General features: G+C 33.1%; 34 protein-coding genes, 2 long non-coding RNA genes and 1 other non-coding gene across 65 annotated transcripts; 19 read left to right on the top strand and 18 right to left on the bottom strand.

Moving 5' to 3' along the window:
* Positions 1-21,340: 21,340 nt before the first annotated feature.
* LOC140047898 (DNA ligase 1-like) lies at positions 21,341-33,146 on the bottom strand. Its single transcript, XM_072092930.1, has 21 exons — positions 33,058-33,146; positions 31,965-32,015; positions 31,553-31,817; positions 31,189-31,339; positions 30,629-31,105; positions 30,396-30,510; positions 29,975-30,061; positions 29,472-29,701; positions 29,299-29,363; positions 29,043-29,144; positions 28,806-28,882; positions 28,620-28,711; positions 28,355-28,442; positions 28,064-28,265; positions 27,613-27,891; positions 27,086-27,230; positions 26,647-26,729; positions 26,113-26,265; positions 24,892-25,089; positions 23,523-23,615; positions 21,341-22,126 (listed from the first exon to the last, which is right to left on the bottom strand). Exons 1-21 carry the CDS (start codon positions 33,075-33,077, stop codon positions 22,043-22,045), a joined length of 3,057 nt encoding a protein of 1,018 aa, XP_071949031.1. The 5' UTR covers positions 33,078-33,146; the 3' UTR covers positions 21,341-22,042.
* A 1,727-nt stretch (positions 33,147-34,873) lies between these two features.
* On the top strand, positions 34,874-69,682 carry LOC140061891 (BAI1-associated protein 3-like). 7 transcript variants are annotated; one of them, XR_011847447.1, is made up of 32 exons: positions 34,874-35,149; positions 37,242-37,335; positions 37,812-37,910; positions 41,361-41,468; positions 43,022-43,084; positions 43,248-43,314; positions 44,704-44,971; positions 45,419-45,463; positions 45,543-45,705; positions 46,171-46,275; positions 46,660-46,874; positions 47,237-47,375; positions 48,180-48,301; positions 48,832-48,922; positions 50,358-50,564; positions 51,445-51,593; positions 51,972-52,095; positions 52,335-52,403; positions 52,607-52,681; positions 52,818-52,919; positions 53,486-53,770; positions 54,332-54,411; positions 60,805-60,871; positions 62,240-62,356; positions 63,074-63,127; positions 65,304-65,345; positions 65,630-65,785; positions 66,025-66,145; positions 66,246-66,366; positions 66,590-66,777; positions 67,222-67,509; positions 67,910-69,682. XR_011847447.1 is itself a non-coding variant. In XM_072107926.1 (31 exons), exons 1-31 carry the CDS (start codon positions 34,902-34,904, stop codon positions 67,329-67,331), a joined length of 3,894 nt encoding a protein of 1,297 aa, XP_071964027.1. In that variant the 5' UTR covers positions 34,874-34,901; the 3' UTR covers positions 67,332-69,682. The 7 variants fall into 7 exon arrangements, 4 of the variants coding, with proteins under 4 accessions (XP_071964027.1, XP_071964028.1, XP_071964031.1 ...); XR_011847446.1 differs by having other exon boundaries at positions 67,636-69,682; XR_011847445.1 differs by having other exon boundaries at positions 67,222-68,264; positions 68,319-69,682.
* A 37-nt stretch (positions 69,683-69,719) lies between these two features.
* On the bottom strand, positions 69,720-96,850 carry LOC140061865 (uncharacterized). 2 transcript variants are annotated; one of them, XM_072107924.1, is made up of 21 exons: positions 96,580-96,850; positions 95,621-95,653; positions 94,755-95,204; positions 94,106-94,348; positions 93,069-93,231; positions 92,604-92,725; positions 92,236-92,490; positions 91,890-91,931; positions 91,560-91,676; positions 91,180-91,275; positions 90,918-90,978; positions 90,253-90,376; positions 90,021-90,097; positions 89,726-89,840; positions 89,384-89,481; positions 89,031-89,142; positions 88,725-88,948; positions 88,458-88,524; positions 88,035-88,138; positions 87,762-87,924; positions 69,720-87,548 (listed from the first exon to the last, which is right to left on the bottom strand). In XM_072107924.1, exons 1-21 carry the CDS (start codon positions 96,647-96,649, stop codon positions 71,214-71,216), a joined length of 19,071 nt encoding a protein of 6,356 aa, XP_071964025.1. In that variant the 5' UTR covers positions 96,650-96,850; the 3' UTR covers positions 69,720-71,213. The 2 variants fall into 2 exon arrangements, with proteins under 2 accessions (XP_071964025.1, XP_071964026.1); XM_072107925.1 differs by lacking the exon at positions 94,755-95,204 and having other exon boundaries at positions 96,580-96,849.
* Positions 96,851-98,459: 1,609 nt separating this feature from the next.
* LOC140061849 (uncharacterized) lies at positions 98,460-102,364 on the top strand. The gene is made up of 6 exons (XM_072107923.1): positions 98,460-98,598; positions 99,795-100,065; positions 100,272-100,424; positions 100,573-100,722; positions 100,932-101,057; positions 101,171-102,364. The coding sequence occupies exons 2-6, from the start codon at positions 99,849-99,851 to the stop codon at positions 101,401-101,403; spliced, it is 879 nt and encodes a 292-aa protein (XP_071964024.1). The 5' UTR covers positions 98,460-98,598; positions 99,795-99,848; the 3' UTR covers positions 101,404-102,364.
* Positions 102,365-104,430: 2,066 nt separating this feature from the next.
* LOC140047888 (uncharacterized) lies at positions 104,431-106,637 on the top strand. Its single transcript, XM_072092918.1, has 4 exons — positions 104,431-104,827; positions 105,063-105,215; positions 105,373-105,540; positions 105,775-106,637. Exons 1-4 carry the CDS (start codon positions 104,617-104,619, stop codon positions 105,975-105,977), a joined length of 735 nt encoding a protein of 244 aa, XP_071949019.1. The 5' UTR covers positions 104,431-104,616; the 3' UTR covers positions 105,978-106,637.
* Positions 106,638-108,816: 2,179 nt separating this feature from the next.
* On the top strand, positions 108,817-113,467 carry LOC140047862 (uncharacterized). Of its 5 annotated transcripts, XR_011844989.1 has the most exons (6): positions 108,872-108,933; positions 109,554-109,595; positions 110,560-110,676; positions 111,143-111,423; positions 111,568-111,678; positions 112,038-113,467. XR_011844989.1 is itself a non-coding variant. In XM_072092901.1 (5 exons), the coding sequence occupies exons 2-5, from the start codon at positions 109,589-109,591 to the stop codon at positions 112,121-112,123; spliced, it is 321 nt and encodes a 106-aa protein (XP_071949002.1). In that variant the 5' UTR covers positions 108,891-108,933; positions 109,554-109,588; the 3' UTR covers positions 112,124-113,467. The 5 variants fall into 5 exon arrangements, 1 of the variants encoding a protein (XP_071949002.1); XR_011844987.1 differs by lacking the exon at positions 109,554-109,595 and having other exon boundaries at positions 108,821-108,933; XM_072092901.1 differs by lacking the exon at positions 110,560-110,676 and having other exon boundaries at positions 108,891-108,933; positions 111,143-111,259.
* A 537-nt stretch (positions 113,468-114,004) lies between these two features.
* On the top strand, positions 114,005-116,594 carry LOC140061813 (putative inhibitor of apoptosis). Of its 3 annotated transcripts, none has more exons than XM_072107919.1 (2): positions 114,005-114,115; positions 114,764-116,594. In XM_072107919.1, exons 1-2 carry the CDS (start codon positions 114,013-114,015, stop codon positions 116,305-116,307), a joined length of 1,647 nt encoding a protein of 548 aa, XP_071964020.1. In that variant the 5' UTR covers positions 114,005-114,012; the 3' UTR covers positions 116,308-116,594. The 3 variants fall into 3 exon arrangements, with proteins under 3 accessions (XP_071964020.1, XP_071964021.1, XP_071964023.1); XM_072107920.1 differs by having other exon boundaries at positions 114,054-114,115; positions 114,767-116,594; XM_072107922.1 differs by lacking the exon at positions 114,005-114,115 and adding an exon at positions 114,231-114,395.
* Positions 116,595-122,118: 5,524 nt separating this feature from the next.
* LOC140061797 (unconventional myosin-XV-like) lies at positions 122,119-165,776 on the top strand. Its single transcript, XM_072107918.1, has 55 exons — positions 122,119-122,138; positions 125,651-125,764; positions 129,250-129,357; positions 132,917-133,005; positions 134,305-134,368; positions 137,152-137,261; positions 137,652-137,823; positions 138,136-138,239; positions 138,459-138,522; positions 138,706-138,819; positions 141,755-141,916; positions 142,139-142,255; positions 142,427-142,485; positions 142,974-143,097; positions 143,435-143,530; positions 143,708-143,839; positions 144,044-144,247; positions 144,669-144,820; positions 144,982-145,152; positions 145,264-145,384; positions 145,955-146,215; positions 146,354-146,495; positions 146,590-146,723; positions 147,418-147,588; positions 147,833-147,993; positions 148,179-148,427; positions 148,846-149,052; positions 149,262-149,737; positions 150,235-150,369; positions 150,758-150,799; positions 150,922-151,040; positions 151,267-152,223; positions 153,017-153,115; positions 153,437-153,529; positions 154,064-154,195; positions 154,282-154,417; positions 154,535-154,665; positions 154,960-155,075; positions 155,540-155,633; positions 155,798-155,963; positions 156,087-156,143; positions 156,878-156,972; positions 158,476-158,517; positions 158,974-159,059; positions 159,384-159,460; positions 159,734-159,865; positions 160,030-160,124; positions 160,398-160,480; positions 160,814-161,045; positions 161,632-161,806; positions 162,400-162,560; positions 162,681-162,814; positions 163,203-163,386; positions 164,007-164,090; positions 164,207-165,776. Exons 2-55 carry the CDS (start codon positions 125,756-125,758, stop codon positions 164,810-164,812), a joined length of 8,436 nt encoding a protein of 2,811 aa, XP_071964019.1. The 5' UTR covers positions 122,119-122,138; positions 125,651-125,755; the 3' UTR covers positions 164,813-165,776.
* A 1,668-nt stretch (positions 165,777-167,444) lies between these two features.
* Positions 167,445-174,810, bottom strand: LOC140061765 (adhesion G-protein coupled receptor G4-like). Its single transcript, XM_072107916.1, has 13 exons — positions 174,379-174,810; positions 173,461-173,628; positions 173,062-173,278; positions 172,748-172,864; positions 172,520-172,644; positions 172,096-172,251; positions 171,482-171,842; positions 171,168-171,355; positions 170,857-171,015; positions 170,488-170,600; positions 169,829-170,091; positions 169,376-169,445; positions 167,445-169,230 (listed from the first exon to the last, which is right to left on the bottom strand). Exons 1-13 carry the CDS (start codon positions 174,454-174,456, stop codon positions 168,642-168,644), a joined length of 2,604 nt encoding a protein of 867 aa, XP_071964017.1. The 5' UTR covers positions 174,457-174,810; the 3' UTR covers positions 167,445-168,641.
* A 115-nt stretch (positions 174,811-174,925) lies between these two features.
* Positions 174,926-178,803, bottom strand: LOC140061781 (uncharacterized). Its single transcript, XM_072107917.1, has 4 exons — positions 178,687-178,803; positions 176,830-176,956; positions 176,342-176,732; positions 174,926-176,128 (listed from the first exon to the last, which is right to left on the bottom strand). The coding sequence occupies exons 2-4, from the start codon at positions 176,936-176,938 to the stop codon at positions 175,705-175,707; spliced, it is 924 nt and encodes a 307-aa protein (XP_071964018.1). The 5' UTR covers positions 176,939-176,956; positions 178,687-178,803; the 3' UTR covers positions 174,926-175,704.
* Positions 178,804-179,247: 444 nt separating this feature from the next.
* On the top strand, positions 179,248-182,530 carry LOC140061733 (5-demethoxyubiquinone hydroxylase, mitochondrial-like). Its single transcript, XM_072107914.1, has 6 exons — positions 179,248-179,394; positions 179,664-179,899; positions 180,391-180,505; positions 180,821-180,905; positions 181,423-181,546; positions 182,119-182,530. Exons 2-6 carry the CDS (start codon positions 179,684-179,686, stop codon positions 182,194-182,196), a joined length of 618 nt encoding a protein of 205 aa, XP_071964015.1. The 5' UTR covers positions 179,248-179,394; positions 179,664-179,683; the 3' UTR covers positions 182,197-182,530.
* Positions 182,531-183,018: 488 nt separating this feature from the next.
* On the bottom strand, positions 183,019-230,846 carry LOC140061687 (cytohesin-1-like). 4 transcript variants are annotated; one of them, XM_072107910.1, is made up of 13 exons: positions 230,596-230,846; positions 200,846-200,919; positions 197,841-197,905; positions 194,788-194,857; positions 193,770-193,888; positions 192,216-192,296; positions 190,851-190,963; positions 190,108-190,256; positions 189,361-189,473; positions 186,666-186,816; positions 186,385-186,466; positions 185,929-185,998; positions 183,019-184,782 (listed from the first exon to the last, which is right to left on the bottom strand). In XM_072107910.1, exons 1-13 carry the CDS (start codon positions 230,708-230,710, stop codon positions 184,713-184,715), a joined length of 1,272 nt encoding a protein of 423 aa, XP_071964011.1. In that variant the 5' UTR covers positions 230,711-230,846; the 3' UTR covers positions 183,019-184,712. The 4 variants fall into 4 exon arrangements, with proteins under 4 accessions (XP_071964011.1, XP_071964010.1, XP_071964012.1 ...); XM_072107909.1 differs by lacking the exon at positions 230,596-230,846 and adding an exon at positions 208,387-210,500 and having other exon boundaries at positions 186,666-186,814; positions 189,362-189,473; XM_072107911.1 differs by lacking the exon at positions 230,596-230,846 and adding an exon at positions 204,221-204,873.
* Positions 228,923-246,467, top strand: LOC140061670 (WD repeat-containing protein 13-like). The gene is made up of 15 exons (XM_072107908.1): positions 228,923-229,091; positions 231,103-231,240; positions 231,563-231,618; positions 231,866-231,957; positions 232,592-232,637; positions 233,616-233,758; positions 233,994-234,076; positions 234,315-234,455; positions 234,707-234,873; positions 236,788-236,931; positions 237,072-237,130; positions 243,426-243,545; positions 243,819-243,937; positions 245,362-245,510; positions 245,828-246,467. The coding sequence occupies exons 1-15, from the start codon at positions 229,058-229,060 to the stop codon at positions 245,861-245,863; spliced, it is 1,527 nt and encodes a 508-aa protein (XP_071964009.1). The 5' UTR covers positions 228,923-229,057; the 3' UTR covers positions 245,864-246,467.
* A 19-nt stretch (positions 246,468-246,486) lies between these two features.
* LOC140061654 (uncharacterized) lies at positions 246,487-262,339 on the bottom strand. Its single transcript, XM_072107907.1, has 12 exons — positions 262,235-262,339; positions 259,447-259,648; positions 258,608-258,907; positions 258,389-258,516; positions 256,969-257,056; positions 256,417-256,550; positions 256,235-256,319; positions 255,641-255,765; positions 255,242-255,391; positions 253,317-254,283; positions 249,630-250,188; positions 246,487-249,470 (listed from the first exon to the last, which is right to left on the bottom strand). The coding sequence occupies exons 2-12, from the start codon at positions 259,549-259,551 to the stop codon at positions 249,451-249,453; spliced, it is 2,661 nt and encodes an 886-aa protein (XP_071964008.1). The 5' UTR covers positions 259,552-259,648; positions 262,235-262,339; the 3' UTR covers positions 246,487-249,450.
* On the top strand, positions 255,901-255,972 carry Trnad-auc (transfer RNA aspartic acid (anticodon AUC)). The gene has a single exon. It is a non-coding gene; the product is annotated as a tRNA-Asp (tRNA).
* Positions 262,340-262,989: 650 nt separating the features above from the next.
* On the top strand, positions 262,990-274,043 carry LOC140061638 (ras-related C3 botulinum toxin substrate 1). The gene is made up of 6 exons (XM_072107906.1): positions 262,990-263,213; positions 267,842-267,913; positions 268,150-268,267; positions 268,472-268,534; positions 269,446-269,580; positions 270,098-274,043. Exons 1-6 carry the CDS (start codon positions 263,176-263,178, stop codon positions 270,254-270,256), a joined length of 585 nt encoding a protein of 194 aa, XP_071964007.1. The 5' UTR covers positions 262,990-263,175; the 3' UTR covers positions 270,257-274,043.
* Positions 274,044-274,891: 848 nt separating this feature from the next.
* Positions 274,892-287,568, bottom strand: LOC140061749 (ras-related protein Rac1-like). The gene is made up of 5 exons (XM_072107915.1): positions 287,369-287,568; positions 286,721-286,792; positions 281,463-281,580; positions 281,095-281,292; positions 274,892-277,456 (listed from the first exon to the last, which is right to left on the bottom strand). Exons 1-5 carry the CDS (start codon positions 287,401-287,403, stop codon positions 277,301-277,303), a joined length of 579 nt encoding a protein of 192 aa, XP_071964016.1. The 5' UTR covers positions 287,404-287,568; the 3' UTR covers positions 274,892-277,300.
* A 643-nt stretch (positions 287,569-288,211) lies between these two features.
* On the bottom strand, positions 288,212-290,557 carry LOC140047840 (RNA pseudouridylate synthase domain-containing protein 1-like). 3 transcript variants are annotated; one of them, XM_072092874.1, is made up of 5 exons: positions 290,478-290,557; positions 289,770-290,144; positions 289,455-289,578; positions 289,151-289,371; positions 288,212-288,764 (listed from the first exon to the last, which is right to left on the bottom strand). In XM_072092874.1, the coding sequence occupies exons 2-5, from the start codon at positions 290,036-290,038 to the stop codon at positions 288,545-288,547; spliced, it is 834 nt and encodes a 277-aa protein (XP_071948975.1). In that variant the 5' UTR covers positions 290,039-290,144; positions 290,478-290,557; the 3' UTR covers positions 288,212-288,544. The 3 variants fall into 3 exon arrangements, with proteins under 3 accessions (XP_071948975.1, XP_071948991.1, XP_071948983.1); XM_072092890.1 differs by having other exon boundaries at positions 290,449-290,507; XM_072092882.1 differs by lacking the exon at positions 290,478-290,557 and having other exon boundaries at positions 289,770-290,411.
* Positions 290,558-292,839: 2,282 nt separating this feature from the next.
* Positions 292,840-300,384, top strand: LOC140061622 (protein disulfide-isomerase 2-like). Its single transcript, XM_072107905.1, has 10 exons — positions 292,840-293,056; positions 295,978-296,175; positions 296,266-296,540; positions 296,773-296,877; positions 297,156-297,281; positions 297,497-297,697; positions 298,084-298,204; positions 298,467-298,645; positions 298,930-299,019; positions 299,564-300,384. Exons 1-10 carry the CDS (start codon positions 292,912-292,914, stop codon positions 299,639-299,641), a joined length of 1,518 nt encoding a protein of 505 aa, XP_071964006.1. The 5' UTR covers positions 292,840-292,911; the 3' UTR covers positions 299,642-300,384.
* A 491-nt stretch (positions 300,385-300,875) lies between these two features.
* Positions 300,876-312,903, bottom strand: LOC140061595 (WD repeat domain phosphoinositide-interacting protein 3-like). Its single transcript, XM_072107904.1, has 10 exons — positions 312,762-312,903; positions 308,752-308,826; positions 308,003-308,104; positions 307,664-307,751; positions 307,436-307,530; positions 307,120-307,310; positions 305,983-306,068; positions 304,237-304,338; positions 303,541-303,662; positions 300,876-303,245 (listed from the first exon to the last, which is right to left on the bottom strand). Exons 1-10 carry the CDS (start codon positions 312,826-312,828, stop codon positions 303,139-303,141), a joined length of 1,035 nt encoding a protein of 344 aa, XP_071964005.1. The 5' UTR covers positions 312,829-312,903; the 3' UTR covers positions 300,876-303,138.
* On the top strand, positions 309,822-310,796 carry LOC140061611 (uncharacterized). The gene is made up of 3 exons (XR_011847444.1): positions 309,822-309,908; positions 310,387-310,418; positions 310,586-310,796. It is a non-coding gene; the product is annotated as an uncharacterized lncRNA (long non-coding RNA).
* On the top strand, positions 311,178-312,323 carry LOC140047832 (uncharacterized). The gene is made up of 3 exons (XR_011844972.1): positions 311,178-311,435; positions 311,914-311,945; positions 312,113-312,323. It is a non-coding gene; the product is annotated as an uncharacterized lncRNA (long non-coding RNA).
* Positions 312,904-313,179: 276 nt separating the features above from the next.
* LOC140047822 (enoyl-CoA hydratase, mitochondrial-like) lies at positions 313,180-315,933 on the top strand. Its single transcript, XM_072092858.1, has 7 exons — positions 313,180-313,337; positions 313,685-313,879; positions 313,968-314,095; positions 314,842-314,941; positions 315,097-315,201; positions 315,296-315,483; positions 315,733-315,933. Exons 1-7 carry the CDS (start codon positions 313,226-313,228, stop codon positions 315,796-315,798), a joined length of 894 nt encoding a protein of 297 aa, XP_071948959.1. The 5' UTR covers positions 313,180-313,225; the 3' UTR covers positions 315,799-315,933.
* A 15,254-nt stretch (positions 315,934-331,187) lies between these two features.
* On the bottom strand, positions 331,188-359,606 carry LOC140061579 (acyl carrier protein-like). The gene is made up of 5 exons (XM_072107903.1): positions 359,397-359,606; positions 358,304-358,426; positions 352,131-352,218; positions 334,319-334,427; positions 331,188-332,575 (listed from the first exon to the last, which is right to left on the bottom strand). Exons 1-4 carry the CDS (start codon positions 359,562-359,564, stop codon positions 334,336-334,338), a joined length of 471 nt encoding a protein of 156 aa, XP_071964004.1. The 5' UTR covers positions 359,565-359,606; the 3' UTR covers positions 331,188-332,575; positions 334,319-334,335.
* Positions 359,607-359,818: 212 nt separating this feature from the next.
* LOC140047812 (glucose-induced degradation protein 4 homolog) lies at positions 359,819-363,825 on the bottom strand. Its single transcript, XM_072092848.1, has 5 exons — positions 363,637-363,825; positions 363,024-363,191; positions 362,248-362,349; positions 361,841-361,971; positions 359,819-360,782 (listed from the first exon to the last, which is right to left on the bottom strand). Exons 1-5 carry the CDS (start codon positions 363,790-363,792, stop codon positions 360,719-360,721), a joined length of 621 nt encoding a protein of 206 aa, XP_071948949.1. The 5' UTR covers positions 363,793-363,825; the 3' UTR covers positions 359,819-360,718.
* Positions 363,826-365,802: 1,977 nt separating this feature from the next.
* On the top strand, positions 365,803-369,334 carry LOC140061563 (ATP synthase mitochondrial F1 complex assembly factor 2-like). Its single transcript, XM_072107901.1, has 6 exons — positions 365,803-365,966; positions 366,180-366,370; positions 366,484-366,581; positions 367,045-367,238; positions 367,578-367,693; positions 368,886-369,334. The coding sequence occupies exons 1-6, from the start codon at positions 365,873-365,875 to the stop codon at positions 369,018-369,020; spliced, it is 828 nt and encodes a 275-aa protein (XP_071964002.1). The 5' UTR covers positions 365,803-365,872; the 3' UTR covers positions 369,021-369,334.
* Positions 369,335-369,501: 167 nt separating this feature from the next.
* On the bottom strand, positions 369,502-374,468 carry LOC140061521 (dynein regulatory complex subunit 3-like). 2 transcript variants are annotated; one of them, XM_072107898.1, is made up of 12 exons: positions 374,421-374,468; positions 373,813-374,010; positions 373,523-373,639; positions 372,956-373,122; positions 372,579-372,725; positions 372,152-372,271; positions 371,852-371,963; positions 371,196-371,371; positions 370,812-370,943; positions 370,630-370,700; positions 370,247-370,370; positions 369,502-369,975 (listed from the first exon to the last, which is right to left on the bottom strand). In XM_072107898.1, the coding sequence occupies exons 2-12, from the start codon at positions 373,970-373,972 to the stop codon at positions 369,730-369,732; spliced, it is 1,572 nt and encodes a 523-aa protein (XP_071963999.1). In that variant the 5' UTR covers positions 373,973-374,010; positions 374,421-374,468; the 3' UTR covers positions 369,502-369,729. The 2 variants fall into 2 exon arrangements, with proteins under 2 accessions (XP_071963999.1, XP_071964000.1); XM_072107899.1 differs by having other exon boundaries at positions 374,381-374,456.
* Positions 374,469-374,650: 182 nt separating this feature from the next.
* On the top strand, positions 374,651-377,301 carry LOC140061547 (diphthine methyltransferase-like). The gene is made up of 8 exons (XM_072107900.1): positions 374,651-375,099; positions 375,197-375,315; positions 375,676-375,760; positions 375,858-375,940; positions 376,114-376,274; positions 376,387-376,525; positions 376,670-376,839; positions 376,943-377,301. The coding sequence occupies exons 1-8, from the start codon at positions 374,938-374,940 to the stop codon at positions 377,260-377,262; spliced, it is 1,239 nt and encodes a 412-aa protein (XP_071964001.1). The 5' UTR covers positions 374,651-374,937; the 3' UTR covers positions 377,263-377,301.
* A 190-nt stretch (positions 377,302-377,491) lies between these two features.
* Positions 377,492-398,074, bottom strand: LOC140061505 (protein flightless-1 homolog). Its single transcript, XM_072107897.1, has 30 exons — positions 397,995-398,074; positions 396,428-396,538; positions 396,184-396,336; positions 395,911-395,996; positions 395,171-395,247; positions 394,728-394,812; positions 394,166-394,386; positions 393,242-393,458; positions 392,582-392,666; positions 391,862-392,021; positions 390,950-391,035; positions 389,556-389,626; positions 387,229-387,362; positions 386,853-386,899; positions 386,414-386,479; positions 385,875-386,111; positions 385,532-385,647; positions 385,118-385,247; positions 384,846-384,927; positions 384,440-384,527; positions 384,196-384,309; positions 382,014-382,116; positions 381,810-381,884; positions 381,615-381,711; positions 381,024-381,292; positions 380,256-380,449; positions 379,869-379,992; positions 379,169-379,351; positions 378,878-378,991; positions 377,492-378,687 (listed from the first exon to the last, which is right to left on the bottom strand). The coding sequence occupies exons 1-30, from the start codon at positions 398,055-398,057 to the stop codon at positions 378,544-378,546; spliced, it is 3,732 nt and encodes a 1,243-aa protein (XP_071963998.1). The 5' UTR covers positions 398,058-398,074; the 3' UTR covers positions 377,492-378,543.
* A 317-nt stretch (positions 398,075-398,391) lies between these two features.
* Positions 398,392-403,372, bottom strand: LOC140061489 (E3 ubiquitin-protein ligase ZNF598-like). Its single transcript, XM_072107896.1, has 6 exons — positions 403,098-403,372; positions 402,480-402,722; positions 401,749-401,963; positions 401,422-401,636; positions 401,139-401,220; positions 398,392-400,992 (listed from the first exon to the last, which is right to left on the bottom strand). Exons 1-6 carry the CDS (start codon positions 403,266-403,268, stop codon positions 398,910-398,912), a joined length of 3,009 nt encoding a protein of 1,002 aa, XP_071963997.1. The 5' UTR covers positions 403,269-403,372; the 3' UTR covers positions 398,392-398,909.
* A 1,153-nt stretch (positions 403,373-404,525) lies between these two features.
* LOC140061473 (synaptogyrin-2-like) lies at positions 404,526-408,135 on the top strand. Its single transcript, XM_072107895.1, has 4 exons — positions 404,526-404,670; positions 405,005-405,245; positions 405,466-405,602; positions 405,832-408,135. The coding sequence occupies exons 1-4, from the start codon at positions 404,560-404,562 to the stop codon at positions 406,045-406,047; spliced, it is 705 nt and encodes a 234-aa protein (XP_071963996.1). The 5' UTR covers positions 404,526-404,559; the 3' UTR covers positions 406,048-408,135.
* Positions 408,136-408,321: 186 nt separating this feature from the next.
* Positions 408,322-426,154, bottom strand: LOC140061457 (guanine nucleotide-binding protein G(o) subunit alpha-like). The gene is made up of 9 exons (XM_072107893.1): positions 426,083-426,154; positions 424,024-424,397; positions 421,852-421,943; positions 417,428-417,520; positions 414,593-414,753; positions 411,476-411,604; positions 411,132-411,261; positions 410,666-410,825; positions 408,322-410,539 (listed from the first exon to the last, which is right to left on the bottom strand). Exons 2-9 carry the CDS (start codon positions 424,145-424,147, stop codon positions 410,349-410,351), a joined length of 1,080 nt encoding a protein of 359 aa, XP_071963994.1. The 5' UTR covers positions 424,148-424,397; positions 426,083-426,154; the 3' UTR covers positions 408,322-410,348.
* A 135-nt stretch (positions 426,155-426,289) lies between these two features.
* Positions 426,290-431,783, top strand: LOC140061431 (intraflagellar transport protein 56-like). 2 transcript variants are annotated; one of them, XM_072107891.1, is made up of 16 exons: positions 426,290-426,444; positions 427,180-427,320; positions 427,553-427,760; positions 427,988-428,037; positions 428,161-428,306; positions 428,506-428,677; positions 428,769-428,843; positions 429,049-429,151; positions 429,354-429,463; positions 429,568-429,631; positions 429,721-429,809; positions 429,931-430,014; positions 430,341-430,410; positions 430,498-430,604; positions 430,800-430,933; positions 431,096-431,783. In XM_072107891.1, exons 1-16 carry the CDS (start codon positions 426,442-426,444, stop codon positions 431,208-431,210), a joined length of 1,671 nt encoding a protein of 556 aa, XP_071963992.1. In that variant the 5' UTR covers positions 426,290-426,441; the 3' UTR covers positions 431,211-431,783. The 2 variants fall into 2 exon arrangements, with proteins under 2 accessions (XP_071963992.1, XP_071963993.1); XM_072107892.1 differs by lacking the exon at positions 428,769-428,843.
* A 66-nt stretch (positions 431,784-431,849) lies between these two features.
* LOC140061361 (uncharacterized) lies at positions 431,850-451,286 on the bottom strand. 7 transcript variants are annotated; one of them, XM_072107888.1, is made up of 16 exons: positions 451,090-451,286; positions 445,741-445,763; positions 444,904-444,934; positions 444,425-444,453; positions 443,867-444,059; positions 442,824-442,885; positions 438,690-442,406; positions 438,488-438,552; positions 438,258-438,398; positions 437,561-437,902; positions 437,251-437,355; positions 436,196-437,008; positions 435,925-436,086; positions 435,742-435,813; positions 435,511-435,624; positions 431,850-435,329 (listed from the first exon to the last, which is right to left on the bottom strand). In XM_072107888.1, the coding sequence occupies exons 3-16, from the start codon at positions 444,909-444,911 to the stop codon at positions 434,529-434,531; spliced, it is 6,624 nt and encodes a 2,207-aa protein (XP_071963989.1). In that variant the 5' UTR covers positions 444,912-444,934; positions 445,741-445,763; positions 451,090-451,286; the 3' UTR covers positions 431,850-434,528. The 7 variants fall into 7 exon arrangements, with proteins under 7 accessions (XP_071963989.1, XP_071963987.1, XP_071963990.1 ...); XM_072107886.1 differs by lacking the exon at positions 445,741-445,763; XM_072107889.1 differs by lacking the exons at positions 445,741-445,763; positions 451,090-451,286 and adding an exon at positions 449,926-450,029.
* A 6,448-nt stretch (positions 451,287-457,734) lies between these two features.
* Positions 457,735-466,730, bottom strand: LOC140047796 (transmembrane protein 220-like). 2 transcript variants are annotated; one of them, XM_072092839.1, is made up of 8 exons: positions 466,464-466,567; positions 465,647-465,790; positions 462,821-462,850; positions 462,509-462,569; positions 462,100-462,232; positions 461,869-461,937; positions 461,258-461,374; positions 457,735-459,164 (listed from the first exon to the last, which is right to left on the bottom strand). In XM_072092839.1, exons 2-8 carry the CDS (start codon positions 465,788-465,790, stop codon positions 459,155-459,157), a joined length of 564 nt encoding a protein of 187 aa, XP_071948940.1. In that variant the 5' UTR covers positions 466,464-466,567; the 3' UTR covers positions 457,735-459,154. The 2 variants fall into 2 exon arrangements, with proteins under 2 accessions (XP_071948940.1, XP_071948933.1); XM_072092832.1 differs by lacking the exon at positions 466,464-466,567 and adding an exon at positions 466,644-466,730 and having other exon boundaries at positions 458,776-459,164.
* A 91-nt stretch (positions 466,731-466,821) lies between these two features.
* LOC140061346 (hydroxyacylglutathione hydrolase, mitochondrial-like) lies at positions 466,822-473,670 on the top strand. 2 transcript variants are annotated; one of them, XM_072107858.1, is made up of 9 exons: positions 466,822-466,911; positions 467,392-467,576; positions 467,740-467,804; positions 471,139-471,256; positions 471,461-471,566; positions 472,046-472,149; positions 472,802-472,903; positions 473,180-473,259; positions 473,366-473,670. In XM_072107858.1, exons 1-9 carry the CDS (start codon positions 466,860-466,862, stop codon positions 473,466-473,468), a joined length of 915 nt encoding a protein of 304 aa, XP_071963959.1. In that variant the 5' UTR covers positions 466,822-466,859; the 3' UTR covers positions 473,469-473,670. The 2 variants fall into 2 exon arrangements, with proteins under 2 accessions (XP_071963959.1, XP_071963967.1); XM_072107866.1 differs by having other exon boundaries at positions 466,828-466,916.
* Positions 473,671-473,734: 64 nt separating this feature from the next.
* LOC140042845 (uncharacterized) lies at positions 473,735-477,361 on the bottom strand. Its single transcript, XM_072087725.1, has 6 exons — positions 477,239-477,361; positions 475,821-475,891; positions 475,455-475,524; positions 475,001-475,205; positions 474,735-474,904; positions 473,735-474,294 (listed from the first exon to the last, which is right to left on the bottom strand). The coding sequence occupies exons 1-6, from the start codon at positions 477,359-477,361 to the stop codon at positions 473,875-473,877; spliced, it is 1,059 nt and encodes a 352-aa protein (XP_071943826.1). The 3' UTR covers positions 473,735-473,874.
* Between the last annotated feature and the right edge of the window lie 250 nt (positions 477,362-477,611).

Genomic DNA, 477,611 nt, shown 5'->3' with positions numbered 1-477,611 from the left:
AATTGCCGTCTTGAATTTATTAAGGAAAGGTTTAAACAATTGAAATTGCCGTGAATATTTATATTCAAACCCTGATGAAGAATAGCGTTTACCATAATTACTCGAGCGTTATGTTTTGATTTAGCTTTTTCTTCTTTATGTATGTTAGTTTTTTTGAGTAACTTTCCTTTGGATTTATATTAGATTATTTTATTAAATCAGGTCGCTCAGGGTGAACATCTTCATGCATGCGTCATTAGTAAGCTGTAAAAGTGATTTTACAGATGACAGTTATATTATTGTTATAATATATCATTCAAATACTGTTTTGATTGCTAATACTTTGACGATAACCTAGATCCAAAAGTTATTTACAATAAGACTGCGAATTATTTCTCCTTTTTTGTAATGAAGCAATGAAATAGAAATGATCAAAACTCAATAGTACATAACTAACATTGAGCTTCCTGAATCCAATGTGTGGCTTTGTGAGAAAAATATTGAATATGATTATTAATAAGCATGTTATATACTGTAGTAATTCTGTAGCTTGGTTATTATGTCATTGCCAATCCCTGCTGCAGTGTTATAAGATTTGAATCTTGTCGTTGTTGCAGTGCCATTGCTTAATTAGAGAGTGCCTCAAAACAGGTATTATTTTGTTTTATTTAGGCCTAAAACATAACTAAATTCAGAAAAAAATGACATTTTAGGATAAGGTTGTGATTGTGGAAAATGTTACTGGTAATTTCCTAGTAATTTTTGTCTCTTTTTGTTTTGTACGTTGATGTACTATCCGAAAAAAAGAAATGGATGAATATGTGACATCCATATAATATAAAATCTAAAATATCACTATAAAAAGCACTTTTAAGTGCTTTTTACTGTAAAACAGTTAAAACTGTTTTACAGTAATAATGACGAAAAGGAGTGGACAGAATTTTAATAGAACCCCTCCTTTGAGAAACCCCTATCTAGGTAAACCTTTTTTTGTAAATCAATAAGGGGAAATATATTTGTTAATGCCACAACAAAGGTTTGTATGTCAAATTTAAATGCAATTTGAATTTGAACAGTTAATTTATTCAATGATTTGAAAGTGAGTTTTTGAAATATCAAAACCTGAACTCATTGTACTTTTATTGTTCTCTTTCGATTTCTTTTTCATTTTCACAAATAAAAGCAAGCACATGTGACTCGTCAGTTACAGAAATGAACCTCTGCCTTTATTATTAGGATATTTAGTATTTCTATTTTCATATGGAAGTTCTAATTTTAATTATTGAATGCCTCATGTGACAGATTACAACAAAAATACTCGTTTTGTTTGTTTATATATTATTGATATCTTAGCTAGTTTGCTTTCAGTGATTTGTAATGACCTTTCAGTATCATCAGCTGACTTTGTCACGATGGTCTAAATCAATTTACAGTTCGGTTTTACTTACAGGTATCATCTTTACGTTTGTAATCAACCATGGAGGAAAATCCTCTATGTATCAACCAACTAGTTTTTGGTCAGTTTATAGGGCCAATTTTCTAATAAGAGGTTTTAGCAGTCAACATGTCACTATTCAGTCATTATTGTCTATTGGGTATGTGTTTAGCGTTGCGTGAATATGATTTTACTGTGAGGGAAAAAGCTCAACACGTGAGCTCCACACATGGAAAATTAAACACATTTAAACCTAAACGTTTCTTTATATTGCTCCACATGTTTAACAATCAACACGTCACTGATGTGTTGAGTTAGATACAGACTACATGTTTAGAATAATATTTAGAACATAAACATGTTCATATCTAAACATGTTTAAGGGTAAATGTGTGGAAAAAGTGAGTACAAAATACATGTTTAAGATCTAAACACTAATTTTATAGTGAATGGAGAAGGCAGAGTAGTATGAATCGCCGACCATTTTACTGATAATATAATCGCAAGAACTAAATGGATGTCAGTTTAAGTGAATGTCATTATAACCAATCTGACGTTTATAAAGAGCAAAAGATCAGAAATAGAAACAAATAAAATGTCACACTATGTAAATTAAGTAGAACTGAACTAACTGTTATAGTAATACTTGAAAATAGATAAATAGATATTTACTATGGGGCTAACTTTGTGACTGATATGTCACTCAGTCATATTGGACAGAGGCCAAATCAGCTGCTAGGATCGTATCATGAATGAGTCAGAGCACGGGAAATGCTTTCTGGCGCCTTCGTTGCTTCTGACTCAATTTTAATATCAAACCAGGGAAGCTATTAGCCACATCCAGGGACTGTGTTTCGTAATACAATATAAGCATATTTGCTGTTTTTAATGCAAAACAAGAAAACCTATAAAAAAAATCGCAAGGTCAGGGGGTCAATGTATAATACTGGATTGGATATCGCTTGTATTGGATATTTCTTTAATGGTTATGAATTAGGCCTATATACTAGAATAAAATATTGCAGGCCTATTTTATTGATCTTATTTTATTGTTACGACTCGATCAAGTTACATAGCTAATTTTAAAGTTTTTCCCAGAAACGGTTATTTGACCAATCACAAGCGATGAATTATTCGAACTGTCGCTTGTCATTGGTCAACACGATTGCGTTGCGTCCAAGTAGGAACCAAGCTTTATAATTCCAATTGAAGGGTCTAGTTACCCTTTACCGTTATACTCTCGTCAACCTCTTATCTTAATGCAGTTATTAATCTATTATGTTAAATCAATATTTCATTTATAAGGAAATAGCATATATCTGCAATCTTGCAGCTCGATATCACTTATATCATTAGGTGTTTAGGCCCAAGCTTACCGTCTTGAATAATGATAACCGCGCTGCCTCAACCACACCCTACTGCTAATAATTTGATTAGGTTTGCCAAGCGACAGTTGGGATAACCCATAGCTTCAGATTGGTCAAATTTCTTGCATTGCGCGTACGTCCTTCATGTTTATACTAGCTACCTATAACCATTTAACAATTCATAAATAATTGGATTAAATTTCATAAAAAAATGTTTGTGTAAATTATATTACATCATGACAAATCATAGGTAAATGTTATTTTATTGATGACCATTCAATTTCCTTTGAAAAAAAAAGAACATCCTCGAGGCAGTAGTGTAATTGTCAGACGATAAGCCCCACGTTTCCGCAAAATACGACTACGATAACCGGTTTAGCTGGGGCCAGCCCTATATATAAGTAATCTCGACTAAACAAGGCTAAAATTACCGGGCCAGAAGCCTAGCCTGTGGTCGAACATTAATAGTACTGTAGTAATAAAAGATAAGCGAGTCGAATCATAGCCTGTCGAAATTAAGCATGCAAGAAGGCAGAAAATGATATAAGAAATAAAAGTTTGTTTGGTAAAAAATATTTTAAATCAGATTTGTTCTTAAAAACGATTCCTAAACATGTAGGTTGTATTACTCTGATTAAACGATAAACATGTTGGTATTGACCTATACGGTCAGATTAATACGCCTACCAAATTATGTAATAAACATACATTATATTCTCTACTTGTGAGTATAAACCTGGGTACCTGATCTTGTTTGAGATTGGTCGTAAGTTATAACATTGAAATGCGCATGCGCCTGTCTCGTTTATGTTCGTTAAGCCCAGATTAGTCTGCTTGACTAAGCCTTTGCACCCGATGAATAGTAGGCCTTTACGTTGTTACCACGTCTGTCCTTTTGTAATTTAGTTTAGCTAAGTCTGAATGTTTTAGGCTTGCAATCTTTAGCAGCAGATGAATAGTTTACGATGAAAAACATGCGGCTGAGGAGTTCATTGCCTCCGATCGTGCCAAACATACTGAGAGGTTCCAACATTATGTATAGCATTCATTCACTCTAGCCGCGTTCCAAAGGTTAAATTTGGCATTACGCGATGAAGTGCGTCATAACTAACACCGATGACGTAGTTGACTTTTTTTAACAGTCTAATTACTGAATATGTTTTTGAATACCGTATGATTTAATAGTTGAGTAGATCTAAAATTAACTATGGAGGCAGCATAATTAGAAGATCAAACATCATAAATGAAAAAAATATATTGATAATTTAATGTTATGATCTTTCTCGGTTATCTTAACGAGAATAGCACTTCGGAATGTTATGTATTATAATTTTTAGCAATGAACGTAATAGTATACTGAAGGAGAAAATAAATTGCTTCATCTATTATTGTAGATAGTTTGGTACGTTAAATTATCAATTACAACAATTTAATAAGCCACGTGATTTCTATCATCAAGTTGAAGATTACTATTCGATCCAATACAATTATATTTTATTTGTTCTTTGATTGATCTAATCCCCATCTATCGATCGTCATCAATCAATCAATCAACACCCACATCAAATATATTATACTTTAAAGCACACATTTTATAAATCTATGCATTCCAATACAATGATTGAAAATCGTTACATAATCTGATATAAACAGAACAGCGATACTTCATCCCTGCTGAACAATAAATGTTAGTTTGATGACGTCAGTGATGTACCGAACAACAGGACTGTGTGTAAACAAGCGATAGTTCGCAGTTAAATCGACCTCCTTACAAAGGATTTAAAACGCGCAGCGCTCTCATTTTACATCAACCATCGACAGTTGTATTTTGGCCTGCGCGTCTAAAAGCTGATAATAATGATACGACTTTTGCGCGCGCGTCAAATGCGTGTTTATAAAAAACTGTGTTATAAAATGTGTTTTACGATAGTACGGTTTAAATAAAATATATTGTATATAGGCATAGTGTTTCTTGAAAACCTAAATTTAGTCTTGAAGTGGATGGATGGCTGTAACAATGACGTTCATACATTACTGTTTCTAAGTATTTGTAACATAAGCGATCAATTTGAATTTCTTGATATTGTTATTGTGTTTGACGGATTGTGCTCAATATTGTAGGGGTCAATTTGCTGTACATTTGTGGATGATCTAACCGTATTGTATGTCAATCGCAAACAACAATGGTCAACTTATCACAATGAAATACATTTTTTTAAATATAAGTATTCCTCATAATGATCTAGGATAAATAATCGGGATCTGGCATTATATTTTTATTAATCCCAATTCAGTCATCTGAATATTGAATTATTATTGTTGTTAATCCTAGATCCAGATAAGTGATATGAATTTGGGATTATTATTCTTATTAATGCCAGATAATTCACGTGAATGTGTTTATATATCAATAATCCCAGATATCAATAGATATAATTCCAGATAAATGATATGCCATTAAAGAAGATTAAAGAAATAATCCCAGATTAAGTGGAATTATTATATCATCATGATTTTCTAAATCGTACATAAAAAAGACATGAGTTTGAATGTGGTACTACGCCCATATCTGTAAAAAGGAACACTTTTTGGTGAAACGTAAGTTAAATTTATACTGGTTTATTATCAATGAACTACATATCAAGACTGTTTTGGTTTATCTTCATAATCATGATAAGATGTGAGATACTCTTTTGCAGTGGACGGCTATAATACTTGAAAACCGGTTGTGGCTAAATGGTTCGTAAAACTAGCTCATTGCCCTCGCGCGCGCATGTAATAATAGTAATAAAGATAAAATATTAGTAAGTGTTTTGACACGCGCGCATGTTGTGGTATTAATTGCTGTTAACATAATCACAAAACAGGACGATAGGATATTGATGAGTAGGCTCGTGCTGTAGCCAAATGAGTCCTATACACGACGCGCGTGTATCTCCTGTTATCAAGTACTGGTTTATAGAAGATTTACTATTGTTTGAATTGCTTTGAATTGAATATCAAGTGCAATCGACTGCTGGATTGGTGTAGTTAATGAATAGTATTACAAGCATGAACTAGTTTTTTAAAGTGTTGATAAGCAATATAGGCAGAGGCCTTATATATTCTCGCTGGCTTCTTATTATGTTTAACAATACACATTATTCACAATTCACAATTACATTTACAATATTTAATAGAATACCAAAATAATAAGCGAGTGCTTGTCAGTTTGGTAACCATTTAAATGTAGTTAAATGTCCGTACATACGTGCCAGACAACTTTCAACAAAAATTATGTACAAAAAAAGAAAACAACATTTATGATTTGTATTAGTTATTATATACCGTATCGTTTTAATTTTGGTTTGTGTATTTACGGTTGATTTGTTTATTTCAGCTTATGCGAATGCGCAGATTGTTTGTTATGCTGGTTTCCACTAGGAGGCAACGCAATGCGTAAGCGCACCGCAAGTAATTTGATCAATCACGACGCGTTGGATCATCATACTGCCGCTTGTGATTATTGGTCAACTCACTTACGTAGATGCGTTGCGTGTGAACCAAGCTTTAGAAACCTATGAGAATGCGCAGAATGTTTGGAAAACTCAAAAGTGCCTATTCCGTTTTGACTGCGCAAAATATTTAGGCCTACTGAGACTTGTCACATCAATTTACTGTAAAATCTTCTATTATTATCCTCATGTCTGGTAGTACTTAGAGACAATAACTAAACAAGATGAACAAATGTCTAATCCATATGGATGGCACATCAAACGCTACTGAGAACCACCTGTGGCAGCTTAACAATGTAATATAATAACTAATACCGTTAAATTGACCTGAATAACATGCGTCTTCTGACAGATTAAATGTTCAACATGTGCTGCTGGTAAAAGTGAAAGTCACAGATTATGAGACATTTTGATAAAAGAAGAAGTGCATATTGCTTTAGAAAACATGTCCGAGTCAGACCACTATGATTCCCAGAGATAACATAAATTTAACGCGCGCGTATACCAAATTATGTCAGTATCATCACCTTTTGAACACGCGCGTCAAATTTCTCTTTACTCACATAATGTGCGGATATGTGTTTTTAAAAATATGTGGCGTCACTGCCGATAGATAAAAAAGGTTAACGCGCGTACAAACATTGATAACAAAATCACTATTCTCCGCACACGTAAATGTTACGTCATTATTGTGATTTTATTGGCCATTTCTGCTTTAAAAAAAAGTTAGTTTACATTTTTATTTCTGTTGTTTTATAAGTACAGATTATAATCTTAAGAACCTGCAACAATTAAATGTTATAACGACAAGAAAATAAATTATTGACGCAACTGTATTTATTTTCATTTACAATGACGTAAACATCGTAATTATTCTTTATCCCTTTAATGTATACTGTATCAAAAAATGAATAAGACTGTTCGTTCGTTACGTAGAGTGGAATGGCGTATGAAGACATGCACCTCTTAGAAGTTTCCGTTCCATATTTGCGCACGGCAGGCCTAGGTAGTTATAGGTGCTACATTAAAGACATTTCGAAGTAGGCCTATACATTTGTTTTTGTTAACACATCGTTTACAAACCTGACAGTGCGTGTGTGTGCATCAGTAGGCCTCTTGTTATCTGTGTATCGAGTATATCGGTATAAAACTTTAAAAATGGCACTCTTTCAGTTGTAAAATATACAGATAGCATAGGCCTAACCGTAAACACAGGCCCGGATGTAGTTATTCATTATAGCTCGGCGTTTGCTACTTTCTACATGAACACTATCTTCAATGTGTTTACTTATTGTTTGGACATTGCACTTGTACATTAAGAACAACACGCCGGGAAATAATTAATTCGATGACGTCAGTGCATTAATGAAATCTCGTCTAATTCTTAAAGATGCATTTCCTAAGTATTAATAGACTTCAATAGCCTATTTTTAATGTAATGTAAATTCGTGTGCAGAGAGGCTTAGACGTAACTGTTTATTATAGAGTTGGAATCTATCATTTCCCCCCTAAAAGTATGATAGACTAAAGATATTTTGCAGTACATACGCAAATACATCGGCATTCATTAAACCAAACCGTTTGTAAGAACAAAATTAAAGGTACAGTTGAGGCTAAGATTTTGTTAAACTTTCTATTATACTTTGTATTATAACGGATACATTTTTAACGGATGTTTTCTCCTCTAGTAACGACACCCATATGTAATAATAATAATAATAATAAGATTTTTATAGCGCACATACCACTCCAGAGTGCTCAAGGCGCATTTAAAAATAAAAAAGAAATAAATCATACAAATTCCTGGCAAATAAAATGCAATTTCTTTGGAGGGTCCCCATCCGTTGTCATTCTGTCGCGGTCCCGGACCCCTACCTAGGTGACCAAACAAAGGAGCAGGATACACATTTGCCTTGCCACAGACGACCGGGTGCTCAGAGTAATGTAGGAGTAATTAATTTTTTCAGGATTTTTTTTTTTGCTGCTTCGTTTTATAAAGTTTTTCATTTTGTTGTTGGCATAGGCCTACTTATGTGACGCTTCTAAACGTTTAACATAAGCATTACTAAAATACTCGGCAAGATCAAAGACTACTGTCATACGACCGAGATTTCATTTGCAATACAATATGTAACAAATTATCGGGTTTACATACAAATACATTTTAAATGAGTAATTACATAGTTGAGTGCCATAAAAAAAGCATAGGGAGGAGGTACTGTGGAGAGAAGAAACACATGCTAGACAACACATTATTGCTCTTTTAACGTAAAATCAGTTACTAGGCCTAGCATTAATAATGCTATTACAAAACAATCAATATTTTCTATGTGCCTTGCACGTATACACATTTCCATACATTGTATGTATTGTTGAATTTACAACAACATTGATTTCAAAACATTTGAGATTTCCTACAAATGGGCTTAATACATCATTCAATGACGTCATAGAGATCGTCGAGTTGAGGTTTTAAGTCATTAATGTTCGTTTAAAAATATCACCACCTAAGTAATAGTGAAAGTCAAGCGGAATCCTATGTGTTAAAGGTAATCTTATTATGGTAAACAAACAGTTAATTAATGCATGTTGTAAAGATTCTTGACGTCATCAAATTGAAACCTCTCTTAAGAGTCCCGCTAATGAGGAATGCCGATACTGACTGATGGAAAATACTACGGTTTGAAATATCATACTATAACAATGCGCTTGAATACAATATGTTTTCTATAAATAATTGTCACTATAGTGATCACTAAATGTCACCTTTTCAATAGGATTAATAATCATCATTCATCAGTTTCGACAAAGACAAGGCGACTCATTTTTCTGGTCACAATTCCGCGTAATGTATGCGTACTAATACGCGCAAATCTAATAGTGATGTTTGTAGTTTAACTTCGCCCGTGAGCAGTTGCGTGCCGACTACGCGTTAAGAATTTTAGAAAGTGTCGCTTTTCGTGCACTGAAGTAGACTGAAGGCGTTTTCACTCGCGATTTGATTCAAAATAAAGCGATACATAATTGTGTAGATATCATGGTACTCTACAGTATAACGCATCAACTATTCTGTCTGACTTGAATCCAAATAAAAAAAAAACCCTTCACGCTTGCCAAACAGAACATCGAAGAGATAGTAATCAAATTAGGATTTCGACTCAAATGGTGTAATGTTATCTGGACACTAGACACGTACATCCAATCAAGACGTGACGTAAACATCAAGTAGATTATAATACGTTCGTTTTATAGCAACATTGATGTCTTCGTTTCGTCGGCAGAATGTTGCTATGAACAATTTATTCTTTATGTTGGTTTTATGAATTGACTTAGTGAGAGACTGATGGTTGACGGGCTAACCGACCGACTGATTGACTGACTGATTTTACTAACTCACTGACCTAACTGTGACAATCTGACCGACATTAACGGACACATTGACTGGTTACAAAGAAGGTGGTGGCGCTTTAAATAGTTTGGCCAATTGTGGATAAAACAAAAACGATTCCCAAAATATAATGTTTCCATTTTATATTGGAATACAATTTTATATTAAAATATGTATGTCATAATATTTATCTGATTTCCTGTGGTTTGATAAAGGATGCTTTAGACTACGTCTGCTAAATTTACAAGCCAATCAAAATGGTATAAATTTGGTGGGAAACTTTGGAGGGAACATGTTATCCTCCTCAGAAGCCCCTAATTTGCATGTCAAGTATAAGTAGTAAATGTTATAGATAAGGGAGAAGAGAAAATAATATGATAGTAGAAAGACTTATACAGTATAGAGAAGAAAGGTCTAGACTGATAGAAAGTTGTATTGTATTAATACTGTACTGAGTTACCAGAAATAAAAGTTGGCGCTAGTTCCGTTTCGCACCTGTTTTTATTTCGACTTCCTTTTGACTCCAAATTGTTAAGCAACTTATTGTGAATACCACACCTTAAAATTGGGCCTCATAAGTACTTTTATGAAGAAGAATCACATAAAAAGTAACAAATAAATCCTTAAATTGATGATTTTACAGACATGTTTCTCGCATACCGTTCGCGAATTTAGCATACTCGAAGTTCAATATTTTCGTTTCTATGGAGCGCCAGAAGAGCAACAACAATAGATGGTTAAAAACTCTGGAATGCGTCTTCTTTTAATGCATTTATTATTGAAATACACGTTTAATTTTAATATATTTTGTCAATAAAAATGCTGTAACATTTTACTGCTAATAATTTGCTGTTTTCAAATAGCAACCAACCCTAGGCCTAAGAGTAAGACTAAGAAAGAGGAATATTATTTAGATCAGGTATACCCCTACAGTACATGTAATCAATGATGATGAATTTGTCGATTTTCATTCCTAAAAGTTCCTGCAAAAACCATGTACAGTATCAACAGTAATATTTTTGTTGCATTAACATTGACGAAATATGATAAAATTGAACGTAATTTTCACCAATAGATGCATTAAATATACGCAATTTACTGAGTTTTTAGCCCTCTATTATGATTGCTCTTTTGGCACTCCATATAAACAACAACATTGAACATGGAGTATGCGAAATTCACGAACCGAATGTGCGAGAAACACGTCTGTAAATTCATCAATTTAAAGGATTTATTTTTTACTTTTGTGTGATCTCCTTCGTAAAAGTATTTTTGAGGCCTAATTCTAAGGTGTGGTACTCACGATAAAGTTAGTTAACCAATTTTGAGTCGAAATAAACGACAGGTGCGAAACGGAACTAGCGCCTAAAAGTTTTAGTTGAATACAGTATACTTTTTGTATGTGGAATCATTTGGCAGTCAGTGTACGTCGCGTTGATTAAATACGCTAGAGAACGCATTACGCTCGGAACCAACTCTATAAATTTACTACAATGTAGTACAGTATAAACAGTATAACCTATACGATTACAAAAGTTATTTGCTTTGAATAAAATAAAAATATACCTTGTAAAGGTAAGATAGTATTAGGTATGTTTAATTGCCATCTGTAGCAGCAACAATCGTGGAAGTGCAGATTCCTTCCCTCGGTTAACTAGTTAGGAAACTGGTATTCAGTGTTCATTCAAAAGAATGTACGGTTTTCTTATGTTGTTTTTCTTGTTATTATTGCTGTATGTCGTTGAATCTTATTAGAACATTCTTTATTAAGTTGTTAAATGTTACACTTTGTTTGATGAAAGAGGAAAATTGTATTCCATATCCGCACGTTCATTGTTATTAATATTATCTGTATTAGAAATATACAATGATAATCGGTTAATTTAAAGTCAGAAAAAAATGCATAATTATTGTGCCGCCTATTATAAACCTTCCACGACTATAAATACAGTATAATGAAAGTTTCGCAGACAATGTGCAGTGTTGAACAAATGTAATTTTGATAAAATACACAAACGATTATTGTTCGAATGGATTTAATCTTTATTCACTGGTGAGTACTTCTTCAATGAGTGAAAATGCACTGAGAGTACATTGTGTTTTTAGTCGCGACTCTACAGCTCACTATGTCGGTCGGTCGGTCGGTAGACACTAACTCAAATTTGGGCACGTGACTGCTGCTACCATGTATATGGTCTTCTTGTTCAATGTAGTATATTGAGAACTCCATAGTTATACGAAATACAATGATTAATGAGTTGTTCCATCAACTAAAACGAGGTCTTGTTTAGATACAGCTCTTGTGATTGGTCGAAATTGAGCAGACAATACACTGTTCTTCATAATGGAATATGTGGAGAACGATCGTGATAGGATACACTGTACAATGTTCCCTGCATAATGTTACCCTAATAGATATGGTAAAGATCTTGTGATTGGTCGATATTGAGCAGACAATACACTGTTCTTCATAACGATCGTGATAGAATACAATGTTAAATGTTCCCTGCATAATTTTTAAGTACAGCTTATCTGAATGGTAAATAGTTAGAACAGACACATGTTTTATGAAAAGCTATGATTTTAAAAGCTAGGGTTTAATTCATTTTGTGACATCCAGTGAGTGTCACCAATAAACATAATTTCCGCCAACAAAGCAGACAGTTAGAATCATCTATTCTGTCAAAAACAAAAATAGAATTAAAACAGACGATAATGGTAATGAAAAGCAGTAACTCATTAGAGAGAAGGAAGAGCCAGTCAGATGGATTGTGTCATGTCTCCGAACATCCACCGTTTGGATCATTAAGCTCTGTCTACACTATCAAACTACTTTGAAAAAAAAAATGTGATGTTCCCAAATATGGTAGTGATATGCCCCAATATGGTAGTGATATTCCCAGATATGGTAGTGACATGACATCATCATGTCCATATATGGCCACATCACATTTGTTGTCACATAAAGTTTGATAGTGTAGACAGAACTTTAGAAGTATTGATAATCTAAACAATCTAGCAAGTTGGTAATTGAATTAGAAAATCCGTTGCTGTTATCAAAAAGTGTGTAATTTGGAGTAATTTCAATAATGTGTACGTTTTAAATAAATTCAGTATACTGTACTTTAATTAAACTTTCTTTATCTTTCAATAGCTTTGTCAACATTATGGTTTAGTTATTCTTTTTGTTTTGTCTCTGTCTTTATTTGGAATTGTGTACTTGTCTATCTGTCAGTATTGCTTATTTTGCCTGCATGAAAATTGACGTTGCGCATTACCATTGACTTCAACTACAGATTGATCATTCATTGTAATAAAACTGCTACTGTTTTTTCAAATTGTCTAATTGTTGTGTTTGGGATTGCTTGCTACAAGTACCACTTACTGTAAATAGCCTGCTTGTATTACTTTGGCGTTCCTTTCGTTCTTTTATGCTCAAAAGTAAAGAACCTAAGATTTATTTTTGTTAATTAAATTGATAGACTTTTTTTCTCTTTTGTGGCGTTCACCACATACTTCTATTCATTAACTTCAAAAGATCAATATATCTAATATTATTTTCATTGTTATTCTGATTTATTTTCTCCTATCGAATAATAAATATAGTATATTGGTTCACTTATATTGACAGAAATTTAAAATTTGAAATTGACAGACTTATCTGCTGTTATTTTGCCATGTTTGCTTTGTTTTGTTTTACTTTGTTGTATTGGGAGAGTTAACCTAGAACACTATTGTTTGTCTATTAGTAGGCCTAGGCCTAACTTGTAATAGGAATAGGGTCGTCCTGTCTCCAACTCCTCCGCAGTGTTAGGATTTCCTCAACTGTCAAAAAGAGCTGACTCAATCTCGTAACGATAACTTAGAAAGCATTAAACATTGATGTATTTTATTCATTTTTAACTAGGGTGTTGATCCGGCTGAAGCTAATCACATCCTGTGCTCTTCGTATTATTAGCTCGGTTGAATGTTTGTTGAAATAAAAGTTTACTGCATTAATCTCCCTTCTTCTTATTCCTTCACTCACCAATAACAAACAAATAATAGCTAAAGATTACGAGAAGGAGAAATTACATTTGACGTTGACCGCAAAATATTAATATTCCGATAAGGATTATAATGTTAGTAACAATAATATGTTGTTGACCGATAGTTAACCTTCTGCTGTAAGAGACAATCACACTGGGATGCCTCTGACTCAATATCAAAGCGAATTATTCAATTAAATACAATGCATATTACTTTTTCATATCTTTTTAGTAACCCCTACTGATTGATGTGTATAACAGAAAAGTGTCTGCTCAACAATTGTTTGGAAACATATGACATTAGTCTGAGCGGTTACGACACAGGCACTTCGAACCACAGCAATCGACACAGATTCCTCGACCATCGTTCTGGTGGTAGAACAAGATAGGGAGTTTAAAAGGAATTCTGGCCGGATCATGTACTGTATATTTAAAAAGAAGTCGGTTCATCTTTTAGAAAGAAGCTCGTTGCCATTCATTCTGGACTTATCTACAAGCTGTTTTTTTTTTTCGGTGGTACTTCTTTCTATAACGTGTTTTTGCATTTACTTCAAAGTCAACCCTTATTTTTGATCGTTTAATAACAAAGTTATGTTAGACTTTAAAATCCAGTCGGTGTTCTGTATCCCGAATTGTAACCGCTCAAATGTAGGCTACACCAAATAACAACACTGCAGTTAATTTGACTGCCTGAAAAACGGTGGCTTTGTATTGAACTATAGAAGAGCAATCAACTAGTATAAGACTATAATTTGTCTGTCAACAATAATGTCGACCTCAGCTAACAATGTGAGTCAGAATCTGTATTAATCAAATCAGATGGAAGCTTCAAAATTGAAAGTTATGAACACATCAAAAATTAAAAATAGGCAATGAGTAATAGTGAACTACCATAACAGTAATATTATTAAAGAATCGTTTTTGTAAATGAAGACTGGCATAACCTAACTATAGATTTGACAGTAGTAACAAATTGAAAGTTCAAAAAGTTGAGTGATTCCTAAATATTAATATATACTTCTGTTTCAGAAAAAGAAATACACTTGTTGATTTGATATTCATTCACTCATTTTCTTTTATTTTGGATAGGACATCCATATAATAATATCCATATATAATAAGCCAATGTTATATATCTATATGTAATACAGTAATTATTAATTAAGAAGTATAAAAAAATATGATACTAATCTTTCGCCGTCCAGAAGAAGAAAAAAATTCCCTGGCAAAAAACACATACAATATATACTGAGTCAGCTCATTTATTAGTGTGTATAATATGTACAGTTTGGAAGCAGGACTAAAATCTCACTATTCTCAGTTCCTCACTCTGTCACGCAGCAGAACTGCTCTTTCCCGTTGATAACAAAGTATATTTATTTAAAAACAATATTGTAACAAAACAAATTAAAAACATAGGTGAAACAGGGAAGAGTGTAATTTTGTCTTCCTTCATATACACTGTATCGATAATTATTGAAATGCCAATCAATCAATCAATCAATATAATTGCTTTAATAAGCTTTATAAACTGGTCAAGATTTATCTTTAAAGTTACTGTAATTCATGGTCATCCTACATAAATTCTAAATGAAATGTTTCTATATTGAATGTACAGTAGTGCCAAGTTTAGACACTTTACGCGTGATTTTCCTTTTTTTAAATTTTTGGCAAGAGAATCATTTAAAGAGTTGAATATCCTATAATACTATAACGCTTATTGCCCCTCAGCTGACCCAACGAGAAGAATCATATGTGCATAATACTTCCATTGAATTTTCCGATGTTTGATGTTTTGGAAAAACTGCCTTCTTACTAACAAATTACTGGTTATATGTTTTCTGAAGCGGTTTAAAAGTAATTCAAATTCACTAGGGAGAGGAGGGGGAGAAATCCCTTTAATCTAACTGTTTGAAGAATGTAGTCATTTGGTAAACAGTGATCTATCTTCTCTGTCGAAATGTTTAATATGCAATGGTTTCGGTAATGTAAATTCTTGCTTAATAGGCTTTTCTAAAATAACATATATTACTGAATTTGATCGCCTGTCTAGATAGTACTTATTTCACCGTTTTATTTATTTTTTTCATGACTGACATTTAATAATAATATACCACATTTATATAGCGCCCTTTTCATGAAAAAATATGCTCAAATGCGCTTTACATAAATACATCAATACAGACAAAATGTTACATAGATACATAGATATATAAATTATAGATAGGCCTACTGTTTAAAAATAAATCTATTTTAAAAATGTAGTTAAATTTATATTCAGTTTCATTATTAAAAATTTGGCTTATTGTTATACCGTTATTATAAAATCATTAAAAATTGTTTATTCACTTATATATTAAAACATAAAAAATAGAACATTAAATTTAGATAGTATGATACAGTATATTTAATGGGAGAAATTATGTTCAAACTAAGTTCATTACTACTGTGAGGATTATTTTTGATTGATTATCCAACAAATAAATATATAGGCCTATTTTCTCCAAAAAACATGAAAAATGAAGATTAATTAAATCAGACTTTGGATAGGTTATTTGGTATAGTTTTAATAAAGTTAATCACTTCCATAGAAGAAAAAAGTTTTTACTTATAAAATGACAAAATAAATGGTTAAATTCAACTAAAACTGTTGGCTGGCAGCCAATTTGACTATTTTTTGCTTTAAATTACTAACTTTTTCAGGTAAATACATTTTTGTTGGTGCAATTGTTGGTCAAAGAGGATAACCATTATGTGACATTCATTCAACAATTATTTTTTCAAGGCGACAATACATCTTTAACTGTTCTGTATATACACACAATTTAAGTTTATTCTGAAGTTCATTGCCTTTTCGTTTTAACTTTCCCAATTTTGTTGGCACTGATGCAAATGATTGGTCTAAATTATCTCACTCTGTTTTCAATAAGCTTTTAAGTAATAATCCTAATACATTTTGATTCATAGTTAAACGTTTATACGCAAATTATAGTATCAAATCTGACAGAGTGCAGGACCTTAGGCGTGATGATTAACATTTAGTGTAAACACCTAATTTCTGTGTCAGGTTAGTTTAACTAATTAAAGGAAATAAATTTATAGTCCACAAGTCCCGATATTAAAACTTCTACTAAATGACCCTAGGTCTCCATCACCAGAAAGAACTCATTACGGAACCCTTTCTCATGACACATGTTTTAATGGCCCGTTAACCACTATTCCGGGAACACGGCCCTTATTCGCATTTTGGAGGTCCCAAAGATTTTTCCTCAATAGTTATAATGTATTTACTAATCAGCAAAATCATTAATCATACGGGTGACTGCCACAACATCAGCTGATCATAAAGGATAGATTTCCACGAACTTTTGAAATTACTTGACCTGTTGTTAATTTCAACAGTGGTTATTATTGATACACCCTTAGGACGTTTTCATTTTAGTTGACTATTTATTTAAGGAAATTGCATATATTTGTATTTTACCATGTGCGTAAATTTGATACGAGTATGAAATCAAAGCGCAAATTACCTGTTTACACTGAAGCTTCCATATATCGAGTTGTTAACGAAATAGGAAAATTTCAATTTTGTGTCAAATCTGGTATGGTTTCAATAGTTTGTCAGTCAGTCTGTCAATTATATACTGTGTACATATTTCTTTGCAACATATATCTATTTTATTTATTTTACCATTTATCATTACTTATAATGTTCAGCAATCAATCGGTGCCAATTAACGATAGCCTAGTGACTTATCAATCTAAACACGAAGGCATCCTAAAGACATATATTTTTTTTTTCATTTTGTATTATTCACTGGGCGTTCTTACTTCATCTGTTTACTAATCCTTGATCATTGATAGTACAGTTCATATGACGTCAAATCATATCACTAACTTGTACCAAAACATTGAGATAGCCATATCCTCCAGTTTACTTTCCAATTATTTGTTATATCTGACCATCTAATAACGGATGTAGTTTATTTTTTGCTTTGGTATTTTTATGAATCAACCGACTCGTGTATATATGCTAGGCCTACCTCCTATTAAAACAATGACCTGAAACTCTTCTAAATTATATATCCTCCTCCCTAACTGGTACTATGATAAACAGAGGATGAACGTACGTCCACACCAGGCCTATGAATCGTTTGATTAAAATCGTTCAGGAAATTACCTATAAAAATCATCTCAAAACAATAATGATTCATTAGAAAATTAAAATAGTTCCACCAATATTTTGGTACTTATAGTAAGTCATCATTGTTGACATACTTATTTAATTTAAGATTATCCAGCAACTGTATCATGATTAAAGTGTTGACAGTGTGGTTGACATTGTTCAAGTAGGCCTGTAAGACATTTTCTTCAACTTCAACTTGTAGCCAATTATACTTGTCACATTCAAAGACATGCCACACACAACCACTAGTCACAAGGCCTACATCCGGAGTGCGACTAAAGGGGCTACAAGGTAGGCCTAAAGTTTCCCGGAAGGATGACTCACCTGCCAGATTTCCTCACATGAAGTTTGTAATATCGAAAAGGGCCAGAAATGTAGCCATAATAAAGCCATGGCATTCTGCCACTGTTCGTCTTTTGTTCATTGTGATCTTGGAAGAATTAAGACTGTTGCATTTTCAGCTATTTTTAGAAAACTTTGTGGGACCAATCTCCTGGTTCCTGCCATAAACGACCTCTGGTCCCACAGGGCTAACTTGACTTCCTGTAACAAATATAGGGTGTAATAGGCTACTTATTTTCTGTATTGTGTTGTCAATTACGGTTATGAAATACTACCATAACAAGGGAATTAAGTTAAACTATTGCTTTGTTCCTTTTTTGAAAGTCAGTGAAAATTGTAAAATTGCAACTCACAATGGTTATTATTTATGTTACTTAATACACCACTCATGTTTTTTTAATCCAGTGCCTTCAAACACGCCAAGATCTAATTATGTTTTAAGTTACAGTTTAATTAAGATGAGACAAAGGCCGCATAGTATACACAATAGAAAACTTGACCGAACTTTTGTTTGCAAACTCTGAGTTTGTGTTTTTACCACCAAGTCACTGGAGGCTGTCACTCTGTCCATCTATAGGTTCACATGACTGCAAATACTGTTATTGGTTTCGCTGAGTTGAAAAACTAGTTTGTCAAGAAGGTTCACGGCCTAACCTTTGCAAATAGTTTTCTTTAGTATGCCAAAACATTAGCAAACTTGGCAAAACTCTTGCAAAACTCCGAGTTTGCTCAAGTTTTCTAATACTCGGTATTTAACACATCTTGATCATAATAAGTGGCCTTGTTTTATATTTTATTTATTCTTCTGTTTAATTCTTCACCTTTCTTATTAAATAGATATAATTGATCTTGGGTAATATACCGTAGTGTCTTTGGAAAAAATAAGGAAAGAAATAGAAGTAATGGCCACATAATAAGAAAAGAATTATTTTAACTGAAAATTTGACAGAAAGAAGGCAGAGGAATAGTAAAAATTTAATTCATGCAAATGTTTACTAAGACTATTTGTACTATAGATTTGTACTCAAGATGACAATAAGTCAACGTAAGTACAAGAAGATGAAGAAGATAAAGTACCGTAAATAGTTTCAAGTGAACTGGTAACTATTGGCAGAAAATCCACCGTCAACCAACTGGCAGTCTTAGGTTGATCAAGCTAGCTAGCTGGAGTTTTCTTTCGGTGCTTCAGTTGGTTTTGGTATCTTGGGTTCTCAGTGGAACGTAGCTTAAAGTTTTTAAATTAGTAAAAATAAAAAAAGAAACATATAAGGTCAAAAAATTAAAATACAAGGTTTTTAAATTTGGTTCTTATATTAAATTGGAAATCAGCTGTTTTTTAGCAATCCACGTATCAATTTGTTTTCCGATAGAATTGTTCATCTTCAAAATCTTTGACAGATTGTTGTTAAAGCACCTTTCACAAATTAGTTGAAGTTTTTTTTTTATTCATTTAATGTCTAATTGTGAAATCATCTTATGGTTTGATAGATATCAATTCGCAGGAAATGAGTTCTTAGCGCGTATTCACCTGCAGAATACAGACGATTAAACGTAGACAATCCCCGCGCTTTGAGTCAAGAAAACAAAGTAGGTGGGTACCGAACGTAATGTTGCAATCAGCCAATACACAGAATACATTACGTGTAGCCTACTATACAGCGGTTTATTTGTATAAAGCACATGTGCAAACATGGTAATGTTTTTGCAATCACTTTAGGTCTACATTTCATGTTGCTTTTATATCATCTCTATTTATTTATACTTTTAGACACAAGTTTAATTAAGTTCAATGGTGACGTCATTAGCCTAGTTCAAATATGCTCAAATTACCCAAATCAAATTTACTACTTTGACTCTTTAGAAAAACTAATTTACATTATTGTCAGGTGTACAAATAAAACCAGAGAAAACAAAATATATTTAGATATTACTGTTACAAAGAATATAGGTTGAAGTGGATATTAGGATTTGGGGATTATGAAAATGGTACCGTATTTAAACTGTCAATTTCTAATACTAAATATTATTGTCGCCATACCTATAACCACTATTATCACTAGCCAAGAGACACGTGACTAGTTAATGAACGCGAGTCTCGCGTACGTACAAAGTACGTGCCGATATAGAGAATTTTTAAATTCAAATTTTTGTTAATTTACCATTGATTGAAGATACTGCTCATTAATTATACTGCGACTAATAACAACAAAATCAGAAACGATGTTTAAAAATGTCAAGCTATTTAAATAAGTCTACTTGTAAAGCTAAAGCCGTGGAAACATTTACAAATTGACGTCAGACCCACTCATATTAAATTTAGTGCAGATATTCTAAAAATAGCACTTGCAGACGACAATCGAAGGATATTATTTATAAAGCACGTGATCTAATACCTGTGTGGTAAATATTATGACTACGGTCGAGATTGAAGTAATACATTTAGGGATCTTAACTTCGCTGATTGATTTACGGAGTTAATTTGACTGAGTTCAGTTTCTGTCTCATCGTTCACGTTTGTATCTAGTGTGTAGATATCCACCCCCCCCCCCCCCACCCACTTCTTACTATAGTTGGTCGTCATTTAAAGCCTTTTTCCCCCAAGATTGAAATTTATTCATTGACTTGTCCTTGCATTGTAAAAAGTCTCATCATCTAGTGTGTAGATCCCCAACTCCCACCTCTTACTATAGTTGGTCGTCAGTTAAAGCCTTTTTTTTCCTAAGATTGAAAATTTAGTCATTGACTTGTCCTTGCTTTCAAAATTCTTTAGAAAATTGCGTTTATCGACAAAATTCTGATTTACAAAATTGTATGGATATTGCCTACATAATTATTGGGTGTGACCAGTCAATCGAACCACACCCCAAAAAAAGGTCAACAGATGGGATACAGCCCTTCGTCACAGGGAGTAAACTTTCCTTGACTCCATCTCCCCTATGACATTTTACCGGATATTTCCATCCGTTACAGATAGTCAGAGATGGGCTAATTTGAAAGACTATAGATGACCACACCCAGAGGTGACTTTGCAGCCAAATCATATGCTTACGTCATCATCAATGCAGCGGTTAGATTTCGCAACCTTTTGCAACCCATCTGTCATCAAACAGTGGCAGGTGGGTTGAACCAGGGAAATTGTAACACTTGTTTGTAAAACAAAAATTTGTTTTAATCTAAATAAACTTAACTTCTTTTAATAAGAATTTTAGTAAATCATTCGTTACTACATGAAGATCAGACAACTGCAAGTGACTTTCGAAGGTCAATTTAAATCTGTCCTGGCCACACCCTTTGGAGCTCATTTCCCGCCAATGTGTTGACATACGAAAAGGAAATTAGGCCGATAGTGCTTTAAGGCCGATAGTGCTATAAGGCCTATGTCACAACCTCTATGGTTATGCTAGCTATATTGTACTCTACATATAATAAACTACGTTTGTCAACATATACCTCCACAGTTTTAGTTTACAAACTTCTGTTGTTTTTATTAATAATTTCATAATTATTATGTATAAATCGTAGTCGCCAGATGCAAAATGTATCATTATATTCACTTAATGCATCATTATTACCTTTGCATTAGAATTCCTTGAAATTTAAACAATGAATTAGGCAAACATATGCTATTCAAATTCATTTATAGTGTCTAAAACATATGTATATATACACCAGTTTGACAAGAGCTATATTTACCTAGAAAGTTAATTTTGTATACAGTTTTGTAAAATTTAAACAAGACAGTTTTAATATCAATGCCCTGAGATGTTGTTTAACTACTATATTGTCTCAATGCAATTTTTTACTGCAGAACTCTCTGAAGATCTCAGTAAAAATCGTCGGAATTTGTCTTTTGAGTACTGGCCTTCTGGTTCTTCACTTGGTCCTGGTTATTATACAATTCTGCAACCTTTCAAAGATAATAAAGATTAAAATGTAATTTTATAACTTTCTTCTTCACTTAGAAAATGTTATTTCATTGTTTTATTGTAATGTCTCTATTGGTAATCCTTGTTGTAAACCCCTTCTTTTTTTCTGTGTTAATGTTTGTAAAAATTGTGTTTTCTGTAGACTTTCGTCGTCGTATAATTCATGTCTTTTATTAAATAATTTTTTTGGTATTTTCAATTGTAGTCTTTCACAATTTAAATGTATTTTGAACGATACTATTAATATAAATGTTAACTTTGTGTTTTTTTAAATATATATATATTTTATTATCAACCTGTAATTGCATTGCACTGTTGGTTGTAAGAATAGACTAACAAAAATGAACGGTAGGATACAACTTTATAATGATAGACAAAAAAAAGAATGAATGCTAGATCAAGAATTATCAGACATCTCATATTGTATTAACGCAAGGCTTTAAGTTTGGTAAAAACAATCTTCCCTAATTTATAATTCATAGTCACTATTTTAAAATCTATTTCAAACTTGAACCCATATTATCAATAGGGGTACAGGATATGGGGCCATTTCGAACAATAATAGGTGACCTTGTTACCCTGTTACATGTTCTATATTGAATTAGTTTTTATTTATTTTTTTTTAATTTTATGAATTAACTATTTAGCATGTTGTCTAACGATTCCTAATTATATAAGCGCTATATTTTAAAATCTATTTCAAACATGAACCCATTTCATCAATAGGATACGGAGCCCATTTTAAACAACAATAGGTGACCTTCCATGTTCTATACTTAATTAGTGTAACAGTTGTTCCATTGTATAAATTAAAAAACATTTTACACAATGACTTAAAAAAGAAATTGTGGAACGGAAATGTATCTTGTTGTTTATTATTTATCAGGCCTCACAAATTGGGTTTAATTATTTTTCTGGTTCACTTTAACCTTCTTTTCTTGTTTAAACCAAATGGTTCCTTCTGGGTTGTCACAGTAGGGGGTCACAAGGAGGTTCTTCCTCAGAAGGGCCAAACAAATGTTGGTTACTATAAGCCAATAAGATTTCCCAGGATGCAGGAATTGACCTGGGCTGGGAGTTGTGGTTTGGTCTCCTGGGGATTCATTGTTAACCTTTAAATATAATTTGAATCCAGAAAAAATCTTTATTCTCTGGAGAAGTAGTAATTTTGTTCATGATGTGTTTACTTTTTTGGGTCCCTGGATTATGTTAGATTTTTAAGACACTGGATATTCTAAAATATGGATTGTGATATTTTTTTATTCTAAGCACTAAATTGTTACACTTTATGTATATGTTAATATTATTTTCAACAACTATTAACTGTTCACATGATAGATAAAATAAATAGATACAATTTTAAAATCTAAAATTTACCTGTGTTGAATTTGTGGCTTGTTCAGCATTTTTATCTTCTCGAATTCTTAAAAAGCGTGGAAAACGAAGTGAAATTCCCTTGCTATCATCAACCTTACAACAAAATTGTAAAAAATGGAATTTAATTAGTAGAACAGGTTTTATCGCATACCAAGGATAAAAAGTATGTATATTTTTAGATTTTTTTAAGTCACATTTTGCATGCCATATGATACGTTATTATAACGCTACTCTTTTGTTAATTTAGCTAGTTTCTTAATCCAGGAGCTCGATTTGAAATGTTTTCTGTTTTGAATTGCTCATTCAGGGGCCTCAGATTAAGCTCTTTAAAAAAAAATATGTCGTGCCTATATATGGACATTATGATGTCATATCACTACCATATCTGGGCATATTACTGCCATATTTGGACACATCACACATTTTGTCAAACTAGTTTGATAGTGTAAACAGAGCCTTATATACTCTACATGAATCAAGTGAATGTATTTCCTATGCCCCACTACTTGTCATCCTTTCCCATCAGGAAACTCTTTATGAATCAGATTGGTTTAAAATTGCAAATATGATTATATTCCTGACAGATGAGGGATAGGTTATACACTACTAATATCTCTTTTGACCTTTCTTTGTCACACCAAAAAAATTAATATAAAAAAAAACCATATTTCTGATTCAGTGCCAGGATACACACTGTAGACCTATTTCCACTCTATAACTTGTTGTTACAATATAACTATTGTTTTGGCCTTAATTTTAGTGCTAACCTTGTACTGTAGTAGTTTATTCTACTGCAGTAAATTGATTGTTCTACTGCAGTAAATTGATTGTTCTACTGCAGTACATTGATTATTCTACTCCAGTAAATTGATTATTCTACTGCAGTATATAGATTATTATACTGCAGTACATTTATTGTTCTACTGAAATAAATACAACTATAATTATAGTACAGTATTAGTAACAGTGTTCAATGATGAACATGATTTTTCAATTTTTCATAATCCACTTACCCATCAGATTTGAAGGAAGGGGATATAAGAGGGAGGATATTCCAATTATGATAGATAGGGTAATGCAAACGAAAACTACCCTATGTTTTTGAAATATAGTCTACTGCTATACTCATTTAAGTTGTGTGTACTAACAATAATTTTGAACCAAATCGTATTATTCAGGCTAATATGACATTTAAGTTAATGTATTATCAAGAATTGTATTGATAAATCTATACAATATCATAGAATTAGCAACTGAGGAACTCTTATTATTATATATGACCTGATTATATATATATAAAATGACCTTCAATACTGCAGTAGAATGATTTGACTATCCACAGGTACAGTATAATGAACAATAAACTTACAATGCCCATTGCAGCTCGATGGGTTGGGGAAATAGAAAGATCGGCCGCTTTTACTTCCCAGACTTGGACCGCATCGAACCAATGATCTGGCTCGTGACTTGAGTCATAACGATAGTACGCCTTGGGCTTCTCTATAACATGGTCTGTGAGGAACTTAGTGTGTTGCTCAAGATCGTCATCTTTAAAACCGGTGCCAATCTTTAAAAGAAAGTGAAAATTGTTAATCTTAAAAAATTTTTACACTTGCTGGGTGATCTCTATACACCATTTTAAAAACTCTTTCTCAGTCATTTTGTTTCTGTTGGGGTCAATTTGGGTCAATTGTGATGCTGGCAGAAAAGGCACCTGTTTATAAATCCTGTACCCTTTCCAGGATGCTTCTCAACTCCAGCCTGGAAAACTCATTTAGTCTCCTAAGAGTTCTTAAAACACAGACCAATTCTTTGAATAGCCCAAGTTTTCCAGCTAGTTTATCTAGATAAATTTAACCATTTCTCCGATACATAGGTCCAGGATCGCTGACCCCATAGAAGGGCCTCATCCTCTTACACATCTTTATACAGTGTCTGTCTGCCATAAATGCATAGGTTAATTTTAAACACAGATAAAGAATATTAAATTGATTTCAAGGTTAGGTTCTTAAGTCATATCCAGTTTACCATGTACTTTTTCCTCCAGTAGTGGTGAATAATTTTAAGGCCCTAGATTATATGTTTTGAGGAAGGGATAAAGTTTATTCTGTGTAATGACACACACTACTAACTTTTATATATTGTGGAAAGAGAGTGACAGAACTACTTGATACTACTAGTTATACATAGTTATATTTTGATTTAGACTTTGTTAAAAAAACTATAGATAGCAGATTTGTCTTACAAGAAGGAGTCTCAATTTGATATCTGTTGTGCATGCTTAAGATCTATTGCTGTTCCACCATGTTAAAGATTAGCTTTCCAAACCATCCCAAGGAAGACTTGGTGGTATAATGGTTGGATGTCTGCATATCAAGCAAAAGATTCCGGGTTCAAATCTTGGTTGGGATGCCAGTCTTACAGATTTCTTCATCTTCACCATTTATAAATTGTTACATATTCAGTATATCACTGGACGATTTCTCAATGAAAGTTCATTATATATAAATACTTATACAGTTGTAAATTTATCATCACCCACCCCTTCTTATTCTGAACAGCCCAGCCACATCACGGACCACGCAATTACCTTGCAAATTGACTGAAATTCCTCATTTTCATCATCGTAACAAGCCAGTAAGAATCCTCCGTAAGTCCCAGTTCGTTTCCCTTTTCCGTGATAACCTCCAATCACAACTAGATCCAAAGTATCGCCAACACCTTCCAAATAATCTTTCTTAAGCTACAAAATATGAAAATAAAAAAAAATATTGGCTTTATTCCCTGTTATTTCTTATTTGTAAATATTTCTGTATATATTTAATATCTTATTAACATCTACCAAAACAACTTGTTGACTATTCTTCTTATTGGCTTCACTCCCTGTAATTTATTATTTGTAACTCTTTCTGTATATATTTAATATCGTATTAACAATTCTACCAAACAACTTGTTATTGGCTATTCCTCTTATTGGCTTCACTCCCAAATATTTTCTTAAATCTAACACTTCGTCTAATAACCACTCTTAATTTCTAATTAATTAATTAATGTTAAACTTCCAGTGTACAAGGTAACAACTTGATTTCCCATTTTTATAGGTCAGGTCAAGATAATTAACTACCTTGAGCCAATTATGCGAGCGTTTTGCAATCTCATACGTTGCTTCCTCGTCTAACGTCTTCACCATAAGACCTTCGCAATTGCCTAAAAGAAAAACATTTGGTTCATTTTAGTGGGTCAAAACAATAAGTCAATTAGTGTAATTATCTTTCTATAAATAGTTGGAATACATTTTGGACACCCCTATTAAGGAAGACACTTTCCCATAAAACAGACAAGGGTAAATAATATATTTTATTAGGTTAAACTACGGTCCACACTTAATATTACTAAAGGAACACTTTATTGGTCCTGAATTTGTCCCTTATCTTTGACTGTACAGTGTTTTGTATAGTTAATTTTGCATTTCTCTGTGGTACAGTGACACAAAACAGTAATGATAAAACTTTCAGTGTAGTTATATAGTAAGTACTGTACTCAGAAGACAAACTTATATTCACCTTTTATTGACTCATCTAGAAATTCTTGTATATCCTCTGTCTGTGTGGAAACCATAGAGTTTGCAAAGACAAACTGCCCTTCAACTTCCTTGCAGGATGACTGGAGAAGCTCTCGTCTCTTGCGGAAAGGTTCCCTCACAAGAGACTAGAAAATATTAATTGAATTAACGTCAACAAATTAATAATTTTCTCCCTTTCATCAGCGGTAATTCCCAGATTATTCAATCATAATAAACAGTTCTTCTAATTAGGAAGCCAAAACACAATACTGTATTATATCATAAATACAATAATTATCACCAATATCATTGTTTTGCATATCTATCATGGTTCAGGATGCAATCATTTGGTATGGAGAGTCCTGTTATACCGACACATTACATTGCTTCATTTTTAATCTGAAAAGATTTTATGTTGCTGGAGTGCCATACCCACCTTGAAATAGAAGACCAAAAGATGAACCTTTCTTGAAATTATTTATTTTATTTTGTCTTTATTTTTGAGGAAACATAAATACACATTCTCACCTTTCCATTCAAATATAAGATATCAAATGCGTAAACGCAAACTTGAACTTTGATCTCTGACATGTCTGCATCTTTTCTTTTTCTGGTACTAAGCACTTGGAATGGTAGTATGTCTTTCTTCACTTTGTCCCATGCCACTGCTTCAGAGTCGATCACACATGATGTAACACCTTCTTTTAATACAGATGGCATACGTTCGATGATGTCTGGATATTTGGTAGTGTTGTTCTCTTGATTTCGACTGTAGATGTGTACCTCTCCGTTTTCTAGAAGATGTATCTGGTGAAGAAAGAGACAGCAAATGCATATAATGGTAAATAGAAACCTTTAGGACAATGCTATATAAATTTGACAACATTAACATTACAGGTAAATCAAATAAAAATTCTATTCCTGAAAGTGTTCTTAAAATAGAGGGCGACATACATGTATCAACACTACCTATACTAACCTGTGCTCTTTCACCATCATACTTATATTCACATGTAAACGCCATGTTTTCAAACCGATTTAACACTTCTGATATTCCTTTGGTTGGGTGGGCCAACATTGGTTTCAGTGGTGTTCCTGGTGTCAGCTTGCAATGTTTTGGTAACTCTTCTAGACCGTATTTTAGCAACGTTGGTATTATTTTATCATAGTTTGGTAATTCACTGGAATTGAAACAGTAATTATAGCATTATTATACTTACTGAAGTAATTATGAAGTTACTGCGGTAAAATCAGGCAACATTAGTCTTACCAGTATGTAGTTTTTATGATTAGTGCGCCCTCTTCCATCTTTTTCCTAAGGCTTTCCGAGATTGTGGTTGTTTGTTTTTCATCAATGTCTAAATCAAGTAATACCAGTTCATTAGTGTATTGTTTAAAATAATTTAATAGTCGTACAATTTGAGTAAAAGGCTACTACTAATACAAAAAGGAGAAATGAATTATATATAGGGTACTATACTGAGTAACAAATACTTTAAATAGAATACTCAAGGTACAATTAGAACCTCTACTACCTTGTCCAGGTGGTGTTAGGACTATAGCATTTCCTAAAGCTACCAGAACAGATTGCTCAGCTAGGCCAATCCTCAGTTTACCAGTTAATGATCTGCAATTCAGAAAATCTTGTAAATATATTATTATTCCAAATGTATGTATTTGTTTCAAATCGTTATAATTGTTTGTCTTGCAAGATTTCTAACCTTATTAAATATCGTGCTTCGGAGTGACGACAGGCTACAAACATCCCTTTGACTTTTTCAGTTTTTCTACTTTGAGACTAAATCAAAAAATGTAATGATTTTAATATGCTGTGCTTATTTCAATACTTCACAATGAGAATATTTTCAGTAAAAGGGCCTAGATTGTCAAATCAAAAGTTCCTTAATGATTTTTAATGTAACTTTTCAGTTTATAGCTATTTTCTATAGATTTCTTACAGCGTTGCCCGTCATTGCAGCAATTTCTTTGAGTTTGTTGAAAACTGCCTGAATAGTCAACTTTGGGGGAGCAAACATCATCTTCTGAGTTGTACGGCTTGCCTACAACAAACAAAAACACTTTAGGTAACAAATTGCTAAGTATTGTTTGGAGAATGTCTTATTTAATTATTTAAAAAAATGTTTGTACAAAGTGGATAGATTATGGGATGAGATTCAGATTTCAGAAATGTGTCCCTTTTTCAAAGATGCTTACCTCAGCAACTATACCAAGGTCGCCCTTTTCTGCTACCTCTGCCTTCATTTTATCAACACTTCGGCCTAAAACATACATAACAAGATAATTAACCATTGTTATAATTAACAGCCAAAATACCACTTTTAGTTGAGTTCAATTCAAATTGTTTAAGCAACTGGACAATTACATACCTGTTGCCTGACCAATGGCTCTCATCAGAATGGTTTCCCCCATGCCGAGTTCCAAACCCTCATATGCAGGGGCAAGCTTATTTAGACACAAGTAAACACATCTCACTAGATCATCTGGTGTAAGGACGATGACTGAACGTAAGAAGTTACAGAGGATTTCAATGGTTTTCAAACGTTTTGTAGTTGCTTCTATCTGCTCAAATGTACGGGCTAGGGCTAGATATGGTACCCTATAGACAACAATAAATTAGAATAATAAGAATTACAATAAATTACAATGATGACTGTCTGCTCAATTTTATATTTTTTAAAGATTATCATTTTTATGTTATATAATGTTTCACCACTATGTTATCCCAAGGCAATCTAACAACAAGACAAGCCCGCCTTGCCAAGATAGGAACTCATAACAGTTCTTTGGTCTTATGTCTGGCTGCGCCAAATAGCAACAGTACTGTACTATATCCATATTTTATGCGGCGCACGGTTTCTTTTTATCTTACTTATCCTCTTTCTTCCAACATGCATCTAACACAGGGTTGTAGTTGCTCTTTCCAGGGTTGTAATTAATATCTGTAACTTTTTCATCACTGTAATGAAGATAACAAATTATAATAATAGTTAGTCCTATAGCGTGCCCAATAATTGTAAGCACATTGCACAAAAAAAAAAGGAATATTAATTTTAGGAACGAAGGGGAGGAATCATTTTCACTTAAACATTCTACCAAGAGGAATATTTTAATCTACAGAAATTGGATTTAATGTTAGAGCACAAACTTATTTTGTTAAAAACTATTGCTTTAAATAATGTTTATAACATATCATTAGGGAAAAAATTGAAAATTAATAAGCACATTTAAAATTAAGATTTAATTTAAATCACATTTAGATCCAGGATAAATGTCATCACTGTGTAACTAACCTTGATTTTTCTTTCACTGCAGGTGAGACAGAACTGACTTCTTTCTTTACAGGTGTATCATCTTTACTAGTTTTTGGTTTCTTTTCTTCTGCTTCTTGTTTTGGAGTTTTTGCAGCTGTGAAAATAATATTGAACATAAGAAGAATTATTAAAGATAAATAGCAAAACTTAAGAAATTGTTTATTGATGATTTTACTGCAGTACAGATGACTTATTTTGATAAATACACTTACAGAAAAAGGGATGACTTTTTACTCCTTCCTCTTTCTTTACTTCTTGAGACTGTTTTTTTTTTTCATCATCACTATCTTCTTCATCATCACTTTCTATAATTTGTTTTGTTTTTCGTTTCTTTGCTTTATTCTCTTGTGGACTTTTGTTACTTCCTTTACTCAATACTTTTTTATCTTTCATGTCATCACTCTCCGTCTTTACATTATCAGGTACTTTAACCATTCTTTCTTTTGTTGATGAATCTTTTTTCTTTGATTTTGTTTGACCTTTGCCTTTTGACTTCTCCTTGTTTTCATCATTTTCATCACTTTTTTTATCTGTCTTATTCTCTTCATCTTTAATCTCAGTTTTAACCTCAGTAGATTTTTCATTAGATATATCTGTCTCTTCCTTTTCTGGTGATGCAGCCTTTTCCTCATTTGACGAATCACTTGTCTGCGAAAGATTTAATGTTCGCTTTCGCATGTGTTTTCGGGCTGAAAAACAAAGCATGAAAATGAACATCTACTAATCAAATAAAACATTAAACTATAATACAAATATTCAAAGCAGAACTTACCTGTTCTTCTGAATGGAATTCCCCCAGGGGAAATTGTTGGTGTATTGTCTGGTGACAATTTGGGTGTTCCATTTACAGATGGGGGAGATGCCATTGTATTTTTGTGTGATGGTGTTTTAGGTTCTGTTTTAAGTGTGATTATACTATCCAGCTGGAAGAATGAGACAGATAAAAAAAATATTTATTTTTATTATAGCCTCCAGAAATGAATGAAAAATAAATAAAAAGATGGAAAATGTTACTACAAAATAAATTGTCCCTTTTTAAAGTAACTTTTTCCACTTTTAGTTAAGTTTTTGAATGCATTATTCAGATATTTTTATTATTATTATTTTTATTTTTTTTCAAATAATCAAATCTTTACCTCAGCATTTATTTCCATCTTTTCTTCATTACTTTCTTCTTCCTTCTTTCCTTCATTACTTTCTTCTTCCTTCTTTTCATCACCTACTTCTTCACATTTATCCTCGTTCTTCTTTTCCTCTTCTGTTGTTTGTTTGCATTTGTTTTCTTCTTCATCTTCCTCGTCACTGTCTAGAATGCGACGGAACTTTTTCTTTGGTTGTTCTGTGATTGGCGATTTATTTGAATTTGGCGACTTGTTCTTCACTTTTAGAGGTGAACGATCTCTGTACAGGAACAAAATTCACATAACTTACTAAAATATACATTCATACTTATCATAACATTTATAATATATATTGCATAATAACATTTGAAATATTGAGGCATTTCTGTTCTTAGCTGATTCAATATGTGAAAGAAGATGGTGTTACCTCTTTTTCTCACTGGAAGCTTTCTTTGTCCCACCTCCACCAAAAAATGACCTGTAAAAATGAGTTAATAAAACACAGTTATAACACCAATACATACATACATACACGTCATACAAACACTGACTATCTACCTAGTAGTAGTATTACTAATATTTAAAGACCCCTTCCCTGCAATTTTGGACGTTTTTTGGAAAATAATACATATATATCACTTTAAAAACATTAAACCATGTCATTCCTTGTCTTAAATGTACGTTTTATGGTAAATTATGATAAAAAGTGAGAAACAATGCACTACCTAAGTAGCTCGCGGCGATCGACCTCTCGTGGACGGTCTTAGGCCTAGCCTAGCTAGGCTTAGTTTTGTAGGCCTAGCTGGTAAACATCGATAACGTACGAACATCGTACGCTAGCTATATACCTAGCCTGACGTTGTATAGTTGCTGCATTAATTGTCTTTCTATTTTTGCCAGACTCCGTTGATACAAATTGGGGAAAACCCGGTATTTTCGCTGAAAAGTTAGGAGTCTTCCATTTGTTTTGGCTTCACGATCGATCGAAAAGTGGGCGAATTACAGGTGAAAAACAAAAATATCAATACGCGCGCAATGCATTTTGGGATTTATAGCGGGCCGCTATAATTATTAGAATCGATTTATTTTTCACATTTTTAACCGTTTAAAGACGAAAAAAGTTATCGCAATAGGACCATGTAGTATTATTTTTACATTAAATATAGTTTGTGATCTTAAATTAGATCTCAAAAACGTAGGGAATGGGGCTTTAAATAGAGACACAAAAAACATCCATCAATGACTCAATCTCAAGAACAAATAAAGACAGCAAAAACAAAGTGGGTTATTAAAAAAATACGATACAGTACTTCCTCACGAGACAAAATAATTTAGGCTAGGCCTAATCATCTTGTTAACCTTTCTCAACTCCCTCACTCAGCAGATACACAGTGACACCGGTCAGTTTGAGAACCAGTAAGTAGGTAGCCTAGGATTCCAATGCTCTTATTTCATCTTTCGTAAACAATTGCTAACCTAATCAAGTCATCATGTATAATATTTATGGCATTATTACTTACATGATAGATCTTTGAGCCATGGTAATTGAATCTAGGCTAAATTAGCAACAGTAATAAAACCTATGTTCTTGTTGAAGTCGATCAACAACATCCAATCTAACTTTTCCCGCGGATAAAACAAGTGACGCGAGGAGGGCGACAGACTTTTTGAAAATAGCCCCCTCTCTAATATTTTGTTGAACAAAACTTTTTTTCTAATGGCGGTAGCAAAGATCTTAGAAGCCGAAGTCCCGAATGAGGTCGTAAAATCTAAATTGAAAACATTTTTTGTTATGAAGAGTTGTACGCGTGAAGAATGTTTTATGAAAATATGTCAATAGTGTTTACATACTTCTAAATTACAGTAAAATGTTTAGTAAGGCCTAACAGTTTTCAGTTAATTTAGATATAAGGAAGAAAAGTAAAGATATTATGGAGCGGCTTTCCTGAATATAAAATACTAAGTAGGCCTACTAGTACTGTATAGTTTGAAATTATACATGTTAGGTGATCTTGTCAAAGGTCAAGCGCCCATAGCCAGCCTGCCACGTTTCGATATTCAATATTGACCTTTACCTTACGGCTTAAATTCTAAATGGTACTGACTTTTCACTGGTATTTTAATAACAACAGTGAATATACAGACAGCTTTCAATTTAAGTAACTTTTTCAATTTTTCGTATAGTATAATCTAAAACAACATTTTAATCATAGATAGAGCTAAAGGGATTTAAATTAATAAGTGAAATTGAGTGATTATAGCCACAGCAATGATATTGAGATCCGAAATTTCCGCAAACACTAATTAAAATGGTCAAACTTTGTCTACAACAAACATCAAACTAGTTTGACAAAAAAAAGTTTTTTGTCACATAAAGTTTGATAGTGTAGATAGAGCTTTACAAAGACATGTTATCTTTAGACATTCTCTCACTCATATACATTGTTATCAACACATTGGGAGATTAAGACCCAAATCAATTTTATTTACATTTTATGTTTCAAACATAATACGCACTTTTAATCCGGCATCAATGTTTTTTTAGTATTTTAAAGATTTTTATAAGTATAGCCGTATATTGATAGGTTTCGTAAAAGCGTTCAAAATGATAATCTCTTATCTTGCCAAGGAAATTTGCATTTTTCCTCCGAAAATGTCTTTACATTGACGAATTATCATATGTAAGTATATCTATGTCTTAAATGTGTTTGCCTAATGGTCCATGCACTAGATAACACTTATCACACATTATATATCATTATCAAACACGTTGATCTAATGTGTAGTCGATCACCGTCTTCTCGATCATATGAGAGAGGTGATGACTAATTTAACTTAATCTTCTGAGTTGGGGATTTTAGTTTTATATCAACCTGTGTCCCAAAAAAGAAAAGAAGTACAATATCACTATTTTTTTTAACATTATCACATTATCAATTAAATAGAGTATAATTGAGTCCCGACTGTCTTTACACGTCCTGATTTTTTTCTCTAGGTACGCATGGTTGATTTAAATTCTTTAAGTATGAACTTGACATGAGCCAGGAAATTATATGACTCACCAAATAATAATAAATTATATTCACATTTTGAGAGAAATATTGAAACGTATACAGTCAGTAGATGATACAGCATCGCCTCATTGCACTGACTACGAACGATGCAAAAGTATACAATTCTAGTATTGTTTTGCTATACTTGGAATTACAAAAGTGAAACTGTTTTAATTTTCTTCTGATGAATCGAGAGTAAAAGTAATTTGGTTTTAGTTCTGGGTTTTACTGAACGCAGCTACCAAAATAGAACGAAACTTTTTATTGTTTATAAAGTTTTTTAAGGAAGTTGTACGTGATTGGTGGTAAAGATGAATTACACAACAATAACAATAGATTTCAATACGGCCTACGCGCTCCGAAAAGCAGCCAGGCGGTCGGTATGCAATGTGCGAGGAAGACTTTACAAAACACGGAATCAGATCAGGTCTCGAATAAACCACCATAAAAAAATGTTACGAAGTGGGGCTAGGAAGAGATCGACAATGATTTTGTCAATAGTAGATCCAAGGCCCGAGAAAGATATTACAGTTTTGTCATCAAATTATAGTAATGATAGGTAAGATTTATGTTCTTGTTATGTCGCAAAATCTTCTGAAGATTTAGGCCTGTCAATGTGTCATGGATCGGCCGGCTGCAGAAGCTTCTCCCCATCCGGTTTGCGGGAAGATGCATCCGGTATAGATACTAGGGCTAGGCCGTCTGTACAATGCCCTGTATTGGACTTTGCCCTGCTGTGTCATGTTGTTATTGTAAACACAAACAATGAAAGTGGTACCTAGTCCTAGCTAGGGCCTATAACCTAGCTAGGCCTGACATAAATAATATATTTAATACAATTGTATTCAAAATTAATCGAAATAAACATCCTTTTTTTTTTCATGAATACAATTTTTCTGCCCTTTTTTTTACCAGGCTTTGCTGTATACTTACAGTACTTAATGCCATTCTTTTTACAGTTTTATATGATGACCCTCCAAGAAGCTATTTGATTGTCTACAAAGGAGTCCCTTTAATGTTCCCCACCCATGTGATTGGCCACCAATTATAAATTGCATGTGGTTTTTACAAATGACAGGCCTGATAATAATTAATTAACAGTATATTTGTAGGCAGCGCTTTCTACCACAGGAATAGCCTTGACCAAAAATTGGAATCAATTCAACAAATGATAATTCATTTTCAATTCCAAGGAGATATTGCAACAGGCAACAGGCCCGTAGCCAGGATTTTTACATGGGGTTCTGTTTTTCAACAAAATAAGGGCTTTTTTTCCATATCATCACCTCTGCTACTGTCTCTAGTTTGAAAAGGGAACCTTTTTGTTCAAACCTCCAAAACTATTTATAATATATTTATACAAAAGAAACAAGCTCACTCTACATCTATAGATATATACAACAGATATATTAAAGACCACTTCAAAAAAACCTTAACCTAACCACAGTAGGCCTACCTGTATTTCTTTTTGAGTCAGTTCAATTAAACTACTTGTGTCAAAAACTAAGAATATTTTTGTTCCATTGTTTTAAAATAGTGTTGCAAGGCTGACTTTCATATTTTTCACCACCTAAACTGTCTGGTTGTGATTCTTTCAAAATTGTATAGACACACCTAGACTTGCCCCAAGTCTGTATTATCTTCTTTTTTTTTATTTATTTGTTTTTATTTCGACCGCGATTTTTGTCTGAAAATACAGACTTGTGAAACACGTATAGAAATCGATTTGCAGACCGCAAACGTCCGATAAGAATGACGTAGTTTATCATACCGTATTTGGCTATATGGGGCGGGCGGTATGTAAATATGGATTTCGAATCAACCAATGATCATTTTGTTTCAAAATGAAAAAGATCGAGTACGTACAGTGCTGAATGTACGATCGAGACTGTTGAAATATAAAATCGTAATGCCAAGTTGTTTTGTTTATTAATTGTTTAGTCCTTGGCCTAGGCCTCTTTCGTAGGTCCTACTCAATTCGCACGTATGACCTGCCAAATAAAACGCCAATAAAGTAGGCCTACATACCACCACCGGCGGCACACAACAACAGGGCTACACCACCACCACACAGAACAGGAGGTAATTCGAACAGGACAGGGTCTGGGTGGGAATTAAATCAAAATTATCTCCGCGTAATGAATGATCCATTCAATGTTTGATATGCGGAGAAGCTAGCTTATCATATCAAGACGAGTTTTCATGTCCTTGGGAAAAATCCCATCAAATGTTTACCAGACTACTAGGCATATAAAATAATTTCTAGCCTTCAGAAACTTTCATAAATGTACTCAAGTACACATTGTCTAAATGTAACATAGCGCATGCGCATCATCTTTGTTGTTGAGTCTTTGAAATTCTGAAATATGAATATTAAAACAGTGTACGAGTGAGTAGCCAATCGCATGCAGCTGAAACTAGTCAACCGGATAATCGTATGCACCAAGAATTCTTGGTGTCAAACCACGTGACTTGTGCGTGTTTCTCCAGACGGAGTATCCAAAATCAAGTAGTATACGTATGAAACGCCATATGTGCCAAAATATTTATCTTTTTACTAATATTAAGACAAAACTCCGTCTGGAACCCAGACTAAGACACACCCTGTTAGTTATTTTAAAAGTCAAATTTGTTTTTGTCCTACTGTACAGGATCAATGCTGCGGACGGAAACTTCTTTGAGACATACTCAGCATTACAGGATAAACAGGAAAATAGGAACCGACTAGATTCACATGACACACAGGTACATAACAATTACTATCCTTTAAATAAACTAAATTAATTGTTTTGTCTAGTAGCATCTGCCTACATCAGGATATGATTTCAATATATTACAGACATTATTCATCGTTAAAACTTAGTACTATGTACAGTAATACAACATATAAAGTTATTATTATTTACTGCTGTCTCACATTTATGTGGTAAGTGTGGTTTCATATTAAAATATTAAGTTGCTCATTGGTGTTTAAATAGGTGTATAAAAAAGATTGCTACTGTGCTATTGTTAGTTTACTGTAAATACTGCAGTAAATATTGAATTTTAATATGGTATTCACAGATTATTAAAAAATACTGTATATATAGCTTAAAGTAGGATAACTACTGTAATTGAAATGTAAATTCAGTAAAAGATTGTAATTACTGCAGTAATGCTTTTAATTAATGCAAAAGCACTTACACAGTACTGTACCATGTTTTCTGGTTTTTTTTGTATAGGAAGATGATCATTATGAAGATGTGCATGTGTTGTCACATGATCAGGATGGAGATGATGCTGATGGGAATAATAAGCTCCTTAGGTGGACCAAAAAAGAGGTAAGATTTTTAGGGTTAAATTTAAAATATTATTATCTTCCCTAGAGTATATTCCCAGATGGATTACTACATTTAAACTTGGATAATCCCAGATGGAATATGAATTTTTCTGGGAAGCTGGTTGATATCAGATATCATAAAATGTTAAGTCATGTGGTTAATCAGTTTAATACATTAAGCTCTGTCTATACTATCAAACTTTATGTTACAAAAAATGTAATGTGCCCGTATATGCTTTGTGATGTCATATCACTATGTTTGAGCATATCACTACCATACAGTATTTGAGCACATCATACCTTTATTTTGTCTAATAGTTTGATAGTGTAGACAGAGCTTTAGACCATCGACAACTTTCGAAGTTATTTTTAGCCAAAAGTCCCTGCAAATTCCCTGGGATATTCCCATCCTCTATAGCCTTTTCCCTATGAATGATTACTGTAAATTAATATGTGTAATCCTGGTTAACTAACATGCAATTTAAACGAATTGTACTGTACAGTATCATACAGTATGAATAAATTACGATGTGAAGTAAGTCAATCACAATAAATGTATGTTCCCACTACTGCTATCCAGAACAGATTTTTCCTTCAGATTAATAATAGCATGGATTTTGAAAAATAATATTCGGATAACATTTCCTGTTTTTTTTTTATATAGGAAATACTTTAATCTTGCTATTAGTATTACAGGTTATAGGTAGATGTGTAGAGCTAATTAACATTTTATTGCAGCTACCACAGTAAAACTATGCAATTTAAAAAAACTGAATACATGTTTGTAAATAATTAGCTTGTCTATTTTTTGGTCTTCCTCCTTTTTGTCTTTTTGTGTGTGTGTAAGTATACTACTAGTAGAAAACCAATTTGAATTATTTTTAAAGTAATCTTGGGTATATTTCGTACAAACTTCCTTCGTTTCCTGAGACCCAATTTCATTTAAGGTTTTTTTAAACACTACATACAGTATCATTTTGTTTTCATTATGATGTGATGAATAAACGTATTTGTTGTATTTGTATTATATTATAATTATATACATTAGACTTACAGGACCAGTAACAATATTTATACTATACAGTATTTACTGTGTTAAAGATGTATTGTCTTCCTGAAAAAATAATTCTTAAAACATTTTTTTTTAAATATTCCATTTTATTGTAATATAATAGTTATCCACTTTGACCAAAAATTGGATGATTAAAAAAATGTATTTACCCGAATAAAATGTAATTTAAAGCAAAAAATGGTCAAATTGGCTGCCAATGGATTTTTGGATGAATTTAACAATTTATTTTGTCATTTTATAAGTGAAAACATTATTGTTTTCCTTTTTTTTCAATGGAAGTGATTAACTTTCAAAGTCTGATTTAATTAATCTTCATTTTTCATGTTTTTGGGGGACAATATATCTTTAAAGAGGGCCCTGAATATCAGTTAACCCATTGGGCTAAACTGGAAGCATTGACCTCTTTAAAGGTGGTTGAAATAAAATAATTAATTTTTACATAAGTTAGGCTGTAATTTTCAAATACTGTAGATGGATAAGATCTATCCAGGAAGTAAGAATGGCTGGGGTACAGTACTAATGTATATAGAGTAAAATTAATTATAAAACCCACTGTATGTTCAAATAATTAGTTTTGACGACTGAAAAATGGTTCCCCACACTTTTTGTTTCAATCGACAAATTAAATTAAAACACTATTTTTGTAAAATGCTATTTTAAAAGTTGAACATTTTAGATAATTTGTGTTGGTAATACTTTGCTGATCTTATTTTAAAACTAATTTTCTTATATTGTTATCATCTATAAGAAAGAAGAGTTTTGATTCAATTTATTTCTTACATAATGTTTTGTACAGTATTGTAACCTTCACCGCAAATGCTAAAGGCTACAAATAATTGAATAATTCTTTCTTAATTTAAAAATTAAGGCCTACAGTAATTTGCGTAATAAGTACAATGTCGAATTTACTTTCACAATGAAACCGGCTGAGCAGCAGGAGGAATATCCCCATAGGTAAATAAAGATTCATTTTCCTTGAAAAGAAGCAGTGAAAGTTTTTGGGTATTTCCCTAACTAGGTAAACTTTACAGTTTTCCTGAACTCTGTTCTTCTATCTAAAGATCTAAATGTTGTTGGGGTTTTTTTTAAAGTTTTTGGTATATGTAACTTTCTTAAAGTAGATGTAATAATAATGAATTGGAACTATCAAAAGGGTACAGTACTATACAGTACTTTGTTATTAAGGAGTAATACTATAAAGACACAATGATGCCTGAAGAAGTGTATGAAAGCCAAATGGTACAGTATAATTATATCAATGTCATCATTAATATTGTATAAATTATAGACCTAGCCTTTTATTATTTTTCTTTTTAAAATGTAATTAATTTTGTATTGTATATATAATATTATGCTGTGATATGCAATATACTAAAGCCTGTTTTCTAGTCGACGTTGAGTAACCAATGCATTCTGGAATCTAGTGTCTAGAAAGCAGAACATTAGGGCCAAGTTTGTTTGTTTGTTTTATCTTTATACTGGGTGACCTCTTCAGTCAAAGACTGATCTCCCAGAGGGCCCAGTTGGTGATCAGTGGCTGTGATGTACTAGTACACCGGGGTAACCCCCTACTCGTCTCGAAAGATGTACTAGGTTCTTTAAAGTGCACACAAGCAAGTTGTGTACACTGGACTAGTCTGGGCTCCAGACGGAGTTTTTTCTTAATATTAGTAAAAATATAAATATTTTTGCACATATGGCGTTTCATAGTTGTATTACTTGAGTTTGGATACTCAGACAAAAATCAAAACGTGTGGTGGAATGACATAAAAAAGACAATAAATACAGACTTGGAGCAAGTCTAACACTGGACCTACGGTTTATAGTCCTTATCCGAGAAGACTCGTTCTACCACCAGAACCATGGAGTGAGTGAGCCTCGAACCCCTGCCGATGTCTGTTATGGCTACGTGATTACGGTTCCACTGTCTTAACCGCTCTGCCACTCACTCACTCTCCCAAGGCTGTCATTTTAGGGAATTGATGTAAATAACCTGACTTGTTGTAGTCTACTGGGCTGAATTGCCTGGTGGACAACAATTTTCATCTCCCAAAGTGTTCCTTAATGTCCGTAGAAACTGGGCTAAGATGATACTGAACATTGCAGTTAATCCCCTAATCTTTAATACAAAGATGAAGTGGGTCGTTCTTTAAAGTGCACACTAGCCAAATATATAGATTGGACATCAAGTTTGAGTTCCTTACAGTATCTGAGATTGAGAAATGTCTACCACTAGAACTATATGGTCATAGAGAAAACTTAAAAAGCTGTGACAAATTTATGGCTATAAATAAGTTGTAAGCCCTGGCCACATGATTCAATAACAAGTTTCTCCACTTTATGTCTATAATAATAATAGTTTGATTATTTTATTTTCAGAATGAAATCTTGTACAAAGTTTCACTATCAACAATTGAGAATCGTCTTGGAATGACCATTGAAGATGAAGTTGTAGCGTCAAACACCCTTTTTGATTTTGTCAAAGATGTAAGTAACTCAAAAGCATTGCCAAGATTAAGTGAACTCGTGCCAGGTTTTAAAAACACTGCTTATCATATATTGGTCCAGGTACCGTCCTCCCAAAAGTAGGGAACAAAATTGTTAGATCTTTAATTATATTTCTGAATAGAACATTTCAACACATTATAAATTAACCATTTGGTCCAAGAAGTTTAATATGATGCAAGCTAGTGTGTAATTCAATATTTCAAACTTTATTTATTCATGTTTTATTTCTTATCAACCATGCAGAAATAAATTAAAATGTTAACATGTGATTGGTTAATCCTCACATGTTTTCATAACAGGAAACGCTTTCCTAAGCTGTGCCAATATGCTAAGCAAATCATGAGGTTTTAATTGCTTCCACTGTTTTGATCTAGAATACGAGGTTATAATGGCAATAGGCTCCTTTCAGTATCAGATTATAACAACTTTCATATTTGTACAAATTCAAATAAATGTATAGATGTTTCTTTATTAAATGAATTAAATACAAAACATTATGCAAAATATATACCTCTCACCGTGTAACTCACTGTGTAACTCGCCGTTGCGTCACCTCAATTTAATGAAGTGACATATATACCTCAAGAGAATGTTAAAGGCCAGGTGTGGGAAAAAAATGTCTATTGATCATACATTCCAATAATTATCAATCTATAGTTTCCCCTATGTTTCATAATTTTTGGGATTTTATTTGTGTTACACAAGCTTGTTGAAAATAAGCACTTTCTTATCAGTGGGGGGGATAGTTCAAATTACACAGTAAAATCTCTATTCTTTTGTACACAAATTTTGTAAATAGAGAGGCATTTTAAAAAGCTATAATAACTGTAAAAAAGTAAAAAATGTTATCAGATGACTAAATATAGGTAATAAAACCTGAATTTTACATTTCTGGTATTTTTATTCAACTTCATAATTTTATTTTCATGCTATAGCAGAAATTATCCACTGTATATCCACCATCTTTTTTCACCTTCTAGGGAGTCACCAAACATGTTGTTACATTAGGTTAACTACCTAACTACTGAAAAAAGGTCTTCCTGGTTTTTATGGCAGAATATTGCCAAATTTGTATTTTGACCATATTAAGGAAAATTCATGTTTTTTTGTCTTGATTTCTGTTACAAATATTTGATTTATGTACAAATAACGAGATATTATATTTAAAATTCATGCTTGTACCTGAGCTTTAAAGCGTATGTTGTCCCTTGTTTATTTCACAGGAAAGTGTTCCCTATAACCTGAATAGGGGTGTCCCAAATGACAGGTTCTACTATATTTGTATAATTTGTGGTACTTTTGTAGATCTTAAAAAAATACAATTATTAATACTGAGTTGAGATAAATAAAATCTTTGACATATTAGCTAACTTTTCTTTCTCAAATTTAAAAACAGATGCCACTTCTTGATTATCATCAAACACCTTTTTATTTTAAGCTCTTTGGGACACTCTCCTAATTTTTAAAAGGGCTATGTAAATTCAACAACATTAACATTAAGTAATCGGTAAATGATTTTATTTTTTCTCTAGGTTTTTTCTGTTGCTGATGAAGACCATGATATGTTACTTTTAGAGAGTAGCAGTGAACAAGACGTAATGAAACTTAATTTTTTTTAAATAATTTCTACTTGATCGTTTTATTTTCGTTATTTTCCGAATACAATTTAAAGATTTTCTACAGGAGAACCTGTATTGTAATAATTTGATCACATCCTTTGCAGACCTATTTAATGCACTAAATCTGTTTTTGTTATAGATATTAATTCCAATTTTAAATGTGACAGTCATTGCTGCAAGTGGCTTAGGTGCAAAGGACCCTAATGGTAAGCCAACACCTCTTGTGTACATCTACTTTAGATTCTATATATTCTATTTCCTTCCTTTGAAAATAATAGAACATTTGACCTTTTATATCTTACTAAAAGTTGTTATCATAACAGTGGAAAATTTGGCATGATGTTTTGTTATTTTTTTGTTTTACTTTTTACAGGTTAAATTGTTGAATTCATTGTCATAATATATAAATTTGAAAATAAATTAACCTTTAATTTACTCCTGTTTGAAACAGGGGTGCGTTTATAATAGACTTCAACCTTGGCCCCAGAGGTATACAACTTTAAACACATCAGCATTTTTACCATTTTAGGCTATGTTCAGACCCATGGCGTTAGACCGTTTTAGCGTTTTTTTTAAATGAATGCGTGAATGGCTGCTCCAGCTAGGCCTAAAAGGGGATGGGATCGTAGTCCCTATGTTTAAATATAAGATGCATTTATTTATTTCATTTGTTAGAAAAAATAATGGTATCAGTTGATACATGTAGTTTGTAGCCTAGTTTTTTTTCAATAGTTGTATTTGTAGTTTAGTTAGGCCTTATTTATTCTGGTCTTTTTTGTTGTTGAAATCCATCTCACATGTCTCACGATACAGCCTAGGTCAAACCTTGTTTTCATTATAACAGGAAACATTCTGATTGGATACAACGTTGAATTGCAGTAGCGTTGTACGCTGAAACGGTACTATCAACCATTTTGGAAATTCGCGGTCTGACTCGATCATCGTTATTTATTTTCAACTTGAATTATTTGAAAATTTAAAGCAACTAGTTGTAACATTTCGTCGACGGGAAAATAGGGTTTAGGCTATTGGCACAAAAAAAACACAGTTCCGTAGGTCTATATTAAATATGGTCTATAAAACCCACTATATTCAGATAGTTTATGACAAGAATCGACTGGCCAAGACGCCTCAGATGCCATCTCCGGGCGTCTAGAAACAAATTTTCGGGACCCTGCTAGACGATTATTTTCCCATATCAGTCCCCTCTTTATCAAAATCCTAGATCCGCCCCTAAATAATCTAATATAACAACATTTAATACAATGTACAATATAGGCCCTATAGGTCTAACTAAAACAAACAAATTTAAATAAAGATAGGCCCTATAGGTCTAACTAAAACAAACAAATTTAAATAAAGATATGCCCTATAGGTCTAACTAAAACAAACAAATTTACATAATATTTACTTACCCTGTTATACACGTATTTATCATTGAAGTGCAATGCAATGCGCTAAGTGGACTTCACATTGTATTTATGAGGGCAGCTCATGGATTGTGAAATGTGATAATTTGAGTGTCTATAAAATGTTAAATAGTTTTTAATCATTGTTATATAGTTTATCTAATCCAATTAAATGTATTCATAAAGGTTTCAGTGATCCATACTGCTTGTTAGGAATAATGCCCCCGAAGGAACAAGAAGTTGAAACTGGCATAGACTCTCTAAATGATTCCATTGAAACCGAAGTAGATGGAAAGAAGGACAAGAAGAAAAAGAAATGGTACAAAATGAAAAAGAAGAATAAAAAAAAGAAAAAGAAATTAAAACTTCGAGATAAAGTTCCTGAACAAGCGATAAAGCAGACAAGAGTTATCAATCAGAATTTGAACCCTAAATGGGGGGAATCATTCACAATGTAAGTTTAGCAAGAGAGTGTGGTGTTAGGAGTGAGAATAAAGAGAGTTTGTAAGTTACATGGAAGGGGTCTTTAAATCAATGTCATAACGGCTATGAACGCTCACTGGCTAAACCCAGGGGCCCCTGAGCTTATGGGTCCACTAATTAGTGCCCAGAAGAAAAAAAAACAGGCATTAACTGTCAAACCCGAGGCCTCCAACATTGGGGGGCCACTTAGGGTTCCTAAACCAGAGGCCTCCGGTCTCTACGTTATGCCACTGCTTTAGATAAAGAACATCACTTTAAAAAGTACATTTTCCAAAAATTCTTGCAAAAAACCCTTTTTTTATTATAGAAATGTAGTCATTAAATTTCATAATATTTGCTTTTTTTTAACTCAACCAATTTAATATAATACTATTTTTTTACCTGCTGTAATTGTATTTTTTTACAAATTGGTTTACAGAGACTTGCAAGATCTTCAAGATGATATATTTCATTTGGAAATTTGGTAAGGAAACTTATAATTGTATCTAAAATGTAGTTTATAAAGACTATTCCTGGTAAAATACTGTTGTACTATTTTACAGGGATCATGATGAGGACACAACTGTGTTTGGTGCCATGAGGAACATCAACGAGGTATCTGGTGTTAAAGGAATGCAGAGGTACTTTAAGCAGATTGTCCACAATGCCAAGAATACTGATGGCAATGTGGATGACTTTCTTGGTAGTATTGACATACCAATTAAGGTACGTGTTATGTAGTTGCATGTAATGGGAACAGTTTGGTGGAAAGTTAGGGGGAATATTGTGGGTGGAGGGATTTGGGGGAGGAAAGGTTGTGGGAAGAGAGCTTGGGGGAGAGGAAAGGTTGGGGAGAAGAAAGGCTGGGGAGGAGGAGGAGGAGAGGAAAGATTGTGGGAAAAGGGTGCGGGGAGAAAAGGTTGTGGAAAGAGGGGGAGAGGAAAGGTTGTGGGAAGAAGGAGAGAGGAAAGGTTGTGGGGAGAGGGTGGAGGAGGAAAGGTTGTGGGAAGAGGGTGGAGGAGGAACGGTTGTGGGAAGAGGGTGGGGGAGGAAAGGTTGTGGGAAGAGGTGGAGAGGAAAGGTTGTGGTAAGAGGGAGGAGAGGAAAGGTCGTGGGAAGAGGAGGAGAGGAAAGGTCGTGGGAAGAGGGGGAGAAGAACGTTACATTCTTGACTTTATTCTTTTCTTAAAGGATATTCCAAGCCATGGCAAAACAGACTGGTTTAAGTTAGAAGGAAAATCAGAGAAATCAAAAGCTAAAGGAAAAATAAAATTACAGTTACATTTAGGATACAGAGTAAGTACACATGCTTAGAGATGTTCTTTACATATTAATTAAGAGCTTATATTATTTTATTATTCCTTATACTGGGTGACCTCTTCAGTCAAAGATTTTTCTGCCTGAGAGCCCCAGTGTACTGGACTATGATGGTTGGTTTTGTGTGACAGTGACTGTGTTTGAACTAGTACACTGTGGTAACCCCCTACTCATCTCGTAGTGCATATGAGCCTGATATGTACACTGAACCTATGGTTTTTATTCATTATCCAACAGAACCATAAAGCGCTTGAGCCCTGAAACCTTGTATATGTAGTTCCCTCACCAGAACAGTGGCAATTCTACACCTATGACTATAATTAATAAGCCAGCAATTTCCCTCTGAATTATTTTTGTTTACAGAAAGACGAAGATGAGGAAGAAAATGAGCAGATAGAAGAGGATCGTATGAACCCAGTTGAGAGTTATCGTTGTATATTAACACAGTTGGTTGAACATGAACTGAAGCAGATGGAGAACTCTAGTAGATGGGATGGAACACTGAATCATGAGGCAGTCTACCTACTTCATCAGATAGCCATACAAAACCAGCTCACACAATTAAACTTAGCTTATTGGTAAAATAACAATAATTGCTTATTTTAAAATAAATACGACTGAACACTTTAGGTGCCCTTGTTGAACCCAGTGGGTATGTAATAAGTACCCGGATGTTCAATGAAAATACCCTGGATGAATGCTCTAGGTACCCTGGATAAATTCTCTAGGTACCCTGGATAAATTCTCTACTATCCTATCCAAACATTTCTCTATGCCTGGATGAACTGTAGATGTATCCTGTGTGAAAATTGTAGGTACCCTGGTTGAATATTGTAGATGCCCCTGGATTAAATTATGTAGTACCCTGGATGAATGATGTAAACATCTTGGATTTGGACTGTCAGTAAACATTTCTTTTTTGTGCTTCTAATATTTGTAGTCGGTGGCTGGCTTACAGCAAAGCTCATACATTGTATGCAATGGATTATAGATTCTTACATTCCTTATTGAAGATGGTGGAAGAACAATGGAAAATAACTCAACAAACATCATCGAAAGAGTGCTTCACAACTAAAGAGGTAAAGCCAATTAAAATCTACTTTTCTTAAGCTCTGTCTACACTGTCAACTTTATGCCCATATATCACTACCATATTTGGGCACATCACTACCATATTTTGGTAGTGTAGACAGAGCCTTGCCCAATATTGATGACTAGATATTTTGAATTTACTTTTATGCAATTTCTAGTATAGTATTCCATGTTTCTATGTAAATGGTGTGCCATGGGCCAGTCTGTACCACTACCATTCTGTGAAATGTCAACACCTAACAAGTTATCTAAAGTTCAGTGCTTGATCCCAGCTGTCCTAACATATCACCTATCAGCTGAATTTCTTCAGTTATTTACTTGTCTATGATTCAGTCACTTGTAACTATACTAATGGATAGGCCTACAATGACTAATAAGTTATTTTGGGCTCAATCTGTTATCCTAAATTGAGTAGAATTCCCTGATTGATGGAACGTCTTCGGTCCAAACAAAGTGTCCCTTGAATTGTGTTAATTCATTTATTCCCCCTCTTTCTACACTATCATGTGTACTTTATGTGACAAAAAATGTGATGTGCCCATATATGGACATATTACTACCATATTGTGAGCACATCACATCATTTTGTTGTCAAAGTTTGGTAGTGTAGACAGAGCTTAATATTCAACTAAGGCAATAAAATTAGGTTAGGGGTAAAGAATGAGGTGAAACTTCATTGATAGGTAAACTAGTACAGGATATATACTGTAGTACAGTATTGCCTACTTTTCACAGAATGCTTATCCACTGTATTTTCTTTAGATTTATTTTGGTATCTTGTCATTTTTCAGGAAGTTACGTTAGCAGCATCCTTTGACGCATTTGTCAAATACTGCATTGGTCTTTTACGCAAGCAACGCGACGTCTTCCCTCCACAGAAGAAAAATGTTGTTAGACTTGAATGGCTCCTTAAGTAAGTACAATGGAATAAGAAACATATCAGCTGACCATTTCTATTTTTGAAAATTGTTTATATCAGAATTTCAAATGACCATGTGATATGATGTACATATGACTCAATCAACAGAAGTACAGCCTTAACTCGCGTAATCATCATTAATGTCAGGGTGTACTACAACATACGTGATTATTATTATTATATTTTCTAATGACAGTTTGTTCTGACAGCTGACGTTTTAAATTCACTAAAACATTGACTAAACTAACAGGTGTCTTTCTGTGTTTTAAGTAAGATATAAAGGGACTGTTAGATAAACACAGTGACTGTCAAAAAATTGCATATTTTAGTTGATTCATTTTTTATGTATTCAATTTCATACATAGAATCTAAACCTAAATTAACATAAGAAGTTGAGGTTATCTGATTTTCAGAGTAGTATGTATATATACAGTAGTATATTGACCGGTCCATATACATAATTATAATGTCATTGCAACACTATTAATTTTCATTGTTACTTCCACCTTTTGTATGTATTACAGATGTCTGCAGCATCTCCAAGCTTTAGATATTTATGAGAAACTATGTCCATCACAAACAGATATACATTCCCAAATTATCAATGGTATTCATGTGAGTATTAAAGTATTGAAACATTGAGATTAATTTAAGACACACAATTTACGGAATGAGACAGTATTATGACGCATGAATGCGTAATGATGATTTCCAATGTGCGCATAAAATAAACCTGACTACGCATCAGTAAGCTCCATTACGCAGTTGTTATCCACATACCGTCCTGTTTTGTGAATTCATTATTGGGTACATATGGTATTAACCTGAGCATTTCTTTAGTATGTTTACATATTGGTGTAGGTGTGTGTATGGTTAATATGATATTTGTTTATTTAGATAATATCTATATTATGATAGCCTTAACCCAAAAACTTTGTACTCTATCCCCTTTTGAAACCTCTACATACCCTGTTTGAACTGGGGCAACTTTTAACCCCTTTAGACATTTAGCTATGTCAATATTGTCAATAACAAATGTGGTTTTAGACCAATTCTTTTGCAATGACCGAATACTGTATAAATTGTTAATTCTGAGCATGTATTTTCTACTACAAATGTGTGTATGTGATTGTACTAAGTACTAGTATGGTAACTCTCAATAGGATGGGTAACAGCTAGTTATAAATACTTCACTAATACACTGTCTACACTATCAAACTTTATGTGTGTGTGTGTGATGTGCCCATATATGGTCATGATGATGTCATATCACTACCATATTTGGGTATATCACTACCATATTTGGGCACATAACATCATTTTGTCAAACTAGTAGACAGAGCTTATTTGTTTATCTGTTATTGTAGTCTTGAATAAATTGCCTTATCATCCCAAATAATAAATAATAAATGAAATAATTTAAAATGTCAATAACGTTTATTGTTGGAATTTAACAAATACCCTGCATTGTCTGTTTGCTCCTTCCTGTGACTAATGTTGGCAGAGAGTTTGTAGATTCATAATGTTAAAGTATATAGTAACCTTTATAGTACAGAACTATTAAGATAATAAAGGTCCTTCAAAAAAGAGATAATGATCAAAATAGGCAGCACTTTTGACAATTTGTATTACCGGTAGTTGCATTAGAGGGAGGAAAATTGAGCAATTAAAAAAATGTCTGTATTTTTATGCCCTTGATTATGTGTTTTTTGTTTAATGTCAAAATATATTGAAGCATGTTTGTTTCAATGTGTTTGTCATTGAAAAATTAATTGATGGGAAGTGTTATATTATTGATATCCCTAAAGGAATGGGTACAGTTAGATATTGTTGTGATTAGTAAATGTTTACTTAGTAGATAAGAGGCTGCTGACTCTTGAACTTATGGTAATCTTGTTTACTTCAAAAGTTGCTGACTGATTCTATCTTTATTTGTCGAGTTGAGTGGCCGAATAGTTACGGCAGGGTGCCACAAATCATAATTTCTATACTAAAAATGAAATTATCAATTTAATAAAAATAGAATTCAATTTGATTTTATCTCTTTTAGGAAGGTACAATAGAATGGTTTTACAGGATTCGTGCCTTCACAGAGCCAGGCACCTCAACCGATGGTGAAATGGTGTCGGCAATTGCGGCGATGACAAACACATTGAACCTTGACCTTGTCCGTAGTTACAAGTACACAGGGAAGCTGTATCAAGCCATGTTGCAGATTGACTATTTCAGTATTGCATACAAGAACTTTGATAAATTGGTATGGAATAGTTACTAAAATTCAAGGTTACATTTTGTATTCAATCAAACAGAGCCAACACCAAAAATGTTAGAAACATGTACAGACACACCCATTCCCATCCCCTCCCTAAAATGTAAGAAATATGTACAGACACACCCATTCCCATCCCCTCCCTAAAATGTTAGAAACATGTACAGACACACCCATTCCCATCCCCTCCCTAAAATGTAAGAAACATGTACAGACACACCCATTCCCATCCCCTCCCTAAAATGTAAGAAACATGTACAGACACACCCATTCCCATCCCCTCCCTAAAATGTTAGAAACATGTACAGACACACCCATTCCCATCCCCTCCCTAAAATGTAAGAAATAGTACAGTAGAACCCCTATTAAATGGACAGCCAGTGGTGTAACAGCTATGAGCGCTCACTGGCTAAACCCAGGGGCCCCAGAGCTTAAATGGCCCAGTGATGAGCAGCCTCAATGTGTCTGTTACCCTTATATAGAGGTTGGTTGTTATAAAACATATATAACTCCTCGGTAAAGTGTCCATTTATAGGTGTGTGTCCCCTTAATAGGGGTGTCTTAATAGAGGTCCTACCATATACAAATTCACTGTCACATAGAATAGAACATGAGTTCAATGTTTTTCGTTGAGTTGTATGAAGAAAGTTTTGAATGTCAGTACAAATATTACATTAATCCAATATTAATATTGTGAAGGAAAGCCTAAATCTTATTATGTATCTGCTATTAATTTCCTGTGCATGTAGAATATATCTTAAATAGTATGTTTGACATTGACTGACGGAAATTTTTATTGAGTAAGAAATTGGTCATACAAACCCAGGACACTTTCTACATAAAAAAATTTATTTTATATTGGTTTTAGCTCGGTGAAGAAGTAATAGAACTTATGACAGGGGTCAACAAAAGTTTAAAGTCCCAGACAATCGACACAACAGAAATTAGCACATCTTTGTTTGAACTGTACCTCGCCTTAAAGGACTTACTTGGTTTCAAGCAATACTTAAATAAAAGGTGGGTTATTTTTTTGCCAACATTGAACAGCATCTGATTTTAAAAGGCTTTTTTAAAATGTAGATAGTAAATGAATATATTGGAATACTCAATCGATATATTTCTTTCAACTTTGATGACTTTAATTCACTCACTCAGGTGTCATCTGATGGACTCCATGATGGTTGTCTATAGGTTTCTATTTTGCATTAAATGGTCTCAATGTCTCTGGTTGTATTTGCCTGTGTCTTCTTTGAGCTGATCAGCATTTGTCACCATAGGTCTTCCCACCTCCTCTTCCTTGAGTTGGTCTCCGGGTAACTAGGTCGGACACAACCCTTTTGCAATGTCCTGCAAATTCATATGTGTAATGTTTAATGATTACTATTTGTTCTTTAGTGATGCTGAAGCCTTAGTATTAGCAGACTATCACAAATACTTCAAGAAGGCTGTTCAGAACTGGCTCGCTCTGGCATACAACAAAGCTATCCAGAGGATAGAGAAAGCAGTTGAACTTGATAAGGTATTTACGGGTTTACCAGTGTACTAATTCACACAGCTGTGTGGACAGATGAGAGAGCACCATGACTGAGTCCACAACACCTTGAGCAATGATCCATTCGTTGGAATTCGGCACTATACAAGAACTTGTATATCTATCATTATTATTATGTGTGATATGTTATATATATATTTTGTATTTGTTGTGTCTGAAAAAGATCAGTTAATCAAAAGATATGTTTTACATTTGTTTGTATATAGGTAGAGCAAGTGGATGCTATGGTGAAGCATAGTACATCTGCTGTGGATGTTGCTTGCTGTTTTGGTCAGGTATGTGGTGGTGATTTAAACCCTTTGTATACTGTGCCATTACTACCCAGTCCTGAAAACGTAACCCCTATTCAGGGAACGCTTCTATTAAAAGGACATATTCTTGGGTTCTGAAAGTGTCCCATTAACAAAAAAATTTCTATGTAAATTGTAAGATTATGTATAAAAAGTAAGCTGTGGTTTTCTTCTTTATTATTTTTTAGATTGGTGAGTTTTACTCCAAACTTGATTGGCCAGACATTGAAGGTTCTTATGTATTCGTTATGAAGATTACAGATGTAAGTCCTATTTTTATATATTAAAAAAAACAGTTTGAATACAAACATTATAAAATACTGTATAGTGGTACTTACAGAGGCTCAAACCAGTATGGAAATATATTCCAACATGTCCATCAATGTATTTGTGTTTCAGGATATTTGCAGAGCAGCTCTATTTTATGCCAATATTATTCATAAGGATCTGATATCCAAAGGGTACTATGATGATGAAGGCCAGTTTGATGTCACAGATCAGGTAAGTGAAAAACTACCAAATGTCACACAAAAATAACTTATATTGTTTTATTTCTGTAATGATTTGATGAGATGACCTTTCTTATAAACATTTAAAAGACGTATTGTTCTAAATGCCATGACAAATAAAGGTGGTTAAAATCAAACTGTGAATAGGCCATTTCTTAGTTCTAATCAAGTTTTTTTTAAATTTAAAGTTAAAACAATAATGATTTAGCTTGTAAAACAGCCAAAATAAACAGATCAATTAAAAAAAAAAACCCATTGACTTCCAAACTGTAAGGTAACTTTTTATTTAGATCTAATTTTTGGTCAAAGTGAAATTAGAATGGCCTATAACAAAAGAATTGCTAAAAAATATGTTTGATAATTATTAAGTGCATGATTTTATAACTGTTTCTTATTGCTCTGTCAACACTATCAAACTAGTTTGACAAAAAAAAGGGTGATGTGCCTAAATATGGTATTGATATGCCCAAATATAGTAGTGATATGACATCATCATGTCCATAAATGGACATTTTAAATCACATTTTACACAAACAATTTATCATGCTGTCATTTCAGCTCTGCATTGCAATCAACAATATTGAGCAAGTTCGGAGGTCGTTGGCAGTTTTACCGAAATCTCTCAACTGGGACAAGCTATTCACATTGGTGGCGATGAAGCAAGGAGAGCAATCGAGTGAACAGTGCAAGGCTTCGTTGAAAGAGATGCTGGCGAGCGCCGACGATGACATGGTTAATATTATACTGAAAGTTGCAGGCAGGGTTGGTGACAAAATGCGACCAGATGTTAAGAAATTCATCTTTCAGTTAGCATACGCACCAGTAAAGCAGTCTTTGGATGATGTAAGTTTATAAGGTTGTATTCATACTGTAAACTCAAATAAAATGTGTAACTTAAATTACTCTTGCCAGTGTCGTAATGGCCATGAGCGCTTACTGGCAAATCCCAGGGCCCCGGTTCTTATGGGGGCCCCTAAGCAGTGTCCAGAGGAAAAAACAGACATTAAATTATGTTGAAAAAGGGTAAAATCACCCGAGGCCTCCAGCATTGGAGGGCCACTTGGGGTTCCTAAGCCAGCAGGCCTCTGCGTTAAGCCACTGCTCTTTATTGAGATTTATTAATAATACTGTATTTATTTAAACTCAATTACCTTTTTACCAACCTAAGGACAACTTGCTCCTTATCTTGTGGTTAATCAGCTTGTGGTTTAAGGTGTAATTGAAAAATCTAGCAACTGAGGTAGGTTTTAGAAACAGCTGTTTTATCTCAAACACGCCACTATTACATGTGTTCATTCTAAGTGCGAACATGCCCTAATTCTTTGATTGGTATATGTATGTCCTTGCTAATATTCATAATGTTTTTTTTACCATGTAATATTTATTTTTATTCTTTTAACCTAGGCAATAACACCTTTGATGCAGTATTTGGACAAAAACCTTATCACTTTGAGTGAAGGTTTACTACAAATTAACTTTCAAAGGTTAGTAATGTATGAACAGTTACTGCAGTACTTGTAAATATTACTGCAGTACTTCTAAAGTTCACTGCAGTAATCTATGAAATAAAAAACCTTATCCCTTTGAAAGTTTACTAAAAGATTAACTTTAAATGGTTTAACGCAGTTATCTATAAATAGTAAAGGTAGATTATAAAAGATTGCATGTAAACTCTGATAGGCAAAGCATACTCCATATTTGGAATACAGTATATTATTATGTCCTTTTTTTCCATCAATAAGACCACAGGTCAGAGTTCAATTCAATTCAATTCAACATAAACATTTATTTTCTTTCTTTCAATCAATAATAAAACAAATGAATAAGGTATTAAAAAAAAGTAAGTACGAGTTACAAATAATACATTTCATTAATATAATATATAAACACGACAGGCAAAGAACATTAGTTCTAAACCGCCCGGTGATATACTGAAATTTTAATTAATTAATTTGAAACGATAAAGATGAGGAAATATAATATAAATATATAGCCTATATAGACTATTTTTAGTTACACACATATATAAATATACATATTTATATATATAAACAAATCAGGCAAAGAACATTAACATTAATTTAATTATTTTTATTAATTTATATATATATGTATATATGTACACACACACATATATATATATATGTATATATATATATATATATATACATACACACACACACATATACATATATACATACATACATACACACAAACTCATCAGACAATAAACATTAATTCTAAACAGCCCGGCGATATACTGAAATGTTAATTAATTAATTTGAAACGATAAAGATGAGGAAATATAATATAAATATATAGCCTATATAGACTATTTTCAGTTACATATATATATAAATATACAATATTTATATATAAACAAATCAGGCAAAGAACATATAAATATATATATACAAATATATATAAATCCAAAGGCAAATTACTGAAAAAAATGACAATGCTATGGGTATCAGTGGCTGGATCTCAAAGGAGATACAAAAAAAAGCGAAAAACTAAATCAAAACGATAAAGTAAACAGCCAGAAAAGTAAGCAGAGCTATATACATACACACACACACATACATATATACAAATCAATTGTGTTGCATAGCACTGTGTAAATTATATATAAATAAATAATTTAATTTTTTTTTTAATATATTGATAACATCAAATAATACCTTATATAAAAAGAACAGCAACATGTGGAAAAAAAGATGGCAATCCACGAAAGGCAAGCCTGTGATGTGGAAGCCTACACAATGAAGTAATATATAAGTTAGACGGAACAACAAACACACAGGTACAGAACAAACTTACAGGACACGAATCACAACACAAACAGACATCAACAAACAGAACATGCACAGACACACCCGAACACACATCACCAGGGGAAAACATTATATTTAGAAATGAGGAAAGATTTGAATGTTTTATTAAATAAAAATTTAGTAGCCGAATGTTTAATTTGAAAAGGAATTTTATTCCAATTCATGGGACCAGTATATCTGATTGAATGTTTAAAGGCAGTGAGTCTTGGTTTTGGCAAATGTAGGTCTTGTGCAATACGAGTATTATAATTATGAACTTAGTGATTAAATTTGAAAAGATGAGATGAAGGAGAATCAGCTGTCAAAGAGTCATAAATAAATGACATTTGTTGAAAAAGATTGATATCAGCTAATTTAAGAAAATTATGTACGGAAAAAATAGGCGAAGTATGAGAAAGACGATTCGAATGGGTAATAAGCCTAATGGCCTTTTTTTGTAAAATAATAAGTCTATCAATAGATGTCTTGTAATTATTAGCCCAAACAATATTGCAATAATTTAGGTAGGGCAAAATAAGAGAGCAATATAATAAACGCAAAATTGTTAAAGGGATATAGTGAGAAAGCCTATAGATAATTCCTATATTTTTTTAAACCTTCGAAGCAACCGAATCAATATGACATTTCCATGTTAATTTAGAGTCAAGAAAAACTCCAAGAAACTGGACGGTATCAGTGAGCGGAATATTAATATTATTTAACAAAATTAAGTTATTTCCAAGAATGAAGGATTTGTTAGGACTGTGAAAAATAATAGCACTGCATTTTTTAAAGTTTACCGAAAGTTTATTAGCTGAAAAATATTTTAAAACAGACTTAAGTTCGTTGTTAACAACATCAAATAGTGTATTAATGTCACTATGCGAATATAAAATAGTGGTGTCATCAGCATATAAGAAAGACGAGAGAATGGAGGAATTATAAAAATCATTAATATAAATTATGAATAATAGAGGGCCAAGCAATGACCCTTGTGGAACGCCACACGAGATGGATCGGAAATCCGATGTATTATTATTGAATTTTGTGCACTGAGTGCGGTCAAGAAGATAGCTCTTGAATAAATCAAGTGCAATCCCTCTAACGCCATAGTGAGAAAGCTTAGATAACAAGAGGTTGTGGTCAATGGTGTCAAAAGCTTTCGATAAATCAATCAAAATTCCCATGGATAATTTATTTTCTTCAAAAGCATCTAAAATATAATTAGTCAGCTCAATAAGTGCCATTGAGGTGGAGTAGCCTTTTCTAAATCCAAACTGATGCTGAAAGAGGACATTATTCTTTTGAAGAAAGGAATAAGTTCGATCATATATAATGCGTTCAAATAATTTCGAAAAAATAGAGAGAATAGAAATAGGGCGGTAGTTGCTGATTTCAGAGGTGTTACCGGATTTAAAGACGGGAGTTACAATAGCGCGCTTTAATTTGTCTGGAAAAATACCGCGTAAAATCGAAGAATTAAAGATATGACAAAGGGGTTTGGAAATAAAATATGCAGATTGTTTAATAACAAAAGTATTAAATCCATCTAAACCAGGAGCTTTGTTGTTGCCAAATGAGGAAATAATTTTGAGAATTTCATTTTCATCAACTGGGTTTATAAATAGAGACTGCGCAACGGAATTGGGTAAATAGTCAGTAATACTAATATTGCGATCATGTGGAATTTTACTGGCAAGTGTGGGTCCAATGTCAACAAAAAAGTCATTGAAGCTAGCAATAATCTTTGGATCACTAGTTAAGGTACCATTACAATTAATACGTTTTACATTGTTGCTTTTGCTGGGAGTAGTATGAAGTACATTTCTAATTGTAGACCAAGTTTTTTTAATATTGTGTTGATGTTTGGTGAAGATCTTAAGAAAGTAATCAGATTTTGAAGAGCGAATTATAGTAATGAGCAAATTACGATATCGTTTAAACATCGTTTCATTCTTAGACGTTGGGTTTTTTAAAAATCTGGAATAAAGTTTTTGCTTGTGCTTAATCGATTTAAGAATGCTACTTGTAACCCAGGGCTGGATATTTACATTCTTTTTTAATTTGGACTTAAAAGGAAAACAGGTATTATAAATGTCATTTAAAGATGTTTCAAATAAGTTGTAAGCTGAATTTGGATCATTATTGGAAATAACATGATCCCATGACGTTAAATAAAGTTTTAATTTAAATTTGTTAATATTTTCGGGACTGAAATTTCTAGAGGGTGGAAGTTCATGATAATTATATTGTTTATCAATTGGAGTGTAAACAATATTAAACACAGGAAGATGATCGGTAGCATCGCAGAAGAAAGCTCCACTTAGATTTTCATATCGAAATTCGTTTGTATGAATATGATCTAAGAGGGTTGCCGTTGTATCGGTCATTCTAGTAGGTCTGTGAATAAGAGGTAGAAATGAGTTGCTAAAAAGAGAATTCATAAACATATTAACACGATTATCATACTGGTATTGGATTAAATCGATATTAAAGTCTCCGAGTAAGTAAACAGATTTCTTTTCACCATTTAATTTAATTAATATATCATCAAACAAATCAGAAAAATAATTAAAATCAAGACTACCAGCTCTATAAATACAACCGATAATAATATTAGATTGTGAGGATTGTTCAATTTCGATAAAGATAGAATCACAAACAGATTCAGGCATGCTGACGTCATGTCGAACTTTAAATGAAAGATGTTCGTGGACATATATACCAACACCACCGCCGCGCTTAAGTTCTCTGTTTTTAGAAACAAAAGCGTAATTTGGAATTTGAACAACTGGATTATCAGTGTCAAGCCATGTTTCACTACCTGCAATGATATCAAAAGTAAAATTAATGGATTTCAGAAACGTACATATAGAATCAATGTTACGTTGTAAGCTTCTAGAGTTAAAGTGTATCATTGATAGACAATTGTTTCTATCAATATTTTTAGTGGCATTTATAAAATCATCAGAGTGGTAGTATTTAGAAATAATTTTATTGGTGTAAAATTGATTATCAGGATCTCTTTCAGAATTTAAATTTTCAGCGTTCGAGAAGGGGTTAAATACAATATCATCATGCGTGCCCCTGGAGGGATGCGTAGGACGAGACGACATAGAACAATTAGACGGAACATTAAACATTGATAAAATAAAAAACTAGCAAATGAAAGAGCAGCCGAGATCGATTCAGGACATGTTTAGAGACGAGGCAAAAATTAAAAATGCAAAATTAGACAGCAGTAAATATAAAGCAAATAGGTGTACAATTGATTAAGTGAAATCAATATATGCGGACAGAAAAATCGGTACAAATTATGCAAGTACAGAATTCAATTGACATACACAGATGCATATACAGTTTAAATATTCAAGGAAGAAAACAAGATATGCAAATATCAAAAGGTGGTACAGATATGCAAATACGGAATTCAAAAGAACAAAGACATACACTAATATGCTAATACAGTTAAAATATTCAAGGAAGAAATCAAGATATGCAAATATTAAAAGGTGGTACAGATATTCAAATACGGAATTTAATTGAACACATACACTAATATGCTAATACAGTTTGAATGTTCAAGGACGTAAACAACAAGAACCGACTAATTTATTCAAGATGCAATGAAATAATAAAATGGCGGTTACAGCAGGCATTAACTGTTCACAAGGAAAAAACAAAAAAAAACAACAAAAGAAAACAGTTCTTTTTGTAGTCAGTCTGAGTAATCTTGAGAAATTAACCAAGTTGATCAAGCGATTTTATTAGCGCGGTGACTGTTGTCCCACGGTTGGTAAAAGTTGCATAAATTCGTCCTCCCGATGACCAGGATCTAGAAACGTTTTGGTGTGTATAAACTCGATGCAAAAAGTCACTACGGGTCTTGGTCAGATCTTCATGTATTGATACACCAGAACCTTTGAGTTTTTTCCTAGACGTGATTATCTTGTTCCTTAGGTTATACGAAACGAGTTTAACTAAGATGGCTCTAGGTCGATCTGAGTTCTTCCTCCCAACGCGATGAGATCGGTCAATATCGCCAATACAACACTTAATACCAAGCTTGACATTACAAATATCACTCACAACGTTATCCGTGTTTTCGGCGTCAGACTCCTTCACACCGTATATCCTTAATGAGTTCCGACGGGAGTATTGCTCTAAATCATCGATCAAGGAATCTTGACGTCTAATTTTAAGTTCAAGTTCAGAAATAACAGTGTTGTGAGTCGGAACAGATTTTGTAATGTCCTCTAGTTCACTAATTCTAGTTTCACCCTGGTCTAACCTATCAAACAAGGGTTTCAATTTAGCTTCCATTTTTTCATTGAAAACTTCATCCAATATCGCTTTCATGGTTGCTCGAAAGGCGGGACCGGTCAGCGCTGTTGAGATACTGTCTGATATTAGTTTACTCAACTCGGCCGAAGCTAGAACATCAAGTACGGCTTTAGAAGGCATCCTCTTAATTCGTCAGTAGACAGTTCAAATAAATCAAATATAAATAAAACTCAAAACTCACGTATCCAATACACATACAAGGTAATGAGGCACTGTTGAATAGTATACAAATAATGAATGTTTATGAGTGCAATGGTACAAATAATGGCACGAGGTGAATGATGAAAGGTTATATCAACGAGGCAAAGCCGAGTTGATATAACCTTTCATCATTCACCAAGTGCCATTATTTGTACCATTACACGAATACAAAACATTCATTATTTGTTTTATATAACATCTAGACGTTTTTTTTTCGTACACAAAAATGTTTCAAAAAGTACTATTTAACGATCGTTGAATAGTGCGTACTATTGCACGGCATGTGACCCACATTCGTCCAATCAAGTGACAGGAATTTATATAGGTGTTATATAATATACAGTAATTGCCACGAGTCAAACATGCAAGTTGGCTTACAGCATTGTATGCGGAGCCAAATAACAGACGATGTTCACTCGTCAACGGCTTGACGATGAGTTCACAACACATTTTATTGACTTGTATACAGAAGGTAAATTATCGCCTTGATGAGGTCTAAAATTTTTGTTTCTCTTTCAGAATTCTCGAAACTTTGTGGCAAGTTGTTTTAGATGAAATGAGAGAGCAGGTCATAGGTGAACATGAGGTAAGTCAAGCGTACTATTTAAATAAAATTTGTCCTTTGTTATTTTATTGTGTTATTAAATGATTATATTGTAGTCCAATTACAACACACAATTTGTAGGTACTATCAGGTACAGTGTAGCTGACAAAAACGTGTGAGATGAAAACATATTGTTTGTATTCCTATCTATCTATGCACAAATTGTGAAACTACACCTTCTATAGTATCGTTTAACCATACTTAATATATGAATTATTGTAAATTATTATCATTATTATCATAATCTACACTTTTAATCAATAAAGCTGCCAAATGGTATAATATCACCATGATTTAAGGGTAGGTATATTTTAGTTTAAGTATCAATATCATTTCATAATAGTAGCTGGTGTTGGTATAAATAATATTTTATTGAATGTTGTTCCATTATATACAGTATTATACAAAATGCAACTGGTAAACTAAGCTATCTGTGCTACTACTACTACTACTAAGTGACAGTATCCACTTATTAACTCCAGTATAGGCCTATGTTTAGAATTTTTTATATTTGATATCTCCTGTGTTTGATAAAAAAAAAAAATAGTATGATTCATTCATTTTTCGTCAGTGGGCTGTTCTTCTTTGCTTTTTTGTTCCCTAATTGCTGAAAAAAAATGCGTGGTTTTGAGCTAATTCATTTGTTTGTGGTTTTTATATGCTGCCAAATGTGTTTCATTTCAACATACAGTAATCACCAAAATGGTCATAGCCTTGGTCCTCACACAATATAGGTACTAATCAACCACAAGTGATTACACCAAAATGTTGCCATATGTTTCTTTAATGTTTCTCTGTGTTTTATCTAACAGTAACATAATCATCACCACCATAATGGTCGTAGCCTTGGTCCCCATACAATATAGGTACTAATCAACCACAAGTGATTACACCAAAGTGTTGCCATATGTTTCTGTAATGTTTCTTTGTGTTTCATTTCTAACAGCAACATAATCAAAATCACCATAATGGTCATAGCCTTGGTACCCATACAATATAGGAACTAATCAACCACAAGTGATTACACCAAAGTGTTGCCATATGTTTCTGTAATGTTTCTTTGTGTTTCATTTCTAACAGGAACATAATCAAAATCACCATAATGGTCATAGCCTTGGTACCCATACAATATAGGTACTAATCAACCACAAGTGATTACACCAAAGTGTTGCCATGTGTTTCTGTAATGTTTCTTTGTGTTTCATTTCTAACAGCAACATAATCAAAATCAACATAATGGTCATAGCCTTGGTACCCACACACTGTAGGTACTAATCAACCATGAGTGATTACACCAAAGTGTTGCCATATATGTTTCTGTAATGTTTCCTTGTGTTTCATTTCTAACAGCAACATAATCAAAATCAACATAATGGTCATAGCCTTGGTACCCATACAATTCAGGTACTAAAATCCACCATCACCGATTACACCAAAAAGAAAATAGGTGCTCTCCCAACCATGAAGGTAGACTTTTTCTTGCATCATATCTGCATGAGATTATAATGTTTAAAACAATGCTTTTAATATATACATGAAAGTGTAATTCATTTCTGTGGGCGGATTGAATATGTTTAAATTTATAGAGAAATATTTTTAATTATTTTTATTTTAAATCATATTTTGAATTTAAAACCAGCATGCATGATTTTTTAGCTATTTGAATATCTTTGTTTTTTAATTCTAAATTTGATTAGGACAGGGTTTAAAACCAGCATGCATGTTTTTTTTTGTGTGAATATCTTTGCATGCTATTTATTAACAGCATAATTTAAAACTTTTTAAAGAAAAATCATTTTTTTGGGGGAGGAAGAGAGGTGTCTAGTTATTTCTTTCTTTTCATGCCCATACAAGATGATGATGATGGTAATCAAGGATTCTTGATTTTTTTAATTGTTCACATTTTACACTCCTTAAGCTCTGTCAACACTATCAAACTTTATGTGGCAAAAATGTGATGTGGCCATATATGGACATGATGAAATCATATCACTACCATATTTGGGCACATCACACCATTGTTATCAAACTAGTTTTGATAGTGTAGACAGCACTTTAAAAACTGTACAGGCTATTTACCTACCAATTAGCTGACATTAACTAACCATGCTGTATTGTGATTCTCCCTTTCACCTCTATTCCAAACACCTTTTTAATATCTTTGTGTCTATGTGGACTTTGTAGATTAAATCTAAGTCTTTGAAGTTAAGGAAATCATCAACATCAAAAGAGGAACAGGTAGACAAAAACGGGCACTACATAATTATATACTTATTATATTATAGTAATAATATTATAGTAATAATATTATAGTATTATTTATGTTGATTTTATCATATAATATATGATACAATATTATTGTTACAATACTTTTATCTACTTATCAGTTTACATATATAGGTAGAATACTATATACTTATGTATTTATTTTATCCTTTTATACTTTATTTTTACAATATCAAAGATAAAATATATACTTTATATATTTATGTTAATTTTTGTAATAATTAGCATGTTGTTATATTTATACACCTTTATATATATTGGATTCAAATATTGGTACTTGTGTAGGGCACATATTTTCAGAAAAACAAAAATTAATACATTTTATGTATTAATTTTATGGTTATGATTGTTATGAGTAAACAGAAACAGTATGACATCTCATAAGTGGCATTATAATATGTAATTATATTACTATGAACCCATGAAAATTGCCTTCTGAAATAATGAGCATATACTGTATTTATAATTTCTCTTTATTCATCTCATAAGCAAACAAAACACAAAACAAACAAGGAGTAAAACATATTTTTAAAGATGAAAAGGACCTCCAGGAAACCCCAAGGGGCTTGTGATTGGAGGCCCTACTAAAGACTATAGTTACATTTGTTAAGATACCATAAAAAGAATAAATAAACGAATTGACAGGATTAAAAGTACCATTGCCGGGAAAACCACCAGGTGAGGTTCAAAACAGAAGCGGAAGGTTAAATAAAACACACATACATACTGTACATATATATTTTGCAGACCAGCTTAGTGCATATACACATTCAATATAAAAGTTAGCTCAAGGCAGAATATTTGATTGTGACAAACAAAACGCTGGTGTAAACTCCAGAATTTTGCTAGGTATTGTGAAATGGGTATTAGCTTAGAGATCACAATTTTCTTTCCTATCATTTAGTTGGTGAGTCATATGCTTGCTGTGGATGTGTTGTAATATAAAAATAAAATAATTTAATTTAATTTGATAATGTAGGGAGAAATAGGCGAATGTTTAGTGTTAAGTAAATATGGACGACGGTTTATTTTTGAGAAGATGACGCAAATTTATAGTGGAAATAAACAGGTAGACATTGTTACAGACTTGACTTGTTGTTACTCTGTTTCCCTAGTTCTTTTTCTTGATTGGCAAATCTTGTCAAATTAGAGTGTTTATATTAGATTAACTTTTAAATTTTTAATTTCATTCTTGTTGCTTTTTTAAAATGTTAGCACTTTTTCTGGATCCTGATTCTTCTGTGCTAAGGATAAACTTGGATTGTCTAGAATCCATTATGTTTTTGTTTTTATAATTATATATTTATAGATTCTAATTAAAAACAAATTAATAAATGTTATACAATATAAGGATATAATAATATTTTTTGCATGTATTGTTCAATCTAACATGTTAATACTAATTTCACATTTGAAGTACTTTCATTTTTTGGCATGTTCAGCATGTACTACACCAACATAACAATACTTTTAGTCACACTAAAATAATAATAATATTTTAACAAATTGGTAAGTTTTTTGTATCTTTATATACAAATTAAATAGAAACAAAATAAAAAAAAGTTGTTAAAAATTACCTTGCAGCTTAACTGAGCTCAATTGCGCGCAGGAATAAACAACACATACAAGAACTTTCTTCTCCCCTAAAGTTCACTTTGTGTCAAGTGCTGACACCAAACGGCACCCGTTCATCTGTCCACAACTGTATCATTGCTGTTCATCATTTTTTTTAAATTGAATAATTTTTATTTAAAATGAATGGCAGGAAACAGCATCACTATCTGAACCTTATAAGACACAAGTTTCCTAAAGCTCTACACTATCAAACTAGTTTGACAAAAAAAGTGTGATATGTCCAAATATGGTAGTAGTGATATTAACATCATGTCCAAATATGGGCACATCACTTTTTTTTGTCACATAAATTCTGATAGTGTAGACAGAGTCTTTCACAAATTTGTCTGCAATGATGTGTATTACCATAGAGATAGTCTCTAGATATCTCTATGGTAATACAATAGTTTCATATTATGATAAATCAACAGTTGCAGCCACAACAAATAACTTTTTTTACAGTTAAAGATGGGATATGTATTGTAATCATGTTTGTTTTCGTTTATTTTTTTAGAAAGGTCTTGAGTTCTTTGTTCGGCTTCATTCTGCTCTTGAGGTACGTTTTGAAACAAAATTAAAAAATTGATTACAGTGATTTCTCTATGGGATTATGATCAATTGATACATCTACCATAATTAAATAATCCAATTGAAGTTAGGCTATGTAGTTTCAGGAATAATGTGTTTGATTTGATTGACTCAATCTTTTTTTGACACACGCAATCTTTTTTTTTTTCGAATTTCGAATTTTCCTCTCACTCGACTGACCAATCTTGAGTCAACCATTTGGATCTTTAAAGACTGCTGAGTACTAATATCGGATTTATTCTACTGTTCCAGATTCTCTTGGAGTTTTTCAACGCTGATGGAAAAGGTCTTTCAATGGAAGACCTTATGATAGAAGATTATAAGATTTTACTCTCGTGTCTTGTAACCAACAAGTCAACAACGGAGGAAATTATCACCTCATACTACAGTCGACGTGCTCAGGAACAAGTAAGTGTCTAGTGTCATCACTCCTAACTCTAGCCTAGGCCCACTGACAGTACAACAAACACAACCAGAGACATGAGTATAAGTCATCACCCTATATCTTGTTTCTAATTATTTATTGTACTACAATGCTCCGTTCTAAAATGTATGCCCAAAAGTCTTTCAAACAATGCCATATATTGAAATGACCACACCATACATGATTGGTTATATATATTTAAGTTCTGTTATTCTTTGTTTAGATGAGTAGGTCAGACAATTCATATGGTGAACTAGATGTCGTCTGCTACTACAACCCAATGGACAGTAAGCTGATTGTTGAAGTCAACAAAGCGAAAAATCTCAGGGCACTTGATTGTAATGGTAAGAAAATATTAATTAAATTAATTATTATTATTAGAGGTAATTTTCCAAAATTAAATATTTCATAAATTCATTTTTTAAATATTTTTTTTTATTTCAGGTGTTAGTGACCCTTTTGTGATGATTGAACTTTGCCCCCGTCACATGTTCAATTTAGATCCACAGAGAACAAAGGTTATAAAGAAAACATTAAATCCAGTTTTTAATCAAAGTTTTGAATTGTAAGTTTTATTGATTATTACACATGACATGACTATGTGTTGTATATTATCATTGTATTTTTCGAAACAATAATAGCAATAATATGAAATATTTATTATTCAGGGACGTTAGAGTTCAATTTAATTTTCTTAACTAAGTCCTGTTGCCTACTCTTCTCAAAGTTGGCTGCTGGGGCAATAAAGTGCAAGAACTCATTTGTTTCTTTTATATATTTTATTGCAGTAATATCCGAGAAGAACAGTGTAAAAAAAGAGGAGCTAGTGTAGTGTTCAGCGTGATGGATCATGATATGATGTTTTCAAATGATTTAGAAGGAGAGGCGATGATATCGTTGGAAACAATTCCTGGAATAAACCTACAAGGGGCATCTCAGCAGCATTCGCTTAAGCTTGTGAAACCAGTTCTAACAGGTTAGACCATTTCAAAGCAACTTAACTGATTGAATTTGTTTACTTATTCAGCTATAACATTGTTAAATACAATACTACATAATATAAACTAAAGCCCTGTCTACACTATCAAAAAAAGTGTGATGTGCCCAAATATGGTAGTGATATGCTTAAATATGGTAGTGATATGACATCACATTTTGTTGTCACATAAAGTTTGATAATGAAGACAAAGCTTTACAATAGTCTTATAATGTATATGCATAGGTTCAGCACTACTTTGATATAATTTTATATTTGACTTCTAAGAATACATTTTTTTTGTTATGTCTCTATCACTTATCTGAAATAAAGAATGAATTCATGAATAATGGAATTGTAGACTCTGTATTATAATACATTAACTGTATTTTTTTCAGTGAGCTACTAATTCTATTATGTAATATTTATATTATCTATTTCTAGCGGAAGACCAGACAATGTTTACCATTTTGAGTAATCGTCATGGAGATAAGAAAGCTTCAGATTTCGTGAAAAAGCGGTACCATGCAATTGACCAAGCAAAAGAAGTATGATTGCGTATGTATGTGTAGGTACAGTGTTGAAATTTATATTCAACTACAGTAATTTTGTAGTCATTCATTTTGTTGCACTAAATATTTGAAAATGATTTAAAAGAACAAAATCATGGTGATAATAATAGTAATCCATAATATGTGATTGTACAGTAGAACACTGTTGGGACCAAACAAAGTGTCCCTTTAATAGAGGTTGGCCATAGTGTTACCCTTGTTAGGTTCTTGGCAAAGTGTCCCTTTAATAGGGTTGGCCATAGTATTACTCTTGTTAGGTTCTTGGCAAAGTGTCCCTAGAATAGAGGTTGGCCATAGTGTTACCCTTGTTAGGTTCTTGGCAAAGTGTCCCTTTAATAGGGTTGGCCATAGTGTTACCCTTGTTAGGTTCTTGGCAAAGTGTCCCTTTAATAGAGGTTGGCCATAGTGTTACCCTTGTTAGGTTCTTGGCAAAGTGTCCGTTTAATAGAGGTTGGCCATAGTGTTGCCCTTGTTAGGTTCTTGGCAAAGTGTCCCTTTAATAGAGGTTGGCCATAGTGTTGCCCTTGTTAGGTTCTTGGCAAAGTGTCCGTTTAATAGAGGTTGGCCATAGTGTTACCCTTGTTAGGTTCTTGGCAAAGTGTCCCTTTAATAGAGGTTGGCCATAGTGTTGCCCTTGTTAGGTTCTTGACAAAGTGTCCCTAGAATAGAGGTTGGCCATAGTGTTACCCTTGTTAGGTTCTTGGCAAAGTGTCCCTTTAATAGAGGTTGGCCATAGTGTTACCCTTGTGAGGTTCTTGGCAAAGTGTCCCTTTAATAGAGGTTGGCCATAGTGTTGCCCTTGTTAGGTTCTTGGCAAAGTGTCCCTTTAATAGGGTTGGCCATAGTGTTACCCTTGTTAGGTTCTTGGCAAAGTGTCCCTTTAATAGAGGTTGGCCATAGTGTTACCCTTGTTAGGTTCTTGGCAAAGTGTCCCTTTAATAGGGTTGGCCATAGTGTTACCCTTGTGAGGTTCTTGGCAAAGTGTCCCTTTAATAGAGGTTGGCCATAGTGTTACCCTTGTTAGGTTCTTGGCAAAGTGTCCCTTTAATAGGGTTGGCCATAGTGTTACCCTTGTTAGGTTCTTGGCAAAGTGTCCCTTTAATAGAGGTGTCCTGCTGAATGAGAGGGTTTTACTGTATACTATACTACAGTAGTATCTTACATTGTGCTAATTCCATATATCTGAGATATCGTATATAAATGAAATTTTTAGTATTCTTTTATAGTATGAAATCATAATATAATAGTTTTAATATATGCAATTTTATTAATCAATTTTTCTGTAAGTATTTTTTTGGTATTTGCTATTTGTTTTCATACACTTGATTTCTTTTATTTAAATGAATGTATGTTTTTTTTTTAAATGTTTTTAATTTATTTTGTAATTATAAATTGTATGTATAAGATCAGTGATTCACTTAAAAGTTGTTTTAATTCATTTTATTTCCTTATTTAAATGAATTTATGTAAATGTTCTTCTGTTGTATTAGTTGTTGTTGTGTTGTTGTTTCTAACAATTAGTGTTTTCTGTAAATGTTATTAATGACAAATTTATTAATAAAAACAAATGCACCATATTTGTGAGTGTCATAATAGAAAATAAATATGTATAACTATAACTCATTACACTATATAGGAATTCAGAGAGAGAGAGGAAATTTGCTGAGAGATAGTGTGCAGTTGAAAGAGAAGAGGGCGGGTCAGTTGTCAGGTCAGGGTAATTGTAGAGCACATTTAGGTTTGGGATATTCCAGGTTGATACAATGGTATAAGGTTCAGTTTTTGGATGGAGTGATGTTTGGGGACATATTTAAATAACAATTTCAGTTATTTTATAGTAGATTTCAGAGTTTCTTCAACCAAATATTAATAATGTATTCAGGGTGTTAAAAGAGTTCTTTAATTGTAACTTTAAATGATGCAGCAAAGATGAATTGAATGTGTCACTTTAGAAACATACAAAAATGCAATCAGCAATGTATTGATCTGGAATCTAAGTTTAATGAACTATTCAAACACAATGTTCATCAGCGGCTGAGCACTAGATAACATAGATGGATTCAATGTTTATATGACGACAGACAGTTAATTTTGTACTTTTTTATTGGTGAATTCAATGATTAACTATTGATGTTAATATTTTGGAAATTGACCAAAGTGGTAATGCTTGACTAGCACTCCAAACGTGTATAGTCTGTCTATTAATTACCAGCACATTGGTTTAAAGTAAATTATTTATATTTTCTATGATACAGTTCTTCCTTATTTGAATATATTCCATAAGTTTCTGATTTTTTATTATACGGACAATAAAAGTAATGAAATACAATAAACTTTTTTTTTTTCAAAGAATGATTTTATTGATGTAAATACCAACAGTAATATGTTTACTTTAAATACAAATGTTTGTACCATAATTATTTATTAACCGTGTACAAATTAGGAACATGATTTTATTCCATTTACATTGTGGTTATTTTTCAGAATATTTCATTAAAAGAAATAGATATCAAATCACAATATAACTAAATTACAACCAAATAATTGCTATTATTACAATGCAACAATCAAATACCAATTGACATAACCATTGTGAATCAAATGGAAGAAATAGTAAGAAAAGTGTGATGTATGTTATATTAATGTTAATAGCAACCTTTTGTTTCTATGATTCACCACTAGATTATGCATCTATTAAGTCAAAAAGTCATTAACATCACATGAGCAGAATGGCTTTTGGACTCAATAGCTGCGTAGGCGATTTTCATGTGAAATCAAAGCGTCAATAATTTCACAAAAACTAATATTGACCCGATTACAAACATGAAAAATACTAATTGTCAAGCTCATCTTATCCACAATAAGCTTCTAAGTTTGGCACACATTTCATTTATGAGATATAAATTTTAATTACTTAATAAGCACAAATTTCATTTACTTAAGCACAGTTTTTATTTACTTGAGCACAAATTTAATTTACTTAACCACAGATTTTATTTACGAAAGCACAGATTTTATTTACTTAAGCATGAATTTCATTTAGATTAACACAAACTTTATTTACTTAAGCATTAATTACTTAAGTACGAATTTCAATTATTCACCATACATTCGTACTTCAAAATTTGAGTAACAATAAGAAGCGTGTCTAGAAACATGAAAGCTGATAGTAATGATATTGATAACCAAGGCAATGTTAACAATCCAACCATTTTAAACATATAGTGTAAAATTATACCTGTTGATGTTAACCTTGTCAAATACTGATTTACAGCATAGGAATGTGTTTAATCACATTCAAACATATCAGTAATAATATTATATAAATGTATTAATCTTAATATCCCTACCCTACTAATTAAATATTTTGATATTAATTATACCCTTGATGTAAAAATAACCCAACTATACAAATATCATTTGTATTTTTTAAACAATGAACTTAAGGAATTTTGATTACGTAATAATAAATTTAAAAATAATATAAGTAAATCAATACAAACAAATAAATGTATAATAGTAATATAATCAACAGGCACAGAATAAATTCTATACTAAAAATTAAATTATTTGAAACAATGAAGATGATGAAATCTGTAAGAATGAGGAAAAAGTCCCCCAACTGAGATTCTAACCCAGTGGATAGCAACTCTTTGACATTCTCGGCGTGGGACTGCAGCACTTAAGTCCCCAATTGTACACAGCAGATATCAAATTAATATACCCTATAATATATATTTTTAACAGAAAGATAAAAATGTTAACCCACTCCGCGATAATAATGAAATACACATTTTAATAATTAATTTAACAGCATTATATCCTGTGACAGTATAAACAAACCCTGAAAAAGGGTCAAACTGTTTATCTGGGGTCATAGTTACTGCTGACTGAATAGCTGGTGAATTCATGGGCTATACTACCACTCTGAATATCTTGGATACCAGATGTGCCTTCTTGGTCTCTGTAACTTACTGATTGAATATGTTCACCACCGCCAGTTGGGTATTCATATTGTGTTGAAGCTTGATCGGTCGACCAGCCTGTATTGGACCCGTCATAGTCCATGGGTGTACTTTGCATCTGTGTCGTTTCTTCAGCTGTGATCTTAACTGATTCCACGTCTACATCATATCTAGATTTCGCACTGGCTCTTGGTCTTAAGACAACACCTGATAATTGAGTTCTGAAACGACTTCTACCACGCTCAGAAGTGGATCCTCCTGAAACTCCTCGGAACGTCTGTCCATCAGTTTCCATTACTTCGGTCTGGATGTCTGTGTAAGCCTGTGTTTCTCCAGACACAGCACTGTTGCCGTCAGTAACTCCCCCACTATTGCCGTATGTTGTCGAACCATAGTTACTGCTGGCTGAATAGCTGGTGAAATCATGGGCTATACTACTACTCTGAATATCTTGGACGCCAGATGTGCCTTCTTGGTCCCTGTAACCTACTGATTTATATGTTAAAAATGGACTACTTTTCTGGCCTACCTCGTTAATGACAATATTTTCACCACCGCCAGTTGGGTATTCATATTGTGTTGAAGCTTGATCGGTCGACCATCCTGCATTGTACCTGTCTCTAGTGACTTCTTGTTGCCCAGTATTCTGTTGATATGTTGTACTACTGGTTTGGTTATCAAATTCATTAGTTTGTGTAATATATAAACCTTCAGTCACCTCACCTTCAGCCCCTTCAATTGTCTCTATAGTATTGATAACATAAGACAGTTCACTGTCAACTTCTCCTTCTTCCTCCTTTACTATAGGCTTGCTACAATGTTCGCAATGATGATCTTTTTGTTCTTCGTCTGTTGTAGTTGTAATTGTTTCATACCCGTACTGGTGAGAAACATCTGTAATTCTTCCATCAGATGTATTAGTAGTAATATATTCTGGATATCCAACACGTTTTTCATCAGTCCACGTTCTAGTATCACCGATCGTGAGGTCACCAATTGTACCACTATTCATTGTTGTAGTTGTCTCTACGTATCCATGTCTTCTTGCCACATCATCGTCTCTATTTTCTACAACATAGCTTATTATCTCATCAGATTTTTGAACAATTGGCTCTTTTGTTATTTTGTCTGTAGATGTAGTTGTTTCTATGATTGCTCGTCTTTGTCTTCGAGGTGATTCTTCACGTCTGTCTGCTATATAACTTATTGTCTCTTTATCATATGGTTCTCGTGTTCTTTCATCAGTAGTAGTAGTAGTTGTAGTCGTTTCTATGATTTCTTGTCTTGGCCTTTGAGGTGACTCTTCTCTTCTTCCAATTACATATTTTCTAGTCTCATAATCATACATTTGTGCAGCAGGTTCGCGTGTTATTTCATTAGTAGTAGTTGTTGTAGTAGTTGTTTCTATGATTTCTTGTTGTCTTGGTCTTTGAGGTGACTCTTCATGTCTTTCAACAACAGATTTCCTATCACCGTACCTTTTTACAGCAGGTTCTCGTGTTCTTTCATCAGTAGTAGTTGTTGTAGTAGTTGTTTCTATGATATCTTGTCTTGGTCTTTGCGATGACTCTTCATGTCTTTCAACAACAGATTTCCTATCACCATACCTTTGTACAACAGGTTCTCGTGTTCTTTCATCAGTAGTAGTGGTTGTAGTACTTTCTATGATTTCTTGTTGTCTTGGTCTTTGAGGGGATTCTTCACGTTTTTCAACTACATATTTCCTATCATACCTCTGTACAGAAGGTTCTCGTGTTCTTTCATCAGTAGTAGTGGTTGTAGTAGTTGTTTCTATGATATCTTGTTGTCTTGGTCTTTGAGGTGACTCTTCACGTCTTTCAACAACAGATTTCCTATCACCATACCTTTGTACAACAGGTTCTCGTGTTCTTTCATCAGTAGTAGTGGTTGTAGTTGTTTCTATGATTTCTTGTTGTCTTGGTCTTTGCGGTGACTCTTCACGTCTTTCAACAACATATTTCCTATCACCATACCTTTGTACAGCAGGTTCTCGTGTACTTTCATCAGTAGTAGTTGTAGTAGTTGTTTCTATGATTTCTTGTTGTCTTGGTCTTTGAGGTGACTCTTCACGTCTTTCAACAACATATTTACTATCACCATACCTTTGTACAACAGGTTGTCGTGTTCTTTCATCAGTAGTAGTGGTTGTAGTTGTTTCTATGATTTCTTGTTGTCTTGGTCTTTGCGGTGACTCTTCACGTCTTTCGACAACATATTTCCTATCACCATACCTTTGTACAACAGGTTCTCGTGTTATGTCATCAGTAGTAGTGGTAGTAGTTGTTTCTATGATATCTTGTTGTCTTGGTCTTTGAGGGGATTCTTCACGCCTCTCTACTACATAGGTTCTTATCTTTTCACTACCTGGTCTTTTTACAGCAGGTTGTTGTGTTATTTCATCAGTAGTAGTGGTAGTAGTTGTTTCTATGATATCTTGTCTTGGTCTTTGCGGTGACTCTTCACGTCTTTCGACAACATATTTCCTATCACCATACCTTTGTACAACAGGTTCTCGTGTTATGTCATCAGTAGTAGTGGTAGTAGTTGTTTCTATGATATCTTGTTGTCTTGGTCTTTGAGGGGATTCTTCACGCCTCTCTACTACATAGGTTCTTATCTTTTCACTACCTGGTCTTTTTACAGCAGGTTCTTGTGTTCTTTCGTCAGTAGTAGTGGTTGTAGTAGTTGTTTCTATGATATCTTGTCTTGGTCTTTGAGGTGACTCTTCATGTCTTTCAACAACATATTTCCTATCACCATACCTTTGTACAGCAGGTTCTCGTGTTATTTCATCAGTAGTGGTTGTAGTAGTTGTTTCTATGATTTCTTGTTGTCTTGGTCTTTGCGGTGACTTTTCACGTCTTTCAACAACATATTTCCTATCACCATACCTTTGTACAGCAGGTTGTTGTGTTATTTCATCAGTAGTAGTGGTTGTAGTTGTTTCTATGATTTCCTTTCCTGGTCTTTGCGGTGACTCTTCACGTCGTTCAACAACATATTTCCTATCACCATACCTTTGTATAACAGGTTCTCGTGTTATTTCATCAGTAGTCGTTGTAGTAGTTGTTTCTATGATTTCTTGTTGTCTTGGTCTTTGCGGTGACTTTTCACGTCTTTCAACAACATATTTCCTATCACCATACCTTTGTACAGCAGGTTGTTGTGTTATTTCATCAGTAGTAGTGGTTGTAGTTGTTTCTATGATTTCTTGTTGTCTTGGTCTTTGAGGTGACTCTTCACGTCGTTCAACAACATATTTCCTATCACCATACCTTTGTATAACAGGTTCTCGTGTTATTTCATCAGTAGTCGTTGTAGTAGTTGTTTCTATGATTTCTTGTTGTCTTGGTCTTTGCGGTGACTTTTCACGTCTTTCAACAACATATTTCCTATCACCATACCTTTGTACAGCAGGTTGTTGTGTTATTTCATCAGTAGTAGTGGTTGTAGTTGTTTCTATGATTTCTTGTTGTCTTGGTCTTTGAGGTGACTCTTCACGTCTTTCAACAATATATTTCCTATCACCATACCTTTGTATAACAGGTTCTCGTGTTATTTCATCAGTAGTGGTTGTAGTAGTTGTTTCTATGATTTCTTGTTGTCTTGGTCTTTGAGGTGACTCTTCACGTCTTTCAACAACATATTTCCTATCACCATACCTTTGTACAGCAGGTTGTTGTGTTATTTCATCAGTAGTAGTGGTTGTAGTTGTTTCTATGATTTCTTGTTGTCTTGGTCTTTGAGGTGACTCTTCACGTCTTTCAACAACATATTTCCTATCACCATACCTTTGCACAACAGGTTCTTGTGTTCTTTCATCAGTAGTAGTGGTTGTAGTTGTTCCTATGATATCTTGTTGTGTTGGTCTTTGAGGGGATTCTTCACGCCTCTCTACTACATAGGTTCTTATCTTTTTACTACTTGGTCTTTTTACAGCAGGTTCTTGTGTTCTTTGATCAGTAGTAGTCGTAGTAGTTGTTTCTATGATTTCTTGTTGTCTTGGTCTTTGTGGTGACTTTTCACGTCTTTCAACAACATATTTCCTATCACCATACCTTTGTAGAGCAGGTTCTCGTGTTCTTTCATCAGTAGTAGTGGTAGTAGTTGTTTCTATATTATCTTGTCTTGGTCTTTGTGGTGACTCTTCACGTCTTTCAACTACATATTTCCTATCACCATACCTTTGTACAACAGGTTCTTGTGTTCTTTGATCAGTAGTAGTGGTAGTAGTTGTTTCTATGATTTCTTGTTGTCTTGGTCTTTGCGGTGACTCTTCACGTCTCTCAACAACATGTTTCCTATTACCATACCTTTGTACAGCAGGTTCTCGTGTTCTTTCATCAGTAGTGGTGGTTGTAGTTGTTTCAATAATATCTTGTCTTGGTCTTTTTTGAGGTGACTTTTCACGTCTTTCAACTACAGATTTCTTATCACCATACCTTTGTACAACAGGTTCTCGTGTTCTTTGATCAGTAGTAGTGGTAATAGTTGTTTCCATGATTTCTTGTTGGCTTGGTCTTTGAGGTGATTCTTCACGCCTCTCTACTACATATGTTCTTATTTTTTCACTACTTGGTCTCTTTACAACAGGTTCTCGTGTTCTTTGATCAGTAGTAGTGGTTGTAGTAGTTGTTTCTATAATGTCTTGTCTTGGTCTTTGAGGTGACTCTTCACGTCGTTCAACTACAGATTTCCTATCACCATACCTTTGTACAGCAGGTTCTCGTGTTCTTTCATCAGTAGTAGTGGTTGTAGTTGTTTCTATGATATCTTGTTGTCTTGGTCTTTGAGGGGATTCTTCACGCCTCTCTACTACATAGGTTCTTATCTTTTCACTACTTGGTCTTTTTACAGCAGGTTCTTGTGTTCTTTGATCAGTAGTAGTGGTAGTAGTTGTTTCTATGATTTCTGGTTGTCTTGGTCTTTGCGGTGACTCTTCACGTCTCTCAACGACATATTTCCTATCACCATACCTTTGTACAACAGGTTCTCGTGTTCTTTCATCAGTAGTGGTGGTAGTAGTTGTTTCTATGATATCTTGTCTTGGTCTTTGCGGTGACTCTTCACGTCTTTCGACAACATATTTCCTATCACCATACCTTTGTACAACAGGTTCTCGTGTTATGTCATCAGTAGTAGTGGTAGTAGTTGTTTCTATGATATCTTGTTGTCTTGGTCTTTGCGGTGACTCTTCACGTCTCTCAACAACATGTTTCCTATTACCATACCTTTGTACAGCAGGTTCTCGTGTTCTTTCATCAGTAGTGGTGGTTGTAGTTGTTTCAATAATATCTTGTCTTGGTCTTTTTTGAGGTGACTCTTCACGTCTTTCAACTACAGATTTCCTATCACCATACCTTTGTACAACAGGTTCTCGTGTTCTTTGATCAGTAGTAGTGGTAATAGTTGTTTCCATGATTTCTTGTTGGCTTGGTCTTTGAGGTGATTCTTCACGCCTCTCTACTACATATGTTCTTATTTTTTCACTACTTGGTCTCTTTACAACAGGTTCTCGTGTTCTTTGATCAGTAGTAGTGGTTGTAGTAGTTGTTTCTATAATGTCTTGTCTTGGTCTTTGAGGTGACTCTTCACGTCGTTCAACTACAGATTTCCTATCACCATACCTTTGTACAGCAGGTTCTCGTGTTCTTTCATCAGTAGTAGTGGTTGTAGTTGTTTCTATGATATCTTGTTGTCTTGGTCTTTGAGGGGATTCTTCACGCCTCTCTACTACATAGGTTCTTATCTTTTCACTACTTGGTCTTTTTACAGCAGGTTCTCGTGTTCTTTCATCAGTAGTATTGGTTGTAGTAGTTGTTTCTATGATATCTTGTCTTGGTCTTTGAGGTGACTCTTCACGTCTTTCAACTACAGATTTCCTATCACCATACCTCTGTACAGAAGGTTCTCGTGTTCTTTCATCAGTAGTAGTGGTTGTAGTTGTTTCTATGATATCTTGTTGTCTTGGTCTTTGAGGGGATTCTTCACGCCTCTCTACTACATAGGTTCTTATCTTTTCACTACTTGGTCTTTTTACAGCAGGTTCTGGTGTTCTTTGATCAGTAGTAGTGGTAGTAGTTGTTTCTATGATTTCTTGTTGTCTTGGTCTTTGTGGTGACTCTTCACGTCTCTCAACAACATATTTCCTATCACCATACCTTTTTACATCAGGTTCTCGTGTTCTTTCATCAGTAGTGGTGGTTGTAGTTGTTTCTATAATATCTTGTCTTGGTCTTCTTTGAGGTGACTCTTCACGTCTTTGAACTACAGATTTCCTATCACCATACCTTTGTACAACAGGTTCTCGTGTTCTTTGATCAGTAGTAGTGGTTGTAGTTGTTTCTGTGATATCTTGTTGTCTTGGTCTTTGAGGGGATTCTTCACGCCTCTCTACTACATAGGTTCTTATCTTTTCACTACTTGGTCTTTTTACAGCAGGTTCTCGTGTTCTTTCATCAGTAGTGGTGGTTGTAGTTTCTATAATATCTTGTCTTGGTCTTCTTTGAGGTGACTCTTCACGTCTTTCAACTACAGATTTCCTATCACCATACCTTTGTACAACAGGTTCTCGTGTTCTTTGATCAGTAGTAGTGGTTGTAGTTGTTTCTATGATATCTTGTTGTCTTGGTCTTTGAGGGGATTCGTCACGCCTCTCTACTACATAGGTTCTTATCTTTTCACTACTTGGTCTTTTAACAGCAGGTTTTTGTGGGATTTCATCAGTAGTAGTTGTTGTAGTAGTTGTTTCTATGATTTCTTGTTGTCTTGGTCTTTGAGGTGACTCTTCACGTCTTTCAACTACATATTTCCTATCACCATACCTTTGTACAACAGGTTCTCGTGTTCTTTCATCAGCAGTAGTGGTAGTAGTTGTTTCCATGATATCTTGTCTTGGTCTTTGCGGTGACTCTTCACGTCTTTCAACAACATATTTCCTATCACCATACCTTTGTACAACAGGTTCTCGTATTCTTTCATCAGTAGTAGTGGTAGTAGTTGTTTCTATAATATCTTGTCGTCGTCTTTGAGTTGACTCATCATCAACTATTTGTTCGTCTTTCAACTCTCGTTCAGATTCTTCGATTTTCTCAATAGTTTTAATTACGTATGAAATATCAGTGTCTGTGCTGCTATCATTATCTATCGGTGATTCAAGTTGTTGGCTTGAAGGTATTTCAATTGTTTGAGAAGGCATTTTGGTATTACTTTCGCTGGCTATTATTGCACTCTCAAGTTCATTTTGATCGGAAGTTGACATCACTATTGAATAAGTATTCTTACTTTCGTATTTCAGTAAGTGGACTGTTTCTGGAGTCCCATCCCGTCTTACCACAATAGCCTCTATAAAATCTTCATTTATGGGATAGGGATCAATATACCATGGTTCTTCTTGATATCGTTTCATGTATTTGATATCATACCTATCATCTCCTGGATGCGGAATGATTAGTTTTATTTGATCAATATCGTACATATATTTTGCAGCAGGGTCATCATTTTCTACAATTTTAATAGGACACTTTCTTATTTTATCTTTTCCTACTTGAACTAAAAACTCATCTAATTGTTCTTTACGATATGTGTATCCAGTCTCTTTCATTTTCTCTCCTTCTTCATAATACTTTACTGGTTGTTTTATTGACAGTCTACGATATGTTGCTGTATCTCTGTCATAACTGAATACAAATGGCTGACTGACTACAAGGCTGCCATCAACATTCACTATATAAGCCTCAAATGGTCTGTCAAGTGGAATAGCTTTCAAACCACTTGCTTCGTCAAAATGTCTTTCAAGCGTTGTTAATTTATCACCAACATCTAAAATCATGAACTTAAGTTTTTTGCTGTCAAACTTACTAGGATTTTTTTGTTGTGAGCTTCGCTCATTTAGTTTTATTTCTCTTAGTTTATCTACAATGTCTGTTCCTTGTATGGCAATAATACCTGTCTTTGTCGTCGTCCCCCGTTCAGAAATAATTTCTAAAACTTCCTTGTCAAGTTCTTGTAAAACATTCCTTTGTGTTAACTCATTCTCTTGAAGAATATTTTCTGGTTCTAAAAGTATCTTGTCGAGTGTTCTTTGTAGTGGAACGACATCTTTCTTCACAAATTGTGGTTCCAGTTGCAGCCCTTCTATTTCAGAAATGCTATCAATGTCACTGGTAAATGGTTGAGTTGTATCTGAGAACCTTTTAGTGTATCCCAATCTAGTAAGACTGTCTCTGCGATCATTTCTTTTAGGAAAATATTGGGATTTAAATGGATGGTCAATACTGCCAAACTCGGTTTTGGAATCGCGCTTCGTTCCGCCATCAGAATATTGTTCATTTATTGTGTTTTTGTTTTTTCCAGTAAAGTTGCTGTCTACTGGTTTTGTTGAACGTCGTTGCTTTTCTGGTGACCTTGTTCGTCTTATGTCTTTGGGTTCTCTTCTATCATCTTCAGTAATGACATAATCAGTTGTTGTAACAGTTGTTTCGTAACTGTCCCTAGTTGTTTCTTGCTCTTCTGGTCTAAATGGACGTCTTTGTATTGGTTGAATTGGACGCCTTTGCTTTTCAGGTGACTTTTTTCGTCTTCTGTCTTCAGGTTCTCGTCTGTCATCTTCAGTAATGACAAAATCAGTTGTTGTAACAGTTTCATAAACATCTCTGGTTATGTCTTGCTCATCTGGTCTACCAGGACGTCTTTCTGTTGGTTGATGTGGACGCCTTTGCTTTTCAGGTGACCTTGTTCGTCTTATGTATTCAGGTTCTCTTTTGTCATCTTCAGTTATGACATAATCAGTTGTTGTAACAGTTGTTTCATAAACATCTTTGGTTATGTCTTGTTCATCTGGTCTACCTGGACGTCTATCTGTTGGTTGAAGCGGACCCCACTGCTTTTCAGGTGACCTTGTTCGTCTTATGTCTTTAGGTTCTTTTCTGCCATCTTCAGTTATGACGTAATCAGTTGTTGTTACAGTTGTTTCGTAAACATCTCTAATTGTGTCTTGTTCATCTGGTATACCTGGACGTCTTTCTGTTGGTTGAATTGGACGTCTTTGTTTTTCAGGTGACCTTGGTTGTCTTATTGCTTCGGGTTCTTTTCTGTCTCCTTTAGTAATGATATAATCCTCTTCTGTTCTTGTAACAATTGTTTCGTAAACATCTCTAATTATGTCTTGTTCATCTGGTACAGCAGGACGCCTTTCTGTTGGACGTATTTGCCTTTCAGGTGACCTTGTTCGTCTTATGTCTTCAGGTTCTCTCCTGCCATCTTCAGTAATGATATAATCAGTTGTTGTAACAGTTGTTTCGTAAACATCCCTAATTGTGTCTTGTTCATCTTGTCTACCTTGACGTCTATCTGTTGGTTGAATAGGACGTCTTTTCCTTTTAGGTGACCTTGTTCGCCTTGTGTCTTCGGGTTCTCGTCTGTCATCTTCAGTTATGACATAATCATTTGTTACAGTTTTTTCGTCAACATCTCTAATTATGTCTTGTTCATCTGTTCTACCTGGACGTCTTTCTGTTTGTTGAGATGGACGTCTTTGCTTTTCAGGTGACCTTGTTCGTCTTGTGTCTTCGGGTTCTCGTCTGTCATCTTCAGTTATGACATAATCAGTTGTTACAGTTTTTTCGTAAACATCTCTAATTATGTCTTGTTCATCTGGTCTACCTGGACGTCTTTCTGTTTGTTGAGTTGGGCGTCTTTGCTTTTCAGGTGACCTTGTTCGTCTTGTGTCTTCGGGTTCTCGTCTGTCATCGTCAGTAATGAAATAATCAGTTGTTGTTGCTGTAACAGTTGTTTCAAAAACATCTCTAATTGTTTCTTGTTCATCTGGTCTACCAAGACGTCTTTCTGTTGGTTGAATTGGACGCCTTTGCTTTTCAGGTGACCTTTTTCGTCTTGTGTCTTCGGGTTCTTGTCTGTCATCTTCAGTAATGACATAATCAGTTGTTTCGTAAGCATCTCTAATTGTGTCTTGTTCATCTGGTCTACCACGACGTCTTTCTGTTTGTTGAGTTGGACGTATTTGCTTTTCGTGTGACCTTGTTCGTCTTGTGTCTTCAGGTTCTCGTCTGTCATCTTCAGTTATGACATAGTCAGTTGTAACAGTTGCTTCGTAACTTTCTCTAATTGTGTCTTGTTCATCTGGTCTACCTGGACGTCTTTCTGTTGGTTGAGTTGGACGCCTTTTCGTTTCAGGTGACCATGTTCGTCTTATGTATTCAGGTTCTCTTCTGTCATCTTCAGTTATGACATAATCAGTTGTAACAGTTGTTTCGTAAACATCTCTAATTGTGTCTTGTTCATCTGGTCTACCCGGGCGTCTTTCTGTTTGTTGAATTGGACGTCTCTGCTTTTGAGGTAACCTTGTTCGTCTTATGTCTTCAGGTTTTCTTCTGTCATCTTCAGTTATGACATAGTCAGTTGTTGTAACAGTTGTTTCGTAAACATCTCTAATTGTGTCTTGTTCATCTGGTCTACCTGAACGTCTTTCTGTGGGTTGAATTGGATGTCTTTGCTTTTCAGGTGACCTTGTTCGTCTTATGGCTTCAGGTTCTCTTCTGTCATCTTCAGTTATGACATAGTCAGTTGTTGTAATAGTTGTTTCGTAAACATCTCTAATTGTGTCTTGTTCATCTGGTCTACCTGGACGTCTTTCTGTTGGTTGAATTGGACGTCTTTGCTTTTCAGGTGACCTTGTTCGTCTTATGGCTTCGGGTTCTTTTCTGTCACCTTTAGTAATGATATAATCCTCTTCTGTTTTTGATTTAACAGTTTTTTCATAAACATCTCTAATTGTGTCTTGTTCATCTGGTCTACCTGGACGTCTTTCTGTTGGTTGAATTGGACGTCTTTGCTTTTCAGGTGACCTTGTTCGTCTGATGTATTTAGGTTCTCTTCTGTCATCTTCAGTTATGACATAGTCAGTTGTTGTAACAGTTGTTTCGTAAACATCTCTAATTGTGTCTTGTTCATCTGGTCTAACTGAACGTCTGTCTGTTGGTTGAATTGGACGTCTTTGCTTTTCAGGTGACCTTGTTCGTCTTATGTCTCCAGGTTCTTTTCTGTCACCTTTAGTAGTAATATAATCCTCTTCTGTTTTTGTTGTTACAGTTTTTTCGTAAACATCTCGAATTATGTCTTGTTCATCTGGTCTACCTGGACGTCTTTCTGTTTGTTGAATTCGACGTCTTTGCTTTTCAGGTGACCTTGTTCGTCTTGTGTCTTTGGGTTCTCGTCTGTCATCTTCAGTAATTACATAATCAGTTGTTGTTGCTGTAACAGTTGTTTCATAAACATCTCTTATTGTTTCTTGTTCATCTGGTCTACCAGGGCGTCTTTCTGTTGGTTGAATTGGACGTCTTTGCTTTTGAGGTAACCTTGTTCGTCTTATGTCTCCAGGTTCTCTTCTGTCATCTTCAGTTATGACATAGTCAGTTGTTGTAAAAGTTGATCCATAAACATCTCTAGTTGTGTCTTGTTCATCTGGTCTACCTGAACGTCTTTCTGTTGGTTGAATTGGGCGTCTTTGCTTTTCAGGTGACATTGTTCGTCTTATGGCTTCGGGCTCTTTTCTGTCACCTTTAGTAATGATATAATCCTCTTCTGTTTTTGTTGTAACAGTTGTTTCGTAAACATCCCTAATTGTGTCTTGTTCATCTGGTCTACCTGGACGTCTTTCTGTTGGTTGAATTGGACGTGTTTGCTTTTCAGGTGACCTTGTTCGTCTTATGTCTTTAGGTTCTCTTCTGTCATCTTCAGTTATAATATAATCCTCTTCTGTTATTGTTGTAACAGTTGTTTCGTAAACATTTCTATTTGTGTCTTGTTCATCTGGTCTACCTGGACGTCTTTCTGTTGGTTGAATTGGACTACTTTGCTTATCAGGTGACCTTGTTCGTCTGATGTATTCAGGTTCTCTTCTGTCATCTTCAGTTATGACATAGTCAGTTGTTGTAATAGTTGTTTCGTAAACATCTCTAATTGTGTCTTGTTCATCTGGTCTAACTGAACGTCTGTCTGTTGGTTGAATTGGACGTCTTTGCTTTTCAGGTGACCTTGTTCGTCTTATGTCTCCAGGTTCTTTTCTGTCACCTTTAGTAGTAATATAATCCTCTTCTGTTTTTGTTGTTACAGTTTTTTCGTAAACATCTCGAATTATGTCTTGTTCATCTGGTCTACCTGGACGTCTTTCTGTTTGTTGAATTCGACGTCTTTGCTTTTCAGGTGACCTTGTTCGTCTTGTGTCTTTGGGTTCTCGTCTGTCATCTTCAGTAATTACATAATCAGTTGTTGTTGCTGTAACAGTTGTTTCATAAACATCTCTTATTGTTTCTTGTTCATCTGGTCTACCAGGGCGTCTTTCTGTTGGTTGAATTGGACGTCTTTGCTTTTGAGGTAACCTTGTTCGTCTTATGTCTCCAGGTTCTCTTCTGTCATCTTCAGTTATGACATAGTCAGTTGTTGTAAAAGTTGATCCATAAACATCTCTAGTTGTGTCTTGTTCATCTGGTCTACCTGAACGTCTTTCTGTTGGTTGAATTGGGCGTCTTTGCTTTTCAGGTGACATTGTTCGTCTTATGGCTTCGGGCTCTTTTCTGTCACCTTTAGTAATGATATAATCCTCTTCTGTTTTTGTTGTAACAGTTGTTTCGTAAACATCCCTAATTGTGTCTTGTTCATCTGGTCTACCTGGACGTCTTTCTGTTGGTTGAATTGGACGTGTTTGCTTTTCAGGTGACCTTGTTCGTCTTATGTCTTTAGGTTCTCTTCTGTCATCTTCAGTTATAATATAATCCTCTTCTGTTATTGTTGTAACAGTTGTTTCGTAAACATTTCTATTTGTGTCTTGTTCATCTGGTCTACCTGGACGTCTTTCTGTTGGTTGAATTGGACTACTTTGCTTATCAGGTGACCTTGTTCGTCTGATGTATTCAGGTTCTCTTCTGTCATCTTCAGTTATGACATAGTCAGTTGTTGTAACAGTTGTTTCGTAAACATCTCTAATTGTGTCTTGTTCATCTGGTCTAACTGAACGTCTGTCTGTTGGTTGAATTGAACGTCTTTGCTTTTCAGGTGACCTTGTTCGTCTTATGTCTTCATGTTCTTTTCTGTCACCTTTAGTAGTAATATAATCCTCTTCTGTTTTAGTTGTAACAGTTGTTTCGTAAACATCTCTAATTGTGTCTTGTTCATCTGGTCTACCTGGACGTTTTTCTGTTGGTTGAATTGGACGTCTTTGCTTTTCAGGTGACCTTGTTCGTCTTATGGCTTCGGGTTCTTTTCCGTCACCTTTAGTAATGATATAATCATCTTCTGTTCTTGTTGTAACAGTTGTTTCGTAAACATCTTTAGTTGTGTCTTGTATATCTGGTCTACCTGGACGCCTTTCTGTTGGACGTCTTTGCCTTTCAGGTGACCCTGTCCGTCTTATGTCTCCATGTTCTCTTCTGTCATCTTCAGTTATGACATAGTCAGTTGTAACAGTTGTTTCGTAAACATCTTCAGTTGTGTATTGTTCATCTGGTTTACCTGGACGTCTTTCTGCTGGTTGAATTTGACGTCTTTGCTTTTCAGGGGACCTTGTTCGTCTTACGTCTTCAGGTTCTCTTCTGTCATCTTCAGTTATGAAATAGTCAGTTGTTGTAACAGTTGTTTCGTAAACATCTCTAATTGTGTCTTGTTCATCTGGTCTACCTGAACGTCTTTCTGTGGGTTGAATTGGATGTCTTTGCTTTTCAGGTGACCTTGTTCGTCTTATGGCTTCAGGTTCTCTTCTGTCATCTTCAGTTATGACATAGTCAGTTGTTGCAATAGTTGTTTCGTAAACATCTCTAATGGTGTCTTGTTCATCTGGTCTACCTGGACGTCTTTCTGTTGGTTGAATTGGACGTCTTTGCTTTTCAGGTGACCTTGCTCGTCTTATGGCTTCGGGTTCTTTTCTGTCACCTTTAGTAATGATATAATCCTCTTCTGTTTTTGATTTAACAGTTGTTTCATAAACATCTCTAATTGTGTCTTGTTCATCTGGTTTACCTGGACGTCTTTCTGCTGGTTGAGTTTGACGTCTTTGCTTTTCAGGGGACCTTGTTCGTCTTATGTCTTCAGGTTCTCTTCTGTCATCTTCAGTTATGACATAGTCAGTTGTTGTAACAGTTGTTTCGTAAACATCTCTAATTGTGTCTTGTTCATCTGGTCTACCTGAACGTCTTTCTGTGGGTTGAATTGGATGTCTTTGCTTTTTAGGTGACCTTGTTCGTCTTATGGCTTCAGGTTCTCTTCTGTCATCTTCAGTTATGACATAGTCAGTTGTTGTAATAGTTGTTTCGTAAACATCTCTAATTGTGTCTTGTTCATCTGGTCTACCTGGACGTCTTTCTGTTGGTTGAATTGGACGTCTTTCCTTTTCAGGTGACCTTGTTCGTCTTATGGCTTCGGGTTCTTTTCTGTCACCTTTAGTAATGATATAATCCTCTTCTGTTTTTGATTTAACAGTTGTTTCATAAACATCTCTAATTGTGTCTTGTTCATCTGGTTTACCTGGACGTCTTTCTGCTGGTTGAGTTTGACGTCTTTGCTTTTCAGGGGACCTTGTTCGTCTTATGTCTTCAGGTTCTCTTCTGTCATCTTCAGTTATGACATAGTCAGTTGTTGTAACAGTTGTTTCGTAAACATCTCTAGTTGTGCCTTGTTCATCTGGTCTACCTGGACGTCTTTCTGGTGGTTGAATTGAACGTCTTTGTTTTTCAGGTGACCTTGTTTGTCTTATTGCTTCGGGTTCTTTTCTGTCGCCTTTAGTAATGATATAATCATCTTCTGTTCTTGTAACAGTTGTTTCGTAAACATCTCTAATTATGTCTTGTTCATCTGGTTCAGCAGGACGCCTTTCTGTTGGACGTCTTTGCCTTTCAGGTGACCTTGTTCGTCTTATGTCTTCAGGTTCTCTCCTGCCATCTTCAGTAATGATATAATCAGTTGTTGTAACAGTTGTTTCGTAAACATCCCTAATTGTGTCTTGTTCATCTGGTCTACCTGGACGTCTTTCTGTTGGTTGAATTGGACGTCTTTGATTCTCAGGTGACCTTGTTCGTCTTATGTCTTCAGGTTCTCTTCTGTCATCTTCAGTTATGACATAGTCAGTTGTTGTAACAGTTGTTTCGTAAACATCTTTTGTTTTGTCTTGTTCATCTGGTCTACCTGTACGCCTTTCTGTTGGACGTCTTTGCCTTTCAGGTGACCTTGTTGGTCTACGTTCTACTCTGTCATCTTCATTAATGATATAATCCTCTTCTGTTCTTGTTACAGATGTTTTATAAACGTCTCTATTATGTTGATCTTTTGATCTAATCGGATGCCTTTCTATTGGTTGTGTCGGACGTCTTTGTTGCTCAGGTGACCTCGTTCGTCTTGTTTCTGGTTCTTTTCGGTTATTGTCACTAGTATCCTGTAAGTGACGTCTTACACCAGGAGATCTTGTTTGCTGTATTTCTTGTTTTTCTTGGATAATTGTAGTTTCATGTTTATCTGGCATGGTTTGCCTCCTTTCTGTTTCTACAAGTTGTTGTGGATAATCAACCATTTCAATAATGGAATCGTCTTCAATTCTCGTGGTAATAGTTGTCTCCTGAATATCCTTTGTTAATTCTTTATTTTTTCCATGAAATTTCTGCTTCTGATAATCTGTTATTTTCTTTCCTAAACCGGTACTGCTATGGATCAGTGCCTTGCTTTTATCCTTTAGGGAACCTGTCAATCTCTTTAATGATCTACGTTTTGAAGATGGTTCAACTTCCATTGGTACATCAGAGATTCTATCCTTATGGTATATACCTGTAATATATTCTTCTTCAATATCAATTACTTCATCGTTTGGCTTGCCTTCTTCCAAAATCTGAAGTGTTATATCTTCACGAAAGACCTTCTCACGTGCTTTACCATCCCGCTTACCAACGTCACTAGTTCTTTGTTGATAGTGTTCTTGTTGCGCAGAACCTTCAGTAAAGAATACTTTAGTATCAGAAGTTTCTTTTCTATATTTTTTCCTGCTTGGTTTTTCCATCGGCTTTTGTATGGGACTTTCTGTCACAATGTATCCTTCATTATAATGGCTTTGTTTGTAATCTGAACTGTGAGGCATCAAAATATCTTCATCATAATAAGCACCTGGTAAAGACTGTCCATGAATAGATGGCTCCACTCGGGCTTGTACCTGTTTTGTCTACAAATATAATATTCACTCTTATTGAATTTAAAAAGAATTTGTAAAAACTTGATTCGTATGACTAGCGATCTGGACTATCGGACACTTTGGCTTACTATGTCCAGATGCCCATGATTGTAATGACATCGTACCCATAACCCAACTCATTTGTGAGTTTGCGTAGACGCGCAGCTAGTAGGAAACAATCTTAACAAGACGTTAAATACTCACCCTCTTTGACAATCTGTTTATGCATAATAAGAGCACAAAGCCAATTGTTCCATTCAGAATGACAAACACATATTGTAGATCTATGTTCTTGATTCCAAACACCCCAATAGACCACGTAGCACTTATGTATATTAGTAGAAAGGTGAACAGCCCAATTTTTAACCTAAACAAAAATTATAAAACATTTAATAGTTTTATTCAGATAGCACCGATAATAAATATCCTATTAGTTAATTATTTCTGAAATATGGATATTACAGCTATGGAAAATACCTTGTTCGTTTTTGTCGCCTGTACCGTTCTTGCTGTTTGATCAAATGCATAGAGCTGGCACTGCAACTTTGAACAATTAAAACCAACAACATCAACAATGATATCTAAAATACAATACATGTTTATATTTAAATATGTATGGAATGGTTACTGAGAACTCGAATGCACCTAATTACACAACTACATATCTATTAAAAATCACAAACTACTGTTGTTACTGATGAATACGATACTATACAGTTTTTAACGCGACTCTACAGCTCACTATGTCGGTCGGTTGGTCGGTAAACACTAACTTGAACACGCGAACGCAGCCATATATATGGCTTCGTTGCAACATAGTCTTGTAATTCCTTAATGATTTACAACGTTTAAACCGAGTTAGGACATTATCGTGTTCTAATGAAAGCTTTGAATATTTACCGCAATAAAGAAAATGATTGGTCCAACCATGCTCCATATAGCTTCAGTGTCTGGGTCTGGCCATGATCTGTGTGATAATGGTAGAAATTGATTCCTGAAGTCATGTCATATGTCATAGTTATACTTTTGAATGATGTTTGTTTAGATTATATTCACGATAATGCAAGCTTAGTTTGAAAAACAGAATTCTTTATGTAACCCTTGAAACAAGAGCCTAGGATTGGTAGGTAAGCATGATAACTACAAAGTTCCACTTTTCTCGCATACCTGTATTCTGGTGCAGCATATTCGTCCCACAGCAGCCCGGCACTCAGTCCAGAAATCAATATTGGCATTCCCCAACCAAACGACTGGTAGAAACAATTGAAGTTCTGTGCTCGGCAGGATGCGAATTTCTCTTTGATGAAGAGGTCGAAAATCATTAAGAACAACCAGACGAAAACGGATGTTAGTGAGAAGTGAATCGATAACGCCATCGTGTTTGTAAGCTCCTGTAATAAAAGAGTACAAGATTTACCAATCTATTTCGTATTACCTCTTCAGTCATACGAACTGTAACGAAAGATCACTTACAAAATATGTGTTTAAATCAGCACCCGTATCTGCCAATAGTGCAACATTCGCCAGTAGCAAAGCAATTGACAGATTTCGAATGAGGCTCTTTTCTGGAAGATGTTTCATTCTCCTGTAAATTGTAAGACAATTATAGTATTACATAAATAAAACTAAACAATGAACTAGTTATGTAAATAGGTCTTTATAGGGGAATTATTTGATTATGGCACACCTATATATTTAGCCTGAAGTCAAATTTTACTAATATTAAACACTAAGATTAAGTTCCAATTGCTATGGTTTTACTACTTTCTCCTGTCCAATCAACTATAAAAATGAAGATCATGATATTCTTTTGTAAGCATAATTACTTCATTATTGCAGTTCCGAAGATGATCAGCAGTAGACTTAAAATTGACAAGACTGTGGCTAAGCAAGTAACTATCAACAGTGCTTCTGGATAGTAAATCTGTAATAGAGAAGATTTTAAGAAGATGAGCATTATTTCAAATCAGTTTCAGTAACGTCTGGTAATACATGCTGTAGTCCATGCATCTTTTTTGGATTATGCTTAGAGAGTGTGTAATTTAATGTAGTACAGTACGTCTTTATAAAAACTTGTGAGGAGGCCAACCCATTTATATTACAATATTTGCATAGTGAGCACAGTCAGACTGAACTGCAGCAGTATTTGCAATTTTCATTGTACGTACCAGTGACGAAATATCCATTAGGAGTGCGAATGAAGTCCCTTCGTGGCAAGAGCACGATACGCCATTTTTCCTGGCATCACTTGCGAAGGTCTTGCATCCATCCGGAGAAAAGGAACTGTTGACCAAATCAATTATTGTATCTTTATAAATAAAGTACGTCAAGCTTTTTTTTAATATTTTGCATCAGCAACAAGTTGCTGAGTACGAACAAGTATGCATTACGTTTTTTTAAAAAGTAGCTTTAAAAAGTGTTCACTTTATTGAAGAAAGAAAATTGATATAGTTTAATTCTTACAGTGAAGTTCTATCAATGTATGTGCACACAGGCTTGCTTGTTCCTCTGGTACGGTAACCATTTCTCTTCCAGCGTATCTAAAAATAAAGGTTTATTAAGATAAAGAACATCAATTACAATGTTCATTCAATACATGGCGAGGAGACAAATCTCCCACTGCCTATCAATCTTCTTCTGTGTAGGCCTAATGTTTAAGGTTATGTTTTGAACAAACTTTGTAGAAAGACATTACCTCATCCGAAGGAAAATGTATAAAGGTGTTTCCATTAGCGACTGCATCTTCATTTACATTATAGGTTACAATGGATACAAGTCTGCTTGCAAGAAAGTAGACCATTTCTTCTTCTTTGTTAACTCTAAGAAGAAAACAAATGATAGAACCATACTAGTTAATTTATAAGATAGTTTGTATCAGGGTAGAAAAAAGATACGGGGCCTTCATTAGGTAGCCTATATTGAATTTATTATGAGAATGGTATGGTCCTTTCATTGCACAAGAAGTCTCTAAAGTTGTAACTCAACTCAAGCTACACACATTTTTATCCATGATGAACATCATACAGTTTCAATGTGTTTCGGCCCACCGAAATAAACCAAAATGGAAAACAGGTAAGCCTATTTATTATGTTTAACATATGCTATCGACTATACCTTATGTTAGGTTACGAATATAATCTAACCGATTTCCACATTGTGACAGTTCTATATAATATATATTGATTTCTTTTTATAAAGATTGTGACATGCCTGCAACTGTTTTAGGATTTTTTTTAGGGGGAATTGCACAAACAAACCATTCGTTCAAGTTACTTATTCAATGAAGTTTGGGGTGAGTTATTTTTTGTTATCTTTTTTTTAAAACATAATCCATGTTTGATCTTTAACAACAGTACAAACCTTTGTATTAAAGTATTGTCATACGAGTTGTTCCATAATAGCGATACACTACATGTCTCTCCTTGAAAAAAAGAACAAGAATAACGTGTTATTACACACAGGTTTTGAACATTTTAGATAGGTCTATAATTTACTATTGGTAATCTTTGACATGAAAAATAGACAGCTACATTTGGTTTTTTCTTGAGATATTTGGCACGCCAATAAGTTTTATCGTATTGAGCGTTCCATTACAAATGTTGAAATGATATTGTACAATTACCTTGAGATGAGTAGGGTGATATGGAATACAAAATCGATGAGCTTGAATGAATATTTACGTCAGTATGTGAACCACGTGATTTTGACAGTGTACCAACTAAAGCAAAAACCAATACAAGAACAAAAATTAATTTTCAAAATAATAACCACAGTACTGTAATGTTTGTGTCCCGATTTCACAACGTGGATTAATTGCCAATTGTTTGGTTACTTCTCAATGATTGATACCTAAAGTAGTAAAGTCTGAAACTTTTTGAGACAAAAATATGTTGATGTGCCGGCCATGTATGGACATGATGATGTCATATCACTACCATATTTGTCACATCATACCTCTTTTGGCAAACTAGTTTGATAGTGTAGACAGAGCTTAATACTCACCAGCTTCATCATTGTACACGAGTGGCTCTCGTTCATCAAGACCTAACGCCTTGCACTGTGGTGCAAATTCTGCTGTTGCTTTTTCATTAGTTGCCATAAAACGTTGCAACAGAGAATCTGTTTGTTGTAAAACAAATTGTAAAAGTTAATGATGGTAATATCCAAGTTTACTAACCACTTGACAATAGAAACTGTGTTAATGTAATGATTGGATGTATACTTTTACATGTAAACCCTCTTCCTATCGGTACTAGAAATTGTATTTACATTTCATTTAAACAACGATATATCGTCTAAATAATTAATTTAAATTAAATACGATAACGTTACCTGTCTTTGTTGGCATTGCTAGAAATGCTCCCATCAATGAAACTGCAAAAAATTAAAAGAAAACAAATTAAAACCCAATTGTTGATTGATTGATTGATTGATTGGCAGTTAACGTCTGATCCAGGCATCCCAGTTGAATCCAGATCGTTTATTATATAAATAATGTCTCTGGAAGTCTAGTATTGCTCATGGTGTTGATTTAACTTTCTCAGACAACTTTCTTTTTTCTTTCTTGATTTCTTTATTACTGTAATTTGATTTTTCCAGCTTAAGTGTACCATATATGCCAACATTTTTACCAATATTAGAACCTAGACTAGTCTTGTTATATTGTTTGTATACTTACCGATCTTTATTTTGCGTGGATCATTGAAAACAGCTTCTCCAATATCTTGTATTTGAAGATTGTTTCGATTTATCCGAATAAGACGGTCACTGTCACCTGTGATTACGAACAGGTACTCTCCAATGGCGGCAACATCTTGAGTGTTGTTCAGACCAGGATAGTAGGAAGAGTCCAAAACCATCGTCTTGCTATCGCCTGATAGGTCACTTTCCATCACATGGTTAGATGTTCCGTCAGTCCAGTAGATACCTTTACCTTAAACAACAATATATAGACCGTGGTTGTTGAATGTGGTTGTTCAGGAACTGATCGGGGAGGAGTACTTGGGACCCTAAGAAAAATAGTAGACCTATGATAATGATACATACCGTCTGATGAGATGGCCAGGCCTTTTGGGGAAATTTCCTCAGCTAGAGTTTTCCTTTGCTTTCCACTCGTCTTGACAGCGCGCTCTATCTTTCTTGCCTCCATAGAACTAAAATAGACAAAGCTACGAGACAAGAAAACAAAACAGTTCTTTTTGAGAAACTTATTTAAATAGGCCTATAAGTCAATTTTATATTTAAATTATGTTTAAAGGCTCATGTGTGACTTAGCTCCAGCTTTTCGGAGGTTACTAAATACTTATTGAGGGCATAAATAATTGTTTTCATTAATATATGAACTTATAATTCCACTATACTAAAGAATTTACAGTTGTAAATTATGTATTTAGAATATGTTAAACTGTAGGACAGTAAAGAAAAAAGATTGGACAACAATTAGAAGACAGCAATTATTTAACAAATCATTTCGTTACGTTCTTTACCTAAATAAAAAAAAAACACATTTACCGTTTATTAATTTCAACATCGTCAATTTCAAAATTTTGATTTTTAACCACGGTAACTCGTCCAGTTCCATCCAGATTGGATCGTTCTATTTCTGTATTTTTGTTATTGTTAACATCAAAAAACAACCTCCTGTTGACCAAGTCAAGTGCAAGTGAAGAGGCATCTGGAATTTGAATTGTTGATAGTAGAGGCCATTAAAAGGGGGACATTTCTAGTTGATATAATATTAACTACGGTGAATACTGTAGATATACAGAAACACTCCTGTGACCATGCGTCCTCTTCATAGGTATCAGAGTATTTAGTTGTGTATATTCACTCGTTTTGCCACTGGAAATTTAGCTCATAACGTATGAATAGGGATGTTATTATTGTAAAGCAGATATCGATATAAATGATAACATAAAGACATGTTTAATGTTATAAGCATTTGAAATAACAGTAGTAGCAGTTTAGTAGAGAATAATATGTCTTTTGGACTATACTATGTTTAAGGTATAACACCACATCAATCGTATGTTGTTTAGTCATTTCAATTCCACTCTGTCCTGTTACTAATAATAGTAATACAGTTTAAAAAGTCTACACGATATTTCATTTATGCTCAACAACTTTGTATTTCTGTAGGACCAAACAAGTTCATATATATAGTTTCTATTTGTAAATAATATAAATCATGTCTAGTGACAGTAAACACATTTCATTTCTGATAAACGATGACGCAATATTCAAACCTGTGCCATACACTATAATACCAGCAGAATTTCATAGAATAAACAAAAACGTAAATGATGATACTATTGAAGTTTTTTTTCGATTTAATAATTAATTTGAGAAGTCACTCATAAAGTTTCGTAAGATACATTACGAGATAAATGGAAACACAAAGTTGACGAGCTTGAAAAACAGCATTTGTTACACCAACATCAACAATATTTTTTTTATAAATAAAGATAAATCATATTTGAGAATGAGAAGAGGGAAGAGGGAAATGAAAAAATCAATGTATAAAATGAGAAGAAAAAAAAGAGACTTACCAACATTTCTCACTATCACGTGACGGTGTGTACCATCCAGATACGCCCTTTCGATTACCTTTTTACTCCGATCAGACCAGTAAACAACGCTATCTACGGGATCAAATGCGATTCCTGATACACCGAATGTAGGCCTAATGCCTATTGGTAGCACAGAAAAAGACACATTGGTATCGTGCTCATCTTCCAAGTACGCATGCTCAATAACCCCATTCTGATAGTCACTTATGAGAACTATGTAACCTAAATAAAAGCAAAAGCTTGAAAATTAGCAAGATGAATTCATCTAATTACTTGTACCTGAAAACCCGACATTTAAAATAATGTACTTAAAATGTATAGAACAGTAACTTAATTGAAATATTTGCAAAAATGTTTACGAAAATGCAAATAATTTTTTCTAACTACAATAATATACAGCGTGAAGATTTATTTTAAATGATCAGTTTAAATGGATTAATTTATGACAAACGCTCTCCTGAAAAGTGTACTAAATAATATAATTATAATTCTTATTTTTGAGAGAAGACCATGAAGTACTAATGCTATGACCGAAATTTGTATAACAATGTATCCCTTTCTTGTTTGCCATCCGTTCTTTGAGATGTCGTCTGCAATTTGATTGCAGTCCACAATAGTCGTCTTTTACCTGGTCCAGTGTCAACAGTTGGTTCTGTAGGTATTGCTAAAATTGGCATCTCCGACTCCACTCTTTCGGAATTGTTTCTCAGTGTATCTACTCCACTTTCTTCATGGATGTTAAAGCTGTGTTCCGTTGTTCCTGGTGTCACAGTTTCTACCGAATAATGAGTATAGTTGTTTGTTGTCTCCTCTTTCCACCAACCTCCTGACGTACTCTCTTCAGTATGAGTGTTAGATGTGTGTCTTGTGTCTTCGTTTGAAACTACAGTTCCAATGTTGTGTAAATTTATTCTAACATATGATGTCGTGTCCTTTACTACTGAACCGGAAGGTCCACTTCCCGCCACAACTGGTGCAGCCGTCATCATCACGTGTACATCTTTGTCTTGCTTGTGTTCATCCTCGGTGTGAAAATAAACATTCTCTCCAGATCCTGAAGTTCCAAATACTGCCACCGCTGTTTTTAGAATTTATAAATGTGAAAATATTATGTATGTGTTTAGGCCTTATCTTCGTTAAAATGTTCATGAAATCCGAAATAAAAATGAATTGAAACAACATTAAAAAACTAATTAATGAACTAAATGTTAGTTCATATTGACATTTTGTGGAATATTAAGTAATTTGTGATTTTGTAATAATTCTGTAAACACACTTAATCGGTAAACCAGATGTTGTTACTCGCAACTTTTAGTTACTATAGCCTGTCTACTTCCGGCAGAATGCATGAGACGTCTGATTATTTACATTAAATATTTAATTAAGTTCATCAAAATTATTATTATTAATTATAAATAACTAAAATTACTAAGTAATGAAGGCTACCATTGATTTTGTGTTTGGTTATAATTAATTGAGACATTATAGGCCTACCTTTTCCTGAATGTTCGTCTGTTTCTAGTAAAGCTGAAAGAAATAAATAATGATAAATAATTCCATTTGTATACAATATAATCCTTCTAGTAGAACAGCTCTACGCAGAGGACAGTTTGGTGAGTCCCGAATGGGTCCTCTGAAATGTATGTGTATGTTTAGAACGAGCATGAACCAGTGACTTGACTTCCTTAGGCGGATCTGCAATAGCTTATCTGTCGTGACGAATCCAATAAAATAGGCCTATTAAAATAAACCTAATGAAGGTTTTAGCCTACATACTGTCTTTTTACATGCATACAAAAGATCCCCTAGATTGTATTTTTTGATCATTAACGGTTTTGAATTACTACTTTCTCAATTTATGTTTGTATTGATTTTGTGATGATATACTGTAGGTATACTATAAAATATTTCAGATCTGTTGTTTGTAAGCTATAACAAACGTTTATTACGCAACATGATTGGACACTCCCTGTTATGTATTATTGCCAAGTTTAGTAAATATGAAGATATACCGATCAATCTGAGGCTTAGCCGCCTATTGTTGATAACTGTAACAATTAATGTAGGCCTGTTTGTTCATTAATTATAGTCTTCATTATAATTAGTTCTACAAAAAAGAATTAGTTTCCATTGGAGTCCTAATATAACTTTTTATATTTTATAAAATATGATTTTTTGCAACGTTTTTAAAGAATAATAGTAAAGTCAAATAATTATTGGAATGAATTATAATAAATATTATAATATATAATTATAAAAAGTGTGGAAATCCAATAACTTCACTTACTTAAAATACGTGTGAAAGCACAGTCGCGGAGGATATATTTTACATAGGCCGCGGTGCCTAATAGTGAAGGTGGAAAGGAAATTCACTGAGAGAACTTATAGGCCTACTATAAAAAAAAAAGGAGAAAAACTGTTTTAAAATAGTTTATAAATAAATGTTGTCTTACCTGTAGCAACGAAACTGTTAACAAGAAAAAATAAAAATAACCAACTCGCGTGTGATTCAAAATATAACATACTCAATATATCGATGTCGCATTACAACTTTTGAAGAGGTGAACTTAGAAAGACAGTGAAACGAATAAAATCACGTCATATTCGGGAGTCTATCCAAACGCGTATATAGAAATACGAAAGTGTTCAACATTTTGTAGGACCTACTACACTTTTGTGCGTGCATATTGAGTACCTACGCTCATACCAAGGCTTGTTATTGGCCTACTGACATTACAAAATTAATTATTAAGCAAATTGTTAACGTTTGTTTTTATTTAGTAACCTAAATGTATATAACATATATATTAATATGTGAGGTTATTGACGTTTAAAATTTATTCTTTCAAAGACAACAAATTGGAAACATTTGTACAGACAGTTTAAAACTTTATTATTTTACACTATTTCAAATCACAACTATATATATAATAATTTATATCTAATCAATTTATTTTATGTTTTTGTGTTAGAGAGACACGCCTAAGTCGGGGCAGAAGCTGTCTGCCTCTTCTGCCACCCTTGGTACACTATACTTGTTGTTTCTATTTTATTAAATTAATAAACAAGAAAACATGATAACAATTTTCTTTTCTGCCTATCTAATTTTAATTCCTTCATAAATCTTCAGTGTTGTAGACCCAAGATGGGGCGTGCGCACTTGGTCGTATGTGCTAAAAGTAAGATGCTGATCTAGCGATTTTATAATGTGTATTTATCGGTTCTGTTTAAAGCAAAAAATTGTCAATTTGCTGCCAGCCAATGGGTTTTTTTATTTCGTCATTTTATAATTGAAAACATTATTTTTTTCGGTTTTTCTTCTACGGAAGTGATTAACTTTATTAAAACTACAAAATAACATATCCAAAGTCTGATTTAATTAATCTTAATTTTTCATGTTTTTGGGGGACAATACATCTGTAACGTTTGATCTATTTTATTTTTATAACTGTTTTAATTGTTATACCTTTTGTAAACTCACAAGAATTGCAACTTCTGTTGCATTTTGAGTGTTTTTACAGAATAAATAAAAATAAATAAATAAACCGTGTCCCCTTGTTGGATTGACCACCTGAACTGCAGAAACACACATTTTTACTATAATCAAATAGCCTTTGTCCATCATTTACTGCAGCATAACAAGGTTGAAGAGGCTGTTTACAGTTTGAAATACTGTACCAGTACATACCACTCAGTGTATTATTATTTATAAACATATATATAATATAAGAAAATATTAACTAAAATATAAATATTGTATACTTGTGAGTTAAAAAAACTGTCTCCTATCAAGTATCATCGTTTAACTATTTCTGGTAATATTTGTGTAAAGATATTAGTGAGACCTATTTTTCTACTTAATATAACATTTTGTATTTCAGCGACATGAATTAAACTTTAGTCTGATAACATTAATTTGCTCTGAAAATGTGAAGCCTTACGGGTTTCATACAATGTGAGTGAATGCGATGGACATTAGCGATAAACAAAAACATTGGCCCACTCGTAAAAAAAAGGTCGATAATTGATTTTTTATTTTTTTTGTAGACCTAACGTTATAAAGTACTGTATATGGTGGCAGTAATTATGTGAATCCCTGGTACAAAACCAAAACAAACAATATCAGAACCAATTTTTGAATTATATGTCAAATTGCATTTTGTGTCATTTTAAATAATTGCAGTAAACTAAAATTGAGAAAGTGTATGTTTCGGTCAAAATGCTTCGATAAGCCCTGTACAACCGTAGGCCATGCTACACAGACCTCCTATCAATGTTGCTTGACAGCATAAATGAGCGCGCCCTCATACTAAATAAAAGGGAAATACCCATTTTACTCGTATTGTACTATTTATAGTAGCGATAACCAATACTATATATATATCTATTTTATCATTTTATATCATTCAATCATTGCATCACTGCCTGACAATCAAGTAACATTCAAGCAGTACGAAGGACCAATACGAAAGGTAAGTCGAATATTATTTATTCTAAAACTAGTACGTGATTCACTTTAAAATAATTAATGTTAAGTTATGATAAATTGATTTGAATAGCTATAGTTAATCACACGATGGTCTGCCCCCACTTTATTTTAGAGGTAGGCCTACGTTTCAAACACTCATAGGCGCAAGTTTAATGGGGAGGGGAAAGTTAGGAAAAGGGTGTAGAGAGAATGACCAGTTTAAGTTTAGAACTTCATATATTACAACATCTTTATCCAGGATTACACAGGTAAAAGAAAAACCTTGTTTTGCATTGTCCTGTCTTGAATAGGAAATAAATTGGGAAAAATTATTTTAGTTTTGTAAAAAAATGAGATCGATATCTAGTTTTGAATGAAGCAATTGAAATGTTGGCGAATAGGAACGACGGAATTACTAATGGAATAGTAGGGTATCGTTATTTTTAGGCGTTCTACTCCACACGCTTTAAGTGAGAATGAATATCGCCAATCAGCTCAATTTTGTTTAATAATCTAAAATGTTGCAATTTTTAGACAGTGGATTTCCTCAAAAACAGCTTTCTCCACCACTGATTTCCACTCTATCTCCAACAAGTCCTCTCATACCACCCCATCCCATCTCCAACCACCCCACCCTATCTCCAACCACCCCATCTCATACCCCACCCTCCCCTCTTAAACCACCCCTCTCATACCAACCCACCCTATCTCCAACCACCACATCTCATACCACCCCACCCTATCTCCAACCACTCCTCTCACTCTCATACCACCCCACCCCATCTCCAACCACCCCACCCCATCTCCAATACCCCACCCCATCTCCAATACCCCACCCCATCTCCAACCACCACAGCCATCTCCACCCACCGCATTTCCAACTACCCCACCCCATCTCCAACCACCACACCCCATCTCCTCTTCTGCCTATAGGTTTTCAAACAAATGTAATAATACCGTATACAATGACGTTACCGGAAATGCATTCGATCGCGTGACGTGGGTGGGCGTTTCATTGATAACTTTAACTGACGTCACATTACAGGCATATGCTTCACGGGGAATTACGCACATTACGGAAATAACTTGATGACTCAGAACATAATTACATATATTACCGTACAGTACTTTGTATTTTAAAAGGAAATCAATATATTAACAAAAGTTTGCTTAATCACCTTCTCTTTTTTTCTACTGCAGGTTAATATTTCCTCATCGTTTCTGTCAGATAGGCCTACACATTTTTCATCAACCATGATGACGTTGATAAAAAATGCTCTTGTAATTCTCTTGGTTATATGTAATCATTGGATAACATTGGCGGTTGACGTTTGTAACAATCGTTGTCAACAATTTAAGTACGTATATTGCAACGAACTAACAGCAATATGTGAGAACTGTAACATATATTGTGAGGAAGATTCGCAATTTTATAATTCAAACAAATGTCAATCTCTTGGATGTTTAGATGGTAAGATTTGATTTGTCTTTCAAAAGAGATGTTGTATTCATAGTAAAAATTACGTAGGTGTAGGTTTAGACCAGAAACAGAAATTTTGTTGTTTTATTATTTATCTTACATCACACAAAAATCATTGAATTGAAATATAAATATATATTTCAATTCAATCAACGCGGAGCGTAGTTACATCGGCCTATATTATTTGCATTTTGTAGAACCTGTGGTGCTTGATGCATGTTCCAATAGATGTCTAGATTTTCCAATGACATACTGTAACGTGGGAACAGGTGTGTGTGACCCGTGTGAGATATGGTGCAGTAAAGACTCCGTGTTCTTTGATGTTACTAAATGTACCGACAAATGTCCAGGTAAGGTTGTGTTGATATTGCTATATCCATTAAAATTCACTACTGCTAAAAGTGGTCTATTGTTTACTCCTGCACTCAAGAAAAATGAACCTCGTATAACGTTGATACCAATATGTAAATGAATAGCATTTTTAACGCTTTTTAACAGGAATGGTATCACCTACTCCGATAGAATTATCAACACCAGATGAAATATTTACTCCTTCTTCTACTGTTGCTACTGCTGTTACTACAGCATCTATTACATATTCTACAACACAAGCAGAGCCTGTGCATGATGCTATTACAAGTGACAATAGTAGGTCTTCTATAAAGTAAATTCTTCCACACCCTATTTTCTATTTAAAAAAAAAGTGGTAACAGTCCTTACGAAAGAGTTTTCTTCCTTGATTTGTTTAAGAATTAGCTAATCAGTGGCCTACGTTCAGAATGCACAATATAAAACAATATCATTAATGAATTTGTTATGTCATATTATATTATTGATGTATACTTTGTTCTTTACAGGCCAAAACATGTTCATTGGTATGATGGTATTCGCAGCCATCGTACTATTGGTGCTTATAGTCCTACTTATCGTTTTCATCTATCGACGTAGATATAGTAAAATTAATTTGCCAAACAATGTAGAAAGTAAGTTGATTGTTATTTGCATTTTTATATGGTTAAATAACCAGTTAGTTAAGCCATAGTTGGCTCAACATTTCTAAAGCGGAATTTTTAATTTGTTCTAACTTTTATCGTAGGGCTAACAGTTCTTGCACCTACGCGTCCACTTTTTAGACAAGCCGATGAAGTGACACCTGATACAAACCCTGAAACTAACCCTGAAACTAGCCATAGGCCTACAGATTATCCATCATCCCTGATTCAAACTGCATCAGTAGAGGATACAATTGAACCTCGGTCACCAGCACAGGAACAAAATCAGCACAAACCGGTGAATGATAACGCTTCGTCCAGTCTGCTGCTAAATTAAAATATACCACTGATAATGAATGATCATCCCTGCAGCCGAATCAAATCGGTAGACGATCCAGTTGAACTCCTGTCACCATCACAGCAACAAAATCATCAGCACAAGCCGGTAAAGGATGACGCTTCGTCCAGTCTACTGGTAAATTGACATATACCACTGATAATGAATCATCATCCCTGCAGCCGAATCAAACTGCATCGGAGACGATCCAGTTGAACTCCTGTCACCATCACATCAACAAAATCATCAGCACAAGCCGGTGAATGATGACGCTCCGTCCAGTCTACTGGTAAATTAACATAATATACCACTGATGAATCATCATCCCTGCAGCCGAATCAAACTGCATCGGTAGACGATCCAGTTGAACTCCTGTCACCATCACTGGAACAAAATCATCAGTGGTAAATTAAAATATACCACGTTATATATCTGTATTTACAATTAATTTAGATATATAAATGCATGTGGTTGTTTGTTTGAGAAAATAAACTAAACAAATATTCGTCCAAAATATATAGATAAAGAACTGAGAATATATCAATATTATGAAGGACAAAGATTGTTTAGGCCAAGAATGATGTATGCATTTTTTCGGATTGGACTTATTTTTTTTATAATTTATCGATCCATAGGAACTACATCATCCGTTAGGCCTTTTACAATAAATAATGCAGCAGTTTCTGTACGATAGCAACTTATAAATACAGTACTTTATTCATTTTAATAAATTTTGCCTTGTATTTAAAAAAATGCAATACTTTGATATTTATATCGATTTAGACAGAAGATTAAAGTTTAAGATTTATGTATATATTGTAATATGTATGTATTTATATAACGATTTAAAAAAATAATATATTAGGATAAGTTATATATCTTTGAAATATCTTTGTTTTGTAACTGGTCAATGGTAAACTTATTTTATATTTTATATGTACTATATATTTATAACAACATATAATTATTATTTGACATAAATATAATAGATTTAAATATTAAAAAATAATAATATCATGAATATTGTACATGTTTCTCTGTGTGTCTGTAAACCGTACTGTAGTTCATTATGTTGGTATTTTTCATGATTAACTATAAACTAAAAAAAAACTCATTAAGAATAAAGTATTAGTAGAATAAAATAGAATAGGCCGGCTATTTAAAAAAAAAATATTATAGGCCCTATTTATTCATTTATGTTTTTAATTAATAGAATTTAGTAAGATAGTGTAAAACCTTCCCAGTACAATTCCAATCGTTTTGATGCTGGCGATAAGAAACTGTAGAAAACATGTGTATTTCCTACCTATGCTAATAGGCATGCACGCGCACTGTTACCTGTGGTAAAGAACACAGAAACATGCTACCCATGATCACAAAACAAGTAATAGTGAATGAATTTTTGATTTGATTTGATTTGATTTATTTCGGCATCAGTACATAAAAAATCACAGACATACAATTAAAATTGGCAAATATAAAAATACCAAAATAAAACAAGGATGCCAAGGATAACTCATAAAAGTCCTCTACGGACTTTTTTCCAACGAGGTCCTTTGAAAGAACAGCAAAAACGACAAACAATGCAACATATAAAAATTACAAAAAAACAGCAAAAAAGGACAATCGAAAAAAGAAGAAGCGCTAATTAAATAGTTTCTAGAGCTAGTAAACGTTCCTGTAGATACTTTTTAACTTTACTTTTAAAACAACAAACAGTTTGTGATTCCTTAATGTTAATTGGTAAATTATTCCATTCTTTAATAGCATTGTAAAAAAAGGTCACATGTACCATTGGCTTGATAGTTGGGATTCTAAAATTAAAATTGCATCCCCTAGTATTGTAATTATGACTGTCTGAAATTCTAATAAAACGATTGCATAAATAAGGTGGACAACAATGATTATATATTTTAAAAACATGACAGACTCTAAGAAATTCGACACGGTCTTGGACTTTTAACATACCAACGTCGTTTAGCTGAGATTGACCAACACCCGGCGGTACATTACTGTCTGACAATCAAGTAACAAGCAAGCAGTACAAAGAACCAATACGAACGGTAAGTCAAATATTGTTTATTCTAAAACTAGTGATTCGTTTCGACTATTAAAAATTTAAAACAATATTTTATATTAAGTTATATGATCAACTTGTTTATAAATTTGGTTTCAATAGCTAGTGTTTAATCGCGATGGTCTTATAAGGCGCAACTAAATGGGATGGTGAAAAACCGGATGGAGAGATTGAACATTTTAAGCTTCCATATTATTTTAAAGCCTGCAACTTTGAACGAAGAGTTCATGTTACTAATGGAATAGTAGGGTTTATTATATTTGAGGCGTTCTACTCCACGTGTTATAAGAGAATGAATATCTCCAATCAGCTCAATTTTGTTGTTCCCCTTTCACACCAAAAAGGGTATTGTTTAATAATTTTAACAAAATGTCTTTATCTTTATTAAAAATGATTGAATATGCTATTCAGATATGTAATTTTACTCGTTCCTGGTATAACTATTTTGAAAAACGCGCCTTATTTTTATATTGTCTGTGTCTGACGTAATGATGAAATAATTCGATTTGTGAATGAGACCGAATTTAAAGCTCTGACTGACAAACATGTGATAGTCAAACTAGTTTGATAGTGTAGACAGAGCTGAAGGCTTGGAAAATCCAATGTACCGCTAATAACCCTACTTGTGTAAGCTAAAATAGTAATTTAAAAATTCCAACACGAAACATTTGTTCACAGTCAAACATCACATGATTATTTTGATTGATTAAATATAATGTATATAAATATATTGGAAATACCGCTTCCGATTAAAATATATGCCTGTATCCATAGACCAGGCCTAATAGATCTTCAATTATATTTAAGTACAGTGTTCGTTTTTCAGATACGATTTGATAAAGATAGCCTAGGTGCGCCTAATAGGCCTAATTTTCGAGAATTTCCCATTAACAATTGAATGTAAGTTTAGAACTTCATTTGTTATTGATATGCTCTTAGACTTCTGTCACACGGCGCACTATGACGTCACAATGGGATAAACCAAAGATATAATTATAGCTGATGATTCAAAAATAAAAGTCCTATTATCATTAATATATCTGATATTCTAAAAGGAAATATAGTTGTTAACAAATATAATCTCATGTCAGTCACTACTACAGGTTTTTTTCCTTTGCTGTCACGAATTAACCACCATGTCGTGTAAAACTGCTCTTGTAATTCTCTCCTTTATGTTCAATCACTGGATGTCATTGGCGGTTGACGTTTGTAATAATCGTTGTCAACAATTTAAGTATGTTTACTGCAACAAACTCACAGCGATATGTGAGAACTGCAACATATATTGCGAAGACGATTCGCAATTTTATAGTGAAAACAAATGTGAATCTCTTGGATGTTTAGATGGTAAGATTTCATTGGTCTTTGAAAAGAGATGTTGGATATAGTAAAAATTACGTAAGTGTAGGTTTAGACCAGAAACAGAAATTGCGTTGTTTTATTATTTATCTTACATCACACAAAAATCACAAAGAATTTATCGCTGTACAGAATTATTGTCATTCTAAAGCTTACTTTTTTACGCGTTAACGTGGAGCGCAGTTACATAACCATCGGCCTATATTATATTTGTATTTTGTAGAGCCTGTGGTGCTTGATGCATGTTCCAATAGATGCTTAGATTTTCCAATGACATACTGTAACGAGGGAACAGGCGTGTGTGACCCGTGTGAGATATGGTGCAGTAAAGACTCTGGCTTCTTTGATGTTACTAAATGCACCGACAAATGTCCAGGTAAGACTGTTTATATTGCTGTCCATATTGAAATTCACTATTCCATTGTTTACTGATCACTCAACTTATTCTAATTGCAGTACAATTTAAAAAAAAAAACATCGTTTGACGTTTATGTCAATGTAATAATGACATTATTTTTTCTACTTTTTTATAGGCTTGGTGTCACCTACTTCCATACTTTTAATACCAACAACAGTTATTACTACTACTAGGCCTAATTACATTACTACTAGGCCTACGTTAACTACAATGACTACTGTACCTCCAGGAGTTATAGCAGAAACATTGATTCCTCATAGTGATAGCATTACTAGTGGCACTAGTAAGTAAATAGACAAAATGTAGTAGTTTACGGCAGATAGACCCATTTCCTTTGACTATAGTCCATTTGTGATACATTTTTATTTTATTTTTCTTCTCTTTTGTGGTGCAAACACCACTTTTATTCACATTTTTGTTAATTCTAAATGTCGTTACAATTCATCAGTAACATTTTTAGCCTACATTTTTAAATTCCGTATTACCTCCTTTTTTCATTAATTTTCTTTGTTTGTAGGTAAATGGAACATCATTCTGATTTGTATACCGGTTTTCGCAGTCATAATATTGGTATGTATTGGGTTGTTCTACTTAAACAGACGGTGTAAAAGAAACACAAACAAACTTAAAAACCAAACTGCAAGACCTATCTCTGGAAAACCTATAGAAACCATTCCACATAAACCGGTGGCGGACCAGGCTCCATCTGATATGGTATGATGTAAAATAAACAAATAAAATAAAAAAGGAAAACAACTTGCTTTTTTATTGACGAAAGAAATCGGCGGATACGACGCACATAACAGAACGAGGATCTGTTCTGCATTTACTGTACTTTCTTTCAATGTCCTACGTTGAAATCATGAAGATTGAGAAAATTGCATTACGTAAAATGACCGCTGTATTAAAAGTAATAAGAAACTGCATAATTATTTTTAAATACTGCAATGATTTGTAATTAAATTAAGTATAATTTGGATGACACAAAATATTTAATTGCTTGGAATATGAATACATTCTTCTTACTCCCAGATTGGCATTGTTACACCCCCACCCCAGTAGACACACCCCCCCCCCCTGCCCCACCCCAACAATACAGTGTCCCCTGGAGAGGGAGTTGGCCGTGTTTTTAAAACTATTCATTGCCCTATCTTCATTTCATAGGAAAGTGAAAATATTCCAAAAAAACAGTACTTGATTTTCATTAAAGACTTTGAAATGAGAATGAATGAACTATTGTAAATTTGTAAAAATGTTAAATATAGGCTGAATATTAATATAAGGTGTATAGTATGCTAGTATATTTTATTAAGTAAATTGACATTTTTATATTTAAACGTTTGTTACGGTTTAATTTATAACAAAATCTTTCAATAAAATAATGCACATATATGTTTATACAAGTGTCATTTCTTTTTTAATGATTAATGTTTAATCGCTAATCCATACTGCACTCCACTACTCGGAACAACTCCGGTGCAAACGCTTGATTTATGACGCACACTCATAGGCCTATGCCAAGAAAACTAAAGAGGTTATTGTAAAATCAAGAAATATTTTTTACAAAAAACGCCCTTCGCTTGTTGACGTAACAGTTATTTAGAGAAAGATATATTGTCCCCCTGAATTTTTTTTTTCAAATTTGTATTTGAAAAAAAAACAATTTTCACACTAACCGTTTCAGCATATTTTCAAGACTGTACATGGCATGCAATTTATCAAAACTTAAAAGATATAGTAACTTGTATTATCATTTATTTAAATATTCATCACTGTATTGTTTAACGATCTACTATGGTACAAAACATATCTCAACATTGTAAAATGTTGACAATAAAGTAGACTTGTATCTTGTATGGAGTAATAATTAGACACTTCATGCTAATATACTAACTGTACTTAGGATAAGACTTCCCACTCCTGATATTGCGGGAGTTTTCCGATATTGGAATCATCCTCCAGTTAAGGTGCAAATTTTTTTTTTGGATATTAAAAACACATTCCGATAATGTATAACTTACGTAGTATATAACAGAAAGCAAATCATGCAGGTTAGGCCTTCGGTGGTATTTGCTATTACGAAACGAAAACTATTTATACAAGCAACAATAGGACAATAAATCTATCACTGGGAGTATACGCAGCGTATTGTTAATAATAATAATAATAACTATCTTAAATAATAATGTGTATTGTGTAGGCCTATGTATTGACGTAATATATGATTCAACGTTGTGATTGGCACCGAATTACAATATGGATCGGTACGTATAATACTGTCAGATGACACAATTGAAATTTTCAAATGTTTCCCCCATTGAATATAGATAGTAACATTCATAATAGGCTTCATTTCACTCATTACTTACTGCAGTATTACCATAGAGATAGTAGTATATATCTATGGTAACTAATAACTACAAACTACCACTGTTAACAAGGAAGTGGCATGTGTGTTTTGAGGGTGGTGTAGTTAGGCTGATAGTTTAAAAACGTAAAAAATAAAGACAAGATTGATGCTGATGAAAACTCTGACAAGGGCCACTCCTCTTTTAAAAGTGATTTTGCTCATAGTTGATTAACAGTCGTAATTACACTAATATTAATTACAATAATTTTTTTTATTAAGAAATAATTTCTTGTTAAAATGTGGTTGACAGTAGGCTAATGTTATTGCCATCACAGTTCAGTTTTGAAGAAAGGGCATTAGCATTGACTGTGTGATTCAAATAATGTGATGGGAAAACTTTCAGTAGGGCCTACGCAGAAAGCGATTTACCACTAGAGAAAAAAAATGGGCATATTACTTTTTTCCCCAGAACCAGTCAATATTTCTCTCGTTCAACAATTAAACTGATTGGAATTTCTTTATTCAAATTTTCATGAATGGCCTATTATTGTACCATGCGTCATATTATTACGCAATACACATTCATAGTATTTTTGGATTTTCCATGCATGTAAATTCGGTTCCATTCATACAAACATCATACGATCAAGGCCTACCTTTAAATCCGGTTCATGACAAAAAAAACAACTCCAATAAAAAATAAAAGACTTTTAATATTGTGTACACCTATAAAACGATGAGAAATAGCAACGATTTACTGAAATTAATAAATTATGTATCAATATATATGTTTGTCATCTTTATCTAATCAATCAATTATGATTGCCTTGGTATAAGGCTGTAGTCCTAACATTAAATTGAAATGAGACCTATTTATTCAAAATGTAATTAAGTGGCTAATTCTCTTTTATTTAGGTAGGCCCATATTTATCTTTTATTATATTTTTTCCATCATATTTCGAAAAAAAAAATTAAAAAAATCTAGTGTGCGACCGATTTAAACGTAAAATAAACAAACTTGTATTACACACTGACAGTGTATTTAATAAATAGGCCTAAGCGTACGGTAAAAATACAATATAAACAGTCAACATAAGTCGAGTATTGAAAAGAATAGTATAGAAGCTTCCAGAAAACGGTGACGATGTAATGAACGGTGTGATGTCATTGTCACATGATATATATCGAGTCGTATTGTTTATTTCAGAGAGTACAGCAGACCATGAACTTGACTGCACGATCAGTCATTTAAAACCATTTGAAGTGTTAGATAAACGGAAATTAAATAGCTATATTTATTTACATTTCTTATCAAAAATACAGAAGGTAGGTCTTGATTAAATGTTTACTCATTAATTATTTTTAGATCCTGTAGTAAAGAATAAGAAATATTATTTACTCCATGCTTAGATCCTTTTATCCGAGAGCCCGTCTACTGGAAATACCGCTCGTTACATTTTATACTGTAGAAGTTTAATGTACTACTAGCGTAGACACCATGAAGAAATAAGTTATTTCTCCATGCACATACATTGCAACAAGATGTAGTAGTCAGTTAGGCCTGTGATATTATTTGTAACACGGATTAACATCTCCTTATATTACTACAATATTCATAGTAGATCTGTAGGCTACTAAGAAATTGTTGTTGTTGTTTGTTTGCCGTCCGACGAAATTTATTTTGAATCACATTTGAATGAATTTCAATTAAAAGATTCCTGGCTTGGTGGATTTTACCACTTAGGCAATTATCATTTTATTATCAATTTTTGTTCGTACTTATTTTATAATTTATTTTAGATGTGTGTAAATAAAATGTAAGCCAGTTGGAGTAGGTTAGATTTCCTTCTATAATCTAAATTGTCCATGATTGAGACCTGCAGATAGACTGGTTAAGTTTTGTTGATAAAAACAACTTCTATTTATCTTTTCTCTAAATAATAAAGACATTTTGAGAGACTGACCAGAGATTATTGTCAGAATGAATCGTAAGTCTCACAATCAATAATTGTAATGTTTTCAATAATAGTTAAAGACCCCTTCCCTGCAATTTTGGACGTTTTTTGGAAAATAATACATATATATCACTTTAAAAACATTAAATCATGTCATTCCTTTTCTTAAATGTACGTTTTATGGTAAATTATGATAAAAAGTGAGAAACAATGCACTACCTAAGTAGCTCGCGGCGATCGACCTCTCGTGGACGGTCTCAGGCCTAGCCTAGCTAGGCTTAGTTTTGTAGGCCTAGCTGGTAAACATCGGTAACGTACGAACATCGTACGCTAGCTATATACCTAGTCTGACGTTGTATAGTTGCTGCATTAATTGTCTTTCTATTTTTGCCAACCTCCGTTGATACAAATTGGGGAAAACCCAGTATTTTCGCTGAAAAGTTAGGAGTCTTCCATTTGTTTTGGCTTCACGATCGATCGAAAAGTGGGCGAATTACAGGTGAAAAACAACAATAGCAATCCGCGCGCAATGCATTTTGGGATTTATAGCGGGCCGCTATAATTATTAAAATCGATTTATTTTTCACATTTTTAACCGTTTAAAGACGAAAAAAGTTATCGCAATAGGACCATATAGTATTATTTTTACATTAAATATAGTTTGTGATCTTAAATTAGATCTAAAAAACGTAGGGAATGGGGCTTTAATTGTCATTCATATTCAATGGAGGAAATAACCATGATTTCACGTTCACGAAGCAGTTATTGCATGTAGAGTACAGACATACTAATTAATTCAATTGATATACTTTCTTCAACACTCACAGGGGATTAAAAAAAACATTATATAAAATCAACAATTTTAAAGTATTTTTTGTTTTCATTTCTTATGCAAAATATTAATTGTTTAATCATGAGTTTTAAGTATCAGTTTTCCTAGCCGATATTAACTGATTTGATAACAAGTTATATAAAAACGTCTTTTATTTACAACTAGTATGTACTACGGGTACGTTTCGTAACGAACAAACAGGTTTATGTTAAAACTGCAACCTGATTTGCAATGATGACTCGCCCTTTTACAATGTGACCTTGTGTAACAATCTATGCCCAGGTAAGCTGGACACTATTTGTGCAGTACGGTACTTTTGGAATAACATGATGAAGTGTATAAAAGCGATATTGTCTTGATCCATTTTGTATATGGTATACTATATATACTGTAGGCCTATGTGTTGAGGCAAAAACTAATTCTCTGGTGCCGTATTAATGTCGATCGTGTGGCGGGTACATTTCACATGGAAATGTAGGCATATATGTATACATTTATAACACTAACATTTAGGCCTACAGTGTAAACTGTAAGTTGATAGAAATACTGGATCCGCCACTCCAATGTACCAACACGATTGATAGCATTGACTTAAGTCAAACATAAATTAAATGTATATAAAGAAATAACGAAACATTTAAATAAATAGGCGTAAGCGTACATAACTCTAAACAGGGAGATTACATCTCCCTGCTCTAAATAACATTTGTTTAAACACACAAATATATTATACTCAATCTTTATTTAGGCATGGTACCTTCAGCAACAACGACAACGATGATTGAATCAACATCTTTGATGCCTTCATCATTTTCTGACATTATGTACACAACTGATTCAAATAATACGCCCGATCCTAGCAACAGTACTACTACTACTGTCTACACTATCAAACTTTATGTGACAAAAAAATCTGATGTGCCCATATATGGACATGATGATGTCATATCACTACCATATTTGAGCATATCACACTTTTTTTTTATCAAACTAGTTTGAAAGTGTAGACAGGGTTTAAGAGTATACGCGGTAGTAATTTTTTCTTTATTATTTTTTATTAACATATTAATTTCATATTCTGTGATTTTGCTTAACACTACAAAAATAACAGTTAGTTCCCCACAATTGTGCCATGTGTCAAATACGTTGTATCGGTGGTTTTTTTTTTTTCAGGCAATTACCTGATTGTCGTCCCAGTTATTTTGGCTGTGATTTGTCTGATGGTCGGCATGTATATCTGGTGGGCATGGCGCAAACGAAGTGACGACCAACATTCGACCGATCGTAAGTTTTAATTCTAATTTGCCTTTTGTGAAAAAGCAAAACTTTATTCAGCATTGCATTAAAACAATTAGGCCTATTATATTCCATACCTTACCGGTACTAGACAAAACATACAGTTTGTATTTCAATTTCTTTATTGAAATATTTATATATTTATATACATTAATTTAACATCATGTAATCATGTGTTACAATCTGAAACTGATATGATAATTACCGGTATCAAATCAAAATAATATCGGATATATATCGTCACCGTCCACTTCCGTCTACGTATAGATATAAATACGTAAAAGTATACTTTATTGCACATTACTTGTTATAAATTCTGAAATGTAACTGTCTTTTTAAAAATCTAGTAGAGGAAGGTAGAGCCGATCCACTAACGAACCAGGATGAAAGAGGAGTTCCACCGAATGACGATGATGCTGAGGATATATTTTAGGCTTACCATTCAAACCTTACATGATTGACCACCAATTCGAACAATCACTCTTCTGGAACATTTTTTTGTCAGTGTTATCAGTGATCTATAACTTTTTATAAATAACTTCACTCGGAATTAAGTAAAATAGCCTAGGTAATATTATTTATAGTTATGTAACTTTTAAATTGTTTATGGAAAGTTATTTTGTGTTGCCTGATACAACATTATTCACAAATGACGATATTATTAATTGATGCTTGATTTTTAAGTGCTACTTCAAAGGGAATTAATTATCGTAAACTAGATTTATCGTTATTAAAGTGACCAGTATATTTTATTGTATATTGAATGGGGGGGGGGGGGGTGATTTTTTCTGGAATCAATTAAAACATTAGCAAAAGCTGACCGCACTAACTCTTCCCATCCTCCATGAATATAATAATAATATATTATAATACCATTCTCCACCGACATTTCCATTTTTTTCTTCATTTTACTGTTTTATTTTGTATGATATTATAGACTCGCCCCAAGTCTGGAGGGCCTATTTATTGTCTTTATTTATGTTATTCCACGTTTCGAGTTTTGTCTGAAAACACAACTTTACAACTTCAAATAGTATACGTATGGATGAAACGCCATTATGTGTCAAAATATTTATATTTTTACTTATAATATTAAGTCAAAACTCCGTCTGGAACCCAGACTATGATATTGCAATGTACAGTGTGTGCCAAAGCAGTACAATCGTATTTATTTTTCTGTCTATAGGCCTAATTAAAAAATATATTATAAATATTTATTACAATATTTATAAATAAATACATTCCATGCTATGTACTTCAACTTCAATGATTCCGTGACGTAATATTGCAAATATGTATGCAAGTATTGATAATTAAACTTGATAGGCTGAATACATTTTGTACTACAGTGTGACAGTAATAATAATAAAATAAACATAATAAGAATTAGCATTCTCGATTTATGGAATAAAAACGTAGTGAGACACAAATTCCGGTTATTTACTTTGTTTTTGTAAAATATTCTTTAAAAACGTATTCTTAACAAATAATATCTATAGCTTACGAAATACGTTATTAATCGTTATCGTGCGTCCTACAGTCCGAGTCCGGGCCACTTTTTCGAATTTGTTTTGTTGAAGGAACCTTTCATTCGTTACGGTAGATCAAGGCTATCAGACCCTTGGTTCCCTGTATAGGCCTATTCCGCAGTTTTGTTTGTGCTTTAAAACCTTTGAATATTGAACAGCCTTCCCCCTCCGATATTGAACCACGGTGTTTGTCACAGTATAGGCCGCATCAACAATTTTAATTTTCAGACAAAAAAAACAAAAATATCTGCAGGCTGTGCATTTGATTGATAATTTCAATAATTTTACTGATTGCGATAATTGTTGTACAGTTCATTTTCGTGTATTGTTTTTTATCGATGATGTAGACCTACTCTTGTGTGTTTTTATCAAGATATTTTTGTATATGTTTATTTTATTTCATTTAAAAACTATTATATAAATGTCATTATAAAAATGTATTAGGACTAATCGGATTTTCATCAACAAAATATATTTAATAATTGATTTATTTGATAATAAAAAATAATTATACCGGAAATCTGGCCGTAATACAATTGGAGACAAAGTACTATAAATAAAATATTCAATTTTCCACACATATTGTATTTTCTTTATCTTATGGTAACGATGATGTCACTCCTCTGTGCATCGATCAAAATAGGAACATGGAAAGTACGTCAGGAATTTACAATAGATGTCACGTGAAGTATAGACGGTTTTAAAAAACAGGATTGCGACTCGTCCAATTATTATATGGTTTTCCTCAATGGTTCAATAAAGTTCATGAATGGTCGATAATACAGTATGAATAATGATGTCATCGACTATAAATAGAGCTTCGGAAATTTCCGGTGTTTTTTTATGTACTGTATTCATGTCGTGTGTCGTCTATTTCATCAAATTTATTTTGGAAGGTAAGATCTTTTTTTAACCGTATAGAATAGTATAGTATAGACTATACATTAATTTACTTCTTTAAAAAACCTGCTATTTATTATAAATATCGAATAATAACTGGGGATTTATTATTAGTTAGCCTACCTTACCTACTAGCTACTATTTTAGGCCTAGCTAGGCCCTACTAGGCCGGCTATTTAGAGGCTGGTCAGGGATAGGATAGGGCCTACTGTACTGTACGATCAGGCCACTGAACGGCTAACTGTTCCATTATGTTATTTCGTCATACCGATAGTGGTAAGCCTACTCTTCTGTAGCCTATTTATATTGATTTTAAAATGATGTAATTATGGCCGACTGGGAAGTTACTGTATTAACTATTAATTTTTAAATGGAAACCGGAATTTCGTAATTACGCAGAATACAAAGCTACAACAACAACAATATGCAATAAACTGGTTTTACCCATGAATCTAATTTTTAATTTAGTAATAAATTAGTCAACATATATAAAATACCAGGTTTAGATTTGTTAATCATTATCTCTTGGTTTAGCCTAATTGAGAAGTGTTACCTGTTTGGTAAGTTTGTTTGACCACTTTAGATTACGTAGTGTAATTATACTGTTCCTTCTTACAAAATACAAACTTATTTCTTTATTCCAGTAGTGAACATGAGCCATAGGCAAAACAAACATGATGACCTTACAAGACAGAAGAGCAAGCAGAAACCTACTTATAATGGGAGAGGAAGTGGAGAAGATCAATGTGATGGTGGTGACATAAATGACTCATGCGAACTTAGTAGTGACGTCGAAACTGACAGCACATCAACGGAACCCCCTGATATGTCATCTTACTTTACAAGATTGGCATCTTTTAAGAATTGGCCAATCACAGACATCATCTCAGCAACGTCGTTAGCAAAGTCAGGATTATTTTACCTAGGATGCAGGGACATTGTCAAATGCTACTCCTGTGGTGGTCAAATTAGAGATTGGGAAGTAGGTGATGCAGCCGATGCGGAACACAGGAGACACTATCCTCAATGTCAGTTACTGAAACAATCTGATGAGACGAACTCTGAAAAAGTTGTCAGAGCAGCAAAAGTAAATAGTAATCAATATTTTAATCCAATAAAAAAACAGCAATTGCATCAAAATCTTGTTAAACAACCACAAAGACAGACAGCGAGAATACTTGATACAAACACACTGATAAGGCACGGTAGTAATCAACGACAGCCGCCATTAACACGGACATTGTTTCCACAATACAGCAGTGCAGATAGACGTGAAGAGACATTTAAAAGATGGCAGACTTACCAACAACCATATGTAATAGCTGAGGCTGGATTTTTCGCTCTGGAAGACAGTCCGACTGACACAAAGTGTTTTTATTGCGGGGGAGGATTACGTAGCTGGGGGATTAATGATGACCCTTGGGTTGAACATGCTAAGTGGTTTCCAAAGTGCGAGTGGCTGATACAAAAGAAAGGAAAACATTTTATTCAAAAGGTTCAGAGAGACTTTCCAAATCTGAAAATGCCACTTAGTGATCAAAGCCAACAAAAACAGAGAAATCAGCAAAAGCCATCTCAACAGAGAAATCAGCAAAAGCCGTCTCAACATACAAGCAAAAAGCAGACTACATTACAAGATGCCATGCACTCAAAATATGTTCTACAAATTCTGGAGATGGGTTATGACATCAAACAAGTGGAAAAAGTTGTCCAGCGCAGACTTAAATCAACTGGTGACAACTTCAATTCTGCTGCGGAACTGTTTGATGCAGTTATGATGGCCGAGAATGATGAATCAAGCTTCAAGTCGGATTCTATGAGCTGCAGCAAGGTTGATTCTTTGAAGGGCGATTCTCAGAACTGTAAAGATGATTCTCTGCAAGCAAATGGAAAGAGCAAGCACCAGGCATTGGAGTTGCCTAAAAACGACGACAGTACCACCAGTCGTCAAGGTCGTAGATCAACATCTTCAGAGTCTGATGAAGAAAACTTGTCAGAAGAATTGAAATCTACTCTGCGCGATCTTCGGGAAAAGGGCACTTGTAAGATCTGCATGGACAATGAAGCATGTGTGCTTTTTGTGCCATGTTCTCATCTTGCCACATGCGTGTCGTGTGCAGAAAACCTGTCGTCGTGTCCGATTTGCAGAACTACAATTCAGAGATATGTGAAGGCTTATCTGGCATAATCTGTGCACCTTCTTGGGAAATTTGTTAATTAAATAAATTTTTTTTAGAAAATATACTGTACCTAACTTTAGTACAGTAACAATTTGAAACAATAACAATGTTATTTAAGCACGGTACTTTGAATATCGGCTGCAAACATGAGTCAGTTGTTTGTTGATTGTAATAAATAATGTAATTATAGTACGTTATGTACATTAACACTTTTTTATAAAAATGAATAATTAATATAATTCATGTGTAACGCATCGACTTTTAATTTTCATTAAGATTTGTATTGATTATCTCATCTCTAAAAATTGAATTTTTTTCTTCCATGTGTTCGTTAAAAGATTAAAATTAAATAAAAACAACGCTTTTTGTTTGACGGCATTTGCGTGTATTATGATACACGCCCGCAAACGCCTATATTTATAGGGTACATGATGTGTGAACAGTTGCGTGAATGTTTGCACCGTAATCCACATACGGTTAAGGGGGCTTCTTTTCGAGGTTTGCATTGTGACCAGAAACATTTTTGCCTAATATATTTTAATAGCTTAACGGGCTTTTTTCCAAGGTTTTACGGTAGCTCAAAATGTGAGACCTGGGCGGGCCCATGGCTAGTAGAGGATCAACATCATATTGTACCTTTTAAATTACCTAGCAAAGCTCCAGAGTCTATCACACACCATACAAAACGTACTATTCGTATGTGAGAGTTAAACCTACAGTCTAAAAAATCTGAAACCACCTGTTAACGTACGTTAACATACATGGAACAACAATTAGGATAAACGAGAGAACTGTATGATTAGGTCACGGATTTATTCATAATTGCCAATAACTGCATCATAGGTTTATATCATCTTGGTAGGTATTGGGTAGTTCTTGGTAGGTCTTGGTATTTAGGAGGACCCTTTACCTACAGTATGTTTTAGGTAAAATAAGAGTCTATGCTCTTACATTGAAAATACACAGAAAATGTGTGCATTAATTGCTTCTCCCCAGAACAATCTTAGAGGCCGAGTTTTAATTCAGAGGGATAACTATCAGCCTGTAGCAAGAGGAATCCTCTTAAATTCGTATAAGAATACTGTAGTTATAGATATTTTAAGGCACAGACCACCAGAACAGACCAAAACAAGTAATAACAGAAGTAATAATAATACTAGTAAGGCTATTGCTCATAATGTAACCTTTTCATAATGGATTGATAAAACATGGAAGTTTACAATTTACCTCATGGATACCGTATACTTACAATAAAAAACGTGTGTTAAAAATGTTTTTGGAATTTTTGCGAAGTTATTCACTCAAGCCCAATTCATCTGTTTCGAATCTATATATAAATCGATCAGTTGGGATTACTTTAAAAAGGACCGTTTTCCCATGCAGGAATTTTTTTTACCTACTTGTTTTAAACCAGGGCTCATAAATTTACCTACAAACTGGGAGTCTGAGAGATTGGAATGTTCCATTCATCGCAAATCAATACATTTGTATAAACGTATATTAAATCTATCAAAATAGTATTGTTTAAAGAAAATCGGCCTGTCTTCAACATTATGATACTGTACTCGATCTGTTCAACCGGTTTTAAGCTATTACAAACAATCGTAGCAGGAGAATGATAGGAAAATGCGAAGCATCCTCGTATTATTGTGAGCGGGTATTTTTCAGGATAGACATCCATTAGACAGTGTATACCACGATCGGAAAACACCCCTATTTGGGGCAAATCGTTGAACCTAAATTCGTTTTAATTGTCAATAACTAATTATCTAACTCAATTTAATTAGTAAACAGGGTTACATCAGGTGGTTAAAATCAATACCGAAAGTACGAACCAACTTTATATACAATCGAGTAAACATTATAGAAGAAACGCGCGATTTACCGAATTTTGCCCTTACGTAAATTTATATATAGATTAATAATATAGATTGTTTAGGGCATATGATTTCGTCAACTTCGATTTCAACATACTGTATTCAGAGCTAGCCATATATTATGGCTCTGACTGTATTCAGAGAGAGTTACGGCATTGCGTTCACGGATTTTAGAAAGTCACGTGGTGTGCACGCCGGCCATGTTTGTGTCCAACTTTGCCTATGTAGCGTATGGAGTCGAGTCATTTGCTTAAAAAATGTATAACATTCACAAGGCTTTAAATATCGAATTTAATATCAAAACAATCAATTTGTAAAGGTTTTTGTTAAGATAATATAACGAAATCATAAAGTTACTGCGAACATGATTTTAAACAACAAAATGTAAAAACAATGCATTACTATAGAGAATCGCTGTACAAACTAAACGCGCACGCGTAGAGCGTGCATGGAGCGCACAACCAGAACCGTTCCGAAATTGCTATTTTTGTTGTTTAAAATCATGTTCGCAGTAACTTTATAATTTTTTTATTATTTTAACAAAAACCTTTAAACAAATTGATTGTTTTGATATTAAATTCGATAATTAAAGCCTTTTGAACGTTAGGCATATACATTTTCAAAACAAAAGACTCAACTTCATACGCTACATAGGAATAGTTGGACACAGACACGGCTTCTAATCCATTCGAAGTCGTAACTCTCTCAAAATATGGCTCTGACTGTATTCAGAGCCATATATATCAAAGATACTATAGCGCCACGAAGTGGCGCTAGTGGCGCTATACGATCTTTGATATAATATAGACTGAGCTCAGACTGACTGTATTCAGAGCCATATAAAGAGTTACGACATTGAAAATTAGAAGCCATTTTTGTGTTAAAGAATTCGCACGCTGAGGGCGCGCGCGTCTATTTTGTATAGCGTTTTCCTATAGTTCATGCATTTTTTTTAGAATTTTTTGTCTATGAAATAACGCTTAGATTCCGTTTTTATTTAGTAATTAATTGTATTAATGGTATTAATTTGGTAACATATATATATATTGTGTCTATAATAACAAAAGAATAAATGCTAGGGCCTACATGCAATTCAGAATACATCAAAGCATGAACCAATACAAAAAACACAAATTTACCCCTCTTTTTATACAGTATATGGCTCTGTGTGTGTTTTTGACACAAACTTTCCGAGACTCGTTTATCATTTCATTTGTAATAATTTGCCTTTAATATTTTAATATTGTTCATACCCTATTCAATATGTTAACAAATATATCCACGACACTTTATTTTTTTATTTAGCCATCAAAGAATGCATTATGAATTGAAAATATTACATAATTGTTATTAATAGGACGTAGTTATGGGATGTTTCGTTCCAAAATCAATCAATCGAACGTTAATGTACTAGCGCACGCGCGCGCAATATTCTTTGCCGCAAGTACTTCTGTACGCTGTGCACATCGATATTTCACCGTAATGTACAATTACATTTTTTTAAATATAAGAACAAGTGTAAAGTATTTTCTTGCTCCTATACTTTACATGCATATACCTCCATGCATTAACGGAGACTAGACAAGTTTGACACAAATTGATCTGCATATCACGTGACTATAATCCAATGTCGTAACTCTTTATTTAAATGGCTCTGACTGTATTTTAAACAAAGATTATATAGCGCCGCTACGCGGCGTAAGATAGGTAACTGTTGCCAAGCTCCTATCTTATAACACTACGCGCCCAGTAAATCCATGGACGCCATTTAATTCGGGCGGACAGGTTATTATTGTGATTTAAATGTAAATGGTTTAAAGTTTGCGGTCCGCCTCGAAGTATCTGTGGTTAACCATCCTTATGATTGATTCTTGGAAAAGGGAAGAAATTATGTAAACAAAGTAAAATAAAAGTTTCTTTGGGATCTGGACACTTTCCGATTAATTCTGTGTGTTTACATTGATATGTTTGGTTAGACAACTTCGTTCTTTAACCGAAAAATCGTGGATATTGCCTTGACAACGACTTTATTCCGGTTCAAACTTGTCCGCCGGAATGGCGTCCATGGATTACAAAGGTCTCACCCAGTTACCTATATTGCGCCGCGTAGCGGCGCTATACAATCTTTGTTTTAAATACCACCCCGGCCACTTCTATTTAAAATCACTTCTGCTTTATATAGAGGGCGGGTCGGTAAACAAAATCAAAGATAGTGTAGTAGGAAGATGTTACACTTCGCTCAAAAATTAGAGAACCGCTCGAGATAGGGCGCCTCTCACGACGAGTAGGGATAGACGAATCTGAAACATGAGGAGCGCAATGGCAAAGCCCAATGAAAATGGTGTTTTCGGCAATAAATTGTAAAAATAAGCCACAAAAAACAAACAAAAACTTCTTTTTTGTCTTTATTATACAAAGTTAAAAATTAATATAATGTTTTCATACTGTTTTTGGATCTTTTTAATTGTTAATACATTTATTTGGAGTGAGTTTTGTCATGACATGACTGTAAACACTGAGCTAGGATCAGGAGGAGGCTTACGCGCGCCTGTAGACGCATTCATGAATGGATGGTGGTCATCTCGTACCCAAACCAACCCGTACCCATAAAAACTCTTACCTATCTTGGTAAACCCCAGTAAAGTCTGAAGTCATAATGCTAATTTTACAGTATACAGTATTGTTGTTGACAAACAATATATGATTTATGAATAAATTATAGCAATTCTTCTGCAATTTCTATAAAGTTTCTATAGAAATTATCTGTTTCTATAGATTAACATAGAATTCTAAAACTTCTATAGATAGAACATTTTTTGTAAGGATAGTATAATGAAAGGGGGTAAAGTAGGCCTCCCCGCGGATATTTTTTCCTTGATATAACCTTACCAATAATGAACTCATTGGCTTATAATTAATATTATCAATAATGTTAGGCGTTACATAATCAGGGCATATACAATTACGATGAATGCACGAAAGTTCGGAGTGTTACAAGCATAATATAATAATTAGTTACAGTATTATTAAATTATTAAAATTAATAGATAATTAACAATAATTGGTTTTTTTTCAGTAAAAAAACATACTCGTAGTCCTAAATTCCATAATGTTCAAGCCTACTGGTACCGTATTCAGTTTATGGAGATCGACTATTTGTATAATATTATTGATTATAATAAATATTGATTGATTGATTGATTATTGATTACATGCCATACTACCTATTCTCTTTTATTACCCTTAGAAATAAACCATACGTAATGGATTATTATATAGGCATACACATTGTAGGCCTATTTACCACTAGGCTCCTAATATATTTATTCACTCTGATGAAGAAGTGTTTCTAAAGCTAGGTATTAAATTTTCTATCTATGTCCAATGATAAACAATTAAATGTAAATAATTTTAAAAAGTTCAATTGATTTGCAAATAAAAACATTAAAATAAAAGAAATCAAATACGGGTAGATAAATTCCAGATACCTAAACAATTCCAGGTAATTGAAACACAAATTTGTATTCCAAAACATATAAATATGATTCATTTGCACTTTCTATAAAGATAACATTACATTTTATATGTTAATTCGTATTATATCTTAATTTTACAATCATATTATTCTACTGTTATAATAGCCTATTTCCTATACAATAACTTTCCGTATCCCTACTCGACGTGCGAGGCGCCCTTTAAATTTAGCTCCATGTTGTCTCGCTTTTATTTGCATTGAACGAATAGGAAGTGTAACATCTTCCTACTACACTATCTTTGACAAAATGAATATTGTTTTCGCGGCGGTTAGTTTGTTTTGGTTTGTTGGTCGTCGGCGGCGAGGAGGTTAGGTAGGTCTGGGCCGCCTAGAATAGTACTATTAGTACTAGCCTATACGTTTTTCGAACGAAGTGCACAAATTCAATTGCTGTCAACTAAATAGTCCCATCATATGTTAAAAAATGGTAGGTTCAATTATCATAATGTTTTTAAAAAACTCACTTGAAACTATTATTTTTAGCTAGGCTAGGCCTAGCCTATAGTATTAGTAGTGTAGGCCTAGTAGTAGTAGTAGTAGTAGTAGTAGGCCTAGCTAGGCTAGACTGAGGGTCTAGTAGGCCTAGGCTAGTTCATAGCCTACTAGCTAGGCCTAGGATACCTTAGACTTTTAAAGAGGCCTAAGCCTATTTAGTTAGGCCTAGGCCCTAGCTATACGTAGGTAGCTCTCTAGCTAGGCTATACCAACTTAATAGAATAGCCTTTTTTATTCACCATTATTGTCTTTTTTACACATCATCATCATCATCGTCTTTTTTACTCCCATCATTGCCTCCTAACCAGGCTAACTAAAGAAATAGGGGTTTTTTAAGGTTTATAGAGGGCCAAAAAAGCCTGATCGTCTCGCTCACAGCTTTATCAACGACAAACGGAAATGATGATCCCACACTAGTGGCAATGCATTTACAAAATACACTTACTATTTGATTGATAGAATAACTTTAAGCCAGTGCCACTGCCTATAATTAGCCTCCATATTTAGTCAGTTTTAAATACTTTACTTTAATGTTTGATGGAAATAGTTTTGGCTAGTGCCTATTAGATTTCATTTCTAGCCGAAAATAGTTGTCAAGTCTAGACTTAAAGATGTTCACTAAAGAGGCTTGTATTACATATTGAGGCAGAGAATTCCAGTCATGTATGACTCTGATGGTAAAAAAGTTGACCCTGCACATAAGATTTCCTCTAAGTTTTGGACGATATAGTTTTAAGCTGTGTCTCCTTGTTCTGATGTTGTGAGACAGTTTTTGACTTAAATATATTGACTGAAGGTGATTGTATTTATACGGTATTTTTCATGCGTAATATTTTTGTGGCAGAAGAAATGTGTTTCATAAAATATATACCGTATATTTTTCTCAATCTTTTGTGGATATTATATATGGGTGTTTACCCATGACACTAGGTTTGTTGTGCATATGTGCAATGGCTAAAATGTGATGGTAGACCGAAAATATTGCGGAATTTGCTATTCACATATATAATGAGGGGGAGGAGAGGTTACATACAGGGTAACATGAGGTTTTTGAGGTTTGGTTGTCGCCAAACAAAGGGAACAGTAAGCATAACAAAACTGCACGCAACTTGGCCATTGATGATGACTAGTCGGGTAGAGATAGGGTTGCTCGGTGGGATTTAGGTGGATTGAGCAATGTCTATCCTTCCCCCAATTCATACTTCTGACAAAACACATTTTGGGTAATAAAAGCTAACTTTTTTAGGTTCTAACAAAGTAGTTTCAGCAGAAACGGGTCATCGAATAATATACCGTATACAGTATATTTATACCATTCATAATAATGATATGCAGCGGAAACCGGGCCTAACTCACTTAAACGGCTCAGCCAGGGTATTCCAAATTATTCTGATTGTAAACAAGTTTATTCTGCACAAGAGATTTGTTTTTTTATTTTAAAATATTGTGGTCATATATTGTACGGTAGTTTTTACATCTTGATTACACGAAATGTACAAAATGTGTCTTGTTTCATGATGCTATATAAACCTTGTTATCAAGTTGTTATATCATTTATGTGTGGACATGATGATAACACCATCTATATAATCAGTAGGACGGCGGTTTACTGAAGTTTGATTGGTTTTAAAGGTCAAGTCCACACCCAGACAATGTTTACTCTGCCCAAATCATATTGATGTGTAATACTTTGATAAATAGACTCCTGCACGACTCTACCTTATTACATTATCTGCATTTAATTAGATCTCAGCACAGGAAGCAACCTGTTTAGCACTTACTTGTTTTTACTTTATGTCTCTAATTGGTAAGTTGTACTGTAGGTTTATAAATTAATTTAATATTATATTATACTGTAGCTCTAGCTAGTACTAAAGTTCTCTTTCCTACTGTAAGGTAGATGAGTCATTTTCAGGGTAGTTTTCTGTTAGATAGTAAGCTAACAGAATTTCATTTTACTGTGTACAGTAAAAGTGGTAATTGTAGGCCTATTATACATGCTTATTAAATTACGTTTATTTCATCAGAATATTTAAACCAATCCTGTAAACTGTAGGCTTGTTTTATCTACTGTACTATAAATTATAATAATAAAAATAGCCTTATTTGATCTTTTTGATTAAAAAATAATAAAAAAATAATTTTTTTTAAATTATATAATAATCCCTCTCATTGAAAAAATGATGGTATGATAGATCAGGATGTTGAATATAGATTAAAAAGTTAAAATAATTTTCTTTACAAGAGCTGTTAATAATTTGCTGGATTATGAATAAATTTGTTTAAAAGAACAAATTTGTTCATCAGTTATGTGAAGAAGCGCCCATTGAATGCTAATTGTATAGTTATTGTTATTGATTACACAATCCAATATTGAATATACCGACTACGCCCGAACGATTCTGTCGTGTTTACTTACTTAATCAGACGATACGCATGAAGGCACAATTGCAGTTGTACATTTGAGAACAATATGGCTCTTATTTACGTCGTCGGGTAATGATTTTCTGATAATGTTCAAAATATAAATAGTTTAAACCTCTTGTTTTTCGGTGAATTTCCAAGCAATTGGATCCGTTTGAAATACACACTTAGGAACGCAAACATTGTTATTTTCTTAACTAAGTGCGATAGTTGTATGGTTACGGTATTACTACTAAAGCCATACATTTTGGCATATGGTTGGCCAATAAATTTCAATAGTGCGGTACATAACAATTCATGCTTTATAAAGGTGACAATTTTACTTACAATGGCAATACAATTCATTGGAATAATAAAGTCCTGTAGTTTCCATTGTCAAAATTGAGATTACTATTTATATTTTAACTGAAGTATGAAATTCAAAAATTGTTTTACAATAATCCCACCTCCCTGCTGTTCTAATAGAAATGAATGTGTCCATAGTTTTGAGACTTCTACTAGAATCATAGCATGTGAGATGTCAAGTGTGAAGAATTTAATATAACTACTGTATACAGTCACTTATGTCTGTTTTCAAAGGGTTTTTTTTTCAGAAAACATCAACAGTTTATACGGTATCGGTATGATAGTATTTTTGTGTAACTGTTACCTACAGTACTGTACCTACAATCCCTTTCCATCTAGAATTTATTAGGCGTGCTATAGTAACTATCGACAATCTCATTTTGCAAATCACCATTTTTTTCTCAAATATTTTACCTCATCCATTTTAAGCGCTGTCTACACTATCTATCAAACTACTGTAGCTTGAGCAAAAAATATGTGATGTGCCCAAATATGGTAGTGCTACAGTATGACATCATCATGTCCATGTATGGGCACATCACATTTTTTTGTCATAAAGTTTGATAGTGTAGACATAGCTTAAGTCTTATTTATTCTTTATTAATACAGTATGATAAGCTAATTTATTTTTTAATTGTTTAAAACAAATATGTTTTATTTTATTCACTTTCTCAGAATGATTGTAAAATGCACTAAAAAGGACAAGATTCAATGTCAGAGAATTGTTTTGGGTCAAAACCCACTATTGGATAATTATTTACAAGTTGCAGTTTGAGCAAAATGGAACAGGTAAACTTAAACTTTATAATAATGTTTGTAAAATAATGGAAATAGTAAGTCAGGGGCGGATCCAAGGGTGCCCAGCTCCACTGCCTAAATTTTGCAAATTGTCATAAAAAAGGTAGGACATCAAATTAAGCTCTGCCCGTCATTTCACCATGTTTAGCCCCTGGGCTCTCTTCCCCCTATTTTAAAATCTTGTATCCGCCACCTTACAGATGAACGAGAATGTGGTAAAAATTCAAAGAAATTTGTGCTCTAGGATTTCAGATGTGAGAACAATTGGAGAGGAGTTGAGATTATATAATAGCAAAGAAAAGATAAACAAAACTCTGTCTACACTATCAAACGTTATGTGACAAAAACATGTGATGTGCTCATATATGGACATGATGATGTCATATCACTACCACCATACTGTATTTGGCAATATCACTACCATTTTTTTGCACATTACACTTTTTTGATATTAACTTAAGTACTGGTATAGACAGACCTTTATGTTAGTAAACCTGCCATTATTCGTATTCATCAGTTTCATACTCGGCCCTCCTTTGATTTTATAATGATCTAACCATTAATATTCATGTCTGTCATACAGAGTGTCATCTCAATTTTAATGATTAACACTAATTAGCTTCTGTTATCAGCATTGTCTGTAAACAGAATCGTTCGGTATTACTGATGCTTTTATGTCTTACAATGAATCATAAAATATGTATGTTTGTATGGTTGGTTTAGATATTAAGAAATTGATTTGTACCGTATGCAGTTATTTCCATTTATAAATTATAATATATTTGACACAAACAGTACACATTTGGGGGTTTAAGCCTTGTCTACAAATCAAACTTTATGTGATGTGCCCATATATGGACATGATGATGTCATATCACTACCATGTTTGGGCATATCACTACCATAGTTGGGCACATCACACTTTTTTTGTCAAACTAGTTTGATAGTGTTGACAGAGTTTAAAACACCAGGTTTAACACATTGACTGCCAAGGCATTTTCCGTAATTTCTGTCCCAGTGCCAAGTCCCGTTTACATATTAAATTACAGTTTGAAAGTGTAACATCTGGTCACAGACTATCATGATGTCATTCAAAATACGATGGCGGGAAAAACCGTTGAGACGTATAAATACGTCACTGGCAATGGTCCAACAATTTTATTGACTTTGCCAGGAACGTAAATATACGTCGGGGATTTTCCGCGCTAAAATCGGTCAAACCTATCATCGAGAGATAAAAACAGTAAACCACACTGAATCATTTCATCCTTTATTATTTTTATTTACTATTAGCGCAATTTATGACATGTTTGAGATGATTATAATGAGTGTGAGGGCGCCATCGTATCAACCATATTCAATGCATGAGGGAATAAACACAAACAAACATATGACATTTATTTTTAGATTATCGTTTACGTACATCATTCATAAACTGCCATGCGATAATTCCTGTTCCAATCACCACTGCCAGCGATTCTACATACAATACAAAAGTGCTACGATTTTGACGTAGTATTACGTCTTGGCAAGTAGCGACACGCAATTTTTGACGTATAAATACGCCGTGGCAGTGAACGTGTTAAATATAATTTTGGAAGAACCGTCCTACTTTAACCATCCATATTTTAATAAAACGTGGGAATTGCTTTTGAGTTTTAAAAAAGACTCTGTGTGTAAACAGTGTTATTTTAGTTGACTTATTTAAACACTTGGCGCTTGTCCATACTCTATAGTTACACCTACTTAGGGCTGTTTTCGTTTTGCCACTAGAGACCGTTAAGTCATCAACGTTTTGTCACCTGTACTGCCCTTGTGTTGTCCATAGATTTTGTCACCGTTGTGGCAATGTTTACCAAGGGAACGTTGACATTTTTAAGGCGTTCTTAAGTTCTACTAATTGTATACTATATGTTGGTTAAGGGCAGGGAATGTCAACCCCATATTATGTAGGTGAAATATTTTCAATAATTTATTCATGATTTAAAATGTACTGTGAAAACATTTTCCTCTGGTTTCGATTCGATATCTCAATAAATATACTGTATTTTACAGTAATTCAATTTAAATAAAAGTACTGTAATTTATAAAAGCCTGAACAAGCCCAAACTCTTGGTCCTCCTTAGTTCTTATACTTATTATTATTATTATACTTTATTACATGATTTACCGCAAAATCTTAGATCAAAAAGGACTTTCGCTCTGTGTGAACAATGAAATAAGATACAACAACAATAATAGAGAAAATTATTATTTACTGTCACTGTCACACATTTTGAAAAGCCCCATAACAATTGGTATTGATTTCTATAGATCATAAGCATATGAAGTTGCAATGTATATTGATTTTGCTTTTTAATATCCATAAACTACCAATCCCCCTTACAAAGTTTACTGTCGTATAAAGTGCAATCAAATATATGTGTTTACAACACGAAACTGGGAATTGTTTTAGTCTTTGCTTGGGCTGTACTGTACATATACAGACAATACACAACTTTTTCTCATTCTCACAGATTTCCTCATCTTATCGTTTCAAATTAATTAATTAAATTTCAGTATATCATTATCATCAGGTGGTTTTGTTCTATAGTAATATGCCAGTGGTGTTTCCAAAGGCAAAAAATGACAATGCTGTGGGTATCAGTGGCTGGATCTCAATGGAGATACAAATAAAAGCGAAAAGCTAAATCAAAACGAGAAGTAAAACAGCCAGAAAAGTTAGCAGAGCTTACGGGCAACACTAGCCCTTCATCAGTGCAAGTAAAAAGTCTTAGATTTGCAGTTAGATTATGCAGAACAAACGACCTTATAAATGCAATATATATGTTACACAGTTAACACACTATATTACAGTATCTAAAATCAGTATTTAGTGTACAGGTACATTATTTCTATAATACTGTACATCCCATCCCATTTAATTGTAAGCCTACAGTATGTACATTTACTGTAAACTGCAGTATTATGGTAACTTTATTCAAAAAGATTTAGCCTACAGTAGCCTGTAGATTTAAACATACATACAGTAATGTTAACATTATTATCATACTACACAGTAGCACCGACAGATTTAATAGCCTTTGATGGTAAGCAACGTTGAGGCGATAACCCTGGTAATCTAGTGTAATATGTCTGCTGTTTGGTATTTTTTTTATTCTTGAGCAATACAGTATATGTTTCAAACTTTACATCACTATAAATAAAAAGGTCTGTCTACGCTATAAGTTACACAAAAGTGTGATGTGCATGATAAGTGGTGGTGATAAGCTCAAATATGGTAGTAATATCCATAAATGGGCACATCACATTATTTTTGTACACAGAGTTTTAGTGTAACACAAGTAAAGTTTTAGTAAAGGAATAATTAGGAACAAACTTGTTAATGAAAAAAAACTGAGCCATGGTTTTTGTTATAGACAGTTGAATATAAAATCAAAATGTAAGTAGTTTATTCATTATTTGTTGTGTTTTAGGGCACGCCTGTTTGGTTTGATGGGGGTGTTGATTACCCCCTTCCCGGCTACTGGGTAAGAGGGCTGGAGAAAGGCTTTGTGGAGATTGAGTGTATCACAGATAGAAAGGTATGTACAGTATAATGTCTTTATGTAAATTTAGTGTAATGTAGGATTATATAATACGTACATTGTTTTGGTGGGTGTCAAAAAGTTAGTGGGTAGATAAGATAAAAACAGTTCTTTGAGATACTGTATATCAAGATTTCTTGGATTTGTTCTATTGAAATTAGGTATGCTGGGTGGGAAGACTGTAAATAAGCCTTATAGGGTACTGTAGGGTTTATTACTTAAATGTGGGCCCACCTTTTGACTAGCACAGTACATCCATGAAAAGCTTAGGTCACCAGACCAGAATCCACTTTTCATCTCAGCTCAAAACATTTTTTTTTGTACTATGCTAATGCTATACTGAAAAGCTTTATTTGTCCATTATCAGTAATAAAATAACAATAAAAGTTCTTCTTATTAAATATTTCGAATATTAATACGATAAAAAACAGAAGTTTAAAAAGCGATAAATAATGAAAAAGGAAAGCTGAAAAAGACATACAGCCCATCAACTCCCTTCCAGTACACACTTGAGCTAGCCTAATTTGTTTGGTTTCCCATATACTGTATTCTTGTATGCCTAATCTGTTTTGGTAAAAAAGCATTTTATACATGGTGTTGTTAGAGTTTACAATTTGCATGTAGCTGGGTTGGAAGAGACAATTATTATTTGTGCAGTAGATTTCATTTATTTGAGTCACATATTACAAAATATCTATAGATAAAAATCAAGTGCCACAATAAACCAGATCAGTTGATTACCCTCAACAAACCTTGTCCAAAATGATTACAATTATGTTAAACAGATAGAATTGTTATGAAATGTCAGAATAGGATTATAATATTAATATTATATAATTGAAGTGTTTACAAATCCAATCCTTAATACCAGTGTTTTTACAGGTTAAATTTACTGTACTCTTTATCATAGTGATAACAATAACACTCTACCTGTAACCATATGAAAAAACCTGTCATTATGATACAAAGCATTTATTAAACACAATAGGTTTTTTATATGAATAAATAATAATATTAGTTTAACCTATTACTTATTCAAGAGGTTGAGTAGAACTAGCATGGTATACTCTACAGTAAGGAGTTAAAGAAATTGATGAAAAATAGATTATGTTATGATGAAAAGCAATTTACTATCAATAACATTTTCACAAATTTTATTTGAAAAGAGGTTTAATATTTCTGTCTCTAGTGTATGAGTATGATTCTTCTTAAAAATTGAATATATACATAAATCTATTTGAGGAAGAGACAACTGTGGCACCCAACAAAGTAATTCCTTAAAATGGACCTGAAATGGAATTTCGATTTTCAAGAAATTCACACATGTTATTTAAATGTATCAAATTAACACAAACCCATACAAATAAAAACAAAATGTATAGTATTTTGAGTAAAAACGAAATTTTAAGATACCATGGTAAATTAGCGAAAATTAATCACGCCATTGCAATATTCTATTTTAACGGCCGTCGGAAGCCTCTATATTCACGACGTCACATATACACACGATGATATCGAGAGCGTGTATGCCGCCCGATAGTCAGTGAATGATCGACGGCCTAGAAAGATACACGAAGCGTTGATACTAATTTATTCAATATATAATGTTGTTGAAATATAGGTCACTAAAATGTACTTCGTTTGTTCTAAAACCCGAATTTAGAAGGCCTACCTCCCAAACCTTTACTAGGCCTAGGCCCCCAATCCAGCGCGAGGCTCCGTTTCATGTGCATCCAAGGACCAAAGCGATATCAACAACTTGCTTCGCTCATTGTCAAGCCAAAGTAAAATATGAATAAAATTCGTTTTCGAACTGCCTGATTCGTGACAAATAAATTATCATCTCATATTACTAATTTAATTCTGCTAAACTAAAAACTAAAGAAACTAACACATTTTAGCAGTATAAATTACGAACGATATACAAAATACACGAACGGAAAATATGGATACGCATCATTGCGCACGGAGCTGTATCCCGGACAACGTTGCCAGGCCAACTTCGGTATTGCCAGAAAAAAAACGTTGATTTTAAGATTTTAAATCGTCATTTACTCGATGAATAATCGTTTATACGGTAATAATTTTATCTAAAAAAATTCTAAATACGTTTCTGCAAATGCACAAGCATTTTTTAGAAAATACTCCATAGATTTCAAGAGTTATAGCCAAAAAACTGCAAATTTTCCATTGGAGGGATAGGAATATATTCGCAAAGTGACGTCACCCGCAAATTTTTTTGATTTTCAAATGGGGCTTTCCCCAAAAGGGCCAATTTATATTTTGTAACAATATACATTCTAGCAACACCTAATAGCCCCCAAAACATCATTCTAAAATGAAAAAAATCGAAAATCCATTTCAGGTCCATTTTAATGGGATTGTCCTAAAGGAGGGATTTAAAAAATATTTATATTTTGTTTAAATCTTAATTTTTAAAATGAAAAACACTATCAAGGTATTTTATCATAAAGTCTTTTTAAGTTGATTTTAGACACCTACATACAGCATTTTAAATTCAGTGATAGCTCATTTATATTCATATATTCAAGGCTATCATCACTATCATCATCTGTGTATTTAGTGAATTACATAATTAATTAAAATTTCTAATTTTACAACTCGATAACAAGAATATCCTTGTTTAATCTCCATATTGATGATTTCTTATTTGATATTCATCATTGGCCAATCAAAGACGAGTCTTGATAGTAATGTGTCGCAATCTATAATCCGCAAATATAATAACTGTATATTAAATTTTAAAGTTCAGAGTGTCGCCAAAGTAATAGAGACTAACTGTATACATTATTTGACAGAATTCCCATGAAATATTATACTTTCGTTACCACAAGACTTTTTCTACTGGATATATAATAATAAAAATATTAAATAAGCTAGTTCTGTATTGATTTCAAATTTGCATTTCTTCATAATTTTACGGTTATTGTTATGATAGATTATATCATTTTTGTTATTGTGTTTTTATAAAGACTGATATCATTAAAAAATATATAACGTAATTTTTTTTTATTATAATATGCTATGAATGCTTCACTCTTTTAAACAAGGTTATTATGCAATAATTTTCATAGGTTTTACCAAAGGAAGGATTTACTTTTTTTTATTCAGGTTTATTAAAAAAAATAATAGTTTAATCAGTATTTTCAAGGTTATCAGTAAAACCAAAAAAAAATATATTTATAACTCAAAAATAATATATAAATAAATGAAGAAACATAATACACAATATTATAATAATCAAATTGAAGGAAAAAAAAGTGTTTATGCTACAGTACTGATTGGTTCCATTCAATATCATCAGGGACATACAGTACATAACATGTTAGGGTGGAGTTAATATTTCATAAAAAAATGATAAAAACGTCTGGTTGCAGAAAAATAAAAATAGTCATTATTTTAATTTTAAACATGGGTGTTAATTTTTAGGGCGGGAAGGGTGCTAAAGCATGTTTAGCCCCCGTCTAAATCCGTGCCTGATCATTTTTACTCGGACTAGACTAACACTAGGTTTTTATTCATATTTATTTGATAGAAATATAAAGTAGTTGATAACAACAAGAGGATACGTATTCGCCATGACAACCTAGAAGTACAAGAGGTTGAAGATATGATTTCATTAAGGTATGTATTTCATTCAGAAATCGTTTTTAACACGTTCACTGCCACGGCGTATTTATACGTCAAAAATTGCGTGTCGCTACTTGCCAAGACGTAATACTACGTCAAAATCGTAGCACTTTTGTATTGTATGTAGAATCGCTGGCAGTGGTGATTGGAACAGGAATTATCGCATGGCAGTTTATGAATGATGTACGTAAACGATAATCTAAAAATAAATGTCATATGTTTGTTTGTGTTTATTCCCTCATGCATTGAATATGGTTGATACGATGGTGCCCTCACACTCAATATAATCATCTCAAACATGTCATAAATTGCACTAATAGTAAATAAAAATAATAAAGGATGAAATGATTCAGTGTGGTTTACTGTTTTTATCTCTCGATGATAGGTTTGACCGATTTTAGCGCGGAAAATCCCCGACGTATATTTACGTTCCTGGCAAAGTCAATAAAATTGTTGGACCATTGCCAGTGACGTATTTATACGTCTCAACGGTTTTTCCCGCCATCGTATTTTGAATGACATCATGATAGTCTGTGACCAGATGTTACACTTTCAAACTGTAATTTAATATGTAAACGGGACTTGGCACTGGGACAGAAATTACGGAAAATGCCTTGGCAGTCAATGTGTTAAAGCTCTGTCTACACTATCAAACTTTATGTGACAAAAAAATGTGATATGCCCATTTATGGACGATGATGTCATGTCACTACCATATTGGGAAATATCACTACCATATTTGGGCACATCACACTTTTTATGTCAAACTAGTTTGATAGTGTAAACAGAGCTTTACATAATACCAAAATGACATGATAGGGATGATGTAAATCATATATGATAAGAATAATTAGTAAGTTTAATCACATAGTTATAAATGTATTACATCCATGTATTTAATGATGGTAATAGGGATGATGTTTAGTATTTTATATTAATTTTGATGAGATTATGATTAGGGTATGATAACGATACCACTGATAATAACGAGATTGAAGGGGACCGTAATTTGACGAGTTGGAACCTGTATTCAGTCCTTGTTTTATTGCCATCACAGTCTATAAATTACTGTCCTCCTTCGTCTGCTGTCCCAGAGGGAAGGTTCGATGATTTTGAAATAGATGAGAGGGGCCTGAGGCCTAAAAATTGTGAAATAAGGGGCTGAGTTTAATTTGGTGTCCTCTATCTTTTGCATAATAATTTTCAAAATTTAGGAAAGGCTGAGAAGTTCTTCAATTGTAGTTACAGTTTTGTAAAATAATGTATTTTATTTCCCTGATTTGTATTGTTTAGAGACCTACATGAGGGATCATTGATATTTAATCTAGAGACAAGATACAACAAAGGATTAATTTATGTAAGTATTATTTTACGGAAGTATTGACAATAAACCTAGCAAATAATCACAAGCAATGAATTGCCAAGCTTGCAAAAACTTAAAAAGTTATGAAAAAATTGTCATTTATTTTTTGTTTTAATTGTTTATAATGCAAGACGGAAGAAGTATGATATTTATTAGTGCAGTAATTGGAATTTTCAAAGTGCCACTAATCTAACAATTTAAATATTGGTCCAACAAGATCAAATGTGCAAAGTCCGTATTTGTTTATCACAGCAGGTGAAATGTCAATCGTCAGCATAATTACAAGTGAACTTTTTACTGTTCATTTTCTTTCTGTAAAAGCATCCTACATAATTCAGCATATCTCCTCTGAATCCCCAAGAATGAGGTTGTTTTTCATAAATAAATAGCTTACTATTTTTTGATGTACTGAAAACTTTAGAACCCCTATTAAGAGACACCTTTTTTAGACACAAAATTTCTCCTCAATAGGGGTGTTGCCTGAATATGTGTTTCACCAGAAAATTTACGCTTTACAATGATGTCTCCTGAATACCTATATTACCATTTAATATTATAACTTGTGAAATGCCGCTTTCATCGGTTTTCAGGGGCCGTCCGGATACGTTTGTGTTTGCGTGAAAATTATCGCTATGCTACAATATGGCGGCCGAATAACATGTTCAGGGTCGTGGGGCTTGTTCACCTAGTTGTATTGTGTGTGATAGTGTAAAATTTATTTTATCGAAAAATTAAACTGTTTTAAAATCGAAAAGAAAAATATTCATTTAATTCTACATGTAATACACATAAACAGGGATATTCAGGGAACATTTTCGCCAGTGTAGCGTAGCAAAAAGCTATACAAAACAACCTTATTGCTACACATTTTGAAAATTGTGTAGCAAAAAATACAATACAAAACTATGTTTCTCGACTTAAAAATCAGTTTGATTAGCAATATTGCTAAACAAAATTTTTAAATGAAAATTTTCCCTGATATTTATTAGGGCGTCATACGTTCACCCACCATCAAGTTTTACAATAACAACCCACTCTTTCCTTACTCAAATTATTATATAGACCATACCAAAAAAAGTTGTTTAATTTCGAAAAAAGAAAAGCAGCAGCTACCGTATATATCTAATCTTGAATATACAGTGAAATTAACACCATACAGTTTGTTTACTTCTTTTTAACCTCAAATTGATTTTTTTTAGATCCATTTTAAACATTTTAATTTCAATTTTTTCAAACTTTTTTTCGGTCTCTGAATTCCCCTTATCGGGGACATGATTAAGATATTGATACAGATACAATTTTTATGACAATATTGATGTTTTGTTAGTGCCTCTTTCAACATAATGTTATTGTAATGGTAATTTAGTTTATGGTAACCATGGTAATTTTAATACCCGTCATACTATATTTCACTGACTGACTGATTGTTTCCTTTGACTTGATGAAGATACAGTATAATGTATTGAATGAAGAATGTATTTACCATAGGATAATATATACAGTTTATAGTTGATGGCAATGTAATCGGCATTAAAGCATTCTTTTGTTTTGCCACAACGCACTGTATATGATCTAATCTTTTTAATCTAAACTAATCATATTCTTGTATAATATTATACTGTACAATATTGTAATTGAGTCAAATGGCCAAGCGGTTAAGGCAAGGCCGCTGTGTACCATATCTAAAGAACCTACAATATCGGCATGGGTTTAAGGCCGACTTGGTCCTAGTTTTGCTGGTGAAAGAAAGACTATACAGTTATAATAAGCCACATGTGCACTTTAAAGAACCCAGTTCATCATTCTAGACTGGTACAGGGTTACCCTGTTAGCTGGTTCACAAAATAGCCCTGTATCAGGAGGATTACTACCTATCTGATAGGACAGTTATTAATTTACTATAGGTAATCTTTGGCCACTTGTGCCTGAAGAAATAAAAATTGTCAGGTGAGTGGCCGAGCGGTTAAGACAGTGGAACCGTAATTACATAGCCATATTATCGGCAGGAGTTCGAGGCTCACTCACTCCATGGTTCTGGTGGTAGAACGAGTGTTCTCGGATAAGGACAGATAAACCATAGGTCCAGTGTACACATCCAGCTCGTGTACACTTTAAAGAACCTAGTAAATCTTTCGAGACGAGTAGTGGGTTTACCCCGGTGTACTAGTACATCACAGCCACTGATCATAACTGGGCCACCTGGGAGACCAGTCTTTGACTGAAGAGGTTACCCAGTATAAATATATATTTCAATTAATCAATCAATCAGGGTTTTCTATCCTTTTGCTTAAACTTATTTACGTATTGTTTTAACTATGTGTATTTTCAGTATAAATATAATCATTCTTTATATGGTAGTTTACAGTATATAATACCATTATTTTGATGAGTCAAGTCTATAACATAAAACAATTTCTACAAATAATGAGAGGATGCTGTGATTGAACATTTCAGTAACATGATTGCTGTATGTTCTTTTTTTCAATTTATTCATCATCACGAACGCTGAATGTCTTGCGACATAGCGCACTTAACAAGACTTCTCCAATCAAAGCGAATATTAGCCAAAGTGTGCATAGACTTGTTTTATTTTTCTTTTCATATAATTTTTTCATTAATCAATTTATTATGAATTTTAAATGGTGAATAAATTGATCAGTTTACTTACATTGACGTAAACAAATTTCTAGGAAAGTTAAAATGTATTACAGTTTAAATTATTAAAATCTTCCTTCAGCCATTTTGACATTTTTTATTTTATTTCGTTTCGTTTTCAGACATATACTGGTAGCATACTGGTAGCTGTGAATCCTTATCAGCTGTTTGACGTCTATGGTGTTGACACTGTCAAAAAATATGAAGGTGTACTTCTGGGCCAATTACCCCCGTAAGTACCTCCTTCTGTACTCCAATTGTTCAACAATTACTCTTTAGCTTTCGTGGCTATATACAGTAAAGTATATATATATATATACAGTAAAGTATATATATATATATACAGTAAAGTATTCCTCTCTAATTTTTTAATGTTTATGGTGGCTTTTTATTGTTGATGTCAGACAAATCTGTACACCAGAGTTATCTTGCTTTTCCAAAAAAAACTAACTTTGCTTAAATAAATGATTTTTCTTAAGTCAGTTTTCAAAATAATCTAAGCAAATACTGTATATCCATTCCATTCCATAAGATAAAAGAACTGGTTTGATAAATAAACAAAATGATTGATAAACTGGAGGCAAAGTTAGGTGTCTAATTTTGGTGTATTTCTTTTCCGCAGTCATCTATTTGCAATAGGCAACTCAGCCTACATGAGCATGCAGAAAGCCGGAAAAAACCAGTGTATAGTGATTAGTGGTGAGAGTGGGGCTGGCAAGACCGAAAGTACAAAACTTATTATGCAATATCTAGCAGCCATTAATAAGTCCTCATCCAATCTTATTACAGAACAGGTACAGTCTTGTAGAGTAAATGAAGTACTGTTAAGGAAGATAAAAATTAAGCTATGTGTTCACTTTCAAACTTTATGTGACAAAAACATGTGATGTAACCATGGACATGATGATGTGATCATATCACTACCATTATTGGGCATTCACACTTTTTTGTCAAACTTAGTTTTGTAGTGTAGATATTAATAATAATACTCGGATTATCAAATATTTGATACATTTGGAAATACAAGGGAAAAAAGAACAAATTTATTAAATTTAACTACTTATATATTTTAATAATTAAGATGAAAATTCATTTTTTGTTTTTAGATCTTAGAAGCAAATCCAGTCCTAGAATCATTTGGGAACGCGAAGACGATCAGAAACGACAATTCAAGTAGATTTGGAAAATATATTGAAGTATATTTCACAAAGTAAGTCATTTCAATTGCATTAATGAGGTTAAAGAAAGGGGTCAACTATTGTGCTACAGTATTAATAAGTACTTTTACATTATGGAGTCCTCTCAGAATATGAGATAAGATTTTAAGCTCTGTGGGAGTATGAGTATGGAATGACAAATTGTAAGACCTTAACATTCACTTATTTTTCTGGTCAGTAATTATGAATTAATGTGTTTTCTATATTTGTAGTGGTTCTATTACTGGTGCAAAAACGACGGATTATCTCCTTGAAAAGTCCAGAATAGCTCATCAGGTATGTTTTATTATTATATTTTAATTCATAATTATATACAGTATTATAAAAATAATAATACATTTTTTTGTGAATTGTGAATAAAAAAAACCAGCGAACTCAATCTTTTCAAAGGTCTTTTTAAATTGATATTTTATACATATTTAATCATGAATTATACAAGTTTATTTTTACATTATCCAGGCTCCAGGAGAGAGAAATTACCATATTTTCTATGAGATGATAGAAGGCATGTCAGAGGGAGAGAAAGCTAAGTATGGTCTGCGACATGCTTCAAACTACCGCTACTTAAACCAGGTATGTATATGGGATTATAATTGAAAGTCTGTGAATATGGGTGAATATTAATGAGTAAATATGAATATAATTATTTAATATGAATATTAATGAGTGAATATAAATTATTGAATATGAATATTAATGAGTGAATATGGATATTAACGATTTAATATGAATATTAATTAGTGAATATGAATATTAATGAGTGAATATGGATATTAACGATTTAATATGAATATTAATGAGTGAATATGAATTTAAATGATTCTGAATATTAATAAGTGAATATGGATAGATAATTCAATATTCATATTAATGAATGAATATGGATGTAGATGATTTAATATGAATTTTCATGAGTGAATATGAATGTAAATGATTCAATATGAATATTAATAAGTGAATATGGATATAGATGATTCAATATTAATATTAATGAATGAATATGGATATAGAATCTATATCCATATTCATTCATCTTTAAGATGATTTAATATGAATTTTTTATGAGTGAATATTCATTCATTCATTCAATCTTTTATTTCGGAAACTCGAGTGGTCCATAGAAAGTAAATTACATATAAATGAAATAAATAAAATAAACAAAATTACTACTACTCATCTCAGGATGGCATTCCATCTGGAGAGCATCTTCGACTTAACTAAGACGTTGCTTATAATCGTTGAGATTAAAATATTTTTGCTTGCATTAAGTCTACACATCAGGCCATATATTGATATATTGATTAACAATTCATAAAAAGAGGGAATTCTACATTCCGTAAACATGAGGCTGGCACTGCAATGTCGAGGCCTTTGCAACAATTATTGTAGCATACCTGGAGAGATCGCAAGGTACCTTGATTATAGTTGCACCATAATGTAGCACAATACATATTTACACAATATGTTCTAAATAAAACACATTTCACATAGATAGAACACATACTAAATTTTCTGACTGAATATGAATGTAAATGATTCAATATGAATATTAATAAGTGAATATGGATATAGATGATTCAATATTAATATTAATGAATGAATATGGATGTAAATGATTCAATATGAATATTAATAAGTGAATATGGATGTAAATGATTCAATATGAATATTAATGAATGAATATGGATATAGATGATTCAATATGAATATTAATAAGTGAATATGGATATAGATGATTCAATATGAATATTAATAAGTGAATATGGATATAGATGATTCAATATGAATATTAATAAGTGAATATGGATGTAAATGATTCAATATTAATATTAATGAATGAATATGGATATAGATGATTCAATATGAATATTAATAAGTGAATATGGATATAGATGATTCAATATGAATATTAATAAGTGAATATGGATATAGATGATTCAATATGAATATTAATGAATGAATATGGATGTAAATGATTCAATATGAATATTAATAAGTGAATATGGATATAGATGATTCAATATTAATATTAATGAATGAATATGGATGTAAATGATTCAATATGAATATTAATAAGTGAATATGGATATAGATGATTCAATATGAATATTAATAAGTGAATATGGATATAGATGATTCAATATGAATATTAATAAGTGAATATGGATATAGATGATTCAATATGAATATTAATGAATGAATATGGATGTAAATGATTCAATATGAATATTAATAAGTGAATATGGATATAGATGATTCAATATTAATATTAATGAATGAATATGGATGTAAATGATTCAATATGAATATTAATAAGTGAATATGGATATAGATGATTCAATATTAATATTAATGAATGAATATGGATGTAAATGATTCAATATGAATATTAATAAGTGAATATGGATATAGATGATTCAATATGAATATTAATAAGTGAATATGGATGTAGATGATTTAATATGAATTTTCATGAGTGAATATGGATGTAAATGATTCAATATGAATATTAATAAGTGAATATGGATATAGATGATTCAATATTAATATTAATGAATGAATATGAATGTAAATGATTCAATATGAATATTAATAAGTGAATATGGATATAGATGATTCAATATTAATATTAATGAATGAATATGGATGTAAATGATTCAATATTAATATTAATAAGTGAATATGGATATAGATGATTCAATATTAATATTAATGAATGAATATGGATATAGATGATTTAATATCAATATAAATAATGCAATATGAATATTAATGAGTGAATATGGATATAAATGATTCAATATTAATTTTCATGAATGAATATGAATGTAAATGATTCAATATGAATATTAATGAGTGAATATGGATATAAATGATTCAATATTAATATTAATGAATGAATATGAATGTAAATGATTCAATATGAATATTAATAAGTGAATATGGATATAGATGATTCAATATTAATATTAATGAATGAATATGAATGTAAATGATTCAATATTAATATTAATAAGTGAATATGGATATAGATGATTCAATATTAATATTAATAAGTGAATATGAATGTAAATGATTCAATATTAATATTAATAAGTGAATATGGATATAGATGATTCAATATTAATATTAATGAATGAATATGGATGTAAATGATTCAATATGAATATTAATAAGTGAATATGGATATAGATGATTCAATATTAATATTAATGAATGAATATGGATATAGATGATTTAATATCAATATAAATAATGCAATATGAATATTAATGAGTGAATATGGATATAAATGTTTTAATATGAATATAAATGAGTGAATATGAATATAAATGATTCAATATGAATATTAATGAGTAAATATGAATATAAATCATTCAATATGAATATTAATGAGTGAATATGAATATAAATGATTTAATATGAATAGTGAATATTTAATATGAATAGTGAATATTTAACATAATTATAAATAATAACATAAATATTATTTAATAATTGTTTCTAGGGTGGAAGTCCGCAGATCAGCAGTCGTCAGGATGCTGAGTCTTTTATACGGTTGGTGTCGGCTATGGAAATCCTCAAGTTCCAGCCAGCTGAGATGGAAGCCATCTTTAGTGTCCTGTCTGCTGTACTACACCTTGGAAATATCAAATTTACCCTATCACAGGTAATTCTTTAAATAAAATATATGAATTTATATATTCCAAATAATATAATTATTTATTCATCGATAAATCTTTTAAGTAATATCAAATTTACCTAATCACAAGTAATGGTTCTGTAATTCTAAAAATATTGTTATGAATTTGTATATTCCAAATACTTTATAATTATTCATTCACTGAGAATCTTTTAAGTAATATAAAATACTTCTTTATTTACGTACCAGCATGGCCGAGAAGAATCATTGATTGTGTCTAACGTTCAAGAACTAAGAAAGTCAGCCCAACTACTAATGGTGTCGTCAGAAAAACTTGAGAAAGCGATGACACATAAGTTCATGAGAGTAAGTATAAGATTTTAACTGAGACTATGCAACAGAGGTCAGAGGTTATGATAGGTCAGAGGTTGTGAGAAGTGACTCTTGTGGATCCTTAATAATAATAATATTTCGTCATTCTATACATTTCAAATAAATAGGATATGTTTCATTTGTTGTTTATATTTGTTTCCATAGGAACCTGGTGGTGAAAGAATCATGTCACCTTTGACCCATGAACAAGCACAAGATGCTAGGTAAATTGAAAAATGTCTTGATGGAAAAAAATACTACATACAAAAGATATCCATGTTCAAGAAAAAGGCATATTATGTGTGGTTAATATCAGTACCCATAGTATAGACAAATAATATTTACTGAATTGTAACTTAATTGCATTCAAATGTCAAAGAGATTGTTATGTGACGTCAAAAATATGATGACAATTTGATTTGATTTCCATTCCATAATCAAATTATCAAGGACCATTTACTATACATAGTATTTATACCAAAGGAGATATATGTGTATGTGTATCTTAAGCTCTGTCTACACTATCAAACTTGATGTGCTCATATATGGACATGATGATGTCATATCATTAGCATATTTAAGCATATCACTACCATATTTGGGCACATCACACTTTTTTTGTCAAACTAGTTAGACAGAGCTTAAGATTAAGTAAGATGTAAGATTATGTAGCTATTAATAAATATAGTAATAATTATATATTGTCTTTAAGGGATGCTATTGGAAAGTCACTGTATTCAACATTGTTTACTTGGTTGATTCAAAACATCAACAAAGTGGTTAACAAAGCGCAAAAAGTGTCTTCGATTGCAATCCTTGACATATTTGGCTTTGAGGTAAACTATACTAAAGTATACTTTGAGCGAGTGAGTGGCCGAGTGGAACCGTAATATGTAGCCATAAAATCAGCAAGGGTTCATTAAAACGTAGTAGTGTACACATCTGGCTCTTTTGAGCGAGTGAGTGGCCGAGTGGAACCGTAATATGTAGCCATAAAATCAGCAAGGGTTCATTAAAACGTAGTATTGTACACATCTGGCTCTTTTGAGCGAGTGAGTGGCCGAGTGGAACCGTAATATGTAGCCATAAAATCAGCAAGGGTTCGATAAAATGTAGTAGTGTACACATCTGGCTCTTGAACCAACTGTAGTACATCTTTTGTTTTTTTTTCAGGATTTCCAAACAAACAGTTTTGAACAACTGTGTATCAACTATGCAAATGAGAACCTACACTTTTTTTTCAATCGTCACATTTTCAATCTTGAACAGGTTAGATATTAATTTTAATTCATTTCATCTTTCATTTTATTTAAGTTCATTCAATTTTACAAACACCTATACAAGAAAAATAAAATCTAATTATTTAGTATAGATCTGTGCTTATAATGTACGGTATATACCTGTATCAGTATAAAATTTTAATTTTTAATGTAATTTTTATATTAGGAAGAATATATACGGGAACACATCAAGTGGACGAATGTGGCGTACAAAGATAACCAGATGTGCCTTGATATGATTGGCAAACGACCAATCGGAATCTTCCATCTTCTGGATGATGAGAGTAGCTTTCCTAGGGTATATAAAAAAATGTTATATTTGATATAAATATTGTTAATATTTGAAGCTTGATACTTATTAGCTTGACCCTTTATTCCTGGGAAAGGGTCCTCAATTTCAGGCTTTAGAACATTCCAGCTGTCAACCACTTGGTTGCCAAAAAATTTTAGAATTTTAATGCTATAATTATTTCAATTTTTATTCTATTTTGTAATCCTACAGGGTAAAGATTCGTCGTTTCTTGATAAATGTCATCACAACCATAACCACAATGAGTTTTACCAGAAACCCAAGATGTCAAGAACAGAATTCTGCGTTCGTCATTATGCAGGTCTTGTCAAATATAAGGCTACCGGTTTCTTGGATAAAAATCGTGATATGCTGAGAGTTGACGTTTTAGAAATGTTGATAAAGAGTAAAGCTCCAGTAAGTTTTTTTTGTATATACTGTATAATATACAGTATATATTATCCTCTGGTATAACCCTACCCCCTAGAACATGTTCTTTGGGGGGTGGGACTATACTCTGGAAAACTCTGGTTCATGAAAATAATGATTGGTAAACATCTTGTAAAAAGTCATCTAACTGCCTAGAGAGAGACCTACATCCAGACCAAAAGTCAATACTGGGACTATACCCAAGGATATGCCTGTTTGTGAAATCAGAAATAAAGTAGGTGGGTGGGATTATACCAGAAGTGGGATTATACCTGAGGATGGGATTATACCTGAGGATATATGGTATTAAAATGGTTTTGAGCTTGAATAAAAAAAAGACCAATATAACATGTATAGAAATTCAATAGAAATGTTTATTCAGAATTTGATTGTCTGTCCCTCTTTGCAGCTTGTTTCTAAAATGTTCAAGAATCTGCGGAAATCAGAAGAGACGCGGGCAATGATGACCCAGGGTCTGAACTCAATGAAAAAGATGCGGGCTTCTACCGTTGGAACACGATTCAACGAATCATTACACGATCTGATGGCAAACATGACTAAGTAGGTCACTTTTTTCTCAAAATGAAGAATGTAAAAATATATATAAATCTTAATACTGCCGTGGTAGCTCTATCAATTTTGTTTGACAATATTAGCTTATGACTGACTGTCTGGGATGTGTATTGTCTAATTTTTAATTCAATTTTATTACGTTTTTTAAGGTGCAACCCATTCTTTATTCGATGCATTAAACCGAACAACGACAAGAAGCCGTTGAACTTTGACCGGCCATTGGTGATGGATCAACTGCGATATTCGGGGATGCTTGAAACAATTCGCATTCGTAGGCTAGGTTACCCAATACGAATGACATTCACAGCTTTTATTGACAGGTCTGTATAAATAAGTATTTTCATATCATCAACAATTAGATTTCTACGTACATCCAAGTGTAGATTTCTTGTGTTTTTACTGCTATTTCATCCTTTCTCTTTTTTTAACAGATACCGTTTTTTAGTTGATCAAGTATCTTTCCGAATGCCTTTGCATGAAATATGCAAACAAATTCTACACACAGCAGATAAATCATTATTTGCCAAGGATTACCAAATAGGTTCTACAAAAGTAAGTTTTCTTTAAAATGTCATACACATCCAACAGCAAGTAATCTCTTCTTCAAGGTTTTTTATTCAATAATTCAATAAAACGAAAATTTACAATGTAGCCAAAGGCTAAATTGTGTAAAATTTAACAAAATATTGCACATATAAAAATATACAAAAGTAATTCGCTAATTAGAAAATGGATGAACCATATCATGCTTTATAAACTAAATCTCATTGGTAGAAACAGTCATGAGTTATAATCCTGGCACTAGGTCAGGCTTCAACCGTGGACCTTGGGTTTGTAAGGCAAGCATGTTAACTACCAAGCTACAGCTTCACTGCAAATTTCAGTCACTTTATATACTGTACACATTCAGATTTGCAGAAATTCATGACCGGCACAATCGCTCACATAAAAATACAAATAAAATAAATATAAACAAGTAAAGAGTTGTAATAAAGATATACTATAAAAAATAACCTACAAGGTGATTCAACATTTTTTGTCAATGAAAGCACAGATAAAATAAAAATTTATTTTAGTAGGTACTTTAAATGAATACACAGTTTCTTTATTTCTCTCTTGTAGGTTTTCTTAAGGGAACGACTTGAAAGTGATCTAGAAATGCGGCGATCTAGAATCGTTAAATCCGCTACGCTCATATTGCAGCGATATGTACGTGGCTACCTGATGCGCAAACGTTTCTTGAACCAGCGTAAAGCCGCTGTAGATATTCAAAAGTGTTTTAGAGCTTGGCAAGCACGTAAGAATTACAAGTTGATGGTTCGGAGCATTATCCTCATACAGGCTGCATACAGAGGTTACAAGCAGAAGAAAAGATACAAAATGGTATGTTTCTATTCAATTCAAAATCTATTTACAGTTGATGCAGTAATTAACCGCATTTACTGCAGTAATGAATCAAACTACTGCACATATGTACTTACTCTTTTTTCTTGTACCAACTTTTTGTTTTATTTGTTTAAGTTACTTCAAATGAAGCAACAGCATGCTGCCGTCCAGAAAACACACCAATCAGCACCTCCTATTCAAAAATCTCCGTCACCTGTTGATGTTTCTCACCTTGATATACCTTATGAACTCTCTGCAGTACTGAATAAAGTAAATGGTAAGTTATAAGATAATAGATTCTGTTTTTTTATTTATTTTTACAATAATAATATAATGTATTACTTATTTGATATATAAAACATTTTTTTCAGAGTGGAATTCTCCTCACAGTGAACGAAATATTGTAAAAGTTGTTGGAAAAGTTGCGCCGAATCAACAAATGTTGATTTTTCCATTAGACATCAATCAGTTTCCGTTCTCGAAGTATGTCAACATTTATTTTCGGGTAAGTCGCGCTTCTTAATCATTTTTGTAATATTCGAATTAATGCCTCTGTTGATCGGTTAGTGTACTTAACTTTATAATATATAATATAATGCAACATTTATATACCGCTATTTTTTGAAGATCAGAGCGCTGTGGACTGAGATATGAGTGAGTGGCCGAGCGGTTAAGACAGTGGAACCGTAATTACGTAGCCATAACATCGGCAGGGGTTCGAGACTCACTCACTCCATGGTTCTGGTGGTAGAACGAGTCTTCTCGGATAAGGACTATAAACCGTAGGTCCAGTGTACACATCTAGCTCGTGTGCACTTTAAAGAACCTAGTATATCTTTCGAGACGAGTAGGGGGTTACCCCGGTGTATTAGTACATCACAGCCACTGATCATAACTGGGCCCTCTGGGAGACCAGTCTTTGACTGAAGAGGTTACCCAGTATAAATATATATTTCAATCAATCAATGTTACACCTTTTCAACAACATTCTTTTCCCCTATCGGCAGTCAACTACGACGCCATTACGTCTGTCCACGACAGTGTGTGTTAGCTAGTACACCGGGTAACCCCCTACTCAACTCGAAAGATGTACTTTCTAGGGTCCTTTGGTCAAGTCATGCTGGCACAATATCAGGATTGTTCTGAACTACTAATGTATAAAAATAGACTATTAATCCTTTTGGTTTTGGTTTCTATAGAATTCTGATTTAGGTGTTTCAAGACGGCCAATTACATCATCCCTTCATAATTTTAATGAAGAGGATGAGATTAAAGCAATAGCAATGTTTAAACTGATTCAAAGGTTTATGGGAGACCAGCAGATGGAAAAAAACACAGCAAACATCTATGGCAATTTTATTGTACAGGAGGTAAAGTGTGTTCATGATCAATATCCTAATTATAGATATTGAGAAATGTATTTATATAATTAGCCTGGAATGTTCCATTTTCTTGCAAGGTGTGTCAATTTGTGAATAAGGCCAAATGTTGATATAATCAATATTCTAATTATAGAGAATGTATTTTTATAATTTGCCTGGAATATTCCATTTTTTTAAAGGTGTGTTAATTTGTCAAAATCATGGTATAACATAATTAACATTGTCTCTTTAGGGCTTAAACTACCCAAAGCTAACAGATGAAATCTACAGCCAACTATGCAACCAAACGTTTGGAAACCCATCTGAAGCTGAGAATGAACGAGGCTGGATTTTGATGGCTAATCTGCTAGGCTGTGTACCTCCATCGAAGAAACTTTATAAATACCTTCTGAAGTAAGTATCACTGTAGGAGATTTAAACCAATGACCAATGCTTTTAAAAGGATACTGTGAAGTGAAATTAGCTGTTTTCGTTTTTACGAGTGTGGACAGATTTCCTTTCTCATATCTATTAATAAATAAACACCAGTACACACAAGAGAATTAAAGCAATCATTAACCGCAACCTTTTTGGTTTAGATATGTTTCAGACCATGCATACAACGGTTTTAAATCCTACTGTCAACACAAGCTACTCAACATAAACCCATATGCCCTCGATTTTGGTGTAGCTCGTATGTATCCATCGACACTCCTTGAGTGGAAGGCACATCGACTGCGTTCTAGGATGGCTTTGAAGTTGTCCTTTATGGATGGTCAAGAAATCACCGTGCAAGTACACTCTTGGACAACGGGTGAAGAGTTGGTGGCATCGGCCCTAAAAGCCAGGTATGTACCAATTAAATTTTTATGAACCTTCCTCATTGCTATTTGAAATGGAGCATAGTATATCCGTCGACAATAAAGTTAACCCAAATTTGAAGGTGTTTATAAATTTCTTAAATACGGCTTTATCACGTTGAAACACCAGTTCTTGTCAGGTCACCGAAAGAACGTTGGGCCTTGTTAGAGCTTTTATGGCATCCCCTGCATCTAGTGTCTGCCTCAGACGTATTGACCCATGCCTCTCCTGTGGTAAAAGAGGGCACCAGACGAGAGAAGCCCATGATCCAATGTTAGGACCAATCATAGGTGCTTTAGACAGTCCTTGGCTTAGTTTCATCCATCATTCAGATGAATGTAAAACTAATTTACAGACACCGGCCTAAACAAAAATTATAAATTTCTTATGTTCTGAATACCACAGAGGCAGTGAAAAGAACCTACAAGGATGGTCTCTGCAACTCCAGGAAGGTACAGTACGCTATGAACTCTCTGGCTTTGACTACGTCTTGGATCTTATTGGTGAGATGGAGTTACCACCAGGTCTCCAGGAGCAGGAGTCAAATTTCCTGGTGTCCTCTGAAACGGTTCATATGACCACAGCTCAAAGAAAGCGAATGTCAAGAACAAGGTGATACATAATTTTTCATCAAAATCATTTCGTTTTCCAGAAGTCAAATTAATTTTTATTTCTATATTATAACTATTAAAAATGATAACATTTCTTACAATAGATAGCTTAGTTAAACAGTGGTGCCTGATGGAGATATAGTCTGCCTAAACTTGTAAAATGAACTAATAATAATAATTAATTACACTGAATTATTTTTTGATTCATAGATCTGGTAAAGACATAGATGCTTTACTGGAAGGTGATGTTGTCATGCCCAATTACCAACCAGCAGCTCGTTGGAACGGTCGCGCCCCTTCTGATAACAGTGTTTCCAGTATTCCCGAAACACCCTATCCCGACTATGACATGGATGACGAAATGGTTCAACCGTATCATTTGGGGTATGGATCGCCAACTCCTCATCAGTTACCCACGATTGTAGAATCTCATCCACACTCCTCATCTAGTGATGCTGAAAGTGTACACTCATCCGCAGCGAAATCGGCCATGTCTGTCGGGAAGAAAATCCGAAGTGTTCCCATTCCTTACGGTGGAACACGATCTCAACTGGATAGCTATGTAGATGATGTATTTAATCCTGTACTTGAGACTGGAGATCTTCTTAGTCCGTCGCAATTGGAAAAACGTTTGAAAGGAGGTGGGAAAGGTCCACCAGGATACGTTCAGACACCAGTGTACCAAGGTACCATTTTTATTTAAATGTAGTAATTATATTCTTCTAACATGCACATAGTAAACTTGAAAATTGTAAAAGAACTGTTGATGTTTTATATTAGTATGCACTTTCAAACTGCATGATTGGTAATTTGAGTGAACTTGACTTGCATAAAGTAATGTAGATTGGTTTATGTTGACATCCATATTATAATGTCTAGAAAACTTTCGAGAAAATTGGATTCAAGCTCAATTCACAGTTAAAATTGCAAAATATTTAGCTTTAAACCAACCATCTTGTGTTTCTGACCGTTTAACTCTGACTTTAAAAATTTGGTTTATCGCGCTATATTCTGTGAATTGGGCCTGTATTTCTTGTATCCATTGTTTATCACTCGCATTGATAATTTCTTATTGTACCCTATATGAAGCACATCTTCCTTAAGCTATATACAGCAGTCTTTTACCCATTGTCTATCTATCTCTTTGCACTGTCCATAATTTCTTCTGTACCTCCTATCACAGTCCCTCAGCAACCCACAATGATCAATATGGCTGCACAGCCAAGCATGACTATGGCCCCTGGAATGATGGCCCCTGGAATGATGGCCCCTGGAATGGTACCAGGCATGATGCCTGCAGGTGTACCAGCAATGCAGGGTAAGTATGATTCCTTTGCTCTGTGCATAGTGGTGGGTTGTTAATGATTCTTTTAAATGCACATAATAGTTTTCATAGACCTATTTCAAGTTCTTTTTAATTGTTCTAGGGTAGCTCTTGGTTGTCAACAAATTGTAGTTTTTTTTAATTTAGGAAGCGCTCATTTTGCAACAACCTTGGAACTGGTTACAGCATTTTAATTTATTGTCTAAATGATGTCGGCTGTGCTTCCTCAACCAAAAACTAAATGCGTAGTTTGTCACAAATCAAAAACTCCCTATAAGACTAAATCAATTGAATGCAACACCTGCATGATCTCATTGGCATTCTCCAATCACAGCACTCCTAGATATTCATCCTGATTTTGCTTTCTATTGTATAACTTTAGGCTATGCCACAGTACCCACTATGAATGGCTACCAAATGCAAGGTAATTTTAAGTTATATGAATTTATGTTTATAAATCTAGTAAAAATGTTTTGTTACCTGCTACCTACTTATTACTGTTTGTCTTCAGTAGGTATTTTTTATTTGATTGTATTTGTCTTACAGTGCCAGCAATGCAACCAGCGATGCAACCAGCCATGACCCAGCCAATCATTGACCCTTCAACTCAAGCTCTACAACAAATGATGCAGCAACAAGCTTTAATGAACCAACAGACAATTGCAGTTAGTATCTGAGAATTGTGACCATCATCGAATGACATTTTAGATTCTTACTCATTCTATAACTTGTGTTACAACTTTAACTCCAAATTTTTCTAGACCTGTGGTTATAAGTTTGTGTTGAGAACTAGACCTAAATCAAAACTGAAAACCGCCAACAAAGCTAGCTATAACCATTTACATTATTACAAATTATACAATTGTTTATTAATTTTAATTGTTTTTGTAGGCCCAACAACAGCAGATTCAACAGCAACAGACCATGTTACAAACAATGATGAGCCAGCCAAGTACAGGATTCAGCATGCCTGCAGCAGAGCCTAGCACATCTGGCCTAAAGCTAAAAAGTGCCATGCTCAATCCTAACGACAGACATGATAATAACAAGAAGCTACAATTCAACAAAACTGTTGTCAACATTAAGACAGATACGACACCAGAGTACACCGATGTATTGGTTTCACCAACTATTTCTCCACATGTCTCCCCTTTATTAGTAGTTACAAACCCACCAGGAGTTCCAGCGCCACCTCCACCACCAGGCGTTCCAGCGCCACCTCCACCACCTCCTCCATTTAACGAAAATTTACTGCTGATGAAACGTGGGAAGGTTGTTGATCTTGATGATGACCGAGCGAGGACAATTCGAGTTGGAAAAGTGGTATGGCCACCACGTAATGGTGCTGTTGGATTGAAACCAGTTGAAAAATCCACTTCAGAGATCAAAAGCACTATCAAAAGCGCTCCAGTGGATCCACAAGACCATTTAGAGCAGATAAGAAAACGTGCAAGTGTAATGAAAGAAAGAAGAGACAGTAATGGTACATCATCGAAATTACCTCCTCCAAAACCACCGACCAAACCAAAGACAAAGTTATCAAGAGGAGCGTCTTTTCAAAGAAAGGTTGATGATCACACATTGGCACTCCAAAAACTCCGCAATAATGGAGTCACTTTTAATAAAAGATTTCCAGATCCAGTTAAACCATCTGAAACACCGTCAGTTCCACCACCTCCACCACCAGCACCACCTTCCAGTAAGTTTCCTCCAGGACCACCACCACCCCCACCCCCTCCACCACTGGCAACTGAGACGAGTGCTGACGGCCAATCAGCTCCTGCTGTTGATCATCGTTCCGAGGCACTAAGCATTTTAAGATCTAAGGGACTTTTACCGGCAAATAAGGTAAGGGTAAAGGAATTAAAATAACATTTCAGTTTCAGTTTATTTTTATTATTGTTGTTGTAATCATGTTTGATATGCTAATTGTTAACATTTTTCTATGTTGTTTAATGTGTACATTGCTACATTTTACGTACATGGTGTGTATTACGTAAGAAAATCATAAAATTAAAAAAATAACCATTGTCATCTTTTTGAGGTGTTCTCATAATATTAATATTTTTATCTATTTAGGGAAATAAATTTATGTTAATGTTATTGCCACACCAATTAAGCTGTGTAAATGAAGTGTGACTTTTGCTTTTAGGAACCAGTTTAAAGGGTTAAAATCTTAGCTCTAACATCTCTGCTACCTTTACTATAAAGATCATTTTAGAGAGCATTGGTTTACTTATTACACTTGCTGTTTGGTGAACTATTCCTTCGCTTAAAAATGACGAGATAGAGTATTGCTTTCATTTGTAATTTGCTATGCTTTTAAGGGATCTAATATATGCTTGCTTTTTCTTTAATGCAGTGAAATTAAATGTTTCAGGTACCACTATTAAATACCAGATACAGTATTTCAGTGGTGGTCCCAGAATGGGTGTTCCGCTTTAACCATGTTACTTCAAAGTTTAGCGAAAAAATCTCAAATAGTATGCAAAAGAACGCACTCACCATGTGACCTTGTTGCTTGTTGTGAGAACACTTGTAATGCTATGTTGTAAATTTAACATACTGTATTTTATTTTTTCATCATTGTGTGTATTTTTGTTGTGTATGCTTTATGTTTGTGTTGCTTCTCCTGTGTTAGGCTATCATTATATCAGAACCACAAAACACTGCAAATACCAGCAAAATTTCAGAGGATTCAGATGATAAAATGGGCTTCCATAATTTGCGCTCAAAGCTGGTAAGCTTAACTGTATATTAGAGGCACTGTAGACTAGGTTAGGATCTCAATGCTGTGGGTTATTTTTTATTGCATTTTTTGCAAATGGTCTTTTGTTAAAATCTATGCAACTTGACTTTAACTGCTTGGTGTGTGGTAATGTTGCTATTTAGTGCATTCAATAAAATAACTTTAAAGAAATAATCTGGACTATAGAAGAAATTACTACCAAAGATGTGTTGCTTCACTGACAGCTAATATTCTCTTGTAATTAACTTTTTGCATAAATTAATGTTGTAATTAGTGAAATGTCTTGTGTTATGTTTGTTTCCTTTGTAATAGTCTGCCTTTTTAACTGAGCCAAAAACATCGCCAAAATTAGAAGAAAAACCTCATCTTAAGAGCGAGATAATAGTTACTTCAGCCGCTCAGCTGGTAAGCATATTAACACTGATATAAATAGAAATTGATAAATCTGTTAGTGTTAAACACAGTAAAACCTATCTAAGACAATGTCAAAACCCAAAAAAGTGTCCCCTTTACTAGAAGTTTCATCAGAATAGGGATTGGTCATAGTTAAAAAAATATATTGTACCTCGTTTGTTTTACAAAAAAATGTCTCCTTACTCAATATCAGCTGTTTCCACACCCTCTTTCAACCATCTTCTAGCCAATTTCAAATGTTAATATATATCTAAAAACTAGATCCGATCACACATAACTCGAAGTTAATTAATTCATCATCTAATCCCTAAGGCTCTGTCTACACTATCAAAAAAGTGTGATGTACCCAAATATGGTAGTGATGTGCCCAAATATGGTTTTGATAAGACATAATCATGTCCATATACGGGCAGATCAAATTTTTTTGTCGCATAAAGTTTGATAGTGTAGAAAGAGCATAACATTACTATTTAATATAAGTCACCCATACAGTATATTATGTTATATTATTATTGTTTGTTGCAGTCACCTAAACCACCACCAAGTCCACGACTAGAAGTACTAGAAGAGACATCAACATCACTGTTTCCATTATCAAGTCAGTCGCCATTTTATATGTACAGTGTGACAAACTGGCAATTAGCAATACGAAAAGAAGTAAGTTAGTGGTAAATGCTGGGGACAGAAGTATGTGCATGCTCAGATCAACTCATTGATATTAATTTGCATATTTTTTAATACAGGTGTTTTGTCCAGGTGAAAAGATTGACAGCCCACTGGTCATAGACTTACTGTTCATTCAGGTGGTTACTGATACAATGTCTAACAACTGTGTTCGCATGACAAAGAAAGACAGGTTACGCATGCAGATGTTGCTTGGTAAGTCTTACAGGTCAAAGTTCATATTTCATATGCCTTATGAGTTATTAAACTATTGTACAAAAATTCCTTTTGATTATATATTCCCAATTTAACTAATTATGTCTTATGTTTCAGATAAGAATGGCATCACATCTAAAAACTTAAAGGAAAAGACAGTGTTGCAGCACAAAGCAAGTGTCAAGAAAGAGATAGTATCGACAGCTCAGACCCTTCCACTCTACTTCACAAGATTCTTCCCAGTAACAGTATGTATGTCAGGCTGGGCACGCCTGGTTTTATAAGTGTCCCCTTAATAGGGGTGCCCCGTTAAAAGGGTTAATATGGGTTTGCTTCAATATATCCCCTCATTCGTTTCACAGAAAGGTATTCCCTTAATAATAGGTGGTCAACAGAATAGTGATATCCCAAAGGAGGGAGTCTACTGTATACAATTTTAGATTCTTGTATCTATGTCTTTGGAGAGAGATTTTTTTGTGCACATTTTTGTTTTGATCATAATCATTTTTATTTTGATCATAATCATTTTTATTTGTTTGTAGGGTGGTATCAAGAATCCAAAGGCAGAGCTCCTAGGTGTCAGCCACTCTGGCATTCGATTGGTCCATCGACAGTATGAACCCACAAGTGATCAACTGATTATACTTGAATCCTTCAAGTAAGTATTTAAAGTATTTCATTCATGGCTCCCTCATCCTGTTTCAGATGTAAACCTCCTCATGTCTTAGCCAATTCTTTCCATAATTTCTGTCCTTTCCCACGTAGCTCCTGCGTGTGTTGTGAGGTCCTCTGTACATTTAAATTTGTGTTTTTTAGGGGCAGATTTAAGGGGAGGCCTCTATATTTCACCAATTGTAATGCAAAAGATAAGTTCAGCACTTTGTTGCACTACTTTTAGGCCCTTATCCACCCCTCCCCCTATTTCAAAATCCTGGAGCCGCCACTTTTTCTAGTTTCCACCTTGATTGGCATTCTGTCATTTGTCTTCCCCTCTTGCTAAATCTCACCTGCCCATCTTTCTATGACTTGGCTCAGAAACTAACTATTACTCCAATTTTCCCAAACTAATTAACATTCAACCACATGCAACTACTAAAGACAGACTAATTTTGTTATTTTCAGGTTTTCAGAGATTGTAGAACTAAAAGTGACACAGAATGGTACCCTTCGAATTCATCTTTCAAACGACATGGTTATACCACTCTACACAAATAGGGTAAATATTGAAACATTAAATATTCCACTAACAATGACCATGTATTGTATTCATGCAGTGGGTCTATTGTATTTCTTATAATTAAACAAATGAATAGTAACATAATTTCTTTCATGTTTAGAATTATTATTTTTATTATTATTAATAAAATTCTTTTATTTTAGGCTGCCCAAATTAAATCTATGATAGAGGCGTACATTATTGATCTTGAACGAGACTCGCAACATGTGAGGGCAGTAAAAGACTACATTACGCAAGAATCTACCCTTCTGAGCTTCCATAAAGGGGACATTATCAAACTAGCTGGTGTTGGTCAGAGCTTAAACTCCGGTATATATTGACAATTTATTTTGACTTAATAAAAGTATTGGTATTATGTATACATTTTTAATATATTATTTCATAGTAACACATAATTTATTATCTTTATACTGCCCTCAATCTTTGCTGCAGGTGGACATCGCCTACGACTTCGTAATCATGGCTTCCGACAATATTTCATTAAACAAGGTTTCCGTATTTTCTTGGATCAATCCAAATGTTGTTTTAATATTTGGGGTTGTCTTGGTGTGAATTATCTTGGATGTTTTGTTACAGTGGTTGTTGGATTATGGGATATATGTCTGTTGCATTGTGGTATTGAATAGTCTGTTGCATTGTGGGATATTAATGTTGATATATGTCATAAAGATAATTTCTGTTATTTTTTCTCTGTACGTAAATATGAATATCTGGGGCTATGTATATTTAATATTTGTTTTATATGGAATATCTTGCAAAGGACTGTGTTATTAAAGTTAGAAAGTTATGAATGTTAACAGGGAAGAATTTCACTCTTCCCCGATGTTAACAATTAAAAATTCTGATGAAATTTTGGAATTGAAAATCTTACTCGTTCCTGTTTATATATTCTTCTAATACTGTGCTGTGAATGCGTTGTTATTTGTGGTGCTATTGTGCTGTAAATTTAAATTAAAGTTACGTTTTTCTGTACATACGGGTTAAAACAATATTGTTATTTTTATTTAAATAGCATTAGAGTAGAACTCCTATTAAAAGGACACATTCAGGGAACCAACAATGTGTCTCCTTAATTGGGGTTTCACCTGAATAGGGGTTGGCTATAATAGTGTTCAAATATATTTGTCATTCATTTCACAGGAAAGTGTCCTTTTTTAGTGGTATAGTGGTTTGTAACAATAATTAGCCTTTTTAGCCAATTTATACTTTAAATATATTTTCAGATTGGCTTTATGGAATGTTGCATGGAAAGACTGGAAGCTTCCCAAGTGAATATGTGGTGCCAGCTTCTGGTCCAGATGCTCAACGAAACACAAAGGTATGCTTTCATTTTATTGGATTACAGTTAGTTTATCTTGCAAAGATTACTATTATTATATTATGTGTTGCGTAGTTAAATAATTTATTGCAATAATAATCTAACAGAAATTTAAAAGAATTACTAGAATATTTAGTGGTTAGAATTTATGGATTATTCAATCTATTAAATATTTTTTAACGATAGGAATATACCATAACAGTTATATTTCTATGAATGTACTGCATTGTAACTCTAATACATCCTGTATCTCCCTACAATCCCTTTGAGTTAACAAATAATTGACAAATACCATTGCTTAATAGTTTAAATAATTCAGAGTAAATAGAAAAGCCATTTCTTTGAAATACTTTAAGCCTAGATGCTAGTGTCACATTATCGTTTGATCTTCTAAAATCAATTCGCTAAAACCAACTCACCATTCAACATGTTCAAATCAATAAATAAACCCAAACCAATTAATTTAACTTCACACAGATGGGAACCTCAGTTCTTATATTTTTGTTGTGATTGTTTAGTGCAAGTTATTAAATAGACTATTGGAAAATTAGGAAAAAATTTGTATTGCCATTCCTAGTCAGGATATGATCTCAGTTGGGCGCAACAGAATATAGATGATAGTGTATTTAATCCCCTTCACAACATTCCTTAGCCTTGATCAATTTGACGCAGTAGGATGTTAAGAGGAACTCCACAATTGTCATATCTCAATTACCTTAAGTGTTAAGTGTCACATAAGCATACAAAAGTATCGGCTTCTCTCAATAGGCCTAGAGTAGATATGTTCCTGCCCTGGATTAAGGGCACTTAAGTGGACTTGGTAGGAGGTTCTGTGACCTTAGGAAGTGGTCACTGCTAATCCAACGGCCTACAAAAAAACCTCAACTGACCTACTTATTACCAGTTATGTATTTATTAAGTAGTTGGCTAGTAGTAGAATGGTATATCTGATAAATATGTATCAGGGGCAACACTGTTAAGATTTCTTTAAGGTAGGCTTTATTTATTTTTAGGGTATATTGTCTACAACTAGAGTAGTATTTTTATATAGTAGTTAAGGAGAGTCCCCTTCAGTACCCAACAAAATGAGAACTTAATACATTTCTATTAAATATGGGTTTCTCCTTTAATAGGGGATGTCCTGTATATATTAGATTTTAAGTTGTTTCTTGTTAGATGCAATAATACTGATTATTAGAAAGCTGTTTGTGCGTTCTAATATATTATATAGTATGTGTCAGGTTTGTGGTTGTTTCCTTAGATAGGGTTGAGTGCTATTTATTTATTTTTAGGGTGGGCCAACAACTTGAGTGGTAGTGTTGATATGTTTCATTAGATGTTTATGTAGATATTAAATCAATGGTTTGATGTAGCCTTGACATTTGTGTTGTAGATATGTGGTATCTTTTATCATAATGTTCTTATGTTATAAAGTCGGTACTTATGTCTGTCTGTGTTGTTCCATACTCATTTCTAAACTCTTTATTGTTCTATTTGATTTAGGAAATTTCTCGTAATCTTCTTGGTATTCCTATAAAAATGCAGGTAAGCAATTTATTTTGTAGAAAAACATAATAAATAAATTCAATAAATATGACAATTCAGTAAAGTATTCAGCAATACAATTAAATTGACCCTCAATTGGACTAGGAGGTTGACATGATAACTTTTTATTGAATGAAGCAAAAGATGTTCCTCTGGTTATGGTTATTTTTTTTAGTTGATAATTCACCTGGAATCTGGTTGTCCTGGCAATGTTATTCCTTAACAATGCATCCCCTGTTGATCCTGTTATGCTCTATTCGTCTATACAGGCTATTTATTTATTTATTTATTTATAATCTTAATGTAGCTAGTTTGTGGGCCTCATCACAAGCCATTTAGGGTAAATTTGTTTTACTCCTTTTTGTTATGTGTATTGGTTTTTTTTTTATGAGATGAATAAATGAGATTGATTGATTGACATTCTATTTATATGTATTTGTGATTGATTTTCTTTAGAACATTATTCAGGAAATTGCGGTCAGTAGTGGTAAATTCTCGATGTTGGAGTTTGCAATGAGACATTTTAGGGAGTCACACTCGGAGTAAGTTTATGTTTACTATGGAGTTACAAAGTTATAAATACTAAATTGATACATACATATAAATAAACATCTAGGACAGCTTATGTATACCAATACATCTACAGCTAAGTTTGGCATACAATTTTCAATAAATCACAGAATATTATATAGAAATATATAATACAATTATAATATAATATAGAAATAACAAATGAATATAAAAAACAGGAATAAACGGAAGCAGCGCTGACGAAAGCAAAGGAAATTTAAATAAGTAATCTAAACTCTACCAAATGAATCCTTTTATTATTCCTTTAACAAATGGAACTTGTTCATTGTTTTTAGTTATGAAATGCAGAGGAAGAGGAACGGTTCTATAAGTGGCTCTCTGCGCTTTATCAAAAAGCCATTTAAGGGAAAAAGTAAGTTTTTACTGTTTTTATTTAAATTATCATCATTTATACTATTATTTAGTTACTGTTCTCGCCTTCTTGTTCGTCTGAAGATACTTATATATAGTTGTTTTCACTCCTGGTGTACTCAAGATCTACGTTTATACCATGCTATACACTTTGTTTTTGATTATATGACATTGAGAATAAGAGATCGAAATTTAACAGCAACCAAGTTCAACTAAGTGAGGTCCAAATAATTAGATAATTAAACAAAAATAATATTTTTGTACTTTATTTTAGAGAGTAAACAAACACAACGCTCAATTGAGGAGTATGAAGAATTAATACGTTTCTCAAACTCACCCCTTCAAGTTTCATTATTGAAACTATCAGGGTCAGAGGTAAACAAAGCTGCATTGGAATGTTTCCTCGGTAAGAATAAAGTTTTTTTTTTCCATATGTGTAAGCTGTCTGCATATTAATTATTCCTAAGTACTGAGAACCATAATTTTATTTTAGTTTGGCCTAATTAGCATAATTGTTGAATATTTAAATTATTATGTGATTTCATTGGGTCTATTTTCTATATTCTGTAGCACTTATGCAGGTGATGGGTGATTATCCCGTACAAATCAAAGACAAGACACCAAAGGAAAAGGCATATCTCAACTGTGTACATTTTATTCTCAAGGTAAACATTAAAAATCTATTTGTAAAGAAACATTTTTAAAAAGAATTAAACAACACTACTTTAAAGCTCTATCTACACTATCAAACTTTATGTGACAAACAAATGTGATGTGCCCATACACTGTGAACACAATGATGTCATATCACTACCATATTTGGGCATATCACTACCATATTTGGGCACATCACACATGTTTTGTCAAACTAGTTTGAGTGTAGACAGAGCCTAAGATCAGGCTTCACAATTTTTTTATTTATATTCCTTTCTTTTTAGACATGTGTTCAGTATCCAGAATTAGTAGATGAAATATTCTGTCATTTGATCAAACAAACTACAGCAAATCATGGCGCTAAAAAGTAAGTCTTGTTAAACCATCTGTTATAGTATTTTTACTTTCTTGTTTTTTAAGTTTTATTTAAATTCATCCAGAGAAATATACTATACTTGTACTCTACTAATTGTAATCAGGTCTAGAGCCCTCTATATATAGTGTTGTGGAGAATTATTAAAGGCCCGGATACGAGGAAGATGACTAAGCTCCGACTCACATGTGTTTTTGTTGTGCTTTTATCGTTCGTCCATTCTATTAAATGGTGTTAGTACACAATAGAAACCATGTTCAATAGAATATCTTTTAGAAATATTCTGTACCTTCATCGATTCACTGATTATCCATAATTTAATTTCAGAAAAAGTTGCATATGTGGTTGGCGGATGTTTGTTTTCTTCTCGTCCTACTTCCAGCCGACTAACCTTCTCAAGCCGTACCTCTACGAGTATCTGTCATCCCCGCATCCGGACGATGAACAACGGCAGACGTTCCAGAATTTAGCGATGACGTGTAAAATGAACATCATTCGAGGATACAAAGCTGGAGGGCGAAGAATTCCACCTCTTTATCTGGAGATAAAGAACGTGATTGTACGTTTATAAAAGTAGTGAAATATGTTTACAGAAAGAAATGTTGTTACATATTTACAAGCAAGAATGTAACAACATTTCATGCATAACAACACTAAAAACGACTTTTATCAATCAAAGACCTGTTAAGGCAGATCACACATAACATTCGTCCTCCACTCTACTTGGTTTTTTGCTCCTCTTGTAATAATAATTGATTCATTTATTATGCGAAAATTCCATTAAAACATGTTGAAATGATGCACAATTTTGTTGTAAATACAGTAAAACCCCTTGATTCAATTCAAGTACATATATAAATACATATAAAGCTATCATAACGCAATCAATACAAACACATACAAAGGTACAAAAATAGATAAATTCTGTATAAACACTATCATTATATTTATCTATTTAAACGACAACTTTTCTATTTAATAAATAATGCTATTATTAGGCACTCTGTTCTTTGTAGGGCGCCAATAAAAACTGACATAGAATAGAATTATATTTTTTTTTAAACACAATAAAAAATATATAACTATATAGACAAAAGTTGTCCCTTAATATATGGATATAACAAGTTGTTTTGTTTTTGGTATAGGAGGGCCGTATGACAAAGCGTCAAATGTTCTACTTCCCCGGCAATATGACAATCACAAAGAAGGTGATGGCTGGAACGACGATGATGGACGTCATAGAAGATATCTGTCAAGAGTTAAACATTGTAGAGAGTGAAGAAATTGAAGAATACAGTATCTATGCAAGTGTGGAAAAAAGTAAGGTTTTATCAACTTTTATCCGTCTCACCTGAAGTTTCGGTTGATATTTTCAACAATTTTAACTTTCAGGTTTTTGCCTCTTTCAATTATAACTTTTGTACATGACATCGAGAAATGAAAGAAATTAATGTTTATTGTCATATAATGAAATAACAGGGAAGAAATAAAAAAAAAATTACTGAAAAAATGACAATGCTGTGGGTATCAGTGGCATGGAGATACAAAATAAAATAAGCAAAAAGCTAAATCAAACAGATAAAGTAAAACAGCCAGAAAAATTTGCAGAGCTTTCAGGAACTCTAACCCTTCATATATATATATAAATCCAAAGGCAAATTACTGAAAAAATGACAATGCTGTGGGTATCAGTGGCTGGATCTCAATGGAGATACAAAATAAAAGCGAAAAGCTAAATCCAAACAATAAGTAAAACAGCCATATATATATATATATCCCTCTTTCAAAACTAGACATTTCAAAATAAAAAAATGTTTCAAATTCTTTAAAATTCATACAAACTTTGTTTAAAAACAATTAGTCTGCCCAAAAGTATCTGAAATGATTATTATTATTTTTTTATTTTTCTACAGATAACCAGATTGTTCCTCTGAAGCATAAAGATTACATAATGGATGTCATCACTCACTTTGATTGCCAGAAAGTTGAGTACTCGTTCATCTTCAAGAAAGTCTTATGGTATCGTCCAATCAAAATACAAAGCTCACTTCATGCTGTTGTACTTTATAACCAGGTAAAGAGCCTGTCAAAAAAATATTTATTACCTTCGATCAAAGGTTTCAAATTTTTTGTGACTGCAAAAGTGGATGGCTGTAAACTAATCAAAACTGAAATGTTGTTTTTGTATTTATAGATGCGACCAGAATATTTACACAGTATCCCAGCAGAGGGTGATTACAACAGCATATCACCTGACAATAAATGGTTGATCATCCAATTAGCAGCTTTACAGCACAGAGCAGATGACAAGGTTAATGTACCAATCATGTGAGTATACCTGTTTAGATTGTTTACCCATTTTGTGTAATCCATCGAGCACTTCAAATATTTTAATTTAGTTACTCAAGTTTACTCAACGTATTTGTTTTAATTAATTAATGTTTATTTACGTTTACCATTCAATTATTTTTTCCAAATATAGTAATTGTATTGAGTTGTTCTAAACCTGCTCTATCTGCACTATAAAACTTTGTGACAAAAAAATGTGATATGAAATCATCATGTCCATGGGCACATCACATTTTGTTGTCACATAAATTTTGATAGTGTGGACAGAGCTTAAGATATTGTGCTGATAATAAATCAAACCACTCATCAATTTCCATATTTAATATGCATATAATATCTAAAATCTAAATGTATTTGTATCTCATAGTCGTGACCTAACAAACTTAATACCCACCGTGATTGTTGATGCTGGCAAAAAGCAACAGTGGCTAAACGCCGTCGACGATAAGTTGCAGACAATGAAGCATATGTCAAAGGAAGAGGCCATGATGGCTTTTATTGAACATGTGGAGAAATTACCAATGACTGGATCCAATCTCTTTGTTATTAAGGTACAACTTTGACTTTCTTAAGCTCTGTCTACACTGTCAAACTAGTTTGTGCCCAAATATGGTAGTGATGTGACATCATCATGTCCATATATGGTATCACATTTTTTGTCACATAAAGTTTGATAGTGTAGACTATCTACAGTGTAGATTCAACATAAATTGGTCATATGAAACCATAATACAGCAATAATGTGCATATATACCAATTTAGTGCATAAAATAGAATTTGGAGAAGTCCTCATTTTTATTAAATCAATGTGCTCCAGGGCTTTTGTTGAAAACTGTTCAAATTTGTAGCCTCTCAAAAATATAATTTGGTCATATGACATAGTAATGAGTTGATAATGCTATATACATACATACGCATATTGAATAAAGTCCTTATTTTTAAATCCTTGTACTATATATAGCTCACAAATTTTGTTGAAAAATGGTTGAATTTCCCCTCTCTTATATTTTTTTAATACTTATTCTATGATACCATAAGAAGATCATCATGCAATTATGTACACATTTAAGAATATTGAAACTTATAAATTTATTCTGAAATATCCATATTTTAACCTATGATGGTTATAATGAAATTTGTACTAAACACATTACGTACTGTTTTCCTGTAGAGTGTTTCTGGTGCTGTGGTCCATGAAAGTTGTGTGCTGGCCGTCAGTAACTATGGTATATTTTTACTGGATAAGAAAACAAAGGTAAGGCTATCTATATATAGCTAGAAAATAAGCCCATACCATATTCTGTAGGCTATTTTGAATAAAAAAAAAATTAAAAGTTATCAAATTAAATACAACAATGATTATTCTTACAGGACTGCATTCTAAAACATCCGTTTACTGAGATCGTTTCAACGCGGAGGTTACGTTCAGCGCAAAATAAATGGTTCGTTGATGTTAAATGTGGTAATCTTATGGTACAAAAAGTTACGCGACTTGAAACGGAACAAGGCTCTGAAATCACGACACTAATTTCACAGTACATTCAAGCGCAAGTCGACAACAAATATGAACAACCCCCGGAAACTGACGTCATTCCAGAAAGACGTAAGAAAATATCTCAAGTAAGAAGTCCTCCATCTTCACCACAACCGACTTCTGAAAATAAATTTTTTGGTCGACGAACGGAAAAATCGCAGCAGAGTTCAGGTGAAAATATTCTGAGCATGCCTTCTAGCAGAAAGACGTCCGTAGCATCTAATGGTGATGCAAGTGGTTACATGACCTCTATCCCTTCTTCATCGAGACATATCCCGATTGAGGAAGAAATGGCCAGCCCTAACGCTACGAAAAAACCGAAATCAATCTTGAAACAGAGGCCTGTGAGTATGAAAAGTGAGACTTTGAATGATCTTAATCAAACTATCCAACAAAATAATACAAGTTATCATCCTATTATGGGATATGGCTCTCACAAATAATATAATCACCTTGAATCCTTGGGCCTTGTTCGGTATATTATATATTACTATATATATATTACTATACAATCAATCCAAAGGCAAATTACTGAAAATAATGACAATGCTGTGAGTATCAGTGGCTCAATGGAGATACAAAATAAAATAAAAATCCAAACGATAAAGTAAAACAGTCAGAAATATTTGGGCCAACACTAGCGGCGCCCTTCAGTGCAAGTGATATTAATAAAAATAGTTTGAAAAGACATGACAGAAGTAAAACGCTACAGAACACATATTTTGATATAAAGCAGTATGTTTATTTTTATTGAAACTATGAAAAGAATAATTTAATTTGTAATAACTGAACCAATGTGCAATTTAAGATTTTATAACTGAAACTGTTTAAACCAAAGATTAACATAATCATTAATATAATGGTATATTTTATAAAACAAAGCTTATACTAAATAGATCAATATAATTGCTAGCTATTTACAATGTTATTATTGCAATATAATGTTGCTATATAATATAGTATTAGATTTGTATAGGAAATGTAGTTTTAAATAAAACTAAATTTTTTGTACACTATTTCCTGATATAGATAATGTAATAAAAAGTAAAAGCTAAATAAAGCCTAAAACAATTTAATAGTTTAATATTATAAGAAAGAGCAAATTTCATAATTTATTTTACAATTAATAGTTGTGCAAACATTCCAGTATATTTTTACACAAATTATGTTTAATTTTAAATCATAAAATAAATTATATTTATACAGTGTGGTAATTTGTAAATACATCACTAAAGGTTTATAGATATATAAAAGAATTATAATAATAGCAGCAAATAAGTTCCATTTTGTTTCAATCAACTGTCTCATGTGTATATATTCGATCCTATCTATTTGTGCTTATTAATTGAATTGTTAAAAGTCTTCATTTTGGGTGATTTACGACCTGTAAAAATCCCTGTACTATACTGCCCCGTCATGAAAGAACGACTCAACTGCATAAAGCAAAGTTTTGAGATAATCAACAAAACGTGTTCGTGTTTTAGCTCTTCACGTGTGTCAATTGTGCTATCATAACCATATTTGACATAAATGGTTACTATAGCATAATAAACATGCGCAGAGTTGACTAATGGGTTCTGCGCATGTCAATTGTGCTATAGTAACCAGTTTTGACATAAATGGTTACTATAGCATAATAAACATGCGCAGAGTCGAATAATGGGTTCTGCGCATGTTAATTGTGTGGTATATTAACCAGTTTTATTGAGAGAAAAAAAAGGGTCAAAAATTTGCCATTTTTTGGAAAAAATCCCTGTACTATAGTACAGGGAAATTTTCAAAAAATGGCCGATTTTCGACCCTTTTATTTTTTGACATAAATGGTTACTATTGCATAATAAACATGCACAGATTCGAATAATGGGTTCTGCGCATGTTAATTGTGCTATAGTAACCAGTTTTATTGAGAGAAAAAAAAAGGTCAAAAATTTGCCATTTTTTGAAAAAAATCCCTGTACTGTAGTACAGGGACATTTTCGAAAAATGGCCGATTTTCGATCCTTTTATTTTTTGACATAAATGGTTACTATTGCATAATAAACATGCGCAGACTCGAATAATGGGTTCTCCGCATGTTAATTGTGCTATAGTAACCAGTTTTATCGAGAGAAAAAAAAGGTCGAAAATTTGCAATTTTTTGGAAAAAATCCCTGTACTGTAGTACAGGGAAATTTTCGAAAAATGGCCGATTTTCGATCTTTTTATTTTTTGACATAAATGGTTACTATTGCATAATAAACATGCGCAGACTCGAATAATGGGTTCTCCGCATGTTAATTGTTTTATAGTAACCAGTTTTATCGAGAGAAAAAAAAAGGTCGAAAATTTGCAATTTTTTGGAAAAAATCCCTGTACTATAGTACAGGGAAATTTTCGAAAAATGGCAGATTTTCGACCCTTTTATTTTTTGACATAAATGGTTACTATTGCATAATAAACATGCACAGATTCGAATAATGGGTTCTGCGCATGTTAATTGTGCTATAGTAACCAGTTTTATTGAGAGGAAAAAAAAGGTCAAAAATTTGCCATTTTTTGAAAAAAATCCCTGTACTGTAGTACAGGGACATTTTCGAAAAAATCGCCGATTTTCGATCCTTTTATTTTTTGACATAAATGGTTAATGGTTTTTACATAAATGATTTTTTGGAAAAAATCCCTGTACTGTAAATAAAAGGGTCGAAAATCGGGAAATTTTCGAAAAATGGCAGATTTTCGACCCTTTTATTTTTTGACATAAATGGTTACTATTGCATAATAAACATGCGCAGATTCGAATAATGGGTTCTGCTCATGTCAATTGTGCTATAGTAACCAGTTTTATCGAAAAATAAAAAGGTCGAAAATTTGCCATTTTTGGGAAAAAATCGCTGTACTATAGTACAGGAAAATTTTTAAAAAATGGCCGATTTTCGACCTTTTATTTTTTGACATAAATGGTTACTATTGCATAATAAACATGCGCAGACTCGAATAATGGTTCTGCGCATGTCAATTGTGCTATAGTAACCAGTTTTGACATAAATGGTTACTATAGCATAATAAACATGCGCAGAGTCGAATAATGGGTTTTAATTTTTCGATAAATTATTATATTATAGCATAGTTGACATGCGCAGAACACATTATTCGAATCTGCGTATGATAATTACGATATAGTAACCAGTTATGTCAAATTGGCCATTTTTCCAAAATTTCCCAGTACATAATCATTAATATAATGGTATGGTATTTTATTAAACAAAGCTTTACTAAAATAGATCAATATAATTGCTAGCTATTTACAATTTTATTATTAATTGCAAATAAAATGTTGTTATATAATATAGTATTAGATTTGCATAGGAAATGTAGTTTTAAAATAAAATTTGTTCGTACACTGTTTCATGAAGATTAATTTTATAATAAATTTAATAGTTTAAAGTTATAAGAAAGAGCAAATTTATTTTACAATTAATAATTCTGCAGACATTCCAGTATATTTTTACACAAATTATGTTTAATTTTAAATCATAAAATAAATTATATTTATACAGTGTGGTAATTTGTGAATACATCGCTAAATGTTTATAGATATATAAACGAATTATAATAATAGCAGCAAATAAGTTCCATTTTGTTTCAATCACCTGATAATAATAATAATTTTCGAAAAATTACCAAATTTCGACCTTTTTATTTTTTTATATAACTGGTTACTATATTTTTTATTTTCGATAAAACTATAGTTACTATAGCATAATTGACATGCGCAGAACACATTATTCGACTCTGCGAATGTAAATTATGATATTACCAGTTATGTCAAAAAATCCAAGGGTCGAAACTTGGCCATTTTTGGAACACTTCCCATTAAAATGCGCACAACAAAGTATGTGATTATTATGATATAGTAAACAGTTATGTAAAAGAATGATAAAATAATTTCCTGTACCATAGTAGGCCCAGATTGATTTTTTCGAAAAATGGATAAAATATCGACTGTCTAAAATATAGATTGAGGTAACATTCGCAGAACATATTATGTGAATGTGCGCATGTCACATTATGATATAGTAACCAAATTTCCAAAAATAAAAGGGTCAAAATTTGGCCATTTAAAGTGCATAATACTTTACCAACTTTAGCGCATAATGATTTATTTTTGAAAATGTCTCATCTTGGGTGAAAATTGTTAAATTTCGACCATCTTAAAGTAACATAATATTGTTTGTCGTATGACACTATAATAATTTTGAAAAATGTGTAGCGCTTATTTTGAGCAGTTGTTTCCTAGGCCTTACTTTCTGTTGAATTACTAGTTTCTGATTTTGGAAAGGTTCCTAAGACAATATTCTGCGGAGTTACTATTCCATTTGCATTGGTTGAATTGTCTAGGAAAAACTGGGGTTCAGTTTCTGGAAGAACAGACTTTGAATTCCATTTAGAGAGGGACCAGTAAGGCCTGAATAATCCCTGTTTTGTTGGATTCTTTTTTAAAACTCCTAATTTCTTCAGCCACAAATGTCGAACCTCTATAGGCCATACGCAACAAGTTCCAAAAATAGCGACTCCTTCTAAAACACTGCATAACATAAACAAAACTTCTGTCCCGATTTGTTCGGTATATATAGCTATGAATCCGAAGATGGCGGTCATAATTCCCAGGATGACAATTACACTTGATGCTAAAACTAAAACACGTGCTTGTTGACGTTTTCGAAACATCGGATCACCTTCATCTTCAATTTTATCATTGAGCATGCGCACATGCATTGTGCATGCCATATAGTACACGATAGAAATAGAACATACTGCTGCAAATATTGGTACAGCGAGTGAGAGGATGAAAGGCACGGCTGGATGTGTCACAAGGAAGCAGCTAGGAATAAAATAAGATCATACTTATAAAGCTTTCTCTCCCTAAATGTATAATTATTTACCTGTCTCAACTCAGACATGGAAGCATAATTAACTGAACTTAAATTCTGAAAGTTTCAATTTATGAAATGACAATTGGCACTTACTATTTATCTTCTTCTCGATAATTATCAAGATCAATAGCTGCTACTATTGCTACAATGATTAAAGGCATTCCTGAAAAGCAAAAGATAGATTTATACATAAAATAAACAAAAGATATATTTATACATAAAATAAGGTAAACAGTGGATGTGATGAAGACGTTTCTAAATCCTTGTCTTTTTATTTGTCATTATTATCTGTATCGCTAATTCACTTAGTTTCAATGCGATCCATAACACCATTTTCATTGAATTTGCCATGTGGTCAATATGTAAGTTTTACTTTATAACATTAAAATCTTTTAGGTGATTTTGTCAAAATAATTACTTATTAATAACTAATTATTAATAATTACTAGGATTTCGTCGAAAATGGGAATATTTGGACCTTTCTAAATTTTGGAATAACTTGATTCTTTGACAATATTGAATTCAATCAATCTGTTAATAACTTACCCCAAGATAATATGGACGATTTCACAACAAATCTCTTAACGGGCAATGCCCTTGCCTTTACAAAAACTATATAAATATCTATAGCACCGACAATCATCCAACACAATGAAACTATAATCCCATAATGCATTAGGACACCAAATGTCACGCATGCCTCTCTGTATCTGGTTAGGCTGACGCCGATGACAAAAGACAAGTGCCAAATAACTAGAGCCAAGAAAAGGTGGGCTAAAATCTGATGCGGTTTGCTGTTCCGTAAATCCCTATTTACAAAAAAGAAAAGCTGAGTTAAAGAAAATGTAGGAAATTCCGTTTATTTAAAAAATAATGATATCTAAACATTTTTCTTTCATACGATTTACAGTAAGATTTAATTTACAAACTTGTTTTGATCTTTTTTTGGATTCACCTTTGGAATTACTGATTTTTCTTCTCTTTTATTTTATGGTTTTCTTTGTTGATTTCATAATTTACAAACTTACTACGACAACTCTTCTTTTTTTATATCGTATATTACATACAAAATACAGCTACAAAACTAATGACAATTTCCAATATATTCTGATATACCCGATTGGAAATATACTAATTATCGTTTATCAATGAGCCTCCTAATGGAAAACGTTACTTACTACAGTATAACAATAAATTACACTTACTTCAAACAAACGAATATCAAAATCGTCAGTAGAAGTAAGATGGCTGCTATACCACTACCAACTTTACTTATGACGTAATCTGGAGGAACGATTATCGGAACTTCATACACATCCTATTTTTTAACCAAAAAATTGAATTAAAATAAAGAAATCAACCAATTTATAGAAACAATCATGATGTATTTATAAAATTGGTGTGTCACAAAGGACAATTCGCATGGAAAAGCAGGGACAAGTGGTTAGGTTCAGGAACTGACGAGGACCTGATCCTCTGATTAGGGGGAAAATATTTTGTCTTAATTTTTTTTTCCTAAGATGCCATCTAGTAGGCTCTATGATATATATTACTCTAATCCATTAAACACATACCATAGCTACGGCAAAGCTTGCATAACTGTTACACGAGCAATGAAAGTATTCTCCCTCCATAGATATTGAACATCCCTCTTCACTCCATCCACCCTGACCTGTGTCACCTTTCGTCCAGTCCCACGTTTGACATTCTTCATTCAACGTTTTGTTCATTACCTATGTAGAATATTAAAAACACACACAATTGTTTAAAATAATTCTTTCTGTACAACAACCTACTACACCATGCATATATCATTATCATCTATACGAAAACACGGAAGCATTATAGAATCATGAAATAATAAAATAACTAAATTCCAGCGTACCTTAATCGGTTTAAAGTAGGCATTGACTTGAGGTTCACCAATGCTATCACCAGTTGCGATTGCTGTGACTATTCGGGTATTGATCTCTCGTATGTATTCGGAATTGTCCGCTGACAGTCGGATTTCATCGGCAGCCGAACGGAACAGGACATCATCTTGATGAAGTAGGAAAACTCTTCTATAATTAACTAGAAATTAAAAAAAAACAATTAGTAGTATAGATCTGTTTATATAAAAACAGTATGTGTTCCTGTAGTACTCCAATATGAACACCACACATACATACAGTAACTTTGATAAGAATGCATTCATACCTATCTCTGGCATATTTTGAACGTACATCATAGTGTTGCCAACGGGACTTAAACTTGCCTCATTTAAATTTAATTTCAAACCTCCGGCTGTAATAGAGTCTGAGGAGGGAGAATCAAGAACTCCAAACTGGGCCCAGGTTGATGACGCCTGCCCGGAGTTCTCTTGCTCATCAGCAAAGACAATAATAGAGTCTTGGAGAGACGTAAACTGTACATTAGGAGTGAGTTCCATCGATGTAAGTACATTGTGGAGAGCTCTGAGGAGTCGAGATGACGTAGAAAACCTGCCTTGTGCTTCTGCAATTGTTTTCGATGGCAAGAGTTGTATATTGTGCACTACACGTACAAGTGTATCGGCAATCTAAAAACAATCCAAACACCGATTATGAAGTAAGTACCCGATTAAAATGGAAACGGTTGAAAAACGTCACTTCTGTATCTTTATAAAACACTACAACGTAAGTTATCTATTCTTACTTACTTCGGTGGTTATTGAAGAAGCCGGTGTCGGTGTCTCCTCTACAATGTACGCCATGATTTTTACAAAACACTCTTTGTAAAACACTACAACTACAACTTATACTTAATTATGTACGTTATCTATTCCTACTTACTTCGGTGGTTATTGAGGAAGCCGGTGTCTCCTCTACAATGTACTCGATGATCTTTACAGCGGCATCTATGCCATCAACTCGAATACTATATGTTCTTTCAGTTATATTCGCAACTTCTCTTATAAGTTCTTCAACGCTGTCTCCATTTGGTAGCGACTAATAATATAACAGAAGCAAAAACATCGATGATGTTGCTAACCAAGCAAATTTATTTTCCAACTCCTCATTTATCAACTATTAACTTAGATCAAAAGCTATAGTAATGTATGTGCATTCACTTTAAATTGATGAATCTTCTAGTTTATTTTTATGTCTGAAGTTAACATTTTTAAAGTACTTCCACTCTGGAATAAAATCTTTATGGACTGATTTTGCAGGCAATTGTGATTGAAGTAATAGTTATTTCATAGGAAGAAGTACTTACTTCATACAGTTGCTGTAGCAGATAACTAGCAGACGGTCCTCCACAGTCTGTACACTTGAAGCTATCCCAATATGCACCACTGATTGAATCCAGACACTTCCTCACAGCCAATTTGTCTTTACCACCTGAAATAGATATTACAACAAATATTCCATTTTAGGAGGGGTGTGTCTTCGAGGATTTTGAAGCACCTTTCATTTTCTTTTTGTGAAAGGTTTATTCTCTTACCATTTACTGATTCCGTAGAGCAAGATTCTTCAGTAAAAACGGTCGTTCCAGCAAGAGTGATCGGCCAGGTAAAGGTTCCAACCTTGGTTTTAAATTCTTGACGCAAGCAATAAATTACTAAAAACAAAGTTTTAGCTAATTAGTAAAAACGGAAGTGGAATTAGTAATAAGTATATGCTTGTGTTTTTCTATTTTTTGTTTTTCTTAATTTAAAAAAATGGCTTCTACGACTTTGTATCTGCCAGAAATAAATATTTTGGACTGGCTGCTGATGTTTAAATTGTAATACAGTTTTAGTAACAATATCCTCCTACCATTCTTATAAACTTCCAAACTCGCTAGATCGATATAATCTGTATTTGTCGCAACGTTTCTCACAGATGCTGTGATGACGTCATGAGTGACATTATTCTCACAGCTAACAACAAAATCGACAGAGGCGAATTCAGAATGATCTGATTGGAGAAACCGAATTGCTGTAACATCAGACGCACCTAGCGATGCATATTCCTCTGTCAACTTTTCTCGAACCTAAAAAAAAAACAAAATATGAATTGTCATCATTCTTTAAATTGAGGGGCAAATATCCCTTATCTAATCTAAACTAAGCGGGGTATTTAATCTAAGTGATTCCTTTTGAGAAGAGTCATGAGTTAAAAAACGTAATAATAATTGTTATTGTTGAATGAACTCTATCAGTCATCACAACTTACTTCTTCATTGAACATATCTGCATACATGGTGAATTGGTCAACAACATCGGCATAGAGTATCTTCGGTGAAATTGTTTTCGCAGAAAAGGCATATCTGTATTCAACCGTCGTTGGTTGAACAATGGTCTCTCTATCAGCACTCAAGTCACAAGCACTGTCTCTTGATATCTAAAAAAAATAGTTTTAAATAGCCTACTTGTTAACAACGTTTAGAGATTGTTATGAGACAGGTTTTCCATTCCTAATTTCAATCCCTGAAATATTTCTTCATCTTTTTACTTTCAGTCGAATGGTACATATCTAATATTGGAATGTTTCGAATGAATGAATGTGAGTGAGTTTTTCATATTTAAGTTACCGTAGGCCTACTCCTACAATACTGTAAAATACAATAAGATTTGGCATTTTTATCTGTATCACAAGATTCAATGAAAACTCGAAAGAAAAACTATATTTTGAATCAAACTTTGTTTATCCAGTATGCATAGAAAAACGACGGTACTGTTTCATGGACGTATGAACAGATTACTAATGTTTGTGAATGCGTTTACTTGTAAACGCGCTTTAAACGGTAAACGCGTCTGGAACGAACTTTTGACAAACCGTATGGAAACTTACGCAATCCCAACAATAGTCATAATAGAGGAAATAAATGGATGATTTTATAATTTATTCATTCAATAACAGAAAGGCTTGGCTATTACTTAACATTCGTTGCTGTTAGAATATACAGTAAAAAGCAAACTATACCATCACAGAAATAGCAAGTAAAGATAACGAAGGCAATATCGCTTATATTATAAATAAAATTGATACTCTATTAGATCGCGGTGTGTACCGATAACTCACTGCAAAATACAGTACATTTACTGTAGGCATATATCTTACTCTAATTTTCTAATTGTCGTAGTATCTTACCTGTTGACTGCTTGCCAAACAACAAATATATATTGATATCAATATGGTAGACCTAACCATGTTGACAGACGACATCATTGTTGATCTTTCATTGAATCCTATCTATGTACAAAACGACGATAAGCTACACGACTAACAATCGTACTTCATCATACACACAATACACGTATTACAGTCCAAATTAACTGTCAAAAACATAAAATGTCTAGGCCTACGCAGCCATGAAGCTAGAACGTCATGTGAACTAGTTGATTCCTTGCACAAAGGGCGTATTATTGCGATACCAATGCTTTTCAAAAAGAGCGGTCATCTGTAAAATGGAATACAACGCCAAAAATTCCGTATTGTTGAATCAGGGTTACTCTTTAGTACGGAACCAATACGCATGAATGAATACAATAAATGGTAGTGACATTTATATTGTACAATCATTCGTTATGATCAAAGAGTGTAACCAATAAAGTATTATTATTACACATTTAATTTTCTCTAAATACAATTTCTGCAGTTTATGTAATGATAATGTGTATACTATTCTACTTCTATAGACCAAACAAACATACAAACAGATATTTCTTTATTTTAAATGAAATATCAATGAGTTAGGGCAGATACTGTAGCTGCAACATTATTAATTTATCATTCTCTCTTCCAAAAATACAGTGTACATTAAGGTTTGAAAGGCACCTTGTGGTAGGCATAGCCGCCTAACATTCAGCAACTTACGCCATTCTTTGTTATTTAATCATAACTAAACCTAGCGATTCTTGCTTTAAATCCTGTTTCTTTTTTCGTTTTGTTTTACAGTACTTTTGTTTATTTAAAACGCCAGTTTTTAAGAACATAATGATAAGCTATACTGTATCATGTTTCCATCTTCCTTAAAATGTTGGCGCCGAAAATGTAGTATGTGTTTATTAAAGATGAACTTTATATTCCCCAAAAACATGAAAACAAAGGTGAATAAAATCAAAACTTTAAATCGTTTTAATACAGTTATTTATTTCGAACGCTATACAAAAATATATTACGGATTATTGGGCAAAATCATTTTATTTCGTGAATAAAGTAATTATCTGACATTAAAATGGCTTATTCAACAAATAGACAATTTAGTGGGCAATAAAGCAGTATGACACTAATTGCTGTAAATTGCTTAAGTAGGATAAACACGTGATAATCTAAAATGTTATACATAAGCATACATAATAAGAATAATGGTATGCCATGTTTCTATTCTACTTAATACAAAAATAAATAATGAGGACTAGTTAGTACAATTGGAATTGATTATGATGAATACATACAAGTAAATGTTAGTAGATTCTAGGATGAGGAACAACAACACACGCGCTGGCAAGTGCGAATAACTTTACAAAAGAACAATAAAACACCAGCACCAAGGGCCGCCATTTCGAAAATCTGCGCGGCGGTGTCTTTGATTTCGTAATCAAATTCAAAATCATAGTTAAAATCCAAGCTACCGAGGCTAATGGCTGCCACAACCAAGTAAGGCGTGAACGTGTAGCGGAAATACTTCTCAAACACTGAAATGTCCAATACAAAATAGATAGTGAGGACTAGAATGATGACTGCGTACATAATTGTCGATGTAAGAGAATCATCTAGTTCCGTGGCATCTTCGTAGGTCAGGGCGATGGCACCATTAAAAAGTGTCCAGATGAACGTCCACGTGGTGTACATGGCAATGCCGTTCTGAACCAAAAGACGACTGGCAACTAAGTCACACCTGTAGAAGAACATAGAAGTCAGTTAACATGTTGTCAAATACTATAGGACTACTAATGGGACGATTTGCTACAGAAGTTTTGTTCTTAATCATTTTTAAAAAGCCTACAGAACTACCATGTGCCAAACGGCAAAACGCTTGTAAATTTCTATTTGTCACATCCATCATCCATATGGACGTATTTTAGAAACTTGAAATAGAAACTGTACTTACATAAGGTTTCCTTCCATGTATGAGAGGTTATCGTACTCTCCCACTCGCTTATATGAGATCCAGAGACAGAGCCCACCAGTCACCGTCACGAAGAACATCACCAAACAAGAATAAGAGATGTAACCCATGTCAAACAGAAAGAACCATCCAACTAGCAAGACCTTGTTGACACTGTACAACAAGGTTAAACCTGGTGGAAGATTGGGAATGACGGAGAAGATACGGCCATCTTCATTTGAACGACAGATTGTGGTCAAGGCGTATGGTATCCATAGAATCTCAAAGACAAACACTAATCCCCATATGATGTATATCCATTCGATTGGAGGTGTTGCTTCTATTGCGTAATAATTAAGAAGGTCCTCGGTTGTGTTGTCGAATAGTTCGAGATCTGTAAAATAGATTTTTGTTGAAATGTGAAGCAAGTTTAAGACTGGAAACTGTTTTTGTGATTCTTATTACCAAATGTTCTCATAAGAAAGACTCACCAATTCCTGTTTCCAATGACGCCAGTACAGCAATGGCACCTGCTGCTAGTGCAAGAAGTGCCATCAGCACGGTAGTCAAGAAGTACAAACATGTCTTTGTAAAAGACATCTTCAACAATTGCCAAATCTGCAAGTAAAATAAAAATAAATGTTTTAATAATCAGAAGACGTTCATGATGACAATTCAGAGATGGTGTCTCATTGAATAAGACTGAGTTCAAAGAAACTATTTTGGTCCTAGTCTAGTCTACATTAGCAAACTTTAATTTGTAAACTTAAGTAAGTTAAGTAATTGTCAAATCTGCAAGTAAAATAAATGTTTTAATAATCAGAAGATGTTCATGATGACAATTCAGAGATGGTGTCTCATTGAATAAGACTGAGTTCAAAGAAACTATTTTGGTCCTAGTCTAGTCTACTTTAGCACACTTTAATTTGTAAACTTAAGTAAGTTCTGAGCAAACCCTATTCTACACTCCATGGCAAACTTGTTTGAAACTCAGTTTTTGACAGGAAAAGTTTTTCAACGTTTGATAGTGTAGTTAGTTAGTAGTTGACAGACTTTGCAAGTGTACACTAGCAAACATTAGTGGGCATTATGTCTACGTAAACTCTAAATACAGAGATGCATATGTTGGGTTTTTTTTAATCACAAAACATTGTCCAGACAAGTTGTAATGATTTCTATAACAAAAGGCATCATTAGGCAATAATAAAAACAATGGTTCTTTGTTTTGTTGTGCTAAAACCAAAATACATGTTTAAATTGTTTTAAATGGATGCTTTATAGAATTATTATACAAGACTCAATGAAATTCAAGAAATGGTTTTGGTCCACTTTATAATTGGTTTTGCTTGGCATAATTAAGACAATAAAACAACAAAGCAAAAAAATACATCACATTGCAAATGGCAATGTTAAATTGGCTTTATTTGATAGTATGGAGTTTTTAAATGGGAAGGAAAAGGATAATTAAAATATTTTTTAATGTGAAACAAAGGTTATAATTTTAGAAATGATGCAAACAAATGACAATACAAAGAAAAAGAAACCGAGAAACACATTTCTTAAATGGTAAGGTGGAATTTTTAAAAGAGATATTTAAAAATGTTTCTTAATTTCTTTTTGTTGGTCCTTTTTATGCCACTATAGTTATGGAATTTATATATTGATATTTTTTTTGAATTGTTGTGAAACAATATACCACGACGACCAACTATTACGAAAGTTCAACGCATCGATGGTTACATACTATATTAATGGATGAATAAGCCGGGGGTATTTTGAATACCTTGGATTTAAAATGTGTATTTCTATATTCGTTTTATTTAGTTTTTTTTATTACGTAAGATTTAAAGTGAAAGCGAAAATAAGGTCTATTGTATTTGCCTATGAGAAAGTACAACGAATGTAAAGAAACGAAAATAAAAATGCAAAAACGAATGGATTTTTATATAGTTACGTATTAAGTTTTGGCCAGCAAAATTTAGTTGAATAATTTGTACGTAATGGTGAATATAATAAAGTACAACGAATGTAAAGAAACAAAAATAAAAAGGCAAAAACGAACGGTTTTGTATAATTACCAAAAAAAATATGGCCAGCAAAATATAATATTCTCAACGTAACGGTGAATATATACACATTTGAAACTAGATTAGAACCGTTGTTCAAATTAATTACGTGACAAAAAAATACAGTAACTAAATATGTAATTGAGGTCACGTCTATTAGGAAAAAAAGTGAATTGTGACCTAATTGAACTCTTTATTTGAAATTTAATAACTTGTCCTTTTAATGTTTTTAAAAGTTCCTTAATAATTTGCTTGATTACTGAAAATTGTATTTTGTCTTACCTATTCCGAAGTTGCCTCTTAATTCTCAGCTTTTTTGGGTGTACCGGTGGTACCTCCAATCCACAGACTACAGGTTGAATGTGACTAGGTTTTTGTCGTACGCCGAGTGTTTAAAAAGAGGTGAATTCACTTTATATTCAAACAATGAATCCATATTGTAGAGTTGTATAGAAACAATACGTTCTATTCATTCAAACAAGTTACTAATTCAGGCGTGACTATACCCTTGCCAAATAACCGCGTGGGTTTAGCGGAGCAGTGTACATTGAGATACAGCTATTGTGTGATAGAGAAAATATAAGTAGATGTATGATTCATAATTGTCTTTTGTAAACAATCGACCAATCAAATTATTTCAAAATTACTTCAAATTAAAGAATATTAATTTAATTAATAAAGAACTAAAATATATATTTTAAAAAGAACGCTAAAAATTGCATTCAGTGTAGCTGCAGCAAATGGCAGAGCAATACATTATGGTTATGCTATGATGTATAGCGCCCTCTAATATTATTCAAGATGGCTGCGCCCATGAAAGCAGCCATGTTAGATTTATATAGCGCCCTCTCTAATGAATAAAAAAGATGTCTGCGCCCATCAAAAATAAAATTTAGTTTAGAGTTTTAATAATTAATATGGTGTATACATTTATACTTTTCTAATGTTATTCAACTTTCATTCGAATGAAGAAAACTCTTTAATAATTCGGTAATAGTATTTATTATTATTTAGGCCTAGCTAGGGCCTCTAGGCCTACTACTACTCCTACCTAGTAGGGCCAGGCCTAGCCTAGGCCAGCCTATTTAGAAGGCCTCTGTGAATACTGTCCGTACTACTAGCCTAGGCTAGTATACTGGTTAGCTAGGCAGTGGAGGGCGTAGGCCTAGCAGTAGTAACTCATTGTAACTTGTGTGTAGATGATAATACAAAGGTTTATTAATATTATTAAATGTTATAATATTTCATACATTTTCTAGGTTTTGAAAATATAAAAGATATGAATCGCCTTCCAAAAGTAGTAACCAGTAAGCTGATCCGATCTCAAATAGCCGCCATTGCCTTTCGTCAAGCTTCCTCTTCCGCAGGATTAACCACAGACCAGCTAATATCACGTATAATACGAGTTGACCATGCTGGAGAACTTGGTGCCGATCGAATATATGCAGGACAAATGGCAGTCCTGGGCAATACAGATGTTGGACCTGTTATAAAGGTAGAGGAGATGACATACATAATGAACACTCATTGCATTGTGTTTGGTCCTCACTTGCGTAAAAATCCCATGATAGCTTAACCACCCCCCCCCCCCCCCAAAAAAAATATCCCCTTAGGCAATGATGAGTAAACGACATGGTGAGGAAAGACAAAAAACGTCATCCGGTAGTCAAATCCACAACCAACCCCTTAACCAACCAGCTGAATGACAAGTTGATAACTATTACCGCAGTGCGAAAATACATACAAGGGTTTTTTAACCAACCGATCAGAACCCGGGTTCATGCCCATTGTTTTCCAAAGAAGTACAAAAATATAAAAAAGTTAAAGCAAACTTACCCTTTTCAGTTCTGTAACTTCAATCCAACAGAATATCATGCATCACCTTGTTGGTATATGTACATCAATGTAGGGGTAACAAATATTCATGACGGTACAGGAAACCGACACCGAACAATTTATCACACCCAAATTAATTTCTTGTTTTAGGAAATGTGGGATCAGGAGAAAGAACATTTAGAAACTTTTGAGAAACTGATGCCAGAGTATCGAGTGCGACCAACAGCCCTACTGCCATTTTGGAATGTTGCAGCTTTTTCATTAGGTACTGTGATTTTTACTTTAGCGGATTTGGCTTCAATAAAGTTTCTATGGGTAACTTATGTTATGCAGATAGACTGCTCCACTTTTCACTACAGAAACTAAATTCCAGTGGCCATATTTAAGTGGCCTTAAAATTAAGTTAATACAATTTATGGGAAATATTTAAATATTTATTGAGTTAAGTGAAATACTTAATATTTAAGGGAAATATCTCACTTAAGTGTGATTGGTGAATACGACCACTGGCATTGTATTCTTATGTACCTATGGTTCAATAGCTACCATATAATAATATGGTACAATGTTATTTTTAAAGGAGCCGGGAGTGCACTACTGGGCAAAGAGGGCGCTATGGCCTGCACTGTAGCTGTAGAATCTGTTATTGGTGAACATTACAATGAGTAAGTCTTAATATGGAGTAAGGAAATAAATAAGAACCTTTCGATTTGCAGACAATAACTTTGACAAATGACGTAATGCATAATTTATATAAGTTTTAGGTTGCCATAAAACAAAAGCCTGAATTGTAAAACCAAAGATGATGAGCTGTATCATGAAAACAAGGAGGAAATAATCAACTGGGCAACCTCTTCAGTCAAAGACTTTTCTCCCAGAGGGCCCAGGGTATAGTACTATGAGTTTGTTACAGTGGCTGTGTGTGTACTAGTAACCCCCTACTTATCTTGAAAGTGCACATGAGCTAGATGTGTACACTGGACCTACGGTTTATAGTCCTTATCCGAGAAGACTCGTTATACCACCAGAACAATGGAGCAAGTGAGCGTTGAACCCTTGGCGATGCTACTCTCTCGCTAAAATAAATATTACAATAATCCAACAAACAGATGGTGTACAGTTAAAGAAATCATAGTTTTTCAAATGAAAGTAAAATATTTAAAATTGTATTGTTTTTCCAAGTCAAATACGACAACTATTAGAAGATGACCCTGAGAAGCATGAAGAGTTGCTCAAAATATTAAAAAAGTTCCGAGACGATGAACAGCATCACCATGACACTGGACTGGAGCACGATGCTGAGAAGGTGAGTGACCTTTGGTGACTTGTAGAAGCTGGGAGCGAAGATGTTGAGAAGTGTACTGGGTTCAAATGAAAATCAAGTGCTGTGGACTCCCCTAAGGGTCACATTGTGTCATCAGCAGCCAACTACGGCACCATTACGCCTGTCCACGACAGTGTGTGAACTAGTACACTGGGGTAACCCCCTACTCGTCTCGAAAGATGTACTAGGTTCTTTAAAGTGCACACGAGCAATATGCATACACTGGACCTACTGTTTATAGCCCCTACCACCAGAACCATGGAGCGAGTGTGCCTCGAACCCCTGCCCGATGTTATGGCTATGGATTACGGTTCCACTGTCTTAACTGCTTGGCCACTCACTCTTTAAATTGAAATGATTTAAAAAATGCAATAACCATACTGAAATTGGCAATAAGCTAAAGAAACAGAATTAAAGATAAATGCAAATGGGATACAGTATTATGATTATGAATGAAAAAATGTTGTATATAATTTATGTGCAAGAATAATGTTAGCTTAGACATTATTTAACGAATCTTAATTTAGTTTCGTACGTTTATGTTATTTTTTTAGGCACCCCTTTATCTAGGATTAACTGAGGCTATAAAGGCTGGCTGCAGGGTGGCTGTCTGGGTTGCTGAGAGAGTATGAAAGGTGCAATAACTACCAGAACGACATTCTATCAGAATTGCATCTAAAAAAGCAGTAATTTGGATGGCTTACTCCAGCCAGCATTTTTATATTCTACTCAATCATAAAATACTTGGGAGTATTGGAGATGAAGTACAATTTGTTTCTATACCATGCACATAATGAAACAGAAAATAAATACAGTATTAATGATGGTCAAGTATCTTTAAAAGATGCTACGTTAGGAGTCATGAATTAAAGTTTAAACTGAAAAACTCTGGATTTCAAAGATACTAGGTGTAGTGAAAATGTTAATGTATATAAAACCTACTTAATAAAATACAAACTTTATGAATTACAATTGTCAGTGTAATATTTATTCAAAATAATTCAAATTCTCTTTTTTTTGTACCATTATTTATGTAGTGCTGTGCTATTGTACATTAGTTCATGGTGGGCATATGACATAATAAGGAAGCCATTTTGGAAGGTCAGAGTTCATAGCTCAATTTGTTGAATGCGACCATGTATAAATTCTAATATATTTTGGTGTTTCCTTACAAATAACGCAAATTAAAATGTTTACATTGTTTTTCTCTGTATAATATATAAATAAAAAGTTTTCTATACTTATTATAATTTTAATGTTTTTAATTTATATTAAAACTGTAACACTAATGTTGTAAAAATTGCGGCATGCCATTGATTATTAATACAGTATTAAAGGAAGTTGAAATTGTACCATATAATAATATACTAGAATTAATAATACCCATTTCTTAAATGTTAAATATTAAGAGAGCAATGTACAGTAAGATAAAAATTAATTTTAATTACTTATCGGAAATAATTATTATCTACAGTAAGTTTAAAATCTGTACCGTTACTTTTTCAAATGTAAATAGGCTACAAAACAAGTGGGGAAAAAGAACCCAAAATGCACCTATAATGTCTGTTATTAAAATAATCCCCTCAGAGTTAGAGTGCTATTTTGGAAAATCTAGGCACCATTATTGGTCATATTAAATTTGTTAGTTTGAACTTAGAAACCAACAAAACTTGTTAGAATTAACTCCATTGGTTAAGGTAATATGCTAAAGTTATTCTACTGACATTACCGGCTCAGTTACTGCAAAAGATTTTTATAGCTTTATATACAACCATGGAAGGCTATTACAGCTCAACATAACTGCTGTACATTTAATTGTCTAAACAACTTTTAAAATATGTACGAAATTCATTACCAGTGTAAAATAATATACAACACTACACCTGAGTCTTATAATGGTTCTTATATTAATATTTAGATATCATATTTTTTTCATCATCACTAAATTATTTACATAAAACTAAAGACATTAAAAATATTTTATCCTTATAACTAATTCATCAGAGTGTTTAGATTGAATTTCTTGTTGAATGGTTTTTCTTTCCGGCATAATTTGACCGTCTCAAACTTATTTACGAGTATCAATTATGCAGATATGCACCAAAAAAACATTAGGTCATCTAGACTCCACAGGTCAAAATGTTGTTACCCAACAACAGAAAGTGACTACGGTTAAAACATCGCATCGTCGCAATCAAATAAAACAGTTTGAAATAACTTATTATATCATACTATATTCTTGATGAACAAATAAAAAAAATGTTTTTATATTACAGTTTAAAACATTCAGTCTTGAATTTTCTTTTTTTTTTTCAATATAAAATTTTGCTTCACTTTAGCTCTACTCAGAAAAAGGGGGAACCTGCCCCATAGCTGCGAAAATGCTAATAAAACGTCGGGTCCTGCTTTTTAAACAACTTCGGTGAAATTTACTCAAACAGTAATGCATCAAAAAGTTAATTGAAATTAAAAATTAAGTTCATGTTTAGCTTTCGGTAATCTCTTCAAATATTTAACAACAAAAAATGAGTTCTCTTCATATCAGATTTGGAAATTCTTCTGCAACAGCATTGCAACCCCTTAGCTGCTGTAAATGGTTTTTTTCAATAGGCTAGGGAGCTTTGGAGTGCTGCTCTAGTTTCTTCACTTTGAAGGGTGTACCAACCGTGGTACAATCATATCTCACTGCATGTACCATATCTGTAGCAATCACTCGCTGCATGTTAATGCAATTTTATTTTCATCTTATCTCACGAAACAAAGTTGCTTTCTGAAGAATGTTGTGAATGAACACATTTCTGAAGTGGACACTCGTACAGCAAGCTATCTGCAACCAAGAATGGTTGTACAAGGCATCCACCACCAGCAAATGCTGGAATATATCACATTATCTCAACTGCCCTTAAACTAAGCTCTGAATGAAAGTACTTCAGACCAACACAACATATTTAGACATGTGATGGCAATTGACCAATCAAACATAAACCAGCTGATAATCTGAAACAGCCACTGGTTTTTCATGTGATACAGTCTCCAAGTCATGTGGTATTGGTTTTATTATCATGCGACGCACACATATAATGCACATGAATTGTTAATTCCATATTCATGGCAGAACATTGTTTTTCCAGTGGATCCGATATAGTCTCTATTGCTTAGATGCTTTCTTCTTCCTAGCACATAACATGTCATAGAATGGATCTCTGCTAATACTTGCCCTGAAAATATACAAGAACATTATTAGTTTGAGACTATTTTCAAAACAGATAAGATGTGTCAAATTAAATTCAAGAAATTGCACCAACGGCAAGGCCATTACAATTACTTTTAGCATAGAAAGGAAATGATACAGCCAATCTTGCCCACTTGCAATTACTTTAAACTTGTATAAACAAGAATATGACTGTAGTGTAAAGCTTTGTCTACATTATCAAACTTTATGTGAACAAAAATGTGATGTGCCCATATATGGACATGATGATGTCATATTACTACCATATTTGGGTATATCACTACCATATATAGGCACATCACACTTTTTTTGTCAAAGTAGTTTGATAGTGTAGACAGCGCTTTACACACAAATGTAACTCAACATGATTTGAATATTACACATGTAAGCAAACTAGAATCTGAATACATTAATATACTATACTATGATAGGATGATTTTATGGGATGTTTGTTAAATGGTTTGTTCACCCCAGAGCAACATTCCATTAGTTATGTTGCTATTTTATCTGTTAATGGCTGACCGAAAGAGCGAAAATCTCTAAATCAATTATTAAAACGTATCAATATTTATCCCGACATTTGATCAAATATCGTAGTTGATCTTGCGGATGGACAGTAATGATCAACCGGGATTTGATAGCCACTTACAGGCTGCGAACGTTATCAAGTAGATAAGATCCTAATTGAAATAGGGGTTGAAGACGAACAAGAAGCATTAAACACGAGCAGAACGTGTTCGTGCCGACGTTAAGTATCGGCTGAGGCATCACTAAGATACCTGATTAAGATGTGGCGATAAAAATACTTGATTACATGTCTTAACAGATAGAAAACTTGAAATGGTTTAGTACATTTCGATACGGGTAGGTTCATGGTTAGTGTTACCAATGAAATACAATACAGTTATCAATTGACATGAGCAGATACATTTCAACCCATATTTTTTATATTTTACGATCAAATTACAAAATTATGATCAGTTCGACCTTTTTAATTTGTGTAATAGGTAGACAGATGGCCTCGTGACAATAATATAAATGGGTTTTTAATCATCTGATATGTGTAGATATTTCTGATGGAAGGGATAAAGACAGTTTGTTTTACTTTGAAAAAAAGGAAAGAAAAACTCACTTAATAGCTTTGATCCAGTCAAGTTTATCTTCAGCTGTCCCTGCAGACATTCGATAAATTTGATGTCGACCTACAAATAAATTTCAAAAACAATTTGATTACCATGGGTTCGTAGGGCCATTTCCTTTTGTGGGCAGCTTCCTTTAAATACTGATAGCGAAGGTGCCAAATATCAACACAATTATGAATGTTTTTTTACGATAAGCTGGATAATACTGGAATGTATTGTTATAAATCGGGCAAATACAGAATTTATGAATGTTTTTGACGATAAGCTGGGTAATATAATATATTGTTATAAATCGGGCCACAACACAATTATGAATGTTTTTTACGATAAGCTGGATAATACTGGAATATATTGTTATAAATCGGGCCACAAAACAATTTATGAATGTTTTTTACGATAAGCTGGATAATATAAAGAATATATTGTTATGAATCGGGCCACCTTACCTTCAACAACCCGTCCATCTGTGTCTGTTTTACAGGCCTTGATAACATCACGACCATCTGCCGCAAATAGTTCAAACGAATGCTGCAAAGACAAAATTAAAATTACCATATATGTGCACAACATGCAATAAATACACGCGTCTCATATGAGACTAGACTTTGGTCTCCAACAACCATTTTGTTCAATGTTCTAAACTAAAAAAAAAAAATCAGATCTAGTACTTTTATTGAGAATTAAAAGAATTCCTGTTATCAAATTTATATGTCGAATTTACACTTACTGGTTTTCCTTTATCTTCGACTTCTCTTACGTCTAAATTTTCCAGGGGTATGATACCTCTGGGTTCTTTATCTTGGGTGTACTCAAAATAGTAGAGGCAGTTATCAGTGAGAATGAACCATCTTCTCTTCCAACTACGGACACGTCCACCTGAATACACAAAAACATGTACAGTTAGGAACTGGGTTCAAATCTCTATGTAATTTAGATACTACTCATATAAATATATAAATATATATTTATAGCTGTGTAACTTAAAATGTATATTAAATCTACAATGAATTGTCATTGTCACATTTGAGAAAGGGACATTTCACATTTGACTCTTGAGAAAGGGACATTTCACATTTGAGAAAGGGACAATTTATAAAGGGACAATTTAAAATTGAGAGAGGGACATTTCACATTTGAGAAAGGAACAATTTATAAAGGTACAATTTAAAATTGAGAGAGGCACATTTCAGATTGAGAAAGGGACAATTCGCATTTGAGAAAGGGACATTTGAAATGTTATAAATGTATCATAGTCACATACAGTACATTCATACTGTATGACTGTAACACTACATGGTGTTGTAAACAATGATACTACAGTACAGTAGAGTAATAATTTCTACAAATTCAGTAAAATATTACAGTTGGTCTGTTTAGTATGAATACAAATGTTGATTTAAATTATTGTACCACAATGTGACAATGTTATTACTTATTAGTTATACTGTTTTAGAATACTTAGAAAATGTAAACATTAATTTGATTTATATTTCAAATGTTTTTCCACGGTTATCAACGATACAATAAAATATACATTATTATTGTGCATATTTTGTTACGATGTGAAATAATGTGTTAACCAAATATAACACTTCATAATTCAAAATATAATATTTCAAAATATATCAAAAGAAAATGAACAAAACTCAACAAGAAAATAAATATTAAAAGAAAACAAAACTATAAATCAAATAATTAGATTATAAAGCTTAACTCCAGTTGAGGGGAATTGAAGGAAAAACAAAGTTAAATAAAGAAAACAAAACTATAAAATATATTATAAAATAGACCTTAAATTCCAGTTAAAGGGAATGAATTTGAAGAAGAAAACAAAGTTAAATCAAACTAAAAAAAGAAACTTAAATGTTCAACACCTTAACAACATTTTGTAAATAGTGTAGAACCTTCTCTTTGGGGCATACACTCTTATTTAGAAGCCCTCAACAAGGGTATACAAATTGAAGGCTGGCAAATGACCATTAGTATCCTGCTCAGGCCATCCTTTATTGACCATCTAAACCCACCCACCCAACCTGATGAGATTAGCCACTGGGAGCGAAAACTGTACAGGCTTCAAAATGGAACACTGCACTATAAGTAAGTTTATAGCATTACTAATGCTACACTGGCAAAAAACAATTAAACACATAAGCTTAAAAAACATTCTAAAAAAACTAAGCAAAGAGATTTCAAAACTAAAGCGCAAGCAAAACTGAAAAATAAAAATAGCCTAAATTCAGTGTTTCTATTAACATGGACAAGAAACTGTAAAAGCTGCATGTTATAAAATTAAATTAAAAATTGAATATTAAATTAGGATTATTTGTGTAAAAATATAAAGAGGTGGGAAAAAGTTGAAAAACCAAGAAACTGAAGTGCTGCTGTAGCTAAAGAAAGTTAATTAATATTCAGTAGTTATGTCTGGACAATGGATATGAAGAAGTTGCAAAGCAAAGAAGCTGTAGTGTTGCTGTAGTTAAAGAATAATTAATTAATATTCATTAGTTATGTCTGGACAATGGATGTGAAGAAGTTGCAAAGCCAAGAAGTTGCAAAATGCTGTTGAAGAAAATTAATATTCATTAGGTACTAACCAATGAATAGGAAGAATTAGTAGCAAAAATAAAAGCCAAGAAGCAAATACTTTAACAACTAGTGCCTTTGAAGTTAAACAAAATTACTATGTAAATAATCCAAATGAATATTCATTGAATATAACTGAACAATGGGTGGGAAGAAGTTAAAAGTTAACAAACAACGCAACACATGCAAATTGCTGAAACTAACCTCCTTCGTATGCAATCATCGGTATAAATAAGTAAAATGTACATGTGCAAGTTACACACATGTTTAAAATCATCAGGCAAATTAGCAAGGCAAAATATAAAAAAAAAACATCTTTAGTATAGTATTTAAGTTATTTAATGAAATCACAGCAAACTATTATATTATATAATATGTTATTCATTTCAAGCATTTTGTGTTTGTGCTGGAGCCCTGTTATTTGTGATCATGCAATAATATTATGTTTTACAATAAAATCAAATTAATTTCATGCAATAAATTACAGCTGCTTTTGCTTTTAAACATATTCCATCAATAAAAAAGTTGTATTTTATAGTTTAAAACATGTTTTTCTTAAAATTAAATAACGTTCAAGCTCAAACCATATAATATATAAAATAACATTTTGTTTTTGATAAAGTTTTTTAAAATACTTCTTCAATCTATCTATCTTTAACACAAAGTCTAGTTCACACTAGCAAACTTGATCTAACTTATGTTTGCAAACTTCAAGTTTGCAAACTAATTGTCAAGGAGGTTTTGCAAACTAATTGTCAAGGAGGTTTTGCAATCTAAAGTTTGCCAGTATAAAAAAAGATTGACATTTTACTAATGACAGTATTATTGTATAATACGCACCTTGCTTCATTAACCATCCTTCTCTGTCTGGATTAAAGAACGTGTGAGTGAGGTCGTTACCATCATCTTCTGGAATTTTGAATGGTTCCTTCTTTATGCTCTCATACAGGCTCTGTTAAAAAAATACAATATATTATTCTCACATGATATTAAAGACAGCTAAACAGATGCCCTTACAGATATTGTTTTATTGTATGAAAATTAAAAATATTAACTTTTGAACATTCTTTCTTCATACAGACTCTTTTTTTTTTCTTCAGACTCAGACAGTTAAAAATATTCACACATTGTTTAATATAATATTTCATTTTTTTGCGATACAATAAATTATTCTCACAATAAATTTAAGACAACTAAATAGAGACCCATTATACTAGATATAATATTGCATTGTATTAAAATTAAATTTAAAATATTGATGTTTGAATTTCATTCTTTATACACTATACAGACTGTGTAAAAAGATAATGACTTATTATGTAAAATAATAATGTTATTGTATTATAGATAAATACAATTTCTTTTCATATGTTACGTAGACAGGTAATATAATTTATTGGCTAAAATGATAAATTTGCTTAAGTATAGCATTTGGTCATGTTGTCTGCTGTTCAGCTAAAGTAATGTTCTACTTGACCAAATGCATAATCCACTAATGTTATGTATGCTATATTAAGGTCCTTGATATTTTAAAGTCTAATTTGGTTTTGTCCGCAATATAAGTGTTGTCCGCTGAAATTACTTACGCTCAACAATGCGTGCGGTAAATCTTTTCCGTCATTTATCCCTCGATTCATTGAAATGAAACGGTCAAGCGATGGTTTGTCCTTCACGCATTGGTTATGAAGGCTTGTGTTGAGCATAATGATCGAAAACGACAGTACATAGCAAGTGTCTAAAAACAAATACAGTAATATAAAAATACAAATAATTTTTTTAATACAGTAGAACCTTTATGGTGATAGTGATATGCCCAAATATGGTAGTGATATGCCAAAATATGGTAGTGATATGCCCAAATATGGTAGTGATATGACATATATCATATCCATATACGGGCACATCACATTTTTGTGTCACAAATTTTAGTGTAGACAGATCTTTAGAATTGGTCATAGTGTTGAAACATATTTCCCCTCTTTCATTTTACATGAAAATGTGTCCTCTTAATAGAGGCCTATGATGGCGATGGGGTGTCCCAAAGGAGGGGTTATATTGTAGTTTCAATTAAACCATAAGAAACAAGTCAAAAATAAAATAATAAATGTATGAAATTCAAAATACATTTAATTTATTAGAGAATATGCAAAATCCTTTGTTCATCTATCCTATCATCACTTTTAATCAATTTTAATTTTTTTAAATAGTTTTAATGTATTAAACTCTCCTTCACCTTACAGTTCAAACAGAGGTTTCCCCTAAGCTACTTAACAACACTCCTAATAAAACCTTGAAAGCGCCTACAAAGTAATTCATTTTACCCCCTTACCTGTCGACTCAAACACACCCTTGTTGGATTCGCAATAACCTTTGGCGAAACATTCCATCATACGATCAATTTTCTGCGCCTCTCCAGGCAGACGAAAACTCCATAAAAATTCTCTGTAAAATAAAAAGTGACAAATATTACTTTAAAAATGTAAATAAGGTAATTTTACAAGATATTTGTTATAATTGTTGACAGCTCAATGTCAATTTATATAATTAATAATATCTATTAAAATGCAAAGGTAATAATTTTGACACATTTAATTAGAAATTATTTTTTTATGTCGTCATCGTTATATTACAACATTTCTATTAATAGCGTCTATCAAACTGATGCAGTGACAACATTTGACATCACAAAGTGGGCGTTGACACCTCACACATCAAATCAAATTTATATTCAATAAGTATATTTTAAATACGGGGGTGAAAGGCAGTTCATTAGGCTTGATGAGTCACAGTGGCATTCTAGCGCAATTAGTAAAACATTTCACAACATCTTTCAGATGTATTCTTACTCATCATACTGCCGCAAGATCAAAGTTTTCCAACAACTACTGTTCGGTATAAAGTAATACCGCTATGGGGAAATTATGCGATTCTGTGAGCCTTTTGGGACGCGGTTTATCATCAACACAAAGCTATTAAGAATAGTGTTACAATTTGTTATGCCTATTGGCTACTATTATGATGATGTCATAGTTTTGAGTTCAACGACTGGGATGACCTTGTGAAAAATCATTATGTATTCATATCCGTGCATATATAATTTCTTTGCATATCAATAATTGAAGTATCCATGTTGATGTTAATATCTATAAATATCATTTTATTTCTCTTTCCTGCATCTACCAACAATAACATTAGCACTAGTATTAGTAGTAGTGTTCAAGCGCGCATAGTGTCCGAGAACTCAGTTACATTGCCATCTAAATGATTGACAAGCCACAAGTCTACTAAATTACTATTCTAGAGAGGTATAGTAACGTTCCTGTTACATAAGTATAGCTAATGTACTGTACACAACTCAAGATATCAACTCAATATGTATTTGTTTCTGTAAATTGCAATTAAAGATGAGGACTTTATTGTTAATAGGAAATAAAATGAATATATCTAGTTACAGATCTGCAAGACATTACACATTACGATATCAATTTGAAACCATTCTTGGAAAGCTTATTGGATAAAATATTCTCAATACATTAATTTCCTTGTGTGATAATAATTAAACTATACAAATTAAACATACTTAATGTTTATAGGTCATCGATCTGCTTTTAAGTCTTTTAAATTTCTATATCCTACACAAATAGCTTGCCCCTTTTAACAAAAATTGAAGTTCTAATAAAATATAAAACCTTACCGTAAAGCCTGTACCAATATCATGTCGTTGAACTGGTGTAGACTAACAAACGCTTCCAGAACTTTAATGTTGAATTCATCTCTGAAAATGGATTAATAATTGTAATTAAGTTGTAAGTATTTAATGTAGCTTTTTGTAACATGAATTTGTATTTTTCAGTTCTGCATTCAAAATTTCCATAAACAAATGGTACTTGGAAAAGGCTAATAATTGAATCAGAAAAGTTTAACCAAAGTTCCATCAGACAAAATATTAATGGTTGTACATACAATTAAAATACAGAAGCACTACACATAGAACACTCTTTTTAATTTATTTGTAAAAGATATTATCGCAATATACTTAATGACATAGCAGTGAAGCTGTTACGACAACCACGCATACAGTATGGTTTTAATGGTCAAATTTACAACAAAATGCAAATCATACAAAAACTGTTGTTATCCAATATAACATCTAACATTCATTTTCCATGAATCTTGTTGCAGTTTAAATATTTCATAATTACGTTAAACTTTTAGAAAGTTCATATTGTTGTTCTACTTTTCATTACAGGTAGAACACATTGTAGACTCATCTATCCAGATAAAATTACCCATGTCTACTGTTAATAATTACCTCTGGAAATGAAAGTCTAGTCATAGAGAAAGACAACCTAGTTTACTTCTAATTTTTTAGAAGATAGAGGTCAGGTTTTATATGTTGTCAATGGCAGTATATCACTTGTATCTGTACATCTATTTTCATGGTATAATAATTATACAAAAGAAGCAAATTGTCACAAAGCAGAAAATGCACAAAAAAGAAAACAATTTTGAATAACTTTCTCTCCAAAAGATGCTACCATTACCAAGATAGTTGAAATGTTAAACCAACTATCCTAAACTGTTAACTTCTTAAATGTTTCAGGAAACTCACTCCCACACTTAGAAGCCGCAAGAATAGCACCCTCTACCTTACAAAAGCTGTTACAGATGGTTGTCGGAAATTTTAAACCAACCACATTTTTACTCGAAAACAATCGTAAATGTAGACATAAAATACACTGAAAACTCTTCACTACTCAACAAGGCAATATATTAAAATTACCCTACATACAGTAAACACATGTTTGGAATAAAAACTTCAGAAACATGTTAACTACTATTACACATTAACTGTGAGGGGTGAAGTGTCCTTATCATTGGCATTGCACTTTCATTTTACTAATCTGCTGCCTAGGGTTGAAATGAAATCAGGTCAAACGGGTAGCAGTAAATTTTGTCAAAATTCAAAAATTTAACTTTATGGTTAAATTTGATGATGGTATCAGTACAATATAGAAATTGTTTTCGAGTTCAAATGTCCGAATAAATCATGATTTTTATCGTCAGCTGAAAACTGATAAAGCAAATAAGCATGTATAATATTTCTTATCTTACCGTCCTTGATATAATGTAAATGTACAGTACAAATTGTTTTTTTGGAGTTCAATACAGTAAGTGTCAAAATAAATCATATTTTCTTTCATATTTTGTTACCATCAACTATAATGTACAATATTTCTTATCTTACCTTCCACCTAGATAGTCTCCAATGGCAGTCTTGTTAAGTCCCTCTCCTTTGTGTAAGAACCCTGCCACTTCTTCCGGGGTGTGCTTCAAGAGGCCCTCAGCAATAAGAAAATCAATTCCCTATAAAAAAACAAAAACAATCTTGTTAAATTATAGTAGTTATATATTATACAAACCAGTTTATCAACAAAATTTTGGAATGAATGAAAACAAAATCTGTAGAATCAAACACTGCCATACTGAAGTTAGTATGCAAAAAAAATAGAAATTCAATAGAGAGAATATTTACATGAGACTGACTGTTCTATTTAACACAAGTGAGCCTATTTAATTAAAAACTCCAAATGATTACAAAACTTAAGTGTGCAATAGTACCATCTATCGGAAAATGGAACAAAATAATGCATGGCAAATGATACAAAACCCACCCAAAAATGAAAGTTCAATAGGGAGAATATTTTCATGAGACTGACTGTTCTATTTAACACGAGTGAATCTAGATAATTAAAAACTCAAAATTTGAACAAAAGTTGGGTGTGCAATAGTACCATCTATCGGGAAAATGGAACAAAATAATGCACAGCAAATTATAATACAAAACCAACCAATCATTTTGTAGGACTTTCATTGTGACAAACTATTAAAAGTGGTTTCAGGTTGTTATTTAAACTACTGACCAACACTTATGATTGTAATAAAAATAGGAGATTCTTTCAAAGCAAAATAAGAAAGCGAGACCTATGTGCAGGATAAACTTTCAGTTGAATCAGGAAGCAATACACCAAGGAGAACAAAGCAACAATAAGAAAGGAATTGATACCAAAATATAATGCATTATTATGATAACCATGTATCATTATTTGTAATCTGTACACACTGTGTTCCTTTTTATCACCTTGTTTGTTGAAAATGATAGAGAGCATGTCTAATTAAATAGTTTATACAATAATTAAATTGTGTAAATATTATTTTATATCTATAGAATGTTTGTTTAAAAGTGTGGTAGCCATTTGGTTTACCTTTTGTGGGTCCATGTTGAACTGCTTCCTTCCCTTGTTAAGCTTTGTTTGTGTGTTGCTGTCTCCTTGCCTGTAGAAAAAAAACAAAAGATTCATTATTGTAGGGTCAAAATACTAATTAATTCCTCAGATGGCAAAAGATAAGTTAAATCTAATTTAAGTTAAACTCATTTGATTCAAAATACTGTGCATAGAAAAGTTTCAATTTTATATTCTGTAACACAGAAATATTCCTTACTGTATATTTAAAAAAAAAAAAATATTATGTTCTATTGCCATTTGTATATAATATATTTTATAATATAATAAAAAAAAATTATGAATGAAGTGAATATTCTAAAATCATTTTACGAGCAAACAATTTAATCTACGGTATCAAGGGAATGAAAGAAGCGATGAAAATCAGAAATTGCATAAAAAGAAACGCGATATTTTTTAACATGATTTTAATTTTTAATCTACGTAGTCATTCAGGAGTAATACACTGGATCAACGTGTCGTACATTATCAGCGAGTATAAGTACCGCACCAATTATGAGTTATTATTCATAAATCCATGCTGAAATTTATGATAGAAATATGTAGGTTGAGCTGTCGATTGGGAAGCGTTCGATGTGCCGTTAAGGTTTCCTCTATAAGCCTGAATCCATTATATGCATCGCAGTGTGTGACAAGTGTTAGCATGTAAAGCTATTGCTTCAGATGCACGGGTAGGTGCTGATAAACCGTGACCCTTTATGTGCAACTACTAAGTCCTAAAGTCAGTACTTGATGATACATAAAATTATATAACATTAAAGAAGTAAAATTATTCAGTAGCGAATACAAGATAGGATTTTAAAATAGGGGAAATGGCATAGGGGAAATGGCGCAGGAGAGAGGGACAGGGAGAGAGGCCTAAAGTATCGTTTAGATTTAATTTTTAAAATTGTCTGTTGCACCTTATTACTATTGAATTGAACACAAAAGAACATTCTCCACAAAAATTAGTCCGATGGAAAGATAATATCCTATTACCAGTATATATTAACCCCTATTTATTAAGTTAGAATTTAAATTAAGTTCAAATGTGTTTATTAAGTATATAACAAAGCCAATTTATTGTAATGATGATGATGATAATGACAATAAAGGCATTGTCTGTTGTCGGAGATATCATGACAGTCAAAAGTAACACTTGATTAATGTTTACGTTTCATTTTGTCAAAATAAAAATGAGCGGTGACTGTTTAATTATTTGAAATACAAACTAGAAAATTAATGTCGACAGATTAACAGATAATTATACAAATTCACCGATAAAAGATTTTAAATTGCTCAATTTATCTAAATATTTAACCTTGGCTAAATAAAAGGTAATTATAAAAACCACTCATTTCAACAACCTTCTTTCCGGTAGAACCTACCTTGGAATACTTAATGTCGCGTAACCGATTATTACTTTTAAGGCCACCATAGCTAAGCCATCACAGTAATAACAATCGGTATATATATAATAAAGAACAGCACTATTAAAGTATGTTTTAAAAATAATCCAACAATAAGCCAATGTCAACGGCTGTTCAACTACGCATTTTATTCACTCTGGGGAATGATTTTTCTTCCTACGTAAAATAGTCGTGGGGCATCAGCGTGGAATTTATTCACCATTTTACAATACATCCATATGGATGAAGTTGGAATCGGAAGGAGATTTCATTTGCAAGTATACCGCTACAGTAATTCACATTAGAAACTAGTTGTGTATCTTCCCCCCGTTTACTGTTTCCCTATTAGTATTCTAGGTACAATTTGCAGACCAAAAGCAGTACAGTACTATTTGCTGATTTTACCATATAATTATAGGTTGTTTTAATTATAAAATAAGCTACTGTAGTTGAGTATGAAAAAATAATCCTCAACACACTCATGTTTCCCTTTCTATCGAGATGTTAACATTTTTACTGTCACGTTGAAGTATGTAATTTGTCCATAGTTTACAGTTAGCTAAATGTTTAAAACTACTCGGCGAACAACTAGTACGTTACACTCGCTCGCTTTTTATGCATAATAATATTGTGTTAAAATGTACTGACGTCAGTGACGAGGTCATTAGCAATGATGACGAAAAACGTTCTAATGCAAAGATGTTCAACACTTTTAAAAACCATATGTGAACAACAGAAAGCTATAAACAATTTTATAATATGAATTTTAAAATACTAGACATACTGTAGTTCAAATTCAAAAAACATTTATTTGTTCAACAATGGCATTATATAGTATACAAATAATGAATGTTTATGAGTGCAATGGTACAAATAATGGCACGAGGTGAATGATGAAAGGTTATATCAACGAGGCAAAGCCGAGTTGATATAACCTTTCATCATTCACCAAGTGCCATTATTTGTACCATTACACGAATACAAAACATTCATTATTTGTTTTATATAACATCTAGACGTTTTTTTTTCGTACACAAAAATGTTTCAAAAAGTACTATTTAACGATCGTTGAATAGTGCGTACTATTGCACGCCATGTGACCCACATTCGTCCAATCAAATGACAGGAATTTATATAGGTGTTATATAATATAATATATAGATGAGTACATAAATGAAAATATTAGTAAAGCCATCATTTGGCTAGAAGAAATCAAGTTTCTTGTCTCGAGAAAGACCCCAGAAACAATACACATACATTTAAACTAATACAATTTACTACATAAAATAATAAATAAAAACAAAAACGATGAAATAAAAATAGATACTTTCAGTGTACTACAATCATAATAATAATAATAGTAGTGCATTGAAAGTGTACCACATTAGTAAAAAGTAAAACAACAGAAAATATCTATTATTCGGACTTTCAGTCGGAGATCATTCATAAATTTCAAATATATAATAACTGAAATACAGTAAATGTTGGTTAATTAAAATTTCTTTAAATGCAATTTAATATTGAATAATTTAATATTATTGAAGTATGGCTAAGAAAATTTACAATTATGCTGCAGTAAATGAATAGCATACTGCAGTAAAATATCTGATACAGTAAGATACTTACTTTCCAACATATTGATCCATTCCTTCCAACTCTGTATTCACATTTGAGATTTCATTTTCCAGTTCCTAAGAAACAGAACAAGAAAAAAAAGAACATCTTATTTAGATAACTCATCTACTGTATAGATAATATTGAATTTCTGTCTGTGAAATAAACAATTTTGATGATTACTAAGTTTACAGTTAATTAATGGTGACCTAGAAAAAAGTGACATTCAATACAGGTGGGCATTTAGCTGGTGACTCATTTGCATAACAGGTAACTTTTCCTCCCACACAAAATACCACTTTAATCTGTCCATTGCAGATAGCCCTACTAAAGTATACTAGAAAGTGAAAATTAGTATATTCCTTATCAAGATTTTCTTTAAAGGATGATATTGATAAGGAAGAAAAATTATTAATCATGTGTTCATATTCACATGATACAGTTATCAAGGATGTACTGTAAACTAGTGGGATAGGTAAACTGTTGAATAAAAGCTCTTGAAGGAAAGTCTCAAACTAATATAATGGTGGAAGTCTCAAACTAATATAATGGTGGAAGCAGTTTGTGAACTTTTTAAAAAATGAAGAAATACATTAAACTAAAGTTGTAGGCCTAATATTTAGATTTTTAAATCGTTTTATCTGAAATAAAGTAAATAAAAACTACCCGTACTGCAGTATACAGTAATTTGCAAATTCTGATTAGAAATAGCAAATCTTAAGGGAAAAAACAGTCCTCCTCCAAAACACATTTTTGTTTTATTATATGATGGACCAATATTATCAGATTTACTATAATATCTTTTTAAAAATTACATAATGCTCTCTGAAATTAACAAAAGTATCTTACCTACCCTACTGTATCCATTTTAAAATGTTAACGCAAGCTATATAAAAGATACAGAAAAAAAACCTTACCCCTAAAACTGTTGCAAATATAGAAACTATATTACTAGGTATATCATTCCTAGGTAGTTTGTATGCAGGTATATATGGTCCCTTTATTATTTGCCCTTTTGGGTTTCTAATAATATCAGCTCTCTTCTTTAAATCCTTCTTATGCAACATTTTGATCAGAAAAAGTATGCAACAACTTCAGAAAATATATATTTTCCACTTTGAAAATGTGGAAAACAGTGTGGAATTATGGACAATCCAAAAGGTGATGTTTTACAGGTAAAGTGGATACAAAGACTGCTTGGAAACAACAATTAATCCAGATTATAAACAGTATTTCATTTTGCCAGGTACGCTGATAGATTCCATTTTATAAGCAATTAGAGAATTACAGGTGTAGTATTGTAGATTGCTGAAACTATTAACAGCTCCCTATTAACAGTGAACATCAAATGAGATAACAAAAAACAAAGCTCGAAAAAACAGACGTTGACAATTTTTAATGTAGACTGCTGGAGTTGATTAACGACCGAGCACTTCAGTCTCGTAGATTCTATATATGAGGAAGCTTTGGATATGAGTAGTACTGTAGCTGTGTGATATAACTGAAACCAAGTTCACGCACAAATACAGTCCACCTTTTACAGACTTCCAGTCCGTTGATTAACTACAAGTTATGAGCATATAAAGGCCGTTGTGGGATTACTAAACGAGCTTGTCAACAAACGGTGCACCTTGAGCGTTTCCTTGCATGGAAAATGACACGTTAATCAAGTGATCGACACGCTGAAGTAAAATTTGTCTTCCTTGATAGAGTCATTAAGTTATCTTTGGATATTTTTGAATTCTGAGTATTTTTTATCAGTGTAAAAACTAGAATTCGATCCTTCCTTCCGTATTTAGATTTAATTATGCATACAAAGTTGAACATGAAATAAACATCTGTTTGATCAACAGTAGCTACCATAAAAATTCAAAAATTGAGACTGATGCAAATGGATGCCATTTACTAAAACTTTAAAATCAATACATTTAAATTATCCATCTGTGATTTTTTTTTTTTACTTACTTAAATAATAAGAAAAAAGTAAGTATATCACAACTATTAAATAATACTAATATTCTTCAAATTTCTAAAAAAGAAGAATACAGTATATCATAAAAATAATTCTCGATTTGGATTGAAGTAAAATAAATAACTTCTCAATTCTTTTCGTTATCTTACTTGTGTAATTATTATTAATTTGTAGATCAGGTAATCAATGTGTTCTGAAAACCTGTCATACAAAATACAGAAATTTTGCTTGTCTTAAAAGTACAATTCAAGGTAAAATACTGTTATTAACTTGCGAAATTAAACAAAAATGATATTTGTATAATTTACAGTAATGTATAGGGAAAATCCAAAATGGATATATATCAGGCAAATAGTCTAAATATGTGATAGTACACTGACATGCAAGCTCGGAAGATAATCATTTAGTCCTTTATAATAAAAAGGTTTAATAGATGAAAAAACAAAACCAAAAGAGGAAAAATAGGCCTAATAATCTATAAATAACTCGTAAATGTAAACTTCAACCAAGTTGTAGGCCAATTGTTGGCACTCACTTTAAAGCTCTGTTTACACTATCAAACTTGTGAAAAAAAAGGTGATGTGCCCATATATGAACACAATGATGTCATATCATATTTGGGCACATCACACTTTTTGTCGAACGAGTTTGATAGTGTAGACAGAGCTTTAGACTGTGTTTACTGCTTTAGTTTTGCAAGGTAGAGGTGGTTTAAAACGTCTTGCACCTACAGTAGTCTAAACAGGGAGAAGTTGTGGCTTGGTGGTTATAATGGCTACCATTCCAAGGGTCCTGAGTTTAAGTCCCGTCACATGTCAGGATTTTTTCTAAGGACAAAATTACAACTTCACTCCCAAAGACTTGTAATAAGACTTTGTTTATGTAGAAAATCTTGTGTATATGTTTGTCTTGTGAACCTCTGAGGGTCCCTAATGATCAGCAATTGCTGGATGAATCACCCTCAATAAATATGGTCCAAAACAAAATTTTTATTTTACACCTTCCTGATATATGGACTTTTACTATTAGTAAATTTGAATAATACCTGAATCTCTTTCAATAATCTTTGTTTGGTACGACGTATCTCCTCTAGAAGCTTCAGTTCCTCCGGTGTAAGATCTGTAAGAAACGAAAAAAGTAACAATGATTTGCACCGTACGAAAACAAATTAAGAAGGAATAGCAATTACAAATTATAAATGTAAATTTTAAACAACAGAAACAGTTTTACCAGACAGAAAAACACGATTTTGGTGAAATTGAAAATACAAAGAATATGGAGAAAGAGAAAAACAATTCAGTGATGCAAATAAAAAAGCTTATAATAAAAGTAGAAAGTTTATACAAACTACCACTGTACACTAAGAACAGAACAAGCATTGAAATATAAATTTGTATTACTATTCATGGTATGAGGATAATATATGTTATTGCAATACCATCTGGAAAAGGCTAAAAAGCTTTTATTCCTATTGAACTTGTTTCCTATAGATTGGAAAGTATTAACAGCTCAAGAACATGAGGGCAGCAGACATTATTTGCTTGATACGCTTTGCTTTTTACATAAAACATTCACTCAAATCTAGTTAGACATTCACAAATACTAAGTGCGGCCTCCAGATAGGATAGATATTAATTTTATATAATTATGTATAGAATCCAAAGTACAAGTGTACCAACCAAATTTGTAGGTACAAACTGGTCTTTGAAACAAAAACTGACCTGTTGTTTGAAAGATAAATTCCGACAGACATACATTGAATTGAAATAAATGAAATGGGTTTTGGAACAAACTATGCTGTGTTCAAGTAGGACTACAGATGTATAGTTTTCAAAACATATATTTTTTAATTTCCACTTTTACATACAAATGCACGCAATAAGTAAAGTATGGTTTTCTGGAAAAAGATTGAATTTAAATATTTAAAGTCCTATACCACTGTACTGTTTACTAGTAAGTATAAATAAGACTCTATTTTAGACTAATTTTTTAGACTATTTTATTCTAAGTTTTAGTACTCTTATTTTCTTAATAAAAGTTTAACTGTTAAAAACTCACCCGCTGTCAGTTTATTTGGCAGTGGAAACATATCAACCTCCTAGTTAAGTTAAGAAACTTAATAAAACTCCAAGAAGAATAACAACAATGATGAAACTTGTATCATACAAACATTAGTATCAAAGAATCTCCAGAAAATTGGCCAAATATCCAGTATATAAACGATCCACTGGTGGCGGAAAAATCCAAGAAAGCGACCAAATGTCCAGTAAAAAGGTCTGAATTACTGTCCACGCCAAAGGTTAGACCTAAACTACTTATCACACAAAAAAACTACACAAAAGGTAAGTGCTTTCAAGTGCTTTTTCCTGTCAAAGATATCAAACTGACAACTGAAGGTCTAGGTAGTTATATGACATGATTATCAACATGTGTGGTACAACCTTCTCCTAATATTATTTCCTCTATTGGAGATTCCGGCCAATCAGAGATAGCAATAGAGAGAGTGTTTCCTCTAGAGAAAGATTTTGGCCAATCAGAGATGGTGACAGAGACAATGGAAGAGCATTTTTCTATTATTTGAATGCTGGTATATAAATATAATTGATATAACATCTGAGGAAAGAGAGTAGGCAAGATTTTAGCCTTAAGGTGTTTAGGAAGTCATTAGTCAGAGATGTCATGGATAAATGAACTCTAATCATTAAAATATTTCATAGAACTCCTGGTTACATCATTATTAGGTAACTTTCTTACCTCCTCCCATTTGTACTTTATAGCCTACATATCAACAATTCTCATATTAATTTTAATTAAACTCAAACAAATTAAGCTAAATTAATTAAGAGAAATGTTTTATTTTTATGAAATTTAAAAAGCAGTGAAAAGGAATTATACAGCTTCTTGTGTTAGCACCACATAATTTTAATAAACTAAAAAGAGCTTGATATTTACTTGGTAAAAATGATTTTCTTTTCTTGAGATGAAATGAAGAGGTTGTATAGGGGCTTCAAGATAATTTTGATTTTTTACATTGTATTTCACCAGGTATAAAACATATTGTTTATGACATTGACAATTTACTAAGTACGAAACACAATTTTATTTCAGCACCTTCTATGAATTATACTGTAGATACTAAAGTACGAAATAAAGGGAGTTGCATAGACACCGTCCAGCAATCCATTAAGAAGAAAGCATTTCTCCTAAATAAATAATTGGTACGTGTCAAAGCTTTAGTGCATTGGTATGCTTCAAGCAATCAATAAGAAAATAGATTATCTGTCAGTGATAATATTCATTAACTCTTATTTGAAGACATGTTTTCAGTTAAAGATATTTATTTTAAAATTTACAGTGAAAGTAATATACTATTCTAATTTTAAAAAGAAAACAAATGATAGCTGAAGGCATTGTTATGGCTCTTTAGTTAGAGAACTTTATCTGAGTATTACATCTTTTTCAGCTAAATAGTTGGCAGGGGGCATCACACACCAAAGGTATTGTGATCTAGGTTTAAGATCCTATATAGAAAAACATATTTTTCTAGTCATTTTATCTGATATTTACTCATATATTGGGCCTGACCTTCCAGGGCCATGTGCATAGCATAAGCTAGAGATTGTTCCTCACCCCAGGGTGTAAGCGGCTTCAAAGGTGGCCTCATTTCCTCTGATAATGACTTTATCAGGGCCTAGCTTGAGTATATTTAACAGCAGGACAGAGGGACAATTAGCTGCATAGGTCTTGGTCTAATTGTTTATTTATTCAATGGAGTGGTTACATTAGTGTATGATCATGTGTTTTTTTTTATTCCAATCCGGCTTCCTGGAATAGTTTCAATGCTGTCATAATTTGATTGGATACCCGATACCTATTACAACATTTATATACCAGTAAAAATAAATCTCATTTTGTTTACTACAAAATAACTGAGATGATTTTGGTAGAGTAAAAAAAATAAAAAAATAATTAATACATCTATAATATAACAGGTGATATCATAAAAAAAAATGTTATTCTATTGACCAGCCTGCTATTGAAAAGTTTTTTTTTCAGTATTTATGGAAATTTATGAAAATATGGAAACACAATGTCAAAATGTGAAGAGTTTCTAAAATGTGATGGTAATGGTATAGTATACATACACACCTTTAGTTTACAGTATAACATTTCACTAACCTACCTCTTTTTGAAAAAAAAATTTATTACAAAATGCAAATAACAGGTTTTTTTTACAGATCTAGTACTGTCTTTCACTATAAATATATATACAATATGAATTATTACAGAATATTATATAATCTAATTGTCACTTTAAGATCCCTGGATCAACCATGTGACCTAAGACCCCCCTCTCTACCAAGGAAAAACCTTGTCAGTGAAACCACAAATTAGTACAATTTAAGAAAAATCAACTTACAGTACAGACCCATATATCCTAATAACGGAGAAAACCGATGGATATTTTCGTCACTGAGATTCTCTACTACACTGTACATATTGCGTCTTCTACCGCAATGTTTCCTGTATTAAAATACACGCTTACATCAAACATGGGTGGTGCCTACCAGTCGCTTTAACAGTCTTTTATGGCATTATTAGTCATCCGAATTAATTAGCGTCACGTATTGGCGGGAAAAATAGATAGAAATTAAATCATTGATGAATCACTTGATGTATTTTCAACAAGAATTGTTATAATTTGGTAGTGAAGGACATTTAGCGAAGGAGATGAGGAGATTGTCCTGTCCCCAGGGATCCACCCTGTGAATCACAATTTGCTTAATTAAATGGGGAGTATGCGTAATAGGATTTCCCTATGAATAAAAATGTTGTATGAATCACAAAAGATGATGGCGTAGAGTACAGTAGGAGGAAATGGAAAAATAACAATGCAGTTATTATGACACGCTTTGCTGAACACCGACAAATGGCAATAAAAAAATGCTCTTTATGAATTTAATAATAGGAAATGAGATGTGAATAAAATTATAGTTAGTTTTCGACAATAGTCTGTGGACAAATCGATGTATTCGTTGCGAAAAGATGCGAATACGGCACGCTATAGACAATGATCAGATGACATGATAAAATTAAATCTGTAGGAATGGTTTTTTGTCTTCCATTATAATTTACAGTATATTTACAATAGACAAATATTTACTTACATTTACAAAAAAAAATGATGACAAATTACTGTTATTCAAAATGGATGTTGCTAAAATTGAAAAATACTTTGTTTATATTCTTGATGAATGTTTTTTTTCTTCAACAATAACCATCATTAATTGTTGCTACATCTTGATAATTTTAACTGGTTAGGGAAAATTAAATTAATTGAGGTACTTTTTAATATCAGACTCTTGCTTTGTAAATTTACAATATGAGGGGCTTTAATGGAGGAGGTACTATTAAGTACTATATTAAAGTTGCCACTAAGAAAAACCAATTTCAAATCTTTTGTTAATGAACTATTTGACAATAAAGTTATCTTGTATCTTGTATACTACCAAGCTACAGTGATGAGTAAAAACACATACCGTATATTTCGGTGTATAAGTCGCACTTTTGACACGCAAATTTGACCTCTAAATTAAGGGTGTGTCTTATACACCGAACATAAATGCCTCACCACACAGATTGTACATAGGCCTAGGCTATCGTCACCTCGTTTGCTAGGCCTGAGTAGGCTAGGCCTAGCTACAGTAACTAACTAACGTAACGGCAACCTGCTTCTGCCTAGTTTTCAAGTCATTTTAGCATGATGTTATACTAAATATGATGAAAAGATTTGTTCATTATGGCGCTCCGATAAAATTTCATTTGTAAACGTTTACGTACGATTGGAATAGTATTTATTTATACAGTAGTTATACGCACGATCGCCGTACCCCAAGCGCAAGCCCTTCTTATGTTGCGGCGAAACTCATGAATAACAAGTTAGAAAGAACTTGTTGAGGCTGGGCGTCGCCGAGCCTAGGTAAGAAAAAACCTAAATAAAGGACGCCGTTGTAGATATAACAAAATATATTATTACAATATTGATTACAATTTAAAAAAACATTGTTTTGATGAAATATAAGGTGCGTCTTATACATCGACGATATAAAAAATACCGCTATTTTACTCTCAGTTGGGGGTGCGTCTTATACACAGGTGCGACTTATACACCGAAATATACGGTAGTCACTACAAAGTATTTCCCAGAAATTAAGAAGACTTAGATAACGGTCAATAATGATGCTATAGATAGAAAGCACATTTAATACTGATTACTGTATTCAGCATACAGGCTACAATACTACTTTTACGGTAAAGCTATCAGTAAAACACCTTTATTTGTTTGTTTAAAAACGAAAGAAGGATTCATTCAAATGGCCATCAGAAGCAGGACAGTAAAACTATCAAAGGACAAAAGAGTTATTTCAATGAAGATCTTTCCTAAACAAAAGACTTATTGTATCAATTGTGGGGTTAAGCCAAATCTAAGTACAGTACTGTAATTACTAGATCCTGAATTAAAGCTTAATATATGGTTGAGAAAAACACCTCCAAATGCACAATTAGCATTTTACAACTCCCTGGTGACGTCCATAATACTTTGGCCTAGGCCTCAATAGTTTTCAGGTTTTTTAGGAACACCTCAGTCTATTGTACCTAACTAAATTGTTTAGGAGGTTTAATTTGCTATCTCTATTGGCACTTAATTCACCATGTTGATATTAGAATTGAAATTACAACTACAGTACTTAAATATAATGTCTGTAAAACCATTTAAATTTGTCAGTAGTCATTAAACAAATATTCATAGCAATACATAGCAATATGCAGACAAAATGGTTGCTTACTCACTTAATTTTCAAAGAGAATCCACCATTGTAATTATTTATACAAAGTACAGTACTATTGGAAATAATATACAGTATGTACAATGTATAGCACCCTAGGAAAATTGTGGGTAAATCATATGAATAGCCTAATTAATTAGGAACATTAGCATGTTATTATGTTAGCGTATAGTATTGATCAATACAAGTTAAATTAGGGCCTGTTTCATAACCGGATCAACCATATTATGAATTAATTACCCCAATTTCTTGGCAGCAGAAACAGGACAAATTTTCAGTAACCAGTTAAATGGCAGCCTGAAAATAAAACCCAATCGAATTCAATTGCCGACCACTCACTGATTTAAATGATTATTTAGGCGTAAAAATTTAAAATAAATGTAGTTTATAAAAATTATATTTTACATTACAGTTTATATGATGCTAAACACCCACCCTAACTTTTTTTTAAAGTCCAAATTAAATCAATAGAGAACAATTTGAACTTTAATACAGTTCTGTGGACTGACTGCTCACTACTCTACATACTTGAAATTAAAATGAAATCTCTAGGCACTAACTATAGAAATAATTACCTTGTGATAGGCCTACAACCAATTAGTTGAATGAAACAGTAGCAATATAATCATAGCTATGTTATGTATACTGTTTATATTATGGTCTTCAAAGCATGTAATAATATCCAGAGTTATCGTAGTTAATCACCATGTTTTGATGGTTCATGGCGACTGATGGTCTGAATTTTTTCCAGTACTCTTTATCTTTACATATTTATAGACAGCTGTCCCCCTATTTTTACAAATCATCCTTTCATAATGGGTGATAAAAAAATGTGTATAATATTGTAATCATTGGTGTATAGTTACTACATTGGATCTGGTACAAGTTCACTGAAACTAAATTTTGATTGGCAGCCATATGTACGAAACAATTTACAATAACATCTTTCTGGTTAATGATAAATATGATGTTTGATTGCACTTTCTATTTTGTTTTCATGTACAGGTTCAAGCACATTACAAATTATTCAGGAAGAAAATAAAAATAACTAACGTGTTGACAAGGCCTACAGTTTACTTTGAAATAGAAACTTTTGTTTCCATATCTGAAATTGAAAAGGATTTTCTCTTTGTAGAATAGGCCAGAGGCTGTTAGTGTTACTAAATAAAAAGAGCGAATGTAAATACTGTATAGCTACAATTACTTAAAACAAACAAGAGGCAATGTCAATGCAGTGGTGGGCGGGAACAATCTCCTTCAGAGTCTTCAAACCAGACTATAACAAATTTTGCATGCCTGAAATGGTATGTTTTTGCTCCAACCCTCTTTTACACTCTTCCCCAGTGGAGCCTTCATCCCCAGTGGAGACTTCATCCCCGGCAGTGGAGACTTCATCCCCAGTGGAGACTTCATCACCGGCAGTGGAGACTTCATCCCCGCAGTGGAGACTTCATCCCCGGCAGTGGAGACTTCATCCACGGCAGTGGAGACTTCATCCACGGCAGTGGAGACTTCATCCACAGTGGAGACTTCATCCCCGAGAGCCAGAGGTTTATTCCAACACTAGTAGCATATTAATTAAAATCTACTGTATATAATTATCAGTGCTAGGGTGTGTATACAGTTAGTACTGTTCTGTAATTACCTGTTTTGTAATCATTGCCAACAATTAGTAGTGCTATATTAATGCAGCAGTAAATAAATATTTTTAAAAAGATTTCTTAATCAGATCTTTTACCTGGTGAGACATGGTTATTATTCTCTTCTCTGGCAACTTTATCCAAATCAATTTTAGCGGAATGAAATCCATCCACTTCTGATGCTACACCATTTGGTATACGTTCCTTTTCCAGAACGGCATTTAATTCCTTTGGGATATCATCATCGGCGACGTACCACTGCGACCTCGATTTCTCTTGCCGCTTATTTTTCGGCATTTTTAATAAAAAGTAATTTTATCCACAGTATCAGAAAAAGAAAGCGATGGAAATAGTTTACAGGAAATATCCAAGAATTAAGATACAGATATGCGTGTCATGTGAGCCAGATGCTTATAGTGGACTACGTCCTGCTTGAATGGTACTAACAGTAACACTTGCTAACTTAAACAGACTACAAACCAAAGTATATTATACACAGAATTATAAAATAGTCATAACACCATACTGTAGAACTAGGACTATGCAATAATTAGACAACTAAAATCACAGTGCTATCAACGATGATACAATAATACCGTCTCGCTCGATTAAATATTTGCGCACTATTCCAGATATAATAAAAATCAATAACAGAAATTCTGTCACGGCTCAAAAGCGTTGTTTTTAGTCAAAACACAAAGTGTACATCAGTCAAAATAATGTCCAGCATAGATACAAATAATTATACAACTTCCCACAGTGTTGCAGCCCTGTTGAAGTGTGTAAACTTGCTGTACTACTGGCAAATTGGTTTCTGCCTGGTTAGGAATTCCTTTTTAGATCCTTGTACTAACTGTGATGTCATTTTTTCTTCTATTAATCACGAACAGACATTGGACAGTAAATCATTGTACTCTTGTAAAGGTAAACAGAGTCAATGAAGCTATACCTCTTCCTGGTTTTGAAATGAATACTGTGGTGTACTGTAGTAGTTTTGTAATCACATCAGCAAGCATAACACTGTTCAGCAGGCCTCGGAAACCATGTAACTGAATATAAAATGTAGAAATTCCCTATCACCCGTTAATATCACATTTAGAAAACTAGTCACAGGAACTGTCAAGTATCACCTTGTAAAGCACCGTATTACGCTGTTTACAAAAGTTCTTTTTGTCATTTCCTGGTGTGTCGTGGCTTCATGCTGAATGAGAAGAATCTCAACTGATATCTAATCTGCATCAAACCCACTCGTTATGTAAACCAATCAGCACAGTGACAAAATAGATGATCAATTATAACTCTGCTGTAGATGTTTGTTTGTTTGAAAATGTCAATGATGAGACAAGATAGTAGTTGATCTTCTTTTACGAAAATTATGTCCAAATACAATAAACACTTCAGAAACCATGAGCAACTTAAATGATACTACAATTCTCGAGGATTAAGACTATTATTTTGTAAGTTAGAAAATATAATCTCCTACGTAAACCAATCGTAAGTGAATGCTGGTAAATACGAAAGGTTTAAATCACAGATAAGAACAAACTGACACGTTAAATGTCACATCGGCTAACTTCTATCAAGATCAAAATACTAGCTGGCTATTTCTGTACCAAGTGATTTAAACAGTGATTCAAAAACGAATGTTGAAAGTAACGGTATTAACGACTTGATGATGTGTATAATAACAGATCGTATGTTTACATAATTAGCAGAAATCCAGCTTTCCTGCTTGTGTCTGCTAGTTTTACCTTTTACTGTGTATTTTACAGTACGGTACCTGTGAACTTCTTGTGGTATGTGAAGATTATTGTACTGTTGGGGAAGCAGTTAAATCTATAGAAGTGCTTCCTTCGGAGGTTGACAGTCCTGGAGAAGTCTTCAATTGAAATCCCAAGTGGCAATTCACACTGATAATACAATGGCACAAGGTCAGGAAAAACTACAGCAGCAAAGTTAAAAAAACTTTTTAACAAATAGAATCATCAGTTGCATGTTATTTCAAATAATTATCCAATGTTATTATTAGAGAGGGGAATGGAAAAAACTATTTAAACTATCTGGTCCATTCCTTCAAAGTGTCAAATATTACAGAACCAGCCTAATGCACCAAATATTCACCTTGCTCTTCTTTCTGGAAAACACAGCCAGGTACACTATAACAATTAGCTGAATTGCATTGTGCACCCAAACTAGACAGGTGTAACAGTGGTTGCGTGTGGCTCCTATTTAATGCTTATTCACGCCTCCTATTTATCTAACTCTGCTTCGCCGCACACATTGTGATTCTTCCTTTCTGAACACTTTCAAATACAAAGTTTAGGTACTAATAAAACTGCAATACTTCTATACAAAGTACTGTACAGTAAATAACTATTAAGATAAATAGGTAATACTTGTACCAGGAAGTAATATCAAAACAGATAGCATAATCTATTTTTCAAAAAAGGGAAAATTGTTGGAAATCAAAATCTTTGCCAGGGTCATAATGTCACTTTGCTGGCTCAGAGAAAATCATACAGTAGTTTCACAAATTCTTCCATGTGGGACTACTGTATAATACAGTATTAACTGTAACAAATAAGATCACTGCACTGTATACAATAATTGATGTAGTTTTGAATGATAAAGGAACCATTCCTATTGAGTGGAAAATATGATTAAAAACCTTTCTTTTCGGGGACGTATTTTTCTTGTTCGTAAAAATGAATCCACTAAAATACGTATCAATCATTTAAATGGTTTCAAAGACCTCAAATTGATTCCTGTCTCGCTCGCCCAGAACCAGTACTAAACAGGTTTTATGGAGCAATTTTTTTTTAAAGAAAAGATTGTGATTGATAAATAATAAATTAAAAATAGTTATATGTTAACAAATCTCTTAATGGGAAATATATTATCTAAAAAATATTTTTAAATTCTTAAAAGTAATAATATTTATATAAATTTTTATATTTTAGTATAAATTAAACAGAGAAGAAAAAGAATATAAAATTATCACAAAGGGCAGTACGACATTCAAATGTACAATTTTTCCCATGTTTCCACACACATTTTTTTACAATTTACATGTACACTATCGGATGAATTTAAATTAACGTGTATAAAAATCGCTTTTGTAGGTAAATGATGACTCACATAAACTCTGTTTGAACCTAGAAAATTAACAATTTTTAAAAGAGATTAACTGCTAAACTATGTATAATGTTGAACTTCATTAGTAGGATTTACCGCATTTATCACAAAGTAGGTTATCGGATGAAAGTGATACAGTGGGGCAAGCAATCTAACACAAACCATCAAGCTAATCTTTTATTCCATTACGTAGTAAAGACCAGGTGAAAGAATTTATATTTTATTAGCAATGCGTACTCATTTTTTACTACTGTATATACAGTACTATAGATAGGAACATCTCGAGAGAGAGAGTATACATCTTTTACATACAGCTGCATGATTTGTGTTGAGTGTGTATAAGATTATATACTTTAGAAGGTTACTGTAGGTTCAATTTATTTACAGAGGTTTATTATTTATTAGAAGATAATATTTTTTTTAGAACGTTTTGTGTTTCTGCTTCTGTTTCTCCTTCCCATTTTTTCCTAGCTAATAATATTGTGGTATTTTTAAAATGACTGGGAAGGTTTAAGACAACATTTTAAAACTGGCCTAGGGTGGGTATTTTCTAGTAATACAAATATCGCAGGAAAAAACAATGTGACAAATACAGTAATGATGTACGTTGACATAAAAAATGGTTAAACTAAAGGCAGTTCAAAATAAAGTTTAGTCAACCGCCCACATAATGACAGTTTAGTAGTAGTAAACAAGTCATATAGATCATATCTTTATATTTTTATATAGTTTATTATATATCATTGTTGTTACTTTGGGAGTACGGAACCTGAACTCTTGTTATAGTGATTAGGTTCACTTTTAGGTTCCTGCCTAGTCCCTTAGTTTCTGTGTTTTTGTTTGTTTGTATCTGGTTTTTGGCAATAAATAATAATAATAATAATATCAATCAGAATGTTTTCCACATGTTTTTTTTCCTTCCCACATTGTACGTTTATCCTTGACTGTCGACTTGAAACAGGAATCAATCAAAGTTTGACATCATATCCGAGATGGAACAATAATGTATTTTTCCTTAAAGAACATATGAACTGTAAATTGCTACTAGTACAAAGTACGGCAGCATTATGTATTTTTTCCAAAAATAATAATGTTAGCTGAAACCAATTCTTGGAATGTTGATCAAGCTAAAGTTAAATGAACTATGGTTCTGACTAATTGACAAATAAACATAATTTTATTAAACAAAATGTGATTGTACAAATTGGTGCTGACCACAGCTACGTGAGAAAAGGACAAAACACTAATGTTTTTGAATTGATTTTTTATTTTTACATTTTTCTATGTCGTTTCAATATGCCTTGAACTTTTTTAATGTTTTTATTGATATTCTGTTTTATAACCAGCAATCAATTTTGTTTTTATAGCTGCTTTTTGTGAAAACACAATAAAGATAACTTTACTTAAAATCAACATTTCAATTATCAAAGTTAATTTTCCTACAGTACTTTTCAAGAGACTGATTAGCAATGAGCATTGGAATTCAATTATTGATGGAAAACACCTATCCTTTATTTAAATGAACAAACACACAGCATTGTACAGCATCATATGTAGCAAAACCATAATCTAAATTTTAGGTTTAAAAATGACGATTTAATTGCAGTTTGTGTAAAACTAGCGAGATTACAAAATTGATAGTATATTTACAATGAACTACTAGTTACATAATTTCTTCGAATCATACTGGTAGTACCAATTAGACAAACACGTTTTACTACAAAACAGCAATAAATCCAAAGATAGAGATTAAGATTATTTACAAATGACAGAATTGCCAAACCGTTCCAGATCAAATTTAAACTATAACAATTTGTCGCACAAGGACAGTAGATTTCGCTATACAAAATCAGAATGCGTAAAGTGTTGACAGAAAAATGCTTACAATGTAAATAAAAACAAAGATTATAATCAACCTTGACAACAACAATAATTACTCAGCAAACTTTGATCGAAATCACCATTGACCCAATACTTAGCATTAAGTGCAGTACTTTAATTATATATCCTGATATGATGTCTAGTAATACAAATAGCAATATTCAATGATAGCCAATACTGTCTAAGTTCAAAATCAAAAGCAGAACATTTCAAAAATTCAAAAAGATTGTGATAAATAAAAAGATGCTTACATGTTTTGCAAACAACTCTCAATTTACTTTCTCACCAAAGTGAAATTCTCAAAAAGTATCATTAGAATAAAAAAACCAGAAGAGTATTGAATTGTGAATCATGATACCGTACTATTACACAGGTACAGTACAATCATTATGGCATGAATTAAACATGCCTAAGAAGAGTATTATCTACAAGCAACATTGCTAAAGGTTCACATGTGAATCATGAGAAAGTTGGTCATGACCAACTCCTAATGTGAACTCAGCTACTGTATCTAGATTACTGTACACCCACTACTGTACATCATACAAGTTTAATGCATCCTTAATTTGGTTTTTTTTTGGCAAGAACGATTGAAGATGTTTCTAGTCATATCCCATATAATTGTCTATTTTAAATCCTGTTATTGAAACAATCTACTTGGGGCAAAATACTTGGTTAAAAAAAACTAAAATACTATCACATCTTTTTTGTGACTAACAAAGCATCAGAAAAAATTAGCATATACAGTATAAACAACAGTCTAATCAAAGAGCCTTATAAATCTTTAGGCAGATGGCATACAAAAAAACCAAGAAAAAAATAATCACATCATCCTCGACCAAATATGGTACTCCCAACTTCAACTACGTCAATTATCTTAAATGCCACAAATAACGTCTACTATAGCACCCTAGATATTTTAATAGAAGATCACAACGAATATTAAAAAGCAATCAATCTCATAATTTAGTTAATTAAAATGAACATCTGCTTCATTATGCCTTGGATATCAATTGTAATCTATGCTTGATAAATCACTAACAACGTGCCTGTTCTTATAGACTATACTAAATTGATAGTTTAAACATTGCCTCAATATGGATAGCATGTTGAAGTTGGGGGATAGGGAAGTTGGATAGAAGAGGAAAACAAATCTCCTCTTTTGACTGGCGGTTCTATAATACTTAATAGTAAATAATAAGGGGCAGATCCCAGAATTTTATAAACAGGTGCTAACAATAATAGTCAAATATAGATCAAAAAGTAATTTCATCTTTTAGTTAGTTAGTTTAGAGGAGTGTTAGGTAGAGTAGTAGTACAGGTTCACTGACCACTTTTGGTGGGACGATTCAGCCCACTTTTGGGCCGAAACATCCCACTTTGTGGACTGAAACGTCTCACTTTAGACCAAATTCATATTCATTTTTTTGGGTATTTATCAAGTTTTTAAGGGTGTTTAACAATCCGTATTTTATTGATATTGACAATTTTGATATAATATATATAATAAATTACTAAAAAAACATAATTTTATATTCAATTTATTACTTCGAAAACCTTGTTTATTTCATGCATTCGCCAAGCGGCCAACAGAGGGCGTAACTTGTTTACATCGTTCGCGTGACTAAAAATTGATCATTTTCGAAAATTTTTTCAAAATGTTTGCTTTATTGCATCTTTATCCCTAGTAGTACTACCCCATAGTCTCTCTGAAAATAAAGTTTGGGGAAAAAAGCTTATTTTATGCTTATAAAATGCATATCAAAGCCGATAAATTTAAGTGTGCCGAATCGTCTCAGGGCCGAATCGTCCCAGGGCCGAATCGTCCCGGGCCGAATCGTCTCAGGGCCGAATCGTTCCGTTACCATAGTACATTGTCTGTTTTCTAAAATTTGGAAATGGCACTGAAACTGAGAAGGAATATTTTTTATTCTTTGATTGACAGGATTGTCTATAGACACATAATTAAAGAGAGAAAAGGGTTGAAGATCAGACATGTGCTTTACGAGAAAACAGTTAATTCATGAAGGAATTGGTTTAATTCCTCCATGGTCCAATAAACAACACAGTAACAGTAGGAGTAACATGAAGATGTTACTACTGACAACCTTTATAGCTGTTATTTATATTCATCATAATTTGTGATGACGTTAGAATGACATTTCATGTGTGTCTAAATATAAAGCTTACGTAAACTACATTACTTTGACTATGTCTCAATCATTTTGCTTTTAAAACGGCTTAAATCAACTGAGTTAACGAAGCGGTGAAATTAGGAATGACATTCGTTTTAGCTATTATTACCAAAATGTCCTGACTTCGTTTGGCAATTACTCAAAATTGAGGGAGTGACCTTTGCTGAATTTCATACCTTTCTGAACAAGAATGTCTATATAAGGATTTAAATGGTCTATGTAGACACAAGCCATTGAATATGTTTACAGTGCGTAGGTACAATACCAAAGAATAAAGTGACTTTTTAACTCATTGTTTGATATTCAAAACAATTGTTGTCTATTCTCAAAAAATGTGTTTTTGCACAAGTCCCAGTCAATAGATGGTTAAAGCACTTTTATGAACAAATAAAGAATAATAATGAAATCAATACTGTATCAATTCATACATAGAGTTCAAGATAAAATAAAAGGTAGCCTGCTGCATTTGAATGTATACTAAACTTCTAGGCCATGGCGATGTTGCTTTCCTTGAGCCATGAAAGCAATGGTTCAGAAAACCATGAATGGTTGGAAACTTCTAATATCAATCTATTAACGAGGACTACTTGTTTGGAGGCTAGAAAAGTGGGTAGGGGAAAGAATGGAAGAGAAGAAGTCTATAGAACTGGGTGGGGAAAAGCGGTCAGAGAGTATGATGTTGCTTAATACAATTATGACAAAATCATTTATGACAAATATGGTGATTATTTGACAGATACACAACTCATGTACTTAGAATATTAATTTTCTGTAAAGATACACCTGCTCAATTATTCCACAGTAAGATTTACAACCTAACCTATATTTAATAGTAGTTTACAGGGTATGTTAAGAGGTCCCATGCCTGTCATAACTGCTTGGAATGTGAGGAATAGTTTTATGGCTTTTTGAAACAGAAGAAGAATAATGACAGTTATTCTGAAGACATTCTGATGGGATTGAATGATTATTAAAATTGTTGAAAAGTTTAAACATAATTAGAATACAGTAGTAGAACACTTATAAAGGAATATGTACTTTGTGACCCAATAACAGAGGTTGGCCGTAGCCGTACATGATTGACCCTCCTCATTCATTTACACAAGAAAGTGTCCCCTTAATAGGTGTTCCCTGAATAATATGGGGTTTTAACTGAAAGATGATATTAACAATTTATGAATACAGAACAAATTAAATTTGAATGGTTCTTTTAGTATCATAGCATGTGTGCTAATTGGTAATCTTGTACAGCGGTATTCATTAGCAATGTACCAGTATGTCTTACAAGCTTGGATTATTAACTAGGTACCTACAGTACTATTAACCGTACAGTCGTTACTGTACATTTCCATAATTATACACTACAGGCAAATCTCTGGTAAAACAATTACATAAGGCATCTAACGGAAGCTACATGTTTAAAATCGGACAAATATAGAAACGAAAGTTAATTACAGTATACCAGATCATTATTAATACATGTTTTGGCCGTATTTACACCTGTTTTTTGAGAAACTAACATTTGTCATCATTATTAGGCCAAATGGTTGAGAGAAATCTGTTTTTGTTTGGATCATTAAAATGTTAAATGCATGCAATATTAAACACTGTAATTTTATTTTTAAAATCATGGTCATATAGAGGGGTATTGCTAAACCCCACAAACCTCAAAATAACATAGCAAACCCCATCGAACCAACATGAAAGTTACTGAATCGTGTAGTGTACTACACACTTGATATGCAATTTTTTTTTAAATAAATAAATTGTTTGATTAAAAAACATTATTTTTTGGTTAAAATTTGCTAAACCTTGCAAACCCATATAGAGGACTTTACTACCATTTGTAAAGTATTGAGTAACCTACATTTCTTTCTTTAAAATTAGCAGAACAGTGACACCTTGTTCAAACAGTAACTTTTACCCTCCATGGTGGTCAAAGATCCTAATTTTTTATTATCACACTGACAGAAATAAATAAGATATATTAGCATTAAATGTGAGACCTAAGGTAATAATTAGTCTCATTGCTGTAGGCAGTCTTTTCATGTGGTTTTTGCTACATTCCTTTGTTTAGTAACAGTTTGTTATTTTATGACATTGGTTTTGTTAAGAGTGATTGGTTTGCGACCACACCCAACACACAACACCCTGAGGGAATGTTTTAACTGTTGCATGTGTTCCATGCTCATTCGGCATCTTCCATTGACTAAAGTATGATTGATTTTACTACAAAAGAATGGAAATAACATAATGAATTGCATTATAATAATTGATTAATTATTTTTATGATGAATACAGAACTTTTAATGTTACTGAATACCGAAAAGCTTTAATTAATTATATTGATACTACAAAGATATACTTCTGTACAGTATCTGAAATTGATTAACCTGATTTCAGTAGTTGTTATACATTAATGTAGAAGGACCTATTTAATATAAAGAAATTAAGCTAAAATTATAGAAAAAAAGATATGGCCGATATTTTTTTAACCTTGAAAAAGATTATACTGTACCATATTTTTATGTTAGAGCTCTCAGTTAAAATAAAAATAAAACAGTTATCATACAAATGTCAACTAATGATTGTCTTAAAGATTAAAAGAAGAAGATGGTTATTTCAATAAAAAGAAGTATCTAGCTATCAAGAATCCAAATCAGTTTGAAATGGATTTGGACTTGTTTTGGATTTTTTTATTAACTTTGAAGATTATACTGTACCATATTTCTATATTAGAGCTCTCAGTTAAAATGAAAATAAAACAATTATCATACTTATGTCAACTACCAATTGTCTTAAAGATTAAAAGAAGAAGAAGATGGTATCTAGCTATCAAGAATTAAAATCAGTTTGAAATGGATTTGGATTTGTCTTGGGTCATTTTAAGGTCAATTGATGACCATGTCATTCCACCTGCTCACACTGGCCATGAACTTGGACTTGAAAAAGAAATAAGTCAAGCTTTAAAATATCAATCACAAAAGATGGTCACACTTTGGAACACATGTTAAAGTACTAGTTTGATTTATAATTTCATTCCTTTTTTCTTCCTCTACTTCAGTCTCAATAGAGAGAAATGGCGAACCGCGATGACGTCACTCAAATTTCACCGAGTGGGTATAGATTGTAAACAAACCATTTCGCCACATGTTTTTGTATGGGAAATTCCGATTGGTTGAGTTAAAAAGGTAGTTAGAAAAGAACGTTTAAAACAGTGGTGGCGCCAGGATTTCCCCGACGGGGGGGGGGGGGGGGGGGGGGGGGGGGGGGGGCCGAATTCCTTGACAGGGGGGCCGAATTCCCCCATGGGGGCCGTACGCGCGAAAGCGGGGGTGGGTTTGAGCCTCAGAAAATTTTGAAAAAATAGATGCTTACACACTGTTTAATAGGCTAGAGCAACTGTTTCCATTACATTTAATAACAATGTCACATAATAATGTAAATTTAAATAAATCTTTCCTAAATACTCTAATACGGATCCTTTTCGACGAACTAATAATAAACTTTGATCCGAAAATGCCTCGATAGTGCATGTGTTTAGTGTACGACTGTGCTTTGGTGGTCTGTTAACCTCAGATATATACCCTATAGCCGGGTAAATAACTCAATGTAATTTAGTACCGTATACAATGATGATTGCCGTAATCGCCGTGTCTATAACACAAATCAATAAAATGCCGTTTTTTCGGCCGTGTACATAGAACAAGAGATTTCATGTTTTTATGCCTATGAAATAATAATAAAAGAACATCATGTTTATCGTTTTTTTATCGTTTATACTGCATACCATTATATAAAAATCCTTCATACGCGAGAAAAAAGTTCACGATATTACACTCTACTCTGTACAGGGGTGTAAATATACAGGTCCACGCTAACGCTTGCACACGGACCAGGGCGGAAAATGGTGTATTTTTGGAGAGTGATGACGTCAGCATTCACACGAGGAGCGAGCTAAGACAACGTGATGCTGGTAGTGGGAGTGCATGTGTTTTGAAAATAACTCAGTTGTGGGTATTTTCCGAAGATTTTAAATTGCGTTTTCTTTTTAAACTCTTGAATTCATAAATAGTTCTTTCACTATGTAGGCCTATTTATACAACTATAGCTCTAGCCTACTCTTCTTAATTAAAAGAGTCAAGTGCGTCGAATCCGCGTCTAGCGACGGTCACGGGTTTGGTGCATCTTTTTTTCCCCTTTAGAATTAAGGGAGGTGGCTAGGCCACCCCATTCACCCACCTACCCTAGATCGAGATTTATGCGCGAAAAGAAACGTGACCAGACCCTGTTTTATGGTTCGGGCCAACCGCTTCCTTTTCCCAATCGAACCCCCACCCAAACCCCTTTAATCGACAGCGAACATATACGCGGTACACCAAGGGTTATTGGTAAATTGAAACAATTCGTAAACTCAACCGTGAGAACATAACTCGTACCTTTATCCCTGTATGAAGGTACGTCGATGCGTAGTTGCAAATGAATTTTCGATTTTCGCCTGGAATCTGAAAAATACACATTTTGGTTCCTGGATGTAATATGATACAGCCCAGATATGTTGACGCGTATACCGCAGTGAGCCATGAAAGATTCGTACAAAGAGACACCGCCAGACAAAAGCGTACCACATCATACTGTTTACTTCGCTGTCAGTATATCATACGTACGTCAAAAATGGAATGCCGCAGTTACTTAAAATATATAGTAGTACACTTAATATGGTTTTATTTTTTACCAGAAAAGAAATGATCATATTTTTCTCCCCGACAAATATGGCCAATACTCCCCGACGGGAGAGCCAGCCTGGCGCCACCACTGGTTTAAGACACACATAATAACAGTATCTTTTTTTTTTGCAACACCCATAACAATTTTAATGTTATATGGGCAAATCTTAACATATTTTATTTCAATTTGGATTGAATTAAGACGCGTTTTTGTTATATACTGTACCCAGCTCTAGGCCCTAGATAGTTTCGCTGATGCTGTGTAGTACCTCGAGTAGGCCTGCTCGAGCGAGCCTAGCACGGATTATCGGTTATTATAATAATAATAATAATATTGGAAATTCTTTATTGCATACTGTACTACTGTACTACTACTTTAGCTAGGGTGCTGCTAGGCCTCTCCTAGCTAGGTAGTAAGACTAAATAGAGCATCTCTAGTAGACGTAGGCCTAGCATTTTAGTTTCAGCTTGACAACTGCCATTTTGTTATGTGGCTATACTTCCTGCAGAGGGGGGCTACCGCCAGTAATGAATACTTGATAACACCATTCTACTATAATACTATAGGCCTAGTCTAATGTAGATCTACAGATATGAGATATTTTTAGGAATATGATTGTGAATGATGGATGACTAAATACACAAATAGAAAAGAATTATGAGCGTTACAGCAACAACATTGGTTAGACGACGCCATGATTCACGTGTATAAACATAGGAAATGTGCCGCCCTCAACGGTTTGTTATGATTTTATACCCACTCGGATTTTAGACGTCGGTTCGCCATTTCTCTCTATTGTACTGTACAGGATTGATTCTTTATTTCAATAATATGTTTCACATTTTCTAATTTTGAATGGGAATATCTGACACTGTACACAACATTTGCATGAAGAAAAAAAAATATCCATCATATTATTTGAGAGAGAGGGCCTGTTTCTGCTCTTATTTTTTTAATCGATTATTTTTGGGCAGCAGAAACGGGGAAAAATTTAAAAACCGATTACCTGAATAACCGATTAAAGTCGTAGCAATTTTCAATTGCAACGCGATTATTTTTGTGGTTTGCGGTGACTGGAAAAAATCGATTATTTTGATTTTTTCAGCAGAAACAGACCCAGAGGTGCAAGATCTTATTTTGGGATGGGGTAATCATGGAGGAATTATCTAAATAATTCTTCCAAGGGATAATCTACTAATCTTTCCATGGGATAATCTACTATCATAGTTCATATCACAGTAACCAGCTAGGAGCAGTTTTGTCTGCACTGCAGGCATAGGTCGTGTTCGTACGGTGGTTAAAATAAGCGCTTAATTTCACCCATGCCTCGGGTTATAAATTGAGCGTTGTTCGTACTTGAAATATTTAACCGCTTAAATGCTTAATCGACGAATCACAAACCGGAAATTACGTTTTAAGGTCAGTTGTCTTTACAACCTACGACCCCATTTTCGCACGCTAGTTTCGTGTTGTATATTTTTTACTCGCGATCTTTCTTTACAATAACAATTACTTGCTACCTTTTACACTGCTTATCCTTGCGACAAACCTTATGCCTCTTAACGCCGATAATCCTGCCGAAATATGCCTTCTCCTGACGACCATTATTTTACTCATTGACGAAGAATTTGAGCCCAATGTTACACGACGGAAACACCACCGACCAGCGGCTCCCCGACCAGCTAGGCCTACTAAGCGGTCTACACCAACAAGGACAGCACCAGCTGACGATCGCTCTCGAATCGTGTATGGAAGAGCTTCGTAGGAGAAATGACGGGCCTAGGCAGCGAACGTTTGTCAAAATTTGACACATTGCCTCTATCGGAGATTTATTATCCTCGAAGGTCGAGTATAATTGGATTATCGCTGAAATAACCTGCAAATTTGGTGAACATTTTACCTCAAATTTTTTGTAGCCTGAGGCAAAAGTTAATTGGATCACGCGAACGGAAATCGGGAATAAGCTGGTATTTTCAACCCCTACGAACAGGCCCATATAGTACTTGTCTGAAGTAGAACTGTGGATCCATCATATTGTAATTAACTGAATGAATGATTACATAACTATACAGATAATGTTAAATTCCTAACATTTCACATCTACAGTAGGTGATAAATGGCAGTAACAACACATGATAACAAACATACCAGAATTAGGATTGTTTTAAGTGCATGTTCACACTGGAAGAAGCATCCTTAATTCTGTATAACTATAAGCATTTCTCTGTGTCTGAACACCCTCGTTTTTTTTCTATGCGGTTTATTATTTGACCTTGCTACAGTATGAGTGATGTACGCTAATACTGTACACCATAATTCTATCTGTGTAAATATAACCTCACTGACAAATGGTAGAAATTGTATAATTAAAATCATGGAAAGAAATTGAAGTTACTTCATGATAGGTCTAAAAATAAAAAAACAAACAAACTTACCATTTATCGGACAGATAAAAATCTAAAACTTTTAAAATTGTTTCTTTTAAAGTCCAAAAACTGTGAAATCAGGATTATTTAGAAAAAGTACTGAATCGACAGTGAATGCCAATACACAGTGTCTGACGAGTAATAAATTGTAAATGAGGAGCACGAACTGTTGGGTAACTTTTACTGGTATGAACGTTTACCAGCGCATTCGCAAATTAATATGCCTCATAAATAATAATGAGGGACTTTATTGTAACTGACAAACAATAATTATGTTCGAAAATTAATAATACTATTTAACTATATCAGAGGCTACCAAACTTTCCCTTCCTAAGTTGGCAATAAAAATAAGCTTATCTAAGCCGAAATTCTAAACTCCGCCTTCCATCAAGCTGCTGAAAACCTCCACCCAAAAAAGCTGTTTAACGTTGGTAAATTAAATCAATTCTAAAAAGTAAAATATTACTTTTTATTATGATTGTTTAATCAAATTTGTATAAATATCATTATTGAACATAGTATTGTATCAGTATCTATTCTGCATATTGTTATTAACCATGGGACTCCAAAAAAGATGAAAGGACAACAGCCTTCAAATCTAACTTTTGAAGGCTACCATTGTCTTCCCATTTTGTGTGGTCCTATAGAAGACAGACAGCTCTATGCCTAATAAGGAATTTTATAAATAAACAGAGAATCAAGGGTGTAACTAGATAGAGTAATTAGCAGTTCATGTTCTTTGAGCAAAATTTGAGACTAATGTGGTCTGAAAGTGGAGAAATACCTTCAGGGTTGGGTCAGTTAAAGAACAAAAGTAATGTACAATAAAAAGAGGTCATTCATTTAATATATTTAAAGTAATTGGATATTATATTGTTATAAGGTACTGTATGCTGGTTTGTAGAAAAAAAGAATCTATAATTTATAAACAAATAAATAAATAAAATTTCTTCTAAAGTAGTACAGTATGTATTTTAAACAAAATTTATGGTAAACATTTCTTTCTTTTGATCAACTTTGAGTGGGCAGGACATATTTTCATGTTTTTTACTGACCATGTCCAGAAGGCTATAGATTCTGAAGGATACAATATGTTTTGGCATTCAGTCAGTTGTTTAGTGAGGTTGGAAAAACATCCTTATTTATACATGTCCTTCATTTTGTTGCAAAATGTGTGTTTTTGTGTCCTATAATTTTTACATCAACAATAATATGATACATTGTATCACAGTGGATTGGTTCAATATTGTTAAAGTTGATGAAACCCGAATATAAAAAGAGACAATAGACCTGTTTTGACTGCAAGTAAAATTCAAATAACCAGTTAAATCTAATATTGAGTGTTGAATGCCATTTAACTACTGCAGTTATCACTTTGCAACTTTAGCTGCAACACATAATAATGGTTAGTGCGAGCAAAAAATTGAGAGAAATATTGTCTGTTGAAAATATAATTCAGTCTGTATGTATTATGTTACACTATAAAAAGCAAATGTTACTTACATTTACAAAACATTGGAGAAAATATAAGGAAACTTATTCATATTAATTTGTCTAAAATACAATATTTTCAAAATATGAGGGTAACCTACACTTTACTTGAAATGATAAGCAGGTTGATGTTAAACATAAATTTACATTATTTAGAAATTATCTAAAAATAGATATTGAGGGGTAATGACTGACTAAACACAGACGACTGACTAAACACAGACCACTTCCTACTGTATATCATCACACAAAAAAACTAAACCACCTTTTACTTCTGATAAAAGAATGTCATCCCAAAAAATATTATTATTATTTCAAAAACCAACCGCTTAACAGTTAAATTTATTACCACTCAGTAGTAAGATGCCGAATTATTTCAGGTTAAAAAAAAAACAATACAGATGCAAGGCATTATGAGGTTATTTTGGAACATTATTTACTTTTAAAGAATTGATATTAAAATTTAGGTTAAATCATAGAACTATCTTCTATTTTCACCAAGAGAGGAAAAACAGTGTGTTAAAATAGAGGGCGACAAACTATCCTATGCTAAATCTCAGTCTCAGCATAATAATATCTCTGCTATCTACAGTACAGTACATACTGTATATCATAGGCCTTGTACTGTATTGTATACTATTGAAAATGTTTGCTTGTTTATCTATAAGTTAGATAACGTTTATAGTTTATCTGTGGGAAAATCTTGTATGGCTAACTACAGTATGTATGATCAATGCAGTTCTGTAATGATGATAATAATATTGTCACAATTTTATGATTGCAGCTAACAATGGCATTATTTCTGCATTTACCAACCGATTGACTCAGTGGTTAGCTTTTATCAATTTTGAAAATCTTGTCCTGTTTCTAATGGACTAAGTAAACTGATTTAATTGATTATTACTAAATTGGTTCAGTGTGAACAGGCACTCTGACAAGATCCTCACAAATGAAAATCAGCTAAGCACGGAACTACTGTAAACCGTCATTACAATAATCACTTGTTTAAACGATAACATCGCAAACCTTTGAGGGAATTTCAAGTTCTGATTTTTATGAAAACCCTAAATCAATTATAACATTTTTCAAATTTCTAAATCATCAAGAACTTAACATTCATATTCCTAGATTACATTGCATTTTAATTTTTAGCTGAGAAGGAATTTCTCGATGAAGTAGGCTCTTAAATGTAAATCCATATTATTTGAATGTAATCAAAGAAAATCAGTAGGTAGGTAGGTTTCAAACTAAACTGTACACAAGTTATGGTAAGGGGTTTCACAGACTTAGTGGATCCAGAATTTGTTTTTCATGGGGATGGGGATGGGGATGTGGTGCTAATGTTGGTTTATCCAGGTAAGCTACAGTAGGCATGAAATAGACAACACATTACTATAATACTAATAGTCTGTCAAAAGTATGAATCGAAAAGTAGTTCATAATTTTATTTAGCTGCAAAACTGAATCAGACCGTTTCTTATTTATTTATGTCTCTATATCTTTTTTATTTTTCTCCTTACTGTCTGTAGTCTTAATTTATTGATGGTAATGGTAAGCTGCTCCAAGAAAAATTAGTTTACCCACAGTAGTATAAGATTAAGAACAATAATTTATACCATGATTTCTGTTACTATTGTACTACTTAGCTCATTAAATAATAAAATATTTTTAATCAATTTAATGGGTCAATTTGCACTTGAAGCAGACAATTTTAACATTTCGACAATCAAAATAAACTTAAAATCTGTTGAAATTCAATTTCAAGTAGTTTTTTCTAAGACAAGAACATTTCAGAGCAATTCAAATTGTCTGGAATATTTAGTGTACTACTGTAGTGTAAGATAGAAAACACATTCTCATTTCAAATAATAATTTACTGTAATTACAATAAACAATGTCTATATAGTCTACAGGGAATAACAGTATATTACAATGCTAGTGAGAACGATTGCAAAAAAAAGTGATATTTGTAATAATGTAGTTTACATGTGGCAAATGTAACTGTAGATGTAGATTCCCATGGGATAATACACAATCTATGTAATGTATTAAGCTTCATACTTTCCATTAATACTAAAATGAATAAGGTCATATCAAAACTAGGGCACTGCTAGTTGTACAGATATTATTGCTAATAATAACATTTTATTATATATATTATAAAATGTTATATGCTTAATAATTTAATACAACAACATTTAGTTTCATAATGTATGTTAATATTCAATTACAATGTGTGATATTATTTACAGTTAATACTGTACCCTGGGCTATGTGAACGTTATTGACTAGAAATTTAATTGGGGCTAAAATAATTGCTACCCTAGATGGAACGAACTGAACTGGCACAGAAGCTTTCTAATTTTAAATACATTTGAACATACATTGGTCATGTTACAGAAATGGTTCATTTACTGTAGGGAACAGGGGTGTTCTAGGAACTTTTAACTTTTTGTATCTAAGCCTAGAACGGGCTATTGTCGATTTATCCAGGTAAGCTAGGCCTGAAATAGACCTTTTTTTTCAGCAAAAATGCATACACCATACCTGTAACAGTAATACTGTATACTGTAGGCCAACACTACTGTAGTATCCCAGGGGGTCTCTTTTTTACTGAGTAAAATTAGTCATTAAATTAGATAAATGTGTAAGCACAACAGTTCATTAAACTCATTACATAATGACATAAATTATGTCTTAATGTGGTAATGTTTATCACATTACAAACATTCCTGTGGAATGGTAGAATTTACACATCACATGCCTAGAGTAGCTATCTGTTAATGCTATTTACATTAGAAGGTACAGTAACTACAATTAGTTATCCCACACAAGTCACTGATTGTTAATTTATAACAATTCAGCCTAAAGTAGCTCTTTATAATATTATATAATTTACCTTAGAAACTTGCAGATTACTTTTAATTGTTGAAGAATTAAAGGAAAGATCTTTACGAATCAAATCAGCCGAGTTTAGTACACAGTAAATCCTAGAACGACACAGTCTTAATAGAATGACACTAGATACCCAGGCCGGCAGGTTCAATCACCATCCAACCAATTCAATTATCTCAACCTGTCAAAATCTAATTTTCAGCATAGTTCACTATAGATTAAATTGTGCTGTTGTTGCTTACTTGTACTTGTCAAACGTTTAAAAAAAATTGTCTGCAATGTCTGTGTTTACATTAGTGATCCAACAATCAAATAAATATATATTATTTCCACATGGACAGACGTCATACACACATACATCTTCTTAATCTCATGTACAGTAAACTGTCCCCTGTGCGTACTTGGCACGTAAGCCATTGCCATGGTGATTTATTAATCGCAATTGATTGTTTAATGTAACTATCTTATTTTTTTTTATATTAAAATTAAAGCAAAATCATTACTTTGTGGCTTTTCCGGCGATGTTTCAAAACACAATAAAGTTAATAAACTGGATTTTCTAAAATAGAGTGACTGTTGTTCGTAAAAAACAATTCTTAACTTTATAGTTTTTTAGTAATTGGATAATGAACAGTACTCACTGTACTACATACTAAAATACATCTCATGAAATTAAATTAATATTCTTGTCAAATTTGAAACTGAATTAATACAAAATAAATTACAGCACTCTCCAGAAAAACATTACATACAGTAGCTCAATTTCATCTTCACACATTTGAATTAAAAGGATAAATCTGTTGAATACATATTTTATACACCATATGTTACACCTGTTAGTGGCTATGATTTGTGCAGTTACTTAGAAATAGTAAATTCCTCCACAATAGAATTTTGTATAAATAATTAAATGCTTTTTTCAGTACCTACAGTTATGTTTAAAACCATGGAGAAAATACATTTTGGGCTGACCCTGTTTTTAACACCAGTGCTATAGTAAATATTAGAAAGGTGAACATACAGTACCGTTGAGAATGATGGTAAAACAGTGTAGGCTGTGTTAACACACACCTGCTTCACACATGAATGGCAATGTGGCTTTACTTACAATACTTTGTAACAATCATGTATTATTGTAAATGAATACTTTCTTATTGACCAAATGTGAACTCTGTAGGCTACTGTACTTAATATTGCTAACTCAACTGTACTTCTCTGCAGAACAACCCTGGATAACCCTTTTTAAACATTGCTTGTCTGTTTATACCCTTGTGGACTACTACTGTGTAATACAGTATGTCTGGTACAGGAATTGTCTAATTTTTAATAATCAGGCATACAGTACTGCTAGCAGTTCTCCAGGACATAGGTAGTAAAAAATCCTTATTTTATTTGCCGGTTTTTAATCATGATACACATACAGACCTTTCTAATAAGTTTAGCCAAAAAAACCTCACACTCACAGCGCTTAGTTTTTCTAGGCACCACTACAGTACAGTATTAATTGGTCCAAGAACCTGCCCTGTACTAGGACCTTGCAGCCATATTTGGCTTGAATTCCGTACAGTACAGATGCTACTAATCTATCTAATTTATTATTATTATTATTATTATTATAATATGAGGAGTACTGTACTTTTTTTTTTAGTTCAATTGCATAAAAAATAAATATGAACTACTTTATCAAAACAAGGAAGTAGATTTTATCCTAGCAGGAACTTGTCGGGTTATATTGCGGGAAATTATGTGTCAACAAAATTGTTTATAGATATAAATACTATATAGAAAGGTACTGTACCACCTTACTGTAGAATAGATAGTACTGTATATAGAATATTAGTAGTACAGAGTAGACTTACAGTATACAGTAAGAATCTACCTTGAGTCATGCATGAGGTTGATCAAAGAAAATATGAAGTCCAGGCCTATAAATTTAGGTGAGAGTTATGCGATGATACAGTAGTCTGATCAGATAAAAAGTCTTTTTTACTTGCAAGAATATTAGTATTAAATTGATCATGGGATCAAGAACAGAGTCTATAGGGATTACAGGTAATTCAAGAATGATTTAAAAGAGATTAGTAATAAAAGCAGAGTTAGGACCATATTAATTGTAATCAGCATTCTAATTAAAGCCATTGAAAAGAAGACCTTGTCAGAAAATATATTAAATTGTGCTATAATTCTGAATGTAACCTTGATATGCAAAATATACATCATTATGCAAATTCCTGTTAGTGTTAGTAGGGCACAGCGATCTTGACTGCATCGAATATACTGTAAATGATTCCTAGCTCTATTAATGCAATATTACACATTATAGTCATATACTGGTTTTTTTTTTGAGAAGAATTAAATGAATCTATAAAATTGACTTTCGAATCTCTAGGAGTCTAGAGACTTAAGTCTTAATTTGAATAATTATTTCATCGGTGAACTCAAATTGAACTTATTAATTACAGTACTACTGTCAGTGACTTATAGACGCGACTAGGATAGTTTATGAAGGCCTACTGTACTGTAATAATATGTTTTTCTTATCCATTAACAGTCAATCCATCATGGGGAAACCATTAATGTGATTGAGAGAAAATATTGCATATTGCCATTGGGATTCCACATAAATCCTGTATACGATCTCGTTGCCACTCCTATTCATCAGTGGAAGGAAATGACATCAATGAGAGCAAAGCCATGCTTGCTACCGCATCGCTGTCAATATAGCCTATTCAACAACATAGGCTACTGCTACTACATACATTTCACAGTCAATATTTGCCTTGTATTCTAGATACTGTAGCCAGTGTATTCATTTATTGTTTCCCTTCAGGGCTGAAACAGTTGTTTAAAAATCATTAAATTTGTCAACAGTAGAGAAACAAGATGTGTGTGTTGTTTCTATTGTTTTATTTGGAAAATAAATTAAATATTCACAGATGTGCAGTGTAACTGTGATACATATACAGTAGACTTTGGTTACACATTTTTTTATTTTGATTAGGAAATAAGAAAGTAACATGTCCCTATCCCTTCTCGTCTTGCTTCTACAATGACTTTCATTACAATAAAAAAGACTGCGAGTGAAAAATAATAAAAAATGTTCTATCTCATAATTTTTTTAAAATAAATTCACAAACAAATACAAAACTCGCTAAATACATTAATTAGCCTGTGTAGATGACAAAATGCTTTGTATATAAATATATTAATGGACTTATCATTTATGTTACTGTAAACTAACAGTTTCATAAATATATATGCAGCAAAAATATATAAATATTTTTTTAAATAATAAAATATGATGATTAACTAACTAAAAAAGTCTTATTTAAATGTTAATAAATGTTAGAAAAGTTGTGAACACACAAAAAACAATTAATTGTAATTAATAAGCCTAACTAACCAAACACATTATAAAACAATATAAAACCGATATGAGTCAAAAGTCAAAGACAATAACAAAACATTAATAGGTAGGCTAGGTAAAGATCACTTCCTGTCTCCACCAACACCAGACGATCGTCGCCTATCCTGTTACCTAAACAAAAGTACTTACCGGGGGCTACATCGCTGTTTACACCGGTCTGTGTGATGGTTGGATTGACAGTCTTGTATTCCGTAAAATCTTGTCCTTCCTGTTCATTCATTTCGTACAAGAGTGTATCTTTCATTAGAAAGAACTCTTAAAGAATATACGAGATATTTCAAACGGAAAAATCTTTCAGAAAAATAAGATTTTGCGGAACCAAAAGAACAACGCTTTCCTTGTTTGTGGTGGTGGGCAGAGGAGTGACTCAAAATCGAAAATCTGCGTGTGTGTGACCTATGTCATTGACCTTAATTTTCAATTCATTAACATTTGACCGACTGAACAACAATACCGTGTATTTATTTCCTTAATTTATGAATGTTTGGGCGTATAAGCAAGGCAAAATATTTAGTTTACGTTTCGATGTACATTTATATTTTTTAAATAAACCTGTATTATATTTATCTATTAACTAATTAAAATGAATTAAGTAATAGAAAATATGCTACAATGTTGTTATTGTTTTTGTTGTAGGTCCGGCCGCCGTAACCTCAAGGTGTGGTGTAAACAAAAACGGAATCAATCGCCGAAAAATGGCCGCTGTGTGGCAGCAGGTTTTAGCAGTAGATGCTAGATATAATGCTTATAGAACTCCAAATAATCCGCAATTTAGTTAGTGATGTTATTTTGTAGTAATTAAGTATTAAAAGAAGAAAATAGTATACTAAAAAATGCTAGGCCTAGGCCTAAAAAGACCAATTCCAGGGTAACCGGCTTAGCTAGCTATATAGGCTAAGTATATAGCTTTGCAATTGCATAAAACTAAATTTTGCAGATGCATGCAGTGTAGTGTTTTTTAGATATGTTTGCCCTATATAATATAATAATCTAACTCACTGTACTGATACTGATCATTGATGTAAATTCTTTGTACCAGATTCAATAATAACAAAGATTCATACATTTCTATTAATTTATTATATTATTTTTACAGGAACCTTGTACATAAGAAGACGAAGTCAGCTTTTAAGGGAGCATGCCAAACAGGAGGTAGCAGAATTACTGAAACTGCTCTACTATTTGTCAAATAAAACAATAACTAAAATCCTACAACACAGAAAACAGACCTTCTGAGTACCAGATGTACTTAATGGCAGACATTTAGAAGCAAATTTGCAAAATGACACATACATGCAATTATTACAAACATTTATTAAATTATATGATACAATTGTATTCATTTTACTACTATAACATTATGGTTTTAAATTGATATCGTCTTCTTTCCATTTCAAAGAATGATCCGCAGGTCCGTAGACAGTACTTAAAACAACGAACTCAATTACTAACGGAACGATATGGAGCTACAATGTCTCTGTCCGATCACAGGTAACAAGCCACATGAAACACATTTACAAATAGCATACCACAATAATAAATCAAACAACCATAGTTAATCATAGATTGTCATACAAACTAACCTAGTTAGTTTGTTTGTTTGTTAGTTCATTTTTATACTGGGTGACCTCTTCAGTCAAAGACTGATCTCCCAGAGGGCCCAGTTGGTGATCAGTGGCTGGGATGTACTAATACACCGAGGTAGCCCCCCTACTCGTCTCGAAAGATGTACTAGGTTCTTTAAAGTGCACACAAGCTAGTTGTGTACACTGGACCTACGGTTTATAGTCCTATCTGAGAAGACTCGTTCTACCACCAGAACCATGGAGTGAGTGAGCCTCGAACCCCTGCCGATGTTAAGGCTACGTAATTACGGTTCCACTGTCTTAACCGCTCGGCCACTCACTCACTCACTAGTTTCGGGAATTAAATAAGAAATTATAGGCCAACAATTAATTATGTTGTTTTAATTAATTAAATATCATCACTGATTTCCTTATTCATAGTAACTGTATCTAATACAATAATAATTAGAATCAAATGTATCTAAATACAGTTGTAAAACTGTTTTGTGAAAATATGATTGATATGAAAGATAATTATTCACCTGTTTATTATATTTTAGTGGAAGTCTGTGGAGTAGAAACGCAAGTGTTCGTGGGAGTAGAGGAGTAAGTAAAACAAACAAGATCAGATTCCTTACAAAATTAAACATTTTTTTAATGAAATATTGAGAGACTCGACATCTAATTTTTTCCTGTAAAAACTATTTTTCTTCCCTTCTCTTGGCCTCAATAACAATAGGTGGCTAATAAAATTAATGATGAATTAAAAGATGAAGTGCAAATTGTAATTGTAACAATAATTCACAATTGTTTATCTAAACTAAATTGTTTTATATGGTAGATGGTACCATACTATTTTGAAAATTAAAGTAGTATTTACATAAAAAGACATGTTGATTAAATGATTTCTGCAATTATGAACAATATGTAACCAGAGTCTAAATTATATTGAAATAAAATCCTTGAATAAAGAATGAATGAGCATTCATTATTAAGTTATATACACTGATGGTTGATTCACAACAAAATGATGTAATACTTACTTAAAATTGTTAGTAATATCTTTCATATAACTTAGTATAAAATATTACCAAGGTCGTATTTCCAAGTCATCACACAAATTTGCTGCACTTGATATTGTACCACTTAAAGTTCAGCACTCAACACCATTATACAATACATGGGAATGCAGAAAAAAGCAGGAAGGAAATCTTACAGATTCCCTCAATTGTTCCAGCAGGAAATGTGTTTCCTTTGAGATAGTAATAAAAAAGAATATTGACGGATTGCCGTGTTATATAGTTGGTAAACGATAACAACGTGTGTGTATATAGCCTTCTTTTAATATATTTAATGCGTGTTCACATTATTAGACACATAGAACTATATATTGAAAATCCAATAGTCATGCTAGGCCCTTACTCCATTACACCTCTTTAGCATGAGTTCACACTTTCCCATATAATTTCATAAATTAGCCATCCATTGAGGGGACAATTTTGTTGTACAGTATCTATTTTTTCCTCTTTGTTTTATTAGTTTAAAATGCTGATACAATATTTTACGTAATTACTTTCTTAACAGAGTTTAGATGACCTTGGAGGAGAAGGGTCATTCCGCACTCACAGACGTCAACAGAGCAAGGGTTCATACAAATCAGAAAACATGAGCCCAGGAGCTGTTGAGAGTGTGGGTCTAATACCTACTAGAAATGCGGAAGCTAGCAGGTGAGGAAGGGTAGAGATGCCAACAGTTGTTATGTTATGGTTAATTGGTGTATTGGGTAAACTGTATACTTAACACAAGGCAATCTAACAACAAGACTCTATAGGAACTCGTAACAGTCCATTGATCTTATGTCTTTTTATAATGAACACAAAATAGACCTATTGTAGTACCAAGAACCCTGGCCTCAAAGTGTTCTTTAATTAGAGGAAGATGTATTTATTGTATTCATTTCAGGGCTATGGCTGGTGATACAACAACGGCTGAGAACTATGCATTTGCTGGCATGCATCACATATTTGACCAGCATAGAAGTGCAGGTATAAGCAATATGAATATTCATGAATATTTAAAATAAGTAATAAAGGCCACCGTATTATTTAAATTGCAAATCCCCTCACAAAAGACAGAAAACTTCTTTTATTTGCAATGAAAATACAGTATACTTTGTATTTACATAAGAATACAACAGTTCTACTGGTATAAACAGTTTTAGAAATTATTTTATTTTCGCTTTTAAGTAAAAACAATACTGATTGAGTTCTATTTTTATTATAGTGACTTGCGTAAAGTTTGCAAACGACGACAAATCGCGCATAGCATGTTGCTCGCTAGATGGTAATCTCTCGGTCTGTCAAGTCCTTCCAGAACCTGCGACAGTCGTCTGCGTTTTTAAAGGTCACACTCAAGGGGTTAAAGGTAATGTCACAATTATGCAGTGTATTTAATTAATTCACAGTGAGGGTACCTGTAATTAAGGTGCTGTTGTACATGACATACTGCAGTAACTGCAGTAATACAATTTATTTGGGTTTGTTTCTGGTAGTGGTTTTGTTTTAGTTGAAACTGCCAAGGGAAGTTCCCTCATTATTTTTTCACTGCCACGTCTCTATTGCCACAAGTTTAATATGTAATCATTTATAAATATATTTATTCAATTTCTTTGACAGATTTTTGTTGGTCGTTATCAAATGACCTGTTACTCTCTGCGTCATTAGACACAACTGCTAAACTTTGGTCCATCAGTTCTGGGTCATGTTTGCGGACAGTACAAGATCAAGCCAAAGGTCAACTATTAGCATGTACATTCCAGCCAGTTAATAACAATATGATTGTTGTATCCTTACAAAAAATATACTGTACTATTTACTTCACATTGACCTATCCTCCCCAATCCTCAAATTAAACAAGTTTCCTAAAACCACTATGTTAGCTTTGAAATCCAATAAAGTTTTTCGAAATGTTAGCAGCTATGAGCGCTCACTGGCTAAACCCAGAGCCCCTGAGCTTATGGAGCCCCTGATCAGTGCTCCAGCGTTGGAGGGCCACTTAGGGTTCCTCAACCAGGGGACTCAGGTCTCTACGCATGTCATTTGTGGGTAACCTGTATAGGCCACAATGGTTTTACTTTTAGGAAAATGTCATTTGTATTTTACAGTCCACTCACCGGCTTGGAGAATCTTGATAGTAACAAGTTTTATTTAAATTAATATGCATTATGCTACATAAATATATTGAAAAGACAAGAAGTGAGAACAAAACTTACCAACTGATTTCATCATCAATAAAGTGAATCAAATATAAGATTACTTTATATATATATATATATATATATATATATAATGGTCTATTATCAAACAGAACAAGTTCTTAATTAAACGAGTGAATGAGGTTTGTGTTAATTAACGGACATTCGTAATGTAAACACCTAGAAACTGAAATGAAACCTAAGCAGTATCTATTCAATTACTTTTGATTCAGTTTAAATCTCGTTTTACTTATGACATGCTGTAATGACCTTAATAGGGCACAAATCTACAGTAATCATACTCGTCTTCTGCATCACTTTCCCTTTACACAGATTGGACAAATCTCCAACATCAAATTAATGAAAATCTTCCCTAGATTTCCCGGTGTATCTGTTCTATCCCTCTCGGCTGACTTGGCCTTGGTGGCTATGGGCTGAATGACACAGCGTAACCCTTAGGAATGAGATATTTTCTGCTTATAGTGCTTCAAGGTATTAAAAATTGTGCTATGGAAATAAAAAACTATATTGGCTTGATACCAGCTTATGAAACTTTGAAATTGTGAAATTATCTATTAAATCTTATATAAGGAAGTACAGTACTGTAATGAATTCAATATCAGGAACTTAAGTGGGCCTCTCAGTGGTAAGTCCACCAGAATAAGTGGATGATGGAATGTCTGGTTTTCACTTTATACTATTAATAGTACATTTGTCATAACCGAGAGTGACTAAGAGAATATTATCAGTCCACAAATGACATGAATATAGAGTGGAAAGTCAAATCATGGTGAACCAAGCTAATGATCAATATTACATTAATTTATTAAAAAAATGGGGTTCAAAACAAGTTCAAGGTTTTTTTTTAACGACACTAAACAATGGGAAGTTTAGCACCTGAGTGAGCGTTACACATGCTTAGAACGTTGACACTACGTATTGTATTCATGATATAGTCCTTAGGTTTCCCATTGAGATTTGTTTCCTGTTAATCCCAAGGAAAGGAAGGAAAAACCTCATTTATTTGAATTAATCTTAATTCTAACGCATTCTTGACAATTCCAGCATTAGCGCATTGTGACTGATGGATTTAGAAATACTTAATTTATATTGTGGATTAGATTTTGATTTCTTGGTGGTTTCAATTAATCCTTTTTGTGTTTGCTTTGGTGTTAGTAGATTATTTAGATCATCTTGACCACCAGTTTTTGATATACAAAGCAATATCATATAATAGTGAAGGATCAAATTCATCAGATTTATATTACTGTGTATACCATCATATAAACTAAACCTAAGTGACTTTAAACTGACTGACTGGATTTTCTCCTGTACATTTGAATATTGAGGATTTTGGGGATGGAGTGGGGTTATCTAAAGCAGCTATTTGATCCAACTACAAGTGTGGTTCTCTATGGTTTTAGCATATTAATTCAAAAGAGTCAGTAACAAAATTATTTTCGGGAATTCAAAAGAAACTTATAAACTTAACATTGCACTTAGACTGGTAGCAGCAAAGGCCATGTACAGGTGTTCAACATCTCTACAGGCAAGCCTTTCAAAGGTGGCCTAGGCAAGACACTTGGCCGGGTGCTGTCTCTAGAATTTGACGAAGATGGACAGAGATTATGGGCTGGAGATGACAAGGTTTGTCAATCAACATGCATATTGTACATGTTTGAAATCCTTTTTATGTACAATGCATAAAAGTAATACATTTCAACTTAAAGTACTTTCCAAAACTTATTTTTGGTTTTACAAAGTGATAATAATAATATTTCTTTCAGGGTACAATTACATCATTTATTTATGAAACCGCTTCTGGAAAATTGACCAAAAGTAAACGGTAAGAAAATATCACGTAAGCATGTTGTCTTTAACATACCAAAAATGTGCTTTGTAATTTAATAGCTGTTGAGCTAAATAGAAATTTCCTGAACCATGTGTAGAATTTCCTTGTTCTTAGAAAAATGTTATTAAACAGTACTGTAGCCCTATTCATTGGATATAAGCCAAACTGTTATTTGTATGTAAAATGACGATATCCACCAACACATTATTGTCACGAACTCCTCTCACGTATGTTTCCGAGCGGTTGAAAATACTTTAGGAACTCCCTTGTGACATAAAAGTATACACACAAAATCCACAAAGTTGTAAAATAACTCAAAAACAAAGCTTTAATTTCAATCAACTTCAACTTTCAACAATCCAGTAAGCACTTTAAACAACAGTTTCACAATAACTTTACAATATAATATCCAACCTCTAATCCAACCTCTAATCCAACAACCTTACAATAGTTTACAACCCTTTATATACAAGATGCTCCTATCCTTCTAGATCATTCTTTATACTTCTCATTATTACATGATTACAGTTTCTATTAATAGCACTTCTGGAATGTTCTTGATTGTTCTTATTAATTATACATGGTTTAAATCAAAACATCTTATTCTAGAATGATCATGTAAATACTATGTTACTCTATATGTTAGGGAATGGTAATTTATTACACTCCCCCCTCTTTCTGAGCTCAAAACTCTTTCTTGGAGTTTTGAGGGGCAAGTATACACGGACGTGGCAAAATATAACATTTCCGACCTAGAAACCCTGTTTAATATATGAATATAAATTCAAACTACATTACGTGAAAACCAAATTCTCATTAAAACAAAATGTAAGAAACAAGTAACTTATAAACATGAAAACCTATTTTGTCTATTTGTAAAGTAACCCTTGCTTTAAGTTAATGGTTTTCGTGACAATCCGTCAGCATTACCATTAGAAATACCCCTTCTATGTACAACAGTAAAGCAATAAGGTTGTAAATCAAGACTCCATCTAGTTAGTCTTTTGTTTGTCTCTTTCATTTCAACCAACCATTTGAGTGGTTGATGGTCAGTAACTATCTTAAATTTTCTGCCTAGTAGATAATATCGCAGACTTTCGACAGCCCATTTTATAGCTAAACACTCTTTCTCTATAGTTGCATAATTCTGTTCCCTTGGGAACATCTTACGACTAAGATACAATACTGGATGGTCAGTACCATCAGGACCTAATTGACTAAGTACTGCACCTAACCCTCGATCTGACGCATCTGTTTGCAGTATAAACTCTGCATTAAAATCTGGGTTTCGTAACACAGGGTCTGAACATAACGCCTGTTTTAACTTTAAAAGTGCATCTTCACACTCAGGCGTCCATTTGATTTTATCTGGATGTTTTTTCCCCGTCAGATCAGTTAGAGGTGCTGCAATGTCAGCATAATTAGGAATAAACTTTCGGTAGTATCCTGTCAGGCCAAGAAAAGATTTAACATCCTTCTTAGTTTTAGGTTTTTCCCATTGTACTACCGCTTCTACCTTAGTCTTTTGAGGACGTATCATTCCTTCTCCAACTACATACCCTAAATAATGCACTTTACTATGTGCGAAACTACATTTTGCAGGTTTGACTGTCAGATTAGCTTGCTTGAGGATCCGAAAAATGTCCCTAAGATGATGGATATGACTTTCCCAGTCTGGACTAAATATTACCAGATCATCCATATAAGCTGCTGCATAAGATTCTTTCTTGCGCAACAGTTGATCCATCATTCTTTGAAACGTTGCAGGAGCCCCATGCAAGCCAAATGGTAAATACTTAAATTGGTACAAACCCATTGGTGTTGAAAAAGCAGTATATGGTTTTGACCGTTCAGTTAACGGAACCTGCCAGTAACCTTTACATAAATCTAACTTTGTTATAAATTTAGCAGGACCAACCCTGCCTATTATTTCATCTATTCGAGGCATTGGATATGCATCAAACTTGCTCAAGCTATTCACTTTTTTGTAATTTACGCAAAAGCGAGCTGTACCGTCCGGCTTTGGTACCATGATATAAGGAGAGGACCAGGGACTGTGAGACTCTTCTATAACCCCAAGTTCCAACATAGATTCTATCTCTTCTTTTACTTTGCCTAACTTAGCCTGAGGAATTGGATAAGCTCTTAATCTAACTGGGTGTACCCCTAGGTTCATTTCAATATCATGCTTTATTACAGTAGTTTTCCCTGGCTTATCCTGTAACACTGAGTCAAATTCAGAAAACACCTCCGCTAAATCTGAAAGCTGAGATTCATCTAATCCTTCACCAGAATCTAAGGTTAAATTGGAACTAGAAATATTTGACCAAGAAATGTCCTTATCCTGACCCTCGTCTTGTCCAGTTACATCATTTATAGCCAGCATAGCCTCAATGGTTCTACGATGAAATTGTTTTAAAAGATTTATGTGGTAGACTTTTGACTTTTTCCGTTTATCATTAGTTTCCACCTCATAGTTTACTGGACCTAGTTTCCTTAAAACCTTGTAAGGACCTTGCCATTTTGCCTCTAATGCATCGTTACTAGATGGTAAGAGTAATAGGACTTCATCACCTGGACTAAATTCTCTACAAACAGATTTCTGATCATATTTTTGTTTTTGCCTTGTTTGGGATAGTTCAATGTTTTCCTGGACTAGATCTTTCATTGAAGTTAACCTATCTCTCATTTTAACAACGTGGGAAACCACACTTTGAGGACCTGTCACCATGCCTGTCCACATTTCTTTCATTATATCAAGTGGACCTCGTACCTTCCAACCATACAATAATTCAAATGGAGAGAACCCAGTTGACTCCTGCGGTACCTCCCTATAAGCAAATAATAGGTACGGAAGCAATTTATCCCATTCTCGGGGATCATCCTGAACAAATTTTCTAATCATAGCCTTAAGGGTGCCATTAAATCTTTCCACTAATCCATCGGTTTGTGGATGGTAGGGAGAAGTAGTCAAGCCCTTAATTGAAAGTAACTTATAAATTTGACTCAACAACTTAGAGGTAAAGTTAGAACCTTGATCGGTTAAAATTTCTGTTGGTACCCCTACCCTGGAAAATAATTTAATCAACTCATCCGCTATCTTTGGAGCTTCAATACTTCTCAGTGGGATAGCCTCCGGATATCGAGTTGCATAATCACAGATAACCAAGACATATTTATTTCCTGTCTTACTCCGTGCTAGTGGACCAACAATGTCCATAGCGATTCGACGGAATGGTTCACTGATTATTGGCATAGGAATCATCGGGGCCTTCAATTTAGTTTTATACTTTGAAGTTTTCTGACAATTTTCACAAGTGTTACAATATTCGGTCACATCCTTTCTAATACCAGGCCAAAAGAATCTCTGCTTTATCCTATCTAATGTCTTTTTCCTACCTAAATGACCTGCCAAAGGAATATCATGTGAGACTTTCAATACACTATTACGGCAAGGGTATGGAACTACTAATTGCTCTATTGGTTCTGTCTGGTGTTTAGTGAAAACCTGCCTAAATAAAATTCCATCCTTACAGACTATCTTTATAGTGTCATCATCCTTCTGTACTAACATCTGTTCCCGAAGTGAAATTAAAGTTCTATCCTTAACCTGATAATCCTTAATTTTATCTCTGCCAATATCTAAAATGTCTAATTCACTATCTTGGCTAGATTGAGCTTCCTTTGTTTTTGCAAACTCTTTCCTAACTTTTCGTTTCTCACTTCTGGTTTTATGAACTTTTTCCTTGGGAGGGTTGTTACTGAGTAGTTGGCCATCTAAATGTCCAAATTCTTCTTGAAAATTAACCACATCATCTAACTGATGTGAAATAACCCCAGAAGCTTTTTCCGACTTTAATTCGTTTTCCTCTCTTAGTTTTTCTTTTCTAGCATGATCTCTAGTGGCAACAAAACTATGCCTATCATGATTCTTATCCCCCTTCCCTAATAAGTCTCTAAATTTAGGAAAGTCCCTACCAAGAATTACATCTCTTGGTAAATCGCTGCAAACGCCAACCAACAAATTATGGTCTTCGTTATTAACCTTAATATTGACGAATGCAGTAGGATAGGCTTGGACATGGTCATGGACGCACCTGCATGTAATTTTAGCTTGCTCCGCGCGATTAATTTTCTTAGCCGCTACTAAATCAGAATGAACAAGTGTCATATCACATCCAGAGTCTATCAAAATTTCACAATCACACCCTTCAACTAGGCCTCTACAAATGTAAGGTGTACATGGTTTTGAAACAGTATCTGTCTTTGTCGACAAAAAGCCATCCTTACTTCGACAAAATCGTTCTATGTGGCCTACTTTTTTGCACCGTCTACAAACGAGAGGTTGTCTAGCGTCAGATTGTGATTTATGAAAGTTATCAGGGGGATTATTATTACCCTTACTGTCAACTTCAGGAGTGCCTTTCACTGTTTTCTCCTGGTTGTTTCTATTTTCGTGTTTTCTATTTTGAAACTTTTTCTCAAAATCGATACCTTTTCTAGCTTGAAAATAATTATCTGCTAATTCCGCAGCATTTAATCCCGAATCTGGTTTATGTTCTTTAACCCAAATTTGTACCCCTGTGGGCATAATATCTATCAATTGCTCTAAAATAACAATTTCAGCTAAATCATCTTTGCTTTTATCAGCAGGCCTAGCCCACTTAGTAAATAAATCTTTTAACCTAACATACATTTCTCTATAACTTTCTTCACTTTTCTTTTTAATTGACCTAAACCTTTGCCTATATGTCTCTTCAGTTATGTCATACCTTTGTAATATTGCTTTCTTCACTATGTCGTACTGGTTACTTTCTGTTACTGGTAGTGATGCATAGGCTGCTCTTGCTTTGCCTGTCAAATGAGGTATTAGTTTTACTACCCAGTGTTCTTTTCGCCACTCATAGGTGTTAGCAATACGTTCAAACGTAGTGAGATAATTTTCAATATCATCACTATCAGAAAGCTTTGCAATCTGAACTTCCTTCAATCTCATTATGTCTTTTAATCGTTTCTCCTCACTGTCCTTTTGCTTGTCCATTAACGCCATTACTAATGCTTGCTGTTTCTCCATATCTTCCCTACGTAAACGTTCTTGTCTTTCCATATCTTCTTTGCGTAAACGTTCTTGTTTCTCTATATCTTCCCGACGTCTTTCATTATCTTCTTGACGTGAACGTTCTTGTTGTTTCATCATCTGCTGCATCATAATATTCTGCTGTTGCATTTGCTGCTGCATCAACAACAAAAAATCTTTTGAAAATGAGTCAGCCCCTGTAGGGTTATGTCCACTGGTTGGTCCAGACTCTTCTGCCTGTTGTTCAGGTTGAATTGATTGAACTGATTCTACATCCGAATCAGTTTCATCGCCGCCGCTGTATTCTCTACCGGATCTTGTTGTTGATTGTTTATCAGCCATTTTTTAAATCTGGATGAGGGTCTTGTTACTAGTTAATCGTAGTTACCGAGACGTTCACAAGTCTACTGTTCCAAATAAATAATGTACTGTTCTTAAAACAATGTTTGTGTACTTACGATTAAACAAAACGTAGCACCACGGCTTCCGTAAAATATCTCAGTATCGTAAGTACCACTTCCTCAAAATATCAATAAAAGTACAGTTGATCCTAAACAGCCACCAATCTATGGCAAAATACAGTAGATCAAACTGCTACCACAAAATATCACAACAGTACTGTAGATAAATACACAGTTAAGTCGAACAGTAGATCGAAATAACCGCTGCCACCAAATTATGTCACGAACTCCTCTCACGTATGTTTCCGAGCGGTTGAAAATACTTTAGGAACTCCCTTGTGACATAAAAGTATACACACAAAATCCACAAAGTTGTAAAATAACTCAAAAACAAAGCTTTAATTTCAATCAACTTCAACTTTCAACAATCCAGTAAGCACTTTAAACAACAGTTTCACAATAACTTTACAATATAATATCCAACCTCTAATCCAACCTCTAATCCAACAACCTTACAATAGTTTACAACCCTTTATATACAAGATGCTCCTATCCTTCTAGATCATTCTTTATACTTCTCATTATTACATGATTACAGTTTCTATTAATAGCACTTCTGGAATGTTCTTGATTGTTCTTATTAATTATACATGGTTTAAATCAAAACATCTTATTCTAGAATGATCATGTAAATACTATGTTACTCTATATGTTAGGGAATGGTAATTTATTACAATTATATTTTGCTACTTGGGCATTACCTCCATGATGGCAGTGTAAGATCTATTTAATAAAAATGTTCATTTTGTAGAATTAACGTGTGCGAAGGCAGTCCTGTAACGTGTATCTCATTTCGTTCATGGGTCAGTCGGGAAGCAAGAGATCCATCACTATTGGTCAATGTGGCTGTAAATCAAGTGTGTCTTTATAAGTACGTAAGGTTAAAGGTTAATTAAATGAGCAAAGGACAAGATTTTGACTGATAATCATTGTGATAAGTGTTAATAATACATATGATTAATAATGATTACACCACAAAAGAGTAACATTTACACCGTTCACAAAATACACCATTTTTAGTTGCCGTTATTTGGAGAGTTGACTGTATTATTTATTATAATACAACGACATTCTAAAAATAGATTTTATCATACACGGATTATATTACTATTGAAAGTAAATGCAAATTATTTGTTCTTTTAAGGGTAATGGGCAAAGACGGAAACCTTCAGTTGAAGAAAACATTTGCCATCAAGCACAAACGAGAAGCAATTCGCAGTAGCTTTTGTCCCCTAATGTCATTCAGGGAAGGGGCATGTGTAGGTAAGAAAAAAATGAGAAAATATCAATATAATGAGTGCAATAATAATAGGTGTGTAGTTTAGACTAATCCCGTTCTCATATTCATCTTGTCTATGTGTAATACAGTGGTGTAACAACTATGAGCGCTCACTGTCTAAACCCAGGGGCCCCGGAGCTTATGGGAGCCTCTGAGCAGTGCCCAGAGGAAAAAAACAGGCATTAAAATATGTCAAAAAGGCCTCTACGTTATGCCACTGGTGTAATATTGTATTATAAGGACAATTGATATTTACATTTCAAGAATATGTTTGCAAAATAAATCTGTAAACGTGGAAATTTTTATATTATTCAGTGGGTATTTATAGTCATAAATCTTATAATAATGTCACAGTATTAGTTTCAGTGTCAGTTATTTCCTTGATCTAATAAATGTACCCACCATTTGAAGGTACTATTGAAAAAATCATACAGGCTCCATTAACGTCCTAGACAAGGTCTATTATAAGTTATTATTTTCCTGTTTTGGTCACCAAAAAACTCCCCTAAAAAATATAATAATAATTTACATCTGTTACTACTTTTCCTATTCAATTGGAGGATATGATGACAATGCAAACGTGGGATGGCTATATGCTATAATGACATTAACATAATTTGGTATGAATAGCAACAATGAGCAACATACGAAATATTAATTGTGAAATTGGTTGTGTCACTTAACGATGGAACATTAAATGATATTTTCCCATGGAACCAGGAAACTCTTCGCATTGAAAATTAATTTCTCAGTATAAGTGAAACCACATTCTAAATAGATTATGTAAATATTTGACATTGTGTGTATAGTGAATCTACAAAAAAACAGGAAAAAATAGCAATTATTTAAAATAATTGAATTTAAGAAGTTTAAAGGTAATCAATAACTGCAGGTCGATAACCTTTGACCAAAATAGCTAGAAAAAACACTTTCTGAAAAGATCATAAAAAAATTAACTTCCTGAAAAAAAAAAAACGCTTATTGAAAAGGAGACTAGTATTTATTATGTTGCAACTATAATCAAGGTACCTTGCGATCTCTCCAGGTATGCTACAATAATGGTTTAAGAATGTTGTTGCAAAGGCCTCGACATTGCAGTGCCAGCCTCATGTTTACGGAATGTAGAATTCCCTCTTTTTATGAATTGTTAAGAATATCAATATATGGCCTGATGTGTAGACTTAATGCAAGCAAAAATATTTTAATCTCAACGATTATAAGCAACGTCTTAGTTAAGTCGAAGATGCTCTCCAGATGGAATGCCATCCTGAGATGAGTAGTAGTAATTTTGTTTATTTTATTTATTTCATTTATATGTAATTTACTTTCTATGGACCAGAGTTTCCGAAATAAAAGATTGAATGAATGAATGAATGAATTTATACACTTTTTAAATCTTCATTTGCAGTGACAGGCAGTGAGGACATGTGCGTATATTTCTTTGATATTCAACGTTCAACTAAACCGTGCGTTAACAAGTTACAAGGTCACTCAGGTCCTGTTCTCAGCGTATCATTTAACTATGATGAAAGCCTGTTAGCTTCATCTGATTGCAATGTAAGTATGTTTCTTTAAAAAGGGGGTATCCCCAGATAATTCTGGCAAATGACAAGGGGGCACACTTATCGGGGTTGGTTTGGGTGTCTCAATTTTATCACATCACTGGCTGTCTACACAATATCGACTATGCAGCATGTATAGTGCAGTCATTTTGTGCATTCTCAGAATGACTTTTTGACTCGATAGGCTAGTGGTGCGTCATGAAAACAAAATGTTGCTATTTACAAATTGAAAATTAATACAAAATGAGAATAAATAGCTATAATTACAGTAGAATGCATATCATTCACTGAAATAATAATTATTTCTTACAGGGACTGGTAATAATATGGAAAAGAGAACAGAAATGAAGTTATACAAACAATTAAATGAGCCTGCACTGTTCTATTCATTATCAGGACTATTTGGTAATGTTAACAGAAAACAAATAGACAGCTTTGTTTCTTCAAAAGCTATGTTTTGACATTGTATATACTGTATGTAAATGATAAATATTTAATATATAATAGTACTACTGAAGAATATACCTGTTGTTGTTCCCTGTGTGTTGGTGTACAATATTGTCTTAAGCTTGGTTCCCACTAGGACGCAACGCAAAGGCAATGCAAGTCAATTGACAAGTGATGGATTATTTAAACTGACCCGTGTCATTAATCAACTCGCTTACGTGGCGTTTATGTCGTTGCATTGCCTCCTAGTGGGAACCAAGCTTAAATATAGCAGTGATTGATCGCATGGATAGTTACAGAAGACACAGGCATATTAAGATATGAATATGTCTGTTGGTGTACAATACGTACAGTATAGCAGTGATTGACTGTTGCAGTGACAGTTATGGAAGATACAAAAATATACAGTAATATCAATATATGTGTGTGTAAACAATCATTTGATTTGTAAACCATTTGGGCACAACAAAAAAACAATGCCTTAGTGTATGCAATAAAAAAAGACAACAAACTTGGTTTTCTGTGTTCATTTATTTCCTATGAATATATAGATTAATTTCACTATTGCATCAATACCATTTTTTTATTACAATATTTGATAATTTAACACATCAAATTTTATAGAAACATTCCAGGTTGTAAATTTTCACTTATACAATATAAAGTATTTTTACTGAAAGCACTCATTAAATATTTTCATTCTTATTAGTATCCTCAAAACTGTGTGTATATATAAACACTTCTTAAAGCCTTGTCTACACTATCAAACTTTATGACAAAAAAAGTTTGATATGCCTACATATGGACATGATGATGTCATATCACTGCCATATTTGAGAATATGACAACCATATTTAGGAACTTTTTTTTTTCAAACTAGTTTGATAGTGTAGACAGAGCTTTTAATACATAATAGTGCTGTATACTACTAGTATAATAGTGATCTTATATTTTTTTAAACTAAAACTTCTACTAACTAGTGTTTCATATTGGGAAAAGTACTAGTTTTTAGCAGCACGATGACCACACAAACTGTTAATTTCACACTGGTAAAACTATGTTTGTAGACTCTGTACAACAATACAGAATCAAAGAGAAAATACTAGTGTACATTATTAGAAATCATTAAAACTAGTTTGTGCCTAATATGGTAGTGATATGACATCATCATGTCCATATATGGATACATCACATTGTTTTGTCAAATAAAGTTTGATAGTGTAGACAGAGCTTAAGGAAAAGCAGTAGGCATGGCCATTCAAAAAGTCATTGCTCTGATTTTGGCTGTGAAGCTCAAGTAGGGCAATACATTAGCAGCAGCCTTGCATGGCACAACATTTTTACAAAAAGTATCAGCATCAAGTAGAACTTTTACTATGCAATAGAACTGAATACAAGGATACACTCAATTGTGTAATACCAGGTTTTAAGTGGTGTAAACAAATCATGTTGTGACTTAATTTAGCCTATTAAGTTCCTCGTCAAAAACTAGTAACAATGAACACATTACTGCCAGCAGTTTTAGAGAAGTCAAATTATCAGGAGACACTAAGAGAAATAATATAGTAATGAGGTAGTAGTAGCCCTAGAGGCATAGTAAGACACTATATAATCAAGAACAGCCTACATAATCAATGAAATGTCAATACAGAAAATTAGATATTAAAGTCAATGCTACTGGGTGAACCATTCCCATTCATTTGTGGAAGTACTGAACATAAAGGGCTTCAGAGGGCTCAATTCCAATAACTTTCAGTACTGTTTTATTCATGACTTTATGAAAAAAATTTGGCAAATTGAATATCGGGGGACTTATAAAGCATGGCCAAACAATAGAAGGCGCTATACTTTAACAAATTCATACTGTAATTTAATTTACCAAAATGGACCTAGTAGTAGTAGATTCAAGTCTATGGTCAATTTCTGCAATATCATGATGGTTTTTATATCGAAAATAATCATGAGAAATTGCACTGGGAAATCACATGAAATATGGGGATCTACCGAGAGACTTGGAAGGTCTAATGTTTCAAATACAAAATTTCATTCAAATGTATAGATTTTTGTGGATATATAGTGCTACCAAAAACACACAGAAAAATAAAACAGAAAGAATATAGTAACACAGACACACCTATATATTAAAAAATCAGTACATTTATAATACAAAATAAATGTAATAAAACCAATTATAACCCAATATATACATTTCATTTCCCTTCTAAAAGAAGTTGGCAAAATCACAGAAAAATCATATACTAAGACACATTGAATAAACGGTATAAAAACGAGCACATTTATAGTTAAAGCCATATCTGTGTAGTATTATTCTTTGGTGCAATGGGGTGAAATCAGGATCTAAATGTGGTGTTTGGCTGTCCAAACATGGGAATATTTCGGGTACCCTAAAGGTGTGTTTACACACAGAATAATTTGGTGGGTCGTAGTTCATCTATGTATATTACTGACACTTAGAATGTGAAAAGAACTCTTCTATCAATAATATCTAACAACACAAAAACAGTTCTATAAAAACATGTCCTTTTGCCAATCAACAAACTGGACTATGCACATATCAAAATATTCTAATCAAAACATTATATAAATGTATTCTATGGATGGAATCTTTACAAGGTTTAAAGCTACCTATCAGCTATCAGAAATCCAAGGTTTCTCTTTTAATATTACAGTAGTACTTATATTCATTAAAAATGTTATATTTATTTATAAACAGACAATTACTTTTGTAGTACAAAAAAAGAGGATTAAAATTAGAAATTGTGGGTCAGTGGGCTAGCAATATATTGGGCTAGCAGCATTTTTGCTAGTAGTGTAAAATCTACAGATGAATATCCCAGTGTATCTATAAAACAGATATGTGCCCTAGACATTTTGGGCTAGCAATATTTTGGGCTAGCAAGAACATTTGGCTAGTGTAAATTCTACAGATAAGTATGCCAATGACCTATTGAGACAAATATGTGCCCTAATTACCTGGAGATTTTGGGCTAGCAATATTTTGGGCTAGCAAGAACATTTGGCTAGTGTACATTCTACAGATAAGTATGCCAATGACCTATTGAGACAAATATGTGCCCTAATTACCTATTAATTAATTACCAGTAAATTAATTCTTCTTAGATTGTTTAATTATAGTTGTAAACAAGTGCTTTGTTGGCTACAAATCTAAACCAAACAAGCTTACTGACCTATAGAAAAAATATCAAAAAATTGAGCCACCACCATTTAAAAAAGATGCAACCAATTAATTTAGAAACCACGATTTCAATTCTTCATATTTTTCCCAAAGTTCAATTTTAGCTTAAAATATTATTATTCAGTAACTGAAAATAACAGTAAAAATGGAACAATTAAATATAAAATGTATCATAGTCTCTGTGTAGTAGACATATCAAACAACAAACAAAAGATCTCACAATAAATCGTTACTTGAGTGATTTTTGTAACAAAAATAGAAAGATGTCCGTTCAGATCAAATCAGTTGAGACTGTGAAGAAATAAGAAATAGATTAATCAAAGTATTATTATAAAGAAAATTAGTATGGAGACAGGTCAATTTTTAGTACTTTGGAACAACCTTATTTAGAGAACACCCCTATTTTTAACAGTGAGTGCCACTATGTGTAGCTCTAGTATGATTACTTACCATTGCTACCATTTTGAGCACCATTAGTATCCTCACTTCCATTAGTTTTGACCTCTACCCAGCTGCCAACATCCTCTTGCACCAGATTATCCACTGTTTCAGCAAGACTCTTTCCTTCCATTGGCTTTTCTACATCTATTAAACTTTCCACTTCTATTAAACTTTCCACTTCTACCAGATTTTCTACCTCTACTGGATTATCCACTTCTACAAGGCTCTCCACTTCCACCAGATTCCCTGATGGGAAAGATTCCTCTAGAACCTGTAACTCTGTATCCTCCGTCTTCTCCGGAGGCTCTGTGACGTTCTCTTTACTCGATTCTTCCATCAAAGAAGGTACACCGACCAAAGAATCTTTGACAAGCTCAGTCATGGCAGAATCAACACTCAATGGAAACTCTGTGATGTTATCTCCATTAGAATCTTCGACAGAAGAATTTCCAACGGTGTTTCCATCAGAAGTGGAAACATCTAGTGGTGAGGTTGGATCAATCTGGTAGTTGTAGACAGAAGGTTCATCCTCAAACTGCACAGTCTTAAAAGCACCATCTTCTAATTGCTATAGAATAAATAAATGATAAATCTATATTTGTTTTCATGAAATAGGCAAATGTTTCACAGTGGTACATTTTAAGTAAAGACTCATAAATGCTTTATTTTTCTATAGGGATGGTTGACTGAATAATGTAAAATTTGTTATCACCACCTCGTCGTGCGTGCCAATAAGACATCAGAATCGAGGAGCACCTTGTAAATAGAAAACAAGGCATTAGATGTGCAGTTGGCCTTGCCAATAGGAGTTTCATGCATAGTCGACTGTGCCGATAGCCACACCTATAGAAAACTTTAGCCTCATCCTTATTTTTACAATGTGTAAGAACCGGACTGAAAATTAGGTCAAAAAAGGGAAATTGAAAAAAAAGAAACCTGCCACCTGGGAATATTAACATGCACATTGCATAGTGGAGCACTGACAATGGTAACTAAAAAGTGCTACAAAACTGCTACAGTATATTCTAACGATTGTAATTAGCTATACTCTAGAGTTAAACAAATTGCAAACAACTTAACACACTTAAAATGATATGGTTTCCACACAACAGGCTGCTAAATTTATTAAATATTGATTAAAATTTAGCATAGTTGAAACTTACTTAAATTACTCTAAGATTCTGGTATACTAATACGCATAAAACAGGAAGTCTGTCCACAGAGTGGCCATCACTCAATCCACATCAGTATAATGAAAATGTCTCGATGATTAACTATTTGCTGACTTTGATACTGTTTGTTATATACTAAAATGCCATATATCGTCATGCAGATGTTAAATTTCTTGTTATTATATTATTATTATAGAATGTTATTAGAAGTCAGGTGACATACCAGTAAATATATATAATTATCAATGTTACAATATTTTAGTATGTAGTAAAATTGGGTAGGATGGGGTGGGGGTGCTAATTGAAACAAAATAAACACTACTTTTATTATGACTACGTATCATCCATTATTATCAATATTAAATGGAATGGCAAGCAATTTAATATACCTCCAAAGCACTTTACACAATTCAATCTTTGGACAAACAAAATAAGCCAGGAAATACACTATTTCTAGTATTAAACCAAAAAAACATGCGATAGTGTCTTATAATTAATAATATGTAAAATAGTGTTACACTCCAGTTATAAATTATGTTAATTATATACTGTAGTAAATTGTTAATTGCTAATACTTAAGTACATGCTCAGCTTATACAGTATATATATTAGATTATAGATATATTATTATATAACACTGTACAAACAATGGGCAAAAAAGCACAATCACAATTTATATAAAACAATCTATAATATTAAATGTAAATTATATCTAAAGCTTCATTAAATTGTTATGTTAATAGTCTTGTAGTCTATAAAAAGAATAAAACAAAATATATTTTATTAGATTTATGTATAAGATATTGAATAAGATATACTTTCCAATGTAACATGCTTCAATTTTTTTTTATTACTAACTAATGGTAACAAGGTTTTAGGAAAGTCGGAAATCATTAGCCCAGGATATGAAAGTTTGTATTGTAAAGCTCTGTCTAAACTATGAAACTAGTTTGACAAAAAAGTGCCCAAATATAGAAATGATATGACATCATCATGTCCATATATGGGCAAATCACATTGTTTTGTTACATAAAGTTTGATAGTGTAGACAGAGCTTTAGAATACAAACGTAGCTTTATACCTAATAAAAATAAGAAAACTTGACTCTTTGGGAAAAGAGATTGCTACAGTATGACTAGCAAAAGTCTGATAAAGGGACCATTAGGTAAATCAATTGTAAAAAATAATTGTAATTTATTTAAGTTTGCATCAAAAGTAACAATATTCTCCCATACCAAAGAAAGAATTTAAGTATCATAGAATTTTAAAAGGGTAAACTAAAAAGAGTATCTAAGGGAATATAACCAAGCACCTTAACCGAGGAGGAAGCAACCAAGTTAACAGGCACAGAAAGCATGCCACGGTGTCCTAAAAGCCTGCAGTAAAAAACAAAATATAAAGTATGCATTGTAGCATGGAGAAATAATATTATTTTCCATAAGTGTTAATTGTGATGTTATATTGTTAGTCTACATACCTCAGTGTCAAAGGAATCATCAAGATATACTAGGCAATAATCCTTTGAGTCAAATTACAAGGAGAGTAAAAAATGAGGAGAACATGAAAGAATTATAGTAGAGCGTATTTGTTAATAAATTAGGTGATTTTAAATCAAGAAGAGTAAGAAAATAAGAAAATTCCTATAGAATATTTGTTAATAAAAGGAAGGTAATTTCATGGACTACAAAAATGGTTAGCATAAAATCTAGGTTATATTCAATGACAGTTATAGTAACTACAGGGTAATTTATTCAACGTAGCATTATAAACATGGGTATTTACTTGCTTTTAAGAGTCGACTTATTATGAGTGGCCCCTTGGGCCTATATGTTTCTAAGGTCTGGCTACACCATTGCTAATAATAATAAAGGCTATAGGCTCAGACCAAAGTCTGAATTTAAACCAATGAAATAAATTCCACATGATATTTTAATCTCTTAAAGTGATTCTTTAAAATCCCCTTATCAAACTTGTTGACAGATGTTTTTCTAACAATGATGTTACAGTAATAATAATAATAATTAGGTTGACATTGTGAGAGCTGGTTCTACTGCAAATTCAATGTGCTGGTGTTATACACGCCATGCAATAGTATAATAAGCTTCTTAAACATATACAAATTGTGTAACAAACTATCAGTGTACTCCTCTGTGAAGATTCCTATTCATGGTACACCTCTATTAGGTGGGACAATATATGTTTTAACACTAAGGGCAACCTGTAGGAAGGAGACTAGCCTACAGTAGGAAAGAGAGTCACCTACAGTATTAAGCAGGGAGTTGTACAAACAACTCCCTGGTATTAAGATAAGGGGACACTTGTTGCAACACATCAAGGTGTCCCCTACAGTTCTACTGTATCTAAATTGTATGAACAATGAACTTACTAAACTGTTTAAGAATCACAGCAAATAGTGACAGAAATTCAGTTTTGGATTAGTCACACTTGAATGAAGAATTACAAGACTATCACCTTTTTTAAAAGATTATAGCATAAACATACATTCAACAGCAAGCAGACCTACCTTAGAGTTTGATTGTCGTAAAGAGCTCTTTCTCGGCCTAGCACCAAGTACAAGAGCTTCTGATGTGTCATTCTGTAACAACCTCTCATTCTCTTCTGCTTCATTCTCTTCTTTGCCATTAACTTCTGTAACATTATGTGAAGAGTCATCAGTAATGGAAATGTTTAACACTTCAGATACAGCTGGTGAGAGTATGCCATTTGCTGGTGAAGTTGTATGACCCGATGGGGACATGGCTTCAGCTTCTGACGATTTTCCATTAAAGGTCATCTCTAGTGTATCAAAGGAAGATAAGTTTGATGGTGAAAAGTTGTTAAGCTGTTTAATTGCGCCCAGAGCACCAATATGTACATCGAATTGTGGAAGTTCATCCTCCTCACTAGTTGTTGAGTCTAGTGTCTTCAAGCCATGTGTCAAGACCTGAGCTGCATCATTACTTTGCAGGTTGCCATACTCTGGCACATTACTCAGATAGCTTTCCTCAATTGGGGTGTTAGGAGGTGTTTTTAAGAGATCTGCAGGGGACATGGTTTGGACTTCACTGGGATTGATAGTTAAATGTATATTATTTTGTGATCTGTTTGGATTCTGTGATATACTAGGATCCACCAGCTCATTTTGGACTACAACTGAAGAAGTCATTGGATTAGCTATACCAGCTGCTGAAGGCGGAATTATTGGCACATGATGTTCAACCACAACTTGGGAAGACGTCGGAAGATTAGATGCAATACCGCCATTTAAATTTACATCTGAGATGGTAGCAGGTCTTTCTGAATCTTGCAGGTTTAGAAGAGGTGAGTCCTTGGATATGGAGTTGGAATGCTTGAGGGAGTTCCACTTTTCTTGGAACTCTTCACGATCACTTTTGTCCTTATGCGATTTAAGATGATTCAGCAATTCTAAGATGTGTTGCATTGTGGGACGGTTTTCAAGAGGCTTCCAACAGAGCTGCATGATCTCCCACCTGAAGTTAAAGAAACATGCGTAAGTTAAACCAGATACATCGTTAGGGCAATTAGTGGCCTTTCTTTTTCTTTCGTAAAGGAAGTCATTTAACACTTTCCACATCCTTTACGGTCTGTAAAGCTCTGTCTACACTATCAAACAAACATAGTATGAACAATATTCTTAAGCTCTGTCTACACTATCAAACAAACATAGTATGAACAATATTCTTAAGCTCTGTCTACACTATCAAACAAACATAGTATGAACAATATTCTTAAGCTCTGTCTACACTATCAAACAAACATAGTATGAACAATATTCTTAAGCTCTGTCTACACTATCAAACAAACATAGTATGAACAATATTCTTAAGCTCTGTCTACACTATCAAACAAACATAGTATGAACAATATTCTTAAGCTCTGTCTACACTATCAAACAAACATAGTATGAACAATATTCTTAAGCTCTGTCTACACTATTAAACAAACATAGTATGAACAATATTCTTAAGCTCTGTCTACACTATCAAACAAACATAGTATGAACAATATTCTTAAGCTCTGTCTACACTATCAAACAAACATAGTATGAACAATATTCTTAAGCTCTGTCTACACTATCAAACAAACATAGTGTGAACAATATTCTTAAGCTCTGTCTACACTATCAAACAAACATAGTGTGAACAATATTCTTAAGCTCTGTCTACACTATCAAACAAACATAGTATGAACAATATTCTTAAGCTCTGTCTACACTATCAAACAAACATAGTATGAACAATATTCTTAAGCTATGTCTACACTAATCTAATTTGACAAAAAAAAGTGTGATGTGCCCAAATATGGTAGTGATATGATGTCATCGTGTCCATATACAAGGACATCACATTTTTTTGTTACATAAAGTTTGATAGTGATGACAGAGCTTTATACTAGTTTATTGCTGAAATATAGCAAGCAAATCCTTACCATCTTCCAATATATTTGACTTGCAGCTGTGGCATCTCTAGTTTGGATTGTTGATTAATGATAATTTGTCTCATTACTTCCTCATCATTACAGTTTATGAAAGGAAGAAGTGCCCCTGTTGACAGCTCCCAGAGCACAACACCAAATGACCTGGAAAAATAACCATCAATTATTTAAATACAGAGGAAACTAAGACCGTTTTCCCACTAATAGAAACTCTACAATGGAGCATCTCAGAACAAACATCTCTCTCATTAGTCTACTTCTTCTTATATTAAGTTGCCGCCTTCAACAAGCTGAAGATTTTGCAACTATGTGGAAGTTACAAGCAGTCATGAGCTTTCAGTTGTATGGACACAACATTTATTTAAGATAACCTACATTATGTAAGCTGCTTACCAAACATTAGTATCTTTGGAAATACGCTTCGGTTTCACTACAGAATCTTTCACATCAAATCCATCTGGTGGCATCCATCGGATTGGTAACAGTTGGTTTACCGATGGTAACAGGTAATAATCTTCCTGCAATGAAACAATATAATCAGATTATAAATACTGTATCTGAAGTTTTGGTACTAAATATATATATATACTCTCGTACCACGCCGAGAATGTTAAAGAGTCGCTATCCAATCGAGTTCAAACAATACCATGAAAGCCCCAGTGGTCTAATGGTTAGGACATCTGCATATCAAGCAGGCGGTCCGAGTTCGAGTCTCGGTTGGGGCGACTTTTTCTCATTCTCACAGATTTCCTCATCTTTATCGTTTCAAATTAATTAATTAAATTTCAGTATATCACCGGACGGTTTAGAATTAATGTTCTGTGCCTGATTTGTTTATATATATATATATATCTTTAGATCTGGTTCTTTCTCAAAAAGGAATCACTGAAACCTTTGGTAGGCATGCCAATAAAACAAAAGTAGTGTTACTGTTAGTATGAGGTGATATGTTTGGATACAAACTTGGACAATGATAGTTTACTTTACCTTGTATTTTTCTTGTGCAAGTCCATAATGACCTATCTTTATTGAATCTAAGCTTGAGAGTAAGCAGTTTCTTGTAGCAAAATCCCTAAAACAAAAAAGTTGCTTTAGAAAAGAACTATGAGGCTATGGTAGGAGAACTGTTTCAATCAATTCAATAAAGTGTAAAATAAGTCAGTTCTTACTTAAGTACAAAGCCAGCCTGATGCATTAATGTTAGGCCACTAGCCAGATCACAGGCCCATCTTAACTGAGTATCTCTCAGGGCAAGGGAATGTCTATCCTCTCTGTGTTTCATCAGGTAGCCCTTAACATCACCCTTCAAATTAAATATTAACATTTAATTTAATAATATAATTTAATGAGAAACACATTATACATTTGTTGTTTAATTGACCATAAAATTAAGCAAAAGGCATCGTAATATCTTGCCTTCTTATAATACTTGGTTATCAGTATTATGTCTGTTCTATTTTACAAGAAATAGTAATTGTAGTAGACTTCCTGCAGTAACTACAATAGAATTAATGCAGCAAGTGCAATAGAATTACTGCAGCAAGTGCAATAGAATTACTGCAGCAAGTGCAATAGAATTACTGCAGCAAGTGCAATAGAATTACTGCAGCAAGTGCAATATAATTACTGTAGCAAGGGCAATAGAATTACTGCAGTAAGTGCAATAGAATTACTGCAGTATTTGTAAAGATCTCTATAAATGAAAGAAAAAAATTACTTACTAGCGGTGCATGCTCCATAATTAGTAGAAATGGTATAGAGTCAATGCACTGTCCGAGCAGGGTCAGCATGTTAGGGTGGCGCAATTCTCTGTTAGACGAGTCAGGCAGGCAAAAGATGCAGGCAAGTAAATATATTAAAGAAATATTGAGCATACGTTCAATAAAGGTAAATGCAAAACATAAAAATGCAAATAAAATTTAAAAAACAAGAGATTTTAAACATTTCCATAATTGTATAGCGTAAGTTCTTTGAAGTGAGTGTTACAGCCTTGTTATGGCAATAATATTTGAACAGTAATTATTTAAAAATTTAAAATTGGCTAGTATCAGTGCTGTACTACTATACTCTCTATACTAATTATAATTGGGTCAAATTTACAGAGTGGGCAAACTTGTGTATTTTTGGTGGGCCTATACATGGATCACTATGATAGTTTCATCGATACATGAAGGAAAAATGTTTTTTCCCCCATGCAATAATAAAGTTAGTAGGAACTGGAACTTTTTAATTTTGTTTAGTATGAACTGACAGTTCATATTAAAACTAAACAGTTCATCCCAATGACAAGCATAATATGGGAATTGCTGTTTACTCAGTTCCACACTCGCTATACAAATAATGTGTTCCAGTGAACAGTGTGTGGAAATGTCATTAAGATTTTGATATCATAATCCTGGTACGGGCATTATATATATCAAAAAGTAACGATAATTCCAGACTATACTTGGTTTTTGCTCAAACAAACCACGGAGGAATTCCTCCATACTCAAATTTATGATCAGGCACAGTTTAATATGATAATGAACATAATACATATTCATAAGGATTTAAGCATTTCACAGGCACAGGACTCAATCTAATTTCCCAGTGGGCTTCATTTCTCAAATTTTATTTTTCTACCTTAATATTAACATTACAAACAATACCATATTTGGTTTTGTGATGTTAAACAAATTGGATGGTAGGAAGTTGTGTCAGATTCCAGTAGCCCATTTGGCGTAATGGGAAATGGGCTAGCCCTGAGTAATTGTATTAAATCGAGTCCTGTCAGGCAGTAGTGCAAATAATGATTGATGGTTGACAGTATCCATTAGTTTAGAATATGATGCCATTTAGCAAGAATTCATAACATAACATACATTACATTAACATTTGCCTTTTACTTTAAATGATGTTTATTTTAGAAACTGTAGACAGACCAGGAATTAATTCCTTAAATTCGTAATGACTGTATATATTAAAAAATGCAAAATTGTGTTCGACATTGTGTAAGCTCCATCTCTTCAACAACATACACATAAGGAACAACAGTAATGAATGCAGAGAACATTCATTCATTTAACATTGTGCAAAACAATAGCATAAAAGGGTGGAGCTTACAAAATGTTTTATTTCATGGATCATCATCTGATATCTTACCTATGAGCCTGTACTTCTGCCAGGAATTGAACTTGTTCATCTCTTGAAGCTGTGTCTCTCAACTCTTTCACTACTACCTTACTTTTCTTGACACCGGCCTGTATTTTGCGTGCTTCTCCTAGTAAAACCTGGTAGAAATCAATATAAATCAACAAAATCAAAAAGATTGATTTTAAATCTGTGAGTTTGTGTTATTATATATTCTATAAAAATATTTACTTTTCCAAACCAGCCGTTTCCCAATTCATCAACATAGCTAAGCTGTGTTCGTAAAAACTGCATTGACGGATCATTTAGCAACTTGATGTTAGCATGCGCTAACGACTGCCCTGTCAAAACCGGCGCGAGACTAGACACGTGTTGATCCAGACGTAGATGGCTGATATCGGGCATTGGATCAACATTGGCTGGATCGTTGTATGGAGTGTTCTGTGATGGAGGTGTGAAGTCACCATAGAAGTTGTCATTGTTTTCACCTGGGCTTTCCTCCTGGTTGATAATTCCTTGTTCATCCTGCTTCTACAGAAAAAAAAAAATTTATATTTATAATAAATTTCTTTTTAGAAGTTATAATAATAATAATAAAGTGCTACGACCACAAGGCTTAAACTAGGTAGAAATTACGTCATTTCATATGCTATGCAAAAGAAATTTCAGCAACAAGATGTCAATAGAATTGGCATTCTTGATTAATTGTGGAAGAGCAGGATAAAAATGTGCAGGAGAATGACCATTCAGCAATTGTATGTCTGCATGTTCTTGGTTGGATCTAGTCGAGGCGAGGATATAGATGAATGATGATGAAGATTTCTGCGAGTGTTTAAAAAGGTAAGAGTTCAAGAACTACCAATCTGGTCTAGTTTCATGCCCTTTAGATGGAATTTAGCTTAGCACACAAGACATGTGTATGGAAACTGCACTAAATTACAAACACTACTGTACAATAAACTAATTTGGAATAGTTTCCCTGCGAGTGTGCCATGTAGATGCTACCTTTTTCAGAGGGGGTTAATTCTTCAACATGCTTCAGGAGATAAATTATTATCATAAAATCTTACCGGAAACAGCCTTTGGAAACACTGTGCACATCCAAGCAACACAACGGTCAGTATTACCAATGTTGCAAGGGCCAACACTATTGGAAGTTCAAAAAGGTCCTCCATCGTCTGACTGTTAGTCTCCCATGTCCATTAGTAAGGAATGTTTCATTCAAAGATGATTATCTACAGGCCATCCGCTATTTATAATTCCAATACTTTGCTAAAACCAAACATTAAAATTACTAATTATAAAATAATAAAATAAAAAAGTATTACTTTTCCAGGAGCATCTGTGTTTCTAAAAAAAAAAGTTTACCCATCATTATGCATGTTCTGTATCTGTATCTATAAAATATGTTTTAACCTTGTGCATTACTATATAACCTATTATTATTAGTTTATCATTAGCTGTTAATAATTTCTATTTCTATAATCAATGCTAAAATATATGGAATAAATTAAATTAACTAAATTTATAATTTTAAAAATCTAGAAACGAAAAGTATAAAACAATGTATGACAATGACAATGTAGCTAATTTTGCGGCCCACACCAATTAGAGCAACTGAAATAAAATGCAACCATTTATCAAACACAACCGATAACAATAATGATAAAAGCGTATATCTAACAGTGCTCCATCCATACAATAAGAAAAACCGGATGTTGATTTTAAATGTTATTGCGACCAAAATAAAACGCAGCATAGCTGGTGTAGGCCTAGCTAGCCTCTACCTAGTAATCTACTATTAGAGCCTCTAGCTAGTCTCCAGCTGCATTCTATTTTTTTTCATTTATGAATGGTTATTAATCTATTATTTACTACGAATAGTAGTACACTGAAATACCCACTAGTCTGTGATGATGAAAACTTGAATTATTAAAAGTAAACATGAATATCTTTTATACATAATTTGTATTTTCAGTTTATTTTACAGATAATGAAGTAATGTGCTTTTTGAAAATCGTTTTAAAAATGGTTTTTGTTGTTTTGTTTTGCAAGTTTTGGAAAATATTAAACTGTTTTAACATTTAGAAAATATTCAATACATTTTTAAGTAGTAACTCGTATTTTAAAATTACGAAACTATGTAAGTGGATACCAGCCTCATTTTTGCTGCTAAGTGAGCATTAGAATAATGAATCTAAGTAGATTAGGCCTATTGCCGTTTATAAAACAAATTCCCTAGTATACGATGACGGATGTGAGAATAATAATAAAAGGCAACCTCCAATAATTTAACATTTAATTACAAACGAAGACATTTGCTGTTATTACGTTTTCATTTTATAATGATTATTACTTTATTATTATGACTAAAAAAAACGAAATACATAATACTAAAACTAAAAAAAATCATCTTATCGCTGACAGATACGTAGGCCTAAGTATACTCAGAGTAAATAAGACGACATCCATTGCCATGGAAAAACGATCATAGTTCATTCATTTGTCTTATTTGACACATTATAGAATGCATATTTTTTTTTTAAAGGGAATCCCTCGTCAGCAAAAACACATAGCTGTTATTGAGGAAATATCTACCAAAAATGTTTAATTGCTGTAAACAAACAGATAATTTTACTGAATTATTTAAGAAAAAAAATAAATAGAAAACGATCATACGCCACATTTACAAATGCATTTTTTTTAATATCAAACTTAAAAGAGGAATCCCCCAGTCAGCAAAAACACGTAGCTGTTATAGAAGAAAATCTGCCAAAATGTTTAATTGCCTTACAGTACGTGTATATGATCATTTCACTGAATTATCATTAAATAAAATATATGGAAAACGATCATACGTCATTGCTGAGTCGTCTCTTTGACGCCCTATAAATGCATGTTTTTTTATAATAAAAGGGTAATCCCGGTCACAAAATCTACGAGTAATTCGACCCCATAGCCCTGCAGGCTTTTTGCTTAAAACAGGGCGTTGTTAATTCAACCAATTTTAAATATACCAATACAATAGAAATAATAATTACTTGATCGAATCTAATCAGGGAAGATAATGAGGTGATAAAAATTGATAAGTATAAAAATTATACGTTGTTGGTAGGCCTACTTTACCTGGGCTTAATTGAGAATTGTAATACTATACAACAGTTAAAATATTTTTTTATTAATTAATGTTCACTTACGTAAATAAAAAAGACACATAAAACATACGTTTATAAAACTACAATACTATTAAATAAATGTTAACAAAAATATATGCCTAATTAAACGAACTTTACAGTCAAATCAATGGTCATTTTTATAAGCACACATTTCACCGAGACCTGTAAAATAAAAAAAACAATTTAAATATAAAAATATTTATACGGCAAAAGCATACCACTGCACTAGTTTTGCGCCGATCAAATCATTACAAGTAATTATTCAAATTGGGTACGAGTAGGCCAAATAATGGGTACGAGTAAGCCAAAAATGGGTATGGGTAAGCCAAATAATGAGTATGAGTAAGTCAAATACTTGGGTACGAGTAAGCCAACTATTTAGGTACGAGTTGGCATGGGTACGGGTTGGTTTGGGTACGGGTTAGCCAAGTTGGGTACGAGTTGGCATGGGTACGGGTTGGTTTGGGTACGGGTTGTTTGGGTACGGGTTGACCAGCACCCAAGAATTATAACACCTAGGCCTAGCTAGGGCCTAGGCCTAGTAGGCCTACCTGTCCTAGCTAGCTTAGCTGGCTGGTACCCTGCCTGTCTGTTCTGTGCTGTAGCCTGGCCTAGCTAGAAGAAAACAACAACGATAAAAACGGAAATATGGTATTGATACCACTAACGGTATACTACTCACAATTATGCAATATAATTTTACAGTTTCTTTTTTAATATACGACAAAAAACGAGTTATTCTGTATTGTTTTTGACGAGATCGCAACCTCCCACTTTGCATTGACCGCTATTGACCTATGAACTTTTGATTTATGGGACGCCCACTTTTAAAAATTGCCAGAAACCAACAGAAATTTGATGTCCTTCACTTTATTGTGCTGTAAATAAACGTTCCGGATATTGCATGATACTGTATCATCAGGGAGTTACTGTTTTACTGCAGTTCCTGCAGTATAACGCTATTTTAATACATGTTAATTTTTATGATTATTACAATAATTTAGTGATCAAGCAATCCAAATCAAGTTATATAATAAATATATGTAATTGTCACCAAACACATATATGAAAAATGAAGATTAATAAAATCAGATTTTGAATAGGCCACTTTGTAGTATTAATAAAGTTAATCACTTCCTTCCACAGAATGACTGGCAGCCAATATGACTTGCTTTACTGTTACAGTTTTTCAACAGGTAAATAATTTTTGGTCAAGTGAATATTGTTAGTTACATTTTTATTACATTGTAATGTATGCTAAAAAATAAGCCTGTGCATATCCAGGGGGTTTCCAAGGTTTATCAAATAAACGGATGAAATAAAATCTATTTTGGATTTCTGTGTTTTATAGATAAACAGACGGAAAAGATATTTATAGAAATGAGACAGGCTGTCAAAGTGTTATAAAAGAGGGCACTATCTACTGCCGGTTAAAATTAATTTGGATAAATACACAGTTAACCTGTACACCTTATAGAAGATAAAAAAAATTGGAGAACTTTTCTGTTGATCGTGTGAGTCAACCTCCGGCCAGAAAGTATTATTATAAGTTTGACAAGAAAACGCCCATTTGGATTATATTTATATACGATTATTAAGAACTGTTTAACTTACGAACTCTCTATGATGCAAGCAATTAAATGCGTTGTTGTAGGTGATGGGTAAGTGTTTTCGTCCGTATCAATTCGCCGACGATACATCGCGCGCGGTAAATATTTGGCTGTGGTTGTTGGTACTGCTGCTGGCAGGAGGCTGACTGGGCTGGGCTTGGCCTGTCAACATTGCTTGTTGTAGGCCTAGTTTTTCCGTACCCTGCCAGTTAAGAATTATATATTCCATAATATTGTACATTCATACTTACTTTTTATCTACGTGATTCTTGTATTTAATTGAGTCGTACATGTATGGTGTGAAATATTTGTTTTGTTGAGTGAGTGTGTATGAATAAAGCAAAAATAGCAACGAATGTGTGTCATTTTAAAATTTAATTCATTCATTTTCCTTGACTTCCATTCCGTTATTTTAAGAAAAAATGTTGGTATAATTAATGTACAGTATTTCACATATTTAACATAGGCGTAGGCCTAATCAATTGTATTGTGTGATAAAAGAATAGATAAACAAAAATGAAACATTAATATGCGTACAAAAAAACAAGACTGGAACCGTGTATAGTATGTCTTGGTATAGGCCTAGTAAAAATGTTACCATGGATTTATACCAAGTAAGGAGTTATGTTATTATAACTTCTTGGTTTTACACTATATAAAAAACACCATATTTTATTGAGATTTATAGATATTATAATAATAAGTTAAAACCTTTGTTCAATAGACACCAAAGTCAATTTATTAACCCCCTTTTTACAGCAATCTGACACTGATACTTTACATCTGGTATCAGTTAATACCAAACTGTGAAATGATCTTAAAATTATACTAATAATGTCAAGGTCATTTTGAAAGTCATTGATGATGTCTACCACTACAATCCATATTAAATGTTACAAATATTTTTCAGTTATAGTTTATTCCTATAATAAAATATTTTCATCATGAATAATAAGCATGCTGTGATAAATATAATTGTCCTATTATAGTGATTCAATACTAATATTCTTATTCTTAATATTAATTAAATATTCTTTTTTTATACACATGTGGTCAAAACTTGTAACATTTGAAGTCATTATCTCTTAAGGATGATGTACACAATTTTAAGATGCACTAACAGTACAGTCACACATTCTCAACTTAACTTTCATGGTAGGGTACCGTAATTCAAGGAAATAATTTCTAATTTAAGGTCACAACTTAAGGTTGCAATCAAAGCATCATAGCAGCAGATTGCTTATGCTAAATAAACATCCTCTCATCTAGTCTATGATCCCAATCAATTAAAATAACAGTCAACAAATTTATGTTCATGACAAACATTAAGAAACCAGTAAAAATGCATACAGTACCTTGGTAATAAATTACAGTATGTAAATATTGTAAAGGAAATAATATGAATATTCGATCTGTATAAGTTTTATTTTTTATACAAAATCAGAAAAATTTAATTCTTAATTATCATATAATAACCAAGTATAACCCCCCCCCCCCCCCCACCTATGCCTATGCTTGTGTATATTCTAACCTCCTAATATAGGCTAAATTCGGACACAATTACATAAATGTTAAATCAATTGGGAATGCAATCCCAGATAGTCACACACCCAATTTTCACCAAATCATACAGTACAGTAGAAAAAGACCTAATTTTTATTAACTGCATTTTAATTTATTTGAATTAAAAAGAATATTTGCACAGTGTATTATGGAACAATTTGTTGTTGCATATTGTACTGTTATGTCCTAAAATAACATGTTGGTGTATATTGTATGTCCACTAATAAAAGTATAGAATTTTTTTCTAGAATTTTTTATTATACAGTTAATAATGATACATTACAGTATATAACTGCAAATGTATCTAGATAGAGTAGAATTGTTAATGTTACTACAGTATATAATCAGTTTATATGGTGAAATGAAGGCCATTGACAGTATCTTCATTGTTCAGTGAAAAAATAAATTAACTATGTGGAGCCATTAGAGCAAGACACTGATAACCTAATTTCAATTAATTGAACAGAATTCAATGCTAATTTGTATTGATTTTTCAACATTAGGTGTGAATGTGAGGGGAAAATAATGGTGGCATTGTAAAAGGGCACTTTTAAAATGAAGAAATACAGTATTCTTGTAAACAGATAGACCGCTACAGCATATATTAAAATACACGTCCCCATAAAAAAAAAAAGTTTGCAAATAAGTAGTCTTTTAACACCATGGCCAACCTTTACTCAGAGGACACCCTTATTAAGGGGACACTTGACAAAAAAATGCATACACTATACAGTTCAGTACTTTAAAAGAATCAAATTTCATACTAAATATAATACAGGTTTTTGACTTTCTAATTATTCAGTCAGTTTGTATTTAGTTCACTTATAGAAGAATTTTAGTTGGTGGTTAATATTTCACTAAAATAATTAAATAAAATTGTTTTTTTTTCTGGGCTTACTGTATAACAGGGCTTACTGTACACTTACTGTATAACAGGGCTTACACTTACTGTATAACAGGCCTTACACTTACTGTATAACAGGGCTTACACTTACTGTATAACAGGGCTTACACTTACTGTATAACAGGGCTTACACTTACTGTATAACAGGGCTTACACTTACTGTATAACAGGGCTTACAGTTACTGTATAACAGGGCTTACACTTACTGTATAACGGGGCTTACACTTACTGTATAACAGGGCTTACACTTACTGTATAACAGGGCTTACACTTACTGTATAACAGGGCTTACACTTACTGTATAACAGGGCTTACATTTACTGTATAACAGGGCTTACACTTACTGTATAACAGGGCTTACACTTACTGTATAACAGGGCTTACACTTACTGTATAACAGGGCTTACACTTACTGTATAACAGGGCTTACACTTACTGTATAACACGGCTTACACTTACTGTATAACAGGGCTTACAGTACACTTACTGTATAACAGGGCTTACACTTACTGTATAACAGGGCTTACACTTGCTGTATAACAGGGCTTACACTTGCTGTATAACAGGGCTTACACTTACTGTATAACAGGGCTTACACTTACTGTATAACAGGGCTTACACTTACTGTATAACAGGGCTTACACTTACTGTATAACAGGGCTTACACTTACTGTATAACAGGGCTTACACTTACTGTATAACAGGGCTTACACTTACTGTATAACAGGGCTTACACTTACTGTATAACAGGGCTTACACTTACTGTATAACAGGGCTTACACTTACTGTATAACAGGGCTTACACTTACTGTATAACAGGGCTTACACTTACTGTATAACAGGGCTTACACTTACTGTATAACAGGGCTTACACTTACTGTATAACACTAACAGGGCTTACACTTACTGTATAACAGGGCTTACACTTACTGTATAACAGGGCTTACACTTACTGTATAACAGGGCTTACACTTACTGTATAACAGGGCTTACACTTACTGTATAACAGGGCTTACACTTACTGTATAACAGGGCTTACACTTACTGTATAACAGGGCTTACACTTACTGTATAACAGGGCTTACACTTACTGTATAACAGGGCTTACACTTACTGTATAACAGGGCTTACACTTACTGTATAACAGGGCTTACACTTACTGTATAACAGGGCTTACACTTACTGTATAACAGGGCTTACACTTACTGTATAACAGGGCTTACACTTACTGTCACTACTGTATATTTTGTATTCCTCCATGAACTCTGTCCTACATTTAAATAAGGTGATTGACCTGTGCTTTATAATAGAGTTTTAAACAAGTTGTTAAACAATCACTATTACTGTACTACTACAAGAACAAACTACAAATATTTTGTCTATTGTGCTATGATGTATACATTTCCCAAAAACAAATGTTATAAACAATATACCCAAATATTCATTGTTTGCAAAGTGGTTGAGTTTATATTTTTAAAAGGGATTTTTAAAATGAAATGATCTTTCACTTCGTAGCAGTTCATAAAACTGTGATGCAGTCAATATTTTTTTTAGTACAATACAAAACAAAAGAACGTTAACATGATGAAAAATAAAACATGGTATACATGTACTACACCAGTAGGGATCACTTGATATCAATTGCCTAGAGCTGCCTAATTTCATGTTCACGGTACACAAAATCAGTACAGTATGCACAACTTGGAAAATCATGTACAGTTACAGTACCTAATGTGTTAATGTACTGTAAATTGGAATGTGGGGTTACCTTAATGTCAATTGCCTAAAGCTGCCTTATTTAATGTCACAAAAAACAGTACATCTATGGGTTTACTTGGAAAAGCATGTACCTTCTGCATTAATGTAAATTGGAATGCAAGGTTAACTTGATGTCAATGCCTAGAGCTGCCTAATTTCATGTACAGTACACAAAATACACTACATGGGTGTACTTGGAAAAGCATGTACAGTACTGTACCAACTGTAACTGAATGTAGATTGAAATGCGGGGTCAACTTTAACGTCAATTGCCAGAACCATGGAGTAAGGTTTTACTCCTCCATGCCCAGAACTCCCTAATTATATGCATACTGTACACGTACAGGGCTTACTTGATGGAAAAGCATACAGTACCATTTTAATATAGGTTAATGGGTATTGTAGCGGCAGGTCCTATTCTATGCTAATTACACTCCATTTTGTTTTATTTCAGAGCGGTTGGTAAAACCTGTCTCCTAATCTCCTACACAACAAACGCATTTCCAGGAGAATATATACCAACAGTGTAAGTATTTTTTGTAATGATTAATAGTACTAGTATTACAGTAAGTACTACTATAGTAAATTATTTTAAGGGCTCACCCACCTGTACTTTACCAGGCCAAATACATGTATACATCCCTCTCTTTAGACAAACATCATAGTACTATCGCAAGCCACAAACGTTCCACTTTTTTTTATAGAAAAACTATGATGAATATGATGTTCTATCTGATTTATTTTGTTTACTTTTCTGTTTAGTTTTGACAACTATTCTGCAAATGTAATGGTAGATGGTAAACCAGTGAATTTAGGATTATGGGATACAGCTGGTCAGGAGGATTACGACAGATTACGTCCGTTATCGTATCCACAAACCGTAAGTACAATACATGCATGAAGAAATTCAAAGATCAAAGCAATATATACAAATACCTGTATAAGTACTTACAGTAATTAATTTAATCATACACATTTATTCAGTTATAAAAAAAAATAACTGAAGCCCGCACTAGAAGCAAAAGCTTGCCTTATGAGGGCCCCCGACAATGATAATTATGATGATTTGATTTCTCTTTTGCAGGATGTATTTCTTATCTGTTTTTCACTTATTAGTCCAGCTTCTTTTGAGAACGTCCGAGCCAAGGTAATTCAACTGAATGTTTACAATTATATCTAGATATTAATTTATAAATTGATCTAAAAAATCTGAAGGTGAAATAATAATGCTTCAATTTTGACTAAAAGCATTGCTTATACTGTATAGCTATTTTGATATCAGCAAAACGATTTTGTTAGATAGATAAAGCAAAACACTAAATCAATTGTTGCAATATTTAAATAAAGAGCTAGAAAGCAAAAAAGCTGCCACAATACAATTCCTTCACCAGAGCTAATGAGAAGAAATACTGGACAAAATAGTATTTCATAGCTTATAGAGTGTAACTAATTTGATGTTTCTGGTGATTCATATACAGTAAATAAAGATTTAAAAGTGTGTGTAAGTGACTCATTTATGTCATGACACTCCTACAGTATAGTCGTTGGCAAGTATTTTAACACCTTGGTATGAATATTACATAAGAGCATACTGTAGTAAATGGAGCGCCAACCGTTGCAGAAATTAATCAATCATACTCATATCGAACATTTGCTGACGAACACTATTATTAATTTATTAAATCATCTCATACCTGAATATATTAAATAGATTAAGAGCAGAAAAATAATATTTAAATACATACTCTAGCTACCTTGGTACAGCAGATGAAATATATAATTATAATATACTTTTAACATGTTGTTTGTGGGTTTAGGCCTTCTTAATCTAGGCTCTTAGTAATACACTGTTTTAGGTTTAGCTAATAAGCAACCCGTAGTCAGTAAGGAAGAGAATAGTACTGTTTTATCTATTTAAAAACACAACATGGAACACAAATTAAAAAATATTTTTTAAAATGAAGAAGATGATTAATCTCTCTCTAATTTGTTTACTTTTGTTTATGTTGTTACTATTTTAATTCCATGTGATTTAACTATTTATAATTTATATTTTAGTGGTATCCTGAGGTACGACATCATTGTCCACAAACACCTATTATTCTGGTCGGAACTAAGCTAGATCTTCGGGATGACAAAGAAACATTGGAGAGACTACGAGAAAGGAATTTACAACCAATTACTTTTCCACAGGTACAGGACTCTATTTACTTCAGAAAAATACATACATTGCTAGTTTAATTTTAGTTTAAAAACACAAAACAATTCCTAGTACTAGAGTGATGATACAGTACATTATATATTTAGGCAAATTGCCAAGGATATAAATTATAAGCAAATTCAATCACTATCCTTCTTAAGAGTGGCAATTCCGTTCACAAGACAAACATATACACAAGATGCTCTACATAAACAAAGTCTTATTACAAGTCTTTGAGAGTGGAGTTGTAATTTGTCATTAGAAAAAATCGTGACATATGATAGGACTTGAACCTAGGACCCTTGGATTGGTAGTGAAGGATTATAACCACCAAACCACAACTCCATGGAGGTAGTTGTACAGTAGTAGTAGAGTAGGGTCAGCCTAGCCTACAGTAATTGTCTTTATCTATATCACTTAGCACTCTCCCCAATTAGTGTTTAACCTGTTTATTAATAACTATATTTCATATTAGTACAGTACATAATTTATTTGTGTATTTTTTCATAGGGATTGCAAATGGCCAAAGAAATTACTGCTATGAAGTACCTTGAGTGTTCTGCCTTGACGCAAAAAGGTCTCAAGACTGTGTTTGACGAAGCAATTCGCGCCGTCCTTTGTCCTCCCAAGATGCCGAAGAAGAAGAAGCCAAAATGTAATCTACTCTGAAAAACGTTTTATGAAATCTCAACTGGATAAACCTAAACATGTTTTACAATGTTTCCAAGTTGTTACACGCATTTTGTGCGTGTACATAAAACATTAGAATTATACAGTCACCGAAAATGAAAAGGGTGTGTTAAAGTGGCAATGGCAAATCCTGATCTTAATGTATATACCCGCCACGATAATGATTTTAACCACAGACTGTTTTAGATAAGTGTTTTGTATTCAATATGAATTTATATTTACAATCATATAATCTTAATACTTGTGATTTTATTGATATGCTGCCATTTTATTATTAAATTCTTGTAGAGGGTTCATTCATGCGTATGGCATGGCAAAGAGGTTATAATAAAAGACTAATCTTTTATAAAAATTGGCGCTAAAATTCTTTAAAACAATGCTGACTTTGTTCTCAGGAAGGTGTTTTTTTATAAATCAAAATTATTATTCTGGCGATAAAAAAGAATTGATAAAATTGATATGTTTGTGAAATACCGTCATAGCATGCTGGTTGAAACCCTCCATACAGTCAGATTGGTGGCAGAGACCTACAAAACATAACTGGGTTGAAAACGTTTATTTAGGTCACAACTAAACAAATATGTAAGCTTGAAGATGGAGTTATCCTACAACATAGTATTGTTAATGTTATTATGTATGATGTATAGTAAGATAGGCTGTTTGTAGTGCCAGTTCTGCAGAATTAGCGAGGCCAAACAATGAACCGACTGCCAGTTCAAAAGGATCAAAGTCAGTTCTAAATTCTGTAGTTATTACTTTGGCTGTTGAATTATAAATTGTTAAAAATATGTGCCATAGTATGTTGCACCTTAATCCATATAACATGTTTAGGGCGGGTACTAAAGTCTAGTTGCTGGCCTGTGCAAGCTAGGTTGTTGTACTTCGAAAAATGTTCTCATCTAGTTTTTATATTAACTATCTGGATATAATTCTTTACGTTAAACCATTCATTCGGAACGTCGCACACGTACGTATTCATGAATGGTTTAACGTGAAGAATTATGTACAGATAGGTTGTTGTAGTTTTAAAATGTGTACTATCCCAAAGAGTTTTAACTTAATTAAAGTAAAAGTAAATTCAGTCATCAAATAAAGATGACAAATTTTCTAATCTAATTGGTTAAAAAAAAGTATTGACGATAAAATGTTGCTTGGGGTTGGTGTGCTGTGGATAAAGACTTGTAAATAATATGTGCATTTTAGCTTTATATTATTGTGATATGTGATTAAATATAAATCCATGGGCTTATAAGGTAGAATTGTCTAGTCCGCTATCTCAGATTTAAACTGTAATTAATCTAAATTTAAACTGGGGAAAAGGCTTAATTTTGATCATTAGCATAATAATATCCAAATGAAATGCATTGGTTGTGTGTCCTGTAACTGATTTTTATCTGATTATATGACATTTTTAACAGAGTAAAATGTTATCATAAGAAGGCAGTGTTTAAATAATAGTAATTTGTAACATGTGTATAAGTAATATTAGCACTAGCAGGTAGTATATAATTTCATTAGATTAATAATACATTTTTGATTCATATTTTGCGATTCTTATCCCAAAAATGTGTTCTTAAATGAAAATTAAGAATTATCCCATATGTTTTCAAATATTATATTATTATGTATTTATTTTTATATTATTAGATTAATTTCCAAAATGTAATAAATTGTTCATTGTAATACTGACATGGATTGGGTTTAAGTTACCATTTTAAACCCTACACATGGGTTTTCAGGGATACTGTCCACCCGAAAATTGCTGAGTGAGCCTAAATCTTAATCAGTATGGTAAATATTGTTTAGTATGATTTATATGTATAAAAAAATTGCTGAATTAAACTCAAGGGGCTAATTTACTAGTTAGAATGGTTTAAAATCTGTTAAAACGCCACTAAATTTGAATCTAAATTTAAGGTCATGTACTATTTAAGTTCCTCAAGCAGAGGTGTTTATATTTTAAAAAAACTGTATGTGAATAAACCTATATTACATAATAATGAATGATTACAATTACCGTACCTACTTAACATTTTACCGTACGTGTGCATGTTAACTAGAATAGCACCTGATTCTGTGTTTGGCAGAAAGCGTACAATTTTTATTGTTATGTAAGAGTGTAAAATAGATGATCCTGCCCTGTTAACCTACATATGGCATGCTCAAGTATGACACGCTCAATTGTGTCTGATTCTTGAAACAAAGTTTTGTTTTTCTTGATTTGTATTGACTAAAAAGTGTTTTACCTTGAATTTTAACTTTTTTTTTCCTGTAATATTTTAAAATCATGAATGAATTTATTTGTTACATTTAATGATGAATTCTAACTAAATAACCAATTAAATTAACTTTTAAAATGTAAAATAATTTAAAAAATATAAAAAAATGTAGTGAACCTTTATGTATTCAATTAGAATTTATATTCAGTATACTGTATGATTTTAAGATTTTTTAAACAAATTTTTTGACCATGTAGTTTCAATATTTTGTGCTAACCTTTGACCTAACCTATAACCTTTGACCATGTGATTTTAATGATGTAATGTGCTCCATATAAACCTTGAATAGTGTTATGTGAACATATTTATTATTGGTATATTAGTGTATTATTATTGTATATAGGCATATTGAAGTTCACTGGGTTTTTAAATTGACCAAAGTTGTTACTGCCCTCTGTAAGCAGAAACATAATCATTAAGAAATCAATTAACTGTATTACATACACTGTGTTAACGATGCTGTAACCTAGTCTACAAAGAAACCTTGTCAAATTCAATTTTTAAAATAGCATATACCTCCGTAATTGTTTTTTTAGTACATTGTTCCTAATACTAGTACTGAATAAATGTTGATATTCTAACTAAAATGTAATTACTGTATAGAATATGGTTTACTTTGGTCTAAAATTACTGTTTATTACCAATGTGCGTAATGCACAGGGCATAGGTTTATTAATCTTCCAATGCTGAGTAGTTGTGTTATGCGCAATTTGAACGATTTGCGCAATTTGAAATTGCGCAAAAAAAATCCTTGCGCAATTTGAATTGAAACATGTGTTTCAAATTGCGCAAGCAACGTATTAAATTGCGCAAGTAATCTGCAAATTGCGCAAGGTTTTTCGACAGATTGTGAAATCATGCACACCCATATTTTTATAGTAATTTCTAAGAATGATTCAAAATTAAAGATAAATATCGCATTTCCTTATTTTAGTAGTGCAAATATTGTTATAAGTTAGCATACCGTCGAAGAACCGACGAAGGAAAACGAAGCGGTGGTGTTCCACCAGACGGGCGCAGCGCGGGCGGCCGGCTATACTACTCTAGCCTAGCTAGGGTCTGGACTACTGATACTGACTAGGTTACATGGCCTAGCTTAAACTAATATTAAAAACTTAAAAAGTGAGTATTAACATTATCTTCATTGAAATGGTCTTATTTACCCTATATAATAAAATACTAAATTTTAAACTCCTCTGCCTAGGCCTAGCCTAGCCATGTATTGGAAAATTTACAGTTCGTTTTCAAATTGCGCAAAGGTGTCATATTGCGCAAGAACTATCTTGCGCAATTTACAAATTGTGCAGCGCAATTTAAAATTGCGCAAAGATTTTCTTGCGCAATTTGAAATTGCGCAAGTTGATTGCGCAAAAAAATCCTTGCGCAATTTTAAATTGCGCAAATCGTTCAAATCGCGCATAACAGTTGCATTGGACTGCTATAGTGGAATTGTGGCTTGGTGGTTATGATGCTTGGCTACCAATCCTGTCACATATCATGAAAGGACAAAATTACAACTCCACTCCCAAAGACTTGTAATAAGATTTTGTTTATGTAGAGCATCTTGTGTATATGTTTGTCTTGTGAACCTCTGAGGGTCCCTAATGATCAGCAATTGCTGGATGGATCACCCTCATTAAATATGGTAAAAAAAAAACAAAAAAAACTGCTCATGCTCTAGGACCCCTTAAGCTCTGGTGCGCCTGGGTTTAGCCAGTGAGTGCTCATATATTATGCCACTGTTTATTACACAATATACAGCATAAGTATTACCTACATTATCAACTTTCAATTTCTAAATTGAGTCACTGTGTTAAGCTCTGTCTACACTATCAAACTAGTTTGACAAAAAAAAGTGCGATGTACCCAAATATGGTGGTAGTGATATGACATCATCATATGGCCACATCACATTTTTTCATCACAAAGTTTGATAGTGTAGACACAGCTTTACCCACATCGTTTCTGTGGATGCTGATAGATAATAGTTAGCATAGAAATGAAATACTGTATCCATTTGGTATCCTACTGTATCATTGATTGATATCGATTTACTGGATAAGGCATACAGCCCAGTAAACCAACCTCCTTAATATTAAATGACTTTCTAAAATAAAAGGCAAAAGGCGTGTTTCGACTGGACCGTCGCTGTTTGTATGTGAGCAGTGGCTTAGATCACTGCAGGGTGTTTGCAAGTGACCAGTCAACTAAGCCTAGAGGTATACAACAAGTGACCAGTCAACTAAGCCTAGAGGTATACAACAAGTTACCAGTCAACTAAGCCTAGAGGTATACATAAATAACAAATGTTATACTCATAAATAAAACACAACAATTCAAAACAAGTACACTTCATTTTTTCCATATATTTCATTATAATAATATTATTTGGAAGCCATTAAATTCCTGTTAATTTTTAGTAACAAAAGAAATCGATAAATTTATGAAATTTCTATAATCTACACACAATGCAAGGCACAGGTCAAAAACAAAATTCTAAATTACATAAAGTTGATTTTTTCAAACACAACAGTATTTTGTACTTCGGGCCATGTTAAAATAATTTTACTGCAGTAGTTTTATGCTTTGCTGCAGTAAATATTGTATGTGAATGTGGCAAATATTGAAGAAACATAGTATCTTCTAATTTCAATCACCTGTAAATTGACGTCTCAAAGAAAGTGAAGACACCTGTTTATATGTCTAGATGCCAAACCACATGCAGTTCAATTACTGCAGCAACTAAAGTAAAACAATTTTTAACACCCGAAAATTTGTCCCAAGAATAAAAATTAAATTTGAATCTTAAAAAATACATCGCTTTTTACTCCATTATTTAGTAAAAATTAAAAGTAAACTTATTAATATTTACTTGTATAAAACACTGAAACATATATCAAACTTAATGGAAGAAATTATTATAGCATCTTTATTGTAGTTTACTATATGAGATGTCAAAAGTTTTCTTTCGTATGATCTTACAGTAGGCCTTTTCGACTGTCTGCTTTGAGACCTACAGAATCTATTCAAATCAGCACCTCCGAGTAATTGATGCATTAAGTCTACTCAGATCAGTCGAATATGCCTAGTGTGACCTTTGACATCACACATGTAATTGAAACAATCCTAATTAGATAGAAAATAATTATTAATTATTATCTTTTTATTATTGTTTATTTGAAACATAAGGATGTCGTAAATATTCAGGACATACTTATATTTTTTACTTTGGATTGCCCAATAAACACATGACATGCTGTATATTGCTGTCTGTAAATATACAATTTGTGTAAGTTTAAAAACAATGCATTGTGGGAAGACCCTATTTTTTTATGTTTTAAGAAAGCCCTATAGCTGAACTGGACAGAATGGCATTCATAGGTTTAAAATAGTCTGCAATAGACCTTCTGTGTTAACGATAGTGTAGAATGGTATTAGGCCACAGCAATTTCAAAATCAATAGATTTTAGTTCTACAGAATGTTAAAAACAGTAGTACACTGAGAAGGATCTTGGTAACATTATCAATTTTACATAGTTAATTAGCACTGTTTATTGTGCATCTGTAAAAAAATGTTAATTCACTTCCAAATAAACAGGACAATACAATTATTCCTCCCCAATGACAATGGATATGAGGTTGCAATATTATACGTGTAAAAGGGTTGCAATGCCATGTAAAATGGTTGCAATGTCATGTAAAAAGGTTGCAATGTCATATGTGTAAAGATTATGCACATAAAGAATAATTTTTAGAAAATTAATAAACCCATGCCACCACTATCAGCCAATCTATTTTACAAGCTTACATTGTCCCTATCTATGTACGATATTTTCCACGCCACTAATTAAGCGTTATAAACAAATTTTATGTACAATTTTTCCACAATTGATAAAGAGTTACATTCATGTTCACACACGCGCGCAGAAAAATTCTACTAGAATAGTTTTTTTACGCAAACCGTTCTCTTAATGCAAAATAACGCATTGAATTCATTTGAACTAAACTATAAAACAATATTAAAATATACATAGACATTTTTTCTTTCAGTATACGAAGATTTGGTTTAGAAATAATTTGTCCAATAGAAACACTGTAAATAACGTTGACTATACAACAGTAAACGATGGAAAGTAGAGACAATATTTTATGGATTGTTACCATAAGTGGTTCAAAGAAGAAACGGCAAAAATAACTAAAAAGGCCTAATTTTCACTGAATTTATTTAATTTTCTAATTTACTTTTATTATATGATAAACCGTATAAAAGATTTTTGTGACTAAAAGTTTTGATTTGCAAATCCTAATGTATTCTATAAGACTGAATGAACATGGAATTTATCACTTTAAACTTGTTACCAGCATCTATGAAGATGACATCAGAAAATGCATCCTATTTCCTACCACATCTTCAAACACAAAGTAGTGGCCATACATTCATTTTGAACAATAATTAACTGTTACCAAGTTAACTTTATCATTCATGAGACCCAACATGGTACATTTGCAAGAAAGCTAATGCCATTTTAATCTTTGAAACAATAAACACTATTATTTATACATCTCAAAAACTTTTGGCAAAACTTCACAAATGAAGTATTATAGAATTCAATTTTAATAACTGGCGTGTTGTCTTTAGTATTCTCTATTCCAATGTAGTGTGAAAATTGTTGTTATGTTTGTTATTCAACTCTTGGCAACATAGAGTACACAGATGAAAAATGTCCTGAATAATCTGAGGTGTTTAAAGGAGTCGGCATCCGGTTTTCTTCTTCTTCTGCTTTGGTTTGGTCAGGACTGCTCGGATTGCTTCATCAAAAACATTCTTCAAACCTTTTTGCGAAAGGGCAGAACACTCAAGATATTTTACTGCTCGTATTTCTTTCTGCATTTGAAGTCCCTGTTTAAAAATTGAAATATGGTCATTAGTTTACTTTTATGCATTATGTAATGTACCTTGTATGTGATCATGTGTATCTTGCATCTACATGTGATCATGTGCACCTTGTATGTGATCATGTGTACACTGTGTTGTATCATATCATGTGTACATTGTGTCGTATCATGTGTACATTGTGTCGTATCATGTGTACATTGTGTCGTATCATGTGTACATTGTGTCGTATCATGTGTACATTGTGTCGTATCATGTGTACATTGTGTCGTATCATGTGTACATTGTGTCGTATCATGTGTACATTGTGTCGTATCATGTGTACATTGTGTCGTATCATGTGTACATTGTGTCGTATCATGTGTACATTGTGTCGTATCATGTGTACATTGTGTCGTATCATGTGTACATTGTGTCGTATCATGTGTACATTGTGTCGTATCATGTGTACATTGTGTCGTATCATGTGTACATTGTGTCGTATCATGTGTACATTGTGTCGTATCATGTGTACATTGTGTCGTATCATGTGTACATTGTGTCGTATCATGTGTACATTGTGTCGTATCATGTGTACATTGTGTCGTATCATGTGTACATTGTGTCGTATCATGTGTACATTGTGTTGTATCATGTGTACATTGTGTTGTATCATGTGTACATTGTGTTGTATCATGTGTACATTGTGTTGTATCATGTGTACATTGTGTTGTATCATGTGTACATTGTGTTGTATCATGTGTACATTGTGTTGTATCATGTGTACATTGTGTTGTATCATGTGTACATTGTGTTGTATCATGTGTACATTGTGTTGTATCATGTGTACATTGTGTTGTATCATGTGTACATTGTGTTGTATCATGTGTACATTGTGTTGTATCATGTGTACATTGTGTTGTATCATGTGTACATTGTGTTGTATCATGTGTACATTGTGTTGTATCATGTGTACATTGTGTTGTATCATGTGTACATTGTGTTGTATCATGTGTACATTGTGTTGTATCATGTGTACATTGCGTTGTATCCTGTATACATTGTACGTCATCATGTGTACATTGTACGTCATCATGTGTACATTATGTTGAATCATACCTTGTATGTGATGGTCATCTTGTATGTCATCATGTGTATCTTGTATGTGATCATGTGTACCTGGTATGTGATCATGTGTACCTTATACAGTCAACTCTCCCAATACCGGACTCTCCCAAAACCGGAATTCACGGAAAACCGGACGTTTTTGGAGGGCCCAATTTGTCCCTATTCTAAATGTACTGTAATTTATTATGAAAACCGGAATACCCAATTCCGGAATCCGGACAAATTATGAAGTACAAAACACGAAAATTAGCGTCTGAAAACCGGACTGACAGTTAAAAAACTCCAAATATTTACGAAAACAACGTAACATCGTCGTTGCTGACTCTGATTCAATACATTCACAATTTACAAAAGCTTTTAACCATACCCTGACCATGCATGAAGTGCGCGACGTTTCGCGGTACGATCAAATAATGTTGCCATGGAGCGCTACACTGTGATTGACAGGTCAGTTCATTGTTAACCCACGAGGCGGCAATTGCTTTGTTGCGTATCGAACTGCGGTGAAGCGCTATGTCTTAATGTCTATTGTTTTTAGCAGGCTGTGTTTTAGCATACAAATTGTTTTTTAATAAAGTTCAATTTACATTCCACTTTGTGTCTTTGTTTTGTTTAAATTATTGTTAAATTCACAATTGCAATAGGACTTTAAAAAGGAATGTTTCACTAAAAATGTGCATCATTATAAATTTGGAAATCATTATGGCAAAACGTAAACGGAATGAACTTGACTTAACTAGTGTTAATAAACTTTGAAATGTTACCAATTAATTATTGTGTCATTATTGCTTGGCTCGTTTATTGCTATCAAATTACGTCAAAATAAAGGAGCTTAAAAAACATGTGGTCTAAGTGTGGGCGTTTTTATTTGATTATGACACCTCTGCACATGCGCATCAATCAAAGCCCCGCTGTGCTATTTTTATCACCCATGCTGCTGCTAGCTAGCTCGCGATAAACAATAAACGACCAAAATTATGTTCACCGTACGTACGTAAGCCGCTAAAAACACATTGAGAAACAATAATTTACTACTGTAACATGTTTTATTGGTACAGTAAATAATGTAACTTTTAAAAAAGGTAAATTGAATTAGCTTAATATTAATAAAGTAGGCCTAGGCCTATCAGTATTTATTTAATTAAAACTAGCTTGACACAATCATAGCCTATAGGCCTTCCCTACGCTAGACCGTACCGGGCAGCATTCGGACCGGTGATTCAAAGCATTTTCAGTGACAACGTCATGACTTTAAAAATATGTTTTCAGGAAACCGGACTTTCGAAAAACCGGAAAATATATGCCCGCCCAAGGGTGTCCGGTATTGGGAGAGTTGACTGTATTTTCATTAAAGTATAAGTATATATTTTTGTATAATTCAACCCAAAAGTTGCAATAAAAGTATTTTATCAGTTTATCAGTTACCTTGTATGTCATCATGTGTACCTTGTATGTCATCATGTGTACCTTGTATGTCATCAGGTGTACCTTGTATGTCATCATGTATGTGATCATGTGTATCTTGTACAGTATCTCATCATGTGTACCGTGTATATCATCATGTGTACGTTTTATTTCATCGTGTGTACCTGTGTGTGATCATGTGTACCTTGTGTGTGATCATGTGTACCTTGTATGTAATCATTTGTACCTTGTATGTAATCATTTGTACCTTGTATGTCATTATGTGTACCTTGTATGAATCATTTGTACCTTGTATGTCATCATGTGTACCTTGTATGTCATCATGTGTACCTTGTATGTCATCATGTGTACCTTGTATGTCATCATGTGTACCTTGTATGTCATCATGTGTACCTTGTATGTCATCATGTGTACCTTGTATGTCATCATGTGTAACTTGTATGTCATGTGTAACTTGTATGTCATCATGTGTAGTAATGTGTACCTTATGTTTTATCATATGTACATTGTGTTGTATCATGTGTATCTTGTTTGTAATCATGTGTACTTTACCTTTTGTGAGATCATGTATACCTTTTATGTGATTATGTGTACCTTGTATGTCATCTTGTGTACCTTGTGTGTGATCATGTGTACCTTGTATGTGATCATGTGTACTGTGTGTGTTATAATATGTACCTTGTATGTGATAATGTGTACCTTGTATGAGATAATGTGTACCTTGTATGTGATCATGTGTACCTTGTATGTGATCATGTGTACCTTGTATGTGATCATGTGTACCTTGTATGTGATCATGTGTATCTTGTATGAGATAATGTATACCTTGTATGTGATCATGTGTACCTTGTATGTCATCTTGTATGAGATCATGTGTACCTTATGTTTTATCATGTGTACCTTATGTTTTATCATGTGTATCTTGTTTGTAATCATGTGTACTTTACCTTGTGTGAGATCATGTGTACTTTACCTTGTGTGTTAATATCATGTGTATCTTGTATGTGATCATGTGTACCATGTATGTGATCATGTGTACCTTGTATGTGATCATGTGTACCTTGTATGTGATCATGTGTACCTTGTATGTCATATGTACAAATATTCTTTACCTGTGGATATGTAATAGGGCTTAGACTCCTTTCCTTTAGCCTGTCAATGGTTGCTCGATCGTCTCGCAAATCAATCTTGGTTCCAACAAGGATGGTTGGTGTGTTTGGACAATGATGGGTAACTTCCGGATGCCATTTTGTTCGCACATTTTCATAAGACGATGGGCTCACAAGTGAAAAGCAAATAAGAAAAACATCCTACAAAAACATAATTTAAATAAAGAGTTTAGCATACCTGTTTTTCAAACATAAAAAAGGGAATTTCTAGAATAATGTAGTTTAATAGATTCTTTAATTGATTTTATCATTGAGTAACTTTTGGATAGCTCAATGGAACAGACTGTATACAACCTTATCGTAAAGCTTACAGTTTGTGGATATGATAGAGGGCGCAACCTATCGTAATCTTCTTGACCAGCTGTATCCCATAATCCCAAGTTTACAGGACGCCCATCAACCATCACATTTGCGGAGTAGTTGTCAAATCTGAGTATATAAAGAAGAATTTATACTATGGTTATCAATCAATCAATCATTGTTTGAATTAAATTGTAGGTATCTACTGTATGCATACAGTAAATGGTACACAATGACAATAGCTATTAGCTATTAGCTTCTTCTTCTATTTTAAAGAACAAACTTCATAGTTGCAGAGCCATATATATAGAGTTACGGCATTGCGTTCACGGATTTTAGAAAGTCACGTGGGGTGCACGCCGGCCATGTTTGTGTCCAACTATGCCTATGTAGAGTATGGAGTCGAGTCCTATACTTTTATCCAGGTAAGCTAGGCACGATATAGACTGTATTACTTTCACAAGGCTTTAAATATCGAATTTAAGATCAAAACAATCAATTTGTTTAAAGGTTTTTGTTAAGATAATAACGAAACTATAAAGTTATGTCTTGTCAGAAAATTATGTGTGCTACAATTTGAACTCCTCAATACATTCAGGGGTGCTGTACTGTAGGTGTGCTGTTTGTATTTTGATGTATAGAAGTTTACCAAATTTAAGCGTGTTGTAAATCGCACTCTTCAAGGGCAGTCTAGGAGTGTGTTAGGCGATTGATCACACTCACTCGCCTTATAAGACAAGGCCTGAATAGTGCCCATCATTGTAGATATCTATGTATAAATTGTACACAGTGAAAATAGCTATTAGCTAATAGTAATGTCCCTCATTAACATTTTAAAATATTTTAATTCCCGGACGTGAAAATACTGTATAGTAACAATTTTTGATGACGTTTTAAGTTTCAATCTACTTAATCAAACATTTTAAAATGCATTCAAGCAATATAAAACAATCAATGTAAATAAATAAGAGTTTCACTTCCTGAAATTCTTAATTTTTATTAAATCCAAAGGCAAATTACTGAAAAATGATGTGGGTATCAGTGGCTGGATCTCAATAGAGATACAAAACAAAATAAGCAAAAAGCTAAATAAAAAAACCAGAAAACTTAGCAGAGCTTTCGGGCAAAATTAGCCTTCATCAGTGCAAGTGAGAGTAAAAAATTGGCATTTAAACAACAATACACCTACTTCAAGACTCTCAATAACTTAAAACTTAACGTCAAAACAAAACCAAAAGAATTCTGTCTATATGTGGTTTACAGAATTACAGTGTGGTATAATAAATAAACATTGTGTAGGCCTGGAGTGGTGTACAGTAGTAATCAATGGCAGGAATGACGGAGAGTAGATAGCCCTTCATCCATCATATCCTATCCGAGTCACTTCCTTATCTTGTACATCCATTGTTGGGTTATTTACATTACATAAATATTGAATTTTACAACTTAGACATTTTGGGGGATTCACTGTTTGTTTTTGAAATGTATTATATGATGGACCAAATGAGTTTAATTTCAATATGGTACAGTACAATCATTCTAATCATAGATCTACAGTAAAATGATCAACAGTGCTGTACAATGCATTCTGCAAACCCATTCTTTCCGGAAACTCTTAACTGTATTTTAAAAGAGTTGAACTGTGTTCATTGACATGTTTATACACTACAGTACAATGATGAGTATTTTAATTAATTTACATTTTATTTATATTTTTAATGATCAAAAACAACTAATTACTGTATCCATAATCTACTGTAAATCATAATAGCCAGACATTTTAAACTTAAAGTGAACTTCTTTCTAGAACTGAAGACTACAGAAAGCCTTAGCAAACTAAGTCCTCAACCCCAGGGAGACATTTGATGGTGTACTCTACAGTACAGTAGGTTGTCTATAAAAACAGTATTTGACGCAACACTCAATCAATCAAAGGAACAACTTTACACACAATGACATCAGAGGAGTTGACTAAACAAATTTCCTTGTTTACCAAAAGTTAATTACAGTTTAGGGTTAGTGATTACTTTACCATCAACAATAACCTTTTCCCCTGCCCCCTGAACATTGTGGGCTAGAGAAATACAATGATAATTGAATTACTGTAGTCACAAAACAAAATGTTAACTTAAGTTTTTAGATTTAGAAAAAGAATGGAACAGGGATCCGGTCCAGACTACTGTGCATACATGGTTGTCATTTAAACCAACAAAGTCTATTTTTGAATTTTCAGTATTTAGATGATTAAAAACAATAAGGAAATGTTACGATTAGCGTAGTTTCTTAATTTCATCTTCCCTAATGTCTCATTTAATTTCCTGACATCAAATCTCTCAGCATTATCAAACCATTACCCTTTGTTTAAATGACGTAAACTTAGGATCAACTCAAGAGGTAAACATTCTAATCTACGTAGCAACGAGTAATCCGCAGACGCCCTATGTGGACTTAAAGTGAAAAGTTCGACATTTTACTGTACAGCAGTTTGTTGAACAATGAAAAAGGATAATTAATAATAAAAAATTCATTCCTATAAATGTTCTCTCTTGTACAGTACAAGATTTATTTGTTGTATTTTTTTAGCACAGCTCAGTAAATTATTGACACTTCAGGCCTGGGGCAAATTACTATAAGCGGTCTATAGATGGTCTTACCGCTCTATAATTTGTATGAAGGCCATTGCTATACTGCGGTCTAACCTTTGAAATTAAAGCCTACTCGAAGGAGTCTTAAACCGGTCTGAAACCTCTCATTTTGTTGCTTATAAGTATTATGGTGCAAGACAACAAATTAAACATGTTTTAGTGTTAAATCAAATAATAATGATGATATTATTCTTATAGGCCTACTGTAGAATAGATTTTCTTGTGTGGAAATGTACAATCTGTTATGATTGTGAATTTAGCAAGCGTGAGGAAGGGGTGTCTTTAGTAAGACCGTCTATCTGATAAAAAGCTGGAGCCTTTACAGTTATGGGTGTTTTAGCAATCCGCTCCTGAACTTAAATACAATATACTGTAAATAAACCTAAATAAAAGTCACTCAGTTTTTATTGCATTACTAATAAAGTAAAACTTACAAGCTTTAATGATGCGAGACTAAAAAGGAAGGGAATTTTGCAAGCCATTAGTGACGAATTTAGAGTTTGTATTTGACACTAAAAATAAAAACTAATAAATTATCACATCTCAAAACAAGACCAAGTATGTATTTCTCTTCAGTTTTAATTACAGTTATTACAATTTTACATTATTTATTGCTTAATGGAATGTAATAATGACGACATACAGTATAGAGATTTATTGCAATAGACAGTTGTAGAGATAGAAGTTTAGAAAAATAATCTAAAGATCATGTTGTATAAATACACGACTATATAAACATCTTTTTGACATACCTGTACAGTATTTTATAGTGAAATAACAAATTGCAATGTTTACGGTGGTATGTCTACAAAATTGAGATTCTATCTGGGCTTACAAGGCTGCGAAATATTACTTTTATCAGTATTTGAATAGATTAGACTGTACTGTATATCAAAATTAATGTTTACGATTTACAGTTGACACTATGTTTATTGCTGATGTAACACAATTGTTGCGTTTTTACAGTATTACTTTATCCTCAGTCTGCTTTAACCTACTTTATCCTCTGTTTTAACGCACTTTATCCTCTGTTTTAACCCACTTTATCCCTGTTTTAAGCTCCTTCGGTTTAATATCATAACAAATGTGTTTTTTTTTTTATTTTTATGACAATTCAATACGATACAATATGTTTTTCAATTGTTCGACACAATTTTATATTTCTCAACTTTCAACCTAATGACATACATCTCCTTAACATAAGGAAGTCATTTAGAAACAGATTGACATTTTACGAAATTTTCCTGTAATTTTTTTTAACACAGACAGAATTTGTGACTTTATATTTGTACTGTATATACAGTATGTAAAATAATAAACAAAACGCAATTATGGTTGTAATGTATTATTAGAGAGGTTTCGCAATCTTACGGATACGTCACGCACACGTATTCGTTTTCGTAAGCCATAAAAAAATCTGTTTCGCATGGCAACGAAATATTGAGGCGCGTCCAAAATATGACTGCGGTAAATTTGAGCGAAGCGCAGGTACGTACGTGTTGCTTGGTGCTTGGCTGCCTAGGCCTAGCGTAACATCAAAGCGAGTGAGGACTTTATAAACTGCTATTTATCAAAATTGACTTGGCATTTTAGTAAATTACTTTAGTAAATTACTTCCAATAAATCTATAATTATATTATAATCATGAATCATTCCTGATTCAAATGCAAAATGTGCAAAATAGATCAAAAACTATACTCGTTTTGTAGTTACGAATATGACTGGTGATATTCGTCAACACGAATACGCTTTACAAATATGAAATGGGGACCAGCTCAAAAGTTTCACAAATGTATGACGTATCCGTTTTCGTATTCGTAAGGTTGCGAAACCTCCCTACTATCAGTCACTGTACAAAACATTGAAGTATAAGAGGGTTGTTTTTATGCCACTTGTGTTCTTAACTTGTAGGGAATTTTATTAGAATGTTAATCCGTCACAAACAACAGACTGTATACACACAGTAGCATTATACATTACTGTATTTATTTTTCTTGACCTAAACACTGTAAACTTGTATACAGTATAGCATGTGCCAAAGGCAATACAGTACCCTACCAGTGAATGTAAAAATCTTTAACCACAGGTCATGGTTATTAATTCAATTTTGGTATGAATACAGGACTAAATTATTTTAAGGAAAAATACTGATTTAAGAGTTAAGGATATTCTCTAAATAGTGTGCATTCAAATGTACAATATATATACACAACATTATTAAATATTATTAAGTGGCAAAAGCCCCAAAATGCTATTGGTAAATCCCAAGTAAGGGATACGAGATTTACTAACTATATAATAAATGCAACTCATTTAGGAAAAGAGAAACCCTTTTTAGTACGTCATAACTACAAAATTTAATGACAATGATTGTTTTCAGATTGTCAAGAGAATGTTAAATATATACAATAACGGAACTTAAATTAGATATTTTATATTCATTATTAGTACCTTATAATTTATATAATTAAAAACAGGCATAGATAGTGAATTAGAAATTAGTTTGTCAAAAGGTTAGTCAATTGTGGCCACAAAGATAGAAAAATATTCAGATAAACAAAATGCAAAGAAAATGTCTTTTTTTTGTTGCCTTTTGCTTTTTTTTTTTATATTTTAATACTTACACTGTAGGTATATACTCTCCTGGAAATGCATTTGTAGTATAACTTATAAGAAGACATGTTTTACCAACCGCTCTGATGAAAAAAAACATTTTAAAAATCAATTTCACAATAAATGTTAAATATAAATGTAATTTCATAAAATGTATAACATTATTTTAACATTTAAAAAGTAATACTTATAGAGACTATCTATCTAGGCCCTCTAGAAGTAATATTATTCACTAATGCAGTAAAATGTTATTACTGCAGTAAACATGAATTATTCTTGCAGTACATAAAATAATATACTATTTATTTATAATTAAATTATATTATTAATAATTATTAATTATGAATGCTACACTCGCTGCTTTTTGATACAGTACAAATAATAAAGATAAGATAATTAATTTTATGAAGAAAATGATTACTCAAAAGGAAAATATTGACAATCGAATTAATACAAAAGGGATCAGAATAACCGGATAAATAACCCTTTTAATGGTATGCCTATTAGTGTAGTAGAGTGCAAGTTGGGTGGATACTCGTACCGTAGCCTGGCCTACGATGCCAAAATGGTCATTCAACACAGAGATTCACGGCCTAGGCCTACACCCGGAAGTAATAATCACGCTTAGAATTTATATCGAAAACATCATCTTTACTTACCCGTCTCCGACAACAACACACTTGATAGCCTGCATTATTAATCACTTAAATCAACACTATGCTTCAATTTATCAATAATGTTGCTTAATGACGATTTATTAGACGTTTACTAAGTTTACTAGGCCCTGTGCTGTGTGATAGGCGCGACAACATGGGTGTGGGGACTGTCGTTCATGCAGAACACACACGGAAGTACAGTTGAGCAATTCCGAAACAAACTGAAATAACCAATCGCTACAAAAAGTGCTTTTATAAGGCGACCCCTATAGTTTTCTATTTTTAGAATCCGTCAGAGTCAAAATTAGTTATTATTTTCCTCTATTTAATGCTTCAAATTATTGACGCATAAAATGTTCAACTCATTTAGTTATACCACAGCTCATTTTTCATTGTATATACTATTTTAATTATTTAAAAATGTCTTTTCTATTTTCTCAATTGCTTGCTATAGTTAGTAAAAATGACCATCATGATGTGGATGTTGTAACAATATTATAAAATTGAGGTTGAATTTAAAGTATATCATCAACCAACGTTTAGAAATTATTTTAACAAATAAGCACAACTTCCATTAACTAAATTAGGTACAGTACCTCTGGTTTGATATGTAAATAAGCTGGCTAAAAAAAAGACACATGCACTTTTTTGTAAAACAGTACTGTATTATGATACTCAAAAATAGAGGGCAGTATATTGATTTAAAAATTAAATACTGTATAATAAAGTGTAATAATAATACTCTTTATAAAATGACTTTTTTCTATAAAAATGAATACAAAAATATAAATACAGGTGATACATAATATTAAGTATAAAAGCTGAACTTTAAATAAACAAAATCACCAAGACTATACAATTTATGTGTACTATATTTATTGCCATATTAATACTATATTGCCATAACAATTCTACAGTATTAATAATAGAAATATGGTATAAAACAAAAATATAAAGTCTACATAAAGCTGGATCAGTCATTACTGTATGGATTACATAATAGGTCATCAACAAGTATCCAATCACATACAACTTGCCTTATCTTAGGTCTTGTTCACATGAAAGTAGGTCATCAACAATGTACAATTTACTAGTATCCACAATCACATAAAACAAATTGTTGTCTACACCAACATTTATCACACAAAATTGGTCCTTGGACCTAAAAATGGTCCTTAATTAAAGTAAAGGCTGTACTTGAGGTAACCACTTTTTATCGACCTCCTTAACGAATGGATCAGACGCATCAATGTCAATATTCTCATTGTCCAATGGGATTACAAGTTTATGCGAATGTAACATCATCCGATATGGTTTAAAATCTGTGCGATTACTGTACGTGTAATCACCAAGTATGGTGTGACCTACACTGTTACAGTGAACACGCAGTTGATGTCTTCTACCTGAAACATACAAAACCACAATGTTAATGCTGAGAACTGGTTCTAATGTCATACTGGTACGTATATAACAATGTAAATGTTCTACTAAACATTATATGCATGGAGTACAAAAGCATATCACCAACCTGAGATGGATGGAGGCCCAAAAAATATATACATAAGAATACAGTACAACTACTACTGTGGGACACTTCTATACTGTATATGGGACACTTTTCATAAAGGAGGGGGGGGGGGCAATGTAGGTTTTAACACTACAACCCACCATTTAAGGGGTGAACCACTTTGATGGGTCACGAAGGTGTAACCTTAATATGGGTTCTACTGTAGTATAATATAACACAAAACAGAGGATTAGTTTACTATATTACAAAACTCTAACTTGCCAGTAAAAGGCACTAGCTTTATCTTGGTAACTGGATCACCACCGTACAATCCGCGCTGAAGGACGAGTAATTCCGTCTTTGCTGTTTGAACTTTGCATCCTCCTTTTTTAACATCATCATCATCAGCAATTCTCATCATGTGAGTAAATCCTTCTTTTGTTTCTGGGCATATTGCTTTCGTAATTGTCATGTGATCAACTTTAACATGACCTCTGACCTGTAAAATTAACATAAAATATTGAAGAAAACATTTAACTTGCTAGATAGATGCTGATGTTGTCAAGGTAATGATAAACATACCAATGCTACATACTCCTTAGTTACCAGATGCTTTTTGAACTTTGACATGGCATCACCAGCAGCTTTACGATTTAGTGCAACAGCAACAGCGCCACTTGTTGAATAGTCAAGCCGATGAACAAACCTAAAGTTAATACAAAATACACAATTCAGAAAATATAATTCATTAAGTGCTTTTGAGAGGGTGAATCTTATATTCGTTTGTTAATGTTATTGTTAGTGAAGAAAGAGTATACACTGTATACATATATGCACTGAATGGCAATAAGGTATAGCAAGATATACTGCAGCATATTATTTTCAAACTGTTTTTACCTAAACTGATGCTCAATAGACGTGTCAACTAGATCTGGATACATCTTGCCTAGTTGTTTGGCTACTGTAACTCTATCTTCATCATCGTTGCTGTTAATTTTGATATCATAGTGTTTGTTAACAACAATATAGTTGTCACTTTTGTATAGAATATTTAGATTATCGATGGTGGCTGCCTGGTTCATGCCGATGATCGATCTCCAAAAATATATGTGCAGTTTACGAAGAGTTTTTAAGGCTGTTGTGTAACATGAAGCTGGCGCTTTCATACCAGCTTTACACACACGTGTTGTAATTGAGCTTATCTGCACATATTTTCTGTGCTGGTAGTAGTGGGGCTAGTCTCATCTTTGCTTGTTGACGTTTTAACCTTTTCTTTAAAAGTGGAAAGAAAATGACTGTATTGTTAAACTACAAACAGGTAGTAGGGCCTAGCCTAGCTAGAGAGATTATGACTACGGCCTAGGCCTGTTATGCCCGGCCGATGGTGCGAAAGTACAGACTAAATAAAAAGCAGGCATGAGTCATTGTTGAGTAGGCCTACTACTACTAGCTACTCTCTAGCACACCGTGTAGACCTATAGAGTACCTAAAACTAAACATCGATGTGATCCAAATAAAGCCTAGCTCTAGCCTATATAATTCTTTATTTAACATAATTGTAAGTAAAATGATCAACCAGGTCGATATAATATTTTTAGGGCCTACCTAGGTAGGTTAGGCCTTCGCGCGCGATCGACGAAGCCGGTGTGTGTCACACGTTATTCTTTCATTTTTTTTTCGACATGCTCTGCTGCTTCTGAAACTATGAAAGGTCATTCCATGTCAGCCAATCAAAACAATGGTGCTAAGTGAGGCGTGACAAAAGTTTACACACAAACTTCACCAAAACGGTACGAACTTATATAAATTCACACGTTGTATTACGCTGTAAAGCTGGGTAATTACGCTTTGCGTAGTCCCTGGGCCTTTGCGTGTAGACTAGGCAGTGGCGTTGTTTAATCCATGTCACTACTACTCCACACGTCCTTGGCGTTATCTACGCTTTTACATACCCCATACATTTACCAACATTTAGATGTGCCTAAATCATATGTAAGATGTTTGTATATAGATTTTTCTAGTGCTTTTAATACCGTTGAACCTGGTTCATTAGTACGCAAACTTAAAGAAATGAACGTAAACGACACATTGACTTCATGGATATATAATTTCTTAACAAAAAGGTTCCAGTATGTTAAACTAAATGGTATTTTATCTGATAAAAGAACTGTTAGCATTGGCACGCCACAAGGGTCTGTTATCTCCCCAATGTTGTTTTCACTGTTCACCAGCAGTTTCAGAGCCAATTCAAATGAATGTTGTATAGTAAAATATGCAGATGACACAGTCATCACTGGATACATTACTGGCAATGATGAAACAAGCTATAGACAACTAGGATGTGATTTTTATCACTGGTGCTGCAATAACAACCTGAAACTAAACATAAAGAAAACAAAAGAAATGCAAATTGATTTTAGGAAAATTAAAGAACCCTTAGAACCTCTGATTATAAATGAAAATGAGATTGAAGTAGTAAATGAGTACAAATATCTGGGTTGTATAATTGACAATAAGCTAAATTGGATAAATAATGTAAATAAAGCCACATGCAAAGCCAACCAAAGGATGTTTATTTTAAGAAAAATGAAGTACCTACAAATTGACAAAACTATACTTAAATTGTTTTATAACTCTGTAATTCTCAGTGTAATACTTTTTTGTAATGTTTGTTTTTATGGTAATACAATAATGCAAAAAGATAAAATTAAACTTAATCGAATAGGAAATAGAGCAATTAGACTAGTAGGAGAGCACTTACCTGATGTTGAATCCTTTTATAAAGAAAATGTGTTAAAAAAAGTAAAAAGTATCATTGATGATGAAACACATCCTCTTCACAAACAATTTGCTCTCATGAATTCTGGCATAAGACTACGTGCACTTAATACCAAAACAAAACGGTTTATGTGCTCGTTTGTACCTAATGCTATACACTTATATAACTCCAGAGTACAAAGGTAAAATTTAACCGATAATTTTTATCTAATTTTAACAATTTTTAGCCTCTTAACTTTTTGTGTGTGTTTTTGTAAATTGTATTTTATATTTTTGTATTTTGCCAGTTTTCAAATCACATTTCTGTTTTTTAAATGGACAATAAAGTATATATGACTATATGACTATGACTATGACTACATGGAGGTAAAAAATAATGTTTTTATTTTTTATATCCATGCCCCATCTTTAACTAATTTAAAATAAAAATAGGAAGTCCTTTTACCTTTGTTAATGTACGGACCTAGCATTCATTATGTATAATTCAAACGTTCGACGATAATCATTTATTTATATTGTAATTTTTCTTTTGAATTTTTAATCATTTTCCATTGGCCTATGGCGTTTTTGCAATATGCGTTTTAAACAGTTTTTTAACAGTATTTTAACATTGGCCGCCTATTAACAGTACAACTTGTTTGCAATATGATGTATTTTTCCTTGTAGTTTTATTGTCGTAATTATGCCAAGCAAAACAAATTTCCATTTTAAGTGGACCAATACAATTTCTTGAATCTTGAATCTCCATATTCTAACTAAACGAAACTGAATTAGAAATAAATAATACGAATAAACTCTCTTAATGATAATAAATGAATAAGTATTCGACAATGTTTAATTAATACAATTCGGCAAACAAAAAGTAAGTACTTAAGTACATATACGTATAACATATTACAATTTAAATTTTATTTGCATTGTAGATAAATGTACATATTTAATCAATTAGTGATCGTCAATGTACTAAAGCAATATTTATTTATTTATTTATTAGTATTAAGATGAATACCACGTGTACCTAGCGATAATGAATGTTTGACACATATTATCTGTGATGACTTATAAAATATATGGAGATAAAAGGAACTTAAAGGATTTTAACCAATCAGAAAACACCACATACACTATCAGAAAATCTCATTTCCGAAGTGGTCTGAGGGCGCTATATAAATACGCATGCTCAATTTTGTCGGTCTCTTTTGCCACGAAGCAAGTCGATCTCAAACATCGCTAGCTAAGAATTCAACTATAATCACACAACATGAAGGCTGTTACGCTATTAATTTTTGCTTTTGCAAGCATTGCATTATCAGAAGATGTTCCTAAAGAAGAAGGAGTGCTTGTGCTTGGAGATTCAAACTTCCAAGAAGTAATTGATTCAACCGAATTTATCTTAGTCGAATTCTGTAAGTAGCCTCGGGCCTCGACGATCGAGCGATTTCATTTTTCAAAAAAGTCGCTTGTTGATATTTATAATGAACTGGGCCTAGGCTAGGCCTAGCTTATCGCCTAAAATTATCTAAGCCTGTGCCTAGAGATTTACTATAAATGCTTGATAGGCTTAAAAAATGTGTAGGTAGAGGTTTTCAGCAGCCACAGAAGATGATTCCTTGCTTTGAGCCGCCCTGCGTGTGATCAATCTGGTGTCATGTCAAAATGTGACAATGAATGATCAATGTGGGGGGTTGATGATGAGGTGTTAAATGAGTGCATATGATTGGTGGTGGTATACATTACCATTAAAAACGTTTAGTACTGTATACGAATAAGATGTGCATTGTAATTACAGTTTCTTTTATGAATTGCTCAAAGAACCGACTGAATCGTATACCATTGCACTAAAGTAAAAACCTTTTTAAAAATAAAATATTTATATTACCATCATAATTATTACGCCGTGGTTAGGATTCCGGCACCGGAACTCAACTGCCCACCGTTAGGGAATCCGACGCGCTATTGCGCATGCCCAGAGCTCTGGGAAGTGAATTATAGCTTGCACTAATATATAGTGCCACACACACCACAGAGAAAGTCGGAGTGTTATAGGGATTTACTGTAGCCCAGATATAATAATAGTCGTTGCGCGAGCGAGAGAGCGATGGATGAAACTTGGCCTATGCCATACATGAATGAATTAATTAATAATTAAAATAATACTACGCCACGCGTTAAAATAATTATAATGATATTAATAAGTATCAGTATCTATCTAAGAATCGTAATGCTGTTTTTAGCGTTGCGACCCTGACTTTCCGAACAGTTTTTTCACATCCACGCGGTGGCTGCCGTCAACAAATCAACTTGTGATTGCATGTTGTTATGTACAGTATAATGCGTTATGAAAAATCATAAAACTAGTCATGTAATTATATAATTGATAATGATATAAAGTTTATATATGAATGAAGCAACCACTTTTTAATTACAAAATAAATAGGCCCCACTGGTCACGTCTAACTGGTAGACCTAGCCTAGATTAGTGGATCCCGTAGTATTAGTAGGCATCTAGGCTAGTTCGCCGTGTGGCGCAGCTATGAAATGATCCATCGCTGTTGAAGTATGTAGAGTCGCCGATTACCTCGCTCTGGGCATGCGCAATAGCGTGTCGGATTCCCTAACGCTGGGCAGTTGAGTTCCGGTGCCGGAATCCTAACCACGGCGTAATTATTATTGCCATGTACTTGCCTCCTACACAGTTAATATTATTATGCAAGATTTGAATGATTTGCACAATAACTTTTTTTTATTTTTGTTGTATTAACTTTTGATCAAAGACTTGAAACCAGGAATCTTGGATTGGAAGTGAACTATAATATAAAGCTATCCATTTTTTAAAAATGTAATAATAATATGTAGGTTTATAAGATAATTTGAAACGGTGAAAGAGTCCAATCTTTTAAAGACAGTAACTTTAAACCAAATACAAGAATACACTCGCTTCTCTAAAACAAAAACGAAAGTAAAAAAAAAATATAACAATTATTTGTATACATGAATGAACATTCCATACAGATTGAAATCAATTAGTTACATGTGTCTTTACTAAGATACTAAGATAGTGGCCTTGTGCTGGACCTAGATAGTAGATCAGAAGTTTTGAGAACAGGATATAAGTACTTGTTATCATTTATAACTCCATGTGCTCTATCAACACAGTTGAACAATTCGCTATTCTTCTTTTCTAAATCCAGTTATTGTTCTTTAAATCTTCAAATTATGTTCGACAAATTATTGCATTGTTTGGTTAATCAGATGTATCCTTTTAGTTGCTATAAATAAGGCGTGAATCATCTAGTATTTTGAATTGTCACTTGATACTCGTAATACATTTTCAAAACATGTATTGTTGTTGATCAACAGAATTTTGTTCATTTATGCGGGGACAATACAGTGTATCTCTCCTGAACAGATTTGGTGGTCCTCTATAATACCTGCAAGGGTAATTTCTTATAAAAGTTGCTTTTTGGAAATGTTTGTTTAACCTTATTATATTTGCAGTTTGATACTGTAATTAACTCATTGAGATTCAAGGTCAATAAGTAAAAGACCATGAGCCTAGCCTATCATATTTGTTCATTCTTGAATAGTAGCACCTTCCTCTGCTTGAGTAATAGCACCTTCCTTGAGTACACTGGGGAAGGGCCTTTAATTGCCATCCTTAATTGCTAAGCCGTTTACCAGTCCATTGATAACAACAATCAATATTTGCTAACTTCCATATGCTTGTATATACCAGCTGGTTATTATTTATATTGTGTATACTTTCATAATTCAACATTTATAATTTTTAATTAAAATGTAATTTTTGTTTTTTATAATAAAGTCAGTTTACATCAAACATTTCAATTTTTTTCTTCTTTCATTCAAACAAAAGATGAACAAGTTGTATTCAACATCTGCTTATTATTATTATTATTATTATTAGTAATAATTAAGCAATTATTTGTACATTACCACCATGTGGACAGGGTCACACTACATTCACATACATTTGAAATTGCCACGTATAATAACCTCAGTAATTACTGAAGCGTGAAAATTGCCATATTGTGAACATAATCTGTATTAATCAGATCTTTATCTTGGCTTTAATTTAATTATTTTTTCTCCTTGTGGAAATGCATTAGAGTAGTAATTGTATGGGAGTGCTCTTGTGGTTTTGATTTGTTTAGTAAGTAGCGCTACAATAGAATAGATAGTAAATCTACAAAATGAGTTTAGCCATATGGATTCGTGCAGTTTGCTTTGTGTTTGTGGCTTTTTTTAAATCACTCAATCTTTGAAATGATTCAGTATAAATAATAATATATTTGTTTCTTTTTGGTAGATGCTCCATGGTGTGGCCACTGCAAAGCATTGGCACCAGAATATGCCAAAGCTGCTCAGGACCTTGAGAAAGAAGGCTCAGAAATTAAACTTGGCAAGGTTGATGCTACAGAAAACTCAGATTTGGCTGCCAAGTTTGAGGTCAGAGGTTATCCCACTCTGAAGTTCTTCCGAAACGGAAAAGCAACTGAGTATGGAGGTAGATATAATTAACTTTTTAAACTTTAATTTGAAATAATTAAATTAGAATTTATTCTAAGATTACTTGTAATGCAATGATTTATTAAAGGTGGAAGAACAACAAAGGAGATCATCAACTGGCTTAAAAAGAAGACCGGACCACCAGCAACAACTCTTGAATCCGCTGATGACGTAGAGAAGTTGCGTAAAGACCAAGAAGTAGTTGTCATTGGTCTTTTCAAGGATATCGAAAGCGCAGAAGCCAAAGCATTTTTAGAAGCTGCCGGTGGAATGGACGACATCCCATTTGGCATGACCAGTAATGCAGAACTCTTGACCACTTATGAGGTTACTGGCAACAGTGGCATTGTTCTTCTCAAGAATGTAAGTATGGGAAGCTCTCCTAAATATAACCATTATGGCCTATTGTAATCTCCACACACAATCAAATGTTTTATTATTACTTATAAGTATAAATGTATATATAGTGTAATATGCTCTGTGAAATACAACTGAAACTGAACTGAATTTTACACCATATGAAGAAACAATAGCAGCCAAGCAAGTAAAATTGATTATTATTAATTAATTATACAAATCTTATTAATTTTTTTAGTTTGATGATTTGAAAGCAGTATATGATGGTGAATACAACTCTGAAGCCATCTCTACCTTCGTCACTGAAAACAGTCTTCCACTTGTCATTGAATTCACGGAACAGGTTAGTATTGTAACAAGACTACTGATGATAGGGAACTGCACGTCCTTCAGTGAGGTCCTTGCTTTTGCGACTCCTAAGCCAGCATGCCAAATGAATACAAAATAATAATTGGTACAAAAACAGCATAATTCCAGAATTAATGTAAACTTTCTGCACGTCCTTCAGTGTGGTTCCTGATTTGCGACTCCCGCGCCAGAATGCCAAATAAATAATTGGTACACAAGCAGCATAATTCCAGTGTTATTTATGCTAAATTTTGTATATACTTTTATTTACAGTCTGCACAAAAGATTTTCGGAGGTGCCGTCAAAGTCCACCTTCTTCTCTTTGTCAAGAAAGATGCTGACCATTACCAAACCACATACGATAACTTCAAAGCAGCTGCCGGTGACTTCAAAGGAAAAGTAAGAACGGTTATTTGTACTTGAGTTGGTAGGCATTGAGTCTTGTCTCATAATTTGATATTTTTTAAATGTTTACTTGTCCTAAACTTGTGTTTCTTATTAGTTTATCAAACAACACATTTCAAATTTTATTACTGTTTATAAATATAGACAAAAGTTTTTTTTTATTTGAATAATGAAATGATTCAATGAACATCCTAATTATTTTTGTATAGGTATTGTTTGTATTCATCGATGCTGCCGTTGAAACCAACAGCCGTATACTTGAGTACTTTGGCCTGAAAGAAGATGAACTGCCATCAATCCGCCTCATCACATTGGACGGTGACATGAAAAAGTATAAACCAGACTTCGAAGATCTTACAACAGATAACATAAAGACATTTGTAGCAAGCTACCAATCTGGAGATCTCAAGGTGTGTTCATACTGAAATAATGAGTAAATGTTGCATAGAAAAAAGGCTTTATTGAAAATGTAGTATCTGAAATGCTGTAGAATCCTTCTCTTCTGGGGGACAGATGAAATGAGGGGCTGTTAATATACAGTATGTTAAAAAGCTACAGCCATTCCCCTATTCAGGAGACACAAAAGCTCTGTCTACACTATCAAACTAGTTTGACTAAAAAGTGCTCAAATATGGTAGTGATGTGGTGATATGACATTAGCATGTTCATATATGGGCACATCGAGTTTGATAGTGTAGACATAGCTTAATAGAGGTTGTACTGTACTAATCATATTCTAGGTTTATATATTATAATAATATTTAAATACTTAAGATGATTTTCTTTCTCTTTTTAGCCCCATCTTATGACTGAAGAAATCCCAGAAGATTGGGATAAGAACCCAGTGAAAGTTCTAGTAGGAAAGAATTTTGCTGATGTTGCATATGATACAACAAAGAATGTACTTGTAGAATTTTGTAAGTACTGGTAGTGATATACCCAAATATGGTAGTGATATAGCCAAATATGGTAGTGATATACCTAAATATGGTAGTGACATACCCAAATATGGTAGTGATATACCCAAATATAGTCATGATATGATCATGTCCATATGTGGGTGCATGCATTTTTTGGTCACAAAGTGTAGACAGCTTTACATAGTATAAATAGGTTTATGTGATTAATTTCAAGAATTGTTGTCTGTTACTAAAGTTTAAATATTAATTTGTCATGTAGATGCACCATGGTGCGGTCACTGCAAAGCACTCGCTCCAATATATGATGAATTAGCAGAAAAGTTTGAAAGTAGCGATGATATTGTAATTGCTAAGATGGATTCAACAACTAACGAGCTTGAAGATGTTCAAATTAGAAGCTTCCCTACCCTCAAATATTTCCTTAAAGAAACTAATGAAGTAAGTGCTCAATCAAATTATATACAGTACTAAAAGAAACCATGTGAATGTCTTGATGTAATGAGAGATCACCATTAAATGTCTACGCTATACACAAAACATGTTTATACTGGCTGACCATGTATGGGACCAGTCTTGGTGCAAAATACAAAATGGCCTTGTACCCACATACATCACAATGCTGGTCCTTAATTATAAACAATTACCAAAGTTACATAATTAGTATTGGCTTAGTGGTAAACATGTGGAATACATTTGCTAATATCTTTATATATTTTTCCTAGGTTGTAGATTATAATGGTGAAAGAACTCTAGAAGGTTTAACCAAGTTTATAGAAAGTGGTGGTAAAGATGGATCTGGACCATCAGATGAGGTAAGTCTACAAAATCATTCAAAACCCACTAGCCTAGTGGAAAAGAAATGGATATCTTAAACCCAATAGGCTACTGCAAAAGAAATGGATATCTTAAACCCACTAGGCTAGTGGAAAAGAAATAGATATATTAAACCCACTAACCTAGTGGAAAAGAAAGGAATATCCTAAACCCACTAGCCTAGTGGAAAAGAAATAGATATATTAAACCCACTAGCCTACTGGAAAAGAAATGGATATTCTAAACCCACTAGCCTACTGGAAAAGAAATGGATATCCTCCCACTAGCCTAGTGGAAAAGAAATATATATCTTAAACCCACTAGCTGGGTTGGAAAGAAATGGACATCTTAAACATGGCTCAACCGACCTAAGCAATAATAACAGCACTACTGTTTTTATAGATACAGATATCCACTATGTAATACAAAGGTACTGGAACAAATGACACCTTGATTACATCTCAAAGCAAGAACAAGAGAGGTACACATCTGCTATGTCATAAACAAACAAATTCTAATATTTGATCCGTTTTGATTTTTCAGGAGATGGAAGATTTAGGTGATGAGGAAGGTGATGAAGGAGAAGAGGAAACAGAAGAAGTGAAGAAAGATGAACTCTAAACATATTTTATTAAAATTTAATCTTTAAACTCAAAACCAAACAATTGTTGTTTGCCTTTTAAAAAAACATTAAAATCAACAAATCTTCTATTGTAACTGAAAATATTTAATTGTGACTTCCTTTTATTATTCAATAGCTTTAGTTTATTTAATCTTCCATGTGAATGTATAGTGATTTGTTTGTAGAAAGATATGTATTGTTGCATGACTAGCAGGACTATTTGTTGATTGATATTAATTCACTAATCCAATTTTTAATTTAAAAACTGATAACCAGGTTACTCCACTGATAACCAGGTAATTCCATTTTCAGACAGGTAGAATTTAATTAATTTCACTGATGGTCAATACATTTTAATGTAAGGCAAGAAAAGGACCAATATACATTACACATGTTTTAATTACTAATTTATAAGATACAAAGATAAGGTTTGATAATCTGGACAACTGTTATGGACATTTAATGAGGTTGAACATCAATGGACCACAAATTTATAATAAAAGCATAAGGACCACCGTCAATAATTGTATTGAAATAAGAACTAGGTTGTTGAATATAATTAATTCCATCTTTTAAGATACCAAGGTGCAGCTCCGATCATTATGAACAATGGAAGTGATCGATTTTGAGTGTGCTACTAAAAGGTGTTAATACACCTACGATGTTATGAGAGGCAGCTTCGTTGAGTTGCGAGTGATTTAGTGTGTGGACAAATGGCCAATAAAAGATATCACGTCCTAAATAGAGTTGTTTTTGTTTCTTTGTAAATTTGGCATATATTCAAAACACTCGCCACTTTGAAAACAAGCAGTTAGGCATGCAGTATTAGCTAAAATTAGGAACAGACGATCAGGCCTTGTGGTTTAATAGGCCTAGATCATTCATATGGCCAATTTTGCCATATGGAAAAGAAAGGGATATCTGAAGAAACCAACTAACCTAGTGGATAAGAAATGGATATCTGAAACCCACTAGCCTAGTGGATAAGAAAGGGATGTCCTAAACCCACTAGAAAAGAAATGGATAGTGGTAGACTGAGGCCGCCACGGGGATCCACTGAACGCCATCGTCTCTCCTTCCTCCCAAGGGGCATGCGAGACTATAATGAAAGATTTCAAAGATAGGGGAATTTATTACGAATACACTATTTTTGTTATTATTATTATCACACATGTGTTATGCCTATCATTTCTCTTTTCTTTACAGCATTGTTATAAGACAGCAACACAATTTCCCAAGTTGGGATGAATAAAGTTTCCTTGTATCCTTGTAAACCCACTAGTCCAATGTGGAAAAGAAATGGATACCTTAAACCCACTAGCCTAGTGGAAAAAAACCAGAGTTATTTATGGGTCTGATAACAGATTCAGGTGTCATATACATGTTTAAATTTAAGACCGAGTAAGTGTTCGACACAAACTTAAACTCATTTGATATACATAACAAGTTTTTAATTTCATTTATTTTTTTGAAAAAGAAATCACATTTGACCTTTGATATATTTTTTACAATATGTACAATATTAAAATAATTAATACATTTTTATATAATTAATCACTGGGCAGATATAAGCCAGTAAAAAGCAAAATAATTATACTTATCACTGACCATTGGCAAAATGTGATACGGCATTATTTCATAGTTTAATGTGCAATTTCAGCATTTGTTTAAAATGAAATTGGAAGCGATATATTTTGAACATAAACCACAAAAATACTGCATCTAATTAAAGATTACTCCTTTCCGAGATCATGTGATGAGAAGAGATATACTGACAGTAGTTAAGATCAAACCTACAGTATCAAAAAGGGTTTGAGATCCACATGTCAATTGAAAGGGAACGCACAATCCAACATAACTAGTAGATGAACACAATTAGTAGATTACTATTACAAACCCACACATCATATGCAGAATACATTTCTCTCCATTGAATTTAGCTTTGATGAAGGTTCCTGTTTATCTTGTATAAACAAGGTACTCTACTGTATAGTACTACCAATAGCTTGTGAAATTACAAGACTTAAATAATCCACTATTTTATCAAACCATGGCTTTACTGTTATTTTACAACTGTAGTAGTCCATACAGCAGCATATTATAACATTAAGTTACTGCATAGATATGTATTTGAATACACTAAATGTAAAAATGAAACATGTGTCAATTAAAAACATTTTTGAAATACAAAAGTGTATTGATCAAATTATAATAGGTGTACATCTATAAGTTGGTGGGATGAACAAGGAAAGTGTCTAGTCATCTATTTGTTATGGACATATGGAGTTATTTTATGGACATATTTGTATATAAATCCCAGATAACAATAAAGATTTAATTAATTCTTAGAGTATCAGTGTACAGAAGAGTTTCCAGTCTCGCATATTTTCTCATCTATTTTACATTTATTATATCTAACTAAAATAATTATTATTATTTAATACGGTATATCAAAATATATGTGGTCCTATTATCTTTTTTGTCTAATACTACTGTATTTTGAAATTAAATTTCATTCTAAATAACATTGATAAACATACATGAAAAAGTAAACAGCTAAGGATCGAATCTCACTAAAATATATTTTTTTTAATGAAACATATAATTTGTTTATTAATAAAATACGGTATTTTAAAATATACATGCGTTTTGATTAGTGTGCTATGTATTAGTAGTACTTTATATAACATTTAAAGTAATATTATTATTTTGTTTTTAATGAATTTGCATTTTATTTGTATCTTAATTATTGAAAATAAAATACTAATTGTAGGAAAAACATGTTAAAATCATAATTTAAACTGTTGCATTGAATTTGATTGGAAAGAAATGGTCTTGAACAACGCAAGATAAAATGAATGAATAAAGCTACACTATCAAACTAGGTTGACAAAAAGTGTTATGTGCCTAAATATGGTAGTGATATGCTCAAATATGGTAGTGATATAGCCAAATATGGTAGTGATGTGACATCATCATGTACATATATGGGCACATCATACTTGTTTGTCACATAAAGTTTGATAGTGTAGAAAGGGCTTAACAGCGACATTCAAGAATGTAAAGTTAAAAACTAAATTAATGCCTCATTCAAATTTCCATACAAATATATCATCAGTTCTAGTTCTTTATCTGCTACGTGGAGTGCGTTATGAGGAGTGGATATAGGACGTGTAGAGTATTAATAATGTATTAATAATGTTGAAAATATATTACGTACTTCTGTCAAAAAAAAGGGACAGAGGGAAGTTACTGCTAAACTACAACGTGTTATTTTGCATCAAAAAAGGCACTTATTAAAAAATATGATTTGTTAAGCGCAGTCTACATTATCAAAAAAGGTGTGATATGCCCAAATATGGTAGTGATATGCCCAAATATGGTAGTGATATACCCAAATATAGTAGTGGTATCATCCATACATTTTTTTGTCACATAAAGTTTGATAGTGTAAGACAGAGCTTTAGAATACAGAAACAAAACAGAATTACAGTATTTATATTTTATCATCTGTCATTTCAAGAAAGTTAGTTGACACATCTCGATTACACTCTCCTTTGCTGTTGAATACAAATTTGTAATAACTGCCGTCGGCACAAACCGCTACAAAATAAAAATTTTACACCAACTTTAAAATAGCACAATAAATGATGTAAAAACAGGACAAATACAGGTTTGCATACAAATTGAATAGGTGTTGATAGGCAAAGGCTGTACAATTTGGTTTTGTGGTATAAGCTCACTAATGTCTCCTATTTTCGTGTTCTAAAGGGTATTAACTGTCCTTCATTTTATAGAAAAGTGTTCTCTAACTAGGGTGTCTCCTGAATAGGGGTGTCCCAAAGGAGGGGTTCTACTCTATATTGATTGAAATAAAATATTTAAATGATGATCTCACCTATGACTGAATTGGAGTCGGCACCAAATGCACAAATGCAATGTGCATTATTTGGAACTTGGAACTTTGAAAAACTCCACTTTGAACTGAAGTACTTTGGAAGGAAGCTAGCTGATGCTAGGCTGTATTGAAACAAAGAATGTTCTATATTATAATAGTAGTAATAGAAATATGGTAGTGATATGCTTAAATATGGTAGTGATATGACATCATCATGTCCATATATGGGCACATCACATTTTTTTGTCACATAAAGTTTGTAGACAGAGCTTAATGTAATAATGTAAAATAAGTTATCATATAACTTCCTTGTGACAGTGTTGAATAGAGTAAAGATGAGAAAAAGACGAAAGAGGTTTATAGTAGGCATCTTCAAGCAGAGTTCATGTCCAAATATTGGTGTGTTAGTATTATTATTATTATTATTATTATTATCCAGGGATGTATCCAGAATTACTATTAAGAGTGGACTTATAGCTCGTTGATTAAGATGCTTCTTGGGTCCGGGGTTCAAATCCTGTCAAATTTCAGAATTGTTTCCAATGATATAAAAACAACTCCACTTCCCAAAGACTTATTTTATTTTGTTTATGTAGAGCATCTTGTGTATATGTTTGAACATGACAGTAAAGAACTCACTTGGATATCCTTGGTTTGACTAAATTGAGAATAATATTAATAATTATAATACTGTACCTTGATTGTTTGTTCTTTTTAGGATCTTCTACTGAAAAGATATGTACCGTTCCATGATCACTGGACACACACAGTAACGATGAGTCTTGGTTAAAACTTATGCTGTATTAACATACAAAGATAATACTGTATATTACAAACAAACAGTGGTTTTCAGACTGGCCAATCCACTATTATTGGCATATCCAGGTTTAATATTCCTTTTGTAAGATTAACAAGTTCTTTCCACTTTACTTAGTTTCTAGACCTTTAATATGGAATCAATTAGATAGCAATGTTGTTAACTCTTCTTCTATCTCAACTTTTCGTAAAGAAATTAAAAATTACCTATTATCATACTGTATATTCGAATTATGCACTTGTCAATTGTATGACCCACTATACGACCCCCGGGAGAAGTGCGTCATGGGTGCGTCATTTACAAATAATTACTGTCGCAGGGGTGCGTCAAAAAACCTAGATGGTACGTCACATCAATGAACAAGGTGTGTAAATGTCCGTCACTTTACCACCCATCATATCATAAACAACATGGTCACAGTGCGTCAAAATGGGTGCGTCATGGTCACCTAAAGGTAAGTCACATTTTTGACGCACCGGTGCGTCATGGTATTCAAAGGTATGACGCACATCGGACAAATGACGCACCTCTCCCGGGGGTCGTATAGTGGGTCATACAATTGACAAGTGCATTACACCGTTAAACTTTTACTGTCATGATTATTATATACAAATGCATTTTTTCTTTTTTTTTATGGGTGTTGTTGTTCTTACAAGATCCTCTACTAATGGTATGTATTGTTTCATTATATATACTGTATTACCATTTTTGTTTTATTGTTGAATTGACAGAAATGAATAAATGTATATGTAAGTAATAGCTAGGCACTAAAGAACACAATATCCCTGTTAAAAGATCATGCAAATTAATTACACCTTCATCAGTCGTACAGTAAGTATGAAATGGGATAATTATAAAAAAAAAAAACTTTAAGGTCGCATCATTATCTAATAACTTTTAATGGTCGACCATCGTATTCAATTAAAGAAATTGAAAGAATCAAGAACTAGAATTCAATTTCCATTGATCATTCGGAGGTTTTGAAGAACATCTGGATTTTAGATTCATGTTTGGTACATCGCAATAGCTAATAATAAAACCCCTCATAAAAGAAATTCTAATACTGTACAACAATAATAACCACAATAAATGTACATTTGTAACCATGAATAATTGTTAATTGTTATGTTGTCTATTCATTTAGCTCAATTTAAAATAAACTAATTCCTCTGTGTTCTATTTATACTTTTTTATGTTTTGTTACCAAATAATACACATTATAATTTACAGATATTTGTAATGGTTTCTAAATCATTTGTTTGAAACTTCCGCTTCAATAATAAGTTTTCTTTTCAATTGTTCCTTTCTACTTGAGTGAATATGTTTCCTGTTAGAATGATGTCAATTGTTGTATATACAGTAAACCAAGATCAGGTAAATTAAAAAACCAGGTTTATTAGCAACATAATACTGGTTAATGTGGTTTTGTATGCTAGTTTAGGTTAGTAAAATTGCATTACCTAGTTAACTAGCTTAACCAAGTTGGAAAAATGATATAGTCTTGTCTATGACTAGATAATGGCTTACATTCTAATAGCCTGTTCATGGTTAATAGAGCTTATCAAAACCAAAGCTTCCTAAACGCATCCTATAATAAGAAAAATTACTTTAAAATTTAAACATACCAGTAAATTGAAGCACTTCCAGATCCCCTTCTGAATTCTTGTAACAATGCTCCGTTGCTTGTGTCAAACATACGGATAAGTGTTCCCTAAAAATTAGAGACGTATATTATAAAACTGCAGTGTAGTATATTTATAAAAATGATACAATTGTTATAGTTATACACTGTTTGATTATAAATAATAAAAAGGTTAGACACAATTTTGAAAATATAGTTTATTTTTAAACTACAACTACTATAGGACGTGCAGTAAAATTACTATACACTTCAGTACCATTCTGGTGCATACTGCAGAACAAATACTGCAGAACACAGATGAATTACTACAGAAATGTCTGTATCATTCTGAGGCATACTGCAGAACTATTACTGCAGCACACAGATGAATATCTAGAGCAAGGTCAGTACCATTCTGAGGTATACTGCAGAACAATTACTGCAGGACATAGATGAATTTAATACAGCAACTTTAGTATCATTCTGAGGCATGCTGCAAAACTACTGCAGCACACAGATGAATTGCTGCAGCAACTTAGTACCATTCTGAGGCATACTGCAGAACAATTACTGCAGGACACAGATGAATTAATACAGCAACTTCAGTAACATTCTGATGCATACTACAGTACTACTGCAGCACACAGATGAATTGTTGCAGCAACTTAGTACCATTCTGAGGCATACTGCAGAACTATTACTGCAGGACACATGAATTAATATAGCAACTTCAGTAACATTCTGATTCATACTACAGTACTACTGCAGCACACAGATGAATTGTTGCAGCAACTTAGTACCATTCTAAGGCATATACTGCAGAACTATTACTGCAGGATACACATTAATCACTATGTCAGCAACTTCAGTACCATTCTGAGGCATGCTGCAGTACTACTGCAGCACACAGATGAATTACTACAGCAACTTTAGTATCATTCTGAGGCATGCTGCAAAACTACTGCAGCACACATACAGTACGATTCTGAGGCACATACTGCAGAACTATTACTGCACAGATGCATTAATACAGCAACTTCAGCATCATTCTGATGCATACATACTGCAGAAATATTACTGCAGCACACATATACTACAGCAACTTCAGTATCATTCTGATGCATACTGCATGGTGTCTTACCTTTTCTGAGGCAGTGGCTAGCCTACTGCCCTGCAGGTTGAGTGATATGCACGAGAGTGGCCCCTCATGGGCGGCCATATCCGTTGGGGGTTTATCAGTGTTGGCTAAATCTACAACTTGCACGTGACCAGCCTTTCGACCAGGAAACGCTAATAACGAGTTATTGCTACTTGGACAAAGAACGCAAAGACCTGTAATAAAAGACAAAAACCAGTTTAATATCAATGAGCTTACTGTTTGGTAGAATTAAATTAAAAGTAAAAGCTTAGTTACATTGAAAATATAAGAAAAAAATTAAATATACATAATTATATACCTTTTGGATTGTGACATGTCTCAAAGACATGAAGTTGCTGAGGATTTTGGGTAAATGTGTATACTTTGATTATTGTATCCAAGACAACAACGATTCTGGAGAAAAAAAATGTGTAAAAAATTAAATAAAAGGGAGGTAAAAAAAAATTCAAATGTTAATATGGTAAATCTATTAATATTTGATGACAATAAAATAGGCCTGGTGCATATAAAATAATTTAATACACACCTATCTCTTCTTAACCGGACTGCTCGTACTTCTGTTGAAAAGTCTAATTCAATGACAGGTTTTTTCTTTAAATCATCCCAGACCATAACTAAACAGATAAAAATATTTTTAATATAAATATAATAACCAATTTGATCATATTTAATGTTGTACAATAAATATTTTAATTTTTCTTGTGTAAAGGTAACCTCAATTTTGAACTTCCTTTTTGGCCTTTTCTTTCCTCTATAATTTATAAGAAATTAGGTATGGTAATACAATGTATTAACATAAAATGTACTCCACTACATCAAAGGTAAGTTATTTAATTTAATAGCCATCTCTGTTATTTATTCTTACCTTTATTTGGTGGGTAATTAGGATTCTTTCCTCCACCAACCAATGCAAGATAATTGCACCTAAACAACATCTCAACAGTACCAATACCACCATCAATAAACTCTAACAAAATATGAATCCCAGCATTATTTTGGAAATTGGTTTAATCATGGAGGAATATTTCCTCCGTGGTTCAATTAAAATATCGTCAACACAAAACAGAAAATAACAACTGTCTAGCATCGGTAACAGATCTATAAAAAATCTTACAGAAAAAGCAAATCAGGCAATATTTAAAGAAAATTTAGAAATGGTAAAATGAACAATACTAAAATAAACATAGGGAAGTTGTTTTTTGTAGTGATTAATGCTAAAGATGAAAGGATAGTAGTAGGTCAAGATAGTGCCACTTCCCAGGCAGCACAAAGAGATTAGAATAGATCCTGAAATTGGTAATCTTATTCTAGAATATAAAAATATATTTAAATTATAAAGTTATAACAATTTTAAGATCTATAGTAATCTCAGGTTTTCATGTTTTATAAATTTATGCATTATTTCAGAAAAGAAAATATAAATTTTACAAGGTTATTATAAGTTTGTATAAGATTAATAATAGAGGAACTATGTTTATTATGAAATGCTATAACACATGGTTAAACTATTAAGGATTTAAACAGACTGTTACTATTTTTCTTTACTTTCAACACAGTGTCATTTGTATATGGATTATAATGCAGACTACCGTACTACTGGTAAAAATATCTTACCTTGTTTCTCCTTTTCTTTCAATGGATCACAATTATAAACTCGGAAACCATTTGTCATACCACATGCAAAGCAACCTGGGAATGTACATTATAATTACGTTATGTCTAGAGATATAGTATTGGGTGGGGGCTAAAGGAACTGTAAATGACATGACGTCTACATCCATCCTACTGTGTATTCATACACAGAATTTAACACCGACTTGTTTGACCTGTTGGTTTACTCACAGATCATCTTAATTGAGAACAAGAATTAAGGGTCTTTAACGCCTGTTCCGACACGGTTCTAGTCCGGCACCGGAAAATCCAATTGAACGTCAATTTTTCGTTTTCACACTGATATGGTCATATCGATTGTTGCATAGCCGCAGGAAGCATAACAAAACATTGATGTTCGATTCGCCAGACCAGAACCATGCCAGAACAGGTGTGAAAGACCCTTTAGCCCTGCTTTACTTCGCATTTCGTACCTAATGTAATGTAAACATTCATGGATCGATGGATGGGCATGCACAGATTTTCAAGGTCACTCACCATCACGCATTGGATACATGTTTTTAAATTGGGTTAGGCCTAGGTGTAAACTGTAAAAGTATGTCCATCACCCAAAATTTTATTAAATAGTTGTGCATTTATTATTATTACCAACAGAATAATTATAGGCCTACATACGCCTAGGCCTAGTTACTAAGTTAGTATACCATTCAACTTATAATTTACGTATTTAATATCAACTTTTAAAATCATGAACAAATCCTAGGCTAGGCCCTGGTCCAGTAATTAATGAAGTAAACATTTGGCACAGGATCTTCTTCCCGGACCCTGTCCACACTCTCAAATTAACTCAACATTGCGGACAGCAATGCTAGGTATACTATATAGCCTATATTAGGTACGAGTCAATCTGTGACGTCACTCACTTAAATTCGGTTCTGTTTTTTTGATCCCAAAATATCGTGTGGGCGCAACAAGCCCTTTGGGAATTTACGTTTTTAAATCAGTTTTCATTGGCTAATTTAAGGGATTTGATGTCAGACAGGTCATTTAAAGTTCAATCTTGGGTCAGGAAACTTTTTTTTTTCAAACAGTGATCGTCAAATTTTTTGGCAGCGTTTTGAACATTTGAGTCGAATAAAAGTCGTTTTTTTTAGCATTGCGTAAGTAATAAATTCAATTATTATGACGGTAAACAGTAGTTCATGTATTTAGGTATATTTCTGCCAAATATGAAAGCAATTAGATAATTAACGGTAGAATGTGATCGATCGCCGTGATCCACCTTGTAGCACTGAGGGTGCTCTCTGACGGCGGTAGGCTTATTGGGATAGTCGAAACCGGCTTTCGTAACAGTAATGTAACGGCAATATTTTTAGTGTAAATTAACGATATGTGTCCGAATATTCAAAATATAAGATTACTTAAATATTATTAGATAATTTTGTGTAGTTTTAATTACAAATAATAAACATATTATAGGTGATTTAAGTGGATTTCTAATATCTGAAAATCCGACGCTCAAACAGTTTAGAATGAATATCGCATGACGTCATTTAATTGGCTGCTGATTGGCCCATTCATGCATTTGCAGATCACATGATCAAGCCATTTCTAATGCGTTTTGTTTTATTTTTTCAGGTATTTTTACAAACTTTAATTGTATATAATTGGTGAGTAACAATATTCCATTTTAATTTCAATGATAGATTTACATTTTATCACAGTGGTGGTAGTATTTTTTAAGTATATATTTATATTTACTGTTGCCTTTTCACTACCATATTAATATAATATTATAGTACATTAACAGTTTTTTATTTTTTAATATTTTCTGTAGTTTGAATATGAGGCAAAAAAAGAAAAGAAATGTTGAAATAAAACCAGGAAAACATAGGCAGATTTTGAGTGGCTATTCTGAACTTCCTGATGACGTAGTAGATTTGAAGAATGGACACATCCTTTACATTTATATATACTGAATGTGATTCAACATCAAATGGAACATTAATATAAAACCCCATACCCGGCTTTTCTTTCCTCATGATGGGGGGGGGGGGGGGGGGGGGGGGTAATGTAAATAAATATTGGGGGGGGGGGGGTGGTAGGGAGGGGATGTTACTAGCATAATGTAAATTTTGTAAGCTTCATTCTGTAAATAAAAAAAAAAATCTATGAAGTAAAAAGATGTACATGTTTTATACAAAATATAAAAAATCGATTATAAAAAGGTCACAATTTTATTAGCAATTCCTATACCAAAATTCCGATTAAAATTAAGACTTAAAAAATTAATATAAAATCAAGTAGTTGGTCAATTTTAATAAAATTTACATTTTTGAAAATGATGTGTTTTTTCTGATTTTTTGACTTCAATTTTATTTTAAAATATTGACTTTGAATTTTTTTGACTCGTACCTACTAGGTACGAGTCAATCTGTGACGTCACTCACTTAAATTCGGTTCTGTTTTTTTGATCCCAAAATATCGTGTGGGCGCAACAAGCCCTTTGGGAATTTACGTTTTTAAATCAGTTTTCATTGGCTAATTTAAGGGATTTGATGTCAGACAGGTCATTTAAAGTTCAATCTTGGGTCAGGAAACTTTTTTTTTTCAAACAGTGATCGTCAAATTTTTTGGCAGCGTTTTGAACATTTGAGTCGAATAAAAGTCGTTTTTTTTAGCATTGCGTAAGTAATAAATTCAATTATTATGACGGTAAACAGTAGTTCATGTATTTAGGTATATTTCTGCCAAATATGAAAGCAATTAGATAATTAACGGTAGAATGTGATCGATCGCCGTGATCCACCTTGTAGCACTGAGGGTGCTCTCTGACGGCGGTAGGCTTATTGGGATAGTCGAAACCGGCTTTCGTAACAGTAATGTAACGGCAATATTTTTAGTGTAAATTAACGATATGTGTCCGAATATTCAAAATATAAGATTACTTAAATATTATTAGATAATTTTGTGTAGTTTTAATTACAAATAATAAACATATTATAGGTGATTTAAGTGGATTTCTAATATCTGAAAATCCGACGCTCAAACAGTTTAGAATGAATATCGCATGACGTCATTTAATTGGCTGCTGATTGGCCCATTCATGCATTTGCAGATCACATGATCAAGCCATTTCTAATGCGTTTTGTTTTATTTTTTCAGGTATTTTTACAAACTTTAATTGTATATAATTGGTGAGTAACAATATTCCATTTTAATTTCAATGATAGATTTACATTTTATCACAGTGGTGGTAGTATTTTTTAAGTATATATTTATATTTACTGTTGCCTTTTCACTACCATATTAATATAATATTATAGTACATTAACAGTTTTTTATTTTTTAATATTTTCTGTAGTTTGAATATGAGGCAAAAAAAGAAAAGAAATGTTGAAATAAAACCAGGAAAACATAGGCAGATTTTGAGTGGCTATTCTGAACTTCCTGATGACGTAGTAGATTTGAAGAATGGACACATCCTTTACATTTATATATACTGAATGTGATTCAACATCAAATGGAACATTAATATAAAACCCCATACCCGGCTTTTCTTTCCTCATGATGGGGGGGGGGGGGGGGGTAATGTAAATAAATATTGGGGGGGGGGGGGTGGTAGGGAGGGGATGTTACTAGCATAATGTAAATTTTGTAAGCTTCATTCTGTAAATAAAAAAAAAAATCTATGAAGTAAAAAGATGTACATGTTTTATACAAAATATAAAAAATCGATTATAAAAAGGTCACAATTTTATTAGCAATTCCTATACCAAAATTCCGATTAAAATTAAGACTTAAAAAATTAATATAAAATCAAGTAGTTGGTCAATTTTAATAAAATTTACATTTTTGAAAATGATGTGTTTTTTCTGATTTTTTGACTTCAATTTTATTTTAAAATATTGACTTTGAATTTTTTTGACTCGTACCTACCTATATAGGCTAGCCTAGGCCTAGCTTACAACGCACAAATATATACCGTTTAAAACTAATATAAAACAACTAACCATGATCTTGATTGAAACCTGCGTACAACAGATTGTTACCATGTGGATTTTGAGGCATTAAATTCATTTTCAGAGTTTCTAGGCACAAAAAATGAAGATAGAATTCGGGACTTTCCGCCGACCGACCGATGGTGGTTTCTCAGGTTCCGATGATGAAAATGTGACCTTTGATCTCCGATTTTGTACTAAACCAATAAATATGGGGTTTAATTTCCTATTAAAGTACCACATCATCCATATAATAGAGATTAAACTAGGCCTTATTTATTAAAATTTGATCATATTTTTATTAGAAAATGTGTATTTTCCTGCTAATGATGGATGACAATGAATTCAGAAATATAATTTATAGTAATAATAGTGCGTTATTTACCTTATTATGTTTTGGAATCGTCCATCCGAAAGGTCGGTCAGGGTATTTTAATTTACTACACTAAAGAAACTTCGGTTGGATCATCGTAAGCATGGCAGCTCTTCGCACAGGTCTGATTCGTTGCTTCATCACAAACCCCCTTTCAAAAGCAAAAGTAGCTCTCCCAACATCTCATTTTAACTTGCATAGAAACTATGCTTCAGGTAAGCACATTTTTAAGTGTTTTGATTGCCTGCATCATGCATTTAAGCTTGAGATAATTTGTCTTCTAGCAGCATAGAAGACAAATTATCTAGGCCCTAGGCCTAGCATGCAAGGCTAGCTACACCACCAGCACCACTCAATATCATGACCACCTCCTCTTCTTTGTGATATCCAGTGCCAAACAGTCAGTCTGGTGGGACTCAGCAGTCTTCCAGCAGAAGCCCTACTTACAATACATACAGCCTTTATCACCAAGCAATTTTATTGAACAAAAATGAAGTACAGTACCAATTATATTATTATAATAATTATTACTAAATAAGACAAATATATTTATTTTATTTAGATACATTTGAATACCTGAAAGTCGAAAAGACCGGTAAAAATGATTGTGTTGGGCTCATCACATTGAACCGGCCGAAGGCTTTGAACGCTCTATGCGATGGTTTGATGAGAGAACTGGCCGGAGTACTAGACAACTTCGAGAAGGACAAAGGAGTAGGTTGCCTTATCCTTACCGGGAGTGAAAAGGCTTTTGCCGGTAAATATGTTTAATTAATATGTATATTTATATTTGAAATCGAACATTATACATCATTAGATTTTAACCTCTTCTTTTTTTACCATAGCTGGTGCTGACATCAAAGAGATGCAGAACAATGAATTTTCTCAAGTGTATGGCAGCAACTTTTTAAGTCATTGGGACAGAGTCAGTAGAAACATCAAACCCATCATTGCCGTTGTCAACGGTTTCGCTGTAAGTTTCCAAAAAGGAAACTATCGTAATTTATGTTTTAAAATAAAGTTTAGAATACATTTATTTTATAATACAATAGTAATACAGGGCCGTAGCCAGGATCTGTCAAGGGAGGGTTCGGACACTAAATATTTGGGTCAACTACAGTGAACTACAGTACTTGATACCATAGATATTATAGTGTAAAATATTAATATTCACTATAATCCTTTATGATACATTATACTTCATAGTCACACATAAATACTGATGTACGTCGGAAGGCTATATACTTTATGCATGCTGCCTCACTGCCAGTGATCTACACAATTATAGGTACGCAGTTGTCTGGCGGTGTCCTTTGTACGAATCGTTCGTGCCCCAGTTCGCTATGAGACGCGTCAATATCATGTTACATGCAGGGACCAAACATTTATTTTTCAGGTTAAAATCGGCAATTCATTTGCAGCTTTTAGAAATTTACAGACACGTATCGCTAGTTGACGCTCATACAGAGAAGAAGGTTCACGAACAAGTTTACGAATTTTTCAATTTACAAACAACTTTTTGTACTGTGGGGCACGTATTTGGAGGATTTTTGGAGATGAGGGTGAGGTATTGGGCATGTCGGGGATGGGGGTTCGCAGTCGGTTAAGGGGGTTCGCTGTAAAGGGGGGGTTCACCCGAACCATAAAAACCCCCCCTGGCTACGGGCCTGTAATAAACATAAATGCTAATTGATTTTATTTGTTGGTGTTTTTTTTTAGCTTGGTGGAGGATGTGAAGTTGCAATGATGTGTGACATCATCTATGCAGGTGACAATGCCCAATTTGGTCAACCAGAAATTCTCATCGGAACAATCCCAGGTAAGCTACATTCCCAGGTCAGCCACTTTCCCAGATCAGCCACATACACAGGTCGGCCACATTCCCAGATCAACCACATTCCTAGGTAAGCCACATTCCCAGGTCAGTCACTTTCCCAGGTAAGCCACTTTAATAAATTGAATTATTTTTACCAGGGGCTGGAGGTACCCAGAGACTGCCAAAGGCTATTGGCAAGTCTAAAGCTATGGAGATGGCGTTGACAGGAGATCGTATCTTAGCAGACGAGGCCCAACGATCTGGTATGAAGTTTTCATTTGTTTGATTTATCACAAATCTACATAAATACAGTACTATATCTTGCTCTGATAAGAAATATATTTTTTTGCTCTTTAGGTCTAGTAAGTAAAGTATTCCCAAAAGAACAAGTCCTGGCTGAAGCAGTCAAAACGGCAGAGAAGATTTCAAGCAACTCAAAGTTGATAGTAGCCATGGCAAAGGAATCTGTCAATACATCATTTGAGACTATGCTGAGGGAAGGACTTCACTATGAGAAGAGGACGTTTCACACAACTTTTGCAACTGTATGTAACAATTTTTAATGACACAACAATTTAATTTGATTGAAAAACCTATAATTTTCCAAACTAAACATAACTATGTAGCTTGGTTGATAGTCACACAGACTTTGAATTTATTTTTATGAGGAAAAATATTAAAGATGTAACAAGCAAATAACAACATTCTCTGAACATTAACATCCATGTCGCCCTCTATAATAAATAGTTTAGTTGCCAGTAAATTTGACGTCATTTCTTGATTTTGTTTTATAGAATGATCGTAAAGAAGGCATGAGTGCTTTTGTGGAGAAAAGAAAACCGGATTTTACTGATTCATAAGCAGTTGGAAAATGAAGATTTTTTTCTGTATCTGATTTTTTTTAAAGAGAATAATTATGATGTTACAACCTAAACTTGGCAATTTTAAAGAAACAATTGAATAAATAAATATAATTCATAGTATATGCCTTGAAACCATGTAACTGATTGTTTTATGTTTAACATTACAAGCATATTAATTTTCTGTAAATGAAATAATTATATAAGCAATCAAGATTTGGATATTATGAATGTTTGGTTAGAAAATAGCTTGAATAGAAATACCAGCATATTTTCCTATGGAAATAAAATAAAAATATAATTGTATGAACAAATATTTTTTTGGAAGACTTTTACTATTTAGTATTAGAGATATTTATTACTTATCTCAGTGTCTCATCCAGGCCCTAAAGTAATTTATTATTGGATATACTTTATTTGTCCAATCAAAATACATAATACAGTATCTATAAACTGAAGTTTGTGCCGTATGACTACATGCAGGTGTAGGCCTGAGGAAAAAATAACCTCTTATCTCAAAGGTTTGTATTTTTAGCTGCAACGTAAAACAGCTGTTTCTTCTCTTCTCATTATTTTTTCTTTATTCTCACTATTTTGTCTTGGTCGCCGATATTTATCTGTAATTGATTATGATTATTTGGAAAAACTTATAAAAGAATGCCAGGCACTGGGAAAGTCCCTCAAGCTGCAAACAAAGAATGTTATTCCAGATAGTCTAACGATAGTTTAATACACTGTATTTAAAATTGCAAACATTAGTGTAACTTGTATTGCCAATGTAATCTTGTTTACAAAAATATGAAACAACAAGGGACACAAAGTAAACTGACGTCACAGAAGTGAACCGAATCAATATTATTACGTATGTGACGTATCATCTCGGGTTACATTATACAATCATTATGGAACTATATCGGTTCCAAGATATAATAAACTATTGGCAGTAGTAAAAAAAAATAAACTGCTATCACTGTTCTAATATATTTTATTATCATGCGCCGCCTTTAATGCTGGATGTCTTCTTGAAGTTTCAGAATAAAGATTTCCCCAATTAGAAAAATAATTAAAGTTGACCTACGGGTTTACATCTCGCATTTAAACTAAGCATTTGACCTCTTGCTGAACTATATCTGCTAATTTAAGTTTTCCTATGATTGCGGTGATTGATTAATTAATTAAGATAATTTACCACCAAGTAAGCGATAAGCATGTATTGTATTTAACTAAGTTTATTTCATTCCTTTTATTATTTCGACAGAGTTTCATAGAACTACTAAACTTACCAACAAAATAATAAACGGCAATGGCGGTAAAATAAAACACAAATCAAATTAGTCTGAAAGAAGGTCTGTTCATTCAGAAAATAGGTCAATAACTATGTACTCAAGACATAAAATATAATCAAACTTTTTAAAATTTGAAATATGTAGTTGGTATAATATTTATTTATTAAAATTGAATTGCACTTTATGATTAGGCCTACATTATATTGCAAAAAAAACCCAAAAAAACAAATTATGAATCAAAACATGTACTTTACAAAAATAATATACATTTAAATTGGTTTATCTGTATCAAAATACTATTGTTTTCACATCATCGTGGCCGAACTTAAGAATGTGGTAGTTTGGTAGTAAAGTTGGGAAAGTTTCTTCTCCAATCTTCTTATTTTATTTTTTGCATTGTATTTTCCGAAATGTAAGTGATATTTCTGTTCTGCAGTCTCCTTACTTTATATTATAGACTTTTTCCAAATTGTAATCACTTTCTGATAAACACAAAAATGTAATAATATTAAATAATTAATAAAGTGGTAAGTAAACAAGGCCATATACATAGCTGCAGTCGCATGCGCAAATTTAAGTTAGTGTTTACCGACCGAACGACATATTAGTAAGCGGAGTCTAAAAACTAAAAATTAAAATACGATTTTATCCTTTTTAAACGTAATTACAAGAATATATTACACAAATAAAAATGTGATTACTAAATTAGGCCTATACCATAAATTATTAAGCCTAGTAATAGCGCATTTCGAACATCCTGGTTGGTTGTACTATCTCAACATTTACTTAGGAAATAAACTTGTTGAAAAGTCACCAAGATTGTAGCAATTTAGAGTCTTATCAGAACCTGCAGACGATAATTTGTCCGTGACAGATTAACATTTCAGAAACAGTATAAAATGTTGTATACTATAATATTATAACAAACTCATCCTTTCAAAAACCCCTCACCCAGATGTTCAGGTCTGGTGGTTTTTCCAATTTTCTCTTGCAATACATCTCACTCCACATCATAGAGATGATTACAGCCACAATGAACTCCAATTCAAGTAGGGTTGTTTGTATATTTTTATTCAGATTTGTTTTACATTGGCTGAGGATCAAAAACTGATTCAACATTATTTTCTTATCATGTTGATACATTGGAACTATTCTAAAACTATAATTAATAGTAGGCCTATGTTTCTACATCAGTTATTTTTTATCGTCGGTTGGTCGAAAGTTCTAAATAATAGGCCTAACACTATGTGTTTTCGGTCAACATGGTATATACCGTACCCGATATAATGTGTTTTCGGTGTGTTATGTTTTCCAATTCGGATATTCGCTACATTGTATGAAAGGCTATCCGTACAAAAACAAACTTGATATATCACATCCATAATGTTAACAAGGTGACGACAGAAGCCCAGCATGAGGGTAGCTTTGGTTGAAATTTAATTCAAATGTATTTTGATTCGTGGGGTAGCGTAAACAATCAACGAATTGAGACATTTTTAATAAAGGAAAACAAACCGCATAAATGTGATAGATTCATGCAAATTGAAATTGAACTTTCCAGAAAACCGGACCTTGTGGGACAACCCACATCAAGTAGCGTCCAGTTTGAAAAGTTTATTGTACATATTTAAGCAAATTCTAAGTGGAAAGAAATTAACATAACCCTTGAATTACCGTGCTACTATATAATACACTATAACCATAGTCTCATGAATGGAGGTATTCACACACTCAAATCCATCATTCATAGTATCGCGTGAAAACATACATGTTGAAAACACAGTAATTACAATACAATAAATTCAGAAATAAATGTTAAAAACACATAGTTCCATGAACACCAATACAGATCACCAAGTTTGTCATCTAATTCGGCTTCCTTATTGAATTTAAAAGAATCACTACACTGTCTTGACACGGATTTTTAGAAGAGAAATAGAACGAGTTTGGTTGCGTTTAGCTAAATGCAAATGTCATATTTCTACATGAAACCTTCAAGTGTGTTCGTTGCTTATTTACTCAGTTTTCTCCAAGCAAAATGATAATATTGTTGTATTTATTGTCTTCCAAACTAGGATAGTCCTCAATAGACTTCCTAAATAATGATAGATGGCGAGCAGTTATGCGTCGTCGCTACCATTTAATGTTTTCTCTGATATAATTAAAACAGGCACCCATTACATTAGCTAACTTCCCAACGGGGGTAAACTAAAGGTCGTTAGAGACTGTTTGTAAATGGATGATTTAATGAAGACACAAAAAGTTAGGCCCTGCATATCGCCATTTTGCTAAACACAGTGTTTAGGCCTCCCAAGCAATGACAAAATATTCAAAGTTCCATTAACTTTGCAGAACCATTCCATAGAAAAGATGAAATTATAAATTGTACTGCATAGGCCTATTATTATATGTTAACAGTTTAGGCTGTTAACATAAACGTGACAAATATAATTACAAAGTCGCCAAATGCTTATTTAACATTATTATAAAAGACCTGGATAAGAAACATGAGGTAATAAATAGAAATATATTTGGAATATGAAGTCATATCCCAAAAAATGTAAACATTTTGGCAGTTTTAGTATCGTAAGTAATAATTGTCATCATGTACTTTACCTTAGGTCTCAGTTACCCATTCGGCGTCATCAAATCATGTATTAACCACACTGTTTGCCCATGAGATTTAAATCAATAATTTATTCGAACTTCTTGTAAGTTCACAAACTTAACTGACCTATTTGGAATAAAATACAACATAGAGGTGGAGCCCCATGCTATGTCTTGTATAAGTCTACAACATACAGCATTCAGATATGGAGCCCCATGCTATGTCTTGTATAAGTCTATAACATACAGCATTCAGATATGGAGCCCCATGCTATGTCTTGTATAGGCCTAAGTCTATAACATACAGCATTCAGATATGGAGCCCCATGCTATGTCTTGTATAAGTCTATAACATACAGCATTCAGATATGGAGCCCCATGCTATGTTAACGTGTATATAATTCTATAGATGTAGGCTACAATACATTCCATCCATACAGTACTTTTTTCTTACTTTTTTTTTTATTTACCAAATATTTCAATCAATTTGTATAAATTGTCTTAATTTCAGAGTGGAATGTAAACGGGTGATGGAAAGTATGCGATGTTGATGGAACCTGTCTAAAATAAGGTTGTTAATTACGGAGATAAATCAATATTTTAACAAGGAAACGTCTGCACCCAGACATATCAACTTTAATATGCTCCGTAATAACGCAACAATCTCTATACTTTGTTTATGGGCGTATAATCACTCCATTAGAATATTTTAAACAAAACTGAAACGATTGAACATTTATAAAGAAATGTTTGAAGAATGGCTGAAAGGTTTTACAGCTGAGTCAAAATAAGGCAGTCTGAGTGGCCACTAAAACAAGGGAAAGAGGGTAAATGACGTCACAAATTTGGTGAGTTATGTTGTAGAGTTGAAAACAATTGTATGTGAAACAACGTAAATCATACAAAATATCATTAATAAAAAATGTTTATAACAGCGCTTTAACAATCGGAAAGCATTTTTTTTAAATTTGATCTATTGAAAACTTTTCCTTTGTATAAAACATAGAAATAAGGCCCTCAACGGTTTATTGTGATTTTATACCCAATAAAATATTGTAGACGTACGTCTCATCATGGATTAAAGAATATTCTTTAATCCATGGTCTCATCAACACGTGGTTGATATATAAAAAAGATCGTCATTTTTATTTTCTAAATAGCTGTACGTTATTAAACATATTTGTATTAAGTCCGCATTATCATGACTCGACCGAGACATTCAAAAAACACACAAAAACTAATGCTACTGACCGCCAGAGCATTGCCATGATGAATCAGTAATGTTAGTTAAGGATGTCATACGAAAATTGAATATTCTATTAAAAAAATTGCAAAAAAAATAATGTTATTTCCTTGCGTAGGCTATAGTATATTATAATGAACCATGACCACAGCCTGAATATACCGTGGGGAACGAACGCTATTTCACGCGTAAAGTGATTTTGTGTCCCACAGCACGTGAATCAATTCAGTCAGAACCAATAATAGGCCTACTTAATATCAAAATAACATTTTCTTTATAAAAACGAAATTGAACGAAACTGAGACACTCGAAAGTTGGCTTAACGTCCGCCTAAAGAATAGTAATTTTTTTATCACTCTTCTATTGAATTGTCTTATAAATGCATAGGCCTGTTATGTTGTATATTAACATGAAGGTGGTCTATCAACCGCGTAATTGGTCATTAAACGCACTACCTTTGTATGGCGCGTCGCCGCTTAGAAAGGGCACTGAACACGTCCTTAGGCTATTGTGGTGGTACAGTGAAATATATCAGTATTGATCTTAAATATTAATATTCCAGTAGGGGGCTTCGCTTTTATCTAAAGCGGCTTATGTTACTCGGGTTTGAGTCTACATATTTTCTTTTAAGTAATTAAATTGTGCAAAAAGCTACTACTAGAAGTGCGCCAAATGTTTCGAGTGAAATTTAGTTGAATACATGTGGTTAAAACATTACGTTTCAGTAGTCAAAACCAGTTAACTGGCGAACTTTTCAATTACGCTGTGTATTAATCGAATTCCCCTAAAAACTTACTATCTTTGCTTTCTGTCACAGCTGAATGTGGAGCTTTGGGTCGGGTATATGAGGCCTATTTCCGTTAAAATGCTGATAGGGTCTTAGGCCTATGGTATAATTAATATTGTCAGTAAAAAGAGGAAATTAGAATAATTGATATAAATACAGACAGGGGTAAATAAGTCATGTAGAAAAAAGCAGGAGTTTAAAATAATTACACAAAAAGCCCATTTAGATATAGATAAAAACATATACGAAATTTTAAATTGTATCTGTTCTTTCTTTCTTTCTTTCTTTCTTTTTAAAAGCATAATCAATGAAGCGTGACTGCGTGACGTTACATTGCCGCGCATACGCAATGCAGTAACAGGTGGCATAATTCAACTGAACACCTGCAAACCCCGCTAGATTATCAAACACGTGATCCACATTGTTCAGGTGTACATAATAATAATTAATATTTATTTGACCGGTTAAATGTCATTGTTAATTACTATTATTGTATCACAGCGTTAAGAACTTGCCCTGGGTGAACTGAAATGTGTGTCAAAAACAACCTAGAAATGTGTAGATCTAGTTTGTGAAATGCAGTAATATTTTCTATAGGCCCTATAGGTTGGAACAATGATATTCACTCAGTAATTATTTAAATTGATATGATGATGATTTTCTACTTTTTAAAAAACTCTAAAACATTCGAATTAAAGATCTTCATCTTCAACTGAAGTCAGGGAGCCCCATGTAGCTATTGTACATTGCAATTTATTGTTCAAACATTTCGAATCAAAAAACATAAAATAAATAATAAAACATAATAGAACATTCTAATTATAACCAACAATTGTCATGGTTATTGTCACGAAAGCCGCGGATTTTCTTCGGCACGTTCTAATTCCCAGAAGGATAGGTTGAAGGCGGGCAAACTGCAGCTGCTTCCCGCACCTTATATTATTTCACTAAATGATGAATGACAAACAACTGAACTATGCGCAGGTAAATCCAAAAGTGAATGTCACGCCAATTTGGGCTTCCACGCAAAATGGTGTCCCGAGACCAACAACAAGGCGTCCATCGTTGGCGACGTCATAATGACGTTATATAGCAGCAACGTTATAGCAGCAAGTAGTTCCATTTGTAGGGGGAGTGAAAGCCTATACAAGGACTGGCTCTTACTATGGGTATACTTACGTCCATGGCCCTACTATACGTTTTGAATGTTCCGTTGCAGAAAAGAAAATTGTGCGGGAAACACTGAACGACATTTGAAAAAGAATGTCTGTGACATCTGGTAAAGATGTTATGGAAAGCGGATTGAAAAGTGGCGTTTCATAGGCGTGTTGTTTCTGCACTTAAACTTATAACAAGGAACCCCCGAACATAGGGTTAATTTGATTTGCGAAGATGACTCGATAAAGTAACACAGTAAAGTCACAAAACAGGATGCCTACAAGTATTGATAACACATGTAAACATGCTCTAATTTTTACTGGTACATCAAGTACATCGCTAAAATTAGATCATGTATTAGATATGGTTATTTCTCAATTTGGAAAAGTTAAAGATGGAAATTACGATTACGAATCTAAAGTAAAGGTTATGTAACACATTACAAAGGTACCGTAACAATCGGTTTGTGTTGAAAGAGCGAATGAGTCGTGGGACCGCGCCTACACTAACATGCTGGTGTATCCATTTCAACAGTTTCAGGCACATTTTGTTTCCAATCATTATATTACATTGTAGGAGTATAAACAATATTAAAGGTGAAGGTATAAGGATCTATCAAAAAAACTAGGACCCAAGAAACATATATTTTTTTTCAAACAAAATTCAAATCGTTCAAATGTGTTTTGTTTTTAAAATCAATATGGAAACACTTTAAAAACTTATTCTAGTGTTACCATAGTGGCACTTCCAATTAATTGTAAATACGTTATTTAACATTTTGATAAATTCGTATTAACTTATTCAACAGACATGACCCTATCTGGACTTTCGTGTCTGAAAAGTGGGGAACTGATTGTTGAAATACAAATAATAATAGTTGAGCTACCTGCCAACGAGATGACTAAGCAGATTAGAAAACTCGTTGCTTTTAACACTACATGGTGATAGATTGAGTTAAAACTTTAGTTTCATCTTTCTGACAGGTTTGCCCCGACACCTGTCATTCTGATGAACAATATGAACACATTGTAAATGTTTATACACGTGTCCATGTTAATAATGTAATTATATAATGGAGTTATTTACATGTTCATATAGTTTGTAACTCGAACGTAAATGTAAAATATTCATATAGTTTGTAACTCGAAGAAGATTTTAATGTTACTTATGTAATAAAATCACAATCATTTACATTTTGTAACTCGAGCGAAAGTTCATATTACTCAACCAAGGAAAGAAATATTCTTTGAAATTGTTATAACTCGAGCGTAAATGTTAGTTTTAACTCGAGCGTTTATTTCGATTAATTATTTTGAATCAAAAGCGTCTATCGACATATAGCCTATAACTCACACGAGACATTGTTATGTAACCAGTTCTGGAAATACATTTATCGTCTGATATCAGTATCATGCAACCAACGTCTTCTTCTATTTTGATGCGTTATATAGTCTGTCATTAATTCAGACAAGAATCTACTTTAGACATCGTCTGTTATCGATACATCAGCTGTTCAGAACGGTCACATGAAACGCAAATAAAATACATTATTATGCCATAATCTCGTCATCTTGCTCAAGCTTTCTGATTATGATTATGTGGTCATGCTTCCGTAATGAAACGAGTGCCAGAGGAGGAATAATTCAAAAAGCAATACATTATCATGAGGTATTATTCATAGGCCTACACTTGCAGAAGTTTTATATGTACATTTAATAACACAATAATTTTTGTTTTCATCCATAAGAAAATATAGTGAAAAGAATAAAAACATTAATATATTAGTGAAATATGGACAAAGGGAGAGAAAATACACTACATGTATATCGAGCTAAACTTCCAAAGTGCGGATGTGGAACATCATACAATAATACAGTAATATATTTTATTCCTGAAATAATAAAATTTATAAAGCAATAATTGAAATAAATATCCGATATTGAATAAACCAATTAATTCAGTTTTGAACCATTTCTTCCTTCTTGAATTATTAACAACATTAGGGGATTACTGACTTCGATGAGTACGCATGCGTAGTTAGTAATTCCAGAACACGAACTGAAGCTTTTCAAATTTACATATTATTTTACGTGAACACACGTATAACAATTCTCAGAAAGTATAGTTTCTATGATAATTGATAATTATATATATCCGCTTAAATTTGTCTTTAGATAGATATTTATTTTCTTATACATAAATCGAGTTTACAGGCCAAAGGCTCTGTTCGACAGAGACAGGTTACTGACTTCCAAGTCAAGTTTAAAATATTACAATTGCTTCATTAGGCCTATGTTATAGTCAAACACATTATGGATCAACTCCTTTATGTCCTGGAATTGATTTGTATGTTTTGAGTAGCGTTATTTAAGCAGGTTGGATAGGGGCGTAAAAGTAGGCTTACATGCATGTGATAGAGAAACCTCTATTCTGGGTGAAACGGCAATTCGACGTGTAGGTAAAAAGATAAACATGTTGACATACATGGCCTCGTAAAGGAATACTAACAACATGAAAAGAAATACTTGGGGCATTCACTGGGTGAAGAAGGAGGATTGTATGGTAATAATTTGTCATTAAATCAAACTCTGCTCAATCTATTTACATTAACACACCTCATTTTGGTAACTTCTTGTAAATCTTGTTTTAATGGATAAACGGATTAAGTTGGAACGTTCCCTGCACAAATAAAGATGGTTGACGGTTGATTGATTTATTTCATATTGTTTACACATACGGGTTAATCAACTTCATTCACAAAATTCAACATTCATCATCAAGATAGTTAGGCTATTTCTCAGTTATTATTGCGTTCCTAAAAGATACAAGATTATACCGGTCAACATTCTTGGTTCGAATGTTAAATGTAGGTTAACTATAGCCTTGGGAAACGCATTTATTTTCTGTTAAATTAAGTATTATAAATTCAAAAACAAACCAACTGTTTCAAAATAGACCTGCACCCTATGTAGTTTCAGAAGCAAGATATAAAGCAGCAAAATTGTGCTAGCTTGTGGGCCTAGAAAAAATATCTTTGCTATGCCTTGGGGGAGAAACTATAGTCTGAACCTGCACCTTACGCAGTATGTAGGCTTTGCGAATCATTTACAAATATTTACATCTGGTATTGTAACATTTTGTTAGTTAAGGGTTCAGAAATGTCAACATTAATAGACCATGAAGCCGGCAAAAGGCATTGATGGTGTCTACAGATTAAAATAATACCTCACCGATTAAACAACATGGACTCCTTTAACACATAATAATGTTTACATTAAAAAGGTTATTACAATAATTATCCATATTTCCACAGCTGTTTGTAATCAAGAATATACAGTAACAATGTAATATTGCTGTTACCCTGAAGGTAACCAACATCACCATGGCTTCCATTTTTATTAAGTTCATTTTGAAATTTGAAAAATAACCATTTTTTTTTCAGTTTAAATAAAGGTTTTTTAAAAATTCATTGGTAAATCGAGTTCAATTACTCATTGTTCACACCCGTCAGGCATCGGTATTGGCCTACTCGATCTCTAGAATTAATACTAATTTACAAAGGCTGTGTTTCTTAATTGGTACTGTAGGCCTGATGATCTTGGTACTAACCTAAGTATCAAGATATAACGAATTAGTTTAATTTGTTACGCTCAGTCATAATAATACAAAATAATCAATTTAAATTACATTTTCAAATTGCTCTGAAAACGAGATGCGCAGAGCTGTTTTTGCTAATGTTTAGAAATACATTGCATTAATTATAGGCCTATAACTTGTTCGAGCCAATTACATGTTGTGGGATTTGAGGTGGTCATTCAAACCACCAGCTAGAGTGAATGTTCTCACTTCTGAAAAAAAATTCCACGAATTCCCAGGAGTTCGCTTTTAAAAATCTAGCTAGTTTATGAGGGATTATTAATAATGACAGGTACTTTGCTAGGCCAGTTCAATTAAATAGCAATATTTCCGTTGATATTTTTATCAAGACGACCTTCGTTTATATTTTTAAACTAAAATAAATCTCACTATTTAAAATGTGACGTTAGTGGATTATTTTTGGTATTCATTTATTGCATTGTGGAAAAAAACAGGTTTATCTTGTATGACGTTGAAAACGCAAGTTGCGAACATTTCTTAGTGGTCTGTATACCTTTATTCGCTTTATTATATTTTTACTGCAGTTACATAAAAACTGGGTCAGGTAAAAGACGCAATGGTCAGAATGTTGCATATTGTCACATATCGACAGTTGAAGCCAAAATAATAAATGTCTGAGTTATTATAGGTCATCAAAATGTCATAACAAGTAAGTTAAAGAAGATATCAACAATCGTAAAATATTTTTCAATGATTAGAAATACAGCTACAATTGACAAAATGCGCCAAAAAGGGCAAGCTCGGCAAGAGAAACTCCAAACTGTCATTAAATGGTGTTTTTACCAATCAAGTATGCAATAGATTTTCTGCAGTTGTGTCTAATTTAAATCTAACTGCCAAGCCGTTATCAAAGTGAAGAAAGAAGATATTCTAATAAAATTAAGCTGCAAGCGTGATGAGTGGTGACGTGAATGGGAGAGGCCACCCTCTCTGAAACACATTTCAGCACATTTGACATTTAGACTTTCTTCTCACTCCCTGAATCAGTAATGTGAAAAAGTACAGCAACAGAGTTTGGTTGATCTACATCTTTTTTTTCGTCCGGGTTAACTTTTCTAGGTCTAAGATTGTTTTGTTCTCTCCTCATTTAGTACGATGTTGATAGATATAGAGTAAGCCGTTTTCCCGGGAGTAAACATTGATGTCATTGAGGGCAGGGCCTGTGCCTTCTTATCTGTCTTTGTCAAATTGTTTGGAGTCATCAATTGCACCTTCTTTATATCCATGAACTGACAGAATTTAGGGCTAAGCAAGATTTAAACAGCAGGAAATTGTTTTTCTTAAAAAGAACAATACATTACAGTAAAAACAGCTGATTCTGAAAGCAAACTTTACCAAATATTTTGTTTGCAAAAACTCGGAGTTTGCAAGCCTAAGCTTACCTGGCAAACATTTTGTTTTCAAACTCCGTTTGTCAAGAAAGGTTTTCCAAACAAAGTTTGCAAAGTTTAAAACTTCGGCAAACAGCAGAAAACAAGTTTGCAGATGTTTAAACTTTAGTTTGCAAATAAAGTTTGTTGTAAGTGTAACTAGGCTCCAGCCCTAATTCTTCAATTGCGTGCCTCAGTTGATACGGTAATTATTTAGGTGCATTTATAAGTCGATAGGTATGTTAATTATCTATGAAAGAAAATCTTTAAAACGGTCTATAAATATATTTAAATCTCCTGTAATGCTAAATACATTTTAATCTGGAATCACGGCGCCATAACCCGAATAGGCCAGGATGAAATTACGGCCTTGAATTGCTTTCCAAGAATAAAATGGTGTGTTACTCACGCATATCAGAGGGAAAATTGAACTATTTACTAGATTAAAAACTACTTTTTATAATAACATTGTCATTTGTCGTCAGTGACAATGTTATTGAACCTATAGCATCAGATAACCTTTCAGGATACGATCTTGACCGAGGGCTATCCAGTACCCCAAGGCGGTATTACGACAACAAGACGGCCAAAGTAGTCTGTTTACTACCAGTGGTACTTGATACATAAATCTGCTTTGTTTTCTACCTGTGGTATATTGATGATAAATCAATTCTTTGCCGTGTGAATATAGCAGAGAGAGTCCATAAATCTGGTAAAGTGTGAACTTGCCTGTCAGGCCTAATACTTCTCTTCAATTATCTGTCTATACAGGTATGGTAAATGGTCGTTTGTGTACCGTATTGTATTAATCTTGTCCATTTAATTGCACCGAGTAGCCTACTCGGTGTGTTTAAAAGTATGATATAAAAGACATTACAATGGCATAATATTTAGTTTCTGTCGAAATGGCGAACAACATTCCACGACATCGTATGCAGTACAGTACAAAAGAGTACAAACATGGTAACATGATCAAACTTACTTCAATTGCATTACATGAAACCCCGTATGTTGCTGAACACGCACAAAACAGCGGTGCTACTTTGATGTGGGCCTATTAATGAATGTGGTCGAGCGGGATTCTCTTTCTAATAGGAATAATTGGATCGCGTGGCTCTCGTCAAATGTGGTTATACATTTCAAATGTGATCATCAAGTTCGGTTTTATTAATTTATATCATAATTAAAACACTAACAAGCTGGTTTTTCAGATTATGTTCTCATAATTATAGGCCTTCGATGACGTAATTATTATTGGTAGGAGAGGGGCGGGGTACTCTGCTATGGAGGAGATTCCACTCCAACTATGAAAGACATGTAGTCCTACTTTATATATTAAGAAGTCCGACAACATAAACTTCAACATCGTGTTTTCAATGTAGAGATGATTGGAGCATTTAATGACAATGTCCATAAAAAAGATCAAATGGAAAAAGTACTTTTATATAAATAACAACGGACAGGATGCGGACCACATCGGACTTTTTGGAATAGAGCTCGTGCATGTGTGTGTTACCGATTAACCCACTTCTTGTGACGTCTTTATAGATGTACCTTTTATTATAACAGGGTGGCATACATCTAGGGTCAAGGGGTAACAAATTCCAAAAAGTACATTCAAGTCATGCGGGGGAAACTGAAGTCGGAACACACTGTTGTATTTGGGCATATAGAATAAACAATATCCGTGGAATATTCTTGCGGGAAAACTTAAGAAAATTGTTTGCGTAAATAATATATACAGTACTACAAATAGTCACGCATTTGGTCTTTGGGCTGTTTATGACCATCAGTAAGTAGTGACGATATCCCGATTTTTCTTTTCAAAGAAACGATAACAAAAGTGGAAGACTATTATTATCGTCGGTGGATTTGTAATACTGTTTTGGATATCCGCCAAAAATAAATTCACTGAATAATTTTGGTTCCGGTTGGACTCTCACCATTCATCTTAAAAATATCAACAAACTATGCAAGAGAGCTTGATACTCCCAAAGTGGTATATAAAGGATATTTGAAATGCGTATGCTGCGAGCACTCGGGATAAGAGCTGTGCACTCGAAAGCAGGAAGAATACTGCATACTGGCGATAAGAGAAAGTAAAAACTATTCGCAGGAAGAAGTGGGGCTTAATTGGGAGAGGTGGGTTATAAAGAAAGCTGGGAAAGAGGTGGGGCTTTCGCTAGAGAGAGGTGGGTCATAAAGAAAGCTGGGAAGACGTGGGGCTAACTTGGGAGAGGTCGGTCATAAAGAAAGCTGGGAAGAGGTGGGGCGTTCGCTTGAGAGAGGTTGTTCATAAAGAAAACTGGGAAGAGGTGGGCTTTAGCTTGGGAGAGGTCGGTCAAAGAAAGCTGGGAAGAGGTGGGGCTTTAGCTTGGAGGAAGAGGTGGGTCATTAAGAAAGCAGGGAAAGAGGTGGATCCTCATGTTGGAGAAAGAAGTTGGGCTTTAGCTTGGAAAGAGGTGGGGCATAAAGAAAGCTGGGAAAAGGGTGGGGCTTTAGGTTAGAATGATGTGGGTCATAGAGAAAGCTGGGAAAGCGGTGGGTCAAGAAAACTGGAAGAGGTGGGCTTTGGCTGGGAAAAGGTGGTGCTTCATGGTGGGTGAAAAGGTGGGTCCTCATGATGGGGAAAGCGATGGGTTCTTATTCTGGAACAGGTGGGTCATGAAGGAGGATGTGAAGAGGAGGTCCTCATGTTGGGGGAAGAGGTCATCACGCAAGCTGTGAAGAAGTGAGTTGGGTGATGTGCCCTTATTCTGAAAAGGGAGTTCTGAAACCACTGGAAAGACTGGTGAAAGGACAGTTCACAATACTGTAGTAGGAGGAACAAAATAGGAAGGCTTCTAGTAGTTCATTGCAATATTGGTGGGTGGGTGGGTAGGCATAGAGTAAGGTTGCAGATAGCATAAGGAGCAAATTCAGGGCAACTATAAATCATTTAACTAAATACAATCTTGTCAAAAAATGTAGTTCAAATAGGTTGTCATGTGATACTTGTACATAAATATTATTCTCGTTTTTAGGTCACATTCTAAAGGTTAATATACCTAACATGAATTTATAATATCGTATAAAGGAAAATAAACGCTAGTACGTTTTGTGGTACTTGTGTTTCAAAAAGGAGAATAATGTTTAGTGTTATGTAAGTTAGAAAAGAAAAGTTTAAGAGAATCCAAATTAGCTTCTATGTCGTCCTATTTAGGCGCAATAACTAATTATGTATTTCGTCTTAGTGGTATCATCAACATAGTAACCAAACAAACTACAAAACAGAATCGAGATATATTTTATCAACTTTATTTTAGATACACACACCTTAAAATTTGAAGTTACGAAAGAACATTTCCAAAATTCAACATGTTATAACTTGAACAATCCAATTTTCTTCATTTGGGTAACAATTTTGGGCCATGTACCTACCCTGACATCAATGTGGGCCCTACATTGATATCAAGATAGTATCTTTTATCTGCAATCATTTATTTTATTACCAGAACTATCGAAAAACGTAAGCGTTTAAAGAGGTTAGCCAGTTAACCAAGTTAAGTGTAGTTAACCAGTTAAGGTAGAAATATGTTAACTTGACTGCAAAACATGTATTTCATTTATGAACTTAAATTATGGTATATTTAAGGTATGCATGGTCAATGAAGTAATTATGTAAACCAAATTTGCTAACCTAATCTATGGTTAAGTTAACTAATTTTGACCAAGTTAAGCAATGTTCAAGGTGACTATACCTAGATATAATCCAATTGTAATTGACAACCTCTTCCTATAACAATTCTAAATTGCTTAACTTTAAAATGGTAATTTTTCGCCAAAAATATAATTCAAAACACAATTGAATTTCTTAGTTTTGCTGTTCTGTTTCTTGATAAAAACAGTGGAACCGGTTCACAGTTTACTTTCTTTTCAGACCCCGCTTTGATTTTCTTTTCCGATTTGAATAAAAGAGGCTTAAACAAAAAGATGCTATGGGTTAATTTGAATAAAAACCATGTGTTGTCAAAATCGACTGGATTAAGGGAGAAGACAGCATGTGTGCTGAATCTGGGGCTGTCCATGTCAGTTTTTCAATCTAGCTGTCAATAGGGATGTACTGTCAAAAGTATCCGCTAAAGGACTGTGTTATGATTTTCACCTGCCGCCAGGTGTTGGAAGGTTACCATGGTAACTAAAATTCCCATCAGTGGATGGCTTCCTGGTATCAAAATCTAGTTGTTGCTATGACGATACAGGATGTTGCCATTCACGATGGGATACATGATTAAACATGCGGAAGTTACTAAGAATTTCTTTTGTTTTTTCTTTTCATTGTAAATTGAAAATCACTTTTTTAATATATATAATCAAACAAATCAAAAATATTGATAATAATAAAACTCTACAGATATGTATTTTACCAAATTTTTCATCAACAGATTTTATTGAGATTTTAGATTTTACATAGAATGGAACACTTTATAAACTGTACATAATATGTGAGCATCTTGGGATGAAGTCAAATTAATGTTGAAATTGTCACCCATAGTTCAAATTGTTTAAACTTGAAGGACAGCTGCAGTTTATGTGGATAAGTCTATCAGAAACTTTTTAATCAATTGTATCAACTAAATTCACGTCAGAAACTTTCTCGGCTGAATCAAGATGCTCACTGTAATATTATCTAAAAGATAAAAAAACAAAGAAATTTTATCAACACAAAAATATCACTAAGGCATTTAATTAGATAACATCAAACAAAATGGTACTTAAAAAAATAATTTTAAATAACGCAAATTATTCTTTAGGTGTCGAATGATTTTGTATGATGCATTGATAATTCTTTACAAAAATATTGTCTTGTCATTGATAATTTTTAATAAGGTCAGGTCTGTTTTATTTCTTCCGCAGACCTGAAGTTCCACTAATTTTTTGTACACATTTAATTATGAAAGATTAGAATACAAAAGTAATATTCTAAAACGACTTGTCAACAAATATTTAGTGAAACATCCTATCAACTGTTGAGCAGTTGTTAGTTGGCTACACCCAATAGGATAATCAAATTTCAACGGTTTTTAATGTTGTATTTTTGGAACTGAATCAAAAAAATTATTGCAGAACAGCAGTAAAAGCAGGCACCTGTAAAAAGTTTGCACCACCGATATATAACTAATAGTTCAAGCATATGATAGTAGAAATTAGGCTAGGTTCGGACCACAAAGCTTCATTTAGACTGCAAATATACGAGCTCAACTTCAAATGCAGTAAGACCTATTGAAAGCCTCTAAAAAGTTTGTGGTAAAAGGATTGGGCCACAAATCTTTGTCTACACTATCAAATGTCCATATGGAAAAGATGACATATCACTACAATATTTGGGTACACATCGCACTTTTTTTTGTCAAACTAGTTTGATAGTGTAGAAAGAGCTTTAGGCTACACTCATAGTCCATGTGATGCAGAAATTTGACCTAAAAAGTTGATAGTCCTGAAAATGTTGGTTTTATTGAGGCTGAAACTATCTATATTCAGAATATACAGTACAGTTCTGAAATTACACAATATTTTCTCTGCAGCAAGCAATGGGGTTTTAGTACCCTACCAAGGATTAACCCAAAACACAATGTATGATGACTCAGGCAACACTAGCCTAGGATAAGTGGTTGATTCAATCTTTAGGCCATTAAGAGACCCTTCACTGCCTTGTGCAACCTGTCAAAGAATTACACCAGCTATGCTCAGCTTAACTTAAAATCTATCAATGAGACCTCATCAATAATAAACATGAAATTATGCATGCCATTCAATGAGCGTCTATCAACAAAATGGAATTTTGTTTTATCGCAGGCTAAGAAAAAATTACCCTTTTAATAAATGTTGTAAGTAAAGTAAATAGCTGTCTGTTCCGAAGTTAACTGTAACTAAGGCAGTACTAAAGCCCTGTCTACACTATTAAATAGTTTGACAAAAAAGTGTGATGTCTCCAATATGGTAGTGATATACCTAAATATGATATGACATCATCATGTCCATATATGGGCATATTACACTTTTTTTTGTCAAACTAGTTTGATAATGTAGATAGAGCTGTAGGCATGCCGTCCTTTGACTGTCAAATTATTCATATTTTAATTTTCAACTTAGCTGAGAATGCAATGTACTTAATATAATATTTGTATTGCATGAACATCATCATTCCTATACTGTATACCTTTCACCTAATTACTTTTCTTCTAAATAGAGCAAGATTTTCAATTGCTCTCAACAATAAAACCAAATGCAAATTAGAATGTTAGATACTGTAATATCTGAGAGTCTCCTTAAAAAAGGGTCCAATATTTAATTATTTACCAACATAATGTATACTGGTTAAGAAAATGTACAGAGTACAAAAAGATACTACACAACCTTTGCCATGACTTACCTATATGGAATGGGAGATCATTCGCAAACCTCCATCTTATCGGCAATGTATTCTACTAAGTCTTTGGGTGTCACCAACTTCTCTGCATGTTTGTCAGGGATCTCAAATGCTGCAAGAACAAATAATGCGACAATGACATAATAATAAATAATAAACTAAGCATTTGCCACAGTTCTAAAAATTAAATCGTTCATCTAGAATCTTAAATGAGACAAATAAAAAAAGTACAGTGGATATACAGTTAATCTTCTGTGTAACACATGTTGATCATGGAAGTGCCGATAAAATGTCAGTAAAAGGTGAAGAATATATCTTTCTCCTCTTCATAATACGTAATTTTTTAATGTAAACCCTGAGGATAAAATATAAATGATAGTAAATTTCCTTGACGCATCTAATATACAGACTGATCAAGTACATAGTATTGAATGGCTAGTAGTATAAATATAAATATACTTTCACTATTACAAAATAACAACTGATGAAATCGTTTGTAGTAATTCAAATCAAAATCATCAAAATAACAATTTCCTTATCACAGATTAATAATTAATAATCTTAACATTACAACAGTTATTAGGCCAACAAGGAAAAGTCAAGATGTGTACACATACTAGAGTTAAGCTGGCATAGAATAGATTCAAGCAGATTTTAATGATATCAAAGTTACAGTACACCCGGCGCAATTGCTTTAATTCTCTCTGTGTCATAAATTCCAATATAACTATGATGTACCTCTGATGTTTCAGATATCTGATAACGTTCAAATATCACAAACGTTTGAATGCAGAACAATTGAATCGACTGACGCACTGAATTCTGATAAATAAAAAAGAGCGTGTACAGTAAACAGCTAATGTTTGATGGTCAATCAAATAGAAAAATGTTTGTGTGGACCCATGATGTTCAGTAAACATGATAGTTGAAACTTTGCCATTGAGATATTTTTAACATTAACAACAAATACATCACATGATATAAATTGACAAAATAAGGGTCACTCTATCATCAGCGGAACACATTACCATAGGCGGCAGCCTATGGGGAGAAAGATGACTATCCTAGTGAAATACATAATTCAGGAAGGAAATCACATAACAGGTGGATTAGTGGTCGATTGGTTAAAGTGCCTGGTTTATAAGACTTGGTTCGACCTTTCGCTATTTAACCTTTTATTGACATGGACACTGCAGAACATTAAAAGCTCAGTTTTGAGTCAAAATAACACTCAACAGTTTGTAATACAGTACCCACAGTAAAATCAAATTCATAATTATGGAATGATATCCAAAAATGTGAGTATAAATTGCAATATTAAATGTATCATATAGTGTAATACGGTAGCTTCAGAAAATTTAACGGTAAAATCAAGATCAAGCTCGTTGTGTCAGTTATGGTACATCTATCCGTCGTAAGGCAAAACAAAATCAAGACGGTAACAATATCATAACCAATACTGTAGGCTGGTACCTGTGTTAGAATGAGATACATTTTAAATTGATACTGGCAATAAGTATTAAACTAGCAAATTTATCATTTTAACATTTTTGAATTTCTTGCACATTTCTATATGAAACACATTTTATTTAAGTCAAAAAAGCAATAAATCACAAAATTAACAAATGTTTCGAACAAAAAAAGCCCATAACACATTCATTTTAATCTAACAAACTAATCAGCTATCAATATTAATATAACTAAATTGATTAATATATCACATTCATTAATATGCACTCTTTCAGACAGTATAGATAAGATTAATAGACTATAAGTCAATTAATATTGCATTTATTTTTTAGACATAATTATAATAAGAATATATTGCTGTCTATATAATTTTTTTTAAGAACTACTTAATGTCAAGACTCCACTAATTTTACATAGTGATGGAACAACCCACTACAGTATGACATGAAATCTCAATTCGAGTGGTTATTTTACTTAAATTAGCAATGTTACTAATTAATATACTCTTTAGCCTACAGTAACCAGATTCCTTTTAAATAACTTGATCCAAGAAACAACCAAAATACAGAAATTTCCAAATTGTTTTCCAATAAACATCATCAAAGTATTCTTGTTTCTGTACATCTAACTAACAAGAGATACAACTAACATATTTTATCTAATGTTATTCACAAAATTCTAACGTCACAAGGTACTATACACTTCCGAAATCTATAATGCAGGAGGAACTCGTTAACATTTTTCTTTATCTGAAAAAAATAAAAACCATCAAAACAACATTACCCAATTTTAGCTGCCATATATTATAATATAACAATCTATCATCAGCCAAAACATACTGTTTGTATTAAATACTGACTAGATTGAATATCTTGGGGAAAATGAAAGTCCTAGTGGTGTCCCAGTAGAGGATCTACTTTTGAGTGGTATTATCCATAAAGAAGACAACATCAACTTACTGACACGGTCATTTCCTGTTTGTAACATTTTTAGATTTAAAAAAAAAATGGTTTAAATTCTTCTATATTCATCTTTTGAATAATTGCTCCAGATGTCAACAGATTCTAAAATAAATTTAACATTTAATATACAATCAATTTAAACCAACAATGATTTAGGTTTCATTTCTATATCTTTATTGTAAGTAGTTGAATATTTAATATAATATAATTACTTGTTTCATAATTTTGTCCCCAAATAAAGTTGCAAAGTTCATTCATTCTACAATAACAGTTACTAGTTTTAGAATATTATATTCAAACCAAAATTGTCAAGTTCTCCACATTTTCAATTTATTGAGAAAAATAGAAAACTGAGAAATTTAGTTAGCTGTATTATGTTTTTTTAAATGCTTCCAGACAAGATAAAATCAAATTATCTTCAAGAACCAATAAAACAATTGGATAAGCCAAAGATTCACACATTTCTAATAAAATAAATCATTTTTTATCCATTTCCTTGAATAAAAACCAAAAAGCATTATCACAAATTAAGTTTTGGCAAAATCCCAGTTTTAACAGACAAACTAAAACTCTGCTATTCTATCAATCAAGATTTAGTATATGATCTGACAAGATGAAAATATTTAAAATAAACATGTTTAAATTATTATTCCTATCATACAATTATGATTGATTGCTTTTAGGCAAGGTCTTTACTGTCAAAACGAAATAATTCATGTTGTCGGAACTACAAATTGTTCATCGCATAAAAATCTGTAAACATTATTATTTTAAAGACATGTTAAAAACATGAAAAATAAAGATTAATAAAGAAACGGTTAATTTTAACCAAAAAAACATTGTTTGACAGACAATTTAGAAATGTTTAAATGTTTTAATTATTTTTTTAGGGGGACAATATATCTTAAATATATATATAAATTAAAAAAAATAATAATCTTAATCAAAAAGATTAGGCATATTTACAGTCCAATCAAGATAATCAACAATTGGCAATAATATTAAATGTTGTAATTAAAAGTTAATCAAGCTGAAAATCCAAACATTTAATTTTTCCTATATATTTTAATTTGTTTGTCCCACATGAAACTATTCTTATTTCCTTTACATATTATTGTCAGAGGTTTCTAAAAAAATATGCACATTTTTGTATCCACAGCTTTTAACGACAGATTATAGTTTTGAAGTCCGGAAATATACAGAAGGTATTATTAAGATTTACGAGCATATATTCCCATAATACTTAATAAATTATGATGATTCCAGAAGCAATGATAATAATTTCCTTTTATCCAAAAGGTTATTTAAAGGTTGTATTTCAGTAAATTTTCCTCGTTCTTACTGAAAATTAATGTCAATACAAGGATAAAAGTTATTAATTTACTACTTTTTACAATTTATTACTACTCCATGGCCAAAATGTAATTAATAACTATCTAAATTATTCTCTGGATTGTTGTTATGCTCTGTATACAGTACACTATCAAATTAGTTTGACTAAAAACGTGTGATGTGCCTAAATATGGTGGCGATATGCCTAAATATGGTAGTGATATGACAACATTATGTCTATATATGGGCACATGAAGTTTGATAGTATAGACAGAGCTTTTATTGAGCCAATGGTTCAAGTTCCTCTTTCAGTTATCTTATGGCGTTATCAGTGAAGAGATGTTCAGTACTTTAACATGCTTTGTTCATCAAATTCATAAATTTGTTTAATACTCTAGTGTGAACAGAGAGAGGTTAAGTTAAAAAGGAAGAACATACAGAAACATGTGCTGTTTATTAACTTGCAATAAATTGTGTCATGTGAACACAGGTTAAAATAAGAAATTAGTGTTATAAATGCATCTATTTGTTACTCTAGTGTGAACAGATAGAGGTTAAGTTAAAAAGGAAGAACATAAACGCTTCCAACACACACAACGTCAATCATCTCACACACAAAAAAATATTACCAAATCAAATTAACACAATGTAAAATTCTGCATTTAACACATTGCTCAAATTATCCAGAATGACACATTGACCCCCCATGGGAAAGATCACAGCTCCCTAGATGTTAGCCCCCACGTACAGGTGATTAAGAAGGGGAATGTACCTGACCGCCAGGCATCACAATCGTGCATATTATTTTATTACAAAGCACAGAGATGAGTCAAACGACCGTAGGAGAGATTAACGCTCTGATGCACTTCCTGTGCTTCGAGTGACATGGTTGTAAATGTGTACAGGCAGGCAAGCCAAGAGGGATAATGAGAACTGGTCAGATACAATGCAGATACTGGGGGCATAGGTGATGATAGTCATCTAGGTTTTACTTAATAAATTCAGCTTCCATATCGGAGTTGGTTAATATCCTACATACCTCCCCTTCTATTCCCCAAGGAAATGTTTACTATTTATCAGAAATTACAATCAACCTATAGTATACCAGATACCGACACTGATGTATAACTAACATTGTCTGTATTTATATAGAGCTTTAAATAAAACAGAGAAATAATGGAAGATTTATTCAATCTGTGTAATGAGCACATTGGGCTACAGTATCTTTCCAGTGTAGGAAAATGCAGAAAGAGCATGACATTCTCTACAAAAAACTCTGTTGCAAACAGTGAAACTAATTCAACAAAACAGTAACATTTCTGGTGTTGTTGGTGAAATTAAAACTGCAATTTGTAAACATTATTAAACTACCTACTGTGCCACAATGATTTGATAACATTTCTATATTTGTGATAAAGCAGAATTCACATTGATCTCTCCATGACAGTAGTCCCTGGGATGGAGAGCTTCCTCCAGAAGAACAACCGGTAATTTTGGGTGTCGCTACCAGAGGTGAAAAGGCCATGGCCAAGAAAGAGATCAAGACCATAATGCCGGTATACATTTAGAAGTTGTAACAACTTGTTAGAACAGCTAGGAAACTATTAATTACACAGACGTGGTCATTGACCTGGCTCATATTAATATAGCATAGTCAATCAAGCATAAATGAAGTTATAGACTATGTTTCTTCCTTCAAATATACTTGCGGCAGGCTTATTATTAGCATGATGAAAGATGGATGGCGGTTGTATTGGGCTAGATCAAGGCCATAATATTTAGGGTGGCATTGAAGGATGAGTGGCAGTTATATGGGGCTAGAGCATGGCCATAATATTTACTGTAGAGTGGCATTAAAGGATGGATGGCTGTTTTATGGGGCTAGAGCATGGTCAATATTTAGGGTGGTATTGGAGAATGGATGGCGGTTGGCGATTTTTTTTTCCGTACGAGAGTTCCTCCATCGGTTCGTTTCGGACTCAATCGACTCTTCGGTAAGCCACCGATGCTCACTGATGCGTGACAGCAACCGCAAGACAAAACGTGAGCAGCTTTTTTGCACGAGTGACAGATTTATACCAAAGACCTACTACACTATCTTTGCTTATACATACTAGAGGCCTAATACTATACTCACTGTAAAATATAATAATAAATATTAATAGTAGTACTGAACGTCATTGTAATAATAATAATAGGCCTAGAATTTTAATAATATAATACTGTATAGGCAGCCACAAACCAATGTATGTACCATCAGATTCACAAACAGTAACACACACACAGCAGCAGCACTTTGTTGGTCGTCACAAGCAAGGCCTAGCTAGCCTAGCCCTACGTACGTGTGCTTCAATGTAGTACATTTCCATCTACAGTACTATTTTTTATTTTAATAAAATGAAGTAGTAGGTTAGAAATTATATTTACAGAAGTAACACTAACAGATGTTTTTTATCAAGAAAATTACAATTTTCTTCAGGTTTTTAAGTGTAACATTTGAAAAATTGTATACATATACTACTAGTACGGTACTACTAGGCCTATTAGTAACATGTAAGTTGTAATGTATAGAAACACATGCTTGCTTATAAAGCGTTTAATATTGTGTTAATTTAATCATTATTGATATCTTGGCCGGTGGAAATTTTGAATTAAAATGAACAATTTTTTTTAAAAATTTATTTCAGAAACCATAATAAAAAAAAATAAAATCAAGAATATGGAATACAGAAAACCGATCTTCATGACAAGATGATAGTATCACATATAATTATAAGCTTCCTGGAAAATGTGTTATTATTAAATGTATTTGTACTATTGCAGTCGTGTCAGTACCGTAATTGAATGTTTTTTACTTTGCATGTATTTTTTATGATTTTCCAAATTACATATACACATAATAAACAATAATATTAGTTGTAGGCCTATAACTTAATTAAAACTCCAAAATTGCCTATATTAAAAGTCTGAAATCTTTATTTTTCAAGATTGGGGATAATTAATACGTACACCTTTAACGTAAAATTTCCATTACCTTACAATATAAATATTAATTTAATAATATTATTTTAAAAGGTATAAAAAACATACACTGTGCATAGGAATTCCTACTGTACAAAAGTAATACCTTGCATAGGCTTACACAAGCTTGGCTAGGCTAGCCATGGGCTAGCTACAATACCATAAACGATAAGAAAAGAGCCTCTCGTTCGTGACAAAAATATCTTCAATATGCTATTGGGTTCTTAATGTAATTACTAAGTAGGCCTAGTATTTATTAATTAATGTCATCAAAACTCGTATTAGTGTAGATTCATTTTACTATTATGAGAGCCTGTGTGAAAGTATTAGCTCGCGGTTTGTAAATGTAAATTGTATTATGTTGTCACGCATCAGTGAGCTGACTTTACCGAATACCGAAGAGAGTCGATTGAGTCCGAAACAAACCGATGGAGGAACTCTCGTACGAAAAAAAAAATTGCTGGCGGTTGTATAGGCCAGAGCCATAATATTTAGGGTGGCATTGAAGGATAGATGGAGGTTGTATGGGGCTAGAAGAGCATATGTATGTTTAGGGGTAATGAATGATGAGGTGGTTTAAAATCTTAGCATTAAGGAAGGTTTAAGAATGTTATCTTAAAGTTGGTCTGTTCTGACATAAATTTTTTGCTTTGATTAGATTGTTCTAGACATTTAGAAAATGAAAGAAAACCTTATAGGCGTCCGTCACAATAATTGATGAATTCCACATCACCTGAGTGAAGTTTCCGTTGGAAAACAAACATACCGTACTCTATTCTTGCATTCCATCACAAAAACTGATTGTGATAAGTCGTCTGCCGTAGGAAATGGCAATTTGCGAGTATGCACGACACAGCGTATCTAAGCAAGCGCCACATCCTAATAAACGTTAGGGACTTGGTCTGGACTATTCATTGCGTGCAACGTTGTCTCCCTGTTGGTTAGTGTGACCTGGATATGAGTGGATTCTTATCTATGTTGTTTCTTATCTTTAGATCTCCAGCAACAGTGCAAGCATTTGCTTTGTGAATCATATCGCAATACTATGACCAATGATACTGTAAAAAAGTGTTGTTTTAATAATGAAACTTTTTAAATTATATTTTAATTATTTAAAAAAATTATTATTAACATTAGTAATTCATTCACGCCGGTAAAATTTAAAATTCTATTCTAATAAATAGATATTTTTCAATTATAATTAATATAATAATTCATTTATTCCGGTAAAATTTAAAATTCTATTCTAATAAATAGATTTTTTCAATTCTATAATATATATAAAAAAAAAAATTGGGATCTGACTTAGGTACAGTAATTAATTCAATTTATTTTGTAGTTATAATAAAGAATCTAGATAATTCTGTACCTGTATTTTGGTGAATTTTTGTTTGTGACATCCAATATAAATATAGAAAATGAACAAAATAAAGATATTTTTTTTATAGCTCAATTATTGGAACCAATTGATCAACACAAGCCTAAACCATTGATTTATTTTTATTTATTTCAACATTATATCCCCTATCCCTGGCTATGGACCTTTTGATATAGTTTATTGAGTAACAACAAAAACCACTTATACTACAGCAAAGAAAATAAAGCAGAAATAGGTGCATGAGTTGACACAATCTAAAGACTCTACAGACATCATGTAACGATGGATTCATTCAATGGATAATCAACAAATTTGAACTTATTCTACAATTATGAAAATATGATGATAAATGCTTTGTTTTTTGCTGCGTAATAGCATTGACATGATGATTGAGATATAGAATAATGTCAACAACATAATCGCTTCTGGCAAAGATTTAGGACAGAAATATAATTTTATTTTTTAGTTAGACATTGATGTACAGTAGTTCGAAATTCATCTTGGAGTGTGTGCCAACAAAACTCAAGGTTGGTAAAATCTTTATCCATTACTAGGAAGTTAGAAAGTGGTTTTCTTCTACAGTATGTAGAATTCAGCCAGGAATATAACAAAAAAATACTATAATACATTTTAGACTGGGTGGAACAAATGTAGACTGGGTGACCCTACTGTAGCCTACCGCACTACTTTCATTAAATGATTTAAGTTGTTAATGTATAAAAAAAACCATCAAAATTAATATAACCCAGATTCATTTGCTACTCAGGAAGCTCTCATACAAGTGATATCAATGAAAATCGCGAGCGGCTAATAAATAAAATACAGATTGCTGTAAACTGTGGAAAAAAATCGACAGAAACAAGCTTGAACAGACCTGTCAACAAGTCTACTTTACTAATGGAAAAACATAAAATTGGATTTGCAGTTAACACAGGTCAAGCCATCTAACTACTTTAAAACATTTAAATAGGACATTCTTAGAATTATGTCAGAAGTACGGTTCACTGAGAGGTCAACTAAGGATATTATAATATGCAGGTGGCTGTCTGGAGCCAAGAAGGCTAGCAGGGGTTTGTTATTGACTGGAGAATGGAGACTAGAGAGATTATCAATATACAGTATCATTTAATTGAAGTGGTAATGTTCAATTCAACGTCCTAATAAAAATGTTAGAAAAAAGATAGAAACCTTTTCGCTATAAATTATAAAACAAAATATAATTCAAGGAAGTTATCTAATAAATTGTTTAATTTGTCAAAAGATTGGATTGGAATCAAGTTCTCTTCCGATATTTGTCAAATAATTTAATAAATTGTCAAGTATCGTGGTATGACAAATTCAAAACGAATAATATCAATCATATATGTAGCAAATATAATTAATGTATTGCTGCTGAGTACAGAAGTAGCCCACTTATACAATAATGTAACTTCCACATCATGTACAAATCATGCAAATTAATTTTAATTATCAGATTTCCTCCAATGGGACTTTGAGGTAGTTAACTGTAAAAGCCTCAATTAATTATAATTACTTTAAAAAAATGTATTACTCTTTTTGTTATTAAGAGAGTTATGAAATACTTTAAAAACCAGTTATTTTTATCCAAGATATAATGAAAAATATCCACTTCTTTGCAAACTGAAACGAAATTATTGACTTAATTATTTAAACAAAGATTACTAAGTATGTTTGATAAAATTGTGTTATTCACTGATGGAAAATCTTAATACTTAGAAACAATGTTACATTGTTAAAACTATTTCACTGGCAAATTTTCCCTAACTAGATGTGACAATTCTTCAAATTATTAGTAATTATAATATAAAATGAACAAAAGTATGTTTGATAAAATGATGTTCAATCAAGGATAGAAAATCTTACATTTTTAAAACTTATTCAATAGAAAATTGTCACTAAACTAGATGTGACAATTCTTTATTACTATTATTATTATTAATAAAAATTAAGGTGTTTTAATTTTTTTTAAAGGAAAACAAAATACCTATATAGGATTTGAAATGTTTTAGCATCCAAGCAGTATGAATATGTCACATACTGTATAAAAATAAAATATACCAAGAACATAACAATAACATTGTCTGATCTGAAACATCGTCTTAAAATATTCTGATGTATCCAAACGTGCATACTACAGTAATTTCTACAATTCTCAAGGACAGAATATATCCAGGCAAAGCTAGGTAAAAATTGTACATTTATTCACTGAATACTCTGGACAGAAATAAAATTACCATTCCAAGGAAAGCTTATTTGAGTATGCACTAGGGACGGATATAATGCTTGATAACTTTAGTACAGTGTGCAATTATAATTATGGTACATAATAATTGAATATTAGGTATTCATATGATTATAGTATCATCAGAAGTAACAGGATATTGAATATTGTACAATTAATCAGCATTGCGTATCCTCCGCTTCTTTAATTGCACTATGAATCAAATAGCATGCAACATATTTTTTTTTTAAATTATGTAATTAATATTATCATCAATGACAACTCTAAAAATGAAATGTTGGTTTTGATATTAATCTATTAGCAGGGATGTCAATATAACAGCAATGTTCAGATCTAAAGTGTATAGTAGTTGTGGCAGATAATGAAAAAGGATCTGTGTATGTTTGTAAAGCATCATTTTAATCCATAGGGCGGTTTAAGAGTATTGTTTATAAAAAATATACAACCAAAGATAATAAAAGGAGAAGATACAACAGTTCCATTGGCGGTGTAAACCACATCCGGGTTACTATTTGCCTACGCCTGAAGGTGGCGCACTTTGTTTCGCAAGAAAAAGTGCGTCACCTTCACATAAAACTTTTATTGTAAATATCTATAAAAATGCAATGATGATTATTTATCAAAATGATTATCAAAATATTAATATCAAAATTAGTAGAGCACAGATGCGAGAACACATCAGATCATCACGATTCATCCAGACGGGAACCATATCTAGAGCCCGCCGTCGTTCAGCTGCTGAATTCTTACACGTCCATGAATAAACGTCTGCGTTTCCTATCCTTCTATGTATTATTAACAACGTGTACTGGTGATTCTTTACCTATTTATATTCTTTGATACAACCTAGAAAATGCAAGTATGCGTGTTATAGCGCCCTATTTTGACATTGAGTCAACTACTGTAGCATCTTGGATGATTAACCAACTGAGCACATTGCATTTTGGGTAATGTTTTATTATTTTGAAAGCACAAATTTAGAAAAATTGGTTACTAGCCTCTGCTGACCTCGCACTTCCATTTAGCACTTAATATTATCTGTTGAGTGTTTCAATAGAGCCTGTACACAATGTTAAATATTATTAGCAACTCTGTGAATAGTGAATTTCTAAATTGAAAAAGAAAAGTTGTTGCCATTCAAGGCTATAAAACTATACAAATCTGATACATTTCAGTTAATTTCTTCAAATGTTTGTATTTAGTTTTAAATTACCTGATGGTATCACACTTTTGATTATAATCCATGATAAAATCAAGGTTACTTACTATAAAGAAAACTTTTTAAAATCGTACATTAAACATTTGTTTTACTCCCCAAGGACTTGATAATGAATCATAAGCTATGCTAATATTAATAAACATTCTCTTTTCTTTATCAGCGTTAAATATATTGAAATTCATCAAGTGGTTTAACTTGTTCTGCGTACGTGCAATATAACGTAACATTGAATGTACTGTACCTGAAACCTATCAGAGGTATATCAGATTTATCAGTATATCAAAGTTAACGACAAAGGTATAATAAAAAAATTCCCAGATTATATAAGCACTTGCAACCAATATGGTTCACATCGCCTTAAATCGGTTTTATTAACGCAGCTATATGGACAGTAACTAAACCATTCTACACAGTGAATTTAAATAAACTAAACATTTTAAACCAAAGATTTTGTATATATTAGTACATCCATTAATCAATGTAAGAAAAAAAGCTACAAAATTAAAATATAAACATTTACTACTTTTCGAAGATTTAGGTTTGCAGATATTTACTCAACAGTTTGAAAAATGTAAGTACTTAAGTGAGTTCCATTCTTTACATAGCTAGTTACAATCAGTTGCTAACAACTGTCCGAATCTATCAAATCTTGCGCTGGATCAATATGGCTTTTATTATTTATTGTCAGTGCAAGTTTAATCAAACTTTAAGGATAGATAAGCCTTTTAAAATACATCAAATTTGACAGTGTAAAATGATTGTAAGATGCTTTTAACTTTTAGATCTAGATTTATATGTTATAAAAGCTGTAGATGAGGCCTACAAATAAGTACTAAGGCAAGGATTGTTTGAATTGAAAAAATAAAGTTTTCGTGACATGATGAAAGTATACTACACGCAAGTATTGTTTTGTGCAGTTATGAAATCAGCAGAATAAAAATAAAGTGTAGTAATAACTGACTATACAACCCTGGCCAATGTATTAAAACACACCATGGATATTCTATTTATTTGGTTAGTCAATATATTTTTGTTATTCCTTACGTACAACAAAAATCTACAGATATTTTGTAAGATATCCTATTAAGCTATTCACCTGTTGGCAATATCAATTCCTTTACATTATCATCCTTTCCCTAATATCTTCCTAAGGGATAGATGTATCTAGGGACAAAGATCACGATACTAACTTAATTTAAACACAATCTGACCAGCCAAGAGATGAAATTGATAGCGTTTGTTGTTTTCCTACAAAGTTCTCTGGGATAGATACATACTGTACCAATGGAATGAGATATTAAACATTTGTACTACTATAACTTAGTCAGGTTTTCCTAACCAATCTGAGCAGTTGAGGAATGACATCTTTCCCTACAAACTTCTCTGGGATATACTGTACCAACGGAACAAGATACTGTCTCAGTAACAGTACTGTACTACATAATAACTTAATCAGGTTTTCCTAACCAAATCTGAGCAGTTGAGGAATGATATCTTTCCCTACAAACTTCTCTGGGATATACTGTACCAACGGAACAAGAAACTGTCTCAGTAACAGTACTGTACTACTATAACTTAATCAGGTTTTCCTAACCAATCTGAGCAGTTGAGGAATGATATCTTTCCCTACAAACTTCTCTGGGATATACTGTACCAACGGAACAAGAAACTGTCTCAGTAACAGTACTGTACTACTATAACTTAATCAGGTTTTCCTAACCAATCTGAGCAGTTGAGGAATGATATCTTTCCCTACAAACTTCTCTGGGATATACTGTACCAACGGAACAAGATACTGTCTCAGTAACAGTACTGTACTACTATAACTTAATCAGGTTTTCCTAACCAATCTGAGCAGTTGAGGAATGATATCTTTCCCTACAAACTTCTCTGGGATATACTGTACCAACGGAACAAGATACTGTCTCAGTAACAGTACTGTACTACTATAACTTAATCAGGTTTTCCTAACCAAATCTGAGCAATGGAGGAATGATATCTTTCTCTACAATACAAAGTTCCTTTGGGATACGTTTCTCAGGAGGAATACAGTACAGTACCTAAACAATTCCTAGTTTTTTCCTAAAATTACATTAAGGAATGAAATAGTATGGTCTGATGTTCTTTTCCAAAATGTTGCTTTCCTTGGATGTATTTCTCCAGGGACATGGGTCGTGATATAGTATGTAACTTAGTTATGTTTACATAGTTTAGGTTTTCCTAAATTTGACCAATCTTAAATGATTTTGTCCTTCATCTGTTTGAGTCATAACCTGAAAGTTATCTTATCTTTAGCATCAGTTGCTTTTTAAATTTTGCCCTGCAAACATAAGAAATAAGCCTTTGAATTCTGATAATAGATTATTATAACACAATAGTTTGATTGTATCAAAGATGCAGCACTGTATGTAAAGTCACCTAACCTAATAGCCTGAAACTATGCAGTTACCATCTAATAAAATAATTTACAACTCCCTGGCAGTGGTACTACCACACATATTGGCCAAATTGGCACCAAAACATACAACTATCTCTATTGCACAGTGGCCTTCCTACCAGCAACTACTTTTTTAAAATTTAATACAACCAACACACAAGGGAATTTTGTTTTTTTTTAAATAAAGAACAACATACCAATTACCAGACAGTACATATTGGCAAAGAAAAAGATTATGGAACTCTGTTTTACAAGGGTAATGTACTAACTTTAATTTGATCAATCAACAAGCTAAGTAGATTATTTAAGTAAGTGCTTTTTGTAATCAACAAAGTATTATAAACATTTTTTTATTGCTATTTGCTGTATAAACAATACATGTCTAATATGCTGCTATAAATAATTAGTCTTAAATTGTTTAGCGATAACCAGTAAGTATTGCCCATAATAGTACAAAATAATCACACCACCTTATGTCACCTAAAAAATAAACTCTTAATATTACTCAGCTTTCTGGGTCTTAGAATGTTCAGAATTTTCCGAAATAGTGGCCAATTACCCACAATATACAGTTTGATAAATACTTAAGCTCCAAAAATCTTTACGGAAAGATCAGATTAAGATTAGATTAGATGAGATTAAATCAATTTATGTATGATGCAGAAATATATTAACCTTTAACTATAATCTCCTTGGTTTATAAGCTCAGCAAAAGACAATGCCTACCATTGGACCCAGTCTGGCTCCCTACATAATGCAAGGCCGTGCTCAGCTCCTCCCTTCATAATCCTTTATAAGGACCCCCTCAGATCTTACAACTTGTACGAAGTTATGTGACCTGTCATTAAGAATTATAATAATCTCCTGTGTATTAAATAAAATAACTGTAAGTAGTACACAAGTCAAGGCTATTGAGAAACTTTACACTTGGCATTGTGATTCCATATTTTATTACTTACAAGTATATATTTTGGCACAAATGGCTTGCCATAGTTTACTATTAGCTGTGTACTGGATTAACTGTGTTCTCTTAGTTTACTACAAACTGAGGGAATAACGTCGGATGAAACTCTTCAAGTACAACCTTAAAAATGTCCTTAAGTACAATAATGATTTTTAAGATAGGCATTTCCCCATCTAGTATTAAAATGAGATGTCCTAATAATAATATTAGGTATCTCCTCAGTGATAGTACTTCTATTTTTATGTGTTTTCCCGAAGGACAATAGAATCGTAAACATTTCCCCATAAATTACAAATTTAGAACAATTAAAATATTAAAGAACACCGACAATTTCAACAATTGCTACTTGAAAATGCGTGGCTTTGGTAAGTGGTTCCCAAAGAGTCGTATTACCATTTAAATACATTGAGACAGGTGTTAACAGAGAGAGACAGCCTAGAGCCCAGATGGAGGCAGATGATAATCAGTAGGCCCAAAAGCCATGGAAAGAAACTAGTAATATGAGCACATTTAAAAAAAAGTTATTTTCTTGACATTGGAAGCATGAAATTAGTTTAAATCAAGGATAATTGTGCTGGGAAGAGATTGAAAGGTTACATGTACTCCTGTACAACAGGTGACCCAGCCAATGTTTTCCCACCAGACACCCATGATCCCATCTATCATCCTTTTATTTTCACTCAATTCTTTTTTTGTCACCAAGCACAATGTTACCCCAACCCATGTTTTTTTACCAAAGAAATGTAACCATCTTAGAAAGCCCAATTGCTTATGCACATAACATTTTGCTCATTTTACCTATTGGGTGTGGTTTTAATATTTTTTTTTTAAATGGAAATGACTTTTACTGTTTACAAGATCATAACAGTGTCACTAATAGCCAAACTATTGGCTATGCTCTGACTAACACAGCACTTAATGATCAGGTCTGAAAAGTTCAACAAGCTATCTGAATCATATAATTTGTGTCCAAATACTATCTGTTGAATTGCGTGATTCATATTATATGTGGCCAATGACTTTATGTTAATTGGATATCATAAAAAGATCTGATGCTAGGAATCGTACAATCAGATTATAACAACTTTGGTGCAGAATGGCTGGATTGAGTTACTAAGCTCTAACTAAGCAGACAACTCTCTATGATGATGAGAATTCTAGGAAAAATTAGCCTTAATTGAATAATTCTGCAGATGTTATAGGCTAGGGAATCTACAGTAGCCCAATGGTCCAGATTGCAAACAGAGGCATGTGGAGTGTGATGCAAAGTGTGCATTGGTGGTGAAGACACAATTAAGTGGATGACGGATACTGAAACGCTCATCTGGTCAACAGCGGTTAAGGCAGGGACGCGGTTTACCGTACCTAAAGGGCCAACAACACCAGCAAGAGTTCGAGGCTGACTAGCTCCTAGTTCTGGTAGTGGAACAAGTCTTCTCAGATAGGGATTATAAACCGTAGTGTGTACACAGTGATGTGTCCACTTTAAAGAACCCAGTTCATTATTCAAGAAGAGTGGGACGTTACCCCAGTGAACTGGTTCACAAAATAGCCTCCGTATCAGGGGGATTACCACCTATCTGATAGGAAAGTAATTAATTTACTATTGGTAATCCTTGGCCACATTACCAAAAGATAAAACAAAATAAAAAAATAAAATATTTCAAAGCATTAAATCCACATATTGGTAATATTGCACATGGTTCAACAGCTTAACATCTCATCCAGAGGACTGTGTACAATTACGTAATGATTCAGCAATCAGAAAATGATGCAAACAACCTGCATGGCTCGACGTACATTGCCTACTAAATACATGGTAATCAAACATGAACCATGCGAAACATGAAATAGTGTAGACTCAATCCAATTGGTCATTCGCAACATCAATATCCACATGCTGTATCCGCTTGCACTCGTACGTGTCTCCTCTTTAATCTTCGTTGCTGCTTTTACTGTCATCATCTGCAAGATTCACTCTATATTCTGACACACTTTCCTGTGTTATCTAACCTCATAAGCTGACTCACAATTTGATTGGAGCCACGGAACGGACACTGTCGCAGAACGCAGAACTTTTTTCTGTTTGCTTGTCATGAACTGCTCATCTTTCAACGCACTGATTTTGTAATCAAAATATTGGGATATTTATTTTATGAAGCATAGTAGTAATGCTATTAAACACAATTTTCAATAATTTCTGAACGTCCATAGATAACAAGATACATTACTTATTGGAGCCAGGGCTCTTAATACATGTCAGTGATATTGTCATATATTTTTTTTGTCGCAATACGAAACATAATATTTTTACTTTACTTACAAATCAACTTAGAGAGCAAGATAGCTTAATGGTAAGAGATATCGTACACTAGCATTGTAGCTTGCAAGAAGAATGGAATCTAGATATTGTGTGTGCTGATGGGATATAAAACCGTTGGTACATTGCTAATGTACACGATAAAGAAATTGTTACAAAAAAAAAGTAGGGGGATAGTCTTCTGGTTTGCTGATTGTGGTCATGTACACTGTACCCTTTGGGAGAACAGTATTGTATTGTACTAGACTGAAGAGGTAATCCAGTTTAAAGAATAAATTAAATTTACTTACAACAGATGGTCACACAAATTATGTTCACCTACATTCAATAATCTTGTATTTAATCCACAATGATTTATCTATGCTGGATATAGCTGCAGAAATCTACCTGGAAAGAAAGCTGCATAAAACGCACAATTGTTGGATTGAATAAATTAAATGTATCCTTACCAAATTCATCCTCCATGGCCATTATTATTTCAACTTGATCCAGACTATCTAGACCCAAATCATTCAAGAAGTGACTATCCAATTGTATCTATCAAAACAACAAATAATTAAGGAATTACCATAAAATAACAGGTGTCAATGCAAAGATCTTTTTTTTCAAAGCTTATTCCTACACAATACAACAGCAAGTAACTCAACATTTACAGGATGGATAAACTTGTTCTGCTTACAACTATAGATAAAGATATTGCTTGCAATGCAGTATTTATATAATCTACACTATGAGAATTAAATATTTAATTTTTTTAATATATTAAATATTATACAAAACATATTTTTTATTGACAGATACAGTACATCAGATGTGGATAAGATTAATCAAGTAAAAAAATATTATTCCAAGAATGTTCTTATCTTTATTCCAGTATTGATTGAGTAAATAAAAAGAGAAAGTAAAACAGGTTTAGTAAAAAGGAAAGACTTTAAGGGACTGATCTATCATGTTCAATGGGTGTGTCTGTTCAACAGATTGCCTTTTTTGGTACTACTATTTAACTTTTAATGATGGCTGTAGTAAACCCCAATTAGCCAGCGCAAGCCCTTTATTCTTGAAAAAAAAATCTAGTCAAGTTCTTTGAATCACTAGCGCTCAATCTGGAGAACACTGCATCCAGTTTCAAATTTAAATATATGGTCATTAACAATAATATGATTAATTATGCATTCAAATTGAAGATGGAAGAAAATCTGCTATCAACACGACAGAAAACAAAATTTATTTTGTATAAATAAGGCCCTGTTCAGACCCATGGCGTTAGACCGTTTTAGCGTACAACGTTACTAGCAAGGTCACGTTACAAACCGCAGAGAAAAAAACGAGGTGTTCAGACCCATAGCGTACGATTATCGTTACAACGGAAGTACGTCATTCAGGTTGTTTCTAGTTGCATATTCATGTGCTCTTACCCACGTGTTTTCATCATTATTTCCACTGTGTATAGGCCTAGATCTCAGCCCTACAATTATGACAAAATTTGCCGTAAATAAAACAACATACCTCAGCATTTATTTAAGAAAAATATAGTAAAGCCAAATTTCTGTTTCTATTGTTTTTATTTTGTATTAAAAAACATTTTCCCCAGGTTCTTGTGTTACGAAAATAAAGCAGGCCTCCTAATGATGAAGAAATTGATTGTGATTAGTCTATCCAGTCCAGTCAAAGATATATATTCTTTGTTCCAGTAGGTTTTAAATAACCCTTAACTTGCTAAATAAAAGGGACACAGCTCCCCTTGTTTGTTTACTGATTTTTTTTAGGAGTTAGGGGGTTTTCAGCATTAAACTTGTCCAGTCTAGTCTGCCTTGTATATGAATGAGTGACTTGATGTCCCACGCTAGTTTTTAGCTTGAATGAAATGCGTGAATGACTCTAGGCCTAGCTAGGCCTAAAAGCGGATGGGATCGTAGTCCCTATGTTTAAATACAAGGTGCATGTATTTATGTCATTTGTTAGAAAATATAATGGTAATCAGTTGATAGTAGTTTGTAGCCTTTGTAACAGTTGTATTTGTAGTGTAGTTAGGCCTTATTTATTCTGGCCTTTTTGTTATTGAAATCCATCTCACACATTGACGATACAAGATGTCAGCCTAGGTCAAACCTTGTATCGCGTCATAACAGGAAACGTTCTGATTGGATACAACGTTGACTTACAGTAGCGTCGTACGCTAAAACGGTACTATCAACCGTTTTCCACTACAACGCTACAACCGTTGTACGACGCGTTGTACGCTAATCCCCAACTGTTCAGACACACATTCTTTTAGCGTCGTACGCTAAAACGGTCTAACGCCATGGGTCTGAACAGGGCCTAAAATTCTACTAACTGTCAAATTTAAAGTTATAGATTCTATTGGGAATTCTTTACTTCAGAAGACATGCCACACATTTTCCATCTGTCAATGTTACAAGGCTACTGTAGTAGTTTAGTACACAGAAAACATTTTTTTTCACAAGCTCCGAATACGCTTATTTTCTTTCTAAATATTATGCACAGTATGGAATTGATAAAATATAGCATAAGCCATGATTTGATATGATTAATGTACGCCGGATGCGCACATAAACTTTATTCAGCAGTAATATTTTAGTGTGTATTTATTAAATGATGTGAGGAACATTAAGGTCATGCCATTCAAATATTAATGTGTTTTTTATGATTTTTTTCAACTCCTTTAGGACAATATTCTGTCATGTGTTTATTGACAACAGAATACCTGAATTATAAAGGTCACAGCATAATCCAAATGTGAATTTTATGGATATTTCTTCATACTCACTCAGAGGACACATAAATACTAAAATTCTACAATACCAACAATACCAACATACAGATACTGCTACAGTGTAGATAGAACATAACTAGCCATTTGCCTACGTACAGCATCTTATCAATTTTACAATATAAAATAAGCTGATCAACAGAAATCCGTTCTGCACACCAGTCCCCATCCAGAAATGTATATTGACAGAATTGTTTTCTATTAATGATTTTTTGATTATTAAACCATTTATTTTGCTCTGGCTCAGGGCACTACTACTACCCAGCTAGTCAACAGTTCAAGGCTATTCTCAACCACAAAACTCCTGGTATAATTATCAGGTAACAAACATTGTACAATTTCAAAATATGCAAAATTATAAAATCAGAGGGCCTGTTTCTGCTGCAACTGCTCAAAATACGGTATAAAATACGGTATTTTTTATACCGTATTTTTTAGTACCCCGTTTCTGCTAACAATACTTCTTGGGTGGTCGTGTTAAATTTCATCTTTTTTACCCAAATTGCCATTCATTTATTTGATCGATAAGGCCAAATAAAAAAAAATACTTGTTAAGCGTCACACCCTCATAAATTTTCAGGGGCGGGGGGACGGTTTTTTTTTTTTTTTTTTAACTTTTTATGGAGGTATAATTTTGCGCGATGGACGTTTTGGCCCACTTTTTTTTAGGACGAAACGTCAAACTTTTAAAATGCGAAACAGAACAAAATTGACTATGTATGAAATATTATTGCCGATGACAAAATTGAGTTTTGTATTGTTTATATCCAGACGTAATTAAAACATTAAATTTAATTGCCACCGAGCGAAATTGTAGGCCCTAGGCTAATCCGTCCAAGCTGCCACCCCCGCCTCACTCATCGGTCATGGTCCGCCGTCTCTCGCTCGACTCATCTATCCAGGAAATTCCCTATCGCGAGAAGCATGATGTTGGTCTCAATAATACTAAATAGTGGGCTGATTTTGAAAACAGCTTACGGCATTTCTTAAGTGAATTTTTATTCAACGTATTCATTCTTCTTTGATGAATCCTTTGCCAATTGCTGTGTAAATCAGTATTTAAAGTTGTGATGCGAAAAGTGTGTGTAATTATTCCACAGGTAAACCAGGCATAAGAAAACGCATCGCCGGGCCCATCGCCCAACAGGACCTCGTGGTGTGCCGATCTCGAGCGCGAGATCATCGTAAACAAAATTGGTAGAGTCCATTATGTATGGGGTGTTTCCTATTTACGAACCTATAAAAAACGCGCTTCGACCACTGTGTAGGCAAAATATTTATTTCGTTAAATCCCTAAATTGATAATCGTGTATTCTGTAATCACGTGACTGATGATGTAATCCTCAGCGACGTACTAAATGCACGTGATTTAATGTGTTGGGGAAAAAGCTTGCTGTTTACCACATTACATGATTCGCGGTGCTATTCGCGTTTCCTTGACGTAAATCGGCGGCGTGTAAATGAAACAAATTGTTTTCACCAAATTGCCGTTGTTGTCGACATAGAGCGATCGGTGGCTAGCTAGAGTGGCTAAGCTAAGAAGTACGTATTTTTCAAAAATTACACCAGCCTAGCAAACATTTGCTAGTTTTGAAATTTTCAACTAGCAATTATGAAGAATCTACTAGCAAAATGCTAGTTTGGTAGCGTGAATTTTGAGCCCTGCTCTGGAGCTGGGCCGGGCCGCTGAACTTTCCGTTGTATATGGGTAAAAAAAAAAAATAAAATAAAAAGAGAGGCGGCTGGATAATCAGGAGCGGGCGGTGACGCTTAACAAGTATGTTTTTTTATTTGGCCTAATTAAAGGAAGTTTTACGTCTCACTTTCAACAGCCTAGCCCTAGTGATAGAGATGTTGTGAGAGCACAGAAAACATCGTAATGGGGACAATTAATTCGTTCCCTCCCCGAGTTATTGTATTTTGCAATGTTGTACTGCTTTCGCAGGCTCTTCAGCTTTGAGTTTACTTGCTTTGGAGACAAGTCTATTCCATACTCCTGCTTTATTTTTTTAGAAATGTCTTTATACAGTAAATGTGGTTGTCCCTTTTATTACCTTTTAGTTGGCCAGACATTTTAGCTTCCCCACACAAATTTATTTAGTAAAACTGTGACGTCTTCGCTCCACATTTTCGCCGAATATATATATACACGTCACGTGTGTAAAACAGCTGACAGAGACAGAAAATCAAAACACGAATGTTGACCTTTTGTCATGTAAAAAAAAAATACGGTATTTTTTATTGGCAGCAGAAACGGGTACAAAAAATACGGTATAAATTTGTAAATACCGTATTTTATCCACAAATTTTGTGGGAAAAATACGGTATACAAAATACGGTATATTTTTTATGAGCGCAGTTTCTGCTGCCAAAAATATACCGTATATATACGGTATTCAAAAAATACCGTATAATATACGGTATTTAGTTGGCAGCAGAAACAGGGCCAAAGATAGATCAATTAAATAATTTATAGAATGGCTGCACAGAACCAAACTGTTTCACTTAGAGCTACTAGTCTACACAGTCGTTGATTAATAGCTGTAAGCAGTAGGATCTGAAATGAATTTGTTTTTTTATATTAAATGGTGCCTATACTGAAGAAAAGTGGTAAACTTGTTGTTTGACTATCTTATTCTTAATTCAAAATACACCATTTTTTTTATTAGGAGGAAATTTGATGTAAACTGCAGAAATATTTTTTTGGTATGTAATTACTGAAACCATAAAATGCTTCTATAGGGCTTTATATTCCTAAAGAGAAAAGACTAAAACTTGCAAAGTTGGGAAATTGAGACATCACCAGGTCTACAGTATGACATTGACATACAGTTATAATAATCAAAGAAATAGCTATTTTAGATATTACAGGATTTTACAGAAATTACCATTTTTAGAGCAAGTCTGGCATTTATTCAAATTGATATATTTGGTTTGGATTAGTTAGCATGGTATTCAAGCATAGAGCCTAAACTTATTCAGTCCTACAACAATTCACACCAACTGATCAAAAACAAATAATGAAAAAAAGAAATCAAAGGCCTTGTAAGCTGTCCCTAGATAAACTTGTAGTCCCAAAGACTAGAATGCAGTCGCTATAGGATATACATCTAATAGGTTCCAGATGAAACATATTTAAAAACAGCCCTTCCATTGAATTAGATGTAATCATAGTCTGTTGGTAATGCTTTACATTGAGTAACAGAATGTTCCCCTTATCTTAACCTCTGTCTACACTATCAAACTAGTTTGACAAAAATGTGCGATGTGCCCAAATGTGGTAGTGATATGCCCAAATATGGTACTGATATGACGACATCATCGTGTCCATATATGGGCACATCACATTTTTTTGTCCCATAAAGTTTGATAGCTAGAGCTTTATATCTGTTCTTGTATTTTATTCTATAACAAATTATATTTAATGTAATTGTTTTCTAATCGTCGTAAATGTACTGTGAATGAGTTCTGAGATGGTTTCAGTAATGCATGACTCCACATAGTTGTTATTACACTTGATTGCAATTTATGTATACAGTATGCTAAGTAATTTTTACACAAACAGGAGTGAACTATACAGTATCGTATTATAACACTTATTTCAGTATAATGTTAATGATTTGTTGTTTCACAAAAACCTTAAATTAAAGTGTTTATTCTCTTCATTTCTAAAATATACAACAATATTGACCATGTCAAATTGCGTGTAAAAAACATTTTAAAAAAAGAACAAATTAAATATCGCACATAAATGTATAAAAATCAAGGCAGCATTAAAAATTAAAAAAATATATTCCAGGTTAATAGTTTTCAACGAGCGCTTAAACTTACCTTTTCTGGATTCACTTTGTCGTAAAGTTTCAACACGTACAGGACTCTATCTCGAATTTGTTCAAATGTCATATCTGGCAAACCAGAGTATTGCCTGACCTGAGAAATCCATGACTGTTGGAACTGAAGACAACAAAACAATATTTAAATTATTACATGTTTTTAAATTATAAAATGTTTTTAAACTATTACTAATTCGTATTAAATGTTTTTAAATTATTAAATGTAGTTTAAATACTGACTGTAATAATGCAATGTACACACTAATATTTAAACACTGCTAGTGCTATATAGGTACAGGGAATAATTTCGCCAGTGTAGCATAGCAAAAAGCTATACAAAACAACCTTTTTGTTAGAGATTTTTAAATTTGTGTAGCAAAAAATACAATACAAAACTATGTTTCTCGACTAAAAAATCAGTTTTATTAGCAATATTGCTAAACAAAATTTAAAAATTAAATTTTCCCCTGAGGTAAACAGATGAAAAGTTTAATGCAAAAAATATAAGACAATAATAGTATTTTTTAATGAAATACAAGATGCTATGGAGCCGCAGCCGTACTATATATAGAGATTCAGACAAATTAATATCATGGAAAATTAGAAAACTTTAAATTTCATCCACAATTGAGCATGTCGATGATAGTCTTTCCGTTCATAACTAGCGACTGACATGATAAAACACAATGAAGCAGACCTCGGCAAGGCCTGTCTAAATTACATCCACAAACAAAATGAGTAGCCTAGCTAGGCAGTCATCAGACAAAAATATAACTTTAAACTTTTAATTTAACTTTTAAATTTAATTAAGTACTGCTGCACAAATTACAATTTGAACAAAATGAATAAAAAAAAATTCCAATAAATCCTAGCCTAGTTACTTACTGCCTATAATGTTATATTATAATCTGGAAAATAAGCAACTTTTTAGGCACGCAACACAAAACCTAGCCTAGGCCAACAACACGTTGGAATTTTTATCTCGACCCTCGATGGCTGACCTGTACATACTACACACAGTCGGCCAAGGAAGGACATGCCTGCTGGTCTGAAATTTAATTCAATGTCGAACAGGGCCTAGAATTACGTACCTTGTTTGACCATAGTTGATTTGATATATGTCTCCTATTTTGACAAGATAATGTTTGTGTACTTTGAATACTATTTAATGCAGAACTAACTCCATATACAGCTGGTCTAATGGTTAAATTTTTGCAAAACGTTTGCATAAATCGTGTGTATTTCATCATCGTAGCCATCTTTACCGAACGATTTCTGGCAGTCAAATACGACCAATCGCGTGTCGCGACGAAAAGGCATCGTAAAAATTTCGCCGGTAAATTACTCACATGGCTTACAGAGGGCGCTATAAACAATTTTATTACTATCCAATTAAAAGAAACTATTGTATAATTGATCTCTATTTTAATGTTAATATTTAAATTAATAATAATATAATAATAATTGTTTGATCGGATTTTTGAAAAGTATTTTATTTAATCATTTCCTTTGTTTATTAACCAGTGAAAGTACAATTTACTAAATTCCCATTTAAAGTGTAACCCAAAAATATACAATGTTAATATTTTTTATGGTAAATACTGTATTTAAAATATGTTTTAAATTATAAATGATAAAGTATAGTATTACAGTACTAAACTACTTTAATGTATCCCAAATTCACCAATATTTATTTTATAAGTACCTGTTTCAATTCACAACAAAAAAATTCACTATTATAATTTTATACTAAAAGACCTATGACAGAGATATTGCATATTATTATTTCATTTTCTTATTTAATTTTATAAAAAAAAAATTGTCTTCAATAACAGCACGCATTTAAAAACTTACACTCCTATTAACTAATTATTCAATGTAGTTAAAGTTAGTGCAATTTTTACGAGCAAATTAACATTTCCAATATGTATGTAATTTCAAGTAAGTAGTTTGACCTAAAACTTAATTTGTTGCCGGTGACTTGGTAGAAATTTCACCCTAAATTTACTCCTATCATATGCATAATTACCAAGGTTTCAACCCAGGTGGAAAAAACATCTAATTTTTAAAGTAAACACAGATTTTCCGAAAAGGAAGTCTTGCAAAGTGTTTTTCTTATCCAATTAATTGAAAACAATTGTAGAAAAAGTAGATTTTTTTATTATAACTTTTTAGACAATTTATTTAGGTCATTTCAGTCATTTTAGACCACACTTACGATTTAATTTAAATACTTTTAAACAACATTTTGGAAGTATAAAATATTTATAAAATAATTGTTTATTGCATTTCCTTCGCCGGTGGGTTTTAAATTGTCAGGCCAATTCTCTCAAGAGTCTTCCTCTCGGCTGGCAATATGCCTACATTCTCTATTTCGGCAGTTTTTTATTTTTCTCCAATCTTCGTACTTCCTTCATCGGAAAACGTAAATTGGCATGCTGTGATCTGGTACGTGTTCTAAATTCAACGACTGAAACCTGGCAAAACAAAATGAAATGACGGAATCAAATCAAAGAAAATGATAAATTAATGTTATAAAAACAAGTGGAGCTGTAGCTTGGTGGTTAACATGCTTGTCCTCCAATCCCTAGGTTTAATGGCTAGAATAAGTTCGTATTGATCATAACAGTAGAATCCTCCTTTGGGAAACCCCCATTAAGGGGACACTTTCTGGTTAAAGGAGCGAGGGGAAATATATTACTATGCCCAACCCTATTAAAAGGACACCTTTTGGTTTAAAGGAACAAGGGGAAATATATTTGTTATTACTATGGCCAATCCCTATTAAGGGGACACCTTTTGGTTTAAAGGAACAAGGGGAAATATATTTGTTATTACTATGGCCAATCCCTATTAAAGGGACACCTTTTGGTTTAAAGGAACAAGGGGAAATATATTTGTTATTACTATGGCCAATCCCTATTAAAGGGATACCTTTTGGTTTAAAGGAACAAGGGGAAATATATTTGTTATTACTATGGCCAATCCCTATTAAAGGGACACCTTTTGGTTTAAAGGAACAAGGGGAAATATATTTGTTATTACTATGGCCAATCCCTATTAAGGGGACACCTTTTGGTTTAAAGGAACAAGGGGAAATATATTTGTTATTACTATGGCCAATCCCTATTAAGGGGACACCTTTTGGTTTAAAGGAACAAGGGGAAATATATTTGTTATTACTATGGCCAATCCCTATTAAAGGGACACCTTTTGGTTTAAAGGATTAAGGGGAAATATATTTGTTATTACTATGGCCAATCCCTATTAAAGGGATACCTTTTGGTTTAAAGGAACAAGGGGAAATATATTTGTTATTACTATGGCCAACCCCTATTAAGGGGACATTTTCTGGTTTAAAGGAACCGGGGAAAATTTTATGTTTTAATACTATGGCCAACCCCTATATTTAGGGGAAACATTGGGGGTCCAGAAGATGTCACCTTAATCATTTTTTGTATAAAAATCATACATTTTAAAATGTTGAAGTAAATTGAAGTCGAAAGAAAAGAAATTGTTTAACCTAAAAACATACCATTCTGAGCTTTTGTGATAATAGTATCCGTCGATGGCGCCCTTTGACTTCTGGTAACAGATATAATAAAAACCAGCAAAAGATGCTCCATTGATGTCACGAATCCTGTGATCTGGCACCAAGAAATGCTCCTTACGAAGAACAAAGTAGGATTTGTTTTTTTTATTCTTATTGAAATTATGTTGTATTAAAAATACAGTAGAACCCTTCATTGGCGACACCCTTCATTGGCGACACCCTTATTATGTGAAACAGATAAGAGGAAATATGTATTTTAACACTACAGCTAACCTGTGAGGCCAAATTGCAGACATTCTTATAATCACTAAATATTTCACATGAATAAGACTTTTAAGAGGGTTCGTTTTAGTATTCTAAGCCTCGTCAAGATTTGTTGTAGTACATACCTTCCATCTCATGTAGATAAAATCATCATTTTCAAGTTGATCATATTTAAATGAATCCGAATTAAAGATGGTTGCAAACTTGAAAAATGATGGAAACTGACCCTAATAAAAAAAATTAAACTATTAATAATTGAATAATTATTACTGCTAATTTATATTGTCAATTTTCATAAATTATTATTATTATTTATTGCCAAAAACCAGTTACAAACATACAAAGACACAGAAACTAAGGGAGTAGGCAGGAACCTAAAAGTGATCCTAATCACTATAACAAGAGTTCAGGTTCCAGACTCCCAAAGTAACAACTATGATATATAATAAACTATATTATACAAATTAATAAAAATAAATAAAGGATTCAAGAAAAAATACAAATAGACGAATCAACAGTGTCAATATAAAACAAAAGGATAAAATACTTATAGTCGATTCAACAAAGTCAATATAATACATGTGATTTAGGTGAATTTAGAAATGTTTGAAAACTGTCTAAAATTAAAGACATTTTCATCATTTCCGGTAACTCTTCCCATAACCTAGGGAATATGTTAATAGCGGAATGATGAAGACAATTGGTTCGAGCATAGTGATGAATGAACTTGAGTGTATCAAGGTGACGGCCATTAATAACTACAAATTGACGAACACTACTACAATCAACCGTTCCAATAAGTGATTTACAAACAAAGGATAACAGAAGATAATTTCTTCGACTAGATAGTACAGGTATTATAATTGAATTATGATATTTTTATTCAATTCCCGATACACACCCAATGTTTTTTATCAACGTCTTCATCAGCATCCCACTTGCGTGTCAGGAACGGATGTTTGTCACTTATGATCTCTCCATCAAAGAAGGTAGTAAGTGTGGGATATTCCTCCGTCAGTCCTTTGATTCGAAGGTACCCACAAAGGTAACAGTTTTGTTCATCTACATGCTGTAGAAAACAAAATTAGATAACTGATTCCTGATGGGCTTACACATAGTATACACATATTTCACAGTAATTACATTATATATTTATAAAATTTAAATCTAACTTGTTCGACCAGCATGTGGTTTGCATAGCGGTATATAATATAGTGATGTAGTTTAGGAGGATGTGATACGATGAGGTTTGTGGGTTTTTTATTCTCGGATAAAAATAGATTGCCCCTGTACTGTAGCTACTTTGGCCTATAATTTATATCTTACTTAAAGACTATTTCAAACAACTATAACAAAAAGAACAAAATATGTAGGCCTAGAAATTCTCACAAGTAATGGATGCAGGCCTGATGGATGGGCACCACACCAGTGCAAAAGGGCTGGACCCACCAGGAACCCACACACAAAACATTGACACACTCTCTCTTGTTGGCCTAGCTAGCAAGAAGACGAACCTGAAGTTCAACTTCAACTGTATAGCAACTGCCTTTGCTTTTTTGTTGGCCTTTAAATTTGGAACCGCTGTATAAAACAGACTTAGCAACACCAGGTTGTTGACAGTTAATTGGCGGAGGTGGGTCCAACTTTAGTCCAGGCATATCTTTTGACATGAAATTGTCTTCCTTCAATCTGCTCTTGTTGAATGGTTGTTAAAATGTTCTAATTATTTACTACATAACGTCTGTATTTACTACAACTAAATGGCGTATGCTTATTGGCTAAACAAATACAAGGCTTGGAATTCTAACCAATTAAAACATGTTTCAGTAAAGTTTATGTAGGCGTCGACACAGCCGTTCCTCAATAAAGTGCGGCGGCATAGTTGCCATTTCTGGCATTATTATGCTTTTTGGCATTATTTAGAGGCCCACGGCATCTGGCATAATGCCGCGGCATTATTTAGCCGTTTTTAGCATAATCTGGCATAATTTTGTGTTTTTTGAACAACCAAAAAAATGATATACCACAGAACAAAAATAAAATATTTTGTTTAATCTTGCAATTTAATACATATCACCTTACACAATATCATATCGTACAAAACAGATCTGTTCGGGTTTTCCGTACAATAGTTCTTCCATCCTTTTGCTTCGGATAGGAAGGCTGCTCGAAAACTACCGTGTGTGCGATATAGGCAGCACAACAAATCCGAAGAGGCTAGCTATTGGCCAATTATGTTGCTCTATTTCAGAGACCATGCAGGTTATTGGATCCCCAGATATAGAGACAATTGAACGAAAACATTATGAAAGGGGTTTTGTTGTTTCAGTTCATAATTATAAGTGGCCGCACCCCTACCCCAACCCTTGAAATGGCAATTTCCAGTAACTAAAAAAGAATTTCATCTAGGAGAATTTGTTTTCCATATTTCAAATTATGTTCCATTTGCATCGTCGTAGCAACCCTATTTTTCCAAATGTTCTTCACCTCTCAGCCCCTGTAGTGACCATGTGGGCGAGGTAATTTTTATTTAAAATTAAGTGCCATTTCCACCCATCGAGCAGCTCTATTTTTCCCATTTTTTTTTTACCTCAGCCCCAACCATGGTGGGGCTGAGGTCATGGAGACACTTAATATATATTTTTATTTCTTATTTTAAATTATAATTGCCATTTTCAAAACTATGATGGGCTAAGATCCTGGAGGTGCTAATAAATATATTTTTATTTCATATTTGAAATTAAGTGCCATTTCCGCCCATTGAGCAGCTCTATTTTTCCAAATTTTCTTACCTCAGCACCAGCCATGGTGGAGCTGAGGTCCTGGAGACACTTAATATATATTTTTATTTCCTATTTTAAATTATAATTGCCATTTTCGAACTATGGTGGGCTAAGATCCTGGAGGTACTAATAAATATATTTTTATTTCATATCTGAAATTAAGTGCCATTTCCGGCCATCGAGCAGCTCTATTTTCCAAATTTTTGTACCTCAGTCCCAACCATGGTGGGGCTGAGGTCCTGGAGACACTTAATATATATTTTGATTTCCTATTTTCAATTATAATTGCCATTTTCGAACTATGGTGGGCTAAGATCCTGGAGACACTAATAAATAGGCCTATATTTTTATTTCATTTTTTAAATTAAGTGGCATTTCCGGCCATGAGCTTTTTTCAAAATTTTCTTATCAACCATGAGATATATATTTTTATTTCCTATTTTAAATTATAATTTTCTAATTATGGTGGGCTAAGATCCTTTCATATTTGAAATTAAGTGCAAAGATCGAGCAGCTCTCATATTTCAGCTCAAAAATTCTAAATTTCCCATGGCTGTAACAGTTTTCTTTTTGGGGGAGGTGGGGGGGGGGGGGGTGGGGGGGATAAGGGTTCGTGGGTTGGTGTTTGTGTCATTTGCAATTACCATTTTCGCACCCTAGATATTTTTAGAATTATTACTCACAAAACTAAAAATACAATTTTTGAACGACATAGGGATACAATTTAGGCCCTATTTTGTGTCAGTTGGGGTTTTACAAACGTTTATTAGACATACAACCGTTGGTGGCGCTGTTTAGGGCCACATTTTGGGGATCTGGCATTATTTTTCCCAATCTGGCATTATTTGAGACAGGATACGGCATAATTTAAATTTTATCGCTGGCAACGCTGTGCGGCGGTCGTAATTTTTTTGTAAACAAACTGATTTAGGCGGCCTAGTAGGCTTAATTTAAATCCTTTAAAATTATGGCATTTAAAACATTGGCAAATCAATGTTTGTCTTCAACGCTTTTAAAATCTAGAATTCCTGCTGCAAACATGCTAAAAAGGGGTTTTAGAGGTAAGATAGTTTAGTTCTATTGAGAGAAACAATTGTTAGGCTTAGCCCAGACGTGTAACCACATGTGTTTTTGTGAGTGGAAACTGCCTGGAAACGAAGGAATAGGATTACACAGTAACGCAAACATAGCTTAGGATAATTACAATTATATAAAATAGAATTTAAGATGGATAAAACAAATTCTTTCTAATAACTTCTTATAAAAACGTTTAGAAAGGAAGAAAATTTACAAATCAGTGAGCATTACTGAGTCGGAAGGTGTGTTTGAGATTAATCTTGACCAACGCAAGTTAAAGACACCATCTGGAAAGCTCTTCCAGGTTCCAAGTGAAGCCTTGGCTATTGCTGTATGCACGGAGTGGGACAAACAGACAGACATTATAAAACAACACACTATGCAGATGGTAAAATATATATTTTGTATATTTTATTGTATTTATGTAATAATATTTATATAATTAAATTTAATAATAATAGTAATGATTTTTGCTATTGATATTGCTATTTTTCTTTCCAGACAACTTTATGCAACACTGCCCTTGATAATCCAACTGGTAGAAATAAAGAACAAGTGATAACATCAATACTTCATTTTCTTGACACAGACACAGTGTGGTATGCAATTATTCACAGTTAATAATGTAATGATGAAGATAGTACAATTATGGTGATGACAATTGATAGTGGTGGAGCTGTAGCTTGGGTGGTCAACGTACTTGCCTTCCATTCAATCCTGACCTAGTGCCAGGGTTGTAACTCACAACTCTTTCAACTCTACTCCCTAAGCCTAAAATGGGACTTAGTTTATAATATCAATTATAAAATAGTTTATCCATCCTGTAATTGGCAAGTTACTCGCTCATGCGTATGAAAAATTGATGATGTGAAAATTGATAGAAGATACTGTATGATAGTAATTCTGGGAATGATTCTGTATAACCATGATGACAGATAATGATAACAATTAGAGTGAAGATGATTATTGATAATGGTGATGGTATGGTGATTAAGATGATGAATGTTAACAATCCTGAAAATTATGATGATAACAATATAAGATTAATCAATATTAATTTAGTTACAGACAAGAATTACCGGTTGACCTTGTTGAACTTCAGACAAGAGAATGGGACCCGCTGTTAGACTGGTTCAACTCTCGATACGAGACTGATATCACATCTACACAATCTATCATGCCACCTGCAGTACCAGACGAAACACGAGCCAAGCTGAAACAGCATTTGTTGACGCACAACGAGTGGGCATTATTCGGTAGCGTATTTTGGCATAACCTATGGTTTGCACTTGATATCAAATATAGTTAAACTACTCAAGTACTACACACCTGGAGACGTGTACAGCTTTTAATAATAAAACTAGTCTACTCGTCTTATTTTAAATCTAAACCTCTGTCTACACTATAAAACTAGTTTGACAAAAAAAGTGTGCCCAAATATAGTAGCGATATGATGTTATCATGTCCATATATGGGCACATCACATGTTTTTGTCACATAAAGTTTGGTAGTGTAGACAGAGCTTAAGGTATTCTACAATTTTTTTAAGAAAGGGTGTATACACTGTTTAACTGTGAATATTTATGTTTCGCCAGGCTATGAAAGCGCAGTACAATCGTTGAAATCTATAGTTGTTGCATTTGCTCTTATGGATAGACATATTCACGTTGAACGAGCAATGGCGCTGTCCAGGTTAGAAGAAGAATTCCAAGTAAGTCGGCTGAGTGGCTGAAAAAAATCATATGTAATTACTAATGACACAGTTTCCTAAATGCAAGTACCTCCTCTTAAGAACATGGAGTTTGAATTAAAAGGTTTAATTGGCAATGGAAATTAAATAATAAATTATGTTGACGGATATTTAAAACAATTATAAATTAAACAGACCTAAGTAACCACACCCAACTAATATCTTATCACAAGAGAAAACATCTTCACAATTTATGGAAAATAACTTATTCAAAGATTCAATATCATCTACATGCTTGTTTGTTAATGTTACCTTATGAAGAAATCAAGTCACGTATAAAGTATATAAGTGAATATTCTTTCATTCTAAATCAATTAAAGTTGACGGACTTGTATGACTGACAATAGCATGAAAAAAATTACCTTTATGTTTAAAAAATTCTACCAAACAAATGTCAGCCAAACGTGCCGATAAAGTCCCTTTCAGTGTTTGGACACAGGACAACACATCCAAAGAGTTATTCATGGTTTTGAATGTTATAGCGCTGTTTCCTGTGTGATGAGAACTACAGCTGGAAAAGGGCATGCTTCCTGGTCTTGGTTCCCTAGGGATTTTCACACTTTCTTGCGGGATTTAAGGCTGGGTTAGAGCAGTGGCTTGACCGCCTGGGTACAATTACATTATCCTCTCTCAGTAATGATACCCAGACATGCTTAGCCATTGAGGAAAACATACAGCTGGCCTAGCTTCGTGGTTATGTACAACATACAGCTGCCCTAGCCTCTTGGTTATGTTTGACAAAGCTTATGGCCATAATATAATGTGCTATGGAAATTTGAGCCACATGTGCATGAAAACAAACATAATGTGAGGTCAGTCTGAATAATGGACAATATTAAAAATGTACAATTTTGTTTTGCGTCACAAAGGACAATAGTGTAAAATTACAAGTAAATATGATAGGACACTTGATGTTGGTTCAATTCCCGACAACTCGGCTGTAAATGAGTACCTGGTTGAAAATACTAGGGAGGCTACCCTACCACATAATGCTGAGGCCAGGGAAGAGTGAAATTACAATTTGTAATTTCAGTCTTCCTGCTGAGGCTTAGTAAAATAAGCTCCTAACAGCTCATTTGCCCTATGTTCAGAAATGAATAGGGGACTTAGTACATACATATTTCATTAAAAGATTATTGTATTTTGTATTCAGATTTCTAAATGGGGTGAAGTTGAATGGGGTCATCGAATTGATCACATGGATCTACAAGCAAGAGTAGCAGCTGCCACATTGTTTGTACACCTGGTAACAGAGACGACGCATAAAATTAAGAAAATTGCAGTATGACAAGAATCTAACAAACATTAAAAGTTATTTTGGGAAAGAAACGTTACAAAAATGTCCATAATCGGTTTTTGGAAATAGTAGATGCATTAGAATAAAACACCTGCAACATGAGTCAAGAGTAACAGCTGTCAGCAGGTAACAAACAACAATGATTGGACACCTGCATAGTCTGGCCCTGTGCCAAGTCTAAATAATTCTTCTTTGGTCAGTGTTATTGAGTGAAAAAATAGTCAAATAAAAAGCAATTACTCCCTACAGGTTGGAGTTATCCTCCAAGACTGCACTGAGATGCAGCTCAGGGTTGCAACAACAATATTACAGCAACTTAAGGATGTACTTTATGCTAATTAATAAAAAAAAATTACATTCATTCTGTATTACTTTCTGTAGTTTGTATGTATACATTTTATTTCATTTATTATGTTGCGTTTCTTGTTATTGGGTTACTAAGAACCAGAACAAATTATTGTAAATATTAGTATAAATTTTTATACTTTTATATTCAGGCATAAAATCTACAACAAAAATGTTTTAATTATTTACAAAGAATTGAGATATTTAAATTATAAAAATATATTTACATTTATTAATATTTTAATATAATACATTAATCCACTTGGCCATACGGTATTTATCTCAAATTCCAACTGTGTCTCTTAAAATGTAGAGAGATAACATGGAGTCAAAGTGCATACCAAAAGGTCAAAGTTTACAAAGCTCCCTGCAAGTCCAATAATTCTAGCTCATCTCCAAGATGATCAATAAAGTTACCGATTTCTTTCACACGATCTCTGTTACGCTTCACTTCTTCCTCGTTATGGATCCTTTCTATTAGACTTGCCATCCAGCCGTTTGCTCTCTGTATAATGTCGTCCTCCCTGTTGTCAATCTTCAACATGTGCACGTCGTGAGATGCGCTAACAGCGTTTGAAATTGTGTCTTTGTCAACAAATAACTATGGATAAAAGAAAAATGATAATGTACTGTATTCCTGTATTCATTATTTTGAAACAACCTAAAGCTCTGTCTAAACTGTCAAATTATTTTTTGTGATGTGCCCAAATATGGTAGTGATATGACATCATGTTCATATATGGCACATCACATTTTGTTAAGACAGAACTTTAGAAAAGTGTCAACTGGATTCTAATCGGGATTCTAATTAATCCGTTTAGCTAACACTGTTTCAAGAGAAGTTTTTTAGAAAAATAGAACTTCAAGTATACCATTTTAAGATCCTCAGGGAGATCGTCATCAAGTTCATTTTTCATATACTTTTCCAACGTAGCGATGGCGGTCTCCAACAGCCGCTCATGGTGAATGTTTTCTAAATCACGTATCTGTGATATCGTGCGAGATAGTTAAAGAAATACATGTGAGCACAGTTATTTGTAAAGCTCTGTCTACACTATCAAACTTTATGTGACAACTAAATTTGATGTGCTCATAATGGACATGATGATGTTATATCACTACCATATTTGGGCACATCACATTTTTTTTTATACTGTAGTCAGAGCTGTACATTCATATCTGATTAATAGACAGAGCTTAAGACATGCTTAAATTATTATGATGCAGATTATATAATATATATTTTAAAGGATATAGTCCCTGTACATTCTCTACAAATGTTGCAACGAAATCTGCCATGTTTCTCTCAAATTCTTTGATAGTATCCTGCAACGAAAATAAACAATATCTTGAAATTATTCTGTTTAAATCATTAAACACGATTAAGCACTCAGTACAAGTTTAAGTATCTTTTTCAGAATCATACTTAAGCCTTACCTCAAGTTGGTCAACAATTTGCATCTCCAGGCCCATCAGTTTGTCCAACAATGCATCTACTTCCTCCTTGTATTCATCTACACGACCTTTCAATACATTGGGGTCACTAATCTGACTAAACTCTGCAAACATCTATGTAATATAAAAATAATGAATATTAGTACAATCTATTAGGCTCTGTCTACACTGAAAAAAGTGTGACGTGCCTAAATGTGGTAATAGTATGACACTATCACATTACATTTTTTTTGTCACATAAAATTTGATAGTGTAGACAAGGCTTTAGTTATAAACTCAAAGTAATGTGGGTATGATTGATGATTACAATATTAATGATGGAGATAATGATAGTGATGATGATTGACAACAGTGATAATGCAGTACCTTCTTTCTGTATTGGTTAAACTTCTTTATTTCATTGATGGCATCTTTTTTGTTTTCATCCTTTGCTTCTTGAATGCAAGCGTAGAACTCTTGGACATCATGTTCTCGTCTGTCAAACTCCTTTAGACCGAACTCAAACACCTGCTGACAGATCACCACCATTTTTTCTTTATATGTAAGTCTTATTAAGGATGATACACCTATACCTATGGTATCAACATGGAGCTATAAAATTAATTTTATAGCTCCATGGTATCAATGTTAATTTAACACAAGAGGGTCAGTGGCGTAACACAGAGGCCTAGGCCCTTGTTTCGGAACCCCTAAGTGGTCCTGTAACACTGGAGGCCTATTTTAACGCCTGTTATTTTCTCTGGGCTCTGCTCAGGGGCCCCTGTAAGCTCATGGGCCCATTTGTTAGCCAGTGAGCACTCATAGCCATTACGCCACTGAAGAGGGTCATATTTGAAACTGAAGTACTAAGTAAGATACTAATAGTTCTATTACTGCAGTAAATTAATCTAAATGTTTGCTCATGCACCCATCTACAGTATCCACATGGGGTATCAAGTTTTACAAAGGTGCAATTACAAATAATGTAGCTGTTGAATTAGGATCATTTAAAAAAAGTTATAACTGATAATTAAAAGGATATGAAAGAAGTAACTCATCAACTCCTGGTAAGGCTGCAAGATTCACTGCTTCAGGGTCGTCTGTGAACATACTGTCAAATAGGTAAGGTCCATTCAGATTCTCCACATAAGCAGCCTGCAACAAAAAGTAATGATTTTAAAAGATTTAAGTAATTGGGGTGAATGGTATAAAGAGTTGTGGGCCTAAGCCTGCCATGTTTGGCAGCAGCTTGTGAAAGTAGAGACATTGTTGTGGGCCTAGAACTGCCTTGTTAGTGTTAGGCAGTAGCATAGACTATTGCTTATTTACATTAGTGTGGTTACCTTCTGCCTGGCATATTCTTCTTGTTGTTGCTTCCTGCCTTTCTCTTTCAGCTCTGCTGCCGTCTCATCTGCAACCAGCTCTTCAATGGCATATCTATACTTTTCTACTGCAGCTTCTCTCTAGTAAAAAAAACAAAATTAGTTAGCGAGCAGTTACACAGCTTGCATGATATGCTCCAATTCCTTGACCCACATTGTCACCAGGCTTGTACCTTGGGCTTGAAGAAATGGGAGTACACATTTTGGGTCTGGATTACTCATGACCAAAGCAGCTAGCCACAAACTAAGCTTCAATTACAGTTTACACATAGGATAATACTCATTCTCCAAATAAGAAGTTTCCATCACTATTGGGTTGTACTGTCAGCTTGTACTGTGGGCTATGTTGTAATGTGTGGTGTGAGGAAACAAAAATATGCAAACTTACTGTGTTGCCATCAATTAGCCTAAAATCTAAATACACCAGTGATGGAATATGCGCGACAACAAACGGCTTGTAGTTATCATCATCGCAAAAGGCATTCCCATTGAGATTTAATGTCTGAAGATTTCGAAACCTTCTCAGGTAAACAAGCTGCGAAATAAAAATGTACAGAATTTACACATTGATCTCATGAAATGTAGTGAGTTATTTGAATTTGTTAATGTTAACTTTCTTAATGGAATAAATTGAAATAACATATAAAATTAAATATATGTAACACATGACTTGACTGTAGAAACAAATACAGGTAATATCCAATAACATACTGCATTAGCTAATACAATTAATAATATCAAATTAAATCTATCTATTATACATACATTTTCCAGGCTAGAGAGCTTGTTGTTGCCAACTGAGAACACATGTAGGTTTGTCAGGCTTGCCATGTTCTCCAGTGCTGCTATCCTGTTGTTGTATAATGTCAGGTCCTCAAGTTTCCCTAGCTTGTATAACCCTTCGATGATTTCAATATTGTTAAATGACAAATCTAGAAGAGATTTTAAAAGAACAAATTAACTTTTAATGGTCAGTGAATGTCGAACTTATAAATAAACTTTGTCCCATAAAGACCTAAATAGAGTGGATGTATGGCTGATGGACTTAAATAAGTTTTTAAAAAGACCTTTAAGGCTAACCTAGTAAAATCTCAATATAAGTTTTCTAAATTTCAACTCAGACAGCATCATACGACGAGGCCTGCTGAATGTCTTGACTCGTCAGTGCTGAGTTGAATCCCGATGAGACGAGTCGTCTTGAGATAGTGTTGGGTGTAGTTTTTAACCATGTTTAATTTTCTTTCGGGCCTTTTCATTCGTAGGGCATCGTTGTATATATTGAGATTTTACTGGGTTGGCCTTTAGCGGTGGCGTATCAGTATTATATCTTACCTAACCACACCAAATTGACCAATGCATCAAGGCCCTCGATTCGTTCAATAATGTTGTTATCTAATTGTAACTTGACAAGGCTTGTAAACTGCCACAAATTATCAATTTTAAGAATATCTATAAAAGAAAAACATTTGAATGTTTGTTAAACAATCAGTATTCTATATATTTAAGCTCTTAGAAATGTTATATATGATGCGAATTTATTTAAGTTATTAGAGTTTTTTGGATGAAATATTCATAAATAATGTGATTTTGAGAGAGAAAAAAAAAAGATGTTTGCAACTGACTTTTGAAGTCTAGTCTTAATTGAAGAACGTCACCAAAATCAATCCCTTCAGATTTTGCTATTTTGCCAGCTTCTTCTTTCGGTCCTTGTTCTTCTACTGCTTTCTGTAACATATCCTCCTCAATCACTGACGGCTCAACTGTATCATACAGACGACTCATGTTTTGTTTTATACACTCTCTCTCTGTGTTAAAGATTGCTAAATAAATAATGTAAGAAAAAAGTAAAAGTAGGCATTTGATTTTTCGATGAATAATACAGTATCCAATTCTAGACACACAGTACAATGGATAGGCAGGCCCCTATACTAGGCTTGGGCTAGACAGGACAGAGAGGGCCAATCAGACTCCACCTGTCCACTCATTCATACACCCACCTGAATTGTAGGGGTGGATTTACTCGGTCGGCCTAGGCCTAGCTAGCTATAATATAATAAGGCCTAGCCTAGCTAGCTAAGCCTAGGCCTAGTCCTAACTATATAAGGCCTGAATATTAGGCTAGTCTCTTAGATCTCTAGTTAGAGCTACAACAAAATTAGCTATTTTTATTCAATAAAAACTTGTTAGTACTTTTTAAAGTAATTTTGTTTAGAAATATGATAGTGCTAACTTTTTTGTGTATCGTTGTTAAGCAGAGTATCCCATCATACTTCACTGAACTTGGTGGCGCTGTTGTTTATTTTGATTTTCTTGCCTTCTTTTGTTTACTTCGTGTGTCTACTTTTTAAGATTTTCTTTTATGTTATAAGTGTATATAAAGTTATTAATACGTTTAGGACTTACTATCAGTTGTATTTGCAGTATTGCTTTCTACTTTGTTGTTACCATAGTCACTCAAACACACAACTATTTATGCTAGGCCTATTCATTTTAGTCCACGTGTGGATCAAGCTAGCTATTAGTAGGCTGGCCTGGCCTTCCCATGCCGACTCCTGGCTGACCTATAGGTAGGCTTGGACCTACTATATAAGGGATGCTAACGACCATGGTACATTTATTAGACCTGGGGATTTGACTAGTTGATTGGCAGGATCGGCCTAGATTTAATCGTATTTAATATCTGTTTTTGTTTAGGTCTGAGGTATAACATTAAAAAATTTAAAAAGAACAAGAAAATTGTGGTTCTAATGGCTGCACAAGTAACATCAGCATCACATCCCGAAACCTTACACATATTTAACACAGAGTATAGTGCAGACTCTGCAGAATTCTGTCCATCACCTTCGCACCACAATGTTCTTGCAATTGGAACATATCAGCTAGCAACTTCAGACGGGGTTGATCCAAATGTGAGTAAATGGTCAATTGACAAATGGCAAAAATATTGTGTAACAAAAGTCTTAGCCAAAACTAATAAATAACAATATCATTATTTTTGTTCCACAGGATGTTACCAGTGATATACCAAAGAAGAGACTTGGACGGTTGCTATTATTCCATTGTGATGAAAATAAATTACAAGAAACGCAGCGACAAGATATGGCAGCAATTTTGGATATGAAATGGTTATATATATCATAGTTGTAACAAATATACTATACCCAAAATCAACAAACAGATATGTGATAAAAGTACGGATTTTAAACACTTTGTCCCCATATTGGAACCAAGAAAACGGTTAATTTTCAAAATTTAGTTAAAAACCTTCCTAATACAATTCTGTTCATTTTAATAATACCCCACATGTATATGTGTGCAGCAGCAGCGCAAACTCTTTGTCTCTTAAGTTATAATATAAATTATATAAATAAACTCTTTGTCTCTTATAATATAAATTATATAAATACAAGTTAAAACTGTTACTTTTACGTAACTGGCAGGATTTGCTTTAATCAATATATTAATCCTAATTATTTTCAATTTAGGAATCCAAACTCATCAGACAGACCTTCTGAGTTGGCTCTTGTGAACGCTGATGGCAAATTACAGCTCTTTCAACTAGACAATAAGGTACCGTAGTATCCAAATTCTTTGTATTTTTTTATATTATAAGTAACTTTGTGATTTTATATACTGTATTCATAGCCGATTCAAACTAATTTTTCAGGTCATTAATGAATTATGTTCAAGTTTAATTGGAGATGACAGATTAGGATTGTCATTAGATTGGTCTAATGCTAAGTATCAGAAGTAAGTAAACACAAAATAAAGAAGGGTATCTCATTATTCAATTTATTCAATTAAAATATATGTAAACTCTGATATTTGCAATTTTACTTTTCAATCCAATCAATTTGTATACAGTAAGAAATGATTGCTTGTTAAATAGAAAAATAAATGTGTTATTTAACTTTACTATTCAGCTCAGAGCCTCATATTGTTACCAGTGATTCAAAAGGAATGATCACTACATTCAAAGTGACCTTTGACCGATCGTTAACACAGGTCAATCAGTGGAAAGCTCATGGTTTTGAAGCATGGATAGCAGCTTTTAACTACTGGCAACCTAGTATTATTTATACAGGTATAGAATGATCTCTATTTTTCTAATCAATTTCAAAATGTTATATAAATCTAGTACATGTCTGCGATAAACATCTGAATGTTGAACGCCAAAATGAATCTTTGCTTTTCAGGTGGTGATGATTGCCGACTAAAAGGTTGGGATGTCCGAACATCATGTGAAATGCCAACGTTTGTCAGTAAAAGCCATTCTATGGGTGTTTGTAGTATCCATAGCAATATACACAAAGAAAATATCATAGCAACAGGAAGGTGAGGAAGAATAAATTATAATTAAATGACCAATCAGAAGTCTGTATATTCAGTTATTTGGTAACGAAGCATTTACAAAGTAAAAACTGTGGCACATTATGTGTGTTGCTGCAAATTATAATTACTGCATTGTTTCTTTAATAGCTATGATGAGACAATCTTATTATGGGATACAAGAAAGATGAGGAGCCCTCTATCGGAGATAAATGTAGGAGGCGGAGTATGGAGGCTTAAATGGCATCCAACTAATGGAGAGGTACTACTTGCTGCCTGTATGCATAATGGTTTTCACATCTTGAATTGCTCATTATCAGGCAAGTCTAGTCTCCATCAGTAATTATATCTAAAAGAGTGCAGAATGTATTGTTAGAACCTTTACAGTAAACGTATGTCAACAATACATTTCTTTTGTTTCAGATGGATGTCCTCAGCCAATCATCGCTTCATATGAAAAACACGAATCTTTAGCCTATGGCGTGGATTGGTATCGTGTTGCAGAGATTTCATTACAAAATCAAGATTCAAGTGTACATCATATAGAAGCCGATTCAACTTCAAAAGAAACTCCTAAAAATGAACATGTTGATGAGAAATCAATATCTGAGATTGACCTTAAAGAAAATATGGCTGACAAGGCCTGCTGGGAAGGGTCAAATGAAATGATTGCTTCCTGTTCATTTTATGATAATGCTCTTCATGTTTGGAAAGTGAACTTGCGACCTGTATACAGTAATTAATAATGTATTTTATAGTCTTTTCTGAATAAATAATTTATACAAAAAGTGAATAGACCACTTCTTTTTTTTAAATAAAGATGTAAAAACAAGTAAAACCCCTGTTAAGGGGTATCCCTTGAATATTGATTAGCTGTTATGTATATTATTTCCCTTCATTTGTTTCATAAAAGGTGTCCCAATAAAAGAGGTTTGTGTACCAAAGGACTATCAACAAAATTACAGAATAAAATATTGTTCAAAAAGCTTTAATAAGTTTGCAAACTTACAAAAAAATAATGTAATAGCATGAAATCGGAGGATGTAAAATTTCATTTTTCAGTCATCCTCTATGTAAAATATAGTGTTCCATTTAAACACTACAATATTTGTTAAATCTTAATCAGCTCTACTGTTAAGTCCACTTTAAATCTAACAATCTACCTGAATAAATAAAATAATTAGCATAGTGTCCAAGTAGACATTTATCCCCCAAAAATGCCTTCAAAAATATGTACTGTATTAGCTTTGCATTTTACAAAAACACAAATTCACATCATTTCACCCCTTCAAAATAAGGGAATAGCTCATCTAATATTTTGCTTTTAAATAGAAATTGTTCACTACAATAACTTTATCAATTTATAATAAACTATTTTTCATTGCACGTTAAAATAAGTTTTGGAAAAGAAAGTATATAAAATATGTACAATGAAAATGAAATTAAGGGCATGATACCTTATGGAAAACAATTAGTAAAGAAGCATGGGTCGATTTAGTAAGTCTAGCCTGGTCTGGTGAATACTTCTATGTGTTAGCCAACCTACTTTGTGGCTGAAAAATTAGCTTAATTCCTATGTTTTGCCTGCTAGGCTGATCTCTAAGCTCTAAGTCAAAACTGTTGTTCTTTCTATTGCATATACAACTACATAACAGATTTATGATATAAATTTACAAAATGGAAAGATCGCATTTATCATACATGTAAAAATGACCTTAATTAGTAATTAGTTTATCTTTTAAATTTTAAACATGATTGTCTTTATCAAAAACAATTGAAAAAGTTCAATGTTAGAATGAGTGAGTGCAAATCAACTAAAAAATGAAGCAGTATTATTAACAAACTTATTCTGTGAAGTGTGATTTAAAAAATTTAATTTAAGAACACAACTAGCCAGAATTAGTAACTGTGATCTGGCTCTGTTTACTGCCACTCACAAGCATTCAAACAGTAGCATCTTAGTACTAAATGTTAACAAATTACAATTCAGCACAATGTTTACTGTATGGCAGAACAGCACTATCTTATATATTACTTGCAGCATGTGTCTTAAATTTACCCCATCCGTGAAAACATCTGATGAACTTCCACGGCTCACGACCCTTCTTTATGACTGCTAGTTTTCGGGGAGCGTCAGGTTGTTTGTTCCGTAAGTGCTGGATGTAGACCTAAAACAAAAACCCATTTACATTATATGTATATTCATATTATACATGCTATGTTAAAAAAAAAAGTAATGTGAACAAATATGGTAGTGATATGCCCAAATATGGTAGTGATTATTACATCATCATGTCCATATATGGACACATAACATATTTTTGTTCACATAAAGTTTGATAGTGTACTAATCATTACCTGAGCACTTTTGAATGCCAGTTTAACTTCTGTGTCACTGCAGAGTGGTCCGACCCATTGGTACACCTCATGACCTGTATCCAGAATCATAACATCATCATCTGCAAGATCATCCTACCAAAAAAAAATTGATATCAATAAACAATTAATATCATTAGGAATTACTTACTCGTTGAGTCACAGTGTCCTGGGTAGCTTTTGTTTTTCCTGACCTGTTTTTATTGGGTTTTTTTGGTCAAATAAATGAATGAAATGATGGCCGGTAGCCAATAGTCAAATATAGTTATTTACCTGGCAGAAATCTGAGCACTTCTCAGATACAGTAAAGAATCCTTTATCATTAGAGCAGCGGAATAGACGTACATGCTCCATGTAGTCAGTATCGGTGTCGTAAGGTCGCTTGCCACCGAGGGCAACCCACCAGAAATTCTCTGGCTCTTCTCCCTCTGTTAACAGCTGGTGACTGTAATGTTCCTACATGTAGAAAATATTTCTTTTAAAAATAAGCAATTTCACATTTTAAAAGTTTGGGCTCTAATATACAGTAAAATGTCTATTATGGGGACACCTTCAGGGGACCCAATTCCTTAATAGTCATAGTGTTCAAATATATATTTCCCCTTGTTTGTTTTATGGCAAAGTGTGTCCTTAATTGGGGTGTCCCATAAATAGAGGTGTCCCATAAATAGAGGTGTCCCAGAGGTTCTACTGTATTTCTTCATTAACCCTCTTTTCTTTGGTGTGGGCCTCTACACAGCAATAGTTTGTTACTATCTGTCTACACTATCAAACTTTATGTGACAAAAAAATGTTATGTTCCCATATATGATGATGATGTCATATCACTACCATATTTCTACCATATTTAGGTATATCACTACCATATTTAGGTATATCACTACCATATTTAGGCACATTACACTTCTTCTGTCAAATTAGTTTGATAGTGTATTAGACAGAACTTAAGTCTGAATTAATCAAATGTACTAACACCAAACATGTCATAGGCCATTTCCTCGGCCATGCGCGACACCTCTCCATCACACGTATCCCCTATCCATGTGTAAACAATTCCCTTCATGTCTTCACTGTTAAAAGGTACCATCAGGATATAGCTGAAAAAAGTATTAGGATTATTTAAAATCAGAATTCTTGTAAACATTTGAATATGCCTGCAGTAACTGCAATGAAATTATTGTTTTCTAAGTATTAAAATATGTAATATTATAGATACACTATATATAGTGAAAGATATATTATACCCTTCCACACCACCTAGAAAACTCAACACAGGTGTTCTTATGGTGTGCCTCCTGGTGTGTGTAATACATGTTTGCTGTACGTAACTTACTTATGGATATACTTATCATGTACTTACCAAAATTCTGAATTAAGCCATTTAGACGTTGGATGAACCTGAACACAGCGAGTGAACAATGATCCACCATTTGCTCGAACATGGTAGAACTTGGGGTTAAGTTCTTCTCCTTTGATTGGTACAGCCTTCCTCTTGCCTCGGTGGATGATAAACTTATATTTGAAGTGTGATAAGAACTTTAGATTCTCTTGTTGCTGAAATTTAACAATAATAATCAAACCTTTTATCATGCCAATTCCGACTAAAAAAGCTCATTGTATTGTGAGAGTGGAAAATAAAAAGTAGGAGTATTAATAATAAAGAATAATCAGCTTAATAAACCCCACTCTCCATGGTAATTGCAATATATGTACGGTAAGCCGAATGGATTATTGTACATTATGTAAATGGTTGTCAACAGTAAATGATATATATATATATAAACATATTAGGCATAGAACATTAATTCTAAACCGCCCGGTGATATACTGAAATTTAATTAATTAATTTGAAACAATAAGATGAGGAAATCTGTGAGAATGAGAAAAAGTCGCCCCAACCAAGATTCGAACCCGGACCTTCTGCTTGATATGCAGATGTCCTAACCATTAGACCACTGGGGCTTTCATGGTATAGTTCTCGACTGGATAGCGACATATATATGTATATACCTGATTTGATTAACAGGGTATCAGGATATTGGAAGACAATGAACATATATATCACGCTACATATATCAATCGAAACAATAGTTTATAATATGAAAACACAGTGGGATGTAAGCATTACCTGGCACAGCTTAACCACTTCAAGCTTCTCTCCAAACAGTGATTCAAATTTCTTCTGTAAGCTGAACGTAAACGTAAGCCACCCCATGTTGCTTGAATCTCTACCCTGCCAAAAATACACGGTGTACGCGATCTCATCCTCCTGCGAGTCCTCTTCGTCTTCATCATCATCTGTTTTGTCCCCGCCTTCAACGTCGGGTTTCTCCTCAACTTCTTTTGGAACCCAATATCGACAAAGGAAAACATAGCAATCACCACTGTAGAAATGACCTGTACAAATACAAAAATAAGGTTATTGTTGAGTAGTAGTGCATTCAACATATATCTGCCTCACACTTTATATGCAGCAAGATTCATAGTGACTTAAAACATGAGAAAACGAACAAGGAATTAAAAGAAACTTTAATATCAAGAACCATATTATTACTCATGAGGTAGATTTTGCTAAGCACACTTGACGTCACAGATGTACAGCAAGCACGCACATCAAAATCGTAAATCTCACAATATTTCTGAAATCATATGTACATCGTCGTTGTCAAAATAAGGTTCTCAGTAAAGTTGGCCTTTAGGATTCAAAACAACATATTACCCAATTCATTCTCAGGCAAACGGACAAACTTCTTATTCTCCAAAACAAATGATTCCATGACATCCAAGTCAGCATTCCACTCATCTGCCAATTGTTCCTAAATAAAAAATTAATTATTATGAATAGTATCTATTTATTAACATTCACTGTTAGGTATTTCAGGTACGTTATTGTTACTACATACAAACAACTTACACATTCCGTATTTGTCATTGATGGCTGTCGGTTCATAAACAGCGCAGACAGATCTGTCTTAAACTCTGAATCATCCTGAAAAAAAAAAGACACAATCTATGTTAACAAAACATTGTATTGTATATACTGTTTCAAGTTGAGAAATATTATATATGTACCGCTGCTGTATCTTGGCTTAACAAGAGCACACATACTACGGCTCACCTTACGAATTTGACGAGTAGCTCCTTCTACTTTTTTTGTGTAGTCTACTCCGAGAACGTTATCCCAGCCTTGGAATTTTGCCCTGAAGATTTGGCTCTCAGTGCTAGAGAAAAAAATAAATCACATTAAACAAAAGTTTGAGAAAAAGGTGATAATATGTTAATTTGTCCAATTTTTGTTTTGTTTTTCAAGTATTGTACACAAAAATGTTAGGGAATTAGTGGGCTGATAGAAAAATATTATTAGCTGTCATATTTGTTTACAAAGAAATATGAGTCTAATTTACTACAAGATGCAATAATTATTTGAATTAACTAGTTATTGATGGATTGAAAATGTGTTAGTTAGTTGTGTTTCAGGTTGTGAAAAATAAAGTTAGGGTTCGAAACCTATCAGTATAGAGAATCATTTAAATAACCTTCATTTAGTCTGATAAGGTTGGAGGGAGTATACGTGACTGATGGAAGTGTGTATAATTCTTCTAATCTAATAGGAAAGAATCCTATAAAAATCATGTAATCTTTCTTACTGTAAAATCTATTAATAAATATTATACAAACAGCATTGAAATATAACAATTGTTGATATTGCAGTATAACATTTTACTATTTAGGGGGAAAAAATTCAACCACACAAAATATAGTTATAAAATTATTAAAAACCTTTATATTATAAAAATTGTTATATTAACAAAAGTAATAAAATAAACACATCAGATAAATTTCAACCAAAATCAGTAAGTAATTCATAATACGTGATTATGTGTAATGTAGGTTCTCACAATCATCCGTAATTTTAATGGCATTTTTTATGTTTTTTTTTTATTGCTATAATATTGTATTTTTTTTCTGTGTGTGTGCTGCCCAAATTTGTTATACTTTTACATTTTTATATATTTTTATATCATGTAAATACAATTCTTTCAGCTTTTGCTGCTTTTTGTACATTTTTTTATATAGCAAAATAAAAGAAATGGTTTTCCCAGAGCATGAAGCGACAGATAAATCAGATGAATCCTGGCAACTCCATAGTGAGTCCAAGTATGACTATTTACTTGGAATACTGTCAGCTATATTCACTATATTTTTACTTAATCCAAAGGCAAATTAGTGAAAAAAAACCTAAATCAAAACGAAAACAGCCAAACAACTTTGCTGAGCAAATTTTTTATACTACAAATTTATGTAAAAATGTTTTAATTCATGAGTAATAAACTAGAAATACTTTAAAAAACATTTCATATTGTATATCTATGGGTTACTATTAATTGTTTAATCTAAATTGGTACAAAACATTGTCTTTTAGCATGCGAAGTTAAAAATGAATTTTCGCAATAACTTTTCATGCATTGTTTCCACGCTTTTGTGAGTTGTAAGGACTATGACAAAGGCACGCAGTTAATTAGTACACATATGGTACTGACTGGCCTCGTCATCTTACCACATGTCGTACGCCATTGATTTGAAAATGGCTTCGGCAGTCTTTGTATAGTCGACCGCCAGTATTTCATCCCATACTTCAAAATGTTGCTTGAAAACATATGGTTCGTATCTGGGAGGTAAACATTTATTTTCGATAATTTTTGTCTACAAGATGATGGATACTGTGCAGGTTCACAAGCCTACATTGACACCAACATAGCATCTTCTCTTAAGATTCTTTCTTACAGCCTTCTCCATATAACATTTTTGGGAGCAAACAATTGTTTTGTGGGCATCATCCTGTCTGGAATATACAGTAGAACCACTCCCTCACTTGGCGACACCCTTAGGCGACACCCTGTTGGGTATACCATAAGGATTTATTGTATTATGTTTAGCATTGGTGATACTCTCCAAATCTCTTTCTACACTATCAATGTGATGCGACTAAATATGGTAGTGATATGCTTAAATATGGTAGTGATATGACATCATCATGTCCATATATGGGCACATCAAATTTTGTTGTCACATAAAGTTTGATAGTGTAGACAGAGCTTTAGCCTATTGCTCTCAGAAAGAAGATCCTGTTATATTTAGTATCAAGCATTAAGAAAATGTATATAGAAAAGAAAATTACAACAGGGTGAGAATACCAAGTTTAGAATTCTAAAAGAAATTATAAAGTAAACTGGTGTTTAGATGGGTGAGGGTTGGTAGGGAGGAGTATTGGTGTCTGAGGGGCGCACACTAACACTTACCCTTCAAGAACTCTAACAACAATAGCAACGGACGGCCTTATTATCATACTGCATAACTCCTGCGCAAGTTTGAGGGCAGCAGCTCTGACAAGACGACTTGACTTTCTACCAATCCTAAAAATGAACAAAAGCAATAATAGTCTACTTTGGAAAGAGACATGGTAATCTTTATAATACTGCAGTAACTTTAGTTTACTGGAAAATAAATGTTTGCTTCACTCCAGTATTGTTGTTGAAAACTTACCAAATAAATATATCAGCTCCACAATCCAGGATATAAACGTGCTTAGTATCTAAACAGGATTGTTTCAACTTGTTCTTTGGTAGCTCAACTGAAAATATAAAAACAAAGTGTTTTACTTCAGATTTAAGAATTTAGTACATACCATCTTTAATTGCATGTTTTTTTTTTCAGACAGAATGACACATAGAAAACTGAATTTGTAGGCTGGCCTAAAGCTCTGTCTACACTAACAAACTAGTTTGACAAATAAATTGTGATATACCCAAATATGGTAGTGATATGCCCAAATTTGGTGATATGAAACACATTTGTTTATCACATAAAGTTTGATAGTGTAGACAGAACTTTATATAGAGTACAGTTGGTACTAAAGAAAACTCAGGATTAAAGACTCTTTCAAACTTACCTTGTGGGAGTTCCAGGTACCCCATACCAAGGCCAACTTGGTACAGCTTTGGTTTCATTGGTGTGAAGTCTTCTACACAAGGCTAGGGGAAAAACAAAACACTATTTTAATATGACTTAACACGGGTAGTCTCATTTAAATCTATTCCATCTCGATTTTCAACAGCATAGAATATAACATTTCATTTATACTATAAGTGCAATAAAAATCGAGTATACAGAATATTTAGAAAAGACAGCATATTTAGAAAACAAGTTTAAGGTGCAACTTACAGTTGGTTTAAAATCGATATCGAAGCCACCAAGAATTTCCCAGAATTCATTTATTTCTGAGCCTTGTGTCATCATCAGTATATTAGCATTATTTTTTCTCTCCATTTTGTTTATCTTTTCTGCCATCAATCTAATAATACATATAAATAAGAACAATTGGTGTTATTCCTAAAACTCTACTTTGTTTTACTTTATTGTTTTGATTTAACTTTTTGCTTACTGTATTTTATTTGTATCTCCATATACACATTCATTTTTTCAGTAATTTGCCTTTGGATTTATCATACATTCAAATATATAAACATATATATTATACATTTAAATTTGTTTTTCAATATTCTACATTCAAGGCAACATTAAGTTACTGCAGTAAATATTGGTTCTGTGCAGTATTTGAACATGTGATGAACATACCTCGCTTTTGACCTGGTCAATGATTTGGACTGGTCACCATACCATATCATAATGCTTAGTCTGTTGTCCAGTAAGTAGGTATACCTAGGGTCAAGTGAAGATTTGTCCACTGGTACCTAAAGCAAAAATATTTTTTTATTATTTTATTAGCAAAGTACATACTTTTTAGTTTTTAAAACCTGTAATTGTGCTTTATTTGATGTCTTTAGGCACACGTGGCCAAGGATTACCAATAGAAAATGAATCATTGTCCTATCCGATAGGTGGTAATCCCCCTGATACATATATATTTTGTGAACCAATCCACCGGGTAAGAAAATCTATGAATTTACACAATACTCACAGGTTCTAAATGAATATTCTGTGTACCAGACGCTCTGTAGAGCCTCACAGTAAACGAGATGTCCTCAACTGTATAGAACCCACTCAACGTTCCACCTTCAATGTACGCCACGTCCCCAAACAACTCCATAAATTCCTCGCTCTCATCACCCATCTCCTCACGGATTGTCCTAGTCTGAGCTCCCAACAAGTTACGCAGGTTAACGGCATGGATTGCCGAACTTGCTTTTTTGTCAAGCTAAACAAACACATAAATAATAAAATGAAATCAAAATGTAATACGCAAACAAAATATGAGTACATTATTTAATGGTATATCATAGCATTAAATTAAGTTAAAAAAGTATTTTACCTACATGCTTAGTGCCTAATCCTATTGTATTTTTTCATATTATATCTTTTCATGTCTTTTAAATATTGGTGTATTTTTAATCTTTCAGAGCTTGTATTAAAGGGTTACATGCAATCTGGCCATTGCCCACAAGTTATAATATCACTACATTGTTTTTTTAAATAAAAGTATATAATAATACTACTTACTGTTGCTTCGCTTCCAATCCAATAATAAATTTGCCAAAAAAGGTTTTCACTATCATCGAGAGTAGTCTAGTAAAAGAAATTGATTTTATGAATATATTTTTGAAGGTGTATAATGATTATAGGCTAGTGAGGATGCTTATATTGTTAATTTCCTGGTGAAATGTTTTCTCTCCTTGTTTTTTGTATGCTTTGTATGTCGATTTACTATCCGAAATAAAGGAAATGAATGAATTAATAATAGTCAAGTTAATCATTCAAATGAATACCACTTGTGAAGTGAAATTCTTATTTAAATAATTTGTATTTAAGGAAAATAACTAAATTTGTGGATACGGCCACTGGAGTGTCGTTTAAAAGAAAATTAGCACAATGTTTAGTATGTGAGGTTTGGCAAAACCAAATAACTATAGAGCAGTAAAAATATTTTTTTAAGACTTACATTTAAGACAATATAGCAGTCGGCTTCATAGAATTTACCATGTAGAGCTGAAATAAAATGTGTAAAATATTTAATAGTACCAGTTCAATTTAAAATTTATTTCGACCAAAATCAACATATGTATACAAACAAAACAACAAAGTATCATTTGCTCGAGTGACTACATATAAACTAAAAAAAAAAACAATTTTACAATCAATCACAAAAACAAACAAACAATCAGTTGCCAGCAAAAGTCTGTCAGTGTTTATAGATTGAAGATGTTCTTGGTGTCCAGTGCAAACCAAAACTCTATTTGAAGGCCATCAAGTCACTACCAAGAATTATGATTTGTAAAGTGATTTGTCATGGGAAATAAAATGATTATTAAACTTACTTTCTTCTACTTCTATCGGAACAAAATTCTCAATTTGCCAAACTTCTACGCAAGGAAGCTGTCCAACATCCGACGAAAATATATCACTGTAATCTAGTTGTGGTTTTTCTAAGTTGTCCAGCCAGCTTTTGTGTCTATTAACAAACAATATAATCAGATAAGCCATCAGAAACTGAGCGAAACATGCAGTGAGTGACACAAGGCATGATATTTAATATGTTGGTCCATAAAAGGATAATACAACTGAAGAATTGAATATTACTATATAATTATTTTATCTTTATACTGAATGACACTTTCAGTGCTAAAGCTGTTGATTTCTAAAGTGGTTCAGTAGACAACATTAACAATATATATTAAGTTTGGTGATGTCTCACCATTATATCTTTGCTAGCATTTTGGCAACAAATAATATCAATTTATGTTATATTAATATACAGTGTTTATAAACTATAACTTGCACTGATGAAGGGCTAGTGTTGAAGGGCTAGTGATGAAGGGCTAGTGATGAAGGGCTAGTGATGAAGGGCTAGTGATGAAGGGCTAGTGATGAAGGGCTAGTGATAAAGGGCTGGTGATAAAGGGCTGGTGATGAAGGGCTGGTGATGAAGGGCTGGTGATGAAGGGCTGGTGATGAAGGGCTGGTGATGAAGGGCTGGTGATGAAGGGCTAGTGATGAAGGGCTAGTGATGAAGGGCTAGTGATGAAGGGCTAGTGATGAAGGGCTAGTGATGAAGGGCTAGTGATGAAGGGCTAGTGATGAAGGGCTAGTGATGAAGGGCTAGTGATGAAGGGCTAGTGATGAAGGGCTAGTGATGAAGGGCTAGTGATGAAGGGCTAGTGATGAAGGGCTAGTGATGAAAAGCTAGTGATGAAGGGCTAGTGATGAAGGGCTAGTGTTGAAGGGCTAGTGTTGAAGGGCTAGTGTTGAAGGGCTAGTGTTGAAGGGCTAGTGTTGAAGGGCTAGTGTTGAAGGGCTAGTGTTGAAGGGCTAGTGTTGAAGGGCTAGTGTTGAAGGGCTAGTGATGAAGGGCTAGTGATGAAGGGCTAGTGTTGAAGGGCTAGTGTTGAAGGGCTAGTGTTGAAGAGCTAGTGTTGAAGGGCTAGTGTTGAAGGGCTAGTGTTGAAGGGCTAGTGATGAAGGGCTAGTGATGAAGGGCTAGTGATGAAGGGCTAGTGATGAAGGGCTAGTGATGAAGGGCTAGTGATGAAGGGCTAGTGATGAAGGGCTAGTGATGAAGGGCTAGTGATGAAGGGCTAGTGATGAAGGGCTAGTGATGAAGGGCTAGTGTTGAAGGGCTAGTGATGAAGGGCTAGTGATGAAGGGCTAGTGATGAAGGGCTAGTGATGAAGGGCTAGTGATGAAGGGCTAGTGTTGAAGGGCTAGTGTTGAAGGGCTAGTGTTGAAGGGCTAGTGATGAAGGGCTAGTGATGAAGGGCTAGTGATGAAGGGCTAGTGTTGAAGGGCTAGTGATGAAGGGCTAGTGATGAAGGGCTAGTGATGAAGGGCTAGTGATGAAGGGCTAGTGATGAAGGGCTAGTGATGAAGGGCTAGTGATGAAGGGCTAGTGATGAAGGGCTAGTGTTGAAGGGCTAGTGATGAAGGGCTAGTGATGAAGGGCTAGTGATGAAGGGCTAGTGATGAAGGGCTAGTGTTGAAGGGCTAGTGTTGAAGGGCTAGTGATGAAGGGCTAGTGATGAAGGGCTAGTGATAAAGGGCTAGTGATGAAGGGCTAGTGATGAAGGGCTAGTGTGGGCTAGTGATGAAGGGCTAGTGTTGAAGGGCTAGTGTTGAAGGGCTAGTGTTGAAGGGCTAGTGATGAAGGGCTAGTGTTGAAGGGCTAGTGATGAAGGGCTAGTGATGAAGGGCTAGTGTTGAAGGGCTAGTGTTGAAGGGCTAGTGATGAAGGGCTAGTGTTGAAGGGCTAGTGATGAAAGGCTAGTGTTGAAGGGCTGGTGTTGAAGGGCTGGTGTTGAAGGGCTAGTGATGAAGGGCTAGTGTTGAAGGGCTAGTGTTGAAGGGCTAGTGATGAAGGGCTAGTGATGAAGGGCTAGTGATGAAGGGCTAGTGTTGAAGGGCTAGTGTTGAAGGGCTAGTGTTGAAGGGCTAGTGATGAAGGGCTAGTGATGAAGGGCTAGTGATGAAGGGCTAGTGTTGCCTGAAAGCTCTACTAACTGTTCTGGCTGTTTTACTTTATCGTTTTAATTTAGCTTTTCACTTTTTTTTTGTATCTCCATTGGGATCCGGCCACTGATACCCACAGCATTGTCATTTTTTCAGTAATTTGCCTTTGGATATATATAATATAAATGTGATTCATGCTCACCCTACTTCCTGGACTTCAGATTCCATTCGTGTTAAACCCTTGTTTTTCTTCTCTGCCAAATCACTCATACCCTACAAATAACAAGTTTGATTACAATAGTAGTTATTTAAATTTCAAAAAACAAAAGTACTATAATCTGTAGCACTACACACAATTTTCACTTGCTTCTGTAATCATCTTTGCAAGCTACCAAGTTACTAAAAACTTACAAACAACATACAGTAATTTCCAGGATTTGGTATACAAAAATCTTAACCAAAAAGGCCTGTAATAAAAAAAACCATTCTGATAAAAATCAGAATTGTGTTACAATATTGCTAAAGAATAATGAGTTGTGAAATACAATAGAGCACTTGATAACCATAAGGGTTATTTCAATTAGCTTGACCTTGTAGTCTGTAATTAAAAACTGTCAATGTCAAATAATATACACATAATATAATTAAATACTAATTATGGTTATATCATTCCTTGTTATACAGCTATTAATTAATTAAAAGATTAATTAATAGAAAAGGCAAATTATGATATCACTAAACTGTTTTGACTCTCTGTAAATTGATTTATATAAAATTATTGAACAATATAATAAATACATTATAATTTTATTTAGATATTTTTTATCCTTTAACCATGGAAGTGCTTTTTTTCTTCCATGTTTTAACCTCGTCATAATACTAAATCAACATCTATTGCTACTTTTAAAAAAGAACCTAAAAAGCATCTAATACAAGCGTCGGTTTAGTTGATACTGGCGCTATACAAATACCTATTATTATTTTCTATGCTTTGACTAAATAATACATCTATCAGTGCTTACCAAATGAAAAAGCAGTACCATTATGCATAGAGATATTATAGTTCACTATAATATCTCTATGCATTATGTTAATTTAATTATAAGTTATGAATATGTCCAATTTTTATACTCAAATCATATACACTTACCTTGAGTACCATTAATGTTTCATAAACATATGGTGCAGAAAAATATGTACTTATCAACACAGAAAATACAGTCAATTAAATGATTTACTATGTTATTGCTACATGGGTGGATCAGGTTGAGTAAAAAGTGGAGGGCGTCTTGTCACGCCTCAGTAGCTTTGTATAATTCACTAATAAACAATTAAACACACTTTCTGATTGGTTGAACATAGTGTTTAAAGCCATAAAACAATAAGACAATGGTTCTCATTGGATTAAAGAAACAATAGGTGTTTTGATTAGTTGTTAGCTATTACAATTAGACAAAACTTTTGATTGGGTGGTATTGTTTGTTCTTTTTATACCTTCCCTGCCCTTCCCCTCAAACAATATATTTGAATAAATCAATATTCAAATTAGGTTTATCTTTTGCTTTAAACCATAAATTAATCAACCACAAAACTCACCTTTAAAACTTTGGTTTGATCTTTATCCGCTTCACTCTCTTGTCTCCTTCGACGTAATCTCATTTTTCGTGCAATTGGATCTTTTGCTAGGACGACAACAAACGGAAATCAAATCTTCAATATTTGAATTTGTGCATAAGGTAAATAAAGCATGGTAGATATTCTTAAAAATATATTGTCCCCCTAAAAAAATATTTTTTTTAATTTTTTTGTTGAATATGTTATTTTAATGTCACATAATAGTTATTCACTCTCACAAAAAATTGGGTCTGAAAAAATTTTATTTACCTGAGAAAAATGTAATTTAAAGCAAAAAATGGTCAAATTGTCTGGAAGACAATGAGTTTTTGGGTAATTTAACTGTTTATTTTGTCTTTTTATAGGTGAAATAATTTTTTCCCCCGTTTTTTTTCTTATGGAAGTGAACAACTTCATTAAAACTGCAAAATGGCCTATTCAAAGTCCGATTTTAAAAATCTTTATTTTTCTCATGATTTTGGGGGACAATACATCTTTAACAATCAATCTTAATTAATCATATTCAATCTAAAAAAATGCAGTATACAATGTGCAGGTGTGTGGCGCAGTGTGCTGGACGTTGGATTACTGATCGTGGTTCAAATCCAACTCTCGCCACATTATTTGTATCCTTAGGCAAGACACTTTTCTTTTTGCCTCTCTCCACCCAGGTGTATAAAATGGGTACCGGTTAGATCAAGACACAACTTTGCGCTGATTACTAGCTGCATTATTATGGGAGTATGTTTCCATACGTGTATGATCCAAAAAATGACGAGGGTAATAATGTGAAGCATAAGAACTTGCTTATATGCGCTATATAAGAATGAACTATTATTATTATTTATTCTCTAGGCCTATGTATTGTCAACCAAGCGGTGGAGTAAAACTTACTTGGAGTAGCAGATGTGCTTGTAGTTGGCACTGCACCTGCCAGGCGCAACTGGTGGTTGAGAGAGAAATCAATGTTGTAGAACTCTTGTCCAGATCCCTTCTGTTGAGGCCTAGGTTTAGGTGGCATCACTAAGTTTGGGTTGTTACGAACATCAAGTATCTTGCATGTAAAAAAGGAAATATGTAAATAAAGCTCTGTCTACACTATCAAACTAATTTGACAAAAAAGTGGGATGTTCCCAAATATGGTAGTTATATGATATCATCGTGTCCATATATGGGCACATCACTTTTTTTTTCATATAAATTTTGACAGTGTAGACAGAGCTTAACAGTAAGAGTATCAATGCTATTGCTACATTAATTAATCTGTATCAATCATCCTTATTCTAAAATATAATTAAATGTATGTGCACTATTATAGGATAAAATGTTTTAACAGTCTAGTAAATAGGATGGAGTAAAGCTCTGTTTATAAACAAGCTTGACAAAAAAAGTGTGATGTGCCCAAATATGGTAGTGATATGCTTAAATATGGTAGCAATCATGTCCATTTATGGGCACATCACATTTTGTTTTGTCACATAAAGTTTGATAGTGTAGACAGAACTTTATAGCAGGTATTCTGATTGGTCTTTGCTTATTACCTGTTCCAGGACTGAATATCATTATAATTTTAAAATAAAAGATGCATAGTAAAAAAATGTACAGTGTTAATACCTCTAAATCAGTAATGAGATGAATAGCTTCAGGTAGAGTAACAAGACAATTGCTGTTTAATACTAAACGTTTGATCTTGGGACATCTGAAAGTTGAACATTACAAAATATTATAAAGCAATGAAATAAGCAGTAACAGATCACAGGCATGTTACCTACCAGGCTAAGTTGGTTTCATTGGTACAACTATCGTTAACTTTGGTGAGTAGGAACCTGCTTACAGGGCTTAGAGTTTAGATTTTATTTTTACAGTGATACTCTGCCACATTGAGGGTATGTGGCGCAGTGTGTTGGATGTTGGATTATTGATCGTGGTTCGAATCCAACTCTCGCCGCATTGGTTGTATCCTTAGGTAAGTCACTTTACTTATATTTGCCTCTCTCCACCCAGTTAGATCAAGACACAATTGTGAACTGATCACTAGCTGCATTATTATGGGATTATGTATCCATAAATTGACCATACATGTTTTTTTCAAAAAATGATCGGGGTAATAATGTGCAGCACTTAGAGAGCTTGCTTAAATGCGCTATATAAGAATTAACTAATTCAATGTACTGAACACCCATTTTTTTTAAATATACTTCATTATCCTGTAATTTTTAAAACAATGCAATCAAGCATGACTGAGTTCAGTCAGGCATGACTTGTTTCTGTTACCTGCATAGGCCTTCTGGTATGAGTTCTAGTTTATTGCTTGCAGCCAGGAACTGCTCAAGACTTGACATCTTTCCAATACTGGGTGGGATTCCTTCAAAGTCTAATTCATTTGAGTTGACGTAAAGTTTCTTAAGGCTGGTAAGCCTACAGATCGCTACTGGAAGACTTGAGAGTTTGTTACGCGAGAGATTAAGCATCTCCAAGTTGACCCAACAATCTATAAGAAGAGATATGTATAAATTATAGCAGTCTTTTTGAGGCAGCTTCATAACATTTCTTGTCTCTCTCTAACCATTCATGACATGCTTGGAGCTCCTAGCAAACACACGATTCACTACAAATCCTGGATGTATTCAAAATTATAGCACCCTCTATGGTTTTTCATTTTAACAGGTTTGGTCGTCTGTTGTAGAGCCTTAGGCTCTACTAAAAACACATGGTTGTTTAAAATCGCAGTATAATAATTATAGTATTATTTTTTATTTTAACACCCTCTATGTTTTGAACACGCTATTATATAATATATATTATATAGTATTTCATTTTAACAAATTTAGGCCTCTTTTGAGCCTTAGAACAAGAGGATGAAGATCAAAGGACAGAAGCTATGATGCATGAGTAAGTAAACTTATTTTGTTCTATTCAAACGATGAAAATATATATATATCATGCCTCTTCAATATGTTTACCAGAAGACGACTGTTTTTTCTTTTCTTTTTTATCTGTCTGTTTAAATATCATCTTTGTCTATAGGCATGTCTTTATTAACCTCACGAATAGGCATGTCTTCCACAACCATTCTGCTTTTTTTTTGCCTTCTTCCACTGTTATCATGTATTTTTTATTTACATCTTGTTAACTGTCTTTCTTGAAGTAAATAAATGTCACTTTGAATTAAATTAAAAATCTATGATTTACCCTTACCTACACTACTTGATAAATCCTTAATACAATTACTGCTAAGATTCAATCGCTTCAATGACGGCAAACGATAGAAAGCCTCTGGTACTTTGGGAAGTTCATTATGAGAAACGTCGACATCTGCGAGACATGTCAGCATGTCAAGTTGCGGAGGAATGTTGTTGTAGTTACGCTGCGTGTTACGTATGTGTAAAGTGTGCAGTTGAGACATGGTAGTGATTTGCCTTGAGAACAAAATTTGTAACAAAATAAAAAAAAAAAAATTACAATCAAAGTTGTAGAACTGGGATACTATTTTTCCCAAAACTCTGTCTACACTAAGTATCAAACTAGTTTGACAAAAAAGTGTGATGTGGCCATATATGGTAGTGATATACCGAAATATGGTAGTGATATACCCAACTATGGTAGTGATATACCCAACTATGGTAGTGATATACCCAAATATGGTAGTAAGATGACAACATCATGTCTATATATGGGCACATCAATTTTTTGTCACATAAAGTTTGATAGTCAAAATAACCAACTGATATATATTAACTTTTTGCATTGCTACACATACCGTAACTGAACATGTAGAATAGGGTTGTTGTTCAGGATCAGTGTTTGTAAATTTGTTAAACGTCGCATTTGTGGAGGTAGTGATTCTATAACAAAATCATTCAATAAAATGTTTAAAAAAATGAAATATATAAAGACAAGGGGAAAGTATCTTAACCAAAAAGAGAAAATAGGAGTTTCAAGGTTATGTGTAATCAAATAATAATGTTTTTCAATGAAGTCTGTTGTTCGCAGATTGTGTCAAGAATATTTTAGCAGTTTTCTGAAATTATCCAGTGGAAGGAGGGGTTAAAGAGACATTAATTATCATTTTCATAATTAACAAACACTCAAAGCGCTCTGATCTTCACAAAATGGCACTATATAAATGTTGCATTACAGACTTTATATTTACATTCTGTGCTTATATTATAATTCAATAATTATTAATTTGAGATGACTTACCAAGTTTATTATCACTAAGATTTATGTAGATAAGATCTGTCAGGTTGATAAACAATTGATTTGGTATTGATGGAATACTAGAATAAAAATAAATGTATGATTAAGTATAGAAAGTGAACACACACAAACCGCTACTACTAAGTACTGTTGTAAGTTCTGGTACAGTGAACTCTCCCAATACTGGACACCGTTGGCCTGGCTAAATAGGTCTGGTTTTCTGGAAAGTCCGGTATTAGGAATGTGTGTTTAATGGTAATGCACTTGTCAATTGTATGACCCACTATACGACCCCCGGGAGAGGTGCGTCATTTGTCCGATGTGCGTCATACTTTTGAATACCATGACGCACCCGTGCGTCAAAAAGGTGACTTACCTTTAGGTGACCACGACGCACCCATTTTGACGCACTGTGACCATGTTGTTTATGATATGGTGGGTGGTAAAGTGACGGACATTGACACACCTTGTTCATTGATGTGACGTACCATCTAGGTTTTTTGACGCACCCCTGCGTCAGTAATTATTTGTAAATGACGCACCCATGACGCACCTCTCCCGGGGGTCGTATAGTGAGTCATACAATTGACAAGTGCATAAAGAGCAACTTGGGACCTTTAGAAAAGTCTGGTTTTGGGAAAGTTTCCTGTTTTCAGATAGTCCAGTATTGGGAGACTTGACTGTATTAGTAGAAATTCTATTAATTATTGAGATAAAAAAGCTGATAGGATCTTTTAACTTACTTATTGTGACTTAAGTTCAACACCAATAGAGACTTTGCCTTTTCACATTCTTCTGGTACGGCTGATAACTGATTGTAACTGAAATCCTGAAAACACAACAATTTACTTTTACTTATGGAAAGACAGTTGAGATTTCAATAATTTTCTGACACTGTAATATAGAAATAATTATTATCGTGGAATTTAAGTATTGATGCTGTTACATAAGATCTGTTTTAGTTTTTATTTTATGTATATTTCAACAACACTACAAAGCCACAAAAACAAACTCACCACTACACTAATCTCCTCTAGGTTGAACACGTCATTAGGTATGCCAGAGTTACGTATTTTATTATGTCGCAAGTTTAGTGTACGCAGACAACTCAGAGTTGGCAAGTCTCCGTGTATCTGTATTAGATTATTTCTTGACATGTGTAAATGTTCCTATAAAAAAAAACAAAAAATTAGTCAGACTGTCTAATTAGTTAGGTCATAACTTTTGTTAAGCAATAAAATTAATGAATACTGTACTTACAAGTTTGGATAGGTGCGAAAGTTCATCGGGTAGCATGTCCAGGTTTGTTTTGTTGATACGAAGCCAACGGAGACCAGACATGTCTGCAACATGTTTTGGGAATTCATCATCCTATCAATTTTAAAAAAGTGCAAAGATATGGCTTAGTTAATTTTAATGTTATTACATTGGAAAGTCATTCAGTTAATGTTTTATGCAGGATTTCACAAATTGCACGGTTGACTGTAATGCAGATGAACAAAAATCATTCTTTTTTAATATATTATACTGCTGGACTAGGCATAATTATTAATTAACAAATAAGTTTTTAAAAAATGTAATATTATTAATTAAAACACAAACAAAACAAATAATGTATGTGTTATGCGCGATTTGAACGATTTGCGCAATTTGAAATTGCGCAAAAAAATCCTTGCGCAATTTGAAATTGCGCAAAGAATTCTTGCGCAATTTAAAATTGCGCAAGGATTTTTTGCGCAATTTCAAATTGCGCAATCAACTTGCGCAAGAAAATCTTTGCGCAATTTTAAATTGCGCTGCACAATTTGTAAATTGCGCAAGATAGTTCTTGCGCAAAATGACACCTTTGCGCAATTTGAAAACGAACTGTAAATTTTCAAATTGCGCAACAAAATTCTACCAGACAATCGGTATTATAATAATTTATTGGAAACTAAATAACTCAAAATAAAACATAATAAATGCGAAGATAACATGTGTATAATAAATACATAACATTTATTATTACAATTAAATAATATTATCACTGTAACTTGAAATAAATCAAAATAAATGTAAAAATTAAGTTTTTAATATTAGTTTAAGCTAGGCCATGTAACCTAGTCAGTATCAGTAGTCCAGACCCTAGCTAGGCTAGAGTAGTATAGCCGGCCGCCCGCGCCACGCCCGCCTGGTGGAACACCACCGCTTCGTTTTCCTTCGTCGGTTCTTCGACGGTATGCTAACTTATAACTATATTTGCACTACTAAAATAAGGAAATGCGATATTTATCTTTAATTTTGAATCATTCTTAGAAATTACTATAAAAATATGGGTGTGCATGATTTCACAATCTGTCGAAAAACCTTGCGCAATTTGCAGATTACTTGCGCAATTTAATACGTTGCTTGCGCAATTTGAAACACATGTTTCAATTCAAATTGCGCAAGGATTTTTTTTGCGCAATTTCAAATTGCGCAAATCGTTCAAATCGCGCATAACATATGCATTCTCTAAAATACAGTTATATTATTCTAGTTAGGCATAATGATTTGTATTAATTTTAATAATATTAAAAGTTGAAATAATAGTATTAAGACATTTTTAAGTCGTTTTATATTGCTAGGCCTAGGGGACGGGGGTGTGACCAGTTGATTGATCACTTGGCAGCAGCGCCACAGTGCTCGGATTTCAATTGCAAGAAGGAATTTACTGAAATGATTGGCCTAGGCCTAGCTATTTATTAAACTTTATTTGGTGAAAGAAACGCTTTAAAATGATATTCTGTATTTTAGATAAGTATAAAAAACAATTCATGTTAGTTTTTATCGACTTTTATAAGCTAACCTTGAAGTTATTTTGACTTAAATCTACTCCTCTGACGAAAGGTAACACTCCGGTGGCAGCCATCTTTTTTAAAATAAAATTTCAAGAAATTGCCAGGATTTTACAGAATGTTCATTACCCAATGTTTGAAAAGTGGGCGTGTCTTCAAGAAGGTCAATTATCCGGAAGTGACATAAAAGAATTTACCGTAGTTCAGTAATGCCGACCCTACGTCATCCATGAAGAGGTTTTTTATAGTTTTCTGAAAGTTCCTGTTTTTAATTTAATTTTTTAAGTGACATTTGGACAATATGCTGTGGAAACTTTATAAAATCTTGAAGATAACTTGGATTGATCTGATATAACTCATTATACATAGACAGAAGACAAAATATTGCATTTAATATTGTATCACTTATTTATTTTTGTTCTGTAAAGGACATATAGCAACACATAAATGTAAAATCTTGAAAATCAAATATCATGCCAATAGATAATATTTGCAAAAACCCTAATCATTTCCTCTCTTCAAATTTAAAATGATGAAGTCCGACTTTAACAAACCTAGATGATGTCACCCCGACAACATATTCTTTACAGCAGAATATTTTGCCTTAATGTCAAGCTTATTCACAGAAGAATGTATGCTTGGGAAATTCCAACATGACAAAACCCATTTTCATAAACTGTAACTAAAAACTACCTCTTTCTATCATACAATGTTTAATAAGCATTGCTGCAAATTTCTCTAATTATATGATTAACATTACTGTATGAAAATATATTATTTTAATAATAATAATAACAATCAACAACAAAATATAAGTAGGCCTACAGTACATATAAATTAAAATGATTAAATAATGAAGACTAATTTTCTCTATCATGAGGTTTCTTTTGTTTAAAATAATATGAATGAAACAATCGGCCAACAATCTATTTGACACGACCCCACGCAGTTGAACTATGTCGAGGTGCTGAAGCAGAACTTAGTGAGGGAAAGTCTGTGTTTGCGCTGCAGCTATTCGTATGAGCGATCAAATCCTTCTGTAAGAGGACTTGGCCGCAGTCATTACACTTTGTAGTCTGGTTGTTGCTATTCCAAGCAGATGGCCCAACCCTTTTCTTCTTTATTGCCAGCACCTTCTCTCCTCTTTCTTTTGCTAAGATTTTATGATCATTATTCACTAATAATAATTCCTGCTGTTTAATTGTGTCTGGTAGAAGGGCAACCAAATCTGGAAATACACTTTGGAAATTATCCTGGCCAAGAAGACTATTACAACTTTTATAGTAGATATCGGCAGACAGAAAACCTTGCCGAAATTTACCAGACAGTTGTTTGAATTCATTAAATCCTTCAGGGTCATAGTTCAAATGCGATTGAATTTGATCTACGAGATCCTTATTCCTTTTTTTAAAATTATTTGGTTCAATAAACACTGCAGCTGGTGTTAATCCTTGTGTAATTTCTGGAACAGTAGTGAACCCAGGTGGTGGGTTTGATGCTGGAAGAGAAAATCCTGGAGGATGTCTCTCAAAAGTGGAATTAGGTGCTTGCTGGAAACCTGGTGGTAGTCTTTTTGTATTACCATCTGGCTCTTTGGAAGTATCTATGGCTTTGGATCTTCTTTCTACAGAAGAACTTATCTCTTTTGATCTCTCAATCTTCTCTGGTTTGGGTTGATCTTTACTTGGCAAACTATTAGAAAATTTAAGTTTTGACAATTTTGTCTTTGCTGCTGGCTTCTCTTGCAACTTCTCCTGGTTGCTAGTCTGTTGAAAATTTGATTTGTTTCCATTTTCATAACTTGAATTGATGGTTTGTTGATTCTTCTCTTTAGGTGGTGTTTGTTGAATCTTCTCATGGCTGCCATTTCTCTGACCAGTCTGCTTCAGAGAGTTTGATTTGCTTCCATTTTCAGGTTTTGAATTTAAGGTTAATGGATTCACCCCTTTGGGTGGTTTCTCTTGTACTTGTACCTTCTCATGGCTGCCATTTTTCTGTTCAATTTGCTGCTGAGAATTTGATTTGCCTCCATTTTCAGATTTTGAATTGAGGATTTGTTGGTTTTTAGTTTCTGCAGACTTCTCTTTCTGTTTGCTTGGTTTTTGTTGGCCAGTCTTTCCCAAAGTAGTCATTTGAGAATTTATAGTGTTTGATGGTTTAGTCTTGACTACATTCTTAGCCACAACTTGTGGTTGACAAGTTTTTGCCCAGGCTTGCTTTGGTTCAGGATTCAGAATGTTGGCAATAGAGCTCAGTGTGGGAAAGTCTTTGTAAGACCGAGTTGAAGGAGGCGGTTGCCAAGGTGCTTTATATGGTGCCTTTTTCTTTTTATCATGTAACATTGCATTTGTAGCTATTGCTCTACTGAAGTCAACTTTTAACTCTGGTTCCTTAGATGTTTTTGCAGATACTGAAGTGTTTCCTATTTGTGAGGATTTAATTGTTTTTGCAGCAGATCTAAGAGATGGGAACTCTCTGGCATCTGGCACTGTTCTATTCCAACCAGAAGAAGTCGACGAAAGCACTTTTCTTCCTCCAAGAGATGGAAAATCAGATTCAGCTAAAGGTGGGTCAACGTTCTTTTTAACTGGTTTAGGTTCAATGTTCTTTGGAGTTTCTGTTACCTCTTTCAATAATGGTTTTTCTACTTTTTCACTTTTAGGTAATGGTTTTGATACTTTTGGATATTCATCTACTTTATTTGTCCACGTACTCTCTGTGAACTGACAACTAGTAAGCTCATTGCCTGTACTCCAATCAGAGGGTTCATTTGCGGGATTAATGCCGTCTTTCTGATATGTTTTTCCAGCAGCGGCTGCAGCTCGGCGCTTTTCAAATTCATCCTCTTTAATAAGTCTCTTTTTCTTTTCCTCAGGTTTAGCAGCTACTTGAGGAACCCTTTCAGTTTTTTCAACCCTGGGTTTGTCACGCCTTTTAGGGGGACGTTGCTCCTTAGCAGTATCAGGCTGCATTGATTCTTCTATAGCCTTTTCTGTATCTTTTTGTTCCCTGAAAGAGAAAATAAATAATCAAGTTTTGATGTTTCAACCTTGGAATTAGGAGTTCCTCATTGGTTCTCCTTTTGCATTGGTTGGTTAAATGACTTCATATTTGCCTCGGCTTCTTCTGCTTTTACATTCAAATATAGTACGTACCTATTTGAATGATATCGAGATCCTCGGCCTCTTCCACGATAAGATCCATGTGTTTCATGGTAATCTGCTCCAGTCACTACGCCTGAAATAAAAAAATAAAATGTGACATAATGTTAATTAATTTTGACTTATTTTATATTTTAATATAATATATTAAAAGTACTGTAATTTGGTTGTTGAGTTGCATCATGGTCCTGTACCATAACTTTCATTGTAAAATATTTTCACTACCACCAAAAGAAGAAAGCATGTTTGTTGTGAATATATAAAACAAATTACTTACTATCTCTGTTAGCCCTGGGGTTTGTGTAATTAAAATGCCAGTCGAGTTGACGTGCTTGTCTTGCTTCTTTTCGCTTTCCCGTATGTCTGGATGCCTTATGGGCTTTCAAATCAATTTCAGACCGAAATGCCGCCGTAAATTCCTCATTGATACAACCATCCTCTTCACAAAGGTAGTGTTGATCTCGAAAATGGTGTCTAAGGTTTTCATAGATACTGTAAATGAAATCATTAACAACATATGTAATTACCAAAAATAAATGGTTACATTTTTAAGTCTATTGAAAGTAGTTGCCAAGTTATTTTTCAATTTGATAAAATAACTTACTCATAGTACTGATTACTAATGCCGTCATTTTCACAAAAATGACAAAAATAATGCTGACGTCGCAAGTGCTTCAACAACTCATCGTTATCGTAAAAACGTACATCACAAAATTCGCATAGTGGGTGACCTCGGTATGACGTATTGTCTGCATCGCCTTTTCGCTTGTGAGTGGCAAGATCTTTACGATTGTACAGAGGGCGCTCTGATGTAAATACCTGTAAAATTAAATGATTGGTTAATGAGATGAAGCTACAACATTTACTAAATCTTTTATATCAGACGTTGAATGCTAATTATGCAAAACTTTCCTAGTTGTCCTTTTTATGCTTTTAATGTTTTTTTCTAGATGTACTGTTTTTTCTAGATGTTTGATTACTTTATCATAATGTACATTTATTTAAAGTTTTTATATCTATATGTACTCATTTCAGCTATTGGCTGGCTGTATGATTTCTTTGAATGAATATATAAATCCAAAGGCAAATTACTGAAAAAATGACAATGCTGTGGGTATCAGTGGCTGGATCTCAATGGAGATACAAAATAAAAGCGAAAAGCTAAATCAAAACGATAAAGTAAACAGCCAGAAAAGTTAGCAGAGCTTTCGGGCAACACTAGCCCTTCATCAGTGCAAGTCGTGTAATATATATAGAATGAATATATATATACCTTGAATATATAAATGGAAAATAAAAAAATAAAAATTACTTTTAGTTTCAGATTTATCTCACCTTAACATGTTCCAGACAAAGGTTACAAAAGTGAAGCTCATGGTTTCTTCTCATGTGCTCCTCTAGAAGTTTTATTGTTTTAAATTTGTTGTCCTTCTGACATATCAAACACTTGTGACTGATGTAGTCTTCAAACTGATCCTTCATCCAGCTAGCCGAGAACCGAATTCCAGCTTTTTTATTGTAGAGAAATTTATGACTTATAATGCTCGCATAAGGGTGAACCTTCTTCATAAATATTACCTGTAACAAAAAGTATGTATATTTTGGTTTTATATACCAAGAAAGGCAGTTAGTGTAGTGTAACAAGATCAGTGACAGATAAATCAGGGTTTTTTTTGGTTTGTTTGCTATCAATATTTTTACCCAGCACCATCTTTATTCACCATTGTTTATGCAGTCTAGTCTAGAGTGGGCTGGGGATGGGAGTTAATGGAAAATGGGGGGAGTATTTTTCTTTATTTATCGGTGGCAATTGACAAGCAAGCATATAAGTTAAAATTCTAAAAAAAATACATAATAATAAGCACACAAAAAACTATAAAACAAATAATAAGACGCATTTTATTCAAATTAAACTACATTGTAGCTAGGCCTTTATGTTAGGCCTCAACATACCGTCTCCATGTCATTTCGACAGACAGAACAGTACTTTTGCTCACACAAAACTCGCATCCTCGTCGAACATTTGGTACATATTGGGTGATCACAGGGGCCTACAGCAAACAGCTTGGCATCTTGACAACAGAGAACACATGTCGATGAAATACTATCAGTAGTTTTAGACATTTTGGATAAACTATAAATCTATTGGTTGAAACAATTTAGTTGATTTTAAACAAGGAAAAATATGCACTTCTCTACACAATACACGTTGCACAACCGCTCGCGACTATTTGGAGGCCAGCAGATCGAGCAAGTAGTTAGCTGAAAATTAATAAAGTGACGTCATAGATTGCCAGAAATAGAATGAACGTGATGTTATGCAACATTTATTTTTTGTGACGGTCGATTAACCGACAAACTGACTGATTTTATTGACTAATTGCTGACTCATGCCTCCGATAACTTAATCTATCTGATAACCAACCAATATAAATAATTCAAGTCATAATTAAATTAATCGATTGATCAGCGTACCTGAGATTACACCTATGTTTATATATAGAATAAGTGGATCAGTATTTTATTATTTTTAAAGAATAAATAATTTTAATATGTATTGTCCCCCAAAACAAGAAAAATGAAGATTAATTAAATCAGACTTTATATAAGTTTTTTTTAATATCACTACCGTAGAATAAAAAAAACGTGTTTTTACTTATAACATGACAAAATAACCTGTCAAATTCAACCAAAACCCCTGAAACTGTAATTTAAAGCAATTTGACGATTTTTTTGCTTTTAAATTACAGCTTTTCAGGCAAACATCCTATTTTCGGTCGTGGATAACTACTGTGTGACATTAAAATGGCATTAAACAAAAAATGTTTAAAGAATAATTTTTTCAGAGGGACAAATATACTTTAATTGTTCCCGGCCCCTCCTCAAAACATGGATGACTAAAAAGGGAGGCAATAAATAATTATGGAATCCCTTTTTACATTACATTTAATTATCAAGTGGTTTTTTCCAAACAATCCAATCAGAACTATTAGGTGACAAAAAATGGGCTGTAAAGCATATCAATAATTGTTCAGAGGGGGAAATATATCTTTAATGAAAAATGTGAAGATATTTTGGATATGACACAACTCGTTATCTAGGCCTACTATTACTAAGTAAGGTAGGCCTACTATTGCTGTTTATAAAATTAAAGGATAAGTTTGATTCTTTGGAGTAGCAAAATAAATAAGAATAAAAAATTTTCACTTTTAGGTATTTTCATTCGAAGAGTTAATCATGTTCACTTAATAATTAATTAACTTGTTAAGAAATGTTCCTGTAATTTCCGTTATTTATTATGACAAACAATAGAAATTTATCATACGTGACGACTTATCAGCGCAAGACAAAAATTATGTACGGCCGCCGTGTTTATTCTAAATTCTACTTCTTATATCCACGGAATTAAAACAAAATGGACGGACAACAGGAAGGTGGAGCGTACGGAGCACGAAAAGCCGGTAAACCATTTGACCCAATCGAATATATTAAGAAACCACAAGTTATTCTAAGGCTGATAAGTTTGGTAAGTACAATAACAATATTTAAACGCATCAAACCCACTTAAGTTATGTTTTCTGACAAATTTAAAAAGCCAGGCCCAGTACCAGTGTTGAGCGAGCTCTCTTTTCTGCTGTTTTTGATGCGCCCTGCTGTGAAATTCTTTCCAGCCCGGAGCTTTGTCGGCCTAGCTAGGTTAAGCTTAGTTAATTTTATGAACTTCTTAGTTTTTATAATGCATAACTTGATTGTAATTTAAATTAGGCTAACTCTATATAGTTTGTATCAGACAGGTTTAAAATGTAGAAAATATTAAACATGACAAAATATTTTTAAAAAAACTTAAATTGAAATTACAGGTATTTTCAATTATTGTATTTGGCTGTATATCTGCTGAAGGATACCAAAACCTAGATCATTCAAGTACAGCAGAACAATGCGTTTATAACGGCAATCATGGGGCTTGTGGGTATGGAATGTTTGTCGGTATTATGGCGTTGCTGGCATGTGGAATTTTTCTGGTTATTGATGCCGTCTTTGACAACTTGAGTAATGTTCAACATAGGAAATATGCTGTTATTGCTGACTTGTGTTTTTCAGGTACAGTAATCTAAAAAAATAATAATCAAATGAATCAGGATTAGTTCATAAACATTCAGATTCATTTTATTTTGTCATATGTTAACATGTTTAAAACATATGAAATTTGTTTCCAGAGACAAAGGTTAAGTTATTTTAACAATTTAATAAAAATTGAAAGTGGATAAAAAAATGTAAACACTACATTTGATGACCTGTGACCTATGACTTTAATTTTCAGGCTTGTGGACATTGTTCTGGTTTATCTGTTTCTGTGTGTTAGCAAATTCTTGGCGTAAGACCGTTACTAAACCTCGCTATGGTACCAGCTCTATCCAGGCTGCAATTGCATTTAGCTTCTTTTCCATTATCTCTTGGGTAAGTTAATTTTAAACTGATATGTTGGATTATTGGTAAGGCTCTGTCTACACTATCAAACGTTATGTGATTATGGACATGATGATGACATTGATCACACTTTTATTGTCAAACTAGTTTGCTATTGTGTAGACAGGGCTTTAGTTTGAATAATTAAACAATTTTATATTCCATAGGTCAATCATTGTACTGTATATAATAACTACTATAACTACTATATATTTTTTAGGGTTGCTTGACGGTCTTGGCATTTCTGCGATACAGGCAAGGTTCAGATTCTGCATTCTCTCCAAGCCATGAAACAGGCCTGCCTCCTTCTAGCACCCCATATTCATCTTACCCGGGAGCTCCGGAACCCCAGACCCAGGATACCTATCAAGACGCACCATTTAACCCTACCAAAGATGATGTATCACCATCTGCCTACCAGGCACCTTCCTATTGATAAATACAACGTAGGATATATAACCCTAAAGTTTACATGTAGTCTGGTTCACATTAGAGTTATTTGCATTAACCTAAGTTAGTTTTGCATTTAAGATTCACACCGAACATCTTTAGAGATGCATAGGCTTCACAACAGTACAACAAAATGTTGTTATTAAAACATACACTTTATTAATATGTACATTTTAAAGGATATATTATACATATATATGTTGGGTTACTGTAGGTTTAATTTTTAAAGTGTTAACAAAAATGTTGAAAGGATAAAATAATTTGCTTAGAATTTAGCTAATTTATTATAAAAAAAAATATACTAGAAAACAAACACACAAAAAAATAAGTAAATTTTACCTCCTTGTTTGGTTGTAAGCTTTAAAATATCTAAAAATAGATATTATGTAATATTTAATTACATCCTAATTAGTAATACAGTATAATTTAATTATAGATGTGACTAACATGTCATATGTGTGAATGATGCCTTTGCTTTGCCTTTCACTAAAGCTCTGTCTACACTATCAAATTCTATGTGACAAAAAAAATGTGATGTGCCCATATATGAACATGATGATGTCATATCACTACTATATTTGGGCACATCAAACTAGTTTGATAGTGTAGACAGAGCTTGAGAAATACAGTAAGAAAGTTTGATACAATAATGAGATACAATAGGAAACTCCTTATGGAATGGTATTTAGCAGTAGCATTGGAAAAAGATGATTGGAAAAATTAATACCTGTATATACAGTGTAATTGTATAGTGGTGTATTAAGGTAGAGCCAATGAATAACTAGCCTACAGTAAATTAGTGTCTTGATCAAATTCTTTACTTTCAATTTGGTATCACTATCTTTCAAATATAACTTTTTTCTTTTTCCTATCTATTTAGTTGTTGTTTAAGACTAGTTATAAATTAAATATCAATACTTAAAGTTGAGCTCGTATTTGAATTATTTTAATATACAATAAAAAATGCATCCATATGAACTATTGTTGCAGTATCTACAGTATATTTACTGCAGTACTGTTGCTTTAAAATACGATCAATAGCGTTTTCATCTATTTTCTTTCTTCAGCAACTGTTGCTTTAAAGCTAATTTGATAATACCTGCTTTTTATATGTAGTAGTATCTAGTGGTCATAAGTGTCACTCATTTAGTTTGAAACTCATACTCTTTTCTGTTGTATAATATTTGCTATAGTCAACTCTCTGAAATCTGGAACATCCTTGGCTTGCCTACAATGGCTGGTTTTTAAAATTAGATTTTGGAGAGCTGGCTATCTATTATAGCATAGATATTTTTTGTAGTGTATTTTGTTTATGAATTAAAATGGCTATTATTTTTTAAAAACAGTCGAACTGGATAAATAGTTTTGGTATTTTTATAGTTTGTAGTATATGAATGATTTGCATTGATTTTATATATTGCACATCACTATGTTTTTAATATTAATGATAACATGTCTCCTAATTGTTAAATATCTTAGTTACAGTACATATATACAGTTTATATTCAAGCTATAATTTTCCATCTTTTATTTCTAATAAGGTGTTCGCTTCAATATTTATCTGTATCCCATATACTGTATACCCTTGTTGCCTTTTTAAACAGTAAGTAAGAATATTTTTCTTCCATTCTCAATAATTTATTTATAAATCAATTATCGACTTAATACAACATTTATAATTGATATCCATGTTCTGTCAGGCCTTCTGGAAGTGTGCTTAAAATGAATATTTAAAATTCAGACCAACCTTTTAATACTACAAGCCTTTAAAAAAGTGCATATTATAATAGATGATTTAGGGAGAAACCTGTGAACAAGTCATGTTAATACATTATGCACACATTGGGACGTGCTTTCTCACTCTATTTTGCAACAGTTTGGTTGTTTCTAAGTCATCATACATTTGAAAGCTTCCTGTGTTACATGTATATGGTTCAGAATCCTGCACCCTACCTTCTAGTAAGGGCTGCCATGGTTCAAATCCATCTGGATAACAACTTAATTAATATATAATATTAATATATAGAAACGGCGCTATATTAATTGAGCTGTAGAAAATGATATGTGTTGTTTGTTTTTGTTCAGACAGAAGAAATCTGACCAAATTAAAGTTCGGGAATATTTTAATTATAAAATAATAAGGTGGTACAGTATAAAAAATTTTTTTTGAATGATGATATGTAGAATACATCTTTCAGAATGCTGTATACTATACAAACAATATTGGCAATTACTATGAAGATTTCTGCAAATATATTTATATATAATTTAGAACTTAATTGACCTTGAATCATAGTTTTATTTACAGTATTCGATTCTATCACTTCTTTTCTCTAATGTAACATTTTACTTGTTAGTGTTTTGAACTTAATAAATTTATTCCACGGAATACTTGGTTGTTTGGTATTTTTTATTTCTTAAAGAGTTTGCTCAGAAAAATTCACAAATCACAAATCATCATATTTTTATTAATAACATCATATTTAAGAACTTTCCTATAAACAATATTTTTATCTATACAAAAAGAGGAGAGTTTATTTCTTAAGTACGAGACTGAGTGTATGGTTTAACTTTCATGAAATATTAAGATGTTTGAAATATCAAGGTTCTTATGGAAAATAGATTACCATTTATTTTTAATACTGATTTAATGTTTTTTCCTGAGGTTGGATTTGATCCATTACTTAAAGGTTATCTAGTGGTTGTGAATGGGACACCAGTTCATCTCTGGTTACTCTTAGCAAATGCTATACTTGTATACCCATTTACACACCTGAATGTGGAGATGATTAAGCACATTTATACTCTTGGTTTGTACACACCTGGGGTAAAGATTTACATACAGGTGGCTGTTTATAAACCTGGGTTGAGAAATAAAACATACAGGTGGCCATTTATAAATATGGATGAAGAGACCAAAGGAACAGATGGCTATTTATACATCTGGTTGAGATAAAGATATACCAGCACTGGATTTTTTAGAATTAAAAGAGATAGAATGTAGAACTAAACTTCTAAGTAACATAGACTAAATAATATCAACGTAATAACTTATTATCTGTGACTTGCAATTACTATATTATTTTAAATAGAATTTATTTTAGTACCTTTATCTTCAAGAAATAAAAATTATCACAGAAACATAAAATCCTGACCAAAAAAAAAAGGATTTTGATTGGATGCACTTTCATCAACACCTAAGCTGAATCATAGTAAACAGAAGTAACTTTCTATTGACTGGCTGAATATTTATTATTTACATATTTTTATGTTCACCTATATACACCAAAACCACAAAATCATAAGAAAAAACAATGTTTCTAAATTTAGTTTCTAAAATAATATCCTATCTTGTTAACTCTTGTTACATCCTATAAAAAAGTCTACTTTTCAAAACAGTTATTAGAGCTACATTATATATTTTAATGTATTGTAGTTTTGGAAAATTGGGACAAGAACCACAATATTCCTGACAATATTTGGTGATATTAATACTTCCATATGTAATTCAAGGTTTCTTTTATTCTAGGTGGTTTGGAAATTCAAGTCAGTGACGTTAACAAATTCAATTGTCATTTATATTCATAACAGAATATTTTTTAAAATTGCACATAAAAAAAATGATATAATATAAAAATGCAGCAATCTACAATACTATCTCAATAGTAATATTTCACACTATAAAACAGAAAATCTTCAAGAAATTTGATGAGAATTGTGAAAATGTGCACAGTCTCCACGGAATCAAACAGCTATCACAAGTCTACTATAAAGTTATTGTTATATATTTTAAGTACAGTACATATACATTATACAACCTCTTTGTCTATTTCAAAATGCAAACAAGGCGTTTTCGAAACATATTAGCAGGAAATAGGAAGTGGTGTAGTTTTCGCAAGAACAATCTCTATTCAAGCCACTGGGTTGTCAAAGACCTCTGTGAAAAGGTTGTCAAGTTGAAACCACACCAACCGTACTAAAGGCTACGGCCCTGATTGTAAGTACTTTTATTTTTACTTATTTATACGCTCGTATTGGATCAACAAAAAGGAAATTACTCTCAGAAATAGTATGGCGGAATTGCAGCTACCTACTGTCTGTGTATGTGTCGTCTGATAAACCAACATACACCTGTCAATTGCTATATACACGAGCAATATCCATACATTGCTGGACATCTTTTATGTCAACCTAGCTTACAAAATTATCTTAGATTTCAGAGATACAGGGAGAGGAGATAAAAGGACATTCTGGGATGGAGAATGGTTGAATTAGAGAAATTAAATCTTAAAGTAATGAAGCTGCCTCTAAATTTTCTTTGATTACTGTATCCATGACGACCTGAAAAACGACCTGTATGTTTGATGTGTCAGTTGCTGTGGTGAAGTGAGGATAAACAACTTTTGATGGTTTGTGATTGCGAATGAGAAATTCTTGTTGGATAAACCTTGCAGCTTCTTCAACACGACAATCTGGACCTAAAAAAAAAAAAACAAAGAAGAAAATAAGTTTAATGATTTCACACTTTCTGGCACAGTGCATGGTTTATTTGAGTATCTTGTTTACTGTTGTACTTAAAGCAAATTCATATTGTTTTCTCTCACCTTTGTATTCTGGAAAGTAGTACCTAAGATGTCGCCCAGAATACATTATCTTTTGTTGGAAGAGATCCACTTTGTTTAAGAATAACATTAAAGATGTGTCAACAAAGAACACATTGTTACAGATAGACTCAAATAGTCTCAGACTTTCTTGTAGACGGTTCTAAAACACAAGAAGAAAAAACAGTGAGTTAAAATAAATAAAACTGCAGCAATGTAGTTTTGCACTCTTTAGGATACGGCAGTAATTGCTGTTATTACGGTTTGGTACTGTATGTAAAAATCATCAACAAGTGAGAGGATTAACCACATAGTACCATAGATGGTCTTCCAAATTTTTTTTAGAATGTGCCCCACTGCAACTTCTAGGGTATTGCTAAACCCCCCAAACCTCTAAAAAAACATAGCAAACCCTACCGACTTCTACAGTAAATGAGGTGAGGTGAGTATCAAAATATTAACAGCTTACCACTGAGGGATCTTCAATCAGCGTCATATCATATGCACTGAGAGCTGCAACAAACAGCAACGCTCTGACATCATCAAAACATTGGATCCACTTCCGCCTTTCTGACCTTTGACCTCCAACATCATACATCCTATACAAAATAAACCATGCCCAAGACTATATTATATGCTTGTTTTTTTAAAAAAAATATTAGTTAGTAAATATTTATCATAAGTGAGCCCTCTATCATGATTTTGTGAAAAAACTTTTAAACTTGATGGAATTCAAATAATTTTAGCATATAGGAAAGCGTTATAGTATGACTAGGAAACTTATTTTTCTGTATTTATTTGACTTAAACTGACCTGAATATCATTCCGTTAATTTTAAAATGCGTTTCTAAAATGCCGGTTGTCCTGATTCTCACCCTCAAAATATCTTCTGTTGACGGCCTGTATTTTTCGGACATAATTCTCTGCATATTCTCAAAATAACTGAAGGAAAAAATATTTCATTTTGGTTACTAATTCTGCTAAATTAAACCCTTAGTTAGAGATTGATAGCTTTCATTCCTTTAAAAGGCTCGCTAACATTTCCCTTAAGAAATTACAGCACTACTATATTCAAATTTCTATACCATGTAGGGCTGTTACTTTATTAACAGCTGACCCCTTTGTCTGGTTTTGTTTTGAAATTAAACTTTTTTCCCGTTATGAACTTAGATTAACCCCTAGAGTCAAACTCCTTTAATTAGGAGATTAAGTTTAATGAACTGTACAGAGGTAAGTGTACGTGCAATTAGAAAAAACGAAAACAAAATATGACTTTTAAAGATGTATTGTCCCCCAAAAACATGAAAAATAAAGATTAATTAAATCAGACTTTGAATATGTTATTTTGTAGTTTTAAAAAGTTAATCACTTCCATAGAATAAAAAACGAACAAAAAAAAAAATGTTTTCACTTATAAAATGACAAAATAAATGGTTAAATTCAAACAAAATCCATTGGCTGGCAGCCAATTTGACAATTTTTTGCTTTAAATTACATTTTTTTCAGGTAAATACATTTTTTTTAAATCTAATTTTTGGTCAAAGTGGATAACTATTATGTTACATTAAAATGGAACATTAAAATGGAATATTCAACAACAAAAATGTTTAAGAATTATTTTTTCAGGGGGACAATACATTTTTAAATTTCAGATCTAGCATGTTGTTGGCAAGGCTACTCAATTTGAGAGATTCTATGGACAAAATTAGAGGTGACTTGGGGTAAAATCAGAAATACCTGCAAACATTTAGGAAGACATCCTGTACGTTTATGGGCACTGTCAAAATGTGCTTAGTACAGTATATCAATCAATAAAGATTAATTGGAAGCATTATACATTATAAACATTTAACTATTATAAACATTTAACTTATACAACTGGTCGTAAGCTTAGAAATCAATAGGCATTTAAGTTGAATGAAGACATTTCTAATTGTGTTTACATTTCAAGTAGATAGTATTGATAATAAAATACTACTGAAGTGGGTCTGGCTTTCACAAGTATAACAAGAACAGTTTCAATAATCAGGAAAATCTAATCTACTTATATAATCAAACAAAATGTGACAATTGTCTGTTTTGTCCAAGCGATTTAAAACAGGCTGATCACTTGAAAGGTTGCATTGACCATTCAACTGACCATTTCAAAGGTTTGACTGACAATTGTAAGATCCCAAGAGGATCCTTCTCAATCAATTATTTACAAGAATTTCCATTTCATCAGTCTAAATCAATTAGTTCTATTTGGCACACTAAAAACAGTTCGAATTTTAGCTTTTATTCTATTTCATCAGGACAAGACAGACGTAGAAATGATTAGATTAGATTAGATTTAGAAATCTTTTTGAATTAAAGGAATGTTTACAACTATATCAAAGTTCTTCTGGTCTGTTGAGAACACTGACAATTTAGTTTTTCCTAATTTCTTCAGTCTCATCCAAGAACTCTATTGGTGTCTGGGTCTCATGTAATAAGGCCTATAGATCTTTTTAAAAACATTCCAAATTTTAAGGAAACACTACTTCAGTGCCAAGCAACATTGTACTGGTTTTCATTTTACTAGAAACAATCATAGTTTAAACTTTTTTTAATTTCTTATTTCTTGTTTCTGATAAGTTAACATTCTTCTCAGTTTTTTACAATGAAAAGAATAATAAGAAATTGGCTGCTTGACAAACATTAAGAATTCTCAGAAACTCTTTTCTAAATTCTATCTACTGAAACAAAATTCTTAGAAAAACCTTTAATAGGGTAATTCTGTTAAACTATTATACAATAAACATTGTTTCTTTATAAAACATATCATCACGTATGTTACTGTAAATTTGACAACTGTAAATCACCATTAAGTGTTTTAACTGTATTTTAATTAATCTTAATTTCTTCTGCCAACCACAATATAGTACACAAAAGACTCGTCAATAATTTGTTTTATTGCAAGATCCTCTATTAATGGTTTTTATTTGTTTATTTAACAATATTCTCTATACTATTGTCCAACTGTATGTTTACCAGTGAAATGTAATCAATTTTGCTTCTTGGTACAGTGTGAGATACTGTATACTGTACTGTAGTGTATGAGATATCTACATTAAGTGTATGCAACATGAGCATAGCAAGGATCAAATCATATGTAGTAAAGACATTATTGACCTACAATATGATATTGATATACTCCAATTAATTTGAAACTTGATACGAAAATTGTATTATAACTCGAAGTACCGCACAATGAAATGCAACGGAACCAGTAGAAGAATTAGTAAGACGATGCTTTTTCAAACATTGCCCTCGGGGGTACGGTACACAAACTAGACCATAATGCCATATAATCCGAAGAGAATACAATACAGTTAATTTGTTAACACAAACTCTGTTCATACAAATATTTAATAACCCTTTGGAAAAGAAGCCATACGCTTCACTGGTCAATGTATACACCAGGGTGTGTTAGTCTATATTACAATGCATGTCCAACATTAGATCAAAGGGAAAACAAGTATGAACCGTGCCTCCAGTCATGTTTATCAAAAGTGAATGACATAGGGGCTTAGCATATTAATCCAATACCTATTCACTTTACAGTTAAATTTGTTATTTGATTATGACTGTCCTGTTATAGTTAACGCCTAGCGGGATATTTTTTTCCGTATTAGCCTTGGTACATGTTTTAATCTCTATTAATATTCCTGGGAAAAATTAGAAGGAAACTTATGAAATATGGTGTCTTAATCTTCTGTCAATATATTAATGCTGGGCATATTGCTCTACAAACACAGCTGTATATATTTGAAATTTAAACTTTGATTGAAGAAATAAACACAGTAGAAACTCCTTTTTTAAGGGGACACTTTTGGGACCTAAAAGTGTCCCCTTTCATAGGGGTGTCACTTGAAATGTGTTGGCTGTAGAGTGTTAAATAATACTTACTATACAGCTGAATCATTTAGTTCATATTCGTAACCTCGCGACACAGCTAGCTGTACGCCTTTATCGTTCCATAAGGCTATTAAACCATTTCCTATCTCTGGCTTCATAACTACATTTTCATCAAAACATCTTGGACATTGTAGAATAGCTTGAGCATGCCCCTGGAAGAGGAAAACAGACATTATATATTACATAATTAACTATAAAAGTTTCTTTTTCATAAATTGTTTTGGTGGCCCAATCAGTCACACAGACCTAGGTAATTCTTCTATACCTAGTAATTTATATAAATCAGGGCCGTAGCCACCAGTACGGTTGGTAAATTTCAATCTGACTGACTACTGTTTGAACAGAGATTTTCTCCTCTTCTTGCAACAACTGCACAACTTTATTTTTTGTGTCTACATCAATGTATTAACAGTTACATGATACAGTACAAACCTAATTAATAATGCCTTAACTTTACTTTTAAAAACATCACTTTAATACAAAAATCACAGTTTTGACATTTTCCCGCTCTGCATCAAATTTTATTCTTTCTCCAAAGAAGGTTGACCAAAACACTGAGATATGAAATGTTTAACTATTATGGTCTACTACTGGATCTTCTTAGTTATTTAATCCTAATGTTTAATCCTAATGTTTAATCCTAATGTTTAATCCTAATGTTTTTGACATTTATATGAAAGATACAGTAAGTCAAACTCATCAAGTTCTTAAATTATTCAAATAGATCAAATGTTGAATTTGTAATGTCTTCTGTGTTTTATTTGTTTGAATAACCTATTTATTTTTTTGTATCGATTACTTTAAAGAAAGAAGAACATTCCATTTTCTTGCCAATCATGTGTTCATTTATTTTAAAAATTCTTTATCAGTTGTCAGTTTGATTTATCATTCATCGTTTTTCCAAAATTAAGATTTTTTTTCCTAGATTAGTATACATTTCACAAAGTCTTTGCAAGATTGAACATCTATTTGCAGGATTTAGTTTTAATTTTGAATACATTTAGAGTTCAAGAGTACATGAACCATTGGTTGGGTGAATAATTAGTGAGGAAAAATCTAGAATAATTATTAAGTATAGAGTGATTGGTTTAGCTTTTTGTCGATTAGTCACTAATTATCGCTATACTATTTTCTGTCGTTTGCAGTTGCTGTCAATTTTAATAATAAAAGTTAGTGTGGGAAAGCTAAGTAAAAATTTTGCTGTAAGAAAAAAATTGCTGATGGTATTTACCGATTAGCGGATAATCATTGCTATGAGGTATTCCTTTATTGTACTTTGGCTGTCAATTTTGATAGACATTTCAAATAAACTTTGTACTGTTTTAGATACTGTAGTTTACATTTTTAGTAGAATGAGGTCTCTGCCACATAGGCCTGTTCGCATCATAAATGTACATGTACATGTATTTATGGAAGTTGTCTTTCTTGGCAATATAAGATAAACATATTTAAAAAACGTTTACCGGTATGATATTTATGAATATTATAGACAAGAACAATAGGCCTACATTGCAATGAATTTAACAAGTTATCTTGACTTTTGAATTAACAAGGCCATATTCATGGCTGCAGAGTTGCGTGCTCAAGTTAAACGAATAAAAATATGTATTGGAGGCATAGTTCATGGACTATACCATTTGTGGAGAGGGGTGTTCATTAAAAATTTCTACTTTTTTAGGTATATCTTGCTCTTCAAGGAAAAAGGGCTATTGTCGGTTATCCAGGTAAGCTAGGCACGAAATAGACTGACTAATTATGGAGATAAGAATTGATTTTATCAACAGTAACTGTTAAAACAGTTTCAAGAAAGCTTATACTATAATTAATGCAGAAATACAAAGGATAATTTTAAGGAAAATCTTACAGTATTATGAATACATTTTTATTACCATTTGGTAATCTTGTTTATCGTTATAAATCAATTTTCATTTCAGAGTGAATGATACTACATAACTTGAAGGTATAATTCTACTTTTTGAATTAATTTGTAAATGTAGATGTAATTAAAATCTACATCATTAATACTATATATTAATGTCAATGTTATCCTTGATAAGAGTAATTATGCATAAACTACTCCTACGTTAATCAGTTCCATGATATGATGTCAAGATGAATTAACTACCATAACAGAACCATAGTATAAGTATTAAGTTCAATCCCAGGTCAATTTTGTTTAAGCTATTTTTGGACATTAATTTTTATTAAGCCAAGGTATGGTCCTTAGTTGACAAATTATTCCTGGTTCGTTTAACCATAACATAATTGACAGTCAATCCACTTCCTTCAGATCCCTTGTGGTCAGTCTTGTAATCAATGGGCATATCAGTACTGATGTCTGTCATGGGAAGCTGCAGCTGATAAACAGATTTCATTGAAATATGGTGGTATGATAATATGATTGTGAGAAAAGTAAGAAAAGTAAGAAAAAAAAAGTACAAGAGGAAAAAGTTGAAGAAGAAAAAGAAAAAGACAAGGAGGTGTACGTGGTACCAATATTAGTGTTGATAATGATGTTGTGGAAAATGTACAAAATATGGCAGTCGTTAACGATGATAACGATCACGGTAATGACGATGATGATAGTGATGATTGAAACCATGGTAATGGTATATAATAACTTTCCCTAACCATTATAGGGAAAGCTTCTTTTGTTACTAAATTCATCTTCATGTTACTTTGAATTCCCCTACATTGCTTCTCTTTTGCACTCAACCTAAACTGTTGTCTGTGATTGCTTCTCTGGAAGGAATTATGCTACAGTAATATAACCTGACCTTAATAAGATGATGCTGATGATGATTTATCCTTACTATATATCCTTACCTTATTTCTAGGATTGGCAAGATTGATCCTTAGTAGAAACATACCATTGAGTACATACTTCATAGAGCCTAGTAGATTGTCTAAAACAGCAGGCTAAAACAAAATATTATACAATCAAATTTAATTTTTTAACAAAAAAATACAATCTTGAAAATTGTTTATACTGAACAGTGTATATTTACTGTTTTTTCTACAAAACACAAGGGATTATATGAAAGTCTGGCCCTGATGTACAGTAATATACAGTAGTGCCATTCTCAACCTGGCAGTAACTAGTATAACAATATTTAATATTTGTTAGTAAAAACAACAACAATATTTATCTTTAAAACATACTGTAATAAAAAATGAAATACTAATATAATCAAATAAAATTTAATAAATTTAAAATTGAATAAATACATCTAAGAACAACAACTGGGCACTTTTGTAGTAACCAAACAACAACCATTGTTAAACTGTAAATACTCTAACAACAGTTGCATACAATTTGGAAAAAATTATAAACAGTTACAGTATAACAATGGTGTGAATGTACACACGTGCAAAGTTTATGAACTTCAATTTGTTATGGAAGTTAATTCAAACTGGATTCAAACAGTTGTACAAAAACATGTAAATGAATAAAAACTTTGATTTTTATTCTAAAGTTTATCAACTTTGTCTATTGTTAGGAGAAAACAAACAACTCTTTTTTGTGTTAGTAACAGAAAAATGAATCTGTTATAATCATTAAATTCTTTGTAAGCACGTTTAAGGTACATGGTAATAGGGATGCTAACAATAATAATAACAATAACAGGTGTATAACAATAGGGTGCGCGCCTGACTTATAAACATAAATTAAATTTATGAACTGTGTCTATTGTAAAGTGAGAGTACAAAACATAAAGTAGACGCTTGTATAACAAAACATTAACTGTTGATCATTATGCCAGCAGCGCAGGTAAAAGAAAATATAGTAACAATAACATATAGAAAGGAAGGTTCAAGGAGGTAGATATATATCGTATTAAGCTTCAACAACTTTTATTAATCAGTGGTAAAAACATGTTGATATTAAAAATGAGAAGGTAAAGTACAGTTCAAAATAATAACAAAATTATTTACGAAAACTCCTCTAAAGCGGACACTTTTTAGGTCCTGAAGGTGTCCCCTTAATGTGGTTCTACTTTTACTAATGAATAAAACTAAACTAGCCCAGTTAATATACTGAGATGACTTCATGTCTGAAAGTTATTTCTTCTTTTTCTTTAATGTCATCCCACGACGACTTAATTCTTAGTGGGTGCCATGATAATTTGTCTTCACACATCTTTGTCTCAAGCATGCTCTTCCTCAGTTCACTCAGTTTATGTTTTTATATACTAGGTTTCCATAATGTGTAATAATAAGTGTATGGAAACTTTTATAAAAGTTACAGTATCTACAATTACCAAGAGGAAACACATTCTCTATTCAGACAACATTTGTAATGAACAAAACCAAATGGCTAAAATTCCCCTTTTTTCATGAGTAGTGAGTGAGTGATAGCAACCTACAGTATTGACGAAACACATCCTATTCTGTTACATATCAATTATCATATACTTATGAATGGAAATGTTAAGCCTATAGTTACAGCCTATAGTTACTACAATTATAATCCTATGTCTTTGTACACACTTGTGTAAGGTTTTATTTTGTATATTTTCACACAGTATGAACAATATATTTCAGGTCTTCCATTATTAGCAGGAATAACTGTATATGAAACACAAAAGAAAAAGTTAACTATTCCTGTTGTAATGGCTCACTTTTACTTTATACTTTCGTGGGAAAGTTGGAAGAACAATAATTTACTATAGATAAATTTGAAAGAAATTCCATCAATGGATCACAATTGAGCAAAGTAGTTTGGATACTTTGTAAAATATTACAACAAATTTGAATATCTGTAATTTTAAATTGGTTGATTTATAGCACTTTAAAGTCATATTATTTCCACAAAAACATTTTGTGCAATATTGTAGTAATACTGTATTATTGCATATAAACAATAAAAAGTGTATAAAATAATAAAAAAATCTTTTGTGGGGGAGGAGTCATATAGGTCAAGACTGACCCACCCTAATATGTGAATATATAAAATATAAAAATGTATTCATAAATTATAAATTATCTGAGATTTACTAAAGTAATAATTTGGTGGATGAGTAAAACGCGTACTATACAACTGAGTACATGAGGACTTGTAATTTGCACCAGTACGGCATTGACAATTATATAGGACTGTTCAAGTATTTCAAATGACAGTTTAATCAATAATTAAGTAACAAAAGGTTCATTTATGTTAGTTAGGAGATTGCATTCCTGGGATGTTATTTGCAGAGCATATAGTACAAGTCCATGGGAGCAAATAACCAGATGTTTGTTTTGTTTACACCTGTGAATAGGTAAACAAATTAACAAAGACAATATTTGCATAGTTATATTACTGCTTCTGAGTGATGGATAAAACGTGAAGTTGTAGCTACAATCATCATTGGAACTGACTAAGGTCGTGTTCGTACGGTGGTTAAAATAAGCGCTTAATTTCACCCATGCCTCGGGTTATAAATTGAGCGTTGTTCGTACTTGAAATATTTAACCGCTTAAATGCTTAATCGACGAATCACAAACCGGAAATTACGTTTTAAGGTCAGTTGTCTTTACAACCTACGACCCCATTTTCGCACGCTAGTTTCGTGTTGTATATTTTTTACTCGCGATCTTTCTTTACAATAACAATTACTTGCTACCTTTTACACTGCTTATCCTTGCGACAAACCTTATGCCTCTTAACGCCAATAATCCTGCCGAAATATTCCTTCTCCTGACGACCATTATTTTACTCATTGACGAAGAATTTGAGCCCAATGTTACACGACGGAAACACCACCGACCAGCGGCTCCCCGACCAACTAGGCCTACTAAGCGGTCTACACCAACAAGGACAGCACCAGCTGACGATCGCTCTCGAAGCGTGTATGGAAGAGCTTCGTAGGAGAAATGACGGGCCTAGGCAGCGAACGTTTGTCAAAATTTGACACATTGCCTCTATCGGAGATTTATTATCCTCGAAGGCCGAGTATAATTGGATTATCGCTGAAATAACCTGCAAATTTGGTGAACATTTTACCTCGAATTTTTTGTAGCCTGAGGCAAAAGTTAATTGGATCACGCGAACGGAAATCGGGAATAAGCTGGTATTTTCAACCCCTACGAACAGGCCCTAAGCCAACAATGTTAATGTTAGTGCCATCCATTTTAGGACCATATTGGTGGTCTTTAGCAGTTTGGTACGGAAACAATGTAGTTCAGATATTATGTCAATAATCTACCTATAAAAGAGTTATTTCAAACAAGTTATAGGAATTTGTTATCAGCTGTACAATAAAAAAAAAATAAATAAAAGTTTATAACATAGCACATGAAATTTCAATCCTATGCAGTAGATCAAAGTCCTTTAAGCCTTGTCCACACCATCCAACTATGTGATGTGCCTATACATGGACATGATGATGTCATATCACTACCATATTTGGGCATATCACGACCATATTTGGGCACATCACACTTTGATAGTGTAGACAGAGCTTTAGTTCATAAGGATTCTAACAAACTTAACAGTAATTCACAACCATGCCGAGTGATCTAATTTGAACTCTGTGCCTCATGCCATGCAAAGCATGCTAGATTCAGGGACTACATGCTGGGGAGTAAATTGTACAATAACTGGATATCTTGTACAAAGTCTACACTTAAAGACTGCCTTTGTCACTCCTCAGCTGTTCTTAATTTAAAAAAAAAAAGAATTTCCTGTGTCCTAGTTTGTAGAAATAAACTATTTTAAAACATATTTAACATAGATAACATTTTTACTAAAAAATAATGTTCTTCAAATGGTGCATGGTAAGAAATAGTTCAGTTGGCATGTTTGTATGTATGTATTTGTGTTACTGTTATGTGTACTTTAAGGGGGATGTGGATAGAGGTGCTTGTCACCTGTTCATCCCTTTCTTTTCGCTGCTTTTTTTTTTTGTGTGTTTTTGTATGCAGTGATAAAGTTTAATGAATAAATAAATTAAATAAATACTGTATAATTTAGAACGACAACATCAATGCAAACATTTACAAAATATACAGTACATACAGAAAAATATACAATATGTGAATAAAAACTTTTTCAAAAAAATAATACAGACAACCTGAATATTGACATATTATAGTTCCATTTTAAAGATACTGTGTGTATTATAGTGTAGCAGAAGTTTATTTACAGTGGCTTTTCTACTTTCTATTAATTATGTTTAAAGATATTGTACAATGGAGTGTTAAGTGTTATGGGAGTAGAGTGTTAATGTTTAATTTAGATTGAAATATATTTAAATTAAATACTGTACCTTAAAACTCATTAGTTCATAAGCAGTGAAGCCATCATGATGAATAATTTTCATTTGCTTCACAAGTGTACTTTTGCCACTTTCACCAGCACCTGACAAAATAAAAGTCAAGAGAAATCGCACATCAATTTAAATTTAATCAAGTAATACAAAAATCAAATAATATTTACCTATTTTTTTTCTACCCACACACCCACCTTTACAGTAAGCAGGTTAAGGGTTAAATTTGTAAATATGTGGGCTTATACAGTACTCCAAAAAGAGTTATTCAAAAATTATTATTACGATTATTTTTCTACCCACCCACTTTTATTAACGAAAGCTAAATTTAGAAGTCGGTTTTAACAGTACTACAGTTTAGACTTAAAAGTTAAATATTAATATTTTTATTTTACAGTGCATCAATTTCATAGTACAGTACAGTATGTATGTCTAATGTACATACTGTAGTCACATGAGCAAAAGTACAGTTAAGAGGTGATAAAAGACTTGTTTGACACTAACAGACAAACAGACATACCGATAACTTCTCTACAAACAAACCTATTCACATTCTTCCACGGCGTGTACACACTCAAGTCTAGATAGATCTGACATTAATTTGCATTCAGATCATTCACACAAACCTATCAATATTCGTTTGCGTCAAAGTAAATAAACACTAAGACCTTTGGATTATTACATGGCTTTGCACAATCTCTCTCAATCTCAACATAAATGCATGTGACAGATCCGCAAACAAATTATGGTATTGAAAGTTAAAAACAAGCACATGACATCGAATGATTTACAAAAAAACAATTTGCAACAATTTTTTATGAATGATTTCATAATTTTTTTTATGCATAAAAATATTCTAAATTGTAATGAAATATAATTTAAATTACTAAATTAAAAACTCCTGCTTATTGCACACGGAATCAAAATCTCATAGTAATAGAAAAATAGTGAATTTTGATCGCTTTGTTTAGACCAGGTTTCCCTGATTTTCACTATAGTTGCTATTGTGGTCTATCAGGGATACAGTACATTTGCTGTTTAACTTGTTTTGCATTCAAACGCAAAAATGACATCATCTGTTGTGATCCAGTGGGAAAGTTAATTCTATCTATCGGAGCATAGCGTTAAAAAAAATATATTATGCTTTTATATCTCCATGATCAAATTTAAAGTCTCATGGGACATATGCATCTGAATTTTAGAGGTACAATACATCAGAGTTGTATTGTACAGTATAAGTTTAACTCTAGTGCATGTAAACACAGTTATTTTTGTGCAAAGAGAAAACACTACTGTACCCCTTCAATGTGTTTTGTTTCAAATTAACTGATAATGCTGATCAGCACAATGATCTTATCTGCGACCTTCATCTTCAAAAGGCTAGAGTACTTTACTAATTAGTACTTGTCATCTTATCTTCTCACAGATAACCTATATCCTTCTTGTTGCCAGGTTATTTACATTAGGCTAATTTTATATTCACTTACAAACTGTAGTGTAGTAATGATAATGAATACATTTTGAGGATTTTCTGAAATAATTACACTTTGTGACACTAATTAATATTGAATTATCTACAGAACTTCGAGATACAGAATAAAATACAGTAGTTAAAATTCATTGATGAAACTTTCTCCTGGTTGGCTGATGTCAGTGATTGGTGTACTACAAAGTTAAATTAACCAGAAATTGATACAATCAACATTGTTATACATCCACAATGGACACCGCTAAACAATGTCATTCACCCAGAAGGAAAACCATTGTTTGGGGATTTAGGAAATGGGCTTTTACTGAGGTGTATTGAACCAATAGTACACACCAAAATAACATTATTGATTAGGGGAATACTGTATGTGCCGACTATAGAAACAGGTGTATAATATGTAGTGGCACAGAAGCTTGGTTTTTAATATTCTTACCGGGTATTTAAGGGGTAATGGGCTCAATACTTATTATACTTGCCAAATTAAACATGAGGAAGAATGAAATTACAATTTACAATGTAATTTCACTCTTCCCTGTTCTAATGCTAGTTCTAATGTACTTGTTAGTAGGTGGTATAATAGCTTGGTGCTTGACATGTCTACAATTTTGGGGAACTGTGTTCAATTCTGTTATAAACCAAATAGAATGTTCTCAACAAGAGCAATGCTTGTATCAGGTACTTACCAAGCAACAAAATTTTAACAATTTGTTCTTCGGCCTTAGCCAGATCGACAAGCTGTTTATCGATTGCCGAACTCCGCATCTTAGCTTTCCGCTGTTCTTGGTCTAAACTCAGACATACACCCATGTTAAAAAAGTTTAGTCAAAACAAATGGTCAAATTAAAATGAGCACTCCCAAATCATTGAATCGGTAATATATTTGTGTTAAAACAATCGTTTCTTTTTGCATATATTTTATAATGTCCATTTAATAGTCAGAGTTAACCATTCTCGGCCATTTTAAGTATATACTCCATCGTTCAGTGAGTAGGAACCCAGTTTGAATAATCAACTGTAGTTGGATGCTTGCTGGGTGAAAATTTATAAGAGCAATGACCTACAAATGAAGAGAAATAAATTGCATGTTAATCTGGGCATTCAATCAAAATTAAACACTTTTTGCTGGAAAAGTGATCAAATGTAATTTTAATTTTAATGAGGGGAGACCTCCCAAGTATGATGGAAGGTACAGTTAACATTTTATCTGCTAGAATTCAGCAGAAGAGACCCATTTATACTACACACGATAAACTATGACGATAAATTCACTTTTTTCTGCAAAAACAAAATTATAAAAGTTTTCATCTTTTTATGTGATAACTATCTCACAAATCTGACCAAATGACGTTTTATCGTAACGATTTTATTGATCTATTGGTGATGATGACATTTAATTTTTCAAAACCAGTTTTCCAGATATGGTAAATTTGTCTACTGTTATATTAGATTTAGCTTATGCAAAAGTGTTGAAAAGTTCAATCTTTGTAAGAACTCTATGTTAAGTATGGAGTCACTGTCAAAAAATATAAATTTTGTTACAAAATATTTTAATAAAATAATATCGATGTTATGCGCGATTTGAACGATTTGCGCAATTTGAAATTGCGCAAGGATTTTCTTGCGCAATTTAAAATTGCGCAAAAAATTCCTTGCGCAATTTGAATTGAAACATGTGTTTCAAATTGCGCAAGCAACGTATTAAATTGCGCAAGTAATCTGCAAATTGCGCAAGGTTTTTTGACAGATTGTGAAATCATGCACACCCATATTTTTTTAGTAATTTCTAAGAATGATTCAAAATTGAAGATAATATCGCTTTTCCTTACCCTCCCGGGAGCCTCCCTCCCGAATTTTTCTTTCCGAATAAAAAAAATCTCGAATTCCCAATGGTTCTATAAAATACCATATTCACACATAATATGAGGAGAAGGCATAAATAAATACCAATAGTAATATAATAATTTCAATTCAAATATCAGTACTAATGACGATTAATAAGACTAATAACGATTGGATTTTTTTTAGAAACAATAATTATTACGAATTATTAGACGTTTACTATTTAACTTAAAAATTAAATTTAATGACAAAAAAGATCGACCTTTCGGTACCATTCTCAACAACAAATGAGTACAATAATAAAAATAACAAACAGTTTGTTTTCAAATTGCGCAAAGGTGTCATATTGCGCAAGAACTATCTTGCGCAATTTACAAATTGTGCAGCGCAATTTGAAATTGCGCAAGGATTTTCTTGCGCAATTTGAAATTACGCAAGTTAATTGCGCAATTTAATATTGCGCAAGAAAATCCTTGCGCAATTTCAAATTGCGCAAGAATTCTTTGCGCAATTTTAAATTGCGCAAATCGTTCAAATCGCGCATAACATCAATAATATAAATATTAATAATAAATGTAATTTAAATAAATTTTAAACAAATGTTGCATTGTCATTAACAAATACAATTCAAAATTAATTAATTATAAAATAACTAATAATACTATAGTAGCTTATGATTCCTTAAAATCAATATTCTGTGTCCCAGCAAGCTAAAATCAGTATCGTTTGTAGTACCAGCAAATCAGTGATAAATCATCCATCACACTGACACACGCACTACCACATGCTGGTTTTCAATCTGCCTGGCATTGTTCGAAATATAATTGTAAAAATATAAAATAAATATTATAGTTGTAGATAGTTAACTTATAATTACATAACTAACAATTATAGAAAATATACCTTAATGCAAGTGATGAAAAGCTCCCTTTCAACCAAACAAAAACCAGACAAATACTTTCTGTTTCTGTTTATCGTTTGTTTACAACCCTAATCCTGAAATTCACTAAACCGTGACCGTCGTAAAATTATAGAGGGCGCGATATACATTATTCAAATTTTTGGTTTAGCCCCCTCAACGGTCATAAGTAGAACATTCCATTTTATTTATTTTGATGATAAGTTTGTTGCTGTGTGGTAGAAAAATATCATATAAATGTTGATTTTTGACTGTTTATAATTTTGAAAACTATAAATCGCAGAACGGGGCTCCCTCTTTAAATTTATGTGTGTATCATTTGTAAGAAAATAATTTTTTCACAATGGTAAGTTTAAGCTAGCCTTAGTAAATAGTTAGATAATGTTATGTGTAGCCGGTCTAATGCCGTTTTGTCGTGAGACGTGGTGTGTGGAAAATGTAGGCGGATGTTACTGACAGGCCTAGCTGTAGCGTCCATAGCAACGGCGAACTAAGCCCACTAAAGTACACAAACCATGACGTTTTCTATAATGACTTATAACCCTTATTGTTTAGAAATATGTTTGCAATATGATTGTAAGATATAAATATCAAAACACTTTTTGACATCTTAATACTCAGTAGGCTAGACTAGGGCCTAGGGCCTAGGCCTATACTCTCTAATATTAATAAATAAAATAATACTTGCACTTTATTTTATTTATTTTTATTTATTCAACTTCTCACTAGCTCTCTTAGTGAAAGATTTGAACCAACAGGTGGTAAACACACTAAAACGGTCCAGTCCCAATTGCACAGTGGCTGTGTTTGTGTGGAGTAGTACACCGGGGTAACCCTCTGCTCATCTCGAAAGATGTACTAGGTGTACTAAGTGCACATGAGCTATGTGTACACTGGACCTACGGTTTATAGTCCTTATCTGAGATGACTTGTTCTACCACCAGAACCATGAAGAGAGTGAGACTGGGTAGGACTAGGCCTAGCCTAGCATATACTCATAACTCTTTCAAAGTAACTAACAATAACTAACAACAACATGTAACTAAAATTAATAGTATTACTTGATTTTGTATAATTTCAGATGCTCTCAAGGCAAAAGCCGGCCACAGGGCCTGGCAGTACAACACCAGCTTCACAAGAAAATAAAAAAAAGAAACAGATGCCAACACTTGATGAGTTCTTGCAGCTGAGAGACTATACTGGCGCTATTACCCTTTTAGAAGTAATAGACAATACAAATATTAATTAAATATAAAATCCTTACACTTCCTAATAATATATTCATTTATGTTGGTACAAAATTTGAATCAAACTTTTATGTTTTGTAAAATGTATTAACAGAAGAGAATGAAAATATCACCAGATAAATCTTTTATCTTTGATATATATAGTAATTGAAAAGGTATAGGCTCCGTTATTTTCATTTAATGATTTTATAATTTTATTTTCTCCAGTTTACCAGAAATAATGGCAAAGGTAGTGATGAGCAAGACAGTTGGATTGCATACTGTGCATTTCATCTGGGTGATTACAAGAGAGCAATGGAGGAGTATGAACGCTTGACGCGGAAGGAGGCTTGTAATCCTGACCTTTGGTGCAATCTTGGTTGCTGTTACTTCTTCCTAGGAATGTACAGGGAGGCTGACACAGCCGTATCTAAAGGTTCATACACCCCTTTTCCTAGTTGTATAATACGGTACTGCCTTTTCTAACCATAGGGACAATTTCTTTCTTTCTTTCCCCTATGCAAACACTTTCCTTTTGTCCTTCTTAACCCAAACCTTTATCTGTGATTCCCTCTGATAATAGGTGCATATTCATTTTTATTGTAAATATACATTTAAGTGTTTCATGCTATTTTTTTTTAAAATATTTGTTTTTATTTTTAGCTCCACAGAACAGTTTACAAAACAGATTGCAGTTTCACTTATCACAAAAGGTATAAAAAGCATCAATACAAATTAAAGCTGTAAAAAATATATTTAAAGTTCCTCTGTTTTTGTTTTCAGATTTACAATTTCTTATTTCTTCTAATATGCAACAATCATTTTTTTGTCTTTAGTTTAATGATGAGAAGCGTTTGATGCAATACCACCAAGAGTTGCAAGATAAGATAGAAGATCAGCTAAGTTTGGCATCAATTCACTATCTCCGAAGCCACTACCAAGAAGCTATAGATATATACAAAAGAATATTACTAGACAACAGGTACAGTAAAAGGCCTTTTACAGCCAATGCCGTTGATGCAGTAATTAATTATGTCACCAATCTTTGAACACTTATGGGTTTGTTTTGACACACTATACCTGTATATAGATCCATATTTAAATGATTCATTTGCATATAACCAAGGTGCATATCATCACAAATCTCTCTCTATTAGTAACTATTTTAATTTGTTTTTCAGAGACTCGCTTGCTCTTAACGTCTATGTAGCGCTGTGTTATTACAAGTTAGATTACTACGATGTGTCACAAGAGGTACTTGCGGTATACCTGCAGAACTTTTCAGATAGTGCTGTGGCACTCAACCTCAAGGCTTGTAACCACTTCAGACTGTACAATGGAAAGGCTGCTGAGGTGTGTAATCACCTTGACACATTTCTTCTATCAATCAACTACAACAGCTATTGTTCATTTAATTAATAAAAAAAAACACCTTTTCTTTCAGGCTGAGCTGAAAAACTTACAAGACCTAGCTTCACCATCATTTACGTATGCTCAAGATCTAATCAAACATAACTTGGTGTGTTTTTTAATAAACTATCATTTGAAATCTTAAGGAATTTTGTTATGTAGTCAAATTTTATTGACATACCCCGTTGAAAATTTTACAGCATGGAGGTCCATGCTTACAGGTTGATATCATGCTATGATAGGTGCTTTGATTTTATTCAAAGAAACCAAAAGAACAACCTGATTTACAGTACTATTTGTTATCCTTTTTTCAGGTTGTATTTCGTAGTGGCGAAGGTGCACTTCAAATACTACCTCCACTGATAGATGTGATTCCAGAAGCTAGGTTAAATCTTGTAATCTATCACCTCCGACAAGGTTAGAATCAATTTTATATCAAAACTAAATTTAAAGCTCTGTCTACACTATCAAACTAGTTTTACAAAAAAAATACTGTGGTGACATGCCAAAATATGGTAGTGATATGACAACATCATGTCCATATATGGGCACACCTCAGTAATTTTGTCTATACATTTTCCACAACGTTTGTTAGAATAATATTATTTTCTTTTAACAGATGATGTGAATGAAGCCTATGCACTAGTGAAAGATGTCGAGCCAACCACCCCTCAGGAGTACATATTAAAAGGGGTTGTAAATGCCACTCTGGGACAAGACACACAATCTGTTAGTATAATGTTTGGTATTTTTGTTTGCGTGTAAAGGACTGCCATCAAGATTGTATGGCAAGCATTGTGTTTTGTTGACTAATGACTTTCATATATTTTCAGAGAGAACATTTAAAGATTGCTCAACAGTACTTTCAACTAGTTGGAGGCTCTGCAAGTGAATGTGGTAAGACTGTCTTTCAATCAAATCAATGAATACTGAACATCAGACAAGATGCAAAATATCATAAATGTTGTATTTCTTCCTTTATTTAGATACAATACCAGGTAGACAGTGCATGGCGTCGTGCTTCTTTCTCTTAAAGCAATTTGAAGATGTTTTGATCTATCTGAACTCTGTCAAAGTAAGCAAATATTTTTATATCAATTAAAAACTTTATCAAATATCATTTATGAAATGACTTTGAAATCACAGAAGGTGTTTAACTATAACCTCATCTATGCGATTTATATTTGCTCTTGTAGAGTTATTTCTATAATGATGACTCTTTCAACTTCAACTACGCCCAAGCAAAGGCTACGGCTGGAAACTTCAAAGAAGCTGAAGAGGTAAGTTTGCAAATTAGACCCTTCCTGTGCTCCGAGTTTGTCCTATTTTTGAAAAACTAGATAAAACAATAAAATATTTTGTTGCAATTTATTTGATGTCAAACCTTATACAGTATTACTGGACTAAAGTTATAGTACACCTCCATTCACTGACATCATGCAACTACTTCTGGGAGACACAATTTAACCAGATACTTATTGACAGAACACCCAGACAAGACAAGTTGGTCTGAAGAAATTGTTGTCCTACTGTAGTCTTATACAGCCTGCAGGATTTAATCCTAGCTCCATTTCTTTTCTAATCATTGTATAATGTTTTCTTTCAGATTTTTCTTCTAATTCAGAGTGAGAAGATCAAAAAAGACTACATCTATCTAAGCTGGCTTGCAAGATGCTGTAAGTAAATCCTCAAATTGGTCTTGTGTATATGTACAGTACAGTACTATGCCTGTCACAATCACACATTATGGTGGTGTTTTACAGATATAATGAACCGCAAGGCTCGTCTGGCCTGGGAGTTGTACCTGAAGATGGAGACATCAGGAGAATCTTTCAGTTTACTGCAGCTGATTGGCAATGATTGCTACAAAGTAAGGCATTGGAATCGTCTTTGTTGTAGGATAGCTTTTACTTGAAGATAAGATAATAAGATTTATAAATCGCACATATCCACAAAGTGCTCAAGGCACTTGATCTTGAACTAAAGCTGTTCTGATGATTTTGACAAATCTCAAGTAACTGTTGTCATCAATATACAGTACTGTACCATTGTTTTCTCTTTTTAGATGGGTCAGTTTTATTATGCAGCAAAAGCTTTTGATACACTTGAGCGACTTGATCCTAACCCTGAATATTGGGAAGGCAAACGTGGAGCTTGCGTTGGAGTGTTTCAACAGATCATTGCAGGACATGAACCTAGGTAAGACCACATGATCACTCGCTAGTACTTGAATAATTCTCGTGAAGATTTTATGACAAGAATTTTTAGGAAGATCCTTGAAAACATACCATAGTCTGAGAGGTCACATCAAGAAATATATTATCAGAGAAACAGAATTAAGCATTTCTTCTTTATTTTCAGAGAAACGCTCAGAGATATCCTCCAAATTCTAAGGAACACAGGAAACCCACAGGTCGAGTACATCATCAGAGCAATGAAGAAGTGGGCGAAGGATAACAGAGTACCAATTAGCTAGGGAAACATTGAAGCCTACTTGTTTTACTATTGTATTATAAACCCATGTTTTTTTGCATCACATTTAACTAAAGTTAATTACCTGTATATTATCACCAATCCTGAACATGTGTAAATATTACTTATGTCATCATAGATATATCTCTCTGCTTATATAAATTGTGGGAAGGCTACCTGTACATATGCGTTTGCCTGTTGCTTCTAGCTCTGATAAACCATGGAGGTATACCTACATGGTGGATAAACTAAACAGTTTTACTATTGTACTTTTTACAGTACAGTACCAGTAAAATGGCCAACTTTAAAAAGTTACTGAAATACCATCACCTTGATAAAAAGTATTGTAAATAAAAGTGAATACTGTACATTTCATTGTCTAAAAAGCTTGGTTTGACTTTTCTTTTCGCTAATATTTCCAAGTGTATTGTGAATGGATAATGTTTAGTTATCCAGTACAGTATATTATTCGTACTGTACAGTACTGTAGTAAACCAGTTCAATATACTGTACTTTGTACTTATTGGTAGTGTATGACAAAAACAAATGTATTTTCTTGTTTCATATTAAAGATCAGTACAAGGAACAAAACCAGTCAAAATTCATTGTTTCTTTATTATATTATAGAAAACTAATACAGTATAAACATTGATTATAAATTAATTTTACAAGTGGGTTTAACAAGTATCAACAAACAACAGATTTTGTGAAAATGCATGTGTACTAAAACAAGAAATTTTTCTAGAATCATAGAATACATAGTGACCTGCAATACGACATTAATATTACTATCAGTAAAGGCTGTTTCACACTACAATGATAACGATCAACAATAAACAAACATACAGTCAGCCAGATCCAAGTCAAGAATTTTTGTGATGTCTTCATATGTTAAAAAAATGCAACAAATCCTAAAATATTACAGATTACACTATATCATGAAAACAACTTTTCCAACAACAGTAGGATATATTACTGCAGTAGAATCATAATTCAATTATTTATTTGATCAAATCTGCACCAGAACTATTCTGGTTAATCAGTATATACACTATTACTAGTGATGAGTTGGGTTTACATAAAACAACATAAATGGTATGAAAATTATAACTTTTCTGAAATCTGGACATTTTGGATCTAAGAAGCTCAGGTTTGTTAAACTTTCCCAATCTATACATATTCACCATGTACTGTATCTCCACATGCCGTTATCTATCCAGTATTACATCCATCCATTGTCACACATGTATAATGAGGTGCCTTTTTATGATACAGGTATCACACGTGATACATATGTTGCACTGTATTACAGAACATGCCTATGATACTAGATGAATTATAAATACTGTACAATACAAAGAATTGGATTCAATATTTGTATCACATGTGTATGCACAATCTGTTATAGTAGACACCTGTGTCAACTAATACTAAGTAACCCTGTACCATTTATGAAAAACAAGCACTGCATTTTAGTTGGTCCCAATGTCAGTAATAAACTTAAAATAGATACAGTAATTTTAAATAAACTTACACACTACAAAAATAAACTATACAGTATATACTACGTTTTCATTATGCTTAGTAATACAAATTGTATGAATATATTCATTAAACAACACATTGTTTCAAGAATATGATTGATATCTTCAAGTGTGTGGTAGCTGTACATTGATAATTAGCTGCTGCAGTACATTGCCCTGAGAGAACATTTTAAAATCATTCGTTACTCAAATCATTTATGATGCAATGGTTTAGTTATTCATGTCAAAGCTTGCTACACATATACTCATGGAAGGAGACATAAATACATAACATACTTCAAGCATAAATACAGTCAAATCAGAAGAGAACATACTTCATACAATCATGCAGATTATTATCAGACCAGCTGAAAGAAGAAGTGGTAATATAAGATGTGTGAATTCTAATGGCAGAGTTTCGATTGGAAAGAAACAAGTCAAGGTGATTATGCCTAGATGTCTTAAAATTGCGAAGATGCTACTAAGTTCTGTAGAAATGTTTGATAGAGTGGCTTTAGATGACATAAGTTTCTTATAAAAGTTCTAAGTTGAAGATGCCTTTTAGTTAGAGCAGCTTGCCTTATACTCCTTTGAAACATTCAATCTCTCAATCTAATCAGTTTAATCTATTACAACCTAGCCTGCCAGTAAATGACTCAACGTCATTGTAATTGCCTGGTCCTAAAATATGTCTAGTACATCCTCTCTCAAAGACAATTACTAGAATAAACACTAGAATGTACACAAAATAGTATTCCGCAACAAAAAATAACATGCATCATAAAGTACCTTACACTACTGCATTACTATAGAATCTAATTATTTTTTCTAACATTTTTTCTAACATTATCGCATATTACAAATAATGTATTCTACTATAGCTACTTGTATTTACAACATATATACTGTATTTACTTGTTATAGTTTTTATTGGGGTTCTCTTGGTAGCATGCAGATCTATGCATATAAAATATAATGATCACCGACTAGACATACTCCTTGAACACAAATGAACAGTAAAACCTGCTCCTACAGATTAGGAAAATTAAAACATCTCAAACAAAGTACTGTACTGTGGCAGTAAGTATTGTAAAATATTTGCAAATACTTGTCCAATACACAACTTCATATGTCTTTGTTTAAACCACTTCCAACTTAAATCACTTCTTAGGCCAACTTAAACTCATGCTTGGCAGACTAAGTATGAGGTAAATTTTGGCATTGGTTTTTGGCGATAAGAAAAGGAACTCCTGGTACTGTTGTTGAGAGCCTGCGACTGGTAAGCAATTATGTTTTACATAACATACAAAGTCTGCGACAAAATATATGTTGAAAAAATGAACTTGACATGGCACTAGTGTCAAGCATGGTAACATAAGAGGCACAGAAAATAAATATTTTAACATCTCTGATACCAGAGAATAAAACCAAATATCTCGTCTTGAAGGAAATGTTTTTAAACTGTATTACTGCATAAAATATTGTCCGAACAACAATACCGATTATACTTCAGCTAAGTGATGTGAATACATTAGAATCCAAAAATGATGTGGATGACATTACATCACAATTTTTGTAGTGAAGTGGACTTAATGGAAACACCTAAATGACTTAAAAAAAGGAATTCTAGGCATAGACAAATAAATGTAAATACAGTATAGACTGCACAATTGTGATGTCATAATATAATAGGGACATCGCTGTTGAAATTTGTCAGTGTAAGAATTGAGACTTGACTTCTTTTAACTGTTGGAAAAACAGAAGTGGAATAAGACTTGTATATTTCATACCTATACTTATCAACTGATTAAATTGATACTAGAATCTTGACTGAAGTCTCCACTTCTGCCATAGACATCCACAGCACACACGGAAAAATGGTATATGCTTCCATGTTGGAACTGAGTTAGAGTACAAGCCATCGGAAGTGGTAGAGCTTTGACTTCTCCAATCTTTTTCCAATTGCTAGTACTCGGTGGCCCGTCCATTTCCTGATAAGCAAATAAATGGTAGAACCCAACCTCAGCAGATCCTGGAGAGATGGTCATTGTCCAAGAAAGTACAATTCCATTAGCTACCCTTGTAATGGTCAGCATTGGTCTGCCAGGTTTATGTTGTAGGTTAGCTTCAAAGGGCAACTGTGCAGGAACTGGTTGAGGAGGGAGTGGTGCTGGGTGCAGAGGCTGCTGCAGCTGTAATTGTTGCTGAGACTGAAGTCGTTGCTGCAAATGGAGTTGCTGGACCTGGTGCTGTTTCAGCTGCTGCTGCTGATGTTGATGTTGTTGCAGCTGTTGCTGTTGTTGTTGCAGCTGTTGCTGTTGTTGCAGCTGCTGATGTTGTTGCAGCTGGTGCTGTTGTTGCTGCTGAAGCTGCTGCTGTTGAAGTTGCTGCTGTTGAAGCTGCTGCTGTTGATGATGATGGATCTGCTGCTGTGAAAGAGCTACTAGCTGCGATGCTGCTGTCGGTTTAGGTGCAGCACCAGCATCATTTTGCAAAGATGATTGTAGAGCTGCATTTGAATTTCTAAATGATTGTCCATGAATATTTGTTAAGTCTGTCTGACACTTGTTGTGTTTCTGGTTAGCATTCATGAGTTTTTCCTGCAAAATACATGGTTTTTTTTAAAGCATACTATATAGTACTGTAAGTCACTAAAACAGAACAGTATAAAAATAAAATCTAATGAAGAGCATTAGTTTTGTTGGTCTGTATCATAACATTAGCCATCTTCTACCACACAATTACTTAGAGCACAAACAATTCTAAAATATCTCTTTTTACCTGGACTTCCTGTAGTGTCTTAATAAGCTCATCACGTCGGGTAATTGTAAGATCCTTTTTCTGTAGTTTGACAGAGATCTCAGTGCGTTTGCTTTGCAGATTATCAATTGTTTGCTAAATTTTAAAATCAAAAGTCAATTTGAAAATAAAAAATGATAGAAACAAAACAACAGCAAAACTTTTTGATGCGAATGCTATTTTATTTATAGTACAAAATATCTGAAAACAAACCTTGAGCCTCATCATAGTTGTGTGGAGATGTGCTGCTTGACTATTTGAAGATGCACTATTGGTTATTGGAGCCTGAAACAGAATAAATTAGTACTGTACTGTACAGTCAATTCCCTGACATGATGAGCTTATTAAGACACTTTCTAAATATTTTTCGGAGAGCAGCCAGAAGAAACCTCTTACCTTACTTACCGGCTGTTGTGAAGGAGTTGGCATTCTTACGACGACTGGATAACTACCAGGGTTGCTAGATTGAGATTGAGGTCGTATAGCCTGTTGCCTTTGAAGAATGACTGCATTCCCAGTTGGTGGCAGCATCGTTGGGACAGTTCCAGGTGCTGAAGCCTAAAACAATTTCAATTAAAATTTTATCTGGTTTGAGTGAGGACAACATGAGAACAAGATGAGATTTTCTGATAGTTCTGGTATAAAGTATTACAAAACAACAACTTACAGTAATTAATGATGGTAGCTGTCCTTGTGTAATCAATGCAGTGCTGTAGCTCGGAGGTGCATAGGAGGCTCTATTCTGTGGTTGTAACAATCTTTGTAGTGCCGATGACGATGTTTGTTTCATTAATGGGGCAGTAACATTAGGTGGTGGTACCGGACGAATGCTGTTGGAGGTTAACGGTCTGTAATGTGATGAAAAAGCCCTGACCATTGGTGGTCGTGTGAACTCTTGTGGTCCTGGTGCTGCTCTTTGATTGATATATTGGCCTCCTGGCTGGCTTGTTGAATGAGTTAAAACTTTTGATATAGATGGATGAGGTAATCTAGTCATCAATGGATTTGAAGTCCTTGGTGCATAGACTGGATTTCTGTGTTCCATCTGATGACCAACAGATGTTGTATTCGAAGGTGGATGATTGTACCTGGTTTCAGTATTGGGGTGGATAGGCATCCGCCTAGCAGGTCCTGCCTGAGGTATTGTATTGGACACGGCACTCTGTGTTGCAAGAGCCATTCTCACACTACTGGTTGATCTGGAAGCTGGTACATTATTCTGATGTACTACTGAAGGTACAAGAGGTGGAGGTGTAGAAGTTGCAGCATTTTGTGAAGATACAGTCTTTTTTATCAATTTAGGTGGTTGAGTTAGAGAAGGTTTAGAAGATGTCTGATTTGCTGAATGTGTTGGTGTGGGGGGAGTAGCAACATCATCCTCATCTGTCAAATCAATAACTGCCATTGGTAAATGCGATTTTCTAATTACTTTATTTGGACTTGAAGGTGGGTGAGTTGGTGAAGAACTCTTGGAAACACCCTGAAAGGTCAATAAACATAATTATATACATGTATTATAAAGTAAAACCAACTTCCAAGTATATGAAAAGCTATACAAGTCAACTTTTGTTAACCAATTGCTATACTTCATACTATCAAAGTAGAAAACAGAGCCATCCAACCCTTTATCAAGACTCCTTGATCACCACTACGCCTTCTACCTATCCATAGGTATTTAATATACTATCCATACTCCCAGAGGTTCAACCTTATTCAACTTACTTGTGGTGACCTCGCAGGAATAGTTCTTGTTAGGTAACTACATGGGCTTGTTGTATTTTTAGGTGGTGTAGTACTTAACATGGTTTGGAGTTCAGATATAGGTGACTGGAAAATAAAATTTAAATTCAATTGTTAGGTCATACTGAATGTAGGAATAAACAGGAATGTTGCATGTTTATATGGATGAAAATGTAATACATTATACAGTTGAAATGTTAGCCTACTGATTGAGTGTTTATTATGGAAGGTGTTTTGATTATGAGGTGCCTTGTTAATAAAAGTGGAACTGTACATTTAAAGTAGTATTTACCTTTACAGGCTTAGAAGACACTGCAGCAGAATTCATAGATTTTGATGGTGAAGTACTTTGTTGTGCTCTATGATTTGGTGACTGTGTCATAACTTGTCTTGTAGGCGGTGTGTTGATAAGAGCTGGAGGAGCTACAGGAGGTTGCATTGGTTTGGTAGCATTAGTAGCTCTTTGTATGGCAGCATTGGCAGACTCATTAACCCGTAAAAGAGCGGCTTCTAACCTCTTCACACGTGGGACTTTGAAGGAACTCAATACTTTATGCGTCTTCTCTTTAATGGCACGGATGAAAAAGTCCTTCTCATTTTGCACTTCAACAGACTTCATAACTGGTCTTTTATCCTGTTTCATAAATTATGATTTTGCTTAATTTTAAGGTTATACTGTAGTGATATTTTCACTTATTATTTCTATTCTAATCTATTGCAAGATAATAGCAGCATTGCTACAACATAAAAACAAATTATCCTGCTTACAAATCCATTCATGTTCACTGGTTTATTTATTTTTTTATACTGGAGACTGTTCTGCTAGAGGGCCCAGTGTACTTGACTATAAGTGTTGTTTGTGACAGTAGCTGTATACTTGCTCACTCGTACAGTTAAAATTTACCATGCAGATAACAAAAACTACCAACCAACAATTTGTCACTAGCCCTAAATATCTACTGTATCTGTAAAAAAGTTATATACAGTACCTCTAATTGCTTATTAAGATTTTCGATCTGTTCACGATTTGCCTTATTGGTTTCTTTGAAAGTTTTTGACAACTTTTGTAATTGTTCAGTGGTTGATTTCAGAAGTTTTGAGAATTTTTCTGCAACGAGTTTGTTTAATTCCTGAAAAAAAAAAACACAATAGGATAATTTAAATTAACTCACTAAATACTAAAATTCAGTAAAAGTAAGTAAAAAGTTAAGTCAAATACCTCTGTTCTTATGATTTCATAGCCTTCTGGAAGACTTTGCCGAATAACCTCCAAGTCACAAGTTTCTAAACAAGAATAAAACAAGTCACTTTATCGAAGTGCAGTACATGTACAGAATCAATATATACAATAGTAAAAGATTATAGGAGAATATCATAATAAAAAAGATCAATTAAAAGAATTCTAAAATCATTAGACTTACTTTTTTCTTTTGCATCATCATGGATAATGTTAACTTTCAATTTCTTTGCCGCCTGGTTGCCTGCTTGGATCGGAGAACCAGGTCTTTTGGTCGAATCACTGCCTTTATATGAATCCCCATCCAATATGTTTTCAGAAATGTTCTGATCAATACCTGTAAAAGCTGAACTCTTTTCTACTGGAGCTTCAGGAGCGTCAATTTCAGGAACATAATCTACTTCCATCCCACTTACAACAGACTCTATTATTGGTATACCTTCAGAAGCTGTAGTACAAACACTCTCTATGACTGGTATAACCTCTTTGATGATCTCTGTTCCCTTTTTGGTCTTAATAGAACTATTTTGTTTAGTTGTCTCTTCATCAATAAGAGCCAAAAACTCAACCTTTTCAGATACATCATTGTTAGACTTGTCTGCTGATTTAACAACCTCATTGGAATTTTCCTCAGGGTATACAACATCCAGGAAACTTACTTCATTATGGCACATTGCAATGTCATCAGCACTGATTTCTTTTACTTCCACTTTCGAAGCTTTTACAATATTCACTTCGCTCGCATTTTCACTCTGAGCATCCGATTCTTTCAATTCAGAGCCGGTGGTTTTATGACCACCTAAAACTACTGGTGACATATCGTCAGATAGCATTACTTCTGGGTCTATGGAATGTACTGGTTCACCTTCTATGGTGTTATCAGAAATAGTTTTGACATCAGAGTTAAGAGATAAACTAGGTTTACATGATTCAACAACTTCATTAGTCTCTTTTATAGATAAAATGTCAGATGCAACTTCTTTATTGGAATCTGTAGGTGACTTTTTTGATTCCTTGTCAACTGAACCAGAAATATCCATAATCATATCTGGCAAAAAAACAATATTCTTGGAAGAAATGGCACATACATCAATTTCATTAGCAACTGAAACTTCTTTCTCAATCAATTTGTCATTATTAGATATTATAGTGTTTGCAGCAATGGCAGGTGTTACATCTTTAACTGCTTCCGTATCACTATTAAATGGGACAGCTGTTTTTGTAGTAACATCAGTTTTGTCATTTTGTTGATCAGACTTTGCTGCTTTGGCAACATTTTCAACAGCATTTAACACACTTTTTACATCATTAGCTTTATCTGAAGTTAGCACATGTTCAGACTCACAATATGTCTTTTCCGTTAATATATTTTTCGTTCTTTTGTTCGAGGTGAGCCCATGTTCCAAGTCAAAAGTATTGATCTCCGTTGATACACTGTTACAAATACCCTTATTTATTGCATCATCGGAATCGTCAATTAATGCCCTTTTTCTTGTAAAATCCACAAAACTACTTTGGAAAATTTTTCCGGGGTTCTTATTAATACTTGTAGATGAAACTTTTGAATTTTTACAGGACTTATTCTCATCACACAACTTAGTTAGTTTACAATTTTTACAAGATTTACTGATAAACTGCACATCATCATCACAATCCACATCTATTATTTGTTTTACAGGAGTTTTCATTTCGTTTTGAGCAAATTTTATTTCATTTATTAGTACTTTGTTAGAAATTTCAGATGGAATGCTTGTTTCATCAGGACTATTGCTGGGATTACTCTTGAATCCATCCAAAATCTCATCTTTGCCATTGTCATTTTTTGTATCCAATCTTACCTCTTTCAATGAGGACTTTTTCGCAGCATTAATTATGTGGTCATCTTTATCAAGGTTTTTCAATGTATGTGTATCGCTTACAACATTATTAATTGTTTTTATTTGTGCTGTTTGATCAAAAGCATTTATTTTTTCATCTTTGCCAAAGTTTTCATTATGATCCCCTATAACACTCTCCCCTTCTTTTACAGATTCTTTTCGATCAGAAGCATTTATAACTTCATCCTTTTTGTGATGGTTGATCTCTCTATCTAAATTTTTACCAACAATCTTGTCGCATTCTTTTTGACCAGAAACTGTTATTACTTCATCATTTGGGCTATTATTTGTCAAGCACTGCAAATTTCTTACATCACTGTTCTGCTCTTTAGCTAATAATTTTTCACCAGAAGAATGTTTTACTTTGTTAAGGTTCTTCCTGGTATCTGAATACCTCACCTCTTTCACCGATACTTCCGGACCAGAGGCACGATTTCCTTCTTCAGTTTTGTCAGTTATTGCATCTGGATTTTTTTTCACCTCTTTCTGACTAGAAACATTGTTTACTTCAATTCTATGCTTGAATACTTTATTTAAAATGGACTTAAACTTCTGCGATTTTAAACCTTTCCGTACTTTATTAATGTCAATGTCATTTGATGTTCTGATATTTTGTTCAGATTCAGTCATACCTTTGTTTTTATCTGTTGACTCAGAAACAGCTTCACAAGACAGTTTGCTTGATGTTAATTTAGCTTTGTCACTTGATGGCACAGAAATAATTTTAGCTTTGTCAGTTGACAGTGAAGAATTTATTTTAGCTTTGTCACTTGATGGTACAGAGTTCATTTTAGCTTTGTCACTTGATGGTGCAGAGTTCATTTTAACCTTGTCACTTGATGGTGCAGAACTTATATTTGCTTTGTCACTTGATGGTACAGAGTTCATTTTAGCTTTGTCACTTGATGGTGCAGAACTTATATTTGCTTTGTCACTTGATGGTGCAGAGTTCATTTTAGCTTTGTCACTTGACGGTGCAGAACTTATATTTGCTTTGTCACTTGATGGTGCAGAGTTCATTTTAGCTTTGTCACTTGATGGTGCAGAACTTATATTTGCTTTGTCACTTGATGGTGCAGAGTTCATTTTAGCTTTGTCACTTGACGGTGCAGAACTTATATTTGCTTTGTCACTTGATGGTACAGAGTTCATTTTAGGTTTGTCACTTGACGGTGTAGAACTTATATTTGCTTTGTCACTTGATGGTACAGAGTTCATCTTAACCTTGTTGCTTGATGATGCAGAACTTATATTTGCTTTGTCACTTGATGGTACAGAGTTCATTTTAGCTTTGTCACTTGATGGTACAGAGTTTATTTTAACCTTGTTGCTTGATAGTGAAGAATTTATTTTAGGTTGGTCACTTGATGGTGCAGAACTTATATTTGCTTTGTCACTTGATGGTACAGAGTTCATTTTAGCTTTGTCACTTGACGGTGCAGAGTTCATCTTAACCTTGTTGCTTGATGGTACAGAATTTATTCTAGATTTCTCAGTTGTCGGCCTAACATTTATTTGAGCTTCATCAATTATTGGTTGGTGATTCCTGATGTTGTTACCACTGTATTTATTGTTGAGTTTTCCCATTTTATCATGATCTTTATTTGGAGTTTGATTTTGATTATTAAGCGGTGTTTGTGACACAGATTTAATCTCTCTTACTTTCGTTTTCGGTGTCACCACATGAACTTCAACGGATATAGATCCTTTATCTGGTGTTGAATGTGACCCACCATTGTTTTCAACTATCATAGCAGTCTTTGGTGTGACCGCTATCTCTGATATTGTAGTACTTCCAAATTCATCTTCTACCTTTTTACCAAAGTCAAGTTTTCCATTTTTCACCCTATCGGTAGGTTTATCTGGCGGTTTTTTAGGTTCTTCATATCTCAACCGTTTAGCCTCAGATTCCTGAAATTCTGTTTTCTTTTTGTGTATGTATTGTTTGCCTGTAGACTTTCGAGCAAATTGTTTACGTTGCACAGGAGCTGGTTTGGGTGTTGCACTCATTATTATTTCCTCCTCTGAAACAAAGTAAATAAAAAAAAAATTAAAAAACCAAAAATGTCACTACAATTAAAGAAACCGCCACAACAAAGATTCCTGCTCAAGACAATTCTATGTAACATAATAATTTTACATCAAATCCTGATTAAGGGACATTTCAGTTAGTTAACCAGATCATCTTAAAAGGTCAAGGCAGATTATATATAATAATTTCAGTTGAACATACTGTATCAGGTGTTGTTTACTAATATGGCTATAATTTATCAGGAAAAATGTTAACTAATAGATACAGGGTTACCAATGCTGTACAACCAATTTCAAAACTGACTAACTAAAAATTAATATTCTCGATTTAAAATTAATTAAAATGGCATGATAATAGTAAAAATGCTATGAATGTACTGCAGTACTTGATGCAGAAATCAAATACTTACTGTTTAACAGTTTGATTAAGTAGTTTGGTTTTCTTCTACAAGGTTGTCGAATACTCCAACTCCTAAAATAAATAAACATACGATGAATTAAATTTATATTTTTTCATAATTATAATTTAATAATCACACAAAAAAAAAATTATATTTTTATCTCAATAAGGAAATATAATCCCTGAAACAGAGATCAACTGATTTGAATCAGATTATGAAAAGTTGTATCTTTAACCATTCAAAGCTTGAGATTTAATGAAATACCGTATATGAGGAAATTTCATAAAGACATGTTAATTTTACACTTTATTTTACAATTTTAGGCTATCCACACCACCCCACCCCAATCCCCTCCACAAATCACGGATCTGCACTGATATATATATATAAAAAATTAAAGAGCTGCATAGGCAGGATATAGAAAAAAATCAAGATCAAATAAGTTAAAACTGCCTCAATATAGATTTATTTTAACGACATGTTTCAGGCATAGCCCATCATCAGGTGAAAAGAATTGTAACAAAGGATAACATATAAGTAACAAAATTACATAATAAAACAAATCAGCCAATCAAAGATGTTAACAAACAAAAGGCATAGTTATAAAGGCACGCCTCCAAAAGCTATGGGGTACAAAGCAGGAATGGTTGCTTATAAAGCAGGAAATTTAAAACAAAGACAAAAGCTTCAAGTGTAAATAATTGTTAATATGTGAATGTCTCTGGCAAAATTAATGTTTAAAGGATCTAAATTGTACATTTATGCCGGTAGGGGCAAGAGTGCCAAGCGTTACAATTATTCTTTCTTCTATAATTCTACGAGATGTCTCAGAACCATTACATACTTTAACACCAGAAATTGTAATATCCGAAACATGTCGTTAAAATAAATCTATATTGAGGCAGTTTTAACTTATTTGATCCTGATATATATATATATATATATATATATATATATACACAGTACAGGACATTTAAAAAATACTGTATTTTCAGAAAATTACAAATTAAAATCTACAGAAAAATGATTTGTACTCAGGTCAATGTCCTCACCTATCAATATCATGAAGTACAGTCGTACGTCTTGCTTGATTAAATCTATCTATGACAACAAAGCAGTCTTTTAACTTGAACTTTGATTTGTTTCTGCCGCCAATGCGAGTTGGTCGAACAAGTGTCTCCAAATCACTTCCAAAAAGTCCTTTCTTCGATGTTACATCACCTGATTTACCCACCAATGATGTCCCTGTGAAAAATACAATTTTATATTATGGTTGTACTTTCCACCTGATGAGTGTGTTAGCCCTGCTTGCATACGAAAATAATTTGTCGTGTAACCACGTTTTATCTTTTATACAGTACTGTTTTATATATATCTAGCTCTACCAATGGTATCGAGCACTGTAACCATGCGATCTAGTTATCTCATACTCCTATAACTTTATATTATGTATAACACACATCAATAATATTATATAACGGAAGCACTACAATGGACAAGGGCAGGTTTGATACTTCTGAACCGATGGATAGTAACTTAATGTATATTCAATTCAACTGTTATTGTTAAAATATTAAAATTTACAATGTTTTGATAAAAGCTGTACAAACCCTCCAACTGCTTCGCTGGTTCTTGATTTCTATAAAGGAAAAAAAAAAAATTTTTTTTTTTTTGGTGCTGGGGGAGGGGGAAGGGGTGCAGGGTATTGGAAGAGGGATGAAGGTGTAGGAAGAAACTAAAAAAAAAATACTATTTAGTACTTTTCAGTTATATCTTAAGTTTAATTAACTTTAGTGAGATTTGAAATAAAATGAACAATGCATTTTATTAATTTTAAAAATGTTTTAAAAAAGAAAGTACTGTATTTTAATATGAATTGATTTGTACATTGCACACTATCAAATACAGTACATTGACATCATCATAGTGTCAATATTTTTAGGTGATCATTTAGAATAAAATGATCATCTATTGTTATTGTATAAAATCTTTATTATTATTTTTCTTTTTATTGTTTCTGTACACTATTTTGTGTAACATTTATCTTTTATTATTATTATTATCTAATGATTAGCATGTAAAGACTAACCTTATCATAGGTTTCCGTCTGCCCTTGCCACCTTAAAAAAAAAACATAAATTATGATATGGCAATCTTATAGCCATGACAGTTTTCAACCAAATTACACGACAAATAATAAGATGCATCATCCCATAATCAATTAAGCTAAGAATTTTATTTATGCTCATATAATAATAATTCATTATTCATTTATTAAAATATTATGTATTAAAACAACTCTATAGTATCAGTCTAATTACTGTGGTTACTATTTGTACAGAAAAGCAAAGGAAGCATGTGAGTATAATCCCTTGGTTTCAAAGGTCACAAGTTCACTAAGTCCATTTAATTCATCCAGTGGCCAACCAAAAGATAAAATAAATTGGTTTTGTTGGCTAAAAATATAACAATAGGGTCGGTCATGTGGAACATATTAATCTTTTTTATCAATCTATCCTGCCTAGATATTTTAGGCCTTTTTGAACAAAGAGAATGATATTAGAATTGTTATGAGTGTTAATTAAAAGAAGATTCTTAATTTGACTAACATGTTCATTTGACTAAAATGGATAAACCATTGGTCAAATATAACAACAAGGAGAATAAAATATGTATCAACTTAAATAATAAATAAATTCAAAAATATCAATTAATATTTCAACAGTACAGTATTAATAGCAAATAATGTAAAATCATCAAGTTCATAACAACAATTAGTATTTTGACAAATCATATAATAATATTATTTATAAAATACTAAAAATACATTAATAGAAAGATATAAAAATATAACACAAGTTTACATAGCAAGAAGGCATGCAATAAAATTTGTTTTTAAACGATGAAAAATAGCATGGATACATACTGTAATTCAAAACCTGGCCAGATCTGGTAAAAAAAAATAGGTTTCAACAAATTTGCATAAACATCCTGTTTTATGTGAATTAGTCTGCAGCAATGCATGAAATGAATCAAACTGATAATCTAAAAGCACTACATCCCAGCCAATCATTAACCTCACTAGAGGATTATAATCCAGTTGAAACCGGTTCTAACCAGTTTCAGGCAGTACAGCAAATAGGAGTGGAGTAAATGATAATTGGCATTCAGCCTATTCCAATTTACCACGAGATAACAGATATGCTAATCCTAATGGCAAAATTAGCATTAATTACATGTACTGCATGAGATAAACATTTTCTCATGACACATTTACACATACTGTAGTTAATTCATGGTTGATGTAGTTGAAGTAAGATATATGTACATACATTATCAATTGTTTATTCTATAACGTATAAGAAATAACATTCCGACGTCATCACAAGAGCAAGTGACAAAATGAAACTAACATCAATAAACAGTTTTCATTATTTCAAAATAAATTATAATAAAATTAATTGAATTGACTGATGATAAAATATGAATTTGTTTGATTTATAAACTATACTGTTTGTGCTGACATTCATCTATAAAATTTGTATAGTACAAGCAAACAAAAACACCAATCAATTGCATGAAACAGAAAGAAAAACAAAAGTTGAACAAAGGGCAAATGATAATTTACAAATTTTTTTTTTGGTGATTTTACTTTATAATGATAATCTTACCAGATAAAAATCAATTGGTGATCTGATTGGTTAACTCTTGCCCTAGTGAATCAATAATGATATGAATTATTGTCTGTTCATCACACAAATACAAGCACCCAAACTGGTTTAAACCGGTTTGTTCAATCAACCAGAACAAGTCTACATTCCTGAATGCAACTTGTGACAAAATTATTTGTTCTAAAATCTATTGTTAAAAATCGAATCAACATAACAGTACAATAGGTTGTGAATCACATTTACATAATAATCAATGAGTTAAAAAAGAACTACCAGAACTTGCGCTGTTATTTAAAAAGTAAATGTAAAAGCTATACTATCTATACAAACAAAATATACAGTTATAATAAATATTAAGAACCCTGAAATGAAAAAAAAAATTATATATTTCAGATATACTACCTCTAATAAATGAGAATTCTGTCATGCCAAATACACTGATTATGATGGATAGCCAGAATTCTGGTTAAACCAATTAGCATCTTCCATCTATCAAACTAATCTGCTGTATGTTCTCAACCAACAATTTCCTACAATTACAGCAGGTGCTAGCAGGTGAAACAACAAACTGATGAACAAAAATCCATTTAAGTCCAGTATAATGTAAACTGCATACACTCAATCCAAGGTTGCCTTTGGCTTGAAGCCAAGTAAACTAACTAGTTTATTTGCATTGGCTCAAGGACAAATTCCTTGTGTGTAAGCTATTGACCAAAATGTACCACCTTATCAAAACAATGTTTATATCAACACTTTTGAGCTTTATTATGTTTTTATAAGGATGATAAATTGCAATGTTGTTTTTATCTTTTTTTTTAGACAAAGACTAATACACATATGATTATGAATCAAACAGCTGCATAGCCACAAAAAAAATGTTTTCAATAATATTTTTACTTTATTTAGCAGGAAGTTTATGAAAATTAGTCACTTGCAAAATGAAACATCCGTTAATTAATTAAATTAAACGTATTAACCAGTTCAAAAACTGTCATCCAAATGGCTATTATACACCCACACATTATTCAAACAAGGTAAAGTACTTGGCACAACAACAAAGTGAATACATTTTTTGTTATCCATGTCAAAAGACATTTACCAGTGGCCAACCATTCAGATGTGTGCATATAATATGTAATTCAAGTGAGATCATGCACGTAGCTAATTATGCAGCAACAGCCAATGTTTTTTGCTAGGAACACAGCAGGAAATTTATGAGTCATCAATAATTCAACACAGCAGAACACATTGCTTTCATTGATTTTGCAATCATGGCCTTCATAAAACCACTGAGGCATGACAAGAACTGGTTAGAACCAGTTTTTATTGAAGCTGTTGCCTGAATCAATTATTTTTGAACAACAATGAATATTAACAATGGAGCCATATGCCTCAGCTGGTGACCAAAATAAAATAGTTTGATTGGTGGAGAATAGATACAGGTCCAATAATATTAAATGTGTCTCTTTAATTTAAATTAATCATTTATTGTTTACTTAATAGTTAAACTGGTTATGGTGAAGGTAATAATGTCCTGTTTATAGTGTACAGTATTTCAAACAAAAGAATACTGCAGCAGTTACTCACAGTATAAACATCAATACAGTTAAATACTGTACTGTATTTTATTAGGATTATGATATAATAAAAACATGTTACCTATGTAGGAAACCTGCTATACCATTGATTTGTTATCTTTTTTAATATGCAGATTCCTGCACATAGCACAATTATGCAGGATTTTAGTCAATGTATTATTATTACTGCAGTTACGACAGCATCTCCATTGCTTCAAGTGATGCAGTAACTTCATAAACTACCTGTATCAATAATTGTTTACACAACACTTGCAAAATATGAATATTTAATGATGGTGTGGATGTGAAACTGTTAGTGCTGTTTAGTTTTGCACAGAATGACACATTACAAACAGTAACACATGTTGTAGAGCGACTTCTGTAACTATTCTGAGATGATCCCTTGTTTAACAGAAGATAGGAAGAACAAATTAGTATGCTCTTACATTCTCAAAAGGTCAAACTAGTCTACAATTAATCTTTTGTTAATAGTGCAATGAATATGCATCACTTTTTTTTCTTGATAGGAGATCCACTGTTCTTTTAACCCTAAGCAATGCTAAGGATCTAATATCATGGTTTCATTCTGTACTTGTTAAAAGGTCAAACTAGTTTAGCTAGGTGACCTCTATTGACTAAGTTAACTAATTATTTTATATCTGTTCGTTTTTTTCTAGAGCTTATTTGCATGCTAATTAACATAAAATTTGCATTTTTGCCTTGGTCTGGATTAGAAAATCTAAGCTTCCCAATGTAAATTTTGCTAAATACGTAACGTCCAATACTGTTGGATTTTTTTGATGCACAATATTCCAAAGCATTTCACGTCCCTACCACATACAATTTTGGAGCAGTGCATGTTTTTTACTTTTATTTTTTTTAAACAAAAACGGTCACATTTAGAAAACAACAAAATTAAAGATGTATTGTCCCTTGAAACACAAAAAAATATTCTAAATTTATACATTTCTAAAATTGCTTAGCAAAAAATACAATAGAAAACTATGTTTCTTGACTCAAAAATCAGTTTAATTAGCAATAATGCTAAACAAAATTTTGAAATGAAATTTTTCTCTGGGCCATATCAAAGTAATATTAAAGTTATTCACTTTAATTTGAAAATTCGAGCCAAAAACAACAAGTTTACGTAAATTAACAGGTGAATTAATTTGATTACATTTCGTCGGGAAAATCGTCGCGAGTGAAAGTAAACAAAGATTTTAAACCACGAGTATGCATTATGCATGATGCTAATTAGAATTGTTTACAACTCGTCACGGTTGAGAATGTGTTCTCACACAGATCGCGAGGAAGTTTTATAATTATGCATACAGAGTAGCTAAATAAGCACGTTGCATTATGAGATATGTTTTGATTGAAAACTTTATAAGTTATTTTAGTGAACAAAAAAATGTCTGTATTTCAGTTAAATGATTTTTTTTTCCAACTAATTTTTGGTGAAAGTTAATAACTATTATGATAGTTCAAAATGACCCACTTTTTTTTAAAATCTTTTTATTTTTATTTTTTTGGAATTTGTCAAAGGGACAATACATTTTTAATATTGAATCATTTGAAAGTCTCCATGAAAAATGGTATGATTGAGGTCGTACTGTACACCTTTTCATAAGCTGTTCTGCAGCTACAACCAGTTGAGCCAACAAGGACTTGTAGTCTTGTAAAAATTGGCTATCCGCTCTTATTAATCAACCACCCTTTCTCTCCGCACTTGGTCTTAGCAAAACTAAAGATCTGGTGCAGTGATTTGTTTGTATTTAGTACTAGCTTACAATTACATGGATAAACCATAGCCCTTGCCCTACCCAGGAAGAACATGATTTGAAAAGTAAAAGCACCCCTCACCATAATGAATTGGTCTGTCAATCACCTGTCAAATAGGCATGCCTCCAACATACAGTACCACCATCATTTCTTTTCAAGGAATTACAAGCTTATGTAAAAAAAAACTAAGTTTGTTGTGTATGACTACCAACATGGTCACAATTGTGTTGTTTTGTGTAACTATAGTATTTTTTTAAAAGGTAAATGTTTAATTGTATTTGAATATGATTTTGTACTTGTAATTGTAATAAAAAAAATTCTAATGAAGCGCAAAAATTAAAAAAATCAAAATTTTCATTATAGATGTTTAATAACTAAATTAGTTTTTTGAGTAAAAAATACTCTACAATTGCTATAATTAAATCAATGAATTTAATTTTGTTGTAATCAAATATACTGCATGCAAATTGCAATTTAGATAATTTTTAATTAAAACGCTAACAAAAAAGTTATTTCTTTTTTATACAGGTATTTGAATTTAAAAGTAATTGATTCCTGTAACATTTAGTTCGCCAAATGTTAATGTTTTAATTAATAAATAATGACTTTTGTAATATTTATATTTCTTTCAATTTTTATATGTTTGTAATATCTGTGTTTACCATTTATGTATTTTGTAGTAATGCAACTTATTTGCAAATTGTTATAGGCTAGTGAAATTTTTTTTTAAGTCAATCAATAATTGATCAATTACTGTTGTATTGATATTTATAATATTTATTAATTTAAAATACATTACCTAAATATGCACGACTGAAATAATTATTTTTTATTTATTTTTAGGAACAATTTATTTTAATTCACTACTACTATACTAATAGTACTAGGCCCTAGGCTAGTACTAGGTCTAGTAGTACTACCATGTATCTAAACTAAAAAGACAGGGCTATATAGTATTAGGCCTAGGCTAGGGCCTATTAGTATTAACTATTATTATATATTATGAAGTACTACTTTTTATTATGCCGTTTTCTTTGTTAAAAGTTATTGTATTGTACATTACTTCTAGGCCAATAGATAGGCAGGCTATAATATTAATAGGCCCTACCTAGGCCTAGCCTAAATATACTGTGATAGGCCTACCAATACAAATTATAGGCCTAGGCTAGGCCCTACTAGCCTAGGCTAGGCCTAGGCCTAGCTAGGATAATCGGATAATTATTATTATTTTACAAACTTACTTACCACTTAACATCATTCAGCATGCTTCGATACAGACTAGCCTATCGACTTCCTTTTTCTATTCTTTACGCCGCTACCATTATTTGAATTCTTAAATTTAACCACACAACAACAGTATATTCAGTCGTTTCTAACAGTCTATAGCTAGTATTATCGTCGCAAGAAATCAACTAAAGTAGGCTTAGGCTACAGCTTTGGCTACAGTACCACTCTGAAAAATGTTTTGTATTGGGGTCACATTGTTTTTTGTCTTCGTTCTTTCTTGAACGTGCAGCAGCCTAGCTCCATCCATGCGTTACACATGCGTAACTTATTGGTTAAACAAGGTTAACCTACAGGGTGCTGGTACGTAAACCACCAATACTTTCTTTGCTGCTAACCAGGTTAGTAACGATCAACCAATCATATCACGTTATATTTGACAACAGTTCAAAGGTCGTTTAGTTAAAGTCGGCATGCTGTTTGCAATCAGATCAGTTGAAATCATCAAGTGAATTTATTGTTCTTCCGGTTTCAATAAAATTTAAAATTAGCGCTACCTGAAAGTTTGGACCTTTTTCCGATAAATGTTCAAACAATAGGCCCTATAATAAAAATATGATACAATACTGGATGTATAATATCACGTGAGGTCAAGGCCATGACCAAAATGTATTCGAGGTTCTTGAGTTACAAATTGTTAAACCCACTGTTCAAAACATCTAAAAAATGTTGGTCACGGTCCTGGGGGAGAAATCAAACTTTTGTTATGGTAGTATAGTAATATTATTTTAAGTATAAGGCTGAGAGATGGAAGGATAGATAAGGATGACCAGGAAAGAGTGATCACTCTTCCCTGAATGACTTAGACTATGAGTAAAAATATGAATATATCCAAATAGTGCTAATTTACATTTCCTGAAATCCAAATATTTAAAGTTCTGTCATTCTAAAGGTCTTAAGATTTATTTATTTGATCGTAGTTTTAATCTTACTGCTGCATGTTGCATGTAAGTTTACGTCTTTCCGTCATTAGATTTAATGGCCGAGGTTAGAAGTATAATGTTTTACCCAGACGTATTCAAAAGATCTATTCAAAAGAAACGACAATACGACCCATAATCTTAGAAAGGTTAGTAACTTAGAACAACCATAGGTTAACATCTGGTCAACACTTTATTAATGGACCGAAACTATGGAACGAACTCCGTAGAAATGATTTAGAAGATATTATATTATAAAATAATAAAAAAATATGTTAAAAAGAGACATCATATCGAATTACAGTTACTTAAAATGCTTTACCCATACTGTATAAATTAATAATATATATGCATATAATAGTATGTGTGTGTGTAATGTGTGCATATACATACAAATGTATTGCTCGTTTATTGTTAATGTATGTATACTTTTCCTTATTTATTTATTTCTTGTACGTCCTTTAAAACCTTTCTTTCATGTTTTTTTGTGATAATTTTTTTTAAAGACAATTACTTTGTCTCTGTAAGATCTCTGTAACAATGTAAATATTTAATTTCTGAATAAATGTGAATTTGACCTAAACTTAAAAGGTCTGTCTATCTATCAAACTTTCAGTGACAAAAAATGTGATGTGCCCATGATGGTGATGTCATATTCACTACTATATTTGGGCATATCACTACCATATTTATGCTCATCACATTTTGTTGTCAAATAAGTTTGATCATGGAGAAATAAATGGTTTGATAGTGTAGACAGGGCTTTAGAAATAAAAGAACATTTAAGTCAGTTTGCATCTGAATCAAGTTCGGAATTTGGAAAGAACTGCTACTCTGTAAAGTTTCTGGCGCCGCCCAACATGAAATTGTGTTAGTCATAATAAGTCATCACACATGATGTCCACGAAGGGACGGCTATACCATGGAGTTTCAACCATGCATCTACATCGTCGGAAGGCGAGACATGACATCATGGAAATGTGATTGTGAGAGAGACCTTCAAAAAATACTACTTACAACAATTTCCGGTGTGAATAGACGAGGAAATAGTGAGCTCGTTTCATACGGAATGTTAAAGGTGGAATGCATGCAGTATCAGTTTCTGAATCAATACATTACATGGCCTACTTTTTAACCGACTTCATGAACCGTAACGCTCTTTTTTTTTAATGACAAAAACTGGTTAGGAATTTTAAGTAAGTCATTTGTTGTGAGGTTTATAACGTAGGATATAGGCCTATTTATAAAAAACAGGTCCTAACTAAATTTTAGAAGATAAGAAACACGACACCCGTTACATGTGAGATTTTATTTAGCCTTTGATGCTCACTTTTGGTAGGTATTTCAATTGCAATCCATTTACTTTTGTTCAGTAATTAGTCGCGTACAAACGCGACTCTATCAGCTCACTATGTCGGTCGGTTGGTCGGTCGGTAAACATTAACTCAAATTTAAGCACGCGACTGCAGCCATATATGGCCTTGTTTGTCATGAGATCGGACATGAGATATCTTACCACATTCTGTCTTTTCCAAACTTGGCCCAACAATATTCATACCGATTTGTCTGAAAACAGTATCTGTTGTTATAGGTATAGGTTGAAGTGGAACTTTTTTTAGAACTTCTTTCCGTTCTTGGCACTGATAACAGGCGCCTATAAAATCACGAACATCACTAAATGACCTCCTCCAGTAATACCTTTCACGTATCTTTTTCCAACTGTTAAAATAAACAACAACATAAATAACACTATATATTGATGAAAATAAATCTTATAAATTATATGGACGATTCTTTAAATAATTTCATTTTATTTTTATTACCGTTTTAGTCGCGTGAAAACGCGACTGTACACAGCTCACTGTGTCGATCGGTCTGTCAGTTGGTCGGTCGGTCGGTAAGCACTAACTCAAATTTGTGCACGCGACTGCAGCAATGTATGGCCTTGTTTTTATTATGTATTATCAATGTTAACATCATCAGTATCAAAGAGTAATTTTATCATTAATGTATTCCTTTATTACAGTTTGGCGGTCTATAGATTAAAGCAAGCACCGGTCAATTGGTTAATAATAATGGTTCATATCAACAACTGTATTTATCATTTGTTTATTTGTCTGTATTCTGTATTCGTAACGTACAAACACCATCTCTGGTTATCGCGTACGTTGGTTAATAGGGTCATGTGCAAAAATATTAAATTATAGCGAAGTGTGCTTTTGAGAAATTACTTTCGATTACGGTCAATAGTGTTCAGTTGCTCTTTAATATTTAATGATGAATGATTATATAACGTGATCCTACATTCCTACAGCTGAGAACACTACTGTAAAATTCATATTCTTTACGCAGAATTACAATTGTGCGGCCAGTCTATTCACTGAAAAAACAGCCGAAAATAACTGAAAACAAAATAGATAAAATTAATACGGCGAAAACAATTTTATTTTTAGTAATGCTGCCCTCTATTTCATTACACTTTATCACTACGTTGATTCATGGATAATTTCATCTCCCTGGTTGATTAGTAATAGTAGGCCTATAGTAAATCTCATAGTTTTTTTCATATATTTTGACAAAGTGTGTTTTAGGTATATACATTTTTAGAAAGGTAGCCCTAATTTATATAACTGTTTATTTTTCAATGTTTAGGGGCTATAAAACTTGATTACTTTTAAACTACAGTATTTATTAGCCATTCCATTCATATATTAATATGTTTTATTTATGTTGCAATGTTTATACTTTATATTTGTGGGTAAATAAAAGAAGGAAAAGAAACCATACAAATCGCCTAATCAGTCGAGACTTTTATTAATACAGTGAGATTTTGCTATCTACATCTGTAACACAATCAGCATACCTCACGAATAGAGGGCGGTATTTAAAATATTAAAATTGTACAAATTAGTTTTTTTTAATATAGGCAAATTGGCAAGGATGAATAACCATTTAAGCGAATTCACTCATGGTGGTGGATACGAATTAACACAGACTGTGAATTTATTTAGCATCCCTGTGACATCGCCTAATAATAAGTATGTAAATCATATTGAGAAGATCACCGACTTATAGTAGGCCTATTATCCAGGTGACATCGGAGTCGAAGGTTTCCAATTAATTTATATTAATTTCAATTATCGGAGCCTAATTATTTAATTTAAATTATAGACATAAAACTTACGTTTTGTTGACACCCAAGTGACCACCATGTTTCTGCTTATGAATATAATTTAACACGTCGATTCTTTCTTTCGGTAACAATACACGCAATAATCTACCAGAATGCCGTGATTTGTAATACAACACGGTATCATGAAGAATTGTAAAGTTCTTGGCTTTCCGTCGTAAACTTCGTTTTAATATTTCAGAATAATTTACAGGATAAACGTTGTTTTGTAGATAGTTTCTCAAGGCATCAAACTCATGATCGGCCATAATGACAATAAGTAAAAATAGAAAGAAGGCAGGTTGTAACGATCAACAACACCGTGATTGGAACTTTGCAAGCAAAGTGAATGATTTTTAAATGTAGGAGGTTTTGAACAAACATTGAGCCAATCAGCTTCTTGCTACATTTGTTTTAACCAATTGCCGATTAGAAGAAAGAGCAAACAGTTTTGTCAGGTGTAGGCCTATAATTTAAACTTTGTGTCTTAAGTGGATGTCGCGAACTCCTTTTACGTATGTTTCCGAGCGGTTGAAAATACTTTAGGAACTCCCTTGTGACATAAAAGTATACACACCAATTAATCCACAAAGTTGTAAAATAACTCAAAAACAAATCTTTAATTTCAATCAACTTCAACTTTCAACAACCCAGTAAGCACTTTAAACAACAGCTTCACAATAACTTTTACAATCTAATATCCAACCTCTAATATCCAACAACCTAAAATAAGAGAATTAAATTAAATTACGTAACATACTGTGGTATATAATTCTTGTAATGAAATCATATTCATGGTAAGCGTAATCCTAATTTGAGATATGGCTAACCCTGAGCAAGTTCGCACCCCTTCTCCTGAAAAATAACAGATGACAGTTAACACGACTAATTAATATCTCCCGAGAGTCGCTGTTTTGAGGTTGACCTGACAATTGTGGCCTGAGTTATGGGACATTACCCTTGCTGGACATCTGGTAAAAATAAATACTGATTATGCTGCCACTTTAGTACACAAAACGATAAATAAAAAAAAATAAAAAAATACAACTTGTGGCATTCCCTTTACACTAATACAGTAGTCCCTGTTCAAAACCGCTAGTGTAGAAAACGCCAGCAATAAATGTCGTCGAAACAAAGTCAAATCCACCCATGTAGTAAAACCTAGAACTAGCTAATGTAGAAACACCAACAGTTATTTATTAAATAAAAATCAACATTAGCTAATATACAACTCAACAGGTATGAAGTAACGAAAATTGCCTCACAGCTAATGTAGTTAATATCGCCGCTAATAAAACATTATATATTTTACAAACCTAAATGTCTAAATCATGTGCAAATGTATTTCTCTACTTAGTTTAGCTGTCAGTCTATCCACCTCTCGTAAGTGATCGGCTTTCAAAACGTAGCACTCTCATCGTAAGCAACTACCCTTGTTAGCGACCACCTTTAATATTTAAAGGGGACTACCTCTGTTAAAGGATCGCTTCTCACAATGGACAACTTCCTGAAGGGGTAACCTCCTCTCATAAGGGACTGCTTTTCATAAACTACCACCGCTCGGAGACGACCACTTCTTTTACCGACTACACCTCCCGTTATAAGTGACCACCTCAATAGAGGTGGTAATTTGCGAAAGGTGGTCGTTACGGATGGTAGTCGATTATGAGAAGTGGTCCCTTGGAGAGGTGGACGTTTTTTTTAGAGAGGTCGACACTTTAGGCGTGGTCGTTAAGAGAGGTAGTCCGTCATGAGGTTGATTATGAGAAGCCGAGGTGGTGGTCCTTTAAAATAGCTCGTCCTTGACGAGTGGTGTGGTCGTTAAGAGGCGGTGGTCGATTAATAGAGGTGGTTACTTACTAGAAGTGGTTGTTGGTTGGTCACTTACGAGACGTGGATAGATGGATAGCTACCGGTAAGTAAAGAAATGCATTTTCACATGATGTAGACATGCAGGTTTTTAAATTTATACAATATTTTCAACATTAGCTGTGAGGCAATTTTCGTTACTACATTATCTGCTGACCGTTCTACATTAGCTGGTGTTGATTTTAAAAATTGATTACATAAGCTGTTGGTATTTCTGGTATTAGCTGGAGGTTTCTATGTTTATATGTCCATATAAAACAAAAATACAACCGCGATTTTTAAAACTCAGCTGCATGTACAGACATTGTGGCAAAGACGTTTTAAACGCTTCATTTCAATATAAGCCATTATTCTATGAATTTGATGTATAACGGCATTGGACTGTTTGTATTGGGAACGAAATAATATTCGAAAAAAACAAAAAACCGAAATACCCTTGAGTGAACGAATAATTATGATGCGCAATTAAGGTGTTTATTTTTCCATATAAAATATAAAAAAATAAATATTTTTTTGGTAATATGCATCAACAATATTTTTCAAATGTATTTTAGATAAATAAATAAATAATGTAAAGTCTCTAGAAACAAAACAAATATTGTGACTAACCAATTCAATGTTTTATTAAATAAAAACAAAAATCAGGCATCTGTGAAAAAAAATATAATGAAAAAGAACTGACTTTAACAATGACGAACTTACTTGTTTAAAGAACTTTTGTTATCAGTTAATATTATTAAATTAGTAACAGTATTATGAATATTACAAAATAATATTTTGAGAACTGAAAAATATTTTGAGGGAACGAATATATTTAGGGAGAACAAAATAAGATTTCAAGAACTGAATAATATAAAAAACGAATTACTACTTCGAGACAAGGAATGATCGAGAGAACGAAATAATTTCGAGGGAAATTATTTCGTTCTCTAGTAGTAATTCGAATTCGAATGAAATAATATTTCGAGAGAACGAAATAGGTAGGCCCTAGGCCTATATGATTTAGTGATATTCATTTCCTCGAAATAATACACAGTAGGCTATATATTTTTCAAGTTGTCGATTTACTTCTAATTGACAACAGGTTGTATATACTCAATCAAAAACAAACAATTTAATTTGATTAGACTATATGTCTCCAGATATAATAATAGTAATATTTATTTCAATCGACTTGATATTTTGCGATTCAAGTTGGTATTCTAAGGAATTATAATTACCCTAACGGGAGTTGGTGACCGTCCAGTGCCCTAGTTTTTACGGGGTTAATATGATGTCGATGTCGATGGTCCTACTTTTTTATCGATGAAAGCTGCCCGGGTGGTCGCAGCCATTTTCAACAGCTAGTATTACACTATTCAATGCTGAAAATTGTCCAGTGGACACTTTCAAACACCGGACACATTTAAATCTTACACCGGCAAGCTGATACGTCAAGAAACCGTCATTTGTGCCAAAATCGATTCCACACATATGTTAGGTCATAGCACACGTCAGCAAATATATTTTCTACAATAGTTTTTAAATCGGAATATACAGTAATTTTAACCTAAAAAAATACAACACAGTAGCCTACTTTTATTTGGAATTGATGGATGCTTTAAAGATATATTGTCCCTGTGAAAAAAATATTTAAAGCAAAAATAATCAAATATAACTGTTTATTTTGGGGCTTTTTATAATAATGAAATCATTATTTTTGTTGGTTTTTTTTCTACGATTAAATGATTAACTTTATTAAAAATACATAACAACATATTCAAAGCCTGATTGTATTACCTTTTATTTTTCATGTTTTTAGGGAAAATACATCTTAATGAAAACAAACAAAAATTAAAAAAATAAGCTATCATAAGCAAAATTAAAACTACTGCCAAAACAAGTATCAGATTCATTTCATACTGTGGTCAAAATGATATTATTATGTAAATTATTATACATTTATTTAAAAGTTAACAACAATAGAGAGTAGACTGAATGATCTTCCACAACCAGTCCGGGTAAAACAGTAAACTTTAAACTGTATTAGTTTCTTCGATCGGCGTAACAAGGTGGTCCGTAGTTGAACTTATGATGCCCTATAAAAGATTCAGGCCTATATAAATATTTTATTTTAAACTTCAAATCATATAGGGCCGGGGTGCGATTTTTTTTTCGTACATAAGTTGGGGACCCCATGTGAAAGTCAGCCGAACTACTTCCTAAATATAAACTAAACCTAACCCTCTTAATAATCTCTCTCTCACTATAAAGTAAAAGAAGTAGCTCATGGGAATCGAACCTCATACATCGACATGTTAAGTCCATAGTCTTATCCACACGACTACACAGACGGCTCGACAGAAATCGTTTGCATTAGCGAATTGTAGTTAGCTTAATTCTTACGTCACACCTTATTGATATGACTAATGAATATTCATGCATATTTTGTGACGTTTCACGAGGGGTCCCCAACTTATGTACGAAAAGAAATATCGCGGCCGGGGTGTTGTTTATGTCACACTTTAAATGTGCTTTCTTTCTATGGATTAAAAATTAAAAGATAATTTTAAGCTCTGTCTACACTACCAAACTTTGTGACAAACAAAATGTGATGCATCCATATGGACATGATGATGTCATATCACTACCATATTTGGGCACATCACACTTGTTTCGTCACATAAACTTTGAGTGTAGACAGAACTAGTTTGATAGAGCTTTAGCTTTCTGATAATTGTAGGCCAATGGATGGATGGATGGGTGAATGAAAAAGTTAGTAAATATAAAATGAGTGAGAAATGAAGAAAGCATGTATAAAGCCCTGTTTACACTATCAAACTAGTTTGACAAAAAAAGTGTGATGTACCCAAATATGGCAGTGATATGCCCAAATATGGTGGTGATATGACTTTTTTCGTCACATACAGTTTGAGTGTAGACAGAGATTTAAACAGTTGTAATGTTGTGCTTATGAAGAATTTCAATGAGACATAAAATAACAGAATAAAGAACATATACATATACTAAAATATACACATAATTGTTTATTTATAATTTTAAAATTGTATTACAAATGTTTAACATGCCCTATACAGTACCACAGTCAACAATCTGGCCCACAGGTATATTACAAATATAAATATAAAAAATCCCACATAGGATAACATCTCAATCAGTTTAAATTGGAGAAACGAAATATAATAATTTATAAAAAGCGTAGCCAGACATAGAGGGAGTTTCGACTTTTAAAAAATATATCTAAAATTTATTTTAAAAAGGGCCTAGTAAAGTGTGATTGATCCCAAATGATAGATTTTGCCTAAAGTCAACTCCCCCAATACCGGACACCATTTGGGCTTGCCAAATACTGTATATCTGGTTTACCCGAAAATCTGGTATTCAGAATGTGCTTTTAATTGTAAAGAGGAATTTGGGACCTTTTGGACTTTGAGAACAGTTTTCAGAGAGTCCAATATTCGGAGAGTTTACTGTATTGTAATGTTTTTTGTATTCACAAAACTGCACCTTTAGTGTGAAACAGGAGATTATCTTAAAATATTGGTGACTCATTTGATTATCTGGAAACTTGGAAGGTTTGCCTATGAAGCTTATATTTAACATCAGTAAGATTTGCAGAGGGATATTGTCATCTCTATTTTTCACATTCAATCAAAGTTTGCATACCAAAATCTTCACCTCACTTAAATTGCTGACTTGATAGACAGATGTTAGTGGTATTGTAATATATACAAAAATATGCAGCTTGGCAGTAGAAACTGAAGACTGCTGAACAGCTTATAAATGGAGTGTGATGCAACGGCGATAGTTTGCAGGAATGTAAGCACAATCTAGCGAAGTTACTGCCTTGAAAATTATACAGTTCAAATACTGAAATGCAACGGCTGTGTCAAGCAAAAGACTGATGAGCTGCTTATAAATGGAGTGATGCGACTGCGATAGTTTGCAGGAATGTAAGCACAATCTAGCGAATTTTCTCAGCTGCCTTGATTATTATACAGTTAAAATGTGACTGGAATATTATATACAGAAATGCAAGCAAAACTGATGAGCTACTTATGAATGGCGTGATGCAATATACAAAAAGCATTTCCATAGCGATGACATTGCAAATATATGCACAGATGACCTTTATGAATGATGGATATGGAATACTTAAACCAGACTTTACCACATATTTCCACAGTGATGGTATGAATCAAGACAACTTGCAATCCATATAGCAAATGGAAGAAAACCAATTATTACCACCATTGTCATCATAGCACCTATCTGCTGACTTCCATCGCTACAAGATACAGAAAACAGAATGGTATTAAGTGAAGATTTGCAAGGCTGCTTAAAGAGACTTAAGTTGTTAAAACAGAAAAGTAATTAGACATTCCACGGAGGCTACTTAAAATCTAAGTTGGTAGAACACCAACGGGAAAAGTAATTAGACATTTATTGAGGAATTGCAGGAATAGGTTTGAATAAAAACTAAGACAGAAAGTTGGTAGAACACCAACAGAAAAGTAATTAGACATTCATTGAAGATTTGCAGAATTAGGTTTGAATAAGGAGGCTACTTAAGGAGACTATTAAAAGACCTAAAGTTGGTTACACTACCAACAAACAAGCATACATTAAATGAAGAGTTGTATACCTAGGCTGCTTAAAATCTAAGTCTCACTGCGACCATTCTAAAATTATATATAGCAGCAGAATACAATAGTCACTAATCAATTACTGCAGTAAATCATAAAATTATCTTAAAAGTAAAAATATAACCTTATTAATTACCTTTTCTTTGGATTACAAAATCTGCATATTACTATCCAGCATATTGCTATTATAACACCTAACATTTCCCTAAAAAGGAAAAAAGTTGCATGTTAACAAAAAACTATTATTGTTGAAACTAATATCATTTATTAACACACCTATATATAATTATTTAATTCACTAAAAATATATACATATTCTTGAACGTTGAATGAAACAACATAAAATACATCAAAATAAATTTCTTACCTTCCTTCTTCAAATCGAAGAGGATTAATAATTTCTTCACGAAAGTAGTGAACTAATTGTAAGATCAGAACTATCGAACTAAAGCATGAGATGGCTATGTGAAGTGATGACAGCACCCTCCAATATTTATTCTCTGAAACAAAGAGGAGTTTCAGTAGTGTATTAAGGATTCATAAAAGGGAACACACCCAACATGGTTGGAATTAAGGCGTATACATAATATTATTATCACAATTCCAATCACATGTATCATTTGTCAAAATCAAGCAGTAAATATAATAGAAAAGTCTCTACATCATTTGACATACGCCTAAGCTAAAGCTTGATGTAGAAGTTAAAAGAACTTGATGTGGCTGCTAAAAGAACTTGATGTGGCTGCTAAAAGAACTTGGTACATCATTTTTCTTACCTACAACATCGGGCTTCCATACTATACTTGCACAGAGGCAAGCTGGAATACAGTAGAAAGGCTGCAATATATAAAGATTTGACAAAGTTCAGGATGACCTTACAAAACTACTACTTAAAGGTTATTAGGAGGTTGCTTAGGGTGGAAGCAGCTAAAACTGAAACTAGAAATATAAACTTGATGGAATAATTTAAGAGTTATAAGAAGAGTTCTTCAGCAACACAATTAGTGCAATTAAGAACAATGCACAGAAATCTTTTTTTAGTCCTATTCCTGAAAAATGTAATAATAAATTAAAAAGTCAATACTCACTACCCACAAGTATGGATCAGGGTCATTAAACTGTAATAAAAGAAAGCATTGTTTAAATGAACAACTAAAATGAATCTATATATAAATTTACGTAAGGGCAAAATTCGGTAAATCGCGCCTTACTTCTATAATTTTTACTCGATGGTATATAAAGTTGGTTCGTACTTTCGGTACTGATTTTAACCACCTGATGTAACCCTGTTTACTAATTAAATTAAGTTAGATAATAAGTTATTGACGGTTAAAACGAATTTAGGTTCCAAGATTTGCCCCAAATAGGGGTGTTTTCCGACCGTGGTATACACTGTATAATGGATGTCCATCTTGAAAAATACCCGCCACAAAAATGCGAGGAGGCTTCGCATTTTCCTATCTCCTCCTACGATAATTGTTTTTAATAGCTGAAAACCGGTTGAACAGCTAGAGTACACCATCATAATGTTGAAGACAGGCCGATTTTCTTTAAAAAATACTATTTTGATACATTTAATATACGTTTTTACAAATGTATTGATTTGTGATGAATGGAACATTCCAAATTATTTGGTTTAACCATACAGGTATAGATTTAGATTTATGGGCCCCCTTGGAGAATAAACATAAATAGTATTGCAATGCTGTACAATACTGTTAAGGTATTAACCACTTTTGATCGCAATTTGAATCGCAAATTTCTTACTGTGAGTGTTGGTACTGTTAGATGTAATATAAAAATATATACAAATAAACTTTATTACTGTGAGTGTGGGTAGGCCCTACTGTTAGATTATAAACATATAATATACAAATAAACATTCCAAATTATTTGGTTTAACCATAGAGGTATAGATTTAGATTTATGGGCCCCCTTGGAGAATAAACATAAATAGTATTGCAATGCTGTACAATACTGTTAAGGTATTAACCACTTTTGATCGCAATTTGAATCGCAAATTTCTTACTGTGAGTGTTGGTACTGTTAGATGTAATATAAAAATATATACAAATAAACTTTATTACTGTGAATGTGGGTAGGCCCTACTGTTAGATTATAAACATATAATATACAAATAAATAAACGTTATTACTGACAGTTGCTTCTCAACGTTTGTATTAATTAATAATTTAAAAATATATAAACGTCGTAGTGGTGTATCGTTACATGTACTTTACTATTTCAATTGACTATGACAGTGAGAGTTTTAACAAAGTACCGTATTAAATCGTAAATGTTTTACTGTATTTAGTGGTATATTATTTATAGGCCTATAAAACATTAAAAACAATATTTCGTTACTGAGTGGATAAGAATATATTTTAAAATGTTTCCTCTTTGTACCTATCTTCTTCCCCCATCCCTCAACCCTTAATGTTACATACAAAACACAAATTGGGTTTGTTTAAATGAGTCCAAATAAAAAAAATTGACTCATTTTGTTTCTCTCTCGGAAGTAATTCCCAGGGTGCTAATTTTAGCTGACTACATAAATCATTGTGTATATTTATTCGTTTCTGTAAACGACAATGTATTATAGTCCGGCAGTACGTACATTTGAAATCTCCATTTTTTTCTCGCTGGAAATACTGTGTATTCGAGAACCATCTGTGGGCACGACCTAGATGGTACGCGAGCGAAGCGAGCGTGCCATCTAGTACATTAAAAGCATTTATTGTTTTTTTTATTATTTTGTTTGGCAAAGAAATCGGATTTTTACCTAGACCAAATTGCTTAGAGAAGTATGCTGTGTTAATATTAAACTAGAAGAATTTTTTAACTGGACAACTGGCATAAAAGAAGTTGTTTAAAGACATTGTATACCAAGTCATCACTTGACTAAACATATTTACTAAACACTTCAAGCTACAGCAAGATGCATTAAATACAAGTATATGATGGGACACTACACGCATCATTGTTTTATTTGATTTACACTGTACAGTAGTAGTCCATCACAGAGTGTTAAAGGCATGCTGACACTGACAACACTCAAGTGTCTTATAATTGTAAATATTTGAGCCTCTATAGTTTACTTATAAAAAGCACAGCATATGGATAATCACTTTAAATCATTTCACCATACAACTGGATGAGCAAACACATTAGGTCAATCTATTTTTAAAATAACCTTACCTACTGTAGACTATAATCATGATTATTCAGCCTTTGTCTGGTTTGTCTACCGCGAGTACTGTTTCACAATGCAGTGGTGGATTTAACCAATAGATAAGAAGATGTTGGTTAATCCCTTTTCAATTACATTAAACCTATACAGTATGCAAGCAATTTAGCCATGATGATGAAGGAATAATGTTTTCCGAAAGCTTGATTGGGCTTTATGCTAATTTGTACTGTATCTCGATCCACAGTATTTTATATTTTATTTCAATATTCAATTCAATATTCAATATTCAATATATTCAATATTCAATCAACTTTATTGTCAAACTCATGAATGGCTTGAAACTTTGGCTGAAAGTACACACATTAAAATTGTCTAAAAAACATTGTCGCACAAACAGTAAAAAAGAATAAAATCACATAAAACTGAGAACAAGATGTCATATAAAAAGTCAAAACCCAAACCAACAGCAAAAAGAATTTGCGAATAACAGGAGAGTTAACATACCAAATATACAACGGATACAAATACAATAAACAAAGACCTATAAAATAATAAACATTATATAAGGTAGCATTTGACTATTAGAATAAACTTAAAACTTTGTTCCTAAACATTTTTTCGGTAATATGCTTTTGGATTTATACACTTGAAATACACAGTAAAACTGTTTAAATATAAATTTGAATATGTGTAGGCCTACAGTACTAATTTACTGAACACTTACTTGCACAATTGAACAAAGAAAAAAGAAAAAACTCATGACACCATTTATCGCTCTCCAAATAAGTGTTGCATGTTTATGTTTGTGTTTAGAGCTTGGTCCCATGATTTTTTCCATTACACCAGACTTAGTTGTCTTTCTTAACATCTGTAAAAGAAAAGTTGATGAATAGATTGAACAACAAAAAAACCGGGCTTGTTACAGGTAACAGAAAATAAGTAAAATGAAGTATTTAATATATTTCTTAAAAAGTACATCAAATTAATAAACTATGTTTATGTTAATGCTGGACAAAAAGTAAATCACCGAACATTCACTACAGGACAGTATGATTTGTTATTATAATATCTCAACCCATTTCTACATTTTATAATATTAATTCGTTATTAATACTGTAGGCCTATATATATATATATATATATATATATATATATATATATATATATATAGAATAGGCAGCACTTGCCAGCTTTATACTATGACGTTATCCAAATTCCTTCACTTGCACTGATGAAGGGCTAGTGTTGCCCGAAAGCTCTGCTAACTTTTCTGGCTGTTTACTTTATCGTTTTGATTTAGCTTTTCGCTTTTTATTTTTGTATCTCCATTGAGATCCAGCCACTGATACCCACAGCATTGTCATTTTTCTCAGTAATTTGCCTTTGGATTTATATATATATAGGCCTATATATATTGATAAACACCCCCTACTTATTATATACAACCAGAGAAGCCTACTGCACCACACAACCGTCAACCAAACCACCAAGTCAACAAAGACTAAGACTCAAGCAAGAGAGAGAGGCAGACAGGTACTTACTTTTATTATACTTAACCCAGGCTTGGGCCTATTAGAGGCTAGTTTAGGCCTAGGCCTAGGCTAGGCCTAGAGTTTAGACTAGATAGAGTTAAAAACTATGCTCGTCTCGTCTCCAGATGAGACTCCTTCCAAATTAACATTTAACTAAATTCTTTTACAATAATTTCCATTCATGCTTACCAATATATTCTAATTCATATCAGGTGAACCATGGAGAATTTAACATTTCATCACTGGTTCTTCCTTTTTGTTGTTATGAAAAAGTACAACAAGTGTGAAATCTATTATGGTTACGGGTCATTGCACATCAAGGCACCGCCTTCTTTTGACCTCAGCCTCAAGTCACGTGTTTAAAAATCGTAAAAAAAAAACAACAAAGACACAGCTCAGAGATTAATGAAGGGTTTTAGTGTCTTGTTTTCATTTTCTTCAAGATTATTTGTAAATTGTAAGGTATTCTTTAAATATTATAAGTGTTTGCAAGTTTGCATGTTTCATTTGGGTTAGGCTAAAGTCAATTTTGGAGGCCAGGAGAAGCTAATGACGAATGTAGCCGAGTCACGTTGTTTTGTAATACCTGTACATTATACAGTACTCAGTTAATATAATATGACCTGCATTTATTTAAGACAGAAGGGGCCTATTTAGTTTTGCCCATCTCTTTGACTCTTGCTGTTATTGCTGCTAATCAAGCAATGGCTAACCAAAGAAAAGTTTAAGTACTAGAGGCTTCATTTAAAAGTATTGTTATACTGTGTACAGTATTACTTTCATCCTATTGTTTTATTTATTTTAGCATAGTTAGTAGTATGCAGTATATTATTACATTTTTAATGCAGTAAGTTTATTCAAAGTTTATTTCGTAGACTATGGTTTATTAGATGATGTCTGTCGTTTTACAAACATTTGTACATTTTTTTTATTGCAGCCTGGCAATCTCGTTGCTTAACCAACAATTGCTTCTTCAGAAGGTGCCACTCAAAAACAGTTCTTATCACGCAAATCGACATGAGAGTGCGACTACTCCCTGCTCTTCAAGACAACTATATGTACCTGCTGGTTGATGAAGAATCAAATGAGGCAGCCATTGTTGACCCAGTGGAACCAGAAAAGGTCAAGCATTAAAGCCCTGTTTACACTATCCAACTACAGTTTGACAAAAAAAGTGTGATGTGCCTAAATATGGCAGTGATATTCCCAAATATTGTAGTGATATGTAAGGCAGCCAGAAATAGTTTCCTGTTTAAATAACATTTTGTTTTCAAATATTTTGTAGGTTGTTGAAGCAGTAAAGCAAGAGGGAGTGAAGTTGACTTCGGTACTCACAACACATCATCATTGGTGAGAAATTTATATTTGAGAAACGGAATATTAAACAAAATATTTGTTTTATCCGCATCACTTATTTCATTTTATTTCTTGGTGTATAAATCATACGTATAATTTATAATGAAATGTATAGGATCAGTGGCTTACCTCTTCATTATTATGCGATATTAATTATTCAAACTGTATCTGCATAAAGGTGGTTACGACATGGCAAATACACCGAGGAATCTGTGTTCAAGATTTATTCCGATGTGTATATGGCTTAATGGTGAGTGATCATGTGTAGAGCGATTGAGGTATCAAGATCGAGTCTCATCATGGGAACGAAATCTATTTTTTTGCTATGCACATCTTTGTTTAATTTTTTTTCTTAGTGTATAAATCATACGTATGATTTATAGTGACATTTAGAGAAAGTTAGGATATAAATGTAAATTTTGTAGGCAATCATAAACTAACATTTAATAATATATCTTACAATTGTAATTTAATTACAATTTAGAGTTATTGTACGATGTAAGTTTATTTTTATCTTCCTTCTTCTTCTTGACTTTGCTTCGCGAACGAAGATTTTATGAAGGGGTTTGTCCACGTCTGTCACAAGCTCGTTTGTGGCTTACAAGTCCGATGCGAGAAAGGCATGTCCTTCCACAACGGCTGCAGAGGAATCTCGGGTGCAACTCTTGTGGTTGTGGTTCAGCATTTCGGGTTTTTCTCTTTTTTCTTCAAAGGCTATCCTGCGTGTGTTTTCGAAGGAGTTGACCACTTGCTGGGTGGTGTGACGCCAGGCCACACGGTTTTTGGCTAGGGTGGACCATTAAAAGTTGATTACGACAACAATACAGTTATACTGGAAAAAGTAGTCAAGATCGAATCATATTATAGAAAGTATTATATATATTATTTAGTCACCCGTGTGGAGCGGATAACACTTGTGTTACTTTCTTTAAATATGTAAATCATATTATATTATATGATTTACTATCAAATCTATATGTCTTCATTATTGGCATATTAAAATAGCCTATAGTTTTTGTAACAATGAAACAAATTAACATTTTCTATATTTAAATTTAATTTTGTTTATGCCTTGCTATTTTCCAATGAAAAGTTCATGTCACTATTGTGAGAAACTTTAAATGGAAGGGACGCACAGGTACTGGTATAGTCAAGAAAAATGGATCCAAACAAAGTATGAACTATGGAAACAAACAAACACTATTCAAGTTTATCTTTTTTTAAATTTATTCACTAACTTTCTATAAAGTAACAACTGAAGATATTTAACGGGTTGTGTGTTTAAACTAAAGATTGTGCCATAGTAAAAGTTCAATCGGTTTGTTTAAAGTCAACACCATCATCATCGATGACGACGTTTAACAAAACGCATTCCATAGCCCTACATGAACCACTGTCAACTGTTGTGACGTGTGCCGAAATTGGAAGAGTAGAGGTCACCATTCACCTTGGAGTTTTCGGTGATCAGAATTACATGTTCGTCATCGCCTGGAGTAAATTTTATTTCATAAGGCCGTTGGAACCTACAATGTAAAAGTGAAAGATGTTAAGGAGAGATAAAATTAATAAAATATTCACACATTAAAGCCAAATTTATATAATTCATGCAGTATATAAGCATGCAGTATATAAGCATGCAGTAGACAACGAACAAATTATTTCATTTAGGAACCATGACCGACAAAGCACTGGAACAATAAATATAACATGGTTTTGAAAACATTTAAAGAACAAAATACCTCATCATCCGACAGAGCAATTATGTCTCCAGGCATGTCTTTTCTTTGTATGACATTTTTGATGACCAACGATGAAGTCGATTCAAGTTTTTTGACGTGCTTGTATTCTATAACAATTAAACCAGTTGCTTCTACCCTTTCATTTAGTGTGAAGCCAACATCTGTGTGGTCACCCCACAAGTTGACCTCAATGATATCCGGGCCATCACTTATATGGATTGTACGAAGACGTTTAATATCCACTCACGTTTCCCTCAGTCGACAGTCTTCTTTTCATCGGCAAAGTTTTTATTTGATTTAAAGCAACCTTTGGTGGATTTCGGTAGTCTTTAACTCCACTTTCATCAAATTCAAATTTCGCTGCTTTAAAGAAAAATTAAAGAAAAAAAAAGAATATTTAATCTCAATAGCCTTTTCAAACCAATTCCAATAACATGATTATTAGCTCAAAAAGTATCAAACCAAATATTAAAATAGACTAGTCATACCTTTGTTTTGGCCGACAATGAAACTTTATCATTCACTGTATCCACCGAACAGTTTTTAACTGTTATATATTTTCCCCTTTCTAACGCCAGTATTTTATTTATTTATTAATTTATTTATTAATTGACTTCCAACTTCAGTCAAGTTGTTTAAAACGTATCTGAAAAATGCATTGTAAAACATAATGGTATGGTATCTACGATGGTGTACATCCAACTTTTAAAATGGCTAAATACTATGTAAAATGTGTGTTTTATCACTATTATTTTAAGGTAAATGAAAACAAAAAGATTTATTATGTATTACAGTAGAATCCCCATGAATTATACACTTCGATAAGGGTTCCCGTTTACACGGGAAGTACCGGTATGGTGTACCCTAAATAGAGGTGTCAGATGAAGGGGATTCTGCTGTAATTTTTTTTCTTTTCAATTTTAATTTTTTCTATCGTTTTTGTCGTATTTATATGGTGTTGGTTTTTTTGTAATACAGTATCACGAACTTGTGTAAAAACAATCAATATTGATTGAACGAGTTGTACTGCACATCAGTCTCGTGTCTAAATAAAGTTTATATATATATTATGCTTCCCGTTAGGGCCACACTTTCATTAATATAGCACTCGAAAATTTTATTGTGAACTTTTAAAATCTCATATCCTTTTATAAACTGTCTGGTGGTTGGACCCTTTCCAACTGTGCGAGACTCGAATGGATCTACAGACATTAACAGACTTCTCGCCTCTGCTCTGCATTTTGTTAGTGTATTATAGCAATACAATGTATGTTTAGCAGTTTTTCCAAGTGAATGAGAGGAGTTTGTACATGCCACTTTTATATATCCATTGACTACAATAGCAACAACTATCGACCAATCAATTTAACTAACACCAATTCAATATTCAAATTAGTACTACTGTACACATCGGAAGCAGTTACGAAATACAATAGCTATTCGTGTTTCCTTTATATTTATTTAAATTAGCACTAATTGTCTTTTTATTCAGTATTATTTCCTATCAATTGTATTCGTTCTGGTAGTTACCTTCAAATGTTTTTTTAAAAAGTAAAAGATTTGTATTAAAAAATGCATTTTTCTTTTAGGGATCATTCAGGAGGAAATGAGAAACTTGTGTCTCTTCAACAGGGGCTAAATGTTTATGGTGGGGATGACAGAATCCCAGCGTTAACCAACAAAGTCAGTCATGATGATAAATTCAAGGTAACATATGCACAATACATCCAGGAATTTCAATCCTTAGGGAACATGTCTGTCTTTCCATTCAAATGATCTGATAATGGTATATTTACACTTATTTTGCAATACATTTAAAACTATGGATGTGAATCCGAAATAAAAGCAAAATTGAAATTGAATAGTTGAATCTAATTAGGACAAAACTAATTTCTTTCATTTTCTTTGCAGGTTGGAAGTTTAAATATTCAATGTCTGTTTACACCATGTCACACATCTGGACACATTTGTTTTTATGTAACTGGTCAAGATGGACAAGACCCTGCTGTTTTCACAGGTAAATAGTCAGAAAGCATGTCTACAACATACAGTACTATAATGCAGACTTCAACCATTTGTGTCTTTAAAAAATACATTGTATGCTTTGTAAGTGTATTGTTTTTAAATTTCTAGTTACTCAGTGCCGTAGCCAGCATGAGGCAGACAAGACGAGGGCCTCGTCTGAAATTTTCAATGTTCACTACCCACCCTAATTCCCCAGCAGAAATCATTAAATTTTAAATAATTATATTTAAAGTATCTTTGCCTTATGTCCGTTTTTAATCTTTCGCTACGGCCTTGTTAATAATAATAATATCCTGGATTTATATAGCGCCTAATGTTCTGAAACCTCTAAGCTCTGTACATAAACTAATACGATAAAAAGTAATTCCAACCATGCCAAAAAAAAACCCCCCAAACCGAAGTAAGGGGATACGCCTTTGTCGGTAACCAGGGAACGGTGTAATTAAAAAATACAAATTTTAAATTTTCAAGGTGATACGCTCTTCATAGCTGGTTGTGGCAAGTTCTTTGAGGGTCAACCAGACCAGATGTACAATGCTTTAATCAACGTTCTTAGTAACCTGCCAGATGAAACGGTAAGACAAAAGAAATTACATCCAGGTAGAGGGTTCAGGGAGCAAATGATACTCGCTACATACCATCTAAATAATCTATCTCACTATAAAGTAAAAAGAAATTGGTCATGGTATTTGAACCCCATATATCGACATGCAAAGTCCATAGTCTAATCCATGCGACTACACAGACGGCTCGACGGAAAGCGTATTAAAAAGTTCATTCAGAGGGCGAGCTCAAAGCAGATGAAACATTATGCATATTCATAATAATGCTCCCTAAAATGTGACACCCTCTCTCGGATTTTAAGAGAAAGTCTTTGGGGAAAATATTTTCGCGGGCAGGTCATGTACATCTAGAAGAGAGGATAACAGCTGGAGTGTAGCAATGTGGACACCAATGGAGGGAAAGCGAAGCAGAGCCAGACAAAGAAAGCGTTGGAGAGATAACCTCCAACAGTATCGGAGCAGTACCAATTGGTACAGCAAGACATAAGACAGACGGTATTGGAAACTGCATGCTGTGGATTGATTACGGCTGATGATGATGATGAAAGAGTTGGATTTATGCTAGTTTAATTAATAACCATTAAAAACGAAAAATTCAATGGAAAATAGTATATTTAGCTGAGGTATTGGAAAATAAATGTAAATAATTATTTTTATTCTGCAGAAAGTATATTGTGGTCATGAGTACACAGTGAGCAATCTGAGGTTTGCAGAGCATGTGGAGCCTAGTAACTTTGATATTAAAGAAAAGATGTCTTGGGCACAGGTAGCAATAAGTGGAAATATGGTTCAATACTGCAAAAACAAAATAGAATTTTCCTATAGCGACCACTGTAGTAATTTTTTTTATCTCAATACATTTCTAAATAATATATGAAATGTGTAGGTTAAGCTTGGTCTACACTATCAAAAAAAGTGTGATGTGCTAAAATATGGTAGTGATAGGACATCATCATGTCCATATATGGGCACATCACATTTTTTTGTCACATAAATTTGATAGTGTAGACAGAGCTGAAGGAATGTTATTGTTTTGTTGTAGGTACAACGTAGTAAAGACACTCCAACAATACCATCAACGATCGGTGAAGAGAAAAAATACAATCCATTTATGAGAGTAAGGTAAGATACAGTAGACTTAATCACTACAGACCTGGGCAGAACAATAAAGTTTTTGCAGCCTTCATTAACAATAATAATAATTAAATTTACTCTTGTTCATTTTCAGAGTGAAATCAGTGCAAGATCACGTTGGACAGTCGGAAGGGATAGCTACGATGGGAGCTCTAAGGACAGAGAAGGATGGATTCAAACCAAAATCAGCAATATAGACCAGTGTAAAGTTAACTACAGTAATATACAGTATAGACTTTAAAGGAAAAATCACTGACAATGACTACAGATCAAGCCTAAGTTATTACATCACAATATGAGATGTAACACTTTTTTATTTATTAAACAATTAATCAGAACTTTCAAATATATATTCATTGTCAAAAATGTCGGTTAAAAAATAAAAATTAAAAGATTGAATGTATTTGTAAATATAGTTTTCTTGTTTCACTCAAACACATTTTGTATTTCTTTATGTTGTTCTAACAACATTGGCAGTGGGCAGCTGAAAGGTATTTTAAATTTGATTATAGCATATCAAGTCATAGGTCCTAAACTTTATTCCTTTCTTATCAACTTAGTAGATTACTTTTCTTGATTTCTTACCACCTACACAGACTGACTTCATGATCGTTTACTTTCTTCATCGTCAAAATCATAAGGATCGTAATCATCCGGTAGTGGGGGCGGTTGAGGCTTCGTTGTCTCTTTCGCCAGTTCTTGCCGTTCCATCTTATTTCGGGAATATGCAGATTCTAGTACTTTATCTGGTTTTAACTTTGTTTCTGGTTTCAATTTTGTGTCTACTTTCATTTTTATGTCCTGTTTTACCTTTGGCAGAGAGATTGTGGGGAGAGTGAGGGCGACAGTCGCTACAGGCATAATCCTTTCAACTTTTACAGGATTAGCGTCTAATTTCATCATACTTTGAGTGATGGTACTGCTGGGGGCGTTTGCAGCACTGGCGTTTTGTAAAGAAGCATTGTACTCCTGCAGCTCTCGTTCATATCGCAGTTTATCTTTTTGGTACATGTCATAGTAGGCCTGAAATGAACAATTTCAGTGATTATCCACAAAATTCTATATACATATTATATACAGTCAACTCTCCCAATACCAGACACCTTTGGGCTGGCCTAAAATGTCTGGTTTTCCAGAAAATCTAGTATTCGGAAAGTGTTTCTAATGGTAAAATTGAATTTGGATCTCAAGAAAAGTCTGGTTGTTAGAGAGTTTCTGGTTTTCAGAGAGGTATTTGGAGAGTCGACTGTACTATATTGTGCTTTAGGGGAATAATAGATGTTTACCTGGTATATTTTCAAGCTAAACCCCAATGTACACTATTTAGCTATGTTAACCATACACCTCCAGTTTCGCAACAGAGCAGGCCTTGCAGAATATTAAAACCAATGTCAATGCTATCACTCTTATGAGACAGTCCCTTAGGCTAGCTTGGATAAACTTGATATATAAAAAATCCTAACCTGTTTTTGATCCGTTGTAAGCTCATTCCACCGTTTAGCTAATTCTTTTGTAAGCTCTTGGTGGGAAATATCGTCTTTGTCTAGGTTCTGGTGTTCCTCTTGCACTGGTGCTCTTGCTTGTTGGCAAAACATTAGATAAGCATTTGCAGGTTTTTTAGGTGCATTTGGATCTGAACAAAAATTAAATCAAATTGTAAACCTTTACTTTGAATCATCATACATCACAAATAGTGAATTGTATTGTTTTTCTGTAAAATTGTAATTACCTTTTTCTTTCTCGGGCTTATCATCCCTCCTTTTCTTCTTTCGTGGTGCAGATGCTACTGGTTTGGAGGTCGTTACAATGTTAGAGGGGCTAGCTACACTTACGGAAGGACTAACTGATTGTTTTATAGGTGGTACACTTGATGGGACATCAGAAAAATCTCCACCTAGATCTGACGAGCTCACAGCAGTAAATGGCATATCATCCTAAAGTGAATATTTATAATATAAAATCAATATACTGTTTATAATATATTATTATGTTTTTGCTATATATTATTAAATGTTTCAAAAACAATATCTGGAATTTTGTTTGTGTTAATATGGAGCAAGTCTATTGGTTGGTTGTGTTTTCATTAATATACTCAGCACTCTTCTTAGTTGTTTGATAGTCTCAATAAAGCTTAAGATTTGAAACTTAAAATAAAAGTACTTAAAGTATAAAATTCAGTTTACCTCGACAACTATCATCAATGGGGCATTCCTACAATCATCACCATGTTCGTCAAGAGTGGCAATTAAAGCTCTAAAATAGGAGTATTAAAACAAAAGGAAAAATTGTGTTACAATTTAATGTAACTTAACAGTAGACAAGCATAGGGGTGGGTGTCATGGATGGATGGGGAAAAAATAACTTTTAGATACCCAGATGCCTTTTGGGTAGGTACTATGCTAAAATTAGGCTTGGCCTAATAAAGTTTAAAACAAACTTTAGGCTAGGTATCATGAATACTTTGAAGGTATGATTAACCTGTGTTTACTACAACAGTACATAACATTTTGAGACCAGATTTTTTTGTCAAATAAATTATCAAAACAAACCTGCGTTCTCTAGATAACTTTCGGATCATTTTCTTTATGTAATAAATGCGATTTACTAATCTTTCGTTCACCTACAAAAGAAATTATAATATTTATTAAAAACTATTATTTTAAAATATATTTATGATGGTGAACCCAAAGAGGCTCAGCTGGGTAAAGAGTGTAAATGATCTGGCTTTGTGATCTGTGTCTTTAATGTTATAAATAAGATAGGAAGTTTGCCAAAATTGATTTTCATGTCACTCATTAATGTAAAGTTAATGCATTTTGAAAGAAAAATCTATCAAAAAGATAAAGACAGACTGGAGAAAGTTCAACAGAGATCAACAAGGCTGGTGTCCGAATTAAGACACAAACCATACGAAGCGAGGTTGAAGGCTTTGGACCTACCTACTTTAGTATTTAGAAAGAAAAGACTGATGTATTACAAACATTTAAAATATTTAATAAGTATGCTCTTTGCAAAATCTAATTATAAACAAACTAGAGGACACAGTTTCAAAGTCTCTAAACCCAAGATAAAATTAAACGTTAGAAAGAGTGCATATTCGGTAAGAGTGGTAGATGATTGGAACTCATTACCCAGTCATGTACTAGAGGCACAATCGGTCAATGAGTTCAAATCGGGCATTGCTAAATATTGGTCTGACCACCACATCAAGTTTCGCCCGTACGTTACTGAAGAGTTTGCAGTTATGACGATGGAGGGACAAATGAGCTAGTTCTCAATGTCCGAAGTTCAAGGTAAATTCAAGGTAAATAAAGGTAAATTAAACAAAGGAAAATAATATTTTTATTAGTAATAATATCTGGTTTATCTTTATGTTTGTAAGTCATTGAAAATCAGTATAATATAACATTATGAAGTAGTCCTGTAGTGCCACAAAAATGGGCTGCTTATTTCATGAGATTTTATATAGGCCTCTATAGTAACCTACTATTTAATAGCTAGGCCTAGTCTAGAGTATTAATTAAGTAATTTATCAATATTAAATTTAGGCCTAATTATTTTTAAAAAAACTAAAAAATATAATTATAAACCTTTTTTTTTTGCAACAACATTGATATTTATAATATAAATATCAATGTTGTTGCAAAAAAAAAAGGTTTATAATTACGCTATTTTTTAGTTTTTTTTAAAATAATTAGGCCTAAATTTAATATTAATAAATTACTTAATTAATACTCTAGACTAGGCCTAGCTTTTATTGCCTAAATATAAAGGCTAGGGCTAATGTATTTCGGTCCGATCTCCTAATCGGCCTAGCCCTCCACTAGCTAGGCTTAATAGGGGCTCGCTGGACTAGCTAGGCCTAGCCTAGGCCGGTGCGCGCCTTAAGCCTAATAAGGCTAGCCTAGCTAACATACAAACTAGGCCTAGGCTAGCCTAGGGCTAACAAAAAAATATATAATCTTACTAGATGTATAGAATCGCATCTTTTCTTCAAAGCTAAGTATTTCTTATAATAATTATGCATAGTTTTTGTATCATCAGGCCGTACAATAACATCTACTTCTTCGTTTTCTTCCAGTTCCTCCATTTTCAGGTATATAAAATATACCAAATTGGCTAGTTGAGAATTCTCAACTATTACCGCAGTACGCCTGTAACGACGAAGCCTACCGGTATAATGGGATAGGCTGATTTCCTTGTTAACTTAAGGAGTCATTTAATTACTGAATTATGATTGGTAGTAAAGGAAATTTACTGGAATCCTATTGGATGGTAAGGTGGTAGTAGGACCATGTCCATCCCATTGCAGTAATAAAGTTGAGCCACCTGCGACCATT

Source organism: Antedon mediterranea, chromosome 1 (genome assembly GCF_964355755.1).
Source record: "Antedon mediterranea chromosome 1, ecAntMedi1.1, whole genome shotgun sequence".
In the NCBI taxonomy this organism is placed as follows: domain Eukaryota; kingdom Metazoa; phylum Echinodermata; class Crinoidea; order Comatulida; family Antedonidae; genus Antedon; species Antedon mediterranea.
This window is presented reverse-complemented; position numbering and strand designations above follow the sequence as displayed.

Bases quoted from the DNA above. Each gene is read 5' to 3' on its own strand.
- LOC140047862 (XM_072092901.1), top strand. The intron at 111,260-111,567 runs GTACTACTACTA...TTTTTTTTTCAG, and splicing joins TACGCCCGATCCTAGCAACA to GCAATTACCTGATTGTCGTC. The intron at 111,679-112,037 runs GTAAGTTTTAAT...TTAAAAATCTAG, and splicing joins CGACCAACATTCGACCGATC to TAGAGGAAGGTAGAGCCGAT.
- LOC140061579 (XM_072107903.1), bottom strand. From the start codon at position 359,564: ATGGCTACGATGATGAAATACACACGATTTATGCAAACGTTTTGCAAA. The intron at 358,427-359,396 runs GTACGTAATTCT...TGTTGTCTTCAG, and splicing joins ATCAACTATGGTCAAACAAG to TTCCAACAGTCATGGATTTC. The intron at 352,219-358,303 runs GTAAGTTTAAGC...TTGTTTTGATAG, and splicing joins ACAAAGTGAATCCAGAAAAG to ATACAATTGGATAGTCACTT.
- LOC140061457 (XM_072107893.1), bottom strand. From the start codon at position 424,147: ATGGGTGTATGTCTGAGTTTAGACCAAGAACAGCGGAAAGCTAAGATG. The intron at 417,521-421,851 runs GTACAGTATTTA...ATTTTGTTTTAG, and splicing joins ATGAACTAATGAGTTTTAAG to CCTGCTGTTTTAGACAATCT. The intron at 410,826-411,131 runs GTAAGCTGTTAA...CTTGTGTTTTAG, and splicing joins TGATTGAAGATCCCTCAGTG to AACCGTCTACAAGAAAGTCT.
- LOC140047796 (XM_072092832.1), bottom strand. From the start codon at position 465,790: ATGTTAAGAAAGACAACTAAGTCTGGTGTAATGGAAAAAATCATGGGA. The intron at 462,851-465,646 runs GTAAGTGTTCAG...CTTTTATTACAG, and splicing joins TTCTTTGTTCAATTGTGCAA to TTTAATGACCCTGATCCATA. The intron at 461,375-461,868 runs GTAATTAATAAG...TGTATCTTGTAG, and splicing joins TTTTGTAATCCAAAGAAAAG to CGATGGAAGTCAGCAGATAG.
- LOC140061654 (XM_072107907.1), bottom strand. From the start codon at position 259,551: ATGGAGGACCTTTTTGAACTTCCAATAGTGTTGGCCCTTGCAACATTG. The intron at 255,392-255,640 runs GTAAGCAGCTTA...TTATTTTTCCAG, and splicing joins TCCAAAGATACTAATGTTTG to GTCATTTGGTGTTGTGCTCT. The intron at 249,471-249,629 runs GTAAGTAATCAT...ATTTCTTCACAG, and splicing joins TGCTCAAAATGGTAGCAATG to TCTCAACTGATTTGATCTGA.
- LOC140047898 (XM_072092930.1), bottom strand. From the start codon at position 33,077: ATGGCTCAAAGATCTATCAT. The intron at 32,016-33,057 runs GTAAGTAATAAT...TCATTTTTACAG, and splicing joins ATGGCTCAAAGATCTATCAT to GTCATTTTTTGGTGGAGGTG. The intron at 25,090-26,112 runs GTAATTGCGTGG...TTTCTTTTAAAG, and splicing joins AATTTCAGTCAATTTGCAAG to ATTGGCACCGGTTTTAAAGA.
- LOC140042845 (XM_072087725.1), bottom strand. From the start codon at position 477,361: ATGGAGGAACTGGAAGAAAACGAAGAAGTAGATGTTATTGTACGGCCT. The intron at 475,206-475,454 runs GTAAACTGAATT...TATTCACTTTAG, and splicing joins CATTGATGATAGTTGTCGAG to GATGATATGCCATTTACTGC. The intron at 474,295-474,734 runs GTTAGGATTTTT...TGTTCATTTCAG, and splicing joins TTACAACGGATCAAAAACAG to GCCTACTATGACATGTACCA.
- LOC140061361 (XM_072107878.1), bottom strand. From the start codon at position 446,912: ATGACAGAATTCTCATTTATTAGAG. The intron at 444,060-444,424 runs GTTTGTACAGCT...TATTTTTCACAG, and splicing joins ACCAGCGAAGCAGTTGGAGG to GGACATCATTGGTGGGTAAA. The intron at 435,330-435,510 runs GTAAAAAGAGAT...TGTATTTTGCAG, and splicing joins AGACACTACAGGAAGTCCAG to GAAAAACTCATGAATGCTAA.
- LOC140061865 (XM_072107924.1), bottom strand. From the start codon at position 96,649: ATGTTATATTTTGAATCACACGCGAGTTGGTTATTTTTATTTTTTCTT. The intron at 91,932-92,235 runs GTAAGTATACAA...AATTTTTTGCAG, and splicing joins TCCACGCAAAATAAAGATCG to TTTCATTGATGGGAGCATTT. The intron at 91,276-91,559 runs GTGAGTATTAAG...TTTTTGCTTTAG, and splicing joins CGTGTACAATGATGAAGCTG to TTGGTACACTGTCAAAATCA.
- LOC140061891 (XM_072107926.1), top strand. From the start codon at position 34,902: ATGAATTACACAACAATAACAATAGATTTCAATACGGCCTACGCGCTC. The intron at 45,464-45,542 runs GTAAGGAAACTT...ACTATTTTACAG, and splicing joins ATATTTCATTTGGAAATTTG to GGATCATGATGAGGACACAA. The intron at 66,778-67,221 runs GTTAGACCATTT...ATCTATTTCTAG, and splicing joins TGTGAAACCAGTTCTAACAG to CGGAAGACCAGACAATGTTT.
- LOC140061670 (XM_072107908.1), top strand. From the start codon at position 229,058: ATGGGATCAAGAACAGAGTCTATAGGGATTACAG. The intron at 231,241-231,562 runs GTTAGTGATGTT...TTATTTTTACAG, and splicing joins TCCAAATAATCCGCAATTTA to GAACCTTGTACATAAGAAGA. The intron at 231,958-232,591 runs GTAACAAGCCAC...ATTATATTTTAG, and splicing joins ATGTCTCTGTCCGATCACAG to TGGAAGTCTGTGGAGTAGAA.
- LOC140061505 (XM_072107897.1), bottom strand. From the start codon at position 398,057: ATGGCTGCCACCGGAGTGTTACCTTTCGTCAGAGGAGTAGATTTAAGT. The intron at 386,480-386,852 runs GTAAGTCTTAAA...TTCTTTTACTAG, and splicing joins ACTGCTATATTGTCTTAAAT to ACTACTCTCGATGATAGTGA. The intron at 384,528-384,845 runs GTAAGTTTGAAA...TTATATTTTCAG, and splicing joins GTACCTGGAACTCCCACAAG to TTGAGCTACCAAAGAACAAG.
- LOC140061547 (XM_072107900.1), top strand. From the start codon at position 374,938: ATGGCTGCACAAGTAACATCAGCATCACATCCCGAAACCTTACACATA. The intron at 375,100-375,196 runs GTGAGTAAATGG...TTTGTTCCACAG, and splicing joins CAGACGGGGTTGATCCAAAT to GATGTTACCAGTGATATACC. The intron at 375,761-375,857 runs GTACCGTAGTAT...CTAATTTTTCAG, and splicing joins TCTTTCAACTAGACAATAAG to GTCATTAATGAATTATGTTC.
- LOC140061781 (XM_072107917.1), bottom strand. From the start codon at position 176,938: ATGTCTTTTACAAAGACATGTTTGTACTTCTTGACTACCGTGCTGATG. The intron at 176,733-176,829 runs GTGAGTCTTTCT...TCTATTTTACAG, and splicing joins GTCATTGGAAACAGGAATTG to ATCTCGAACTATTCGACAAC. The intron at 176,129-176,341 runs GTAAGTACAGTT...GTTCTTCTACAG, and splicing joins TACATGGAAGGAAACCTTAT to GTGTGACTTAGTTGCCAGTC.
- LOC140061849 (XM_072107923.1), top strand. From the start codon at position 99,849: ATGATGACGTTGATAAAAAATGCTCTTGTAATTCTCTTGGTTATATGT. The intron at 100,425-100,572 runs GTAAGGTTGTGT...GCTTTTTAACAG, and splicing joins ATGTACCGACAAATGTCCAG to GAATGGTATCACCTACTCCG. The intron at 101,058-101,170 runs GTAAGTTGATTG...CTTTTATCGTAG, and splicing joins TTTGCCAAACAATGTAGAAA to GGCTAACAGTTCTTGCACCT.
- LOC140061797 (XM_072107918.1), top strand. The intron at 138,523-138,705 runs GTATGTTTTATT...TACATTATCCAG, and splicing joins AGTCCAGAATAGCTCATCAG to GCTCCAGGAGAGAGAAATTA. The intron at 141,917-142,138 runs GTAATTCTTTAA...TTTACGTACCAG, and splicing joins TCAAATTTACCCTATCACAG to CATGGCCGAGAAGAATCATT.
- LOC140061733 (XM_072107914.1), top strand. From the start codon at position 179,684: ATGAATCGCCTTCCAAAAGTAGTAACCAGTAAGCTGATCCGATCTCAA. The intron at 180,506-180,820 runs GTACTGTGATTT...TTATTTTTAAAG, and splicing joins TGTTGCAGCTTTTTCATTAG to GAGCCGGGAGTGCACTACTG. The intron at 180,906-181,422 runs GTAAGTCTTAAT...TGTTTTTCCAAG, and splicing joins ATTGGTGAACATTACAATGA to TCAAATACGACAACTATTAG.
- LOC140061813 (XM_072107919.1), top strand. From the start codon at position 114,013: ATGATGTCATCGACTATAAATAGAGCTTCGGAAATTTCCGGTGTTTTT. The intron at 114,116-114,763 runs GTAAGATCTTTT...TCTTTATTCCAG, and splicing joins CATCAAATTTATTTTGGAAG to TAGTGAACATGAGCCATAGG.
- LOC140061765 (XM_072107916.1), bottom strand. From the start codon at position 174,456: ATGATGTCGTCTGTCAACATGGTTAGGTCTACCATATTGATATCAATA. The intron at 172,645-172,747 runs GTAAGAGAATAA...TATCTATTTCAG, and splicing joins CTCTACGGAATCAGTAAATG to GTGGTAAAGACAAATTGGCT. The intron at 169,446-169,828 runs GTAAGTTATTAA...TTTGCTTTTCAG, and splicing joins ATCGTCCATATTATCTTGGG to GAATGCCTTTAATCATTGTA.
- LOC140061521 (XM_072107898.1), bottom strand. From the start codon at position 373,972: ATGAGTCGTCTGTATGATACAGTTGAGCCGTCAGTGATTGAGGAGGAT. The intron at 372,726-372,955 runs GTATGTATAATA...TTTATTTCGCAG, and splicing joins AGCTCTCTAGCCTGGAAAAT to CTTGTTTACCTGAGAAGGTT. The intron at 372,272-372,578 runs GTAAGTTTGCAT...TTTTTTTACTAG, and splicing joins GGCTAATTGATGGCAACACA to AGAGAAGCTGCAGTAGAAAA.
- LOC140061622 (XM_072107905.1), top strand. From the start codon at position 292,912: ATGAAGGCTGTTACGCTATTAATTTTTGCTTTTGCAAGCATTGCATTA. The intron at 297,282-297,496 runs GTAAGAACGGTT...ATTTTTGTATAG, and splicing joins CCGGTGACTTCAAAGGAAAA to GTATTGTTTGTATTCATCGA. The intron at 298,646-298,929 runs GTAAGTGCTCAA...TATTTTTCCTAG, and splicing joins TCCTTAAAGAAACTAATGAA to GTTGTAGATTATAATGGTGA.
- LOC140061595 (XM_072107904.1), bottom strand. From the start codon at position 312,828: ATGAATTTAATGCCTCAAAATCCACATGGTAACAATCTGTTGTACGCA. The intron at 307,752-308,002 runs GTAAGAATAAAT...TTATCTGTTTAG, and splicing joins TAATTACCCACCAAATAAAG to TTATGGTCTGGGATGATTTA. The intron at 304,339-305,982 runs GTATGTTTAAAT...ATGTTAATACAG, and splicing joins GGAAGTGCTTCAATTTACTG to CATAAGTTTTAACCAAGACT.
- LOC140061489 (XM_072107896.1), bottom strand. From the start codon at position 403,268: ATGTCTAAAACTACTGATAGTATTTCATCGACATGTGTTCTCTGTTGT. The intron at 401,964-402,479 runs GTGAGATAAATC...TTAATTTTACAG, and splicing joins TTTGTCTGGAACATGTTAAG to GTATTTACATCAGAGCGCCC. The intron at 401,637-401,748 runs GTAAGTTATTTT...TTTCATTTACAG, and splicing joins ATTAGTAATCAGTACTATGA to TATCTATGAAAACCTTAGAC.
- LOC140061473 (XM_072107895.1), top strand. From the start codon at position 404,560: ATGGACGGACAACAGGAAGGTGGAGCGTACGGAGCACGAAAAGCCGGT. The intron at 404,671-405,004 runs GTAAGTACAATA...TTGAAATTACAG, and splicing joins TTCTAAGGCTGATAAGTTTG to GTATTTTCAATTATTGTATT. The intron at 405,246-405,465 runs GTACAGTAATCT...TTTAATTTTCAG, and splicing joins TGCTGACTTGTGTTTTTCAG to GCTTGTGGACATTGTTCTGG.
- LOC140061638 (XM_072107906.1), top strand. From the start codon at position 263,176: ATGATGCAAGCAATTAAATGCGTTGTTGTAGGTGATGG. The intron at 267,914-268,149 runs GTAAGTATTTTT...TTTTCTGTTTAG, and splicing joins GGAGAATATATACCAACAGT to TTTTGACAACTATTCTGCAA. The intron at 268,535-269,445 runs GTAATTCAACTG...TTTATATTTTAG, and splicing joins TTGAGAACGTCCGAGCCAAG to TGGTATCCTGAGGTACGACA.
- LOC140061687 (XM_072107909.1), bottom strand. From the start codon at position 208,585: ATGCCGAAAAATAAGCGGCAAGAGAAATCGAGGTCGCAGTGGTACGTC. The intron at 197,906-200,845 runs GTATTATTCAAA...TCTGTTTCTTAG, and splicing joins GATTATTGAAAGAGATTCAG to GAACTGGAAAATGAAATCTC. The intron at 192,297-193,769 runs GTAAGATAAGAA...ATCCATTTTCAG, and splicing joins GGAGACTATCTAGGTGGAAG to AGATGAATTCAACATTAAAG.
- LOC140047888 (XM_072092918.1), top strand. From the start codon at position 104,617: ATGTCGTGTAAAACTGCTCTTGTAATTCTCTCCTTTATGTTCAATCAC. The intron at 104,828-105,062 runs GTAAGATTTCAT...TGTATTTTGTAG, and splicing joins ATCTCTTGGATGTTTAGATG to AGCCTGTGGTGCTTGATGCA. The intron at 105,541-105,774 runs GTAAGTAAATAG...CTTTGTTTGTAG, and splicing joins TAGCATTACTAGTGGCACTA to GTAAATGGAACATCATTCTG.
- LOC140047812 (XM_072092848.1), bottom strand. From the start codon at position 363,792: ATGTCAAAAGATATGCCTGGACTAAAGTTGGACCCACCTCCGCCAATT. The intron at 363,192-363,636 runs GTTCGTCTTCTT...TGTTTTCTACAG, and splicing joins CAGTTGAAGTTGAACTTCAG to CATGTAGATGAACAAAACTG. The intron at 362,350-363,023 runs GTGTGTATCGGG...TTTTTTTATTAG, and splicing joins ACGTTGATAAAAAACATTGG to GGTCAGTTTCCATCATTTTT.
- LOC140061346 (XM_072107858.1), top strand. From the start codon at position 466,860: ATGAAGGGTTTTAGTGTCTTGTTTTCATTTTCTTCAAGATTATTTGTA. The intron at 471,257-471,460 runs GTAACATATGCA...TTTTCTTTGCAG, and splicing joins GTCATGATGATAAATTCAAG to GTTGGAAGTTTAAATATTCA. The intron at 472,904-473,179 runs GTAGCAATAAGT...GTTTTGTTGTAG, and splicing joins AAAAGATGTCTTGGGCACAG to GTACAACGTAGTAAAGACAC.
- LOC140061749 (XM_072107915.1), bottom strand. From the start codon at position 287,403: ATGCAGGCTATCAAGTGTGTTGTTGTCGGAGACGG. The intron at 281,581-286,720 runs GTAAGTATTAAA...TTATATACTCAG, and splicing joins GGAGAGTATATACCTACAGT to ATTTGACAACTACTCCGCAA. The intron at 277,457-281,094 runs GTAAAGAATATT...ATTTTTAAACAG, and splicing joins GCCCTATTACATATCCACAG to GGACTTCAAATGCAGAAAGA.
- LOC140047822 (XM_072092858.1), top strand. From the start codon at position 313,226: ATGGCAGCTCTTCGCACAGGTCTGATTCGTTGCTTCATCACAAACCCC. The intron at 313,338-313,684 runs GTAAGCACATTT...TATTTTATTTAG, and splicing joins GCATAGAAACTATGCTTCAG to ATACATTTGAATACCTGAAA. The intron at 315,202-315,295 runs GTATGAAGTTTT...TTTGCTCTTTAG, and splicing joins AGACGAGGCCCAACGATCTG to GTCTAGTAAGTAAAGTATTC.
- LOC140061563 (XM_072107901.1), top strand. From the start codon at position 365,873: ATGGCATTTAAAACATTGGCAAATCAATGTTTGTCTTCAACGCTTTTA. The intron at 367,239-367,577 runs GTAGCGTATTTT...ATGTTTCGCCAG, and splicing joins CAACGAGTGGGCATTATTCG to GCTATGAAAGCGCAGTACAA. The intron at 367,694-368,885 runs GTAAGTCGGCTG...TTTTGTATTCAG, and splicing joins GGTTAGAAGAAGAATTCCAA to ATTTCTAAATGGGGTGAAGT.
- LOC140061431 (XM_072107891.1), top strand. The intron at 429,632-429,720 runs GTAAGACTGTCT...TCCTTTATTTAG, and splicing joins AGGCTCTGCAAGTGAATGTG to ATACAATACCAGGTAGACAG. The intron at 430,015-430,340 runs GTAAGTTTGCAA...GTTTTCTTTCAG, and splicing joins ACTTCAAAGAAGCTGAAGAG to ATTTTTCTTCTAATTCAGAG.
- LOC140047840 (XM_072092874.1), bottom strand. From the start codon at position 290,038: ATGAAAGCGCCAGCTTCATGTTACACAACAGCCTTAAAAACTCTTCGT. The intron at 289,579-289,769 runs GTAAAAACAGTT...TATTAACTTTAG, and splicing joins TCTATTGAGCATCAGTTTAG to GTTTGTTCATCGGCTTGACT. The intron at 288,765-289,150 runs GTTAGAGTTTTG...TGTTTCAGGTAG, and splicing joins CTAGTGCCTTTTACTGGCAA to AAGACATCAACTGCGTGTTC.